Source organism: Elephas maximus, chromosome 24 (genome assembly GCF_024166365.1).
Source record: "Elephas maximus indicus isolate mEleMax1 chromosome 24, mEleMax1 primary haplotype, whole genome shotgun sequence".
NCBI lineage: Eukaryota > Metazoa > Chordata > Mammalia > Proboscidea > Elephantidae > Elephas > Elephas maximus.
Genome location: NC_064842.1, coordinates 44,583,096 through 45,159,811, shown reverse-complemented (window position 1 = coordinate 45,159,811; position 576,716 = coordinate 44,583,096). Strand labels below are relative to the sequence as shown.

At 43.0% G+C, this 576,716-nt stretch overlaps 1 protein-coding gene across 1 annotated transcript; it reads right to left on the bottom strand.

The window, feature by feature from the left end:
* Positions 1-129,728: 129,728 nt before the first annotated feature.
* LOC126066847 (voltage-dependent R-type calcium channel subunit alpha-1E) lies at positions 129,729-490,570 on the bottom strand. Its single transcript, XM_049868254.1, has 47 exons — positions 490,125-490,570; positions 463,257-463,362; positions 462,227-462,366; positions 370,517-370,620; positions 369,289-369,441; positions 367,959-368,140; positions 290,723-290,826; positions 230,391-230,506; positions 225,268-225,321; positions 224,510-224,599; positions 223,320-223,529; positions 222,936-223,048; positions 221,100-221,212; positions 220,625-220,756; positions 214,889-214,961; positions 213,739-213,856; positions 211,445-211,512; positions 209,708-209,805; positions 205,281-205,337; positions 203,390-204,040; positions 202,437-202,747; positions 199,437-199,596; positions 198,138-198,267; positions 197,343-197,402; positions 196,478-196,584; positions 182,855-182,951; positions 179,611-179,771; positions 178,921-179,058; positions 177,652-177,853; positions 176,460-176,624; positions 175,323-175,433; positions 170,432-170,515; positions 169,567-169,692; positions 165,675-165,740; positions 161,053-161,144; positions 160,262-160,427; positions 155,789-155,916; positions 150,083-150,179; positions 147,860-147,965; positions 146,688-146,795; positions 146,029-146,129; positions 145,387-145,493; positions 139,808-139,919; positions 136,278-136,406; positions 135,003-135,183; positions 133,778-133,968; positions 129,729-130,851 (listed from the first exon to the last, which is right to left on the bottom strand). Exons 1-47 carry the CDS (start codon positions 490,388-490,390, stop codon positions 130,309-130,311), a joined length of 6,927 nt encoding a protein of 2,308 aa, XP_049724211.1. The 5' UTR covers positions 490,391-490,570; the 3' UTR covers positions 129,729-130,308.
* Between the last annotated feature and the right edge of the window lie 86,146 nt (positions 490,571-576,716).

Genomic DNA, 576,716 nt, shown 5'->3' with positions numbered 1-576,716 from the left:
TCTGAGACATCGTCTGCAGAAAGGGTCCTGCTAGCCAGGCTTTAGGCTTAGTTCAGCTCCTAAGCTATGGTGTTACCTTGGAAAAAATCACAGATGTCTCTATGCCTCTTTTTAATAATTTGAATTTTTGGCATTTAAATAGGTAAGCTTTAAAGTCTCTTTTAGGTCTACACCAAAAAAAAAAAAAAAAAAATCAAACCCAGTGCCATTGAGTCCATTCCGACTCATACCAGGCCTAGCATCCTATAATTATGAAATTTGCAATTTGCAGTGATTTATAAAACATAAGCAAATAGCTCTATCCACTATGCAGGGCTCTCAGAAAAAAATTCCTGAACCCCTTATTAAAGATTAAGTAGAAAAAATTCTGACAAACTGTATGGCAGTTTTAAGGGCCTGCTAGCATAACTCAAAGAGACATTTTGGTAACCATCCCTTGTTGTAGTTCTGCAGCTCTAGGTTCATGAACGTTCTCAGACCATGTGGTGGTAGCTTTGGAGAGAGGGGATGGCTGAGAGAGAAAAATGAGTACCGTGTCCAGGCCTCAGCACGACGTACTAATCTCAGGAGTCATGTTGTCCCAGAGATTGATGGGATGCACATAACCTGATTAGCCTGTGGGCAGAACTGCTGCAGCTTCTCACGTGACCTTCACTCACTGGGATTTACAGTCAGCATCTGTGTTCCCGCTGGGTAAGAATTTGGGGCATCTAGAAGTTTTCCTCTCTATGTTCGCCCTAAAAAAATAATTTTGAGTCCCAGGTCTTGAAAACCTTTTCAGCAGTGTTTGGTGAGGTGAAAATTTACCTGGAGCATCTCTTTTAAAATTTTGGTCTGTGAGATAAGCTTTCATCTACTGGAACCTAGACTCATTTATTTCAATTTCTAATACTTGCTGTATGAAATTTAGGAAAAGAAATGAAAAATTTTCTTCACTGGAGTCAAACAAAATATCAGAGGACAGCAGGCCATAACAACATCATAGAGTCAAAATTCAGGGATCCTATTGTTAAAGCCACAACCCTAGTCTGCCATAAGAGACTTGTAAAACAATTACTGATGAAATTCTACCCATATATTATGTAAAAGGATCTGCAGGAAAGGTAAGACTTTAATCACTGAGAGACAGTACAGGAATAATGAGTTGAAACCGTAAAAGATACATAGTTGTAACCCAGTAGCAAAATGGGCAAGATATTTGAACAGGCACTTCACAAAAGAGGATATCTTAGTTATCTAGTGCTGCTATAATAGAAATACCACAAGTGGATAGCTTTAAAAAAGAGAAATTTATTCTCTCAGAGTTTAAGAGGCTAAAAGATCAAATTCAGGGTGCCAGCTCCAGGAGAAGGCTTTCTTTCTCTGTCAGCTCTCGGGGGAAGGTCCTTGTCATCAATCTTCCCTGGTCTAGGAGCTTCTCAGCATAGGGGCCCTGGGTCCAAAGGACATGCTTCTGGCTCTTCTTGTTTGGTGGTAATGAGGTCTCTCCCCTCTCTGCTCAATCCTCTCTTTTATATCTCAAAAGAGATTGACTCAAGATACAACCTAATCCTGCCTCATTAACATAATTAACTCTAATTGCTCGTCATTAGCATCATAGAGGTTAGGATTTACAACACATAGGATAATCACATCAGATCACAAAATGGTGGACAAACACACAATACTGAGAATCATGGCCTAGCCAAGTTGACACACATTTTTGGAGGACACAATTTAATCGATAACACTAAATATCCAATAAACATACAAAAAAGAAGAGCTCAAAATCATTAATCACCAGGAAAATAAAAATTAAAACCAAGAGGTACAACTATATATCTGCCCAAATGACTGTAATAAAAAAAATAGACAATAATGACTGCTTGTGAGGATATGGGACCCTTGAAATTCTCATAGTCTGCTTGTGGAGTGTAAAAATGTACAACTACTTTGGAAAACCAGCAGTATTTACTACAACTGAACATTGGCATACCCTATGACTAGCAGTTCTACTCCTACATATACCCAAACCCAATCCCTTTGCCTTTGGGCCCATTCCAACTCATAGTGACCCTACAGGACAGAGTAGAACTTCCCCCATAGAGTTTCCAAGGCAGAAATCTTTATGGAAGCAGACTGCCACATCTTTCTCCTTAGGAGAGGCTGGTGGGTTTGAACCATCGGCCTTCTGGTTAGCAGCCGAGCGCTTAACCAGTGCACCCCCACAGTTCCCCACTCCTGTATATAGCCAAGAGAAATGTGTATGTATGTAGACCAAAATACTAGTACAAGAATGTTCATAGCACATTGTTCATTATAGGCTCAAACTGGAAACAACTCACACCACCAACAGTAGAATGGACAAATAAGTAATGGTATAGGCATATGATAGAATGCTATAAACCAATGCTGAAGAATGAACTGCTACGTGCATCAATATGAACAGATACCACAAACATGATATTGATCGCAAGAAGCCACACACAAAAGATACATACTATGAGTCCACTTTCATCAAGTTTTTAAACAAAGGAAAAGCTAACCTATATTAGATATCGGATAGTAGTTAAACCTATGAGGAAGGGGGTAAAGATGAGGAGGAGGCATAAGGGAGACTTCTAAGGTATGTATAATATTCTATTTCTTGATCTGAGAAGTAATTATATGGGTGTGTGCCCTTTGTGAAAATCCATCAAGTTATACGCTTGTGATTTGTGTACTGTCCTGTATATTTTTAAAAGATAGATGGTTTAATAACATTGGGAACATTCTTAAATTGGAGTTTCATAGACAGGAAATTATTAGATACCTTGAAGGAATGGGATAATAACTATTCCTGAAATTTGATTTGTATACGATTCCCACACTCTCTGAGACTAAAGTGATGGACAGTTTATCGGCAAAACTGATGAGAAATCAGTGCAAGTAGAGACAACAATGTGAGAAAAACACAAAGTTGAGCAACTGTAGGTTATGTTCAATGATTAGTGAAGGTGGCGTGTCCCCTGCTCCCCTGAATGCCCCTGGGTTGAAAGATCCAAATGGGAGCAACATGGGAAAGGTGGCTGAGAAGGGAATTTGGGACCATCCCATGGAAGGCCTGGAATGTTAGATGGGTTTGTTCTTAATCTCTTAGATCATGGAGAGCTAGTAAGAGTTTTGAACAGGGAAATAAAATTCCCTTGCTTCAGTTCTCTTTCTGGTTTTAATAGGCTGAGGTAAGGTGAGGGCATCAATTTATTGAGAGCTTATTTTGTCCTAGGCAATATACACAATATAGAATATCTAATACCGTTATGGGGATTGAGTCCCTGGGTGGTGGAAATGGTTAATGTGCTCAGTTGCTAATCAAAAGTTTGGAGGTTCAGCTTTGCCCAGAGGGTCCTTGGAAGAAAAGCCTGGACATCTACTTCTAAAAAATCAGCCATTGAAAACCCTGTGGAGCACAGTTCTGCTCTGACACACACAGGGTGGCCATGAGTCAGAATAGGCCATGACCCATCATTTGAGTCAGAATTGACTCAAAGGCAACCAATTTTACTGGTGGTTGTGGGGATACAAACATTATATAAAAGAGTGAATTATCCTCATTTCACAGATGAGGAAATTGATACCCAGAAAGGGTAAGTAACTTGCCCAAAGACAACAGAAGTGACCATCTGCTGACAGATGGGACAGTCTTTGCTTTATTTATTAGAGTGACCTTAGGAAATAGAATTGAGAGAGGGATTTAGCAGGTGATTTATTCATTGGGAGTGGGAGGTGGTAGGTAGGAGAGGAAGCAAAGAAAACATCAGTAGCATTCTGAGATAGCCACTGTGCAGGACAAATGGCTGGCATAGTATCCATGGTAACAGATACTCACCCCTGCCATAATCCCTCACCTTCCTCTAGGTCGGAGAACCCAGTGTGATGATCTGGCCCAAGCTGTGGAGTCAGAGTCACTCAATCCTGTGTCAGCACGGGGCACTGCCTCTAGAAAAATACTTTTTATTTTAGTAAGTCATTATTAATGGTTCTTCCTTTTTGTCTCAGCAGTGTTCTGCTCAGTGACACACTGGATGAAGAAGTGTTTTCTGAAATTTTCCATCTCCTTCATAGCTTTCAGATTTGGCTCATGTGAAAAAGAGTTGAGAAAGTGGAAAATTTCCTTTATCCATTCTGAGGTCTGTATTACTGTCTCTGTATATGCAAATCTATGATGTGCCATTTGCTCATTAATATAAAATAGTAGTTGGATGTCAGATGATAGTTTTGGTTTTAATTTTCAGACTCATCCTATCTAGTTCTGTGATTTGGGGCAAGTTAAAAAATCTTCAGAGTCTCAGTTTTCTTATCTGTGATGGAATACAATGCTACTAGTTGTTTCATAACGAGAAGATGGAAGTAACATAGTTTTTGTCCTATTATCTGACACATAGACATATAAGTCTGCTGCACACCACTGCCTCTCAGCACTGTATTTATGGACAACACATTCATTAGTTCTTCCACCCATCCTTTTCACTAGTATATATGGTGCCCTCTGCCAAACTTGCTTGGCACTGAGGACTCAGAAGTGAACGAGACAGACATGCAGTGCTGGACTGTTTAATAGGCACCTTTGACATTTGGGGCCAGGTATTCTTTGCTGGCAGGGGGTGGGGGCCTGTCCTGTGCATTGTAGGGTTTTACACCATCTCTGTCCCTGGCCCCTACCCACTAGATGCCAGTAGTGCACCTCCCAGCAGTTGTAACAACCAGAAGTGTCTCCAGACATTTCCAAATGTCCCCGGGAGGCAAAATTGTCCCTGATTGAGAACCACCAGTCTAAGCACACGCTTAGGGCGATAGCTGTGGAAACGCACAAAGGTGTTTTTAGATTTTATCTTAAAATAATTGTATCAGTGATATTTCAAAAAAGCATCAACGTGTTCATATGGGAAAATTCTGACTATTATTGGACATTTTATACTTATTTAATGATTAATTATTTGTGTTTTAAATTACATATGATGAATTACACACGAGGTGCACCATAATCTTTTCAGAGCTGGGGCCTCTAAAAACGTTAACTGGTTTCTCATGGCTCGAGTCCTCATATCTAGTGGGCTTGTAGGTGGAATGAAATATCTTATTTTACCTGCTTTAAAATGGATGCAGGTGTTACCCACTTAGGTTTATGTTTTTGCAAACCTGGTTAACATTTGTAAAACCTATCCATTGACTAAAAACCCTTCTTCCCTTATGACAATCAAGGGAAGTTCTCTTGCTAGGAAGACACACGTCTTTCTTTCGTGGATTCAGAGCTTCTCAGATGCTGTCGATTCCTTAAGGTGGGTTTAGTGTTTGCATTGCATTTGTGACTGCTGAGTAGAGTGAGAATGTAAGCAGCTGGCAAGTTACTTTAAACTTCTGCTAATAAGTAAGGCTTTTAAATCATCATGACAATTAACAAATTTACACACTTTGGTAAGAGCTTGTAATAACATAGCAAATCTTGTTTTTAAAATGGCTTAAAATAGATTTCTGATAAATGATAAAGATTTGGGGTTAAAATCAGATTTGAATACCATGAGGGTGGCGGGAGGGAATCAGAAGCTCCCCACATTCCGGCTGGGCGGTGCCACCCCTCTTCTCTCAGAAAACTTGTTCCCTAGCTGGCTTCTTCTGGGTCCAGCTTTGAAAAAAAAAAAAAAAAAAACCATTGCTTTCGAGTCAATTCCAACTCACAGCGACCCTATAGGACAGAGTAGAACTGCCCCACAGGGTTTCCAAGGAGTGCCTGGTGGATTCGAACTGCTGACCTTTTGGTTAGCAGCTGTAGCTTTTAACCACTACCCCAAGAGAGAAAATCTCTGCACAGAGGTGGGGGCAGGGGGATCTAATGTGAATTAGACCGAATACTTGAAATGTTTCCTCCCTCTCCCCTTCCCTCACACCTTAAATTCTTCTAAAACACCCTCCCAGAGATACTTCACCCGCAGGAAAAGAAATGGGCCAGCATTATAGCTCCACTGCTGCAGGGAGTTGTTAGTTGCCCCGGAGTTCGCTCTGACTCATGACGACCTTATGTATAACAGGATGAAACATTGCCTGGTCCTGCACCATCTTCGTGATTGTTGGTATGTTTGAGTCCAACAAGCAGCTTGGCCTCCCCAAATAGCCACTCACAGTCAGCAGCTTCAGAACAGAAGCAACCTGAAAAGAGGTCCATCTTAATCAGAGTCCGCAGCTTCGCTTGTCTAATTCCATAAAGCCCTTCTTTCCTAAGGCAATGCAGAGTGGGTCTTCCCCTCCTCACTACCTGACTCCTGCAGTCTCCAAAGACAAAACCACAGCCCTTTGTTTGAAAGATTATAGTGCTTTTCACTACAGGGTCACCAGTTTGGAGGAAGTTAGAAACTGCGTTGGAGCTCTCGTCATAATCATTCCTCTTCCACAGCTCCTGATTTCCTTCCTTAGATGACACCAGAAGCCGCAGTGAATTGCTGTGCTTATTTTGTTCAGAGGGCTTTTCTAAAAGCTCCCTGCTTCCTCATAGCCCAGGTTCTTTGGCTATTGTGAATCTTTTCTCACCAATTTCTCCTTTCCTGCATGAGAGCCTGTAGTATTATTGGTCCCAGTGCTTCACCGTTCTTTGCATTCGCGTCCTTGATGTGGCCTCATCATAGTGGGTCTTGACTTGAGACTTAGTTCAGTTATTTGCTTTGCCTTTCTGTTTACTCTCTTGCACCTCTGCCATTTGCCTCAGGTGGGAGAATGAAGCTAGGATACAAAGCAGCCCCCATGAGGTGCAGCCTAAAGCAGAGGCTCCCCAACTGACCTGCAGAGCTACAGTGAGAAGCAGAGTCCAGCCTAGATCTGCTGAACCCCAGCTGACCCACAGAGCATGAATTCCTTTGTTCCTCAGCAAAAGGTGGATGGCCTGATGCCACCTGAATCAACAGTGTGAACTATGGCCTTTCTTCTCAGGTGGTTGATTTTATCTCTGAATCTCAAGATATCACTGGCAGATGCTGCTCACCCCCTCAGGAATATTCTGTGAATATTAAAGAAACAAACCAACTACAAAAAAGTAATTTAGCAAAACAGTCTATGAAACTATTAGAAAGGTATAAAAGTTGGCTTAAAATAGTCAATTTGTTTATTAAACATTGCAAATAAGAATGTGGTACGCACGCCTGCCTTTATTTTCCTCTGTTCATAGTTGGTAAATGCTGGTGGCGTAGTGGCTAAGTGCTGTGGCTGCTAACCAAAGGGTCAGCAATTTGAATCCGCCAGGTGCTCCTTGGAAACTCTATGGGACAGTTCTGTTCTGTCCTGTAGGGTCACTATGAGTCAGAATCGACTTGACAGCAAATGGGTTTTTGGTTTGGTTCATAGTTGGCCTTTTATTGTCTTTTATTCTTTCTTCATTGAACATATATAAAATACCACAAAGACAGTGTTAAACATCATTAAACAGCCAACACTTTGCCAAGTACCCTGCCAACATTAAACAAAGAAACTACAAAACTCTATAAATAAACATAAATGGAGAACCCTACCATATTCTGAGTTGGGATGTCCAAATAATGTAAAGATATCAACTCTTTTTGACCTACTTAATATCAATGAAATTCTGATAAAAATGGTAATATGGGGCATACTTGAAAAAATGATTTTAAAGTTCATTGAAAAGAATTAACAACCGGATAATAAAACGCAAGGGGAGAAACTTGATGTCAAAACATCACCTATATGCAAATTTCATGTTTGTGTATTTTACCACATACACAAAAAGCTATGATAATTAACACAGTATAGTCTTGATACAAGAGAAAACATAGCAGTGATAATAGTTCAAAAATAGAATGTATTAATATGAATTTCTGTGATGTATGAGACAGTAACGGGGAAGAAAAGCATTCTGCTCAGTGATATCGCTGGGATAACAGATTAGCAATTGGTAGGAAGTGTCAGTTCTTTTTTTCTATTTATTTATTTATTTGTGCTTTAAGTTTACAAATCAAGTCAATCTCTCATACAAAAATTTGTATACACCTTGCTAGGTACTCCTAGTTGCTCTCACCCTAATGAGGCAGCACACTCCTTCTCTCCACCCTATATTCCCTGTGTCCATTCAGCCAGCTTCTGTCACACTGTGCCTTCTCATCTCCCCTCCAGACAGGAGCTGCCCACATAGTCTCCTGTGTCTACTTGAGCCAAGAAGCTCACTCGTCACCAGTATCATTTTCTATCCCATAGTCCAGTCCAATCCCTGTCTGAAGAGTTGGCTTTGGGAATGGTTCCAGTCTTGGGCCAACAGAAGGTCTGAGGACCACGACCTCCGGGGTCCCTCTAGTCTCAGTTAGACCATTAAGTCTGGTCTTTTTACGAGAACTTCTGGTCTGCATCCCACTGCTCTTCTGCTCCATCAGGGATTCTCTGTTGTGCTCCCTGGCAGGGCAGTCGTCAGTTGTAGCCGGGCACCGTCTAATTCTTCTGGTCTCAGGCTGATAATGCTAGTTCTTTAAACTACTTGAGGGCAGAGACCTCTTCTACTCATGTTATACCTCCAATGCCTAAAACACAGGAGGTGCTCACTAAGTAAATATTGAACTTACTTTACTGAGGACTTACAGACAGAAAATTTAATCAGAGTAAAACAACAACAATGACAACAAAAATTAAGTAGATATCAACTTTCTAGACAAATATGTGCTCAGAAGTCATAAGAGATTACGAAGGAAAGGATCAACAGATTTGATTACATAAAAATTAATAAACTTAGCTATATTTTAAAATAAACTAAAAGCCAAATAACTGTGACAAAAAGTTAATATAAGGAAGTCCTACACAGTAATAAGAAAAGCACTTAGCCCTCAATGGATAAATAAGCCAAGTACACAGACAGATAATTCATTAAAATAAAATCGATATTTTACTTTATATGCAAATAAAATATATATGAAGCCATTTTCTCCTCCTAAATTAGTAAAAAATTTTAAATAAAAACAAGCAATGCAAGTGAGTGGGTAGCTAAACTAGCACGTGTGTATAAGCATGAATGCATTATGAATTGCTACGATAATTGTGGAAGTTGATTTTTGCAAACTTTATCAAGAATCATGCAAATATAAATAAGGTTTGCTCCTGTCTTTATACCCTGGGGTATCCATCCTAAGGAAATAATCCAAAATTAAAATTTTGGCATTAAGATATGCACAGCAGCCTTATCTATACCAGCCAAACACAAAACAAAACAAAAAAATTGGAAACAGCATTAAAGTCTAACCATAGAGGAGGGGTTAACCAAAATATGGTGAATTCTATAGGATACTTGCAATCATTGACTGTAATAGCTATGAAGCTAATAAAGCATCATGAAAATACAATTATTATATAATGTCAAGGGATAAAACAAGGCACAAAACTATACACTAAACTGGGCAGGTTCTTCAAGGTGACTGCCTGTTATGCCGCTCCCTTTCACTAAATCTAGCGCAGGCTATACCTCTGAAGGGTGTTTTAGCCACAGATTGTTGGGCTTTATACCACATGACCCTTGACTGGAGCTGATTGCACAAAGGATAAATGCATGTATCAGTAAACCAGAAAATCAAACCCATTGCCATTAAGTGGACTCTGACTCATAGTGACCATACAGGGAAGACTAGCCTGCCTCCATAGAGTTTTCAAGGCAGACTGCCACATCATTCTCCCACAGAGCAGCTGGTCGGTTTGAACTGCCAACCTTTCGGTTAGCAGCTGAGCACTAACCATTGTGTGACCAGAACTCTTTGCATGTGTCAGTGGACCCTTTTAATCTGCATTTTTTAGTTGGTGGATGATTTCTGGCATTTTTTTCCTGGAAAACTTCCTCTCATTCTTTTTCTCTGTATTCTTCATGGAGTTCCTAATAATTGGATGGATTATAGACTTTTCTCAACCTTCATCTCTATTTTTTTATTTTAATTTTATTTCCTGGTAGATTTCCTCAACTGTATCTTCTACATTTTCTATAGAATTTTTAAATTTCAGCTATAATATTATTAATTTTCAGCAGTCCTTTCTTGTTCTCTGATTGTTCCTGTTGCAGGGATATTAGACTCAACAAATATTCCATGTGCTTCTCTACATTTCCCAGCCTCCCTTGTAGTTAGATTGGGATCACATGACTAGTTCTGACCAATAGTATGTAAGCAGAAATGATATATGCCCAGAGGGAGGAAGTTAAAAGCTACTATGCCTTGTTCCAGCCCCCTCTTCTTTTGCCATGGTGTCCTCCTTCCAGCCACATGTAAAGATGATGATGACATTGCAAAATGAAGGGAGCTTGGACTTCTCGGTCCCAGATAAAGAAGAGCCTCTTTTTCTTGCTTTGGACTTGATATTTGTGAGAAATAAGCAAAGTCATTAAAAATTGACTTTACCTAACCTATCCTATCATATTTTAACTAATAACAGCTCCTTTTCCATAATATCCTGTCTTGAGTCATGAAGGCAGTATTTTTTCTCATCTCTCAAGACATTTTGTAATTATTGAGCTCTTTGCGTAGTGTTTTGTTTTTATTCTGATTCCCCTTCCCATTTGTGTTTCTCTTTTTTCAAGTTGTTGTTTTTGTTGTGTGCCATTGAGGCCCTCAAATATCTTAGGATTTTTGACCATTCAATTTTAATGTGAGGTACTAAAAATTTGATAGAAAGCTATGCGTGCATAAGCAGATCTTGTAGCCTGTTGGGTTTCACTGTACTATAACCTAGAGCCAGCTTTTTGTTGGAAGACCCATGTATGTCGATATATGACAGTCCTTTCTTTGGGGCTTTTCAACATCTCATCTTCCAATTTTCTGCCTGGGAGGTGGGAGAGCACATATCCCCAACTTTCTGGGACATGTGGGAACAAAACAGGGAAAGAAAATTGCGGTTCCTATTCTTTAAAATGTAAACTTTCACTAAGTCCCCCTGTTTTCAATGCCTGGTGTCCACACTCCTAACATCTTACATTCCTCTCATTCGGTTTTGCTGGAGAATCAACTTCTAATCTTTTGCAGGAGTTGGTTGTCTGGCTTTGTAGCTTTAGGAAATGGGCCTGAGGGGTCCAACTGTTTTTTATATAGATTTCAACCAAGCCCCTTTATTTTCAGCCCTATGCCTCACCCTCATCTGTGGCAGTGCCTGGGTCTCCAAATGCTAAGTGTTTCTGGAGACCTACTAGGCAAGTCACCCTTTCCTCTGCAGGCACTGGTGTTTGCCCCATCTGCCACAGTAGTCATTACTGCTCCATCTAACTTCCATCTCCTAAACCTGCTGAAATGTCTTACCTTCTATTGTTTCCTTCTATTCTTTTGTTCCTTGTGGACTTCCGCATTTTTATTCCTTCACTGTGACTTACTGGATTTAAAGATGGAGAACAGATTTTTTTTGTAAGTAAATGATAAATTACCTAATTTAACTAGAGATATATTGCTTTTATAGTGGAAAAATATGAATAAATTACAGGGGAAAGTCAGCTTACTATGCATAGCAGAAATCTATAAGTGTAGCAAGAATGTGGCCAATGTACATGGTTTATTTGACCTTCCACCCTCTCTCCTTGATATCAGCAGAGATTGCACAGAGTTGTGTAAACACTTATGTGGTTTTTGGAATAATAAGAAGGATTAGTAATTCAGTTTCACAAATATTTATTGTTAAGAAAATCTTATAATTGAAACCCTTTTCTAGAATTGTTTTCTGCAAGTCAGCACAAATGGTACATGCAGAAATTAGTATTTTCATTTTATATTGCTTTATTCTTTGGCTATTTCTCAGAGAAAAAATGTATACATGAAAAATTGCCAAATTTTTTGAGAGAGGAATGGATATAAAAGTTTTCATTTGGATTGACTGCATTATAACATGTAAACTCAAATGTGTTTCCTAAATGTTATTCATGATTTTGTTGCACCTCAGTTACATTAAAGATTTTGTTTCATAAGGTTAGTTTTTTCACTCATATCCAACAATGAACTAAGAGCTGCATACCGTCTCACGGTTCTACCTATTTGTCTACTTATCTATCTGTATATCAAGAATCATGAAAATATAAATAAGATTTGCCCTGTTCAAACTTTTTGGGACTCCATCTTAAGGAATAACCCAAACATCTACATCAAAATTTTGTTGTTGTTGTTGGCTGCCATTGAGTCAGCCCCCAACTCATGGTGATCCCATGCACAATAGAACAAAATGTTGCCCAGTCTTACAACATACCCATGATCTGTTGAGGACTGAACCATTGTGATCCATAGGGTTTTTATTGACTGATGTTTCAGAAGTGTATTGCCAGACATTTCTTCCTAGCCTATCTTAGTCTAGAAGCTCTGCTGAAACTCGTTCAGCATCATAGCAACATGCAAGCCACCACTGACAGACCGATGGTGGTTACACAAGAGGTGCATTGGCTGGAAACTGGACCTGGGTCTTCCATATGGAAGGTGAGAATTCTACCACTGAACTATCACTGCCTCCTAATTAAAATTTAGGCATTAAGATATTTATGACAGTCTTATTTATAACAATGAGACATTGGAAACAATCTCTCTCTCTTACACACCATACACACACACACACACACATACATACATTCCCAACTTGTCCAAGACAGGTATTCTTAATTACAAAGGGAGGGGTTGGCTTTAGATAGACACATAAAGAGCGCATCTTAGCAACAGGGGGAAGGCAGAGTATATGGGTACAGATGGCTGGAGGTGGGTAGATGGAATAGTGGGAGTTTGTGGAAGTTCTCTTCTGATTGCTCCAATTTTGTCAGGAATGTAAGCAGCAAGGTCCACCACTGAGAGTGAGATTGCGGGCAGAGGTGGTGGACGTGTGAGGAGGAAGGAGAAGGTGTGAAGCCATCATTTAGCAGGCAGGAGAGCAAATGCAATACAATGTGGTTGCTGGGCAGCATGGTGGACCCACTTGAGATTATGAACATGAATTTAAGACCAGCGAGCATGGCTGTGGGTGCATTTCCAGCCATACACTGAACCCTGGTGGCACAACGGTTATATGCTCAGCTTCTAACCGAAAGGTTGGTGGTTCAAACCTACCTACAAGCTCCGTGGAAGAAAGACTTGGCAATCTTTAGTCATAAAGATGACATCCTAGAAAACCTTATGGGGCAGTTCTATTCTGTCATATGGGGTTGTTCTGATGTCGAATTCGACTTGATTGCACAGAACCACAACAACTGGTACATGAAGTCTGTGGACCAGAAAGGGCAAAGTGTTAGAAATAATTAAATCTGGAGTTTTGCCAAGCAGGCACAATGAAAAAGAGAGGCAAGAGAAATGAGGGTATATACAAGGAAGTTACTAAGGATTGACTGAGGAATTTAAGCTGAGTGAGGAGGGAAGAAGAGAGGACATCAAGTGGGTGGGGACAGTGAAAAGGTGGTAACATCAGTGGATCAAAATTTCCAGTGGATCATAGGTCAGAGGGAGCTGGGGGAGAAAGCTGAAAATATAGGAGATAGGGATCAGGGAGACAGTGGCATGGAATTTGTATTATGGGATAGTGGCCGTGATTTGTTATGACAAGGTCTAGGCTGCCACCGTGGGAGTGAGAACTTGAGGGAAGAGGAGGACAAGGCCATCAGCGTATGGTGTTTATTCAGCTGCCTGGCCAGGCTGCATGAAGGCTCATCTTCATGTGTACTGAAATCACCAAAAATTAAGACGTAAACAATGTTGAAAAAAATGGCAGTGAATTAAATATCAGTGTAATGTGGCTACAACCAGAGCCGTGGTGGTCCAGTGTTTAAGCGCTCAGCTGCCAATCAAAATGTCAGTGGTTCGAACCCACCAGCGGCTCCACAAGAGAAAGACTTGGTTACCCACTTCCATAAAGCTTGGAAACCCTATGGGGCAGTTCTACTCTGTCCTGTAGGGTAGCTATGAGTCAGAATTGACTCTAAGGCAAAAATTTGGTATTTTGGCTACAAGAAGGGGGAGTGGGTGATATAACTTGATGACGTATGATTCAGAGCTGGGGTATTTTGGGTGGAGAGAGGGAGAGTGGCCTGAAAGTGGCACAAGGAGCAAGGAGGACCCCATCCCACCTTCAAACCCAAAAGTATGTGGGCTGTGGGAGGGAAAGCAGCCCCTACTGTACTGGAGGCAGTGTCCTTAGGTGAGAGCCATGTTTTATGACAACAAGAAAATGAAAGAAATGTTCAGGGAAGAGGCTGGAAACATGGGGATTTTCACTAATGATGGACCATGAACTGGAGAGGGGTACTGAAGCAGGTTTGGGGAGCTCAGGAGGGGGTAGGATATGGGGATAGAATTGGGGTTGTGCAGAGCCATATAGGGTTGAGAACATGAGAAATTGGGGTGACTTGGGAGTCTGAAGCTTTTTGTGGTGACCATCATACGCAGGGATAAAAGCCATGATGAGATTAGTTCAGGTGGACTCAAGGCAGATAGTGACAGGAGCTTTGAGTGTCAAGCTTTGGGGGTTTATGGGTATAGAGATGTGAGTGTCTCTCTTGACCCCCATCCTTGGCAGGTGGAAGGCCTAGGGCCTTTGTGCTGATGCTAAACTTACCCTTGCCCTCTTTTGGAAAGGGCTTACCCTACTTTGAAAGTGTGGGGCTCCCCCTTTCCCTGTTAATGGAATTGCAAGTGTCTGGGGAAGTTGGGACTTAGCCCAAGCATGCGGGACCCACTTGGCATCCCAAGAAGCCATACTTCATTCCCACGGTACAGAGTGTGTGCTCCAAGAAATGGTTGCTGACCTGAAGAGGCAGACTGCCAGAAAAATGGGCAGCAGTAAGAAAGGGCTTGGGAAGGGGTGAAAATGTCAGGTAGCCCCTGCAGGGAAAGGGACTCAGCAGTGTAAAGTAAAAGGAATGCCATAATGACAGCAGACTCAGCCAAAGTGAAGAGTGGGGATAGATTTTTCTCTAGCCATCAGCCTTCCAAGCAGAAAAAAAGTGGAGGAAACAAACAAAAAAGATGGCTAGAGTTTCTCGGGGTTGAAGTCTACAGAGTGATTCTGACATAAAGATAGACACAAAGTTATGTAATATGCTGATGAGAGGGTTGCTGATGAGACAGGCTGAGGGTCCAGTTGGGACCCTGAGGAAGTGGAGCCAAGAGGGGAAGGAGAGGGAGGAGGAAGGAGGCTCTGAGGTTTCAATAAGATTGAAAACCAGGGGTTGAGAGGAGGGGCAGAGGGAGGAGGTGGGCTTCAGGAAGGGGCTTCTCGAGTTAAGATTAGCAGCTGGTGGGCCCTTGTAGCCCTCTGAGGACTGAAGTTTGCAGTGTGGCCCCAACCCTGTGCTGGCGCTGCGTCTGTATAGTGGAACTCTGCCTCCTGCCCCTCTTCCCATTTTCTCCCCAAAGACATTAGCCTGCCAAAGCCGCAGTGCTATAAAGCGGCCCATCCTGCCAGCTTCTCAGAAATCCGAGATGAGAAAGGTTAATGAGGACACCTAACCCCCTTCCCAAGGCCAATCTAGCCTGCCCTCCTGCAACACAGGTCTTCAAGTGATGGTCCATTCGAGGAAAAAGTACCAAAGGCACAGAGCCGCTATTTCCCTGTAGCCCACTTCTCTCTCTAATGTCCCACTCTCTTGTTAGGGAACGATGCTCTCTTTTGCCTGCTGCTACACATATGGGGGGAGGGTGCAGGCATTTGATTTCTCTGGACAAAATACTGAATACACCTCCACTCCTGCAATTCTCTCTCATTTGCCTTTGTTCCCTTTTATCATCTCCCTTTCCTATTGCTCATAAATTGCCTCCTCACCTTCCTCCCATCCCACAGTCTCCCTACAGCTTTGTTTCATTTGTTTGTTTGTTCGCCTTTTCATTTATTGCTCCTCCCATCAAATGTCATCTCTGCTAACAGAATCTTGGGAAAAAAGCAGGACAGGCCTGTCTGTTTACAGCGAAGTGTCACTGTTGTTATTTGGGAGATGTTCCAAATGCCATAGGTGATCTGTCATTGGTGCCTCCTGAAGCAGCATCTTTTCTGCCAGCTTTTCCCCTCTGTAGCTTCTGTCCCAAGTCCTATCTCTGGCAGCTTGATGCACTCATCTACTGTTGTGCCTATGGCACAGTTAGGGGCCACTTTAAAGTTGTAACAAATGTCCTTAGTCATGGGGCCATATGGAGGCCCAGTGGGTGGTACCATTAGCTGGAAAACCTGAGGCAACTTTGCAGTTGCCTTGCCCAGAAGAGAGAATCCCAAATCAGAGGAATATTTTGATAAAATATACCAGAACAGATTTGAAGCTCTGCCATCAAGAAGAGTTTTCCTGTTCTCAGTTCAAATTTATTTCCCCAGATGGATTTCAGGCTTACCATTCATGGGCAGAAGCCCCAGACACTGTCTGCATGATTCCTGTCGATCACCAGCTTGTCCCATTATGGCCACACTTGATCATGGTCCTCGGCCAGGACCAGGACAGAGCTCTCTCAGCCCTGTGATTAAGGGAGTGGTTGGGAAAGAAAGGACAGTTTCCATGCAGTATTTCTTCACAGTTCCACATATTTCTAATGAATTCACAAGTAAATAAGACCTTGATCAGCCAACTAACTAAAAGCAATCCTCAACTTTGGGGCATCCTCTTCACGCTTCAAAGTGATGTCTGCAACTACTTAGACAACCTGCTTTTCTATCACATGGACCAAAATAGACCACGGCAGTAAACACCTTGGAGCAGGGACCAAGCCTCTTCTCACTGTATGTGGCACATGTTTGGCAAGAAGTAGAATCTCAGGGTAGAACTGAGCTGTTTGAGGAGCTGGAAGGAGTCCACAAGGTCACCTAGTCAAGATTTCCAAAAATGTGTTCCTTAGATCATTAGGGCCTGATGAGAGGGAGGTCAGAAGGTTGTCTGGCTGAGGGAGTGGGGAAAGAGAACAGTGCAGAGGGGTGTTTTATGGCCAAATTAGTTTGGAAAATATTGTCAACAACAAAGTTTGTTTGTTAAATAAAAGGACATATTACAGTCTTTAAAGCGCTACTGAGTCTTGTGAATGACCAAAAGAAGGGATAAAGGTATGGACTGTGGATTGCTTTGGGAAGGACTAATCCAGTCCACCCTTTCATTTTACAGATGAGGAAAATGAGGCCGAGAGTGGCAATGACATGCTCAGGAAGACCTGGCTTATTAGTCACCTACCTGGGGTTAGAACCTAGACATCCCCCTCCTGTATGTTTACTACAGGTGACCACTACACAGCCACCTGCACCCCAGGCTACAGTAAAAGAACCAAGCAAAGGAGCCAGTAGCATGAATCTGATCTCAAGAGGGTTTTTTCAGCTTGAGAGTTCAAAGATTGATGCCCTTTGACTAGCCAGAAGAATCACCAAACCTCCCCAGGCCCTTTGAGGAGAAGCCCGTTTTCCCTCATGAACCACGCAGTTCCCAAATTTCTGCTCCATGTGAAGAGATGTCATGCCTTGCTTTATATTTATTCATGTTAGTCCAAGCCACCACTTCACCTAAAAAAAAAGGCAAACAATCCCTACAGAAAGAACCACTGTGGACAAATGCAAGCCCTATGCTGAAAATGGAGAAAATAAAGTCAAATACAACGCTAAGGAGAAGAGTTAAAGGTGTGTGGAACAGTAGACAGAGAGGTGTGTGTGGATGTGATGGAGTGGGGGTGTCTTCTGAATCATTTCCCTAAATTTAGCAATGCAGTTAAAAAAAAAAAATCAGCCTTTAAGATCTGCTTCCCAGAAATCCTGTTATTTCTCTGCACATTATCTTACGTAAGGCTTTGCCACAGGCCTGCTGAATAGTCAGATGGGAAGGGCATAGCCCTGTCCCTAAAGAACCACCACGAGAAATTCAACAGAGAACTTGAGAGGATAGGAAACTCAGGAAAATCCAACCTTGGCCTTGTCTATCTGTGCAGCTGTGAGCTGTGGTTCTGTCTATGGGAGGTGACATCTGTTAAGTCCTTCCTAGCTAGATGCTGTGGGATGCCTCTAAGTTTTATTCATTTCTCCCTCAATAGTGCTGTCACTGTTGCTGTTCACCTCTTTCAAAAGCCTTTATCATTGTTCTTATTTGACTCCTAAAGGAGCTTCTTTCCCAGTCACCTGCCCTCGTTCCCTTGGCATCTCACCCTTCCCTCCCCTCCGATTTTCCTTTCTCTGACCTCACCCCAATGTGTGATTCCAGAAAGAATCAGAACTCTGGAGTTTTTAGGAATCCTTTTTTTTTTAGATTCCTATCTCAGCTTATATCTAATAACTGTGTATGTGCTGTCTCTGAATTTCCTCTTAGCAAGTGGTAAAGGTGATGAGAGTCCTGATGGTCAAGGGCAGGTGTTTGTATACTGCACAGGTGGCGCTGTAGAAAGAAGGCTGCAATTAAAGTTGGAACAAATGCCCTGATGTTTGTTTTCCAGCTCTACTCTGCCTGCATCTCAGAATGCCCATGACTGGGGTCAGCCTTGAGCCAACCAGCAGGAAGTGTGAAAGTTGTCATGACCACGAACAAACGCCTCTCCGGGAGCCCTCCAGGTGCCCTCTACCTGACTGCACTCTCTTTCAGGCAGTTCCGCCCACCTGACCCTCTCTCTTCCTTACCTCCCCACTGCAAATCCTTTTTACTGATCTGCAATCCTATTTACTCCTCTCTGCTTCCCCAGTGAACTGCTGGAGATAGTCCCGAATCCCTGTTAACTGGTGCCCTGGAAAGAAGTCGATAAATTCACAACAACTGATAAAAACTTCATATATTACTTGCCTAGGACACTTGACATTTTAATAGGCAATAGCTCATTAATTCACAGCATTACTGAAATGCCTACTGTGGGCTAAACCTTGTCCTAGGGATCAGTTCAAATAAGGTCCTTGCTTACATTCTAGTGAGAGAGACAGACAATAATCAAGTAAGCAATAAGATGATGTGCAATAATAGCAAATGCTGTAAAGAAAGTAAACCAAGGGAATGTAATAGAGTAATCTGGTGAGCCAGGATGAGCAGGGAAAGCTTCACTGAGGAAGCAACATTTGACTCATCATCTACAAATGAAGAAAAGGAGCAATATCTGAGGGAAAGGTGCACCCAGCAGAGGGAACATCAAGGATTCCTGAGGTGGGAGCACCTTGGGCAGAAACAGGAAGGCCAGGGTGGCTGTAGTGTGAGGAAGGGGGGGGAGAGTGGAGGAGATGCATTTGGAGAGGGCTGGGATCACGTCATGTGGCGCTTTGTAACCCATGGTAAGAAGTTTGGATTTTGTGTAATTGCAATGGGTTGCCTTTGGAGGGATTAAAGAAGGGGATTGGTATGATGGGATTTAAGCTTTAGAAGACCAGGCGTTAACCTAATAGAATGACCCTGCATTTGTACAGAGAACTTGTGAGGCAGCAGGGGAAGAGCTAAGATATGGTGAGTTGAGAGGTACATCTGGATGCAGGAAATCTGGATTACAACTCTGACTTTCCCTAAAACAGCTGGCCAAGCTCCTTCACCCATTACCTTCAGTTTTTTCCCATGGAAAATGATGTGGTTGGACCACTCAGTCCTCCCAACCCTTTTCACATCGTAACACAGAGAGAAAATGAAAATGTTTGCACAGCACACCTGGAAATAAATGAGGCTTCTTGAGGCTGCCCCAGGGGTTAAGGTGCAGTCACAGTGCATGGGAAGGGAATTTCTAGGCTAGATGACCTCTAAAGTCCCTCTTGTTTCTACTGTTTTAAAATTTCATGACATTTCCTCATGATGCCCCTCAATCCATACCACCCAGGCAGTTGTCTATTCCAACTAAAGAGCAACACCAACTAAGGTGATAATGATTGGTAAGCCCTATTATTTCATACTTCCCAAGCATCAAATCTCATCCTAAATAATCAAGCATTGCCACCTCGTGCTTTTTGCTGACAAGCACACAATTTTCCCTGAAACAATGGATTTCAAGTCTTTCTTCTCTGCCACAGGGGGCCAATTCCTTCTTAAAATAAACTGTCCAGCTAATAACTGGTGGGGCCTGAGAATCTTTTGGCTTTCTGGTTGGCAAATTTTGATTTCAAACCAAATAACAAGGCAATCCACCACGATAGCTTATTGAGATGGAGATGTTTATCTCCCCTTTTCCCTATAGCCCCCCCAAATTTTCTAGGATAAAAAAACTAGCCCTTGTTTGACATAATAGATAAAACATGGAGACTGGAGGTATCTGTACCAGAGGATCAAAAACTATTCTATGATACTAAAAGACAAATATATACAGATAGCAAGACTTACCCTCTAATCACAGGACATGTGGCAGAGCTGGGGGCTCTTCAGTCTGCCGCCTTCTTTGTCCCTCATCAGTGCAACCCTCCAATCCTACACGCATATACTGAACACTTACATGTGACAAGCACAAAACTAGGTGCCTCAGTAGATACAGAGATAAATCACACGGTCTTGCCCTCAAAAGAATTACAATCCTCTTCTGGAGGAGGAGTGTATAGAAAAGAAAGAAGAAATGGCAGAAAAAAGAATGAAAGTGGTAGAAGGAGATAAAAGCTATTTTATAAAGCTATACAGTGCTTCCAATGTGAATAACTTCTATTTCACCCCTTCAGTAATAGACAAAGATAAGAATTTAGTCTTCTGCTTCTCAACTTTAGATTTCAACCCAAGTGAGACTTCCAAAAGATGGTCTACAAAGGATACAAATAAAAGGATGCCCCCTCACCTTCAAAGGCAGGAAAGAGTAAAGATGGGAAGGGGATATCTCAGAGTCGAAACACAGGTGCCACTTCCTCCTACCAGCCGTGTTACCAGGAAGAGTCACCAGCCTATGACCAACTTTGAAAGGTGCCATTGTTGCTTCCTGCCTGGACCTCTAGAGAGCTGAGATGGAACAGACCAAGGAAGGGATTTAAAGACCTGCTTGTTCTGTGGTGCTCAATCTGGAGATAAAACATTAGTATTATATACTATAGCTTTCCACCTGAACTGATGGAAACCCTGATGGCATAGTGGTTAAGAGTTCAGGTGCTAACCAAAAGGTCCCAGTTCGAATCTACCAGATACCCCTTGGAAACCCTGTGGGGCAGTTCTACACTGTCCTACAGGGTTGCTATGAGTCAGGGTCGACTTGACGGCAACAGGTTACCTGACCTTAACATTTCAAAGCTTTATAAATGTCCAATTCTGGGTTGCAATGATTTAGTTTTGGGGACTATCTACAGAGATGAAGGTAAATGATAGAATAGATAGATGGAGAAGGTAAGGAAGAGAGAGCAAAGAAACATGAGAGAAGTGAAGGAATCCTGACACTTTAGGGCAGGAAAGGACTTTGGAAGTCATTAGAGTCACAATTTGCCCCCATGCTGAAGAGCTGAGTGAGTCTAATAAGCTGTGATGATCTGTCACGACACTAGAAACTAGCCCTCTTTGGAAGAATAAGTAGCGCCTGGCTTTCCCAGTTATTAATCCCTCCCACCAGATGAGTAGCTGACACCCAGGAATAGTTTTTACCTTTCATTAGCTTACAATCCATCTTGCTACTGCTTCAAAAAAACTGGAAAAATATAACACCCGTCAACTGGGGAAAAAAAGAAAGTTTCCATCTGAAAATACAGTCTAATGGAAATTCCCAATATGGCATTCATTTTATAAGCCAGCATATTTTTATTTTCTGACTTCTATCATCCAAACAGAACTTGCTTTCTGTATTCCTACCTGCAAAGTTCTCTCCCCTTCCAATGTCTTACTCATTTCGTCACCCTCTTGTTTCCCTCTTCCCCCAAAGACTTGGGCAAACAGGTCTTCACTGGTGCACCAGAGCTGTTTGAAATTTGACTTGTTACTTAACTTCTCTAAAATTCACGTTTCTCTTTGGAAGTAGTGGGGATAATATTGTTGCATAGAGTGACTGCAAACTTAAATGAGATAAGATACATAAGTCTGTAGTTCAGTGTTATGGATTGAACTGTGTCCTTCCAAAATACGTGTTGGAATCCTGACTCCTATACTTGTGGGTGTAATTCCATTGAGAATAGGGTTTTCTTTTTTAGGTTAATGAGACCATATACAAGCACAAACGGAGAAGATAGATGCCACTTGAAGTGAAGATCGGCAAGGAACTTAGGAACACCAAGGCTAAAGAAGCTGAGACAAGGATCTTCCCCCAGAGCCGACAGAGAGCCCTCCCTGCAGCTGGTGACCTGAATTCAGATTTCTAGCCTCCTAAACTGGGAAAATAAATTTCTGTTCTTTAAGGCCACCCACCTGTGGTATTTCTGTTACAGCGGCACTAGGAAATTAAGACACTCAGTATCCAGTATACAGTAAGAGCATAATAATTGATGGCTGGTACATTTGGCCATTACCATCATTGTTATTGTTTTTACTTTTTATTCATGCGTATTTCCTCTTCTCCCTGCCTCCTTTCTTTTTGCCTATATCAGAAAGCCTTTTCCTGAAATAATAATGATTTTCTGTGTACCAAAGGTATTGCCTTTCATGAAGTTTAGAGGTTTGTTCCTGTGTCTAAATGTTTTCAGTCCATAACTGGAAGTATCTATGACATAGATGTGGACGCTACAGTGTTAACACTGGCTATGGAGGGCCTGAGGCCTTCTTTTCAATTCCTTCTAATACAGGATCTACCCATAAAAATCGTTGCCAGAGGACGAAATAGAGGGGCATCTTATTGCCCTCTTCTATCCCAGTCTGCATGGAAGTTTGAGCCCAGATATTACAAAGTTCATACAAGTTGGCCAAGGCTGTGTACCAGGCAGCCTATGAGGAAGCCAGGAGGGCAGAATCCGTTCTCTTCTCACCCCTCCCTTCATGTGTGCACCCTCCATCCTCACCCACCTCTGCCTCACACTCTACCTGGGACCCTGTTACTGCCCTCGCTCCTGGGGCCACACCCAGTACAGGAGCAAGGAGGGCTTGGAAACTTTCCTGCCAGTCAGGTTCTCAGATGGCCCCCGAGGGTGCCTCCTGAAATATGTATAACCCTAGTCACTTAGACATACATCTCCTTAAATGAGATTTTTTTTAATGAGAAATAATTTATAAAGATAAAAATAACTCAGCCTTGCCACAAAAGTGCAAAAATAAACTCTGTACCTTTTCTTCCTGATTCAGGGAGGGAGGCAGGAAGGGATAGAGAGGGAGAGAGAATGAGAGCGAAAGAGAGAAAATGAGAAAGAATATATTATTCAGACTGAAGCTAAGTAAGAACAGCAACTTGACCAACCAGCAGTTGTGCCCTGAGGCCAAAGAACTCTTGGGCAAGACGGTGGAGGGGGACTGGATTAAAAAAAAAAAAGAAAAAAAAATCTATTCCTTAGCTCATAGTTTGTCAAATCATTCCAGCATGGTGCTTTGCTTCTAAACAATGGTATGCCACAGGGGTACCAAATGCATCCAGCCCTATCGCCCTGCCCCACCCCCTGGCCACAATATCTTTTAATTACAGGGCTCTGAAAACACCAAATAGAGAACTCTCTGAAGGTCATTTCTCTCAATGCTGTTTAAATGTACCGTTGGTACATGTTCTGACTTTCGTAGAACCTCAGCTTCAGCTACTCTCCCCCTCGCTCACTGGCCCCAGCCTCACTGCTCCCAGGCTGTTCCTTGAAAACAGCAGCCATACTCCTGCCTCAGGGCCTTTGCACTAGCTGTTCCCTCTGCCCAGGAAGCTGTTCCCCAGATAGGCTCTTGATTCACTCCCTCACCTCCTTGAAGCCTCTGTGAAATAGTGCCTTCTTGGAGAGCCCATTTACCAAGGCCCAGCCCAGCCAGCTACCCTCACCCTCCATTCCCTGCTCTGGGTTTCCCCACAGCACTCACCACCTTCAAACATGCCATACAATGTATTGAGGTTTGGTTTGTTTGTTTTATTTATCTGTTTTGTTCATGGGCATATTCTCAGTTCCTAGAACAGGCCCATCACATAGTCTGATGAATGAATAGCTTTTCAGAAATTCTCAGCCACATCTGATGCTGGTAATCATTTTCTCCATCTGTGAAATGAGACGACATTACTCACTCTATTTGCTCCGTAGAGTTTTAATAATGATAATAAGAAGGATGGCTACATTTATTGAATGCTTCCTATTTAGCAGGTTAAAAAAAAAAAAATTTTTTTTTTAATTTCAAGTATGTTTGTATGAGTGTATTTAAAAGTGTGTATATGTATGTAAAAACACAAACAAACAACAAGAAAAAGACAGTTGTCACTGAGTCGGTTGGGACTCAAGGCGACCCCAGGTGTGTCAGGGTAGCCCCGCGCCCCACAGGGTTCCGACGGCTGGTTATTCGGACGTAGATCTCCAGGACCTTCTTCTGGGGAGTCTCAGGGTGGACTTGAACCTCCAACCTTTCAGTTAACAGCCAAGCGCATTAACCATTTGCGCCACCCAGGGACTCCTATACATGCCCAAAGAGCCCTGATGGCACAGGGATTAAGCCGCTCAGGTGCTAACTGAAAGGTCCGTGGTTCGAACCCACCAGCTGCTCCCTGGGAGAAAGATGTGGCAGTCTGCTTCCCTAAAGATTACAGCCTTAGACCCTTATGCGGCAGTTCTACGCTGTCCTACAGGGTCCCTATGAGTCAGAATTCACTCGATGACAACAGGTGATACGCATGCATAGATGGTATATGTATGTATATACAAATACACACGTGTAGAGTCTTCCTCAGAAAGGATTAGATGAATGACAGCCTCTTCCCTCCTTCCAGCCATGACTTCAGGCGTCACAGTTTGGAGACAGTGATGGGGTGAGAGCAGGGTGGTCTCAGGTAAGGTTACTGATAGCAACTGTGAGCACCCATAAGATTTGTTCAGCTCAGAGTCTATCAAATAACAATAGCCACCCTGTACTTTTAGAAACTGGAAATGGAATCACAGGAGTCATGAAGAGGGCTTAGAGGGTAGGGAATTTCCCCTTCTGCTTGTTTTTCTCCTCTGTCTGGAACTCAGATAGGCAGGGCTGGGGATACAGGAAGTAGGACATCTATCGCAGGCACTGTGCAAAACCCCATGATTTTCTCAATCCCTGTGTTCTGGGCTCATAATATACCTAGTTAGTAATTGTGCGTAATTATAGTAATGCACACTTCTAAGCAATTTGTGCATAGTTGTAAATACATCTTTAATTTGTAACAATTACTGTGAGGCATTCTGTCCGAAGCTCTGGGTGTGCTTGCTTGCTTCCCCTAAATCAGCAGAAGACGGGTAAGGCCTCCGGACACCATGCAGTAAAGTAAAAAGAAGCTCTGATAAGTGAGAAGCAGAAAGAGGGAATTCAAGTCACCCTGGTCACCCTTGAAAGAAGACCAGTAAGGCAGGCAGCATTGCATGCTCTAGGCCCAGTGTCAGAAAACACAGCTCAGACACCATCTTCTTCGCTTGTCAGTTCTGCAAGATTGGGAAAGTACTTGAATACAGCTAAGCCTCATGTCTACCATCTGTGAAATAAGAAGACATTATTTGCTCTATTTGTTCCACAAACCAAATCAGTTGTCAAGTCGATTCCAGCCCATGGTGACCTCATGTGTTGCAGAGTAGAGCTATGCTTTCTAGAGTTTTCAAGGCTGTGACCTTTTGGAAGCAGATTGCCAGGGCTTTCTTCAAGGTACCTCTGGGTAGGTTCAAACTACCAGCCTTTCAGTTAGTAGTCAAGAACTTAGACATTTGCACCACCCAGGACACCACTTGCCCCATAAGGTTTAACTACTAATAATAATGAAAATGGCTAGCATTTAATGATTGCTTACTATGTACCAGGTACTGTTAAAAGTATGGTTTCTGTATGTGTGTACTTAGAAGTTTATGTATGTATGTATATGCATGTATATATGTATGCATATACAGTTATAGATAGGCAAATATTTTATACAAAATTAATATATATATGTACATATTTGTATGTATGTACATACAATAAAGCGTACAAATGTTAAGTGCAAAGCTTGGTGAATTTTGCATACCTATACACTTGTGAAACCACTACCTAGATTGAAATATAGAACGTTACCATCATTCCAGAACAAACTTTCATGCCTCCTCCCAAGTGATAACCATCAAAGATAACCACTATTAGACTTCTATCACAATACATTAGTTATATCCATTCTTGACCTCTACATAAATGGAATCATGCAGTATCCATTATTTTGTGTCTGGCTCTCTTTGTGAAATGTTATGTTTGTGAGATTTATCCATGTATCCATGCATGTACCAGTAATTTTTTCTTATTTTATTGCTATGTGCTATTTCATTATAGGAGCCCTGGTGGCGCAGTGGTTAAGAGCTCTGCTGCTAAACAAAAGGTTGGGAGTTCGAATCCACCAGTCAGCAGCTCCTTGGAAACCCTATGGGGCAGTTCTACTCTGTTCTAGAGGGTCGCAATGGGTTGGAATTGACCCCATGGCAACAGCTTTGGTTTTTTTGGTTTATTTCATTATATGAATATGCTTAATTATTTATCCATCTGCTTTTGAAGGACATTTGGATTGTTTACAATTTTTGCTATTATGAATAAAGCTGCTATAAACATTTTTGTACAAGTCTTTGGGTGGACGTGTTTTTATCTTGGGTATATACCCAGGGAGAAAGTGCTGGATCTGTGACTTATACACGCTTAAGGTTATCTGGGGGGCACAAATGGTTGAGCACTCTACTACCAGCCCGCAGGGTGGCGATTCAAACCCATGTAGAGGCATCTCAGAAGAAAGGCCTAGCAATCTGCTTCCAAAGGTCACACAGTGTTGAAAACCCTATGAAGCAGCTCTACTCGGCACACGTGGGGTTGCCATGAGATGGAATCAACTTGACGGCAACTAACAACTGCAACAATCTTTGATAAAAAACCAGTTGCCATCAAGCTGATTCTGACTCTTGGCGACCCCTTGTGTGTCAAGGCCAAGCTGTGCTCTGTACCATTTTCCGTGACCAGGTTTTTCTTCCAAGACACCTCTGGGTGGACTCAAACATCCCACCTTGCAATTAGCAGCTAAGCCTGCAAACCGTTTGCACCGCCCAGGGACTCTTTACCTTTAGTAGAGACTACTTAATGGCTTTCAAACAGGCTTACACCACTTTATACTCCCACCAGCAATATTTGAGAGCACCCATTGCCCTGTGTCTTCGTCATCTAGTGCTGCTATAACAGAAATACCACAAGTGGATGGCTTTAACAAAGAGAAATTTATTTTCTCACAGTAAAGTAGGCTAAAAACCCAAATTCAGGGCGTCAGCTCCAGGGGAAGGCATTCTGTCTCTGTCGGCCTTCTCATCAGTATTCCCCCAGACTAGGAGCTCCTCTGCACAGGGACCCCGGGTCCAAAGGATGCGCTCTGCTCCCAGCACTGCTTTCTTGGTGATGTGAGGTTACCCCATTCTGCTAGCTTCCCTTTCCTTTTATCTCTTGAGAGATAAAAGTTGGTACAGGCCACACCCCAGGGAAACTCCCTTTACATTGGATTATAATCATGAAATGGAGGACAGCCACAGGATACTGGGAATCATGGCCTAACCAAGTTGATACACACATTTTTTGGGGGGACACAATTCAATCCATGGCACTCTGTATTCTTACCAACATTCGCTATTGCCAATCGTTTTAATTTTATCCATATTGGTAGCAGTGCAATAGTATTTCATTGTGGCTTTAATTTGCATTTCCCTAATGACTATGTTTATTAACCAGTTGTTCTTTTGCCCTTTTTAAATTGTGCTGCTTGTATTTTTCTTATGGTTTATAGGAGTTCTTTATATAGTCTGGATGTGAGTCCATTGTCAGATAAATATTTTAGAAATATCTTCTCCAAGTCTATGTCTTCATTTTTCACTCTGTTCAAAGTTCTTAAATTTTAATGAAATCCAATTAATAAATCATTTCTTTTATGAATATTGATTTCTGTGTCATGTTTAAGAATATTTGCCTATCCCCAAGTCTTATGAAGATACCCTCCTATTTTTCTATTAGAATTTTCCTGTTTTACATTTCGTATTTAAGTCTACAATCCATCTCAATTAATTTGCATATGGTGCAAAGTGAGGCATCAAGTTCACTTTTTTTCCATATGAACATCCATTGGATCCAATGCCATTTATTAAAAAGACCATCCTTCCCTCACTGACTTGCAACAGCACCTTTGTCATAAATCAAGTGACAGTATGTGTGGAAGGTCTATTTCTGTACTCTATATATAATTTATAGTCTATACATAGTTCAGAAACCCTGGTAGGATAGTGGTTAAGTGTTACAGCTGCTAACCAAGAGGTCGGCAGTTCAAATCCTCCAGGCACTCCATAGTTCTGTTTATCTATCCTCTTACCAATTCCACATAGTGTTTATATTATTATAGCTTTAAAACAAGTCATTCAACTTTGCTTTTCTTCAAAATTTTCTTCACTATTTTCAGTACTTTGCATTGCCATGCAAATTGTCAAATTAGCTTATCAATTTTTAACAAAAAAGGAACTCCTGACAATTATGTTTTTCATTTTATTGTGCTTTAGGTGAAAGTTTACACCTCAAGTTAATTTCTCATTCAAAAATGTATACACATATTAATTTGGTTGCAATCCCCACCATGTGACAGCACACTCCCTTTTTCCCCTCCAAGAACTCCTGACAATTTGATCGGAATTTCATTTATTATGTCAGTCATTTTAGGACAAATTGGAACCTGAACAATATTGACTATTCCAATCCATGAATATTTTATTTATTCAGGTATTCTTTATTCATTTACATATTTTTAAATTTCTCTCAGAAATGTCTTGTAGTTTTCAGTGCCAGTATTTTAAGTGCTATATTTATTTAACCTCCCCAATTTTTATAAATTGTTGTTGTTGTTAGGTGCCGTCGAGTCAGTTCTGACTCATAGCAACCCTATAGGACAGAGTAGAACTGCCCCATAGTGTTCCCAAGGAGTGGCTGGTGGATTCAAACTGCTGACCTTTTGGTTAGCAGCCGAGCTCTCAACTGCTACGCCACTGTTATTATCTCCATTCTTACAGACAAAGAAACTAAGGCTTATAGAGGTTAAATGATTTGTCCAGGGTCACATAGCTAATATGTGGGAAAGTCATGTGAGGATAAAATATAACTACGCATGCACGAGAGTGTTATAGATTATAAAGTGCCATCCAAATGACAGTTATGATTACGATACTTTTCCTGCACACATGGGCCCCAGTGCTGCCATGGGAACAATTAGAGCCCTGTTCCTCCTGTTAACCCAGAGTTCTTAGCATCCTTGGCTTGGTTGGTAGACTTCCAGACTTTACTTTGACTTCCTCCTTCTGAACAACATTTGGAATCCTGAGAAAAAACTTGACTTTCAGTGAAAGCCCCATGCTAACCTCCTTTGTTGCATACTCCAGTGTGCAGCATGGTGTCCAATAGATAGTTTGTGTTCGGTAGATTTTGACTGAATTGATGGTCCAGCCATCATGCCTTCTGAAAAGAATCTCTTTGTGAGCACAGATCACCATGGCTCAGCAGAGATTTAGAGGCCAGTAGCGTAAATCCAAAGGGCCAATTACCTTAAATTGTCTGCTATAAATTTTGGGGGAGGGGAGTAAGAGAAGAGGATGAGGTCAAAAGATAAACCCTCCTCTCCTTGAAGGTTCTTCTTCTCTGATGTATTTTTTAGTTATTGCAATACTTTGTTTTTATTTTGGCAGTCCCATTTAATCAGTAGCTCTGTGATTTAGTGAATAATAAGTCACAGTTCAGAGGAAAATTATTTCAGGCCTTTGAACTGAAGAATGTTTTCTATGTTAAAATTTCTAAAACATGCAGTTACGGAAGACAATTTTCTTCAGAAAATGAACCATAAAACTCATTGCTAGTGGCTCACTGGAAAGGCTTTGTGAGTATCTTTTCAAGAGAGTAAAGGGGTCAGGGTTTAAAATTTTAAAAAAAGAAAAAATCCAACTAGTTTTCATTACCGTAAACCTGGGAGTGCGAAGTCCAAACATAAGATCTTTTACTACCCTACCAAAGTCATGGAGTCATTGGGTGCTGTAAAGGGTTAAATGCTTGGCTGTTAATTGAAAGTTTGGTGGTTCAAGTCCACCCAGAGGCACCTCGGAAGAAAAGCCTGGCAATCTAGTTCCAAAAAATCAGCCACTGAAAACCCTATGGAGCACAGTACTGCTCTGACACACGTGGAGTTGTCGTGAGTTGGAATTGGCTGGACAGTAACCGGCTGGTTATCAAGGGCATGTCACCTAAGCAAAGAGATGAAATGTAACATGTGCCACAGGGATTTTCATTGTCACTGACCCCTGGGTTGACAAATAGAACCTAAGGAAGAAAACCTCTAAGATTTTAAGGGGCCAACGCTGATGTGTGTGTGTGTGTTCCTGATCCTGCATGCGACCAGTAAGTACCCCAAAACGTGAACTGCAACTACCTCATACATCAGTACTGGCAATCTTGGGCAGTGATGTTTGCTAAAACGTCACAAAATAATGTCTAGTGAGGGGGACAGCTGAGAATCAAAGAAACGTCAAAAAAACTTTGTATAAGTCAAAAAGTAACAAGGCAAAACATGGAACCACAAAGATATAACAACTCTTTCATTTAGTAACCTTATTCATGAGAAACTCTGTTTCAAGTGTCAAATATCAGCTGTTTGTTTTGCTTTTCTCATTATAGGAAACACCAAGAACTATAAGAAGAATATATCTATTTGTGTATTTTCCAAAGATACATCAATCCAAAATTGATTCCTCTCTGTGAATTTTTCTCACCAGCCCTCTGAAGTTAATAGACAATTGACCTAGAGAAGCACAGAAAAGAATAATACTCAGAGAAAAATTGATAGCATTGATAATCTACCTTGAATTTACACAAGGACTTTCTTATGTCAAATGCAAAATGTTCCTCACGTATTTTCACATTAATGCTCACATAAAATTTAGGCAATGTAGGAGCTGAAACAATTAGTGCTTGTATAAATGAGATTAGATTCAAATAGATCAAATGACTTGCTTAACATTATACATGATATTTATGGATCAAATGAGACATATAACTCCCAATTCCCACTTCAAGCCTCTTTCAAATAGATTACATATTTTTTTCTAAACTCAATGGCACACAACAACAAAAACATACTTTTTTCCCCACCCTCTTTTTTTTCTCCTAATATTATATGAAATTAGGATACGTGTCCTTTTATATTGCATTCCCTTTATTTCTACTGCAGGACAATATCAAGTGCCCATTTGGTGAACAGGTAAGAGAAACTAAAGCACACTGCCGGCACTCAAAGCTGTTTTGAGTATTACATATATTCAAACACATAAAAGTGCAGGTTTTTGGGTCCATTTAATCATTGAAACATCAAGAATGCAATGTAAATATAATCACTCAATATTTTATTAGCTCCTGAATTTCCGATGGTGACCCTAAGAGTTATTGATAAATTTCAGGGCTGAGAAAAATATTCATTCCCTGTTTATATGCATTTTATTAAATGTTCGCCTCAATTGGACGTTACAGGTAGGCAAATTATGGCTCAATATAAAGAAGTGTCTAATAACATCTGGGAGACTCAAAGAATGAACAAAGCTGCCTAAGAATGATCTATTATAAATCAGCCGGCACCTCAGAAAAGTTGAGAGACAGGAAATCTATGAATTCAGAGCAAAAAATCACAAGGTGAGATTATGCTGAGATGAAAATCAAAAGTTAAAAATTGAGCAAGAAGCTTTGCAAGGGCATTGCAATACAAGTATTACAGATTAAAATTTACCTTGACAGACATAAAGAGCAAAATTGAAGCTGCAGAGAACTGAATCTATGGACAAAACTGGGAAGACTTTCAAAGCTCAGATTAAAAAGACAAAAGGAGGGAAGTGCTGACTGAGAAGATGATATATATGGATGGAGGACAATGGAGAGCCCTGTAAAGGGATGATGGGTATTCTCGGATGAAATTGCAGAGTAAATGGAACCAATTCAATTATCCAAGAAAAATAAGAGAAAAGCATTTCCATTAGCTGAAAAAAAAAAAAAAAAAAAAGACCTGTGTTTGCACGCAGGCTTTTGGCCAAAGTAAGTTTAAGAGGAAATCCATACCTAGGTTTAGCTTGAGAAAAAACTTTTAATTAAAAAAGAATCCTACATGCATCAAAAAACTAGCTAGCGCAAAGAAATCTTAAAAAAAAATCAAGCTGGAGTTCATCTTTGGCAATGGTGGACTAGGTCATTTTCTCTTTTGAAGAGAACAAGAAAAATCTAGAAAAGATATAAAAAATCATCTGTTTGAAGGTATTGGGTAGCTACCAGGGGAGCAACAATTTGGGGCGCTAAGATCCCGAGAGAAAAGGGAAGCAAAAACAGATGAGCCCAGTATTTCCTGTAATTTTACCTCTCAAGGCAATTGCCTGTTTCAAAAGCAGCTGCTCAGAGAATAAGAAGTTGAGCAGAGCTTTAGACCCCTAGGGCTAAAAAAAACATAAATTGGAATTCAAAGTTCAGCCAGGAGAAAAGGCCACACTTTCAGCTGAAGAGCCGAAGGTTTGTAATTTAGGAGCAAATATAAATTAGGACTATGCCTGTCCCACAGGGACAAAAGCTTCACTTTGGATAATCTAAATTGGGTGATTTGGGATTACTGGTGCTTCTACTGGAAACCCTAGTGGTGTAGTGGTTAGGTGCTACAACTGCTAACCAAAATGTTGGCTGTTCAGACCTGCCAGGTGCTCCTTGGAAACTCTGTGGAGCAGTTCTACTCTGTCCTACAGGTTTGCTATGAGTAGGAATTGACTCGATGGCAGAGGGTTTGGTTTTTGGTTTTTAGTGCTCCTAGCTTAGCAGCCCATGGGAATCTCATTGCTGTTGAGTCAATTCAATGTATAGTGAGCCTATACAGGACAGGGTAAAACTGTCCCATAGGGTTTCTGAGGCTGTAAATCTCATGGAAGCTGACTACCACATCTTTCTTCCATGGAGCAGCTGGTGGGTTCAAACCGCCAAACTTTTGGTTAGCAGCTGAGTGCTTCAACCATTGTGTAACCAGGGCTCCTTTGGCTCATGGGAAGTAAACATAAACTGAGGGAATATAATAAAACCCATGGCTGCCGAGTTGATTCTGACTCATAGTGACCCTAGAGGACAGAGTAGAACTGCCCCATAGAGTTTCCAAGGAGCACCTGGCAGATTTGAACTGCCAACCTCTTGGTTAGCAGCCGTAGCATTTAACCACTACACCACCAGGGTTTCCAGGAATATAATATCAACTAGAATCTCGACTATCCAATATTTGTTAACAATGTCCAGCACTCAATCTATGAAAATACAACACTTGACTGATAACAAAGAGAAAATAAAAACAGACAATAGAAAGAGATCCATGTGAAATTCTGATAAGGCAGTTAGTTATAGGGGAAGATATATTGGACTTTAAAATAGCTATAATTGCTATGTTGAAGGAATTAAAAGACAAGAGAGAAAATTATGAAAGCTAAGTAGAAACTACTAAGGTAATCAAGCAGAAATTCTAGAATTGAAAAACACAACAAGTAAACTAAAACTAGTAAGAATGGTTTTAGATGCAGATGAACTAGAAGACAGGTAAGAATAAACAAGAGTCAAGAATAGGGAAAATGATGAAATCACATTAAAAAAAACTTGAAACACTTTGGAGAGTTGCGTCTGGGGTCTTAAACGCTAGCAAGCAGCCATCTAAGATGTATCAATTGGTCTCAACCCACCTGGATCAAAGAAGAATGAAGAATACCAAGGACACAAGGTGATTACAAGCCCAAGAGACAGACAGGGCCACATAAACCAGAGACTACATCAGCCTGAGACCAGAAGAACTAGATGGTGCCCGACTACAACCGGTGACTGCCCTAACAGGAAACACAAGACAGAACCCCTGAGGGAGCAGGAGAGCAGTGGGGTGCAGACCCCAAATTCTCATAAAAAGACCAGACTTGATGGTCTGACTGAGACTAGAAGGACCCCGGTGGTCATGGCCCCCACACCTTCTGTTGGCCCAGGGCAGGAACCATTCCCAAAGCCAACTCTTCAGACATGGATTGGACTGGACAATGGGTTGGAGAGGGATGCTGGTGAGGCGTGAGCTTCTTGGATCAGGTGGACACTTGAGACTATGTTGGCATCTTCTGCCTGGAGGGGAGATGAGAAGGTAGTGGGGGTTAGAAGCTGGTGAAATGGACATGAAAAGAGAGAATGGAGGGAGGGAGAGGGCTGTCTCATTAAGGGAAGAGCAATTGGGAGTATGTAGCAAGATGTATATAAGTTTTTGTGTGAGAGACTGACTTGATTTGTAAACTTTCACTTGAAGCACAGTAAAAATTAAAAAAAAAAAAACTTAAAAGGCACATAGGGTGTGGTGAAAATTTAAAATTTTAATCACAAGGAAAAGATAAAGAGAATGGAATAGAAGCAATATTTGAAGAGATAATTGACTCATAATTTCCCAGAACTGAAGAGAGACCTTGAACCACAGATTGAGGAACTACTACGAACTTACACAAGATATATAGAGGGAAAATTACAACCAGGAATTTCAAAATAAATTTGCCAAAAGTGATAATAAAGAGAACATCTTAAAGGGAATCAGCGTAGAGAAAAATCAAGCTGAATCAGAGCAAAGGAAAAAATAAATGTAAAGGGAAAGACTGAGAAATTTTACTACATTCAAGTTGAAAACTTTTGTGTGATAAAAACGTCATGAACAAACTCAGAAAGCAAATGGGATGCTGGGAATATATTTTTTAACATATATGACAAAGTATTAATAGTCTTCACATATAAAGAAGGATTTCAGATCAGTAGAAAATAGACAGGGAACTTATGAAAAATGTTCAGACTTACTAGACATCAAAAGTGCAAATTAAAACAATAAGATTTTATTTTCACCTATCGGATCTACAACATAAAAAATGATAAAACCAATTTTGGCCAGGTCATAGGGAAATGTGCACGTTTATTTCAGGTTAGAACCGTAAAGTCAGACAAAATTTCTCGATAGCAATTTTTCAATGTGTATTAAAAGCTTCAAATATTCCTTTAACCCTTTGCTCAGCAGTCTAGTTTTAGGATTTTTATCTGAGGAAAACTTTTAGACAAGTGTAAAAAGATATATACCAGATGCTAACTGCAACATTAAAAAAGTAATTATAGCCAAACTGCAAAGAACATCAATATCCAAGTTGGGTTGTTTATAATGTATTTCTTAACTTTTAAGACATTTGTATCTTTCCAAAATAAATACATGTTATACTTGATATTAAAAGACCTCCTGGAGTCGTCAGGTAGAATGGTAAGTTATGACGTCATTGCTTTTGCACATGTGAACTAAACTATAGAATGTAAATTTACACTGACTTGTGATTTTAGTTGGATTATTTATATTAGTATAACATTAGCCGTTGAATTTTGACTTATTTTGGGATGCTTCTATGTTGTATAAAGTATACCCAAAAATTATTATGATGGCTGTATTGAAATCAAAATTATCTTGTAAGTAAAAGATTGTATATTATATACTAGGCAATGCAATTAAAGATAGTAGATGCTGCCAAATCCCTTTGTACCAAATAGAATTTTCAAAATTAGAAGAGTTATGAATAATCTATTCATGTGTCTGCTAGAACTACTATCACTCAGGCTAGTCAAATAAATCAATTAAGGAAATAATAAAAATTTCAAAATGGGAAATGTAGACAAAATCTTGGCATTTCTCGATGTGCTTTGAAATTACAGGCAGTCACCTGGTTATGAACGTCAGACTTACAGATAACTCGTACTTAAGAAAGGACTGCCATAGCCTATTATATTAAAAATTTGAATTAAATACAATGGTTCATAATAATGAACACACGCACTACTTTGATGCTCATGAAATCATTGCTCGGTTTGGAAATGTTTCCTAAGTGTTTTATGTGCACGGAAAGGCAAAATACATACTATATACTAAGATCAACATTTGACTAACTGATGCTAAATGAAAACAGTATGTACCTGTTCCTACTTACCTACAAATTTGACTTAAAGACAGGCGTAGCGAGGGATCTCGTTCATAACCTGGGGAAGGCCTGTATACTGTTAATCCTAAAGAAGCCAACAAGATCAAGGTTATGAACTTAGGTTATAAAAGCATAAAGCTACTGTAATGTTATTTATGATTACTAACGGCCAGAATGTTTCATAACAGTCTTTAGTCTTTTGACAGGAAGAAGACTTAGATTAAAAAACTGATTATAATTTTAAAATGGAGTATAATTATAAGGACAAATGTGTTTTATTGTCTGCTAGTAAAAACAAAAACACATGTTTTTTGTCCTTTAATGTTATGTCACTTTTTCCCCAAAAAGCTGTTATTAAATTAATTCTGTATATCACAATCAATGTCAATGGAAAACAATATCACAGGCATAAGAAAAAATCTAAAATTATTAATATCAGACTACCAGTAATGTTTATTCTTGGGTAGTAGGTATGTGTTTTTACTTTGCCTAATATCTTAATTATTTAGCACTATTAAAACAGAAATACCACTGGTGGGTGGCTTTGAAAAACAGATTTATTTCCTCACAGTTTAGGAGGCTAGAAGTCCAAATTTAGGACACTGGCTCCAGGGGAAGGCGTTTTCTCTCTGTCCACCCTGGGGGAAGGTCCCCATCTCTTTTCAGCTTCTATTCCTTCGTTCCTTGGTGATCTCCATGTGGCTTGGTATCTACCTTCCCTCATCTCTGCTTGCTTCTCTGTATCTAATCTGCTCGTTTTAAATCTCAAAAGTGATTAGTTTAAGACACACCCTATATTGATAAGGTCTCCTTGGCATAACAAAGAAAACTTCATCTTCAAATGAGAGTACATCCACAAGCCTAGGGGTTAAGATTTACAACACATTTTTTGGGGGGATACATTTCAATTCATAACACCTAATAAAACAAGTTGACCTTATACTTCTCCTCTGTGATGGTAAATTCCAGAAAGCAATAGAACACAGTCTAGAAAATTTTATAACCTAGGAATTTTGTGGAGCCCTGGTGGCACAGTGGTTAAAGCGCTCAGCTGCTAATCAAAAGGTTGACATCTCAAACTCCACCAGCTGCACCATGGGAGAAAGATGTGGCAGTCTGCTTCCATAAAGTTTTACGATCTTGGAAACCCCACGGGGCAGTTCTGCTCTGTCGTTGTGAATTGGAATCGACTCAACAGCAATAGATTTGGTTTGGGCTTGGGGAAGAATTTTTTTTTTCCATATGTGTCAGCAATACTAGATATTCTCAGATATTTAGGGATTCATAAAATGCCCTACTCATGTATCTTTCTTAAAACAACTACTTGAAGATTTGCTCCAAATGGTGAGGGAACAAAATTAAAAGTTCAAGACAGGGAAGTCAGGACATAAATGGAACAGCAGTGACTATTTAATCTAGTTAAAATGGAGATATCTACATACTAGCTCTAAATCTGAACATAAAATTTCATGAAAATTTAAAAATAATTATTCTCAAAGGATAACATAATGAATATAAAATAATAGCATAACAATAGCAATCTGGATCTAAAATCCCCAGTATTGTAACTAAGACCTAGAAGTTAAGAAATGGAGAGAAATACAATAGCAATAGAAGATTTTGACATATTTTGAGTTTTTAGCAAACGAGCAAACAATAAATAATTGAACAATATGCATATTGAAATGTGCACCCTACAAATAAGCATAGATTTCTCTTCTGACATTCAGAGAATATTTAGTTGATCACGTATTAAGCTACAAAGAAAAGCACAATAAAATCTAAAATTTGGCCAAAATCCCTTACCAAAATACAATGGACATCATTAGTCATAAAGGAAATGCGTATCAAAACCCCAGTGAGATACCACTTCACATTCACTAGGATGACTAAAATGACTAAAAAGACGGATGGTAACGAGCATTGGCAAGATTGTGGGGAAATTGTTAATGAGGTTATAAAATATTCAGTCACTTTGGAACACAATTTGGCAGTTCCTCAAAATATTACCATATAACCCAGCAGTTCCACCCCTAGTATATTCCCAAGAAGAATGAAAATGTATATACAAAAAAACTTGTACACAAAGGTTCATAGCAGCATTATTTATAACAACCAAAAAGTGGAAACGACCCAAATGTCCATCAACTAATGAGCAGATACACTAAATGCAGTATATCCATACAATGGAATATTGGTCAGCCGTAAAAAGGAATGAAGTACTGATATGTGCTACAACCTGGATGAACAATATGGCCACATATTGTATGATTCCTTTTATATGAAATTTCCAGAATAGGGAAATCTATAGAGATAGAAAATAGATTAGTGGCTGCACAGGATTGGAGAGAATGGGAGTGATAGCTAACGGGTCAGGGGTTTCTTTATGGGGTGATGAAAATGTCCCAAAACTGGCTAGTGATGATGATGACTGTGATAAAAGTTACTGAATAGTGTGCCTTAAAAGGGGTGAATTTTTTGATATGTGAACCCTATCTCAAAGCTGTTATAAAAATGCAATGGAACTAGAAGTTAATAATTTTATTTTAAAGGCAAACCATAAGTAAGTTTTTAAAAAGCTTCTCCCAAACAATTTTGGGGTGAAAGAAAAACCTAAAGATCCAATCATAGATTATTTAGAATTTTCCTAAAATTAAAGCACTATATTAAAAACTATACTTAAGTGTATGCGAGGGGGGCCCAATGGATGGAGCAAATGATTTGAGCTCAACTGGCTGATAGTATACAGACTGGCAGTTCAAATCCACCCAGCAGTGCCGTGGAAGAAAGGCCTGGCGGTCAGTGAGAAACTTTGATTTTATAATTTTGCAAATCTTTTTTTAATATCTGATGAAAGACAGCTAGATTTTCATATCTGCTTCTGCCTTCAATCCATTGCTGTATCACAGGTCATGTAGCCCCTGGAAAACTCCTATGTACACTCATGATAGAATGAGAATGAAAAAAGCACGTAATGCCTTAGTATTATTATGAAAATAATTTTGACCTTGCAGAACCCTACAAGGTCTCCACAGACCGCACTTTCGCTCGAATGCAGCATTTCTCCATTTCTCAAAGAAATTCTGTAGAATACTAATGCTTCGAAATATGAGCAGATGTTAACTCCCCCACCAGCCTCCTTCCCCTCAAAAAAAAATAGGCAGAATACTCAAAGGACTTTTCCGTGCTACAGAATTTGTAAGAGTTCTTGTTTAGGATCCATAGGAAAAGATACAGTTGCAGGAAAATGGAGGCGCTGCTGTGCTAAAACAGATGGCCATTGGATGGCACTGCTGTTCCACCCACGACCACCTGAGCCTCTGCGTTAGGGAAATGGCCCCAAGCTTGTGGAAGCCCGTATTCCCTGGAAAGCTGGAGGACTTAACGCAGTACTTTAATATATGTATAAATGGAAGGTTGCCACAGAGGTCAATATATAAACTCTAGTGCTTTGTCAGTTCAAAGGCCATTTTTCACTTCACTCCAAACTGGGGGCTTTCAGCTTATTGAAATCAACAGTGAGGCTTCAGGAAAAACGCCCAAGCTTGTGGCTCTGGACCGGGAATCTGAGGAGTTCAGAACGTGGAGATTACAGAGTCCCTGACCTCAAAAAGCTCACATTCTAAGAAGGTGACAGAGAAACTAGGCTTTCTCGGCCAATATCCCCAGATCTGGTTAGCATTATTCAATTTTACAATAGTCCCAAATTAACTGGCCTAGTTAGGTATGTCTGTTTGGGAAGGGATGGGGACTGTTGCTAAATTGTCCTGAGGGATCAACCACTCCTCCATGAGGTAGAGGATCTGTTACCATGACGACATGTTCTGCAAGAAGCCATTCAGATGAAGGAAGTGCCCGATGGCAGCTTAAGGGTAATATGTGGCCTGGTCCTCAAGACGTACCCTCAGAGAGGGTAGGCCCAACTCTGCCCACTTGGCTTTGCCACTCTCTTCCAAGCTGCCTAGCTGTGAAAGTGACTCTGGCCAGAGGATCACTGATCAGAGGGAACAGTGCCCCAGTGCAAGTCCTGGAGAAATTTGGTGCCTGAGATATTTCTGCAGGGCTGTGGTGTAGAGTCTGAGGGGTGTTGAGGGGAGAGTGGAGGCTGGTGAGGTAGGCCAGAGCCAGGTCATGAGGAACTCTAGGCAGGTTAAGGAATTGTTTTTGTTTTTTTCCCCTAGGGGCAATGGGGAGCCAGTGAAGCGTTTTAAGCAGATTCTCTACTACGTGCCTTGTGCTGTGTTAAGTGCTACAATAAAAAGGTACAACACAGAGATGCTAATGACCAGGTGGCCAATGACTAGTAAAAGAGACTCGAACTAAAAACCAAACCCATTGCTGTCTAGTTGATTCTGACTCATATCGACTCTACAGAACAGGGTAGAATTGCCCCATAGGGTTTCCAAGGAGCAGCTGGTGGGTTAGAACTGCCGACCTTTTCGTTACCAGCTGAGCTCTTAACTACTGTGCCACCAGGGCCCCAAAAGAGAGACAAATATATAAAAATAACAGCTAACACTTACCATGTGCCAGTTACTAATATTAATTCATTTAATCCTCTTTCCCACCCTGTGAGGTAGGACTACTATTATGACCCCTTCTTATAGATGTGGAAACAGAGAGATTAAGGGATTTATCCAATATCACACAGCCAATGTCTGGCAGAGCCAAGATTTGAACCTCGTTAGTCTGGGCCTGGAGCCCTGGTCGCGCTGTGGTTAAGTGTTCAGCTGCTAACCAAAAGATAGGCAGTTTGAATCTATCAGCCCTCCTTGGAAATCCTATGGGGCAGTTCAAATCTCTTCTATAGGGCCCCTATGAGTCAGAATCGCCATTACGACAACAGGTTTGGTTTTTTAGTCTGGGTCTAGCAGCTATGTATGTACCTACCACACTATACTGCCTCAAAAAAAAAAAAAAAAAAAAAAGTCCTGAAATGCTATAGTTACTCTGATAGACATCAACTAAACCAAAAACCAACCGAACCCATTGCCTTCAAGTTAATTCCAACTCATAGCGACTCTGTTAGGAAGGGAGTCCTGGTGTTGCACTGGTTAAGAGCTTGGCTGCTAACCAAAACTTGGTAGTTCAAATCTACCAGCTGCTCCTTGGAAACCCTATGGGGCAGTTCTACTCTGTCCTCTACAGTCGCTATAAGTCAGAACCTACACAACGGCACCTAGCAACAACAATCCAAAGGACAGAATATTAAATTTTCTTGGACATTCTGGTAGAAAGACAGAGAGGGAATAGTGAGAAAATTCACAGAAGAGCTGAATTTAAAGTTTGAGTTTGTGTTGAATAGGCATGGGGGAGGGGGCAGGGAGATGAAGGGCATTTCAAACAGAAGAAACAAGGCCAGTGTGTAAAGATGCACAAGAGGCTGGTCTCAAAACTGCATGTAGTTACCTTTGTCCAGAGTCTAAAGAAGTAAGAGCTGGACAGGTGGCAAGATAATGCTGGGGCCATATACCTGATGCAGAGGAATTTACACTTGTCTGTACTAGGTTCGGAAACCCTGGTAGCCTCGTGGTTATGAGCTACTGCTGCAAACCAAAACATCAGCAGTTCAAATCCACCAGGCACGCCTTGGAAACCCCATGGGGCAGTTCTACTGTGTCATATAGGGTCACTATGAGTCTGAATCGACTCGACGGCAACCAGTTTTTTACGGGTACTAGGTTTAGATTGTTAGGTTCGATCCATCATTTCAACATATCAAGATCATTTAGGAGTCTGCCCTTCCATCCCAACTATTAGTCAATTCTCTCAAGTTCTGACATGCAGAAACTTGAAAATAAATGCCATTATCTGATTCATGATTTAAAATATTGACATGGACCAAGACTCTTAGGCCTGAGCCCTTAAAGGAAAGCCTGGTGGCGTAGTGGATAAGAGCTACGTCTGCTAACCAAAAGGTTGGCAGTTCGAATCCACGAGGCGCTCCTTGGAAACCCTATGGGGCAGTTCTACTCTGTCCTATAGGGTCACTATGAGTCGGAATCAACTTGATGGCAATGGTTTTTCTTTTCTTTTTTTTGTTTTGTTTTTTGGAGCCCTTAACGACCAACCTATACCATTGCTTATAGTCAATCAGTCAGTTACACAGTCACCCCACTGTATTGTCACCTAGCCCGTATGTCTTCATCTTGTCCGCAGGGTCAGAAGGAAGACAAACCCTTAATAGAAAATAAGAGAACCTATGCGCACAGCTTTGCCTTGGTCTCTTAATCTAAAAACCATGCTGCATAAGGGCAAAAGATTAGTCTGGTGTGACTTCTTCATGAACCTGTTTTAATCCCTTGTGATCACCTTTTTTCCCTCTGAAACCATCCATTTGAAAGCACATTGTAGAATTTAACCTAATCAATGAGTCCCTACTCTGTGGCGCCAAGTTCTTTAACTTTCTGGAAACCGGACCAATCTTCCCCACGATCTCCTACCTCGCTCTCCACACTGCAATGCTTCAGGGTGGTTGTCAGTATACACCACACTGTATCACACATCTGTGTATTTGTACTTACACTTCCTCTGCCTTTAAGACTGTTTCTGCATTCTCTCTGCCTGGGGAGATCTTACTTCTTTTTTTTTTTAATTTTTATTTTAATCTAAGTTACGCGTGTTCTAAAAAGTCAAACGGTTATAAACTTTACTATGAAAAATAGCAGTTCTTTGACCTTCTCCTTCCTTCTTTTCCACTTCCCAGAGGTAACCATTTTAAACTCTTTTAGCTGTTTTGGGGGGCATTTACTTCCACATTACCAAATAACATGTTTCTACTATCCGCCCCTTGATTTTTCAGTTTTAGGAATTATCTATTTAATTCTCACTATGGAAGATGAAGATGAGGAAGTAGCTCTCTTTAACCCACCTCTAAGGAGCCCTGGTAGCTCAGTGGTTAAGCACTTAGCTGCTAACCGGAAGGCTGGCGGTTCAAACCCACCCAGATGCTACTCAGGAGAAAGATCTGACAATCTGCTGCCATAAAGATTACAGCCTTGGAAACACTATGAGGCAGTTCTACTTTGTCCTATAGGATTGCTATGAGTCAGAAGACTCGACAGCAACGGGTGTGGTTTTTTACCTACCTACACAATTTTCCTCTCCCCAATCTCCCAATAAATATATATCCTCATTTTTAGCTAGATAGTCCCAGTGTTTACACAATTATAACAGTATTCACAGCATGACCATGTAGTAAAGCATGATTATATTTCCTTTCTTATATAGCTTTAATTTTCCCTGGAGTTAATAATTGTCTTGTTTCTTCACTTGTGTAGTATTTTATTCACCTACCACTAAATTCTACCTGGAAACTCTTTCATGCATGAAAAATTTCCTTGCAATATATTTGTACTCGTCAGATATTCCATCCATTTTACCTTCTCAGAGACCTCTCTCTAGATGCCCTCTATTCTTCCTCTGCAATCTGTACTACCTGCACTGTAGTCCTATGGAGCATCTGTCATCCTGATTTATCACTTCCTCATCGTCATACAATTTTCTTTATACCCCTTTCCTGTGCTGGATCCCTCATTGCCTGGATCCCATGTATTCTTTGTCTTTAGTTTTTCTCTCTCTCTGTCTCTCTGCCACACCACACCTTGAGGTAGCTTCCTAAGAAAGCGTGTATGGTAGGTAAATTTTTTGAAAACTTGCATGCCTGAAAATTTATCTTTTCTACTCCTACATCGATAGTTTGGTCGTGTATAGAATTCCAGGTTGGAAATTATTTTCCTTTAGAATTTTGAAGGTATTCTTCTATGTCTTCTCATTCCCAGTGTTGTTCTCAATAGAACAGTGGTAAGTGTAGAGAATACTAAGCAAGTCTGATGCCATTCTGGTTCTTGATCCTTTGTATGTGGCCTCTCTGAAAACATTTAGGATCTTCTCTCTGTCTCTGGTGTTCTGAAATTACATAGTCATATGTTTTGGTGTGAGTCTATGTTCTTCCATTGTGCTCGCCACTCAGTGCACTGTTATAATCTAGAAGTTAATGTCTTTCTGTCCTTGAGATTTTCTTGAATTATTTACTTGATAACTTCTTCTGTTTTTGCCATTCTCTCTTATTGGAATTCTGTGGTATTCCTGATCTGTTTCTCTAATTTCATACGTTTTCTCTCCTATTTTCCATCTCTTTGTGTTTTTGTTCTACTCTCTAGGATATTTCTTCAATTTATCTTTCAAATATTTTAAATATTTATTGAGTTTTCATACTTTTTATTTTCAAGACATCTTTTTTCTTTTGTCCTTTGAATGCTCCTCCATTTTAGCAGAATACCCTGTTTCTGTTTTACCAATATAATTCTTCTTCTCTGTGAGGATGTTGGAAATATATACACCTATTATTTTTTTAAGGGTTTCCCCCCTGGATTATCTTGGTTTTGCTCCAAATTCATTTTTCCCTTTTTTTGTACCGAGGTTAGCTCTGATATGAGAGGCTTTTCTCAAAGGTCTGGAAATACCAGGCTCTCCTCTCTAGTTTGAGTGGGGCACTAAAATCTCCATGCTAGCAGTGGGTCCGTTAACTAGAACAACTTCACTGTCGAGACACCTGGCTGGACTATTTCCTCATGGAACACTTTAAGTTGTTTGTCGTGGACTGGTTAGTTTTCTCTGAACAGAATTTTCCTATCTTTCCCTCGAGGGCATGAGTCTGACCTGAATGTTCTGGATGCAGAGTATAGAAGGTTCTTACAGTTCTGTGAACAGGCTTCGTTTAATCCCCCTATTTTCAGGATAGCAGTTTTGGCCTCAATGGACCTGCTGTCCCGAATCCAGCAGCCCTTCAGTTTGCCCTCGCCAGAGGATAGAGCTGCAGCCTTCCGCTGTGGTGGAGTGGGGGAGATATCTGCATGTGTCTGGGAGAGGGTGATGGCAGGAAGAAGGCACCTGGGGTCTACTGCTTCTTAACCCAGTACTCGACCATTTCTCCTGCTTTCAGCTTCATTTCTACCCCCACTGTCAGGGTATGTTGGACCATTCTGGGCTTCTGCAGTGCAGTTACTGCCACTCTCGGCTTAGGTTTCAGACTTCTCTGCTCTGTTGAATCTGCTATCAAATGCCAGTCTACTTTTCCACTTCAAAATAATGCATTTGGTGGTGTTTTCTTTCCTGTTCTCTCTGTCCTTGTGGATTTATGCATTTAAAAAAGAAATCTCTGTATTGAGGTTTTAAGTGATAGTGGAAATAATGTATGCTTAATCTACCAGTTTTAACTGGAAGCACATAACTATTCTTCAAATCCCTGTGTGGCATGACTTCCTGTTAGGACCTTGCCTGACTGCCTCCACACCTACAGAATCATCAGCTTCTTTCTTTATAGCACTTCTGTATCTGAATCTTGTGCATACTTTTTTTCTTGCATATATAACACAATTACAGAAGAAGTTTGGATCTTCTTGCTGGCTTATAAACCACCTAAGTGAAATAATTCTATTATTTATTTTTACATCTATAAGATGTAGCACAGAACCAGCTGCATAGATGTTCAATAAATGCATGTTGAGTTCAGCAGAGGTAAGATGACATTGTCCAGAAATGAACTCAACTATGAAAAGATGGATGACCCGGTTATTCTGCATGCAGAAAGCTTCTAAATGAAGGTCTCTTCCTAGATCCTATCTGATCATTTCTGGGGATGATGAGCAGTAGAACTGTAGACCTAACCTTTCCTAAAGAATGTCCTTCAAACCTGGGACAGACAGTGGGCTTGGTCACCTCCTTAAGAACAGGAGAGCGGGGGCTGGAACCTAAGGTGGCCTTGGGACAGGGGATAAATTAGATTGTTTTTGTTGAGTTAATCAGGATGAGCATGGTGTCATGATTCTGGGAGGATGGGCGTTTATGATCACCTTCTTTCCTGGAGGCAGGGCAGGGTGTGATCAGTAGTGAGTGTTGCATTTTCTCAAGCCTCCTTGCATGTTCCTTAGGCCTACAACACATTTATACTGTTCTTTCTAATGAGGGACATCTTTCTACAGACAAAGCCACACATAGCTGGCCTGGGCTGAAGAGTTTCCAATGGCTTATAAGGCCTATAGTGACATAAACAATGATCTTGGGTTTGGGTGAAACAACGAAAGTGTGGGACATCATCCTTTTCTGAGTTGGTCAACAACAGCCTCTTCTCCACTGGGCAAGAAACAAAGAGATACAACTCACACTGGTGACTAAGAAGCCATCCTGCTGCAACATTCTTAAGTTGGAATTTTGAGCTAAAGGTTGGAGTTTATAGATTGTGGAAGTCAGCCTGGAGCAGTAGCCTGGACAACTGGAAGTTCCATTAGGTTAGGAGGGTCTTGGGGAGCAAGTAAAGCTGGGTAGGGCACGATTCCAGGCATTATAAGCAGGCAGTGTCAGGCTAGCTGGCATATTCAGAGGTAAGAGGAACCAATTATATATAACCAATCTGAGGGGTAAGAATGGGATGGAATGAAGTGCTGGTGGGTGGGTCAATGGAGGGTGGGGTGTTGTTATGTTGGTAGGTGCTGCCAAGTCAATTCTGACTCATAGCAACCTAGCGTGACAGAGTAGAACTGCCCCATGGGTTTCCTAGGCTGTAGTCTTTATGGAAAAAATCACCAGGTCTTTTCTCCCATGGAGTGGCTGGTGGGTTTGAACTGTCAGCCTTTTGGTTAGCAGGCAAGTACTTAACTATTGTGCTACCAAGGCTCCTGAGAGTGAGGTAGGCCTGCTTTATGTGGTGCCTGGCAATTGTAATATTAAACCTGGCTGCGTAAAGGAGCTGGTCTGGACCACACACATAGTCTCCAGCAGTTTTTCTCTCTGCTTAACTATTCTGCCTTCAGAAGGGTTGTTTCTTAAGGTCTTGGGCTCCCGTTTCCAGCTAATGCCCCCTGCAGTATGACACTTCACTCCAAATGACAACTCCCCATTCACTGTGGTGACAATGTTTAGTCAGATCCTGTCCAGGGCAGTAAGAAAGAACAAGTGAAGGAAAAAAAAAGATATTTTCTTAGGAGTGGGTGGGGATTATACATCCGGCTGGGGAAATAAGCCTGTCAGGAATCTGTGGGCCTATTTGGGTCATTGACATGACGTTGATGCTGACACAGAATCTGGGTAGCCTCGTGAGCCTCGGCGGTGATTGACTGTTTTGACATCACCAGATGTGCGCATGCTGGAAGGAAGTAGACTCTCACAGCCTGAACAGCAGTTTTAGAATGGACAGGTACAGATCCCCTTCCCCTCTTCCTTTGTTTATTTTCCTTCTCCACATAATAGATTTAAACAACAAATGAAACCTGGACTTGGAGCTAGATGTTACTGAATTGCAAATACTGTGAATTACCTTAGAAAACCCAGAGAATCTTAGATAAAGGGTCAAATGAGTTTAATACCAGGAATTTTCCAAGTGGTCTATGACATCATCTGAACTTTTATACTCCTTCAAGTGAAGATGGTCCTGGAGTATTGTAGATGAGAACATAGGTGCTGAAGTCAAGCTGGCTGGACTCAATTCCCAGCTCTGCCTCTTATTAGCTGTGATCTTGGGCACATGAATGAATGTCTTGATGCCTCAGTTTCTACACTTAGAAAACGTGAAAAATATGAATACCTATCTCAGAGGTTTGTTACGACTGTTACTCAAGAAAATGCACAGAGCAAGCTTAACTCAGGGCCAGGCACGTGATGAGTGTCCAACACATGCTGTGAAGATAGTGTTCATTTGGTTACTATCATCTTGGCTAGAGGGTAGCAACGGTCTGTCTGTCGTGGGAATTTACCTGTGGACAAGCAGCAAGGGCCATTCCTCAGGAGATTATCTGAACTTGGCCAAAGAAATAAGTCTTGGTCAAAGAGAGTGGGGGAATAGAAACTGCCACATAAAGTTGTAAGCATCACCAGGAAAAATAGAGTTGAAAGCCTTTCGTAAATGCTAATGTTAGTTATTAGTAATATTTTCTGGGAAGTAGTACAATGGAGTCCCTAGAACGTGGGTTTTAGACTCTAACAGACATGAATCCCATTTCCAGCTCTGCTTACCAGGTCCTTGACCTTGGACAAATTCTTTAACTCACTGAAGCACCAAGAGGTCTCCATCTGTTAAAATGGCAGCATCAATACATATCCTGCACTTTGTTACTAGAATTAAAGGAAGCAAAATATAGAAAATATCTTGCCCAAAACCTTGTGCATGGAAGGCATTCCTTGATGAATGTTAATTCCTTTTCTTTCTGAGGTTCCTCTTCTATTGCCTACTCAAGAATCCTGATGCATAATTCACAACCCAGATGCTGGGGCAGAAAAAAACTCTGAGAGATGACAGCACCAAGATGAAGTCACATCTCAATAGGTTGGAACACTGAGCTGAAAAAAAATTTAATAGGGATCTATGTGAGAACCGGCATTTTGGTTCAATATCCACTTGGTGACAGTGTGTGATGGATTGGTGGGAGTGTGCGCATGTACTCAGCTCACACTACAGGCTTCAGGACAAAGCACCACACACAGTTATGGAATTCATAGCTCCATTGTGGTCAGCACTGGGCAGACCACCGCTAGAGCATTGTGTCACATCTGAGAGACAAGGTCTATAGAAAGGAACTCTGATATACGAGAACCTCTCCAAGGAAGATGGGCAGCGTGGTGAGCGTCCTGAGGAATGGCTGAAGAAATTGAGCTTTAGCGTGAGAAAGAGAAGACTAAGGAAAAACATGACAGCTATTTCTTTATTTAGTTTAAGGATTAGTTTATGAAACAGGGAGTAGGTGGGTAATGTGTCATACAAGAAAGCAACATGAAGTTGGAAGTTTCAAGAAGGCAATTTTGACTCCCAGTAAGGACAAAAGCTTTTATTCACTCGTATGCTCATTCACTCACCCAACAAACATTGACTGAGCTGAGCGTGCACTGGGTGTTAGACATGGCGCCCTGTAGGCAGTGGTGTGCTGCTTATGTTTAACTGGAAACTCAGGTATAAAAAAGTTCGGATTTATAGCATTTGCTTCTTTGTGGTGACAATGTTTAGTCAGGACCTGTCCAGGGCAGTAAGAAAGAACAAGTGAAGGAAAAAAAGATATTTTCTTAGGAGTGGGTGGGGATTATACATCTGGCTGGGGAAAGAAGCCTGTCAGGAATCTGTGGGCCTATGGTCATTGACATGACGTAGTGTGAATACTGCCACATGAGTGATAACAAGCTATCAGTGTGAATGTGGAACTGGGAAGAAATGTGCACAACTGGCTCTCCCCAAATGGTGCAAGCTGGCTCTAGCACACCATTGCTTGTAGGTACTGGAGATACACAGCTCAAAGGCACAGTCTTTGCATTTAAGAGTCCTAACCTGGGTGGTGAAAAAGGTTAATGTACTTGGCTGCCAGCTGAAAGGTTAGAGGTTCAAGTCCACCCAGAGGCACTTCAAAAGAAAGGTCTCGCAATCTACTTCCAAAAAATCAACCATTGGAAACCCTATGGAGCACAGGTCTATACTGACACACATGAGCTTTCCATGAATGGGAGTGGACTTCACAGCAACAAGAAACAGTTTAGTGGGAAAAACCACTTTAATTCAGCCGTGACCTGTGGGTACATTTGGTTCTTACAGAGAACCCCAGTCTGACCGGGAGGATGTAACTAATAGGGGTTGGGTGGGTATACAAACAGGGGAAAGGGCACTCCAGACAGAAGACACAGTAACAACAATGGGAACTACTGCGGAACTATGAGGGGAAATAGTAAACATGGGGCTGTCCGGGTGGTATGGTTTGATTAGAGCGCAGAAAATAAGATTTCCTCATTAAGGCCAAGACTGGAGTGTTGTAGGCATGTGGTAGGCAGACCATGATAATGCGTTTGGGCCTAATTTTGAAGGTAATGGAGAATGGATGGAAGGTTTTAAATGGAAGCGATGTGGTGATATTTGCATTTTACAGAGATCAGTTTAAGAGAAGGACAGAAAAATGGATTGCATTAGGTTAAGACTGGAGGTAGAGGTATCAGTTAGGAACATACTGAGGTAACAGACAAAAAATGGTGATGGTATGAAGGTAGTGGCATTGGCAAATAGGAAGGAGGGTACCGATCTAAACGATGCCAAAAACTTAGACTAGATGGCACATGGTGAATGACTTAGATCTGCAAAGTAAGAGAGAAGGATGAGTTGGGCAAGATGTGCAGATTTGTGGGTCAATGGCAGTGACATTCATCTTTGTTAGGATGTAGTTCTTAGAAGAATTCACTTGGAGAGGTTTTTGTTTGTTTGTTTAATATCCTAATTCCTGGGCTCCACCTCTGGATTCTGATTTAGTGGGTGGAGCGTGGCCCATGAATTTGCATTATAAAAAGACCCCAGTGGATTCTACTGCATAATTCTGAGACCACACTTTTATTCATTCCCTCAACAAATATTTACTGAATATGTATTCTGTGCCAGGCGTCCTTCAAAGCACTGAGCATACCTCGGTGAATGAGACAACATCCCTGCCTTCACAGAGGCTTTAAGTGGGAGAGGCAGAGAATAAAGAAACAAATATAAATATATATACAATAATGTTTAGGTAGCAACACGTTTTACAGAGAAAAGATAGTAAGGAGTAGAATTAGGCAAGGTGATTGGAAAACCTTCTCTGAAAAGGTGACATTTAAACTGAGACATGAAAGTAAGTGAAAACTTTGAGGAAGCTATAATATAGAAAAAATTACAGAGTATAAAAATGGTAGGAGTGAAGGTGTGATAAGTTTTGTTTTAGACATCGGTTAAACCTCTTTGTTGGACACTTCGTGCCCAGTAAACCATTGGATATACCAGGTTAGAACTCATGGAACAAGATATGGGCTATGGATACATATTTGGGAGACATCAGGATGTGGGTGGTGGTAGAAACCACAAGAATGTGTGGAGAGAGAAGACAAAGAATGAAACCCAGGGGAAGAATGCTATTTTGAGGCAGGTAAAGAAAAGGATCCCTGGAGAGAAAATATGAGGCAGCAGTCAGAAAGAGAGGAAGAAAACCAATAGGCAGTGTGGCCAGGGAAGAAGATAGATTCAAGGAAGGAGAAATAAACAGGTTCAATAGCAGCCCAGAGGCCAAGTGAGATAGGGAGAGAAACACATCCATTGTATTCGGCGACTGAAGATAATTTTTTTTTTAACTTCATGAGAGCAGTTTCAGGTGGATAGTGGGGGGAAAGTTGGAGTTTAACATACTGAGGAGTTAATTGGAAGTGAAAAGTGGCAGAGTTGGCCAACGGTATAAAAAATTTGTCCTTGGAAATAGGTGAGGGAGGCGACCAGAACAACAGCATGATGGGTGGGTCATGGCTCAGCTGAGTTAGAAGTCCTGCCTTTGAGGACCACCAGTCTGCCCAGGTGTGTGCATTTATCCAACAGCACTGAGTATCCCAGGCCCAGAATCCAAAAAAGTAGGCAATTGGATAGATCTGGTATTGGGGTTCTGCCCTCTGGGTTTGGAGAGAAAATTAGCACTATCAAAGGAGGCTATGTGCACTTCTAGAAGGTAAACTTCTTGTCACACGATGACCATTTTGGCCAACTCTCTTTCTAGGAGCCTGTCTTAGTCATCTAGTGCTGCTATAACAGAAATACCACAAGTGGATGGCTTTAACAAACAGAAATTTATTCTCTCACAGTCTAAGAGACTAGAAGTCCAAATTCAGGATGCCAGCTCCGGGGAAGACTTTCTCTCTCTGTTGGCTCTGGGGCAAGGTCCTTGTCATCAGTCTTTTCGAGTGGCTTCTTAGCACAGGGACCCTGGGTCCAAAGGACAAGCTGTTCTCCTGGCTGTTGTTTTGTGGTGGTATGAGGTCCCCATGTCTCTCTGCTCTCTTCTCCTTTTATATCCTAAAGGAGATTGACTTAAAACACAACCTAATCTTCTAGATTGGGTCCTGCCTCATTAACATAAATGCCTCTAATTTTGCCTCATTAACATCACAGAGGTAGAATTTAGGACACATAAGAAAATCACATCAGATGACAAAATGGTGGACAATACTGGGAATCATGGCCTAGCCAAGCTGACACACATTTTAGGGGGATACAATTCAATCCATGACAGAGGCTCTGAGCTGGTCTGAGGACTACCTGCATCGGAATCACCCTGGAGCTTGTAATACCTGCCCTGAATCTCTGAGAGGCACAGCCTAGAGGTTGGCATTCTCACCAGCTTCCTTTTTTTTTCCTAGATGATTCTCTACATACAAAGGTTTAAAAACTGCAGCTCCCTGAGGTCTAAAACCCCTCTACAGCGTCCTGATGCGTGGCTAGCCACATCAAATCTCTCCCAATCTGCTCCAGACCAGAGTCTCCAGGGAGAAAGTCCCCACTGCCCACCGCCTCTTCCGCCCAGCAGTGTAGACTTGTCAATCCCTTGGTTTAACCAACTGCCCCAGCAATGCCTTTGCTGCCAATAGCGCTTCTGTGTCAACATCCCACGGATATTATGAGGGCAGCCTGTCTCCTCAGGCATCCTCTCCGATGGCCCCTCTGGTCCTCTGCAGTGCCCAGGCCTTCCCAGCCGGGCTGCAGAAATGTCAGCTGCTGCCCAGCAGGGCCCTCGATGGCCGAGAGGCCCCTTCAGGGCTTAGCCTCTTTTCTGCTCTCCCCATGGGCTCTGCCACACATTCTCCTGGAGCTCCTGGTGGAGCCCACTCCCCGCAGCCTTCAGCCTCCTCTTCAAGGACAGGAGAGCGGGAATTTAAGAGCCAAAATTAATTAGGCAAATGTCAGGCGGGCATGAGTCACCGCAGCCCTGAGTATTTTAGTCGATTACAAATGGGAGCCCTCGCAGCAAAGAGGAGCCTGCGGCAGCACTGTCAGCCGCCCCCACAGCGGCTGATTTAGGAACTGCGCTAGGGGGCGTCTTTTCATCGACCCGGCAGCCTCCAGCCAGGACTGCGTGGGTGTGAGGAGGGACCCTAACCCACTGCGGGAATCGTCTTCAGAATCCATGCTGATCACTGAACGCTGAAATGACAACGAAGCCACACCAGAGGCTCGTTTAGGCTGTGAAATTGGAAGCATTCTCAATTGGCTCATTGAGTAGTGAGAGGGCACAGTTAAAGGGGAAAGTCTCAGAGGCTTCAAGGCAACCGGCTCTCTGCCCCATCCTGAATGCCTTTTTCAATTTTTTTTTCCAGGTTCAATACGACCAGATTCTCACCCTGTTATTATGTAAACTGCGGGAACATGGCCGAGTGATTGGGGCTTCTTATGGGATGCCCTGGTTTACAGGAAGGGCTGAGTCGTTTTCTCCCGGATATCTGCCGTCTAACCCCTCCACCCCCAGGTTTATCCCTCAGGCCAAGCAACAATTGTCAAAAAACTAGAAGGACTCTTCTAAATCCCTTTTAGTTTTCACACCTTTTAATAAAAATCATTTATTCATTCATTCAGCAAGTGTCAAATACACATTATGCTCCATAATGTTGGTGAATGAATCTGCCCTGAATCCTGTTCTTGGTAGATTCAGTCTATGAGGGGAGTCAAGAATGCACATCCTGACTCATGATACAAAGTAAGGAGTAATGAAAGATACAGAGAAAAGGGCTATCAGAAGTAGTGATTACCTCAAATTGGGAGGTCAGGGAAGGCTTCCAGGAAGAGGTGGCATTTGAAGCATGTGGGCTTGCAAGGATGACTGTTCCGACAGGTGGGACTTCTTCTCCAAGCTCAGAGAGTTATTTAGTGGCAGAGTGGAACCAGTCAGCTCAATTTTCCTGAATTCCAGTCCCATGATGTTTAGCCATAGCCATTAGATGGTGGATTTTCCTTTATCAGGAGTTCAACCTAACAAAACCTCTGAAGTGTGTATGACACTCAGTACCAAGCTGGTTCTGATGAGGTATCTTTCCTCAAAGAACTACCAATAGCAACAATAAACCCAGGCCAGGACAGGGAAGCCTTTAGAGTCATTCTAAAACAAAAAACCAAACCAGTTGCCTTCAAGTTGATTCCAACTCATAGCGGCCCCGTGTGTGTCAGCGTAAAACTGTGCTCCATAGAATTTTCAATGGCTGTGATTTTTTGGAAGTAGATTGCCAGGCTTTTCCTCCAAGGTGCCTGTGGGTGGATTCGAACTGCCAACTTTTCAGTAAGTAGCTGAGAGCTTAACCATTTGCACCACCTGAGGACTCCTTGAAGTCATTCTAGACTCCTCCTTTCCCCTCACCCCCTACACCTAATTGATGACCAATTTCTGTTCTCTCTGCCTCATTAAAAATTCAATCAATGCATATTTCTTGGAAATCTTTGTTGGGTTCCGGGAAACAAAGATGAATAAGACCCTATATCAAGGAATGCATGATTAATGATGGACGCCAACTTGCAAACCAAAAATATGGGCTGATGTGACGTGTGAACAATATGTTATGCCAAGAGTGCAGCACTGTGAGGCCACAAAGGAGGACACTAACTCAGCCTGGCAAGGGTTGAGGGAGGGCACCAACAAATAGTTTTCCAGTTCACCTCTCCTATTCATTCCCAATGCCTGTGTCTGCCACCAGGCCCTCAGCATTTGACAACTAGACTATTGCAAAAGGCTTCTAAATGATCTCTTTGTCTCCAGAATAGCCTCCTCCCTGTATCTTCTCCACACTGCTGCTGGATCTTTTAAAAATCCAAATTCATCTCTGTACACACTTCACCCTACTTAAAACTCATCACGGGTTTCCCGTGATTTAAGATAAAACCCAAACACCAGGTCTAGTGTACAAAGCTATTAATGGTACCTTTTCAAGCTTTTGATAATACTGCTCCCCCAGAAAGCCTTATTTACTTACTTACTTTACTTGAGCCATCCAATATCATTGTGCATGCTGTTCTCTTGATCTAGAATTCTCTTCCTCCTTTTCTCCCTGAGGAAACACTACTTTTCTTTCAAAACTTTATCAGAGCTCACCTCCTGGACCAGACCTCTGGTCCTTAGGCACAATTACTGACTCCATCGCTGATTTTTTGTTTTGTTTTGTTTTTCTTGGTACTTTGAACATCCTTTATTACTCTTCTCTTTGTTCTGGACCCAACTGGTCTGTTTAAAACCTCTGTTCGTCTCCGTACCATAAGCACCCTGGACTCAGCGGCTATGTCCTACATATCTTTATATTCCTGCTGCCCAGAACACTGTCTGACACATAATACACTCTTGATCAATGTTTGTCACATGACTATTAGTAAATAACCTGAAAATAAGTCTGTTTTCAGAGACTGTAGCAATAAAGAAAATCATCTATGAACTGAGAAGGAAATTGTGTTGAAAGCATGTAGGCAACTGTGTTAGTTTCCTAAGGCCTCAGTAACAAATACCACAAAGCGGGTGGTTTTAAAGAACAGAAGTTTATCGTCTCATAGATCTGGAGGCTGGGAATGCATACTCCCTCTGTTCACCCTGCAGAAAGACCCTTCCTTGTCTCTTCCAGCACATCTGGTATCCCCAGGTATGTCTTGGCATTCCTTGACTTGTAGATGTATCTTCACATGGCATTTTCCCTCTGTGTGACTCTGTTTCCAGGTCTGTTCTCCCTTTTATAAACACCACTCAGAAGGGATTAGGGCCCATCCTACTCTGGTAAGAACTCATTAACTTAACTAATAGTATCTTCAGAGAACTTATTTCCAAACAAGGTCACATTCTCAAGGGTTAGGATTTCAACATATTTGGGGGAAGGACACAATTTAACTCATAACAGCAACTAAAAATACATGAAGTTGATTTAGTCTTGACTTTACCACTTGGTTTTTAGTCAAAGGTGTTTCTTTCATCCATAATTAACAGTAAGCACATAATTTGGAACATCCACTTATAGCTAAAATAAGGAATTGGAAATCCTAATGCCACAGAGTATTCCCAGAGATGTGGTCTGCTGATTCTGGTACATTCATTAAGAGCTTTGTGATTTGGGCCATTTAACTTCTTGGAGCCTCATTTTCCCTATCTTCATAATGTTGTTTGCTGTACTGTGGGGGCTTATGTGTTGCTATGATGCTGGAAGCTATACCATCGGTATTCAAATACCAGCAGGGTGACTCATGGTGGACAGGTTTCAGCTGAGCTTCCAGACTAAGAATGACTAGGAAGAAGGATCTGGCGGTCTACTTCTGAAAAGAATTAACCAGTGAAAACCTTCTGAACACTAGTGGAACACTCTCTGATACAGTGCCAGAAGTTGAGCCCCTCAGGTTGGCAGGCACTCAAAAGATGACTGGGGAAGAGCTGTCTCCTCAAAGTAGAGTTGACCTTAATGACCGTGGATGAAGTCAAGCTTTCAGGACCTTCATGTGCTGATGTGGCACAACTCAAAATGAGAAGAAACAGCTGCAAACATCGATTAATTGTTGGAAGGTGAAATATACGAAGTATGGATCTAAGAAAATTGAAAATCCTCAAAAAATGAAATGGAACGCATAAACACCAGTATCCTAGGCATTATTGAACTGAAATGGACTGGTACTGGCCATTTTGAATTAGACAATCTTATGGTCTACTATGCCAGGAATGACAACTTGAAGAGGAATGGTGCTGCATTCCTCATGGAAAAAAAAAAAAAAACATTTCAAGATCTATCCTGCAGTACAAAGTTGTCAGTGATAGGGTAATATCCATATGTCTACAGGAAGACCAATTAATATGACTATTATTCAAATTTATGCACTAGCCATTAAGACCAAAGATGAAAAAATTGAAGATTTTTACCAACTTCTGCAGTCTGAAATTGATCGAACCTGCAATCAGGATGCATTGATAGTTACTGGTAATTGGAACGGAATATTGGAAACAACAAGTTGGAAAATATGGCCTTGGTGATAGAAATAATGCTGGAGATCACATGACAGAATTTTGTGAAACCAACGACTTCTTCGTTGCAAATATCTTTTTTCACCAACATAAACGACTATACATGTGGACCTCACCAGATGGAATACACAGGAATCAAATCGACTGCATCTGTGGAAAGAGACAATGAAAAAGCTCGATATCATCAGTCAGAACAAGGCCAGGGGCCAACTGCAGAACAGACCATTAATTGTTCATAGGCAAGTTCAAGTTAAAGCTGAAGAAAATTAGAAAAAGTTCATGAGAGCCAAAGTACAAACTTGAGTATAATCCACCTGAATTTAGAGACCATCTCAAGAATAGATTTGACATGTTGAACACTAATGACTGAAGACCAGGTAAGTTGTGGAATGACATCAAGGACATCAAACATGAAGAAAGCAAGACGTCATTAAAAAGACGAGAGAGAGAAAAGACCAAAATGGATATCTTGAATGTCCAGTAACTAAAACAAACAGAAGAAATGATGAAGTAAAAGAGCTGAACAGAATATTTCAAAGGGCAGCTCAAGAAGACCAAGTATTATAATGACATGTGCAATGACCTGGAGATAGATAACCAAAAAGGAAGAACATGCTTGGCATTTCTCAAGCTATAGAGCTGAAGAAAAAATTCAAGCCTATAGTTGCAATATTGAAGAATTCCACTGGGAAAATACTAAACTACGCGGGAAGCCTCAAAAGAAAATGGAAGGAATGCACTGAGTCACTATACCAAAAAGAATCAATCAAGGTTCAACCATGCGTATGATCAGGAACTAATGGCACTGAAGGAAGAAATCCAAGCTGCACTGAAGGCATTGGCGAAAAAAAGGCTCCAGGAATTGACAGAATACCGATACAGATGCTCCAACAAACATGCAGCACTAGAAGTGTTCGTTCGTCTATGCTAAGAATCGACTGGAAGAGATCCATATTTATGCCTATTCCCAAGAAAGTGATCCAGCCAAATGCAGAAATTATCAAACAATATCATAAATATCACACACAAGTAAAATTTTGCTGAAGATCATTCAAAAGCGGCTGTAGCAGTACATGGACAGGGAGCTACCAGAAATTCAGGCTGGATTCAGAAGAGGACATGGAACCAGGGATATCATTGCTGATGTCAGACGGATCCTGGCTGAAAGCAGAGAATACCGGAAAGATGTTTTCCTGTGCTTTATTGACTATGTGAAGACATTCAGCTGCATGAATCATAACAAATTATGGATAGCATTGTGAAGAATGGGAATTCCAAAACACTTAATTGTGCCCATGAGGAACCTGTACATAGATCAAGAGGCAGTAGTTCGAACAGAACAAGGGGATACCTAGTGGTTTAAAGCCAGGAAATGTGTACGTCAGGGTTGTATCCTCACCATACTTCTTCAATCTGTATGCTGAGCAAATAATCCAAGAAGCTGGACCATATGAAGAAGAACGTGACATCAGGATTGGAGGAAGGCTCATTAATAACCTGCATTAGGCAGATGGCACAACCTTGCTTGCTGAAAGTGAAGAAGACTTGAAGCACTTGCTGATGAAGATCAAAGACTATAGCCTTCAGTATGGATTACATCAACATAAAGAAAACAAAAATCCTGACAACTGGGCCAATAAGCAACATCATGATAAATGGGGAAAAGATTGAAGTTGTCAAGAATTTCATTTTACTTGGATGCACAATCAACACTTGTGGAAGCAGTGGTCAAGAAATCAAACGACATATTGCACTGGGCAAATCTGTTGCAAAAGACCCCTTTAAACTATTAAAAAGCAAAGATGTCACTTTAAGAACTAAAGGTGTGCCTGACCCAAGCCATGGTGTTTTCAATATCCCATATGCTTTCTAAAACTGGACGATGAATAAAGAAGACTGAGGAAGAATTGACATCTTTGAATTATGGTGTTGGGGAAGAATATTGACTATACCATTGACTGCCTAAAGAATGAATATATCTGTCTTGGAAGGAGTACAGCCAGAATGCTCCTTTAGAAGCAAAAATTTCGAGACTAAGTCTCACATACTTGGACATGTTATCAGGAGGGATCAATCTCTGGAGAAGGGCATCATGCTTGGTAAAGTATACGGTCAACGGAAAAGAGGAAGACCCTTAACGAGATGGACTGACACAGTGACTGCAACAATGGGCTCAAGCATAACAATGATTGTGAGAATGGTGCAGGATGGGGCAGTGCTTCGTTCTGTTCTACGTAGGGTCACTGTGAGTAGGAACTGACTCAACGGCACTTAACAACATAATGTTGTTGTTGTTACTAGTTGCTCAAGTAGGCTACGATGGTGACTCCATGTGCAACGGAACAAAATTTTGCCTGGTCATGCACCTTTTTCGTAATTACTGGTATGCATGAGTCCATTAGTGTGGCTGCTGCATATTTTGAGTGCCTTCCAACCTAGGAGCTCATATTCCAGCACTGTCTCTGGCAATATTCTGTTGTGATCCATACAGTTTTCACTGGCTGATTTTTAGAAGTAGATTGCCAGACGTTTCTTCCGAGTCTGTCTTAGTCTGGAAGTTCTGCTGAGACCTGGCCACCATGAGTGAGTCTCCTGGTATTTGTTGCTTTCAGCATTATGAGTCAGCCCCACTCCCTCTTCCAGTGTCTCCTTTCCTCACCATTTTGCCAGTTTCTAACACTCTCTACTTCATCTCCCCTCCAGACAGGAGATGCCAACATAGTCTCAAGTGCCCACATGGTGCAAGCCACCACATTGCAACAAATTGACAGATGGGTGGTGGATCTATGTAATAGGAATAATATCTCCCTTACCTGGCCCATTAGGGAGGTGGTCACATAATGTAGTGTCTATGCAGGTACTTTGTGAAGTACTACGAGAGTGCTGGGCCACAGTGCCAGTGGGTGGAGGAGCTAAGTCATTCTTCCCTGGGTCGGAAGAGGGGTTGTTCTCAGTTCGAAGTGACCGTTCCTCTGTAGGCTTCAACGGTCTCATGGGGAGAAACTTTTCAGGTCTGCGTCTGACGCTCCCTTGAGAAATAACTCCTTTCTCCAAAGTGCTGTAGGAGCCCCAGGCCAAGCGTGCCTTGAAAACACAGGTCTGTAGGCTCTAACCCTTCTGTTTCCCTCTTGAGTGTGTTTCTTACATAGTCAATGCCTGGCTCTTGGGCCCATTTTATTCAGCGTACAACATTTTTTGCAAGCTGCTCTGCTGTGCCCATCCAAGCGCTTTGGCCTGAGATGTTAAGGCTGCCTCCATCCCCAACCTGATTGAGTTTTCATAATTATATATAGCAACCCAGACTCACAGAGCAGACAGGCCCTCCATAAATCAGCGTGGTTATTACATTGCCTCCCAGTGTCCAGCTGAAGCCTGCCTCGGTGCTAGTCTGGGCCTGGTCTCAAGGTTCAGCCTGGGGAGAACCATTTGCAAAGCAGCTGCCTCCAGTATAGTCCTGTCAAGACATTGCGCTGTCTTTTCACATCCTCTCCCCGAACCCAAGACAGGCCACGGGGAGCTGCCTGGCCTTCAGCCTCAGAAGGGAGAAAGGGCCTATATCTAGAGCAAACTTGAGGGCCCGCCCATAAAAAACAAGCCCATTGCCATCAAGTCAATTCTGACTCATAGCGATCCTATGGAGCAGAGTAGAACTGCCCCATAGGGTTTCCAAGGAGCAGCTGGTGGATTTGAACTGCTGACTTTTTGGTTAGCAGCCAAGCTCTTTACCACTGTGCCACCAGGGTTCCTTCTGAGGGCCCACATTCAGTTGAATAAGGAAAATCTGTCCCATTGCAAGGGGCCTTCACTCAGAATCTGGAGAGTGTGGCCAACACTCAGAGTCTGGAGGGCAGGACCATTGTGTAAATAGTCTCAGAGAAGAGAGGATTGTTTTCAAGACTCCAGGGTTAATATAATGTGTTCTGCTAACTTGCTTGGTGCCTGTTATCCCTTCTTTCCCTCCAATTTCTCCCATTTTTAATGGAAATGTCTAGCTTGTGCCTGTTCTACCATCGTACTTTGGAAGCTGGTAATTTATATTCCAGGCTTCAAAGATAGAGAGGAATTTTTGGATTTTGGACTTGGAGTTGATCTAAGAGTTTTACCATGATATGATGGGGTGAATATGTTTTACATGTGGCAAGGACATGAATTTTGGGGGCCAAAGGGTAGAATGTCATGGAATGAATTGTAACCCCCAAAAATATGTGTGTCAATTTGGGTAGGCCATGACTCCCAGTAGTGTGTGATTGTCTACCATTTTGTCATCTGATGTGATTTTCCTGCGTTATAAATTCTATCTCCATGATGTTGATGAGATGGGATTAGTGGCAGTTACGTTAATGAGGCAGGACTCTATGTACAAGATTAGGTTGTGTCTTAAGTCAATCTCTTTTGAGATAGAAAAGAGAGAAGCGAGCAGAGAGGCAGGAGGACCTCAAACCACCAAGAAAGCAGCTGTGGGAGCAGAGCACGTCCTTTGGACCCAGGGTTCCTGAGCTGAGAAGCTCCTAGGTCCAGGGGACGATTGATGACAAGGGCCTTCCTCCCCAGTCGATAGAGAGTGAAAGCTTTCCCTGGAGCTGGTGCCCTGAATTTGGATTTCTAGCCTACTAGACTGTGAGAGAGTAAACTTGTGTTTGTTAGTCATTCACTTGTGGTATTTCTGTTACAGCAGCACTGGATAACTAAGACAGAGGTAGTAGGTAGAACTGACAGAGTTTTCAGTCCTTCCACGTGCTGATAGTTTCTTTTTATTCAACTGAATGTTTTCCCTCAGCACGAGTTGGTCTGGGGACAATGTACAGCTTACAAGAAAGTATGCAGAGAAAACAGTAGGGAAGTGCAATGGTCCAGGCCAGAGATGATGGTGGCTAGAAATATGATGATAGCATTGAAGGGGACATGGGGAGTCAGATCTGGCATATCCTTTAAGAGTACAGTGGATGAGATTTACTAAAGGATTGGTTATGGGGTATGAGAGAAAGAAGGGCAACCAGCATGACTCCAAGGGTTTTGGCATAAGTACTTGGGTAAATGGTGATGCTATTTATTGAGACAGGAAACATTGCAGTAGAGAAGACTGGTTTCCAAGGAGAGGGAATCAAGGGTTTGGTTTCGAATACAGTAAGTTTGAGCTGCCTATTAGACATCGAAGTGCAAAGGAAAAATAGGCATTGGATATACCAGTACAGATGTGGCAGAGAGTCTGGAGACTGAGACGAAATTGTCAGGGTCCTTGTATATAGGTGGGATGGATGACGTCACTTAGGGAGACAGTGCTGGTGGAGATGGATCCAAGGACAGCCCTGGGGATCTTCCCCATTTAGAGGTTTGGAGGAACAGGAGGGTTCAATAAAAGACGGTATTATTTTATACCTGGTCTCCCCCTTTTATATAACTTACCTGGTCCCTGTAGGCATTTGGGTAGTTAACAGCACCAGCTCTGGAGTTAGACACACCCGGATAGAGACCTGGCTCCAACATTTATCAGTGTGAAAACTCTGACAATTATTTAACCTTTCTTCAATTCTTCAATTTTCTTTCCTTCTTCCTCTCCTCTTTCTTTCTTCTTTCCCTCGTTATTCCTTTTCTTCCTCTCTTTTCTCCCTCCCTCCTTCCTTCCTTTCTTTCTGTAAAATAGGAACAATAGTACCTACTTCCATAGAGTTTTGTGAAAATTAAAGGTGAAAATGTATGTAAATCACTGAACATAGCACTTGGCACATAGGAAATTTTCATTTAAACTTTAGCAATCACTAACAATGCTATGAAACATATTTTATAAATTATAGCATGCTAAGGGATTACTACTGCTTCTATCATTATTATTTTACAGATTCTCAAATATATTTTTGGTTTCATGATAATTGAGTGCTTTACTGAAACTTAACGAGCTGCCATCGAGTCCACTCCAACTCATGGGAGCCCCATGTGCATCAGAGTAGAATTGTGCTCCACAGGGTTTCCAGTGGCTGATTTTTCAGAAGTAGATCACCAGGCCTTTCCTCCAAGGTACCCCTGGGTGGACCGAAACTTCCAACCTTCTGGTTAGCAGCAACCATGTTATACTTTTGCACCACCCAGAGACTTCTTACTGATACATAAGACGTCTTACATAAGAGAGTCTGTTCTCAGTGACCTTCAGAAATCCCATTTAATTCATTCTCTGATGCTTCTGTTTCCCCCAATAAAATGATCATTTCAGACGTTTAAAAAAAAGTCAAGAGAAGGCTAAGGTAGGCAGGAGGGGTTTCCCAGAGTTAGTCTCTGTCTTACTTATCTAGTGCTGCTGTAGAAAGACCAAAAGTGAATGCTTTTAACAAACAGAAATTTATTCTCTCACAGTCTACTAGGCTAGAAGTCCAAATTCAGGGCACCAGCTCCAGGGAAAGGCTTTCTTTTTCGACTCTGAGGAGAGGTTCTTGTCATCAATCTTCCTCTGGTCTAGGAGCTTCTTAGCACAGGGACCCTGGTACTACTTCCTTGGTGGTATGAGGTCCCCCTGTCTCTCTGCCGGTTTCTCTCTTTTATATCTCAAAAGAGATTGACCCAAGATACAACCTAATCTTGTAGACTGAGTTCTGGCTCGCTAACATAATAACTGCCTCTAATCCTGCTTCATTAACATCAGACAGGTAGGATTTACAAGACATAGGAAAATCACATCAGATGATAAAATGGTGGACAATCACACAATACTGGGATTCATGGCCTAGCCAAGTTGACCCACACGTTTGGGGGACACAATTTAGTCCATAACAGTCTCCAACTGTCCAGCCAAAATCAGTTCTCATACTCATCGTGAGACCTCTGAAATAGAAGATTCTGGTACTTCTGCCGCCATGTGTGGCGTTCCCTTGAGATGACTCACCCCTCCTCAGGTTTTTATGGAAATCTTGAGGATTCATAAACATTTGTTTCTCCTTCTGGTGCCTGTGGAAACACAAAGAGCAGCAGCCTCAGCTGATTTGGGTAGATAATTCTACTTCTGCTTATCTCAGTAACTGGAGAGCACAGAGGTAGGCCAGCGATCTGGAAGGTTCACGAAGAACAGGAATCCTGGCACAACATCAGTTGCTTCAACTCCTTCTGGCATTGCATTGCATTCAAACTCCGTCAGAAGTAGAGACATGTCTCACGAATAGAGGGTGAGCCCCCAATTTCCCAACAGAATGGCAGCTGAAAGAGAAAACATGCCTCCTAGAATTTATCAGAGCCTCCAACTGTCTTTTGTTTTCACAGGGTGCAGAAAGTAAGGAATATTCTTTAAGTCCAGTCTGGCGAGTCCACCCAGGCAGCATAAAAGGGAAGTCAGATAACTTTGGAATCAGCTGGAAAGCAGTAAGCTGCAGACATCAAATGCCTCAGACCAAGCACATCTGGGACAAGAACTCTATGTCCTTAAATCAAGACAATTTCAAATTCACCCAAAGTTTTAATTTTACATCAGCCATTTAGGATTAGCCAGCTATTCTAAGGGTCAAGTCGTTCAATAATTCATTTAGTACAGAACAACGATTCTCATTCCTGGCTAAGCATTAGAATTGCATGGAGAATTTTTGGAAAATATTGCTACCCAGGCACACCTTCAAAGATTTTATTTGGTCGACCCGCTGTAGTGCCCATACATACGTATTTTTTAAAAGCTCCTCTAGTACCTCTAATCTGCAGCCCGGGGTGGAGAACTACTAGTATAGAGAATACCTACCTGTTCCTAGCCTATGGATTTCCTGAGTGCAACAAGCGGCTGAGTTCTCAACTACTAACAAAAATGGTGGATGGTTTGAACCCACATAGAAGTGTCTCGAAAGAAAGACTTAGCAATCTGCTTCTGTGAAAGGTCATTATGAAATAGGTTTCATAGGTTATGAAAACCCTATGGGGTACAGTTCTACCCTGTGACACATGGGGTCTCCATGAGCTGGAATTAACTTGGTGGCAACTGTTCCTTTTTTTTTTTTTTTTTTAGTCTCAACTTAGTTGTTTTAACTATTGTAACTTGTAACTATTCTAACTTAGACTATTGTTAATTTGATTAATTTCTCAGCAGTTGACCTACAACTGGTTGAGGCAATTAGCCATTCTAGGGATCTAGGGACCCATAACCCCATTTTCAGCAGTCCATTGAGATTTAAAAACTTCCTTCTTCGAAAGAAGAAGTTATGTTTGATCCAGCGAAACCAGCCTCACATACAGAGATGTGTGAGTTCCAACTCCACCACTGAATTTGGATATTTTAATGTTTAGATGCGAATCCGAGAAAATGGAGCATTTCCAGCATGAGTCAGAGCACCTCAGTCTGTTAAAAGCCACTTAAGGCAAGACCCTGGCAGGAGGCTTTTTTCCTCAGCAGAGGTGGATCCAGTAGCTCCTTTCCTCAATCCGGAGAAATAAGAAAACCAGGAGACACGCCAGGGCAACCAGGACAGAATTGACATCATTATCTCTCTGGGAGAAAGGGAGGGGCCAGAACTGCATTGTGAGCATAAGGGTTTGAAACCGTGGAAACAATTCCAAACCATAAAAAACCATGACCCATTGCCATTGAGTGGATTCTGACTCATAGCGACCCTATAGGACAGAGTAGAACTCCCCCATAGAGTTTCCAAGGAATGTCTGATGGATTCGAACTGCCAATCTTTTGGTTAGCAACCGTAGCACTTAACCTCTATGCCACCAGTATACCAGCAGGCGGAATTTGAAAGGAAGCAAGGGCTTACCCTGAGGGTACTATGCTGCACCTGAGTCACATAGCACTTCTGCAAGAGAGGGCAGTATTCTGATAAGTAAACGCTCATACATCTTTTAAGTGTAAGTCACTAAGCCAACTGTGCAGTCCCGTGTGTCAAGGGCCAGCAATAAATGTCTTTGAGCATGCCCAGGCCAGGACATCCAAGGAGTGCACAACATCAACCATAGCAAGGCTGTCAGTGGGAAACTGGAAGAAACTGTTGTTGTTGTTAGATGCCATCGAACTGATTCCAACTCATAGCAACCCCATGTACAAAAGAACAAAACCCTGCCAGGTCCTGCACCACCCTCACGGTCATTGGTATGTTTCAGCCCTTTGTTGCAGCCCCTGTGTCAATCCATCTGGTCAAGTGTCAGTTTCTTTTTTGCTGACCCTCTACTTTGCCAAGCATGATGTCCTTCTCCAGGGACTGGTCCCTCCTGATAACATGTCCAAAGTATGTAAAACAAAGTCTCATCATCCTCGCTTTAAGGAGCATTCTGGCTATCCTTCTTTCAAGACAGATTTATTCATTCTTCGGGCAGTACATGGCAAATCCGATATTCTTCACCAACACCATAATTCAAATGCATCAATTCTTCTTCAGTGCTCTTGGTGAAATCAGATTTTAAGGACCATTAAGGGAAACCTTGAAGATATGAAAAAAGAGGAAGGTATACTAAAGGATTAACATCCAGCTGGCAGGGTGTGTGTGGAAGGAGAGTGAGGTTATGCTACCAGGAGCCTTCTCAAGCTCTCTTGAAGGTCAAGGGCAGCTGTGGGTAGCCTAGTGCTGATCTAATACGTTAGCACCCACGTCCCTCAGCTTTGCTCACTGTCTCTCTGAGTTGCTACCTCTAGCTACTTGGTGCTTATAATAGTGGGAGCTTTTCCCCTCCCCCTCACACCCAAAATTAGAAAGACAAGGGTCTTTTTCCAATTTGGAGCATAGTTCTGATTCATGCTATGTGGTCACAGGTTTCCCTCCCTGAGGATTGATTCCTAGAGCTTCTCCTAACTTAACAAATCTGGTGCTGAGTCTCAAAAACTGGGCCACCATAGCCTCAGTACCTGGGTCCATACCAGATCAATTTGACCTCTCTGTGTTTCATTTTCCCCACCTGTTAGAGAGAAGGAGACACTGGTGGTGTAGTGGTTAAGTGCTATGGCTGCTAATCAAAATGGTGGCAGTTCGAATCTACCCGGTGCTCCTTGGGGCAGTTCTGCTCTGTCCTATAGGGCAGCTATGAGTTGGAATCAACTCGACAACAATGGGTTTATTAGAGAGGAAATACATTTGACTACCTACATATATTGAATGGATTTATATATGTAAAGATTAAGAACTGTGCCTGGCACCTAGTAAGCGTCCATTAAATGTTAACTCTCATTACCAAGGAAACCCTGGTGGCTTAGTGGTTAAGTGCTACGGCTGCTAACCAAAGGGTTGGCAGTTCGAATCCACCAGACACTCCTTGGAAACCCTATGGGGCAATTCTACTCTGTCCTATAGGGTCACTATGAGTCGGAATCGACTCAGCGGCACTGGGTTTGTTTTTTTTTGTTGTTGTTGTTCTCCTTACCAAAACACCAAACCCATTGCCAGAGAGCACACCCCTGCGGTTGGATGCAGGCTTGGCATGCCACAGATGGTGTTGCTGATTTGTAGCCGCACACACCACCCAGGAAGCTGCAAGATGGTACCAGACCCTGAGTGTGCAAGCACCCTGCCTGGAAGTTTGCCTTGGGCTCCAGAGGATGGCAAGAGTGATTGTAACACAGTGAGATGGTGTGTGCGCCTGCCGAAACCTGGGCACACCCCAGGCTTCCAGGTGGTTACCTTGTCAAGAGTCAGATGAAAACATCACCTGATGATCCTGTGATGTGGGTGCAGAACACGACTCTGGAGTCCTTGTTGCATTGTTCAGGCTATGTGCGGTGACACGCTAACACCATCAAATTTCCTGGATTAAAAAAAGGTACCACAGCAACAGACATCTGCCCTGCACTCCTAGAAGCTAACCTGAGAACAGAGACCCCGAACTGCCCCGCGTTATTGAGATGGGCTTCTCGGCTATTACTTTCACAGGTATCAACACAGAATTTAAATCAATCTTGGCTGAATGCTTTAAGCAATACTCAAAAAGGCCATATTTTGGGCACTTGCTTTTTGAATCCAAACTAAACTCCTGAATATTTGTGTTAAGAAGAAAGCAGAGGAGCCAAGAAAAAAAAATTAAATAAAATGACAAGAAAGCCAATTGGATTTGACAACTCTAGGCAGAAATGCTGTTTGGAAATATTTTCATTTCTTCTGGAAAATGCTGAAATAGCTCTGGGTGTGTGTCATCCATGGAATAAGAGCATTGTAATTCCTTCAGAACAAAGTTTGCTGGCTGCAGTCGAATCACTTGTTAAATTTAATAAATCCTTTTCCCTCCGTTCCCTCCCCTCCTCCTCATTCTCCCCAGCTTCCTGCTTTAAGTTACAAATAGGTTTCTAAAGATTCAAGGACATCTGAAATCAAAACACAATCCCTAAAAGAACAAACTGGTAAATTGCACTTCATTAAAATTAAAAACTTCTGCTTTTGAAAAGACAATGAAAAACAAGTCACAGGCTGAGAGAAAATATTTGCAAAGCACATGTCTGATTAATGATTTGTATATAGAATAGATTAAAGAGCTCTCAAAACTCAGTAAAAGGAAATAAACAACCCAATAACAAAATGAGCAAAATATTTGCACAAACACTTTACCAAAGAAGATAAACAGATGGCACTTAAGCACATGAAAAGATACTCCACATCATTAGTTACTAGGGGGAAAAAAAAAACTGGAAGTTAAATCCATAATGCGATACTACTATACACCTTTTGTTGCTGTTGTTAGATGCCTTTGAGTCGGTTCTGACTCTTGGCAACCCTCTGCACAACAGAACGGAACACTGCCCGATCCCGCACCATTCTCAGATCCTTGTTATGCTTGAGCCCATTGTTGCAACCACTGTGTCAATCCATCTTGTTGAGGGTCTTCCTCTTTTTCACTGACCCTCTGCTTTACCAAGCATGATGTCCTTCTCCAGAGACTGATCCTTCCTGATAACACGTCCAAAGTATGTGAGACGTGGTCTCACCATCCTTGCTTCTAAGGAGCATTGTGGTTGTACGTCTTTCAAGACAGATTTGCTCATTCTTTTGGCAGTTCATGGTATATTCAATATTCTTCACCAATGCCACAACTCAAAGATGTCGATTCTTCTTCAGTCTTCCTTATTCATCATCCAGCTTTCACATTCACATTAGGCAATTGAAAAAACCGCTGCTTGAGCCAGACACACCTGAGTCCTTAAAGTGACATCTTCGCTTTTCAATATTTTAAAGAAGTCTTTTGCAGCTGATTTGCCCAGTGCAACGCATCTTTTGATTTCTTGATGGCTGCTTCCATGGGTGTTGACTGTGGATTCAAGTCAAAGAAAATCCTTGACAACTTCAATCTTTTCTCCCCTTATCATGACTTTGCTTATTGGTCCAGTTGTGAGGATTTTTGTTTTCTTTATGTTGAGATGTAATCCATACTGAAGGCTGTGGTCTTTGGTCTTCATCAGTGCTTCAAGTTCTCTTCAGTTGCAACAAGCAAGGTTGTGTCATCTCCCTAACGCAGGTTGTTAATAAGTCTTCCTCCAATCCTGATCCCCCAGTCTTCTTCTTATAGCCCAGGTTCTTGGATTATTTGCTCAACATACAGATTGAACAGGTATGGTGAAAGGGCACAACCCTGATGCACACCTTTCCTGACTTTAAACCACGCAGTATTCCCTTGCTCTGTTCAAACGACTGCCCCTTGATCTACGTACAGTTTTCTCAGGAACACAATTAAGTGTTCTGGAATTCCCATTCTTCCCAATGTTATCCATAATTTGTTATGATTCACACAGTCAAATGACTTTTCATGGTCAATAAAACACAGGTAAACATCTTCCTGGTATTCTCTGCTTTCAGCCAGGATCCATCTGACTTCAGCAATGATATCCCTTGTGCCATGTCCTCTTCTGAATCTGGCCTGAATTTCTGGCAGTTCTCTGTCAATGTACTGCCGCAGCCACTTTTGAATAATGTTCAGCAAAATTTTACTTGCTTGTGATATTAATGATATTGTTCGATAATTTCCGCATTCTGTTGGATCACCTTTCTTTGGAATGGGTGCAAATATGAATCTCTTCCGGTCAGTTGGCCAGGTAACTGTCTTCCAAATTTTTGACATAAACAAGTGAGCACTTCCAGTGCTGCATCCGTTTGCTGAGTTATCTCAATTGGTATTCCATCAATTCCTGGAGCCTTGTTTTTCGCCAAAGCCTTCAGTGCAGCTTGGATTTCTTCCTTCAGTACTATCAGTTCCCAATCATATGCTACCTCCTAAAATGGTGGAATGTTGACCAATTCTTTTTGGTACAGTGCTGTGTATTCCTTCCATCTTCTTTTAATGCTTCCTGCGTCATTTAATATTTTCCCCATAGAATCCTTCAGCATTGCAACTCAAAGCTTGAATTTTTTCTATAGTTCTTTCAGCTTGAGAGATGCCCTGTATGTTCTTCCCATTTGGTTTTCTCTCTCCAGGTCTTTGTACATGTCATTATAATACTTTACTTTGTCTTCTGGAGACACCCTTTAAAATCTTCTGTTCAGCTCTTTTACTTCATCCTTTCTTCCTTTTCCTTTAGCTACAGGATGTTCAAGAGCAAGTCCGAGTCTCTTTTGGTATCCACTTTGGTCTTTTCTTTCCTTCCTGTCTTTTTAATGATCTCTTATTTTTTTCATGTATGATATCTTTGATGTCATTCCACAACTCGTCTGGTCTTCAGTCATTAGTGTTCAGTGCATCAAATCTGTTCTTGAGATGGTCTCTAAATTCAGGTGGGATATACTCAAGGTCATACTTTGGCTCTCGTGGACTTGTCCTAATTTTCTTCAGTTTCAACTTGAACTTGCCTATGATTAATTGATGGTGTGATCTGAAGTCAGCCCCTGGCCTTGTTCTGACTGATGAGAGTGAGCTTTTTCATCATTTCTTTCCACAGATGTAGTCAATTTGGCTCCTTCGTATTCCATCTGGCAAGGTCCATGTGTATAGTCACCATTTATGTTGATGAAAAAAGGTATTTGCAATGAAAAAATCACTGGTCTTGCCAAATTCTGTCATGCCATCTCTAGCATCATTTCTATCACCAAAGCCATATTTTCCAGCAACCAATACTTCTTTGTTTCTAACTTTCACATTCCAATCACAAGTAATTATCAGCACATTCTGATTACATGTTTGACCAATTTCAGACTGCAGAAGTTGGTAAAAATCTTCAATTTCTTCATCTTTGGACATTGTGGTTGGTACGTAAATTTGAATAAATAGCCATATTAACTGGTCTTCCTTGTAGGAGTATGGATATTATCCTATCACTGACAGCACTCTACTTCAGGATAGATCTTGAAATGTTCATTTTGACAATAAATGCAATGCCATTCCTCTTTAAGTTGTCATTCCTGGCACAGTAGACCATATGATTGTCTGATTCAAAATAGTCAGCTCATTAATGCCTAGGATATTGATGTTTATGCATTCTTTTTAATTTTTCACGATTTCTAATTTTCCTAGGTTCATACTTCGTATATTTCACATTCCGATTATTAATTGATGTTTACAGCTGTTTCTTCTCAATTTGAGTCATGCCACATCAGCAAATGAAGGTCCCGATAGCTTGACTCCATCCACATTGTTTTGTCAACTCTGCTTTGAGGAGGCAGCTCCTCCACAGTCGTATTTTGAGTGTCTTCCAACCTGAGGGGCTCATCTTCCAGCACTATATCAGACAATGTTCCGCTGCTATTCTTAAGGTTTTCACTGGCTAATTCTTTTTAGAAGTACACTGCTGGGTCCTTCTTCCCAGTCTTAGTCTGGAAACTCAGCCAAAAGATGTCTGCCATGGGTGACCCTGATGGTATGTGATTACCAGGGGCATAGCTTCCAGCATCACAGCAACATGCAAGCCCCTACAGGAGGACAAACTGACAGACACATGGGAGATACACTTTTTAGAATGACTAAAATGAAAAAGACTGGCCATACCAAGTGTTGGCAAAGATGTGAGGGAACTGGAACTCTTACACACTACTGGTGGGAATGTAAAATTTCAGCCACTTTGGAAGAGTTTGACAGTTTCTTAAAAAGTTAAACATATGCTTACTATATAAAAACATATGCTATACAATGACTGTTCATTATTCAGAGCAGCTTGATATGTAGTAGCCCCAAACTGGAAACAATTCAAATGTCCATCAACAGGTCAATGGATGAACAAATTGTGGTATATCCATATAATGGAATGTCACTCACCGTTCAGCCTGTGACTTGTTTTTTGTTGTCTGATACACACAACAATATGGATAAATCTCAAAATACTCATGCTAAGTGATAGAAACCAGGAAAAAGGAGTACATATTGTATGATTCCATTTATATAAAATTCTAAAAAACATAAGCTAAAATACAGGGACAAAACAGAGTCCTGCTTACCTGCAGATGAGGGTGGGGGGAGGGGCATGGGGAGGGATCACAAAGGGGCATAAGGAAACTTTTGAGAATGACAGATATGTTCACTATCCTGATTGTAGCAATAGTTTATGTTTAAATATATCAAAACTTAACTTGTACACCGTAATTTAATTTTTTTTTTCAATTATACCTGGGGTTTTTAAACCAAACCAATAACCAAACCCATTGCCACCGAGCTGATTCTGACTCATAACGACCCTATAGGACAGGGTATAAACTGCCCCCATAGGGTTTCCAAGGCTGTAAATCTTTGTGGAAGCAGAATGCCGCACCTTTCCCCCCAGAGCACCTGATGGGTTCCAACTGCCAATCTTTTGGCTAGCAGCCGAGTGCTTAACTACTGCAGTAAAACCTGTTGCCATCCAGTTGATCTCAACTCAAAGCAACCCTATGAGATGAAGTAGAATTGTTCCATAGGGTTTCCAGTGAGTGGCTCGTGGATTTGAACTGTTGACCCTTTGGTTAGCAGCCATAGCTTGTTGTAGCTCTTAACCACTGTGCAACAAGTGGCATACTATTTTTTTGTGCACAATTAGAAACAGTGATGGTCAGCCTATCATCCCTGCTCATTTGGACTCATGGGGCTCTGGATTCATGAGGGTGTCATGTGGTAACATATCCAGAGCATTCTGAAGCCGTACCTTGGGATTGCTTTTAATGTGAAGAAGACATCCATGGAGCCATCTATTGACAGCTCCGGTCCACCTTGGCACAGATCTAATCTGGTCCTGTGCTCAGTGCTCATGGGAACATGGTTTAGTCCAGGGAGCTCTAGTCCTTAGCGGAACTCGTGAATCTAATAGAAAAACCAAGTCAGCTTTAGCATTTAATGATTCAACATAAAAATTATATCATATAGTAGACCTAGATCTTGGTTTGATTCCATATTTTGATTTGGAACTATTTCATCATTTATGAAATGGAATGGCAAATTTTATCCTACCCCTTGTGAAGGTGCTATAAGCATCAAATTAATTAGATAGTTGGGGGAAATCATTTGATAACAGTTCCAATGTCAGATGTGATTATTAGATGCACACAAGGAGAGCCAGCAGATGAAGACTATATGATTAGATTGGAGATTTGGTGGGCTTACCAGGTAGAATCTCCTAAAGGAAGTAGGGCACATGGGAGGAGAAAGGGGTTCCAGAAGGAATATTAGCTTGAGAATTACACTAGCCGACAGCAGAAAACCTGGGCCCAGTTTATCAGTGTGTAACTTAATAATTGGAGGTAACATATGTAGTAGATATTTGTAATTTCTTGACTACCCAGAGGAGCTCTGATGGCACAAATGATTAAGAGCTCAGCTGTAACCAAAAGGTTGGCAGTTTGAATCCACCACCTTCTCCTTGGAAACCCCACGGGACAATTTCACTCTGTCCCATTGGGTCTTTGTGAGTCGGAATTGACTCGATGGCAACAGGTTTGGTTTTGGTTTTGTCTTCACAGAAGCCATGCTCTTTTCCTCAAAGTACTTACATTTCCTGGTAGATAGTCTTGAAGGGAAGTGAATCCAGTTGCCCGTTTGTTGAACCAAAACCTAGGGGGCTGAGATTATTGACCATTATGTCTGTCCAGCAGCTATCCTTTCTCATGAGACCGGCTCCTCCCCTTCTGCTTGGAACTGCTTATTCTCCAGGCATTCTTGTGGTTATAGGGAATTCCCACATGTTCTCATAAGCCCCTTCCCTAGCCTCCATTCACTGCTTTAGAAGTCAAGCCAATCAGTGTCCTTCCCTGGCATTACTCAAACTGGGACTAAAATCACAAAGGTTGGCCTTCTCTGAGGGTAAAAGCTATGAAATGTGAGACTTGGACACTCTAAGTGGCATCTTCTCTGGCATTCAGAGGAAGCTAACCTGAAGAAAAAGAGAATACAGAGAGGAGAGATGGAGAGAGTCGTGGTGGTGTTCCAGGCCCTGCCTTCCTGCCCAATGTATCCTACCTATCCTGTGGTTTGGTTCTTCATCTCTTCCTTGCTTACATGGATTTCCTTTTGGTATTCTTCCAAAAGACTCGCCTTTTTGCCCAACCAGTTTGCATTGTGTTTATGTCATTTGCAACAAAAATTTCTACTTAATAAAAACACAGAAAGAGAATTTTGGAGAAGATTCAATTTAGCTAACTATTTATTGAGCGCCTATTATTTGCCTGTGCTTTCACATATAGCCAATGCAATCTTCTTAAAATGGTGATATTATTTCTTCCATTTCACAGTTGAGGAAGCTGAAACTGAGAGAGGTTAATAGAGTATAACAATCAGATTAAGGACTCAGATCAAGTCTGTTAATTCCAAAGTCATTAACGCTGTCCCCTCTATACATATTACCCTCCTGTGAACAGGACCTCTTCCAGGACCAAAGTTTATCTACCTGATATTTTCAGCACCTGACAAAATTTCTTGTCATCTAAAATAAAAAAAAACCAAACCCGTTCCCGTCGAGTTGATTCCAACTCATAGCGACCCTAATAGGCACTTAATATATTCCTGAGTGGAATGGTAAGTTTAATTAGAATTGCTCTGAATTCAAGGAACTAGGATAGAGCCAAGAAAGATTTGGTAGTCTCTGCAAATAAGGCATTTTACATAATTGTTGTATTACCCAAAATGAGCCAAAAAATTAAGATTCCCTGAACCTAGTAATATTTCAAATGCAGAGAGCTTGTTGCCTAAAGTAATCTATGATAAATATTTTCAAACAATAGTTTTGCCCCATTTTAACTTCTACATAAATCTAGATTTTTCCACAATAGGTTTATTTAAAATAGAAGTTGCAGACCAGTAGCCCCTCAGCTAAATTTGGACTTCAGATAGATTGCGATTTGTCAACACAATGTTTAAACATTGAAAGAATTGCCAAAATGTAAAAGTAGGAGTTTTAACACAAAAATCTGGAGTGTCAGTTTCTCTTTAAAAAATGGATAATGTGGTAACACTGTGGGGTTTTTTGGGTACTGTGTGAACTTGTGGCAACAGTCAGCTGAACGAAAGAATGACTGCCCCCTGTGGTCAGAAGCAAGCCCCTGAGTGGTACATAGGGTTAGTGCACTGGACTGCTAGCTGAAAAGTTGGTAGTTAAGTCCACCCAGAGGCCTCTCAAAAGAAACTCCTGGCCATCTGCTTCTGAAAAATCAGTCATTCAAAACCACATGGAGCACAGTTCTACTGCAGTTCCAGCTCTTAGGGTCACGGTGAGTTGATATCGACTTGATGGCAAACGGTTGGTTTACAAGATGAGGCCATAGTCTCCACCTGATTCCCTCACTGTAGTTGCCAGGCCTGCTGGTTTGTTTTTGTTTGTTTCTTGGTTGGTTACCTCCTTGTGGGGATTTGCATTAGCAATTCCTGGTTTAAGATGAGTTGTATTTCTCTAGGTAATATAAATGGACCCCTGGTGGTACAGTGGTTAAGCACTTGGCTGCTAATGGGAAGTTTAGCCATTCGAACCCACCAGCTGCTCTGCAGGAGAAAAGACCTAGCAATCTGCTCCTGTAAAGATTGCAACCTAGAAAACCTTATCGGGCAGTTCTACTCTGTGCTATATGGTCGCTATGAGTCAGAGTAAACTCAAGGGCACACAACAACAGGTTGTGTAAAAGGTGCCCTGGTGGCACAATGGTTAAGCACTTGGCTGCTAACCAAATGGCTGGCAGTTTGAACCCACCCAGACTCTGCAGGAGAAAGACCTGGCAATCTGCTTCTGTAAAGATTAAAGCCAAGAAAACCCTACGGGGCAGTTCTACTCCGTCGCACAGGGTTGCTATGAGTTGGAATGGACTCCACGGCACCCAACAACAACAACAACAGGCCATATAAAGCTTGGCAAGAACAAATATCTAGTGGGGAGAATTCTATCTCATGGTCTTCTTGAGGAACTCAGGAAGCAGGGGGTTAGTGAAAGTGTTAACAAGGAGCATGTTTCCCTGACTCCCTGGAAATTTCTATTTGGTGCCACTAAGTTACTTCTCACACTGATACACTTGTAAATAGTAAATTGGGCTTTCTCACTGGCATTATATACCAGCAATAGATTCACCCACCAAATTCTTTTCCAGGAATCTTCCCTAATGACATTAAAGTGCAAAACAGAAAATCCTAAAACCAAGAGTTTGCAGCTCTGAAAGTTAGCTAACTCGTTTGTTGACTTGTCAAAGGAAAAAAAAACAAAACAAAAGTCTGGTGTAGACCTTTGGCAAGCAGTCAAGTGCTTTACCCACTGTGCCGCCAGGGCTTTTTCAATTAGCATTTGATAAATAGTAAGTTTTGTTGGACCAGTGAAGACCCTCCTGACTGTTGTAACTGAAATTTGTACCACGATTATTAAGAAAGACAACTCAAAACGTAGAATCACAGGGATTTAGTAGTTTTTAGCCAATCTGTGAAAAGGTGAAACTTTTAATGATTTTATCCATTTGTAATATTAATACACAGGAATCAAATCGACTACATCTGTGGAAAGAGATGATGAAAAGCTCAATAGCATTAGTCAGAAAAAGGCCAGGGGCCCACTGTGGAACAGATCATCAATTGCTCATAAGCAAGTTGAAGTTGAAGAAAATTAGAAGAAGTCCACAAGAGCCAAAGTACAACTTTGAGTATATCCCACCTGAATTTAGAGACCATCTCAAAGATGATTTGATGCATTGACATGAATGACTGAAGACCAGACGAGCTGTGGGATGACATCAAGACATCATACATGAAGACAGCAAGAGGTCATTACAAAGACAAGAAAGAAAGAAAAGAACAAAATGGATGTCAGAAGAGACTCTGAAACTTACTCTGAACATCAAGTAGTTACAGCAAAAGGAAGAAATGAGATGAAGTAACGGAGCCGAACAGAAGATTTTAAAGGGCGGCTCCAGAAGACAAAACAAAGTATTATGGTATAATGTGCAAAGACCTGGAGATAGAAAACCAAAACGGAAGAACACACTCAGCATTTCTCAAGCTGAAAGAACTGAAGAAAAAATTCAAGCCTTGAGTTGCAATATTGAAGGATTCTTCAGGGACAATACTAAACAAGGTAGGAAACATCAAAAGAAGATGGAAGGAATACACAGAGTCACTGTACCAAAACAATATTCTACCACATGTGATATTGCCTTTAATTTCGTACGAGGTATAGCTATAGGATTGAGCATATCCATTAAACATGCAAATGTTGCATCTCAGAGGCTTTCAGAAAACTTCAGAAAGTAAAGAAAAAAGAAATAGGCCATAGGAGCTACTTTGAGCAGCCTTACATAAGCTGGTTACAGCTATCAAGGACCATAAAGCTTAGAATCCCACACTTTTTTAGAGAGCCCGGAAGATAATTAAGCGCTTTTGCAACTCTTACACATAGCATAATCTACTTTCCCAAAGAAAAGCCCAGAAGCCAAATTGCCCAAATCAGAGAATCCTCCTTCCTGTTCCACCTTGGGACTCCAAGGAATTTAGGGAAAAAAAAAAAAAATTAGTATTTAACTACATCAAAACTCTGCAACATTAAAAATGATGAGAAAACTACTCAATCTATTGTTAAGAAAGCAATCTTGGTATTTGTGAAAATCCTTTAGCAATCAGCAAATGTATTTGAAACCTGTTGTTTTCCATCACTCTCTTAGGCATCCTGAGATAAAGAAACAGAAGTCCCATGACTATAGAAACTCAGGATTGGAAGGTACCATCTCTATTTGAAGGCAGTGTCCAAGTCTATGCTGAGCTTTAATACTTCCTCACCTAACATGGTTCCAAGTTCCAGTATCTTTCTAGTCACCTTCTTCTGAATGTCTCCTATTTGTCTTTATTACATCCAGAAGTAGCCACAATGCTTCAGGTGTGCATCCACCAATGCAGAGTGTAGAGAGCAATTGCTTCCCTCTTTCAAGCACCATAGCGTTTGTTGATGCTGCCAAAGTTCAATCTTTCGCTGCACAGCACAGAGTACTGACTCATCCTCAGCCTCCTGTCGCATAAGCCCCAAAGTCTCTATCACGTGTGCTGTTGCTAAGCTCCTTCTTTTCTATCTTCGCTTATGTGGATGCTTTTTTGGAACTAAAAGCCAGCTCTGGCACTTAGATGGGTGTTCTTAGGCGTGGATTCTTTATAAACTTGTTCACCCATTCACTCATTCATTCAAACAATTTTTATGAGCTCCTGCTATACTGTAGTCACTCGTCTGGGAATATAAATTGGTGAATATGGCAGACACAGTGCTTGGCCTCATGGAGCTTTCCATCCAACAGTGGACATGGACAAGTAGTACAATGAGTACAAACAGTGGGGACAAGTGCTCTAACAGGAAGTATGGGATCATATGGAAGATGATTCGCCTAGGTTTGGGGAATCAGGAGGACTGAAATGTAGGTGTCAGGCAAAAAGAGAGGAGGAATGATCCCCAGAGAGAACAGCTTGAGCAAAGAAGAGGTAATCTACAAGGAGATTCTGAGTCATTGGATCAAGTTGGGAGTGGGGGTTTGGAAGTAGCAGTGAAGAAAAACCAAGTAGAAGAGATAAGCCAAGTTGGAGTTTATCCCAAAGAAATTTTGTTGTTGTCAGTCGCCATTGACTTGGCTCTGATTCATGGTGACCCCATGTACAACAGAATAAGATGTTGCCCCATCCCTTGCCATCTTCATGATCATCAGCACATTTGAGTCCATTGTTGTGGCTATTGCATGTAGTGCCTTTCAGACTAGGTGGCTCATCTTCTAGCACTATATCAGAAAATAGTGTGCTGTGATCCATAAAGGTTTTCACTGGCTGGTTTCCAGAAGTAGGTCGCTGGGCCTTTCTTCCTAGTCTGTCTTCGTATGGAAGCTCCACTGAAACCTTCCACCGTAAGTGACCTTACTGGTATTTGAAATACCAGTGGCATAGCATCCAGCATCATAATAACATGCAAGCCACTACAGTACAACAAACTGACTGAGGGATGGTAGCCTAAGAGAAGTAGGAGTTATTAATGGCTATAAGTAGAGGGGTGGCATCAGACCTTCACTTTAGAAAGATCATTCTGATTGCAAATTGAGGAATGGACTGGAGAAAGACTGTGTTCAAAACAGGGAGATCAGTTTGGCAGTAGCCCAGGTAAGAGATAGTAGTGGTTTGAACAGGGTAACAACAGTGGTGATGGGAAGAGTGGATAGGTGTGGGAGACATTTAGAAGTAGAAATGATAGGACCCGATGAATGATTGGCTCTAGTGTTAGCGAGTGATAGGTTGTGAAGGGCAGGAGAGTGGGAGGAATTAAAGCTCCAACTCACGTTTCTGACTTGGGCATCTAAAGAGATGGTGCAGCCATTCACTGGGATAATGAACACACAGGACACGAAGCAGGTTTTGAAGGGGAAATAAAAGAACAGCTGTGGACATGTAGAGTTTGGGCAGCCTATGGGGTATATAAAAGGAGATATTTAGTAGATAGTTGGATGTGAATATCAGGATATAGGAGGGGACTAAAAGTTAGTGAGGCTTAGGATAAGTTCACCCAAGGGTAGTGAAAAGAGAAGAACTAAGAAAGAAGCCTAAGGATCATCAACATTTAAAGGATAGGCAGAGAAGGAGCAGATGACAAGGAGATAAGGAGCAATTAGATGGGTAGACAGAAAACTACGGGGGTGCAGAATGGCAGAAAGAGTGTTTCAAGAAGGAACAAGGGAGTGGCCAACAATAGTAATAGCTAACACTTGGGACATGACCATCATGTGCTTGGCACCGCTCTAAGTGCTGTTCACATATAGCACATTGTATCTTCCTAATAATTCCATACTAAGGTAAGTACTGTTTTCAGCATCCTCTTATTGCAGATGAGGAAAGCAAAGTCAAGAGCGGCCAGGTAGCTTACTCAAAGTCATATAGCTAGTAGGAGGGAGAGCCAGAATTTAGGCCCAGGCTGTCTGACTACAGAGTTCATGCTCTTAGCCACTATGCTATACCACGTTGTCACACACTACAGAGGTCAAGTAGATAGGGCATGAAAAGCGTTCAATCGATTTAATAAGGCAGTCATTGGTAACCTTGATAAGAGGAGTTTTAGTGGTGTGGTGTGGAAAGCTATTTCAGGGGGTGGAAGAGTGAACGGAAGACTTTTTTTTTTTTTTTTAAGATTAATCGTAAAGTGAAGGTGAGAGGGCAGTAGCTGAATGGGGAGAAGGGATAAAGGGGATTGTGTGTATAATGTATGTGTGTTAAGACAGAAGATAATCGACTTCATTTAGATAGGAATGGTAAGAAATCAGGAGGCATAGGTTTAAGGTTCAGGGGACAGAAGAAATAATTAACAGATGGAAATTTCTGAGGAGGCGGTGGCATGGGATCCAGAGCTCAGGAGGAAAGAATAACAACCTCCATTTTAACAGGAGAAAAGTAGGAAAGAATGAGTCAGGATGCAGGTCCACTTGTAGATTTGGGGACCAGATCTGATGGAGGAGAGAAGTTCATATATTATAAGGGGTCTTGTAGGGTCAGAGGTTGAAGAGGGGCAGAGAAGGGCAGTGCACACTAAGGACTTAGAGAGAGCAGCTGGGAAGCACTGAGGGTTCAGTCATGATTGCAGGCTCAGATCAGGAAGTCTGGATCCCAGTCACTGACAGTATGGACACAGCTGGCCAGCCACTTCTCAGGCCTTGTTGTACAAAACCCTCACTGGAGGCCCCTAAAGCCTTCAGCTTCTTTCTCAAGGACTTCCAGAACCCTGCAATCTTTTCCCTAGACTTTTCCTGGTGGACTCATGCCTACAATCATGAATCACAGGAGCCTGGGGCCAACAGACAGTTCGGTAGGTCTCAGCAGGCTCTTTCTCACACCTGGAACACATTTTCTATCTTGGTGTCTAGGGCCACTATAACGGATATACCACAAGTTGACGGCTTTAACAAAGAGAAATTTATTCTCTCACAGTCTAGGAGGATAGAAGTCCGAATTCAGGGTGCCAGCTCCAGAGGAAGGCTTTCCCTCTCTGTCGGCCCCAGGTAAAAGTCCTTGTCATCAATCTTTCCCTGGTCTAGGAGCTTCTCAGGCACAGCGACCCAGGTCCAAAGGACGTGCTCTGCTCCCGGTGCTGGTTTTTTGGTGGTATGAGGTCCCCCTGTCTCTCTGCTCTCTCCTTTTTTTGGTATCTCAAAAGAGATTGACTTAAAACACAACCTATTCTTACAGATTAAGGCTTGCCTCATTAACTTAACTGCCTCTAATCCTGCCTCATTAACATCATAAAAAACAAAACAAAACCCCATTGGTGTCAAGTAGACCCTATAGGACAGAGTAGAACTGCTCAGTAGGGTTTCCCAGGAGTGGCTGGTGGGTTCAAACTGCTGAGCATTTGGTTAGCAGCCAACATCTTAACCACTGCACCACCAGAGCCCCAATTGTTAATATCTTAAAAAAAAAAAGAGGTAGGGAAATCGCATCAGATGGCAAAATGGCGGACAATCACACACTGTTGGGAATCATGCCCTAGCCAATTTGACACACGTTTTTGAGGAGAGATACAATTCAATCCTTAATAACTCCCAATGACAGCATATTTCTATTACAATTTTTTTGTGTGTGTGTGAAAGAATTTTTGGAGACCAAATATTTGTTGTTGTTGTTGTTTTTTTAATTAAAAAAAAAAAAAAAGGCCTGAATATCATGAGCTGGTAAAACTGTAGTCTCTTTCTGGTTTCCGCTGAAGAAACAAACAAATCTTCCTTCTCTGAGAATGTGAGTGAGGGTTGAAGGGAGGAAGTACATGCCTATTTTATGGACTGATAGGACATTCCCACTCAAAACCATTTTGCAGTTCCACAATTTCAATTGTATTCTAATCTATTGCAATGGGTGTGTTTAGAGGGCAGATGACAGCCAGATAGGTTTCTAAGCAACTGTCCTATGACAGACTAAAATTGGGGAGCTATATGTGGGACCAGAAGAAACATGGAAACATTATGCTAAAAAAAGACCAGAAGACCAAACAGTATTGCCAATGGCTTCTGGCAAGAGGCTGCGATTGAACACAAGAGGTGCACTAGAGATGTAAGACAGCTCAAGGCTGTCATTGTGAACAATTTTAATTTCTTTCTTGTTTCTTTTTGCATATATTTTTTATATTGGTTACAGTGGGGATCACATTTAGCATTCTGAGTATATAACAACCTAGTTTAAATTGATACCAACTTAATTTCAATAGCACAGAAAAACTGATTCTGTACCATTCCTTCCTTTTACGTTGCTGTTATTAAAGATTCCATCTATAAACATTGTGTGCCCAGTAACATAAATTTATATTTATTTGTATGCATTTGCCTCTGAATCATGTAGGATATAACAAGTAGATTTATAACAGAAAATGCCATAAAACTGACCTCTATGTTTACCCATGAAATTACCTTTACTTGGTATCTTTTTTCTTCATACGGCTTTGAGTTATTGTCTAGTATCCTTTCATTTTAGCCTTCAAAACCAAACCAAACCTATTGACATCGAGTCGATTCCAACTCATAGCAACCCTGTAGGACAGTAGAATTGCCCCATAGGGTTTCCAAGGAGTGGCTGTTGGATTTGAACTGCCAACCTTTTGGTTAACCACTGCACCACCAGGGCTCCCATTTCAACCTAAAGGACTCCTTTTAGCATTTCTTGTAGGGCAGGTCTTGTGGTAAAGAACCCTCTCAACTTTTGTTTATCTGGGAATGTCTTAATTTTACCCTCATTTTTTTTAAAGACAGTTTGCTGCGTATTGATCATCTTAATTGATGCAGAAAAGGTATTTGACAAAATCCAACATCCTTTCATGATAAAAACACTCAAAAATCCATTGTCATTGAGTCGATTCCAACTCATAGCGACCCTAAGGACAGAGTAGAACTGCCCCATAGGATTTCCGAGGAGGAACTGGTGGATTCAAATGTCGGTCTTTTGGTTAGCAGCCAAGCTAACCACTGTGACACAAGGGCCCCCCACCTCCCCTCCAAAAAAAAAACACTCAGAAAACTAGAAATAGAAGGGAAATTTGTTCAACATGATAAAGGACATTTGTGAAAAACCTATGGTGCACATCATCCTCAATGGTAAAAGCTTTCCCCCTCAAATGAGGAACAAGACCAGGATGTCTGTTTTCACCACTGCTATTCAATATTGTACTGAAATTTCTAGCCAGAGTAATTAGATAAGAAAAAGAAATAAAATGTGTCCAAAATGAAAAGGAAGAAGTAAAAGTATCTCAATTTGCAGATAAGATTATCCTATATACAGAAAATTCCAAAGATTTTTCCACAAGGAAGCTACTAGCACTAATAAATTAATTCAGCAAAGTTGCAGGGCATGAGAAAAATATGCAAAATCTGTTTGGTTTCTATATGCAGCAATAAACAGTTTAAGAAGGAGATTAAGAAAACAATTCCATTTCCAATAAGAATAAAATTATACAGCACTCTGAAAGAGATTAAAGAAGACCTAAATAAATGGAAATACATTCCATATTCATGGATTAGAAGTTTTGACATTGTTAAGATATCAGCACTACCCAAAGATAGCTACAGATTCTGACAGTCTTTTCTATAGAAATGGAAAAGCCAATTCTCAAATTCATTTGGAATTGCAAGGGACCATAAAATAGCCAAAACAATTTTGAAAAACAAAATAGGAGGACTTACATATCTCAATCTCAAAACACACTATAAAACTACAATAATCAAAACAGTGTGGTCTGGTGTTCATTGTTCTAAATTCTCTTTTCTCTGTGTGTTTCATTTTGAATAGTTTTAGTTGTTATGTCCTCACAGTTGGCTATTCTTTTCTTATGCTATGTTTAATTTTGTGTTATTTCAAACCATTGAATTTTTTATCTCAGAAATTGTTATTTTCATCTCTGGAAATTTGCCTCAGTTCTTTTATATATCTTACCATGTCTCTAATTAATGTTTTGATTATATGGAATACAGCTATAATAGCTTTTTAAATGTTTCTGTCTACTAATTCTAGCATCTGTGTCAATTCTAGGTAATTTTCAATTATTTGATTTATCTCCTCATTATGGAGTGTATTTTTACTTCTTTTCATGCCTGGCAATTTTTATTGGCAAATTTTTATTGTGAATTTTATCTTGTTGGATATGGATATTTTTGTACTCCTATAAATGTTCTCGGGCTTTGTTCTGGGACATAGTTAAGTTACTCTGAAGCAGTTAGATTCTTCCCAGTTTTGCTTTTAAAATTTGATAGGCTGGACTGAGGCAGTTATTGCCAGTCTAGGGCTAATTATTTCCTACCACTGAGAAAAATATCCTTTTGTTTTAATCTGCTCAGTGCCCCATGAATCTTGAGATTTTCCAGTTTGTGTGCAGAGGAAAAGCACTCTTCTTGGCCCTGTGTGAGTTACTTGTTACCACTACTTCTTTCAGATGTTTCTTTATCTAGCCTCTGGTCACTTCCTTATACTTGTGGATTGGTAAATGTTCAACTGGATTCTCAGGGATACCAGATATCCAGGCTTCTCTCTGTGTAGTTCTTTCCTCTCTGGCACTCTGCCCTGAGATTTTACCAACATCATCTCATCAGACTGTCGGTTCTCTCTCCTCAGCTGAGTGAATCCACTGGGTTCCAGCCTGCACCAGAGCCTGGAGGTGTTCTGAAGTCAGTACACTGAGGTAATCATAAGGCTTACCTTGTTGCTTTCCCATGTCCCAGGGATCACTGTCCTTCATCCCCTGATGTTCACTATCTCGCAAACCATTGTTTCATATGTGTTGTCCACTTGGGGGCTGTTTTATATGGGAGAATAAATATGGTCCTGTTACTTCCTTTTAGCCAGAAGCAGAAAACCCAGAGATTCTCTTTCAGTAAGTGTGTTATTGGGTTCAACAAGTGATTGTGATGAAAAACCAAGCTTGAGAACCACTACTCTAAACTAAAAACAACTTCAGGAAAAACGGTATCTTCACTTCCCATAGTTAAACTAGCAAGACAGTGTAGGGGAGTCCTGTTTTCCTTCCTCTATAAGCCAATATTAGAAGTTATTTCCTTCCTGTTGCTATGGCCTTTTGTCTACCCTAGACCACAATGACCTTATATTCTTCTCTTTCAATAATAACATTTCAGGAAGTGCTTCCTATAATTGTCTACTCTGTTCTCTGGCTCTAAGTTGCCCTCTCCCTCCTTCACACATGGTTACTGGTCAAGCTAACCATTACCTCTGGAAGAAGACAGGTGTTGATTGTACTGTATGTTGTTCTATTTTGCAGACTGAACAATTGAGGGCCAGTGAATGGCACAGAGCCCCAACTCAAATCAAAGGCAGATTCAACAAGGAAGCCTCTGCATTCTTTGGGAAGCCCATAGGTTTTAACAGGGGAAGGAATGCAGCCCTTGGAGGAGGGTCCGATACTGTCAACCTGAAGCCTGAAACCTGGAGACTGATGTCCCTTGTAATTTTGCCCTGACGGGTACTGCTGCAAAAACTATTCTTGTCCTCAGGGCTCTAAGTTGAGATAAAAACACAGTAGCTTGTCTAACTTGCTCACTGCTTTAGCTGTCACTTCCCCATCTGGAGTTCCAGTGAGAGATTTTTTCATCTTCATTGAACTTGTAGGAAAGAGGGATACACAAACACTGTATGGGAAACTCACTACCTCACTGCTCCAGATTCAGGGGAATACACTGGAGAAGGCCTCAATCACTCAAACACCTAATGCAGATAGAAAAAGTATATTATCCCCATTCGATGAATGTGGAAACTGGGAACCTGGTGAATTATTTGGCTATGGACCTGTTCCGAATAGCTCTGTGTTAAGGAGAACGAGGTGACTGCTTAGGACCTTGAAGATGCAAAACTTTAGTCTACCTCTGACTTCACATTAGACTATAAAAAACAAGGCAAAAGAAAAAAACACCCCCGACTGGACATTTTAGGCACTGTCATGTAACTGAGAGAGTAGTTACCAAACTCTCCTCCCTTAAGAAAGGAAATCATTGATTGACGGTCATACCAACCAGCGCACAATCAAATTCAACCAAACAAAACTTGGCAATTATTTGAATAACAGCAATCACATACAGAGTTGCTGGTTTGTTGTTGTTGTTTTCAAACCAGAATTTTGATAACAGAAGTGAATCTAGTTATCACATATTACATAAACATATTATATAAATATAAATTAAATGTATGTTTAGACAGTGGAAACAGCATAGGTGATTAAGAAGAATCAAGTAACTATAAGGTAAAGCTTAATAAAACAATAAGCCTATGTTCACCACAAAAATGTCAAAAAGAATGTGCCAAGGGCAGAAAATTTGGATAGCGTTACACAAAAAACAAAGAGGAAAATAGGGTTTTAGAAGAAAGTTTCTACCTTCTATATGACTTTTGCCTGGGGCGGACTACCTCAGGTTACCTCTAATCACGTGGCTAAAAAGTATAGAACCAAAATTAAAAGCTGTTTTGGTGCTTAGTTGGGCAGTTGGCACCTAAACCTTATGTAGATTAATGGAAGAAGAAAGTGATGAAATTCCTTCTTCTGGCCTTCTCCGCCCTCGGTGATTTGGCTTCCACCTGCCTCCCTGATCGCCTCACCTATTGCTCTCCCTGTTGCTCACCATCCTACAGCTTCTCTGACCTTCTTTTTCTTTCTAAAGCATGCCCAGCTCATTCTTGCTTTAAGGTCTGTGCACAAGCTGTTTCCTTTGACATAACTACCATACCCCAGATCTCAACATGGCTGAGTCTTTCTCATCAACCTACTTTGACTTCTCAATTTAAAGAGGTTCATTCGTCACCGTATCATCCTCTTTATTTTCACCTTAGTGTTATTGCCACCATGTATTTATGTATTTGTTTACTATCTCTCTCCTTTCCTAAAACACAAGCTCAATAACTAACATTTATGTAAACCTTGTGCCCTTGTACCATTCTAAGCACTTTTCATATATGTGTTTAATTTTTAAATTAGTTTGTTGTAGCAAAATACATACAACAAAACATTTGCCATTTTAACTATTTCTACATGTATAATCTAGTGACATTAATTACGTTCCCTATGTTGTCCTGCTATCACCACTATCCATTTCTAAATCTTTTTATCACCCTTAACAGAAACTCAGTATTTCTTAAAAAATACCTCTCCATTTCTGCCTCCCACCTACCCCTGGCAACCACTAAGAAACTTTGGTGTCTATGTATTTGCCTCTTCTGGATATTTCCTATAAGTAGGATCATACAATATTTATCCTTTTGTGACTGACATTTCATTCAGCATAATGTTTTCTAGGTTCATCCATGTTGTAGCGTATGTCAAAATTTCACTTCCCTTTATGGCTAAATAATATTCCATTGTATATACGTACCAGAAATTCAAGCCAGATTCAGAAGAGGACATGGAATGAGGGGTATCATTGCTGACTTCAGGTGAACTTTTAGCTGAAAGCAGAGAATACCAGAAGGATGTTTACCTGTGTTTTATTGACTACGCAAAGGCATTTGACTGTATGGATCATCACAGATTATGGATAACATTGTGAAGAGTGGGAATTCCAGAACACTTGATCATGTTCATAAGGAATCTGTGCATAGACCAAGAGGCAGGCATTCAAACAGAACAAGGTGATAACTGAGTGGTTCAAAATCAGGAAAGGCGTGCATCAAGATTGTATCCTTTCACCATACTTATTCAATCTGTACCCTGAGCAAATAATCTGAGGAGCTGGACTACGTGAAGAAGAACGAGGCGTCAGGATTGGAGGAAGACTCATTAACAACTGGAGTTATGCAGATGATACAACTTTGCTTGCTGAAACTGAAGAGGACTTGAAGCACTTACTGATGAAGATCAAAGACCATAGCCTTCAATGTGGATTACACCTCAATTTAAAGAAAACAAAAATCCTCACAACTGGACCAATAAGCAACATCATGATAAAGAGAGAAAATTTTGAAGCTGCCAAGGATCTCATTTTACTTGGATCCACAATCAATGCCCATGGTAGCAGCAGCCAAGAAATCAAATGACATATTGCACTGGGCAAATCTGCTGCAAAAGACCTCTTTAAAGTGTTCAAAAGCAAAGATGTCACTTTAAGGACGAAGGTGCGCCTGATTCAAGCCATGGTATTTTCAATCGCCTCATATGCATGCAAAAGCTGGACAATGAATAAGGAAGACCGAAGAAGAGTTGATGTGTTTTGAATTATGGTGGTGGTGAAGAATGGTGAACTTGCCACGGACTGCCAGAAGAACGAACAAATCTGTCTTGGAAGAAGTACAATCAGAAAGCTCCTTAGAAGCAATGATGGTGAGACTTTGTCTCATGTACTTTGGACATGTTATCAGGAGGGACCAGTCCCTGGAGAAAGATATCATGCTTGGTAAAGTACAGGGTCAGCGAAAAAGAGGAAGATCCTCAAGGAGATGGACTGACACAGTAGCTGCAATAATGGGCTCAAACATAGCAATAATTGTGAGGATGGCCCAGGACCAGCAATGTTTCGTTCTGTTGTACACAGGGTTGCTATGAGCCGGAACCAACTCGACAGTCACTAACAGCAGCAACAAGGTATGTACCACATTTTGTTTATTCATTCGTCTTGATAAACACTTACGTTGTTTTCATCTTTTGGCTATTGTGAATAATACTACAGTGAACACTGGGCTTACAAGTATCTGTTTTAGTCCTTGCTTTCAATTCTTTTGGGTATATATCTAAGAGTAGAATTTCTGGGTCATATGGTAATTCTACGTTTATCTTTTTTGAGGAACTGCCTTACCATTTTCCAAAGTGCCTACACCATTTTGCAATTCCGCCAGCAGCAGATATGGGTTCCAATTTCCCCACATCCTCACCACCACTTGTTAGCTTCCACTTTTCTGATAACAGCCATCCTAATGTATATAAAGTGGGATCTCACTGTGGTGTTGGTTTGCATTTGTATTTCCCTAATGACTAATGAGGCTGAGTATCTTTTCATGTGCTTCTTGATCACTTGTATATCTTTTTTGGTCAAATCTATTCAAGTCCTCTGCTCACTTATTAATTGGGTTATTTTTCTTTTAGTTTTTGAGTTCATAGGAATTATCGATATATTCCAGATATTAACCACTTATCAGATATCTGGCTCCCAAATATTTTCTCCCATTTAGTAGGTTATCACTTCACTTTGTTGATAAAGTCCTTTGATGCACAGAAGTGTTTCATTTTGATAAAGTCCAATTTATCTATTTTGTCTTTCATTGTTTGTGTTTTTGGTGTCATATCTTGAGAATCCATTGTGAAAATTAGGTCCCAAAGTATTACTCCCTTTTTTTTTTTTTTTTTAATAAAAGCATTACAGTTTAGTTCTTACATTTAGGGCTTTGATCCATTTTGAGTTGATTTTCATATATTATACGAAGTAATGGGTCCAGCTTCACTCTTTTGCATGTGGAGATCCAGTTGTAAGAATGTGTTTAATCTTAACGACAACCTTATGAGATAGGTTTACCATTATTTCCCTCATTTTACAGGTAATGAAACTGAAGCAAAGTCGATGATGAGATTGAGGCAGGGAGAGATTAAGTAACTTGTCAGTAAGCGGCAGGGCAAGGTTTTAAATCCAGGCAGCCTGGCTCCAGAGCACATGTTTTTAACCACAACCTATGTCACCTGCTGCAGGGATTTGGGGGCTGTGTTAGGGTACTCTGAGAAGCAGACAGGGTTAGACGTATATGAGATTTATTAGGGGAAACTTAAATAAGGGAATATGGGAAAAGAACCAGAGGAAGCTGGGAGAGAGGTCAGACCATGATGTAGTTCTAACCCTTCTGAAGGGAAGAGGGCAGGAACAAGGAAGAAAGGAGGGAAGATCATAGGAGGCTGTGCAATTTTAAGGAAGTTTTAAGAAGGCCAACAGGGATCCTTGACTCAAAATCACCCATCAGAGGAATCCTACATCTCCCAGGACCTGGCCTACCTTAGTGACCCAGCCATGTTCAGTAACTAGCTGGGAACAGCCGGTGGGAAATGTGGCTTCATGGAACATCGTGATGAATTTCTGAACCCAGCAGCTGGGGCTGTCAGTTAATTACATTCTCTACAGTAGGACATCTGCATTTTCTTGGCCAGAGGAACACTGTCTTGTTCATCATCCCATCTCTAACATTTTGACTAGTGTATAGCACATGGCAGACACTCAGTAAATATTTGTCAATGAAATGAATTATCCCTTGGAACATATATGATATTCAATAATTGTTGAGTATGGATAAGCAAATAAATAAATGAACACAAAAACCAATAAAATTAGGTCTCCTGCTGCCTTTGCAATTCACCCACCACCATTGCTGCTCTGGTCAAAAAGAAAAATGGAGGAACTGGGAGTAGTGTTGTAGAAGACAAAGTTTATGTATATCACCCTTTCCTTTGGTAGTACCTGGTTAGGTCATGATTTAGGAAGACAGGCATATTCCCCCCGGGAAAAGAATGATATTTGGCTGTTGTTTGGGCAGTTGTACTTATAGACACACTTTCAAGTACATAACCCACATGAAATGATGACAGTTCACTCCACAGAACCCATTCCAAACTGGTTAGATACATAGCTTTGTGTAATATACTGCAGCAGCATCAGACAGGGGCTCTGTGGCTCACAACTTCTAATGACACACTTTTAGAAGAAAGCCTCAGGGACTGGCAGCTGAGTTTTCCCATGGTGCTTATGCTTAAAACATTTCCTCCCCTGATGCTCTGGGTAACTGTGGCCACATCTTTACACATGTGAAGGGACATGTCACAACCTGTGCTCCAAAGGTTGTGCTAAGACCAGTAAGTTGACCCCTCCCAAGGCAAATGGGTCTTTAAGTAATCTCTTGGAAGTCACATGGTATAGAACTAGCCCAGCCTGGGGCCAGTCACTCCTGCACTCTATCCTCACTCTATCATTCACTAGCTGGGTGGGCTTAGGCAAGTCCCTTAAATTCTCTGCCTGTCAGTATCATCACCTATAAAATGGGAAGACAGCTCACAAGGAAGCTTGAGATTTAAATGAGATAATAGATGTGATCTTGGGACCTGTAAATCACTAAATGAATTCAAGGCATTATGACTATTATTACATGTTTCTGGTAATCAATACTCTGACAACCTCCCATTTTGTCTCCTTCTACCACATTTTCACTGAACTTTTCCATATTCCTTTATTTTTCTCTCACAGGTATAGCTTTTTGTGACCAGGGAATGAACTGCTGGTGATATTTCTCTACTTTTGCCAATGCTGTTCACTTCACTGGAAATACCCTTCCTGCTCTCTTCATCAGATGAACATAAGCTCAAACAATATGTCTTCCAGTGGCAAACCTCTAGGTTGGAATAAGATTTCTCTGCACTTTGAGGAGGCGAAGACAGTGAAGATTATCCAGCTAAACCAGGTGATTAGATATGAAGAAGCAGCAGAAGAAAATTAGGATTCGGGTTTCCAGTGCTTGCAAAAATTTGCTTTAAAAGAGAATGTATCAACTTCTGGTTTCGGCCTTAACATGTAAAGAGCCCGGGAGTCATCACTTCCATCCTTACAACAAGAAAAAGCTGGACAAACGGAAAAACAACTTTTCTTGGGCTCTCCAGAGAACTGAGGTCTTGGCAAAATCTCTTATCCCCAAAATCTGAAGAGATGGGGCACATCCAGAGAGATAGAGCAGCTGCGGTCTGCTCACCTGGAGCTGAACCCACTGGACACCAAAAGCAGCAAGATCACCTACTCCACTAGGAAGCCTGAAGAATTGCTGGAAGCTGAGCACAAACTAGCATGAGAATAGGAAACTCTTGGGGCTGCATAAGGGAGTGTGCCACACTTCATGAGCTTTCCCTCCAGAAACCCCACCAGGTTCTCACAGTGAGGATCCAGAAAAGTCTCCTCACATCCCGGGCAGGGGGACTGGAAGAGTAGCCATGGTGAGAACTTCCTAGGTCCTTCTCCGTTACTAAGGCCTACACTCCAGGGGGATGGGCTGCACCATAACCAATACTGAAAACACCCCATCTGGGTGAAAGGAACTTCTGCCACTCCAGCCCTCTCCAGCCTTCCTGTCTCACCTAAGGAAGAAAAAAATAAACAAAACATCATAGTTAACAGAAGACAGGGATCCAAAGAAACAGACTGATTTAGCTAGGGAAAAAAAGTTAAGGCACAGGGGAGAAATAGCACTATACCCCTGAAGGGAGAACAGAAGCTCTTGTGAAAGCCATACTTCTGAGACACAGGCCCTCTAAAAGTCTGAGACTTAATCTGTTAATTTTAGAATGCTTCCCCTCCCCCACTCCCTACCCCCACACTAGCAAGCCTCCCCTACGGCAACAGCGGACGGTAGCTGAAAAAGCTGCAAGACAGACTCTCTCTGAGGAGCAGTACAAAGAGACTCTCCAAAGCTAGAATAAGAATGTAAGAGGAACCTGAAGCCTTTTCTACCGATAGCTACAACAAATGCCAAACACAGCCCATGTCCTAACCAGGTTAACAAATTCTTACACTAAGGACCTATTTACCTCACTACCTATTACCAGGACAACACGTTCATTGGTAGATGCCCTTGAGTCTATTTTGACTCACAACACCTCATGCGACAGAGTAGAACTGCCCCGTAGGATTTTCTTGGCTGTAGTTTTTATGAAAGCAGATTGCCAGGTCTTTCTCCTATGGAGCCCTGGATGGGTTCGAACTGCCAGCCTTTTGGTTAGTGTCCAAGTACTTAACCATTGTGCCAGGAGGGTTCCTATTACATGTTTAGCTTTCAGTAAAATATTACAGGGCACATCAAAAGACAAGGAAAAACATAGTCTGAAAAGACAAAACAACCATCAGAACCAGACTTAAATATGACACAGATATCGAAATTATCAGACAATAATTTTAAATGCTGTTGCTGTTGTTAGCTGCCATTGAGTAGACTCCAACTCATTGTGACCTTAGGTACAACAAAATGAAACATTGCCTGTCCCCGAATCATCATCCTCACAAATTGTCACCAGAATGTTCAAGTCCATCATTGGAGCTACCGTGCAAATTCATCTCACCAAGGGTCTCCCGCTCAAGAACACTTGAGGGGAATTCAAGCAAAGTTTGTTTATAGGTTTAATTACTAGTAAGTAATTAGATCAAATATTCTTGCTTAAAACTAGTAAATGGTTAAACCAGACAATAAAATTCTAAATTGGATCTTACTTAATATGTATTTCTAATTGGTTTTCCTTTATAGAGTTTATAAATAATGTGAATTAATAAGAATGGATCTTAGAGATCATTTAGTTCACTCATGCATTTTAGAGTAGAGTGAAACAAGGTTCTGAAAAATGCACTTGCCTGTGGTTACATAGGGAGTGGCAGAAACACTCTTTCTTTCTCCCTAAAATGCTACTAGAGGGATGTGTTTGTGTGAGTAGCACATGTAAGGATTTAGATACACAGAAAAACCTTAAAACAGAAGTGGGTATCACGTTTAGACAGATATAGTCACATACTCAGATGTGTATTACAAACAGATAAACACCACCAGTGGTTCCAGACTAACGGGGGCCCTAAATGAAGACCTTGTCATAACCATAGGAGAGGTGGCAAAGTCATGAATGATACGTGTTTCCCATTAGGTGGTTCTGGAGAAACATTCAAGAAACAAAATCCGGAAAGCTAACATGTTCAGGTTGGAAGTTATGGCAATTCTGTATTCAATCGAAAAAAATCCGCTTTATTTCCTTGTAAACATTTCCACAAAATACTCTGATTAACTCGTTTCTGTTGGGTCAGAGGTGGGGAGAATTTTCAGCCACACAGACAGCCACTGACCCTAATTATAATTTAGATAATACTCAGTATTTCTAAAAGCACTTTTGCAGGCATCCCAGGACTTCATTAATTAGAAATTGTTTCAACAGGTCTTGAGGTTTACCTTTGATTTACAAACTCGTCCTCCATACAGAACAAAATTCAAGCCTACTAATAAGATTTCTGGGGGATAGTCAGTCAAGAAATCAACATAATCTGTTGGCTTATTTTCAGAGCACTTTCCACATACCGTGGAAACCCTGGTGGCATAGTGGTTAAGTGCTACGGCTGCGAACCAAGAGGTCAGCGGTTCAAATCCACCAGGTGCTCCTTGGAAACTCTATGGGGCAGTTCTACTCTGTCCTATAGGGTCGCTATGAGTAGGAATCGATGCAATGGCAGTGGGTTTGGGGTTTTTTTTTTGTTTTCCACATACCATAAGCAGATATATGATTTGAACATTTTTCAGTGTTGAAGATGATAATGTTGTTATTGAAGTTGTTATTGTTGATAAATAACAATTAAATGTTTTTATTAAAGTAGTGTTTGCTTCATTACTTCCTTTGTTCCCAACTCTCTGCTATAGGCGTAAATAGGATTGTAGCCTATTTGTTTAACTAGAGATATAATTTTAATTGACACTTCAATCTATAAAATTTGTCCTAGTCATTAGAGTCATTATTCTCCTCACTATCTGGTTCTTCTGAGGCATTTTCCCCTTTAGGGAATGATCACCAAGGTCACTGAAGAAGGACTAGACCAACAGTGTGGAACAGAACCTTCTGTGATGAAGGAAATGTTCTATATCTGCACTCTCCAGTATGGCAACCACTGTCACATGTGGCTGTTGAGCACTGCAAACACAGCTAGTGTGACTGAGGAACGTATGTTTAATTTTAATTTATTAGGAAGCACAGGGGCTATGGATAATCATGCAAGGGGTTTTATGGCCAGGCCTGGACATGGTGTACATCACTTCAGTTCACAGTCACTGGCCAGAACCCAGTTCTATTGCACGAACCTACCTGCAAAGTATGCTGAGAAATGCAGTCTTTGGTATGCTCCAAACCAAACCAGTTGCCGTCAAGTCTATTCCGACTCGTGGCAACTCATGTGTCAGAGTAGAACTGCGCCCCACAGGGTTTTCAGTAGCTGATTTTTCAGAAGTAGATCACCAGGGGTTTCTTCTGAGGTAACTCTGGGTGAACTCAAACCTCCAACCTTCCAGTTAGCAGCCTGGTGTGTTAACTGTTGGTGCCACATAGGGTTTCCTTTTGTGTGTCCAGGAAGAGTAAAAGAGGACTGGTGAGCATCTATCAAGCCACTTCCATAGACTGCCCATCTGACCACAGAAATCTCTTTCATTCTTCCTTTCACACATAGGACATACACACCTAGGGAGCCACCCCAAGCCATACCTAGTCTCTGTGTCCAACTTAAAGCTCACGAACACTGAGGATAAGCAGTTCTTTCCATAATATCCAGATGTGGTTTTTCTTAGTCTGGCCACCTATGAAATAATAAGACAAATTATGTGCTTCTTCCCATTTCTCCTACTCCCTCCCACATACGCACACAATATCACTGGTGGAACTGAGTTGGGATAACCTATTAAGTACCCCTTCAGAAAGGGGGAAAATGGGAGACACGGCACAGACACTTGTCTATAGCATCCCTGAACTGTTAGGCAGATTTCATCAAGGCATTCTGCCCTCAGGGTGGAGTGGTTCCCTGGTTCTGATAACAACTCACTTGTTCATTGTTCTCCATGGCTTCTGCTTCCTTTGAGAGGCTCCTCTTATTCATAACTTTTCTTAACTACATCTGAAGTACCCTTTTGGAAGATTGTATGGCCTTTGAAGCCTGCCCCAGCTCACAGACTGTTGACAGCCCAAGGGTTGTTTTAAGCTCTGAACAAGAAAACCCTTTTTTAGTTCAGAGTTATGGTTTCCTAGGTAATATAATTCCCTCAAAAGCCTAATTGGCTTTTGATCTATTTATTTCCAGTCTATCCCATATGCCAATAACCACACCCAGATTTTTCTGAGATGTAGCTCTCAAATACGCTTTTTTTTTCCTCTGTTTTCTCACCACCATTGACATGGATTGAATTTGTCCCCCCAAAAATGTGTGTATCAACTTTGTTAGGCCATGATTCTCAGTATTGTGTGGTTGTCCTCCATTTTGTGGTTGTAATTTTATGTTAAAGAGGATTAACGTGGGGTTATAACACCCTTACCAGGTCACATCCCTGATCCAATGTAAAGGGATTTTCCCTGGAGTGTGGCCTGCATCACGTTTTATCTCTCAAGAGATAAAAGGAAAGGGAAGCAAGCAAAGAGTTGGAGACCTCATACTACCAAGAAAGCAGTGCCAGGAGCAGAGTGTGTCCTTTGGACCCAGGGTCCCTGTGCAGAGAAGCTCCTAGTCTGGGAGAAGATTGATTGATGAGAAGGCCAACAGAGAGAGAAAGCATTTCCCTGGAGCTGACACCCTGAATTTTGACTTTTAGCCTACTTTACTGTGAGAAGATAAACTTCTCCTTATTAAAGTCATCCATTCGTGGTATTTCTGTTATAGCAGCACTAGATGACTAAGACAACCATACCTCTCTACCCCTACTTAAACGAGGCTATCTTGAGGCTACCTGGAACTTTTCATCTGTTCTTTCCTCTCAGTCATTCTCATTAACCGGGAAATGTATAGGGCTTTTGACATCCAGAGACTTTTAAAATTCCATCTCTAATAGTTTAGGGTTAGAAGCAGATAGATTTTTCAATCCTACAAAGCCCTGAATTTCTAGACTCACTATTTATTTTATATCTGCTTGAAAACAAGCCAATTATTTTCTGAACTCATCTCTTTCTTCTAACACGTTGCCAAATACAATCAACAGTAGCTAACACTCACTGGCAGCATTCTGGTTTAGAAATTCTTCCCCTAGAGCTATGAGGTCATTAGTTATGTGGTATGATTTCCAAGTTATAACATTGTATGTCAAGTTATAGTGTTAGACCAAGTGTGTGGCACTGCCTAATACATACCATTATCTTTTTATCCTCCAATATTGGTTTGCTTGTCACTTACTGCAGGTCTTTTAGACATTGGTACAAATTTAGGCTACTGCTTCAGCTGGACCCCAATTCAAGATAACAATTTCTGTACTAGAGGAATCCATGCTAGCTGCTGTAACAAACAGGTCCCAAATCACAATAGCTTAGTATCACAAAGGTTTATTTCTTGCTTACATCCTTATCCAGTGCAGGTCAGGGGCTCTCGTAAGGGGTTCTCCACTTGGCAGTGACTTTGGGGTGAAGGATCTTTGCATCTTAAACAGGTGTGTATCACTTCCACCCACATCCCATTAGCCGGAATTTGATGGCACTGTGACCTTAATACCTTGCAACATGTTTTCTCCTATTCAAGATGGGTGATTGAGAGCTTGACATAATGAACTCCAAAACGATGCTGTAAGTAACCTATAAGCATTTTTTAAGCCTTTCCAAAGGGGTGCGGAGCACTCTCGGCTCCTGTGGCCTTGGTCTCTCTCCTCTTCTTTGTTCTTTTGAGAAATGGCCTGCAGCCTGCAAGACGGCAGCTAGAAAGGCTGCCTGGCACTTTTGATCTGCAACTTTCTTTCTTGCTCCTTATCTCAGTTCGAGTGGACTTGGCAGATCAGTTCCAGTACTGAGAGGTTCTTATGTAAGTTTTTTTTCAGCCTGTTACAAACATACAGATTAGAGTCCAGATGTCCAAAATGCATATCTTCAGTTTAATAGTTTTTTGTAGTTGTTTTTTGATGTATATGACCATCTGTGGGCTACATGCTTAAAAACATTAGGTAATACTTGCCAAAATGATATAAAAGTTCTGATGTAAAAATTGCTTTTGGGGGACACCATGAAGAACAGCCTGTGTTGCTGTTGGGGTACCTTCCATTGGCGTCACTTCCTAATAAACTTTCTCTCTCTTTCTGACTTGGAGTAAGTCTCATTGGCTCAAGTGCTCCAGGGCATGGGTAACAATACCAGTCTCATTTCAGAGGAGGGCAGGAAATGTAGCATTTTTTGTGCACAAGAAGAAGAAATTGGATTGATGAGCATCCAGACTGTCTCCGCCACACTAAGGATGTTCCAGGCCCTGTATCATGGCTATCTTATTTGACGCTCACAGCAACCCTGTGCAGAAAGTATTGTTCCCATTTCTAGGAACTAGAAAGAGCTTAGATTCTTAGTCATGGCACATTTTGCTGCCTAGACAGAAGAGTCCCCATCACCAGGTCAAGTAGCGTCAGGGAAGGCCAGCTGACTAGCTATAATCTAACCAGCCAATTCACCTCAGTCTAAGTGTTGGTCATCAGCTCTGAGCACCAGAAACTGGATTTTGAGTTTCTTAGTAAATCAGTCCATCAGGGGTGCTTTACATTAACCAAACTCTTGCAAGCCAGTTGTGTACTTTTTTTCCCAAACCTCACATTCAGTACCTTCATGTTGGTAGCTTTAAATTGGACACGGTGGGAGTATATACACCATTGAAATTGGCACATGCTATAAATCAGAGTTTTTGTTTTTGTTTTCCCCTTGAAGAGACAGTTGTTAGATACCAGTACACCACTGTTCAAGGTTATGGTCATGGCACTGTGTCAGCTCGATACGTTCAGAGGATACAAAGGGTGAAGATCTTGTCTCCTGTATCTCACAAAGAGCTAAAAACAACTTTGTAATTCATCACAAATGTGTTACAATAATTACATTGTGACTATAAATAAGGCGTAAACACAATATTCATATCTTATTTTCATCTTTATATTCCTATGACATGATGTTTTTTAAATCTTTTTTTAAAATGTCCAAGATTTTACTACCTTTGTTGTTATTAGTTATTGTAGAGTCCATTCCGAATCATGGCAACCCCATGTGTGCAGAGTAGAACTGCTCCATAGGGTCTTCAAGGTTGTGGCCTTTTGGAAGTAGATTGCTAAGACACACCTCTGGGTGAGTTCGAACCACCCACATTTTGGCTAATAGTCAAGCACTTAGACATTTGTGTTACCCAGAGACCTCTTTATTACCTTTTAACACTAATTAAAATAACACTTATAAAATTCCTCCTTTATTTTCACAGATATCCATATAAAGTGTCATTAGGAAAAATGTTTAGGCTTTCCACATTTCTGAAATGATGCTTTTACTTTATCTTAATTAATTTTTTGAAGTAAAAAGTAATGCAAGGGAACTTCCACATCAAAGTAGGACCTACAAGGTAGCATCAGGTTGGCACCCCAGTTCTCAACAGCGAATTGGAAACCGTATCTACAACCATTAAGAAACAATGGAGAAATTTCCAAATTAAATATTAAAGACTTTAGAGAAACGTGGAAGCAATAAAGACTGGATAAAACCAAAATTCCAGAGGGAGGAAGACCCCTTCCTATGTGAGTTGATGTTGGCCAGTCATTTTATTTCATGAAGGTGTTTTCCAACCAGAGAAAGGCTGAGTATCAGGCTTGACCTGAGAAGGGGGAGCTCTTGCAGAGCTTTGGTGGTCAAAAGGCACTCACACAAGAAACTGAAAACCAGAGGAGCCTCAGACACAAGGCCAATTTCCACCCCCAGATATTTGCTGAGTTTTATGGCTGTGTGCAGAAGGCTGAGAGATTGAAGGGAAAGACACAATTGAATCTTTTACGGTTTTGTGGTACTTAAGAGACAGTCATGTCAGAGGGAGGAGGCCTGCCACAAACACAGACTACGCTCTCATTCGCCAGATTTTAAAGTGGGGTAGAGCAGAAGGCTAAAGAGCTAAGCTCAAAACCTTTGAAGGAAGCAATAGAATTTCCTGGTAAGAATCTTTGCTCTGCAATCTACTTCTTTTGATATTAGTACATACGCTTCAGCTGTTTTCTTTTCTTTCTTTCTTTTTTTTTTTTTTTACCATTGTTAGCATTGTGTACTTTTTTCTATCCATTTACTTTAATCTAATTGTGTCTTTAAATTTGAAGCTCATGTCTTGTAGGCAGCATGTAGTTGGGTCCTGCTTTTTCAGTCAATCTGACGATCTCTGCCTTTTAATGAAGTAGTTAGACCATTTGGAAACCCTGGTGGCATAGGAAACCCTGATGGTATAGTGGTTAAGAGCTATGGCTGCTGACCCAAAGGTTGGCATTCCTTGGAAACCCTATGGGGCAGTTCTACTCTGTCATATGGGGTTGCTATGAGTTGGAATTGACCAGACAGCAAAGGGTTTTTTTATTTTTTTATTTTAGACCATTTACTTTTAAAGTAATTATTTATGTGTTTAGGTTTAAATTTGTCATCTTGCTATTGACGCCTGTTTATTACATCTGTTTTTCATTTCCTTTTATACTTTTTCTGCCTTCTTTTGGATTAATTGAACATTTTCTATGATAGCTTTGTTAATTTATTCAGTATAACTATTTTACCATTTTAGTGGTTGCTTTTTAGGGTCTACAGTAGACATTTTTAACTTATAATAATCTATTTTAAAGTGGTATTACACTACTTCTCATAAAATGTAAGAGATTTACAATAGCATACTTTCCTTTCTTTCTTCTCAGCCTTTGTCCAATTGTTGTCCTAAATTTTACTTCTTAAAAAAAAAAGGAACAAAAACAAAAAACCATTGCCACTGTTGAGTCAATTCCAACTCTTAGTGACCCCATAGGACAGAGTAGAACTGCCTCACAGGGTTTCCGGAGCTGTAAATCTTTATAGAAGCAGATCGCCAAATCTGTCTGCCATGGAGTGGCTGGTGGGCTCCAACTGCTGACCTTTCAGTTAACAGCTGAGCACTTAACCACTGTGCCACCAGGGTTCTTTAGTTTTATTTTTACAGATGTTATAAACCACAAAATACATTGTTATTACTTTTGTTGAGACTCTTATCTTTTATAAATATTTAAATAATAAAAAATATCTATATTTACTCACACGGTTACCATTTTCAGTACTCTTCTCTGTGTCGATCCATACTTTCATCTGGTGTCGTTTTACTTCTGCCTGAAGGAACTTCCTTAACATTTCTTCTATTGTGGATCTCTTTCAGCTTTTGTGTGTCTGAAAAAACTTTATTTCACCTTCATTTTTTTAAAGATATTTTTACTTGGTATAGAATTCTAGGTTGTCTTTTTTTTTTTTTAATATAGTTTTTAGTACATTAAAGATGTTTTACTGTTTTCTTTCTTGTATTGCTTCTGACAGGAAATCAACTGCCATAATTTTCTTTGTTTCTCTGTGTATATTAGCTTTTTTATTTGCTGCTGTGACAAATTACAATAAATTTAGTGGTTTAAAACAAAACAGGTTTGTTATCTTACGGTCTTGGTGGTCAGGACTCTGAAATGGATCTACTGGGCTAAAGTCAAAGTGTTGGCATGGCTGCATTCCCTCCTGGAGGCTTGAGTGGAGAATTTGTTTCCTTGCCTTTTTCAGCTTCTAGAGGCTTTCCACATTTCTTGGCTCATAGCCTTCTCCATCTTCAAAGTCAGCAATATTAAGCCAAGTCATTCTCACACAGCCATCTCGCTTGTTCTCCCTTCTGCCTCCCTCTTCTACTTTTAAAGGCCTTGTGATTATCTTGAACACACTCAGATAATCCAGGATGATTTCCCTATTTTATAGTCTATTGATTAGAAAACTTGATACCATTTGCTACTTTAATTTCCATTTGCCATGTGCATTGAAATGGATTTCTTTTTATATGTGGCCTTTCTGGCCCAGGACTTATAGTTCCACTAAGATGATTTGGTAGGCTACAATTTTCCAAAGGGATTGGACAGTTTACTATGCAAATAAGGTGTGTAAAACCTATGCAAGGATTGGTCAATTACTATGCAAATGAGGTGACTGTGGCCTACCCAGGTGATTGGTCAGTTCATGGTCTTGATGGAAGGAGTAGGCTTATAAAAAGGATAATCCCACAGAGGTTGAAACGGGCCTTACTATCATCAAGAAGAAGAGTGAGGAGTGGAACATGTCCTTTGGATCCAGGTTCCCTGTGCTGAGAACTTCATAGATCAAGGAGACACAGAGAGCTGTAACACTTGAGAAGGTGCAAGATGGCACAAGACAGCACAAAATGGCATGAGATGGTACAAGACAGCAGGAGCAATACAAGTGGTGAGAACCAGGAAACCTGCTTGAGATGGCTATGGTGAGCTTCTGGGTCCATGGAGTGAGGTGGCTGCAGTGGGTTTGCCAACTCACAGAGCAAAAGAGTGGAGCACTTTCAGGTAGGAAGCTTGCTGGCTTGTCAGCAGAGCTAAAAACTATAACAGTTGCCTAAGCAGGCATAGATCAAGAGGAGGCTAACCTAGCCTAGAAGCATGGCTTGCCCAGGGGCATGGCTGAGAAGGAGCTGAAAACTGTCCTGGTTGGAAGCTGTCCTGATTGATGAACTGTATCCTGTTACATCCATGGTTGATCCTGATCCTGAGTTGTAACCTGTTACTTCCCTAATAAACCCCATAACTATAAGTATGGTCTGTAAGTTCTGTGGGGTCATTGTAATGAATTACCAAACCCAGCAGAGAAGAGGAGAGTGCTGTGGGAAGGATGCTCGTGTCAAAATTGGTGAAAAGTTTGGAGAGTAGAAGTGTGTCTGATCTGCACCTGATAGAAATCAGCCTTTGGGCTGATGCTGATTTGCATTCCTCTCTCCCCTTGAAATTAGACAACTCCTGACGCCACTGTATTACATTGTGTACCCTAACACATCGGTAGGCTCAAGGGATTAGAACGTAGACATTTTGGGGAGGCCGTTATTCTGCCCACCACACTCTGTATGTATCACGTCTTTTTTCTCTTTATCACTGGTTTTCAGCAATTTGATTATTATGTGCCTTAATGTAGTTTTATTCCTTTTTCTTGTACTTGTGGCTCTTTTAGCTTTTTGAATCCGTTATAGTTTTTATCAATTTTGGAAAAAATGTAATCATTATTTTTCAAATATTTTTTCTGTCTCCCTCACCCTTTCAGGGACTCAAATTACAATTTTATTAGGCCACTTGAAATTGTCCCATAGATCACTGATGCTCTGTTTATTTTCTTTTGATTGTCTTCTCTGTGTGTTTCTTTTTGTATATTTTCTATTACTGTATCTTTGAGTTTACTAATATTTTCTTCTGGAAATTCTTATCTGCTATTAATCTTATCCACTTTGTTTTTCATTGTACACTTTGTAACTTTCATCTCTAGAAGCTCAATTTGGGATCTTTTTGTATCTCCTGTGTCCTTTTTCAGTGATTTGAAAATATAGAAAGCACCTGTAATAATTGTTTTAATGTTCTTGTTCTAACTGCTATGTCAGTTCTGAATCAGTGTCAATTGATGAATTTATCTCACAATGGGTTGTATTTTTCTATTTCTTTGCATGCTGGTAATTTTTAATTGGATGTCAGACATTATGAATTTTACCTTGTTGGGTGCTGGATATCTTTGTATTCCCATAAATATTCTTGAGCTTCACTGTGTCTTGCAGTTATCCCACTTAGATGCAGTTTGAGCCTTTCCAGCTTTGCTTTTAAGATTTGTAAGGTAGGGCTGGAGCAGTTATCAATCTAGGATTAATTATTCCCCATTAATGAGGTAAGAGCCTTTTGTGTACTCTATCCAATGAATGTCCCCATTAATCTTCTGGTTTTCTAGTTTGGTTTGTGGAAACTGGCAGTATTCCCAGCCCTGTGTGAGTTCCAGGCTCTATAACCTCAAATCACTTCAAGTGGTTTTTCCCAGCCTTTTTTGGGTAGTTTCCTCATATGCATGTGCTGATCAAAGTTCAGGTCAGTACTCAAAGGAAATCTTTTGCAGCTCTCCAGAGTTCTCTCTCTGTGTAGCTCTTCCCTTTCTGGTAGTCTACTGTATAACTCTAGCTGTCATGGTCTCCCTGAACTCTCTGTTCCTTCTCCCCACCTCAGGGAGTGCACTGGACTCCACCTGCGTTTCCCTCCCTGCACATTCCACCTTGGCATGGTGATGCTAATTATTTACAGTGATGGGACATAACCATTCCTGTGGATATGCTCGAGCTGTAGGCAGAGAGGCAGCAAGGGTAGTTCAGACATGTACAAACATTGCCTGTTTCCCCCAAAGCTTTGCTCAGACTGAATGATAACAGATGAAGGCTTGTAAAGGACAGTTTTCAGCAGAGGCTATTTTCAGCTTTATTTAGGCCCTATTGACATACCCATTTAGTTATTTTATAAACTTTACCGGCACTAGGAATTGGCTTCTGGTTGCCCTCTTTATCTTCTCCGTATAATTCCACTGCAACCATTCAGGACTGTATCAATGGATCTTTGTCTCTGTAATAGCTCAGGCTCACAGGGAAGGCTAATCAGTCTCCAGGAAGAAAGGACTTTGGGGAGCACCAGGATGGGTTTATTGCTTGTAACTAATTCCGAATCTATGGCGTCACAGGCGCATATCCAAACCCTTCCTCGAGGCAAGCGGCCCTTTGGTTTACTGGCTCAGCTTAATTATTTTTAAAGTGCAATATTTATCTAAAGGCCAATGAGGGGAGACTCTTGCTAAAATAGCTAATATTTCTTTTTTACATTTTTAAAACAGTACTAAAAATGAACAAACTCCAATTTGGGTTAAAAGATGAGGGATCTAAACTCATATTTTGTCATCTCCCTCTTTCACCCTCCTCTCTTTCATTTTCTGTTCTTTAGTCTCTATTTATATTGTATATGAACTCTCTATTTAAATGAGTGAGCTAAGATGAAATTTTAGAGATACCAAAAAAAACAAAAACAAAAACAAAAAACCTAAACCCACTGCCATCGAGTCGATTCTGACTCATAGTGACCCCATTTGACAAAGTAGAACTTCCCCACTGGGTTTCCAAGGAGCACCTGGGGGATTCAAACTGCCGATCTTTTGGTTAGCAGCCATTGCACTTAACCACTACACCACCAGGAACAGGTTAAATAAAAGATCTCTGACTAGACTTCTGCTTAAAGCCATTAGGCAGTAACAAGGACTAGAGTCAACTTGCCACCATAAACAACTAAAAAACTGAGCAAAATATATGAAACAACTGTTTTCAGATTTTGAACAACAGGTAGCACAGGACCATGACCCCTAAATGGATAAACAGAAAAAAACAAGTGAGATAAGCTCTACAATCCCCCCAGATTTCTGCCTGGAGGTGAATTATCGACCATGGGCATGGTCAGGGGAGGGTATTCAACGCTATTAGGGGCCAAAAGCCTCTCTGAGTTGAAGAGATGAAAACTAGAAAATTAGAGCTCAACAAGGCAGCTAAGATGGCCAGACTTTGCCGAGCAGTTCAGAAAGGTGGTATCTGAACAGAGAGAGAAAAAAAAAAACCAAACCTGTGCCTTTGAGTTGATTCAGGCTCAGTGACTCCACAGGACAGAGGAGAACTGCCCCATAGGGTTTCCAAGGAGTGGCTGGTGGATTCAAACAGCTGACCTTTTGGTTAGCAACCAAGCTCTTAACCATTGTACCACCAGGGCTCCAGAAACCTGTGTAAGATCCTCATGAGTCTTTGCTAAGTACTAGGCTGCATAGTCATAGAGGAAAATTCTATGCCAGGCAAAAACCACCCAGAGAATTGTACTCACAATAATTTCTGGAGTTCACACAGATCAGTGAGCTGTTCAAGCTGTGAGGATGCAGTCAAACTATGATCGGCCAAATTGGAGAGCCACTGGTGATCACCTTTGGGCATACAGTGGAGACTCCTAGGAGGTCACATCTTAGTGGTAGGGCGACACTATCATAGAGTGAAAACTACTCTAGACCTGTCCTAGAAAACTTTAAAATCAGGTCTCAAAGGGATCAAAGCAATCTGCAGATTAATTTAACTGCCTGATCAACACTCTTTAAAGAAATACACCACAATCCATCCATTCAGCAACATAATGTGCACAGAGTCTAGCATCCAAAAAAAAAAAATTACTAGACCTTCCCAGAAACGGGAAAATGTGACTCGTAATCAGGGCTAACGATCAGTCAATAGGAATAGATGCAGATATGACAGAGATGATGGAATTGGAGTAAGGGGGATGAAGTAGCTACTACAAACATGTTCAATTTAGTTTTTAGTATATAAGTCTTTCACATCCCTGGCTAATTTTTTTCCTAGGCATTTTCTTCTTTTAGATATGTTGAAAATAGCTACTATTGTATTGTAAAATAGCTACTACACCTCAAAAAAAAAAAAACAAAAAACTAAACCCACTGCCGTTGAAAGGATTCCAACTCATGGCGGCCCTATCGGACTGAGTAGAACTGCCCCATAGAGTTTCCAAGGAGAGCCTGGTGGATTTGAACCCCTGACCTCTTAGTTAGCAGCTGTAGCACTTAACCACTACACCACCAGGGTTTCTGCTACTACACATAGGGTCAATTATTTAAAAGAAACCATGTTTTATAGTTTTCAGCGTACAAGTCTCTCACATCCGTGGTTAAATTTATCCCTAGGTATTATGTTCTCTTAGATGTATTGTAAATAGAATTTGTTTTCTTAATTTCCCTTTTAGCTTGTTCATTGCTGGTGTATAGAACCACAACCAGTTTTTGAGCATTGATCATGTCTCCTGCAACTTTGCTAAATTCACTTATTAGCTCTAGTAGCTTTCTTATGGATTCTTTGGGATTTTTTTTATATATAGGATCATGTCATCTGTGAATAAGTATGTTTTTATTAATTTTTTTCGATAAAAAATTTTAGTACCTATTATTATTATTTTTTATATACACTACACACCTTTCCAGGTGCTGGCAAATTGTAATGGAAGTTAGAAGATCTTTTTTCTAAGCCAAGAATTGACATTTTGCAGCAGCGTGAACTTTGTTAAGTAAGTTACCTCTCTGGGCTTCAATTATTTTTTTCCCCCCATTCGTTAAGTAAGACTTGCTGTTGAGGGTTGCTGTTGAGTCGATCCTGACTTATAGCGAACCCACGTGACGGAATAGAACTGCTTCATCGGGTGTTCTAGGTTGTAATCTTTGCAGAAGCAGATCACTAGGTCTTTTTTCCACAGAGCTGCTAGATGGGTTTGAACCACCAACATTTTGGGTTAGCAGCCAAGAGCTTTACCAATGAGCCACAAGTAATATATCCAATACGCAACAGCTGCATACCTGCTAATTTTTAACCATAGACTCTTGATATGTACCGAAGTGCTAGTGAGTTAGATATACAGATAGAAAATTTTCACAGTCCATATCATCATAAAGGCTTACCCTGGTGAAAGGTCAGGAATAATAAGACTAGCAAACACTGATGTAGAACCAGGCTCTGTTTTAAATGCTTTTTATGTTAAAAAAAAAAAATTTTATTTTATTTAATCCTTACAAGAACCATAGGTGGTAGGTACAATGACTGCCCTCATTTTACAGATGGAACAGATTTTCCTAAGGTCTGTAAGGGGTGGAGCCAGAATTTGAACCTAACTTGTTTGGCTCAAGAATCCATGTTCTTAGCCTCTCTACAAAACTGTGAAATACACTGGGGTTGGTTGGTATATTAATATTACATGACAGGGTCATTTAGGGTCAAAGCACTGATTTTCCCTCTTTTCTCATTTTTCCATATTGAGCTCTTATAGTACTCAGTGCCTCACTGGCAGATCAGCATCGCTGCACAAAGTGAAGGCTGTTGTCGTTGAGCTGATTCCAACTCCACAGGACAGAGTGGAAATGCCGCACAGGGCTTCTAAGGAACAGCTGGTGGATTCGAACTGCCGACTTTTTGGTTAACAGCTCTTAACCACTGTGCCACCAGGACTCCACATAAAGTAAATGTGCTGTAAATGGGTGACAATAATTAGGAAATAAATTGATTAGGATGATGTTTAAAATTTTATTGTTTTTGAGGTGATGAAATGTTCTAAAAATTGTTGTAATAAATGATTCCTCAATTCTGTGAACATCATAAAAACGATCGAATTGTACACTGTAAATGGGTGCATTGTATGGTATGCAACTCGTATCTCTTTAAGGTGTTAAAAAAAAAAGTCAAAACATAAAACTCTATGATCCATGAATAAACAGCTTTTATTGAGAAAAAACAACTGTATTATGCTTTTGTTTGACCTTATGCAACCCGGCCTAGAGGAGAGTATGGCCAGGAGGTCGTCACACCATTGTTTTGAATGGATTATCTCCGCAACTCCACTTGACTTTAATTTATTGTCACCACTGATAGAGAAATCTCCAGTCCATACCTGGAAAGAGGAGGGCATGGAGGCTTTCTCCCCTCCCTCTGCTGTATGAAACGGAGATTGGAGAAAGTCCAATCAGTTCTATTCTCCAGGTCCACTGGGATATATCTAAGACACACAGAGTTAAGGAGTGTTAAAAAGTAGCCTCCTCCCATCCGACCCCAGTGTATTCAGCCCATCTCTCCTGTGACATTTATAAGCTCAGGATCTTTGAGCAAACTCTCTGTGTGTCTAAATAGATGTTTCTCCACACTCACACTGTGTTCCTTCCAGCTCCTCATTTTTTTTTTTTTTTTTTTTTTTGCCTATGTAGGGTTGCTATGAGTCGGAATCAACTCGATGGCACTAGGTTTGGTTTTTGGTATCCCATTTTAATTTTTTTTCCCCGTTATCAATTTAGAGTCCTCATTTCCATTCCCTGACTAGGTCTTCTCTTACAGACCCTTCTTCATCTTAGGAATCTTCAAGCCTTCAAGTGAGATGTGAGTCACCACCCACCCTCATCTTCCTCACCCGCTTCTAATGATGGACACTGGGTGTGTGGGGCAGGGGTTGGGCTGGGGAACTGGGTTCAGTTGTGGGTGACACACTTTAAGAAAACAGAAATATTGTAGATCACAGCTGGAGAAGAAGGAGGAGTTTGGAAAGTGGACTTAACTCTGAATAAACTAGGGAAGTTTCGCCTGAATAAGTCTTGATAACTATCTCCAAATATTTGAAGAACTGTGCTCTGGAAGAGGAATTAGACTTAGGTAGCTCCAGAGGACAAGCCTATGAGCAGTAGATGAAAGTGACATGAGGAAGATTTCTGAAGACTAGCGCTACGCCTTCAGCAAAATAGAAGACATGAGTGAAAACAGAGAGATAGAGAAACAGTATAAAACAACAAAAAATGAGGCTTATTCCAAATTGCCACCTTCTTAGCCAGAGATAACTTTAAATACTACTGTACTTTCAACAGCTCACCCTTTGCCCTGAAAGTCAAAGACCTGTTCTACAGGGTACGGACAAGCCAGGGGCAAGGCACACAGACAGGAAGTGCCCTGGGTCATTCCCACAAAGTGCAAATTCGGGCACCTGAATTGGGTTTGTTTTTGTGTGTAATTCCGGGCACCTTTATAATCTTTTTTTTTTTTTTTTTATCAGTTAACATCTCTTGCCTTGGCTGAGTCAGTGTGGGTTCACAGAGCCAGATACACTAAAGCAAACTGGCTCAAAGCAGCTGACACTTCTAAGAAACTCCTCAAGGAAGAAAACAAGACATTACAGCTTCTGTTCCTTTGAAGCCAACATCAGCTAGTCAAACAGAAAAGAAATTCTAACCCCTATAAATATGACTACAATGAGTGAGTCTCTATTTTTTTCTTTTTGTCAAATATTTTCTAGGACAGACAATATTTTCTAGAAGGACAATATAAACAGGGTTTTGCAAGAAGAAGGACCGTGTAGCCCCCAGTGGGGTAAAGGGAAATAATTTTGGACTGAGGGGTGGTGTGTAGTCGAGGTGATATTTTAGAATACACTGCAGCTGATTAATGTAGCCTCAGGTAGCCAGTGGAACTCTTTTGCCTCCAGTTTTCTAATCAATAAAATGAGAGGCTGAAATTAAGTCCCTGTTTCTCAAACACTGAGTCCCTGGGTTGTGTGCAAATGATTAACACACTCAGTGGTTAACGGAAGGTTGGAGATTTGAGCCCACCCAGGGGTTCCTTGAAATAAAGACCTGGCAATCTATTTTTGAAAAATCAGCCACTGAAAACCCTACGGAGCACAGTTCTGCTCTAACACATATGGGGTGGCCATGAGTTGGAATTGGCAACTGGTTGGTAGTTCTAAAACATGGGTCCTTGGACCACTTGTAATTCGAATCACCCAGGCTGCTTATAAAATTGCAAAATTTGAGCCCCCACCCAAGACCTGTTGTTGTTAGTTGCCATGGAATCAATTCCAACTCACAACAACTGCCTGTGTACAGAGTAGAACCACTCCATGTGGTTTTCAAGGTTGTGACCTTTTGGAAGCAGATCACCAGGCCTGTCTTTGGATGCACCTCTGGGTGGGTTCAAACTGCCAACATTTTGGCTAACAGTTGAGCTCTTAACCATTTGCGTCACCTAGGGGCTCTTACCCCAGACCTATTCAATCAGAATTCTTGAAGGTCATTGTTGTTAGATGCCACCGATTCGGTTCCGACTCATAGCGACCCTAGTATAACAGAAACACTGCCCAGTCCTGTGCCATCCTCACAATTGTTATACTTGAGCCCATTGTTGCAGCCATCATGTCAACCCACCTCACTGAAGGTCTCTTTTTTGCTGACTCTCTATGAACCATGATGTTCTTCTCCACGGACTGGTCCCTCCTGATAATGCGTCCAAAGTATGTGAGATGAGGCTTTGCCATCCTAGCTGATTAGAAGCATTCTCGCTGTACTTCTTCCAAGACAGATTTGTTCATTCTTCTGGCAGTTCATAAGCCAATAAAAAAACTCATTGCCATCGAGTCCCTTCCAACTCATAGCAACTCCATAGGACAGAGAAGAACTACCCCATAGTGTTTCCAAGGAGCAGCTGGTGGATTCCAACTGCCGACCTTTTGGTTAGCAGCCATATCTCTTAAACACTGAGCCACCAGGGCTCCATAGTATATTCAATATTCTTTGCCAACACCATAATTCAAATGTATTAATTCTTCTTCGGTTTTCCTTATTCATTTTCCAGCTTTTGCAAGCATAGGAAAACAAAGAAAAAAAAAAGCCTATTGCCATCAAGTCAATTTCAACTCACAGTGACCCTATAGGACAGGGTAGAAATATCCGCATAGAGTTTCCAAGGAGCAGCCGGTGGATTCAAATTGCTGAGCTTTTGTTTAGCAGCCAAGCTCTTAACCACTGCACCACCAGGGTTTCCATGCATGCCTAAGAGGTGATTGAAAATACCTTGGCTTGGATCAGATGCACCTTAGTCCTCAGAGTGACATCTTTGCTTTTTAACACTTCAAAGAGGTCTATTGTAACAGATTTAGATTTGCCCAGTGAAATACATCCTTTGATTTCTTGACTGCTGCTTCCATGGGTGTTGATTGTGGCTCCAAGTAAAATGAAATACTTGATCACTTCAACCTTTTCTCTCTTTATCATCACGTTGCTTACTGGTCTAGTTGTGAGTATTTTTGTTTTCTTTATGCTGAGGCGTCATCCATACTAATGTCTGTAGTCTTTGATCTTCATCAGCAAATGTTTCAAGACCTTTTTGATTTCAGCAAGCAAGGTAGTGTCATCTGCATATCACAGGTTGTTACTGAGTCTTCCTCCAATCCTGATGCCCCATTCTTCTTCATATAGTCCAGTTTCTCGGATTATTTGCTCAGCATACAGACTGAATAAGCACGGTGAAAAGATACAACCCCGACGCACAGCTTTCCTGATTTTAAACCCTACACTATCCCCTTGTTCTGTCAAACAACTGCCCTTGATCTAATTACAGGTTCCTCATGAGCACAACTAAGTGCTCTGGAATTCCCACTCTTCGCAGCGTTATCCATAGTTTGTTATGATCCACACAGCTGAATACCTTTGCATAGTCAACAAAACACAGAAGATCATCCTCCTGGTATTCTCTGCTTTCAGCCAAGACTCATCTGACATCAGCAATGATATCCTTTGTTCCACATCCTCTCCTGAATCTGGCTTGAATTTTTGGCAGTTCCCTGTCGATGTACTGCTGCAACCATTTTTAAATTATCTTCAGCAAAATTTTAATTGTGTGTCATATTAATGATATCTTTTAATAATTTCTGCCTTCCATTCGATCACCTTTATTTGGAATGGGCACAAATATGGATCTCTTCCAGTTGGTTGGCCAGGTAGCTGTCTTCCAAATTTCTTGGCATAGATGAGTGAGCACTTCCAATGTTGCATCCGTTTGTTGAAACATCTCAATTGGTATTCCATCAATTCCTGGAGCCTTGTTTTTTGCCAGTATCTTCAGTGCAGCTTGGATTTCTTCCCTCAATACCGTTAGTTCTTGATCAAATGTTACCTCCTTAAATGGTTGAACATCAAAAAATTCTTTTTGGTACAGTGACTCTGTATTCTTTCTATCTTCTTTTGATGCTTCCTGTGTCATTCAATATTTTGCCCATAGAATCCTTGAATATTGCAACTCGAGGCTTGAGTTTTTTCTTCAGTACTTTCAACTTGAGAAATGCCAGTTGTGTTCTTCCCTTTTGGTTTTCTAACTCCAGGTCTTTACACATTTCACTATGATACTTTGTCTTCTCAAGCCACCCTTTGAAATTTTCTGTTCAGCTCTTTTAGTTCATCATTTCTTCCATTGACTTCAGCTACTCTATGTTCCAGAGCAAGTTTCAGAGTCTCTTCTGACAACCATTTTAGTCTTTTCTTTCTTTCCTGTCTTTTTAATGGCCTTTTGCTTTCTCATGTATGATGTCCTTGATGTCATCCCACAACTAGTCTGGTCTTTGGTCATTAACTTCCAATGTGTCAAATCTCTTCTTGAGATGGTCTCTAAGTTTAGGTGGGGTATACTCAAGGTCCTGGGGGTAGAACCCAGGAATCTACATTTTCAATAAACATCCCAGGGGATTCTGAGAACTTCTGGATCAGATATTTACTAATATCCCTTCCGGCTTGAACATTTCTTATTCAATAATTTTTTCATCCACTGTGAAGAGCCTGGAGTTTCTTCCAAGTAAAGATTTGGCCCTGCATTTTATCCTAGGATGACCAACCATCTTGTTTGCTGGAACAGAGGAGATTCCTGGCAGTTTTAAAACTGAGACAGTCTGGGAAAAGTGAGACCAGCTGGTCACCACAGAAGGATCCAGCTATTGTGGTTATTTATACCCTGCAGAGACCTACAATCCATAAAGATGCCAGTCCCAAGGATACATCTAGCTGAGGATTGTTTTCCTTGGCACTGTTTGGCAAAGGGTCGAGAACACTTTTTGCCCCATTGGCATGAGAATCAACTTAGAAACCACTGGCACCCACTCTGCAGTCCATTCACATAGCTCCCAGAGAAGGTCACGGAGGGGTCCTCAGTCTGGGAGGGGGGGTTTGGCAGGGAGGCTCCACTCAGCTGTTCCGAGCCATCTGCACAGCTTGCAAGATCAGCGCGTATGACTGTGTGAGTCATCTCTGCTGCATTAGTGCAAACCACTCATGAGGGTTCAACCTCCGCCTACTTCTAGGCAGGCATTTAAGGAAGACTGACCTAATTCAAGCAAAAATAGGTCTTTATTAGTGTGTGACTAACCCGTTTCTTTTACTAATTAAAAAAGAGCCTTTCTTCCATGCTTGGGGACTAAATTGTGATGCTCGGTAAAATTCGAGTTGCACTTTGGTTACAATAATACTTTTTCTCCTTCTCCTCCCTCCCTTTCCTCTTCCTCTTTCTTTTTTCCCTCTCTCAAGGGGATTAATGTTGGAAAATGAAGCCAGGTGGCCAATTCCAGTGGCTGAAAACCTCTATGAGTTCCTCAGCCTTGTAAAGTAACTGCCACATAGAATTCTAGTCATTGCCTGAGGTTAGAGTCATCACATCTCAGCTCAGATCTTGGTGCCATCTGCTTCTTCCTTGGGCAGCCTAGCTCAGTCTGCAAAGGTTACCCCACCAGCTGCCTCAGGCAGGAGCCAGGTGGCCCACCAGTGTATGGGACCCTTTTGTTAGCTCACCCCACCTTAGTTCCTGGCTAAGAGGGTCACCAGTTCTACCAACATGGTTTTTTTTTTTTTAATTTTTATTGTACTTTAGATGAAGGATTACAGAACAAACTAGTTTCTCATTAACAGTTAGTACACATACAGTTTTATGACATCAGTTAATGATCCCACAACACGTCAACACTCTCCCTTATCAACCTTGGATTCCCTATTACCAGCTTTCCTGTTCCCTCCTGCCTTCTAGTCCTTGCCCCTGGGCTGGTGTGCCCCTTTAGTCTCATTTTGTTTTGTGGGCCTGTCCAATCTTCGGCTGAATTGAAGGGTGAACCTCAAGAGTGACTTCATTACTGAGCTGAAAGAGTGTCTGGGGACCATATTCTCAGGGCTTCTCCAGTCTCTGTCAGGCCAAGCTGTGCAGACGGGTGGGAACAGCTGAGTGAAGCCTCCCTGCCAACCTCCTCTGCTCCCAAACTGAAGACCCCTCTGTGATCTTCTCTGGGAGCCATGTGAATGGACTGCAGAGTGGGCACCAGTGGTTTCTAAGCTGATGCTCATGCCAGTGGGGCAAAAACGGTCCTTGACCCTTTACTAAACAGTGCCAGGGAAAACAGTCCTCAGCCAGATGTATCCTTGGGACTGGTATCTTTGTGGATTGTAGTTCTCTGCAAGTCTCACCTTTCTTTTTGAGTTAGAATTTCATTCTACATTTTTCTCCAGCTCTGTCTCGGACCCTCTATTGCGATCCCTGTCAGAGCAGTCAGTGGTGGTAACTCGGCATTTGCTTGTACTGGACTCAGTCTGGTGGAGGCCATGGTAGATGTGGTCTTTGGACAAGTCCTTTGGACTAATCTTTTCCATGTATCTTTAGTTTTCTTCATTCTTGCTTGCTCCCGAAAGGGATGAGACCAGTGGAGAATTCTAGATGGCCTCTCACAGGCTTTTAAGACCCCAGATGCTACTCACCAAAGTAGAATGTAGAACATTTTCTTTATAAATTATGTTATGCCAATTGAGCTAGATATTCCCTCAGATCACGGTCCCCACAGCCCTCAACCCAGCAAGTCGGTCCCTCAGGGAGTTTGGATGTGTCTATGGAGCTTCTATGACCTTGCCGTGTACAAGTCAACATGGGTTATTTTGAATCAATTCTAAGAAGCAAAGAATTTTTTAAAACTTCACTGAGAACTGTTCACACTTATGGCTTACTTATGAAGACCTTCCTTCCATTTTTACTAAATGCCCCACCATTATAAAGCCAAAGAAAAGTGCTACATTTCAAAGTAAAAGAAAAGTAATGGAGAAAGAAAAGACCACTCCCAAAATACATGGAAGATAAGAAAGGCAATCTGATAAATCTGGGGCAGAATTATAGCAGCAAAATAAGGAGTCCCAGGTGAAGAAACCTAGGTCTCTAAGTGGGAACTTCAGGTAGAACTGATTAGGCAATTTTTACCTCAGCAACTAGTTTCCTTTTCCTGAGAACAAATATTTGAGGTGTATTTCACTTCATACTTCAGATATGCTCCTGAAAGTTGTTTATCCATTAGTGAGTTGGAAACTGAATCATATTTTTAAATGCATAAAGGGACCATGGTTTTGCTTTAGTGAAGCAAAGAATGCATTGATGATATAAACCAAAGTTCTATACTTCATCTCAACTACTGATTATGTCTCTGATAGATGATTTTTTATTCAAAAATAAAACATTGGTCTGATTTCTTTTGGTCCTTGTCTCACTATGAGAAATGTTCTGAAGAAGCTAAATATGTGAGTGACAGAGCTGTAGGTATATGCCACCAAGGGAAACTTAAAAGCTATCCCACACGGGGTCTCTTGGGTCTTTTTGAGCTGCAGAGGACTGGGAAGGGAGGGCCAGAAAGATTTGCCAGTGCTGGCAAAGCCCACTGCCTTCCACTGGTGGGCACAGATCTGTGGAGCTGCTGTTGCTCAGACAAATGAAGCATACCATCATCCATGGCACGGGATCGGGCAATATTTTGTTTCGTCGTGCATGGGGTCATTATGGTTTGGTGTCAATTTGAGAGCAGCTAACCACCACCACCACCACCATCTGTGGTAGGTTGAATAATGGACCTCCAAGATGTCTATGCCCCAATTCCCAGAACCCATGAATGTCACCTTATATGGCAAAAAGGACTTTACAGATGTGATTATGTTAAGGCTCTTGAGACGGAGAGATTATCCTGGATTATCTGGGTGGGTTGATGTAATCACAAAATTTCTTATATGAAGGATGAAGAAGGAGCCAGAGGAGAAGGCAATGTGATGCTAGGAGCAGAGGATGGAGTGAAGCACTTTGAAGATGGAGGAAAGGACTACAAGCCAAGGAATATAGGTAGCCACTAGAAGCTGAAAAAGGCAAGAAAACAGATTTTTCCCTCAGAGCCTCCAAGAGGAACCAGCCCTGCCAACATCTTGACTTTAACCCAGTGAAATTAATTTTGGACTTCTGACCTCTAGAACTGAAGAATAAAATTGCATTGTATTAAGCCCCAAGTGTGTGGTAATTTTTTACAGTACCAATTGTTGTTGTTAGGTGCCATTGAGCCAGCTTTGGCTCATAGCAACCCCATGCACAACAGAATGAAACACTGCCCAGTCCTGCGCCACGCTCACGGTTGTTGCTATGTTTGAGCCCACTGTTGCAGCCACTGTGTCAATCCTTCTCATTGAGGGTCTTCACTGACCCTCTACTTTACCAAGCAATAGTAGCACAGAAAACTAACATACCATTTCAACTAACATCAATTTAATGTCAATGTGACACACCCAGTGATTGTAACATCCTGTCTATTCCTCCCCTAATGGATTTATCACCAATTCTGTCCACTTATTTCCACCTTGATTGTCACTATCCTAGCCCAGGCCACCTCTGTCACCTGCCCTACAGTGACCTCCTAAATGTTCTCCCCTCTGCAGATTTCTCCCACTGAAACCCCATTCTCCTCATTTCAGAGTGCTTTTACAAATCAGATCATATCCTCCCTCTACTTCAAATAACATCAATGGCTGCTCACTGCCCTCAGGATAAAAGCCTGAGGGATAAACAGAGTAGCCAGACAAAGGGCTCATTAGCGTTCCTCCCAGAGGCCCCTGGGAAACTGGCCCCTGCTGGGTTCTGCAGCACTGAACTCCGGGATTTACTTGGCCTGGACTGTATTGGGCTGGGGAGGTTGAGCATGACAAATGAGACCAGTGTTCTAGCCTGAAGGTTCTGTACTGTCCATGCCCTGTGACCACATTGTACATGGCACAGCTTCGAGATTGATGAAGTGCACAAGCCGACATGCACCTTGGCACTTCTCCAAATTAACCCTCGCCAAGAACAGCTTCAGTGTTATGTTCATGAGTTGAACCTGGAGGAGGCAGTTAGGCTTCCAGAGGGTCTGATATGACCCTCATGCACTCAGACTTTATTGTCTTCAGCTGTGTATCCCCTAATAAAGAGTTTGGTGGCCTGAAGCTTGTATCTCTGTCTGACTTGAAGAATATTGTTATTTATCTGTGGTGTACACTGACTATACTTTCTTCTTTATCCTGTAGGTAGGTAAATCCTGTTTGGCTTATGCAAGGGGTATCTGCATCTAGCCTTCCCATGATTGAATACTTACCGTGTCACTTGCCAATATAGTGCTATGTGAAGGCTAAGCTCTGTACATGGTTTATAAGCTGTCCCTTAACTCTCCAGAATTCTCTCTTAACACGCCCTTTCAAAAATTCTGCCCTTGAAATGTAGCAAGCTACTCCTCCACATCTCTACCTGGCACACTCTTCCCCATCCTTGTGGCCCAGCTAACCCCTGTCATTCTTCAGGCCTCAGTTCAAATGCCAGTTCTCCCAGGAAGCTGTTTGACTCCCCAAGTTGCTTCTATGGGCTTCAGCAGCCCCCTGAAAGTTTCCCATCCTACAAGAATCACACTATGGTGCAATGGCTTGTTTTCTTGTCTGCAGCTTCCATTGTACTGTAGACAACTTGAGGATATGCATTTTGTCTGTCTTGTTCATTACTGAAACCCTACTGCTTGGCACCATAGTAAGTGATTAATAAGTACTATTGAATGAATGGATGAATCCATAATAGTAACAATCAGGTTTTATTGAAAGCCTGTTCAATGCTACAAACCATGCTAGGTACTCTACATATGTTATTTCTAATTCTAAATACTACAATGTAAAGTTGGTATTATTATCCTAACGCTACAGTTGAGGAAACCAAGGGTCAGAGTCTAAGTAACATGCTTGGGGGCACATGCATAGCTGGAATTTGGACCCAGGTCTACCAAGCACTTAAGGTCAGCATATTTAAGGAGCTGTATTTCCATGAAGTGCCCTTTTCCCCTCTCCGCCCCACTCCCAGCCAGCCACACTGCACTCCCATCAAGTGAAGCCATCACAGCTGGAGGTCGAGGAGAGCTGGGATTCCAATCTGCCCAGGAACTGGCCGATGCTTTCGTTCATTTCCAGGCCTGGATCATTTGATCTGTTACAGTTCTTCCTCTGAATTCTTTTGACGCATACAGCCTGGTATGTCCTTAACTAGAGGCCCTGGGTGGTGCAAACAGTTAACACACTGGGCTGCTAATCAAAAGGTTGGAGGTTCAATCCACTCAGTGTCACCTCTGAAGAAAAGCCTGGTGATCTACTTCTGAAAAGCAGCCATTGAAAACCCCATGGAGCCCAGTTCTACTCTGACACACATTAGGTTGCCATGAGTCGGAATTATCTCAATGGCAACTGGTACTGATATTTTCCTTCTCTCTCCCACAATTGTTGCAGGGGTTGTATGTAACCAGGCTCTGGGATGAGGCAGGGGGCTGTAAACACTCTGAGAATCTGTCTGTGGGTTTTTCAAGGGAGAGGGTCCACAGCCTCCATTAGAGTCTCAAAGGAATCTTCTGGACTTGGTAGCAAATGGCCTCCTGAGGTGTTTCTCTGCGGTTTTCCTTCTTTTTTGGAAAGTTGAGCTGGTGTTGCTGAAGCCACCTCAAGAGCCTAATGTCCAGGTTCACAGGAGCCCCATGCTGGAGACCTCCTTGGCCTCTGGAAAGCCCATTTTAGAGTTTTTCTAAATCTCAACTTCCTTACATATAAAATAAAGAGCCTGGACAGAGCAGGTAACCAAGCTCCTTCCTGTTCTAACATTCTGGGTTCTATGACTCCTGTGTGTTATGAATCACTTAAGCATCAGCAAATGAAGGCTACATTTAAATGACATTACATTTTATTTTTATGTGCACACATATGGTTTTATGCCCAAGAGGCAGAAGACAGAGGCCTGGAACCAATGCCCTGAGGGATGGGTGCCCTTTCCCTGGATGGACTCATGTGGTTGGCTATAGTCACACGTTTTGCCTGAATACTCACCTGGCAGTCCCCTGCAAGGGGTTGTACACTTTTATTTATACCCAAAGCTGATGCCTTATAAACCAATAGTTTTTACTGACCGCCTAGAAATGGTCTTTTAAAAGGGCTATTCTTACTTTTTCTTTTTTTAATGGAGTAACAATCAGGCCATTGATGTTGAATTTATGATTCACTTACATGTGCCATTAATTTGTGAGTTACTTGATATTTCAAATTGCCTTGAATATTGCTGCTTATGTGTGTACAGCATTTCTAATGTTGCCATTAACTTTATTGCTACTTGTACAATTACTATCTCCCACTAATGTTTCTCCCATTTTGTTATTAAATGAATATGGAAATTAGAAGTGGAGAATAAGCAAATTAGGGCTTGTTTCTGAGACAAGAGTGGAGGCATTATTTAAAAATAGATATATAATAACGATTTGCTTGCTTTTTTAAAGCTAATTTATTCCCTTTCCCTAAGAAACCTGTCTGAGGATCAACTCATCCTCTGTGATTCGTTAACAGAAAGGGAAAACCCACTCAGCACAATTTTCTGGTTAGAATGTGGTCCTGAAGGACTCAATCCCTTAGGTTTGGTGGGCTATATGCTAATCTTGGGCAAATTCACTTTACAAAGTGATGATGATGATGATAATGACATTTATGGTTATAGCTGACATTTATTGAATACCTATTATGGGACAGACACTGGCTGTTCTCTTTATATGCAATAACTTGTTCACTCCACACAACAGCCCTATGACATAGTTGCTACTATTGTTCCCATTTCAAAGATGAGCAAAGTGAGCCTTAGAGAAGCTAAGTGGTTCGCTCAAGGGTTCCCAGTTAATTAACAGTGGTGTGCACATTTGAACTCGCTGGGACTGGCTCGGAAACCCTGGTGGTGTAGTGGTTAAGTGCTACGGCTGCTAACCAAAGGGTCAGCAGTTCGAGTCCACCAGGTGCTCCTTGGAAACTCCCTGGGGCAGTTCTACTCTGTCCTATAGGGTGGCTATGAGTTGGAATCGACTCGATGGCACTGGGTTTGGGTTTTGGTTTGGGACTGACTCCAGCACTTGCATCTATCGCCATTATTCTTTCCCTTCTCTGTCACCTTTTTTTTTTTTTTTTTATGTTTAAGGTGTTCCAGAGCAGTGCGCACCTGTGACTACTGCCGGCATTCTGTGTTTAAATATTTAAGGAACCGAACCCTTGGTCTTCGGTTTGGGCATTTTCTCAGCTGATTAATAAAGGAATGTGGTACACAGGTAAAGACAAGCCGTACTATCCCAGGGGCAAGATTTAGGTTTAGCGACATCTTGCGTAAGAAGCCCTGGGGGAGCAGTGGTTAAGAGCTATGGCTGCTAATCAAAAGGTTGGCAATTCAAATCTACCAGTTGCTCCTTGGAAATGCTCTGGGGCAGCCCTACTCTGTCTTATAGGGTTGCTGTGAGTTGGAATTGACTCAATGGCAACAGGTTTGGTTTTTTGTCTAAAGGTGACCAAGAAATGCTCCAAAGCATAATACAGAAACACCCAGAGAAAAGTTTAGAACAGTCTATTTTTAAAATATGTGTTATAGGCACCTTTAGCCTGTGAAACACTGTGGACCTAAGCTCTAGGTTACAAAAAAACCAGAAAAACACATCAATCCATATGAACTTCTCACAAACCTACCTGTGCCCAAACAAATCAGTCATCTCACAAAAGTATTAAATTAGGAGAAACTTGTCAAATTCTGTCTAACTCCAGTGGTGATGGAGGCATGGCAAAGAAATGATTGGAAAATAACACAAAATCTAAGAGTTGGACAAGATCTTAGAGATTTCCGATCAACCCAGCCTCCAAGGACCTAGACCATCCATGACAGATGACCACCCACACTTTGCAGATGGCTTTGATCATAAGAAGAATCTTACCTAATAAAATTATATATCTTAGGGCTTGAGAAATTGCAAAAAATGGGGGACTTCCATAGAATTCTAGTTTTTATTTAATTGATAGAAATTATTCTTATTAAAATAATAAACCCAAGACTAGGACTAGAGGAAGATGATGTGGCCCCAGTGAGAATGAAACAGGAAGTTGTTCTGAGAATGGAGAAGCAAATGAACCATTGGACCTGGTGCCTGCTACTTTTATTAAGGAAAGAATTGTGGGTAAAGGAGTCCCTGTGTGTACAAAAGGTTAACACATGTAGCTGCTATCAAAAGGCTATTGGTTTGAGTCTACCCAGAGGCACACTGTGGGTAAAGACTGGCAATCTAATTCCAAAAAACCAGCCATTGAAAACCCAATGGAGCACGTTTCTACCTTCCTGACATGCATGGGATCACTATGAGGTGGAACCAATTCGATGGTAACTGGTATTGGATTGTGGTCAAATAAGCAGAGATCTAAGCAAAAGGAAAGAATGGGCAGTGTCTCCTGGGAGTCCTGAGGAGTGAGATCTTTGCTGGACTTTGCAGCAAAGCTGGTGTCCCATAATCCTTGCTCTTTTTGGGAGAGGAGGTTGGTTATAGTTCTTTCAGTCATGAAGCCCTACTGTTCCTCAGAGGTTTTCTGCTTATCTTTTTAAACTCCTCACCTAGACATATTTTTCTGATCAGGAGATCTGCCCAACTTTTCCAGGGAACTTGTTTGTCTGGAGTCTATTATATTCCTTTCCTTCAGAATAAAGGACCTCCCAGGATGTCCTTGGAACTCTGAAAAACTCCAGATGTCTTCAGAGTTCGCTGGGCTGAGCAGGCCTCAGCCAACTGCACCGCAGACCCTGCTGCCCAATCAGCCCACGATCCCGGTGAGGCTCCGCTCCTGCGGCTGCCCTTTTTAGCAGAAGCAAAGAAGCAAATCAAATGACGGGAGTCAGGCTGGTTAATTTTTTACAACAAGGTTTTATTTATTTATTATTTTCTTTGACCCCCCCAAAACATTAAAGTTGTTCACCTTTCTTTTATTTGTAATGGTTTTCCTTTTGGATCCAGACGAGCATTTATATTACAGGATATCCACCTGGTCAACATGCAGTGCTGAACTTTGGGCGTAGGAGAGATGCACCGATACTCTGGGCAGGCCAGCCATTGGCTGCCAGTCAAACGCCATTACTAAGCAATGGATGCTGCCAGTAAGGAAGTGTCCCGTGGGCCTTGACTCACATGTGTTGTATAATGCAGGTGGCAGCATTTTAACAGCCTGAGGCAGAGCACCCAATTTTCCTTCAATCCCATTTTACAAACTCATCCTCTAAGAGCAAGTCAAAGAGGAAAGGCCTGACCTTGGCTCCCAAAGGACAGAGGGCATAACTAGACACCTTGCAGTCCACCTCCTTGCAATGCTATCCTTTGAGGTTAGTACCGGTGCACCCTGCAGAGTCTGAAATCTATTCCTGATAAATCCCCTGTCCCACTCATGGGAGCCTTTCCCCTCCTGCAGCTTTCACACCTCTTGGAAGGTCAATGTAATCTCTCCACTATTGTCACTGCTGAAGTCATAAAGATTTGTCTTCCAACTGCTTGAAAGCAAGAACCTCCTTTTTCTCCATCTCCCAGGTCTGGTAAATTACTCAGGGATCTATTAGGCCTCTTAGACCTTCAAATCCTTCGGAGTTTAACAGAAAGAACCTCTCTGAATCCAGTACAATGATCTAAGTCCAAAAGAGGGTCCAAGATCACGTATCTCTAAGCCCGTCCTCTTCCTGCGTTTAGCGGCTATTTTCCCACCTCAGCATTGTATTTGTTCTATAGCTTGTCTTCCTACCCTTTACCCAGGTTGTCCCTGCTATCAAATGCCAAGTACACTTGGTGCATTAGATTTTTCGCCTCCATTTGTTTTTCCGGGTGAGTTCCCAATCTTGGACTCAGAGTTGAATGGAGTTGGACTGCTCTCTAATGTCACCAAGAGCCAGGTTCCTCTGCAATTACAGCACTTAGGTTGGCTTTGTATAAATTTTTGGCTTGTGCACAAAACACTAGGATATAAAAACACTGACTGGAGTTCAGCCTGCAGGCTAAGTGTATATCCCAATTGGTAGCCGTTAAAATTCAATACCTATGTTTTTACTAAATCTGTTGGGATCTGTTTGATGTTATAGAATTCCATATCAAATGTAACTAAGACCAGAGCTACTGTATACTTCAGTTGGCAGTTAGATTACAGTGTTTAGCCCTCATTTCATATCACCTTTATTTAAAAAGAATTGTTAATGGCACTTTGAAATTTTGAAGTGTGTTTTTTCTGCTCATCCTTGTTTCTAATTGGATCATTTGAAATACCTACAAAGATTTCTAATAGGAAGGAAACTTGCTTTGAGTGGTGGTTCTTGAGTGGTGGGGCCGTTGCTAGAAGAAATTAGAATACTAGAAAGAAAACAATTGAGTCACCAAATAAGGTCAAATTCAGAGTTGGCAATTTTGATTTAATCTCATTTTCAGTTTTAGGGCCATCCTCTGAGGGGACAGAGGAGGAAGTGGCATTGCCTGGGGCAAATTCTAAGATCTGGCTCCAAAATACATCCATTCTTACCTCTGATAGGCTTACAGTACAAAGAAAGAGAGGGGAAAGAGTCATTCTGATTTCCAGTGCTGGCTAGAGAAGATGTCTGGGTGAGGATCCTAAGTGTTAGACTGTGGTTATTGGATCTATGACTGGCTTAAGCGTCAATAAAGAGAAGAGGGATACTGGGAAGCACTGAGCATGAAAACCGAACTTCCTTCCTGGATTAAAAAAAAGCTAGATTTTTTTTTTTTGTTGTTTAAGTTAGCTAACAAGAAAAGGAAGGAAAATGGGAAGACTAGAACATAAATTTAAGCAGAGCCTAGACTTAGGTTCTATTCAACATAAAATTTCTTTAAAAAAAATTAAATGGTTATAGCAATGCCAGGAATATCTAGGTATTGGTTTGTGGAGACTAAATGCTTTAAATTATGTATTAATTTTCTTATGAACATTTAACACACCCATGAACTAGCCAAGTATTGGTATTTCAATTTTCTTAGCAAGGGAAAGGAAGTAGAGAGATGTGACTACCCTTGCTGAAGGCACAAGTTAGTACGAAAGCCTAGAATTGATTGACTCCCAATATTTTTCTTTTACATCATTATACTACATTTTAATTTTATTAACAACAACAAAAAAACTTCCCATCAAGATTTAAATGTTGTTTTTTATTGGTTAAAGATGTCCCCCAAAATTTCTATAGCCATTCTATTATTTCCTTAGCTTTCACTGAAGTTTTCAGATAATATTAATCTTGATTACATTTTAGGTCCCTAGAGAGAGGAGAGATATGGTGAGAGAGACAAGAGAGAGACGGAGAAAGACAGAAGAAGGAAGACAAAGAGACCAGAAAGAGAAGACAGAGGTGGTACCGTAGCCTCAGATTTTTTACTCAAATATTGTATTATTAAATTTGACTGAAATTAATTCCTAAAGAGAAGCTAATTCAGAATTATTGTAGAGCATAAATCTATCTTTCTTAGCTGTCCTGAAGCAGGTTTGTTAAAAAAAAACACAAAACAAGCCAACCAATCAACCAACCAACCAAACCCAAACAAATAAAAAGAAACATAAATCCACACACCTCTTTCTACCTGATCTACTCAACTCTTTCATATCCTCAAAGATAAAAATTCATACCTCCATAATGTATTTACATAAAAGCATGGCTTATTATAAAATCTTTTTGCATTTAGAAGGTCAAAATATTAACCCCTTTATTTACAACATGGCAGGGGGGATAAACAGGCAAGACTGCAAAAATAGGGCACTAGCCATTCGATGAGGCTGCTGTGAGTCCCATTCATTGCTAAGAGCAGCTTTCCAGGCTCCTTTTAGTCATTAGCCTCTCATACCTGAAAAGCTATTTGCAAAAAAGTATTTAAGGGGTGTTGAGATGAAGGGGAAAATTTCTGTCTGTCTGCTGAGTAGATTCGTACAATCTGTGAAACTGTTCTCTTTGGCTTGGTGTGACCTCTCTGGGATGCATAAGCCTCAGAAGGTCAAAGCAGAATGAAGGAGTCAAGGAAAGGAAAAGATGGTCACCAGAAACCAAAGATAGTTTTTTGTTTTTCCCATTCTTAGTCCTTCGTCCCCAACAAGTGCTACATCTTTGTCCCGTGACTGGGTGAGGTGTAGCAGGTGGCAGACGACATAAACCTCAGCAGTCTGTAACAGCCTTCTCACCGCAGCCAGCACAGAAGGCACTGCTGCTGCTCCCTTTGGGGCAGACCTGGCTATGATGTACTGGGTGGTCCAGAGAGGAGGAAAACCAAACCAAACCAAAGCAGCTGGTACAGACAGCGCTTACTAATCTCAAAAGGTTAGGCCACAACTCCTGAGTTAATTTTGTTTGGCTTTCGTTAAGAGTCTCCATATGGAGATATTTAAAAGATACGTTATCCAGACCTGGACTGGATTCCCTATGGGGATCTTGTCTGGAGCCAAAGCTTCACATCCTGACTGGCCACTTGGAAGGGGCCCACTTCTCGATCTTTCCTGCATCACGAAGTCCTCTCCTGTGCCCCCTGAACAGTGCTCAGTACTATGGATTCCAAGAAGGGAAGGACTGCCAGGTTGGGTGGGAGAGCAAATGAAGAAGCTTCCCCCAAGGCACAGAAGCATCCTGAAAAATTTCTATAGCCATTATATTATTTCTTTAGCTTTCACTATGATTCTCTGCACATGCTAGCTCCAGGTCATTCTCAAAACAGAATAGATATGAAACTGATAAATGAAAACAGCATTGAAAGATTCCTTTAGTCTCCCAAAACCCATGCAAGGTAGGCAACTATCTGTTCCCCTCAGCTGTATGTACATACTATTTTTTCACACAATCGCTCAATATTTATATACAACTATTGAGCTTATGGAGCCCTGGTGGTGCAGTGGTTAAGTGTTTGGCTGCTAAACAAAAGACTGGCAGTTCCACCAGCCACTCCTTGGAAACCCTACGGGGCAGTTCTACTCTGCCCTTTATAGGGCCGCTATGAGTTGGAATTGACTCAACGGCAACGGGTTTGGTTTTTCATTGAGCTGATAAATTAACTCAAGAATTCTTCAACTTGTCCCTGGCTTCAACCACTAAGAAAATGCTCTCTCCAAAAATGAAACATCCAGAACAGGTTTCAGAAATAGAGAGCAATGAAAAATTGAGAGTTTTCTTTAAAAAAATCAAAATTCTTTAAAATTTTTGTCCCATTGTGGCAGAAGAAACCTAGTTTCCCTGCATAAGCTTTTATCTAGTATGTAGACATTATACACACACACACACACACACACACACCAAAAGCCCCTGCACTTTACACCCTTTTTCATTTAATCTCATGAATATCACCTAGTGAGTTCCAAAGGGTATCATTAGAATACGAACATAGACCAATATCAGACAGCACCACAGAGGCAGTCAGGTAAGCAAATAAGCTTGGTCCTGTGGATTTAACCATCTCAGGAGCTGGGTCAACGCTGACGTGCAGCAAAACAAGGGCCAGGGATGGGGAACAGAGGGAAGAGGAGACTCAGTCTGAGCATATGGGGTGGACATGTGTGGGGAAGGGAGACGCTGGCTGAGTAGTAGAATACGGGATTTTCTTTGTGACCCTTTAGTCAGGTGAGGGCTAGACCCAGAACATTTGAAGTTAAGCTGCAGGGAAATGTTCTCAGTAATCTCAGTACCCTATGGGGATACTGAGTGGGGAGTAGAAAGTGAAGCCCAGAATGGAAATAGATTTGGCTCATAAGGAGCCTGGCAGCACGAGAGGACACCATCCTTCGTGGTGCAGGTAATTCTAGACTGACCCTGGCTTACAGGGCACCTGGGCCTAAAGCCTAAAGCTCTGCCCCTGGAGGCCTGCTGGCACTCTGCCCTCCTGGAGAGAGAGAGAGAGAGAGAGAGGTGCATTTCCCACCAGAAGTCTGTCTGGAGCCATAATTAACAACATCTAAAGATAAACCTAGTTAGAACAGCTCCCTGCCTTGATTTCTCTTCTTTTCCTCCTTTCTTCCTTCCTCTTCTCTTCCTTCCTTCTCTCTCTCTCTTATTTTGAGGAGATGCAAAGACTAATATTAGCAAGAGAAGCTGAACATATGGCTGAAGAATCTTCTAATGGGACTGCAGGTGCCACACGTGATCATCTCAGACACTGGAGGTAGTCCTCTTTTGCTTGGAATTTCTCAGATGCTGACATCGTTTTTAAACCAAAGAGCAGCACAGGTTTTGATATCTAAAAGGGCCTCTTTTCAAGGGAAAGCAGCAGCAGAATTTGATATCTAGGAAGGGATGTCACAATCGGCTACTGAGTGGAAAACTGGGGCTAATGTCTATTCAGGGGCAGTAGAGGAGGATGATAATAGGTTCCGTGACCTAACAGAGAATTTCCTCTTGTTTTCTGGTCTTAATAGAAGGTTAAGTGCAGGCTAAGGGAAAATAAACTAGATTTCTTGGTTAGGGGAAATTGAATTAAAAAAAAAAAAGTCCATAAGTTCACGGGTACTAAAAAAATCAGGCAGTTGGTCAAGGACCACATCTGCCATGTGTCAGACAACTTTATTCAGAAATCAAATGCCTTTTTTTTTTTTTTTTCTTCCTGTGAGTTCAAGGAGTTCAGGTGTGCAGGAAGCCTTCCTGGCACAATAAGTTTAGCGTTCATAATATTGTTTGCAGGCAAATTCCATTTCTAGTAATTGCTCTGCCAGCGTAAGGCATCACTTCAATTGGCTGAGAACATCATGCAATAGACTCACGGGCTCAGAACGGCTGTTTTGTGGTAAGCCTGTCCCTGGGGAAAGCCACATTTCCTAGGTGGAAGAAAGCCATTTTGTGCACACACAGCAGCCCATAGCAGCACTTTGGCATGAAATGACACTGAGCAGAAGAAACCTTAGAAACACTACCAGGCCCTGCATCAGAGTCTTAGGGAACAATTGTGCCTGTCAGGATCAGGGTGTTAGACAGTCATGTTCATGTTCCCAGCTACCCCCGAGCACATACGAGCTGAGTAGGAGAGGGAAATATAAATGGAAGAGGGGCTGTGAATGGGAGGCCTTGGTCTCTGCCGCTGTGCCCTGGGAATACTTTGGTGTAGGCCTGACCGTGGCTCATGAAGCTCCATCAACATCTAGGAGAGAAGGGGAGCCATGACAAATGATCCCATGGTCACATGGTTGGATTTGGCTTTCAGAGCTGATGCTGCTATGCCTTATTTCTATTTCAACTAAAACAACAATGAAAAAGAAACAACTCCTTAAAAAAAAGAGGCTTCTTTTAAGAAAATCACAGCCATAAACTGCTCCTACCCAAGAGGCGGAGTCTGTCTGAGCTGGAGGAGGTGCCCCAGCATTTATTCACTGAGATCCCTGGCCAGGGTTCCTCAGACTCTCCCCATGGAGGAGCCTGGGAGGTGGACTCCAGCAGGCCCTGGCTGGGGAAGGAGGACACGCCTGCACCCTTCTCCAGGGATCCTTCCACTTACTGTGATGGTCCTGGGGGCTGGGGAGGGACTAAAGGAGATGTGTATTTCCAAGGGCTGCCCCAGATAAGAGCAGCGATTTGTTTAACCAAATGGATAGTCTATACTGAAGGAGAGCTGCTTAGCTCAGAAAGGGCTCTCTTTCCCAACACTTCTAAGTTGTGGGGGTTAGGAATGATCTCAGTGGCCTGAGACTGTCTTCTGCCCACCTTTGACTTGCTGCGGGGGGTGTGGGGGTTTGAATTCCATCCTGGCCCAGGGAAATATTCAGGGCCACTGGGGCCCATCGTGTCACATTATGTGATAAGGCCCTGTCAGAGCCTGTTTGCTGGAATGAGGAGCCCAGGTCTAAGCTGAGGTATATTTACTAATCGCCATAAAGACACCCTAACAAATGGACTCTGAACCACAAGCCAGAAGAAGAAGCTGCCAGGCTATACGGTCCCTTCTCACAGGAGGTCCTCAGTAAACTCAGACTCTCTCATTGAAGACTCTCTGTTTCAATCCATCTGCCTTTCCCATCTTTATAAACGTCCCAACAGGCAATGTGTGGCCCACCTTGGATTTGTGTATTCTGCCCTCTCAGCACAGTGGCAGGGAAGGCTGAGTCTCCAGCACTTGGCCTCACTGGGGTTGGCACAGGATTAGCCTTGCTGCTTGGCAGAGAGGCCCTTGGCCTCCTGGACCAGAGTCTGGGCTAACATTCGGCCAGTATACACTGCTATGGTGCAGCTTGGTCACACATATTGACTCACTTCTATTCTATTTGACAGACTCTTCCTTGAGTCTTTTAAGTGCCCCTCTGCCACCCTAGGGTTTTCCCATGACCAGCATCTAAAGGATTAATGCCTGGCTTACACAGGACTCCAGCACTCTAGCCAAAATCCACTCCTGCCATTGGGTTGTTAAATGCTTTTAATATCACCCTTGCCAGAGCCTCAGGCACCTCATGGACCCTGGGTGACCTCCTTAGCCTATCCTAGCCGACACTCACAACACCTACTGTGTGGGTGATAGGTCTCAGACATGGAGGTCTGTCCCCAACAGCACCACCTGCTCCCCACTTCTTTGACCCTCTCTGTCCTCCGCGGCATGAGCTCTGGGCTATGGCTTTTCTCACCCAGACCAGCCCTTGCTGCTGTTGTCACAGCACCCTGGCCCCTTCCACTTCAGCTCTTTCCTCCCTCCCTGCCTCCTACCCTGCCATCCAATGCTCCTGAGCGTTGCCTGTGCTTCTCTGGGGGAAGCAAGCCACAGGAAAATGCATGAGACGCTGCTGCAGTCACCCTGGTGGCAGTAGTGCTGGCTGAGGAGCAAAAGTTGGTGAGGGAGAAGATTGGTCCCCTCTGGTCTCCGCTCCTCCCCAGTTATGAGCCAGGAAGTTGTCCAGGCTACTCAGGGCAATAAGCATAGACACGGGCTGCTAGATCCCTCCACAGCTTCTAGAAAAGTGGGAAGGGACAAATGGAAGCAAAGCCATCCTCGTGCCCCCTCTCCATGAGAAGAGCCCTCCATGTTCCTGTATTTTCTTTCCCTAGCAAAGAGGCAGAACTATGGCAGTGCCCATCTTGCAGAGGGAAATAAAGCAATTTGGTGGGTTTGACTGGTTTTCCTTTTGTCCTTCACTTCCTCTTCTCTGATAATGCATGGTGTCCTTCCATCTTCCTCCTCCCTCTTCCTCCCCCCCGGGGCTGTACTGGCTTCCCAATTCGGTCTTGGTTTTCTCCCTGTGAGAGAAGAGCATGCATCGGAGGGGGGAGCAGCTCTAGCATTTGTCGTCTTCTTCCGTGTCACTCAGGAGGTCACTGACAGCTCCACACATCATGCCTGGCCCGGGCCCCCCATGCCTTCGCCGCCGATAGTGCCCATTGGGCATCTGCCAGCTGTGCCGCAGGGGGGGAGCCGAGCCGATGGTGTTGGAGCGGCCCAGGCTAGTGGCCACAGCGGCTTCGAAGGTAAGCGTCTCCTCCTCGCCACAGTCTGAGGCGTGGGAGTCTTCGTGCAGGGCCAGGTAGGGCTCGGAGATGTAGCGCTGGGGGGAGCACTGTTGGCTCTGCTTCGCGTGCGGGGAGTTGGAAGACTCGGTCAGGCAAGCGTTGTTGCTCTCCAGAGCCTTGGAGGTGAGTGGGGAGCCGCCCTCACTCCCATCAGCGGGTGGAGAGAGGCTCCCAGCGTGTCGCAGCAGGGAGCTGTAGGAAAGGAGGGGCCGAGGCTTTGGAGGGACTGGTGGGAGCTGCCGCCGACTTCGTCTTGGGGTGCTGGTGTCAGAGACAGAGGGGATGGAGCTTTCACTCAGGGAGCCCGTGCCCTGTATAGCAGGAGAGATGTGGCATGTTAGTCTGGGCTTGGCAGGGACCCCATTTAGGACCCTGTTAACGTTCCTGACCCCTTGGAGAGCCCGTGGAGTCTGAATTGTCCAGGAGGAAGAGCTGAGCTAGAGCCCCCTACCAAATTCACATGCACTATCGGGTTTGGGTAAGGGAGGCTGGGGTTCACAGCGGGGATTTGAGGAGACTGAGGAGTCAATGTCCTCTAGACCAGGGCTTCTCTGCCTTTAATGTGCATACGCATCTCCATGCAGATGTGGATTCAGCAGGTCTGGAGTGAGGCCTGAGAGTCTGCATGTGCAACAAGCTCTCAGGAGACAATGATGTCATGGATGTTTGTCCCTGGAACAAACAATTTGAGTAGCAAGGGTCTGGAAGCTCTGTGTTATGTAACAAGTGACACATTGAAAGAAAGACTTTAAAAATGTGAGACAGACTCAAAAAAAGACCTGTACACCAACACTCACTGCAGCACTATTCACAATAGCCAAAAGGTGGAAACAGCCTAAATGCCCATCAACAGATGAATAGATAAATAAAATGTGGTATATACATACAATGGAATACTATTCAGCCAGCAGGAGAACTGAAGTCATGATACATGCTACAGTATGGCTGGAGCTTGAATACATTATGCTGAGCGAAATAAGCCATGCACAAAAGGACAAATATTATATGATGCCACCAGGGCTCCATAGAAAAAGACAAGAAAAGGCAAATGTATAGAGATCAAAGTATATTAGTTATTACTAAGGATGGGAGGGAGGGAGAAAAGGGGAGTTAATGGTGATGGGACTTTGCATTAAGGACTAAGGGTAGGGTTGCACAGGTGATTATTGTAATTGCTGTCAATAAGTTGTACACTTGTAAAACATTGAATTGGCAAAAGTTGTGTGATAGATATATTTACAACAACATCAAAAAAAAAAAAAAAAAAAGTAGCCGCTGAAGCTGCTTATGTACAACCAAACACCTCATGGGATTTGGTTCCTTGCATTGGAGGTTTTGGGTCATGGTTTCACGGGACATACCAGTTAATTGGCCTAATAACGTGTTTAGTGCTTCTGCTCTACCTCCTAGTTCGTTGCGTAGTGCCTGGGGTCTTAAAAGCTTGCAAGCGGCCATCCAAGGCACAACAATTGGTCTCTATTCACCTGGAGCAACAAAGGAAGAAGGAGAGTCAGGAACAGGAGGAGGATATCGAATGAATGGCTAATTGCCTCCACGAACAGCTGCCTCCTTTGCCATGAGACCAGAAGAACTGGATGGTGCCCAGCTACCATTACTGAACATTTTATCAAAGATTCCATAAAGAATACTTATCAAAAGGGGGAAAATATACAGCAGAATTTCAAATTCTCATGGACTCCATACTTTCAGGAGCCATGGAGGCTGGATGAACCACTGAAGCTATTGCCCTGAGATAACCTTTAAACCTTAAACCAAAATTAGTCCCTGAAATCATCTTAAAATCGAGTAATTGTTTAGCCTAACTAGTAAAAAATGTCTTCCTTGGGCATTATGCTTTTTTGAGAACTATCTACATGGGATCGAATTGACAACAGCAACTCAAAAAGATTAGATAGGAACCTTAGGGAGCAGTGAGTTTATGTTAATAAGGGAGGAACAACTCAGAAAGGGAGGGTGAGAATGGTTGCACAATTCGAAGAATGTAATCAGTGTCACTAAATCATACATGTAGAAACTGTTGCACTGGTATATTCTCAACAATAACAAAATAAATAAAATTTAGAAAAAAAATATGAGAAACAACACCGCAAACAAGGTGAACAAATGCTCTGGGGTTGTTCTGTATGGGAAACCTTCTTGGAAGTGGATCTAAGGGAATCGCAAATTCCTTCTCTTACCTTCACTTCTTGCTTCCATGTCTTCATGGAAGTTAACTCATGGAGGTTAACTTGGCTCTACATCCCACATACTCATCTGTTGGCTCAGTCCTTACCTGACCTCTTCACCTATCCCCAAAGGTATCTGCGCCCAGGTGTTGGTAGATGGACCTCCAGGACAGAGTTTCTCAAGGTGTGTGTGGCCTATGAACCACCTGTTTCAGAATCTCCTGGGGAAATGCAGATTTCTGGGTCTCACTTCCAAGTTACTGGAACAGAATTCTTGAGGTCCCAGGAATGTGCAGTTATAACATGCTCCATGGGTGCTCCTGGTCTGCACCAAAATGGGAAACCACTGCTCCAGAAGGTAAGCTTTTCAGCTGCCTGTTTCTAGAAGTCGGCTGCAGTAGCAGCCTCGCTCTTCCCCAGTGATCATTTTTGCTGAGTGGGTCTCATAGCGCCTTGAATAGAGACAGGGCTGGGAGTGAGGAGGACAGCAGGGCCATAGGGTTTTTTCACAGAGCTCTGGCAATTCTTTCTTAGGTATTGGCTGGTGTTTTTAGCAAAAGGCCAGAAGGAGAGACATGGTTTTCCTCTTGGGGTGGCTGGAAGCTAGGTAAATAAGGGTGAACTGCTCTGACTTAGGAACGCAGATCTGAGAGATGAATCACCATTTTCACAAATACTAAGGATCAAACGACTGATCAAAGAAACCCTTCTGGCTCAAGGATGAGCCTGTCCTCCCAAATCTGGCTGAGATATTAGTTAACTCATGTGTTGTGGCTCTGTACTTATGGCTTATGAAGACTTGGGATGGGATGACCTCTAAACACCATTGTCTTTCTTTTGGGGAAAACTGGTTTTCTGTGAATTCATTTAATTTCTGAGCACACAAGCATTAAGTAGCTAATCTCCAGGCATAGTGACTGTAGGTTCCTGGGAAACTGACGTCTTTATGGGTGTTTCAGTGTGGCTGCCCAATGCCCGCATTCCACACTTAAAGTCACAGACACCCTTCCCTGTCTTCCTGCGGAAGCCTCAGCTTGCTCTCTGTGCTCACCTGTCTGTTGGGGGTCTGTGACCTGCCTTCACTGGGTGACCTGGATTGACGGCGCTCTGGGGACTCCCAGTCAGCCTGGGTCCCTCGCTCCTCTGAGTTGCAGCGAGAGACATCAGGAGAGAGAAGATGCTTTCGCTCTTTTGATCGCCCCCGCTCTCTGCCCCCCGAGCGGTGGGTGTCGGACTTGTGGCCTGTAAGAGACAACAATAGCAACTGGTTTAACTCAGCCTACGCTGTCCACTGAAGATGAAGAGAAGTCTCCCCAGGTGTCTCATCTCTCCCTGGGATTGGGCCCCTAAGGAACGCTGACTTCCCCAGGCATGTCAACAGGTGATTTGAAAGGGAGGCAGGAGAGAAAGGCTAGAAAACCCTTTAGTGATTAAGTTAAGTTTCCAAGTGTCCACCAGAAAGACATGTACATCAAAGTATGCTATCTGTTCTCTTCTGCTTCCTTTTACCCTAGACATGATAATGAATACTCTTTGTCAATAACATGGCCCAGGAACCCTCTAGGTCCTAAACAGAGATGTGGAGCTTTTTGGGGAGAAGATGGTACCAGCAGAAGGGAATTAAGAAGTATGTTTGAACTAAGTAATGACACACCTAACAAAGCCAGGGTGAGAATACTGAGCTTGAAGTCAAAGGCTCTTGATTCTGGGGCCAATTCTGCCACTTACTGATCCTACGATATGGTGCAAGTCACTACTTTTTCATTTTTGATTCCTCAACCTAGTAACTGCTTTCTAGCAGCACAACTCCTTTTCCTTTAAAATAAATAAATAAGAGTTTAAGTGAGAAACACATAAACACAATTTTAGGTAGCAGTCTTGGTAGAAGTGGAGTTGGTGGCCACAGCCCAGCCTGCCTGACTTCTGCCTCCACTAGGAGCTCTTCGATATATTCTCAAGGAATCTCAAAAGCTTTGCAAAAGGTCATTTGGAAACTTCAATTCTAATGATTTCTATAGTCCTATTCGGTTTTTTTGGGTATTCCTGAAGAAAGGAATTTCATCAGCCTTTTGATGAATACAGTGAACCTTGGTCTGTTTCAGGGTATAAATGAGATATAGGAACCCCCTTTGGTAAGGGACATTCTTCTTTCTTGACTTTCCTCAACCCTTATCTTGATCTGACTTTTGTTTCCCATGATTTGCAGTCCATGCTCAATCAGCCATCAGGGCAGGAGCCTGGTGCCTGACAAAAGAGGCAAACGTGGAAGACCTCACCTGAGTCAGAGTTCAGGCGATGTGCTGACAGGCGCAGGGAGGAGTGGTAGCTCCGGCGACGTGACTTGTAGGTGTTTTCACTGCTTCGCTCCATGGAGAACTCCTCCAACCATGAGGAATTTGAACGCTTATCCCGAATAGTAGAAAAAGAACGTCTCATGGAGCTAGGGTCTGTCAACACCTGAAAATATCAGCCCCCAGAAGAACACAAAGGTCTGGATTAATTACTGAAGAGATCCGATGGTAAGAAAGAAGTGGGATTGAGACTGTTGGAGATCGAAAACTGTAACCTTGTGGTGGCATTCCCTTGAATCCTTCTTGCTCAAACCTTAGCTGAGAAGGCTGTTTTAGAAGGTTTGTTATGTTAACACAGTCATTGGAACTGATCCAGGGTCTTCTCTTGCTCAGGAAAGCAAGCAACTGAGTGTACTAGGGCAAAGCCAAGCAGAATGCAGGCAGGTACTCTGCAAACTTCCCACAGAGCCATCTACCAGGGGGGCTCAGCCAGGACCTGCAGCAAACACGGTGCCACTTGTGAAATATGGGAAGGTAACTGTCACAAAGTCTACACCAATTGGCAAAAAGTCTGTACCATGAAAAAAGCATGGCTTTGCCTTTTTTCCCTCACCCTTGCCACAGAAGGCCCTGCCCTAGTGCACGAGGGGAGAGCGTGCAATTCAACAGCTACTGAGACTGTGGTGCTCTCCCCACCATCAGCCCTACCCAGTCCTACCTTAAACGCTGGCATTTTGATTTGCCATAGGTGTCAAAACAGATCCACAAAAACTTCTTGTCTCTGTCAAAACTTGATGTAAGACAGACGGACAGAAAAAATAAAGCCAGGTAAACAGACAAAGAAATGAGGCGTGGCCTGCACTGGTTAGGACGAGACAGTCCTGACACAGAGCTACGTGTGTAAGTAACTGCATGTGTGCTGGGGCAGCCAGGAAAGGGGAACAGGAAGGAAAAATGCACAGAAGAAATCCTGGAAATTATCTCTTGCATGGCTGGTTGAGTTTTGAGAGTGCTTGGCCCATCCACAGGGAGTGATGCCATCTTGGTGGCTGGGCTGTGTGGTTAGGGGTTCCCTGAAAACACACTGAGGAAGAGTAGCAGGGCTCTATTAAAGATGGCCTATGAGCCAAGCCTTGCTGATACGGAAGGGGCAGGGGAAGTTGAAAGCTCCCCTGAAAAGATTAGATATTATTTCATAACCCACCAATTCAATACAGCCTGGGATGCCACTGCATATGGTGGGTGGTGGTTGCTTTTTACCTGGGGATCCACAGTCAGGCGTGGCATAGAGGCTGCCCTCCCAGATCCTGCATGCTCCTGGGTGTCCGAAGGAAGGTAGATGCCATGGTTAGAGGAATGCACGCTTTTTAATTCACTAACCTCTGGCTCCTGGAAATAAACACACAGCCACGCTTGTGGGACTTGGTTCCATCTCATTGTTTCTCCCCTCCAGGGGATATTCTGCTTGCTCCATACCAAGAATGGTCTTCAGAGAGACCTATATCTTTAAGGTCTCAGCTGTGTGCGTGTGTGTGTCTATGTGTGCAGATATGTGGTATACCAGATGTTTCAAACAGCTCAGAAATATATTCCAAATTCAATTAAGGTTTCTTTTTTTTTTAATTTCCTTAACTGGAAGCAAGGATGGCGAGACTGCATCTTATATACTTTGAACATGTTGTCAGGAGGGATCGGTCCCTGGAGAAGGACATCATGCTTGGCAAAGTACAGGGTCAGCAGAAAAGAGGAAGACCCTCAATGAGGTGGACTGACACAGTGGCTGCAACAATGACCTCAAGCATAACAATGATTGTAAGGATGGCACAGGACCGGGCAGTGTTTTGTTCTGTTGTGCACAGGGTCGCTATGAGTCAACAGCACCTAACAACAACAACTGGGATTGAGAGGTCAAGATCACTTTTAGTAGTCCAGTATCACCTCTTTTTTTTTTTCTCACTGAGCAATGCTTCAGATTGTATAGCTTTGTGAGACAAAAATTGTTGGTAATAATACTTTTTAGATATGTGAAGCTTACTTTTGGAGAGGCGGTAGTGTTGGGTTTATTCTTTTAAAAATAAAAAGCCTCTTATCAATTAAATAGAACTCCTTATCTAAGGGATATACCAATTTATGATGTTTGTCAAAGATATGTTCTCATGCCTTAAGACACATGATTTTATTAGGTAAGAATTCTCTCATAATTGAAACCATCCCAAAATGTGGTGGGTGGCCATCTGTCAGGAATGCTCTAGGCTAGTACAGTCCAAGAGAAATATAACGCAAGCCACACATGTAATTTAAAATTTCGTAACAGCCACATTAAAAAAAGAAACAGATGAAACTTTAATAACATATTTTATTTACCCCAATATATATGCAAATATGATGTCAACATATAATCATTATAAAAAATTAGACATTTTACATTCTTTTTTTTTGTACCAAGTCTTTTGACATCAGTCTATGTTTTACACTTATAACACATCTCAATTAGGACAAGCCACCTTTCAAGTGCTCCTTGCCCACATGTGGCTAGTGGCTATCATACTGGACTGTGCTGCTCTGGGGCATCAGGAAGTTGGATCGGGAATCTCTAAGGCCCTGTCCAGTTCTTTTATGTTATTTTCCTGGTTTAAGAATGTTAGTTTGGCCGATGTGCATGCTCTATGCAAATAGCAAGTATCACTGCATAAAGAATGGAGCTGCCTTAGAGGGGTTTACATGGGCCACTAAAGAAAGAAACCTAGGAACATCTTGGTTATCCGGAGACTACAGCAGAAAAAAGCTACCTTATTTTTAGGAAATGATACCCTTAAAACAGGAGCGTCTAAGTAGGGCATTGCCCAAAGAAAGGGCACCTGAGACACCCCTCAGCCTCCAGGACCATCTGGCTGAGTGGTTTCTGGTGTGAATGGGAGGAGCACCTTCCCAGGACGTGTGGTGTGTGCACTTGAGGAAGTTACCGAGTTTGCAGGACATGCTTTATACAGCACACAGGTCCGACTCCGAACAGATGTGGAACAACACTGTAGCCTACGGCGTCAGAGGCGGTGTAAGACACACGCACACACACACACACTCCATATGCACACACACAAGTCACGGCCACGCCTCAGGACATGGAGCAGCAGCCCCATGGGATGGCCAGGAGTACACAGTGGTGAGTGTGCAGCACGGGCTAACACCGAAACTGACTACAGACACCAGTACTGACAATGAGATGAACATGTATCCAGAGTCCTGGCACTACGGCTCAGTTCTGGGGGGCCCCTCAGAAATGATGATACAATAAAGAAAGCTTGAAACTCATATGATCTGTAAATTTTCACCTGAAGCACAATTAAAAAAAAAAAAAGACAGAAAGAAAGCTTCCCTGTGAAAGAAAGGACACATTACTGAGATTATTCCCATCAGACCCATCACCAGGCAGGCAAGCTGAAGGACGCTGGGAGGCACTTTTAAGAAATCAAACTATCTGGACCAATTATTCCTTGGGCTTTGGGGCTAAGTTTCTCAGAGGGAAAGGCAGGGAATAATTCCACCAATTCTTACCCCCCCGCCCCCCGCACCAGGACCACCCTCAGGCAACCACTCACGCCCCGGGGTGTCTGGGCTGGCTGTCTCCCCAGACGCAACCATGCTCAATTCTCTGTCTCAGCAAACACAGGTGACTAAATCGCTCATTTGTTTGAGATACTGAGATGCTTCCCCCACCTCTGAACAGTGCCCGTTCCATCAGACATGCACCCCACAAGCAAGCCACACCCACACTCCACCCAGGACTTCTGTTCAGGATAGCTCTGGGGTATACAGAATTGGGGAAGTGTCAGGAGAGAAACGGAGAAAGAAAAACTGCACGTGTATTAGAATCAAAGAGATGTACAATTGCTTAGTGCAACCTGCCTATATGGACTTTTTCAAAGGTTGGGGTTTTATCTTTTTCCTTCAGGCCAATGAACACTCAGGCTTTACATCAAAGCTCAGGAGGGAACTTGATCTCCAGGCTTCTGAACTAGGAGTAATGGTAAAGTCCATTTACGTTTGGAAATTGTACTTTAGCTTTGTATTAGCAAAACCTAAACTTCAATCTGCCCTCTCTTCTCCAAGCTTCAACTTGACTCAGTAAGTCTCTAGAGAATTTTACCACTTATGCTAATAGGAAATTCATTTTGGGCTCAGGAAAGGGACTCTAAGGACCTGTTGGAATGTTTTTGACCTTGTAGAACTGTGACCCAAAGGCCCAATTTGCCTGAACCCACAAAGAGCAGAGGCAAGAGACTCCTCTGTACCTCCTGGCAGAGGGCTAGTCACTACTGCCTACACTGCTCCTAAGTTCTCGAGAAGACGGCCATCACTGAGGGCTGGCTGGGACATGCCTGTGCTCTCAAGAGCAGTACTGCCTATACTAAGCTGCACAGCTGGTGCCACTCACTCTCTGATGATTCATCTCAAGCTTCCGTATCAAAGGCAAGATTTTATATGTGACTTTTGCTTCTACATTTGATGATCGGGGTATAAACTATGGGGGCTTAGCCTGAAGCAGTGTAAGTTCCTGCAGCAGGTAAGGGGCCTCTGGGATTATAAAACCTGAAGAGTGAGCATCTGTTAGAGAACATGAGAAATTTAACTGTGAAAGGGGTGAAAACAGGACGTTCCCAGGGTAACTGGATGGACTACTGGAAAAGGTTTTTCTGGTGGATCATGACTATGAAATATAATTTGAAAATGAGGGTGGGAGGGATCAGGAAAACAAGGAAGCATTTCCCGGGTCATATAACTCATTCATTCACCAGAGACTGTTGTTCCTGGAACTGTCCATCATCGGTGGGCTCCATATACGCCAACTGGAATATTTCCTGCGGGGAGAGTGGACTCATCGAGGGGTATCCACTCCGGCCACTCCTGAAAAGCGATGTCAAATTCAGAGGAAATATGAGAGAGAAGAGAGAGAGAAACAGTCATGCCATATCTGCTACTACCAATTGCTCCCAGACAAGACCTTCTTCCCAGCAAGGGCAACACCTTTTAGCCTTGGCTGGCCTGTAAGCCTGGTAACTTACAAGTGTCTGAGCCCTAGGACAGAAGATTAAAAAAAAAAATGCATTGGAGAAGAGAGAAACTGTTGTTTCCAACTTGCATTTGGAACCATTCATCATTTGCTGGTGACTAGCATATCTGTGACAAATGACATCATTTGTCACACTCAACCATATGGAAGACCAGTGCTAAGATTGTAAACCTGTTTCTGCTCAGTTTCCCCATTTGGCGGAAAAATGCCATAGTTTAAACAGCGAACAGTTTGTTTAAATATTAAGCAGTCATGGTCTTTTAAAAAATTTTCCCCACTCTCAGTAAGAATATGGTCTTATTGTGCCAACATCCCTGGCCAAACTAAATTCAATTCAACGAACATTTGTTGAAAAACCTATTGAAAAAGACACTGCCTGTGGTTCATGAATTGGGTCGAATGATTTCAGAAACAGGTGATTCTGAGGAGGTGAAAACGGAGAGGAGGACGCTTAGATGGTAATGAAGTAAGAGGACAGGGACAAAGTTGGCCAAGTGTTTAGAGGCCTGAGAATAAAAGAATGGAGAGCTGTCATAGTGTGCTTGCTATTGAACCACTGTTTAGCGCCTCCAGACACTCTTAGCCAATGGGATCCACTGAGTCAGTTAGGTGAAAAGAGGTGGTCAATCTTTCCTGAAAATGTGGCTCCCACTGCCATTCACTGCCACAAGTACAGTAACAGCTGCCATTCTGATCTGTTCAAGAACCCAGCAGGGGCTCATGGTTATGGGAAGAGGGACAAGAGTCAGTGGTGGGAGAGCAGCTCTAACCAGGGGGGTAGAGCGAGGAGGGAGAGATGGAACTCCATCTCTTCCAGTGTCATGCTCTAGAGAGAGCCACTTAATAGGTGAGTCTGCGTCGAAAAGAAAATTGGAGGCATGGGCAAGGATTGCCAATTACTTAAAAATAATCAGTAGATACAATCTCACTTAAAGGAGCCCTAGTAGCACAGTGGTTAAATGCTCAGCCGCAAACCAAAAGGTTGGCGGTTCTAACTCACCAGTTGCTCCAGGGGAGAAGGATGTGGCAGTCTCCGTCTGTAAAGAATACAGCCTCGGAAACCCTATGGGCCCTGGAAACCCTCTGGAGCAGTTGTACTCTGTCCTATAGGGTCGCTATGAGTTGGACTGACTCAAAGGCAACAGGTTTACAATCTTACTTATACTGGGATCACAGGGAAAGATGAGAATAGCAGAGAATCACCTAATTGGACCCTTGCTGACAGTGAGGGTTTTAGCTGAGTTTTTACAACTGCTATTATAGAGCCATCTGATATTTAAATGGTCTCCTTCAATGTCAGTCATTTTCCTCAGTGTGCCTTCTCCTGAGAAGAATTGGGAACAAGATAAGAAAAGCTATGATAAGAAATGAATCCCCCTTTTGTCCTATAGAAAATGAGTAACTGCAGAATCCCCCATAGGTAGGCAGACCCCTTAGAATCACTGAACGACCTCACAGAGTTGAGTAATTTGAACCTTAATGGCCTTTCTACTTAAAGTCCTTGTCAGGCTTTCATTGCTTTTAGGATAAAGTCCTGAACGCAAAACCTGGGCTCCACCCTTTCATGATCTGGTCCCTGCCTCCCCTGGCTCTTCTTGCTCCCTGAACTGAAGACATACAGGTCTTTTTTAGTTGAGCATGCCAGACTTCTTTCTGCCTCAAGACTTAAATACATACTGTTTCCAGAGTACAGAATGCTTCTGTTTCACACCTCTTCTCCCCAACAAACTCTTTCTGTGTTATATTGAATTTATCTTTCAAAATTCTTATTAAAAGTCACCTGGTTAAGGAAATCTTCTCTGATCCAACCTTCCCCCTACCTGATAACAGGTCAGGTCTCCCTGTTCCATGCACTCATATCATGCTGTGTTCTCCTTCCTTGCACTTAGGAGAACTGCAATTGCATCACTGAAAATAACAACTTTTCTTCTTTCCAATAATTAGCTGTATGATGCCTCGTTTTCCACCAGATGTGAGCTCAGTGAGGGCCCTGCCTGTCAGGTTCACCTGGGTTCTCCCAGGGCAGTCTCTACTTGAACAATACATTGGCTCTAGATACACAGGATCCAGGTGGTCTGGAGAAACCAGCCTGTATCCCCACCAGTATTCCCACCTCGGTAAATGAACCACCATCCACCCAAGGGCTCAAACTAGAAACCCAAAGGTCATCTTTGATTCCTCTCTCCTTTACTCCATGTAGCAAGTTATTCCTTGCCTCCTAACTACTCTACCTTCTAAGGCTCTCTCGAATTTGACCACCTGTCCCCATTTAGTCCAAACCACAATCGTTGATTTACACAACTGCAGTAATCTACTAAATGGTGTTCCTGAGTCTACAATTGCTCCCCTCCAATCCTTTCTCCACACTGCATTCCAGAATATTCTTTTCAAAGGACAAATCTGATCACATCACTCTGATGCTTACAACCCCATTATCCTAGGACAAAGCCTAACCTCTCTCCTGCTTATTAGGCCCTCAAAGGCCTTGCCTCTGCTTAGCTGTCCAAACCCATCACCTGCCACATCCTCATCTGAGCTCCCTGTGCTCCAGTCATTCTGACAGTTTTTAGGTTCCCTACACTACCACACTTTCTCTCACCTCTCTGGGAGAGGCTGGCCTTTGGGTCTTAACTCAAACATTATTTCCTCAGGGAGCTCTTCTAAACCCTCAAACTAGGTGAGCTGCTTCCTTTACATAACACTGCAATATCCCTTTTGTTTTTGTAACCTTTATCATTCTTATAATTTCTTTTTTAAGATTTGTCTCTACGGGGACTGCGATCGTGTTTACTGCTAAATCCCCAGTGCCTGTGCTAGAGCTTGGCTCTCGATAAATATTGGTCAAATCAACGAATGAATAAATCAATAAATGTACGGGAGAGATGCTGGAGTGATCCTGTGCTGGGGGTTAATTTGTACAGCAAATCACTGGGGGTAAAAGAGATCTACATGGGGTGTGTGTCTTTATTTCTAAGCCAGGGGTCTGTGAAAATCACTGTAAACTCTTCCAATGAGAAGGCCCCACTGCCTCAACCATATCACCTTATACCCTTTCTGCACAGCCCCAAAATAAATATCTACTTGTTTTCTGGCTCAGTGGTTAAGAGGTTGGCTGCTAACCAAAAGGCTGGCAGTTTGAATCTACCAGCCACTCCTTGGAAACCCTATGGGGCAGTTCTACTCTAACCTATAGGGTCACTATGAGTTGGAATCGACTCGATAGCAATGTGGTTTGGTTTTCTGATTTTCTTTTCTGTAGACAGGGAAAACGCATACTCTGTTATCTCATCACGTCAAATTGTTTCTACAAAGGACAGAGGGCTTTGCTCATGTTTCTGGTCCTCTTTTTCTCTCCTGAATGTACTGAATTGTGACTTCTGAAAACAAAGCTTTCTTTCCAAAGTCAGATCTCTAAGACCACAGGCCAAAAGAAATTAATGGTGTCAAACATTTCAAGTGGCCTTCCAATAGAGGTCTCATTCCTAAGCCCTGGATTTCACTTCTCCTGCTTGGAGCCCTGGAGGCATAGTGGTTAAGAGCTGGCTGCTAACCAAAAGGTTGGCAGTTCAAATCTTCCAGCTGCTCCTTGGGGCAGTTCACTCTGTCCTATAGGGTCACTATGAGTTGGAATTGACTCACCGGTCATGGGGTTGGTTCTGGTAACTACTTAAATTGTGCTGTTTAGTCTCTATTGGCTCCAGATTCCATGAGAGCTAGAATCACGTTATACCAAACAACAAAAACTCATTTACACTGAGTAGAGGGCCTCATGTCCTTTGGGTGCTCCGTACATACTTGTTAACAGCAGAAAGATAATGCTGTGATGAGATATGTATGCTGTAATAGATCATTTATGATTAATGACCAAATTGGGGCTAAGACCTGCAACTTGGAAGAATTGGAAAATTCTTTAATTTTCTTGTTTTCATTTCCATTAAAGGAAAAAAAAAAAAAGAGGCCTTTTGCCCGATCTAAGGTCTTTTGTTCATTACAGATACCATGGTATAAAAATAAAAAAAATAGTTGCCATGAATTGATTCTGACTCACAGTAATCCCATGTATGTCAGAATAGAACTGTGTTCCATAGGGTTTTCAATGGCTCATTTTTCAGGAGTAGCTTGCAGGCCTTTCTTCTAAGGAGTCTCTGAGTGGACTCAAACTGCCAACCTTTCAGTTAGCAGCAGAGTCTATTAACTGCACTCTGGGTTAATATCACTCAGGGACTCCTACAATGGTATATCAAAACCAAACCAAACCAGTTGCCATCGAATCAATTCCAGCTCATGGCAATCCCATGTGTGCTCCATAAGGTTTTCAAGTAAGCAGATTGCCAGGCATTTCTTCTGAGGAACCTTTCAGTGGGTTCCAACCACCAACCTTTCAGTTAGTAGTAGAGTGTCCAACCATTTGCACCATCCAAGAACTCCTACCATGATAAAAAAACAAACCTACTACTGTCATGTCGATTTTAACTCATAGAGACTCTATAAGACAGAGGAGAACTGCCCCGTAGGGTTTCCAAGGAGCAGCTGGGGGATTCGAACTGCGGACCTTTTGGTTAGGAGCCAAATGCTTAACCACTGCACCACCAGGGCCCCTACCATGGTATAGCGAGTTAGAAATAACTGCTTTAAATCCCAGTTCAGCTTCTTACTAGCCATAAGACTCTGGTCAACATTTTAATCTCCTTTAGCCTCCAGTTTCTTCATTTGTACAGTGTGAACACTAATATATAACTCTAAGGCATAGTAGGCTCTTGCAGTGAGAATGAAGGAAGATACTGCAAATAGTATGTCTACAAGTGCCCACTCTAGGGCAAGCATTCAGTAACTGTTAGTTCTTCTCCCCTTTTTCATTCAGCAAACACTGCTGCCTATAGACAGAAGAATTCACACCCAGTGAGGGAAGTTATATTTCCTAGCAGGACGCTAGTTTTGCAGGGCAGCCGTAACCAAGAATTAGACTAGAAAATGATTATTGTTCACAACGGAACTACAACTAAGATCCTAGTACAATAAAAACAAGTCAAAGCTTCCTGCTTCCCTCTTCCATTCACAGTGCTCACTGCCCCCAGAATGGGCCACCGTACTGAACATGCTTGGTCTGCTTTTCTCCTATGCCGGCTGAATAGCCATTTTAAGATATAAAATGAAGTCGTCTCAACCTTAGAAAAAGGATTGATTTAGCTCAGACTTAATATAATTTCTCTGGTACTTCTGGTCACTAGGTTTACATGTCTGCACAGTGGCAGGGGTGACAGAAAGCAGGCAGGAAAGCCGTGTCCATTTGGTGATACTCACAGGCCTGCGACAGTGTCCTGCTGGAGATAAGGCAGGGCTTTGGCATTAGCGATAATCTCCTGAGGCAAAGATGAGGGCTCCATGCGCTGGAACATGGGTGCATTTTTCTGCGTAAAAGGTGGGAAGAAGCAAAAAGGAACTCAATGGCTTTGTGGGTTCTGCTACTGGTGGGATAAACCATTTACTTCAGTAAAACAGAATCATGTCTGATACCTTTTTAATTTTATTTATTTTGTTGTTGTTAATATACACAGCAAAACACACACCAATTCAATAGTTTCTACATGTACCATTCAGTGACACTGATTACATTCTTTGAGTTGTGCAACCATTCTCACCCTCCTTTTCTGAGTTGTCCCTCCCCCATTAACATAAATTCACTGGCCCCAAGGGTCCTAATGACCGATTATCTTTTTCATTTGACTATTTTAATCTTTGCTCCATCATTCCCGGGCCCATAGTTTCCAATCCCACTAGGAAGTTCCTGGGCTCTGCGCCCTTTAATTTCTGCTTCTAAGCCTCTGCAGGGCATCAGGCCCCAGGGATGTACAGGCCTGTCTCTGCTGGAGCCCTCGTGGGACTCCTTGTGGCTCTAAAGTATCTCACATTCCACCCATGCGCCATGCTGCAGTTGACCTTCACCTGTTCCTCCAGCTGCTGCCTCTGCTTCTTCACCTTACTCTGTTTGTAGTAGTCCATGATCATCATTGCTGCATAGATTTTGCCCACAGTCAGGTCAGAGGCTAGAAACACAAATGTGGCATGATGTGAACAGGGGGAAGACAGGTGAAAGAGAGGGGATGCCTCACAAGCCCTGTCACCTATTCTCTGAAGCAGGTTTGCACCACTCATTTACCCACTGTCCTTAAAGGTCAGGCACTATGCTAGGCACAGAGAGTGTAAAGTGAATAGCCACCCATCTTTGTCCTCAAGGAGCAGACACGGAAACCCAAGGACAGTGATGATATTGATGATAAGAATACATTAATGAGCATCACCTAGTACTCTAACAGGTTTTCATGTCTATGTAAAAATACCCCTTGCCAACTGCATGAGGATTCACTGAGCAATTATGCACAGGAAGAGAGCTATGCACTCAAGTTTCATCTGTAACCACAGTACCTTTTTTAAGAAAATATTTTTTGATTAATAGTGACATGAAGAATTTTGAGGGATTTTGATTTCTCAGGATTAAAGAGCAGCCTTTCCTTATCTCCTTGCTCAATCAGTGTTCCCCAAAAGACGTGGCTTTAGCATGCCCGACCCACAGTGACACAGATACCCAGGAGAAGCCACCACACCTTTGGGCATGGGGACAAGCAGATCCAGCATCTTCTGGGACAGGTGAGGCCAGATGGCCAGGGTCTCCTTTTGTAGCTCTGAATCTAGCTGCTGCCTGTCTGCACCACCTAGAATAAGATTAAAAAAAAAAAAAAACACCAAACCCAGTGCCGTCGTGTTGATTCCGACTCATAGCGACCCTATAAGACAGAGTAGAACTGCCCCACAGAGTTTCCAAGGAGCGCCTGGCGGATTCGAACAGTAAGATATGTTATTAATAAATTAAATACAACCGACACAGAAATAACAAGGACTGAGGGAGAAGGTGGAGGTAGGAGCTGACTCAGCATGGCACCTCAAGTCTGAGAGGAATTCTTGGCGTTTAGTGACGGGGGATCTTCAATACCAGGTCTTTCTGCTGAAGAAGCTGAACACATTTTGGCTTCCACTTCCAGTGACTCCGTGATACCCTGCCACAGAGATCTGAGGCCCTGCGACTAAGATCAACTTCCTTCACTACTTCTAAAAGCCTCCCAGGTGCTCAACACATCAGAGGGGAAAATGAAAATCGCCACGAGTAAGCTTCCCCTGCCTCATTATATGTATGGATATCCTTCCAGCCACACTCTGTCTCCATAGTCTGAGTGACCTGATTTTAAAAAGGATTTGCATTTGGTAGGAGCAGGAAAGCTGAAGTCCATCTGGAAATAGCAAACCTTTTCTCCTCTAACCCACTGAATTAGAAATCCAGAAAAGCAAAGGACCACTGTGGCCTCTATAATAGCACCTGCCACAGACACCTTCTGAGACGTTAGAGAAAAGATACCGTAGAATAAAGAACATAATTAGAATTCACCTGTTCAATAAACGAATACTTCTAGGACACATACTATGTACTTGGCACTGAAGATAATATACTGTCAAAGCTGGAAAGAACCTTTATTATCATCAAGCCATTCATTTTACCAGGAGGAAATGGCAAATATTACAGTGATGGAGTCTCAGAGGTGAAACTAAGGCCTGAATCATTGGATTTCCAGGCCAGTGTACTGTGGTGTGATTAGTCCAGTGGGTGAAAGTGCAAATACCTCCATCTTCAAGCATCCTCCGTGAGTTGTTCCAGAATCCCTCTGTCCCATCCTCCCTCCCTCCTCTCCCTTCTTCCCTTTCTTTTTTTCCTTCCTGAGCTTACCTTTTGCAATTTTGATGTCCAGGGCTGTCCGGATCAGAGCCATAAGTGTGGAGGTGAAGTGGACTGTCATGTCCTCAGCTACTGGCATATTCATCAGGACCAATCTCTGTGTGAAAGACAGAAAACAAATAGCAGGCGAAAAAAAATATCGAAAGACACCTTGGTGAGAAGGGAGGAAAAGTGCAGAGGTCAAATGCACAGACAAAAAAGAAGGGCAAGGATTCCCCACCCCTTTCCCAGTCCTACTAGCCCTACTTCTCGCTTAAGGCTTATTTGCTGCTGTTTTGTTTTTCCTAGGGAATGATGCCAAATTCCAAGGGAACAGGGTTCCCTAGTCATTCTGTAGGACTCCCCCATAGTCCTAAGAATGTTTTTGATAGGGATGGGGAATGATTTCTAAAAGAAGTGGCTCAGGGAAAGGAGTCAGCTCTGGGAGGTGTCTCCATTCCCCATTTCAAGGCAGCCCCACATTTCTACTTGTCCCATGAACACCCCAAACCTCGGATGGAAAGGCAGTGAGGGGGAAGATTTTGCTTTGCTTATCTGACTTTAAGAGATGCATCCTGGTGCCCCCTTTTTGAGTCTTGAAAAGATGCCATTTGCCAACACATGGTTGAACATGCATAAGTACAGCTTATCCAAAGGATGAGGTGGGACAGGATGGAAAAGGGGAGAGTGCAAACAGGGTCTTGGGGAAGAAGGATGAGGAGTGCAGAGTGATGAGAATGCAAGAAGGGTGACAAAGGCAGGACCAGAGTGGGCAGGCCTTGTTCCTTTCACCCAAGGTAAGGGACCAAACAGAAATGGCCAAATCCACTTTCCAGAGAGTATCTTGCTTTTGGAATTCTTGTGAATTTTTCCTCCAGTCCCACACCCTTTTTCCCACCAAGCCTCATCCCAGGAATGCAAAGAACTCAGGGCCACATTCCACCACCTGGTACTTTTGGATGTGGCCATCTTGAGCAAAAAGGATGCCAGCCCTTAAGCTGTGCATGAGGGGCCATGGACTGGGGTGGATGAGGTTGCCTTGATGGCCCAAGTTCAATGAGATGCTCTCTGGAGCTAGACAACTTGAAGATAGCAGCAGAAGGTCCTCTGGCAGAACCACCAGTCTGGCTGGGAGGCAAGTGTCTCCTCCTAATGGAGGGTCTCTAATGCTCCACGGGGACATCTCGCCTAAACCAATTTCACAAACATGGCGTCTTAGAACGTAAAGCCAATTTATTGTTTGTATCTGAGTCCCATCTCTCCTACTTCTTTAAACTTCTAGAGAAGTGATAGCATCGCTATGGTGTATTCCTAAGTGAATGAAAGAGCTCCAGAGTTCTGGGTCAGTTTAAAAAACCAAGGGGAATGAACAGTAACTATTACTAATACGTGGAGGCAAAAAATCCAGGCCCCAAAGCTATGAGTACCCCAAAGGCAGGTAGCCCCAATGTTCACTGCTGCTCTGAGCATGCCACGGAGAATCCACCCACAGCTCCAGTGCCAGGCCCCATGACTCAGCTGTGCCACGGAGGGGACCTAATACTGAAGGCAACTTGTGCCCATCGTCAGCCTTTCCCTTGACTGTTTCCAAGATAATTGGGTAGCTGGGCTAATGGGAGAAGGAAGCTGCATTCCTGCCTTTGTTGTGGGATACGAGACATGTTCCTTTTTTTCTTATACCTAACAGGAATCTATGCCATCGTTCCTTCCTAAGCTATGGAGGAAGAAATTTGCTATGTCTCTCTCTCCTAAAAATGTCTTCTTGAACCACATTCAGAGGCATTTCTGCATTATTTCCTTAATTTATATGGTTGAAGATACTTCCCTTTTTATAACCTCTGATAGCTGTTATACTGTAGGATTCCTTCTTGCCCATACATGCTACCCCACAGGCCACCACTCTGTCTCCTCTAAAAGGGAACACACCACTTAACACTTCCTTTCTAGAAATCCACTCACAAGAAGCCACACACTTAAAGAAACACAGAATAACACATTTAAAAAGGAAAAAAAAAAATCAACTTGGAATAATATTGCAAACCATTCTTTGTATTATTTGAAGACTTCATCCTTCTTCTGTGAACCTTCCTGACTCTTCAGTCTCATCATGGTTTTTTCTCTTGAGTGCCCTCTTCCGCCTCCCCAGCCCGGGCTCCACCCCGTGTTCTGGCCTCCCCACACTGGGTCCCATCTCCTGTTGGTCTCTAGCCCAGAACAAAGGAAGGGGTGGTCTACCTTATATGCCACTTTGGAGGGACATCTCTTGCCGAGGCCTAGCGGTGGTGACATGAGAGTCAGCATTTCATACATCTCAGTGTAATGGATGCGGCCACTGCTCATGGGGCGGGGGGCAGTTGGGATGGGGTGGGGTGGCGGGGCAGGAGGGGTGGCAGGGAAAGGAAAGGCAGTGGGGAGAGGATGCAGACAGGGAGAGGAGAACAGGCATTCCCAGGGAGCAAAAAAACAAACAAAATAATACAGAAGACAGGAGAAGAAAAACAAAACAAAATGGACAAACAGGAAAAGAATAGGAAACCTGTTAATCAAGGCAAATCATACACGTGACTCCATCCTGGTGCTGGTTTATACCACACCCCACACAGACCCGGGAACATTGATGGGAACCTCAGGTCCCTTAACTCCACGTGCATTAGGACTCATTTTCTTCTCCTGGTCAGCAGGACCCTGGCTTCACTTCATCCATCCCCAATAAAACACAAGGCTGGTTTGAATTCCCAGGGCTGTGCATGAGTGGTATAAACCGGATAGACGGTGCTCCAGCCATGGGTTGGAATTTCTGGCCCTGGCTGGGACTGCGGCGCTGGCCTGGAAGTCGGGCCTTTTCTTGCCCTGAACCCACAGGCAGAACATCGTGTATCCCCCTCTGTGGTGCGCGTACAGCAGGAGGCAGCATCTTGCATAGAGTGGTGGGCTGCGGTTGCTGATCCAAGGGTCGGCCCAGTCGCTTCCACCTGGCTCTGTGGAGAAGAGTGCTCGTGATTCCCCAGCATGCACCAGGTCAAAGGCATGCTGGGGACAGAGGAACAACACCTGGAGGGGGGAGAGCCTCTTGCATGCCATGCTGTCCTCCCGGCTCTCCCCACATGCGGCTGCAGGTTTCACCAGGGTGGAGTTTAAAGAGTCTCAGCAGAGGCAGCTGTTTGGCCACCCGAGTATGGGAATCACTGTGTCCCCATCCCAACTCAGCTCCGTGCCATTGCCCAGGCTGGCTTCCTTCCTGGGCCTATGTCTTCTTCCAGCTGCCTGGGCTGTGCTATGCCCCAGGGAGAACACGCTTCCCTCCTGTAGCACCCGGAGAGTTTTCTTATCTAGCAGGCTTGGCTTTGGATGGGGGCTTGGCAGAGCTGCTGGAATATTAGAGCGTTCCCAGGGAAAGCAAGAGCTGGAGAGGGAGGTCCTGAGCAATGTCTCTGGTCTCACCAACAAGCAGTGACTTGGCAAATATGACAGACCCCACAGCCCCGTCACAATAATATACGTCAGAACCCTAAGGCAAGGGATCTGCTCTGTAGCCCTTTCTCATCTATGGAGACCTTCCCAGATCCTCTGAACTATTAAGTTCTTCATATATCACTGAATCTATGCCTCTTTAAACTTACTCTCACCTCTTTCCCTGATTATTGTTTTTCACCTCCTCTCTGTCCTCTATCCCTCCAGGTCACACTCCCCAGGAGCTGGGAGGGTGGGCAGAAGCAGGGATGCCTGGAACCATACTTTGATACATTATTCACAGGATGATGATGTCACTTTGCCCAAATGAGGGATTCTCTGCCTCCAGTGAAGGGAAACCAGAACTCTTTGCTGATGTGAAAAGACTTCCGCACTCTCTAGAGGAGGGAAAGGTCCTCTCGTAAAACCTATAGACTGAAGTGCAGCAGAAAGTGTATGGTGCATGTGTGTGTACAAGTGTGTGCTTGTGTAAGAAAAGTGAAAGAGATCCAAGCAACCTTCATCATGAAGTCATTAACTCACTTCTGCCTTCCCCCAAAATGCACCTCTCTTCTTTATATAACAGCTGCTGGTTCTGGGAGTGTTTGGACCTCTTTAAACTCAAAGGAAAGCAACATAAAGGTTCCCTTGTGTAGCGCAGTGGTGGTGTAGCAACGGAGGACAGGAGGGGTTAGATGTTGCGTCCAACTGCCAGTCACAGCTGGGGACTGGGAGGCAAACCTTGCAAGCCACCCTGTAGGGGCAGTTCTCTCCCAGGCCCAGAGGAGGCGAGATCACCCGCACTAATTTGTACATATCCTTATACGGGATCCTGCCGCTGTAAAGGAAGCACAGATGAGTTAATAGGACACTCAGAGAGGGTGGCAAGGGAATGTCAGCTTAGCCATGAAGGGAAAGCTGGGAGAAGTAAGAGCAACTTCTTTCCCTGGGCCCGGCAAAGCCAGACCAGGAGAAACTGAGAAGAGCAAGCACCAGAGAGCCATCATCTTGCCAAACTGCACTGCCCCCACTTTTCTAAGGAAATCAGAGTCCGTCCAACGCCAGAGGAACTGCTTTATTGCCCAAGAGTGCCCCAAGATACATATTTAGCCATGTTGTTGTTGCTGTGTGCTGTCGAATCAATTCCAACTCCTAAGGACCCTACAGGACAGAGGAGAACTACCCTGTAGGGCGTCCAAGACTGTAATCTTTACAGAAGCAGACTGCCACATCTTTCTCCTGTGGAGAGGCTGGTGGGTTCGAACTGCTAGCCTTTCAGTTAGTAGTTGAGTGCTTAACCACTATGCAACCAGACCTCCTTTATCTAGCCATTTGAAGCAGAAACTGGACTCTGGCTCCAACGAGGCTGCTAAGAAGCAAAGTGTGGCAATTCATCAGTGCTTCTGAACCTGTCAAGAGCAGATGTCGGCTGACTGAGGTAGACTGGAGAACTTTGCTTTTCACAGACACTGATCACATTCAGTTACTCAGACCCACTTGTCAGGGGCAGTGGGAAGTCAGCATCTTTCTGCAGACTGCGAGGGACAAATTTCCCATTAGGCTAATTAGCAAGGAGCACAGTTGGCACAAGGGGATTTGCAAAGGGCTTTGCTTCTCTTTGTGACAGATTTTTCCATGGTTCAGCTGGGCAAGTGCTTCTCTACTCCGTGGGAGCCTGCTGGGATCTGCGTTCAGAGCATCCTGGGAGGGGGTCATGTACAGTCTCCCCCAGCCCCAGTGCATGAGCACGTTGGCCAATCCAATCAGAAGTCCAGGAGCAATGTAACCTATCACACCAACTCCCTTTCACACGATCCTGTTAGAGAGCTCTGGCTCCCAGTGGAAGGGACGGAATTAACAACAGATTCATTTCCAGTCATGGGGGAGTTGGTAGTTCTGTGGTAGAATTTTTGCTTCCCATGCAGGAGACCTAGGTTTGATTCCCGGGCAATACACCTCATGTGCAGCCATCACCCATCTGTCAGAAGGGGCTTGTGTGTGGCTATGATGCCGAGCAGTTTTCAGAGGAGCTTCCAGACTAAGACAGACTAGGAAGAAAGGCCTGGTGATCTGCTTCCAAAAATCAACCTATGAAAACCCTATAGATCACAAGAGTCTGATCTGCAACCAGTCATGGGGATGGTAAAGGACTGGGCAATGCTTCATTCTGTTGTGGGGTCACCAGTGACTTCAAGTATTTGCCCCATCAAGGGCCAGAACAAGACATCAACAGGCCAGGGATCTGCAGGTCTGGATGAACCCTGGTACAGATCAGGTTTTCCAATGGAAATTACAGATCCGGTCTCTCTATCTCTGAGCATCCAGGCCTGGTCCGCAGCCATCTCTAGACTAGTGCTTTGCCTTCTTTCTAGTCTTTTCTTGATTTTGGTGTTGATTTCTCTTAGCCTTTCAAATAGCAGCTCATCAGTACTTCTAAGTCTCTGGACTCTCAAGAGTAATCTGACTAGGCGTTCTTTTGTTTTGTTTCTTAGTGAGATCAGGAAGTGGATGGACTGGCAGCGGCTATAGGCCAATGTTCTTTGTAACCTATAATCTGTCTTCCTTTTGAATACATTGGCTCACTTGACTTCTGTTAGTTGTTTCCCACCTCGTTTCATAGAGAAAGCCAATGACATCAATCAGAACTAGTTATACTGTGAGTTTCAAACCAGATACGAAGAGGTTTCTCCTCTGTCTCTTGGCTCTTTCACAGTTCACGTACCTGAGTCTCATGACCAACCCTCATGGAATCATTTCTTCCCAGCAGCTGGAATGAGTAGGGAGGAGCATGTCTAGTGCACATGGCATCTGAATCCAAAGATTACATGAAACTACAGGAAGCTGGGACTTCTGAGAACCAGTGACGCCTTGATGAACCTAGGTGTGCAGTGGGTTCCTTTATTAGCAGCTGGTTTCACCTCTTTCAGGTGAGTGAAGACATCCCTTCTTAGGCTCCTAACCTCATGGTCATCCATGTTTTTCAGGTATCAATTTTCCATACATTCCAATTTTATTACCATACGGTTACTGTCAATTATATTAATAGTTACATATAGGATTTAATATAATCCTCACAACTATCCTCAAAGGTAGGTACCATTATTACCATCTTACAGATAAGGGAGCTCAGAGTAGTTAAGTGACTTGTCCAAGACCATACGCCTGGCTACTTTCCCCTAAACACATTGCCGTTTGCTGTTTAAGGAGGTTACCTACTATTAAGTACACCCAGAAAGGAAAAGCTGTTGCTCAGCCATTATAACAGACATGAACTTAGAGAACTCTGTGCCCTAAGTCATGATTACTGAGGAGAAGAGGAATTCCGATTCACTCTTCCAGCCCCTGGAGTAGCAATCCAAGCTCAACAGCGTGACAGGAGGATAAATTTTGGGAAGAGTCTCAGATTACAAAGGGGTTCCAGGTGGAAGCAACATGGCCCATTCCTGTAATGACATTTCTTGAAGTATTTTCAGAGGGAGACCAGAATGGACATACTGGTACATTAAGATCCTAAAGCTAAGACGACCTGGGACAGAGAAGTTCACGTGAAGTGAGCATTCATAAGCGCTCTCACCCTGTCCTGAAAGGGCTGAAATGCGGCCCCGTTGTAGGCTAAAGTAGGGGTGGGCAAAACTTTTCTGTAAAATGTTAGACAGTAAATATTTGGGGATTTGTGGGTCATACCATCATTGTTACAGTGACTCAATCCTGTCTTTACAGTACAAAAGTAGCCATAAAAATAGGCAATAATAAATGAAGGGCTGTGGCTGTGTTACAATAAAACTTCATACGAACTGGTGGTGGGCCAAATGTAGTCCATAGGCTATAGTTTGTCAAGCCTTGTTCTAAGGCCCAGAAGGTACAACATTACTTCAGAACAACTGGACGGTGAAAGAGACCCGGAGAGGTTATCCCCGTAATTTCCTGCCATTTAATTCAGTTCCATGCAATAAAAACCAGGTGTTTAACAGAACAGTTGGCAGAACAACTTGCTTGGTTTTTGGTATGATTTTAGAGTTATCTCAGACTGTACCTGCTGAGAGGTATGAAAGAAATAAAAAACTGATGTCACTGACTATGGTGACCAGATGTCCAGCTGGCCCAGGAAACCTTGTCAAACCCCCTGGTGACTCAGAGGAGTCCACTAGTTATTGGCAGGAGGAGAAGGAGAGAGAGCTCATTTGCAGCTCCTGTGAGGATTCACCCAAACACTCTGAGGTGAGGTCTGAGCAACGGGATTGGTAAGGAAAGGGAAAAGCATGTCACAGAAGGTAAGAGAGGGTAAGGAACATAAAAGGCAAGTCTTTGGTGACTGGCTTGATAACAGAGCCAGTCAGAAGACTGAGTTTCTTCCTCAGGCCAAAATTAAGAAGGATCTTCTCTCCTTCTGTAACAGGCAAGTATTTGGGTGGCTCTAATTCCAACCTCTTCCTTGAGAACTCTAGAGGCCCTGGATATGGGCCCTCTGGAGTGGCCCAGAGGTCTACGCACCATGCAGCTCTGTCATACTCCGCCCAGACGCGGACAAACTCATCCAAGTGGTGAGGTCCCAGGATGGAGGAATCTCGTGTCAGGTACTCAAAGTTGTCCATGATGACGGCCACAAACAAGTTGAGCATCTAAAGGGTATGGGGGAGAAGAGGAGTTAAGGAAAACCTAAAGCAGAGCAAAAAGAGGCAGAAAAACAGGCTTCCAGGCAAATAAAAATGCAGAAGGTGTTAATACTGAAGTTCCCAACTAAAGCTGATCTTGCTGAATGCAACACATTTTCATTATTTGTGCCACACACTGCTCATTGCGTGAGTGTTATTTCACTTTTCTATGGCCTTTTATGTTTGCAAAGTACGCCACAGTCACTTTTATTATCTGTGCAAGATACTTGTTACTGTAGCAGCAGAAGGAGCAGCAGTAGCCACAACATTCTCGAAGGCTAGAGGAATTCAAAGCCTGAAATCAGCCTTCCCTTTTCAGCTTCCCTCCCCTCCCCTTGCTCCCACAAAGGGAGCAAAAAAGAGAAATGGAGAGATGTCTTAGAGCTGACTTCACGGCTTACTGAGTAACAACTTGCAGCTGTTCATGGTTCGCAAGTGGTTTCCAAGACCCTGTTCTTCCACTTAACTGTTCAACAAACATTTATTGTATACCCACTACTTTCCAAGCAGAGATCCAGGTGCTGGGATGTGAGATAAGAAAGGTCTAGAGATACATTCCCATGCCTAGCACAGTGCTTAAAGTGTAGCAGGCCTTCAGTAACTGTTGTTACTTGCACACTCTCAGAGATTATTTAGTAGAGAGTATGACAAAAAAAAAAAATTTTTTTTTTTTTTTATGACATATATGGAAGCATATGGATGACATGAACTTCTTAAGAGCCATGAAAGAAGCATCTACAGGTTACGGTGAGGACAGAAGAAAAAAATTGTAATAGGGCTGATGCTTGAATTGAGTCCTGAAAAACCAGGAACAGCTCACCAGGTAACCACGGGCATGTTGTTGTTGTTAGGTGTTGTCAAGTCAGTTCCGACTCATAGCGATGCTATAGGCCATGGGCATAAAGGAGGGTGTTTTAGGCAGAGGAGCCAGCAGGAATGAGTGAGAACACAGAACTATGCAGAAATAAAGAGCATTCAGGGAACCACACAGACGGCAGGGCAGCTGGGTCCAAGTGCCAGATCATGGTGGCGTCTTGTAAACCATGCTAAATGGTCTTGACCAGGGGTTGGCAAATTAGTCAGATAGTAAATACTTTAGGCTTTGCAGGTCACATAGTCTCTGTCACAAGCACTCAGTTCTGCTGTTGTAGTGCAAAAGCAACCAAAGACAATATGTACACAAAAGGACATGGCTGTATTCCAATAAAACTTTATTTATGGACACTGAAATTTGAACTTCCTATAATTTCCACAGGTCACAAAATATTACTCATCTTTTTTGGCGAACATTTAAAAATGAAACAATCATTCTTAGCTCACGTACATTACATAAATAGGTGGTATACTGAATTTGGCCCGTAGGCCATAGTTTGCCAATCCCTGGTCTAGACTCATCAGTAGGCAATAAGAGCCACAGAAGGAGAGATTTAACTAGGAGAGATTCTAAGGGATATTTGCATTCATAAAGAACCTTTGGTAGCAGTATGCGGGGTGGGCATGAGTTGGGGTGTGAGTGGGAGGACTGGAGACCAGGTAGGAGGGTGTGGTGGCATTCCCAAACCAAGCCAGTGGTAGAGATTAGCTGGGCTTTCTGTCACTTACAAGTGAAAGAGTCCTGCCTGATAGAGACCAACTGGCCATCAGGGTGAGGGAATAGGAGCCTTTATTGATGATTCCCACATTCTATATTAAGTGGCTGGGAAGAGGGAGGTGCCAGATATAGAGACAAAGTATACGGGATAAGGAGAAAGTCTGGAAGAAGGCAAAGGTTTCAGTCTTCTGGAGTATTCTCATAGCCGGTCTCATCTTGTTTGTTCTTCCTTCCTTCCTCCAGACTGCTGCCTAGAATATAAGTGAATGGCCAGGCATCCAGCCATCATCTCTTACCATGAGGATGACGGACGCTCCTTCGGTGTGATGGAGCAGAAAGCAGAAAGGGGTCTGGTGCCCTAAAGCTCTGTGGAGCCCCCATCCCAGACCTGTACTGCTTCCTCCAGACTGCTCTGATGTGGGAGGGAAATAAACATCCCTTTCTCGGTTAAGCCGCTGTTATTTGGGGATTTCTCTCTCCTGCAGCTGGACCTAATCTGAATATGGATCTTTCTTTCTGTCACTGAGATTAGAGATGCAGTGAATTTATTCAACCAATGCCTGGGTTATAAAGGGTTTTCCATGCATCCTCACATTTCTTTTACATTCCTTTCAAGGCACCTAATCATTAATGTTAACAAAAACCAGTATTATTATGATTGCTTCACATTTGTAGAGGTTTTTTAGTATGGTGTACACATTCACACTCATTACTTGTTTTAACGCCCACTCTAACCCTTTGTGAGGCAGGGTGAATTACCATCAGCCCTTCAAGCACAGAAGTGCTTCTTATTCACATCTGTATTTTTTAGTATAGCAGCCTGATACATCATAGGTCCCTAAGGTTAGTGTAGAGCGGTTGGTTTGAATTGAGAAGCTGTGTGGCTTGCCCAGGGTCACACAGTCAATCTCATGGAGGGCCACGATTTAAAAGTAGATCATGTAGTACTGAATATAGCCTCTTTCAAAATCACATTCATGGTAATTATGTGGCACCCTCCAACTGAAAAGTCTAAAAGTATCTTTATAGTCTCTAATTAGTTTTCCAGTTATAGCTTTGATTTCTTTTAAATATTTATTATTAAACACTTAAACTATGTAGGATAAAATTGAGATGTTCATATGCCTTTCTATGTGTGACATGTCACCCCGTAAACAAGTGCTGATACTTGGTATTCCTGTTTTACCTTGGACTGCAGGTGAAGGAGGGACTGTTTCTTGCTGACAGTTCTACCCAGTGCCTGACTCAGTGCAAGACTTCTAGTAGCCACTCACAAAAAATGCGCTGAATACACGCGTGAGTACACTTAAACCTCCAATGAATATCATTATTCTAAATTCTCTAAAAGTTACTTTCATCATACATTATACTCACATACTTCTAAACAGCATAGTAACGCATGAGAAGGAAGTGTATTAAAACATATGCACGCCATGCATATATAAATATCAAATCATTTTCCAGAAGCTGCAAAAGGGAAAGTGTCTTGGCCAAGGCTAGAACAGCAACAAAGCCAAGACCACGACGCAGGTTACCTGGGTCCCCAGTTAGTACACTCCATGATACATTAACCTGCCAGCTACACTTAACAGTCCCCTTGGGGTCTTCTTTTCACTTTAAAGAGATAGAAATGCCTTAGACATGAGGCAGTTAATTCACTCTTTGATGCACGGCCATGAAATTGACCACTTTTCAGTGGCATCACTGTTTAAGTCATCTACTTTTTGTACAGCCCGTGGCATCAGCACTGAAGCTGAGCTGAGGGATGTCCAGGTGGTCAGAAACATGAGACTGACCCTTTTATTGATCTGGTAGCATCTCATCCATTTATTCTTCTCATTGCTGGTCTGATTGTGCAGGGAAGCAATTTCTGAATGAAAGAATTAAGAAAGCACCTAGGACTTCTGACTGTTTCCTAAGTGGGTGTGCTCCATAGATATTACTCAATATTTTACTAATAAAAATATTACTCAGTATTTACCAGATCAATCATAATTATCAAGCTGGCCAACTGTCAAAAACATAATCTTATCACAAGTCAAGAGAGAACCACATCTATCACCCTGCATTACTGTTATCTTTCTGATCTTATTAATGTGATCACCTGATATTTTCAAGTTACTTTTTATGAAACTGAGCCCTGGTGGAACAGTGGTTAAGTGTTCGGCTGCTAACCAAAAGGTCGGCAGTTTGAATCCACCAGCCACTCCTTGGAAACCCTATGGGGCAATTCTACTCTGTCCTTTAGTGTCACTATGAGTCAGAATCAACTCAATGGCAATGAGTTTGGTTTACTAGTTTCATGTTCAAAAGTCTCCATAAGAGAGGTAAGATATTCTTACCCCTACTTATAAAATAACTGAGGGCACAGAGGAGAAAGGATTTCTTCTGGGTGACAACAGATTTGATATGAAGCTCAATGTTCTATTCACTGAACTATGTCCCACTCCTCATCCCTTCTCACAACAATCTTTCTCTAGAAGCAACAAAGACTTTTCCCAGCCATTTAAAGTCACACACCCAAAGTTTGAGACGCATCCTAGCCTGCAAGAGTTCTCTTGAAGATCTATTTCTTAACATGGGCTGGTGTGTGTGTGTATGTGAGAGAGAAAGAGAGAGAGAGACATGAATGTACTCTGAGGACAAAAGTCTTGTCTATCAGAGAGACTGGGGTGGGATGGGATGGGCTACACCTCAAACCAAGAGCATAATGTTGCTCACCAAGAAGGAACAGAAGAAGATGAAGGAGACAAAGTAAACGTAGGCCAGATCGGTGCCACAGCGCTCGTTCTCGTTCTGCCCAGATGGTGCTGTGGTGTCCGGCTCACAGCCTTTCTCCCCAAGGCATGACAGCATAATCTCCTGCCAGGCCTCACCTGTGGCACTCCTGAGCCCAAAAGACATTTTGGTTAGCAGTAGCAGGTCTACATGTCCCATCCCTTCCTTAGCCCTCTTTCCCAGTTCATTTGGCCCTTTCTCTTGCTGAGTCCCAGCAAGTACCCTTTCTACCCAGTGAGCCTCCCTCTAGCACTTTCCACTGAGGGATAAAGGGTGCCAGTGAGGTTCCTCTTAAGTTCTGCCACCTTACCCACTGCTTCCCCATCTTTTGAGGGGGTCTCTGTTAATAGCGGTGGAAATAGTGGCAGGACTTTCTAAGACTGCACATAAATCTGGCAATCCGAGTTTTGGCTCTTAAATGGAATTTGGTCTGCAAGCATCTCTCTTCGCCTGCCCCTTCCAGGGCCCTGGAGGCCATGCTGAAGTTGCAACGTGCAAATTAACTACTGAGACAAAGGAGTTGATCTAACTTTTCTGCTTCTCGCTGCTGGTCTGATTGTGCAGGGTGGCAAGGCGGTTTCACGAAGTCATTGTCTGCCTGCCTCTCCCCATTCCACAGCACGTCCAGACATGAAGCAGAATCAAGAGAGAAAGAGAAATGGGAGGAAGAGGCAGATCAACTCATCTCTCTCCACTGGGAGAGCCCTGGCTGCAACGGTTATGCACCCAAGTACCTGAAGAGCAGCATGAGGGACCCAAAGAAACTTCGGAAGTTGTTGTGCCGATTGATGTGACTCTCCTCATCTAACTTTATGTTTCCAAAGACCTTGGGGAGAAAAACAACAGAAAGTAATGAGAATTACTGAGCTGTGGGACTGCCCAACACTTGACATCAGGTGTACCTGCAGGGTTGGCAAATCCATATGCACGTTTTTCCCGAGGGCCTCACTCTGAAGCAGACAACTCAAACCAGAGAGGCTGGTGGGCACCACCCTCTTGGACTGATATTCAGCAGCAGTTATAGTTTCTACTGTCCCAATGCAGTCAAGGAGACTAATATTAGCGAGGGCCACAGAAGGTAAGATCTCATGAAGTCATCCTGCCCATTGCTCCCACACCTGATCTGGTCCCTTTACAGTATTTTCATGGTACCTGTCACCATGGCACTCACCATGGTACTCAAGCAGTTTGTCAAAGACATGAGTTCATAACACGAGTGCAGGGAAGGTGTCGCCCCTTCTGCCTGTCTCAGGTAGTAGTGATGGAAGCATCTGTATTTGCAGAAGTTGTGATTTCTTGCTTGGGCAGATATTGCCCTGGGGTTTACAAGCAGCTGAAGTCAGAAAGTGGAATCTCTTTCTTGAATGTTTCCACCCAGATAGTCAAATCTCCTAATGTCAGGATGCCTATAACCTAGAGTCAATGACAGCAAAACTATGCACATCCACACATACATATATCATTCAACAGTCACAATTCCCATCCACCATCTAGCAAGGAAGCTGGCATTCCAAAAGTGACCCTCTATACAGAAGCTACAACAAAGTGCAGACCAACAGAACAGAAAAAAATCAGGACAAGTGGATACTTTGAACAGGAAGAAGGTAGGTCTGGCCATAGGTGAAGCTTACAGCTCTGTACTGGTCGCTGGTCTTACTCTATGATCACAGTGCGAATTCATGTGAAAAAAGAGGGACCACCAGGCAATGAAGACTGATGAACTCCCAGGCGCAGTGCTACCTGAAGCCAAGGCAACCCTAAGTCTCTGCAGAGGAGAAGAGTGCTTTTTACACATGCACTCTTTCCCCCAACCATGCTGGATACCAGGCTGTCCTCCCACAAGTCAAGGGTGTACAACTGAAGGCTTTCTGGGTCACTTTTCCAGCCATTGGAAACAATTTTCAGCCCACATTTAACATGCCTCCGTTCATCTAATGTATGCTAAATGGGACACATTTTCTCCCTAACAGTTTTTAGAGTGCGCAATTGAGGAACAATCTCTGCCCCCAGCTATTTTGCTCAAATAACTCCCACTGACACCTGCTTTGGGAATTTGTTCTCAGTGTTGTTTTTCAAAACCCAAATACTACTTGTCTCTCAAGTGGGATGGAGGTGGCAAGCTAGATAGCAGCGACGAAGAAGGGAAAGAGGAGGATAAGAAGGGAGAGGGCCTTCAAATAGACAAACAGTAGATTTAAAAAACCCACCCAAACAATCAAATCTAATTTGCTCTGGAAACCCCTGGAATAAACTGCCATATGATCTTGCCCCAGTTCATCATGTCTCCCCCTGTCTTCTTTCTTTGACCCTCTTGGTATAGAATCCATGATTTATCCCTGTTCTATCACATACATACAACTCACAGTGTTTTTTCTCCCTATTAACACTTATGATGCCATCATTATCTTCATTATGATTTTCTCAAGCATCCATCGAATCATAAACTAGTTGGAAAGGACACTTTGGTTTTGCACAAGGAATGTGTGTCATAGTCAAAGGAACCAGTCAAAGTTACTTTGAATCTATTGTACAATAATTTCCAAGCCAAAAGTGTATATTTATTGTGAAGATGGTCTTTAAAATTTTTTCAAGTTTTATTTTAAGCTTTTCATTTAGTTCTTGTCACTAACCAAAATTTCCTAGATCAAACAGTGTGGAAGAGAAAGAACAGATACTGAGACCTATGAGAAAGCTTAATGAAAGTATAAGCTTAAATCATTTTCAGTTGGAATCACAGAACTTTAGAACTAGGCAGGACCTGTAAAGCTATCTAAGCCCTGTACTATATTGGTCAAGGAATTAAGCCCCAGAGATGCACAGCGACTTGATCAAGTTTTCACATCTGGTCAGTGGCCAAACTGAGGCTGAAAACCTCACCTCCTAACTACCTGCAGCCCCAGGGCTCTTTCCCATATCCAGCAAGTTATTCCTCCCTTCCATTTTCAGATTTTGCAAAGCTCTCTTCTTCCAAGCAGCCTTTGAAAGTTCAGAACAATGATTCTTCTCATAGATACATCCTGTTGCTATTTATATTTTTCTAAGGCTTGTCCTCTTATCTCTGTACTTGTATGGCTTACTCTGTTTTTCTCTGACTACACTAGATATAATCTCTCTAGGAACAAGCTCAGGTGCCTGCCTTGGGCATGGTGCTGGGTCTCTGTCACGGATCAGGAAGAGGCCAGCTAAAGGCAAGACACAGCAGGAATGCCATTCCCGTATGCACAGAATGGAGAGGGTGCTCTTGCTTTTTGGAAAGAGGTCTAAGAGGAATAAAACATGAGGCATTGCAGTGATTGTGAAGATCACAATTTCATAACTAAACAGATCCCACCTCCCACTAAAGGGTAATATAAATACTTTTGTTTGTTGTGCTTTTGGGTGGGAAGAGGGATAATACAGAGTTAGGAAAACTGGCTGTGGGGCAGCAGAACTGGGTGAGACCGTGAGCACGTTATAAGCTACTTAACCATGCTTAACATCAATGGAGACAATGAAACCCACCTATAAACATTCTCATATCATTCCTGAATACATTATCCATATATGTTGGGATATACAGGGAGATAGAGAAAAAGGAGGGGAAAGAAGGAGGAGGAGAAGAAGGGGAGGAATAGGGAGAGGAAGAGGGAAATGAAGAAGAGGAAGAAGGAGGAGGAGAAGGAAAAGCAGGAGAAGGAGGAGAGAAGGAGGAGGAAGAGAAAGAAGATGAAGAAACTGCAAGCAGCAGCCAAAGGGAAGAGAAGAGGAAGAGAAATGGAAGACAAAGTGGGGGTAGCGGGGGAGTAGAACACACATTCAGCAGTGTCTGAACACCAAGGAATTGAAGTAATGGCAATTAGCATTATCATCGTTATCAGCATAAGTGTTAGTAGCAGGCCAGTATTGAAGATGGTCTTATTTTAGCTCATTTTGCTTGAAGAGGAAACTTAAGAACTATTTTCAGTATGGACAAAAGAACTTAATTTAATCAAATTCTCATTTGCCTGTCCAAGAGCATTTTTATTCTAGAAACAATTACTTGGGATATCGAAGGAACTTCAGACAGGTCATCACTCCAGCCTTAAACTTCAGCAAGAATTCTGCTTCTAACACCCCTGACGCTCTCATTAAATCTCTACTTAAATATTCTCATTGAAGGAACACTCCCTACTTCTCCAGCAAGTCTCAAACTTTTTGACACTTGGCATCCTATTGTATATTTGGAGAAAAAAACTTTCCAGTATCAAGTTGAGGGAGAGTGAAATGAAGATGTGCAAGCCAGAAAGAAAGAAAAAAAAAAAACCAAGAGGCCTTTCAGAGATGCTCTGGGAAGGGCTGCTGGTACAGTGTGCCTGGAGATACACTCAGCCACCCCAGATGGAGACGTCATGTAGAAGATGGCCCTCCATCCAAAGGCAGCCAGATGGCCTGATCGCAGGAGCCTGCAAGTTGGCTGAAAGTTCTCTGCTGGGGCTTAGTCATGGTGTCTCCAAGTCTGAGGGGCTTAGCCTCACTAAGATAAGCAGAACATTTGTGTATCCAACCAGATAGGTTCATGAGAGGTGTTGCTGACAGTTTACAGTAGGAGTTCACCAATCGTTAACAGAAGTACCCTTTGAAAGACCTTTTGTGGCCTTTTCTGCTCAGCAGGCGTCTGGCTACATACATAAGTATCTAGGGTCAGAACCTCATTGTGTCTCAAGTTCTTAAACTGGAAAGGATGCGGTAACCTAAGGAACTGTCCAGCAAGCCACATGCTCCTTTAAAGAGGAATTAGCTGAAACGTGGCCCTTGGGTCTCCCTAGAAATGGGCAGACTGCCAGCAAGTTCATGCGTTGTTCACAGCGGTGGATCTTAGGGCATAAATCTCAGCCCTTGTAAACCTAACTCAAATGCATTTGGTGTCTCTGTGGACAGGAGAACAACCCTCTGCTCTTCTCTTAGGCCTAGCCCAAGTGCTGAGATTCTGATAAATGGGTTACCATGAGACTCTCCCCTTCTTTAGCCTCAGAGGAGCTCCCTCTGGCTAAAAATAATGGTATCTTTGCTTTATTTCTGTTGGAGCACCCAGAGAAGCCAGGTGCTTGTAAGTCAGCATCATGATCTGACAACCCCAGATGAGGCCCTTGCACAATACTATCCTGGTGACTTGAGTGACCTGAATGGGGTACAATTACACATGTGAAATTCCCAAAGTCACATGTAACAAAGCCCTTGGAAAAGTGGCCCCTAGGTGAGAAGGGGTTCAGAACCCTCTCCATCTCGTCTCCTGAGGCTGCTATGTCAAAGACAATACTGGGGAACAACCGTCCGCCAAGAATAGCAGGGTTCTATTTTGCTTCCCTCCCCCGACTAAGCCTCTGATGCACCATCTCACCTGCATCCCAATGATGGCATAAATGAAGAAAAGCATGGCAATCAACAGACAGACGTAGGGGAGGGCCTGGAAGGAAAGCAGAGATATAACTATTAATTCAAAGGTAGGCAGCTTCCAGGCTCAAAAGCCTGCAGTCACTGGCAGTGTAGGGACTCTTGCACCCTGACATTGACTTACACAGAACTTGGACTATTTCCTGGGGATGCTGAGTTTTCGGTTCAATGCTTATGTTGATATCCACATGCTCTGTCAGACATGGAAGCTGTTGGCCATAGATTGGCTTATAATTTATCTTCTGTCAAGAGTATCCACTTACCCAGAATTGTGGTCCATATCTCCAAGAAGAGCTGGGAAAACTTCCTGGACTTGGGATTTACCCCAGGTTGCATACGAAATATTAATAACCTAGACAATTGTGTTGCAAATTACACAGCAAGCATCTAGCTTTGGCTTCCAAATCCCTATATTACCCCTTCACTCTCCCACACCCAATGCAAAGCCCATGATGGAGAATCTGGAAACAAAGTGAAATGGCTGGGGTCTCATTGGTTCGTTGGTTTCTGGAAGGCTCCTTCATTCTCTCAGACTTTTAGGCAACACCATTGTCCAATGTTTAAGCCTCCTGACATTCCATTAGGTGTCATGAAAAATTCCAAAAAGCCTGCTTTAAAATTAGCCACCATAAAATTCCATGATTCCATATGGCACAAAATTCCATACTGTGCAAGCTTACTGTCACTTTGGGAAAATAACAGTTCGATTATGGGGGGTGAGGGCAGGTAAAGGAGATATAAGGCAAGGAACTGCCATTGGTCGTTGGGGAAGGAAGTAGACATAGGGCAGTTTGGATCTGGGATGAGGATTGGCCACTAAAATTCTGGGGTCATCTCAGTGCTGACATGGAAATCCTTCTTCTTTACCATCTAGTGAGCTCCCTGGCTGATAATGTGACTATGAATCTCTAGCCTCTGACTTGGGTGGTGGTGTTGTTAGCCGCCTTTGAGTTGGCCCCAGACCACGGCAACCCTGTGCACAATGGGACAAAATGCTGCCCAGTCCTGCACCGCCACCACGAATGGTTGCAGATCAGGTCACTGTGATCGATAAGGTTTTCACTGGCGGATTTTTGGAAGTAGATCCCCAGGATTTTTTCCTAGTCCACTGTGGTCTGGAAGCTCCACTGAAACCTGTTCAGCACCACAGCAACACACAAACCTCCAATGACAGACAGGCGGTGGCTGTGCATGTGGCTTATTGGTCAGGAATCAAACCTGCGTCTCCTACATGGAAAGTGAAACTTCTACCACCGAACCACCAAAGGTTTTAGGCTTTATAACTTGGGCAGAGCTTATCAACAGAGGCAGCTAAGTGAAGAGCCCTAGGAATTTATTTACAACTTGAAAAAAGGATAATATTCAAATGCAACTGTAAGCTGGTGGGAGAACCAGTTCTCCAATGAAGTGCTGATCCCCAAGATCCATGAAGAGGACCAGCTGTATTTCGAGAAGTGATACGAATACTCCCTCTGCTGAAAGGTGTGCGGAGGGAGGTAGAGTTTCTTGCCATCTGGATTGCTGCTACCTTCCACCAGTTACTTCCTTCCCTTGTTCTACCTTCTCCATTCCAATGTCTCCAGTCCCTAGTTCACAACCCCCTAACCTCAGCTTCAGAGAGAAGATCAAAGACTCATTCCACTGTCTTTTCTTGTCATGTTATAAATTCTAACACAAAATAAGGGAAGAGAGGGAAGAACTCTGCTTAGAGTCCAGTGGTAGAGAAGTGGGTGATGCTCAGGGCTGGGTGGAGTAGGTATAGGCAATAGCAAAGCTGTTTGTATTGTGTGGCTCTCTGCTATGCATTTGCAGGGGCCAAAGCCAAAGCCAAAAAAAAAAAAAAAAACCCACTGCCGTTGAGTTGATTCCGGCTCATAGCGACCCTAAAGGACAAAGTAGAACTGCCCCATAGAGTTTCCAAGGAGCGCCTGGTGGATTTGAACTGCCGACATCTTGGTTAGCAGCCGTAGCACTTAACCACCATGCCACCAGGGTTTCCTTTGCAGGGGGCAGGCTTTGTTAAGTAAATTTTAAGAAAACAACTTCTATACTGTGTCCCACAGCTGTTCTGAAAAAGAAAATACCTGTCTATAATGTCGCCAGAGGCAGATTCACTTGTCTTCCTAATTCTCTGTATTATTTACTGCAACAAGCCGACAATTTGTCTATCAATTGTTGACACCCTTTTCTTTGCCCTTGATGGCACGCAGTTTCACAGAGAATTGGTGATCATGATAGTATGACAGGCTGACACATATTTCTTAAGAGACTCACTAACAATAGCTTATGGGTAGGTCTCTAAAGGTTTTAAGAGCATTTTTTAAATCCCAATTCGCCTGAGACCAGATGGTAAGATCTTGTTAAGATTTCATATTTCTCCTCTGACATGTAGCTTTGGAAAAATGAGTTTTCATGGAGGCCTTTGTGGGAGTTACCCTGCCCAAAATTTCTCTGGACATGTTAACAATGTCAGGGGGCTTCCTGGGATCCTGAACATCCTTAAAATTGGTTTCACGGTCTCAGCTCCCAGGCCCTTGACAAAGAAGTACATCAGTAACAACAGTGGGTGAACTCCCTTCCCAACGACAAGAAACCACAAATTCTCTGGCTTGCCTTCTTTAGTTTAATTTCTAATTAAAATATGCAAATAATTGAAATAAAGCAATTTTGTGAACTCATAATTTTTCATCTTTGAATCACTTCAGTTCTTCAAATTTATTTTTAAAACACATTCACTGATAAACTCTTTTTTTTTTTTAATAAGAGAGCAAAGTAGCAGGCATTTGAACAGCACTTAGGCCTCCTAAACCTTAAAAACTAATTATATTTGCTAGAACCTGAAGATATTTAAAATACGTTTGGAAAACTTCTTTACTGGGAATCTCCACCATTTAAATGGGCCCCAGTGTCAATTTTATCTTATATTTATGACACATATATCTCTGTATGACAGCATGAGACTGTTCAAAAGAAGCCCACAGTATTAAGCTTGCCAGTCACCCCTACTTGTCTGTAGGACATAGGGGTGACCACTAGCATGCCACACATTCAGTGGCTCAGGAAACAGACACTGATGAAGACATGTGGGTGGGATGGGTATGAGTCATCTTCCTACGAAATGCAACTCAAGGACTCCTTTGGAAAACTGTTACACGAAATAAAACCAGTGACAAGGTCTGTGAAGTGCAGAGGACATCTGACCACACGTGACTGGCTCTTTACACGAAAAGGATTGCTCAGGGCAATTTGTAACACCTAGGGGAGGTGTCCCTCGTAAAACATACCCCTGCCACAGAGGACAGAGAGGATACCGGAGTTACAAAGTCAAGGTATTTTTCTAGAATAAAATTGTATCCTGTAGACATAAGCTGATCATTACCTGGCAGAGCTGTGTCATGTTGTTGTTGTTAGTTGCCAGTGAGTCGATTCTGACTGCTGGAATCAACTAAAAATCAAACTAGCTGCCGCCGAGTTGATTCTGACTCATGACAACCTTATGTGTGTCAGAGTAGAACTGTGCTCCATAGGGTTTTCAATGGCTGATTTTTCAGAAGTAGATCAGCAGGTCTTTCTTTGAAGGAATCTCTGGGTAGACTCGAACCTCCAACCTTTCAGTTAGCAGCCGAGTGCATTAACCGTTACACCACCCAGGGACTCCTGTGCTGTAACTGAGAGCGGCTGTATTTATCCGATGCTTTGACAAACACCCATTCTACTGGCTTTCAACTTCCTAGAGAAGGACCTGAGCAATGATGCCAAGTGACACGTGTTCCTTGGCTGTGCTGTCTGTTATGACAGGGCCACTCAGTCCTCAGAGAGGATGAGCTGGTGTCTCTTACCTTAAAGGACTGCACGAAGGTCCAAAGTAAAATACGTATGGTGTAGCCCTGCCGCAGAAGCTTTATGAGGCGGGCAGCTCGGAAGAGCTTCAGGAAGCTCATATTGAAGCCACTGGTGTTGACCAGCTGGTGGACCAAAAGGAAACACTGCTAGTGACATTACAATCATTTAGAAAAATCTAAGCACTAGTATTTGCGTACATATCCCTCTTTCAGATCATAAAATTGGACACAGTCTCTGCCTTTCTTTGGTAACACCAGCTGCAGCTGACTAGTCAGTGAGGTCCATCTCTCAAAGCTCTCCCAGCCAGCCCGCTACCAGGTAGAAGGGCCGAGGGAAATATCCACTGCACACATTATACCAATCCAGCCTCCCTGTTCTTCTATCAAGTGGTCCTAACTCCGCACCAAAATGCCAAAAAGAGCAAACCCAGTAATCCCTCCAGCACATGACAGCCCTCCAATATTCAAAAGGAATTATGATGAGTTCTCCAGGTCCTCAATTTAGGGAAACAATCCAGCTTTAAGAATTTGCAGAGCAAAGATTTGGTGCCTCTTTTGTATCTCCCAAAGCATCTAGCAGAGCCCTGTGCCCACTAGACCTCTTGGACACCCTCTATTCCACTCACCCCATTAGACGTCTGCTTTCTGAGTCATGCACATGAAAGAAAGCCTTCCATGAAATCCAGCGCCATTGCTATGTTCGCATTCCCTGGCTGACGCTCAGGAGTGTGGAGGCCAACTCTCCACGCTCAGAGGGGTACATATTGGTGTGATGGCTTAAAAAGGGGCAGAACGTACAGAGGATTCTTGAAATGCTACTTCAGGACCACGTTTATAGAAAAGGGACCCATAAGCCACTCACCTTGCTGTCTGTCAGGATAATTTCTGTGATACTGCCAATCACGGTGATGAAGTCAAAGATATTCCAGGTGTCTCGGAAATAGTTCTGCCAAGTGAATCCAGCCATGGAAACAACAGGAAAAGGAAAAAAAAAAAAAACAGTAAAAGGAGAATAGACATCTTTCATTACATAACTTTGTCACTCGGAATTAAAACTTGTCAATTCACGCACCAGTTCATTCTAACTTTGGCTTCACTTTCCTATTTCTAACCAAACATGCTATTTCTCCTTTACTAATTTGGTAATTTCTCTTTTGAAAAGCAGTTCCATTACTACTTGAAGACTGTGTTTTTAAATATGTCACTAAAAAGCTCATAGGTAAGAAAGAGATTTGTGGCCAAGAACATTATGAAGTCCAAAAGAGAGATCACCACTGTCACCTACAAGACAACAAAAATATTTACAATGTTACTCTAGCATTTTCTACAGCTGTAATTTTTATCTCTATTGCATCATGTGACTCTATGAAAATACAGTTCTGACTTTGAGCCATCAGCAAAAGTCAGAGAGATCATAAGTGACTGAAGGTCACAGATGTGCCAAAAATCTCCTTCTAATTCCACTGAGTCTTTTCAAACCAACTGATTGGCAAAAGGATGGATCGACTTCGTCTTTCCTCTCTCTCTCTGCTCTGTTACACCTTGAGAGGAGGTGTAATGAAATAAAGTATAAAGAAACAGTGATAAAATGAAAGAGTTGAAGGAAATGGAGGACAAATAAAGGACCTGAAAAATCTAGCAATCAGATAACACTCTGCTTAACAGGAGAGAGTGGGCTGTGCTCCCATCTCCCAGGCTCAGGGGAGCACAGACCTTGGACTATATTCCTTAAAACAAACAGGATACTCAGGTCTCCAAAAAGTCACCTGCTTGCACATGGGCAGCACCTCTTATAAGAGACTCTCAGAACCCTGCATGGGGTCCTAGTGTTACAACGGCTTTACAGGAGAACTAGCATTACTGAATCCCTACTATATATGCTAGACATGGGCCAGGCCTCTGGCATGCTTTCAACTCATTTAATCCTCCCACAGATCCTATAGATAAAAAAAAACCAAACCCACTGCCATCGAGTCAATTTCGACTCATAGCAACCGTATAAGACAGAGTAGAACTGCCCCATAGAGTTTCCAAGGAGCGCCTGGTAGATTCGAACTGCTGATCTTTTGGTTAGCAGCCACAGCACTTAACCACTATGCCACCAGGATAGATAGGTAGTGATAAATACCCTATGTTCACAAAGTATTAAGTGGTAGAACTGGCAAGAAGGGTGGGGAGAAATGTGTGATAGAGTGAGAAAAGGAATAGAGGGAGAGAGGAATTAAATTTAATGTACATAACAGTCTAGCACCTAATCAGGCCTGGACTCCCTATGTGTATCATCTAATTGGATACACACAACCAGCCTATCAGCTCTTGTTATCCTCATTTTAAGTATGAGACAACTGAGGCTCAGACAGGTCTGTCCGATTCTAAAGCCACATGCCCCACGACCTCATACACTCACTTTCCATCAGAATACCCAGTCCATCAGTAGTGGAGCCAACTTGAGTCTCTGTTCTTCAATTCTCAGGGTGCTCCCTCCTACTGCCCCACCTGAGGTAAGCTTTCTAATTAATTCTTGGATGGGTCCACATGTAATAGAGACAACACAGGTCTAGATCCTAGAGGACCAGAAGCCCTAGAATTCAGGTGAGGAAGTTTGACAATACAGTGTGGCACAGGATAGCATAGTGTAGTACAGAAAAATAGATTAAGGTGGCAAGAGTGTGCTCTTTGAAGTCAGATATATCTGGGTCTGAATCCTGGCCCTGTCTTTTATTAACCTTGGGCAAATTATTCAACCTTTCCGAGCCCCAGCTCATCCATAAAATCAAATAATGCCTATCTAATACAGTTGCTATGAAGATGAAATGAATAGTACATAAAGCATTTGACATTTAATAGGCAACCTTTACGTAGATCAAGATGCAGTTGTTCGGACAGAACAAGGGGATACTGATTGGTTTAAAGTCAGGAAAGGTGTGCGTCAGGGTTGTATTCTTTCACCATACCTATTTAATCTGTATGCTGAGCAAACAATACGAGAAGCTGGACTATATGAAGAAGAACAGGGCATCAGGATTGGAGGAAGGCTCATTAACAACCTGCGTTATGCAGATGACACAACCTTGCTTGCTGAAACTGAAGAGGACTTGAAACACTTACTAATGAAGATCAAAGACCACAGCCTTCAGTATGGATTGCACCTCAACATAAAGAAAACAAAAATCCTCACAACTGGACCAATAAGCAACATCATGATAAACGCAGAAAAGACTGAAGTTGTCAAGGATTTCACTTTACTTGGATCCACAATCAACAGTCATGGAAGCAGCAGTCAAGAAATCAAAAGACGCATTGCATTGGGTAAATGTGCTGCAAAGGACCTTTTTCAAAGTGTTGAAGAGCAAAGATGTCACCCTGAAGACTAAGGTGCACCTGACCCAAGCCATGGTATTTTCAACCACATCATATGCATGTGAAAGCTGGACAATGAATAAGGAAGACCGAAGAAGAATTGATGCCTTTGAATTGTGGTGTTGGTGAAGAATATTGAATATCCCATGGACTGCCAAGAGAACGAACAAATCTGTCTTGAAAGAAGTACAGCCAGAATGCCTTAGAGGCAAGGATGGTGAGACTGCATCTTACATACTTTGGACATGTTGTCAGGAGGGATCAGTCCCTGGAGAAGGACATCATGCTTGGCAGAGTACAGGGTCAGCGGAAAAGAGGAAGACCCTCAATGAGGTGGATTGACACAGTGGCTGCAACAATGAGCTCAAGCATAACAACGATTGTAAGGATGGCGCAGGACTGGGCAGTGTTTCATTCTGTTGTGCATAGGGTTGCTATGAGTTGGAACTGACTCAACAGCACCTAACAACAACAACAACAGGCAACCAATGTATGTTACTCATTTCCTTTTTTTTTCCCTCTCTCTTCCCTTTTTAATCCCTCTCTGCTTTCCAATCCTACTGCCTTTTGCTGTAGAATTTTTAAAAAGCGATGTAATTTTTCTGAACTTCCAGTTTCTCATTTTAAATAATACTAATAACAATAATGATAATGCTGCTATCTGTCATGCCAACTTCATAGAGTCATTGAAAAAAAATCTTATAAAATCGTGTGTATTGGGGCATTAGATCAATGACTTATTTGAGACTAACATGCCTTTTATAGCGTGAAAATGCCTCGAGACCTTGAATGAAAATACGGGGGTGAGGGTTAGAAAGAGGCAGGTTTCAGGCCAAATCATCTAGTTAAGCCTATAAGTATGTATTCACCATTCACCATAATTACACACATAGTTGGGGGGTCAAGTCACCAACAACGTCAAGATGCATAGAAACACTTTCCCTGTTGTGGCGCTGGCTTTTCCCTCTCTTTCAGTTCACGCTGCTTAGGGCTAGACTCTATTATAAAGGCATCTTTGTTGGTGGTAGTTTATTTTTCCTTTTTTATTTCCTCAAGACTCAAAGCACTCAAAAGGGAGTCAAACAAATAACAATGCAGTTACCTGCAATGGGTTCCCTTCAACTCTCCACCCAAAAATATCAAATAAATGAGTTTCAAAAGAACCATTAGGAGGCAAGAAGTAACCCCCACAGTCAACATTTACAATTACCAAGCCGAACTCAGAGCCCCTGTTAAAGCTGCTACCAGACAAATAACTTACTCAGATCATCAGCAAAGCTCTTCTTGCAGGGAAAGCCATGTACACACATAACCGGAAAGTGTAGCTCACACTCTAAGTAAGTGTGAAACAGCTGTCAAGTGGGTTTATCTGCATCCCACTGATGGCACTGTGCGTGCTGGATCGAGTGGGGGGTTATTTTGTTTATAGGACAATGAAGCAAAGGGTTAGGTTTCCTTAACAGTCTAGAGAGCAGATGCAAGGATTTGCCAAACAATTACGATGAGTAGTCGAGGAGAAGTAAGAGGGCTCATGACAGAAAAATTCATCTCCAACCCTTCCAAAACCCAGTTCCAGAAAGCCATCACACACACACTTACACACACACGTGCACGTGCACGCACACACAAGCACACATGCGTGCATTAAAGGCCTTTGTAAGCTTAAGTAATAAACATTTATTTTTGACAGCAGAAATTACTCTTTATGTAACAAATGGGAAGAGGATGGCAGGCAAAATTTATTATGGGCTATGTTTGAGGCTAAGGAGCCCTGGTGGCACAACAGTTAAGCACTCAACTGCTAACCAAAAGGTGGCCATTCGAACTCACCCAGGGGGTCCAGAGGAGAAACACCTGGCAATCTGCTCCTGTAAAGATTACAGCCTAGGAAAATCCTATGGGACAGTTCTGCTCTGTCATATGGGGTCCTTATGAGTGGAAAATCAACTTGACAGCACCCAACAAGGGACAGATAAGGTTAAGAGGGACAGATATTTTCCTATGAGTTATAAAATTCTTCCACGTTTTACCAGTAAGCACTTTATTAGTATGATCCTTGTTTTCCTCTTTATCTGCACACCAATTGCAGTTCTAGTAAAACCCAGACTATCACACCCTGACTGCTGACAGAATTGGAGAGGACCTGGGCTGATGCCTAGACAAGTAGGAAGCTGGGGATGTGGATTCCTTTGCCCTCTCTCCTAACGCCCTTATACATCATCCTGTCTCTATGGCAGTTTATTCAGCAGTCAGAACGAGCCCACAATTAAGTGAGCAGGTGTGTGAACCTTTTCTGAAATAGCAGTAACCACCCTCCTTCCAACAAAGGCTGGGAATGCACCCAAAATGCAGGGCAGACAGGCCTAAGGCTGGGATAGATTTCAGTGACATACCAAGAAGCCAAAAGCGATGATCTTTAGGACACATTCCAGGGAAAACACCATGGTGAAGGCAATATTCAGGTACTTGAGAGCCAGTTCATAGGTACAGGGAGCAGAATAGTACTGCCGAGAAAATGGGAAAGAAAGAGAATCAAAGCCTTAAGGTGAGGGGGTGATACATATCACTGAGGCTGGCCATCCCTCATCCCTGCCCTTGTGGGACACTCTGGTGAGTGGTGTGGGAGGAGGGAGGGACACTGTGTGCTGGAGGGAAGAACTACATATCCCGTATAGTAAACAAAGCAAAAGAAAACTAAGGAAAACATCGTGCCATGTCCCACCCAGACCACTTAGTTAGTTGCTTTGTCATTTAGTAGGGTCTAGGAGCCCTGGTGGCACAGTTGTTAAGCACTTGGCTGCTAACTGAAAAGTCAGCGATTTGAACCCACCAGCGGCTCTTCAGGAGAAAGATGTGGCAGTCTGCTTCCATAAAGACTCATCACCTTGGAAACCCTATGGGGCTGTTCTATTCTATTCTATGGGGTCACTAGGAGTTGGAATCGACTCTACAGCAATGAGTTTTTATAGTATATGGGAATCCCTGGGTAGCACAGTTGGTTACGTGCTTGACTACTAATTGAAAGGCTGGCAGTTCGATCCCACCCAAAGGTACCTGCAAAGAAAGGCCTGACAATCTACTTCCAAAAAATCAATGATTGTAAACCCTAGGGGAGCACAGTTCTACTCTGACACACACGGACTTGCCATGAGTCGAAACCAACTCAATGGCAACTTTTTTTTTTCTTTTAATGTTCCAACATACCTTTCGAGTCACATCATTATCTTTACGTCCTGATACGTACTATCCCTGTCTTAATCTGCCTCCCATTACTAGCTGTGGTCTTGGAAGCTACTGGACTGCTACCATCTGTTTCATTGTATTTTGACCAGTGGACCCCAAGAGAACCAGAGGCTGGGCTATTGAACAAGATAAGATGAAAATGAGACTCCACAATGGAAAACTAGGTGAGCAGACAATGGATTGGTAAGTTGGAGTGTTTTCCCAGTGTCTTGGGGCATACCCAACTGCAGGGTGAAGGACAGTCACAGAGTTCAGCCTGCCCTAACATCTCACAGTCACCCTCTTACCTTCATCATCAGCACGACAGTGTTCAGGGCAATCATGGCCATGATGGTGTACTCGAAGGATGGAGACACTACAAAGTGCCAGACGCGGTACTGGAAGGTGTGCCTGTTCTGTGGCATGTAGCGGGTGAGAGGTTTGGCACTGATGGCAAAGTCGATGCACGCCCTCTGCAGGAAAGGCAGGGTTATTAGTCCAAGCTGACATTCTCTGAACCATGCACACTGGTGTGCTCTCTGATGGTTAGAAGAAGAGGATGGTGAACAAAAGGGCAAGGTTTGGACAAGCATTAAGTAAAAATGGCAACAGGAATTATCTGGACAAACCTACAGGAGAGATGTTACCTTAAATGAATGCATAGAACTGGGGAGGAGGGTTTGTCACGTTGGGGAAGGGCTTCATGGTTATTTATAATTTCCTTTGACACAGCATGTGGCTGAGATGTTTAGGCAGGAAGCCTTCCCCATGTCCTTAGTCGGAAGTAAAAATCTAGAGCACTTTATTTTACAGTCCTTAAGAATTTCTAAAGGAGCTCCCACAGTGCAACGGTCAAGCACTTGGCTGCTAACTGAGAAGTTGGTGGTTTAAACCTACCAGTGGCTCTGCAGGACAAAAGACCTGCTGATCTGCTCCTGTAAAGATTATAGCCTAGAAAACCCTGTGGGGCAGTTCTTATCTGTCATATAATGTTGCTATGAGTTGGATTCCATTCGATAGCACACAACAACAATTTCTAGTTCAGTTGGGTTCTGAAAAAAAACTACCCCATTGCCCAAAAAAAAACTACTGGTACACTAATAGCCTACAGTGTGCCAGAACCATGCTTTTGCTAGAAAAGCAGTGATAAGTAAGACATATCCCTGCCCTTAAAGCAAATACATGCTATCGAGGGACACAGTCAAGTAAGCAGATGTCTTAATGTTATAATCTTGGCATGTATTTTTACCCCAACTTCTAGGCGATATGCCGCATAAAATGCAGAGACTGTGCCTTAAACACCTCCGTACCTTCCAGCTTTCTGCACCTCACACAGAGCAGGTGTTAAAAAATGTTTATTTAATGACTGAATAATTAATTTTCTCCATCTTCTATCTCTACTTCTTTAAAAAGTCAAGAAAATTCAGTCTTCCTAATACTGCTGGTCCAAGCCTCCCTTCTGGGGCCTGCTGTCCTACACCCTAGACCACCTCTTGTTACCTCATTCTTTTCCAGGCTGCACTCCTCCATCATCTTGTCCCCTTGCTCCTGGAAGGTGATGATGATGAGGGCCACAAAGATATTGACAAAGAAGAATGGGAAGACCACAAAGTAGACCACATAAAAGATGGACATCTCCATGCGGTTGCTGCGACTTGGGCCTCGGTCTTCCTCTGTCACATCTACGGAATGCTGTAAAACCCTGTGGGGACAAAACGAGGGGGCACAGATGGTGGATGGCAGTTTTGACAGTAGCTCTTACTGAAAGTTTCACTAGAAGTCATGTGTACTAATACAGTAAAACCTGGGAGAGCTGGAACTTGAGGGGATTGCCTTGCTTTTCTGGGGCTCGCAAATCTTCCACCTTTGACAGGGTGCAGTCTTACCACTTTTCTCTTACTCTCTATTAGTGGAAAATATTTGAATTTTCCTTCTCTGACAGGTTTGTGCCTTACACGGGCTCTGGCTTTCGCAGGTTTTACAGTATTTTTTTTTTTAATCTGACTGCCCCGACTTTGCATATCTTCCCATTAATTTAGGGGGTCCATAACCAAGTTGGTGAAGACCCTCTGCTCTTTCTAGCCCCGTTCCATCATGCATCCAACTCCTAAGCAACGGAGTGACGCTATTTTATAGTTTAGGTTGCCATGCCCAATACCAAAGGACTCCTGGATTACCGTTTGGCATGTTGCCACCAACTCAAGTATACTGCCACCAGAAGTGGTATTTTAGTAATTGCCAAGTCTCTGAAAGATTAGTCTTCAGCTCTAGGCAGCAAAGGAAATTGCATTCTGCTGCCTTATTCATAAAAGGCATGATCACAGGAAGTGTTTTTGGATTCTGCCAGCTCATCCTTAACCCTAGGTCCTCAGGCTCTCAGGTTCAGGCCAACCTTGAAGATAAATCTGTTAAAACACCTCCCAGAGACTCACCTCCTCTTGCTCTCCTAAGGGGCAGAGAGCTGTTGAAAACTTGAAAACTCATTTATCCTATAGGAGTCAGATGGCTCTATTCAGCACCTCAATAACTGCCTGGAACATTGAGAGTTTCAAATATTGCCTCTGCCTTGTCTTCTCTCTCTTGATTTTTGCCTTAAGGATTTCCATTCTTCTTCTCTCCTGCCTATTTCACTCACTCATAACCACTTACTTTTCCCAGTACAATAACAAAGGGCTAGCCTTGTTCAGTCTGAATCAGCTTCTCAAGGCAATCACGTGGTCCCATCCCCAAGCTCACAGAAAAACGTGCCAACTAAAAGCCATCACTCACTGAGGCCATCCTTCCCCTGTGGAGACAGTGAAGAGGGTCAGCAGGGCCCAGATGATGTTGTCATAGTGGAATTCATGGCGCTTCCATTCCCGGCCCTTCACCTCCATCTTGTTTTTCTCATGATCTACATAGTTGCCTCTAAAACCAGAGTAGAAATAAAATAGGACCTTTTCACTATAGCTCGTGGAAGAGAAAGGAAATTCTGTGGATTTTAATTCTGTGGGGTAATAATGACCAACAGACAAATGCTAGGAAGGAGTTTTATTAAAGGCAGTGCATCATGGAATAAAAATGGGATTTGGCATCCAACAGACATGGGATTAAATCCTAACCCTTTAACTAGTCAGCTGTGTAATTTTGAGTTGAGTTGCTCAACCTTCCTGAGCCTGTTTCCACACGTGTGATATGCAAATAAAACCAACCTCATAAGATCGTAATAAGGATTTAGAATGATAAATTAAATAAAACATGGCTGGTACTAAGTCTGACACAAGAGAGGGGCTCAATAAAAGTTTACAGATTTCCTATTTTCTCTTTTACCTAAAAGAGGAACGGAGGTACGTAAGATAGAGAAAAGAGGAATGGGGGTATGTAAGACAGAAGAAAGAGAAAGAGCAGGCACACGGAGGGTGGAGTGGCCTCACCAGGACGTACGCGAGCGAAAAGTGAGTGAGGGCTGGTGCCACTTACATGCACTCCTTCTCTGTGTCCTTGGAACTGTCTGTGCAATAAAAGAACTTTCCTTTGAAGAGCTGAACTGCGATGACAGCAAAGATGAACATGAAGAGCTTGTAGACAATGAGTATGTTGAAGACATTCTTCAAAGAGGTCACCACACAGTCAAAGACAGCCTGTGGACATAAGCAGAGCCTGTGTGTGAGTTCCTTTGATGGCCTGTGCGTCTTCCTGGAGCTGAGGTGGAGCCATGCCCCACCACCCAGCCCCACTGAGAAGGTACCTCAGAAGATACCACCCTCCTAAGCAGTGATGCTCATGGGATTAAGACCTGGTGTCCCACCTGGCTGTGGCTGTGAGAACCCACCACCTGGGGAGGAAAACACATGTTCTGAATCTGAAAACAACACCAAAGCAGTAAAGACCAGACTGCATCAGGCACCTGAGGAGGTCCCTTGTGGGATTCTGAGCGGGGGCACTCCACTTGGTGTGAAACACAGAAGCCTGAAGAAGACAGGAGTCTTTGAGATCATTTAGCCCATTTCCTTCATTTTACAAGTGAGGAAAAGGAAGGAGACTCAGAGAAATTAAATAGCTTGTCCTTGACCTTCCATCTGTTGGATGACATTCTTAGATTTGACTGGTATACTCAATATGTATTCTTTTTTTCTTTAGCTTTCCAAATGGATCAGGGAGTGATAATGAACTATTATCTTCATTTTAATATTTTGTAATAAGTTCATACATGTGCTTCAGTTGCTAAGCACTTCAGGTAAAGGTTCTCTAGATTAAAACTGGCTGCTATTTGGGATGAAGATTCAACAGAGGGGGTGTGGGCAGGGACTGATATCTCCTCTCAGAGATGGAAGACTGGAGGGACAGAGTCAGGAACTTAGACATCACTTAACAGGCGCTGGATCTCCAGAGACCTCCATTCTAGGCTCTAAGCTGTGAGGAGTTACAAGGGAATTCAACATATTTCAAGCACATTTTTAGGTTATTTTCTAGGTTTTTAGCTCACAGGAGCGTCCGGTCCCACGGTGGTGCCCATTTGTGTAGTTGCTTCTTTGCAGTGCTGGGTGAAGGATTGCCGGTTTAATTAGTTCACCACTGCAGGGAATGTGAGTGACACGCAGCCTTGTGGAATCATCAGAGCCACCTACGTTTCCCTTAAGTTACTGAGCTGCAGAGAGAGGAACCAGCACTTTCTAATTTAATGGAATTAACCAAGGTTGGGGTCGCCTTCTCCAGGCTGCTAATTAATCTCAACAAGGTGTCTGTATGCCACTCAGTTCAGATGAGACCATACCCCTGGAGCTTGGGCTGCAGCAAACAGCAATGCCTAGGACCCCAGGCATCTTGCCCACATCCTGCTGGGCGGGGGGCGGTGAGGAAGGAAGGAATGAGTATCAGGTGGGGAGGGTCGTGATGGACAATATGTGTGGAAGATTGCCTGGGGCTGTGGCGAGGTGCCTTCTCCAGGAAGGGCAGGCAGAGCAGTCGCAGGAAGGTAATCAGGGAGGATATGGAATGTTTCTCCTCAGGAGTCCAGCCTCTGGCCAGGGCTGTGGACTCTGAGAGGAAGCCATGTCTCAGCCAATTCAGAGAAGTGAGTTTCCTGTGGTACCCAGCCTTTGACGAACTTTGTTTAGCCTCTTCTCTGCAGAGCCTAAGGGCTGAAGGGGAAGTAGTACCCAGATTCCAGTGTTGGGTGGGGGATACCAGCGGTAATGAGAACTCAATGGGAAATTTTCTGGGAAATGAGAAGCAAGGGGAGAGTCTGGGTCATGATGTCCCCCACCCCCCTACCCCCCACCTCCCACCAGCCTTATGGTCTGTGGCAGTCTTGGGAGATCAGGCCCAGGCACACCAGAAAAACTATAGGATTTTCTCAGAGAGACCACTCATGTCAGCTTATGCTGTCCACACCACAAATGTGTGGGTTACAAAGCATCTTTATTTTCCAACTCAAAGAAGGTCAAAGAATAAGTAATTTGCTTTGTACCACATGGCTCCTAAGTCCCAGAGCTGGGCTTGGTACTCAAGTGGGTTCTTTTCACGTCAACAGGGGTTCTCAAATGGAATATACTCAGAGTCACTCAGGGAATCTGTGTAAAAGGTACATTCCAAGACCCTTCCTCAGAGAGCCTGGGTTTGTTGGTCTGGGGTAGGGCAAGGAATCTGCATTTTAAGAAGCATCCTAGGTTATCCTGATGTAGGTGTCTGCAATCTCCACTTTGAGAAGTACTGTTCCATGCAACTGCAGGTGGGTAATTAAATCTGCTTCCTGGAAAGGATCCTGGTGTAGCACATGAAGATGGATCCTAGGTCTGGTGCTGAGGCTTGCTTGGCTTGTTGTGTGGCCTGGGCAGCAGGAGGACTGCAGGGCTGTGAACCGAGTGCCCTGGCCCTCTCCCTGGTAGTGGCTGTCTTCCATTCATAGGAATTCAAGGTGGAAGAACATTTCTCCCCTTAAGTCCCAACTTGCATTAACAGCAATATATGGTGCCTCTGTGTGTGTACGTGTATCTGTGTAAGAGAGTGGGTGGGTTCAACCTGCTAGCCATCCCGACTCCAATAGTAAAGCACACTGCCCCTGAGAGGCAGGAAGCCTCAGGGAGGGGAAGCCCACTGGGGTTGGGCGGGGAGAACACTGGACAGGCAGTGAGGAGACTATTAATGCTCAGGTGAAGGTAACAGGAAAAACTTAATTCACGTTAGCTTCCTTCCCATTTCTTCTCTGCTTCTGCCCCAAATGGACTGTGTTCTTGGGCATGTTACTGACCTATCTGTTTGCCCAAAATATAAAGGGTCAAGGATAGGAGATCCTTTCTAATTCTAAAATTATGAGAACCGTAAATATCCCAGGTTACCTGACTAATCTAGCGTGTAGACCCTAACTCATACAGAAGGTTCCTGTTGTTTCATTTTTGGTGTGCTGGGTTCACCTTAATGACACAGGAGGATCCAGGACAAAGCCACCAGGGTTCTTTCTGGAAGGCATGTCATAACCAGAGCATGTAAAATACCACCTGGGTGTGGACTCAAGAGGCAAAGGTCCCCTTATAGATTTCTTGGGCTGTTGGTTGTTTTCCTTTGAAACTAAGACCCTTAGCTCAAGACGATGACGTCCTCATGTGAGATATGAGTAAAAAAAAGGAATGCTCCTAGTCCTAATTCTCCAAAAGCAGGCCAGCCAGGGCTAAAGAAAGAAGGCAGGAGAAGGGGATTTGATAGGAAGAAATTCTGAAAATATTACCTTGAGCTTGGGCAGGCGCTTGATGGTTTTCAGTGGCCTCAGAACTCGGAGCACCCGCAGAGACTTGATGGTCTTGATGTCCCGCCCTTTGTTTGTTCTGCAGGGGAGAGGCCCCCAGGGGAACATTAGAACTTGGGGGAGAAATAAAAGTGACATTTCTGCTGCTGTATTAATGACAACTGGGTAAAAGGGGAGAGATGTAGGCTAGAGGCCATAAATTGGTTCAGTGTAGACATCTTCTTCAGGGAGACTCCACAAAAAAGACCACAGGGAAATTCTGAAATCACTCCCTGGTGTGTATGCACCACCCCTACCCCCTGCACACATGCGCACACACACACAGAGGATTATAGCACACACATGTTCATGCACACACAGGCACACATGCCCATACATTAACAAACACTTGTCTTGCTAATAGCTAGTCTAATGCTGTTCATCACCCATGCTGGGAAAATGAATATGGAAGATCAGACAGAACAGGGAACTTTAGATCCCCACTGTGCCTAGTCAAGTGCTCTTCCAGTAGGAGGGTCTCAAATGATACTTCTTGAATAAGAACCCACTGTCGAGAGCAAGTCTCATTAGCGACTTTACCTAGCACTTTCTTTGGCTCTGTGTTTGCCACCTCTGCACAAGTCATCAGTGCGGGGGGAGCAAGGTAAGGAAGGGCAGTGGGGGACGGGACACCCTCGCCAGGCTGCGCTGCCTGTACCAGAGAAAGCATGTCATGCAGGCTTCTCACCCGGGCCTTGGCTCACACCCCAATTATCTCTGTGTCGCTGAGCCTTCCCACAGAGCCCCTTCCCATTTCAGACAAGCTCTGCACTTAGCACAGGCTCCAGGGAGCCACATGGCTGGACGGGCCCAGCTGCATTCCTGCCCTATGCCTGATGTCCCTCCCTATTCAGCCTCTTGGAAATGTTTGCTCCTAATAGAGAAAATGCCTTTGTCTTTTTATTTTTAGGAATGAAATAAACCAACCTGCATGTTTCTTTCCACCCTGCTCATCCCCTGAGATCTTTGCGTTCAATTCAAACAATTGCAATTTGTAAAACACACAGATGGTGGAAAATGAGACTAAGCAGTGAGCTCAGGCTCTGGTTCTTTCATCGTGGTGGCCCCTATCACCCTTACACCAACAATCCAAGGAAGTGGGATCCAGAATGTCAGGTGGGAACTACAAGGTCTGCTTTTCACTCCACCCTTCCTGCCACGCCCATTGCCAGTCAGGGAGATAAAAGTCCTTCTAGTCCTTCACAGGATTTAAGGTAGGAAGACATTTAATTTAATCCAAGGAATGCTGACTTTGCCCAGAATCTTAATTTTAAGATTCTCTTAAGGGCTATAGGCCGTGACCTACAAATTTCTTTTATTCGACCCTAGATTTGAATATAGCCCATCAAAAAATATTGCATTTATATGATCTTTTGCATCCAAGGGTTTTGGTATATTTTATAAACTCTTCTATTTTATTAGGCTCATCTACCTACCTATCTAGAAGATGCAACAAGTAAGCCAAATAGATACCCAAACCAATAAGAATGATTGTTTTCCCAAGAAGGCTTGGCAACTCTTAATCTTTGATTTCATGGATATGAATGAAAACTCACCATTCTTATCAACTCACCACTCCTTTCTCAACGAGCCAGCTTCTCCCCCTCCCCACCATGCTTCCTCCCTCCTCCAACCCACTCCTCCCATGTTTTTTTTACGTTAAAACTAAAGAAGATATTTACCCCAAAGCATTCCTATGGAGGATCCAATCAGAAAGCGGTCAGGAAAAAGGTGGAGAGAAGGAAGACGGTCAGAAAACTTCAGGGAGAAAACAGGCCCTACAATGACAGGAAGTCAGAGAAGCACAGGCCCAGGGGACCATGCCCACAGCCTTGGCACTTACGGAGCCCACGTACCATTTGCTCCAAACCTACCTCTTCAACCTGCAAGAGCAAAGGCCTCTGTAAGCACTGGTGAAACTGTGTCTAATGGGATATTATTTCAGGTATTGCAATTTATTTCAACAGTTTAATTGCAGTTGTCTAATCTTAGTCTTTCACTCTCATTTCCTTAGCAGTCTTTTGGCAACTCTGTTTCCTGTGAATTTATTAGAAACCAGATTAGAGGAAGTAAGAGTCTGGACCAAAAACTATATCTTGTGGGAAAGACATCTCAAGTCACAGTAGAGTATTTATGCATGTGAAGGGTTTTGTTTAAAGAAGCACACACAGCCATTCTGAGAAGGCTACTCTGACATCTTTGAACTGTGCAGATGAGAAATACTACAAAACCATCTCTAAATAAAGGTCGGGGGGGCAGAGGAGGGCATTTGTCTACACAGGTCCTGACGTTACACAAAAAGATCCCATTTGAGAAAATAAATGACTGGCTGCCCGTTTTGAGCTATTTACTGTGCAACTTGAAGAAAATCCATCCTAGCTCTATTGGCAAGGCTTAATAACCTGAAAAAGAAGTCAGAACCATAAATACTTCTGAGACAGAAATAATGATAGCTAGCTTTTTTTGAATATTTGCTCTGGGCTAGACTCTATGCTAAGTACTTTCAGTGCAATTCTTTATTTAAACCTCCTAATTCCTCTCTGACACAGCTATTTCACAGATGAGGTTTACAGAGGTTAAGGGAGTGCAAGGGTTAGTACAGCTGGGGACTTGAATCTGAGTCTGTATGATGCTAGGAGCTCTTGCTCATAACCTAAGCCTCCGCACCAGCAGATGTTAGGTCAAGCCTCTTTCAACAGCTCACAGAATTTTTGAGCTTGAGAAGACCCTCAAAATCCACTTAACTGCAGAGGAAACTGAGGTCCCAGGAAGAAGTGCCTTGCATAAGATCACGGGGTGAGTGAGTGCAGTGCCAGTGGCGAACCTAAATCTCATGATTCTTGTCCTGGGTTGCTTCTGTGAAGTGCCCCAAGTCCAGGTTTTGGTTCTCGGTTACTGGGGGGTAGGAAGAGGGGCCTGGAGAATGAGAAAGAGGTCTTCTGAAGTAAAAGTGCTGGTTTCTATGAAGGTTACTTTTTTCTCTTAAGTTCAAAGACTTCTAATGACCATTTTACTCAGTAAATGATCCTATATTCAAAATTGTACTAATTTGCACCGTAAATGCCAAATGAATGGTGATTCAAGAACTAAACCCAAGGCCTTATAAATCTTAAATCCTAATGTGATAACCTCCAAGTGTTCCGAGGGCAGAGATATCTTCCCCTTAGTGTCTTCTCCCACACAAGACTGGACACATGGTAGGTCAGCCAAACATACCTTCATTCATTCATATAACAAGCATTTATGGAGTCCTTACCATATGTCAGGTGGCTACCTGATATATGCTAGGTGGTGCCAATGGTTAAGCACTAGACTACTAGCTGAAAGGTTGGTGGTTCAAACCCATCCAGAGGTGCCTCAGAAGGCAAGCCTGATGATCTGCTTTTGAAAGATCATGCCTTGAAAACCCTATGGAGCAGGTCTACTCTGCATACTCTGCATACATGGGGTCTCCATGAGTCAGAATCACCTCGATGGCAACTGCTGACCATATGTCAGGCACTGGGCTAGGTGCTGGATACATGGTAGTGAACAAGTGCGGCCCCTAACCTCTTGGAATATTTTTTTTAGTAGAGAAGACAGGCCTTAAGTAAGCAAACAAACAAGTAAAATTGTAAGCTATGAGAACTGCCACGGGGAAAAAAAGAATCATGTGATTGAAAAAGTTACCAAGACAACTACATAGGTTGCCCTTGTTTCCCCAGGGTATACTTCTCTTGAAGAAAAACCATGGAAGGATCTTCCATATCCCTAAAATGAGGGGACAGGCTGGGAGTCCCATGCATGAGAAGGGAAGGTCGTCTAGGATCACACACTCCAGGCTTTAACCTTCTGCACAGCCCAGGTCCTTAATTCAGATACCTTTATATCCCAGCAGCAGCTGAATGGATTCCCAGGGGTCATGCTCACAGGTACCAATCTACCAAGAAGACCCAGTAGTTCTTGCCCCTCCCACACACTAGGAAAAATGACAGAATTTGCTGTCTAGAATTAATTTTCTCCCTGAATCATAGTAAAATATCACACTATGGAACAAAGGGAAGTTTTGGTGATTCTGTGTGTCTGTGTGTTGCCCTTGTCTTGGAAAATGGGGTTCCTTGAGGATTACATTCTGGTCTTAAGAGTTGATTGTGAATGTCAGTGTACTGGGGGTGGGGTTATTTGTCCTATTCTGACTCCCACATATCTGAGCCGTGGAGAGCAAGCTAGCAGAGGCCAAAAGTGAAACACAGCCTAGTCACTGCTCTGTACATTTTTCAGACAGGTCTCCTACTGCAGATGAGCCACTGAACACTTACGGTTTTGATGGTTGCAGGAAAACACCCATCCTCGGTGACTGTCATGGGTTGAATTATGTCCCCCCCAAAATGTGTATATCAGTTTGCCTGGGCCATGATTCCCAGTTGTCTTAGTCATCTAGTGCTGCCATAACAGAAATACCACAAGTGAATGGCTTTAGCAAAGAGAAATTTATTTTCTCACAGTCTAGTAGGTTAAAGTCAGCTCCAGGAGAAGGCTTTCTCTCTCTTGTGGGCTCTAGAAGAAGGTCCTTGTCCTCAATCTTCCCATGGTCAAGGAGCTTCTCAGGCACAGGGACTCCGTGTCCGAAGGATGTGCTCTGCTCCTGGTGCTGGTTTCTTGGTGGTATGAGGTTCCCCTGTCTCTCTGCTCGCTTCTATCTTTTATATCTCAAGAGATTGCCTCAAGACACAATCCAATCCTGTAGATTGAATCCTGCCTCACTAACACAACTGCTGCCCGTCCTCCCTCATTAACATCATAGAGGTAGGATTTAGAACATATAGGAAAATCACGCAATACCAGGAATCATGGCCTAACCAAGTTGACACATATTTTTGAGGGGATACAACTCAATCCATGACACCAGTATTGTGTGATTTTCTTATATGCCGTAAATTCTGCCTCTACGATGTTAATGAGGGAGGACGGGCAGCAGTTGTGTTAGTGAGAAGGAACCCAATCTACAAGATTGGATTGTGTCTTGAGGCTCTCTCTTGAGATATAAAAGAGAAAAGCGAGCAGAGATACAGGGGGACCTCATACCACCAAGAAAGCAGTGCTGGGAGCAGAGCGTGTCCTTTGGACATGGGGTCCCTGAGTGGAGAAGCTCCTAGTCTGGAGAAAGACTAATGAGAAGGCTGACAGAGACAGAAAGCTTTCCCCTGGAGCTGACGTCCTGAATTTGGACTTTAGCCTACTTTACTGGGAAGAAATACGTTTCTCTTTGTTAAAGCCATCCACTTGTGGTGTTTCTGTTACAGCAGCACCAGGTGACTAAGACAGTCATGTTAACATAGATTTAGCACTGATTTGAAAACTGCCATTTGAAAGGGAAGAAGTACTGATGACAGTCACAGAGTTAGGAAAAATCTCAACAATTTAGTCCCCATTAATTAAAATATATCATAATTTACACATGGGCTAAGCCAAAGCACCTCTCCCAAACCCACACCTACAAGGGTTGTTTAAGCCATTGTCAAGGTCAACAAGTTTGCCAGGAAGATGTTTTACCAAACTAAGAGGACAAGCTCTTCAAGCATTTTAATTCAGGCAAACTATTTTGGAAATAATTCAGGTGTTTTGTTACAAAGTATTTAAATATAATCATTAGATTAGACACCTTGCTAGTCTTTGCTATTAAGTGTATAATCAGAATTTCCTTAATATCTATAAATTCAGATTTTTGGATTCATTGCCTAGCTAATTAGTGAAACTTTATCAGATTTAAAAATGGACTCTTAATATTATGAGGATAAGTCCACATACTAAGCATACACTGGTCCACTTTAATTGGGACCCAATTGGGCCACCTCTTTCCCATTTATTTCCTACTTCTTTGCTAAGTTCTTGGCTGCTCTCCAGAAAAAGTGCTATGTTTCTCTCGTGTCTCATCAGTAAAAGGTAAGAATTAGCCAGCTCAGTTGTCAAGTTGCCCTCCAGATCTTTCATGTGTACAGTGTAATCTTGCTCTTCAGCTCCCAGGTCCCCTTTCTCACAGGACATGCTCTCAAATTGATTTCTGCTATGAATCGACTCTCTTTCCATGGGGGCAGAGGAGGGACAGCAAGTTCTGAAGAGCCCTTCATCCTTTCGAGGCATGGCCTTGTGCCCTCCCCCATGAGCCCAGAAGGCAACAGCACAGGGAACTGAAGGAATCTGTTGCATTAGGGGAATGGCCAATGGCCCAGGCTTGCTGGAGGATAAGGTGGTAGGAGGGGTCATACCATGAGAAGCCTTGAATGCCTTGCTAAAATGTCTGAACCATTATTCTGGTAGGCAACAATAACTACCATTTATTATGTACCTACTAAGGGCCTGATGCTATTACAACAAACAAACCCATTACCCTCAAGCTGATTCTGATTCACGGTGACTCCTTGTGCTATAGTGTAGAACGCTCCATAGGGTTTTCTTGGCTATAAGCTATAATCCTCTTGGCAGATTACCAGGCCTTCTTCTGTGGTGCTGCTGGGTGGGTTCGAACCACCAAACTTTAGGTTAGTAGTTGAGCGCAAATCGTTTGTACCACCCAGGAACCTCCTGGTGCTATATTTGGCACTAAATATATTTTACCTAATTTAATTCTCACAAGACTAAAATACAGTTATTTTTAATTACCACTTACGGATGAGGAAGCAGAGGTTCAGAGAAGATAAGGCAGCAAATAATTAATAGTGCTTGGATTCAAATCTAAGTTTTCCTGACTCTGAAACCTGTTCTCTTATCTACCTTTTCAAATGCGAACCACTGGAGGGTTTTAATCAGAGAAGGAAACAGCAAAAGAAACCGGCAGCTTCCGAGTTCAAATATTGAGCTAGCTATCCTAGTCCCCTTAACCAGCAGAGCCTGTGAGGGCTCCTGGGAAGAAAAAATCACAGATGGGAATCATGATGGAGAAGGTCAGGGGTGCCCTTCTCCATCTGGCCTATGGGTCTTGTTTGTCTCCAGGCAGAGACAGAAGTTTTGGTAGGCCAAGGAGAGATCCTTGGTATCAGGCTACCACTCTGCGTTTACAGGTGTTAATGGCTTAGCACTTACTAGAACATCAGGGGTAGAAAAAAACAAACCCAGTGCCGTCGATTCCGACTCATAGTCGTGACTACAGGACAGAGTAGAACTGCCCCACAGAGTTTCCAAGGAGAGCCTGGCAGATTCAAACTGCTGACCCTTTGGTTAGCAGCCGTAGCACTTAACCACTATGCCACCAGGGTTTCCTATATCAGGGGTAGAAAGGAGCTTAATGTAATGGAAAAAGCACTGAACTTGCAATTAGAACACCAGGTTGTTCAAGAACTGACTTTGCTATTTACTAGTCAAATGAGTTTGGGCTAGTCATAAAACCTCAGGAAACCCATTTCTCAACTTTAAAACAGGACTGAAGTGATAAATGAAATAAAGCGTGTGAAAACACTTATTCTAAAGATCTGTGGAAATGCGGACATTTTCCTGTTGCATTGGCAATGCTTGTCTCCGGAGCGACAACTCTCTAGGAGCAGTGGTTAAGGTCAAGCTCCTTTGCTTGGGTGAAGAATCTAAATTCAGCACTTTGACCTTGTCTCTGTTTAGATGCTGCCATTTGGGGATTGTTTCTCTTCCTGATTTATTTTGCTTCAGCATTTCTTGGGGTCATCCATGGGCCCTAAATCCTTTGTTACACTGCCTTTTTTCTTTACTCTGTGACCAGAGGCCCAGCTAGATGGTAAGTGGTTGGTGCATCATCCTTTCCTTTTTGCACATGGACCTCAGTGAGTACCCCACACACTCATCAGAGCCTTTGAAAACTTCTTCCTTTGCAATATACTGTGCTATAGCCCAGCCAGAAGGGATTTTTGTACCAGTACTGAGAAGAGCGGAAAAGCATCTACTGGCTCATAGCAATTTGTTACTTGGTCTGGTAACAGTCTTTCTTCTTAATCTTCACATTCTAAAGATACACAAAGATCTCTCATAGGCTCATCTTTCTAAGAATGCCTTGATACTGGCTGAAGTCCAGCCAATATACTTTCCCATCAGAGACTAATTCGTAATGCTAGGCTGTCTCCCTGTAATTGTGGATTAAGCAGATGGCTGGCACCTCACATGATCTGGGGTAATACTTCCTGATTCCCATCATGAGGTCTTCTAACCTTGAGTTAAGCCCACTTATAAGTCTGTAATTTCTAACCCATCTGTGATAGGTTTCTACTAGTCATGGAAGACCATGCTCTTTCCTTGAAGGCTCATTTCCCATAGAGGACACTTTTTGATTCTGGGTCTGGTTAACCCAATTGGTGGTTACAATGTGGATGAGGCTGTGTTCCCTAATCTGACGATTTTATATTGCTGGGTTCTATGGTTACAGGCTGAGAGCCCCTTTCCAACCATCTCCCAAATTTGTGCTGTTGATAAAGAGAAATCTTGTACATTCACATCCATTGCCTCCATCAGATAAAGGGCTTCAAGTGCATATGCTACAAAGGGTTACTCCACAGCACCAATGTCACATACAACAGACAAAATGTTTCCCAGTGCTCACCAAACCCCAACCCCCCCCCCAAAAAAACGCAAGCTTAATACCAAGAGCAGGTAGACTAGGACTCATCTCTCTCTTTCAGACCCTTCCTCCACTGTGATTTTCACTTTGTCCCTTCTTTTTCCCTCCCAAACCCCATTTTCAAGGTAGCTAGTATATAATACAGCAGTGGGTATCCCAAGAGTCCATGGGCACTAATGTCCTTCACTGTCCCTCCCTGGGCACAAAGTCAGATGAAGTCACTCTCGAGGTGACTCTAAAACAAAGCTAGAGTCTCAAGGCACAACATTCTTTTATCTACTCACTGCTGGAAATTTCCAAATCCTTCTCAGCTGTTGCCCTAAATCCACAGTTAATGGGCTACCTGATGGCTAAATTTAATTCTAATCCTTCATTCTCTGCCACAGAGCAGTGGAACTGGATGACCTGTCTCAGCGGTAAATCGGTCTTCTTTGCATGCAGCAGGACTTTGTCCACTATTTCTTTTTTCCTACAAGATGAATACGTAGTCACAGCCCCCTTTGGGAGACTCCCCTTTCGGTTCTTGAAGAATAGGGGCTGTCAAGAAAGAAGCTCCATAGGCAAAGCTTGAGCGGGACTGTTTAGACACAGGCAGGTAATGAAGAATAGGGATAAGGGACAGCCAGGGGCATGGTGGAATGCTTGATCTGTGATTACTATGCTCTGTTGAGTGTGAGTAGGCCCTAGTATTTCTCTTCCGACTATTCACTCCTTTCTCACATGTATGCAACCAGGCCTTCACAAAAACCTAAATGCAAAACCAGACCCAGGGCAGCATATTCTGTGGCTCCTTAGGGCCCTTTCAAATCTGAAATCGTCTGCACCTGTGTATTTCATGGAAGGACTTTAGAACCAGTTCTGCTGCTGCGGCTGGCTCCAAATTCATTCAATAAACCTTATCCATCTTAGAGAGTGGGGCAGGGTGTCAAGTGTCAGGAAAGTGACAGACTTCAATGAAAAGAATGTAATAATAGCTAATGTGGGAACTCCAGTTCCTTCTGGTATCAAGAGGCAGTCCAAGTCATGTTTTTCCTTTCTGGCTAAGGACTGAGTAATGACAGGCCAAGTGCAGCTGTGATCCAGATTCCTTGCGTGCCAGGGAGTCTTGACCTTACCTCGTGCCCTGCTATGATGGCAAAAGGCAATGGGAAGCTTTGGCATCAGCTGCCAGAGAGCTTGCATGACTCTGACTGAGGCTCTGGCCACACTAAGTCCCAAAGTGAGGAGGAAGAGGGAGGAGAATTGCTCGTTATTTTTCTATTAAACTGTTTGGGCTGACAAACAATTACAAGCTGTGAGTCTACCACTTAGGATCCAACCCAGAATAGCTCGCCTGCCTATCTGAATTGAGCTAGCTAAATAACACACTGCAATGAAAATGGAGACGGAGAGGGTCCTAGGTTGGGGTGCAGGTGTAATATCTCACATACACGTTCCAGCCCTCTCCTGCATCATTTCCTCTGTGAGAGCCTGTCCTTGCCCACCTGCCTTCCCAATCCCTTCACTAAACACTGAAGACAGGAAACACGAGAACACAGACAGCGTCGTCTTTAGTGCACAGGATCCAGTAGGCTCATAAACTGAACCTGGCATAGTGGTCACATGACTTCACTATAAGACAGCTGACCCCAGGGGGGACCCTGAAAAGTGAAAACATGCCTTATGTGCAGATACCCAGAAATGCCAAGGCTGTAGCCATCTCTGCGTGCCTACCGAGGAGGCCAGGAGGCGGAAGTGATGGCAACAGGTTGTATGGGAACTGGAGAACACAGTTTGTGGTCCTTCGGTGTAAAATAATGATCAAACAGAAGAACCATCCCTCCCCCCCCACCTTTTTCAGAAAGAAAAAAGATCAAAGAGAAAAGTGTCACAGACCCAGTCACTCACCAGACTTTTCTTGAAAACTCAAAGAAGAAAAGGCACAGCTTGGGACATTTATAGCTGGCCAACACTCTACATCTCCATATGGCCCAGGAAGTGGGGTGTTGTGAGGGCAACAGAATGAGGGAGAGCAGTACCCAACCTCTGTTGAAACTTTGCCCACCTCACTATGGAGAGGTCGGGCTTAAGGGAGACTCGAGTGTTCTTATAAATGCTTTATAATGTAAAAGTGGACCGGGGAGAATGAGAAAGTCACAGAATGGTATCTTTCCATTTATTTTCTTATCCCCTGACATATCCATGCTTACAAAGTAAATCCCCTTCTCTCTCAAAAGTTAATAAAGTTCCCAAACAGAATTTGTCAGGTTTACATTATAAAGAATCCCTTTACTTGATGTACGTAGCTATAGAGAACAGAGGTTTCTCTTCAGCCACGACATAAATGACATATATGCTTATAGTAAACAAACATGATGGCAGGTGCATCACCTCCGTGCAGGTCTCTGCAGCAGAAGGGCTTGGTGGACAGAGTAGCTTTCCTTGAGAATTCAGCTAGAGGCCACTGCCTCCCCTTGGCTAGGGGCATTGGTTTGGGGGAAGTAGGCTGGGTTCTGAGAAGGCTTTGGCTGGCAGTGATGGAGGAGATACCAAATGACCTCTGATTTCTGGTGAGCCACATAAAGTTGCTACCATGGAAACCACATCAGTTGCTCAAACTGATTGATCAATAGCTTTCCCAGAAGCCCCAGTAGGGCACGGTTCAATTTCAGGAGAGAAAGAAACTAGGACAAGAGTAAGGTTATTTGAATGGTGGACATTCACGGGGGCAAATTACATTGGATGACTATGATAATGGTATCCACGAGGAGGAAGAGACTTGAAAAGCCTGCAGACAAACCGAAATCTGGCTTCCTTCTGGCCTGAGCCCCTGACCATGAGCCCTGAGGTGGGACACAGGCTCGGTGACTTCATTTTGTTCTCTGCTCCAGGCCAGGCCCTTGCTCTGCTGGCAGGTGAAGCTCTTGCTAACCCTGCCAACGTGGTCAGAGAGCTGAATTCTCTGGTGCCCTTAATGAGGAAAGGCAGAGAGCAGAGTTAGGAAGCACAGGTATATCAGCAAGAGAAAGCATTACCTAGACCTCAGCAAATGTGATGAAAACAGAGGAGGGGACAGTGTGAGCCTGTTCTGTGAGCAGGTGAAGGGGGAGAGGAAATGTGCAAGGTAAGCTCAGAAGGATGATAGTAAAACCAGAGTGGGTGAGAAGGATGAGCAGCTACCACCTACGTTTTGGAGGGAAATGAAGGAAAAGTTCAAGAAGAGACATCACTAAAAGCAAGTGATGGGTCATAATTCTCAATCCATCACATAAGCACGGACCCCAGAATCAGGGGATCTCTGGGCCCCCTGCACTGTACCTGGTCTGAGGACCAACAGAGAGGCTTCAGTTCCGGGGTGGAGCCACCAGCACCAAAGCCACCACTGCCACATTTCAACGGGCACAAAGAGAGAACAAGACAGATGACGACCCTACAGCACATCGACCTTCTCTGGATCTGAGGAGAGACAGCTTGACTGTGACCATGGGGCAGGCCCACAGAGACCTCCTTTAGAATGCACCTCCTCCCCACACCAGCACCAACACACCTGCTGTCTTACCAGCACGCAGGCACAGGAGGTGTGGGCTATGTGTGAGTGTGTATGTGTGTTTAAAATAAGCAAATCTTGGAAACCAGCCTGGGTTGGTCTTCTACCATTTGCATACATTATGCATCAGTATGTACTTTACTCCTATATTCAGACTTCATGATACGATGGGAGAATTGAAGAATAAGGAAAGAAATTAACTTTTATTGATCACTCAGTACCAGGCCCTGCGCTAAGCACTTTTCACACACTTTTTGTCCCCATTTTAGAGATGAAGAAACTGAGGCTAACAGAGTTAACTTGCTCAAATATACAGAGCTTGATGACATGTTCCTTCTTAACTCTCATCCAATCTCCTTTTCACCATCGCAATGAACAAGGGATGAATGTTGACAGTGCTTGGGGAGAAGGTAGGGTGGGATGATCTCTTTCTGACTACTTGGGAAGGGCAACCTATGGAGATATTTTGTTCTTTTCCTTTTTGAGTTGCCATCGATGGCAGCAGCTCCCAAATGCTTTCCTTCTGCCCCATCACAGAGAACCCTGCTAGAAGACATGTCCCCCACTTGTACTCAGAGAGGCTGGTGGAATCAGTCTTTCAGGAATTCTACTGTGCGACCTGGGAGAGGGCGAGCAAGGCTTCTCTGGCAGTGGAACAAGGTACAGACAAAACCTAAAAGGCTGCCATTCATCCTGTTGGGTGACACTCTTCACACCTGGCCAGGAAAATGGCAGAGGCAGCATCCTTAGCTCTCAACTACAGCATGGAGGGCTAGGAGAGCCTCTTCTTGGGTTGGGTTCCACAGGAAATATCAGAACATGGTTGAAAACATGCTATAACTAGATCCATGTTTGAAAAAAAAATTCTCCAAATATAAGGAACATGGTTTAGTGGTCTGAACAGTTTAAGACTGTTTTCCTAAGTGTGTTATCAAGGAAGGTTGGGAAAGTACTTTCTTTTGGAGATAAAAATATCAGTATGGTTCTTAGGCCCCTGAAATGGCTCTGGGGTGCCTCCATTCATGGGTTGAGAATTCCTCTATGCCCTGGATTCTGTAATCTCCAGTTTTACACATCTTCTATACCTTTCTTTCTTCCAAGCTGGTCTTTTGTTTGACAGAATCAAGAAATGGAAGGATCACCCAGCTGTTGTCCCTGAAACCATCTCTGAGCCTATGGAGGTACTGCCCCATGTGGTGAGTGTCTGTCTATGCTTACTCATCTCCAACAAAGGGAATCCTGGCCTTTGACTTCTCCCTAGTGACTCTCCCTGTTCCTCCTTCCCCTGTTCTACCCTTTAGGGCACATGGGCTGAAGCTATAAGACTCTTCTGAGCATAACCTGAAAACATGTCTCCAGGGTAGCATTCTTTGGTACGACTCTGAGTGCATTCTTTCTCAGGCTGGCCCTGGAGAAGGCCTCAGATCAGCCAGAGTCTTCAGAAAGAGGGGAAGGAAGGGATCAGAACAGGAAAATAATCACTTACGCCAAAGCAAAGGCAACCAATGCTCCAACCACCACCACAAAGTCCAGGATGTTCCACAGGTCTCGGAAGTAGGATCCATCCTGCAGGATCAAACCCTGGTCTATCATCTGGAAAGAAAGATGTGAACAGCCACAGATGAGCTTAGGAAGTGCAGACAGTGGTCGTCCTGTGCTCTGGGTTCATCATGCCAATCTCTCAACTGCTATTGTCTCTACTACCCTATACTGGGGCCTGAAGACGGGGGGGGGGGGGGATAGTCAAACAGGCTGTCTCCAGGTAACTGTGAGGCCCAGGGTTCAATTACACTCCTTGGCTATCACAGGACCCTGCTACATTCCCTCATTCATCTGTAGCTTATAGCACCAAGCATCCTTCATATGTACGGATGGGTAAAATCCCAATGCTTATGCACTGGGAACAAGAGAGAAATGTGGGGTGTTAGAATGGTGGGGAATGCACTTGAGGGGAGTGAGTATGGTTGGGGCTAAACAGAATTCTAGAAGACTCATCTCTACCTAGCCCCTTGCCTTGGTACTCTCCCAGGCTCAAATCTGGAAGCACACTGGGAAGGAGAACGTAGTTCCCAAGCCTGTCTGCACTTCCCACTGCTTCCTGGGAGTAGGCTTGGCTCTTATTGAGGCCATATCCACAGGTCTGCACCAGTCTAAACATATCCACCCAGTCATGCGCTGCCAAAATACAGTTCGGCAGGATTCTGAGGCTAGAGAAGGGGGTCAACAGAGGTCCTAGTGAGGTTCTGTCATTGGCCGGTAGGTGGCAGTACTGGGGAAGGTCCCTATACTAGAGGAGAAGACAGGTGACCCATCCAAACCCAGGAGCACCCGTTTTCCCTAGAGGCTTTTACCTTTATGACCATCTCAAAGGTGAACACACCAGTGAATACATAGTCAAAATACCTCAGGACCTGTAAGATATGACGGAGAAAAAGAGGACCATGTGTGGCCACCCACCTACACACAACCCTACCTGCCCACAGATACATGCAGTCCTACACTGCCATCCCAGGCCCACTCATTTCTACCCCAGAACAAAGGCTTGGAATTGTAACCCTTAGTTGGAGGGGAATGGATACAGGGAGGAAAGGGACGTGGATCCTCCTAGAGACATCTGACCCAGCAGCTGGTCCTTGGCCCTTCCCTCTCTTTGCTCAGAATTAAACTCCTTGGATCTAAATTGCTTCACAAATCTCTCCTTCCGCTTCTGGCTCAGTACCTGGAATGCTTGTGAGTTCCTATCCTCCACATTTCCCTTATGTCTCCTGAGAGATACCTTTGGGACCTCCAGGAGAGGTCCCAACTCCCAACTTCACCCATGGCTCTGTGTGAAACCCCACATCCAAGCCCACGGAAGGCTCTGGGGGTGAGGCCCACTGGTGAAGCATAAAGACCCCACATCCAAGCCCACAGAAGGCTCTGGGGGTGAGGCCCGCTGCTGAAGCATAAAGGCCTGCAGTATGGTTGGCGGGGTAGGGTGCTGGCCCAGGAATGATTCATACTTCTCCCTAAGGAACACTTACTCCTCAGGATCAACCTTCTCTTCCCACCCATCCCAGTTCCCCTCTAATGCTGCGATGGGGAGTGCTGGGGCAGGATGGGTACCAAGGCACTATGGAGGCTGGTAAATGACCCTGTGCACCCACTTTGTTGCGCTCGGAGTTGGTCAGGACAGGGTCCTCAGCTGCCAGGGCAATGCTGCTAGCTGCAATCACCAGGAGGATGCACATCTCAAAGTAGCGCAGGTTCACGATGTAGTGGCAGGCCCTCCGGATCCTGCAGGACGGTGGAGCCCTGCTGAGCTGTCCCCGCTTCCCTCCCATCCCCATCCCTTACTCCCCTCCACCCTACACACACAGCAGCCTCCTCCAGACTGCCAGGCCCTCGCCAGAGGAAGCCACCAGGGAGAGCAATTTAATTTCTCAGGCACCACCCTTGATTTAAAGCCCCAGTGGGGGAAGGTAATCGAATTGGTTAGAGGCTGCAGTACACAAGCCAAGATGCATTAGCTGTAAGCATGTATGAGCCACGGGAGCAGCCAGCATCAGACGAGACAAACTCCTCAGGGTGGCTACATGTGGAGCCCCTCGCCATATCTCAATGCCTGCCCCCTCCCCCCACAGTAAGGGAGCTAGGACATAGCAAGGAAATTATAAAGAGCCAACAAACATATGAACATAGACGTTGATTCTATGATTCCTGATGAAAGCAGCAACAGGTTTTCATGAGCCCCGAATAGTCTGATTCAAGTAACTATATTCTATGGACTACATTCTAGCTATGGATGGCTGGATATACCTGAAACTGGGTACCTTTCTTCCCAGATCCTTGCCTGAACCATGTTTACGTGGCCACTGAAAGCCTTTGTCTTCCTGGCCCCAGAAGCTGATCTATGTGCATATCTTGCTCATTTCAAGGGCAGAAGGCAGCTTCTGTTCACAATTCTATCTTTCCTGATTCTAATCTTCCAGACTCTTCTCTGCCACCCCTACCTCTGCTCTGAGGAATTTCCCCATTTCAAAATCCACGTATAGGGCAGTGGGACCAGTAGTCTTAAACTGCAATGGGTGATCTGGTCACTCTAGGCTCCGCATTCCTGGCTTTGTCCACATCCGGAATATTTGGTGACACATTCTCCAGGAGGCTTTCTTCCTCCTCCCATCTCACTCACTGACCAAAGGACAAATGGCGGGCCCTTTTCTCATGGCACTCCTCACGCTTTCCTGCTTTAAGTTACTCTTGAGACAGAACTCTGAGCCTATTTAATTCAATGACCCACCTCACCTAGTGGGCATTCTGAATGCTTCAGGTATCTGGTCACACTTGACTTGGAAGGCTGAGGAAGACGACTAGGCCCTTGGTCCTTCTTCCCATCACCTTATCCTGGCTTAGCACCTGGCTGTTTTCCCCGACACCAAAGCGGGAGGGAAGGGAAGGTGTCTTACGGGTTGGTGGTGCTGAAGATGAACATGGAGCTATGGGGCACCATGGCTTTGCCTGTCTCACGCTTCTCCTTCTTTTGCTTCTTCTTCTCTACCTCCTCTTCATCCTCTTTGATTTCTGCTTCCTTCAGGGGACTGGCTTCTCCATCAGTCTTGTTACTAACTGCAAGAGGAACATGTTGAAATCTTCAGAAACCTTGCTACAAGTGAGAATGATAGCCTTCATTTTCAAGTGGGGATGGGGGTAGAGAGGAGGGAAAAAGGCTACAGGAATGAGCCTAGCAAGGTACCTTGCAAATATGGGGGTAAATATTCATTAGATACCATTGAATTAAGCCTTTCCTCTTTTCCTGACCATCGCCTTAATTTTATGTGTATAGCCTTTTCTGCTATATAAATAATATGAATGGTCCCCTTTTTCTGGTTCTGTCACACAGTTTACAAAGTTGAGAGTTTATACTGGATTCTTTGTATATATTCATTTATCGAATTTTTACATTGACTCCTAGTGACATGTATCATTGTTCCCATTACATACATGGGAAAACCGAAGTTCAGAGAATTCAAATACCTTTATGGAAGTAAAGTATGGGTTCCTGATTAGACATCCCATATCCTGAAATCACACTGCAATGGAAGATTTCAAGAAACCATTACTCTGCTTGCAGCTGCCTTTCTGGCTGTGCTTTTTTCAGCCATAATTAATACAGAATGAGAATGCAATATTCATGTGAGTATGGGTCCATGTACTGCATTCCAGGAACAGGGAGGATGAAGAAGCCAGAGCCTGAGTGGGTATCTAGGGCTGCTGCTCTGTTTCCAGATGCAAGGCACAGTGTTGGTTAAGTTGGCAGGAGGTTGAGGCTACCAGGAAGGGGAAGCGATCAAGTTACCCTCTCCCACTGCTCTCTGTTCACTGAATGACTCTACCTTGAAACCTTGTACAATAAAACCTGTGAAAGCTGGAACCTATGTAAAATTGAAACCTGTCAGAGAAGGAAAACTCAAATATTTTCCACTGATAGAGTGATGGAAAAGTGTTAAAACTGCACCCTGTCAAAGGTGGAAAACTTGCGAGACCCTGAAAAACAAGGCAATCCCGTGGAGCTCCAGCTCTCACGGGTTTTACTATATAAGTAAACCTCTGTGGCCAGGCCCTTCTGAAAGGTAAGTCATAGGAAGTATCCATGCTCTTAGCTATGACCAAGGCCTTAGATGAGCCCCAGAATGAGAACAGAGGGAAGACCAAGCTTTCTTAAACTTGGTTAACATAAAAGAAGGTTGAAAACATATCTTCTTTATTAGTTAGAATATAAAGTCAAGCAGAGACCAAAAGAGCTTCTGGGTCAGAGATGGGGTGTGGGATGAGAGCTGGGATGTGATGTAGGGTGAGAGCAGGGATGGGGTGTGGGGCGAGAGCAGGGATGGGGTGTGGGGCGAGAGCAGGGATGGGGGTGGAGTGAGAGCAGAAAGAGGGTATGGGATGACAGCAGGGAGAAGGTGTGGGATGAGAGCTGGGATGGGATGTGGGATGACAGCAGGGATGGGGTGTGGGGTGAGAGCAGGGATGGGGTGTGGGGTGATAGCAGGGATGGGGTGTGGGGTAACAGCAAGGATGGGGTGTGGGGTGAGAGCAGCGATGGAGTGTGGGGTGAGAGCATGGATGGGGTGTGGAGTGACAGCAGGGACAGGATGCGGGGTGACAGCAGGGATGTGGTATGGGGTGACAGCAAGGATGGGGTGTGGGATAGGTGCAGGGATGGGGTATGGAGTGACAGCAGGGATGGGGTGTGGGGTGAGAGCAGGGACGGGTTATGGGGTTAGTGCAAAGATGGGTGTGGGGTGACAGGGATGGGGTGTGGGGTGACAGCAGGGATGGGGTATGGGGTAACAGCAAGGACAGGGTATGGGGTAGGTGCAGGGATGAGGTGTGGGGTGACAGCAGGGATGGGGTGTGGGGTGATAGCAAGGATTGGGTGTGGGGTGACAGCAGGGATGGGGTGTGGGGTGAGTGCAGGGATGGGGTGTTTGGGGTGAGTGCAGGGATGGGTTATGGGGTTGGTGCAGAGATAGCTGGGGGTGAGAGCAGGGATGGGGAGCCCGGTTGGTGTGAGGTTAGTGCAGAAACGGGGTGGTGGGTTAAGTTCTTCTCTTTTGTGCTTCCCTTCAAGGTCTCTTAGATTGACATCTGTTGCCTGAGGGGACTGTGATTGACAGAATGTGTGACTAAAAGCTCCTGGGAGAGAAGAGTTGATAAGAGTAATAGAATAGAAAATGTTGGTACAGGGAAAGACCTCAGGGATCATCTAGTTCAGTGCTCTCACTTTACAGATGACAAACTGAGGCCTCAAGAGACTCAGAGGGTTTTCAAGGCCACTCGCTAGGCAGAAACAGGCACAGAACCCTCTGCCACCTTCACTCCAGACTCTTGCCACTACATAGATGTTCCCTAACCTGCCCAGAGCATCTCAGGGGTCCTGGAGAACACCATCAAATATTCATACACTGAATTGGAACAGCTGAATATATACCAAAAAACAAAACCAAACCCGTTGCCATAGAGTCGATAGTGGCTCATAGCGACTCTACAGGAACAGAGCAGGACTGCCCCACGGGGTTTCCCAGGAGTGCCTGGTGGATTCGAACTGCCAACCTTTTGGTTAGCAGCCAAGCTCTTAATCACTGCACCAGCTGGGCTCCAGCTGAATATACAGTAGGTACGAAATCAGATGTGATCTCTGAAGATTTTAATGTGGTCGCAGGGGCCAAAGGTTTAAGGGAATTTTATGGGCAACCTTAAGACTAAGAAAATTCCAAATAATTTTTTTTTTTTTTCCTACAAGCTGGGAAAAAACTGCTGCCCTTTGATATTGGTTGATGAATAATTTAGTCCTGCTGGTAGGGATTCCCAGATGGCTCCACTGGAATGACTGCAAGGCCCTCATCCCCAACCCTGGCTGAGATGGGCAGTGTGGGTGTGGGGGACGGGGGCTGTGCTCTCACTGTGCACCACGGTGGAATCCACGAGGGGGCCCACGTCAGCGATGGCCACGGTGACACTGCTGCTCTCCGTGGCCTTGTCCGTGTTGGCCGTGATGCAGGAGAGGTCTGGCTCACTCTGGCTGATGGCCCGGCCCACATCTAGCTGCACATCCCCCAGCAGGGCTTGTTCACTGCTGCCCTCTGGCTCCTGCTCTGTCAGTGCCCCCTCCTTCCTCACTTCCAGCTCTGGATGGGGCGGGACCAGAGGTGTGTTTGCCTCATCAATGGCTCCTGCCAGGCCGGAGCCTCTGGGTACCATTAGGCTGTTGGTCCTGTAAAGAGAGAAGACAAAGCTGGTGCCCAGACCATAAGAAGCTGTTCCAAAATGGCTGATGTACCTGGGTGACACAAACAGATAAGCACTCAACTACTAGCTAAAAGGCTGGTGGTTTGAGCCCACCCAGAGGTACTTTGGAAGACAGGGCTAGTGATCTGCTTTTGAAAGGTCATGGATTTGAAAACCCTATGGAGAAGTTCTATTCTGTATACACGGGGTTACCATGAGTTGGAATTGATCTGATGGCAACTAGTAACAACCAACCGGGCAAGAGGCATAGGTGGGGCAGAGCCTGAGGAGCCCTGCTGGAGAATGGGTAGCATCCACTGGCTCCCACCAACCTCTCAATTCACCATCTACCCAGCCAGGCAGGGAGGAGCTAAGAACCATGGCAGTGTCCATCCATCCATCCATGACTCAATTCCAACATGAGATGCCCTAGAAGAACAGACCCTAGCTGTCAAGGGCCAAGCTCCTACTTCCTATTATATTTACACATACATTATAAAGTGCATGTTAGCATCATCTTCACTTCACAGAAAGGGAAACTGAGGTTCAGAAAGCTCATATTGAATAACTCCGAACACCAGTCTGTGCTATGTTTTTCTACTCCAGGGTACTCCTGGGAGTAATTTACCTCCTTAAATCCTGGACTCTCTCTTCTTGCATTGCTGGTTCCTTGGTCCCATGGCTGCCCCTGGGCTCCTGGTCTTTCTCCCCATCGGTGGGTACATCTTCATCCAGACTCCGCTCCTGGCTGACGGACCTGCTCCGAGAAGCTGAGGAGAGCTCCTTGCCTTCTGTCCTGACACGGCGGTGCCGACTGCGTCGCTGGCTCTGCCTGTGCCTGGCCCGGTCCTCGAAGGTCACCACAGTCTCTCCTCCCCCTGCCTCCTGCTGGGTGGGGTCACAGTTCCCATGACAGGGCCTGGCCAGCCACGGAGGCTCCCGTGTGCCCAGGGACAAGGGGCTCCTCTGGTTGTCCACGGCACCGGACCGGTCACCTCCGTCCCCCTTGAGGGACCCCCCACGGCTGATGCGCTCCTCCTCACACTTATCCAGACCCAGGCCCAGGCCCATGCCCTCAATGGGCCTCGATCTCCGATAGAGGCTGGGGTGGGCGTTGAGTGGGTTGAGGGGGCTGAGGGGATTGAGAGGGTTGAGGGGGTTCATTGGTGGGGCCTCCTCTTTGTTGAGGGCCTCCTGGCTGGACATCTGCATGTGCCTCCGCAGCTGGCTGGTGCGCTGTTCCCACACCGACATATGGTGCCGGCGCCTGCGCTCCCTCCTGCAAAGGGGAAAGGGCGAGGGCCATAGTCAGAACCCCAGAGCTGTGGGCTAGGAGGGCAGCACAGGGCCCAGGGCAGCCCTCAGCAGCCATGGAAAAATGGTGGGACGTGTGGTGGGGAGGGCAAATGGGAGAGCCCAGGACCTGCAGACAGGAAGCACAGAAAGATGTAGGGGCAGGGTAGGCCGCAGACGAGTGGGTCGTTGGGCCAGAGCCTTCCAGTCCTGGGGCTTTCCACTCTAATCCCTGCTCTGTAATAGCTGAGGGGCAGGCTGTGGATTGGGGGCTGGGGAGTGGGTACATCAACCCCAAGACTGAGTCCCCAAGGGCCAGGACAAGTTTTAGCCTGCTGCTAGGGCAGTCAGTATAAAGGCTTGGAGAAAAAAGTCAGTATAAAGGCTTACCAGCTCTTAATTCCCCTGCTCTTCTTTGCTTTCAGGGCATCAATCTTTGCCCACTCTGTGCCCACCAATGACCCTTAATTCAAGGTCCTGGCTTCTTCCTCCTCCTCTCCTCTGCCTTTCCATTCTCTTTCTGATTACAGCCTGTGAGAGTCAGGGCTGAGCAATGGCCATAAACCATCAAAGAGAGAGAGCGTGGCAAGTAGACTCAAGTTATAAGAGTCTTAACATCAAGAAAGTGCTGTGGGTGTTTCCATCAATGCTAATAAAAACCAGAAGACTGCATGTGCAGAGGCCATCAGCTCATACTAAAACCACAGGTGATTATTTCAACTCAGGGGCCTAGGTGAGTGTTCAGGTGGCAGCAGGGACACATGAGCGTGACACGTACAGAAGGGCACACAGGTGTTGGCTCACATGGGAGGGGACAGGCACTACTCCTTGACTCACATATACCTGTGGGCACATACCTACAATCTGTTTAGGTTATACCCACACGCACTCTCACCAAGGCATACATAGAGCTGTACACAACTGCCTAGGTAAAAGACATACCCACCAACACTAATTACCAACGCCAACACATGCCCAGTCACAGGCTGAACAGAAGTGCAAATAACACACAGGTTCACATACTTTGGACACACACTGATGTAAGCCCAAGTGGAAAGGTGCAAAGGGGCATATCCACAAATCATGTGTACAGACACACACGCACACACCAAGGCACACGCTGATATGCACACCCAGTGCCACTTTGTCCAGGGCAAGGACAAAGACACATGGTCCCCACGCCCACACATAACCACTCACAAACACGCAAGCCGGTACACACATACAGGTGACTGCTGCGTGGCTCCCACATCGACATGTGGTGTCTTCTCCTTCTGTCTCTTCTGGGAAAGAAAAACGAACAGGTTCAGTTTACCCCAACCTCTAGGCACCTCAAGCCCCACAGCCACCAGCAGATTTGCAGAGAGAGGCACCCAGTCCTCTGCACATCCATACATTGTCCACATGCCTGCTGGCCTTCCTTAGACTCCCAACCTTCAATTCTCCAAGGGAGTGACCTGTGAGTCCTTGCTCCGTGCAAATGCATGCATCTGGTTTGTAGAGCACACATGCAGAAACTCAAAGGAGATACTGTTTCACATAACCTATGGCCCCAGATGCTCAGATACCATGCTGCCGGCACTCCCACGTTCACCTGGATATCCATCAGAGGACTATTTTGGAAATCCTGTAAACTTTGATGAATGGATGCATTTCTCCCCACTCACTTCTAGGCTAGCACAGCATACTCACATGGGTGCAACTCCCCAACTCCTCACTCCCATAACAGCCCCTGTCTCAATCTCACAAAACATGCAGGTGAACACACGCTCTGCCATGCACACAACTGAGGACACTGTGGGAAGGAGAAAAGCAGCCCATGGTCACAGGCAGGGCCGCCCCTGCATGGGCCACCATTCCTGCACCTCATGACATGAATGGTGCCTCCTGCGTGTCTGCAATGCAATGGCCCTGCCAGAAGCCTTGAAGGTTAGGTCAGCTCATCTGGGTAAAGCACAGTATTAACCTTATTAGCTTTGCACAGAGAAAAAATTCTTCCACAGGCAGGCACTGTGTCCTTTCAAACATGACGTCAATGGAAGGTTAGAAAGGCAGTGGGTAGCACCTTTGAAGGCTAATAGGATGCTTGGACAAATGCACTGCTGAGTGGAGGGTCAAGGCTCAGGCGGAGGACATGCATCTGAAACACCCTCAGAGTGAGCCAGCCCCAGTTCCTGGGCTGATAGACCCAGCCTGGCCCAATGGGCCCTGCCTGAGCCTGGGAAGTTGGCAAATGCCACTCCTTCCTTGATAAAACTGGCACCTGTCAATGGAGAACATGCTAGGCAAACTAACCCAGCTCAAGTGCCACATCTCACATGTACAGAAGGGCCTCATACAAGGTGGAACTGAGAGAGGAGAGGGAGCTGGTCTGCACCCTCACACTGGGTATCTGGGAGAGGTAAAATGTACCCACGCAAGCACCGACTGATGTAGACTGCACTGTGGAGATGCCTTTGTGCTCCTAACGGAATGCATCCTTGAGCATAAGTGGCCAGCAATGCGATAATGCACAGGTAGGGGCAGGAGGGCATAGCCAAGACGCTTGGCAGCATATAGGGAATGGGAGCATCCACTCTAGATAGCCAGCATGCACACCCACTAGGAAAGTACATGACACCATCTGTTTGCAAGTTCTCAAATATTTAAATACCAATCCTACAGTGGCATGTGTCAAAAAAAAAACACAAAAAACCCCAAACCTGTTGCCATCGAGTCAATTCAGACTCATAGAAGCACATGTGGGAGAGTGTAATTACATGGAAGAGTTCTCATTCTCTATCTCTGTCTCTCTCTCTCTCTCTTTCACACACACACACAGCACTGGTCAGGCAAAAGACAGATACAGCCTCTAATTCTCTCACAAATCAGACACACCTTTCAATTCGCCTTCACCTCTCCATTCACATATGCAAAGATCCAAATTCACACCCTACCAGCATCAATAACATACCTTCATACCTAAAACCACAGAGAAACAGCCACACAACTCCAGCTCATGCAAACATGGCCTCCCAAATACTGTCCACAATAACCTTGTGGAGCAGGAAGGGCAGGTGTTACTCTTCTCATTTCAAAGATGGGCAAACAGAGGCTCAGAGATGCTAAATGGCTCTCTAAGGTCACAGAGCATGCTAGTGACATAATTATGACTAGCTAGCACTCAGGCCTTCTGGTTGGCAAGTTTGTAATAATGCTCTTTTCACATTTCTCCGCAGACATCCACATTAGCACTTAGTTATAGCATAGTCCAGAAAATAGTAGTCTTGCCTGCACGTGCAAACAGCATGCACGTACCCTGAGGTAGTTCACGCCAGCGTCCCCCATCCTCCCAGCACATGCAGCACAACTAAGCCTAGGTCTCTGCCCATCTTGGATGTTTGCAGCAGCCCCTTCCACTCTGCTGGGCCCTGACACACACACTGCTCCATTCCTGCAGCCCTGTGCCTACTGGAATTTCATTCATTCTTCCCTCCATAAACAGTTTCTACTCTGGGCCAAGCATCTTCCCACTCACATCTCTCCAAACCCACTCCTCCCCCAGCTTCCTCTTCTCAGCAAATAGAACCACCTACTCCTAAGTGACAGTTATTCCTACCCATCAGCATTTTTGGATGTATATATATATACATACGTGTGTGTGTGTGTGTATTAACCCAAATGTTAGGAAAAGGTGTGGTAGACACTACTCAAGGCCCAAGAGAATATTCCAGAGAGGAAGGAGATATTTTGCCTTTCCTCATCAACCTTTAATGAATTGGTGAAGGGAGGGGATCTCTCTCACTCACAGAGGAGGGGCCCAGAGCCAGGCCTTCCCAGTGTTCAAAGGTGAGTGCAGGAAGATGACCATGAAGGGAAAGAAGCCCCCACACAGAACTCCTGAATGCTCTCATGGTGAGGCAGAGGCCATTCAGGAGCCTCCTCACACAAGCTCGGGGCAACCAAGGGCTCCCTCCTTACTGACCCCAAGCAACGGGTGACAAGGTCTGGTGCCAGGAGAGAGGTTCACACTCCCAGAGGCCTCAGACCTTCCCCACAGATACCCTGGTGCTACTCACACAGTCCTATGTGGGCCCAGACGCAACAACAGGAAGTTGATGGTTGTAGAGTCACCTGTTAGCCTCTCCTCCAACTTTTCTCTCTCACCATGCACAGGTCAGACCCACTCAGGGCCCAAACCGACTACCCCAGGTCTACCATCAACTGAAGGTCCATGCTGGATCCTTTTCACAAGAGTCTGTACTCGCTGCTCCACTTCCTCACCTTCCATTCTCTCCCTAGCCCATTTCAACTGGTTTCTGTTCCCGCCAGGCTGCTGAAACTGCTTTTGTAGAAGCCACCAACAACTTTGACCTTGCAAATCCAATGGTCATCTGACTGTCGTTATTGTACCTGATGGTCCAACAGTATTTTACATCACTGTCCAATTGTTCCTTTCCCAAAGGTTTTCTTCGAGAGGTTCCCAGGACACTATTCTTTCTCCTACCTCCTGGTTGCTCCCCTCAGTTTCTTTTGCTGGTTTCTCCTCTGCTAGACCTTTAAAGACTGGAATTCTCTAGGCCTCTGTGCTTAGCTCTTCTCTACCCACACTCTCCTGGGTCATCTAGCAAGCTGTTGGCTTAAATACCAGTTAATGCAAATAACCCCCCACCCAGGTCTTTATTTCTAACCCTGACTTCTAAGCTCCAGACTCAAGTAACCAATGGGCTACTCAACATCTCCACTTGGATATCTTATAGATATCTCAAATGTAACGTGGTCAAAATGAACTTTTGATTTCCACAATCCTCCAAGGTATCAGTAAATACACCATCATCAATCCTGTGGCTTAAAACCTGGGAGCTGCTTTTGTTTCTTCTCATTTCTTCAAACCCACCTTCACATTTAACTCATTAGCTCATCCTACTGGCTCTGTTAGCAAAACATGTCCTGAATGGGATTACTTCTCATTTCCTCCACTGCTTCCACTCTGGTCTAAACTACCGTCTTCTCTTATCTACTTTACACTAAGCAAATGCTCTGTCTCCCTGACTCCACTCTTGGCCTCTGCAATCTGTTCTCCACAGAACAGAGTGATCTTTTTTAAAAGTATAAATCATTATCACGTCCATTGCTCTACTTTAAGCCCTACCATGGTTGCAATTAGAGCAAAAGCTAAAAAATTCCTCACCTGGGCCTTACGGACCTCCACAGCTAGCTCATGCCTTCCTCCCTGGTCTTGTCTCCTTCTATTCCCCCTCATTCACTACACACCAGCTGCACTGGGCTTTGCTGAGCTTGTGAGGAACAATCTTTCTTCAAAATATCAATGATCTTCTTCTTCTACATATTTGGGCCTCTGATTAAATACCACCTCATCAGAGATTCCCTCCCTGATTGTCCTAAGATATTTCTCCTGACTCTTGCTATTCTCTGCCTTATTGCTCAGTTTTATTTTTTATAGCATTTATTGTTATCTGAAATTACCTGTGTGTTTATGATCTCACTGAAATAAAAGCTCCATGTGAACAGAGACTCTGTCCTGCTCACTGTTGTATTCCCAGGAATAGTTCCTGGCATAAAATAGGTACACTCCAATCATAAATCATTTTTTGAGTTGATGAACTGTTACCACAGGAGCCCAGGGTGAGTGACGTGGAGACAGCAGACTCACTCGATAGAAGGCATGTTGGGTGCAGACATTGGGCTGACCTCCTTGGCCTTCTGCAGTGCATGTTTCTGGTTGAAGGCTTCCTCTTCCTCCTGTTCATCCTAGACACAAAGCAGAGATGCCTTTGCGTGGGATCCCCATAAAGGAGAGTACCTTCCCTTGGTTCTATGTTCTGAAAACTAGGTGAAGTAAGGAAAGTAAGAGAAAAGTTAAATGAGGCAGTATGAGGTTGGGTTGGCTCAGAGGCCTCAGATGGCCAGGTCCAGAAGACACCTTGGGAGACAGCAGAGGCAGTATACAGGTCTCCACAACCCTGGCAGGGTCAGCAATGCTTGTCTCTGTCCTGCCCCAAGGGCCACTCAGGAGAGCTGGTAGAAGTCTGCCTCAGCCCTCAGTGGAGCTGGCTACAGTTGTGAAGGGCAGAGGCAGGAGCCAAGAGTTTCCACATGTTTGGCAGTGTCTGGAAGTGATTAAGCAGGGTCCTTCCCACCAGAGCCCCCTGGAGTAAGGTGCTGAGAATGGACATCCCATCATGCCCTCTTCCCCACACAACTAAGTAGCCCCATCCTAGGTACTCAGGGAAAGATCTCACCCCCTCACTTGCAATTCTGCTTCTAAACATGTTACCTAGGAAAGCCAATTCAGGTAAAATTCCTAGAAAACCAACCAAACCCAGTGCCGTCCAGTCGATTCCGACTCATAGCGATCATGTACCCTGGTGGCCTAGTGGTTAAGTGCTACGGCTGCTAACCAAAGGGTCAGCAGTTTTAATCTGCCAGGAGCTCCTTGGAAACTCTGTGGGGCAGTTCTACTCTGTCCTATATGGTTGCTATAGTATGAAAATGACTAGAGCTACTAATAATGCATTTTCATAACATGCTAGGTTTCACATACACTATTTTACTTCATGATCACAGAAATCCTGTGAGGAATACAGGGCAGATACATCATTCCCATTTTACACACGAGGAAACCAGTGCTAATGGAGGCCAAGGGCCTAACCCAAGAACAGCCAGGAAGTGGCAGCTGACGGATCAAGCCCAGCTTTCCGGATTCTAAAACTGGTATTTTCACTGAAACACCATGAAGATAAGAAGACGCTCAAGGATGTAGGGAAAAGCATCACAGAACACAGAAGATGCTCGGAAATATTACCAGGATGCTATGTGCCTCTGCCCAGACCAAATCTGCATTTCAATCATCTCCATAGGCTATCCCACTGTAATTAGTAATGCCTTCTCCCCTGGAGTAATGAATCATGGTAAAGAAAGAATCAACTCTTCTAGAAATGCAGTGTCTGGCTTCACTGAAACTTCCCCCAGATGACTAGGACCTCTGGATGTTCACTCCCCAGGAATTACGATGCTCTTGCCCCTTCTCATACTCTTACTCAGAGAGTTAAGTCGCACGATTGAAGGCACAGAACCACAGCTTACAGCTGCAGAGACGGAACTTAAACCCATGTCTCTGGTATTTCTTTTACTTGTGACGTCATAATCCTGCAAAGGATCCCTCTGAGGGCTCAGAGAGATTAAATTGTTGTTTTCTGTATTCCACAAGAGACCTGAGGCTCACCAAACTCAATGAAACTGAACTAGGTCTGTGGCTCTCCAAATACCCAGAAGCTTCCAGAAAAGGCCTTTCTGAACCAGATCAGGAAGACTTTGGGAAGCATTCCAACAGCCAAAGGGTGCCCGATGGCACTAGAGAACCACTGGATCCCCAGAGAACAATGCTTACCTTGGTCAGCTCTTGTGCATTGGCCAGATTGTCCACAGCGATGGCCAAGAACACATTCAGCAGCGTATCTGGCGGTGATGAGTTAAGGATGGGCAAGTAAGAGAAATAAAAGGCTTCAGTGTGGGTGAGAGGTGACCACTTGTCTTTCCTGCCTGGAACAACAGCAGGAAGAGATGCTACCCAAAAGAGTCACATAAATAAGGACCATGGGAAGGGGAAGGGAAATGTTACACTAATCTGTTTGAGGGAGAAAAAGGATATGTCTTCTCTCTTTGCACAGGACAAAGAAATACCTGAACCAAATCTCACAGGGGACCAAGATAGGGTGAGGAGGCCTTCAGAAAAGTCCATTACTCATAGCAATAACAAGAGAATCACTGAACAACAAGATGCATTGAGAACTCAATGAGTTCCACCTTTCCTTTCTGGGAGGCTGGAATTGAAGCCCACCTAGATCAATGGGCCTCATGTTACTCTATTCCTATGAAAAGAAGTGAGATTCCATAGTTCCCATCACTGACCACCTGTCAATAATGGGATGCTAACTTACTTCTCTCATTCTCTTGTCAGAGTTCTGGCAGGCTACCATTATTTCATTAAAAAAAAGTCACAGAACAGATAAACATCATTAGGAAACCCACTTCAATTCCATGCTGTAACTCTTGAAGTCCCAATTTTCCAGCTGTCTTTGAGGCCCATGTGTTGTGGAATATAGAATAAGCTCTAGCATAAAAGTCTAGGCCTGACTACCCTCAGAATAACAGGAAAATCAAGGTACCGACAGGACAAACTGGCCTTCCATTTCAGTGATGCACCACGTGGCTTTCTTTTTATGAGTTTTTTATGTTTGGTTTAGAGTCCGTTGTGGACCACATAAATATTTCAGGGCAGAAAATTGAAAGGAGCAGCTCTTCTCTGTGAGACTATGGAAAATACAAAAGTATAGCTGCATTATATGGCTTCCCTTCTTACTCTACCGATCCCAGTTCAAGGCAAGCCCCACTCCCCCCAAATTCTAACAACAGGATAGCAAAGCACAGTTTATAGGGCACATTCAAATGGATTATCTCATGTAATCTCCACAACTAACAAATAAGATAGATGTTGCTATCTTCCTTTCATATGGGAAACAAGAAGCTCAGCAAGATTAAGTGACTTTCCCAAGGTCGAGGAGCTGGCAAACAAAGTAGCTGGAATTCAAACACAAATCTTCCCATTCTAGGTCCTGTGACCAGACCTGGGTTTTGGAGTTATATCAACTCGGTTTCTAGTCTTCCTTTACAATTTATGAGTTGTTTGACTTTGATCAAGTTATGTCTTCTAAGTCATACAGGGTAAGGAATAGATAAGACTATGCATACAAAGCACTGAGTATAGGGTCTCCCATGTAACCCAAATACAATAAATGTTTGCTACACTTAGTAGTATTAATCATATTGTTGTTGTTGTTGTCAGGTGCCATCAACTCAGTTCAGACTCATAGCGACCCTATGTACAACAGGACGAAACACTGCCCAGTCCTGTGCCATCCTCACAATCATTGTTATGCTTGAGCCCATCATTGCAGCCACTGTATCAAACCATCTCCTTGAGGGTCTTCCTCTTTTTCGCTGACCCTCTACTTTACCAAGTATGATGTCCTTCTCCAGGGACTAGTCCCTCCTGATAACATGTTCAAAGTATGTGAGACAAAGTTTCACCACCCTTGCTTCTAAGGAACATTCTGGTTGTACTTCCTCCAAGACAGATTTGTTTGTTCTTCTGGCAGTCCACAGTATATTCAATATTCTTCGCCAACATAATTCAAAGGCGTCAACTCTTCTTCAGTCTTCCTCATTCATTGTCCTGCTTTCGCATGCAATTAATCATGCTAATGTTTTTTTTTTTGAGATCTTTTTATGTGGCAGGCACTGTTCTATATTAACATGTAATTAATTCATTAATATTATAATCTATCCACTATTCCAGGGCTACATTGATTTCTGTCCTCTCTTATTTCTCCAGATCATAGTATTTCTAACCTTCAGTATAAAAGCCTCCTATGTTATTATTTGTGTACACTACAGATTTCACAAATTCGGGTGATACTCTGTTTTGCTTTATTTGCCTTCTTTACTCAACTATCATACAAGTTCCTTAACATCAGGATCGTTGTTTCCCTTAGTAGATCGAACAATGTCCACCCTCTTTATTCCGCTTACCCCAGCTCTACTACCACCACCCCACCACCTCCTCAAATGGGGACCCAGGCAGGCAGGCAGCACAAAGAGGAAGATATTAAGTAAAAAGGATACAGTTTCCAAACAAGGTGAGTACGATGAAGTAGATGGCTGACCACATGCCTGAGCTGACCCCTCCCTGGGAACGGATCCCGTTGTACATCACCTCATTCCAGTCCTCACCTGTCAGGATCTACACAAAGCAAACAACAGGTAGGTCAGAGACCTCGGTTGGCTGAGAAATCGGGGCCAATGCAAAGGGTAGCATTCTGGGCCTGGGTCTTTTCACCTACTCCCTTGCTTGGCTATACAGTTAGGGAGAAAAGCAGTCAATTCCATGAAAAATCTAAAACTTTCTTTTGATATGGTAGAGACTTTCAGGAATGGAAAACAAGCAAAGCATCAAAAAAGAAAGGAAAGGTTCTATTCCTCCAATGACAGCACTTCACCCCCCGCCCACCCCTGCCCAGCTTTGCCAGGCCCTGTGGGAATCACACAGACAAGCGGTCTGGCCGCTGGTTACCTGACTGCCTCCTGAGCTGCCAGGCTACAGTTCCTGAGAAAGCAGCATTATGGGCAACAGCCTCCTGGGCTCCATCTCAGCAAACCCGAGTTCTGGTCTAGCCTCAGATTCTGGCTAAGTAGTGTTTTTCCTTAAGACACCATTGATTTTTTGTCCCATGTCTTAAGTCAGTTTTAGGAGATAGAAAAGATACCTCATTAAATGCCCATGGCCTAAAAATGCTTCCAGATTTTAGAAAACTATCAATGTGATTTTTGACTGAATGTCAATATAGGGAAGAACAACAACAGCAGCAAAAAAAACCAAGCCCACTGCTGTGGAGTAGATTCCAACTTAGAGTGATCCTTTAGGACAGAGCAAAACTGCCCCATAGAGCTTTTAAGGCTGTAAATCTTGACAGATGCAGACTGCCACATCTTTCGCCCACGGAGCGGCTGGAAGGTTTGAACTGCCAACCTTTCAGTTAGCATCTGAGTGCTTAACCACTGTGCCACCAGGACTTTTTATAGGTAAGAACAGAGCTACAGAACTCTTAGAGATGATTTTGAGAATGATTACTCAACAAGGAAGGGTACTCGGTTCTCCGGGAGGATCCCAGAGAGGAAAATGAGGATTCTTCTGATACTCTAATATATCATCAGCCTGTAGTATGTGGTCTAAGACATCCCACATAACATTTTTTTACTTCATTTGGCCTCATACCTGAAATACAGTCATGATGGCTGCAGGGAAGGTGTCAAAATTTGCTGAAGGAGTTCCATCATTAAAGTTAAACCTGAAAAAGCAAAACCAACAGTTAACATTATTCTCCATTCAGAGAGATTGAAAGCATTCTCCTTGAGAATGTGAATGAGACAAGGATGCCCATTATCATCACTCTTACTCAATATTGCACTGGAAGTCCTAGCCGGAGCAATAAGGCAAGAAAGGGAAATTAAGTGTATCCAAATTGGAAAAAAAGAAGTAAAACTATCCCTATTTGCATATGACATGATCCTATACAGAGAAAACCCCAGATATTCCACAAGAAACTTACTGGAACTAATAGAAGGATTCAGCAAGGTGGCAGGGTACAAGGTCAACACACAAAAATCAGTTGGGTTCCTCTACACTAACAAGGAGAACTCCAAAAAGGAAATCAAGAAAACAATACCTTTTATAATAGCCCCCCAAAAGGGCAAAACACCTAGGAATAAAACTAACCAGGGATGTAAAAGACTTACAAAGTAAAACTATAAAACGCTACAGCAAGAAACCAAAGAGACCCATATAAGTAGAAAAATATTCCACCCTCATGGATACCAAACCAAAACCAAACCTGTTGCCGTCGAGTCAATTCTGATTCATGGCTACCCTATAGGACAGCACAGAACTGCCCCATTCGGTTTCCAAGGAGTGCCTGGTGGATTTGAACTGCCGACCTTTTGGTTAGCAGTTGTAGCTCTTAACCACTACACTAAAAAACTACACTACCTGGGTCTAATAGTTTAGCTTAAACAGTAAAAAAAAAAAGGTCTGCCTTGAGCATTATGCTCTTCTTAGAATTATTTATATGGGATCAAATTGACAACAACAACTTGAAAGATTAGCTAGGAACCTTAGTGGACAGTGAGTTTATGTTAATGAGAGAGGAACAACTCACAAAAGGAGAGTGAGAATTGTTACATAATTCGAAGTATGTAATTATTATCACTAAATTGTACATGTAGAAATATGCTCATGGATAGGAAGACTTAACATTGTGAAAATGTCAGCACTAGCCCCAAGTGATGTTTAGATACAATGCGATCCCAATCTAAATTCCAACAACATTGTTTTTTCTAGGTTTTATTTATTTTATTGTTGTTGGGAATAAGAACAGCAATTCAACAGTTTCTACAGGTGCTATTTAGTGACAACAGTTACATGCTTCAAATTGTACAATTCTCACTCTCCTTTTGTGAGTTGTTCTTCCTTCATTAACATAAACTCACTGTCCCCAAGGTTCCTAGCTAATCTTTTGAGTTGTTGTTGTCAATTTGATCCCATATAGATAGTTCTAAAAAGGGCATAATGCTCAAGGCAGATCTTTTTTAATAGTTAAACTAAACTATTGTTTGGTTTTACAAAGACCTCGGGGGATATTTTGGGTTTAAAGTTTAGAGATTATCTCAGGGCAATAGTTTCCGTGGTTCATCCACCCTCCATGGCTCCAAAAAGTCTAGAGTCCATGAGAATTTGAAATTTGCTATTTTTCCCCTTTTAATCAGGATTCTTCTAGGGACTCTTTGATCAAAATGTTCAGTAATGGTAGCAGGGCAGCACTCAGTTCTTCTGGTCTCCTGGCAAAGGAGGCAGTTGTTCATGGAGGCGACTAGCCACATATTCCATATCCACCTCCTGTTCCTGATTCTACTTCTTCTCTGTTGCTCCAGGTGAATGGATACCAATTGTTGTGCCTTGGACCCAACAACATTCTACGATGGAATGGAAAAACTAATCTCCAACTTTACGTGGAAAGGACAGAGGCCCTAAGTAGGTAAAGCAACATTAAAGAAGAAGAACAAAGCAGGAGGCCGCGCACATCCCCATCTTAAAACTTACTACACAGCCACAGTAATCAAAACAGCCTGGTACTGGCTCAATGACAGACACATAGATCAACTGAATAGGACTGAGAACCCAGAAGTAAATGCATCCATTTGGGGGCAGCTGATCTTCAACAAAGGGTCAAAGTCCATTAGATGAGGAACACACAGTCTCTTTAACAAATGGTGCTGGCAAAACTGAATATCCATTTGCAGAAAAATGAAACAAGATCCATACCTCACACCATACACAAAAACCAACTCAAAATGGATCAAAGACCTAAATGTTAAGCCTAAAACTGTAAAGTCCCTGGCAGATAACATAGGGACAAAACTAGGGGTCTTTATGTTCTGCATAAATAGACTATCAAACACAACTAGAAATGCATGAACCACAGAAAATAAATTAGATAACTAGAATCTCCTAAAGTTAAATACTTATGCTCATCAAAAGACTTTACCAAAAGAGTAAAAAGAGAACCTACAGACTGGGAAAAATCTTTGGAAATGACATATCTGATAAGGCTCTAATCTCTAAAATATGTAGAAAACTTCAATAACTCCACAATGAAAAGACAAACCAATCAAAAAATGGGCAAAGGACGTGAACGGACTTCACCAAAGAGGACATTCATATGGCTAACAAACACATAAGAGGTGCTTGCAATCATTAGCCATTAAAAAAAACCAAACCAAACCCAGTGCCGTCAGTTGATTCCAACTCATAGCGACCCTATAGGACAGAGTAGAACTGCCCCACAGAGTTTCCAAGGAGTGCCTTGCGGATTCGAACTGCTGACCCTTTGATTAGCAGCCATAGCATTTAACCACTATGCACCAGGGTTTCCATTAGCCATTAGAGAGATGCAAATCGATACCACAATGAGATACCATCTTACCCCTGCAAAATGGCACGGATCAAAAAAACAGAAATCAATAAATGCTGCAGAGGTTGTGGGAAGATTGGAACTATTATACACTGCTGGTGGGATTGTAAAATGCTGGTAGGCTAACAAACACATGAAGAGGTGCTTGCAATCATTAGCCATTAGAGAGATGCAAATCGATACCACAATGAGATACAATCTTACCCCTGCAAAATGGCAAGGATCAAAAAAACAGAAATCAATAAATGCTGCAGAGGTTGTGGGAAGATTGGAACTATTATACACTGCTGGTGGGATTGTAAAATGGTACAACCATTATGGAAAACGGTATGGTACTTCCTCAGGAAGCTAGAAATAGAGATACCTCATAATCCAGCAATCCCACTCCTAGATATATATCCTAGAAATATAAGAGCAGTGACACAAACAGACATACGCACACCCATGTTCACTGCGGCATTATGCACAATAGCAAAAAGATGGAAACAATCTAAGCGCCTATCAATGGATGAACAGGTAAACAAATTGTGGTACATACATACAATGGGATACTACACAATGATAAAGAATAATGAGGCGGTGAATCATAACATATTATAACATATGCTGAAGGACATATGCCGGGTAAAATAAGTTAGTCACAAAAGGACAAATATTGTATGAGACCACTTTTATAAAAAGTCAAGAATAGGTATACACATAGAAAGCAATGTTCTTTGATGGTTACCAGGGATGGGAGGGTGAAGAACAAGGAATCACTTTCTAGATAGTAGACACTTGTTATTTTTGGTGATGGGAAAGGTAATACCCAGTACGGGGGAAGTCAGCACAACCTGACGAAGGTAAACGTTAAGAAGTAGGCAAGAATAAAGACAATTTTGGTAAATGCTATACTATAACATATACAATTTTACAACAATAGTAGCAAACCAAAAACAAGCCTGTTGCTGTTGAATCAATTCCGACATATAGTGACCCTATAAGACAGAGTAGAGCTGCCCCATAGAGTTTCCCAGGAGTGCCTGGTGGATTTGAGCTGCCGACCTTTTGATTAGTAGCCATAGCACTTAACTACTACACCACCAGGGTTTCCCACAACAGCAGTAATAACCAAAATATACCTGTGTTTACACAGGTAGGTATGTATGCTACATGTGTGCAGGAAGGCATATGTGAGTATATGCACGTGCATATACTAGGTATACTTATATATACTTACACATGAGAAACCCCTGTGGCATAGTGGTTAAGTGCTACGGCTGCTAATCAAAAGGTCGGCAGTTCAAATCCACCAGGCACTCGTTGGAAACTCTATGGGGCTGTTCTACTCTGTCCTATAGGGTCACTATGAGTTGGGAATCGACTCGACAGCACTGGGTTTGGTTTTTTGTTTTTGTTTGGTATATACATGTTCGTGTGAGCTGCATACCTATTCATATATATAATAAAGCACATAGAGGGCACAGTTATGGAGACTTTCTAGAATATCCAAACACCTTGTGGGATTGGTTTACTAGGTTAAAAGGCTCGGGACCATAGCCTCATGGGACAACTCAGTCAATTGCCATAACACAGTTCATAAAGATAATGTTCTTCATCTTAGTTGGGTGAGTAGCATCTTGGGTCTTTAAAAGCTTGAGAGCAGCCATCTAAAATACAACTATCAGTCTCTTCTTGTCTGGTGCAAAAGAGAATGACGTAAACCGAAGGCTCAAGGAAGCAATTAATCCACAGTACTGATGGCCCACACGAACCACAGCCTTCTCTAGCCTGAGACCTAAACAACTAGATGGTGCCCAGCAACTATATAGGCCACTGTGACCAGGACACAATAGAAGGTTCTGGATAGAATAGGAGAAAAATGTAGACTAAATTTCAAATTCCTAAAAGAAGGCCAGACTTACTGTACTAATAGAGACTACAGGAATCTCCAAGACTATCACCCTAAGATACCCTTTTAAGTTGGGGCTCCCGAAAGTTACCTTTCAGCCAAATAATAGATTGGCTTATAAAATAAACAGTATCATGCGCAAGTAAAAGTGCTCCCTTAAATAATCCACTGTACAAGACCAAGCAGTCCACATTTACCCCAAAGAAAAGATGAGAAGGCAAGGAGGGATGGGGAAGCTAGATCAATGGAACAAACAGAATGGAAATAATGAGAATGCTGACACATTGCGAAAATTGTAACTAAAGTCACAGAACCATTTGTATAAAAACATTGTTAAATGGGAACCTAATTTGCTGTGTAAACTATCACCTAAAACACAATAAATATTAAAAAAAAAAAAAGCTTGGTTGCACCTGCTCAGTTGTTGCCTGCAGCTATGTCATACAAGTGACAGCCCAGAGAAGCTTGCTAGCAGTTCGCTTTTGCTGTTACATATTCTGTATACCCTGAGTTTCAAAGATTTTCCTTTATATAATCTTGAACTTGACATTGGTTTGTTACAAAACTCATTGGTTTTAGGTCCCCCTCTACCCCCAAAAAAGAAAAAAAACAAACAAAAAAACACCTGAAAAAGAAATTCAGAGAGAAGAATGGAATAAAAATCTCATAACCAAGTTTTTCCTTCCCAAGATTACCGTTTTCATCACTTCATTTCTCCTTTCTCCACATACCCTTCTTCCCTACACTTTCCCATTCCATACAACTTATGAAGAAGGTACTACTGATTACTACTGATGGACTATGCACTTTGGAAGGAGCCAGCAATAAGAAGGGGTGTGGGAGATCCTCAGTTACAAGGCCCCTGCTGTATGTTTCAGGATAGCTCTAAAAGGACAAGTCCCAGGAACAAAAACCCCGTGCAGTCTGAAAGGATTAAAAGCAGAATTTGTTGCACAGATTGACAGTGGTAGATTCGGGCCATGCATAAGAGCAAACAAAATGGTAACATGGTGATCAAGCCAACGATCCTGGAGCACACAGGCTCAAGACTAAGTTCTGAGCTTCCCTGGATGGAAAGCTCTTCAGTGCTTACCTGCCTCCAAACAGCTGCATTCCCAGGAGAGCAAAGACAACGATGAAGAGGAAGAGGAGGAAGAGCAAACTGATGATAGACTTCATGGAACTCATCAAGGAGACCACCAAATTGCGCAGGGATGCCCAATACCTACAAAACCCAGACAATGTTACAGCCCTGAACACTGAGTACCCAGTTATCCCAAGCCCAGCTGGGCATCTGCCTGGTGGGCTATAAAATAAGCTGCATGCGTATACTTGTAGGAAGTGGAGATATGGTGTGTCTCTTGGAAATACGGCACAGGATCTGGCATCCTAGATATTTTTCTGGTTTGATATTAGGAGGAGAGGAGGCGCTGAAGAATGGAGTAGGGATGGGGTAGGAAAGGGAGTCATTGTAAGGGGTCACAGGGAATGGAAAGAGAAATACAAGAGGCAGAGGGGAGGTACTACTCTCAAAGGTGAGGGGAAGGTATCCAATTCTGATCACTTACTTGGTTATTTTAAATATTCTTAGAAGCCGGAGAGCTCGCAATACACTGATTCCAAAAGATGTACCAGGTCTGAAGATTGCCCAGACCACTTCAAAGATACTGCCAACAGTGACCTGAAGAAGCCAGACCCAATCACAGTGAGAGGAGGAAGCAAAGGAGGAGAGGAGAGGTTCACGCTGGTATTCAGCACAAAAGCAACAGCCCTCACAGGGCTATGGACATCAAAGCTCCCTCCCCACCCAGCCCTACCTCCAGGAAGGATACTATCTGTGAAGGCTGCCAAAGAAAAAGGAGACGCTGTCACCTCTCTCCCCACTGCTCCCACTCCCCTTCCTAACTGTGCTCCTTCATGCTGCAGACTGGTTTTCTGTCCTGTCCTGTCCTGGCCTTGGTGGAAACCACCACAGTCTGTCACCTCTTCTGCACAAATGAGGCAGCCATGACTGTTCTGACGATATAACACCTGGAACAAACAGATGAACAAGGCGTGCTCCCCAAAACCAGGAATCCAATTTGAATAATTACAGGCGGTGCTTCAACACAAAAATCTCTGAGAGTGGGCCCACATTCTCTCAGTGTCCCTAGGATTTCGTGCTAACAAAAATGCTTCGGTCACCTACATATTAAAAATCTTTCAGTCGCTCAGGTCCCACACACACCAACGTGACAGTACACGTTTACATAAAGTCTGAGAGCTATAGAAAGATAACAATTAATTCAACTTATTCTTTGTTTTAATTATGTGTTATTGAATATCTACTATGTTCCAGACATTGTGCTAGGAGAAATAACAAAAATTAATCCTCACAGCAGCCATGAAAAAGTATGGTCTTTCCCTAGATATTATGCCTGAAAGTTTCCCAGACCTAGAACCATATGTTCCAAGTTAAAATGTATACTGGCAAGTGCTCAAAATCTTTAGCACTTAGCTGAAGGTTTGGCAGAAAAAGAAAGGGAGTTTGGCAGAAAGAGAAGTGGTTCGTGAATCCAAAGTTCTGTGATTGAGTTCTGCTGCTAACTAGCTATGTGAACTTACACACGATGGCCTCTATTTACTCATGTGTACGTGGGAAGGCTAGTTCCTGATAACATAACATAGTGTCTAGAACTCTTGTAAGAAGCAGAGGAGAAAAACTGTATGTGAAAGATTCTTGAAAACTGTTAGCAATGTACGAACTTATGTATTGATGCTATTTAGAAAGTAGACAGCTGTATGAAACATTCTATGTGGGGACTTGCTAATATAAGTGTGTGTGTGTGTATGTTTGCATATGTGTGTGTGTGAGAGAGACAGAGAGAGCACACTTGCATGAGGGTATATCTAAATAATATTCCCAGTTTTAAATTGAACTAGAAAACAAACAAACAAAAATCTAAGCTTCTCTTTTTTATCCAACTGCCTTCTGGAATCAGGTCATTTTTCCTTCTCCTCCAGGCTCCCCTCCAAGATAAGAAGTGGTTCAAAACTCTAACATGGGTTTAAGTGCTTTGTAAAAATTCACTGAGCTATACGCTTAAGTGTGCACTCTATAGTGTATATGTTGTACTTCAAATAAAAAAAATTTTTTTAAGAGCTAAAAAAAAAATTTTTTTAAGAGCTAAAAAAAAAATTTTTTTAAGAGCTAAAAAAAAAATTTTTTTAAGAGCTAAAAAAAAAACAAGCCCCGCTGTGTCTAGGATTCACACACCCTTGAGTCCCTTTAGCTAATCTTATCTGTTTCCCTTTTACAAATTCTGATTTCAGTGCCTCATGCTGAGGAATGGAGCCAGCCGCTTATTTAAAGCCTTGGCACTATCAACATGAGCAGAAGGATAGGCAGGCTTCTGAGCACTTACCCCAAAATCAAAGCAGTTGAATGAAGAGTGAAAATAAAGACGAGGCCCCATCCCGTACATCTTCAGGGACATCTCTAAGAGGAAGAGCCCCAGAAACAAAAATTCTGCATAGTCTGAAAGCATGAAAAGCAGACACATTTGTTCTACAGATGGTATTGCTCCTCCACACCCCAACCGAACACACCCACCCACAGAGGAAGAGTCCTCAACAACAGGGGCATGACCCACAAATACGTGAGGACGTTCAATGGCCTTGTCAGGTCAATGCTGGGGAAAGCCTAGTGATATGCAAATAGTCTCTGACCAGGCCAGACACCTTGTTCTCTTACAGTCACACTCCAATCAAGCTGGCCAGGTGAGGGCCAGCCATCACCGTTCACTTACAGAGGAGGTGGGTGAGCCACTGGGGCTGGTTGTGATGGACAATGGCCACGCAGGCGGTGTTGAGAGCCACGAGGCTCAGCACAATCCAGTAGAACACCTGGGATTTCACCATGTGGCGAATGGAGATGCGCAGGAGCCTCTCCTTGTGCCGGAAATAGGAAGCACCATCCACCTTTGCACTTTTGATACTAGCTCGGGCAAGAGGCGTGCCTGAGGGGCGGAAGTAAGGAGGAAGAGTGAGGCTGCAATATGTCCTGGGATCACCTCCCATGGCAATGGGCGGGGTGAGGTGGGCACCTAGCCATCACACATGGGCAGCTTCATCCCAGGGCAAGGTTACCCCACATTGCAGCGAATCCCCATGTTGTGGGCTAAGTCATTTCTATAGTCAGAGATCCCTGTTTTCCCTCTCTGGGTACTCCTGGTCCTAGGAAACTGAAAGATCCCCCAGCAGGACACCAGGCAAACACCCAGTGCCTTCAGTCCTAATGGGATCATGTTTATGTTTGTAACAGATTGGGCTTCTCCCTGGCATTTTCTTTTAAATATGCTCCAGGCACTGGAATCACTCTGCCTCACTGGTGATATTTCTAATACTGGCAGCATAAAGCAGCAATGATCTCTGTAAGCCTCTTCTGCTTTTAAGAATGAAGTGAGACCTTCCCCTTTTTTGAGGGAGAAAAATTCTGCAATCTCTAAGAGAGCCTGAGATTGAACACCAGGCATGTTAAAGGGCTGTCAATAGGAACTAGCTTAATATCACATGATGGAAGTAGGTGGGTGCTACTATGGTTAAGCGAATGGCTTGAAGTCCTCCAGTCTGTGTCACTGGTCGAGAAGCAACAGGCCCTCAGAGCCTTTTGAACAATATTCCGAAGTGGTTTCTCATTAGCATATCCAGGAGAGACGGGATCATCTGCAAATGTACCTGTCTGCCACAAGTGAAGAACCTGGATTGGATTCTTAGCCCTGAACCCCATGTTGCATGTAAATAGCATTCCCTGGCCCAGATTTTTCTGTAAAACTGATATCTAGATTAGATTCCCATGCCCTTCCCTGGTTATATCCCCACACTCCAGTTTCTTTGCATTCTCTTCTTCCTTGTAACCAGGAGAGACACTTCTCCAACAGCAGAATCTATTTAGGGGAGATTCAGAGAAGATAAAGAAGGTCTAACTGGTTCCACTCACCCACAGAAGAGATATCAACGCAGTGTTCATCACTGGAGTCTCGGGTCATGGCCTCTGTCCGGCTCCTCTTGATTGTCGCCCTTCGAAGCACTAGACCAGGGAAGGGGGATGGCCAGTAAGAGGCCACAAGTAAAACCAGGTCACTCTGGTCAAGACTTCGCAGGCTGTAGGCAAGAGGCCTTGTACAAGCCCCAGTGACACAGGCGTCTGTCTCAAATACCTGAGCCAGGGTTATAGAAATTGAGACCGTCTACATTTCTGTAGATGGTCTCAATTTCTATAACCCTGGCTCTGTGCTTAGTAGCACCTTCTGGAACACAAACACTGTAGAATCTATGCTAGAGCTTACCAAAACGTAGTAGGTAACCAAGTACTCCATATCTATTTGTTCTGGCTCTTCATAAACAATGTCACTTCCTCATAATGAAAGCGGTTCCAAGATGATCCCCACAAATTTTGAAAAGAGATCTTTTCATATACCACTAGCTGTGCCATGGTCTTTCCATTGCACAGTATCAATCACACACCCTGGAACAAAGCAACTTTTGGATCCCATTTTCATCACTTTAAAATGCATTTAAATCTGTGACTCAATCCCTTTCATTTTAAAGCATGAGGGATTTTATGACAGAGAGACTTGCATTTCAAATCCCAGGGCGCCCCTCTTACTTTTTTTCTCCTCTTTTGATCAAGAGAGATTGCCAGTGCGTCAGAAGGGGCAAATGCAAATGGGGTGAGGCGGCGGAGCATTTCCTTACCTTCTAAGGCCGATGTTCCAGCATTTTTGTTTTCTTCAGCAAGCATGACTTCCTCTAGATGGGAAGAAATGGTTCAGTAAATTATCTGTAAATGCCAAATCATTTTGCAAAGTGAAAACCCCTCAGGGACAGTTCTGGCTCCAGGGCAACAGGGAGGGAGCAGAGAGTTCGGAGTCTGTGGCAGAAACCCACATCAGAAAGAAACTGTGGGCCACAGAGGACCACTGCAGTGCACACAGTAACAGAGAGCAGGGTCTTCAGTGAGGGACCCTGGGAATGACTGGGAAAACTCAGCTCTGTCTGGGATACACTGTTTAGGAGGACACGCACGAGGGGAGAGGAAGAGGTGATCATTTTAATGAAAATCTCCAAGTTGACAGGAACGAAAAATTTCCATTTCTGCTTTTGCTTCCACCCACGTTTCTGTTTTTCCTAAGCCCTTGAGCCTTTTTCCAGCAGTGGAACCTTCCCTAGTGACTCTTAGCTCTGGTCCCTTGGCCATAACATCTCTCCCCATATTCAGGAGGTGAGACCATGTCTTGGGGCCTCTCCTGTCTACTTCCTTGAGGGGCAGAGGAAGATGTCTAAAGACTCTCAAAGGGAGAAGCAGACTCCTGGGCTTGCTTCCTCCTGTCCCCACCACCTCGATCTGGCCGTGACTGAGCAGAGCTTGGAGGGAGGGCCAGCCCTATCACGAACTTGTCCCTTGGGCCCTCTCCTCTCAGTCTTCCCAGCAGCAGTCTGTATTCCCCAAACCAGTTGTCATTGAGTCAATTCCAACTCATGGTGACCCCATGTGTGCCAGAGTAGAACTGTGCCTCACAGGATTTTCAAGGCTGTGATCTTTTGAAAGCAGATCACCAGGCCTTTCTTCTGAGGCACTGCTGGGGGGACTTAAACTGCCAACTTTTAGGTTAGCGGCCAAGCACATTAACCATCTGCACCACCCAGAAACTCCACCGGGATACTGTTTTCTACTGAAACTGGTTGGAATGAACCTCACTAGCATCCCTCCAAATGTATCAACAAAACAGTCCTCTGTCCGAGGTCTGGTGGGATGCTAAGTCCCCTACTGGGAGTGATGTGGATGGGTGGTGATTGCCCACGCCCCTCTCAGGCCACAGGCCAGGGAGTCGGCGGCCTAAACAATCATTCCCTAAGATCCCAGCTGCTGGAAAAAAGCTGCAGCAGAGCGATGGCTTAATTTAAGCACTTGTAACACATAAAAGGACAAGTAGGAGAGCGGAAAGTCATTACCATAATTCTAGCTGCATATAAAACTGAGAGTATATAATGTATTTCTCAGGGAGGGGTACATTCTGAGGCTTGGATGCCACTAGGCAGGATGGCCATTATACCGAGTCATAATTGTTTAGCTTTCTTTTTTAAGCACAGCCTCTGGAGAAACTCTTAGGTTTACCAGGTTAAGTGTTGTTGGTGGGGTGCTTCTTTATGCAGACATAGAGGGTTTGAAAGTCATTTTACAGCTCACTTTGTTTGGAGGGCATCACTTTAAAATTAGGTACTTCTTAGAGTACCTCACAGCAACATTAATTACCTTAGTCAGAGGGTCACTTTTGCTAAGCACAGTGTCTGGGCTTGGGGTGGGCAGGTCTGAGGACCCCGCAGCAGATGCAGGTTGTGGGGTGCTGCTGACTATCTCTGGGAAGCGCTCAAGGGCCCTGGATATGCTGAAAGTGCCCCACCCCCACGGCAATGCCTTTGCCAAGTTCGCTTTCAAACTCGAGTGTCTTTCCAGGGAAATGTAACCCATATGTCTCTGATTCACTCACGCTCCCTTGTAAAGGGAAGGGCCAGGAAGCACAATTTGACGTCGCTGCGCGTCTTTTTTCTTAGAAGGAGGAGAAAGCTGGTTTGCCAACTGGAAGGAAGCAAAGCCTTGGGATTGTGCATGTATTTGAAAAGCAGTCACAAGAGCAGCCTACTGTGGCCCTGACCTGTGTAGGGGGTGTGGGGGTGGGAGGGCTCTTTTCCATTCTGCTGCCAGCCCGCTTGATGGTCTGTCAGATGGCTCCTCGGCTGAGAAGCCAAGGACAGTCGGGAACTTCAAGCTGCCTGCCTGGCCTGGAGGCAAATCTGCTCACCCTCCTCACGGTTGAGGTGGAGTCACCGTTCTGGGAAGAGGTAGAGAAGATTCACGTTTTCCGCCACGCAGCAGTCATGGAGCAGAAGGGCAAAATGGAAGTTCAGTCAGTGCACATTGCTCGTGCTTCCAGAAGGAGGCAAGGAAATGCAGAGAGTACCTGAATGGGGCTGAATGGTGTCCCCAAATTCATATCCTTCCCAGAATCTCAGAATGTGACCTTATTTGGAAATAGGATCATTATAGATGTAATCAGTTAAGATGAGGTCATACTGGAGTAGACCCAGTAGGCACTGAGTTGATCCTGACTCATGAGGACCCCAGGTGTATCAGAGTAGAACTGTGTTCTATTGGGTTTTCAATGGCTGATTTTTTACAAGAAGATTTCCAGGCCTTTCTCCCAAAGTGTCTCTGGGTGGACTTGAGCCTCCAACCTTTTGGTTAGGAGCTGAGTGTGTCAACCATTGTACCACCCAGGGACTCCTCCTACTGAAGTACAACCAAAACAAACAAACAAAAAAACCAACAAGTTGCTGTCGAGTAGAATCTTCCAACCTTTCAGTTACAAGCTGAGTGCTTAACCATTTGTGCCACTGAGGGATTCCTTACTGGAGCAGAGTAGGCCCTTAATCCAATCTGACTGATGTCCTTATAAGCAGAGGAGAAGAGACATCGAGACACAGACACACAGGGAGAACGCCACGTGACTACAGAGGCAGCGACTGGAATGATACATCACGAGCCAAGGCCCCCAGGATTGCTGGCAACCCCAGAAGTAAGAGAAAGGAATGGAACAAATTCTGTCCTGGAGCCTGCAGAGAGCATGCCCCTGCTGACACCTTGACTTTTTACTGCTAGCCACCAGACCTGTGAGAGATAAATTTCTGTTGTTGAAGCCACTCAGTTTGTGGTAATTTGTTACAGCAGATCTAGGAAACTAATACAGTCCCGAACAGAAAGTGGTTTTTATTTGCTTTGAAACGGTGCTTTCACTCAGTCACACACACCCTCTCTCACCTCGTTAGATAATCAAAAGTTGACTCTAGAGCTTTGAGAGACATTTTGTGTGTTGATGATCAGAATAAGAGTATCCAAAGCTCCCACAGAAGACTAAAGCCCAAGCAATCCATTCCCTAGCAATGCTCTGCTTTCTACAAGGAAGAGAGAAAAGATGCTGACTGTCATGTCTATTTTTTCATTAAAAAAAAAAAAACCTCTTTGCTCAAGAATAAAATCCAACCTTTAAAATCATAAAGAAACGTGGTGTATTCTTTTCACTGACGGGTATGGGGTGATTGATGCCCAGCATAAGGTGCTATGCCACCATCAAACAGGAAACTGTGGCTTCGGGTTAATGAAATCATGAAAGGTCTGCACGGGCCCTCACAGCTGGGCGATAACTATTCCTGATGCTGAGCCACAGGGTAAGGAACGATGACAGTTCAAGGCTTAGAACAAAACAGGCTCTAACCATCATCTTTTGCCTGGAATACTGCAATGGCCTCACAGCAGGTCTCCCTGCTTTGGGCCTTGCCATATCTTGTCTCTTCTATAGTCTGTTCTCAAGGTAGCAACTGAGTGATCCTTTCAAATCTTAAATGAGAGTATGTCACTCCTCTGCTCAAAACCTTCCAGTGGTTCTTGTCTCATTCAGAGTAAACACAGAAGTCCTTACAATGGTCTATCAAGTTCTACCTGCTCTGCTGCCCAAACCCCTATTATCCCCCTAGTCTTGTCTCCTCTACTCTTTCCTTGCTCACTCCACCTTCTGTCCCTCGAGCCCTTCTGGCACATTTCTAGATTATGGTCCTGTCACTGGCTGCTCCTTTGGCCTGGAACGTTCCTCTTACAGATCTTACCATAGCCCATTCCCTCATCTCCTCAAGTCTCCCCTCAAACAGGTCTACCCTGATACCCTTATTTAAAATTGCAACCCACCCACAGCCTATAACCCTACTTTGACCTATTTTTCCATTGTACTTATCACCTTATCACTTTCTAACATATCTTGTAGCTAGCTGCCATCAAGTACATCCCCCTACTGATGTGACTCTATGCGAGTTACTTATTTATTATTTTGGTTATTGCTGCCTTCCCCAACTAGAGGATAAGTTACACAAGGGAAAGGCTTTTGTGTTTCTGTTCATTGCTGCATCCCAAGTGCCTTGAATAGGGCCTGGTATAAAGTAAGCACTCAATAAATATTTCTTGAATGAACTAATTATTTTGTAATTTTTTTTTTTAAGGAGGTAGAAAATTTATGGACTTCACACTCAGCAAAATTCTACTGAGGAATTCAAGGCACTCTGGATTTTTTACTGCCTTTAATTTAAAATAACCCTGAGATTTAAGGTGAAAGTGGCAGTTTTCTTCCTTATTAAATTGGGAAGCCTGAGCATAGGGTACCTTACTTCATGCTACAGCTGTGTTTCTGAAAAATAACACCTAAGCTGAATGATGGCAAATTCAGTAGATGACAGTGGTCATATAGCTTACAAGATAGAGAAACCTACAGTAAAAATGCTTGTAAAACATACTATCTCTCAATTTATTTTTATTAAAAAATCAGATTTTTATATGCTTAGCTTAAGGAAATATGGTATGCCTAGAACTGTAACATTTCTTGGACTAGAACTGTTAGTAGAAGCTTCAGTCCAGGCTTTTTGTCCTGGCTTTTGTTGAAACCTATTTAAAAAATGTGAACTTGCATGGATTATCATTTGTAAAATGTTGTCACCAGCCAAGCCTCAGCTCTGGGACTGGGTTTTGTTAGCTTTTACTAAGTTCACCTTGTTAAGATGCCTGCCTCACGACAGGAGTCTGGAAGAAAAATGGGGACAGTTAGACACCAGAGGAAGAAAGTGGAACTAGCAAAGGTCCCAAATGGCTGACAATACATCCAGAGCTTCTCTCTTCTTGAGTCTAGCTGGACTCCGGAATGGTGGTATTGGGAGTGAGGTGGGTCCACTGGTGTCCCTACAGCTAACCCACCAACCTCTTCTAGCCCACTAAGCCTCACCTGCTTTGTCTATCCAGGCACGGTAGCCATTCAACTCCCGCTCAATCTGCTGTTGGCGCCGCAGCTTCATGAAAGCTCTTCGGTTCTCCACCCTCTCTCTCTCTTTGGCAAATTCCCTGTGGACAAGAAGGACAAAATTTACTGGATTTGAATAGTGCCATGACTAAGGGAAATAGTGAAGCAAGTAAGTGAGAGAGCGAGCGAGCGAGTTTAGAAGGTACTTTTTGTACGCCCCATTTCCCCCTTTTCCTTTGTTCCAGGCTACGACTATGATCTCCTTAAAATGTTGCACAGAAAATTGCTTAAGGGGCACTGAGTTTCTGTTTGGGGTGATGAAAAAATTTGGAAATGGAGAGTGGTGATGGTTGCCCAATACGGTGAATGTAATTAATGTCACTGAATTGTACAGGTAAAAATGGTTGAAATGGCAAATGTTTTGTTGCATATATTTCACCCCATTGGTCTTGCTTTTTCAGCTAAACTCTGGGGGAATTCAGGAAGGTTTAAAAGAGAGGTAATATTTTGAGCAAGACCTTGAGAGAGGAGTAAAATTTAGACAGGCCGTGACCAGAGGAACACAACAATCCTGTGGCATATACAGCAAGTATTATCATCGATATCTCTGTTTTCCACTCCAGAAACTGAATCTGAGAGGGGTTAAGTGGCCCTTCGAGAGGGCAAGGACCCACAGCTAACAAGAGGCACCATGACTCTTGAATCTTCTAAATTCCATCTCCTTGCCAGTCTCTCACCCTGCCTCTTCCTCAGCCTACTCCACCACCTGCTGAATAAAGTACAAACACAGTGCAAAGTCTTTTATAGTCTGAACCCAACATTTCTTTTCAAACCTCATCTCCCACCATCCCTATCCACCCTCAGTCTGTAGCCCGCTGTAGCCCACACTTCAACCACAGCTCACTTCTCATTGTTCCTGAAAATGAGTGCAGGCTTTCGAAACTCCATCCATGCTGCTTCTCTGCCTGGAATCCCTTCTTATCTGCCCAAGTCCGTCAAAATCCTTCTTTAAAGCCAAGTGGAAATGTTACCTCTTCTAATTAGCTTTGCCCTCCCCCGCTCCCTGAGTCTTCTGGCCCCATTCCACCTGTCCTCTATTTCTTTAGTGCTCCCTTGGAGAGTCATACCTATACTGCGGTGTGTTGGACATGTGACTGTCCTCTCTTTCTTTATGAACTCTTTGTGGAACTATTCTGTATCTCACTCAATTTGTATCCTCTTGGTCTATAATACACTAAATATCTAGATTGTCTATATGCTAGAAAGGTATATTAAGAAAAAAAAAAACCTGCTGCCATCAAGTCAATTCCAACTCATTGCAACACTACAGGACAGAGGAGAACCGCCCCACAGGGTTTTCAAGGGATGCCTGGTGGATTTGAACTGCTGACCTCTTGGTTAGCAGCCATAGCACTTAACCGCTATGCCACCAGGGTTTCCCAAAAGATATATACATATATTTAATTAACTATCCAGGCTCAGGGTGAGCACACTGCTAGCTCTGCCCTGGTTTCCAGCAGATCAAATGACAGGGCACTCCTTCTCTGCACTGACCCAATGGGAGCCTGGTGAGCTAGTTCAAAAGCAGTCATTTCCAGACATCTTCTGGACACTGCCACCACAGTACTCTTTGCTTTTTGTTGCTGTCAGGTGTGCACCACAGTTACTCTTTGCTTTTTATTGCTGTCAGGTGTGGTCGAGTTGACACTAACTCACAGTGACCCTATTGGACAGAGTAGAACTGCCTCATAGGCTTTCCTAGGCTGTAATCTTTATGGAAGGAGTCCTGGTAGTGTGGTGGTTAGGTGCTCAGCTGCTAACCCAAAGGTTAGTGATTCTAACCCATCAGTCATTCTTCTGGAGAAAGATTTGGCAGCCTGCTTCCTTAAAGATTACAGCCTTGGAAACTCTATGGGGCAGTTCTACTCTGTCCTATAGTCGCTATGAGCTGGAATTCACACTCAACTTGATGGCGAACAACAACAACAATCTTTACAGCAGCAGATCACCAAATCTTTTCTCCCACGAAGCCATGGGTAGGTTCAAATGGCTGACCTTTTCCTTAACAGCTGAGCACTTAACCATTGCACCACCAGGGTTCTTTGCTTAGCTCCATTAAAATCTCCGTAGAGTGAGTCTGTGAAGCATGCAGCCAGTCACGTCTATCTGGTCCCCAGAATAACCATGCAGCTTGATTTCCAGAGGGATAGGCCATAAAAATCCCAGTCTAAGCTCCCTGTATATTTGCAAGTTTCTGGCTCCATGTCTTACCAGCTGGCTTCCCTGTTCCCCTATGACATTGCAGGCCCTGTTTTCTCCCATCCTCCCACCTGCACATGAGCTGGGACTCATAGGCCCAGGGCCCAAAGATCTAGCCTGGTTTTTTTTTAAGAAGCTCTTGGTTAAATGAAGTAAAGCAGCGAATGTGCACAGGTGGGGAGACTTCCTAAGTGGCTCTTACTCCTCCATGGAGAAAGAAGGGCTGTGGTAGGGACACTTTTTTATAAGCAAATGTTTATCAAATGGCCTTTTCTTTTTTTTTTTTACCCCCCTTGGGAGCCTAGGGCAGAAAGTCTGGGCAGCATTGCCTTTCATGATGCTTCTCATTCTTTCTCTTGTTGTCATAATTGCTTATGTTCATAATTTATCTCCCTGACCTGCAGAATCTATGAAGGTAAGACAGCCTGCAACATATCACATTCCAACGAAGATTTACGGAGTTCAACCCAGTGCCTTATATTATAGTAGGCTCTCAGAGGAATAAATATGTAGATTATGGGAATAAAATATTGAGATTAATAAGTATTCATACAACATTATTTGTGGAAACATTAATTTACCAATAATTTTCATGTATATTACTTTATTTATATTACATTTATATTGCAAAAACCCTGGGAGACTCAGAAACGTTTTGGTACTTGCCCAAATTCACTCCATTAGTGAGAGACAGAGCCAGGATTCAAACCAGTATCTTCTGATTCCAGGTTAAGTGCTGTTTCCACAATGCCTAGGTATGCCTTCGAAGCCATCTAAAATATATAGCTAGATTTAAAATCTATGAAAGGGATTTAGTTATAGCCCAAGGTTGAGGAAAATAAGGATATTATTTTTTTATTTTTTAGGGACTGTCTTTCATTAAGACAGATGAGTAAAAATCCCTTGTTCTACGTTGGGTTAATAAAGACCTAAAATAAAATTCATAGCATTAGTCAAACTAGTGATGTACAACTTGATTTTGTGTCCACACCACAAAAAACCAAAAACCAAAGCTGTCAATTCCAACTCATAGCGACTCTATAGGACAGAGTAGATTGCCCCACGGGGTTTCAACAGCGTGGTTGGTGGATTTGAACTGCCGACCTTTTGGTTAGCAACTAAGCTCTTAACCACTGCTCCACCAGGGCTCCACTGATAGACTTCAGAACCCCAAACATAAGGATCAAAAATAAACATACATGATGTAGCAGAAATACTACCAAGTCTGTTCTCAAAGCTAGGTGTCCTTCTTCTGCCAATTGACTGGGCACTTATCTCTCTGTCTCGGTTTCCTAATCAACGAAGGTTAACATTAGGTTATTGTCAGCTGCCATTCAGTCAGCACCCAGCTCATGGCAATTCCACGCACAATGGAATGAAATGCTGCCCGGTCCTGCACCATCCCCATGATCAATTAACAGATCAAACTGTTGGGATCCATAGGGTTTTCACTGGCTGTTTTTTGGAAGTAGATCACTGGGCCTTTCTTCCTAGTCTGTCTTTAGTCTGGGAGTTCCACTGAAACCTGTTTAGCATCATAGTAACACATGCCTCCACTCACAGACAGGTGGTGGCTGAGCATGAGGTGCACTGGCTGGGAATTGAACCTGGGTCTCCTGCATGGAAGGCTTGAATTCTACCGTAGAACCAAAACCCTCTGCTCATAACCAAAGGTAAGAACAAATCTGGTTCACTCTGGGAGTCCTGACTAGGTTCCTTATAAGAGACAGTGTAATGATAAAAATCCAAATTGTGTTCCATTGCTGACATTTCTCCTAATTCAACAGTGTTATCCATAATTTTATGCTATTTTTTTCCTCTGAGAGAATAACCTGCTGTTTCCCTCACAATGCAGCTCTCACATACAGGAAAGGAAGATGAGCTGGGAGTCGAACATGGATGAGCCTCTATTCTGGTTCCTACATACGTACCCAAGGTCTGTGTTTCTAAATTTCAGCTCTGGGAACTCAGAGAAGGCTGGTCTCCTTGCACTGCATGGTTAAGTACAGTTTTTTATCTCTCCTCCTATTTAGTGATTTTACATTTGTGACTGTTTTTGTTTTCTGGCAGTTTACATGAGACATACAATTCGAAAAAATGAACTATTCAGACACAGCCAGTTCTACATTATTCATTGTAAGATGAAGTGGAAAAATTACCTGGGTAATCTCAGACAAGGCATAATATCCGATACATTTATCATGTGTGACTGGAGGAGTACTGAAGGAGAAGGCCGAGTTGTTTTTCAAATCATGTTTAGGTTAACATAAAAAAACTGATTTCCATTTTATGCATTTATGAATCTAGGAAAGCGTCATTACTTCAGATAACTCACGAAGTGGCTAATGTGTATATTAATAAATGGAAATGACTGGATTAGCCGATAGCATGATGTGAGGGGCTTTGGTCATTCACATTTCTAAAATCTACTGTGAGGTTACTAACTCTTGGGGATTAGAAGTGAGGATCACTGAAGCCTTGCTCCAGCCTGAAATTCTTGCTCATGTTATGACACCTCAGAGTCACAGGGCATCAGAACAGGTACCTCTACATTTACCTAGTGAGGAAAATGTTCTGTTGGCTCTGCTGTGGCAAGAAACCTCTGTTGGAGGGTTGTCTGGCTCACATGTTAGCCTCTAGTTCCAGACCCTCCTTCTGATCCAGTACACACAGGGAGCTTTGTTTACTGATGCAGAGGCCCTTGATGCTGTCATGGCAACCAAAAGAACATAAAGCCCGCCAGGATGGGCTGGTCTGCATGACTCAAAGACATGCTTACCCACACTCTTGTACACACTTGTATGCTTCATCACACACACACTGGAATGAACACACACATGCTCACACTGACACCCAGAAACGTATGTAGACAGAATTTGCCAATCACACAAACGGCCACATGGTCATATTCCCGTTAATCTTCAGAGCCCATATCTTCAAAGGGCTTCACTACATACAAGAGAACCTTGCCAGTGTTCCTGTAAGATATTTGCTTCCGGAAGAAGAGATTTGGGTTTGACATCAAGAAAACTCTTCAACCCTAAATGTTCTGAAACCAGCAGAGAAATTGAGAGGAAATCAGAGTCAACTGTGTGTTGGCAGTGCTTTAATTTCAGTCCTATGGGAAGTAATGCTGGGGGGGGGGGCAGGGAGGGTACATTAGTTTTCAGTGTTCTTATGAGCCCAGGGAACTTCTTTCTCCCATTTTTCAGAGGAGCAAACACAGTTGGGGAAAAGGTAAACACCCTACTGAAGGTCACACAGTTCGGCAATATTATAGTTATTTATGCATTGTAGCTTGACTTGTTCTCGAAATGATTTAAGGAGACTTAGGTTGTCAATAAGTAAAGGCCAAAATAGAATCTGGTCCTCTAAATTCCCATCCAGTGTTCACTCTAATAAGCAGGATGAGTGTCCAGGTGGAGGAGGGGTGCAAATTCTCAGGTACTGCAGCATGCATGATTCCTCCTTGGGGATCAGGAGCTTTGGGGGAGGTGCTCCTCAGATGAACAGAACTCCTTTCCTACAGTGGTGAAGGCAAATAAATGGCCTTACATTCAGGGCTGTATCCTACCCCCAACCTACACCCAGAGCAATGAAATAAAGGTCATGGCTTAGTCTCCGAGACCCGAAGATCAGGTGTGTGGACCCGGCAGGTCACCTGTACAAGCCCGGCCTTTTCCATGTAAGGACACAGGTAGAGACAGCTCGGGTGACTTTGTTTCCCAAGGTCTACAGCACGTGATGGCTGACCTGGGAGCATCTGTCGGATCTCTGAGTTCCAAAGCCAATGCTGTCCCACGTCTTCATGACATTTAAGTTATGGGAACTCAAAGAAGGGAGATTCTTTAAGGATCTCAGGGGATGAATGATCTTTTTCTCTTCTTGATACTGAGATCTGGTTGATTTGTTTGACCACGCGCAGGGAAGAAGTCCTGGCAATTAAATTAACGGGATAAGTAGATTGCCAGGCTTTTCTTTCCAGGTGTCTCAGGGTGGACTTGAACTGCTAACCTTTCAGTTAGCAGCCCAGCTCTTAACTATTTCTACCACCCACAGACTCCTTAGAGGACCACACTTGTCCCTATAATGAAGGCTTAAGGAGTCAATAAGCCTTAGGTTGCTAACCAAAAGGCTGGCAGTTCAAATCCACCAGCTGCTCCTTGGAAACCCTATGGGGCAGTGCTACTTTGTCCTATAGGGTCGCTAGAGTTGGAATTGACTTGACGGCAATGGGTTTGGTTTGGTGTTTTTTTGGTTAAGGAGTCAAAGTGACTTACTGAAGGACAGAGTTACAAAGCAGAATTCTGATCTCCCTATTCTATTTAATTATCCACCAGGCTGTGCCACCTCATTTTGGCACAAAGATACTATTAAGGCACAAACTCGGAGGCACACATGTCGCTTTCTCTCTATATATGCACATTATAGTGTATGTTTTAGTCACAATATTTCAGTGGGTTCAAAGCCCATGGTGCAGGAAGAATGAACCACAGGGAAGTAAAAGCATTTCATATTCTTCTCTCTCCCTCATCTACACCCCCCACCGCACTCTAATTACAGTATGAAAGAGGCATCTTGACAGAGAACAAATGGCTGTGTTCTTTCAGGAGACACATTTCACACTTCTCTGAGAACCCGCGGCAACCGGCTCCCTCCCCAAAAGGTTTGGAAGTGCCTGAGGAGTGGGTATGGCAGTGTTCAAGAAAGTGAGTGTGAGTTTATTACCTAAGCTCAGCTATTACACACTTAACACTGTGTGGGCATTTTTTTTTTCTTTGTAAAAAGCTTCCAATTTCCCAGAATCCTTTGTTCAATATCCCCAGATAATTTCAACACTAAAGATTCCTCTCAGGAAGATAAAATTCTTCCCCTCTCCCAGCAGACTCCAGGTTAAAACAAGCCCTGTTTTATGCCTTGGAACAGACAAGTAGAACCAGAGAAAAGCTCCAAGGCTAAGAAAAAGGAAATGGAGAAGAGAAAGGAAATGAGCAGAAATCTGAAGGAAAATGGACAACCAGAGCAAACATAATGAGGAGAGACTCCTGGAGGGAGAGGAAGTAAGTTTAGAGACTTGATGTAGGCTGAAGTGTCACATAGAGGGCAGTGGTGGTCCGGTGGCAGAATTCTTGCCTTCCATGGTGGAGCCCTGGGTTTGATTCCTGCCCAATATACTTCATGCACAGCCCCCACTTGTCTGTCAGCGGTGGCTTTCACGTTGCTATGATGCTGAACAGGTTTTAGCAGAGTTTCCAGACTAAAGTAGACTAGAAAGAAAAGCCTGGTGATCTACTTCTGAAAAAAAAAACAGCCAGTGAAAACCTTATGGGTCACAATTGTCTGAACCTGTTGTGCATGGGATCACCATGAGCCAAGGGTGACGTGACGGCAGCTGATGTCTGACAACAGATTCTACTCACTATCCTTTTAAACAATTCCATGATGGGATATATAGGAGCTTTTCATTCACACATCTATTTATTTGAATGTTCAGGGCATATAAGCAAGTTCCTCAAACTTAGTTCTATTTTTTCAGAGAGAAAAATCAAGCAGAGAACAGTAACTATCCTTACCCCAAATCACACAGTTGGTGCTAGAAGCAGCTGCACCTCTACCATTTCCTGTTCCTTGTGTTGTAATTGCTCACTTACTTAGTGACACTATTGTGCTATAAATTCTGTGAGGGCACAGTCTGTGTAAATAGCTTTTATTCACTGTTACACCTATAGTCCCAGCATAAACTTGCTGCTTATAAATGTTTACTAACTGTTCACTAAATGAATGAACCACACCACACACTAGAGGCAACCGCCTATAAAAAGCAGCTTCTGATTTGGGGACAAAGGAAGAGAAATGGTCCAGTAGCATGGGGCATATGCCCTGTCCCTGAAACAAAATAAGGTGCTGCTGAGTGAATTTCAACTTGTGTCAGGGTACAACTGTGTTCCACAGGATTTTTAATCGTTGATTTTTTGGAAATAGATTGCCAAACCTTTCTTTTAGGTGCCTCTGGGTAGGCTCAAACCTCCACCCTTTCGGTTAGCAGCCCAGCAAGTTAATCACTTGTGTCACCCATAGACTCTTGCCCTGTGCCTAGGCCTACTAAAACAACAGCTACAGTTCAGTCCTGAAGATGTGTGGGTCTAGATGGCATGGGGAGAACCTTCTGATACCTGCTCATCCCCAAGGAGAATGGGCTTCCTTAGGGTACATACAAGGCAAGTATTTGTGGCTTGACTATAGGTGACAATCTGTAACCATTCCAGAGGTTTAGATACAGTCTTGTGAGCATCGGAGACCCTAGAATAATAGATCGTGGCTACTGAAGTTAGTATAAGTCAAAGCTAGATGGCCTCCCTGGGGACCAAGGAGGTGAAGGATCACTTGTCTCTCAACTGTTTACCGCCTATCATATGTACACCATGTACTTTGTGTCAAGTGGCCACTTCTACTTCTGGAAACACTTTCTTTTCTCAGGTTTTTGTGACCCTTCTCAATCTCCTTTGTTGCTCCTCTAAATGTTGGAGTACTCCAGGGTCCAACCTAGGACCTCTCTTCCATTGATATTCTCGCCCTTACTAATGACACATAATCCCGTGGAGTCAACATCAACTCTGTTTTAAAGTACATCAAATTTCTATCTGCAGTCCTAACTCACCACTGAGCCCCAAGCCCATTTATGCAACTGTCTACTAGATAACAGCTACTTGGATATCAAATAGGCATCTCAAAGTTAACATGGCCAAAACAAGAGTTCTCGATTTCTCCCCTAAACGTGCTCTATTTGCAGTCTCTCCCACCTCAGTAAATGATATCACCCAAACAGGGAGTCATTTTTAATTCTTCCCTTTTTCTCACTTGAATCTCAATCCAATCCATAAGCAATTTCTGGCAGCCTTAGTCCCTTTTTCTCCAACTCCACTGCTACCATCCTCGTCCAAGCTACCATCACCTCTTGCCTGGATACTTTCTACCTTCAGTAGTCAGCAATATACTTCCCAACCGGCTTCTTGTTTCCACCATTGGGCCAATCTCCCTATTTCCCTCATGCCACCAGGGTTTCCATTTCCCTCACATCAACCAGTAATTTTTTTTTTTTTTTTAACGCAAAACAAGCCAGTTAACCTCCTGCTTAAAACTCTTCACTAGCTTCCCATTATTAAAAGCCAAACTCTTTACTTTGGCCTTTAAGATCCTACATGGATCTGAGCCTTGTCTACCTCCCTGACTTCACGGGAGGCTCTCCCTTATCACAAAGTCAAAATTAACAACCCCACTACCTACCACATTCTGTTACATCAGCCTATTTTATTCCATTAATAGTATTTGACTAAAAAAATTATCTTGTTTAACTACTTTATTTTTTTGTCTTTCCATAAGAATATAAGCTATATGAGGAAAAGGTTCTCTTCTGCCGTGATTGCTATTATATCCTCAGTGCCCAGAATAAAGCCTAATACTTAGAAAGAACTCAACAAACACTTGTTGGATGAATGAAAAAAGGTGAGAGAGCATTTAGAATTATATATTCTTTCCTCTGGAGGTCACCTCTTCCAGTCATGACAGAGGCAGATCATACCTACTGATAAGGTGTTCAATCCCTTTGCCTCCAAGAACTATACCTCAACCAAGCCAATCGAAAAACAACTGTGAACCTTTTCTTTGATATTTTATGTGAACTTGTAAAGACCATTCCAAAGCTGTAAGGCATCACCGTGGCAGAAAATTCTTCAGTATATTTAGCTCGAATATTTTCTGCTGCAATTCAGGCTTTATCCTCTGGAGTTTCACTGAAGTTGATGGTTATCATCTTTTATTTAGTAGTTTTTATTATATTGAGGGTATTCAATAAACCACCAGTTTCTTTAGCCTGTCTTATGAATAATTTAATTCCTCATTAAAATGCAATTAATTATTACTACATTGAAAATTTCAATGCACGTTAGAGGCAAATACTACAAAAACAGATGACATACAACCAAAAATATTCTCTTGAAATGCTGGTATCCGGTGGGCACTTGTACTTAGGACTATTGCTATCTATGTACTTTCCAATCAGGATTCCTTAACAATAAATATACAAGTGGCAAAATACCATTCAAGACAATTAAACTTGTGGTATAGTACAAAAAAGAATTGTATTCAGACTCAGCGTACCTGGCTTTGAATCACAGACCATGGGTAAGTTTTTTAACTTCTTTGAGGCTCAATTTCCTAATAAATGCACTTGTATCAATGGATCACACGAGAAAAGGCACCTATCCTGGTTTCTAGCATGGTAAACCAGTTTCCATCAAGTTGATTCTGGATCATGGCAACCCCATTTGTGTCAGAGTAGAACTGTGCTCCATAATGTTTTCAAATGGCTGATTTTTCAGAAGCAGATCCCCAGGGCTTTCTTCCAAGGTGCCTCTGGGTCAATTCAAACCTCCAACCTTTTGGTTAGTAGCCAAGTGTGTTCACCACTTGCACCACCCAAGAATAATAAATGTCTTAACAATAGCACATCTTTCAATCCATAAAGATGATATGCCTCTCCATTTTTAAAAAGAATTCTTTCATTTATTTCAGCAATGTTCTGTAGTTTTCAGAGCTCTTGTACATCTTTTGTTAGATTTATTCTTAGATATTTGATTTTTGTTGCTATGTAAAATTTTTCAATTTTATTTTTAACTCTTTTAAATTAAAATTTAAATTGTCCATTATAAGTATATAAGACACCATCTTTTTTATATTAACTTTATATCCTGTGACTCTGCAAAATTCACTTGCTAGTGCTAGTAGTTTGTAAATTCTAGTTTTAGGTTTTCAAAATATATAATCAGGTTGTATGTGAAAAAATTACAGCTTCTTCCTTTCTTATATGTGTGCTTTTTATTTATTTTTCTTGCATTGTTACAAACTAAAATCTCTAGCACAATGTTGAATAGAAGTGGTAAAAGTGAAAGTCCTCAGCTGTCTCCAGATCTTAGGGAAAAAATGGATTTATATTTCAACATTAAGTATGATACTAGCTGTAGTTTTTTGTAGATGCCCCTTATCAGATTGAGAATACTAGCTTCTATTATTAGTTTACTGTGAGTTTTTATCATAAACCCGCTGCTGCCGAGTCGATTCCGACTCATAGCGACTCTATAGGACAGAGCAGAACTGCCCCATAAAGTTTCCAAGGAGTGCCTGGAGGATTCGAACTGCCGACCTTTTGGTTAGCAGCCGTGGCACTTAACCGCTAAGTCACCAGGGTTTCCTTTTATCATAAAGGAAAAAAAAAAAAAACAGGGTTCCCTTTTATCATAAAGGAGCATTAAATCTTATTAATTTCTTTATGTGCAACTATTGAGATGCTTATTATATACTTTTTCCCTTTCATACCATAATGTGGTATATTACACTGAATGATTTTCAAATGTTCAAGCAACCTTGCTTTCATGGATGAGATACCATTTGTTTGTGATATATTATCTGCCAAATTTTGTTGAAAATATTTTGTTAAGGAATTTTGGATCTATGTTCAAGGTGGATATTGCTCTGTATTTTTCTTACGATATATCTGTCAGGTTTAAGTATTGGGGTTATTCCGTCTTCATCAAATGAGTTGCGAAGTGTTCTATCCCTCTATTTTTTAAAGGAGTTTATGAAGATTGGGTATTATTTCTTCCTTAACGCTTGGTAGAATTAGCTGGTGAAGTCATCCAGCCTGGAGTTTTCTTTGTGAAAAGGTTTTTTTTTTATAATAAATTCAATTACTTTAATAGATATGGGTTTATTTAGATTTTTTAATTCTTGTATCAGGGCAATTTATGTTTTCAAGGAACTTTCCATGTTACCTAAGTTGCTGAATTTACTGGCATAAAATTATTTATAAACCAAACAACAAGTTGCCATTGAGTTGATTCTAACTCATGAAGACCCCATGCGTGTCAGAGTAGACTTGTGCTCCACAGGGTTTTCAGTGGTTGATTTTTCAGAAGCAGATCCCCAGGCCTTTCTTTCGAGGCACCTCTGAGTGAATCTGAACCATTAATCTTTCAGTTAGCAGCTGAGCATTAACTGTTTGCACTGTAATATATTATTCATAATATACCCTCATTATCTTTCTAATGTCCATAGCATCTACAGTGATGTACTCTTTTTCATTCCTGACACTGATAATTAGTGTTTTCCCTCTTTTACTTCGAAATTTAAATTTCAAAGACAAGTTATATAGCAGAGCAGTAGCATTGAAGAAAATGTCAGTGAACCGAGATACACAACACACACACACACACACACAAACAATGCAGGAAAATGAAGTAAAGGGACGAGAAAATGAAAGAGATATTAAAAGAAATGTTAGATAGGATGACAGTCTAACGTACAGTATTATTACCCAAATAACATGCACTTTCTATGTTTGGTTGCCAACTATGCCCTCCTCCGGCGAGGTATTTTTGGAAACATGTTATGCTAATTTTCTACAGCAACATGTAAAAAATAAACTGGCATAGAGGTGCTTATGGAAATACCTCATGGGGGAGGATGCAGTGGGCAAACAAACATAGAAGGCGTGTGTTATTTACATAAAAATACAGTAGATCTAGTCAGAGTTCCATAAATAGATAAGAGAGAGAATAGGTAGAGGTAATATTTGAAAAAATAATGCCAAATATCCCAGTATTAATGGAAGACCTAAACACATATCTACCATAAGCAGAAAATGTATAAAGGAAAAATAAATAAAAAGAAATCTGTAACTAGAACAAATCTGTCCTGTACCACTAGAATACTCCTTAGAAGCAAGAGTGGCAAGGCTTTGTCTCATGTACTTTGGATATGTTATCTGGAGGGACCAGTTCCTGGAGAAGGGCATCATGCTTGGTAAAGTAGAAGGTCAGTGATAAAAATGAAGGCCCTCAATGAGATGGACTGACACAGTGGCTGCAACAGGCTCAAACACAGCAACAATTGTGAGGATGGCGCAGGATGAGGTAGTGTTTTGTTCTGTTGAACACAGAGTCGCTATGAGTTGGAACCAACTCAACAGCACCTAGCAACAACAACATGAGTTACTGAGTATTTATATTATGGCATAGGAAAGTTATATTAAGTTTATAAAAATTTAACTAAGAATGCCAGACAAAATTTAAAATTTTGCCACTGAAAGAACAGAAACAGAACGCTAACTTCAAAAGTAGTAATTTAAAAAAAGAATCCACCATAGGAAGCAAGAGGTGAAGGAAAAAAAGGAGGCATAGGAAAAGTGGGTAAAATAGGACATGCAGAAGAGCAGCAAAATATATCCAAATACATTAGAAATCACAGTAAATATAAATGTATTAAATTTTTCAGTTACCAGATACAGACTGCCAGGTTGGATTTAAAAAAAAATTCAGCCAAAGAGATAAATCTAAAACAAAAGATCTAAGCAAAGTTTGAATGTAAAAGAAAGGAAAAGCATTACTGTATGAGTATCAGTCCATTTAACACAAGTTCATTACCAAGACGAAGTTTGAATTCACAAGAAGACATAACGCTTCTGACTAGATATATGCCTACTAAAATAATCTCAAAATACAGAAAACAAAAATCGATAGAGTTATTAGGAGAAACTGGTAAATACTATGATAGTGGACAATGTCAACCAGTATTTCTCAGTAATTGGTAGCTCAAGGAAATAATAAAGCTATAAAAAATTTAAAACATTATTAAAAATACTTATTTCATAGACACTACAACATTAGAGAATACACACTCTAAAGCACACTTGGAACAGTTTTAAAAAATTGACCACATACTAGAACTTAGAGTAAATCTTAACACAGTTCAAAGGGTTTGTAGCATACAGACTACATTCTCCATCAATAATGCAATTAAATTAGAAATCAATAACAAAAAGATAACATAAAATAAAAAAAATTCAGAAATTTAAAATCAAACTTACAATTCATAGGTCAAAGATAAAAATCAAAATAGAAATTTTAAAAGCTCTGAACTGCATGATATTGAAAATTATATATATCAAAACTTGTGGGATGCAGCTAAAATGGTCTGCCAAGGGAGATGCAAATTCAACCTTGAATGTGAATATCAGAAAATAGGAAAGGTTGAAAATTAATTAGTCATTCAAAAGAGCTAGAAAAAGAACAAGAGAACTAATCCAAATAAAACAGAAGAAAGAATATAACAGCAGAAATTAAACAGACGATGATAACACAACACGCATGATCAGAAAAGCTAAAAGGTGCTCCCTTGGAGACTAATTAAGAAGACTAATGACAAACCTCTGGTGAGAGTGATCAAAAATAAAAAGAAGGCACAAATAAGCTATAATACAGATACAAAATTACTAACAATACAGTGATTAAAAAAGAAAACACTGAGAAAAGCTTTTTGCCAATAAATTTAAATGTTGATGTAAAAGTGACAAATTTATAGAAAATATAAGTTACAAACAAAACTGACTAAAGAAATAGGAAGTCTGAATGGTTCTATAACCATCAAAGAAATTAAATTACTTAAAAATTTTTCCACAAAACAGTTCTACAAGGGTTATATGATTTTTCATGTGAGTTCTACTAAACTTCCAAAGAACACATAATTTTGACCTTGGATAAAGTCCTTCAGAGGGGGAATAAAAAAAGGAAACTCATTTATGAAGCTACTATAGCTTTTAAATTAAAATCAGACAAAGACAGAATGGTATGAGAGAGGAAATTTATAGGCCAGTCTCACTCATTAATGTAGATGCAAAAATCTTACTGAAAATAAAATACAGTAATATATAAATATATTATGACCAAGATAGGTCTATCAGAGGAAGATTAGGTTTGCTTATCCTTGGAAAACCTATTACTGTAATTCACAATACCAGGTTAAAGAATAAAAGCCATATAATAATCTCCATAAAGGTAGAAAGAGTATTTATAAAATTCGACACTCATTCACGATATGAATTTTTATTAAACTAGAAATGGAAGGAACTCCTTTGACCTACAGCATGCATCATACTTAATGAAAAATATCAGGGGCATTTCCCTTAAAAAAAAAAAAAAATCATTGGAGAGCTTGGTGCAATAAAACAAGAACTAAAAGGGATGAAAGACTGGAAAAAGTATTTAAGAAGCCATAATTCTCTGATAAGATTGTTAACGTGTTGAAAACTCCAAAGAATCTACATACAATAGAACTAAGACAGGATAACAAGATTGATGAAGTAGCCTTGGTGGTACAGTGGTTAAGCTCTTGGCTGCTAACCTAAAGGTTGGCAACTTGAAAGCACCAGCTGCTCCATGGGAGAAAGATGTGGCAGTCTGCTTCCATAAAGATTACAGTCTTGGAAACCCTATGGGGTAGTTCTACTCTGTCCTAAAGGGCCATTGTGATTTGGAATCGACTGAATGGCAATGGGTTCGGTTTTGGGTTTTAACAAGATTGATGAATTAAAAAAAAAAAAAATCAATCCCTAAAAATCAGTTAAAACTCCAGATAAAAGAAAAATTAGAAAACTAGTAAATAAAAGATACCATTAATAAGGAAACCCTGGTGGCATACTGATTAAGAGCTATGGCTGCCAACCAAAAGGTCGGTAGTTTGAATCCACCAGGTGCTCCTTGGAAACTATGGGGTAGTTCTACTCTGTCCTAGAGGAATCAACTCGATGGCAATGGGTATGGGTATTAATTATAAAAGATAATATTAGTAATAGCAACGAAAATCATGAGGTATCAAGGAATAAATCTAATACAAGATATGCAAGACCTTTATGGAGTTACGACATTATACTGTAAAACATTAAAGAAGGCACAGATAAATGAAAGCATCCATATGTTCACATAGATAGACTTCCTATTGTAAATGTCAGTTCTCCCTAAATTGAGCTATACATACAAGGAATTCCAACCAAAATCCTAACAGAGGTTTTCTGAGAACCTGATAAGGATGTTAAAATTTACACTGAAGAGAAAAGCTCCAAAAATAGCTGAGGTATTTGTATAAATGGTTCTAGACAACTCACTATCTATATGGAAAATGAATGAAAACTGCTGCCTACCTTAAACCATTCACAAAAAGCAATTCTAAATACATGTAAGAAGCAAAGCTTTAAAAATGTTAGAAGAGAAAATAATAATACCCAGGGCCAGACTATACAATAAGCAAGGTAAGCACAGCATGTACCTTGCTTACCAGATTATCTATAGTGAACAATTTCACTCTTTTTCATCACACCAAAGATTCTGCTTCCAGGTATGGCTGACATCTATCTCTCTCCCAGTCCCATAGCACGTTCCTATATAATCAAACCCTCTTTTCAAATTTACAATCCCTGACGGGGCAGATGACTCAGTAAGCAAGGTAAGCGCAACTTACTTGTGCTTACTTACTCATCTGTAGTGAATAATATCACATGAGTTTCATTACAAGTATGCCCACGCTTACCTTGCTTATTGGATAATCCTCCTGTTATGGATTGAACTGTGTCCCCCCAAAACGTGTGTCAACTTGACTAGGCCATGATTCCCAGTATTGTGTGACTGTCTACCATTTTGTCATCTAATGTGATTTTCCTATGTGTTGTAAATCCTAACTCTAAGCAGGATTAGAGGCAGTTATGTTGTTAAGGCAGGACTAAATTTACAAGATTAGGTTGTATCTTGAATCAGTATCTTTTGAGATACAAAAGAGAGAAGTGAGCAAAGAGACAGAGGGAACTCATACCACCAAGAAAGTAGTGCCAGAAGCAGAGTGTGCCCTTTGGACCAGAGGTTCCTGCACTGAGAAGCTCCTAGGCCAGGGGAAGATTGATGACAAGGACCTTCCCCCAGAACCAACAGAGACAGAAAGTCTTCCCCTAGAGCTGGCACCCTGAATTTGGACTTGTAGCCTCCTAAACTGTGAGAGAATAAATTTCTCTTTGTTAAAGCCATCCACTTGTGGTATTTCTGTTATAGAAGCACTAGATAACTAAGACACCTCTCCTGAGAGTATCCTTATTATCTTTGGATAGAGAAGGGTTTTTTTTTTTTTAACTAGATGAAAAACACAAACCATAAAGAATAAGATGGATAAATATAAGTACACTAAAACTTAAAACTTTTGTTCATAGTTAGGACAGCATAGAACACAATAATGACAGGCCACAAACTGAGAGATGGTACTGCAAGACATAAAACTAATGAACAACAACAAAAAAGATGTTTATCCAGAGTATATAAAGAACTCCTAGAAATCACAGAAAGCACGTAAGAGTACCAAAATATACAATGTATAAGAAATAATACTATGTAAGAAAAAGATTAAAAATCCAAAAGAAATATGGACAAAACATGGAAAACAGGTACTTCACAGTAGAGGAAACACAAATGGACAATAAGCATTTGAAAATATGCTCAACCTCATTAGTGAATAAGAAAATGCAAATGAAAACGTTTAAGACGCTATTTGGCACATCAAACTGGTATGAATTAGGAAGTCAAATAGTTTAAGCGTTGACAAGCTTGTGGCACATCAGATTCAATTATAAACTGCTGGTGAAATTGTAAATTGGTACAATAGCTTTACAAAACAATTGAGCATTATCTTGTAGTGCTGAATATTCATAGGCCCTATGACTCCAGAAATCTACTTTCAGACTGGTCATGACAGCAAAAACTAGAAGCATCCACCAATTAGAGAATGGATAAATAACTTGTAATACATGTATACAGTGGAATTCTACACAGCCATTAAGGTGAATGAATGAGCACTAGAGGAATCAACATGAATGGAACTCAAAAACATATACCATATATTATAATTAATATAACATTCAAACAACAATAAACTGCGTTAGGAGGGCATACCTAGGTAGTAAAACTACATGAAAAGCAAAGGAATAATAAGCAAGTCAGAATCGACTTGATGCCAACAGATTTGGTTTGGTTTGTTTCTCTCCGTGAGAGGGAGAAGGAAAGACACAGTTGGGGAAGGGCCACCAAGCTTCACTGTTACTAATGTCCTATTCCTTAAGCTTTATTGTGAATATCCAGATATTCATTTCATTCTTGTCTGTACCACATACATGGTACATACCCCAAACCAAAACCAAACCCAGTGCCATAGAGTCGATTCCAACTCATAGTGACCCTATAGGAAAGAGTAGAACTGCCCATAGCTTCCAAGGAGCGCCTGGGGGATTCGAGCTGCGGACCCTTTGGTTAGCAGCTGTAGCACTTAACCACTACACCACTGGGGTTTCCTACATGGTACATACATACATGAAAATTAGCACATGCATATTTCCTTTTCCTATATATAAAACATTTCTTATGAAAGGTGTTCTGAAAGTTAGTGAACCATGAGTTATAAAGACACACTGAATTCATGGGCATGAGGGAGTTGAGTTATGTTGGCTCATAAGAAAAAAGCACTGGACTTGGAAAGAGAAGAGTTGGTTTCAAGACCTGACTTTGACAACTTCTAGCTCTGTGATTCTGGGTACGTTATCAATCAAGCTCAGTTTTGTACTTAGCAAAATGGGAATAATAATACCTCTTAAAGTTATGGTGGGAATAAAGGAATAAAAATATATATGAAGGTGCTTTAGAAAGTGTAATAAACTCTATCCTATCAAAGACGAATATAAAGGCCCTAAAAACACCAACAGGAAATATTTTTTCTTTCATTCCAAGGAAGAAAATGCTGCATCCTTTTACAATTGTCCCTTCTTTCCAAAAAGTCATAAAAGCAGTCAGAAATCATCTTAATTTTACCCTCACAGGTGTAGAAGCCCACCTAGGCACATCTGCCACCATCCTTCTCTGAGGTAAAGCGTGTGGCCTCTGGGGAGCAGCCAGGACCCAGGCTGGGTCTGCTCCAATTCTAAGGTTCCTTATTCTGTGACTACCTGAGTGCTGCCAACCTCTCTTTGTGCTATCTCAGCCCCTGGAAGAGATGAGCCCAGCTGACAGAGGCAGTGTGATTCCTGGTCAGCAGCCTTGTATTCACTTAAATAGAAACTTAGGCACGCCTTCCTCTTGAGCTGTGCACATAACCACCTTCTCAGAGGTCCAAGCTCTAGCCAGCTGAGGGGTGAGCATGACAAAACAGGAGCATGGTGACAACCATCGACCCAGGCCACTTAAGTCAGTAATATGACCCAGTGAGGGTATGAATCTTGCCCTGAGTAACTCTCTCAAGCATAAAGGGTCACAGATTCCATAGTTCATTAAAGGAACAGTAAAGGGCAAGACACAAAACAGGAAAACCCTAATAGAAGACTAAGAAGGTTGGTGGGAAAGTACCATCTGTTCTTTTCCCTGCCTGGGCACCTGCTGGCTCAATAACTCTGGGCCCCAGTTCCCATCTGGCTACTGGAAGTTATGGTGCACTCCTCCAGTCAATGGGAACCCTTCTGCACTCCTATCCTGCACCGCTCTTGGAATCTGTAAATTCAGGAGAGCTTGATGAACCTTTCCCTCTTGGTCTCCTGTTCCCAATCACATTCATCACATTTCCCCTGCCAAGGAGACAACTAAAGACATACCTATAGTAACTACAGTACTAGTAGGCATAATAAAAATTAGCATCAGGAGTCATCCAGACTCATATCTAACCTGTGATATGCAGAAGATAAAACTTTGCTTGCTGAAAGTGAAGAGGGCTTGAAGTACTTACTGAGGACGATCAAAGACTATAGCCCTCAGAATAGATTACACCTCAACAGAAAGAAAACAAAAATCCTCACAACTGGACCAATAAGCAACATCATGATAAATGGAGAAAAGATTGAAGTTGTCAAGGATTTCATTTTACTTGGATCCACAATCAATGCCCATGGAAGCAGCAATCAAGAAATCAAATGATGTATTGCATTCGGCAAATCTGCTGCAAAAGACCTCTTTAAAGATGTCACTAAGGTGCGCCTGACCGAAGCCATAGTACTTTCAGTTGCCTCATATGCACGTGAAAGCTGGACAGTGAATAAGGAAGACAAAGAAGAATTCATGCATTTGAATGATGATGTTTTTGAAGAAAACTGATATACCACAAACTGCCAGAAGATCAAACAAATCTGTTTTAGAGGGAGAACAGCTAGAAGGCTCCTTAGAAGTGAGGATGGCAAGACTTTGTCTCATGTGCTTTGAACCTGTTATCAGGAGGAGTCCCTGGAGAAGAACATCATGCTTGGTAAAGTACAGGGTCAGTGAAAAAAAGGAAGACCCTCAATGAGATGGATTAACAGAGCGGGGGCAACAATGGGCTAAAACATAACAACAATTGTGAGGATGATGCAGGATCAGGCGACATTTTGTTCTGTTATACATAAGGGTCACTATGAGTTGGAACCAACTCGACAGCGGCTAACAACAATTAACACAGAAAAGCTGGGGGCACTGTTTTCTCCTGACTCTCTTCACCCTCTCCTATAGGCTGCTTCCCAGAAACCTCCATAGAAGGGAACTCTCCACATGAAAGTCCTGCTAGCATCCTCATCTTGGCCAGTCTGCTGATTATATCCTTTTAATACTTACTATCAGCAACCCAACCTGCATTATCTGGATATCATTAAGGGTTAAAAGAGCCTCACCATCTTACTACCAGCCATAGCATGTCAGTTTGAAAGGCCAGCACTCAGAGACACAAAGCTATTACTTGGGAACCTGGGCTCTTTTTGGTCTCCAAAGCTCTGTAATTGGATTTAATGAAGGATGGTCTTCGCACCCAATCAGGAGAAAGGAGTAACAAGGAAGGAAATCAAGAGTCAAAGATCTATCTGACAAGGATAGGTGGACAAAGAACACTGAGTAGGGGTCACTGGACCTTGATTCTAGCACTACTTCTGCCACTAGTGACCTCTGGGCTGGTCAAGACCAGTTGAAGGCTTTTACCTCAACTGTAAAATGCTCTCTAAGGGCCTCTCTAGCAAAAGCACTCTATGGGTATAACTCAAATGAAGCCTAATAACAGTCACATCTGATTGTTCCCAGGAAGTTAAATCTAGAGAACTAGGATGAGATGGATGAAGACTATGAAGGAAAAAGTCAGGCAAAAGAATCCGGGTACAAATGAGTAAGCTTTGGGAAATGAGGGGTAATAAAACTATGGGATGTAGCGAATCATTCCAAAAAGTCTTCCAGATAAATTATGAGAGGGTCTGTTTAAAGTAAGGTCACTCATGTTTTCCCATAGAACCTAACACAGCACTTGGCTCATAGTAGAAGCTTTACAGGTGTTTAATGAATAAGACCAGGATTGAGAACACTGCTAGAGAAGTGTTTGCTAGTAGTTTTCACAATTGAAAACACCTGCCTGTAACATGGCACTCTGGAGCATTATGAGAAGGACCTGGGGGGCCCTTTCAGAAGTAAAAGGAGGCATCTCAAAAGTCTGAGTCAGAGGGTGTCAAGTGACTGACTTCCAAAAAGGAAGGTGGTACAGTGGACCTTCTGCTAGTAGGGATGAGACAGCACTGGGTTAGTTATCCACAGTGCCCAACTTAGTTCCCTATGACGCCTGTACAGGGCATTCATAACATAGCTTATTTGATTGAGGGGGGAGTCTGTGTCTGCAAAACAGCTTGTTGTGAGGACAACATGAAATAAAAGATGTAAAAAATAATTTAAAAAGTTAAAAGTAGGCTATGTGCTACCCAGCTAGGCAAAGGAACATTTTCTTTGAAAGCATGCTCCTGGAAGAAAAAAATACCATTTGTTCATCAAATTCTTGTTCTACACCTGTTATGCACCAGACACTCTGATGGATATTACATACAGGAGCCCCCCGTATCTGTGGTTTTGCTTTCTCCAGTTTTAGTTACCTGCGGTCAACCACGGTCCAAAAATGTTAAGTGAGTAGTGTGAGGAAATCTTGCACTGCCCTGCTCCAGGATCACAGTCACATAAATTTTATTACAGTATGTTGTTATAATTGTTCTATTTTATTATTAGTTAGTGTTGTTAATCTCTTACTATGCCTAATTTACAAATTGAACTTTATCATAGTTATGTTATTTATAGCACAAAACATAGTATATGTAGGGGTTTCAGGCATCCATGAGAGGTCTTGGAACGTCCTCCCTGCAGATAAGGGGGGACAACTGTATAACACTTGAAACTGTATGCCACTTTACAGTTTACAAAACACTTTCATGCAGAGTATCTCAAGAATAACTCAGTCTTTGGAAATAGCAGAGCCTCAAAAGCCATGTAACCAAAAAAAAAAAAAAAATTGCTGTCATTGAGTCAATTATAACTCATGATGACCCCATGTGTTACTGAGTAGAACTGCTCCATAGGATTTTATTGGCCGTAATATTTATGGAAGCAGATTGCCAGGCCTTTCTTTTTTTTTTTTTAATTTTTATTGTGCTTTAAGTGAAAGTTTACAAATCAAGTTGGACTCTCATACAAAAATTTATAAACACCTTACTATATACTCCTAATTGCTCTCCCCCTAATGAGACAGCACACTCCTTCCCTCCACTCTCTCTTTTCGTGTCCATTCAGCCAACTTCTGACCCCCTCTCCCCTCTCATCTCCCCTTCAGACAGGAGATGCCAACATAGTCTCGTGTCTACTTGATCCAAAAAGCTCATTCTTCACCAGTATCATTGTCTATCCCACAGTCCAGTCCAATCCCTGTCTGAAGAGTTGGCTTTGGGAATGGTTCCTGTCTTGGGCTAACAGAAGGTCTGGGGACCAGGACCTCTGGGGTCCTTCTAGTCTCAGTCAGACCAGTAAGTCTGGTCTTTTTATGAGAATTTGAGATCTGCATCTCACTGCTCCCCTGCTCCCTCAGGGGTTCTCTGTTGTGTTCCCTGACAGGACAGTCATTGGTTGTAGCCGGGCACCATGTAGTTATTCTGTTCTCAGGCTAATGTAGTCTCTGCTTTACACGACCCTTTCTGCCTCTTCGGCTGGTAATTACCTTGTGTCTTTGGTGTTCATTTTCCTTTGCTCCAGGTGGGTTGAGACCCACTGATGCATCTTAGATGGCTGCGTGCTAGCATTTAAGACCCCAAACGCCACTTTCCAAAGCGAGATGCAGAATGTTTTGTTAATAGATTTTATTATGCCAATTGACTTAGATGTCCCCTGAAACCATGGTCCCCAAACCCCTGCCCCTGCTACACTGGCCTTCGAAGTGTTCAGTTTATTCAGGAAACTTCTTTGCTTTTGGTTTAGTCCAGTTGTGCTGACCCGTCCTGTATTGTGTGTTGTCTTTCCCTTCACCTAAGGTAGTTCTTATCTACTATCTAATTGGTGAAAACCCCTCTCCCTCTCTCCCTTCCTCCCCCCTTTTGTAACCATCAAAGAATATTCTTTTCTTTGTTTAAACTATTTCTTGAGTTCTTATAATAATGGTCTTACACAATATTTGTCCTTTTGCAGCTGACTAAGCCAGGCCTTTCTTCCACGGCACCATGGGTAGGTTTAAACCACCAACCTTTGGGTTAGTAATTAAGCACAAACTATTTGCACCATCCAGAGATCTTAAAAGCCATTATCAGTTCCTTTAATTCAAAGACTGTCAAACTGCACACTAGAATTAGCCTATTTATTTTCTGGACGATGACACTAAAGAGAGAAAAAACATTAAATTAAAAAAAAAAAAACTTTTGTTTAAGGAGAACAGCCATCTTGAATGGGAATGTGGTATTATTACCAAACAAGGTACAAAAAGCAAGTCAGCAAACCTACCGATGAATAGAGACAAAAATCAGATAAGAAACAGTCTCTTAAATAAGGGCATAAAGCACAATCCCATAACAGACTAAAAATTTACAAGCCGAATATTAAACTTGAGCATAACGATATGGGACACAATCCTATAAGAGACTGACATGCTACAAGCTGAATAAAATTCAGTAAAAAGTGATTAGAAAGAAGACTCAGAAATTCCAGGTCTTGGTACCACCTCTGCCATTGCCTGTTCATGTGGCTATGTTAATTTTTTTCCCAAGAATTCACACACAGTATTTTATCCAGTGTCACTGGATAAAGCGCCACTTGCTAGATTGGAATATACAAAAATGCATAAGATGCCATTCCTATATGCGAGGAAATCCAATCTTCAAGAGTGATGGGCAAGAAAACCATTAAAAAATATCATGTGTTATAAAGGGGGCATGGATGACACAGAGAGAGGAGAGAGGTACCAACGACATGGGAGGAGCTAGGGAAGGTGTCCAGGGAAAAGGACATTGGATTTTGAAGGATAAGTAGAGATTAAATGGATGGATGGAGAGAGGGAGGGAGGGAAGGGGGAGGGAGGGAGGTAGCTAGCTAGCTAGCTGCTGCTGAGTTGACTCCAACTCATGGTGACCTTCTGTACAACAAAACAAAACACTGGCTGGTCCTGTGTCATCCTCATGATCCCTGAACATTCAAGTACGTCATTTCAGCTGTTGTGCCAATCCACCTCACCAAGGGTTTCCTCCCTCACCCCTGCTGGCCCTCTACTTTATCACACATGATGTCCTCCTCCAGCAACTGATTCCTCCTGATGATGTGTCCAAAGCAAGTGAGTCCAAGAATGTTCTATTGTGATCCATAAGGTTTTCACTGGCTAATTTTCAGAAGTAGATCACCAAGTCTTTCTTCCTGCTGTCTTAGTCTAGAAGCTCTGCTGAAATCTGTCTACCATGGGTGACCTTGCTGGGATTTGAAATACTGGTAGCAGAGTTTCCAGCATCACAGCAACACACAAAACACCACAGTATGACAAACTGACAGATGGGTGGTGGAAATGGCAGTATAAGTCTCTGAAAAAAAAAAGTAAGTTGGATGGTGGGATGTCCTGAAAGAGATAATCAGAGTTCAGGGCTGGACATTCAGGGAGCACCTAGGTGGGGGTGTCTTACACCTCCTGATCCTTCAGTTTCCTCGTCTGTGATGAGAAGGACTAAAAGATAGTTTTCAATCCTTCTAGATGCTTTATCTTTAAGGTCAATTCTAGTCTTATGTCCCGAAGTACTTAAAACTACTGTGTGTCCCATCCTCTTTGAAGAAGGCTAAGAAGAGCCTGAGAAGACTGATCTAACTAATGGTCACATGGCATCCCAGGGTCAGAGTTTGACCAGGCAGGAGGCTATTCAAAGGGCAAGGATCTGAGGTAATAGCTATAGGGTAATGGGGTAGTCATTACTGCTGCTGACGTAACATTTTTGGCTTACTGCCTTCTTAGCCACTGAGGGTTTATGGGGCCACGTGACCAGTTCTAGCCAATACATTTGAAGTCAAATACTTAATGAGCAGTACAAGGACCTCCAGAGCTCTCTTTTTCCTGCTACAAAGAGTGGCTGAAGTGGAACAGGCACAGAGGAGAGTAGGAGGTGATGAGGTCAGAGAATAGCTGCTCCACTAGCCCAAGTTCTGGAGAAAGGGTGACAAAGACCTGGTACATAGCCTCAGCTAGCTGGATTATGGACATGTGACATAAGCAAAAAGTAAGGTAATCTTGAGAGGTAAGTACTCTTACTGCCGTTTGAAATACTGAGAGTCAATGTGGTTAAATAACTTATAGCTAGTAGATGGTAGACCACGATTCAAATCCTTGTCTGGCTCTATTTAAACGCTCCCCCATCCCCCAAGGATGTTATATGACATACTTTACCCAGTGAGTAGTAGGAAATTCTCAAAAGTTTTTACATAAGGGAGCAACATGATTAAATCTATACTTAGGAAAATAGCTATGTCTTTGCAAAGGAGCAAAAACAAGGCAGGGACACCATTTGGAAGGCTATGTGGGAACCTGGGCCTGACACAATCAAGGGAATTGAAAATGGAAAGGAAGATGGGTAGATCAACAGACATTTCACAGATAAAAAGGTTTTTTTAGATCCGATAATGAAGAGCCAGTAATTCCAAAGGCTCCCAAGATGGCTAAAGTGGGTGTGACAGTAGAGAGTCCCCAAAATAAGAGAGGTGGGGGTTTTGGTACAAGAAATTAATTTGGTTTGAGGTATGGTGGGCTTAAAGTCACTCATTCAGATCCATTAGGCAGTTGAAAATACGGCCTTGAGGCACAGGAGAGAGACAGAGGATGGGGATGTGGCAAGAGGGACACTGTGGGAGTTAATGAGACCTCCCAGGAAGGACAGGGCAGCAAGAATGGCTTCCTGTGGGGAACCAATGCTTCACAGGAACCTAGACAAAAAGAAATCGGCAAGGAGAGTGAGGTAGGCATTACCAATATTCACCCATATCTAGTCCTTCTCTACTTCCACATACATGAAGACTGTTCCTTCCCACTGATGTCAGGCATGGCCACGACTAGTTCTGACCAGTGAAATGTGAGTAGAATTGTTATGTGGCCCTTTTGCGCTAAAACCCTTAACTGTCAGTGCTTGATCTCCAGACCCTCTCCTCTGCCAGGGTGAGTGTGGAAGCACCCCGAGATGGCGGCCTCATAAGATAGCGGTGTCTCTGTTAGCCTGAGTCTCTGAGTGACTTCTATGATAAGTGACTCTACCTTGCAGCGTGAGCAAAAAATACAACTCTGTAGTTTTAAGCTACGAAGATTTGGGGGTTGTTTGTTTCAGCAACATAGCCTAATCTATTCTAATACTGAGAGGGAATGGTCAGAAATGTAGGAAGTAAAAAGGAGACATCTAAGGGAAGAGGAAGAAGTCCTGGGGGTGGTACAAATGGTTAATACACTTGGCTGCTAACTGAGAAGCTGGAAGTTCGAGTCTAGCCGAAGTCTCCTCATAAAGAAAGGGCTAGTGGTCTACTTCCAAAAAAAGTCAGCCATTGAAAACCCTATACAGCACTGTTCTACTCTGACACACATGGGTTCGCCATGAGCTGGAATCAACTGGATGGCAACTGGTAAAGGTAAAAAGGAAGAGGAACAGTCTCAGTGAAGTCGTCAGTATTGTCAAATACTCCAAGGAGATCAAGAGCGTAATGACTGAAAGAAACCATCGATTTGGCAACATGGATTCATTGATGATAACTGAGAATGGGTACAGGGGTATAGGAAAGCTGTTGAGGTCAAGATTCTTAGGAGGATTTTCTCTTTTTGGATCTTCCTTCCTGGAAGCAGGCAGTGTGTGAACCAGGGTAGCTGGGGCTGGTCTGCATGTGAACTGGAGAACTTGTGCCAGTGGAACCCAATGTTCTTTGACTCTCATTGGCCCTGCTGGTTTGCAGCCCACACACTGCTCACTGTGGCAGTTCGTACTCAGGCTCATTTGGTTGTCACGTCTTTGGCTCGGGCTCTCACAAGAAGTCTCGTCCATTACTCTGATGGTTGGAGGTTTACGCATATCACATCGGACCTGGCTCCTTGAGAAGTAAGTGGCCCAGCCCACCTTTACATAAAGGGCACCTTCACGTCAAGCCGTATTAAAAGTCCATTCTCTGCCCGGGGAATAGCTCCAGAGCCAACCTCCCAGTGCCAGTTTTTACTTCCTCACTCACTGCATTCCTTCTACCCACTGATTTCTCCAGCCTGTATCCTGACTCTTATTCTCTATCTCCTCAGACTGGTGACCCAGCTTTGGTTCCCTTCTGGACATAAATTTGTTTGTCAATTCTGTACAAGTAGCAGGTAGCCTGCCTATCCTATGCTCCCGAGTCAGCTACCCAGTTGGACCTGCTCTTTGCCCAGCCACTAACAGGGGAAGCATGTTGAGCAGCATGGTGTCACTAAGCACCTCTCAGAACCCCAATCCCTGTAGCTTTGTTCTGATGGGTAATGTGTCTTGTGAGTGTGGTCAGGGTCCCAGTCTCTCCCAGATCAAGCTGTCCTACACAATACTGGAAGATAAAAAGTTTACATTGGGCTCCCTGGCATTAAGTCCTTATTCTACTCCTGGCTATTCCAGGACCTTGGCCCCCAAAGTTTGCCTTCTTCCAAAAGATATGACTGCTCTGTGCTTCTCCTGAGGGGCAGCAGAGTGTAACACAAAGCACACGGGCTTTGGATTGAGAAAAACCTAAGTTCAAATCCAGGTTCCCCATTTACCAGCTTGAGATCCTTGGGTGAGTTACTTAATCTCCCTCTGTCCTTATTTCCCCATCTGTTGTATGAGGAGAACATAGCCTATCTTACCAGGTTGTTGTGAGGAATAAATAGATAATATACTGAAAATTTTCTGGCATAAGATGGTTATTCAATACATTTGTTAGCTTTTTTCTTTTTTCTAAGATTCTTTCAGTGTTTACAACTCCACTCCCTAACCACTAAAATGATTCTGTCCTGCCTGGGTACATCTTCCCTAAGAAGAATCTGTTATTCTTAGGTGCTAATAAATGAGTCATACCAAGGTGTCGAAGGAGCATGAGGGAGAAAGTGTGTAACTTTCACCATATATGATATTCGGAGTTATTTACAAGCTCTCATGGAGCACAGTTCTACTCTTACACACTTGGGGTCACCATGAGTCAGAATTGACTCAAAGGCAGCTGGTGGTGGTGGTGGTAAATAAAGCCTTAACTCAAAGATAAAATAGATAATAGAAAATATTTGCTTCATAGGAAGAGGAAACCCTGGTGGTGTAGTGGTTAAGTGCTACGGCTGCTAACCAAAGGGTCAGCAGTTCAAATCCACCAGGCGGTCCTTGGAATCTCTATGGGGCAGTTCTACTCTGTCCTACAGGGTCGCTATGAGTCGGAATCGACTCGACGGCACTGGGTTTGGTTTTTTTTTGGTTTTCATAGGAAGGAGCCCTGGTGGCGCAATGGGTAAGCGCTCAGCTGCTAATCAAAAGGTTGGTTGTTCTAAGATGCATCAATTGGTCTCAACCCACCTGGATCAAAGGAGAATGAAGAACACCAAGGTCACACGATAACTATGAGACCAAGAGACAGAAAGGGCCACATGAACTAGAGACTTACATCATCCTGAGACCAGAAGAACTAGACGGTGCCCAGCCACAACTGATGACTGCCTTGACAGGGAACACAACGGAGAACCCCTGAGGGAGCAGGAGAACAGTGGGATGCAGACCCCAAATTCTCATAAAAAGACCAGACTTAATGGTCTGACTGAGACTAGAAGAATCCCAGCAGTCACGGTCCCCAAACCTTCTGTTGGCTCAGGACAGGAAACATTCCCGAAGGCAACTCATCAGACATGGAAGGGACCAGACAATGGGTTGGAGAGAGATGCCGATGAAGAGTGAACTACTTCTATCAGATGGACACTTGAGACTGTGTTGGCATCTCCTGTGTGGAGGGGAGATGGGAGGGTAGAGAGGGTTAGAAACTGGCAAAACGGTCACGAAAGGAGAGACTGGAAGGAGGGAGCGTGCTGACTCATTAGGCGGAGAGTAAATGGGAGTATGGAGTAAGGTGTATATAAGCTTAGATGTGACAGACTGACTTGATTTGTAAACTTTCACTTAAAGCACAATAAAAATTATTGAGAAAAAAAAGAAGTGTGCTTATAACAAAATGTATTAAGAAAACATTCCGCATCCCACTTTGGTGAGTGGCATCTGGGATCTTAAACACTAGCAAGTGGCCATCTAAGATGCATCAATTTGTCTCAACCCACCTGGAGCAAAGGAGAATGACGAACAACAAAGACATAAGATAAAGAGCCCAAGAGACAGAAAGGGCCACATAAACCAGAGACTACATCAGCCTGAGACCGGAAGAACTAGATGGTGCCCGGCTACCACCGATGACTACCCTGACAGGGAATACAACAGAGAATCCCCGATGGAGCAGGAGAACAGTGGGACGCAGACCTCAAATTCTCATAAAAGACCAGACTTAATGGTCTGACTGAGACTAGAGGGACCCCAGAGGTCATGGTCCCTGGACCCTTTGTTAGCCCAAGACTGGAACCATTCCCAAAGCCAACTATTCAGACAGGGATTGGACTGGACCATAAGATAGAAGATGATACTGGTGAGGAGTGAGTTTCTTGGCTCAAGTAGACACATACGACTATGTGGGCAACTCCTGTCTGGAGGTGAGATGAGAAGGCAGAGGGGGATAGGAGCTGGTTGAACGGACACGGGATACAAGGTGGAGAGGAAGAGTGTGCTGTCTCATTAGGGGGAGAGCAACTAGGAGTACATACCAAGGTATGGATAAGTTTTTGTATGAGAAACTGACTTGATTTGTAAACTTTCACTTAAAGCACAATAAAGAAAAAAAAGAAGTGTGCTTATCCAGTACTCAAGCATATCAAGAAACTTGCCATGAAGGAGATGGGAACACCAGATATACACATTGACACTAGGCTCAACAAAGCAGTCTGGGCCAAAGGAATAAGCAATGTCCTGTACCATATCTATGTATGTTATCTAGAAAACATAATGAGGATGAAGATTCACCAGACAAGCTCTATACATTGGTTACCTATATACCTGTCACCACTTCCAAAAACCTACAGTCAATGTAGATGAAAACTAACAGCTGGTTATCAAATAAAGTTGTTTTGTTTTGTTTTGTTTAAAAAAAAAGGTTGGTTGTTTGAACCCACCCAGCACCTCCTCGGGAGAAAGTGCCTGTGATCTGCTTCCATAAAGATTACAGCCTAGGAAACCCTATGGGACAATTCTACTCTGTCCTATAGGGTCAGAATTGACTTGACCAGCACACAACAACAACAACATGCTTCATACCAAAACCAAACCAAACCTGTTGCCGTCAAGTCAATTCCAAGTCATAGCAACCCTATAGGACACAGTAGAGCCTCCCCACAGGATTTTCAAGGAGCATCTGCTGGATTCAAACTGCTGACCTTTTGGTTAGGAGCCAAGCTCTTAACATGCTTCATAGGAGGCCTTTAATAATAACAGCTGTAAGTTACTGGAAATCTATTATGTGTCAGGTACTGTGCTAAGTTCTTTGTATCCATTATCTCATTTAATCAACACAAAAAAAACCTATGAAGTATCATGATCCCCATTTCACAGACCAGAAAACCCAAGGTTCAGAGAGGGTAGGAAATTCACTCATAGTCACACAAGTAGTTAAATGATTAGGATTCAAGCTTGAGCCCTCTAATTCCAAAACCACCATGCTACGCTGCCTTCCTCTTTTGGTAAGGGACCCTTCCAAAACCTTCAAATCAGAGGTTGCCTTTCTTTGTCTATATTTATCTCTGGCCCTTTAAAATTCTAACCCTTTATCAGTATGTCCTTGTTAGAAACACACTGTTAGAGACATATACCTTAGAGATGCAGCAAAGCACAGTAAGAAAAGTCCTGACACACAGTAAACAATAAACAAGAGCTGCCATTATTGCCATTACTGTTATTACACGCAGCCCTTTGCTACTGCTCCCGGAGAGTGCGTGATTACATAGGTGAGTGGTGGCTTTACTGTTGCTGTTTTTTCCTTTATCTAAAAAAGAAAAAAGCCTTTCTCTGGAAGTCATATGCATCCTGATGTCCAACCTGAACGCTGGGGTCTAAAAAAAAGTGGAATAAATGATCTCGTAGACCTTGAACCACACTTCTGTGCCAGGCATATTTACACACAGTTCTGAGTGGCTGGCAGAGGGACACAGCCATGGCCCTCGTGCTGGGGCAGCTCAGAGCTCACCGGAGATTAAAGAGCTGGGGAGGTGGCAGGACCTAGATAAGCAGGTGTCCTTGACCACAGAACAGGTCTGCAAGTTAATCTTCCTAAAATACTGTGGCCGGCACGGCCATCCCACTTCCTGGATCCAGCACCCACAAGAACTCTCTATTGCCTGCAGGATAAAGCCTAATCTCTGTTGTGAGACCCTCCATAACCTGGCCAGACCCCACTGAGCCAACCTTGTTCTACCACTCTCAAATGCAATGTCCTCTTATCTTGCAAATAAATTAGGGCCTGCCTCAAAGCTGCTGCTCATCTTGTTCTTCCCCCTAATCCCACCCAGGGACAGATTACCCAATAAACAAGGTAGGCACAGGCTTAATTGTGCTTTCTTACTAATCTGTAGTGCATAACTTCACCTGGTTTTCACCACATCAAAGATTGGTAAGTACGTACAATTAAGCCAGTGCCTACCTTGCTTACTGTAAACCAGTGCATACCATGCTTCCTGGTTAATCCTCCCCTGATCTCACCCTACCCACCACCAAACCAAAAAAACCAAACCAGTTGCTTTTGAGACGACCCCATGGGTGTCAGACAGAATTGCGCTTCATAGGGTTTTAATGACTGTGATCTTTCGGAAGTAGATCAACAGGTCTTTCTTCCAAGGCACCTCTGGATGGATATGAACTGTCAACCTTTTGGTTATTAGCCAAGTACTAAACTGTTTGCACCACCCAGGGACTCCTCAGCTACCCACGTTCCTCAGCTTATCTCAGTTCTACCCACCCTTCAGCGGCCAGTTCAAATCCACCTCTTTTGCAAAGCTGCATCTTAGAATAGGAGCCCCAGTGGTATCTCCAGTCATAGACTGCCTATTGCAGCGACAGCCACTATGACATAATACAGCAGGTTTTAGCTTCCTGGGGAGGACATAAACCCACAAGAGAAAGAACCATACTGCTTCTGAATTCCCCCATACCTAGTAATCAGGAGGTCACATGCTAGCAAAGTATGCTAATTTCTGTTCTACAACTGCTCTTCCCAACTGATCTTCAATATATATATCTAAGGTGTGTGTCACCGGAATTTCTGGATTCCTTTGATGTGACAAAAATCACATCTAAGATTGCACTGCATCAATATAAATGACACTTTTAAAGGAAAAAATGACTTTCTAATCAAGCAGAACAGTACTATGGGCATCAATGTTTAATTGCCCCTTTATTCTCCTCCTGATTATAGAATCAGCTGAGAAACACCGGAGATACAGGAATCAGATAAATGAAGATTTAAAAAAATCCACATTATTTCTGATAAGGCCAGTTGGGGAACATGCCTTTTCATCTATGGATTGATGGCCCTACTAATGCTTACCCCAGAATTTTGAACCACCCGGCCATAGGCACAACCACACATGCCCAGGCCTGCCCTGTGGGTGCTGTCCCTCTGATCTCAGCGTAGGGGGTACCTGCACTTGCAGGGCAGCCCAGTTCTCAAAAAGAGAAAGAGGTGGAGAGGAGCACACCCAGTTTTTCTAAGCTTACCAACTTTAACTCAGGAGAAATGAATGAAGGGTGGGGAGAAAGGCCTAGAGTGTTTTCTGGAGTAGGTTCTTCCATAGGGAAACATGAAGCCAAAGAAAAGGAAGTTCCCCTCACTAATCAATGGTTCTTAAATAGAGGGAGCATTACGCAAATATTAACTATTTAACTGGTTAATATCTGAAAGGGGCTGGAAAATTAGATTTATTCTTCTTAAATGCAAAGAACTCGATAATTTATTTCAGTGACCACTGCTGTAGTAGTTGCCTACACCACAATGTGGGTGGCTGAAAACAACAGAAGTTTATTCTCTATTCTCTCATAGTTCTGGAGGACGGAGTCTGAAATCAAGGTGTCAGTAGGATCACGCTCTCCCTCAAGTCCCTAGAGGGGGAATCTGTTCCATGCCTTTCTCTTAGCTTCTGGTGCTGCCGGCAATCCTTGGCCTTCCTTGGCTGGTAGATGCACTGCTCCAATCTCTGCCCATAGCATTCTCCCTGTGTCTCTGTCTATGTCTCTTCTCTCTTTCTTGCGAGGATACCGAAATGACCTCATCTTAACTTGATTACATCTGCAAGGTCTCTATTTTCAAATAAGGTCACATTCACAGATACCAGGTAGAAAAAACGGCATGGGGGCAGTGTCTGACCTTCTCTAACTTCACAAGGAGGATGGAGAATCAAGATCAACAGCCCAAGGCTGATTCCTATGAGGTGGGGGGCCAGGCACGCCTCCCCTCTCCACCATCTTTACCAATTCTGACACCAACCATCCCTCCCATAGCACTCTCTGCTTCTCTGCTGGATTTGATAATTCATTGCAATGGGCACAGTGAACTCACCGACAATACTGACTATTATAGGGTTTGTTAGGGAAGTAACAGGTTACAATTCTGGCTCAGGAACACTCAAAGATACAGTTCTATCATCAGGACAGCCTCTTCCTGGCCGTAGGCCTCTCCTCAAAGGCACTCCGCTTTATCTCTCTGTAGGCCAGAAAGCCCACCGCGCCATCTCCTGCTGCTGGGTCTCTGCTGCCACTGCTTCTCACCATCTTCAGGGTTACAGCTCACTCTCTTTCTTGGTGTCCTGCTTCCAGGAGCTTCTCAGCACAGGGATCCTGGGTCCAAAGGAGGTGCTGGCTCCTGGCTGTTCTGCCTTGGTGGTGGTAGAATCTTCTCTTTCCTACCTCTAGGATGGCTCACCTCAAGCCCCACGGGATGGCAAAAACTGACCAATCCCCACGGTGGGCTACAATTACCATATCACACAGTCCAGTCCAATCACTTGGGTAAGAGTTACAAGACCATGGCTAGAAAGGCCACACAAAGCTCATCCATCACACTACATCAGGGATGAGGACTTCAACTTATCTTTACTGGGGACACAATCCATAATGGTTGCTGTCCTCCGTAAGAGATATTAGCTCACCTACACGTTGTCTGCTGAGTTTGACATGGAGTATTGTCAAACAGCTATTTGTTGGAATCTAGCCAGAGCACATATAATAAAGAGGGCCTAACACTTCAACTGGAACCAAGCACTGATTAATTCATTCAACAAATATTTATTAAGTAATTATTGTGTGCCAGATACTACGCTCGGTAGTAGAGATGTAATAGTATACAAGTCAGACACAGACTACTGGATACCAATATCAAGTAAGCACAAGGTGGCAGCAGGATCCCCAAATTCAACCAGTTCTAAAAACAACTGTGTTAATTCATGGACTGGTTCAAAATGCTATTAAACACTGATTATATGAGGGAAAGACATGTATTGCAACTTCTGTACTCATTCTAATGATAAACAAACAGGTGCTATCTGAACTAGGCCAAGGAAGGTATCTTCATTAAAATACATTTTTTAAGAGTAAACAGCTCTAAGATGCTTTGGGTGCATTTCCAATTTGAGTATTGTGGTCAAATAAAATAACACCTTACCAATCCTTCTCAGCCTTCACATTTTAGGCTTCTAAATGCTTCCTCCATTTGTATGAGCCCCAAACACCTCTCTGTACTCTGCTGGGGAGAAGAGCCTTATAGTTACAATGAGAGCCAGTAATGGGGACCGTATGGTGCAAACTGCCACTGTAAGAGTGATACAGCACATGCTGTCACTTGGGTTGGCACGAATGTCACAGAAAGGAGCAGAGCTGGGCTGTAAGAAAAGGAGGGTGGGCAGGAAGGGTGGGAGTGAGGGAAGGACGGAAGGAGAAACAGAGCAGGAAGATAGCTGGCTTTTAGAGGGCTCTCCCGTACAACGTGCTTCAGACACAATGCCCTGAGTCTCCTTTGTCAGAGCCTCTCAGCTGTGCATTGCCCAGTGCCCAGGAGGCTGCTACAAAAGCCTCCTAGCCCCGAACAGCGATTCTGCCATCCCTGCCATGCTCAGCCAGGAGCATGCAGCTCTGACAGGCCAGGCTAGAGAGGGGCAAGAAATGCAAACAGCCTCTTCAGATGTGTCCTTTGCTTCATGATCACTGTTTTATTATTTTAATTCTTTCCCTTCTGGGCTCCCCTGGCTTCCAACGCAAAACTGGTTCAGAGATGCCACTTTTGAAGCTCATCATGTTGTCATGGCAACCAGAATTTTCAAAGTTTATTTCTCCTCCTCTTCTCCCCTCCGTGAACTTGCCTTCCTCATTCCCATCCCTTGCCACACACATATATGTTTAGCACAAGAAACAAAACGTGCAAGAAAATAAGGTTGCTATCATCACCAGGTAGATTTTCTCACACTCTCTATTTCAGCATGTCCCTACTGGGGACTTGAAGTTGACCCTGTTCTCACTGTCTCCAATTAATATTCTTAGGCTTCAAATCGCCCGTGATGTTTGCAAGCAAAGCCTTAGGTAACGGCCTTTTGCCACGCCTCTCTGCTCTCCCCATTTTGTCTTCTTGCTTATATCAGCCATGGACCTGCTGTATCTTAGTTATCATTTGTTAGCCATTGAAAACAGCATTAAAAAAAAGAACTGCCAATGCGAGAAAGTGAAAACACCTCAGATGTGCTTCACAGGGGAGCTCTTCTGGAGATCAGAGGAGTTACAGTTGCCAAAACGAAAGGAAAGGAAATCCCAAGACAAAGAAAATTTGCTTAATTGACTGTTTAATTATAACATTAACCTTTTCTATCAAAAAAAAATCAAAAGCCAGGTGGAAATCAAGAGGGAAAAGAAATCAAAACAGGGAAGAAGGAGCCTGAACTTGTATGGAAAACAAGCCATCTGATGGCTTGCTTCCCACCCAGGTAATCCTCCACTCAGTGGAGGAAGCTTCCATGCTCTGGCATGCAGCGGAGCCTTGGCTGGTGAAACAGTTGTTTGGTACATACAGCTGCTAAATGGGTCAGCACCCTGGGGACCACTGCTCCAGCTCTCCTGTGCTGGGGTCCAGATGGCTTGAGACAGGTGGTCCAGACAAGGATACTCACTGCAGTCTGCGGCCAGTACCTCCTTCCTGTCGACAGCCCATGCCCTGTTACACGCTCCACCAGGGAGAGGTAAGATGATGTAACATGACTTATTGTTAGCTGCTGTCCAGACGATCCCTGACTCATGGCAACCTCGCTGCTGGGTCCTGCACCATCCTGCATGATTGGCTGTGGATCAGACCACAGAGTTTCCATTGGCTGATCTTTGGAAGTAGGTCACCAGGTCTTTTTTCCTAGTCCATTTTAGTCTGGAAGCTCTGCTGAAACTGTTCAGTATCATAGCAACACACAAGCCTCCAGTGACAGATGAGTGGTAGCTATGCATAAGATGCATTGGCTGGGAACTGAACCCAGGTCTCCTGCACCGGAGACAAGAATTCTACTCTGAGCCACCAGTGGGGGCCCGAAAACATATAGGGATTCTGAGTAAGAAAGCAACAAATGGGGTCTGACCCAGATTAGACGGGCAGTGTCCAAAGGCTCTAAGATAGAATGAATGCCCTTCTGGCTATACCAAGATCCAATATTTTAAATTTACAGACTCACTGAGTTTGAGATTAGACTCTGACATTAAACAAGACTGATGAGTATTTTAGTTGAGACTCTGCTTACTTATTACATCACTCATCATCAGTTACACAGGAGATCCCCAATTGCTTAAGTCATAGAAGCTCCAGACTCTAGTACTGCTTAAATTGGCCCCTAACAGGATTAGCTGTGAAGATGGAGAACTAAATGATGATAATGGGAATATTGCACTTAAAGTGAGAAAGGTGAAAAGGGCAGGCAGGCTGGGCAGGGAAAGTGCACATCGGGATAAAACGGAGTGGTGGCTGAGGGGGTGGGGAGGGATGAACGGGGGGGCTCGGGGCATTTTTAGGGCTGTGGAACTATTCTGCATAATACTGTAATATGCATTTGTCAAAACCTATAGAGTTATACAGCACAAAGAGTCAACCTTAACATAAACCTGGACTTCACTTAATAATCACCAGTAACCAGGTGCTACTGGGTGGGACTCAGAAGAACCATGTTTCGTATGCCTTTCAGTGGCTGATTTTTCACAGGTAGATCACCAGGCCTTTCTTCTGAGGCTCCTCTAGATAGACTTGAATCTCTAACCTTTTGGTCAGCAGCCAAATATATTAACTTAGCTAATAATAATGTATCAATATTGGCTCATCCATTTTAACAAATGTACCACACTGATGCAAAATGGTAATGGTAGGAGAAACACTGTGAAGAAACGATGTGTATTTTTAATACAAATAAAGTATATTAAAAGAGAAAATTGAAATCGAACATGTGTTGGGGAGAAGAAATGGCAGAAGAGAAATGGGCAATGACTCAGAGCTGGCAGGGCAGGCATCGGGGTATGAACTTCTGAATGGGCAGAAGAATGGGGCTGGGAGGAGGAAATCAGGCTGCAGGACAGGGGTGGGTTCATATCAACTGAATCTTTCAGGACCCTGGTTGGCCTCGTGGAAGGTGACAGGAGTGTACTACCTGGCCCACGGCATCTAAGGAGCATGCTAGTCTCCAGTGCACCTATCCCTTGGCCCTCTGAGGGATATCCTTACTCTGGGCGATGGACCCCCTATTCTCCCAGCCTACTCATACCTCAGTTCTGTTCTCACCTGACTTATTTTAACTTTCCTGGACACTGACCTCAGAAGAACTGTTCCTGGCACAAATGCTGAATGAAGAGAATATTCCTTGAAGAGACAGCAAGCGGGGTGTGCTCCGGATCCCCTCAGACCACTCTGAGTTCACCAGAAGCTGCAGTGGACAGATCCTATGCACCTGGACCATGCCCACATTTCTCTGCTTCTCTGCCTGAGGGATTTCAGTGGTCCTCCAGGAGCCTGCTCAGCCCACAAGTGGGGCAGCCCCAGTGTCATTACTCAATGAGGGATGAGAGGTGATGGATCTATGTATCCCAATGTCCCAGTCCCTCGGTGGGGCAATTCTGAAGTACATTCAATGCAGTTCCTTAGAGAGTTCCTGGTGGAGTAAGCCTCAGTTGTTCATACTGATAATCCTCCCAGTTAACCCATACTTTGTTTTAGCTTTATCCTCTTCTCTGCCTCCACTTCTCTACTTGCTCCCTTTTGCATCCAGGAATCACCTCCCAAATAAACTACCTGTAATCCAGTTCTTAGGGTTTTCTTTCAGGGGAACCCAGGCCGAGATGCTATGTGTCAACTAGTCCATCAGTTGACCTTCCTCCCTGGCAAAAGATGAGGAAGGGGAACAGGTGACACTGAATGGGGGGGGCAAAGGTGAGTGAACTCAAATATGAATGCCGCCTACTTCTCAAATTCTGCCAGGAGCAAATCTTTACCAGGGCTGAAAGATTCTATGGCAAGAAATTCCTGGAAAGGAGGGAAAATTTTTGCTTAAAATTGTCTGCAAAAATGGCCAAGCAGCCCAACCTGGAGATAGACATTTGGTACTGATTCCGAGGACAGTGCTGAGAAAAGGGGCCAGCAATGTGTACCCAGATGAATAAAGCACCTCCTCTCTAAGGGCGAGACAATCTGGGACAGAACTTGGCCTTGAGGTTCCCTCTGACCAGTTTAGGCCTTTTTTTTTTTTTCTTCTATTCATAGGTGTGTGCAGATTACACTGAGGGACTTTAGGAGATGGAAATACCAATAACAGCAGGGCCCTGAATTCTAGCTCATTATATTAAGATACTCATTCAGTCAGGCAACTTGCACTGCCGCTTAACTTAGAGGCATCCGTTTAACTCCACGGAGTGAAGAACAGGGGGTGCACCACACAGATTAATTAATGCATTTGAGATACTGTTGCTCTGTTATTTTTTATTTAGCCAAGTTGGCTGGGAAGTCACGTTTTCAGAGTAACTGACACAGTCTGCTAGAGAAAAAACACATCATTTTTCCTATGGGGAAAAGTGAGGAAGTAGTTGTATCAGCTGTGGAAAGTTATCCATACAGTTTACAAAGGGGTCAGTCAAATGAAGATACTAGGAATCCAGCAGCAACTCAAAGGAGCCCTGGTGGTGCAGTGGTTACACTCAGCTTCTAGCCAAAAGGTCAGTGGTTCGAACTCACCAGCCAGTCCGAGGGAGAAAGACATGGCATCCTGCTTCCATAAAGATTTACAGCCTTGGAAATGCTATGGGGCAGTCCTACTGTGTTTTACACAGTCACTATGAGTCGGAATCTACTCCACAGCAACGGGTTTTTTTTTTTGGCAGTAACTTTCATATCTGAATTTTTTTCTTCCTAAGACAAGAGTCAAAGCTGCTATTCAAAATCTGTTAATTTTCTTCACAAGATTTACCATTATTTGCGTATTTGCTTACTTATTTCCTATCTTATCCATTAAAACATGAAGTCGAGGAGGGCGAGGGGCCATATCCTCTTGTTCACTATCAAACCCAGAGTGCCTGACATATGGGTGTTTAATAAATGTTTGCTGAATAAATATTTTAATAAATGATCAAATGAATGTTTTTCCTCCTTACCTTCCTCTACTTGGAAAAAAAAAATTAGCTTGTGTCTTCTTCTCTCAGATTTTAGTCTCAGCAACCTACTGGCTGCGGTATTAATGGCTGGTAATAAGACCATTCCTCCCTCATATATATTCTATCACTGTTGCCTGGGTCTGACCAGAGAGTATAATGTGAAAACGTGGTAGCAAGTTGGTGGAGGACACAACTCTCTGTGTAAAGCACAGAAGGTCATGTGCAAGTAGGGAAGGAAAAGCATGTTCCACTCTATCTAGACTTCAGTCAACTATGGTGAGGGCTGGTGGGCCTCATCTGATCTGGTCTGGGAGAAAATCCTGAGGGAACAAACTTCAGCCTGTGGACTTGTCAGCTGGTAGACGAGAGTACCTGGGTGGTGCAAAGAGTTAACACACTCGGCTGCAAATTGAAAGGTTGGCAGTTTGGGTCTACCCAGAGACACCTCAGAAGAAAGGCCTGATGATTTACTTATAAAAAATCTGTCACTGAAAACGCCACAGCACACAGTTCTACTCTGACGCACATGAGTTGAAGTCAACTTGATGGCAACTGGCTTGGTTTTTTGGTTTTATTCTAATATAGGTAAGAGTAGTGTGGCCCTTTTAAAAGGCTTTGGGGTCCCTCCTGCTCCCCCAAATGATCTCAACCGCTATTCGATCCCTGGTTCTCTGGAACACGGCATCTCAGTACTCTCCCTGCATATCAGAGTTTGCTTCTTCAACAGGAAAGAGTAATTTCAATATTTTTGCTAAATGAGGAATATTTTGGGACGCAGTGATAATTAAGTGTTGAGAATGTAGTGATGCACTTGACACTAAGGGGAAAATAAAGAACTTTTAATTCAGCTACAACTCTAACAGCATCTGAACTTAACAGTTAGAAATGCCAAGCACCCAGTATATAACCAGGTTGTAAAGACTGTGATTATCAACCAGGGAAATTGAGAGGTTTTATTTCAGCCACCTTGGTGTGCATGTGTCTGCAAGTGTACAGAAAACATGTCTAATTATAGGGGCTTGGCTACGGGCTATATGCTCAGAATGAAATGAGGCTCTAACACTCGTACACATTTTCATGCAGTGAAGTCAACTACTATGAGGTTCCACAGACCAGAAAAAGAGACTTAAGTTCAAGCAAAGAAATATTTTTCTCATCTTGAAAAGCAGAAGATTTTGGAGTAAAAGCTACAGTGAAGTGAGCATATGGGATAAATTACCACAAGGGGGGGGAAAGGCATTTAAAAGCCCCTCACAAGAGTAGTGATTTGATTATACTGGGGTCACATCCATCACAATGATAATGACAAATGTTCCCTCTTCCTCCATATTACGGAAAAGGTCTACAGCACACTTCTTAGAGCTGTCCCTTAACACCAACAAAATAATGGGGTTCTTTGTCCTCTGCGCTTAGCTCCTCAACTACTAAACTTGGGTTTCAGGGGAATTACACCCACAGAAAACAATTCCTAGAAACTCAGGCAAACTTCTGAGGAATACAGATATCCTACAAACAGGAAGTGGGCTTTGACTTTGTTCATGAAAGACAATTTAGTGCAACAGTACTATGTGCATGTTAACCATGCTTGCTAAGTCTGGGAAAGAAAAATGAACTCACCATGGTGCCTGCCTTCATAATCCTAAGAAAGGAACAAACGTATCCACAAATAGCAATAAATAGGATAACAAGTGCTCTAATAATAATTGAAGTTGTCAGTGATTTCATTCTACTTGGATCAACAATAGGAGCCCTGGTGGCACAGTGGTTAAGAGCTTGGCTGCTAAGCAAAAGATTGGCAGTTCAATCCACCAGCCGCTCTCTGGAAATCCTTGAGGCAGTTCTACTCTGTCCTATAGGGTCGCTACGTGTCAGAATCAACTCGATAGCAACGGGTTTGGTTTGGTTGGTTTCAATCAACAATCAGTGTCCATGAAAGCTGTAGTCAAGAAATCAAATGCTGGATTGCATTGGGCAAATCTGCTGCAAAAGATCTCTTTAAAGTTTTAAAAAGCAAAAGTGTGACTTTGATGACTAAGGTGTACCTAACCCAAGCCAAGGTTTTTTGGATCACTTCATATGCACGTGAAAGCTGGACAATGAAAAACACAGAAGAGGAAATGATGCGTTCCAGTTGTGGTGTTGGTGAAGAATACTGAATATACCGTGGACTGACAAATGTACAAATCAGTCTTAGAAGAAATACAACCAGACTACTCCTTAGAAGTGAGGATGGTGTGAGACTTCAGATTGCTTACTCTGGACATGCCATCAGGAAGGGCCAACCACCAGAAAAGGGCATCTTGTTTGGTAAAGCAGAGGGTTAGCAAAAATGAGGGAAACCTTCCAGGAGATGGGCTGACACAATAGCTAAAACAAAGGACTGCAGCATATCAAGGGTCATGGAGATGGCGTAAGACCGGGCAATGTTTTGTTCTGTTATAATAAGGTCACTGTGAGTTGGAGCCGATTGGATGGCGACTAACAACAACAACATATAGTGCCAAGGGAACACAAACGAGAAAACCTCAGGGGAATCTGACCTTGAACGATGATTCACGGTTCCCCAGGCAGATAAGGCAGGTAGGTGGAGGTGGTTGTGGGGGTTGGTTATTTCGAGGCAAAGGGAACAAAGAAATGGAGGTGTACCTGCAGAATCCAGGAATGGTGAATTGTGTGAAATGGCTAAGGGAGAGCGAGTGTGGGGTTGAGACTGAAAAAATTGGTTGGGTCTCAGTGTTGAGAGGTCGTGTAAGACAAGGGACATTAATTTGGACTCTTTCTTTAATACATTGATAGTGAGAGAAGCTAGCAATTAAGGCTTTGTTTGTGATTTATCCGTTTATTTTAAAGCCTTTAACTGCTAAAATTACAAAGTTATTAACTCTGTATTCATCTTTTCTACCTGCCCAATGTTGGGTTTTGTTTGCTTATTTTCTTTTTCTGAGAATTTATTAAGCCATAATATTACAAAATGTGATCTATTCAATGATCATTGGTCTATGTGATTTATATTCTTATAATTTCAACAAACATTTGTGATGCTTATTAATGTTTATTGTATATTACGTATTTTAAAAAATGTTGAAGCCAGCAGGTAAAAAACTGGAAGACTTATACACTGCTTGCAGGAATATGAACTGGTACAGCCACTCTGGAAAACAGATTGGCAGTTTCTTGTAAAACTAAACACACAAATACCGTATGATCTAGCAATTACACTCCTGGGCCTTCATCCCAGAGAAATGAAAACTTACGTTCACAGAAAAACCTGTACACAGATGTTAATAGTAGCCTTAATTGTAATAGTAAAAAACTGAAAAGGGCCCAAATGTCCTTCAATGAATGAATGGTTCAACTGGGGCACATCTATACCATGGAACACTACTCAGCAATAAAAAAGAATAAACTATTGATACATGTGACAACCTGAATGGATCTCAAGGGAATTATGCTGAATGAAACATGGCAGTTCAAAAGGTTACATATACGATTCCATTTATATAACTCTTGAAATAACAAAATCATAGAGATGGAGAATAGATTAGTGGTTGTCAGGGGCTGGGAGGGGTGGAGGATGGGAGGTGTGGCTAAGAGGGACAGCAGGAGAGAGTCTTCTGCTGATGGAACCGTTCCATATCTTGATTGTGGTAGTGGTTACACGAATCTACACAAGCGGTAAAATTCACAGAACTACACAAACCCACATATGAATGAGTGCATATAAAACTGGTTAACTCTGAATAAGTTCTACAATACTGTACTATAATCATGCAAGATTTTACCTGTGGGGGAAATTGGGTAGATGACACTTCCCTGTACATTTTTTTCCAACTCCCTGTGACTTTATAGTTATTCAAAAATAAAAAGTTAAAAAAAAAAGTCAATCGGGTCCTCACATTGTCGACTTCAACAGCTATCTTTTAGCCATCTTTGTATTGGATCTCTATATCTCGTTCTGCACTTAGGATCTTCTTATTTCTTCTTGAAACCCTGTTCTTCTTTGCCTGCTATGACAAAGAGCTTTCCTGGTATCCTTTTGCTCAGTCTTAATATTCTAATTGTTTAATGGTTGGTGTTACAGAAATCTCTGTCCCTGCCCTGTTTTTTCTTCTCTACTTGCCCTCCATGGATAACCTCATCTACTTATACCATTTTCTCTATCATGGTCTGATAGTTGGTGCCTCACATCGTTTGTTCCTATATTGTTAAGACACAGATATTGGCTAATCGTATCTACTGGCTCTGTCCTCCTAAACTTGAAACTCTCTGTGTCTGAAATTGAACTCCTCTTCCTCCCAGGACTAGAGCTTTTTTCTCTTATTATTCAGCTCTGTAAACGGAGCCCAAGTTCTCCAAGACATTCACTACTGAATCTTGGCACCTATTCTAGACAATCTTCCAATCGTCTTCACCCATTACAACCAACCATTCACTATGTCCTGACTATTTTACCTTCTAAAATATCCACCTGTGTTTTTCCGTCTATATTTTAGCCATCAGTGCTTGAGATCCTCATCCTCTGCCCTCGACTAGAGTTTTTCTATAGTTTCATTACTATTTAATCATCCTTTTTTTTTTAACACCTTCTCCAACCCTTCACAGAATCTGTGAGTTTTTTTATTTTGATCTTGTTTATGAATTTTTACAGTTTTCAGAGTATTTTTATTTTACATATTCAAATTTATCAATTATTTTCTTTAAGGCTTATTGATCTGTATCATGTTTAGAAAGCCCTTTCTATTAAAGATTCTTAAATTATCCATAATTTCTTCAAATATTTTATGGTTTAACGTATTATGATATATTACTTCCTCCATCTGTAATTTATTTTGGTATAAGAGATGGGGATCAAACTCAATATTTTTCTCTCTAAATGACTAGCCAGTTGTCTCAACACCATTCATTAAATGATTTCTCAAATGGCACATCTATAATACTGTGAATTCTCATATATGTATTTGGGTCTCCTGTTGGCTCCTCTATTCCTGCATCATACCACACTGTTTCAATTATTGTAACTTTTTAAATATATTTTACTACCTGTTACTCAGTGTTCCTTCTAAGAAATTTCCTGGCTATTCTTACATGCTTATGTTTTTAGATAAATTTTAGAATCATTTATAAATTAAGAACATTGTGTTTTGACTAATATTGCATTAATGACTAAAGTAGGGAAACCAGGTATCTTGGTAATTTGAAGTATTTCTTTTCAAGGATAGTATTTGTTTTTTCATTTACCTACGACAGAATATATGTTCCTTAGAATCTTCCCCTGCTGGAATGTAAGTTCCACGAGGACAGTAATTTTTGTTTTGTTCTCTGCTGTATTCCCAGCATCTGGCACACTGCCTGGCACATAGCTGAAGCTCAATACCTATTTGCTGAGTAGTTAAATAAATGAATTATCTATTATTTAGGCCAGGAGAAGCCATTATAAATAAACTATATAAATAGTATAATTAAATGTCTGGTTTGGAGAGACTGCTTTGGTCATGGAGGTTGGATCAGAGTAAGGAGATCATTTAAAGAGGCAATTAAAACAGGCCAGGATATAGTTCATGAAACATGTCATGGGTGCATGGTCTTGATGAGCAAGTAGATGGAGGGAATAAGCAAGAAGAAAGTGTCAAGGTTGACTAAGGTTTCGATCTTGGGTAATGAATGTGATGAAAGATAATAATAACAATAAAAAAAACCCCTGCTGTATTCAAGTCAATACGGACTTACAGCAAACCTATAGGACAGAGTAGAACTGCCACATAGGGTTTCTAAGGCTGTAATCTTTACAGAAGCAGACTGCCACATCTTTCTGCTGCAGACCAATCTTTCCATTAGCAGCCAAGTGCTTAACTACTGTCTCACCAGGACTCCTTCGTGATCCAAGATAACAAAGGAAAAATAGGGAAGAATAATGATGTGTTTAGTAGTTGGGGTTGGGGAATGAAACAGTGAATTCAGTTTGGGGCATCCTGAGTTTCAGATACTTAAGGGACACCTAAGTGAAGATGCACTATTCAAGGGGAAGGAATACTAGCCTACTCATCCCCAATACCCATGGAGCATCTATTATATGCTACGTATTGGTCTAGAATGATGCCTGGGTATTGAGCTTCAACTATGTGCCAGGCAATGTGCCAGATGCTGGGAATACAGCAGAGAACAAAACAACAAATACCTATTTGCTGAGTAGTTAAATAACACTTTAACGAATACCTGTTAACACTTTAAAGAGATCTTCTGCAAGATTTGCCCAATGCAGCATATCATTTGATTTCTTGACTGCTGCTTCCATGGCCATTGATTGTGGATTCAAGTAAAATGAAATCCTTGACAACTTCACTCTTTTCTCTATTTATCATGATGTTGCTTATTGGTCCAGTTGTCAGGATTTTTGTTTCTTTATGTTGAGGTGTAATCCATACCGAAGGTTGCAGTCATTTATCTTCATCAGTGTTTCAAGTCCTCTTTGCTTTTTGCAAACAGGGTTGTGTCAGCTGCATATCACAGGTTGTTAATGAGTCTTCCTCCAATCTTGATGCAGTGTTCTTCTTCACTTAGTCCAGCTTCTTGCATTATTTGCTCAGCATACAGATTGAATTAGCATGGTGAAAGCATACGACCCTCACGCACACCCTTCCTGATTTTAAACCATGCAGTATCTTCTTGTTCTGTTAGAACGACTGACTCTTGGTCTACGTACAGGTTCCTCATGAGCACAATTAAGTGTTCTGGAATTCCAATTCTTTGAAATGTTATCCACAATTTGTTATGATCCACATAGTCGAATGCCTCTGCATAGTCAATAAAACATAGGCAAACATCCTTCTGGTATTCCCAGCTTTCAGCAAAGATACATCTGACATTAGCACTGATATCCCTCGTTCCATGTTTTTTTCTGAATCCAGCCTGAATTTCTGGCAGTTCCCTGTTGATGTACTGCCGCAACCGTTTGTGGATGATCTTCGGCAAAATTTTAATTGCTTGTGATATTAATGATACTGTTTGGTAGTTTCCTCATTCTATTGGATCACCTTTCTTTGGAATGGATACAACTATGGATCTCTTCTAGTCGGTTGGCCAGGTAGCTGTCTTCCAAACTTTTTGGTATAGATGAATAAGCCCTTCCAGCATTGCATCCATTTGCTGAAACATTTCAGTTGGTATTCTGTCAATTCCTGGAACCTTGTTTTCTGGCAATGCCTTCAGTGCAGCTTGCACTTCTTCCTTCAGTATCATCTGTTCTTGATTATATGCTACCTCCTGAAATGGCTGAATGTCAACCAATTCTTTTTGGTACAGTGACTCTGTGTATTCCTTCCATCTGCTTTTGATGCTTCCTGCATCGTTCAATATTTTGCCCATAGAATCCTTCAATGTTACACGTAAGGCTTAAATTTTTTCTTCAGTTCTTTCAGATTGAGAAATGCCAAGCATGTTCTTCCCTTTTGGTTTTCTATCTCCAGGTCTTTGCACATGTCACTCTAATGCTTTACTTTGCCTTTTTGAGCCACCTTTGATATCTTCTGTTCAGTTCTTTTGCTTCATCATTTCTTCCACTCACTTTAGCGAATCAAAACATTCCACACTCCCATTCTCATTCCACACTCCCATTCGCATTCCACACTCCCATTCTCATTCCACACTCCCATTCTCATTTTGAGTTGTACCACATAGCAAAGGAAGGTGCTGAATGCTTCACTCCATCCATATCATTAAGGTCAACTCTACTTTGAGAAGGCAGCTCTTCCCCAGTCGTATCTTGAGTGCCTTTCAACCTGAGAGGCTCATCTGCCAGTACTTTATCAGACAATGTTCTGCTGACACTCATAAGGTTTTCACTAGCCAATTTCTTTAGAAGTAGATTGCTAGTCCTTCTTTCTAGTCTGCCTTAGTCTGGAACCTTTGCTGAAACCTGTCCACTACGGGTGACCCTGCTGGGATTTGAAATACTGGCAGCATAGCTTCCAGCATCATAGCAACATACAAACCACCAGAGTATGACAAAATGACAGATGAGTGCTGGCCAATAGCTTTATTTGACCACGATTCGCAATAGGGTGACAGCTTTAACATCCTTTAGAGGTGATTACTCCTTAAATATTGTCACATATCACATATAAGGGTTAATATTCTTACTATACAAATAAAACTCCTAAGTTCATATGAAAAGGATAAATGTGCCAATAGAAAATGGGCAACGGTAATGAACAATTAACTAGAAGCAAAAAAAAATAGAATTACCAATACTCACGTGAAAAAATATTCAGCCTGTGGCAATTAGTTGTCTGTAAGCCCTGGAAGCTTAAATTATGCAAGTATAATTTAATATGCGGTGATGGCATTGACCTCACACAGTGATCTGCAGAGTAAACAGCTTCTCTAGAGCTTTTTCCTAGATCTCTCTCCAATACCAATGACTATGTTCCTGACTTTCAAGACACCAGCTTCTGCCTCTGTTCTCTGCAACATTATTCTCTAGGAGGTCAGAAAGGCCCCATAAGAGGGGCCAGGTGTTACTGGGACTCCCTTTAATTCGGCAATCATTTACTGAGCATAAGAATAAGGTATTAAGACATTAGAAGAGATTCAAATACGTGGAACGCCATCTCCAGCATGAGTAAGAAAGCCTGACGGGTGATAGGGCCATTCCTAACTCCAATACACAGAAAACAGTGCACGCTTGGAGAGCAGGGAGCTCTGTGCAGCCTTAGACAAGACCCTTAAACTCTCTCAGCCTCCATGAGCTCATTTATAAAATAGGGTTAATAATAGTACCTAACTCGATACAGCTGTTATAAAAAAAATCAGAATAATGTACACAGGGTATTTAGCACAGCACCATAGTATCAGGCAGATGACAAGCTCTCATAAATGTTAGCTATTCTCTTTAGTATTACTATTAAATTCTATAATGTAATCCCATGTTATTATTAGTAACAGATTCTATAACCAACAAGTACACAGTGCTATGAAGCATGTGGGAGAAAAACTTTAATCCCAATTGTGGAATGGTTGCGGGGCATGAACCTGGAAAGATGTCACGGAAGAGATGAAAGGTGAAATCGGCTGGGAGGGGTAAGCAGGAATTCCATAAGGAGAACTAAGAGCGGGGTCACTCAGACCACAGGAGCAGAAGCCAGAAGGGCCAGGGCATTTCCAAGGAAATGCAAGTGATGGGGTGTGTAGGGTAATGCCCAGATGTGGGGCACAAGGGCATGGTCCATCTTTACTGTTCCCTGTTGCCATGCCATGGATGATCAGCCTACCAATGGTATCTGAAAAGATCTGAGTTCATGCTAATTTACTCAATGGGGATACCACTGAGTAAGAAGAATTGCTCTTTCCTGGCCCCGCCTTCTGAGGTGTAAAACAGGTCTTGGAGAGATCTGTTACTAATAATTAACACTAAGTATTCGCTATCTGCCAGATACTAAACAAAGAACCGCAGTGGTGCAATGGTTAAGTGATAGGCCGCTAACTAGAAGGCTGGTGGTTCAAACTTACCCAGCAGCTCTGCAGGAGACACCTGTAAAGACTACAGCCTAGGAAACTCCATGGGGCAGTTTTACTGTCACATGGGGTCACGATGAATTGGAATGGACTTAACAGCACCCGACAACAATGAGGTACTAAACACTTTACATGCATGATCTGATTTAGTTTTCCCAGTAATCCTATAGTGGAGCCCTGGTGGCACAGTGGTTAAGAGCTCAGCTGCTAACCAAACAGCTGGCAGTTCGAATCTACCAGTTGCTCCTTGGAAACCCTATGAAGCAGTTCTACTGTGTCTAATAAGGCCATTATGAGTTGGAATTGACTCAACTGCAATGAGTTTGGTTTTTGGTAATAATCCTATATGGTGGGTACCAGTATTATTTTTCCCTGGGTAGCACAAATGGTTAACCACTTGACTACTACCGGTCGGTAGTTCAAATGCACCCAGAGATGTCTCGGAAGAAAGGCCTGGAGATCTGCTTCTGAAAGGTCACAGCCTTGAAAACCCTATGAATTGCAGTTCTACTCTGACACACGGGGTCGCCCTGAGTCAGAACCTACTCAATGGCAACTTTTTTTTAATTGAGGGTATAGAAATGTGAGGTGACTTGCCTAAAGTCTTACAGCCAACAAGTAATGGAAATAAGATAAAAACCCAGATACACTGTCTCCAAGTCTATTTTAACTACTAGGCTATACCAATAAAAAAAAAAAAAAAAAATAGCACAGAGCAAAAAGTGCCCAGGACAAGGGAGTAGGGGACCCAGGTTCTGGTTAAGATCGGCCACTAAATAGTTTCCTATCACCACTAAAGAGTTGCATACTAGTTGAAAAATTCACTTCACTCTCCAGTTGAGTTTCCTCAGTGGTAACACAGAGGCCAGGAGTAAACAACAGGTATCAACCCTTTTACCTCAAATAATTTTTACCCCACTCTAAGGTATAATTTAGACAACTGATAATACAAAACATCTTGAGGAAAGGCAGGTTATTTCAACAACACTCTCCTAAGCCTTATACCTGAATCCCACAGCCACGCAACTCACCCAGGAAGCTGTCCATCTACTCAAAGCGAGAACTGTACACACTTTACTCCGGCAATTGCAACTGCATTTAACATGCAGAGCTGGGAAGGTCTGCATTTCTTGGCCACCACTGATGGCCCCTTCATTTCTATCAAGTTCTGCTGTACTGGATGCCAGATAATTTCCATCCAAAAGGGGCATTTAAACTACATGGAAGATGTCTTTCAGAGCACAGGTGCCTCGGGCTGGCAGACCTCAGTACAAATTCTGAACCTCTGCTTAATAGCTTTGTCACAGTTACCCGATTTATAAAATAAAGACAGCAATGCCTCATACAGTTGTTGAGAGGATTAAATGAAACAATGTGTGTCATGCAACTGGCAGAGGGCTTGGTGCAAAACACAGTCTCAATAAATCACAGCTTAAAAAAAGTCAACCTAAAACAAACTTGTTATGACTGAATTATGTCCTCTGAAAAATATCTGTGAATGTGACCCTGTTTGGAAATAAGGATTTCTCTTTTGTTATGTTAATGAGACCATACCCAAGTGAGGTGGATCCTAAACCTAATTCCTTCTGAGAGATGTCACATAAAGGGAAAAGAGACATGGAGAGAGACACATCCAAAGGGGAAAGAGATCATGTGAGGATCCACCTACAAGCCAAGGAAGGCCAAGGAACGAATAGGCCTACCAGCAAGAAGACAGCCAAAGTCGTGATTTGGACTTCTAGCCTCCAAAACTATGAGACAATAAATTTCTGTTCTTAAAAGCTACCCATTTATGATATTTTTGTTACAGAAGCATTAGGTAACTGAGACAAAACCCTACTCTACTGCTGTGAACTAGCCAAAAGGTATAAAGTATGTGATACTTTCTCAAACTCAATAGGTCTAAAACTTCAACTGTCTCCCTCAAAACTCTTTGTTCTGTGTTCTCCCCCAGCTACCCACCTGCTCAATTCAGAAACCTGTATACACAAGAAACTTCCATTTTATTTCCATCCCCAGTATACACTCTGACACCCACAGTTACCAAGTCCTGCAGTCCCACTCCATCAACATCTCCCTGCTTCCAGTCTTGCTTCTCTACACACTTTCTCTAGAAATACAAATCTGATGCAAATCTGGTCATCCTCCCTGTTTAAAATGTCAATAACTCTAGCAAGCCTCTTAGACAGAGTTTAAGCTCATTAATTTAACACATAAGCCTCTTCATGATGAGCCTTTGCCTGCCCCTCTAGCTTCATCTCCTCTATTTCCCTTGAGACATCAGTCACTTACAATGGCGCTTCCCACCTTCTTGACTTCCAACATGCTGTTTCCTCTGCTGGACTGTCCTCCTCCTTCTTCACCTAGCTAGCCATCTCAGCCAGCCACTACTCAGGGCTAGCCAAATAGCTAGCCATTACTCATCCTTCAAAAGTATGCACCAACAATCCAAATGTCCATCAGTGGATGAATGAATAAACAAAATGTTGTCTATACATACAATGGGATATTATTCAGCCATAAAAAGGAATAGAGTACCAGTACATGCTACAACATGGATAAACACAAATATTATGTTAAATGAAAGACGTCAGACAGTATCATCATACTGAATGATTCCATTCATATGAAATATCCAGAAAAGACAAATTCATAGAGACAGAAAGTAGACTGGTGTTTGCCAGGAGCTGGGAGGAGCAGGAAATGGTGAGTACCTTCTTAATGGGTATAGGGTTTTGGAGTTTTTTTGGGGGTGGTGATGAAAATATTTTGGAACTAGCTAGAAGGGATGGTTGTACAACATTGTGAATGTACTAAATGCTACTGAATTTTTCACTTTAAAATGGTTAATTTGAGGTTATATAAATTTCACCTCAATAAAAACATTAAATACACACTAATGTCACCTTCTTTACTTGGCCTTACCTGATCCTTGCCTCCTTCTAGTTTAAATGTCTACCCCTGTTGTTCCCCTACCTAGACTACAAGCTCCCTGAGGGCAGCACCTCTGTGTCTTCATTTGATCTGGTATCCCTGGCCCCTAGCAGCCAGTGTCACACAGCAAGTGCTCAGTAACTATTGGCTGAGTGAAAGACTAAACTCCTCCTGACTGACTCGTGTTCACATCCCAGCAGAACTCCTGTGGTAGTTCGCCCACAATCTTATCTTAGCCCGTTGTCTTCAGTGTCTGCCTGCTTCAAGAGGATCAGACGCATGTCAGACTAATACCCCAAGCACCCTTCAGAGATCTCACTTAGACCACTGAGCTGGGTATGGATAATTGCCTTTTTAAAACCACCAGCCATTCCTGTCTCAAGTCATGCCTAGGAAATACTCAGATGCCACCTTCTAATATCCAGAGAGAATCAGTGGCAGGTGACTCAGGAGATCAAGGTTTAACTGAAGGTGCATTTGTTAGTCTGTTCCTTGGGGCCAAGGACCTATGCCTTATTCACCTTTGTATCCTCAACAATGCCTTGCAAGACAGTAGGCACTCAACACATGTGACCTGCATATATGAATTTTAAATATACAGCTTTTGAGGAGGCTAGAATTGAATTTAGGCCCCATTATATGTATTTTGAATGATTTCCTTAATTAGTCTATAAGCTCCTAATAGGGACCTTGTTTTATTCATCTTTGTAATCTGAGTCTAATAAGGTATCTTGTGTATAGTCAGGCACTCAATAAAAATTTGCTGAACTGCACTGAATCTTCAAACCCAGCCAGAAAACGAGCTGGTGGCAAGACAAGATAGCTGTTGTCTTGCTAGTTTTGGGAGACACTCTACTCATTACAGAGGTGCAACCAGAGAAATTTCTCCTTTAATATGACAGCTCACCACTCCCCACCAGTCCTTAGTTCAGTGGGCATAGTACAACCAAAGCAATGAAACCTGAACCAGGAGTACACCTTGTAGAAAAGAATACGGCATGTGACCTCAGGATCTTCTACCCTGTGTGCACTAGACCACTTTGTGTCACATCCAGACCAGTGTGTGTATGTGCATCAATGCATGTCCAGATTAAAACCTGCACCAAAATCTATGCAGTCAGGATGATATTCTGGGCTAACCCTTGGCAGCCTTTCTCTAGTTGTGCCACCTTGGATGCCAGAATCCCTGGTTGGAGGACACCTGGCATATTAACCAAGCACCTAAGCAGAGGTTGGGAAACTGTAAGCTCTGGCCCCATGGCTGCCAATAACTGGGGGGAAGATTAGCATCTCTAAATCCCCTCTTCTCATCTGTGAATAAAGGCAGTGTCTACCTATTACACAAAGATGATACAAGGAACAAATAAGACCGTGAAAACAAAGGCACTTCGAAAACTATAATGTGCTTTATATCCGTGGCGTCTGCCTTGCTCACCAGAGCGTATGTAAGCAGTCCCTGGCCTGGCTGTCCCTGCCTGGGTTTGGAGACAGATGGAAAGCTCTTCCAGAAGGAATTCCCTCAGCAGAAGCCCTGGTAAGGAATGGGTGGAGGCAATGGGGAAGTGAGGCAGCTTAGGGTCAGTTTCTCTCTGTGTACCTCCTGCCCTATAGCCCCTGATGGTACCGCAGGATGTACTTATGCAGCCCTGGTTTGTTTCCATGGAGACAGGAAGCTCTGCTTCTCTTCAAGCCTAAGCTAATGGCTTTCGTCAAATCCTATTTCCTCTGAGACAACTGAAAACGCTACAATGCTTCCATCCATGCTTTCTCTTTAAAAACACTGAAGCCGACAAAAACATACCTCACAGCACTCACAGCCACAGGGGCGCTCCTCCCCCAATGCCCGTGCCCCTGTGGGGGTGCCTCAGTCACGAGCACTGGTGCACACTGCCTGCCCCTTGCACTGCTGACTCTTCATCACTTGCCCAACACAGGTGCCCCCTGTGCTCCTCCTTCCATTGTCCTCTCTGCTTTAGGAGCAGACTTGACATTCAAACTGCCTGCAAGTCACTAGGAACAGGTTCAGAGAGTTTAAAAAGAAAAAAAAAAAAGACTTATTCCTCAGGCTACTTCTCAGTGCAAATTCCAACCAAACTCACTCCAAGGAGAAAGGCCATATCCTCTCCAGAGGCAGGTGAGAGCCAGAACAAGCAGAGGAGGCAGCCCCTGGATTCAGGACCAGCTGCAGGTGAACCTCTGCAGATGCCAGTGATACCCTCAACCCCCACATGTGCTGAGCACTGAACGTGAAAAAGAAACCAGGACAGAAGTATTTCAGTTTCAGCCTGTAAGGCCCCTATTGTTAACACTCCTTTAAATGTCAGAATTTATTCACACCAGCTGTTCCCAGCTGCTGTTGTCACTTCCTAGGCTTCTCCAGAAGTGCTAAAGAGGCATCTGCCATTCCAGTTCTGTGACATTACCCAACCCAAGGAGGCCATCTCCCTTTGGACAGGCGCTGATGGCCCCACAGCTGGCTCAAGCCAAACAGCCACAGGCTGCTATTCAGATAATTGCCACCTGGGCCTAACACGTGAAGGAAATGAATGCCAATATTATGAAAGAAAAAAGGCAGCTAATAAAACTAAGAGCTCCTCCATGCCAGACCCTGGGCCAGGCCTCTACATATGAGACAGATATTGCTATTCCCATTTTACAGATGACGAAGCAGGCTCAGAGAGACTGAGTCACTTGCCCAAACGCACGATGCTAGTCCGTGGCAGGGTTAGGCTTCTCACCCAGGATTGTCAGGCGCCAAAGCCTGTGCTTCTTCCCATGTGCCACTCTTTCCCATCCTGAGAAGGATTTAGAAGAATGAAACAATGCAATTGCAAACCAGAGAGAGTCCATCAGAGTGAATGTGGTCAGATACAAGGCACTGTCCTGAAGGGCCGTGCTGTCCCATTGTTGTTAGGTGCTGTTGAGTCCATTCCTCCCCAAAGCGACCCCATATGATACAGTAGAACTAGCCCGTGGGGTTTCCAAGGCTGTAAATCTTTACAGAAGCTGACTGCCACATCTTTCTCCTGCGGAGCAGTTGGTGGGTTTGAACCTCGACCTCTCAGTTATCGGTTGAGAGCTTAACCGCTACACCACCAGGGATCCTTTTGCTGTCTTATTACCAGCTATATTAAAACACATCCTGAACCCATACTGGAGCCTCATCTAGAACATCAATGACTTTTGTTAGCACAGCATCTGTCTTTCTCCCTCCTTTAATAGAAAGACTCTGACTTGAATTTTCTAAACTAAAATACAGACACACTTAGAATAAAGAACATCAGATAAGATTACACGAATTAGAGATTATTCCCTCAGTAGAAATATGAGAAAGAAGTCTGTGGTCAGGCCTCTCCCATGAACAGTCAAGGGAAGAACATTTGAGTTACAGGTGTAGGCTGTATGGCGAGAGTTACCTGGAGCAGTACATACACAGAAACAAAGAATGTCAATAAATACCTACTGAATGAGTAAATATATAAGAAATTCTCAGGACATCCCATTATGTCTTAAGATCCTCCACTCCAGGTGTACACTATTAAGAACTCCTTTGCAACATCTTCTGTTTTTCTTTCATAACTATTTTACGAGTTACCACCTCAGGCTCTTAGCATCACACAGCTGGACTAGTATGGTTGATTCCTCAAGAATCGTACTGCACACGGTCTCTCCCAGTGCCAATTCTTCCCCCACTAATGCTAGATGAATGGTCTTATATATTCCTTTCACCCTACACTTTCTGTGTGTGCAATTTTTTTTTTAATTTAAAAATTCAATTTTTGTTTTTCTCAAAGTAATGCATGTAGAATTTTAAAAGTAAAACAGTTTAGAAAAACTTATAATGAAAAAATAGCAGCCCTCTGCCTCATCCCTCCTCACTCTTGAATCTCACTCCCCAGAGGCAACACTGTCCACTCTTTTACCTGTTTCTTCTAGTATTCATTTCCAAATTTCTAAGTATTATACTTTCGCTGCTATTTTTTATCTTTCTATTTTAGATATTGCTTAAAGACTTACTTACTGTGGAAGCTAAGGTTTTAGCCTTTGATATTCCCTTCCCCTTGCCATACTTCTTCTTTCCCATCCTCTCAAGGCAATCATAGGACAATATGGGGGTGTCTCAAGATTCAGCGTTAACAATGGATATCTGGTTCATAACTGAGTTGCACAGAGGACTTATTATATTTCTTCAGTGGTAACACTTTTGTGTTTTATGGAATTGCTTAGATTGGGGTGTGTGTGTGTCATACAAATATATAAACACATTTACATATTTACATATATATATACACAACACACATATATATGTGTGTGTATTTTTTTTTTTTTTTTATGTACAGACACATCTTTGACGAAATCCATAAAACTCTTCTGGGTATAATCAAACACATTAGGGACTGTATTAGTTACATTTTTTTTTTCCTTAAACATCATTTTTAAGGAGTCCTGGTGCCACAGTGGTTAAAGCAATTGACTGCTAACCGAAAAGTGGGAGGTTTGAAACCACCAGCAGCTCTGCAGGAGAAAGGTAGGGCAGTCTGCTTCCATAGTTTTACAGCCTTGGAAACACTACGGGGCTGCCATGAGTCGGCATCAACTCGACGTCAAGTGGGTTTGGTTTTGGGTCATCCTTTTCAAATCTGAACTTGATGCTCCCTAGGTCTACCAGATAGCCGTCATCCTAGAACTTCCTTTTACCATCATCCTGGGAATTCCCTTTGCCTCTCTCTTCTGTTGAATCCCTTATTTCCATGATTATTATATATTTCTCTATTTCTCTTTCTTCAATTACTTCCTTATTTTTGATGAAGCACATTCTCCAGTTACTTCTTAAAAGGGTGTCTGAAAATATTGTTACTCCTTCTTCACAAATAATTGATATTTTGCTGGGAAAATTACATCTTGGGAAAATTAGGAAATTTTCTATTGGTTTTTAACTTTCAACACTGCCAATGAGAAATTCAATGCCATTCTGATTCCTGATTCTTCATTGGTAAACTCCCTTCCTTTTCCCAGTCTCTGGAAATTTTTAGCATATTCTCTTCACTTGAATGCTCTGAAATTTCTTAATGATTTACCTCGGTGTGGGTCACTTATCATTAATCGTGCTGAGTGCTCAGTGAGCATCTTCACTACTAATTAAATTTATTTGTTTCTCTTTTATCTCTATACTCACTTCCCATTTTCCTGCCACTATACTATCATTAAAATACATTTAATATATACTTTTTATTTGAATATATTTTTAGAAAACGTGAATTTTGTTTTGTATACATGTGTTTTTCATTTATGTAAATGGTATCATGTTATATTGCATTGCTTCCTTCTTTTTCACTAAACTCTATGTTTTTTAAGATTCTCAGTGTTGCCATATATACAAGTTATTTGTTGTTTCTAACTGCTGCATAGTACTCCACGGTGTGCATGCAACAGTTTACTTATCTGTGGCCTCCAACTACCAAAAAAAAATGCTGGAGAGAACATCCTTGTACATGTCTCAATGGATCTTTTCATATGGCAATACGAATCTTTTGGTTCTTGAAATTTCCAATTTTTCTTTGTTAATTTCTCCCACTCCATTTCTTTGTTCTCTTTCTGGAACTCCTATGGTTGAATGCTGAACCAATCCTCTGTTTTTTGTTCTACTTCCTAGGGGATTTAATCAACTTCATATTCTAACCATTTACTATAATTTTTATTTGTTATTACATTTTTAATTTTCAAGAGCTCTTCTTAATCTCTAAATGTTCTTTTTTTTGTAGCAACGTGTTATTTCATAAATGAAATTACTTCTGTCTCTGTTGGTATAAATTATAGTTTTTTTTTTTTAAGCTTGTTCTGTTCCTGCATTGTTCATACTCCTTCAAGTCCCCTTTTTCTATTTATCGTTCCGTTTTTGACCTTTTGTGTTAGACATTTTCATAAAATGCTGATGATTCCGGCCATGAGTTCATATTAAGATCAAGGCACAGAAAGCTTATTGGAAATGGTGTGTACAGTTGGGGCTTATGGAATGGTGATCCCCACTCAGGGTGATGGGGTGAGGGCCTGTTTCTTTGCTCACCCCCAAATATCAGTATACATTCGTCTTTTCTCTTCAGACAGTTTCCCCAGAGAGGAACCTCTAAACCCCTGCCAAGTTGTTATATTTCTGAGAGTTAAATAGTGGAAATGGGCTAGGGGTACTGACACTCAGTTTGCAGCCTTTCATTTATCCATCTTTCTTTCAGTATATCATCCAGCCCTCAGGTGGACCTGATGTCACAATTCCAAGCTTCCCTGATTCAGCCTCTTTAGAGAGCAAGCCTCCTGATTTTTGCTGGGGTACAGGTTGGGGCAGACACCTGTCTAGGGGTAAAGATCTAAGGTATTAGGGGAGGTGGCATCTAAATGTTCCTTACAAGGACTTCCAACCAATCCTCTTGTTTTTAACATCACCCATACTCCAGATTTCAGAGGTACCTGCTACCTCCAATTCCTGAGCCTTTCTAGGGCTCTGTAGGGCAATTAGTTTGTATTTATTGGCATTCCCCACTGTAGGCAAATTAAATGTCAGCTTTCCTGCCACTAAGTCAGTTACCATTTACTCTCCATCTCCAAAAATTTTGTTGATATCTTTCATCTGTTATCATTTCTCCTCTCCTGTTCTCTTTGTCTTGTGCCCTTTTAAAAATGTATTTCCTATTTTAGTGGCATTTTAAGAGATGGCCCCTTGGTTCAATCTACCATATTTAACCAGAAGCACCACCTTATAAATTTTCATTTGAAGAGCTTATGACGTTTCTCTCTCGCAAGAAATCAAGTTCAGCTTTGCTTAGAAAAACCTAAGACCCTCTCAAATCTATCGCCATTTCAGCCATTTTATCTTATACCTTCCATTTCCCAAGTGATACTTCCACTCTAGTTAAGTTAGGTTGCATCATAATCTCTTCATGCTCCATGACAAGCCCCATTTCTGAATTTTTGCTTGCGTTGTTCCCTTTCATGAAATGTTCACTCTCATATATTCTATTTTATCCTATTACATATTTTATATTCTAAGCAAAATCCCCATCCTTCATGAAGTCATCTCTGATGATTTCAGATTATATGGATTTGTCCTTTCTCTAAAACAAATTATCTATGTCTTATACTAGTCCTTAGTAGAACTCCCATCCCCTGCTTCAAGAATGTGTGATGTCTTCTTAGCAAAACATAAGCTTCTTAAGGGCAGGAGCCATGCTTAGCATGGTATTGAACACTGAGTATCTGGTGATTGATATAAACTAACTCATACCAAAAACCTGGGATTTGACATCCAACATACTGGACATAATAATATTTTAAGGGTAAAGCCTAAGTTTTATTCAACTTTATATCCCTAAAAACCAGCACAGTGTTTGACTGAGAAGGTCAATGACTGTTGAGGGACTGAACAGAAGGATGGATGGATAAATGAATTCTTACTGGGTACCATGTTCAGTGTATGTCTCATCAAAAGATTTGTTTGTAACTCCTAAATTCTAAATTCCTAAGGATGATAAAGATGATTAGAATGGCTGTTCACTGCTCCATTCCCAGCATCTAGAATAGAGTTTGTCACATAGAGGCTGCTCAGTAAATGTCTTCTAAATGAAGGCTGAAAGAGTGAGTCAGGAGACATTAGTTTTCAGTTAGGGAAGAAGTTAGGAGGAGAGAGAAACATCTGGCTTACCCAGAAAGCACTCCCAGGACTAGGTTGAGAACAAAGAAGGATCCAATGATGATGAGGGGGATGAAATACAGCCAATTCCAGGTGGCTCCTAAGGCATCATTGGTCTGAAAGAAAGAAAAATGGTTCCTTAATATTTAATCAAAACCGTCTGCCCAGAGAAGGCCTACACTCCTGGAGCTTCACACATAGGGTGCTATAAAAAGCACAGAGTAATACAGTTACACATTGCCTTGCTCTATTCTCAATTTGCTATTACTGTGGGTTAAACATTCCATGTACAAGGTGAAGGGCATTGCATCAGCCACACCATAATATCCCAAGTTGGAATATTCTAGCACTCTCACTTGGCAGATGAGAAAACTGAACCAAGAAATGTCAAATACTTGTCCAAGTTCATGCAAACAATCCGTGGCTAATAGTGTTTGGTGATGTGGGTTCTAAGTGTTTGTACTCTAAAATGGGCAGATTCTCGGAGAGGCAGAGGCAGGCGTGCCCATCACTCTATTCCATGGATGCTGGCAAAGGCCTTGACATGGTTGCTTGGGAGAAAGTAGGGTCATCCACATCCTGCTCAGCACTTAACCTTGGAATCTGGTTTTCTGTGTCCCATCACAGTATCAAGTTGGCCCAAGCCTGGCCCCACCCCAGCAAGGCCCTGGATAGAACAATGACCAGTTAATAAATCTAGACTTGAAGAGTGACCTCTCACCCTCTTTCTCTCTGCTCCTAACACACAGTGAACTGAAAAATGCATGGAAATTCATATTCTGGACTCCTGTGCCACAGTTCAGTACAAGGCCCTTGAATGGTAAGGGACTGGGGAAGGATTACTATATCACATGATTTAGCTAAAGAAGCAACTCTTGGCAGGATGTCTTACTAGAACCTTGAAATAGAGCTTGGGAACATTTTGAAAAAATCCTCTCTAACACTTACGCTTCTCAGTTCTCAACTAAGGGTTCTCAAGCTTTGTCTTGACTTCTCCTCCCCATGATATCATTCTAAATCTTTCCAAATACCCTTGAATTACACTTTACATATTCAGGGCTTTGAAATACCCCTGGTTCCTCCATATATACACTTTAACATCTGTTTGAGACTCACAACAGAATTGTATCTGGAGAAAAATATATTTTATCCCCAATTCACTGAGGAAACAAGGACATAAAAGCCAAATATCATGCCTAAAATTCACACACTATATTGGTAGAATATTTAAACTAAGAATTTCTATGACAAAGTGTTTCTGGTCAGTCCTTGTGATTTATACCCTTTTCTCCCCTAACTGCTAAAATTGGCAAAAATATTTTGATTCATTGTCATCACGCCTTTTTTGGACTTCTATAACATTTCATCTTGTTTTTCTTATGAACTATCTCATTCTTTCTCTGCCTCCCATTCAAATATCTCAGTTCACAGAACAGAGCCTCCCATTCATCATCAATTATCCAATTCCCTCAATAGGGCAGCTATCACTGTTAGTAGATTCTTTCATTAAAAATAATTTCTAAGACAACTTCCTTTCACCAAACTTGTGTCTTCTCTCTTAGCTCTACACTGTTCAAACAGATGACTAAAACTGAAGCAGAATAAAAGTATTTTTTGTTTTTTTCTTTTTTTAATCTGAACTAAACGGGACAAAGGCAGAGACCTTCCAATTGTAAAGTGTAAGATGCAACTCTTTGGCTCGACCATATCTGATCAGTTAAATGTAAGCAGGGAAGATGTAGGCCAGGCCTCAGAGGAAACTGTTCCTGGTTGTCAGAAGGAAGATGCAGAAGAACTGGGTGCCAAGTGCTATGAGAGATTTTAGTGGAAATAAAATCCCAAAAATTCATGCCACCAAGTTGAGTCCGACTCAAGCAACTCTATAGGACAGAACAGAACTGCCCCATAGGGTTTCCAAGGCTGTAATCTTTATGAAAGCAGACTGCCACATCTTTCTCCCAAGGAGCAGCTGGTGGATTTGAACTCCTGACCTTTTGGTTAGCAGCTGAGCATTTAACCACTGAACCACCAGGGCTCCTTTTAGTGGAAATAGAAAGCTGGTTTTCCTGAGAGAGTTGAGTGCTCAGTTGCTAATAAACACTATTTGGTATCCGCAATGATGACAATGAAATGGCTACCTTTAAGATGCTTGTGGTTCCAGGAATGACTGAGCTAGAGTTTGAGGACGGCTCAGAGCATTTCAACTGGTAACTATTTGCCAGGATGCTGTAGAATGAAGAGCATTTCCCAAATTATGTTCTTCCCATTGCCAGTGATCTGCAAGATGTTAACGTATTCTGTGAAAAATGGGCTTCTGTAACCAAAGAAACTTGGGAAACAGCAGATTCTATTTCCCTCTTAACCTCTGAGAAGATCTGCAAAAAAGAAATATTATTTGCTGTTCTTACACCATCACTTCATCAATGTCTGTGATCATGGAAACACCTTTTCCAATGAAAATCCATTAACATCTCAGGGAACATAGCTTGGGAAATGGCCCGGAGCCTGCGATGTGCTTCCCCGTTCGTCTATAAAATACTGATGATGAATAGTGTCTTTTCATTCCATATTTTGTGAGAATGTTTTGGTTTTGCTTTCACCTGCATTAAGGCATTTGAACCTGAACTCTCTGCTCACTTCTGTATCTGGTGTCTAACACAGTCTTTGGCACACAGAGATGCTCAATTAATCAATAAATGGCCACAATTTTACTAAGATGACTCTCTCACTTAAAATACACCAATAAAATTCATTTATATTCCCCCTTAATCCGTGGCACTTGATCTGAATTCCTATAAATCTCATCCACTACAGCATCGGGGTCTATTGGGTGAAAAAAGAGAAGGAAGGGGCCAGAAGGAGAAGAAGAAAAGAGCAGGGAGGACACCAGCAGCAGTGGCACTATGCCTGAGGGGATTATTAAAGATAACTGACAGCTTAGAAGGTTCTTTTGGAGAAAGCACCTGACAGCTCCCCTAGATTATTCACAAACCTTTTAATAGACTTGCCGCACCCTCTCCACACCTTTCTCCTCTCCCCCAGTTTCCTCTCACTTCTTCCATGCTCATCCCTGCTCGCCTGGTGGCCTCACTCTCACCTCACCTGTTTGTCAATGGATCAGTACCATGTCCAGTAGGACAAGGGGACATTGCTCAGCAGGAGGTGGATAAGCCAAGGACTCTATACTTCCCTCCTCAAAACATGGCAAGTTCTTTATGATGCTAATTAAGGCTTCAGTCTACTTCTGATTCATCATTATTAAAACCTTAAAATTGTCCAGTGTAGGAGAGACAACTACAGAAGTACCTTTTAAAACTAAAAGAAAAAAAGTTGAAGAGAAAGAAGTAATAGAAGGGTCTGAAAGCAGGGAGAGTGCCCTGATACCAGGCACAGTGGGAGACCAGAGTGCCAAACAGGAAGTTGCCACTCCAACCCCAGAGTGGTGACTGTTTTCCCTCTTGTGCTGTGCCTTTGTGTGCTCATAGCGGAAGGTGGAAGAGAGGAGGGCTGCTGTGTGAGAGGGAGAATTTCTCGCTTTCCATCTCGCTCCATTTTGCCCCCCTCTGCTTCTATGGCAGAGGCACGGTTCTCAAAAGCTGCTTTCAGGTAAGATCGTAAGTCTATGTATTCCCCCAGGGGATCTTCCTTCAGGAGCTCGGGATAGCCATGCTAAGTACTCCAAGCAAGGTCCTGGGGAAGGACACCATGGCTTCCAAAACATGTTCTGCAGGGTTCTGGCACCAGAAGAGTCTCCCAATAGAATCATCACGGCCCAGACCTCTATTGTGACGCAGCTAAGGGTAAATCAGGGTCCCTCCCAGCAAACAATGCCGTATAAAGAGTGCCAGGCTCTTCAGTCCACACCATTTATGGGACACCTATTATGGGAAACCCTGGTGGCGTAGTGGTTAAGTGCTATGGCTGCTAACCAAAGGGTAGGCAGTTTGAATCCACCAGGCACTCCTTGGAAACTCTATGGGGTGGTTTTACCCTGTCCTATAGGGTCGCTATGAGCCGGAATCGGCTCAACGGCACTGGTTTTTTATTATGTGCCAAGGTCCCTGGGTGGCACAAATGATCTGTGTTCAGCTACCAATTGAAAGGTTGGCGGTTCGAACCCATCCAGCAGCACTGCTAAAGAAAGGCCTGGCACTCTGCTTCCATAAAGATTACAGCCAAGAAAACTCCACGGAGCTTAAATCTACTCTGTAACACATGGGGCTGACATGAGTTGGAATTGACTTGACAGCAACAGCTTTTTGTTTGTTTGTTTGTTTGTTTTTACCATGTGTCAGGCATTAAAGAAGAGTGCTTTTCTTTGGGGCAATGTGGTCTTACTTAGGGGGTGCTTCTCCTCCTGTCCCCCAATACCTTCCCTGCCTAGGCCTCCCCCTAGACTGGCAGGCTGGCAGTGCTCCGTATCTCTCACCTGCTGATTTCCTGAGTGACACACACATGCACACGTGCGCACGATGGGGGTGATGACAGACAGAGAAAGCAGTCCGGGGGTGGCAGCCCACCTGCACAGGGACTGCTCAGCGGGTTCCAGTCCTGACACGGTGGGAATGTGTTCCTTTGGGAACCTGCCTGAGTGCGGGTGGTGAGCTCACCCACTCCCTGTGTAAACAGGCACACATGGCAATTATCACATTAATCTCCAGGGGGTGGGAGAAAATGGATGGGAGGTGGGGGTGGAAGGAGCAGGATTGGAGAGAAAGATGGGGAGGGAGACAGCCAGAAAAAGGGGGCCCATGGAGCTTCTAGCCTGGGCTGTATGGTCAGGGCCAGGCCCCCACTCTGGGAAACACGTCTCTACCTCGGGCTCCACAAGGATTGTAGAAAATATTCTGATGGACCCCTTGTCCACATGCCCTCTTTACAGAGCAGGTCTGAGCATGGAGGTTATGACTGAGTGGGGAGGCTGAGGGGGTAGGGCTGGGAAAAAGGCAGATACTGATTCTGGAGTGTCAGAAAGAAAGAGTTTCTGGGCCACACCTGCTTCAGAGGCTGGTGGCAACACCTGCTTCTAAGCCCTGGACTGATCTACATCAGGGTTTCTCAACCTTTGCACCATTAATATTTTGGGCTGGATAATTCTTTGTTCTGGGGAGTTGTCCTGTGCATTGTAGGATGTATAACAACATCCCCGGCCTCAACTCACTAGATGCCGGTAGCACTCCCCTCCCTAGTTAGGACAATCAAAAATATTTCCAGAATTGCCAAATATCCTGGGTCTGCGGGTGGCTTCCAGGTCAGAACCACTGGCCCAGAAGCTCCCCCTCAAAGAGAGATCTTCAGCTTAGCTTAGGTCAGAGGACGGGTGAAGCAGCCATCTTAGTCTACCAAAAGGCCAGGCCATCCATCTTAGCAAAAGTATCTGTCCAACACCTCTGCCGACCACTCCTAGGGAAAGGGGAACTCAGAGGGCAACGAGTGCGGAAGCAAAGAGTCAGAGGCTGACGACTGATACAACTGCTTAACGCCTTCCTTAACTGTAACACACCAAGGCATCTAGCACTTAACGAGCTGCCTTGCCCTCCTCTTGGACTCAAAGCACTCCAACACCAAATATGACAGCTCTCTTCCCACTCTAAGTTACCTGGATTCCATGTTTCATATCTCAGAGCTGAAATGCCCATATTTTGTTCAACAAATGTGTAGACCACCTACTATGTGACAGACATTCTTCTAGATGTTGGGGATAAAAGGTGAGCAAAATCACCTCAGGCCCTTGTGTCACTTAGAGTAGAATGAGAGAGACTCACATTAAACAAATGATCACACAGGTGAGTGGCTAACTTTAAACTGTGGTACTATGAAGGCATCATACAGGGTGCTGACACACAGGTGAGTCCGATCTGGTCTAAGAGGTTAGAAGAATACTGGCTGACGCTTTCAGAGAAAAGAATCATACGAGAGTCTAAAAAACTACCCTGGCTGAGGCAGCTAGAAGGACAGAGAAAACATTCACTATGGAGTTAGAAGAAAAAGAGAAAAAAGGTTAGGATTCAGAAGTGCCGGGAATCTCACTTAAGACATTACATCCCTGTTTCATCAGAGAGTTGACCAACCTTACAAAGCTGGCCACATCCCTCCCTTAAGTCACACCAGCTGGATGATGTTTCTAAGGGCACAGCCACTTGTCCTCCTCTTACCATGCCCACATTTTGGGAAAAAGGCACAATGTACAGTGCACTCTACAAGCCACTAGGCAGTTAAACGCCTACAGACACTCCTACATCCCAGAATGCCAGTCATTGTCTTGGAAGAGGGTTACGAGAACACATCATCCAACCACATCGTTCGATAGAACAGGAAACTGAGGCCCAGAGAAGTGACTTCCCCAAGGACATAAGCAAGTTATTGTCAGAACTGGGGCCACAATCTAGAACCACAATGGGTAAACTTCTGGAGAACATTTGTTCCTCCATATCTCGTTTAGTCCCAGGTTTCTCTCAAAAGCAATCCTAACCAAATTATTACCACCTTCTAGAGGAGAACAAAAGACCAATCGTTAAGTACCTGGCTGCTAACTGAAAGGTCTGCAGTTCGAACCTACCAGAAGCTCCGTGGGAGGAAAGACCTGTCAATCTGCTCCCGTAGAGCCTTGGAAACCCTACAGGGCAGTTGTACTGTATCTATAGGGTCGCTCTGAGGTGGAATCAACTAAATGGCACAGAAAAATAGGGGAGAACAAAACATAAATAGGAAAGTCAACACAAGGATCTGTCTTCTCGGCCCACTGGCAAGAAAGAAGTGTGGGGAGCAGGTGGAAAGAGTGCGGACAGAGAGCTTCAAGAGAAACATAACCACCTGCTGTACCAAGCAAGGAGGCTGAACCTGTCAGTCCCACCAGGCACAACATTTTATTATGTCTCAGATCCCTGAGCATATTTAATAAACATGCTAAGTCTCCCCACACTAACAAGTTCCAAAGGCAGCATCCGGCTTAGCCAGGGCCCATTATAAATAATTAAGACTCACCATACTCTCTGGTCATTCCCAGCCCCCTGGACTTGAGAGCTGGCAGTCACCTTCTCCTCACTTGCCTGGGTATAACTGTGATTGTCACTAAGGGTCCAATGGTGCCTTAGTTCAGATCCAAAAGTACTCTGGGGAATGACTGACTCTCTGGACATTTCACCACCCATTCTTCCCCTTTTCTTGCCAGTGGGAAAACTGGGCAGAATCAGTTTGGCCATGAGGAGTGCCAGAAAAAGAAAGCATTCCCATCCCCTCTACAGGCAGCCGTATGTTTCGTTGAGAACAGGGTCAGGAGCTCCCTGCCAGGGAGCCCTGCTCAGCTTCATGGCCAAGCACGGTCCCCACCCTGGATGTGAGCTGTAAGATCACCAACGGTGCTGTGCAGACAAGAACTGAGATGTCACCGTCGATCCGTCCACACTCCTGGGAAGACAACTCAAGAAAAAATACCAAACCCAGGGAAGGCAGGCAGTGCTACACTGACTATAAAGCTGCCATTACTGTGTTTATGCAAGGGAGCAGCTCAAAACCCACCGGAGCTCAGGGCTCTGCTCTGCTTAAACCGTCCTAATTCCACTGTCACTGTGATGTGACCTTTACCCTGTCACCACCCTTTCTGACCTCTATCCCAGAAGACCAACATGGAAATAACAGATCCTTTAAAAAACATCTTGTAACTGTTGAAGTTGGGTTTGGGCTACATGGGGGTTCCCTATACTATACTCTCTACTTATGCGTTATGTTTGAAAATTTCTGTGATAAAAAGTTTAGATTGTTTTCCTAAATTAAATAGCTTACTTAAATAGTTTAACATCATATAAGCATTTTAGGAGAATTCCTTTTTTAGTTAAAACAGCGAAAAATGTTAACAGTGATAATAAACCGGGAGGTAGAAACAAGTGACATTCAAATCTTTTGTTCTTTTGCAACTTTCTGTCATAACTAAGCTTTGTTTCACGGTCAGAGAAAAATAAAGATTTTTGAGAAAAAAGTTTTAAAAAGGGTCTTCTTGTAGCCTGCAACCTGCAGCCCAGGGTGCTGGAAAGGCAGAGATATCTGGGGCTGCCGGGAGGAGAGGACAGAGGTTGTTAGTCCTACGCTGAGCTGTCCAGCTGGGATGTGGCTTTGCTCTGGACAAAGGTGAGCATGTCGTTCCTCAGCTCAGTGAGTTGCCCTGACGCCACTATATGCAGGCTGGCCGGTGCCAGTGAATTACAGAGGGAGGTAAGTGGGATGCACCCAGGGACGATGGCCAGGTAAAACACAGGGCTTGCTGAAGGGAAACTCGATGCACTCTCAAGAGAGTAGAATGAGAGAAGATGTAAGTCTCAGAAGACCCTTCTCTGGAGGCCCAGGAGCAAAGATGACAGTACAGGACCCTTGATAGACCTCCACACTGTGAAAGTTTTATGCAAGGTCCACTATACAGGCAGTTCCCGGATTACGAATGAGTTCCATTCCTAAATTGTCTTTAAGTCGAATTTGTATGCAAATCAGAACAGTCAGGCATGGTTTGTATGTGACGCCAGTTATTAAATATTTTTCTTAGTACACAGTATATAGTGTATCTTTCTATGCATAAAAAAGTTAAACACTTGAAGATACACTAAAATATCTTTAACATAGTAATACAGTAATAACAATGTTTTGATGCTCATCACAAAATAGCACCTGTTTGTTACTATGAACCACTGTAAGTACCTCGAATTTTTAATATAATAGGCTTTATGGGGCTGGTTGTATGTTAAGCCTGACATTCGTAACCTGGGGACTGCTTGTATTCCAGAAAGAACGTGACGGATGATGCATCCCGTCTCCCTGCTGCTTAAAACCCTCCAATGGCTGCCCTTGCCAAATCTCTTAACATCACTGACCCCATTCTAACCTTGGTAGCTCCTCTCTCATCGGTGCCTGTCTCACTGTACATAAAATCACATAGCCACACCCAGCTTCTTAAATTCCCCCATATGCCATGTTCTTTCAAACCTCTATGCTTTTGCTCATGTTGTCCCCACTGCCTAGAATGCCTTCCTACCTCTTCCACCTGGAAAGCCTCTAACTACACCTGATTAAATGTTGCCTCCTCCAAGAAACCTTCCCAGAATCAGTCATTCCTTCCACTCCCTGCACTCAATTCTACTACCCCACCCATAACTCTGTGTTTCAATCACTGCTGGCTTATACAGCATTCTCCTCTATAGACACCCCTCATGAACAAGGAGTAGGTTTTGTCTATGTATTCCAGAAAGAATGTGCTGGATGACACCGGTAATAGGTCTTCATGCAGTCCCTAGCTGGTTTTCCAGCCTATCGCGGGGTCCTCACGGATTAATCCTTCTCATTACCATTATTTATTGCTTTTCCTTTGGTCTCCTCTCTCCTCCAGTAACCAGTCACTCAAGTCTAAGTACTCTAACCCTCATGTCTTGCAGATTATAGAGCTCGAAGGGGTCACAGCATCTTGCACAAACCCCTCATTTCACAGGTGAAGAAACTAAGGGTCAAAAGCTAAGTGAATGCTCAAAGATACTCTACTACTTGGTTGAAGAGGTAGGACTAAAATGCAGGACCTCTGACCCCATCCACTCACTGTGCACAGCCCTCTATTCCATATACTTACTTTAGTATTTAAAAATATACGGCCTAGTTCTCTCTAATTGTTTTGCATGTAATTAGTCTAACCACATGATCTCATTTGAGGTTGAAGGCCATGATCACGTCTATCACTTCTTCTGAAGGTCCAGAGCTCTGAGGTCAGATCTGCAAACACTGTTATTCAAATTCATGAAGAAAGGAGGATGGCAGCTAAATGTCATGGAAGGCTTCCTAGAGCTACAGCTGTACCTTCACCTGGACTTAAAGTAGGAAGGAGATTTTGATCGTCCAGTCAAGGGAGAAAGACATTCCAAGGAGAGGGAAATAGGTGGGAATGAAGAAGCCACAGAGGGTTGCTACTGGCAAGAGTAAGGCAGGCTAAGTCAAGGAAGAGCAGGTCTTGGAGGATCCTAAATGGAGGTCTAAAATGTTTGTATTTGCTCACTCCTCATGAGCCCTTCCTTCTTTCTTCCCTCTCCTGTTCCCTCGCTCTGCCAAACCTCACATTTGCGAACACTGCTCAGCCTCTATAAGGCCTCCTATGAGCACATCACTCCACTTCACTTCAGAATTCCCCCAGCACTTAAGAACACCCCATAATAGCACACATATTCATTCATCACTCTCTGCATGCGTACTATGCACAAGATGAATGAGAAAGGAAAACAGTCCTCAAGGGCCTTGGTACCCACAAGAAGACTAAGTCATGAGTACAAATACCTACAATAAAAAAAGAACATTAAGTGCTGCACTTAAGTATTTATTTATACTAACTTACAGGCCTTTTTTATGTGTGCTTTCTCTTTCACGTATTGGTCCTCCTTTCCTGTTAGGGCTGAATGTTTCTCAAGGACAAAACTGCATCTTTCATGTTTCCGTTCATTCTATTAACCCCTAGAATACTATTCTACAAACAGGAGATTTTCAATAATGCTGTTGACTGGAGATCATAAAACCAATAGCATTCTTCTGCTTCATAGGTCTACATGAGATTCCTTCTCTGGACATAAATATAGCACCTGAAAAACGGCATCTCTGTTGACATACAGCAAGTACACTTAGCTAACGCAAACATCACAGCACACAAGAGCAGACAATCCAGAAAAAAGCCTCAGATAATCATTTCTCTCGGCTTTCATTCTTCCCCTCTCAATGGCTTCTGAGCAGGAGGTGAATTAATTCATTGTTGAACATCCCTGTTTTAATTAATAATTGTGTGTCAAACACTGTGTAAGTCTGGTTAGCCCCGCTGGTTCCCTGAAGAAGCCCCAGGCCAGTTAGTTTCATTTATTTTGTGGTCACAGGAAGTACTCTTACTTCTTAATAAGAACTGCCTGAAAGCAAGGAACTATGAATTTAAGTTTTGTATCTCGAGAACCCAAGAAAGCACCTCTGGGAAACAAGCTTAATAAATTTACATTTGTGTTTTCGATGGTGACAAGTGCCTGGTCCTAGGTGCCTGTCTGGAGTCCCTGGGTGGTGCGAACGGTCAATGCGCTTGGCTGCTAACCAAAGATTAGAGGTCTGAGATCACCCAGAAGAACCTCCAAGGAAAGGGCTGGTGATCTATCTGAAAAATCAGCCACTAAAAACCCCAGGGAGCTCAGTTCTACTCTGACACACATCAAGTCACCAGGAGTCAGAGTGGACTGGACTGGAACTAGAAAAGGTGCCTATTTATCACCTGACTGGCTGAGAGTACATGGAATGATGTTTTAGGCATTGGTAGATTATAGCTTGGCCAATTCAACCACTTTTACATGTACAATTCTGTGACATTGACTCATTACGCTGCACAACCATCACCAGTATCCTTTTCCAAATTATTCCACCACCATTAACAGAAACACAATGTCCCCTAAGCAATGGCTCCTCCTTTCCCCCTTCCTCCCACCCCAGTAACCACTAATAAATTTTTGTCTCAATATATTTGCCTATTTCATGTAAGTGAGTCTTATGGATTTTTGGACAAAACAAGGCTGAAAGAAAATACAGATAATAACTATGTTCATGTTTCCCCAAATCTGAGAACCATTAGAAAGAATCCTTTTTTTTAATTTTAGCATTCTTTGCACAGTTTTCTTTGCTGCTCATTAGAGTGTGCACTAAGACCAACGATGGGTGAATGATACAAGGATGCATGTAAGCTATGGATGGCAGATCCAGTCACACCTATTCCTGGAAGCACTAATAAGTCCTGATTAAAATGTCTTTATCGAAATATTTTCTGTGACTTAGATCCAAGGGCTCAGTACAACTGAGGAGAGATAAATAATCATGAATTCAATTTGTTAAGCTCAATGCTGGACACTAAGTCAGGTTATAACATACGTTAACTGTATTCTTTCACAACTACTTGTGAGAGAGGTGTAACTGTAACTGTATACTATACACACACATATATATGTCCCTAGGCTCAGAAAAGCTATAGGACTTGCCCAGGATCCTATAGTTAGTATGGTGTGCAGCCAGAACCAAACCCTGGTTTGACCTTCTTAACAGCATTCTCTTTCTACTGCTTTGCGTTGCCTTTCGTGGGAAAAAAAAAAAGAGAGAGAAATCAAATAACAATGTTGTTTTAACTAGGAACATATCTGAGAACAGAGCTACGGGTGCAGGTACTTACAACAGCTATGTCAGCGGAGGAAACACTTTCTGACCCACTTCATATTGTATCCCATCCAAATGTTAGCAGAGCCTATTGTTTTGATTCCTTTGACAGCTACACCCCAACTTAGTGGTTTCTCCTCTGCAGTGAATGTCTGACAAAGCTGGAAGGATGTCACAGCAAGTTTCCTGGCCAGCTGTGCAACAGCCATCATGTTTCCAGGAAGCTCTGAATACCAGTCAAGACCGACATGTGATTCCCAGCCACAGTCAGCTCCAGTCATTAGAGAAGGGGAGAACTGTCATTTCCAACCAGCACATCTCGTCCTGTCTCCCCGCTGCTTAAAACTCTCTAATGGCTGCTCTTGCCAAATCTCTTACCATTACTGACCTCATTCTAATCTCTGTAGCTCCTCTTTCACCAGTTCCTGCCTCCCCGTACTATTAAAACCTGTACTGCCTCTCTCCATGAAGTCACATGGCCACACCCAACTTCTTAAATTCCCCCATATGCCACGTTCTTTCAAACCTCTATGCTTTTGCTCATGTTGTCCCCACTGCCTAGAATGCCCTCTACACCTTTTCCACCTGGAAAGCCTCTAACCACACCCGATTAAATAAATGTTGCCTCCTCGAAGAACCCTTCCCAGGGTCAGTCAGTCATTCCTTCCACTCCCTAGCACTCAATTCTGCCATTCCACCCATAACTCTGTTTCGATCACTGCGAGCTCATATGGTGTTCTCCTCAACAAGACTTGACACCCCTTAAGAATAAGGAGTAGGTTTTATTGTCTATGTATCTGCTCCAGAACCCAACCTAGTTCTCAGTGGGTGCTCAGCGAGTGTTCGATGAAGGAATATATAAATGAGTAACTTCATAAGCTGAATGCATGGCTCTGATCAAACCTAAGGCAAGCAGAAGGGAAAAGAGAAAGAAAAGATGGTGAGATTGAGGATTTCTCAAAGAGTTAATTGAATGCCTAAAGGTTTTTTCATCACTAAAAGGGAAGAGTTAGTGGATGGTTAGACGGAGTTTATCAGGGATTATCACTTAATAAGCCCTTCGCTGGTGTATTTTCCCACAAAGGGCTTCATCCTCTAATCCTCCCCGGAAGAAGAAACGCTCTCTCACTCTTATCTCGGATGAGCTCAGGAAAAGATTAAAACAAAACTGGTAGACTGACTGGGCCTTCTCATACAGCTACAGTTTCAGCTGTGATGCTGATGAGAGGGAGGCAGAAAATACAAATTTGACAACACGAACATGGACTGTGGTCCCTCAGGGCCCCAGACAAGGACTATGGGAACTCTTCCTGATATAAGCACGGGAAACCACATCTCTTAGGGCTGGAGTGCAGGGGTATCTAAGAGGGAACAGGAAGCCCCTTTGGAAAGGGAGCAGAAAACACAATCACTTTGCCAAATGGATATTGCTAGGAAACTCCTGGTTAATGCTGACAGCCCCAGCTGTATGGCATTTGGGCATGAGGTGATAGGAGAAAGCATCTCTCAGTGGCAAGGCTGGGCCTTAACAAAGATTGAAACTCTCTAGATCCCAGGTTGAGGGCTTTGCTCTTTTCATCTAGTGTGGAGTAGAGATATTTTCTCTGCTGCTTTTCAGCCTCAATCCTGAAAATCTACCTTCCCTTGCCAAAAGTCACTGGGAAAGCACTGGCCAGCCCCCAAGCCTTTCTTACATTCCATCTACTCGATGAACTGAGACCCTCGTTTCCCAGGAAGGGTGCTTTCTCTGACTGGTGCTCCAGGGGATTTTCAGGTCTGCTTTGGGTCTTCTAATCCCCATACTCAGGCCAAGGCCCCAGCCATTCTCTTGGCTAAGTTCTGGTTTTAGTGTGGACGATTTGAATCTCTTCAGGTCAAGTCTCTAATATTCGGCATCAGGTCACTCTCAAAAATATTGATAATAAGAGCAACAAGTTTTGGAACAATTACTATGTGCATTTCACCTAATTAGCTCATTTAGTCTTCCCAATGATCTTTTGAAGCAGATCCTAGCATTGTAGCCCTTTTCTCTGATGAGGAAACTGGAGCACAGAGTGGTTGAGTAACTTGCCTGAGGTTGCTTAAATCCTAAGTGACACGGCAGAGCTACATTCCTGGCAGTATGACCCCAGCCCTCTTAACCAACATGCTCTGTGCCTACAGTATATGAAACATAGCAAATGCTCCACACAAATTAGATGTTAATATTATTATGTCAAGAGTTTAAGCTCAGTTCCCCTTACTCAACCCTTAGTGAAAGGTCAAAAAAAAAAAAAAATAGAATGAATCGCCATTATCTATAGTCATCTTACTTAAATATTTTACTTGCAAGGAGACTAGTGCCTACTTCTAAACATCTTTTATTATTTGCTAGATACTGTAATATTTATCATACCATATAATAATTATCTCTTTACCTGTCTGTCATCAAATCCAGGAGCTCCTGGAGGATAGGGTTTTCTGTGTCTTTGTATGGCGAGTGTCCAACACAGTGTTCGACACTGAACATGTGCTCGACACTGAACATGTGCTCAATAAACATCTGTTGCACGAATGGATGAATGAGCTAATCATTTAGAATCAAAATGTAGAGGTGTATTTCAGCCATAGCTGATTCAAATTGGGTAAGCACGGTCTAAGAAGAGTGGTTCTCAAGGGGTGGTCCCTGGGCCAGCAGCATCAACATCATTTGGGACCTTGTTGGAAATGCACATTCTTCTCCACTGAGAAGACCTCTGGGGATGGGGCTCGGCCTTCGGTGTTTTAACGAGCCCATCCAGGTGATGGCTGCTGAGGCTGGACAACTACTGGTCTAGAAAAACAAAAAGGGAAGACTGCCATAGCTAGCCTTGCTGAGAGGGATCTGAGGAAGCAGAAAGCCTGAGGTTGAGTGGGGAGGAGGAAAGATGACAGAAAGCCATGAGGACAGATGGCAAGGGAGGAGAAGGGGAGTGGGTGAGGAGAGATTGATCCATTTCGCAATCGCCTAGGAATGAAATGGGTTCATGATCTCAGCTGGCTGGTACCACAGCAACAAGTACAGCCCCTCCACTGTCCCCTCCCCAGCATGGCCAGTCATTAGTCACACCAATGCTCAGTCTGGAGCCCTACACAAGGGTTTAAGCTTCAGTGAGCTGGCGGGGGTGGAGGGGGGGAACAGTGAGGGGAAAGCTTAAAGGAAAATCTTCTCACATGAACTCTGGTCACTGCCTGGGTTTCTGAAAGGCTACCTCTTTGTAAGGGCAAAGGGGAGTTTTTCAGTCCCCAAAGGTGGTGAAGACATACCTGGATGAAAACCAAAGCAGAGGCACCTGGGTGTACCCCACTGCACCCAGGTCACGTTGTAACACAGCCTGGCTGGGATGGCCTGGCCACCCTGGGGACTTACTGTGAAAGAATGAGTGGCTTAAGAGGAAAAGGAGAGAGCCCAACTGAGCTGCTGGGTTAGAAGCAGAGGAGGCAGGGGTGGATTATCCAATAAGCAAGGTAAGCACAGGCTTACTTGTGTTTACTTACTAATCTGTAGTGAACAATTTCACATATTTATACCACATCGAAGTCTCTTCTTCTAGGTATGGCTGGCATCTGTCTCTCTCTCCCAACTCCACAGCACTTTCCTATAGAATCAAAGCCTCTTTTCACATTTGCAATTCCTGACAAGGCAGATGACTCAGTTAGAATGATAACCACGGGTTTAGTAGTGTTTACTAATCTGTGGTGAACAATTTCACATGGGTTTCACTTTGAAATGGCATGATGAAACCCTGTGAAATTAGTAAGTAAGCACAAGAAAGCCCGTGCTTACCTTGTTTATTGGATAATCCACCTCTGAAAGGGGGGTACAATGAGGCAAGGTTCAGAGACCAGGAAGCGGTTAATCCAGGAGCCAGATGAGGAGGCCTATATGGGGAAGGAGAACAGGAAAAGGGTTCACAAAGACTCCAGGCCAGATGGCGCTGAAAGAAGAAAAGGGGAAATGAGGAGCAGAAGGCCCACAAGACTCTTACAGCCCAGTTCTGGGAATGGCTGGACGTTTCAGAAATGCTACAAGGCAGACACACATCTAACGGACGTCCCTAATAAAGGCAAGATGAGGCCGCAGGAGGAAGATATTGAGATCATCTCAACATACAAAGTGCCATACGTTTGATGGAAATAACTTAGTAAAAGCGAGTTTACAGCCAATTAGACATTAAAACTAAGATATAATTGCTGTTGCTATGTGTGTTTCCAAGAAGAACCTTGTTATGATTAGACTAACAGGCTAGTGTTAGAATTCTGAGCAAACTGCATGGAAGGCTTAGTCTTGCTTTCCCTCTGTGTGAGAGAAGGAAGCAAATAAAGAAAAGCTGAATTAACATACCATGGCTATGTTGAGGCTATCTGCCCTCAGGAAATTCATATGCAGCCTTGAACTTTTCTGTTTGTATTGGGTGTTCGAAGGGGAATGTGCTGAGAGCTTTCCCATACCTGGTTTATTTTAATCCTCATAATGACCCCCCGCCCCATGACTACCCCCATTTTATGGATGAGGAAACTGAGCTCAGAGAAGTCAAGATGCATGCAACCAGTAAAAGGAAGAGCTAGAGTTCAAACCCACGTCTGCCTGATTCAAACACCATGCTCTTTTACCTGCAGCAATGGACACAATTTTGTCCACAATGGCAAGGAAGAGAAACGAAGGGCCATAAATTATTCAAGAATTGTGCTATGTACTCCATCCAGAACTGGGTGTCTCTCACTGGACAGGTTAGCTCTGTGAGACAATACAGTCTAATGGGAAAACCCTGGACTCACCTCTTATTAGCTGTGGGACATTGAGCAAATCATTTAACCTATCTGTGTTTCAGTGTTTCAATTTATATAATGGAAATAATAATGCCTACATGGATAAATACTGTGAAGATTAAGTGAGAAGTATAATCTGATAGCTAACCCCGACCCCACCACCCTATCCCTCAGCCTACCATGTTAGCCTTCAGACTAAGACAGACTAGGAAGAAAAGCCTGGGAATCTACTTCCACAAACTAGCCAGTGAAAACCATATGGACCACAACAGTCCAATCCACAACTGATCATGAGAATGGCATGGGACCAAGCAGCATTTCATCCCACCGTGCATGGGGTCACCATGAGACGGGGGCCTACTTGACAACAGCTAACAACAGCAACCACATCTTAGTAGATGTCCAATAAAGAGTAGTTGATAACAGTAATAACACTAGTCTCTAAAGTCAGAAGACTTTGAAATTGTGTATGCAACTCCAGAAATAAAATTGTTGATTAGACTGTACCTTCTTTGTGTATTGAATGTTTTTATATTCCTTCTAAGTACCTTGTAGGCAGCAGATCCTCTGAAAACACTTGACTTACACAGGCTGTCTTGTATTCAGCCCAGAGTCAAATCAGTCTGTGTGGGTTCAGGAGGTACCAATTTCACTTCCACAACATTGACACACGTGGCTCATAACCAGGGCACACAGAGTCTCAGCAAAAAGGAACTTCATAAATGAAATTCCTCTGAAAGAAGAGCTTTGTAAAAATGGGCCACACAAATCAAATTAGGGAAGTAGGTTATATATATGCTATTATTATTATTAATTCTATTAAAAGTAATTAAACAAAGCTCACATCTGTAAAGACAGGCATTGCTGACCTAATGCTCCAGCATCCCTGTGTGAGAGGAACAGGTTCCTTGGAGGAGAGTTGATATCGCTGGCAGGATTCTCCCTCCATCCAGCCTCTTAACGAGGTGACACAGAAAGCCAGTGATAGCGCTTAGAATAGAAGCTATCTCCCTTACTCCCAAACCTGTATTCTTGGGTTACCTATACCCTCTATAACTGGCTCTTCTGGAGACATACGTATAAAGGAAAGGCAAAAATGCACAAATATTACTCTTTCAGTGCAATGAAACAGGTTGGCTCACCCCTCCTGATATCCCACAGCGATATCCCTGTGTTGGCTACAGGGTAGACAGAGCTTGAGAGAAGGTGCCTCATACAGAGAATGTGTAGCTGCCAATACTGCATCAGGTTATTCATTCCAAGGTGAATCTGGTTCAGTTTAAAGTCCTTGGGGTCACGCTGGGATGGACTCCTCCTTCGGGGCATCCCAGAAAGATGTGCTGCTGTTCACACTGGTCTCCTGGGGCTTCATGCACTGACTCTAGAGTTTCCTGAAAATTGGAGTTCTAGAGGGTTTTGGGGCTCCATTGAGCATGAAATCTGGGGTAAATCGGATTTCCCTAAACTTGTGGAGCCAGCAAGGGGCCCAAGAAAAGGCTGTGTGGATCAGGCAACTCTTACACGGCTCAGCCAGATCCATCAATCAGAAAAAGTGGCAAAATCAAAGGTCCCACAACCCTGCATTGCAGCTTTGGACACGAGGGAATAATACAGGCGCTTTAACAGGTGCATCCTCAGTCTGGGTCCCTGGAAGCCAAGGACCTAGCTTCTCCCTCTCTTCCTCCCCTCAGCTGCTCAAGGGTTCACTTCACACCACAGAGCATCATCTAAGGTGCCGGGCAGGAGGTCCTGGGATGAAAGGTCCGTCCCCACTGCCCAGCTATACTGCGACAAGGCCACCTGCATCTGGAAATACAACTCCACACAGTCTCCCAGAACCCTGGAAACACTCCAGATACTTACCTATTTACTGAATACTACCTATGTCCAGTGCAATATGCTGGGAGGAAGCAAACCGTGGAAGACATTCCCTGGCCTCAGGGAGTTTAAGATTCAGTCAGGGAGATTTGAAGATACAATGATTCAAGACAAAAACAAATGACGTACAGACATAAATGAAAACAAAAATATCCAGAGAGGGGGATATTATCTGAGGGCTTGAGTGGTCCTACAAAACTTGATCAAAAGAAAAGTTATCCCAGGGCCTGAAATATTAGAGTTTTCCCCAGAGGTCTCCAATCTCAGCCCAGGCTCATTAGCACAGAGCCCTGACTGTAGGACGGGGTGTAATCACCTAATTATCTGAGGATCACGCACCTAGCTGGCAGCTCAGCAGCTCTGGGCACTGAGCCCGTGAAATCTACCCAATTAATACAGCGTCAGGCCAGGTTTGTTTGTTCTTGGAGAGTAGGCCTCCAAGAGCACCCACCCAGCTGAGGGTGACAAACCAGGGCTCCTTGCAGTCAGGCCTTCCGGCTGCCCGAGGGTACTTCCAGAAGGTGCTGGCTCACCTGGTCTGGAAGGAATTAGGCCACAGTTGGAAAAAACAACACTTGGGAGGTGAGCAGAGCTCAAAGCCAGTACACATGGAAAGCTTGGCACATAATAGGCAATTAATCAATGTTTTCTTTTTAAATAATAACTAAGGAGAGAAATGAATGAATGAATAAATACTAGGTCGTAAAAGAAGAGGAAGCTCAGAGATAAAAAAAAAAATTTTTTTTTGCACCGTTTTTTCCTATGTATCATACCAAAGCCACTGGGAAGAGGCTGAGCATTCAAGTCACTTGGTATCATGTCTTTATTGTCTAGCTGGTTTGAAGAATATCATGGCCAGAGACTAGCATAAAAAGAGCCCTAATGAGTTTTCAATGCGTAAGTACTTATTTTTATTTTATTTGTAAAATATTAAATTACAATATATACTAGTGATAAACAATGCAAAGATACATAAACAAAAAGCTTAGCTTTTCCCCCACCTTTCCTCCATTTCCATCCCTGTCACATGTGTTTACAGTTGGCGTGTATACTTCTGCACCTCTCTCCCAAAACCTGCTGCTTTTAGGATAAACAGGGGACCCTTTAAAAAGGCCTGTAAGATCTGCCTCAACTCATCTCTTTCTCTCTCTCTCTCCCCACTCTCTTTCATGCACAAACTTATACAAACATATATAGCATTTTGCTATTTATTTTTAAAAAATGGGATCACACTGCACACATTACCCTATAACCTGCTTTTCTTATTTAAAAGGCATACCTCCAGGACAAACAGATCCAATTCACTAAAACACAAATACACACACACACACACACACACTGACTCTGCCACGTTCCATAGTACAGATATCTGATGATTTCGTCACTGATTTCCCTACCGATGTTTGGTTTTGTGCTGTAAACAATGCTGCAATACACTCCCTCGTATGTTATATCCTTATTGACTGTTGCTTTTATTTCACCAAGTGGATGTTTCAACAATGGATTACAGGGTCAGAAGGTATATGTATTTTCTGTGGTGAAAGAATTTATTATGTACTCTCCAAAGGTAGCAATCTGTCACATAATCTACCAAAAATCCATGAGTGCTTCCTCTTCCACATCCTCACTGGGATAGATGTTATCACTCTTAAATTTGGCCATTCTGATGGATGAAAAATGGGTCCTACATATTGCTTTAAGGAGTCCTGGTGGTACAGTGGTTAAGCGCCCAGCTGCTAACCAAAAGGTCAGCAGCTGGAGTCCACCAGCCACTCTGCAGGAGAAAGATATGGCAGTCTGCTTGCACAAACATTTATAGTCTTGGGAACCCTATGGGGCAGTTCTACCGTCCCACAGGGTCACTATGAATTGGAATCACCTGGACAGCAGTGAATTTTATATACTGCTCTAGTTTGCATTTCTCTGAGTATTAGCGTCTTTTCAGATTTCTATCAGCCATATGAATTTCCTTTTCTTTGAATCACTTATTCACATCCTTTGCCTGTTTTTCTATAGGATTCTTTGTCTTTTTCTAATGGATTTGCACAAGCATCTCGTATATTAGTTATATTAGAACTTCATGTTATGTGTCCTCTTTCTCAGCCTACCATGTTTTGACTTTACTTACGGTGTCTTTTACTTACCATAAACAAAAAAAAAAAATCTTGTACTTTGTATATAATCACTTCTTAAAGTCGCTAACCCAAACAATAGTTTCCACAGGATGTTAAAATATTTGTGTGCTTTCCCTCTCAATCTTATCTGGGAGTGACCACCTTCATGAAAAATAACATTTGGATAGAATGTGATTCTCCAAAACAGATTTAAGACAAGATTATTCATAAAACAGAACCGGCACAAATGCATTTGATAGAAAAGACAGGAGAATAGTGAAAGAACCTCTCCCTGATCATGAAGGAATAAAGGTTCCAAACAACTTTTATCAAATATTCATCCCATGTAGAAGGCTGAGCAAAGACCATTGACTGCTGACTGCTTCCTGACACTGAAACAGCTCAACAACAGTCCTTTCAGTTGGTTAATCGCAACCAAGTTGTCTTTTTGTGCAAACCCAACCAAACAACCCATTGCCATCGAGTCAATTCTGACTCATAGCGACCCTACAGGACAGAGTAGAACTGCTCCATAGGATTTCCAAGGAGTGCCCGGCGGATTTGAACTGCCGACCTTTTGGTCATCAGCCGCGTAGCTCTTAACCACTACACCACCGGGGTTTGTGTGCAAGCTCCTCCTCAAATCTTCATATCTTTCAGCACTCAACTGAGGCACCACTTCCCCTGGGAAGTCTTCCTCATTTCCCTAGACAGAGGTTCTCTGTGCTCTTTACAGACCTCTCTGCATTCCTCTGTCCTGCACTTACCACCTCGTACGCAAGTTATTCACCTGTCATTAGTATTTACATGCCCAACACCTGTCACTGTGCCTAACAGAATGTGCTCTGAAAGTAGCTGCTGAAAGGAGAGCAAAGGAAAAAAGCAAGAAATCAAGAAAGAAGCACTAAAACCCAAAGCTGAATGTTAGCCGTTAACTGCCAATTCAAGATCAATCAGGAATGAATGTTAAACATTGCTGAAATTACAGGGTAAGTTAATAGAAAGAAAAAAAAAAGATTCCATTTACAAAAAGCTGATTGACAGACAAGATTTCAAGTGCATGCCTGGTTCATAAAGCAGGGCCCACCTACACTTCAGGGCTGCTGTGCTGCCATCCTCGAGCCACCATATTTCACTCTGGGACAAATGGTTTTTGGTCAAGGATAAAGTCTAAATATTAATTTTTCAGGCTCCTAATGAGTTTTGGAATGATCACTATCATTCAGCCCTAAGTGCAGCCAATTTTCTCTGAGTTAATCTTGACATCAACACCCCCCCTAAAAGATTTTTCTGTGATAAAAAAATTATTCATGTGATAGCATTCATAGGTCAAGCTCACATCCTCCAGAAGCAACATGTTTTTTAATTGACAATAAGACTACAAAGGAAGGTCACTGGCACTGAATTCCTCAGAGAAAAAATTTTAGTTTTTTAATATAAGAGAGAAAACCTGGTTATACAGATTCCTCCTTTAACCCCTGTTCCACCCTGTAACTGTGTAGACTTTTACTCCCACACCTGGTCTCAGGAATTCTCTGAGAGTAGGTGTTTCCATTCCCAGAGGGTTGCAACAGAATCTATGAAAATGGAAGGTCCCTGAGCCTCTCCCAGTGATCACCAGTGTTAGCTCAGGAGATGACGCATGCTTTTGGGATAAGACAGTCGAGCTCTTCACCTTGGACAGGATTCAAATGTTACTGACATTGACCAGTCACCTCAGGGACATACAGCCTATCTCAACACCTCATAACCTCCATTTAGCTTCTTGGTGATTTTCATTTTTTTTTTTTTTTTTAAATATTATTTATCTAGCCCCATGAATAAAACCTCTGGTTTACAGCATTATAGAATATTTCTGATGATCTCAAATGTGAATTTCTCAATAGAGAAATAAGTTCCTTCACTTTTTACTATGACAAATCTAAACTAAATACCACGAGCTTGGGGTGGGAGAAGGCTAGACAGAGAAAGCAGGGGTGGGTGGAGAAGACATGACACTGAAACAACGAAATTATTGTGTCACAATCCCAAAATGTTAAGCAACCTTTAGCCTCACCCGCTGCATAAGCATGTTAGTGACACAATTTAAATCCCACCCACCATAATTTGTCATAATTACGAACACTGGGAAGAAGCCTGGTGGTCATGAAGCTATCTACCATCTTGAAAGGCCTTTTTCTAAAAACTCTAGAGAGGCTTGAATGATATCTTCTTATATCTGAACTGAGGAGCCCTGGTGGCACAGTGGTTGAAGTACTCAGCTGTTAACTGAAAGTTGGCGGTTCAAACCTGCCAGCTCCGCATGAGAAAGATGTGGCAGTCTGCTTCCATAAAGACTGCAGCCTTGGAAATCCTTTGGGGCAGTTCTACTCTGTCCTACAGTGTTGCTATGAATTGGAATCAACTTGATGGCAATATGTTGATTCCATACCTAACTGGAGTGGTTGGGCGGTGCAAACAGTGCATTCAGGCTACTAACTGAAAGGTTAGAGGTTCGAGTCCACCCCGAGGCACCTTGGAAGAAAAATCTGGTGAACTACTTCTGAAACATCAGTCATTAAAAACCCTGTGGAGCACAGTTCTACTCTGACACACATGGGTTGCCACAAGTCAGAATCTTGACTGCGACTGGTATACCTGAATTACTCTGCTGGCCTGATAAGCCCCTTCCAAACTACCCTGCAGCTGCTGTCAATCTTCCCAGCCCACTGCTCTCATTACGGTCCTTCTCTGCCCAGAACCCTGCAGTGGCTCCACTTTGCCTGCCAAATGAAGGCCATAAGCACGACAATCTGGGCACGGAACCTTATCTCCCACCATTTTCCCACATTTTCTAGATATAGATGCCATTTCTATATTGTCTATCAATTGCTAACTCTTCCTACAAGGCCTAGTTCAATAGCTTTTTCCTTCTGTGTAACCTCTTGTCCTGTGAACAGCTCTCCATCTTGAATCATAGATATTGGTAACCCCCACATACCTGTAACACTGTAAATGCTAAATAAATATTTATTGAATGATAACAGGTAAATACGTGTTGAAAGGAATTGAACTGAATTTTGAAAGTTTTCACTGTTCTTTCACACCACTAGGGTGTTAACTCATTCTTTTTTATAGGATATTTTCTCCTAATTATAAAGAGTAGTACATGAACATTTGAGAAGTATAGAAAAGCATAAATAGGAAAACAAAATTACTCACGATCATCACCTAGAGATAACCACTCTCATTACCCTCTTAATTGCACATTTCACATCAATGCAATTAAACAGATTTATGTATGGGGATCCTACAGCCTGCGCAGGTTTGTCTGATTTTAGACCAAGTCATGTGCTTTGTACTCACTCAGCATTTGGTTAACCAGAAATCACTGCTAATGAGCACTCCTACTTGTGAACAGTACAACGCAAGCAAATGCTCTCAGTGATGACTATGTGTGCCATGAGGCTCTGTAAATTTCTGAAGTGCTTTCTCTGAATCATAAATCATAGAATTTTATTGCTCAAAGGGACCTCAGAGAGCATCTCTACTTATGCCCCCTCTCCTCCCTCCTGTGCATTTGGTAGGTAAGGATAATCAATCAAGATACTCTTCAGAGATGGACTTGAACATGGTCTCAGAATTCTTCTCAATATACCACTCCAGGCAACCATATCCATCAGCCAAAACCTTCATGCAAGCAGAGATCTACTGGTCATCTGAGATTCTATCTCCTCATTTTGCAGATGATGAAAGGTCCTGAGAGAGACTGAGTAACTTCCCAAGACCCAAAGGCCCATGAGGGGCAGAGCGGGAAGCAGAACTCAGGTTCTCTAACCTCATTCCAGTGTCCTTTGCTTTATGTCGCACAGCTAAGAAAGATAAGTTCCATATTGTTTGAATTAAAAATTAATTTTGTTGCAGTTTGATTTTTTCAAAATTCATAATCCACAAACTCTATGTAAGAGTTTATTAAATTCTATTTTTGAACAGAAATTTCTAAATTTATGGACCCAAAGAAATACCACTGCTTCAACAAGTCCCCTAATCAATCAATCATTCAACAACCATTTGAGAACCTGCCCTGTGCCTATCCTCTGCTAAACTCTGGCAGACAACAATAATATAAAGATAGTCCTTGCCCTTGAGGAACATATTGTATAAGGTTCACGTGCACACGGAAGTAGATTCCATGGCATATGATAGAGAGCAAGAAAGTAATACAGATATCAAGCGTTACTAGAGTTTTTAGAAGGGGAATATCATTGTGGGCCAATTAGTCAGGAACAGCTTCTTAGAGATGGCGGAGATTTTAAATGAGAGGTTGAATAATCAGAGAAGTGGGAATGGGGTGGGGGAACGCTGAATGACTGAATGAACTTTAAACCATCACAGCTGATGATGGTTGGTAATCACTGTGTCACAGGTTGCAGTACCTCATTTCAGAGGAAAGGGCTCCCCCCCGCCAACACACACTAATTAGCTTAATAAAGGAAATGGGAAAGTTTCTTCACCACGGAAGGTCCAACTATGAGGTGGCTATGCTAGAAGGTGCCTCAAAAAAGCTCCTTCCTAAGCATAAGTGGATGCGAAGGACTTTTTAAGCAACCACTTCAGACCCCACCCTTGCAACTTCTAAATTCAGCTCCAAACGCACGTACCAGAAAAGGGGTGTGTGCGTGTGTATGGGGGCGGGGTGGGGGGAAGAAGAGGAAGATGAAATGTGGAATGGGGAAGAGCTGCCCTTCCAACTACTCTAAAATCACCTTCATAATTAGGGAAGGTTCAATAATGAAATGGCCGTGACCTCTTGAAAGGGAACAGCCCTCTGCTAAGCCAAACGCTGGCTTTCCCAGAGTTCCGAGTGGTTGTGGAAGACTCTAAGGGAAAGGAAACAGAGGACCTAGCTAGCCTTAGATCTGTCAGTGCCTGCTACAACATAACCTGAGTATAGGCATGATGCATGGGCATGAGTCAGCTCAGATGGATCAATGTCAAACAGAGTTGGTGGAGGCCCTGTTAACCCATTCAGGAGCAGAGTGTGGAGACTCTGCCATCCAAGGACATTGTGATTATGTCCAAGGGCATTCTGTACAGTGATAAGCTGGGCCCCTGGGCCCTGTATTAGACGTCTCAGCTCAAACAGGCTCTTTTATGCACCTTGACAACGGGATACATTCACCGCTTGTCTGGGCATGACTCTTGCCACACCTGACAAAGCTTGCTTTGTGGGTAAAGCTTCCCCAAACCAGGCATTGTACAGAGACTGGATTTGGCACAGCCAAGGGCTGTGGCAAGGATCAGAGACCACCCCATCAAAAACAAAGTTGGCAGTGGAAAAGCCTCCCCACCCCCCCACCTGCCCCACACAGTCCTACCGACATCTTTGGCAGTATCTCCCACTGTTACAGAACAGATACACAAAATGCAGCACAAGGCAACATGGGAGTGGACAAAAGCGCCATCTCTGGAGTCAGCACAAGAGCTTGAAATATGCCTTGCCACCCACAGGCTGGTTGGCATGATAAGTCATTTGATCTCTCAGCATCTTGGTTTCCTCATCATAAGACACAGATGATAATATCCACCTTATAGGGTTGCAGTGAAAGTCTAGTGTGACAATATATGATCATACTTTAAATGATTATGGGGGTCCATAAATACTAGTTGTGTGGGCGATTATTCAAGTTACTCACCATATCTCTTTATGCTTATCTAAGTTCTGTTCTTACCTAAAGGAGCCCTGGTGGCACAGTGGTTAAAACACTGGGCTGTTAACCAAAAGGTTGGCAGTTTGAACCCACCAGCCACTCTGTGGGAGGAAGATGTGTCAGTCTGCTTCTGTAAAGATTACAGTTTTGGAAACCCTATAAGCGTGGTCCTACTCTGTCCTGTAGGGTCACTATGAGTCGGAATCAACTCGACGGCAACGAATACGGGTCCTCACTTATTGGCAGGCTGACTTGTACTTGTCCAAGTATCAATGGCGACACACATTTGATATTCATATTTAGACTTTTGGGCAACTGAAGGAGAGAACCATGTCTTCATTCTTTTTTTTTTTTTCCTTCTGTCTCCCCCTTAACATGTACTAGAGAACTATGGATACCGTAAGCATTTACCAAGCACCTTCTTGCCTAATGTACAGCTAACCCTACGGTTCTACATTTGGAAATGGTTTCACACCTTTCTATTAATCCTAACTACATTACTTTAACACTCTCAACTCTTCTCTTGGCCTATGGCCTTTCTTCACTTCTCTACTGTGAGTCACCTTACAACCCAAGCCGTGTTGCCCACTGCTACCAGGGTATCTTTCCCAGAACACTAAAAACATTCAACCTCTCATCCAAAAACTTCTTAGCTATTGACTGCCCACAGGGCAGAGTTACAATTCCTTAGCTTGACATTCAATGCTTCACACAATGTAGCACCAACCCACACATATCTGTACCTACTTTCTTACATGAATCTTCCTCCCTGATCATTTTGGCCTGCTCACTGATGCTACGCAATACATATTTGCTGAAGATGGATGCTTGACTAGCACTGAACAAATGAATATTCCATGCACAACTTTTCTCATGCTGTTCTTTCCTCCCGGAGTGTCTCTTTGTCTTGAGGTAACTGATTATGTATATAAACTATGATATAAATGATGCTGTTTAGAGTTGTGCGTGTACCACCTGCACAACCACACAGGGCAGCCCTCTCCTCTTGCTTTTGCTTATTTAATTCCCCTCGTTTGTCAAAAATCAGTTTGAGCACCATCTCCTTTGTGAACGATGCCTTCCTGACTTCGTGGTACTCCGCAGTCTCTCTCGTTTGAATTCCTCATAGCACATATTGCCTAAGCCACGCCCCTGCCTCCCAGCACCCTCCATCTTACATTATTATTTGACCTTTCATGTAAGTCCACCAGATAATAAGTCCCTTAAGGGAACTCTCCATGTCTTCAACCTCTTTGCACCCCCAGTACCCAGCACATTGCTATGAAGGCAGTGCAATCCATATGTGACTCCTTGGAAGAGGGTTCTTTCTGACATGTTGAGAGCAGTGTTTTCAGAGTTTCACAGGCAGTCAAGTGTTGACCACTCCTCAGCAGACTTTGATCTGTGTCATCTCTGCCCCATTTGTCAACTCTACCTCTACGTCTCACCCTGAGATGAATGAACCCTAAAAAAAAACACAAAATGAATTCAACTGCACATGTTGGCCCATGCCACAATATGCAGATGAGGGTGTCAGCCGGTGAGATGACATTATCCAGATGAGATGTATCTGCATATCCATAATAGCAGGCAGGATCACAGCAAGCTTGATGACACAGCTGACTCACCACAGCCTTCTGAGAGTGAAGCTGGCTTATGCTGATCCATCCCCCTTCTCTCACCAGGCAACCCCGGAGAGTTAACGCATACTTGCACTATGCAACTAGCTTAGGTTAGTGGCCCTGAAACTAATAATGGCTCCAAAATGAGGAAAACCTATTTGGGTTATATAGTAATGGAACTGATGACATCACTGTTCACATCTAATTTTCATGGCCTTAAAAACCATCTATATGCTGTATCAGAGTTACTACAGCATATAGATGGTTTTTCTTCACTACAAACCTTTCCTCTGAAATCCAGAGTCACATGTCCAGCTTCAGATCTTCCTTATATGTCCAATAAACCAAAAAACCAAACCAACTGCCATCGAGTCGGTTCCGACTCATAACGACCCCATAGGACAAAGCAGAACTCCCTGTAGAGTTTCCAAGGAGTGCCTGGTAGATTCGAACTGCCAACCATTTGATTAGCAGCCATAGCACTTAACCACTACGCCACCAGGGTTTCCTGTATGTCCAATTAAAAAAAAAAGTCTAAAACTGAGTTCCTGATATTCCCCTTTACAAACCTGTTCCTTCCACAGTTTTTCTCATCTTAGTTAATGGTAGTGCCAGCTGCTCAGGTCAAAAACCTTCATATCACCATTGACGCCCCACGTCTCCCCCCATCCAACTTCTCATATCCCACTTCTGGTCCATCAATAAATCTATCAGCTTTTCCTTCAAAATCTATCCAGAAATTCACTCCTTCTTACTAGCTGCACTGCCACCACGCTGGTCTAAGTCACCATCATCTTGCTTGCATTACTGTAATAGCCTCCTAACTGCTCTCTCTGCTTCCAACTTTGCCCTCTTTCAGCCTGTTCACAGCACAGCAGCAAGAGTGACCCTGTTAAAACATAAGCTGAATCATGTCACTGCCTTCTTCAAAACTCTCCAAAGGCTTTCTATCTTAAACCAGTTGCAAAAGAGCTGATTCTGACTCATGTCGACCCCACACGTGTCAGAGTAGAACTGCGCTCCATATGGTTTCCAATGGCTGATTTTTCGGAAGAACACTGCTAGGGCTTTTGTCCCAAGTACCTCTGGGTGGACTTGAACCTCTGACCTTTCAGTTAGCAGTCACGTGTGTTAACTGTTTTAACACTCAGGAAAATCCATCTTAGCCCAAGTAAAAATCAAAGTCTCATCAATACCCAAAGGACCCTACATGACTTGGCTCCCCATATCTGACCTCAGTTCCTACTACTTCCCTCTTATTGATTAAGCTCTGGCCTCTTAGCTCTTTCTCAGCCTCTCTAGGCATACTCCCACCCTAGGGCCTTCACACTTAATGTTCTCTCTGCCCAGAATGCTTGTTCCCCAGATAGCCACATGATTCAATCCCTAGCTTTCTTCAAGTCTTTATTCAAAAATCAACTTCTCTGTGAGGCCTTTCCTGGCTACCGTATATAAAATTACACCATCAGGCCTCCTTACCAAAGCTGACTGTGTCCTTCCTTGGTACCTGGAATTGTATCACCATCTTACACACTATGTATATTACTTGTTTATTTTGCTTTTATACATTGTTTAGAATGTACGCTCCATGAACATAGGGATTTGGATTGCTTTGCTCCCTGCTGTATTCCCAGTACCTAGACCAGTGCCTGGCACATAATAGATGCTCAATGAAAATTTGTTAAATGAATGAATCCTAATGTAATCAACCAAGAATCACTCATTTTATCTGTTATCACAGTGTTCCTATAAATCAAAAAATGGATAACCTTGAAGTAAGTACTTTAGGACCAGTTCAGATACTCTGAAGAATGTCTTAACGAGTAACCTTAAAGGAGTTTTACTAGCATCAGGTATGTATTTGGTGTCATTCAACAAATATTTATTGAGCACCTACCATGAGGTGGCACTCGATGAGGTTCTGGAGATACAGGGGCCATCAGGGTAAATATAGTCTTTAACCTCTGAAAACTACAGTCTAGCAGAATCATTTTTCAACTTCTTCACCAATTAATGAAACATCTCTGGATCTAAATTTTGTTGTGTATAAAAAATAGGTGAGGATACTTCACCTACCCGAGGACAGGGGACTCAAACAGATGATTTCATTATGTCCCTTCTACCACTCCAAATCTTACCAGCAATGCCTACTGCCACCCCTTCTCTGGCATCTCCCTGCTCTTCCCAAGAGCATTTATCTCCGGCTTATTTTTCTCCAATCCCACATATCCACATATATACGGACACACAAGCATCTGGGGTCTTAGAAGCTTTCGAGCAGCCATCTAGAACACATCTGTTGGTCCCATCACATTCACAGCAAAGGAGAATGAAGAAAATTAAAGACACAAGGAAAATCTCAGTCCAAAGAGCTAACTTACGGACCACATGAATCACAGCCTCCACCAGCCTGAGCCCAGAAGAACTAGACGGTGCCTGGTTACCACCACCGACCACTCTGACAAGGATCATGATAGGGAGTTCCAGACAGAGCAGGAGAAAAATGTAGAACAAAATTCAAATTCACAGAAACAGACCACACTTCCTGCCCAACAACAAAGACGAGAAGGCAGAAAAGGACAGGAAAACTGAACGAGTGGACATGGGGAACCCGAGGTGTGAAGGGAAAGGGGGACACATTGCAGGGATTGCAACCAACGTTACAAAACAATTTGTGTATAAAGTTTTGAATGAGAAACTAATTTGCACTGTAAACTTTCACCTGAAACACAATTAAAAAAATACATGGACACACAGCCAATTTATACTTGGTTCATCTGTAACATTCAAAACACCACTGTATGCAAATTAAATGTCATGTAGAGACTCATCTGTCTGCAGCTTTGGGTCTTTGTAGCAAGGCAGTGGAGGAAGCCGTATCGAGTTTGAAGTCTTAAAGAAAGGAGAGCTGCCATGCAGACCCAAGAAGCTTTCCTACCCACATTGAAAATAAACTCCCTCAGCTTTGGGGCTCACCCAGCTAAATGCGGATAAAGCAACAGTCACCCAGATGACATGAAAAGCCCTAATGGCACTCCCAGTGGAGCCACTGTGCTAATACCACATCACTCTGTCACTGTCACAACGTTGTCCCCCTTAAGATACCCAGAGTCATTTGGGCTCTTTTGTAATAGAGAGAGGTGTGGGAGGCAATCTTTCTCTGGGAGAACACTGAAAAGGCGGGGCTCTCAGGAATGTTGGCAAAGAACATGCTATGTTCTTAAGCCTGCAGCACCTCTCACTGCTATAATTGTGAGTGATGGCAGTAGGGAAGAAGGGAAGCAGAAGTCCTTGACAGGGGGCTTGGCATGAAACAGATAAGCATGAAAGCTGACTAAAACTTAGTCTGAAAGGCAAGTAAATAGAGAACAAAGGGCCTCCCAAGGGAGATGTACCAATTCCTTTGTCTTTAAGCAAACTCAGACCATCTCGATCGCGATCTCCTGCTCTTGACAAGGAACTGGATGCTCATTCATTCATTCAATATTTTTTGGTGGAATACCTAGGATGTGTCAGGTACTACTCCAGGTACATCACACCATGATGAACAACCCGTACCAAACCTGTTGCCGTCGAGTCAATTGCAAATCATAACGACCCTAGAGGACAAAGTAGAACTGTCTCATAGGGTTTCCAAGAAGTGACTGGTGGATTTGAAACATCAACCTCTTGGTTAGCAGCTGAGTTCTTAACCACTGCACAAGCAGGGTTCCATACGATGAACAAAATACACCTTAAATACTTCAACTGAAAGACAAAAAGTGCTTATAAGAAACACCTTAGATATAAAAATGCACAGAAAGGTTGAAACAGAATAGCACATTAAACTTCCAAAATTAGAAAGAAATAATAAAGAAAAGAAATAAAATGAAAATAAATTTATAATACAGAAAATCAACAAAGCCAAGAATTGGCTCTCTGAGAAAACATTAAAGAAAAAAAACAGATAAACCTCTATCAAGACTTGTCGAAAAGTACATCAACACACACACACGTACAAGAGAAAACGGAAGAGATTACCAACATCAGGAATGAAACATGAGGACATCACTAGAGATCCTATGGACGTTAAAGAGATAAAAAGAAGTATCATGAACAACTTTATACAACTAAATTTGATAATTAAGATACAATGAATAAACCAAAACTTCAATTGCTGACACAAGAAAAAAACTGAATAGTCTGTATCTATCAAAGAAGTTAAATCGGTAATTTAAAAAAACACACACAAAACTTGAGGTTTTGAAAATTATTTTTCTGCATCAATTGCATTGATCACATGATTTTTATCTTTTATCCTTTTAATACGGTAAACGACATTGACTGATTTTCCACTGTTCAACAAATCTGCAACTTGGAATGAAGTCACACACAAACCAACAAAAACCCAAAACCAAACAAGCAAATTAAAACCAAAAAAATAAACCTTCCAAGCCCAGATAGTTTCACGGGTGAATTCAAGAAAGAAAATAAATTCAATCTTATAAACTTGAAAAAGAAAGAACATATCTTAACTTGTCTCATGAGGGAAACTTACCTTGATATCAAAAGGGCACTGAAAGAAGTAAAATTATAGGTGAACAAATAAACTTATAAACAAGAAAATATTAAACCAAATGCAGTTGATATAGAAAAAAATATATATATATATCAAAACAAAGCTGGCATCAGCCCAAGGTTGCAAGTGTGTTTAATGTTGGAATATCCATCAATGGAATTGACCACATTAAAAGAATACAGGAGAAAAATCATGTGATCAATGCAAAAGATGCAGGAAAATAAGGTTCTACCCCTGTTGATGACAAAAAAAAACTTCAGCAAATTAGGAATAGAAGGGAACTTTCTTAACCTGAAAAGGGTAGTTATGAAAAAAAACCTACAGCAATTATATTTAATGAGGAAGTATTGAAATATTTTTCACTGAGACTGTGAAAGACAAAAGCGTATTTATTATTGCTACTTCTATTCAATTTGTACTAAAGTTCCTAGCCTCTGCAATAGGACAAGAAAGAGAAATGAAATATATAAGGATTGGAAAGGAAGAAATAAAACTACCATTATTGACAGATGACATGATCATGCACGTAGAAAATTCAAAATGATACTCAAATATACCCATATACTATTAAAACTGGTGAATTTAGCAAGATAACTGGACACAAGTTTAATATACAAATTCACTTGTACGTCTGTATACTAGCAACAAAAAAATCAGAAAAAAAAAATTAAAAATTAGAAAATAAAACCCACAAGTGTTAATGTGGGAGGAATAATTCAGAAAATGAGGATAAGAATGGCTGTGCAACTTCAAGAATTAATCAATGTCACTGAATTGTATATGTAGGAATTGTTGAATTGGTGTTTGCTCTACTATAAGCTTTTAACAAAACAAAAATCTAGTTAATTAAAAAAAATCAGCATGTGTAAAATAATAATAATAATATTAATTACAATAGCATCAAGATTACTTTTTAAAGCCTGCATCAGACATCTATACAGAAAATCACAAAACATTACTGAGAAAAATTAAAGAATATCTCAATAAATGCAGGAATATAATATGTTCATGAATTGGAAGGCGAGGTATTTTAAAGCCATCAATTATCCTGAATGATCTGCAGATTCAAAGCAGTCCTAATAAAAAACCTGCCAAAAATTTTTTCGTGAAAATTGGCAAGTTAATTCTAAAATACACATGGAAATGTTGAGAACAAAAACAGACAAATATAAACTTGAAAAGGAGAATAAATTTGGAGGACTTACAATTCACAAGGAGCCCTGGTACAGTGAGTAAGTGCTAGGCTGCTAACCAAAAGGTCGGCAGTTCGAACATACCAGCTGTTCCGCAGGAAAAAGATGTGACAGTCTGCTTCAGTAAAGATTTACAGCCTTGGGAACCCTATGGGGCAGTTCTACTCTGTCCTAGATGGTTGCCATGACTCAGAGTCAACTCGACAGCAATAATTTTCTTTTTTTTTTTTTGGGGGGGGGTACATTACCACATATCAACATTTCTTATAAAGTTATAGCTATTAAGAAACTGGAATTGGTATAAGAAGAGGCAACAAGACACAATGGAACAGAACAGAGCTTCCAGAAACAGATCACATACATAGTCACTTGATTTATGATAAAAGGTGACCAAAAGAGTAATATACAAAAAGATACTCTTTTCAATAATCAGTGATAGGTCAACTCAACGTCCATATGGATGAAATGAAATCTTAACTTCCACATGCAACACACATAAAAATCAATTCCAGGTGGACGGGAAACTAAATGTGAAAAAAAGAAAATTCTAGAAAATAAGATTGGAGAATATCTTCATGACCTTGGAGTAGGCAAAGTTACGGTGTATTCTCAAAAGGTGAATGAATGAGGGGCTATCTTGCTTGGCATTGAAAGTGACAGTACCTGTGCAGGAAAGAGTGGTCATAAATGCGATCTCTCTGTGCATCAGTCTACAGTCCATGGGAGGGCCCCACTGACTGCTACTGGAGAAGGCCTAGAGGGTTAGATGGCATCCAATGAGAAAAAGGAAGAGACAGACTTCTCCTAAGAGGCCCCAATGGGACATTTCCCTGTGTAAACTCCAGACACCCCAGAGTCTGGCCCTTAGCATGGGTGGCTGACAGACCTGATTCATCAGCCCCGAAAGCAGATGTTTCTCAGGTTAGACACACCAAGCTTTCCAATGACAAACAATACCCCACTGAGACCAGGGCCCACATGTGCACGGGTTAACCCATCACTCCACCACAGGTAGACTATCTGTGAAGGCAATTTAGAATCAGAAGGTGGCTCAAAGCAAGGAAGTGAGTCATGTGATTTGAATGGTCAGTGTCACTGGGCTGAGTATGTGGCTCAGCCGGCTTCCCTCCAGGAGAACAGAATACCCCCAGAGAGTCCTGAAAGTCCAGCCCTTGGACAGAGCACTTGTTCTCTTACAGGTGCTGGGACGGGTCCTATCTATGCTCCTCTCTGAGGCTCCTCTTTCCCTGGCTTCCACAGGTAGCCAGAAATCCCCAGACTGTTACGCTCTATACTGGGAGAAAGACACTCTGTAAGGTGACTCTGGAGTCTCTGCTCTTAGCTTTGTGTCCTAAGATTCAGAGGGAGATCTTCTTTCTTCTACTTCTGTGTTTTTAGAGGATACCCCATTTTGCCTCCTGCATTGCAGTAAGGAAGGAGCCCTGGCAGCACGAATGGTTAAACATTTGGCTGCTAACCGAAAGGCTGTTGTTCAAACCCACCCAAGAAAACCCTACGGGGCAGCTCTATTCTGTCACATGGGGTCGCTAGGAATTGGAATTGACTCAAGAGCACCCAACAACAACAACAAGCAATAAGGGAAAAGTTGATCCTGAGCTAAAATTTGAAGAGTTGGTTGCATAGTAGAATGGACAGATATGACTGTCCTCACTTAAGAATTATAACATAAGCCTGCTTCCCAAAGAAAAATCCACTAGCCACAGGGTCTCTCAGTAACATAGCTTGTAACACACTAGAACAACTATGGCAGTAAATATGACCCTGCTTGTTTTCCCTACTGCAGTGCGTTGAGACTGGGTCAGAGGCTGAGAGCTGATTTCTATGTGAGAAAGCACCCTGCTCCTGGGGAATCTACAAACCATTAAATGGGATAAAGCTCATAGAGGCAGGTCCAAATCAAGCCTGAACTCAATGAGTTGTACTTCAGGTCATTCTCACTCTTTTGGAAAGAAGGCAGTTGTCTTGGCTCAACAGCAGGGGTTGTTGCTGTCAATTTCATCTCATAGAGACCCTATGTGACAGAGTAAAACTGCCCGATAGGGTTTCCTAAGCTGTAATCTTTACAGGAGCAAATCACCAAGTCTTTTTCCCACTGAGTCACTGGGTGGGTCTGAACTGCCAACCTTTTTGTTGGCAGCCAAGCACTTAACCACTGTACCACCAGGGCTCCTTACAGCAGAGGTACCCATGCCCAAAACATCTCACCATGTGTCCACTTATGTCTCACATTCTTTTGATCGCTGACAAATGTCTTCCATTCTCCACTTAAGTCCTTAGTTTGAATTTTTTTCAAAAGAAAATTGAATTAAAATCCAGCTGTGCCACCAGACCAGCAAAGGTATAACTAACTAAAATTAGAGCCTGTCCTTAGAGCAGTGCCTAAATGGTGACTGATACACAGTGAGCATGCAATAAATATCAGTCAATGAAATGAATGACTAAATAGGGAAGAGAACTTGATAGGAGAGGTCACCGAGGACTTGATAGGAGAGGTGTTGGTGCTGGGGGTGGGGGTGGGGGTAGGGGTGGGGAGTTTTATAAAAGGTTTACAGGGAAAGGAAAGGAAGGCTGGCAGAGAGACAACATACCTCATTAGCTCACCGTTTTTCCCAGGTCCAGCTCTGATGCTCATGATTGTGGTATTAGATTAGCAACTGAACTATTTCCTCTAGGGACTACTAAGCAGTAGGAGGCAGGTACTTCAGTACTGGGTAGAAGTTAAGAGCATGGACCAAGGAGTCTTCAGGGCTACTCAGTGTGTAACCCTGGCAAGTTACTAACTTCTCAAAGTTTCAGTTTCTTCATCTAGAAAATGATAGTGATGTTACATCGCAAAGCTCTTGTAGATTTGGAAATAATGCATTTAAAGGGCTCAACATAGTCTCTGGTACACAGTAAACATTCAGCGAAGAATAGCCAGTTTTCACTGTTTTTACGTACATCAGAGCCAAGTTGCACGCTGTCGTGCCTGAGGTGGGCTGGCCAAGATGCCCACCTGAGGCTGAGGAGCTCAGCACAATATGAACAGGTGTTTCTGGAGCGTCAGAATGCAGTGCTAACATCGCTGCCTGAGTATGTGTTCTCGCAAATAAGACCTTAGATTGATGATCAAGTTTACAGGCCTGCTTTCAACTTTTTTTTTTAATGATTTAAGCATGAGAAACAATGTTTAGATCAGACCTTTTTGCTCTATTGCAAAGAATGTTTTCAAGTATTCGGCATGCTGAACTTCAAAATGAAAAGTACACAGCATTGTACCTTCCTTTCCTTTCCCTATAAACCCTTTTACCCACCCCCATCACGACCAGCAATGCACTTTTGTCTCTTAGTGCCCTCCCCAATCAAACTCTCTTCCCTGTTTGTTCGTTCATTCATTCATTCAATCATTTAGTTATTCATTTCGTTGATATTTATTGCGAGCTCACTATTTACTTGGCACCACTGTGGGCACTGCTCTAATGAATGTTTCTAATTTTAGTTACTTACCTGTGCTTGATTTTAAGTCAGTGTTTTCTCTTGGAAACACTTTATGCTAAGGATTTAACTCTAAGTGAAGAATGAAAGATCTTGTCAATGATCAAAAGAACATGAGGCTGGCTGTCTTTTAGAGGCCAGGTGAGGTAGAGAGTGCTACAGAAAAGGATATGTCCTCAGGTATCCCCCAACTCCTTGGATACATTCCACTGATCCCCCAGTTATCCAAAGACATATTTTGGAAGGGACTTCTTCTCTACCTTATATGCTTAGGTTACTGGGATTAGGTTGAGGAGAACAACTGGAAAAAGTATCCAGTTGGTACTTTTGTGCAGGGACCCTGGAAAAGCTGGCCTTTAGGAACCGTGCCCAGGCTACAGACCCTCTCTGGACTGAAGACCAAGACTTCCCCTCCTTGTCTTGCATAATGTAGGGAGCAAATTGGCATGGCTTTTAGAATAAGAGGATATGCCCATGGTCAGGGAGACCACCTTCTACACACCAAACTGATGGAGCTTTCCCCAGACTTTCTTGACCATCCAGCTACTAAACACTTGTGTGGGTATCTCTGGGCCATAGTGCTGGGTAACAGCACTGTGTGCTTAGCCAACTCCAAACACACAGGAAGTGGACAGGGAGAGTGGAGGCATGTTCTGTCCTGTAAACTTTTTCTAACTCTACTCAGTTAGTTAGGACTTCTTGCCTACGAGCTATCTCTAGAGGTAACATCCCCTCCACAATCCTGTTTTTTTGTTTGTTTTGTCCACTTGAGTTTGAGATAAGCTATTTGACTCCTTTTTATGTGACCCTAGGCAAGTTACTGACTCTTAACCTCAGCTCTGTCACCTAGGAACTGAGGTTAACAGTTCTTCCATCTCACAGAATTGTTGAGACAATGCACGAAGGGGCTAAACACAGTGCTTGACGGCGTGGTAAATAAATGGTTTTATGATGTGCAATGCTTTACCAGCACTTTCTCAACAGCTTGCACACAAACACCCATACAACGTCCTCACCAGCTTCCCTCCCTGTCCCTGAGCTCATTCTATCACACTGAATCCGGGCGCCTCATTCATCTACCCACTTTGTTGTTCTTCCCCTATTCCCATTCTGCCACATTCAGGGCCATTATTCCCAATTCCTCCCCATCATCCCTGGCTAACTGCTTTCTGTTTAACACCCCCCTTCAAAATTCGTCCTTTCTAAAGAAACAGGTTACCTCCATAATACCACTGATCAAAACAAAACAGAAACCTCTCTCAAAACAAGAAGCTTTTAAGGAAAGAGGAGGGAGACAGAGGGGACTAGACAGCCAGAAAAAAAAGGAAATAAAGCCCCATTTGCCATTCTTTCTCCTAGGGCTCTCATCTCCTGGGGTTATGCTTTGTTCTCTTGTCTGTCTTATTTCAGGACTAAGCCCAGGGGGCATCACCACCATTTCACTTTGTTTTCCACATGGCCCTGATGCACCTTTTGTGCTTGGCAGATGTTAAATAAGAATTGGCATTACAATAAAGGAATGATACCAGATAGATAGGCATGAGCTGGCCCTGATGGGTAAAGCATTCGTTCAGGTGCTAAGAAAAAAGCCAAGGAAGAAAAATGTTCTCTGTCCATTTCTTCTTCCCACACGTAACAACCTTTCTGCATCCCAGGGGCCCAGTTCCGGGTGTGGCCGTCTCCTCTGTCTGAGTCAAAGCTGTCTGCCTTATCCAGGCTGTGGCAGAAAGATTGAAACACAATCAAGAATACCACTTTTCAACCCCACAGGCTCTGAAACTGTGGTCCATCTAATCATGAGTCTGCAGTACCAGTAGCCGCCGAGTTGACTCTGACTCATGGAGATCCCATGTGTGTCCGAGTAGACTTGTGCTCCATTGTGTTTTCAGTGGCAGATTTTTCAAAAATAGACTGCCTTTTTTCCAAGGTGCCTCTGGGTGAAATCAAACCTCCAGCCTTTTGGTTAGCAGCTGAGCGTGTTAACCATTTACACCACCCAGGGACTATGAGTCTGCAGCAATAGTTTGCAATTAGTAATGTGGAAAAAGTCTCCAGAAATAAAAAGGAGGCCTGTAGCAGCAACAGAGATGCCCCAAGGAAGAGAACAGAAAAGCACAGGTCACAAAGACTCTGGCTTGGGAATAGAATAGAAGGGAGGGAGGTAAAGGGGTCAAGCAAAGGGATCCTGCTCAGTCATATCAGGGTTTGTGGCCTATAAGTGCCTCCGGGTTTCTTGTGGACACACCTGACGGCCGACAAACCCCACATCCAAATCCCATCCAGCCCCGATGGGCCTCGTGTTCATCCAGCACTTTCCATCCTCACTCAGCTGTCATTCCAGCCCAGGCCCTCTGTCTCCTTACATCCAGCCCTGTTACAACAACTTTCCAGTCACTCCTTGGTTCACTCCACCTAAACACTTGTGCCAAAAACAGTTTTCATAACGCATCTAGTCTGTTTAAACATCTAACTTTCCTTTGTCTGCAGGATAAAACCCAATCTCCCAGGCCTGACATTCAGTTGCTTTCGTGATCCTACTTTTTAAATCCTACGTTTCACTGGTTTCTTCAACTGCTCCCTAAACATTTTCCAGCCTTTCTGCTTTCTTTTTTCACAGTTATTTTCACCTGGACAGCCTCACCATTCCTTGTTCCTGACTGTCTTCCAACTCACACCCATCTGTGCTGCCTATTCTCCATTTGCCTGCCCTTCCCCCATCTATTCTCCGCCCTTCTCTATGCCCTGAGAGGTTAATCCCTACTAACTGCATCACCTGGTTCCCTGCCCTCTAGTTTCTAACGGGAGGCACAGCAGAAGGAGAGAGAGTTGGGGGTATGTCTTTCCTGGCTTTGATGCATCAACACTGGCAGGGACTAGGCCCCTCTATGGCCACAGTCTGGCAGCCCCTCTTCCTTGGTTCCAGGTCTCACTGGGCTCTGATAACCCTATTTCCTCACCTTGCTCCTTCAGGCCCAGGAATGGAAGTGGCTCCCCACTGTAGTTAGTGCCTCGGGACCTAAACTTGGCTTGTTGATCACTGTATTCCTGTACGCATCTCTTAAATAGCCCCCTTAAGTAAATCCTCTTCAAAAACCCAGCTGAGTGGCCTTCTGTTTCCTGCCAGGATCCTGCCTGACACACCATCTTTCTAGAATCAATCCAAATCCCACTTCCTCCAGGAGCCCTTCTTTTCCACTCTAGCTAAGAGTGATTGCTCATCTCTCTGCACGCCCCAACATCCTTACTTAATTCCAACACTCTGATAGAGCTGTAGGTTTGCAAAGCCTTTGACATAATGAACTCATCTTTTCCTCACAACAACCTGAAAGACAGACAAGGTATTATTACCATTAATAATCTCATTCTCATTTTGCAGAGAGCTGAAGCATCTAGAGAATAACAGACTTGGCTGAGAACAAACAGCTATTAGGTTGTTACAACTTAGGCAGTTTGGGCCACAGAGCACGCTGGGATCCCAACTATATATACAGGCCAGTGGGCAAGGGAGGAAGACGAATCAGGCAAGACAGGGCTGGGAGATACATACAAGGTACATATGAGGCCCAAGGAAATAAAGTCCAATGGATGTGACAACAAAATTTAAGACTTTGTCCTCAAAAAGCATACAACCTGAATTTGGAAAAAAAAAAAAAAAAGCATATACACACAAAACAACAATAACACAAAACAGAATGGGCCAGGTAGGAGGGACTTAATGGTAAGGAGCCTTTATTACACCTTTTGGATACCTGTCCCACCCCACTCCTGCCCTGTGCTTAAATCAAAGCCCCATGTGCAGAGGTGTTCAACAAAGAGTCATTCATTTGTTCAGCCGCCATATGGGCCAGGCACTGTGCCACATCCTGGAGACACCTCAGCAAGCAAGACATTGCCCTGCTCTCAATTTCAACTCTAGATCTCTTAACTTTTTATTTTTATTGTGGTAATTAGGTTTGTTATGAAACACCTGACATTTCAACGTTCTTCACATGTACAGTTGAAATCGACACCCCATGTGTGTCAATTCCAGACTTTTGATTTATTTATAAACAAATGATATAACATCTTACGTAACTGATTCTAAGATACATGTATTTTTTCACATTTAAATTAACAGTGAATTTCAAATTCGCAGTTGCCGTACTGCAATCAAAGGGTACAGTTCTACTGTGATCTTCCGGAAGGAGATCAGCAGGCCTTTCTTCTGAGGTGCTCCTGGATGGATTCAAACTTCCAACCTTTTGGTTAGTAGCTGAGTGCTTATCTGTTTATGCTATTCAGGGAATCTTTTAGGACAAATGGCATTAAATAAAATAGTACACAAATAACTAGAATATTACAGTGGTGTCAAGAGCTTCAAAGGAAAATAGAGAGGGTGATTGCTGGGGAGAGCTGACTTTGTTTAGGGATGATGGTCAGGGGTGATATTCCTGAGGATATGTCCTTTACACTGAGATCTAAAAGATGCATAGATGCTAACCAGAATGGGGAGGGGAGTACCAAGGGAAGACATTTCCACACAAGAAGAACAGCAGGTCCAAAGCTTCTGATGTTGATGGGGGCGTCTGCCAAAGGCCAGCATGGCAACAGTACAAAATCAAGGGCTAGAGGAGTTAGGAAGGCTGGCAGAGACCATAGGCCTTCGGATCACGTTAAGGATTCTGGTCTATATCTCAAGTGCAACAGGAACCAGATGAAGGGTTTTGTTGTTGCTGTTTTTTAATTATTAACTAAGTCCAAACTTTATTCATATTTCCTTACTTTTAACCTCATATCCTCTCTCCACCCGAAGGGGAGGGAAGTATCTCTTCTATCATCAACAACTTTATTAATTGGATATTTTCACTTTTTTTAAAAAACTAAGGAACATTGCTGTGAAATTCACTCAGCAGTTGGTAACCAAGATAATTAAACTCTAGATCTCTTTAACTTTTTATTTTTATTGTGGTAATTATATGTTACAAAACATCTAACATTTCTACATTCTTCACATGTACAGTCCAGTGACATTAATTATGTTTATCACATTGTTCAGTCATCACCCTTATCTGTTCCCAAATTATACCATCGCCGTTAACAGAAGCTCAGTGTCCCCTAAGCCCAGTGAAGGGTTTTAAAAGGGAGGTAACATGAGAGATTTGCATTGTTTAAAGGCCATTCTGGCTGCAAAGTGGAGAATGGATTGAAGAGGAACAAGAAGGAGAGCAGGGAAGACAGTCAAGAGGTCCCGTAAACCAGGGGAAAGAAGATGGTGGCTTGGGTTAGAGTAGCAGCAGTGGAGATGGAGAACCCAGACAGACTATGGTGTATTTTGAAGGCAGCATCCGTCAGACTAGATGTTTGATGTGAGGCAGAGGATGAAGGAGCAGGAAGAGACAGAGACGACACTGAGGCTTTTTGGTTTGTGCAACTAAGTAAGCAGTAAGGCTATTTTACTGAGATGGAAGAGACCAGAAAAAGAACACAGTATGGGGATGAAGCCTTCAGTTTAAGGCTTGTTAATGTGAGGTACTTAGAAATGGTGCCAACAGTAGGTAATTTTGATAGCTGGGTCTGGAGCTCAGAAGAGAGTTCTGGGCTGGAAATATAAATTCAAGTTATCAGTATATGATCAAGGGACCTTCAATAAGACCCCCTAGCGAGTGAGAAGAAAAGAGAGCCCAGAGGAAGAAGCAACCAGAAAGATGGAAGAAAAGAAGACAGTGTGATGGTACTAAAACCATGGACAGAGAGCTTCAAGAAGGAGAGAGGCAGCAACTGTGTTGAATGCCACTGAGGGGTAGAGTAAGACAAACTGATCCATACACCTAAGGTAGCATGGCTGGGGTTTACATTCTCCAAATCCTCCAGGACATCAAGATAAATGTCCACCTTAAACTCTCCATCTGGATAAATATCTACCAGGTACAGCCCAAAACCTCTGCACACTGAAACTTCCACAAGATGATGACTCTCCCCCGCGTTCCCCCTCTCACCACCCACAACAGAGCCAGGATAATGGAGCCCCAGGCACTGTCTCCCAGACTCTGGGCAGTGGCGGGTGCTGCTCTGAGGGCCACTGGGAGGTGACAGAAATAGCTGCATAGATAATAAGACCTGTTCTTGTTCCCAAACTGCTAAGAACACTGGGTATTGGTTAAATTTTTATATCTCCTTGACAGATTTCTTTCCCTGTCTCCTTTTTTTTTTCCCCCATGTCTCTTTTTGGTTATTATTGTTACTGTTTCAAAAACATAAGGAAAAGAAAACACAACAACAGGGGTTCTTCTCTTCTTTTATGTGTTTTGGTTGGCAGTGTCAGTGCTGCCCTGAGGCACTGTTCTAGCTGAGAGGATCCAGTGTGTCAGAGCACCCTGAAAACGAGCAGAGGGCACACACAGCCTTCCGTCCTTCACTCTTCTCTCCCCTGTTCCTCCCTCTTCCCCTACTTCTCTCTTGCTCGTTTCAAATGCAGTTTTTTCACTGTCTCTTCAGCACGCTTCCCTTTGTTCACATTATACTCCCTTATTGCCTATCTCAGCTCCCTTCCCACTCGGTCTAATTCCTTTCTTTCCACTTCCTCCTCAACTGCCTCCTAAATTACACACATGAATGTCTGCGCGTGTATGCACACACTCAAAGTCACCTTCTCTTCTCTCTCTTTCCTCTCTCGGTCAATCTCTGGACACATTATTTTCATTCTCAGAGAAGAGCCACCAACCAGCCAAAACCAAAAAACCAAGCCCATTGCTGTCAACTCATGGTGACCTGACAGGACAGAGTAGGACTGTCCCATAGGGTTTCCAAGGCTGTAATCTTCCAGACTGCCTTATCTTTCTTCTCCAGAGTGGCTGGTGGGTTCAAAGCACTGACCTTTCAGTTAGCAGCCAAGCGCTTAGCTACTGCACCACGAGGGCTCCTTCTATCAGCTTTCTGAGAGAAGACAAATGACTGTCTACCTTTCCCTCCACATTCAGAAAGACAAATGGGGCCTTTCTCCTCTCTCCTATACAGGGAGGGTCTTAGGGTCACTGTCCTCCCCTTGTTCTACAAATTGGACTTCAAAAGGGTAAGAGATTTACTCTGACCACAGTTAAGAAACTCTGACCTAGGGTAAGCAAGGCCTCCTTCGTCTACAGTCCCTACCCGGAGGGGATAAGAGTGGCTCTGGGAGGCCTCCTCCCCTCCACCTGGGTTACGAGGCTGGATCCCGTTTGAGGTTAAAGTAGGGCAAGGTGTGTAGTGAGCACAGTTCTATCTCAGTCCCACAGGAATCCTGACAGGTGACCCAATTTCATCTCAGGTGACTTGGCAGCAGCCTCATCTCTGTCACTAGAAAGTTTCAGGAGAAGCCTAATTACACGTAGCAGGAGGCCTGGCACCCTGCAGAGCTTCTGCTGGTCCTGATGTAAATACTGCTTCTGGGGCCAAATCCCACCATTTCCTGCCTCCCACTCCCCATCTCCCAGTCCTATCCAAGGGAAGTGTGGCCAGTGTCAGCTCCTACTCTCAAACAATCCACACTGCCTCTTTTCACGAAAAGCATCATCTCCAGCCTGCCTGGAAGAAGGGTGGGAAGTTCTATGTGTTATGTTGAACTCGGATATCTGGAAGAAGTGGGGTCTGAGGGTCCTGATCACTCTCCCAAAAGAAAGGACAAAAGCAGGAAGGTTCCCCAAAGGCCCACACCCTGGCAGTGGATGGGACCCCAGTCTGGGACTGAGTCAAGATGAAACTACTCATCTGCTACAGGCCTCAGAAAGAAATTGAACTTGAAAGCTGGGCATTCGAGTACCAATTCAAGGGCGTCAGCAAAGACCTTTCTCTCAAATCAAAGTGATTCCAGAAAAGGCAGAAGCTTGGCCCTTCTCTTAAAATTCAGTGCTTCCACTGGTAATAGGGAACCCAGGGTTGAGAAGGGAGAGTGCTGACACGTCATGGGGTTGTTAACCAATGTCATACAACAATGTGTGTACTAACTGTTTGATGAGAAACTAGTTTGTTCCGTAAACCTTCATCTAAAGTTTAAAAAAAAAAATCGGCGCTTCCAAAATGAGAACCGCTGGCCAGCTGTCAGCCACGGGAGAGGGCCAAGTGGAGGGGAATGGATCAGAGGGCAATCCCCAACCTTCATTTTAGCAAGCTGTTGCCTGTCTTCTCCCATCACTCTCCGTCTGAGCTGCCTACAGAGGCCCACAAGGTGGACAGCAGCAACCTGCTCCCCCCTTTCCCCTGCCCACCTTCTGATAAGACAGAACGTGACCAGAAACGGAAAACAGACAGGCAGAGGAAAAATAAGGGGACGACGGGAAATCAGGTCTTCTACGAACCTCAGAATCTTTCCTGGTAATCAAGTATTCTCAGTACAGGAGATCAAAGGTGAAAAATGCTTAATAGAATCTGACCAGTCTTCAAGTGTCCTAAAGCTCCCTGCATCAAAAGGACAGCCCTGCTTTAACATTCTCTCTTATGAAAACACAAAAAAAGAAAAAATTAAAAATAAGTCAGGAGCAAAGCCTCCAGCTAGGCGCAGTTGGGGGCGGGGGGGTGGTGGGGAGGGGAAGGAGGCCTTGCTCTCTGTTGTAAATGTTTGCGCCTCATACAAAAAGTCAGTTTCCCCACACAGCTACTCCCTACAACAATATGACAAGTCAAAATGTAACACGCGAGTGTATGAAACAACTTTCCCATTCCTTCCGATTACCTTTTGCGGTGGTTGTTAGCTACCATCCAGTCAGCCCTGACCCATAATGACTTCACGCACAGCAGAGCTATATGCTGCCTGGTCCGGTCCATCCCCCTGATCACCTGCAGATCAGACCATTGGATCCACAGGGTTTTCAGAAGTAGATTGCCAGGCCTTTCTTCCTAGTCTGTCTTAGTCTGAAAGCTCCGGTAAAACCTGTTCGGCATCACAGCAACACACAAGCCTCCACTGACAGGTGGGTGGTGGCCGCACATGAGGTACCTTGGCCAGGATTCGAACCCAGGTCTTCGTGTCTAAGGCGAGAATTCTACCACCAAACCACCATTGCCCCCTAAGTATACCTTTAACAATACTTATTTTGAGACAGTTGTAGCATAATGGTTAAGAACACAGACTCTAAAGACAGACTAACTTTGTTTTCTTAACTGTAAAATGGGACGGTAATAGTCCTATCTCAAAGGGTCATTGGGAAAATCAAATGGGTTAATATCTGTAAAGTGTCTGGAACATACTATATTCTATGTAAGTGTTTGCTATTATTCCTCCTGGTCTTTTCACCACACTAAATATCCTGCACGATATAAGCAACACATCTCCCAGCCTTGAGGCCAGTAAGTTTTCCTTCCTGGTTCTCAGGTTTACTTACCTCCAATTTGTTTTCAGATTCAAACTCTGCCCAGCAGTGTTTGAGGCTTGCTGTGGCCTCACAAGGACATCCTTGGGAATTCTGATCTCATCACCCCATCTCCCAGACAGAAGCGTCACAGCTACCTTTATGCATGAATTGGATCTTGCGGATCCTCAGTGAATGGCTTCTGCTTTTGTCAATATGCCTTCCTTGAATCTCTTTGCGGATTCATCTAACCCCAGAGCAGGAATGGTCAAATGGCCTAATGATACTAAGGGCACCCAGGTGAATGGTCCAACCCTACGGAAGCCAGTGGGCCTCTCGCATGGAGATGCCCTTCTGAGAGCACACACTAGGTCCACAAGGCAGCCGGCCATCTCAAAAATGCACCCCACTGGTCACCAGAGGGCCTGATGCAAAGGCCAGATACAGGGCATTGATACCCTCCCAACAAGGACTCATATTCTGCCATTTATTCATTCAGCAAATGTCATTACTTACTTTGCGGCTGGTATTGATCTGAATAGTAACTGTTCACAGCACTGAATGAGATAAAGCCCTTGCCCTCGTGAAACTTACGCTCTACTAAGAGGAGTTAGCCTATAAACAAAATAAATATGTAAAGCATACACTATGGTAGATGGTGATGAGCACTCAGGCGAGAAACAAAGCAGGGAGGGAGGACAGAGAGTGCTGGGTAGAGGGAAGTTAAATTGTAAATGCGGTGGCCAGGAAAAAGCTCACTGAGTAAAGGCCTGAGGAGGGGGAAGAGGGAGCCCAGGCTGGTAACTGGGGAAGAGCATTCCAGCCAGACAGAAAGGCAGCAGGGACCTGAGGCAAGAGCATGCCTGACACGCCTGCAGCAAGGGCACCATGGCCGAAGCAGAACAAGTGAGGGGAGATGAGCAGACTGTGAGGGCCCCAGAGACTCAAGTAGGAGTGTTGGCTCATACTAGGGAAGAGACGGGGAGCCCCTGGAGGGTTCTGAACAGAGGAGTAACATGCTCTGGTTTACATGACCAGGATCAGAAGGACAGTCTGGAGTTGGGTGACGATGCAATCAGGGAGACCCTGGTAGTGGCTAGGATGAGGATGTAGTGCAGGAAGTGAAGAGGTGGTCGCATTCTGGATACATTTGGAATACAGAGCCAACAGGATTTATTGATGAATTAAGTATAGGGTGTGGGAAAAAGAGAGAAGTCAAGAATGCAAGAGCAGGGAGGCAGGAACAAAAGGGGCAGAGAGGAAGGAAAGGTCAAAGAGAACGTCGGGCCAGGTCACATTGGGACTTGTAGGCAATAGTTAGGAGTTCTGATTTTGTTTTGAGTGTGATGGGAAGTCTTTGAGGTGTTCTGAGCAGATGAGTTTATGATCTGACATACGTTAAAGGGTCACTCTAGCTGCTGCGTGCAGAACTAGCAGTTGTTGGGCAAGAGTTAAGATGGGGAAACTGCTGCCTCCCTCCAGTATTCTCTGTCCCCTTACTTTGCTTTATTTTTCTTCATATCACTTATCACTTCTGACATTATACACCTTTTTACTGTGCATATTTAGTGTGGTGAGAGGACTGGGGGGAGGAGTAACAGCCAACACTTATATAGAACAAAGTACATGCAGGTACTGTTGTCAGCTCTTCACAGACATTCACCTATTTAATTCTCCCAACGACCCTTTGAGATAGCACTATTATACACCCATTGCACAGCTGAGAAAACGGAGGCGGTCTGTCTTCAGAGTCTATGCTCATACCATTATGCTTCAACTGTCTCAAAATAAGTATTGTTAAGGTACCTTTGGAAGGAATAGAGAAGTTGTTTAATATGCTTGGTTCTTACACTTTGATTTGTCATAGTGTTGTGAGGAGTAACTATGTGTGAAAACTGACTTTTTTATGAGGCATATATGTGTACAGTTTTTTTTTTTAATTATGGTAAAAAACATATAACAAGACATTTGCCATTTCCATATTTTATGTGTATAATTCAGTGATACTGATTTTATACTCAACATGTTGTGTAATCATCACCGTAATTCATTTCCAAATGATTCTACCACCATAAACACAAACTAAGTGTGCCCCCCAAACAAACACCCCCTCTTCTCCCTCCCTCCCACTCCTAGTAACCATTAATAAACTTTGGTCTCTATACACTTGTCTATTTCATATACATACATGTATTTTTAGAATTGTTTAATATCTATCTTCTCCCACCAAAATATGAGCTCCATGAGGGCAGCGATTTTGCTTGTTCACCTCTGTATCCCTAGCACCTAGCACAGTGCCTAGCCATAGTAGGTGTTCAGGAAATATTTACAGAATAAGCAAATAGAATTATTGGAAATGCCAGCAAATGTGCCTGATTTAATATGGGTTTTGGGTTCTCACCTAGTTTAAGAAAACTCCTTGCTGATAGCTTCACTCTACACCATTCATTAATTTATTACTCCCTCCACCCAATAATTTGCCAGATCTTTACTAAGCATCTACTAGATGCCAGACACTGTGCAAGGTTCTGGGGATAGAGTCATGTCAACTTATGGAGTTCACAGTCTAGTTAACAAAGCAGACACCTAATAATCACACAGATAAACATACAACGACAAATAGTGATAAATGCTATGAACGAAAACAGGAAAGTATAGAAAGAAACAATACCAAAGGCATTCAATTTAGATTAGGGATCAAGGGAGGCCTCTGTGAGGAACTAACAATTCAGCTGGAACTTGTAAGGGTCAATAGGACTTGATCAGATGAAGAATGGAGAGTGAACAGTGGGAGCAATGCAGAGGGAACGGTGGGAGCAAAGCAGAGTGAACGGTGGGAGCAAAGCACAGGGAGCAGTGGGAGCAAAGCACAGGGAGCAGTGGAGCAAAGCACAGGGAGCAGTGGGAGCAAAGCAGAGTGAACAGTGGGAGCAAAGCACAGGAGGCAGTGGGAGCAAAGCACAGGGAACAGAGTGAGCAAAGCAGAGGAAACAGTGGGAGCAAAGCAGAGGGAACAGCGGGAGCAGAGGCCTGGAAATGAGAAAAAGCCTGGGAAGTTAGAGGTCACTGTGGCGGGAGCACAGAGGATGAAGAAGGGAGGGAATGCAACAACATGGAGGAATAGGCAGGGGATAGAAAATCAAGGCTAGGTAGATCACATTACAAGATCACGAGAAGCATGAGAATGATGAACTCGGGACCAATTCCCTCATCTGAGCTTTAGAAGCACTGTCAAGACCTCAAACACAGTCAACGTCAAACAAAAGGAAGTACAGACAAGTCACTGACAACTTCAAGTAAAGAGATCATTCTCCTGATAGAAGAAACTCTATAAACGTTGATACGCAAAGTTCTTTACAATTTACCCCCAATCTCCTCTCCAGGCATTTTCCAACTCACGCTCTATCTTATGGTCACTTCTTGAACATGGTGTACAGATTTTCTACCCCCACCATGCTTTCACTCATGTCATCCTCATTCCTGCCCCCTTCTCTGCCCAGGGAAATTCTCGTTATCTCTACAAGGCTTCTTTAAGAAGCTTGTCTTGACCACCTCAGACAGAAGTAGTAAGCATTTTCTTCATGAACCCATAGTATTTTACCCATAATGCTGAAAAGGATCAAAACTTTCTCACAGGATCTACTGAACATGCATCTGTCTTCTCTCCTTGAGGACAGAAACAAAATCCCTTTTCCCTTCCAACACCTAGCATGGGTCCTGGCAATTGGTGGGCACTCTAATGTTTGCTGTGCAAACTAAGTTCAATTGAATCACCCAAATCAACTACCATCTCCTCTAACTTTGTGCTCTAACTGATGACACCAGGGGGTGGTGGAAAGAGCCCGGGCTTTTCTAGCTAGGCAAAACTAGATTCCATTCCAGATTCCATGGGTGGTACAAAACATGCTCAGCTGCTAACTGAAAAGTTGGTGATTTAAGTCCACCTAGAGGTACCACAGGAGAAAGGCCTAGTGATCTACATCTGAAACATCAGCCATTGAAAACTCTATGGAGCACAGTTCTTCTCTGATACACACAGGGTCAGCATGAGTCTGGAGAGGCTCAACAGCAGCTGGTAAAGTTTCATTCCAGTTTTTCCATTTTAATAGTTACAACATTGGGAACCCCTCAATGCCTTGACTGTCTCATTTGTAAAATGAGAAGTGATCAGCGTCACCTTGCAAAGCAACTATAAAAATTAAAGGTCATGCACGTAAAGAGCCGAGCACAGTGCCTGAGGTGCCTTGTTTTTGTTAGGTGCCTTGGAGTCAGTTTCGGCTCATAGCAACCCTATGTACAACAGAAGGAAACACTGCCTGGTCCTGTGCCGTCCTCACAGTCATTGTTATGCTTGAGCCCACTGCTGCAGCTACTGTGTCAATCCATCTCATCCAGGGTCTTCCTCTTTTTCACTGACGCTCTACTTTACCAAGCATGATGTCTTTCTCCAGTGATGGGTCCCTCCTAAAAACATGTTCAAAGTATGTGAGATTTCATCTCGCCTTTCTTGCTTCTAATGAGTATTCTGGCTGTACTTCTTCCAAGACAGATTTGTTCGTTCTTCTGACAGTCCATGGGATATTCAATTTTCTTCACCAACACCATAATTCAAAGGCCTCAACTCTTCTTGGGTCTTCCTTATTCATTGCCCAGCTTTCACACGCATATGAGGTAACTGAAAACACCATGGCTTGGGTCAGGCGCACCTGAGTCCTTAAAGCGACATCTTGGCTTTTGAACACTTTAAAGAGGTCTTTTGCAGCAGATTTGCCCAATGAAATGTCTAGTTTGATTTCCTGACTGCTGCTTCCATGGATGTTGATTGTGGAGCCAAGTAAAATCTTTAAGTTGAGGTTTTGATCTTTATCAGTAAGTGCTTCAAGTCCTCTTCACTTTCAGCAAGTAAGGTTGTATCATTTGCATATTGCAGGTTGTTAATGAGACCTCCTCCATTCCTGATGCTACCTTCTCCGTCATATAGTCCAGCTTCTTGGATTATCTGCTCAGCATACAGGTTGAATAAGTATGGTGAAAGACCCACATCTTTCTTGACTATAAACCACACAGTATCCCCTTGTTCTGTCTGAATGACTGCCTCTTGGTCTATGTACAAGTTCCTCATGAACACAATTCAGTGCTCTGGAATTCCCATTTTTTGCAATGTTATCCATAATTTGTTATGATCCACACAGTCAAATGCCTTTGCACAGTCAGTAAAACATAGGCAAACTTCCTTCTGGTAGTCTCTGCTTTTAACCAGGATCCATCTAACACCAGCAATGATATCCCTGGTTCCAGGTCCTCTTCTGAATCCAGCTGTAATTTCTAACAGTTCCCCATCGACGTACTGCTGCAACTGCTTTTGAACGAGCTTCAGTAAAATTTTACTTGCATGTGATATTAATGATATTGTTTGATAATTTCTGCATTCTGCTGGATCACCTTTCTTTGGACTGGGTACAAATCTGGATCTCTTCCAGTTGGCTGGCCAGGTAGGTGTCTTCCAAATTTCTTGGCATAGATGAGTGAGCGCTTCCAGTGCTGCACCTGTTTGCTGAAATATCTCAATTGGTATTTCATCAATTCCTGGAGCCTCATTTTTCGCCTGTACCTTCAGTACAGCTTGGACCTCTTTCTTCAGTATCATCAGTTCTTGATCATATGCTACTTCCTGAAATATTTGGACAGCAACCAATTATTTTTGATACAGAGACTCTGTGTATCCTTCCATCTTATTTTGATGCTTCCTGCGTTGTTCAGTATTTTCCCCATAGAATCCTTCAATATTGCAACTCAAGGCTTGAGCTTTTTCTTCAATTCTTTCAGCTTGAGAAATGCCAAGCATGTTCTTCCCTTTTGGTTTTCTATCTCCAGGTCTTTGCAGATTTCATTATAATACTTTACTTTGTCTTCTCCAGCCACCCTTTGAAATCTTCTGTTCAGTTCTTTTATTTTATCATTCCTTCCTTTCACTTTAGCTACTCTATGTTCAAGAGCAACTTTCAGAGTCTCTTCTGACATTCATTTTGGTCTTTTTTTTTTTCTTTCCTGCCTTTTTAATGACCTCTTGCTTTCTTCGTGTATAATGTTCTTGATGTCATTCCACAACTCCTCTGGTCTTCAGTCAGTAGTGTTCAATGCGTTAAACCTACTCTTGAGATGGTCTCTAAATTCAGGTGGGATATACTCAAGGTCATACTTTGGCTCTGGTGGACTTATTATAATTTTCAGCATCAACTTGAACTTACATATGAGCAATTGATGGTCTGTTCTGAAGTCAGCCCCTGGCCTTATTCTGGCTTTCCATTGTCTCTTTCCACAGACGTAGTCGATTTGATTCCTGTGTATTCTATCTGCTAAGGTCCATGCATATAGTTGTCATTTATGTTGTTGAAAAGAGGTATTTGTAATGAAGAAGTCATTGGTCTATCACGTGATCTCCTGCATCATTTCTATCACCAAGGCCATATTTTCCAACTACCGATCCTTCTTTTTTTCCAACTTCCACATTCCAATCACCAGTAATCATCAATGCATCCTGACTGAATGTTCTATCAGTATTAGACTGCAGAAGTTGGTAAAAATCTTCAATTTCCTCATCTTTGACCTCAGTGGTTGGTGTGTAAATTTGAATGATAGTCATATTAACTGGTAGAGGCGTATGGATATTATCCTATCACTAACAGCATTATACTTTAGAATAGATCTTCAAATGGTCTTTTTGACAATGAACGTGACATCATTCATCTTCAATTTGTCATTCCCAGCATAGGAGACCATACGACTGTCTGATTCAAAATGGCCTATACCAGTCCATTTCAGCTCACTAATGCCTAGGATATTGATTTTTATGCATTTCATTTCATTTTTGATGACTTCCAATTTTCCTAGATTCAAATTTCATATATTCCATGTTCTGATTATTAAGAAATTTTTTGCAGCTATTTCTTCTCATTTTGAATTGTGCCACATCAGCAAATGAAGGTAGGTCCCAAAAGCCTGACTCCATCCACGTCATTAAGGTCAACTCTACTTTGAGGAGGGAGCTCTTCCCTAGTAGTATCCTGAGTGTCTTCCAACCTGAGGGGCTCATGTCCCAGCACTATATCTGACAATGTTCTGCTGCTATTCATAAGGTTTTCACTGGCTAATTTTGCATGTTGCTATGATACTGAAAGCTTTGCCACCAGTATTTCAAATACCAGCAGGGTCACCCTTGGTGGACAAGTTTCAGTGGAGCTTCCAGACTAAGACAGACTAGGAAGAAGGATCTGACAGTCTACTTCTGAAAAAACTGGCCAATGAAAACCTTATGAACAGCAGTGGAACACTGACACACATAGGTATAAAGTAAATGATACCCAATGAAAACTCACTGCCGTCGAGTCAATTCTGACTTATAGCATCCCTACAGGACAGAGTAGAACTGTCCCACAAGGCTTCCAAGGAGCACCTGGTGGATTCAAACTGCTGACCTTTTGGTTAGCAGCCATAGCACTTAACCACTATGCCACCAGAGTTTCCAAAGTAAATGATAGCTATCATTATTATCGAGAAGCCCTGGTGGCACAACAGTTAAGCGCTTGTCAGCTAACCAAAAGGTTGGCAGTTTGAACCCACCCAGCAGCTCCACAGGAGAAAGACCTGGCAATCTGCTCCAGTAAATATTTCAGCCTAGAAAACCCTGTGGGACTGTCCTACTCCATCATATAGGGTTGCTATGCATCAAAATCAACTCGACGGCACCTAACAACAACATCATTATCATCAACATGTTCCGTGTCTTTTGTGTCCCTTTTCAGCATTGCCTAATGCTCAAAGAAATCTCAACAGAGAGGTAACACAATGAAAAAGACAAAAGTATGTGGACGAGGAGATGCGTCATTCCCAGGTGGTTTGGGGAGGTCGCAGAGTGTGACACTACAGGAAACAAGATGACTCCGACCGCTGCAAGATATTCCCTTTCTTCTTCTCAGGCCAACCTCTGCTCACTACTGAACTGATTGTGACTGCAAAGACCACAGAGAATCCAAATCCCCATGGAGGCCATAAGCAACTTCGAGTTTCAGGGTGGGTCTCATAAAAGAGATTGGTTGCCACGGCAGAAAAGGATATGCAAGCTCTTCCAAATTAGAACAGGAATTTAATTAAACCAGGAGAGAAATGAGAGACGGAGAGATGATTAAGGCCTCAGGATATTTCCTTCCTTGGAAGCGAGGGGAGGAGGCAGAGTAGAGCTAAAATTCCCCCTCCCCACAATCTGCCCCTTTCTTCCCTGCCCTTCATGCCTATCTCCTCCATACACCCCACTTCTGACTCCCCCTGGGCATACTCTTCCTCTTTTTTGGACACCCAGGCCCCAACCCCAAAAGCCAGCCTTGTGAAAAGCTCTCCCTCAAGACATATGTGCTGCTGAGTCATACTCCCAGCTTACAACAAAGCTGAAAACTTTTAATTCCCTGGTTATTACCTCTTCTCGCTCTTTCTACTCCACTCCATCTTGTTACATGTTATGAATTATGTACATCGCTTCTGGTACTCAAAAAAGACCCTTTGTCAAATCTGTACAAAAGATTTGTGAGTGGTTTTGATCAACCAAAAGTCTCTTGAAATGACAAAGAGCTACCCAGGCCTGCAGGGAGTTTGAGCTAATACGCACACACATACACACACGTGGGGTGGAGGGGGCACTACTCTGTGGAGGTGAGACCCTCTGAAACCTCATTTGCATGGAATGACTATACTATGCCCCAGGGACATTCTTCCTTACACGCCTGCCCTCTGTTAGGCTGTACAAGGTCATGGTAGGTCGGGGAGGGATGTGCTCAAGAAGGGAGGGCAAAGAGATAGAGCAGCTTGCCACAGGCTTTTCTTTTAGTAAATTGTAATACAACAAGGTATGTTCTTAGGAGGCTGCTTCTCAAGATCCTTCTGTAAATGGGCTCTATGTATACAAACCACAGCACACCCATGCCTTACACACTGAAAGGAGAAAAAAAAAAAAAAGCTGAAGGGAGGGGAAAAAAAAGCTAAACTGTCTCTTTTAATCCCTTTCGCTGAATCTCCTCAGCTCAATCCCATCTTTCTCCCTCCTCACCGCCTACTTGCCTGCTTACTGAAGGCACCCGAGATCTAGTTTAAATAGCCTAGTTTGCAGCTTATTTAGCTCTAAATGAAAGTCGTAAGATAAATGCAATAAATAACTTGGGCACATAAGAGAACCACGCGCCCTCCCTCCTGCTCTGTGAAACACACGCACACGCAGACTAAACACCAGCAATTACTCTCTGCGGTAACCTTTCCCAGGCATGACACGCTGCTCTGTACAGCTGTCTGAAGTAGTGCAGGATGGCGGGCAAGGTTCGCGCTGCTGGGTAGACTGAGTCCTAGAAGGGAGGCCAAGACTGCTGGCTCAACGAGGCAATGAATGTGTCGTCCCAGGGGGACTGCAGCCATGACACCCACCCCTTTGGGGAACATTATCTTCATTAGTTGACTAGTCACAGGGGACTTTCTGCTCTTCCCTCCCAACCTGGTCAGGTGGTATGCCCCTAAGGAGCTGTGTCATACCATTCATATCTGTCATAGAAAGAGAAGAGTGGGAGACTCAGGGAAGGTGAGGAAGGTGGAGAGAGAACGAGTCCTGGTTGGCAACACTGGGAGAAAGGGAAACTTGTGACAGTGCCAGCCTGACTGGCTACCCTGCCACCTGTGTGTGGGGAACACGTGCTGCCAAGAACTTGAATATGAGCAGGGGGTGAGGGAGGTTGTGACCACCTAGCTGTGCACGTATCTGCTGCCCGTTAGACCCTGCCTTTCCTTCCAAACTGCTCATGGCAGCCTCTCTGATTCAATAAGGCAGTTGGAGGCATCCATGAGAGGGACTCTCAAAGGCAAGTGGGGCACACATCCCAAGTCATTTAGGTGAGGATAACATCCCTTGGGAAGTGATTCAAGCCCCCACACTCCCTTTCTTTTTGGCTTCACCTAGAAATTTGCTGTTTTTTAATATAAATTACTCAGCTAATGGTGGCTTTGTTTTACATCATCGAAGAAGCGGTTAAAAAGGTCGTGGTATTATGATGTTTCATGTACAAAGGAAAGAGAACAATCCTAACAAAATTTTGAATATGTATCCTATTTTGCTTTCAAGGGGCCCCATTGACCATATCTGTCAAAATACATTTGGAGAGGAGATATAAAAAAATCTGCATTGTAAAGCTCAATAATAGAAATCTTCCTAATGTAATCTTCATAATCTTAGTGCATTTTAATAATACCTTAAATTTATAAAGCAATCTTGGTGCAGAAAGCATTTCACATGTACAGTCTTACTGAATCCCTACAACTACGGTATGAGCTAAGTATTGAACTGCTGTTCCAATTCTAAAGGAAAGAAGAAGGGGTCTCACAGAGTTCTTGTGACGCGCCTAAGGTTGGTGGAGGGGGGGATAAAATACAAAGCGTGAGCTGGAACCCAGGTTTTCGGAGTACAGTCTTATACTGCCTCATTCCTTATGGTACATGCTAGACCAGTCTAATTGGTTTTCTAAGATATTCATTCTTTGGTGACAACTCACATAAGTGACTACTAATTCTTTTAAAAATTAATGGAAAAAGCTCGGTATCACTAAAATGAAACAGAAAACAAACGCAAGCATCAAGCTGATAACAGCAATATCATACATTCACAATTATGTGATTTTTAATAATATATTTATATTAATATATTAATCTATTACACAGATAAAATCTATATTGCCATTTTTCCCCCCAGCTTTCACAAGCCAGAAGATTTTCACAGAACAAAAACAAAAGAATTTGGGGACTGCAATAGAGTGATTCCACCACCCATCTGTCAGTCTGTTAAACAGTGGTGGCTTATGTGTTATGATGCTGGAAGCTATACCATCGATATTTCAAATAGCAGCAGGGTCACCTACAGTAGGCGGGTTTCAGCAGAGCCTCCAGATTAAAAGAGACTAGGAAGAAAGGTCTGGTGATCTGCTTCTGAAAATCAGCCAATGAAAACCCTCTGGATCACAACAGAATATTGTTTGACACATCCAAACATCCTGAGGAACCAAGTTGCTAGGGCTGAAGGCTGGGGACCATGGTCTCGGGAGACATCTAGGTCAATCAGCATAACATAGTTCATAAAGAAAATGTTCTATATCGTAATTTGGTGAGCAGGATCTGGGGACTAAAAGCTTGTAAGCAGCCATCTATGATACTTCTATTGGTCCCATCCCGTCCAGAGCAAAAGTGAATGAAGAAAACCAAAGACACAAGGAAAATATTAGCCCAAAGGACTAATAAACCACATGAACCACAGCCTCCACTAGCCTGGGCCCAGAAGAACTAGATGGTGTCCAGCTACCACGACCGACCACTCTGACAGGGATCACAACAGAGGATCCTGGGCACAGTGGGAAAAAAATTGTAGAACAAAACTCAAATTCACAAAAAAAGACTAGATTACTGGTCTGACAGAGACTAGAGGAACCCCCAAGACTATGGTTTCAAGACACCCTGCTAACTCAGAACTAAAGCCATTCCCAAAGCCCACTTTTCAGCCAAAGATTAGAAAGGCCTATAAAACAAAAGGTAACACACATGAGGAACGTGCTTCTTAGTTCAATCAAGTATGTAAGACCAAAAGGGCAACTCCTGCCCAAAAGCAAGATGAGAAGGCAGGAAGGGACAGGAAAATTGGACAAAAGGGCACGGAGAACCTGCGGTGGAAAGGGGGAGAGTACTGACCTACTGTGGTGATTGCAGCCAATGTCAAAACAATTTGTGTATATATTTTTGATTGAGAAGCTAATTTGCACTGTAAACTTTCAGTTAAAGCACAGTAAAATGAATAAAAAAAAAAAATTGCCTGATGTAGTGCTAGAAGATAAGCACCCCTTGTAAGGCACTACAAAATTGCCGTAACAATGGACTCAAACACACCAACGATCACGAAGACGGTGCAAGACTGTGCAGATGTTTCATTTTATTATAATAAGGTCACCAGGAATGGCAACTAACAACTAACATAGGGTGGTTAACTTTTTTACTTTGTCAAGTGAGGGCATTAACATTTAAAATTTTAAAATTCAATTTCAAATTGAACAAATTCAGTTTCATGAAAAACAATACTGCCCTTGTTTTCTCATTATGCCAGCCTGGTAAAACCTTGATCAAGGGCTCAGCCCAGTCCCTTCAGGAAACACTGGTGTCGAAGAGTCTTATCCTAACAGTCCTAACACAACACGTAAAAAGTCCTGAAGCACGTTACAGTTTGGCAGCGTCTGCAAGAGCAGCATTTCACCAGCTATTCAGAGGTTATGCAAGTTAGCAAGAACTGGATTTAACACGTAAATGCATTTAGAAGCCATTTTTGCACTAAATGTGGGCATGGATTTCAATATGTACGTAATATAAACAACACTGTATTTCTAAGCAAGAACATGGGCATGAGAACACCCAGTACACTGAAAACTGATGTACAGCAAACAGATGCTGAGACAGAAAACAGGATGGGAGAACGTGCCTTCCATGCCCAACCGGAGAGGGCAGCCAGGTACCTTTTTTCAATAGGCAAAAAAAAATTTTTTGCTCACTTAGCAAAACTGAGTTTATAAATAAATACACAACTCACAGAAGCAAAAACGCATGAAAAGAGCACTCGCACAGTTAGGAATGAATGTATTCTCAAAGCACTTTCATATACTTTATCTCAGCTAATTCCTATAAGACTCTTTTGAGGCAGATGCAGCCGGCAGTATTACTCCCATATTATGGACGAGAAGACTGCTGCACAGTTATTTATTCACGTAGTCAACACTTAAAAGGAGAGGTTAGGTGTTTTCCCTGCGATCATGGGGCTCATTCAAAAAACCAGTGGTCATTCCCCAATCTTCAGCGTAAGTAACAAATCAATCCTAAGGTGATGTTAACAAGGATACAAAATACAGGTCTGTAAGAGATCTAAGACAATGGTTCACTCAGAAACAGAAACTGAGTCAAGAAACCGTGTGTGTGTGCGTGTGCGTGTTTGTGTGTCAGAGGGGGGGAAGGGGATAAGACAGTGTTCAATTTGGGGGCTGTTCTTGGTCATATTTTATCACAGAAGACAGAGCATACTTCTTCTTCACTCCTTCCCAATACCCAATCATCTCTCAGGCTACACGGGTACAGGTCTCTTTACGAGCATTTCAGAGCCAGGTTCCAAGCCAGGAAGGCCAACTGTGTCACAGAAATAAACCATTAATTACACACAAACCCTTCTGTAAACAATGAAATCAATTCCTGCTCCTCTAGTTTTTCCCTAGTTGTTGTTGTTATTTTCTTCCTTCTCTACCTGTCACAGGAGCAGGGAGCTGAGCAGGAGTGGGGCAAGGAAAGTGGAGCGGCAGTGACGGCAGTGACAGCCCGCTGTCAAGCATTAGCAGCGTCCCTCCTGACAGCTGCCCACTCATCTGCAAACAGAGCATGTGCTGCCATATCCTGATAACCTGGGCAGTCTGGAAGCCACACCATCTTTGGTGTGTCCCCAGAACCAATCTGTGCATCAATCAATCAATGGCTATTTACTGGACACTTAGCCATGTCCAGGCTACTGTAGTTGATGCTGGAAGTCAGAATGCCATGTAGATAGGGAAAAGCAACACAGGCACCTAGAAGACAACCATTAATACAAGGGAATCTGGGAAAAGTGCCAAATGAATGCTGCTGACATTTAGGTCTGGGGAGAGAGCTCCAGGGAGGAAAGATCTCTCCTCCTTTGAGTTCCTCAGAGATAGTCAGAGGAAGCGCTGAGAGGAGGTGGTAACTGATCAGGGAGAATTGAACGCAGGTAATTCAAAGAACATGGAATCAAGACTGGTAATGTTTGCAGCAAAGATGAAAATAAACCAAAAACCAAGCCAGTTGCAGAAAAATCAATTCTGATTCAATGTGACCCCATATGGGTCTGAGTAGAATTGTGCTCTGCAGGGTATTCAATGGCTGATTTTTTCAGAAGTAGATTGCCAGGCCTTTCTTCTGAGGCACGTCTGGATGGACTCGAATGTGCAAACTTTCAGTTAGCAGCCAACCTGCTTAACCATTTGCACCACCCAGTGGCCCATGATGCAAACAGAAGGAGCAAAGTGGCTAGACTGAGAGACACAACATGACCGGTCGGAGAAGGGGCAGGCAACTTGCACGGTGGAAAAGATGCTGTGCTTGTCTCCTCTGGATGAGAGGTTTTCACAAAATCTTTTTAATAATAATAGCTAACACCATAGTGCTTACTGTGTGCAAAGCACGCACCAAAGGCTTTATAATTTTCGTGATTATCCTCACTTTATGGATGAGGAAACTAAGGCACATGGGTGAAAGAAGCTACCTAAGTCCTACAGATAGTAAAGGTGGAGCCAGAATTCTTAACCTTTAGTATCAGAAATCATTTTTTTCAAACACAATCTTCATCAAAACCGCAACACTTAAAATTTATACAAAGGGTCATCTTTTGGTGTAAATTTATTTTATATATTTAATATTTTTATTTTTTTATTATATTTCAATAAGTTTATTTCATTTGGAATCTAGATACAGAACATTTATTTAAGATAGAATCGATCACTCCAAAGGATGAGGATGCTTTTCAGGAGATAAAAACATGAAGTTGAGGCTAGAGATGACTGTAGCAGTTTTGAATCGGCCTCTGGCATCCAGTTTATTTCTGTATTTCGTTTTAGTTTCATAGTATTGAGAAAATCCTGAATCATACAGAAAAGTAACAGTATGCTCACTGACATCACTTTATGTGAGCACTCAGGCCTGAATGTTTTAAAAGACTAACACAGAACTACATGCTTTCCAATCAACAGCACGTTCACACCAGGTTCAAATGAATGCAGGGATGGCAGAGGGAGCTGAGCTCTGAGGTCTGTGCAACAGGAATTAAGCCAGTGTCACCATGGTGGACTCCAAGTGTGGAAATTTGGTCTATAACACATTGATTACATGTGGCTTCTTTAATTAGATTTTTTTCCCTCTTAATTTTCTATTATCTCAATTCTAAGATATGCCTTTCTTCATATTTGAAGGCTTGAGAATTCAAAATATATGAACAGAGAGAGAGAAAGAATGTAGTGGAGTTTCCCTCTAGCCCCCATCCCTCTCAAAGTGCTGTTATTAAATTTCCGATAGGCCATAACATCATTTGGATTCAAGGAGCACGACAGTTAAATTAAAAAAAAAAACAAAAATTGATGGGGAATTATTGCTTAATGAGCACAAAGTTTCTGTTTGGAGTGATGAAAAGTTTTGGTAAAGTGTACTGTGGTGAAGAGCTCACAACACTGTGAATATAGTTAGTGTCACTGAATTGTATACTTGTCTTAGTTATCTAGCGCTACTGTAACAAAAATACCATAAGTGGATGGCTTTAACAAAGAGAAATTTATTCCCTCACACTTCAGGAAGCCAGGAGTCCAAATTCAGGGTGCCAGTTCTAGGGGAAGGCTCTCTCTCTGTGTCAGCTCTGGTGGAGGTCCTTATTTTCAATCTTCCCCTGGGTCTAGGAGTTTCTCAGCACAGGGACTGTGGATCCGAAAGACGTGTTCCCTCCCGGCTTTTCTTTCTTAGTGATATGATGTTTCTCTCCTCTGTCTGCTTCTCTCTCCTTTTATCTCTTGTAAGATAAAAGGTGATGCAGGCCACACCCCCAGGGAAACTCCCTTCACATCGGATCAGGGATGCGACCTGAGTAAGGGTGTTGCATCCTACCCTAATCCTCTTTAACATAATCTAATCTTGCCTCATTAACCACAGGCAGAGATCAGGATTTACAACACATAGGATAATTACATCAGATCACAAAATGGAGGAAAACCATACAATACTGGGAATTATGGCCTCGCCAAGTTGCCACATATTTTTAGGGAACACAATTCATTCATGACTACATTTAAAAATGTTTAAAATGTCAAATTTTACGTAATATATATTTTACCACAAAAAAATTTTTTTAATTAACTAAAAAAAATTTTTTTTAAACAACAAATTTTGTGGAAGTCACTAAAGACCATTCACAGAACTCGGCTGACTAATCCCTGGTCAAGAGGCCAAGGGTGAGAGTAAGAGGGAAGGGGGCAGAGGGGCTCAGCACAGTGCCTACCAAAAACAAACAAACAAAAAAAAAAAACCTGCCTCTTTGCCATTGAGTCAACTCTGACTCATGGTGACCCCATGTGCTACAGAGTAGAATTGTTCCATAGGGTTTTCTTGGCTGTAATCTTTACAGAAGCAGATCACCGGGCAGTTCTTCCTTGGTGCCACTGGGTGGGTTCAAACCACCAACCATTAGGTTAGTTTTTGAGCACAAAATGTTTGCACTATCCTGGAACCTAAGCACCTACAGTGGTTAAGAACTTAGTTGCTAACTAAAAGGTCTACAGTTCAAATCCACCAGCTGCTCCTTGGAAACCCTACAGGGCTGTTCTACTCTGTCCTGTAGGGTCACTATGAGTCAGTACCGACGCAACGACACCTAACAACAACAACAAGCATCTACAAAAAAAAAAAAAAATCTACAAGAGGATGGAAATGCAAGTGGTCTGCTCTGACCATCAGAGGGTGCTATGAGCTGCCCTGTCCCGGGGTGAGGAGACTGTGCACTGGAAGAAAGGACCCCCACACGAGGCTGCTGCTACTCAAAAAAGGGAGACAAGGAGGAGCCAAGAGGATAACAATTGGAAGGGAGCACCCCAGGCCCTTTGGGGCTGGTCTCATCACTGCGCCCTCTTCATTTTATCTGAAGTGTTGTGATTTCCCAGAGCGTCAGCACATTCATATGCAGATAACAACCCAAAACTCCACTTACAAGTCAAACGTAAGACACTTCTCTTCTGATTAATCCCACTGCCCGGCCGCTCCGTGGGTGCGAGATTCCTTTGTTTCCTCTTGTGGGCAGATAAGAGGAGCCCATGCAAGGGGGGGAAAGGCTGTGAAAAGTGGGGCTTTTAAGAGTCCCTTCAAAACAGAGCTCCTCAGGAGTGGGAAGTGGGGCCCCATAGTGCCTGAAACCTTGAAAGAAATAGGCTCTTTCTTGTTCAATTCTCCCTTTCTTTCGAGGGATTAAAAAAAAAAAAGGTGCCATCAACTCATTTCTGACTCATGGCAACCCCATGTGTGTCGGAGCAGAACTGCGCTCCACAGGGTTTTCAGTAGTTGATGTCTCAGAAGTAGATCGCCAGGTCTTTCTTCCAAGGAGCGCTGTGACGCACTGGTTAAGAGCTACAGCTGCTAACCAAAAGTTCAGCAGTTCAAATCCACCAGCCACTCCTTAGCAACCCTATGGGGCACTTCTACTCTGTCCAATAGGGTCGCTATAAGTCAGAATTGCATCAACGGCAATGGGTTTGAGTTTTGGTTTTCTTCCAAGGCACCTCCAGGTAGATTCAAACTTCCAACCTTTCAGTTAGCAGCAAAGCACTATAACCATCTGCGCCACCCAGGGACTCCTCGGGGAGGTAATCAAGGTATAACTGGGGGGACTCCTCTGGGAGGTAATCGAGGTATAATTGGGGGGATGAGTATAGGTCAGTAGGAAAAGCATCAGCTAGAACCTCACCACTGAGAAAAAGCTGTAAAATATAAGGCTCCAGGAAGGCAAAGAAATATAAATCCATGCAAATTGTTTTTAATAGACAGGAAAGGAGGAAGAGTAAAGGAAAGGGTAAAAAAAAAAAAAAAGGAAAGGGTAGATGAGAGAAATTTCGTAGTCCCAGAACTCCTCCTGTGCTTTTTAAAGTCCGTTTCTGAGCTCTGTCCCTCAAAAAAGGTAAAAATATAAAATAGCATTCACGAGCCCACTGGGCAAATAATGCTCTTGGATCTATTGTCATTAGCTGACTTTTTTATTCAGCAGCAGAAAGAGGCTGCGATCGGCACTACTGCTCCCCTTGAGCTCACTCGGCCTCACTTGAAACAGGGCTCACAGTCTATCTACACAGAGCAGCTGGCCTTGGGCTTCCTTGAGGCTCTCCAGAAGCTCTCTTTAAATGAACCAGTCCTCCCAGAGAGCTCTGCGGATACCTCTCCCAGCCACTCACCACCTTCAGTGTACCTTGGTGTTACAAGAACACTCACCACCTTCAGTGTACCTTGGTGTTACAAGAACATGTGTGTGTTTCCCGTGTACCTGGTTTATCACCTTTCTAGACCTAAGTCAATACAGTATTTCCTGAGGGCCCACTGTGTCCCAATCACTTTATATCAGACAAATATAAACAAAGCATGATCTCATGGAAGTCTATCAAATGGGGGCGACAGGCTGAAGGCACTCCACCTCATCCTCCCCAGGTCTAACAATTGCAGTCATGTGAAGCAGTGGATCTCAGCCTTCAGTGCAGCATCCGAATTACGGGGGAGCTTGTTAAGAATACAGAGCCCTTTCTTTCCTCTGGGGATGCTGGTTCATTGGCTCCGGATGGTACCCAGGAATCTGCATTTATGCTAACTGCTCCCAGGTGATTCTAAGGTGGACCACACTCTGAGTGGCAGTGAAATGAATTACTCCATAAACACTTTTCCAATGAATGATAAACTGAGGAGAAAATGAATAGAGGCCTTGTGGTTTGCACAGCATGCCAGAGACTGGCACTGTACCATCCCTGCCTGGCTGGGGTTCTGTGAGGATTTGGGCTCCAGAGTGATTCAGGGAGAAGTCCCTGAAACAGCCACGGAGTCACCAATGCACCACCTTTGGCTAATTTCTGCCTCTTGGTCCCCAGGTCTGGTGTTGCCTCAGAACAGGGAGATCACAGCCTAGGGCTGTGTGACACGTCAGGCACACGAGGCCTCTGGCCATGGATCAGAAATTAAACTGCATATTAGAGTGGGCTGAGAGAAAGGAAAGGAGCTCTGAGCCAGCCTAATGGCTCTGCACAGACAAAAGACCTGGAGATGGGGCTAGTGTGAAGTGTGAAATACAGGTACCAGGTCAGGAGGCAAATTTGGCATATTTGGAACAAACTCCAAACATGATGGCACCTCTGGTCTGACAAATTATTAAGAAACCAAGATGGATATACCAAGAGGAGGAGTAAGTCCAAGGGGGAGTGGCAGTTGTGGATGGGGGGGAATACATGGGTGCGAGTGAGAAAGAGGGAAAGCAGTTTCCTTCCACAAAGGGAACCATGAAGTGGAGGGCCACAAACCAAGGCTCCTAGCCCAGAGGGCAGGGTGCAGGGGCAAGGCTCTGCAGTGTTTAGAGAGAGGAACAGTAATGAGCACGGCGAACAGGCTGCCAAAGGCAGCAGCAGAAGCTGCAAACATAAATGTGTTTAAAAAAAGAGTTAGACAGTCTGAGGAGGAAAACAAGATCACAGAGTACAGTGCTGGTGAGGTAGGTGGGCGGGCCTGGTGGGTTTTGATCCCAAAATGTTCCCAAGTCAACATTCTGAGTTACACATGGGCCAGCTGAAGCGGGGCCAGGTGCCCCAGGAGTGAAGTCATAGGGGCCCAGGAGGAGTACAGGGGCCTTGTAGTCACAGCTTATTGCGTGAACATACACACTCACATGCACACACACACCTACTTTGCTCACTTGCACGTGCTCTCTCAACTAGAGGCTGTCAGAGTTCCGAATTAAAAAATCCGAACATTGGTTTCAAAGCCTACTTCTCACTTACTGTGTACGATGAGACAGGCTTAGCAGCCTATTCCACAGGCTGAATTTGCCCAGCAGACTCAAGACTAACATTTCGAAAAGGGCCTATAATCCACTTATTCTACTATTTTCAGTCTGTCCTCCTTATTTAGTGTAAATTCCATTGCCATGCCACAGTCACTCTCTTGATCCTCTCTTGTTTCATTATACTCACCGGCAAAACTGTGTTGGGTGCCATCGAGTCCATTTCAACTTATAGTCACCCCATGTGACAGAGTAGAACTGCCCCAAAGGGTTTCTGAGGCTGTAATCTTTACGGTTTTATCTGCTCCCATAAAGATTACAGCCTAGGAAACCCTATGGGGGAGTTCTACTCTTGTCATATAGGGTCACTATGAGTCGGAATCAACTCAATGGCACACAACAACAACAATCGTTACAGACGCAGAGCACGAAGTCTTTCTCCGCAGAGTCACTGAGTAAATTCGAACCAACGACCTGTTAGTTGCCATGTGCCACTACACTGATAAAAGCCAACTCTCCACCTACGTCCCACCCAAATCTGAATGACTGTGTCCAGTGGAAATCACACCATATTGACTGGTCTCACATAAACTTCATCACCCCTAACCCCAAGTGGGTCCTTAATGTGCCCAGCAATCAGATATGATTTCCCTAGTCTATTTACTCCCTCACTCTCCTACAAAAGTATTTTACACCTTCTCCTCAAACTTCCAACATTCTCCTCCTCCCACCCATAGCTGATGACCTGACTTCTCATTTCATTGAGAAAACAGAAGCAATAGGAAGAGAATTTCCATAAGCTTCCTCTACCACATCTACCCACATACCAGCCTCTGCAGCCATTTGTTCTCCTAGTACTGTGGATGAACTCTCAAAGCTCTGCTCTCAGCCAAGCCCTCCACCTGTGCACTAAATCCCACCCTCTCTCACCTACTCAGAGACTGTTCCAGCAATTTTCCTCCATCTCCTTCATCATCAATGTTTCTTATCTCTAATGGATTATTCCTATCAGCAAATAATTCTGTGTTATTTCTTCCATATGCCCATTTTCTGCTCCTCTTTAAAACAAAGCTCAAAACAATGGTCTGTGCTCACTGTTTCTAATCCTCTCCTAAACCCACTCCGGTCAAGGCTTTCACCCCTACAGTTCAACTCAAACTGCTCCTGGCATCCAATGGTTGGTTCTTGGACCTCAGCTTACCTGACCCATCAGCAGCATTTGACAAAACTAATCACCCTTCAACTTAGTCTTCCTTGGAGCTCTCCCTTCACTCAGTCTCCAGGACACCACCCTCTCTGATTTTCATCTTCTCTCCCTCGCTGCTCCCTCTCAGTCTTCTTTGCTCATTCCTCATCTCCTCAACACCTTAACATTGAAGCTCAGTCCTGGAATCTCTTGCCTTCTCTATCTTTAGTCATTTCCTTGGTAGTCTCATCTAGTCTTGTGACTTTAAATGCCACCTATACACTGAAACCTCCCAAATTGCTATCTCTGGTGTAGGCCTCTACCCTGAGCTCCAAAGTCAGTTATCCAACTCCCTCCTTGCATCTTGTATCTCCATGGCAAACAACCATTGCAAATTTAGCATGTCCAAACATGTCCTTAATCTCCCTCCTGATCCACTCCACCCACAATCTTCTCCAGCTTAGTTAACGGCAACTCCATCCTTCCAGCTCTTTCTCTTACACTCACAGCCAGAATCCCATGGCTCAACCTTAACATTATATCCAGAATCCAATCCCTTATCACCTTCTCCACTGCTACCTCCCTGGTCCAAGCCGCCATCATTTCTCTTAGGTCATTGTGATAGCCGACTCCGAGGCTTGCTCCTTTGTAGTCTGTTCTCAGCAAAGCAGCTGGAGTAATGCTTTTCAAGCATCACTCAGATCATGTCGTCCCTTCTCGCCTCAAAATCTTTCAAGTACTTCCCGTCTCATTCAGAATAAAAACCAGAGTCTTTACAGTGGCCCACAAGGCTCCACAGGATCTGGCTGGATGTTCTCTCTCCTCCTGAATGAATCTCCTCCCACTTTACCCCTCATTCACTGCACTCCAACCCACTGGCCTCATCGCTGTTCTTCAAATACACCTGGCCCATATCCATCTCAGGATCTTTGGTCCCAACTACCTGGGACACTCTTCCTCCCAGATACTCCCATGTCTTACTCCCTCACCTTCTTCAAGTCTTTGTTCAAATGCCATCATCTCAATGTGGTCTTCCCTGACCTTCCCATTTAAACTTGCAACCTCCACGCACTGTGACACTCTATCCCCCTCCCTTGCTTTATTTTTCTCTCAGGGCACCGATCACTATCTGATATATCATGTTTTAGTTATTTATTCTGCATGTCTTTCCCCACTAGAATGTTTGCTCCATAAGGAAAGGACTTTTGTCTGTTTTATTGTCCGTGGTATCCCCAGCAACCAGTATAGTGCCTGGCACATCACAGGCGTTTAATAAACATTGCTGAATGGATAATGAGTGAATCTGTAACTGCCTACAAATGTAAACAGAGAAATGAAGAAAGTGAGGTTAAGAAGCCTTTCCTGTAAATTCAGGAAATAGTTTCCTTCTCCCTATACTCTGTCCTGTCCTCGGTGGGGCTGACAAGCAAACTGTCCTGACAACCACTCAGGATGAATTAGGGGGATGTTAACATCATAGCTCCCTTATTTAGCACAGCCCCCCACCTCCAAACCTGCATGGGAAAGGGAACAAGCTAACCCCCAGGATCCCTTCATCAGTCCCTCTGTGGATAAGACAAATACACAGACACTGGTATTGCATTCCAAGTGCCATCTATATCACAGGATCCCAGACTTCTGCAAGGATTCAGAAACAAGACAGTCCAGACACCACCAGTCTGACTAAGATGGGGGGAGGGGGAATTGGGAAATGAGCCTATTCCAGAGCATGACTGATCCTGAGTCCAGGTATCTATAAATATTAACAATTGACTAAGCCTGATCCTAGGTCAGCTGGCACATCTTCTCTCTCTACCACCATAAGATAATCATAGGCTCCTGCCCCTACTTGTCAAATGAGTTTTGAGCATGTTCAACTATTCCCAGGGCATGGGGAGAGGGGTGGTGGTAGAGGGAGATTGATACAAAGAAGAGTAGACACATTCCCTAGTCCCAGGGACCCCAGAATCGAAAGTGTCCTCTGTCGATACCACAAAAATCAGAGAAACTTCAAGAAGCTGGAAAACAGAAGATTTTCATCAACCCCAGGATATGGTATTTTTCTTTCAAGGTGCTTGTGTACAACACATGTAAGCAAAAATCTCAGTGACGCAAAAAGTGAACAGCTATTAACCATTTGACAAATACTGACTCTGTGTAGGTTGGGAGAAGGCAACTTAAAAAAGAACATTGTTTGGGAAGCACTGAGTATCTGTCAATGGTGATGGAAAATTTGGCAACAGATATGGGTAGTGATTGTACCTGATTAGTGTAATCAGTGTCACTGAATTGTACACGTAAAACCTATTGAATTGGCAAATGTTGTGTTACATATATTTTTGCCACAATTAAAATAAGTAAATAATCTGGGCAGTCTAACAGTGGTTAAGAACTTGGCTGCTAACCAAAAGGTCAGCAGTTTGAATTCACCAGCTGCTCCTTGTAAACCCAATGGGGCAGTTCTACTCTGTTCTATAGGGTCGCTATGACTTGACAACAATGGGTTTTGATTTTTTTTCCCTAACATACTGACAAAGAAAAGAAAAAAAAAACATAGGCATTAACGACAAACCAAAAGACTTGTGAGGAGTGAGAAAGCCTCAGAAACCATCCAGACTATAATCGTCTCTTTTTTCCAAAAGCCAGTATAGTCTATAAAAACCCCCACCCACCACAGCAACACAGGGCATCCTGGCCATCACAACAGAGAGAGCAGGCATACCTGCAAGACTGGAGAAATAGCATACCTCCAAGAGATTTCTGCATCAGCACGAGTTTAGCAACAGCAAGTGAGAAGAGAAATAGCTCGAGCTACAGAAAAATACTGGACTTTAAGAGCTGAGATTTGAGTAACTGTAGACTGGGAACCTCTGTAATCTGTATATTATTCCTGATATGAAACAATAGCTAACTGAATCAGCAGACAACACAAAACCAGAGTGAGAAAAGAGAAATAAGACTCAGACCAGAATCAAGAAAAAGGTCTCTTAGCCACATCTAGCACAGGTGAAGAGGACTAGAAGTTAATCCCAGAGTCACGGTAACATCTGCTAACTGGAAAGTCTTGATCAGAGCGGGAAGGTACTGTCCTGGAGAAGGAACATCTGTCATGGTTAGGAGAACTGATGTTGTTTTAGGTTCTATGGAGTCAATTCTAACTCATAGTGGCCCCATATGACAGGGCAGAACTGCCCCATAGAGTTTTCTTGGCTGTAATCTTTACTGGAGCAGGTCATCTGGTCTTTCTCCCTTGGAGTCACTGGGTGGGTTCTAACCACCAACCTTTCCATTAGCAGTCAAGTGTTTAACCATTGTGCCACCAGGGCTCCTTTCACAGTTAGGAGAACTAGAATGAGTTAAAGGAGTAAGTGTAGGCGAGAGTTTGCAAGTTGAGGAGACCTTTGGAGGGTCACTCAAAACAGGAACAAGCAGCCAGCAGAACTGTAGACTGCTCTGCATTCTTTCTACCACAGGAGGGAGGCGAGCCAAGAATACAGTTGGAGTTTGACCAAATGGAGTTGAAGTTCTGGTAGAAACTAAAATTGAGTGCTGCATGACTCCAGGTTGTCCTTACAATAATGACATTACAATGAGAAAAGCCACATACAAATGAAGTTGATGCTTATCAGTGGCACAGCAACACAAGGTCAAGGTGAGACATTCAGAAAGAGTGTGTGCAGCAGAAAAGGGATACAAACAATGAGAGAAGCACTTAAATTGTATACAAAAAGGTTAAACGGAGCCCACAGGCTTGGGAGAGTTTCTGCGCAGTGTGAGAACCTGAAGGTTCTCCTACTGGTTTGGGTGCCTATACACCTTATGTATTTGTTGTCACCAGTGAATAGAAGGGGCCTTGGACTGGGAAACAGGGCTCCTCTTCTCCTTGTGGCCTGTGTGAGGCAATACAGCAGGCAGGAGAATTAGGCCTTCCCTGAATGCGAAGCGTTAGCAAAATGGAGAAAAGATGGTTAAATGTGCATCTTATTGGTGGTGGCAGTGATGGTAGTCGTGGTGGTAACGGCACAGTGAGTGACTGTTCAGTACGTATAGACATTCAGGTATGTGCATACATGTATTTATTAAGTTGACTATTGACTTGTTAATAGTTAATTCCATGGTGGGCAACCAGTTCTAATACAAATAAATTCATACCAAACCTGTTGTCATTGAGTCAATTCTGACTCATAGCAACCCTAGAGGACAGAGCAGAACTCCCCCAGAGTTTTCCAAGGCTGCAATCTTTGTGGAAGCAGACTGCCACATCTTTCTCCCGCAGAGTGGCTAGCGGGTTCCAATCACTGCCATTTCAGTGAGCAGCCGAGCACTTAATGACTACACTACCGGGGCTCCATATATAGGTATACCATACCTGTTGCCATCAGGTTGATTCTGACTCACAGTGACCCTACAGGACAGAGTAGAACTGCCCCATAGGGTTTCCAAGGAGTGGCTGGTGGATTCAAGCTGCCAACCTTTTTGTTAGCAGCCATACCTCTTAACCACTGCACCACCAGGGATCCAGATATATAGGTATAAAAATAGATACCTATAATTCCATTATTACAAAGTTCAAAGTTAAAATAAGAAAGAAAAATGTTCAGGTATTGTTGACATGGGCTACCAGAAGCTGCAGTATTTCAGCCAATATCTTAGGCAATTCTCATCTCATAGATTCAATGGGCATAAGCACATTGATAAGAATGGCAGGTGAATTAGCCTGTGCTATTTAAATTTTATTTTCTTCCCTCCTTCCCTTTCATCCTCCTTTCCTTCCCAAGATGAATGGATGAACTAAAGTAAGTTAAAAGCTTGTATGATGTGACTTTGTCATTTATTGCCAAGTTCCATGCACAACAGTACACAGAATTTACTACCTGGAACCTGCCTCAAGTGGCAAACAACTCTTACTCCAGGGTGTGTGTCCAGCTCATGTAACTAAGCTCTGGCTGGGTAATGCTTTGCACATCAGCTCCCTGCGCAGTTGAAGCCCAGCCTTCCTCCCTCTTTCTTCTAGGGAGCCACATGTTGTCCCTCATCCACTGGCTCAAAATTAAATGCCTTTTTCATCTAACTTCTTCTGAATCAAGGTATAGTTACCCTCCTAACTCTCTCTTCTGCCTGGGATGCCTGGTTCCATGCCCCAGGCCCCAGATCCAGCCCATTGGAAAACAATGCTATTTCAGGGTGGATATGAGTTCATTCCATCTCATAATTAACCAGCCACTTCTTGGGAACCAGCCCTAAGCTCAACCATTTCCCCTGGCCCTGGCTCCACCCATAGGGATAGTAGGAGGCCTTCAGTTAATGCTGGACGACTGACAGGCTGGGAGTTAGAGGGAGTGTGAGTCTGTGGCCGCAGGAGTCACTGCCAGGGCAAGGTTTCAGAGGATCTGCAGCTTGATCTCTTTCTCCTTCCTGCTTCTTTGGTGGAGCAAAACTAGACGGGGAGGGGTAAGATCCTTGTCTCTACATGTGACCTCCATACTGCCATCATTTGGGGAGACAGATAACTGGAGAGGGATGGGAATTTGAAGAGAACACCATGAGAGCAGGGAACCACGGCATTTTCTTTCTCCCTCCGTATCCTACTGCCTACCACAATGCTTGGAATATAGTAGAAGCTCAATTAATATTAGCTGACAGAATAAAAGAATGAACTAATGGAAGAACCAAGGAGTGATTCCTTAGTTTATGTTCCTGTTTGTCTCAGTATCACCTGTGTCTTGGCTAAAGAAGACTAGCAGATCACACCTGTATCCTCAAATGCAACACTTCTACTTTCAGGCTCTCAATGCATTTATCACATCACTTAGGTGAGTCTACACATATAATTGAAATACACCACTCCCAAAGCCCCACAAGTGACACCAGCCACTGAGGGGCCAGTGCTATAATTTCCAGAAGTGCCTGGCTAACCTGAGTGACATGGCCTGAAGACATACTTCACATCTCAAATGAGAAGTGACTGCACTCATTGACCCTACTTCCCTTGCATCCTTCCTGTTACCTACCACCCTCTTCCCAACTGGCAAGATTCCCAGAGTGTCCTCAAGGTGTTTCTGGATCACTCTTAACCCCTGGGCTTGCTGGATATAAGCTGGTCCTTGGGACTTCTTCATGCCCTTTAGGGCTTGAGTACAAAAGCCTGTGGCTCTTTTCTGCAGACCTTCTCAGTCCCTCCTTGTTCATTCTGTATGGGAATGGATCCAGGTCAGTCACAGATATTTCCTAAGCACTCCCTTGTACTAGCCTTGCACAGTCCTTGCTCTCCAGGGAATACAATATGGTTGAGTTTCTCCTGAGACATACCATGTTCTTTCCCTCAAGTGCAGTTTATATCCAGAGCTCCTTCTAAAAGCTGCTTTGTGTAAGCCACCTGGTGTCCCATCCAAAAAGTTCTATATAGGTGGAATCAGGTTTAAGTAACCACCAAGAGGAGAACTGAAGGAAAGAAAGGGCACATCAGGGTAAAGGCAGGCTGTATGAGTGTGTGCATCAATGGGTACGATCATTCCAAAGTTACCTGCCTTAAAGATATGAACAGACACTTCACTAAAGAAGACATTCAGGTAGCTAACAGATACATGAGGAAATGCTCACGATCATTAGCAATAAGAGAAATGCAAATCAAAACTACAATGAGATTTCATCTCACTCCAACAAGGCTGGCATTAATCTAAAAAACACAAAATAATAAATGTTGGAGAGGCTGTGGAGAGATTGGAACTCTTATACACTGTTGGTGGGAATGTCAAATGGTACAACCACTTTGGAAATCAGTTTGGCACTTCCTTAAAAAGCTAGAAATAGAACTACCATACGACCCATCAATCCACTCCTTGGAATATATCCTAGAGAAATAAGAGCCTTTACACAAACAGATATATGCACACCCATGTTCACTACAGCACTGTTTACGATAGCAAAAAGATGGATGCAACCAAGGTGCCCATCAATGGATGAATGGATAAATAAATTATGGTATATTCACACAAACGGAATACTACACATGGATAAAGAATAGTGATGAATCTGTAAAACATTCCATAACATGGAGGAATCCAGAAGGCATTATGCTGAGTGAAATCGGTCAGTTGCAAAAGGACAAATATTGTATAAAACCACTATTATAACAACTCAGAAGGCAGTTTAAACAGAGAAGAAAATATTCTTTGATGGTTACGAGAGGGGGAGGGAGGAAGGGTGGGAGAGGGGTATTCACTAATTAGGTAGTAGATAAGAACTACTTTAGGTGATGGGAAAGACAACACACAATACAGGCAAGGTCAGCACAACTGGACTAAACCAAAAGCAAAGAAGTTTCCTGAACAAACTGAATGCTTCGAAGGCCAGCGTAGCAGGGGCAGGGGTTTGGGGACCATGGTTTCAGGTGACACCTAAGTCAAATGACATAATAAAATCTATTAAGAAAACATTCTGCATCCCACTTTGGAGAGTGGCGTCTGGGGTCTTAAACGCTAGCAAGTGGCCATCTAAGATGCATCAATTGGTCTCAAACCACCTGGATCAATGGAGAATGCAGAACACCAAGGACAAAACGTAATTACAAGCCCAAGAGACAGAAAGGGCCACATAAACCAGAGACTACATCAGCCTGAGACCAGAAGAACTAGATGGTACCCGGCTACAACCAATGACTGCCCTGACAGGGAACACAACAGAGAGCCCCTGAGGGAGCAGGAGAGCAGTGGGACGCAGACCCCAAATTCTCGTAAAAAGACCAGACTTAATGGTCTGAGACTAGAATGATGCCAGTGGTCATGGCCCCCAGACCTTCTGTTGGCCCAGGACAGGAACCATTCTCAAAGCCAACTCTTTACTCAGGGATTAGACTGGACGGTGGGTTGGAGAGGGATGCTGGTGAGGAGTGAGCTTCTTGGATCAGATGGACACTTAAGACTATGTTGGCATCTCCTGCCTGGAGGGGAGATGAGAGGGTAGAGGGGGTTAGAAGCTGGTGAAATGGATACGAAAAGAGAAAGTGGAGGGAGGGAGTAGGTTGTCTCATTAGGGGGAGAGCAATTGGGAGTACGTAGCAAGGTGTATGGAAACCCTGGTGGCATAGTGGGTAAGTGCTACGGCTGCTAACCAAAGGGTCAGCAGTTTGAATCTGCCAGGCGCTCCTTGGAAACTCTATGGGGCAGTTCTACTCTGTCCTATAGGGTCACTATGAGTTGGAATCGACTCGACGCCACTGGGTTTGGTTTGGTTTGGTAGCAAGGTGTATGTAAGTCTTTGTGTGAGAGACTGACTTGATTTGTAAACTTTCACTTAAAGCACAATAAAAATTAAAAAAAAAAAAAGTTACCTGCCTTGGGGAGGGCCTGCTGAATGCACACAAGTTCTTTGTAAGCACCTGTTTACAAAGCCCACCTGCCCAAATTGCATTGCCCGCCGTCATGTGGAGCAGCCCACACACCTTCGCATCTCAGTTTAGAGTTCAGGCTCTGCACCATGCCTTTGATAACATATTAATTTCAGACTCTGGGAGGTGGAAGAGACATCAGTGGTCACCCTAACATCTGTCCCCATGCAGGAATTCCCTAACATCCCTGACAGGCAGTTAGATAGACTGTAAAAAAAAGTACAGCTCACCAACTATTCAAAACCATACAGAATCAGAATCTCCAGAGAAGGGACCTGGTAAATCTTACAATTAAACTTGTTTTTTTGTGTATGTAGTGTCAGAGTTCGTGACAGTGGCTGCATATTAGAGTCAGCTAGGAAGCTTTAAAAATTATCAGTGGCAGGCCGTCACCCTACATCACCACCAACACCCACTGCCATCAAGTTGATTCCTACTCAAAGTGACCCCCTAGGGCTTCCGAAGCAGTAAATCTCTACAGAAGCAGGCTGCCACATTTTGGTCCCGCAGAGCCACTGATGATTTTCAACCACCAACCTTTCAGTCAGCAGTCAATCACTTCAACCACTGCGCCACCAGGGTTCCTTTACCCCTACAAAAAGTCCTATTTAATCGGTCAGGAGGAGGACCCAGGCAATGTGATTTTTTAAAAGGCTTCAGCTGATTCTAACGTACAACCAGGGTTGAAAACTTCTGTAACATCCTCCCGAGACAATGATAATCATTTTGAGGTCACTGATCAAGAAACCTACATCTTTTGGTACCCCTCTCTCAACTCCACCGCCATGTCGAACCTGCAGCAGAATATACTACATAACTGCTTCATTGATTTAACTAGCACGTTCACTCATTCAACATGGGATGCAATTTCCTAATTGTATTAAGAAACAGTGTGCTTCCACTTAGCAAAAGGCCAGACAGTAGAGGGATAGGAACTGCTAAGACTTCCCAGGGTCCAGTCTACATCCCCACCTACTCAGAGTTAATGTTGAAGTTCAACCAGTATGTACAGAACACCTGAACCATTGCTTACAGCCAGCATCCATTCTTGAGTGTGCCCATGCCCAACAAGTTATTAAATATTTTTGATATTACCCCTGCATACCCTCTTCCTCTCCCCAGGCTAACCAAGCCCAAATGACCCCAGAAGCCTCCCCGCCGCCTGCTCCACTCACATTGTACAGCACGGTGGTCCACCCTTCCATGGTGATGCACTGGAATACAGTCAGCACAGCAAAAAGGATGTTATCAAACTGAGTGATCCCATCGTTGGGGCCGATCCAGTCCCTGCATTCATAACCGGCTGGGCAGCCCTGCACACCACATGGGTGAGGGGGATCAAATCCTTCTAGAATACCTGCAGACACATTCGGAAGGTGGAGAATAAACCACGTGATGTTTAGCATGAGCTAGAAATGACCCCAGGATGCCATAAGCAAGCAGTTATATTTCCCATAGAAAGAGGCCTGCCCATCTTTATCTCAGGCTCTCTCTCCTCTCTGGTCTCCCTATTTCTCACAGCCCACATACCATGTATTCAGCCCAATGCTTCTCAATCTCTTCTAAAAACAAAGCCTCTCCCCCATATGGCCCCTCACTTTCTGCAGGTCATACCCTCTGCCTTCACCTGCAATACCACAGCAATTGACATTACTGGATCACATTGAAGAGTTTGAGGTGGAAGTCGAATCTTTTCTAACTTCAGGCTCCAGGAAGAGCCCTGAGCTCTTCCTGGGTATGTGAGAGACAGTTATAAACTAGAGTCCCTTCAGTGGCTTTTAACTGTTTGTTTTTCTGACCTGGACTTCTGGTCTTACGTAAAAGGCAAAAATAAAAAATAAAAATGCAAAGTGGGAGGTGTCCTTTGAGGATTCTTTACAAAAAGAAAACACGGTTGGAATTCTTCAACCTCTGTCCTATCCTCTTCCCTCCTAAGATATTCTACTCAACTCAGAAAGAACAAATAAGACACAAATTGATGAGAATTTGAGGCTGTGTACCCCGTCAATCAAGCCGAACTCAGAGCTCCCTTGTTCTACACACCCAGAACATCATGAGATGGGGCACAGCAGAGGGAGATGTTTCACATTTCTGGAGGAACTCAAGTCTGATTTCTCCCTAGACTTCTAGATTCCCATGTCTCACTGGCCTGTGGACAAAAGATGCCATTGTACAAAGGGTATTTCTCCAGGCAAATGGCATTTTAAGTGCATTCTGATAGATCTCCACCGTGTGATAGGGGAGTTGAGAACTCCTACTTGAAATCCTTTGACAGCAAACTTAAGGGGTTATTTGATCTGCAATATCAGGGTTAACTGTGGGATCTTTCTAGACTAGCTGTGCCTCAAAAGGCTACCGACCCTAGTTTCCTTAAACTGCTGATTCTAATCCCAGGATTAGGATAGAACATACTTCTCCAACCAGCCTCAGAATGTCTCTGAACCACCCCAATGACCAGAGCGGAGAGGAAGGGAGGAAGTAGAAGACTGGAAATAGTGACTCTACCTGAATTGTTCATGAAGCATGCTCGGTGTAACTTCCCACTGTAGAACTCCAAGCCAATGATAGCAAACATCAGGATGGCAAAGAAGAGCAGAAGGCCAATCTGCAGAAGAGGCACCATGGCCTTCATGATAGACTTCAATACAATCTGCAAGCCTAGAAGGAATCAAAGAGAATGACAAAAGTAGTCTCCACTTACCACCATCTGATAGGCCAGGCTCCATTTATCTTGTCCTAGCAGAAGAGGTGACTCGTAGTGGTAGGGTCACTACGAGTCAGAATCGACTCGATGGCAACAGATTTGGTCGTTGTTTGTTTGTTCGTTTTGGTAGCAGGAGAAGAGCAAGTCTTTCAGGGAAAAGAACCACTGGTCGTGAGATGATAGACAATTCCCAAAGGGACACCCAGGACAAGTCAAGCCAGAGACTGCCACCTCCCCTTCCCCCAGGGATCAATTCCTTCTACTTTCTCACCATTCCCTGATTATTTACTTGCCTTCAGCCCTTCCCTCATTTGTTTCATCCATATTGTATTGCATACTGTCAGGGAAAGGGCAGCTGGTACAACCATGACTAATTAAATGCCATATCTATTGACCCAAAAATTACACTTCTAGAATCTAGCCTAAACAAATAATCAGAGATGTGAATAAAGATTTAAGTAAAAAGGTGTTTTTTTTTGGCAGCACTACTTATGGATGCAAAAAAACCTGAAATAATCTAAATATCCAGTAACATAGAAAGGGCTAAATAAATCATGATGCATATATGACAGATGATAATATGCATTTTTAAGTCATATTTTCCAAGTGCTTTTGATGTCAGGAAAATAAAATGTTCATGACAGCATCTAAAACTATATATGCAGTATGATCCCAGTTATATTAAAATGTCCAGGGAAAAACATGAATGAAAAGAATATACTAAAACGTTTATAAAAGTTATTTCTGAGTGATAGCATAAGTACTTTTCATTTTTCTTTTTATAGCTCTCTTTCCAAATTTTCTATAAAGATTTTCCATTTTCTTTTAAATCTGAAAAAAAAAAAGCTGTTAAATTTAAATATAAAATGTTCTATCAGACAGCTGCATCGCCACTATTTATTACAGCTGGGCTCCCTCCCAGTAGAAATTCGTTCTTGTTTATCCTAAATTCTCTGAGACCCCAGATCCAGTTGAAGACACATCAGTGAAGCTCTTAGCAGAGCAGAAAGAAGAAAGGCAGATGCTCACTGGGAATCCCTGACACGAGCTTCAGGGGCCTCAGGACACGCACAGCCCGCAGGGTCCTCAGATCCACGTGTGTGTTGAAATGGGTTCCCGCAGTAGCCAGGATGCTGCAATGGAGAAACAGAAGGGTCAAGATTACCACAGTCTGGCTTTCCCCTTTCATTCATATACGGGGAAGCTGGGCTGAAGTAGGAGCTGTCTGGAAAGCACACAGAGTTGATGCCAGCTGCATGTGGGTGCACCCAAACCTGGGTGAATCACCAGTGGTACTAAGTAGAATTAAATTTAGCCTTCTGGGTTTCACTTGGCAAGGAAGGAAAACTAATCATCACGCTGGAATCATAATTCCAAATCATGAGCGAATACAAGGTCCCCAGCATCTGGTTCCATCCCTGCTCCCTAACCTTGTTCCTGACTCTCCTTTGACCCTTGCCAACTTCCTTTTTCCCTTTCCAAACTACCAAGGTCCTCATTTTTTTTTTTTTTATTTCAAAATTTTCTTAGATTTGTCTCGTTTCTCTGGATTAACTTCAGTAAAGGAGTAACTCGTTCTTCTTCACCTTGACACTTAGAATTTCTACCAAACACACCAATTTTATAATTAGGGAATAACTTTACTCATCCTCACACAGTACTTTTGTAATTGTCCAAAGCCACTGCGTGACTTGGATTGAGTTCCTTTGCTTTCATTTTTTCACCTTTTACAGCCATATTCAGAAACAAACACACACACAAAAATACATAACATTCCTATCAGATTATGTACACCAAGTACCTAGTCTTCAAGAGAAAATTTATTTCATATAATCCCATAAGACTGCAGGTACTTTAGAGAGACAAAGACATTTAAGTATTTATGAAAGACACAGTAGAAGGTTAAGAGTCAAAAGAACTGGGTTTAAGTCTTAAATCATTCACTTGAGAACTGGGTGACCTGAGGAAAATTGCTCAATCTTTGCAAGCCTCACTTTCCTCATCTACAAAATAGGGGAGTACCGTGGCCTAATGATAAAAATAAAGCTACATGATCTTGAAAATTAAGAGTGTTCCATAAACTACAATGTGTAAAATAAATATTTCGTCTAACACAAATATTAATACTATTGGTTTTGCAACAATAGTTAATTTTATTCTTCCTTCTGTAGGGTAGCACTTTTCTTTTTCTCTTTCATAACCTGTACAGGACAATCTCAGCTATCTGGAACCACTGTGGAATGAGTCATTAAGAAAGCGGAGTTTCAAAGGGTGGCAAAAATGATTTTTGTTTAATTATTTTTAGTGAAAACCTGTCTTAAGGGCTTGAAATAAGCGCTAAAGAAGACAACTGAAGTCCCATCAATAGTTGAGGTGCTTTCAATATTTGAAAGAAAACCGTAGGGAAGGTTTATGCTGTGTGGCTCTCGAAAACAGATTTAGAGTCAATAGGTATAAATAACACAGATCAAGAAATATACTATCATAAGCAACAACTCTGAAACAAGTATGGCTGGCCAACAATAAAGTGGACTGCACTGTATGGTAGTACACTTCCCTATATTTAACATATTCAAGCACAGATGGGAAAACCATCTACTAGGAAGTAAAGAGGGTTCCTACATTGGGTTGAAGATTAATTTAGATGACCTCTAAAGATTTCTTTCAACTTTGCTGTTGCTAATTGCTGTCGAGTTGGCTCTGACTCACGGCATCCCCATGTACAACAGAAAGAAACACTGCTTGGACCTGTACCATCTTCACAATCGTTGGTGTGCTCAAGTCAACTGTCACGGCCACTGTGTATTTTGAGTGACTTCTCACCTAGGGAGCTCGTCATCCAGCACTATATCAGACAATATTCTGTTACAATGCATAGGATTTTCATTGGCTAATTTCAGAAGTTGATCACCAGCCCTTCCTTCTTAGATTGTCTTAGTCTGGAAACTCCACTGCAACCTGTTGACCATGAGTGACCCTACTGGTGTTTGAAACACTGGTGGACTAGCCCTTAGCATCACAGCAACACACAAGCCACCACAGTACAACAAACTGACAGATGGGTGCCAAAATTCTATGTTAATACTACCTCAAAATAAGAAACAGAAAGAAAGCCTACTATCATAAAGAATTACAGGAGTTATGCGCACTTTGCAAATCTCCATTTTTCCCAGCCTAAACCTCAATACCCTCATGTAAACAGGGAGGACTTAGGGGAGCAGGGGTTCCCCACACTGCTTTTAATCCTACCTTCCCAAGCAAAATGAGAAATCATTCTAATAAGTAAAGAAAAACTAATAAGAAGATATCACAAGGAGAAACATGGAAAACAGGACTGAAAGAACTGAAAGAAATGGAAAAAACTAAGAAGCAAGGAGAGAGAAAAACTTCAAGGATGAGTGCAGTGATAGAGAACTGCAGGAAAATGGGACCTTTGTTCCACTAACGCATCTAACAGAGGCAGGGTGCACTGCACCTCAAGCTCGTGTGCTGCCCAACAGGGAAAGTCTCCTTTCTCTCTGGCTCACTCTGTCTTAAAAACACAGTGGGGAAACATGCCCTGTTCAGAAGCCACAGCTCTGTTTCCTAGGATACCCAGATACACATGAGACGCTCTTTCATACTCTAAAAAGGGCTGCTGCAAATGAAAATTTCCTCCCCAGCCCTGAGCTTAACAAGGTACATTTCAGAACATGGAGGTAGGGGCAGAAAAACAAAATTAAAAGGCAAGAAGGCACCAGTGTAGTGAGAGAGAAGAAATGGCAGAGGGAAAGGAGAATGAGATGGTAGAGGAGTGAGCAGTAAAAAAAAAACTCAGAGATGAAAGGTGGTGGAGAAGCAAATGTCAGAGAAATAAGGAAGTTCACATTCGAAAGAGAACAAAAGTAAAGCCAACCTGAAAGAGAAAAGCAAAACTGTGGTATTTGTTGCAGGGCCTCACGTCACCAGCCACGATATGTGCTCCAACTCTGTTATCCAAGTGCAGCCTCTGCTGCACCCAGCTGCTCCCCAAATCCCACCAAGCCTAACCAAACTGCAGCCAGGGCCATGGTAGCCTGTAGCCCCTGCTCGCCTGGCCCTTGGAATTATCTGTCTTTCCTCCACTGAGGGGGCACTTTCACATTTTCATCTACCATGGCACCTTCCCTGATGACATGTAACAGTGGTGCCCATTAGCTGATGGCCATTAGCCACTGGCTGCTTCCCAATTCCCACTGCTCAAATAATCCTTGAGGGAAAAAAATTATAATTTGGCTATGGTGTCCACCTGTTAGAATCAGAGGCAATGGAATTCTTATGGGAAAAAAGCTAATTGAGGAAAATTGCTCTATGTTCCCATAAAATTGTTTCTACCTCCATCACTGCCTTTACCACATCTAGAGAAATTCTCATCTGTTTTTACTCATTTGTTTTTCCCAACTAGACGTGGAACACTTCAAATGCAGATACTGTTCTGATCATTTCTGTATTCCCTAAGCCTAGCCCAGTGTCTGGCAGTAATAGGTGCTCAATAAATGCTTCATGGATTGACTGCACTCATGAAATTAATAAATTTACTGAAGCAGAGATCAAATGGGGAGAAATACTACAGAAAACCTAGAAGTAGCTGGGATGCTACTTCACACAAATGTTGGTGCAGAGAGGAGGGTACTGGAAATCTATCCTCAAGCATTTTAAAGTCTGTGAGAATCTTCCAGTATAATCTAAGACTCCTGCTCTCAAAGTAGATCCCTCAGGACAGGATCTGTTCACTCCTCAGTAGGAGAGTCAGAGGAGGGAAAGAGGACATCTCAACATTTGAAGACTTGCTTCCCAGCAGAATCTCAGTATTGAAGTATATACAGCTCAGCAAACTAAGGGCCTCCTATGTAGCAGGCCCTATGCAGGAGGCCAGGGAAAAAGTAAATAGTAGGAAATGGTCTTTGACTCCCAGTCTAGTAGAAGTAGACAGGCATATATATGAGTAAATATCACGCAACGTGAAGAGCGTCATAACAGAGGTGTTTACCAAGTGCTACGAGAATGGAAAAGAAGGCAGTAACAGAGTGCTCACGTATCGGCTAACATTTTCAAGTACGCTATCTCATTACCTGTAAAACCTGTTGCTGTTGAGTCAATTCCGACTCATAGCGACCCTACAGGACAGAGTAGAACTGCCTCATAGAGTTTCCAAGGATCGCCTGGTGGATTCGAACTGCCAACCTTTTGGTTAGCAATAGCACTTAATCACAATGCCACCAGGATTTCTTATCTCACTACATCCTCAAAAATATCCTACTATCACTATTGTCTCCAATTCATAGAAGAAACTGTGGCTCAAAAAAATTAAATTGTTAATAAACGGTAAGACCAGGAATAAAAAGGTAGCTCTGTTCTGATATCAAAGCCAATCCTTTTCCCACCCTGCCATTATGCTGCACAATGGTTTCTCAGTACCAGTCAGCTCCACTGTTGCTTAGTCCAGTATGCTGCTAAGAATACTGACATCAAAGTGCTTGGTCCCCAAATGGGCCAGTGAACTCTGTTCTCTTCATTTCATGGCACAAACCGTCAACTCTTACAGACTTGCCGCTGATCACTCACTCCCAGGACAAGCAAGAGAATTACCATGACTCCTTGCACCTCTCCCAACTGCTACAAAAAAAAGCTTAATTGATAGGTGGTACTGCTGTAATATTTGCATATACACGCATGGAGGGACATGCACACCACAAAATCAGAGTGAGGCAAGTGAGGATAACTCCAGTATTGAGTTTATAAACACCTAAGCTCTCCAATGCCCCAAGAGGCATATGCATGAGTTCTTCAGGAGCAGAACCCATTTCTTTTGTGACCATAAGCATAGAGCCAATGAAGAGCCCTGTACACACAGTGATGCTTAATTATTACTTCACCCACTAAGCAGAGGACAGGGGGAGAGCAAACACAAACCCATGACCACCACCAGCATAGATGTAGCATTCTGCACACAGTAAACGTTCACTGTTTCCTGATGAATGACACAGACATCCCTACCTCTAATGCTTTTGCAGTTAATTGTCAGCAAAAAGAAGAGTCCCTGGGTGGTAAAATAGTTAATGCGCTCGGTTGCTAACCAAAAAGTTGGGAGTCCATTCGAGTTCACCGAGAGGTGCCACAGAAGAAAGACCTGGTGACCCACTTCTGAAAAATCTGCCACCGAAACCCTGTGGAGCACAGTTCTACTCTGACACACGTGGGGTCGCCATGAGCCAGAGGCCACTCCAGGCCAACAGGTTAACAGAGTAGATCAGAAGAAAAGGGACTGACGGGTATGGCCCCCGTTCTCCAAAGTAACAGGTTAACAGAGTAAATCAGAAGAAAAGGGACTGACGGGTATGGCCCCAGCTCTCCAAAGTCATGGCCACCACTACCGTGGCACAGCAGAGCAGAAGACAGACGTGATGCCCTGGACAATCACAACCAAACCGCCTCTCCCTAAATCAGTCTCCCAAAGAAGCCATTAACCCTGCACTCCTTTTGACCATGGGGTCCTGTCTCAGCCTCCTTGTGAATCCAGGTCTGTCTGTTTCCATGGGCATCTTTGACTATATACACGTCCATGGCTGAAATCAATGCTCTGAGGCAACAGGCTTAGGTTTACGGTTGCAGGTAAAACACAGGATTCCCCGTTAAATTTGAATTTCAGATACACAACCAGTATTTTTCAGTATAAGTATGTCCCATGCAATATTTAGCATAAGCTCATACTAAAAAAAATTATTTGTTTTGTATCTGAAATTCAAATTTAACTGGGCGTCCTATATTTTTATTTACTAAATCTAGCAACTCCACATAGGTGGTGATCTGAAATGATCAAATAAAGAACACCTCTCTTAGTCACTGCCCCAGCCCTAAAGAAATGGGCAAATTCTTTTCCAAGTTCCAAAGAGTCCCTGGGTGGTGCAAACAGTTGACACAATCTGCTGCTAACCAAAAGGTTGCAGGTTCAAGTCCACCCAGATGCACCTCAGAAGAAAGGCCAGGTGATCTACTTCTGAAAACTCAGCCATTGGAAACGCTATGGAGCTATGCTCAGTAACTGTTTCTTGAGGAATGTCACAACCCAGCCCTACCTCTAATGTTCTACTCTGACACACATGGGGTGACCATGAGTTGGAATTGACTCGATGCAACTGGTAACTGGTTTCTGAGTTCCAAGCATATAAGCCAGGCATCTGTTAGCATTAGTCCCAGGATTCTCTCCTGAGTTCCAGAGTTCACCTGCTTGCCTCCACCCATATAAATCCACAGAGAGAGCATCATTAGCATTCAAAGGGCAGCTGTTCATTAGCATCTGTGAGAAAAGGCTGATTAACACTAGCAAAGGGTGTTGGGTGTTTAACCAGCCCATAATATTAAGAGACCCTGAGGGGGCAAGAGGGTGAGTTAGGATGTCATTCCCATGGGTGGGCAACATAAATGAGCTGCTGTGTCTGCTTAAAAGCATTCCATAGGTATTTGGTTCCTTCATCTCTTTAATCACTTTACCTCCAGTGAGGCACCAAAGTCTGTCAAATTCTTCCCTTAAATCATCTCTCGGGCTCACTCCTTAATCTCAGGTCTCCCTACTACCTGGAGTGCCTCTCCTTTGCCTTCTCTTCTCTGCCTAAATAATACAATCCAGGCTTCAAGGCCCAGATGACACCCTACCTCCTCCTTGAGAAACATCTATAACCAAGAGACTTGGACTAGGATTCTGAGAAACTGGTGCACTCTCGAGTCATACTGGCTGGTTTCCAATCCCAGTTCCAACACCTACTAGCTGTCTGCCCTTATGCAACTGACCCAGCCTCTCTAAGCTTCAGTTTTCTTATCTGTAAAATGGGGACAGAGGATTAACGTGTGGATTAAAAAAGATAATGCTTGTCAAATTCCTCCCATAGTGCTGATATACCATGTAGGTTTCCTGGTTGTAAGCAATACAAACTGATTTGAGCTATGTTCAGTTAAAACAAAGTTTACTGAGAGGATGATACATCAGGGGCTCACAGAACTGAAGGGATACTGGGAGCCCAGGCTGGGAAAATAGGGAAGCAGGAGCCTTGGTGTGATACGGTAAATAATGTCCCCAAAATACCCAGATCTTAATTCCTAGAAACTGTATGTTATCTGATTCAGCAAAATGAATTATGCATATGTGATTAAGTTAAGGATCTTGAGAAGGGGAGATTATCTTGGATTATCCAGGTGGGCCCTTAATACAAGCACAAGTGTTCTTGTAAGAGGAAAGCAGAGGGAGATTTAACTAGAGAGAAGGCAATGTGATTACTGTAGCAAGATGCTGTGCTGCTGATCCTAAAGATGAAGGAAGAGGGGAGCCAAGGGCCAGGGAATGCAAGGAGTACAGCTCTATGAGAGGAAAACGCAAGGAACTGGATTCGCCCCTTGTCATGGATTGAATTATGTCCCCCCAAAAATGTCTGTCAACTTGGTTGGGCCATGATTCCCAGTATTCCATGGTTGTCCTCCATTTTGTGATTGTAATTTTATGTTAAAAGGATTAGGGTGGGATTATAACACCACCCTTACCCAGGTCACATCTGTGATCCAACGTAAAGGCAGCTTCCCTGGGGTGTGGCCTGCACTACCTTTTATCTCTCAAGAAATGAAAAGGAAAGGGAAGCAAGCAGGGAGTTGGGGACCTCATACCATCAAGAAAGGAACACCAGGAGCAGAGTGCGTCCTTTGGACACAGGATCCCTGTGCCTGAGAGGCTCCTCAACCAGGGGAAGCCTTCCTCCAAAGCTGACGGAGAGAGAAAGCCTTCCCCTGGAGCTGACGCCCTGCATTTGGACTTGTAACCTACTAGACTGTGAGAAAATAAATTTCTCTTTGTTAAAGCCATTGACTTGTGGTATTTGTTACGGCAGAGCTAGATGACTAAGACACCCCTAGAGCCTCTGGAGGGAGCACAGCACTACTGACATCTTGATTTCTGCCCAGCGAAACTGATTTCAGACTTCTGATCTCCAGAACTGTAAGAATAAATGTGTGTTGCTTTAAGCCATCAAGTTTGTGATAATTTGTTACAGCAGCAACAGGAGGCTAATACACATGGCAAAGGTAAGATGCCAGGAAATCTAGTTCTTAAGCCACTACAGATATTGTTATGGATATAACTACCAACTGTGTAGGTATTATAATGTCACTAGCTTAAGAGTAGAAGTCCTGGGGAAAAAAAGCACATGATTGGCCAAGTTTAAGGTACATGCCCCCTCTGCTCAATAGGGCTGCAGTAGGACAGTCCTCAACAGCTTCCAAGATGAGCAAGACTCCCACCAAGAGCACACAAAATAAAAGATTCTCCCAAAAGGTAGATCAGGGGACAGTAGGAAGAGGAAGTCAGATAAGGGATAGCTTAAAAAAAAAAAAGCTATGGTTACTACAGACTGGTTCATAGAAAATATTTAATAAGTAGATGTTGCAGAGGAAAAAGAGAAAGAACGTAACTGTTTTCTTATCTACAAGGTGAAGTGATCAGACAGAGGGGTCTCTCCGATTCTTTCTGGCTCTAAGGCTCTGTTAGCCAAGCCTGCCCAGATGACACTACACACCTGCAACAAGAATCCGCCTTTCTTTGAACACCCAGAGAACTGCACAACATTATGACCTGATTACATACTGTTCTTACATCATTAGCTAGTCATTTAACGAGAATTAGTCTGACCCCTCAACTCAGATAAAAGCCCGTTTCTCAGTGATGCCCGGCTACCACTACTGACCATTCCGACCAGGGACTCAACAGATGGTCTCAGTTAGAATAGGAGAAAAAAGTAGAACAAAACTTAAATTCCTAAAAGAAATGGCCAGACTTACTGGACTGGGAGAGGCTAGATGAACCTCTGAGACTACCTCTCTGAAATACTCTTTAAAATTGGAACTCAAACCACTCCCAGAGGTCACCTTTCAGCCAATGACAAATTGACCCATAAAATAAATAACATCAGTCATGCATACTGTGCTTCTCAAAACAGTCATCTAGATGAAACCAATGGTTAACATTTACCCTAGACCAAAGATGAGAAAGCTAGGGGAGACAGGGAAACTAGAATAATGGAAACAGAACAACCAAAATGGAAATAAAAAGAATGCTAATATATTGTGAAGAATGTAACCAATGCCTCTGAACAATAGGTGTAGAAATTTTTAAATGATAATTTAATTTCCTGTGTATGCTTTCACCAAAAAACACAATAAAATGTCTTTTAAAAAAGAGCCTATGTATGATGGCATCAGTAATACTAAGTAAATGACAATATTTTAGCAGTACAGATGAATTAAAAAAAAAAGCCAGTTCCTTGATGGCAGATACTTTCACATTTTCATCTGCCATGGCACCTTCCCTGATGACATGTAACAGTGGTGCCCAAGAAATGCCCCTGACTCAGTGACAAATGGATGTTAACACATTCCACTGAAGCAGATCAGCTGGACTCTTCCTCAGACTGAGGAAGTTTTAAGCAGATGTGTAAATAATTATGAACTATCAAAAATCTACTGAACTGCAACTAATGTTTTGGTCTCCCTCTCTTTTAAATAAATTACTGAACGTGCAATTTGATTTGAGAATCAATTTCTAAAGACTTCGCTTCATTTTAAGTCTCTACGTATTAGTCAAAAAAACTAACAGAAGCAAAATATATTTGTTGTAGGGAAATGAAGCTGGAAACAGGAAAAGAGATGTCAGGCCCAGCCCAGTTCCCACTATCTACAAACACCTTCCACTCCTCCCCATACCTTGTGCTGGAGCGCTTGATCTCATTCTGGTTTAACTCCAGCCCAGGGCCCAGGGCCCAGTCTATAATCAATTGATATTTATTGAGCATATCCCTGGGTGATGTAGTTTTTGCTCATCTACTAGCCTAAACGTTGGTGGTTCGAACCCACCCAGTGGAACCATGGAAGAAATGCCTGGTAATCTGCTTCTGTAAAGATGAGAGCCAAGAAAACCACGTGGAGCAATTCTATTCTGTAACACATGCGGTTGCCATGAGTCAGAATTGACTTGATGGCAACAGATCTGTTTGTTTTATACTATGTAGCAGGCACAGGGGTTACAAAGGAGAGTAAGATGGAGATGGTGGCGGTCCTCAGAAAACTTAAAGAAGGAGGCAGACACTAAATAGATCACAATTATAGTAACTTGAAGGCCAGGGAAGGAAGGCTTTGCTACAGAAATGGCATATAAGCACAAAGAGGGGCATACAAGTAGGTCAGATAAAACAATGTGGGAAGAGCAGCACCCCAGATGCAGGAAACTGCACGTGCAAGAAGACCCAGAGGCGGAAAGGAGACTGGCAGGTTTGAAGAACTAAAAGAAGGCTGGTTGTGAGCAGCCATCTAGGATACTCTGCTGGTCTCACTCCTACAGGAGCAAGGAAGAATGAAGAAAACTAAAGATACAAGGGGAAGGTTTGTCCAAAGGGACTAATGGACCACATCTACCACGGCCTCCACCAGACTGCGCCCAGTACAACTAGATGGTGCCCAGCTACCACCACTGACTGCTGTGACAGAGATCACAATAGAGGGTCCCAGGCAGAGCCGGAGAAAAATGCAGAACAAAATTCTAACTCAAAAAGAAAGACCAGGTTTGCTGGCGTGACAGAGTCTGGAGAAACCCTGAAGGTATGGCCCCCAGACACTCTTCCAGCTCAGTAGAAATCACTCCTGAGGTTTACCCTTCGGCCAAACAGTGGACAGGCCCATAAAACAAAACAAGACTTAAGGGGCACGCCAGCCTTGGGGCAAGGACTTGAAGGCAGAAGGGGACAGGAAAGGTGATAATAGGGAACCCAAGGTTGAGAAGCGAGAGTGCTGACATGTCGTGGGGTTGTTAACCAATGTCATAAAACAATATGTGTACTAACTGTTTAATGAGAAACTAGTTTGCTCTGTAAACCTTCATCTAAGGTACAATAAAAAAAAAAGAAGAAAAGAAATAAAAGAAGGCTGGTGTGGCTGGAATCGAGTGAGCCAGGGGGAGAGGGACAGTGAAGAGGCTGGAAAGATCAGGAAACGTCCAATAAGGGAAGAATTCAGAGGCTGTGTTACTGGATTTGGATCAAGTCTGGTAGTGTTCAAAGAGCTCCAGGCTTAAATTTGGCAATGGAGCATCAGGTTGCCCACACTGCTACTGTGAGATGGAAAGAGTTTTCCTAATTTAACCAATGGTCTCTCACCCCATCCCCAAGCCCCCTCCCCAGGTGGTGGTATAACTGGTTGTTTACCTTGGTCTCTCCACCTGAATTAATCCCACCTCCTAGCCACACTAGTTCCTCCTGGGGCAGACACTGGTGCTGCCTCCCTTACAGCCATCTTCCCTGATAACAGAGGGTGAATCTAGATTATTCTAGGCTCATTCCATCGGCTTGGGTAGTAACTGATTTAGGAATGGGCAGGTAACAGAACTCAGGCCCATGAGTCATAAGTGAAAAGTGATGACCCATGAGCTTAGAACAAAAGTAGAATTATATAAAGCAATGATTTTTAAACCTCTCGAGCCACAGCCTACAGTCAGAAATATGTTTTACGTCATAAGCAGCATGTATACACATAAATAATGTACCTAATGTTTCATAGAACAATACTTATTCTTTCTCCTTGTGATGTACTCATATTTTCTTTTCAAGTTTTCCTTTGTTCCTTTTGTTTTATGCTGGTTACAACCAACTAAATTGATTTCATGACCCTCTCCCACACTTTGAAGCCCAGGTGCAGAGACCAGCCAATACACACCCTCATTCTCTCTAAGGAGACTGTCCTAAAGACACAAGATGGACCAACACAAATCGTGGCTTTAATCACACAGTGCGGCGACTTGATGTTTTTCCAGAATGATGGAACAGTTTGCCTTGAACAGTTCTGCTGTACTTTTCGAAGAACTGCAGACATAGGCTTCTAGGAAAAACCTTTTTCCCTCCTAAGGTGCCTGAAGTAGCAACATTTTGCCGCCCTCCAGAGTGGGCAGTCAATAAGCCCTAATATTTCTTGAGAGGATGGGGAGGAGGGAAGGGTCAACTTGCCCCTTTGCAAAGGAGAGGATCTGTGCCATTTCCAAGAGCGAACACGTGGTTTTGTATTTAACAAAGGTTAGGCAACCATTTCCAGAATGTAAAATGAGGCTCTCAACTAAGTTTCGGAAGAATCTTAGTGGGTATCAAGTAGTCCCAAAGTATGTTGGGGTTTTTTTGTTTGTTTGTTTGTTTTTAGAATATACACAGCAAAATATACATCAATTCAACAATTTCTACATGTACAATTCAGTGACATTGGTTACATTCTTTGAGTTGTGCAACCATTCTCACCCTCCTTTTCTGAGTTGTTCCTCCCCCATTAACATAAACTCACTTCCCCCAAAGGTTCCTTTCCAATCTTTCTAGTTGCTGTTGTCAACCTGATTCCATATAGATAGTTCTTAAAAGAGCAAAATGCTCAAGGCAGACATTTTTTTACTAGTTAAGCTAAACTACTGTTTGGTTTTAAGAATACTTCAGGGGATATTTTTGGTTTATGGTTTAAATACCATCTCAGGGCAATAGTTTCACAGGCTTTTTCAATCTCCATAGCTTCAGAAAGTCTGGAGTCCATGAGAATTTGAAATTCATCTTTCCCTTTTTGATCAGGATTCCTCTACAGATCCCTTGATCAAAATACTCAGTAATGGTAGCCGGACACGATCCAGTTCTTCTGGTCTCATGGCAAAGGTGGCAGTTGTTCATGGGGGCAGTTAGCCAGATATGCCATATCCTCATTCTATTCCTAGCTCTCCTTCTTCCCCTGTTACTCCAGGCGAATAGAGACCAATTTTGTGCCTTGAATGGCTGCTTGCAAGCTTGTAAGACCCCAGGCACTACGCAACGAACTAGGAGGTGGACAGAAGCACTAAACACATTATTAGGCCAGTTAACTGGGATGTCCCACGAAACCATGACCCTGAACATCCAAATCCCATTTGGTTCCCATGAGGTGTTTGGTTGTACATAAGCAGCCTCAGCAGCTTCTCATGTTCTTTCGTCATTGTTGTCAATACATCTATCAGGCATTTTTTGCCAATTCAACCTTTTACAGGTCTACAACTTATTGGCAGCAATTACAATAATCAGCTGTGCAACCCTACCCTTAATGAGTACAGACTTTCCATCACCCAAAAAGATGCTTTCTGAAGAGCAGAAAATCACAACTTAAAAATTCTCTCTTTCTCTACCTGAAAGAAAGCCCAATGACCAAATCATTTCACACCTAGGAGAGGTGGTTTATAGGACAGAGCTTCTCAGCCGCGGCACTACTGACCTTTAAGGCCAGGTAATCGTTCGTTGTAGAGGTTGTCCCATGCACTGTAGGATGTTTCTCAGGCTCTCTGGCTTCAACCCACTAGATGCCAAAAGCAATAGCTCCTGCTTCCAAATCATGACAATCAGAAGTGTCTCCAGACATTGCCAAATGTCCGCAGGGGTGCAAAATCACCCCTAGCTGAAAAACCACTGCTGTAGGGGAACTTCTCATATAGTGAATTCCTTCAAACTTAGCAATGCTTAACGGCCAGATTAAATGCAACGACCATGTGTTTCACAGCAAGTCCCCACGCATACTAGGGAAAAATACACACAGCCCCTCTCAGCCCATTCAGAAATGAATAGATTGTCAGCATGACTCCCAGCCACAAACTATTTCTGAGTAACTATCAGCATTGATAAAAATGCCTTTTGTCTCCTAATCTTTAAATATCTTTTAGGGAGTTGCATAAAGATGGACGCGAATATGTCTCAAGGAAGCCTTAATCCAAAAAGAAGAGTTCCCCCAAATGACACAAGATGAAGAATACAGAAGGGGGTTTTATTTGCTTAACCTCAGTATAGTGGTAACAAAGGTCAAGCTCCTACCAATGTTCTTGGGTTTCTTTCTCTCTGCTGACAAAGTCCCTGATTATTCACTCAGACACAGCAAGGAGAAATTCCAAGAGATGGGTACCAAAAACCAAACCAGTTGCCATCAAGTTGATTCCGACTCATGGCGACTGCACGTGAGTCAGAGTCAAGGTTTTCAATGGCTGTGATCTTATCTTTTAGGTCTGGATGATGATGATGATAATAAAAAGGAAAATATCTCATAGTTGTATCACAGTTTACATGACCCTGTTTCATACAAGTACCATTATTCCTATTTTTATAAGTTTGAGAATTAAGGCTCCAAGAAATAAAGTGGCTAGCCCAAGGTCACCTAGATAGTAAATGGTTACACTGAGACTCAATTCAGATTCCAAATTTGGGCTGCTTTCTGCAGCTAGAAAAGATAATGGCTTCTAGCTAGAAATACATCCCAAAGGCACATATATTTGACAAATGCCTTCTCCAGGACGACCACAGAGCTGCCTCTCTGCAGAGCCTGATGGTGTCCTGTGATTGCAGTATCATACGAATGTTACCAGAACAGTGCTTCAGAGAGCTGGCAAAGAAGGGGAATTGCTGGAGAGGGAAATCCCACATTATAAGAACTCGCTAACATAAATACATGTTCTTCGAGTTGTTTTTCTAGTAGTGGTGAGGGAATTTCTGTTGATCCACCACCCACACACTTTCTCTCACCAAGTCCCCTTCAGGACCAAGAACAAGCATTTATGAGATGGCTGACCAGGGATAGAGCAGAACCCAGCTGTGGAACAGAACCCAACTAATTGTCCAGATAGAGGCTTCGCCTAGCGAAAAGAATGTACTAATGAGCCCCAGTCTCTAGTTACAGAGACTAGCTCTGTGATCCAACACTGCTCATACAGATCAGCCCCCTTCTGTTCCTGCTGTCAGTACCTGCTCTTCCTCTGACAACATCCCATCCCTATAACCAAAACCAAACCAAACCCATTGCCACCAAGTCAATTCTGACTCACAGCAACCCTACAGGTCTTCCCATATGCTGCAATATTCCCACACAGCACCCCAGCCATAGTTAATAGGTTCAGGGCAGGCATCTGACCCACTTTGGAATGGGAAGCTCTTTCCCTGGAATGTTTGGATTTGGGACTCATAGAATTAGACTGATCTCTTCTGAGGGAGCTGAAGCCATAACATAAAAGGTTCGGAAGCCATTACTGTCCATGTTTTCTGGTACATGAGAAAGCTGGCTGCAGTGAGAAAGAAGAATAAAGCTGACCCCGCAGAGGCAAGAAGGAATGGAAGAAGGACAGAATTCCCCCGAAGCTGAAGCCCCGTTCCTGCAGTTCCTGAGGCTGGATGCGTCCTGGCACTTCTGCATCCTGGTGGCTCTGTAAGACCCCCTTTTCCCTGAAAAGCCCCTCCTTGTTTAAACTAGTCCAACTTAGGTTCTGTCACTCCCAATGACCCACTCATCTATTCTGTCCATCTGGATAAGAAATCAAAGTAAAAGTTGATATAACTGGTATGGCCAGACCGACAAGAGCTAAGAGACACACATAAAAACGAGGAGAAACTCAGACCATGCCACTAGCCTGGAGCCAATACATCAATTAGCGAATGCACACGTTCTTCACTTGGTATTGCCTTTGCAAGCAGCTTATATCCTAAGATACTGAAACAATATTCTAGCTTCCAAAAGACTGAAAATTTATGCACATTCATGATCCTGGAGTAAGTCAGACTGTTCTTCCAAACACATCAAACACTGATGAATATAGGTTAACACTGGATAGAGGGCTGACCAAAGGGATCCTTCAAAGTATAAAGAAAAGAAAAACCTAATAAAATTCCACCTTCTCATACTTTGTTGAGGTTGGGGCAGGGCTTCAAACCAGTTGGTTCTGGTTCATACCCCCAGGTGAGAATTTGCATTTCCACCCCAGATACTGAATCAGAATCTACATTTTAACAAGATCCCCAGGTGATTCTATGTATTACTTCCTAGGAACTTGCTAGAAATGGAAATTTGCATTTCCACCCCAGATATACTGAATCAGAATCTGCATCTTAACAAGATTCCCAGGTGATTCTATGTGTAACTTCCTGGGAACTTGTTAGATATGCAAATTCTCAGCAGGGGTTCGAGCCAGAAGGAACTAATTCTTTGAAGCCCTGAGTGGGGGCCATTTCCTTTGTATGTCTGAGAAATATCTGACAAAAAGGATCTGTTTCAGTTTACAAAAGCTTCTAAAATCAATGACACTTTCAGACAAATCCGTGGATCCAGAAATTTTACCAAAAAAAAAATTTGTCCATTGTTCCACTTTCCTAGTTCTGCTTATAAAAATGCCTGAGAGACTGATCTGCATGACAGGTATATGCTATCTGTCTTCTAGAATGAGAAATATCAAAAAAAAAAAAAAAAAAAAGATTTTTTTCCTATTCTTGCACCAGAGGCAAACCTACAATTATAGTGTCTGTGAAGAGGTAGCCATAAAAAAAGGTGTTATAAAATATCAAGAGTCCGAAGAGCCCCAGAATGAACTACAGCTATTTGTCAAAGAAAACATAATGCTTGTTACTTTTCAGAGTCATTAAACCAAAATCCATTCTAGTACTCCTGAGTCATATCACATCCCATTCCACCTATTTGGAATACAATAAAATTCAGGCAATTTTAATAATTAAGAAGAACTGTGCCTACCTACAGGAACTGTTTAATTGTTACCCAAATCTATCTGATTGAGATATGCAAGCACAAAGTTAGTGGTTTTAATTGTACTTTCTCTGTGAATAAGTAGAAAGCTTGGTTGATGGAGGAATCAAGTGGCTACTCTCACAAAGGAAGAACGAAGCGGCCTGGCCATTTTCTCAGAGAAGGATTTAAGAGAACCGTTTTCCTTTTTTTTTTTCCCTACTGTTTATAAGGAACAATACAATGTGTTTATTAATAATGGAGTCTAGACAAAGGGACCACTGCCCCTTATGGAAACGCTGGCACCCAGGGTCCAAGTTTAACTTGGCTGCTGTTCTGAAGTTCTGAAGTTATTTTTACCTTGCCAGTTATGCAAATTAGTTCATGACCTCTGAGCATGAGAGACACCAGCTGAGATCAAGTTAATATTTTATGAAAATACTGCAAACCACCGACCCTGGCACTGAGCTTCACATACTGTGTAACTGACCTGGTATAGAAACAGCCACGACAAATCTCAGTATTAACTGAGCATGGGAAAAGGTAGGGATGTTGACAATTAACAAAAGAAGAAATATAAGATGTTCAGTAATTACATGAAAAATGTTCAAGAGCATTATAGCCAAATTCAAAATCAAACAACACAATAGTCAGTTCTACTTATCAAATTACCACCGCTAGGAGGACAGTAAATAGATATGACCATTTTGAAAAGCAACTGGATGATGCATACACAAAGATATTGAAGATGCTCGCTCTTTTGGACCCTTTAATTTAGGAAATTATTTATTTTAAAGGCAACACTCTAAAATGAGGATGTTTTACATATGAAGTTGTTCACTGAACCATTACCTACAATAGTAATTTTTTAATCACAATAATAAGAAATCAAACAACCCAATTTAAAAAATGACCAAAAGAAGTGAACAACAACAACAACAAAATAGCCTGTTGCTGTTGAGATAATTCCAAATCATGGCAATCCTATAGGACAGAAAACAGATCAGCAATTGCCAGGGGCTGGAAATACGAAGAGAGGACTGATGACAAAGGGGCTTCAGGGAACTTAGGAGGTGATGTCTCTTGATTGTACCTAGTGGTTACACGATTATATACACTTAACAAAACCACACAGAACTGTATAGCTAAAAAGGATGAATTTTACTGAATGTAAATTGTTGCTGTGGTGTGCCATCAAGTCAATTCCAACCCATAGTGACCCTGTATGACAGAGTAGAACTGCCCCACATAGTTTCTTAGGCTGTAATCACTAGGGGAGCAGATCATCAGGTCTTTCCACCCACACAGCCGCTGGTGGGTTCAAACTGCCAAATGCTAACCATTGCACCACTGGAGCTCCTTGTATCTCACTAAACCTGACTTAAAAAAAAATCACTCTTCAGTGCTTTAACAATAGGGAAAATGTTGAGTATAGTGCATTCATTCCAAGGAATATTATGCAGCCTTTAAAATCCTATTTCTACGGGAACTTGTAAGAACTTAGGAAAAGGCGTCATATAACCAAGGTTAAGAGGGAAAACAGTATAATTTTAAGGGAACGATATTTTATGTACAACATAAATTTAACAATGTGAAAAATGCATATTGTTGTTAGTTGTCATCGAGTCAGTTCTGACTCATAGCAACCCCACGCACACAGAAGCACAACTGCTCCGTAGGGTTTTCAAGTCTGCGATCTTTCAAAAGCAAACGGCCAGGCTTATCTTCCAAGGTGCCTCTGGGTGGATTCAAGCAGTCAAGCACTTAATCATTTGTGCCACCCAGAGACTCCAGGAAAAAAAAAAAAAAAAAAAACGGAAAAAAAGACTAGAAGGAAATAGGCTAAAATGGTAACAGTGATTATTTTAGGTGGCAGGATTACAGGTTACCCTTAATTTCTTTATGTTTATCTGTACTTCTCAAAGTTGCTTTAATAAGGAGATAAAAAAATAGTATTTCTATAATCAGGAAAACAACCGTTAAAAAAAAAAAAAAGGCCAAAGATGCTTACAGTAACTCCCTAACATCTTGAAGTCAGTGTCACAGAGATCAATCAGATGCTCTTCACAAAAGTCATTTTTCGTGGCTCTGTCTGGGAGGGCCACTGAGCTGGATGTGACTTTTACATTCATATCAAGAGCTATAGACATGTTTTGATAGCTAGGTTTGAAATATGACTAAAATTCAAGAAATACATAGAAAAAAGACTCCAATTATCATTGGCTCCTTTTTTTAAACCACCGAGACTTTTTAAAACAAATGTGGACTGAGTTCTCCTAAAAGAAGCAGAGGTGATATTTTTCCACAAGTTGCAAAGGAATCCTCCCTCTGATGCTCCAGATGCCACCCCCTCAATGGCACCGTTCCCTTCGCCCTCCCCCACAGTGTTAAGAGTTCAGTGGCTAACCAAAAGGTTGGCGGTTCAAATCCACCAGTCACTCCTTAGAAACCCTACAGGGGAGTTCTACTCTATCCTGTAGGGTCACTGAGTCAGAATCAACTCAATGGCAATGGGTTTGGTTTTTCTTTTTTCCTGTTTCTTCAATCCTTACTCCCTATCTGTTTGCACAGCTCTTCCTTGTGTACTCAGGGGGCCCCCTCTTCACCTGCCTCATTTCACTGTCCAGCTCCTCAAGGCTGGTGTACACTTGCAAACTCTGCTTCCTCAGCCCGCTGCCATCTGGCTTCCACCAGCACCATTCTACAAAAATTACCCTCATTATGGTCATCAATAGCCTCCATGTACTTGTTGGTCTTCATGTAATAAAACCAGTTGCCATTGATTTGATTCTGACTCGTGGAGGCCCCACGTGTGTCAGAGTAGAACTTGCTCCATAGTAGTTTCAATGGCTGATTTTTCAGAAGTAGAACATCAGACCTTTCTTCCAAGAAGCTTCTGGGTGGACTTGAACCTCTAACTTTTAGGTTAGCAGCCAAGTGCATTAACTATTTGCACCACGCAAGGCTCCCTTCATGTTATGGTACTTTACAATTCTCCAGCATTTGGCGTTATTAACCACCCCTCCTTTAAAACCGCTCCCTTTCCTTCAGAATTACCATTTTTCTGATTTTCTCCTACTCCTCTTCCTCCACCCCCCTTTAAAAAGCGGATGTGTCCAAAGGTTTCATCTTTGTTTCCCCCGTTTTTTTTGATCCACACACTTTCCCTAAGTGTCCTTAAAAACCAAGCCTCCATTTGGATGCAAATGACAACACCCCCCTCCCCCCCCCCCCCCCCGCCCTGCCCCGGTCTTTTGCTCCAGAGCAGACACCTCTCCTTGTATATTCACCTCATTGGGCATTTTCAGCCCTCCCCTTGGCCTTCTAGTCTAAACATGCCCCCCTACAGCCCATTCTTCAAATAGCAGAGTGAACTTTCCAAAGTGTAAATCAGACCCACTTGCTTAAAATCCTCTAACTTCTCATTACACTTATTATAACATCCCAACTCCTTCCCAGGGCTGACGAGGCCCAGCATGACCTTGGCTAAACCTGTCTCTCTCACCTCATCTTTCTCCACTATCTCCTCCGCTCTCTGTGATCCAGCCACACTAGCCTCCTTTCTGTGTCTCAAACATTCCAGGTTTATTTCTTGTTTCAAGGGCTTTGCTGGTCCTTTAGTTTGGAACTCTCTTAGCCCACATTTTCGCATAGCTATCTTCTTCTCATCACTTAGTTCTCAACTCAAATGTCACCACTTCTATCTTTCTCTGCAGATTGTCTTACAGTAACTCCTGAGCTTTGTCTGTCTCTATCTCTATCATCACAGCCAATGTCCTCATCATTTTTCACATGAATACCTACGGTTTCTCTCTGCCCCTCCTCTCACAATTCTATCTCCCAGTCGCTACGAGAGCTATTTATCTAAAACTCAAGTCTGACATGTAGCTTCTCCTTTTAAATCCCCCAATGTCTCCACATGACTTCAAAATAACACCATGATCTGGTCCCAACTTAGTGTTCTAGCCCTTCTTACCTTGCCTACCCCATGCCACACTCTAGCGACCTGAACTAATCACAATTTCCTCCAGGCACCACATGGGGTCACTATGAGTTGGAATCGACCTGACAGCCACTGACAAAAACCAGGCACCAGGAAATCACATCTTGGCACTTTTGCATGTTACCTTGCCTTGGCTAGGACTACCCTACTTCTCCACAACATGCCCCTCAAAACCATGCCCCTCAGGAAGCCTTCTCAAGTCACTCTTCTCCCCAATCTCCTGTCATCTAATTCAGTTTTCTTATCTGTCTTCCCTACTACACTACATTCTCTGAGGGCAAGGCTTGTGCCATATTTCCAGTACAGAGCAAGGCATCTGTCCCATAGTAAAAAAAACCCAGTGCCGTCGAGTCGATTCCGACTCACAGCAACCGGAGTGGGGTCCCACAGTAGGTACCCAATAAATGGATGTTGCAGGAAAAGAGTCAATAGATAAACTTCAAGTTGGAAAAGACCTTGGAACACATCAAGCCTAAACTCTACACCACTGTACAGTATTCCTGGGCTAAGATCATCCCAGCCTCTCTTGGGATCCTGAAGTGATGGGCAGCTCACTTTCTCCCAAGGTAGCCTATACATGACCTCAGCGTTACACAAAGTAACCCCCTCTTAATGTAGCCTCAAGACTGCCTTTCAAGTGTTCAAAGACAAGTAGCATATTCTGTAGTAATTATTCTCTCCTTCAGGATTACATCCCTTATTTCTTCTCTCATTCCCCTGTAACTCACTCTTTAGACCAAATGCTAGTTATTCTGGAAAATTTGATCTGGAACCACTCCTTTTCTTTCTTCAAAGCTAGTGTCCATTTCAAAAACACTACAGAGGCAGTCTGACCAGAACTAAGTTCAAAGATGGGACCAGACTAATTCTTGTTCTGGACCCTGAACTTTGGTTAAAGCAGGCACAGATGGTGTTCGCCCTTTTCAACAGCCATTTTACTCTCTTAGGGTACCCTGAGTCCTTCCGCACAGAGAGCTGCTGAGCCAGGTCTGCCCCCTCCTCTCATGAGTAGGGGGAGGCATCAATGGTTCCTGACCAGGGGAATAACATGAGCGAAGCCGTGCTTTTGGAAGGTCTTCCAGTAGTGGTTGAGACTGTGGACAGGAAGGAGAGAGATACCTGGCCAGGGGAACAAGTAGGAAGCTCTGCCACAGTCCTGCTGTGAAGTAATGAGGTTCTGAACTTGGGTGTTGGGAATTGGGACGAAAAAGCAGCTCATTATCCCCGTCTTCCCAAAACACTCAGGATGCCGACAGGATATGCCTGCTCTGCGTGGTTGTCAGTAGAAGGATTGTGAAAATGTCTGAAGCTGTCAAAAAGAATCGAGGCAGCCACTGTATGGCAAAGGGTGACTGCAGTAAGATCAGAGTTCCTGGTATAATTTTCCAGAGGGAAAAACGAAGTCTATACAGAAAAAAAAAAAAAAACCCAAAGACTTCTTAGACACTCCTCTCCAACGGCCCCCACCACAGTGCTCAGTTGCTTCCCTCCACACCCTTCTAAGCAACCTCATAATTGGGGTATCTTGTACTGCACTGTCAGACAAACTCTATGGGAACCAGTAGGCTGAGCCTTCCAGCAGCAGCAGCCTAGGTCCCAGGGAGGAATGCTGTGGGGATGTTGATCCCAAACACGTCCCTGCTACAGAAGCCCCTCTCCTAGAGTGAAGGAGCGATGTGCCTTGGCTAGCCATTCTTATACCGTGTGATGTTCATGCCTGCTGATCTCACCTTTGCTGACATATTTAAAAGAAAATAAATGGGGGAGGGGAGTACCAAAAATTCTGTGTGAACTGTAATTAGGGCTGTGAACTAGCAAATTATCCCTGGTTCTCCTTCCAAACTCTCATTTTACACCTCTTTGCTGCAGCAGCAGCAGCAGTCCTGAACACATTTTGGTCTCCACACTCACAATTACGAGCCTGAGCCCCTAAGAATTGGAAGCTTTACCATATTGTTAGCTCAGTCTGACCACAGTGTCCTCCCTGCACTCCACAAACTTCCTCTTACCAGCCCTCAAAATGGGGCCTGAGGCCAGGCACCCTCCAAGCAAATGTGACACAGAAATTTGATTCTCAGTTCAGGGTGACCCCTCTTTGGGGGAGAAGGTCCTGGTCAGCATTATGGGAAGGAGTACAATCAAACCACCAGTGCCCAGAGGGGTTCTCTAGGGGTAAGCTCTGGGGTAAAGGGTGAGGTGGAATGAACCTGCCTGCTCAACCTCCTACCTCCTCTATCCACATCTGCCCATTCCCTGTGACCCTCCCAGCATTTAAGGCCTGTTGTGAAAGTTCAGAGGAGCCTGAAGTTTTGCTTCCCTATTTATGTTCTTGTTTTAGAGGAGTGTATTGTGGGGGCAGAGACCCTGTGTGGTGCCAGCGGTTAACATGCTCGTTCAGCTGTTAACTGAAAGGGCAGAGGTTCAAGTCTACCTAGAGGTACCTTAGAAGAATGACCTGGTGATCTACTTCTGAAAAATCAGCCATGGAAAACCCTATGGAGCACAGTTCTACTCTGACACATAAGTCATGAGTTGGTATCAACTGGACAGTAACTGGTTTGGTATCGGAGGCACACAAAGAGGCAAGAATCTCTCTCAGGGACACGGGATGAAAATGTATGAGAATTCATTGTGCTGGTGTCTTAGTCATCTAGAACCATAACCGAAATACCACAAGTGGATGGCTTTAACAAAGAGAAATTTATCTTCTCACAGTCTAGTAGGTTACAAGTCCAAATTCAGGGCGTCGGCTTCAGGGGAAGGCTTTTTCTCTGTCTCAGCTCTGGAGGAAGGTTCTTATCCTCAATCTTCCCCTGGCTGAGGGGCTTCTCAGGCGCAGGGACTCTGTGTCCAAAGGATGCGCTTTGCTCCTGGTCCTGTTCCTTGACAGTATGAGGTCCCTAACACTCTGCTTGCTTCCCTTTCATCTCTTGAGAGATAAAAGGTACAGGCCACACCCCAAGGAAACTCCCTCCACATTGCATCAGGGAGGTGACCTGAGTAAGGGTGATCTTCCAATCCCACCCTAATATATAAACATAAAATTACAATCACAAAATGTACATGGCCTAACCAAGTTGATACACACATTTTTGGGGGAACATAATTCAATCCATGACACTTGGGATCAGTAGTATTTAGTATAAACTCTGGATAAAGGTATACTGTACCTCTCTCACTCCAGAAGGAGGAGGGGAGTCAATACCATGTTACAAGACACGCAGTAGGAAGGCACCCTAGCCTGCTCTATAATTGAAGCCAGAAAATCTATCCTGCCCCCTTACTGCTGCAGTATCCTTCACTTCGGCTGTATCCTCAGTGGTGAAGGAGGACACATGGTCACCACCATTTGCACAACTAAACTGGTGACAGCAGCTGGTGAACCAAGCACAACTATGTCTCTCAAAAGTCATTTGCTAGGTTAGGCCCATGTTTCCAATAGTCTCAGAACATTTTCATTTTTTATTAAAAAAACAAAAACCCAGAGCCGCTGCTGTGGAGTCAATTCCAACTCATAGCGACCCTATAAGACAGAACTGCCCCATAGGGTTTCCAAGGCTGTACGTCTTTACAGAAACAGACTGCCATATCTTTCTTGCGCACAGCGGCTGGTAGTTTCAAATTGCAGAACTTTCAGTTAGCAGCCAACTGCTTCTAACCACTGCACCACCAGTGCTCTGCAGTATGATGAAGGGAAGGGAGAGAGAAACTGAAAATCAGTGCATATGGTCCCCTTCTTTCAGGATCAATGTGGCTCACTTCTTTGAAACCTGCTGATTGGAGGCAGGCAGGGAAGCCTTACTCTTCATGAGGAAACTCAAATAGGAAAAAATGTTTAACTTCTCTAGGGTCACAGGGATTCTGCAACTCCTGAGGTCTGTAGCTCCATTTCTTCTCTCAGGCACAATTCAGTGAGGAAGATGGCTAGTGGATCTTCTTTCTGAAGCTGAGTCCAGTACTCAGCCATGCTTCTTGGTGTTTTAGAAATATAAAAATAACTTTACATGATCGGACAAATTCTTTTAAGAAAGAAGTAGAGCCCAGAAAGGAGATAATATAAGGAAGAATACTTAGCCATTCTGAATAATAACAATGGCTCAAATACTATGGAACTTTAAAGTCTGAGAAGCATATTTACACATTCTCCCACAGGAGCCTCACTTCTCTAGAAATAGCTGCATAGGGATTGTTTTCCCCATTTTAGAGACGGTTAAGTGATCTGCTATCAGTCTCATAGATAAAAAACTGTAATAGAACCAGGGTTTCAAACTGGTTCAGTTATGGCCAACAGAGCAAAACCAGAACAGACCTGAATTTTCACAATTTCGATGATCTGAAATGATAACTGGAACAGGAAAATGTTACTGGTGAAAACCCTGGAATGGGAGACTCAGAAGAGGCATAGTAAGCCCTTTCAGGAACCTGATGTGGGAGACTGGATTATGGGCAGGCCTGTGGAGAGCGACACACATTCAAAGTGGCACGGTCTTCTGCCATCTTTTTAAGCGGGGCACCACAATTTGACTCTGCTTAAAATCCAAAGGGCAAGAGATCTGGTTGCTATGCATCACGTATACTGCCCTTGTTTTCTAAGAGGGAGATTAGGTTTCTAGCAGGGCCCCGACCCGTAACTGTTCCTGTTTCAGTTATCATTCCAGTTCATCCAAATTTTAAAAATTCAGATCTGTTCCAGTTTTGCTTCCTCAGCCACGACTGAACTAGGAAAAAACAATTTGAAGCCCTGGAACAAACCAATCCGAGCTAACCTTATGTCCTTTTTTTAATAGAATTATTAGATACATACCCACTGCCATCGAGTCAATTCCTACTAGAACAGAGTAGCAACCCTCTAGAACAGGGTGGAACTGCCCCCATAGGGTTTCCAAGGTTGTAAATCTTTACGGAAGCAGACTATCACACCTTTCTTCTGCAGAATGGCTGGTGGCTTCAAATACCGACCTTTGGTTAACAGCCAAGTGCTTAGCCACTTCGCTACCGGGGCTCCTGATTAGACAAATGGATCGGGAAAATATTAAAGATTTGGTAGCCCTAAATTACAACAAGACCCTTAATAAGAATCCCATATATTATGCTGTCAGCATGGCACAGCATGCCAATGGGTGAATTTCCATCATGTGAAAAATCTTGCCCAAATTATACTAATCAGTGAATAGAAGACTGAGTTCGAATACTGACTTTTTTATTTAGAGCTTATGTGACTTTGGGCAATTTACTTTACCTCTCTGTGGCCTTGTTTCCTCATCAGTAAACTGAGGATAATAACAGCAACCATCTCAGAAGACCAGTTGTGATTATTTATGCATACATACACACACGTGATTTGTTGTTGCCTGTAACAAATGTTAGCTATTAATGTTATTATGCTATTCATTTCAAACCTGCAGGGAAGTCTCTAGAGGCTTATGACTGAGTTCTGTCACCATTTCTGTCCATTTCAACATATTTATCAACAGCTTAGATGGCAACAGCAAAAAGTACAAAAGTAGAGGACAGCGACAACTATGTAAATGTAAATGATCTGGGAATGACAGATATTCACAAGCTTGATAACAGCCAATGGTGCGAGGAGGGGGCTAAAAAATAATCTCAGGCTATGTTCACTGAAAGACATGTGGTATCATCCTAAAGTGTTTGCATTAGTCAGACTGGTTGGAGTACTGTGTTCCATTCTGGGTGTCATATCTTCAGAGCAATATGGAGAAACCTGGGGAGTGGGGGAGGCACAAGAGGTCTTGAAACAATGTCAGGTGAAGAGTAGTTGAGTCAGCTGAGTCTTGTTTGGTGGTACATGGCAATCATTTGGATGAAAATTTATACTTCCTTCTAGGCATAATCAGAGCCGCTGGATTGAATTAGATGGGGCAATATTCTGTCTCAAAAGAAGAAGAAGGAAAAAAAAAAAAAAACCCTTTGATCCATCTAAAAGCTGGAATGGTATACCTGGCCCAGTAGTGAGCCATCAAACACAAGGAGAATCCAAGCAGGGGCTTCGTGACCAGCTGTCAGGCATGTTGTTGGCCAGAAAAGAAGCTGATAAACAAGATGATCTTGAAGGCTATTTTCAATTCTCAGAGTCAATGATCCCACCCCCTCTCTGCAGTGCAGGGCTCTCTTCCACACACCCCTTCCCCCATCAAGGACACTGAGCCACTCCTAATCCTGTGAACACCTGCCAAAGTTGGTCCTGTGAGATGCATATTCAATGATGAAGGATTCAACTGGCTAAGCTGGCTGGCCTGTCTGAAGACTTTAACACTGCAGCAAGTGACCCTTTGGAATCCTAAACAAACCGTCCAGAGCATCAGGAGCCTGGGCTTCAAGCAGCCTGCGTTGAGCATCCAAGCCTCACAGGCCAAATGCTGCATCACCACCTCCCCCAACCACCCACCATTGCCATAGCAACCACTGGGGCTGACTACCTCAGCAAGGCTCTTGAATTCAAGCAGGGGGAGGCCCAGTTTTTCCTGCAATTTTCCACAGTAGTGGGCCCTAAGGAGAAGCAGGTAGGAGGACTGGAGAGGGAGCATTTATCTTGTCCTTCCCCAGTAGGCTGCCCTGAAGCCATCCTGAGAAACAGTTTGTCATCCATAACTTGACCTTGGCATCCTCTTACTCTAACCAAAAAACAGGAGAAGAAGCCACTGGGGAATTGCATTATTTTTAGAAGTACGATCACTTAGCAACCTAAATGTCCCATTCTTCCCCACCCCTCCGTAAGCCCAGAGAAAGAAATACAGTATTGAGGACTCCAGTGTTTGGCTCTGATACGGTGTGAGGATGCAATAATAATAATACTTCTATTTATGTAAAGCTTGCCTTCCAAGGAGCACAGAGAGGCTTGCTAAAATTAAGGCACTAATCCCTCACACCCAGCCCCCTCTCCCTCTCAGTGCAAATGGCCCAAGGATAACTGTTCCTTGCTACTTGACAAAAGCCTAGAACCAAAGGGACTTTCCGTACAGAATCTAAGACACAGAGTAACAATTCCATTCCATAAGGGCAGGTCCCCTGTACATTACTGCCAGCTACAAAGAAAAGGTATTTATTTCTAGTAAGGGAACAGAAAAGGTCAAGGTTTCTCAAACAAATGCCAGCAGTAAGTTCCTTACTCACACTTGACCTTGTTAAACATTCCCTTCTTGTAAAAACTCTTTCTCCCCTCATTGGCTAATGGTCTCCACTAATCTGCCTCCTCCCTCTCTGATTGCTCCCCCTCAGGCCCCATCTCCGGTTGCCCATACTTTCTATGCCCATTTGAGACCCCTAGAGCCTGTCTTTATCTCTCTGCTCAGTCACCTGGGACAATGTGATCTATGCTATGGTTTCAACTATCAACCAGACACTGATGAATCCCAGGTGTCCAATGCAGACCCCTGTTCTGAGCTCCAGACCATGTAACTGCCTTTTGCCAGAATTCTTCATCCAATGGTCCAAAAGGCATATCCAATTTAATGAAGCCAGAATCATCTTCATCCCTCTCCCCGCTCTAGACTGTTCCACATCCAGGGTTTTATTACATGTCAGGGAAGGAAGCCAGCATTCCCAAACCTGAAATTCATCTTTGATTCTTCCTTATCCTTCATCCTCCAAATTTAAAGATCCCTAACAATCTCTTATATCTTTTCCATCTTCTCTGGTTCCACTGACACAATCCTAGTTCAGACCCTCATTTCTTCTGACAGTAAAACATGTAAAGGATTGCTCCTTAACTGGTCCTCCTGACTCCAGTCTTACCCCGTCCTCCACCATCACCACCGCTACCACCATCACGCACAGATGTGTGTCACTATCTCTCATGCTCCCTTTACTCAGCCACTGCCCACCATATATTTGCCATTCCCCAAATGAAGAATATTTGCCCACAACTCTGTGCCTCTGCAAGCATTCCCTCTCTGTGGCTTTCTTCCCCAGCCCCCATTACACATGTAATGAACCTCTTCTGAGTAAGTTTCTGCTCAAAGAACAATTCCGTTGTGTAGCCTCTTTCCCTGGCAACTCCAGGCAGATCTAGATGCTTCCTCTTTCATGATCCCTGAGCACCCTGTACTGTCTTCACTCATAGCCTTTATCCCCTTTATTGTAATCACTGGTTTCTAGGTCTAACTTCCCAATATCCTCTGACTCCTGCAGGAAGCGGCTGAGCCTTCCATCTTTGTGTCACCAGAACATATCACAAGGCCCATCACTGGGCAGACAGGGGGCGGGACCAAGATGGTGGCATAGTAAGACGCTTTCTGCAGTCCCTCTTACAACACAGACCCGAAAAACAAGTGAATCGATTACATATGACAATCTAGGAGCCCTGAATATCAAAGGCAAAGCTGAAGAATCGGACTGAGAGGCAGGGGAAGGGAGAGACAGTTCAGAAGTGGCGAGGCATTGCCAGACCTGACCCAGCAGGAACTGGCACCCTGAAGGCCAGATTGGCTGGCACCAGTGGTAAGGCAAGCAGTGGCACTTGGGATCCATTTTTCACATCAGGAGAGTAGCAGTGCAGTCTACTCGAGCCTCCAGAACCAGTGAAAAGCAGCACTCAATCAGCAAAAGATAAGTACATGTGTCTAACTTACTGTGCAGATTAAAAAACACCTGTTTAGGAAAAACCTCTCTCCCATTTACCTGCTTCCTCCCCACTCTGCACCAGTCTGGGCTGGTTTCAGGGACTGCCACATCCCCTGGGCCAGAAGTAGGACCCATCAAGCATCTTGAGCCATTCTCCTAGCCTTGAAGAGGGAACAAATTAACAAACAGGAAAAAAATAATTTGCCAGCTCCCCTTAGGTGGGAACTCAGGGCAGGCATAGCTCCTTTGCATAGACACAGACATAAGGGGTCCATTGACTCTGAATGCCTTTTACCCCTGCAGAGCCCTGTGTGGGCCCATTTGAATAATGTAGGCCCTCACAGAGTTTCCAAGAAGCGCCTGACAGATTTGAACTGCTGGCCCTTTGGTTAGCAGCCGTAGCACTTAATCACTATGCCACCAGGGTTCCCATTTTTTTGTTTTTGGTTAGGCCTTCATTTTGGTTAGGCCCTCATTAGCACAGTACAATAGGATATATACCCGAAGCCTAACTTCACTGTATCAGCTCTATGGTGGAGTATCGGTTTGTGACATTTGACACCGTTCTGCCTATTAAATAGGTTCCTTACCTACCCACATCAGGGGCCTGAGGACTGGTGGCTCCACCCACACCACCTAGCCACCTGCAACAGGGGTCCACAAATAAGTGGTGCCTCCCATTCCTCATTGCCAACAGCACTGGGTGCCCATTCCAGCTTCAACCCTCTTATATGCGCTAGGGAAGAGGGACATGCTTTCCTCCCAGATGCTCACGGGCAGCTGTCAGCCCCCTGCCTTGCTCAGTGCATGACCCCCTACTGCAGCCAGATACCTGTGCCCACACCAATTACCCCTGGTAGATAAGAGCCTGCACCACACACTTGGTGACTGGCTACCTGGACACCCGAGCTGAATACACACAAGGGAAGTAAACAGACTCCTGGGCTCACATACCTAATAACAGATCTAACCACCTGGTGACAGGACGTTAGAGCTTCAAAGGCACCAATAATCAAACTAACTCATACGAGCAGCCTATTTGGGCATATCAAAACAAAACAAAACAAGAAGCTAGGACACAGTAACCAAACATAAATAAATATAATAACTTATTGATGGCTTGGAGACAATAGTCAATATCAAATCACATAAAGAAGCAGACCATGATGGCTTTAGCAAGCTCCCAAAAGATAAGGAAATCTTCTGGAGGAAGAGAACACCCTGGAATCACCAGAGGTAGAATACAAAAGATTAATATACAGAACTCTTCAAGAGATCAGGAAGGAGATCAGGCAAAATGCAGAACAAGCCAACGAAGACACAGATAAACAACAGAGGAACTTAAGAAGGTTACAGAAGACAATAATGACAAATTTAACAGGCTGCAAGAATCCATAGAGAGACAGCAAACAGAAATCTAGAAGATTAACAATAAAATAGCAGAATTAGACAACTCAATAGAAAGTCATAGGAACAGAATTGAGGCAATGGAAGTCAAAATCAGTGAAACTGAAGATAAAGCACTTGACACCAACTTATTTGAGGATAAGTCATGTAAAAAAAAAATATAAAAAGAAAGAAGAAATTCTAAGAATTATGTGGCACTCTATCAAGAGGAATAACCTACAAGTGATTGAGTATCAGAACAAGGGGGGATAAAAGAAAATACAGAGAGAATTGTTGAAGATTTGTTGGCAGAAAACTTCCCTGATACCATGAAAGATGGTAAGATATCTATCCAAGATGCTCACTGAACCCCACATAAGGTAGACCCCAAGAGAAAGTCACCAAGGCATATTATAATCAAACTTGCCAAAACCAAAGATAAAGAGAGAATTTTAAGAGCAACCATGGGTAAACGAAAAGTCATCTACAAAGGACAGTCAATAAGACTAAGCTCGGACTACTCAGCAGAAACCATGCAGGCAAGAAATCAAAGGGATGATATATACAAAGCCTTGAAGGAGAAAAATTACCAGTCAAGAATTATATATCCAGCCAAACTGTCTCTCAAATATGATGGCAAAATTAGGGCATTTATAGATAAACAGAAATTTAGGGAATTTGCAAAAATCAAACCAAAATTACAAGAAATACTAAAGGGAGTCCTCCAGTTAGAAAATCAGTAACATCAAATAACAACCCAGGACAGGGCAACCAGATATCAACTCAGATAGGGATGTCACAAAAATAAATCAAAGCTAAAACACTGAAAATACAGAAACAGAGATGTCAATATGTAAAAGATGACAACATTTAAACACAAAAAAGGGACTAAAAAAATGTAGTCATAGATCTTTCATATGGGGAGGAAGTCAAGATCATGTAAAGATATAGAAGTTTGGTTTAAACTTAGAAAAACAGGGGTAAATATTAAGGAAACCACAAAGCAAACTAACAATCCTACACATCAAGATAAAAAACAAGAAAAACATAAAGACTCAGCAAATACAAAATCAACAACAACAAAAAAGATGAAAAGAAAACATATGAAGAAAAACAGAGCTTATCATTATGAGTCGGAATTGACTTGACGGCAGTGGGTTTTTGGTTTAAGCACTTAAAAATACCTACCAAAAAAGTGCTCGTCAGTCTTTTTAACAAGTGGTGCTCGCAAAACTGAAAGTCCGTCTGTAAGAAAATGAAACATACTTCACGCCACACACAAAACCTAACTCAGAATGGATCAAAGACCTAAATATAAAACCTAAAACGATAAAGACCATGGAAGAAAAAAGAGGGACTATGCTAGGGGCCCTAATACATGGTACAAATATAACACAGACCATAACTAACAATGCACAAATACCAGAAGATAAACTAGATAACTGGGAGCTCCTAAAAATTAAACACTTAGGCTCATCAAAAGACTTCACCAACAGAGTAGCAGCTGGGGTCTTAAAAACCTGTGAATGGCCACCTACGATACTCCACTGGTCTCACCCCTTCAGGAGCAAGAAGAATGAAGAAAACTAAAGATATGAGGGAAAGATTAGTCCAAAGGACTAATGTACCACACCTACCACAGCCTTCACCAGACTGAGTCTAGTACAACTAGATGGTACCCAGCTATCACCACTGACCACCCTGATAGGGATCACAATAGAGGGTCAGAGCTAGAGAAAAATGTAGAACAAAATTCTAACTCAAAAAGAAAGACCAGACTTGCTGGCCTGATGGAGACTGGAGAAACCCTGAGAGTATGGCCCCCCAGACACACTTTCAGCTCAGTAGTGAGGTCACTCCTGGGGTTCACCCTTCAGCCAAAGATTGGACAGGCCCATAAAACAGAATGAGACTAAAGGGGCACACCAGCCCGGGGGCAGGAACTAGAAGGCAGGAGAGAACAGGAGGGCTGGTGACAGGCACCCTGAGAACGGAGAGTGCTGACACATCCTGGGCGTGATAACCAATGTCATATAACAATATGTGTACTAACTGTTTGATGAGAAACTAGTTTGTTCTGTGATCCTTCATCTAAAGTACAATAAAAAAGTAATAAAATAAAATAGGAAATAGATTTAAAAAAAAAAAAAAAGGACTCCACCAAGAGAGTAAAAAAAGAACCTACAGACTGGGAAAAAATCTTTGGCTATGGCATATCTGACAAGGGTCTAATCTCTAAAATCTATAGAATACTTCAAACACCTCAACAAAAAAGACAAATAAGCCAATTTAAAAATGAGCAAAGGATATGAGCAGTTCACCAAAGAAGACATTCAGTCGCTAACAGACACGTGAGGAAATGCTCACGATTATTACCCGTTTTTCTTTTTCTTTTCTGTTGCTGTAGTCAACCCTGACTCATAGCCACCCTGTTAGCCACTAGACAAATGCAAATCAAAACTACAATGAGATACCATCTCATCCCAACATTATTGGCACTAATCAAAAACACTGATAATAACAAATGTTGGAGAAGCTGCAGGGAGACTGGAACTCTTAACGCACTACTGGTGGAAATGTAAAATGGTACAACCACTACAGAAAATAATATGATGATTCCTTAAAAAGCTAGAAATAGAAATACCATCTAACCCAGCAATCCCACTACTAGAAATATATCCTAGAGAAGTAAGAGCCATCACAGGAATGGACATATGCACACCCATGTCCACTGCAGCATTATTCACAATAGCAAAAAGATGGAAACAACCTAAGTGCCCATCAATAGATGAATGGATAAACAAGTTATGATACATACACACGCATAGTGGAATACTATGCAACGATAAAGAACAATGATAAATCTTCAAATCATCTCACAACATGGATGAATCTGGAGGGCATTATGCTGAGTGAAGTAAGTCAATCACAAAAGCACAGAATTGTATGAGACCACTATTATAAAAACCCAGGAAAAGGTTTACACACAGGAAAAAAAAAAAAAAAAAAAAACCTTGACGGTTACAAGGGAGCGGATGGATGGGGAGGAGAAATCACTGACAAGATATTAGATAAGTGTTAACTCTGGTGAAACAAAAGACAACGCACAATATAGGGGAAGTCAGCACAATTTGACCAAGGCAAAGTTATAGAAGTTTCCTAGACACATTCAAACACGTTGAGGGACTGAGTTACTGGGGCTGAGGGCTGGGGACCATGGTCTAGGGTGATATCTAGGTCAATTGGCACAACACAGTTCATAAAGAAAATGTTCTATATCCTACTTTGGTGACTAGTGTCTGGGGCCTTAAAAGCTTGTGAGAGGCCATCTAAGATACAATATTAGTCCCATCCCATCCAGAGCAAAAGAGAATGAAGAAAACCAAAGACACAAGGAAATTATTAGTCTAAAGGACTAACAGACCACATGAATCACACCCTCCAACAGTCTTAGCCCAGATGAACTAGATGGTGCCCGGCTACTATGACCAACCACTCTGACAGGGATCACAATAGAGGATCCTGGACGAGAAGGAGAAAAATGTAGTGCAAAATTCAAATTCACAAAATAAAAAAGACCAGACTTACTGGTCTTACAGAGACTGCAGGAACCCCCGAGACTATGGCCCCTGGACACCCTGATAACTCAGAACTGAAGCCACTCCCGAAGTTCATCCTTTAGCCAAAGATTATATAGGCCTGTAAAACAAACAATAACACACATGAGAAACATACTTCTTAGTTCAATCAAGTATACAGGACCAAATGAGCAACACCTGCCCAAAAGCAAAGACTAGAAGGCAGGAAGGGACAGGAAAACTGGACAAACGGACACAGGGAACCTGGGATGGAATGGGAAAGAGGGAAAGTGCTGACACAATATCGGGACTGCAACCAATGTCACAAAACAATTTGTGTATAAATTTTTGAATGAAAAAATAAAAAGTGCTCTCTGTCCAGAGCCCCACACTCTCCAGCCACCCTGCTCTGAGGGCTTTCCAGATGGGCAGGACCCCTCCTACAGCACGGCACCTGGAATTAGCACACCATTTAGCTGTGGGGTAAAGTCAAGCCTTTTATCTGGACCTTATACTTCTACCGATGCAATTAGTTAGACCACAAAATCCCAAATCTTTACTATATGAACTGCTGGAAAGCCATAGCTCTGCTATCTGGTTCTTAAGTTACTCAGTTATGAAATTCTAAATCAGAACTTTGCAATCCCCCTTTTCCATTTTGTTATTTATTTAGAAGTACTGTTGTTGTTGTTGTTAGGTGCTGTTGAGTTGTGGTTCCCACTCATAGCGAACCTATAGGACAAAGCAGAACTGCTCCATCCAGTTTGCAAGGAGCGGTTGGTGGATTTGAACTGCCAGCCCTTTGGTTAACAGCCAAGTTCTTAACCACTACACCACCAGGGCTCCACTTTTAGAACTACAGATCTACTTATTCAGGGATTTGGGGAAATATTATTTTCTACTACCTCCCAACCAGAAGATACATACCCAGGCCCACAGAGCTCCATTTTGCAATAACTCCTTCTGCCAATAGCCCTTGCTCCAGCAAGCACAGTGGGAACCCAAAGGCAATTCTCTTTCTTCCTTCCTTCCCGCTTGGGCAGATTTGCCCCACAAAGTTTTTAGAAAGTTCTAAACATTTGAATTAGTCTGATTATAAGAGAAAGAGATAAGGGAATCTGAAAACAGCTTGGAGGTAAGCTATTGTATCTACATCTACCCACCCTGATGATTTGTGGCATGATTTTGGGCTCTTATTCCCTTATTTATTCATCTTTCCATAGAGCTAAACTATCCTAAATCAGAATTGACTTCTCACTCTTTCAGCCTTTCTCCTCCCCCGTCCTCTCTCTAGACCCTTGATGATTCCCTGTATTTACATTCTAATCCAACCACTCTGTTCCTTTCTTAATGTCCTCAAAGCACTGTGTGATACTGCAGTTGTATGACATTTCTCTAATGACATGATGTAGCTGTAGTTTAAGGAAAACCATACAAGGTGGCCAGAGCAGTGGCCAAGGATTACACAGCTCTTTCTGCTAATCTTGATTTCACTCCTTCACTAACCCATGACTTTTAGTTAGCTTTCCTTCTTTCAGCCTCAGTTTCTTTATTTGTAAAATAAAGATCTTCTGACTCTCAGAGGCTTGGAATCAATGAAGAATGTCTCCTCATTCTGTTAGGCTTTTCCTTTCTATTTCCACTAGACATGCCTTTCCTTCCCAGACGGGTTCAGCTTGAGTGCTTGGAAAGTACAGCCTGTGTCTGGGAACCTGGGAACCTACTTTATCCTCTGTGCCACGGAACAGACAATAAAAACGTCATCTCTTCATTATCTGGGCTGATGGAGGGAGGAAGAGGCTTAGCCAACTAAATATGATAGATAAGACCAAAATAATTTATTGGATATTTGGCTTCGAGATGCGGTTAGAAACACACTCAGAGACATACAGCTACGTCTGCCTATTTGGAAACCATCCCACACCTTCCCAGTCTGGCTTGAGTCCCAGCCTGGGGTTTGGCCACAGTGTCAAAGGAGGCTTTGGGTTGTGCCGATAGGCCACATACAGATAAAATGTCATTATTCATGATATGCAACAACCACGCACTGCACACAACACTGTGCAATAAACTGTGTTAGGATCTATTGGAAAAACAAAAAAAAACATTGCCAACGAGTCGATTCCGACTCATAGTAACCCTACAGGGCAAGGTAGAACTGGGCCCCATAGCATTTCCAAGGAGTAGCTGGTGGATTTGAAATGCCAACTTTTTGGTTTGCAGCTAAGTTCTTAACCACTGTGCCACCAGGGCTCCGTTAGGACCTATGGATCATACACGAAAAGACTTCTTATTGCCCCCAGAAACTCAAGATCCAGGAGGAGACAGGAAGCTCTTCATAATTACTCACATGATATGAGTAACAATAAAGGTACTAATAAAGTACTGTGAGAACAGAGAGGAGGGTGTAACTCATTCTAACCAGGGGCTCCGGGAAGCCTCTGATCCAGAATTAAGGCACAATCAGCAATGATGTGGGTGGGCAGATCCACACCACTACTAAGAGCTCAAACATGAGGCTGGAATTGTCCTTGGAATTCAGCGAATTAAAAAGTAGACAGCAAGTTCTACTCCATGCCTGGCAGTGCGCAAGATGCTACGCGCTAAGAAAGATATTTAAGACAGTTCTGACTTGTATGCATGAAACAATTAGTGAACAGGGCAGTGTTATATTCTGATATAATAAAGGGCTCTATGTGTAGAACTGTCAGCAAGAATGAGAACAGGCTATAATAAAAAGCTAATTGCATGGCAAAGGCAACGAATAAGAAAACCTCCACAAACATTGCTATTTACTTCACTGCATCTCCTTTGCTGTGATGATGGCATCCTAGTTAGCCGTGGGCGAGAATACTTCCCCTACATCTCTGGGTGGCATGGAGTGATGGGAGGAGCACTGGACTAAGAATCGCAATGTCTGGCTCTGGAATAAGCTGGTGTGTAGTTACAGGCAGTTATTGTGTGTCTCAGGGCCTCTGGAGAGAGCCTGCAGTCAAGGATCTCTAATGTCCCCTCCAATTCTAATGAACTGTGGTGCAGAATGCAAAAGGACCTCTGGTGCCATCATGGGAGGCTCTGAGAGGAGGAGGGACTACAAGGGTGCACAGGACATGAGTAAGGACAGAAGGGATTTCAGATGAGGGCAGGCCATGAGCTGAGGAGTGATGAGCTAGAAGCAATGAAGGAGGGTTTAAGAGAACAGAACTAAGCAGCAGACCACAGTGGCAGGAATGGGGCAGGAGTGAGGACAACCAGAGTAAAGGCAGCATCGCCAAAGTCAGGAAGGCTTCAAAGGCCATGCAGGAGAGGTTATACTTCGGCAGTAGGAAACAGGAAGTCATACTAGGCTCTCATTTGGGGATATGCCTTGCTGTAGAAGGGGCTTTTAAGGGAAAGCCCCATGACAATCCGACAGACTGAACCTGGGGAGGAAATGAAGGCAAGAAGCCAACCAATGAGCCATTAAACCATTTGATTGATGAGATGATGAAGACCTGGGATAGTGGTTTGAGAATGACACTGAAGGGAAGAAAAGATCACTTATTTTAAAGGACAGAAGAGACTTGACAAATTGTCAGGTATTAACAAGGTGAGAGGTCCAGTACCTACTTCACTTCTGACCCCATGCTGACACCCGACCCCAAACCCCCAGGGTTTGAAACAGCCCAACACCTACACCCACAATGTCCCATGTTCTGAGAGATGGGCAGTTGGCCTGAGGAGGCAGCGGAGAACCTGATGGGTGTGCACTGTCTCCACAGACTTCTTTATAAGGAGAAGAGGACCAATTTAACATTGGATCACACACAGCAGCTAGCACAGTGCTTGGCACAGAAAGAAGGATGGTCAGTAGCTGTCTATGGAGAGCCCCAGTCTACTCTGAACCCCAAACAGTCCCTCAAGTAACTTCAAAAAGCTTAAAAGTCATCAAACCTAGAAGAGAGGAAGCCTGGAAGAGGAAAGGGGAGGTTTGGGATAGAAAACAGAAGGCACAACCCTGGCAGGGGCTTATGTGGCGTGACCAAGGGCAGCAGGAAACTAGGGTGGAGGGAGAGGGTTGGTGGAACCAAGGCCTTGCAGCAACTATAGGATTATAAACCAGCAGCCTTCCTCGTGCCTTGATTTCTTCTCACCACCTCCTTGAGGTAGATGGAGGGCACTGCTCGCTCTCAGACAGGAGGGAAGATGTCCAGGCGGAGGAAGAAGCTGGCAAGAGCCTGAGTGCTCTAACTCTCAGGTCAGAGTTCTTTCTGCCAGCCTTCCCTGTTCCTTGGCATGGCATACACTGGCATGCTTTCCAGTTGGCCAGAGACTGCTTTAAAACTTGATGATGTGGCATGCATCTCCTTCCAAACCAAGCCTGTGTCTGCTGGATGTGTACTCTCCATTTACAAAAGGTCTAGGGCCAGTCTGCTGCCTCCCATCACCTCAACTGCTCACTCAAGAGCCACATGTGCCCTCTCCACAGGCTGGCCATCCCAGCACCCTCTCCCCACACCCAAGACCACTGGTCAATACTCACACCCTTGGATTCATCTCCACCCCCCAGTCCCTGGCAGGCAACCACCTCTGGAGGAGTACTGGTTTACCTCGTTTGCACATCAGTATCAAAACCAGTTGCCATCCAGTGAATTCCAATCTCATGTGTGTCAGAGTAGAACTGTGCTCTATAGAGTTTTCTATGACTGATCTTTTTGGAAGCAGATCACCAGGCCTATCTTCTGAAGCACCTCTAGGTGAACTTGAACCTCCAACCTTTTGGTTAGCAGGTAAGCCAGTTAACCATTTGCACCACCCAGGGCCTCCACACATCAGCATACAGTCATGCAACACGGAAAGAATGCATCTGGAGAAAACAACAAAGAAAATGATTGGACTGAGGGTCCCTGAGTTAGCCTTTGGTCAAGAAACAAAAATTCCTCTCTCCTGGAGGCAGGGAGCTCTGGTGACATAATCGTTAAGAGTTCGGCTGCTAACCAAAAGGTCAGCAATTCAAATCCACCAGCTGCTCCTTGGAAACCCTACGGGGCAGCTCTACTCTGTCCCATAGGGTCGCTATGAGTCAGAAATGGACTTAACTGATGCAGGCTGGAGGGGTGCGGGGTGGAAAGCAGGGGATGAGGGAAAAGGCAGGCAGGCAACAACCAGAGTTATTGTGACTCAAACACAGACTCCTCACCAACTTCCAGAACAGAAATCATCTGGGACAAAGCAGACAGGCTGAGGTTGGTTTCCTTGTTCCCTTTTCTCTTTCCTACTCCCTCAGAAATTCTATCCTGAGGCTTCCTGAGTTCCTGCATCCTGCCCTGGTTGACAGCCCGTGTGGAGCCAGGAGAGGTTATAAGCAGATCTTCACACCCAGAAAGCCTGCGGGTGGAGGGGACTGGTGGGCCAGGCTCACTGGTGGGCTTCTGTTATCAGTTTCCTGTGGCTACACAACAAAATGCTACAAACTCTGTGGCGTGTTGTTGTTGGTGTTGTTAGGTGCCGTCAGGTTGGTTCCAACTCAGGGCGACCCTATGTACCACAGAACAAAACACTGCCCAGTCCTTCACCACGCTCACAATTGTTGTTATGCTTGAGCCCACTGCTGCAGCCGCTATGTCAATCCATCTCACTGAGGTCTTCCTCTTTTCCGCTGACACTCTACTTTACCAAGCATGATGTCCTTCTCCAGGGACTGATCCCTCCTGACAACATGTCCAAAGTTTGTAAGACGTACTCTTGCCATCCTTGCTTCTCAGGAGCATTCTGGTTGTACTTCGTCCAAGACAGATTTGTTCATCCTTTTGGCAGTCCATGGTATATTCAATATTCTTCACCAACACCGCAATTCAAAGGCATCAGTTCTTCTTCCCTCTTCCTTATTCATTGTCCAGTTTTTGCATGCATATGATGCAACTGAAAACACCATGGCTTTGGTCAGGCGCACCTTAGTCTTCAAGGTGACATATTTGTTTTTCAACACTTGAAAAAGGTCTTTTGCAGCAGATTTGCCCAATGCAATACATCTTCTGATTTCCTGAGTACTGCTTCCATGGATGTTGATTGTGGATTCAAGTAAAATGACATCCTTGACAACCTAAATTTTTTCTCCGTTTATCAGGATGTCACTTACTGGTCCAGTTGTGACCCTGTACTTTACCACGGGGATGTGTGCTATATCGGGCAGGGGGGCTCCCTTGGTTGGGGGGCCCCCGTGAATCCAAACTCGTATGACTCAGCGGTGGATCACTCGACTCATACGTCGATGAAAAACACAGTTAGTTCTGATGTCTGTTGTGATCCTTGATGTTTCTTTGCTCACATGTAGTCTGTCTTCCCCTATATCTCACAATTTATAAATTGTGTGGCTTATAAAAACAGAAATATATTCTCTCATTTCTGGAGGCTAGAAGTCAGAAATCAAGGTGTCTGTAGGACCATGCTCCCTCCAAAGCCTTTAGGGGAGAAGAGTTCCTTGCCTGTTCCATACATTCTTTGCCTTGTGGCAGCTTAACTCCAATCTTTGCCTCTGCCTTCATATGGCCATCTTCCCTCTGTGTCTGTATCTCTTTTCTTCTTATAAGGGCATCAGTTATATAGCAGTGGGGCCCCCTTTACCCCAATATGACCTCATCTTAACTGACTGCATCTGCAAAGACCCTATTTCCAACTAAGGTCACATTCACAGATAACAGGGGTTAGGGATCCAACATATATTTTTGGGGGACACAATTAAATCTATAACAGCTTCCAAGATGAGAGAGCTGCTGCCATAACCTACAACTCTACAGAAAACAAGGTGCCCAGCAACGGAAATGAATGATCTCCTCTCCTGCCTCAGTGTGGGGAGTCCCTGAAATGGCCCTAAAATCTAAAATGCCAGAGGTGTTGAAATATTTTTAGCATGAAACATTTCACTTATTCAGAAAAGAATGCCAAACAATGTATATAGCCCCATATTTAATAAAAATTAACATTTTATATTTCCTTCAAATCATTTTTTAGAAGACACGAACATTTCAGATACTGCTAAGGCTCCACCCCACTCCCAATTTTCTCCTCCGCCTTCCCAAAGTAACCACTAGCCTGGAGTTGTTTATATCATCCACATGCTTACTTATGTACTTTTCCCAACATGTTGTTAGGTACAGTTATGTCGACTTTGACTTAGCAAGCCTATAGGATAGAGTAGAACTGCCTCATGGGGTTTCCAAGGCTGTAAATCTTTACAGAAGCAGGCCGTCAGGTCTTTTTACCCATGGAGAGGCTGGTGGGTTCAAAACACCAACATTTTGGTTAGTAGCCTAGGCTATATACTCATTGCCATTGAGTTGATTTTGGCTCATAGCAACTCTGTAGGACAGAGTAGAACTTCCCCATAGGGTTTCCAAGGCTGTAATCTTTATGGAAGCAGACTGTCACATCTTTCCCCCGAGGAGCGGCTGACCACCCTTTTGTTAGCAGCTGAGTGCTTAACCACTGTACCACCAGGGTTCCTGATTAGGCTGTCAAAAAAACTCTTTGCCATCGAGTCGATTCTGACTCATAGGTAGGTGTTTTTGTAGCTCAATATTTTTTCAATGTGATCATGAACCGTGTGTATCAGAACCACCTGGGTGCTTGCTTACCATGTAGATTCCCGACCCTCTGGGGACAGGTCAGAATTCTGATACACACTAAAGCTCTGACAGCTTAGAACTTTAAGCCCTCTTAAAATGCAAAATGAACAAACAGACAACAATCAAAACAAGCAAACAAAAGGAACCCTGGGAAGGGTAGCCCTTTAAATTGCTGTCATTTCTGCCCCATGTGAATGATAGATCTGAAGAAAGTCTTGTACTCTCTTCATTTATAAAACTGTCTAGGACCAGCCTGCTGCTTTACCCATCCCTTCCATAGCTCATTCACAGCCACGACAAAACAATAACAAACATTTATTATCTTCATGGAGGGAAGGAGGGAGTGAAGAGAAGGAAAAGGGCCATATCTAAATTTTCTGTTTGCATCGGCCCACTATTGCTTCAATTTGTATTCTATCTCTCGCACCTTATAAATTAGAATAGTTACAATACAATGTACACTGTAAATGGATATTTGTTCTAATGTATACCATAAAAAGGATATTTGTATTTTTGTTGCTGTCCTGATTTAGAAGCTATACTCATTCTTGAGATTGTATCTTGATTATATCTTAATTATATCTGGAGATTTAATTCACAAACCAAAAACCTCACCCTGTTAAAGTGTACAATTCAGTGGTTTTTAGCATATTCACAGAGTTGTGCAACCATTACCACTATTTACTTTTAGGATCTTTTCATCACCCCAAAAAGAAATACCATATCCATCAGCAGTCACTCTCTCTCTTCTCCTCTATCAACCACTAATCTACTTTCTCAAGGGATTTGCCTGTTCTCAACTTTTTACATAAACGGAATCGCACAACACGTGGCCATTTGTGAAGGTTTTCTTTCACTTAGTATAACGTTTTCAAGGTTCATCCAAGTTGTAGTGTGTATCAATAGTTCATACCTTTCGATTGCCAAATCATATTCCATTGCACGGATAAACCACCTTTTATTTACCCAGTCATTAGCGGATATACATTTGGGTGATTACTAATTTTTGGTTATTACAAATAATGCAGTCACAGACATTTATATACAAGTTTTTATATGCAAACATGTTTTCATTTTTCTTGAGAATATACCTAGGTGTGAAATTGCTAGGTCATATGTAACTCTATGTTTAACACTTTTAGGAACTGCCAAACTGTTTTCCAAAGCGGCTGCACCACCTTACATTATTACCAGCAATAGTTGTGGACATCAAATTCTCCACATCCTCCCAGCACTTGTTATTGTCCATCTTTTTATTATAACTATGCTAAAAAATAAATAAATAAAAATAGTGGGTGTGAAGGGGTATCTCATTGTGGTTTTGATTTACATTTTCCTAATGGTTAATGATATTGAGCATCTTCTTTTTTGTTTAATTTTACTTTAGATAAAGGTTTCCAGAGCAAATTAGTTTCTCATTAAACAATTAATACACATATTGTTTTGTGACATTGGTTGTCAACCCCACGACACATCACCACTCTCCCCTTCTTGACCTTACCAGCTTTCCTGTTCCCTCTCCACCTTCTCCTTCTTGTCCCTGAGCTGGTATGCCCTCACCACTCTCCCCTTCTTGACCTTACCAGCTTTCCTGTCCCCTCTCCGCCTTCTCCTTCTTGTCCCTGAGCTGGTATGCCCTCACCACTCTCCTCTTCTTGACCTTACCAGCTTTCCTGTCCCCTCTCCGCCTTCTCCTTCTTGTCCCTGAGCTGGTTATGCCCATTTAGTTTCATTCTGTTTTATGGGCCTGTCTCATCTTTGGCGGAAACCCTGGTGGCATAGTGGTTAAGTGCTACGGCTGCTAACCAAAAGGCTGGCAGTTCGAATCCACCAGGCATTCCTTGGAAACTACGGGGCAGTTCTACTCTGTCCTATAGGGTCGCTATGAGTTGGAATTGACTCAACAGCAGTGGGTTTTAGTGGGTAATCTTTGGCTGAAGTGTGAACCTCAGGAGTAACTTTGGTACTGAGTTAAAAGGGTATCCAGGGACCATACTCTCAGGGTTTCTGCAGTCTCTGTCAGACCAGTAAGTCTGGTCTTTTTTTGTGAGTTAGAATTTGTTCTACATTTTTCACCAGCTCTCTCTTGGACCCTCCATTGTGATCCCTGTCAGAGCAGACAGTGGTGGCAGCCGGGCACCATCTAGTTGTACTGGACTCAGTCTGGTGGAGGCTGTGGTAGTCGTGGTCCATCAACCCTTTGGATTAATCTTCCCCTTGTGCCTTTAGTTTTCTTCATGCTCCCTTGCTCCAGATAGATAGAGTGGGACCAGTAGAATATCTTAGATGGCCACTCACAAGCTTTTAAGACCCCAGAGAATGTTGAGCATCTTTTCATGTGTTTTTACTGGCTATTTGCATACTCATTTTTTAAAGTTTTTACCAAGGAACCTGGAACTCTATTAATAGTGGTTCTCAAAGTGTGATCCTCAGACCAGCAGCATCGGTATCACCAGGGATCTTATTAGAAATGCAAATTCTCAGGCCCTACCCCAGCTCTCCTGAATCAGAAATTCTGGGTATGGGCCCAGCAATCTGTATTTAACAAGCTCTCTGGGTGATTCTGATACGTGCTCAAGTCTGAGAATCACTGCTATAGAACAACGATTCTTACAGGGTGTTCCATAGTGTTTTACCAAGTGTTATTTGAAGGAAAAAAAAAAAAATTCCTTTGTAACATAAGTTTGGAAAACACTGGACCAAATTAAAAAAACAAACAAACAAAAAACCTTTACTCAGGACTTCTTCAGATTCTTTAATATGCTTACCAGCATTGTGAATCTCTAAGAAGGAGATCTAGTACGCAGCATTTACTTATACAAGTATCAAACCCCATTTATATGGACCATCTTGCAGGACTAGTGTTCCCTAGAAGTTACTTTGGGAAGCATTACTTTAAAAGTACTCTGCAAAAGAAATTAAAAAGGTATGCCACAATTTTATCAAATCAAGTCTGTCGTTAACAATATATTTTAAGGCAGTTCTTTTCAAAGTCCTTTGCTTTAGTTATCTAACTAGTTATCTATTTTTGCATTAGCATTTATAGCAAAACTTATTGGCTTATAACAGCAATAAGCATTTACAAGCTCACACAGTGGGTCCGGAATCAGAGAGCAGCTTAGTGGGTGATTCTGGCTCAGGGTCTCCCATGAGGCTGCACACAAGATGTCAGCTGGAACTGCAGTTATCTAAAGGCCTAATTCTGAGCTTGCAATATAGCCCAATCACATGCAGAAGTCCTCACCACGCACACGTCTCCACAGGGCAACTTGAGTGTTCTCATGGCACGGCAGTTGGCCTTCCCCAAAGCCATTGAGAGCAAGGCGGAAGTGGCTATGTCTTTTATGACCTAGCCTCAGAAGCCATACCCCTAACTCCTCTGTGTTCTCTTGACCACACAGACCAACCCTGATACAACGTGGAAGGGACTGCTATGCGATGACATGAAGATCAGGAGGCAAGGATCACTCTGTTAGTAAATGACAGAGCTGGGATTTGAACCCAGGCAGTACGGCTCCAGAAACCCTGGTATTACAGTGGTTAAAGCACTCGGGTGCTAACCAAATGGTTGATGGTTCAAACCCACCAGCCACTCCACAGAAGAAAGAAGTGGCATACTGCTTCCATAAATATTACAGCCTTGGAAACCCTATGGGGCAGTTCTACTCTGGCCTATAGGGTCACTGTGAGTCAGAATCAACGCCTAGTGGGTTTGGTTTTGGGTTTAGTCTGGCTCCAGAGTCCATGCTACTACACTCTGCTCCTTCTCTGTGATCGTGCCTAAAGCAGCTCTCTGATGTTCCTTTAAGAATGTGTAACTCAAAAAGACCAGCCATTGCAGGTCAGAACTTAGCATGTGTTTCTCTGCTTGGTGTTAACATGTCCACACCCTCGTGCAGCTGCTGCTAAGCACTGTCGCTTGCCCAGAAATTGAGCTTTTCAGAGCACAAGACTGGAACTGTTCATTAGCTAATTAGGCTGTTCTTAACTAATCTGGGAGATGAGCATCAATTTACTGCTGTTTCTGCTCTCCTCAATCCCACAACTGCAAAACTAAAATCATGCCTTTTTTTTCCATTGGCCCCCTATGTAATTGGGAGCCTCGTAACTCCTTGCACCTCTAGCTCCTAAAGCCCTTCTCCTTAGAAATTCCCTCCATTCTTTTTAGGTGTATCTTTAACTGCTGCTATTGTGGCAACGGAATGCTGGCTTTAAAGCCCCAGCTCTTTTCAAAATTTAAAGTACAACCTTTTTCCTTAAAATCCTGCTAAATCTTAGGATCCACACCTCGTAATGAAAACTAACATATATAAACCTGTATAACACACACCATTTTGCCATAGATCATAGAGACTAGGTGGTGAAAATACAGGAAATCAGCCTTGTACTACAGTTTGGGAGATGGGGATACGGGAAATTCCTGATGATGAAGCACCTAATCAAAGACCTCTGATTTTTATTATGTGCATGTTGCATAATTACGATCAACTCCATAAGGTATCTAGGACACTTTTTTACATTAGTGTGGATTTTGTGAATCTCCCGTCTCCCCCATTATAAACGATCTGCAGGTACTAACTGTACGTTGTATCTCCAGCACACAATAGGACGTCATACACAAGCAGTAGGTGTTTATTAAGTATCTGTAATAAGGAGAACAGGGACCAAATAGGAAACATTTTTATTTGATGTAAGACTGTTGTTGTTAGGTGCTGTCAAGTTGGTTTCCGACTCATAGCAACCCTATGTACAACAGATCAAAACACTGCCCGGTCCTGCGCCACCTTCACAATCGTTGCTATATTTGAGCCCATTGTTGCAGCCACTGTGTCAATCCATCTTGCTGAGGGTCTTCCTCTTTTTCACTGGCCGTCTACTTTAACAAGCATGATGTCCTTCTCTAGGGAACCATCCTTTGAAATCTTTTGTTCAGCTCTTTTACTTCATTCTAAGACTGAGGACCTGAAATCAGACATCTTGGTTTCTAATTTCACCTTTGACCTATTGTAACTTAAGATCTTAGGTCAAATGATTCAGCTTCATGGTACATCACTTCTTACCTAGGGCAACCTGGAGCAAAGTCTAGACTCTACCTCTGTCTTCCCGTGGAGAGAAGGTGAATTTTAACAGAAGTCTTATCCCTTCAGTAATATAATGGTTTTATATCTAATACTGAGAGCTTACTGCTCTGAGGAAGGATTCTATTAACTAAGAAAAAAAGCGTATCAATTTTTTTCAGACTACTTATACTCAGCTCAAATAAAGCTTTAGTTGGAGTCAGACATTGTAGGACAGATGGAATAGAGGGGCACATACACAGCATTATTAACGTTAAAGGGACCATTAGGGAAGAGGGAAGGACAATGAGAATGACACAGTTTTTCTCCCATGAAGTAATCATTGGACAAAGATGGAATCAATCTGGCATTTCTTCATTTGGCTTCACGAACATTCTTGAAATATTTTGCCTACTGTTCTAAATTCTTCCTTCTTTCATATCTACCATTCATTCACTCATTAGCTTGTTCAGTCATCTGTTCATTCAGCAATATTTGCTGAATGACTACTAGGTGCTGAGCACACAAGGAATTCAAATAAGAATAACACATAACCTCTGCCCTCAAGCTCTTCCTGGGTGATGCAAACAGTTAAGCACTTAGCTACTAACTGAAAGGTTGGTGGTTTGAATTCACCCAGGGGCATCTTGGAAGAAAAGCCTGGCAATCTACTTCTTAAGGATCAGAACTATGAAAACCCTGTGAGCCCAGTTGTACTCTGACATACACAGGGTCACTCACCATGAGTCATAATTGACTCAACAGCAATTGGCTTTTTGTTTGTTTGTTTCTCTAGCCCTCAGTGAGCTCCCTATCAGAGAAGGTGCTCTGGTGGAGAAGGCACTAATGTCAACTGTGGAAGTCAAGTTTAGAGTGAGCTCGGCCAGGGAGGAAGGGAAGGTAGAGAGAAATGAGGAGGAAGCATATCCAGGGAACGGTCACTTTGCTGAATAAATACCACGCAAAGGGATGGCAAGGATGGTGCAACAGCAGGCAAAAGGGCATATTCAAAACAAAGGGGACATGAAAAAGCACAAAATCCAAGGAACTTCAAGTAGTCCTGCATAGCCAGAGGGCAGGATGCATGCGGTCAAGGCACGAAGGGCGGTGAGTAGCTCTCGGACTCTGCCGCAGATCAGCACTGAGTGGCATGATCATATCCCATTTTGGAAGCACACACATCTTCTTCGAGATGTTTTTCAAAATTCAACAGAAGCCCTTCTGGATTAACAGCATATCTTTGAAGAGATCTTCACTTTGTACAGTCTCAGGATTTGCTATTCAGTTCACTTTGTATTTGGTTGAAATCCTCTACTTTGCCTGCTTGAATGCCCTTTCCCCACATTCCCTATGGCAACCTCCTACCCATCCTCAACACTCAGCTTACACAAACCTACCTCACCTCTGATTTTTTTTTTCCCCAAACACAGTTACCATCTCCTTTCTCCATGCTCCCAGGAAACAGTCTAAGAGCCTTACTGTGGTGCTGAATACCAATTACTTCTTAAAACTCTCTCCCCTCCATTAGTCTGTGGGCCTCATGAAGGCAGAGACTCGCACTGATTAACAGCTACACGCACATTTACATACAACACGGTGGAAAGAGTCCATTTAGTCAGCAAGTCTTCATGTAGAACACCTGCTCCGTGCCAGATACTGTGCTGGGTGCTCTTATTCAATACAGTCCTACTGAATGAAGGCAATTTTTCTTATCCGGTGTCTGTAAATATGGACATAAGTATATACATGGGAAACAGATCGCAGCTTCCCTTAAAGCAGAAATTAGTATCTCAGTATTCTGAACAAGAAAGATAAAAAACAACTGATTTTAAAAAACTGAAGAACTTATTTGGAATGATACCACATGAGGAAGCAGGAAAAGTTAAAATGGTTACAAGAACCAAGAATTCAATACCTAAAATGGTAGCTGGGAGAGTGGAAATCAAGCAGCTAATGTCCAGAAAAGGAGTCCTGGTGATGCCACAGTGAAGAACTCAGCTGCTAACTGAGAGGTGGCAGTTCAAAGCTACCCAGCGGCTCCTTGGGCGGAAGACCTGGCAATCTGCTTCCATAAAGATTACCACCACCTGTTGCTGTTGAATTGATTCCGGCTCATAGTGACCCTATAGGAACGACAGAGTAGCACTGCCCTATAGGATTTCCAAGGCTGTAAATCTTTACAGAAGCAGACTGCCACATCTTTCTCCCGCAGAGTGACTGGTGAGTTCGAACCACCAACCCTTCAGTTAGCAGATGAGTGCTTAACCACTGTACCACCAGGGCTCCCATAAAGATTACAGCTTAGAAAATGACGCTATCGGGCAGTTCTATTCAGTCACATGGGGTGCCTATGAGTCTAAATCAACTCAATGGCACCGAACAACAACAAAATCCAGAAACCCACCATTTTTTTTTTAATTACATAGGAAAACACTAAGACAGCATTTCCTGTCTAACTACTGCTCCAAGATCTGCAGACCAAGTACAATGTAACTTTTTGGTGTGTTTTTAGTCGTTTGACACATATTCATTAGCGCCTATTATTAGCCACCTCTATTCTTGGCTCTGAGAAAAACAATAGCTGCCATTTTTTTGTGGTTCTAATATATTACAGGCACCATATAATAAATGATAACTACTTTACATGTCCCCCACTTGTCCGTCAGTTTGTCGTACTGTGGGGGCTTGCGTGTTGCTGTGATGCTGGAAGCTATGCCACCAGTATTCAGATACCAGCAGGGTCACCCATGGAAGAAAGGTTTCAGCTGAGCTTCCAGACTAAGACAGACTAGGAAGAAGGACCCAGCAGTCTACTTCTGAAAAGCATTAGCCAGTGAAAACCTTATGAATAGCAGCGGAACATTGTCTGATATAGTGCTGGAAGATGAGCCCCCCAGGTTCGAAGGCACTCAAAAGATGACGGGGGAAGAGCTGCCTCTTTAAAGTAGAGTCGGCCTTAATGACATGGATGGAGAAAAGCTTTCGGGACCTTCGTTTGCTGACGTGGCACGACTCAAAATGAGAAGAAACAGCTGTAAACATCCATTAATAATCAGAGCCTGGAAATGTACGAAGTATGAATCTAGGAAAATTGGAAATTGTCAAAAATGAAATAGAATGCATAAACATCAATATCCTAGGCATTAGTGAGCTGAAATGGACTGGTATTGGCCATTTTGAATTGGACAATCATATAGCCTACTATGCTGGGAATGACAACTTGAAGAGGAAGAGTGTTGCATTCATCGTCAAAAACAACGTTTCAAGATCTATCCTGAAGTACAACGCTGCCAGTGATAGGATAATATCCATACGACTACAAAGAAGACTAGTTAATACAACTGTTATTCAAATTTACGCACCAACCACTAAGGCCAAAGATGAAGAAATAGAAGATTTTTATCAGCTGCTACAGTCTGAAATTGATCGAACATGCAATTAAGATGCACTGATAATTACTGGTAATTTTAATACGAAAGTTGGAAACAAAGAAGAAGGGTCAGTAGTTGGAAAATACGGCCTTGGTGATAGAAACAATGCTGGAGAGCCAATGATAGAATTTTGCAAGACCAACAACTTCTTCATTGCAAATACCTTCTTTCACCAACATAAACGGCAACTATACACATGGACCTCACCAGATGGAACACAGAGAAATCAAATTGACTACATCTGTGGAAACAGATGATGGAAAAGCTCGATATCATCAGTCAGAACAAGGCCAGGGGCCGACTGTGGAACAGACCATCAACTGCTCATATGCAAGTTCAAGCTGAAACTGAAGAAAATTAGAGCAAGTCCACTAGAGCCAAACTATGACCTTGAGTATATCCCACCTGAATTTAGAGACCATCTGAAGAACAGATTTGACGCATTGAACACTGGTGACTGAAGACCGGATGAGTTGTCGAATGACATCAAGGACATCATACATGAAGAAAGCAAAAGGTCATTGAAAAGACAGGAAAGAAAGAAAAGACCAAGATGGATTTCAGAGGAGACTCTGAAACTTGCTCTCCAACGTCAAGCAGCTAAACCAAAAGGAAGAATTGATAAAATAAAAGAACTAAACAGAAGATTTCAAAGGGCGGCTCAAGAAGACAAAGTAAAGTATTATAATGACATGTGCAAACAGCTGGAGATGGAAAATCAAAAGGGAAGAACACGCTCGGTGTTTCTCAAGCTGAAAAAACTGAAGAAAAAATTCAAGCCTCGAGTTGCAATAGTGAAGGATTCTATGGGGAAAATATTAAACAACGCAGGAAGCATCAAAAGAAGATGGAAGGAATACACAGTCATTATACCAAAAAGAATTAGTCGATGTTCAACCATTTCAAGATGTAGCATATGATCAGGAACCGATGGTACTAAAGGAAGAAGTCCAAGCTGTTCTGAAGGGATTGGTGAAAAACAAGGCTCCAGGGATTGATGGAGTATCAACTGAGACGTTTCAACAAACGGATGCAGCGCTGGAGGTGCTTACTCATCTAGGCCAAGAAATATGGAAGATAGCTTCCTAGCCAACTGACTGGAAGAGATCCATATTTATGCCTATTCCCAAGAAAGGTGATCCAACCGAATGTGGAAATTATAGAACAATATCATTAATATCACACACAAGCAAAATTTTGCTGAAGACCATTCAAAAACGGCTGGAGCAGTATACCCACAGGGAGCTGCCAGAAATTCAGGCCAGTTTCAGAAGAGGACGTGGAACCAGGGATATCATTGCTGATGTCAGATGGATCCTGGCTGAAAGCAGAGAATACCAGAAGGATGTTTACCTGTGTTTTATTGACTAAGCAAAGGCATTTAGCTGTGTGGATCATAACAAACTATGGATAACATTGTGAAGAATGGGAATTCCAGAACACTCAATTGTCCTCATGAGGAACCTTTACATATATCAAGAGGCAGTTGTTCGGACAGAACAAGGGGATACTGATTGGTTTAATGTCAGGAAAGGTGTGTGTCAGGATTGTATTCTTTCACCATACCTATTCAATCTGTATGCTGAGCAAATAATCTGAGAAGCTGGACTATATGAAGTAGAACCGGGCATCAGGATTGAAGGAAGACTCATTAACAACCTGCGTTATGCAGATGACACAACCTCGTTTACTGAAAGTAAAGAGGACTTGAATCACTTACTAATGAAGATCAAAGACCACAGCCTTCAGTATGGATTGCACCTCAACATAAAGAACACAAAAATCCTCACAACTGGACCAATGAGCAATATCATGATAAACAGAGAAAAGACTGAACTTGTCAAGGATTTCATCTTACTTGGATCCACAATCAACAGCCATGGAAGCAGCAGTCAAGAAATCAAAAGACGCATTGCATTGGGTAAATCTGCTGCAAAGGACCTCTTTAAAGTGTTGAAGAGCAAAGATGTCACCTTGAAGACTAAGGTGAACCTGACCCAAGCCATGGTATTTTCAATCGCATCATATGCATGTGAAAGCTGGACAATGAATAAGGAAGACCGAAGAAGAACTGATGCCTTTGAATTGTGGTGTTGGCGAAGAATATTGAATACGGACTGCCAGAAGAAAGAATAAATCTGTCTTGGAAGAAGTACAACCAGAATGCTTCTTAGAGGCAAGGATGGCAAGACTGTGTCGTACATACTTTGGACATGTTGTCAGGAGGGATCAGTCTCTGGAGAAGGACATCATGCTTGACAAAGTATAGGGTCAGCAGAAAAGAGGAAGACCCTCAGCAAGGTGGATTGACACAGTGGTTGCAACAACGGGCTCAAGCATAATAACGATTGTAAGGATGGCGCAGGACTGGGCAGTGTTTCGTTCTGTTGGGCATAGGGTCGCTATGAGTCGGAACCGACTTGACGGCACCTAACAACAACAACTTTACATGTATTAACTTAATAATCCTCAAACTAACCCTATGAAGTAGTCACTTAATCTCTTTGTGCCTCAGTTTCTTCATCTATAAAATGTCAATAATAATAGAATATGTACCATAAGATTGTTGTAGAATTAAATGAGTCCATACCTGTAAAGCACTTAGAACAGTGCCTGACATATACTCCACTTGCAAATATCAGCTAAGTATTACCAACACCATTATCATCATTATCATATTTTAAACATGAGAAAACTGAGGCTCAGTGAGGTTACATAAATTGCCCTAACTTCTCTCTCAGACAGGCAGACTGAGCACACACTGTAGCCACCTTCTCCTTTTCCAAATTCCTAGAAATCATTTTATATATACATAAAATAACCACCCTGGATAACAAAGGACACAAACCATGGTGGGCCAGAAATCGTGAAGTAGATGCCATCTGATTTTAAAAAAGGAACCAAAAACAACCCATTGCCATCAATTCCATTCCAGCTCATATTGATCCTGAAGGACAGAGTAGAACTGCTCCACAGGGTTTCAAAGGCTGTAAATCTTTACGGAAGCAGGCTGCTACATCTTTCTTCCATATGGAGCACTAGTGGGTTCAAGCCGCCAACTTTTTGGTTAGCAGCTGAGCACTTAACCATTCTGCCACCAGGGCTCCTTCTACTTAGAAACAGGCAACAATAAAGTAATATCTGCCTATAAGTAGGCACACTGGACACAGAAGTTGGGTGGAAAAGATGGAGCAGTGTCCCTTGTAGCTTTCAATGCCTAAGAGAAACTGGGAGTATCTACACCCAGACGACTGGCCATCAAAGTGACCCACCCAACAGCAGGTCCCCTCCCACACTGTCACTAGACAGTAAGCCTTCCAGCACTTCCCTTCTCCCCCCACAAACAGATACAACAGATGAGGACATTACAATCAAGAATCAGGCTTAAGGAAATCATCTAATACCACAAAAAGGGAAAAATCACAGAATTTACACTCAAGGAGACGGAATATACATACTTAATATTAATAGCCTTGGGGGAAAGTGTGAGACTGTTGCAAGCATTTTTTAAAAAATTAGCTAAGACAGTACAAATGAAAATTTTGAAAACTGAAATTTTAAGAAATGACTGAATAGATAAATAGCAAATAAGATAGCCAAATTAGAGACCCAGGAAATAGAATTGAGGAATTTTTCCAGAAATCAATGCAGAGCAATAAAAAGATGAAAAATATAAAGTTAAAAAAGACAGAGGGTATGTAGGGAAGTTCTAACATCATCAAAAATAAACACTAGAAATAGAGAACAGATAAAAACGGAGAGAAGGCAATATTTTTTAAAAAGTTGGGGGTGAGACAACTGAAGGGAGGGAGGAACAATTCAAAAGTACTTCCCAGAACTGAATAAAGGTCTAAATATTTGGACTGAAACCCCCTCTCCAAACTACCATAAAGAATAAAAAATAAAAACCATCACATAAGACACATGTTAGTGAAATTTCAGAACACCAAAAATAAGGAAAAAACACTAAAAGCTTCCAGAGAGAGAAAATAAAGGATTCTGTAAAAAAAATAATCAGGCTGATAGTACGATTGTCACCTGCCCAAAATGGTCATCAACCACAAATAATCAGGTTGATATTGCAGTTGTCATCAGGCACATGTGAAATAGACAGGCAGCTAATAAAACCCAGTGCCGTCGAGTCGATTCCGACTCATAGTGACGCAGATAATAAATCATGTTAAAAATTTAGAGGTGATCATATTCATATATTAAACACGCACATATATATCATACCTATATATATTTACATATTTCTTTGTATACCTAAGTGTTTCAAACTTGTGATATACAAACACACACATATATAAAAAACACATACATACATACATAAACACTACAGTTTTATAGAAAGTTTCAAATGCATTTAGAAACAGAGTAACTGAACTGTAATGTTTTGTGAAGAGGCTGATGCTGAATAAAAAGAGAAGATGCCAGACACTTTTTCTCTTTGCTGCTCATTATTTGATAAATGTTTAAGTCTTCGAGGATCTGTTTTGTAAATCAACCTAAGTGCCCAAAAGGTACTCAACTTTCTTTACAAAGAAGACTTCTCCATTTTGGTTGCATTTTGTTCAAAGCCAGTTGGCAATCTCTTTTCCTAGTGGGTATTCTTAAATTTTTAACAGACATTTATACTGAGGGTTGCATAAGAATTCATAACTTCTAAACCTTCTTGAACGATTTTCTTTTTATCAGAGTTGGCCATCATTGTCCCCTTTAATGCTTTTCACCTTGATTCTTCTTTAAAAAAACATTGTTATATTCACTTGCTTTTGGTTAGCATTTCTCTAGGATATCTTTAACACTCCCTATGTTTTCAACTTTTCAGTGTCATTTCATTTAGATGAGTCTTTTACACATAATAACCCAAAACGCCAAACCTGTTGCCATCGAGTCGATCCTGACTCATAGCGACCTTATAGGACAGTTGGAACTGCCCCACAGAGTTTCCAAGGAGCACCTGGTGGATTAGAACTGCCAGACTTTTGGTCAGCAGCCGTAGCTCTTAACCACTGCGCCACCAGGGCTTCCCTTTTACACACAGGATTAAAAAATTAAGCAAAATTACAATCTCTGTCTTTTAAAAAGTAGGTTTAATCTATTTACATTTGTTTTGATTGAGAGTAAGTTAGAATTTACTTCTACTGTCTTATTTTCTATTTGTCTTACTATCTAATTGCTTCTTTTTCCTCCTTTCTTGCTCTTTAATGGACTTTCTCAATTTTCTTTGTTACTTCTTTTTCTTTGTTGTTTTTGTTATTGGTTGCCACCGAGCTGATTGGGACTCATGGTAACCCCCTGTGTAGAACAGAACTGCTCCGTTAGGGTTTTGAACGCTGTGACTTTTTGGAAGCAAATCACTAGGCCTTACTTCTGATGTCCTTCTGGGTGGATCTGAACTGCCAACCTTTCAGTTAGTAATCGAGCACTTAACCACTTGAGCCACCCAAGGACTCCATTCTTTTTTTCTTTACTGATTTTATTTGCCTGTTGTTGTTGTGTGTTGATTCCAACTCACAGCAACCCTGTGTGATGACTCGAACTGCCCCATAGAGTTTTCTTGGCTGTAATCTTTACAGAAGCAGATCACCAGGTCTTTCTTCCATGGAACCTTTGGGTGAGTTTCGAATCGCCAGCCTTTTGGCTAGCAGCCAAGTGCTTGCCAGGGCTTGGTCCCACCAGGGCTCCTTTGTATTTGCCTAGAACTTCTATTTCAACTTGTAGAATATCAGACCTTGTTTGGCTGTCATTGTGAATTATGTGTCTGTCCATCACAATTCATTCTATAGGCTTCTCTGCCACAGGTATCTTAATTTATAAAAACGTTGTTTATACAATAACACAATGTTCTACCAAAAGTATGCATATCAGCACTCCAAAAAAAAAAAAAATTATTGTTAATACTAAACTTTTTCACTGAATTTTCAATAGCATTCAAAATAATTACAATGTTTAACCTTCCACAGAATGAATTTCCGAAACCTCTGAGATCATGAACAAAATGAAAATATTGAGCTAGTCTTAAATTTATTTAACTACTGCCTTTTACTTCCCTTACAAGAACTATTTGCCATAAAGCTATAACAAATATCTGTATTAATGGTAAAACTCTAAAAACATTCCCTTTAATGGCAGGAGCAAGATAAGAAAACCCTCTATTACTATCATTATTCAACATTTTTCCAGAAGTTCTAGCTAATAAAAAAAAAAAAAAATATGGTAAAAAAAAAAGGAAAAAATACATGGTAGGTGAACTGGATAGAAAGAAATTTAGTTATTTGTAGTTGATATAAGTTTCTACACAGAAAATCCAAGAGAAGCTATAAACAAATGATTTCAATTAATGAAAGGCTTTGATATAATTGCCGTGTATAATATTAATAAACCAAAGCAGTAACACTCCTGATACACTAAAAATATCCACTTAGAAATGCAAAAAAAAAAATCTTTTTTTAATTATTCACAATTGCAAAACAATTATAAGATACGTAGGAGTAACCCTAATAAGATCTACAAAATACAGAAATCTCCAAAACTCTTACAGAACCAAATAAATGGAAAGATACTGGTAAGACTCAACATTCTGTAAATGACTGCTGTCCCCAAATTAATCAATAAATCCACTGTATTTGCAAACAAACTTACAATTTTGGCAAGCTCACTCTAAATTCGTATCAAACAATAATGTCCAGGATTAGACAATTTTGAAGACAAAGGGGATGATTAGCACCACCAGTTATCAAAAACCATTATAAAATATAGTCATTAATAGGATAGACAGATAATAATCAATGGGATAGAAGAGTCTAAAAAAACAGACCATGCGTACATGATGTGATGGTTAAGACTGTGTGTAATCTTGGCTGGGCCATGATTCTCTGTGATTATATGTGATCACTCCCGTGATGGAATCTGCTGTGAGAAGGCAATCAGTTGAAAGGGAGTTTCCTTGGGGGTGTGGCCTGCATCTGAATATAAGCAGACATTCTGGCTTTTTGCTTGCTCTGGATCCTGCAGCTGCCTCCTGTTGGTCTGACCGCCAGGAGTTGGGACTTGAGCTATCAGGTTTTCTCCTTATCTTGGGATTCATCGATCTTCATAGCCCTGCTCTCCAACCTGATGATTTTGGGTTCGCCAGCCCCTGCAGCTACCTGAATCAGGAGAAGCCTCGTGGTCTTATCTGGCAATCTTGGGACACATCGATCTTCATAGCCTGTGACCAAGAGCCCTGCTCTCCGCGACCTGCCAATCTTGGGTTCGCCAGCCCCTGAGGCTACATGAATCAAGAGAAGCCTCTATTCTGATCCACGGACTTGGGACGTTCTAGCCTTTACAATCGCATGAGCCATTTCCTTGACATAAATATATATATATATATATATACCTTACTGGTTTTGGTTCTCTAGAGAACTCGGCCTAAGATACATGGGAACGTGGTATATGAACAGAAGCAGTATTACAAATCTGCACACAAAAGATATACTAGTCACTAAAGGGTACTGGGAAACTACAGAAAACATTAGTATATTCCTACCTCACACGACATGCAACAATTAAATCCAGAAGGATTAAAGATCTATATATGGCAAGTATAATTTTAAAACTTTACTAGAAAATATAGGACAATATCTTTATGACCTGGCTATAAAAACCTGAATTGCCAATAAACATACTGCCATAACTCACATCAGGGTCTTGGATTTTACTTATACACTGCCTCTGTCTCAACTCCTTATCGTAAAACGTGGAGTCTGGCTTCCTAAGAGACAATGCACTCAGTTCAGGACTTAAAGTAACGAACTTTTTTTTTTTCCTTACCTGGCATCCAAAGATCAGGACATATTCAGAAGTCTTAATTTTTCCCTAAAAAATGAATAACACTGGGAGAGTTTGTAGATAGGGAATGGCACTCTTCTGCAAGCTAGGCCTCAGTCCCGTTGTCTTTGCACACAAGTATTTAATAACAGTCTTCAAAGGCAAGGGAGAGCTACGGAGCAAGTGGTAACCAAGTGCCCTCTATCTCTAAACCAAACCAAAAACCAAACCCACTGCCACTGAGTCAATTCCAATTTACAGCGACCTTGTAGGATAGGGTAGAACTGCCCCTGTATGGTCTCCTAGGCTGTAATCTTTACAGAAGCAAGCAGCCACAACTTTCTCCCACAGAGCTGCTGGTGGGTTCAAATCCCTGACCTTTCAGTTATCTGCTGAGCATTTAACCACTGTGCCACCAGGACTCCTTTCTCCATCTCTAGTGAAGGCTATATACAAGGAAACAGAATTAATGTAGCAGCATCTGTGTTAAGACCCGGGGAAAAAAAAGTTCCCTTCTTGATAAAGTTTGAAATATTGTGATATAAGGGAAAAAACATAAAGTATCTCCTTTCCTGAATGCTTTGAAAATCAAATTAGTCACCTTGGGGAGGATGGGTAACTGGTTTAAAGTGGATAAACTCTAATCCACTGATTAACTTGAATCAAAACAGAACCACTGGTCTAGAAGGACTGAAATTCATACACTTATGCAGAGCCTTGCTTTTCTGGGAGAAGCATCAATGTTTTCAACTTTGAGGGAATACAGAGGGAAAAACCACGTGCAGCCTGTTTTCCCCTGGGGATGGTCTGTGCCAGTCCCTCCACCCAGCCAGGGAGAAGACCCTGACCTTTTGTATGAGGTGGTGGTGTCACACACAAACTTCCTGTTGCCCCAGCATATGGCCCATGAATCATTCACAAAGCCTTTCAATCAATTATTCATCGAAACCAAAGACCAGACACTTTGCTAATTGTCCAGGAAAAGGGGTAAGAAAGAGAGAGAGACAGATTGAAGGAAAAGGAATCCACATCATGCAGACAATGGGCAGCATTAATACTTCATTTATTTTAAAACAAACAAAAAAGGCACAAAGAGAAAGAAAATAGCCCTCCTTTAAGTAACAGGGGCTGCCTCTGGTATAGGAGTGGAGACACATGGCTGCCAGGATTCTGATCAGAGGACCCCACTCAATGTCAACCTATTGTCTACCCTCAGCCTCACCAACCTCAGACAGACTGTGAGCTCAGCACCACACACATACTGCCACTGGGCACAAGGTTCAGATATTGCCTTGATTTTTATTCCTACTATGTGAGCTCAGAACCAGGCAACACACTCTGGGCAGAGTATTAGTGAATCTGGAGTCTAAGGTTTAAGCTGGGCCTATGATTCTCACCTACCTTCCTCACCTCAGCACCACAGGCAGATATACACAGACCCTCACTTTTCACCTACTCACTCAAACCACACTTGCTGGTCATCTATTATGCATCTGAGAACACCCAAGTCACCTTTGAGAACAGGGAAAAGAGAACATGACCCCTCGCCCCCTCAATCTCCATGTAGAAACAAGAGGGCCACAACAATAACAGAAACGCAAACACAAGCGCCTGTGTACAGAGGGAAAATACATTCCTCTGCATAGCTCTGAGTGAGTACAGAGCAGGAAGGCTATCTTCACCTTGAGTTGGTTCCTACAAGATGGAACACCATGGGCATGGATTAGCAAAAGGCAGGAAGGGTATAAACAAGGCAGGGTAATAGCAAGGTAAAGAGACAGAGAACAAGACTTGAGAAGAGAAAGGCAGCACAGAGTCTGACCTTGCTGGGGTGAAGGAGCCCTTGGTGACAGTAATGAGACAAGAAGGACAATGAGGGCACACAAGCCAGGAGAAGGAGATTTACCTGATGGGAGTCTGGGATGCCATGCTAAAGAGCCAAAAGGCTTCTCTTGCTATATCAAAGATGGGAGAATAGACTGTCAAAAGGTCCTGGTTGGGAGGGCAAGCTGAAAAAAGAGATTATCCTATTGAACATGTGATAATGGACCAGAGGAAAGGCAAACCTGAGGCTGGCAGTCAAGTTACGGTTGGTGCTCTTGCAGGGAATGGATCTATGTGCGACTTGATGAAGATCCAGACAAAAGGTGAGATGTGAAATAGACAGGCAGAAAAATAAGGTCTTGGTTACCAACTATACTTCAGGGTTGACAAAGACATCAAATAAAACAGAAATTCTAGATAATAGGAAAGATAATAAGGTTGAAATAAATTCTCACCCGAGAGAGTTTATCCCCAGTAAATTCTTAGGAATGGGTCTTCCCGGCAAAGAAAAGACCAAACTGGCCAGGGTGAGAAGTTGGGGTAATAATGAGGTGGGAAGAAGAAAAAGGAGATTCCCGTGGAGCAGTTTAAGGAAAGACAAGGGGAATCCAGCCCTGGAGCAATTGACATAAACAGGCTTTGGTCTCTCTAAAGGAAGGAAGAAAAGGCTTTTAAATTCTTTTAACCAAATCACTGATAAAGCAAGCTGCTACGGGAACACAACTGCCACGGTGTTTGCATTCAAGAGTTCTCCTTAGGATGACATATGGGGGGTATGGACGAAAGTATAGGGGCGGATGTTCTTTGATGCAACCCCAGGCAGGAATACATAGGACCCATAGGCAGGCACATATGTGCACAGATCATAAACCAACAAGCCTGCTCCTACCTTCTTCAAGAGCTGCAACATTTCTTATTCTTTCTCTTCTCTTCCATCTCACCTCTGCAGCCCAGCAGCTCCCAGGAGCACCATCAAACTTTAATGGACCCTCTTCCCTGCAGCACCATGGCCTGAACATAGATAAATGAATAAGGTGTCCCCATGACTCCTTCTGCTGACAAGAGGAAGGACTGGGAGGAAGTTAGAGAGAGAAAGCAGCAGAAAGCACTCTCCGGTGGGCTTTATCCCAAAGGACAGATCCCTCCTTAAAGAGGGTATTAATAGGGCATTTCCATTTTACTCTTAAATTTAGACTCTTAACATTACCATGAAAACATAAAGAAAAGAAAGAAATACACTCAGCAGGGAAAGTATCAGATACTCTCACACGTGCCATTTCACTTAATGTCCTCAACACTTCTTTAAGGCTGGTACTGTTCTCTTTCTGCACAGCAGAAAATTAAGACTCAGGAAAGTTAACCAACTAGCCTTACAGTCATACCACCAATAAGGACCAGTACCAGGATTTGATAAATTTTGGACTGGGTGGGCTTTCCAGTATAACTCACAATTTCTCACTGGAATTGACTGTCAAGCTGTTATACAATAAATATTAAAGATTTACTATAAACTGAGCATCAAATTTGTTGCTGTGTATATATGCATGCTTACAAGTCTGCAAAGGGGTGGAAGGATAGGGAATGAAACAAAAAAAGATAAAAAAGAGAGCCCTTACAATAACTTAATAATCTAGTTGATAATTATAAGCCTGACCAATACAGCCAAAATAATAATATGGACATGGAAAAAAGAAGAATCAATAATAAAGTCAAATGAATAGCAAACATAATATAACTGAAAGGAATAAAAGCAAATAAATCATTTATTACAATAAATATTAATGCATCATATTCTCTCAAAAGAGGAAAACTCAGATAAGTAATTGGAAAGCAACACAAAAAGCATACAACTGTCATGGGATAGAGATCCCTGGGTGGCGCAAATGGTTTGTGCTCAACTGCTAACCTAAGGGTTAGCAGTTCAAACCCACCCAGTAGTGCCATGGAAAATTAGCCTGGTGATCTGCTTCCGTTAAGATTACAGCCATGAAACTCTATGGAGCAGTTTTACTTTGTAACATATGGGGTCACCATGAGTCAGAATTGACTTAATGGCAACTAACAACAATAATTACAGAATATTGGTTATATAAGTATGAAGGGATGGGAATAAGGAACTAGAGAAGAAATAATACTGATAAATGTCTTAAAGCAGGTAAATTTAAAACCAGGACTGAAAAGAGAGTTTAAAAAAGGATAAAACCCAGTGCCGTGAAGTAAAAAGGACCACATACATCAGTTTAGCATTGTTATTTTTCTTAGCCAACTGATATTGCACATTATTAGGTTAAAAAAAAAAACAAAGCCTTTGAGTCTATTCTGACTCATAGCGACTCTATAGACCAGAGGAGAAATGCCCCATAGGGTTTCCAAGGCTGTAATTTTTACGGAAGCAGACTACCACATCTTTCTCCCATGGAGGGACTGATGGGTTTGAACTCACTGACCTTTCAATTAGCAGCTGAGAGATTAACGACCCTGCTTTATTATCATTAAGTGATCATAGTTATTTAACTATACCTTGAAGCTTGTATCTTTGGTAAACTGGGAACTGTGAATATACATCAAACATGAAGTGATGACAGGAATCTGAAGCTACTCATGGTTGTAGTACATTCTGGAAGCCAGTATGTCCCAGGGCAAGTAACAACAAACCGAAAACATAAGGGCATCAACCTCATCACAGACATGCCATGGATTTCTGTGTGGCTTAGGGTAGCTCATTTTGTGCCTCCTTTTCTTCATCAATAAACTAGAAAATAGTAATGTTGTTGATAGGTGCCATAGAGTCAGTTCAGACTCACAGCGATCCCATGTACAACAGAACAAAACACTGCCCAGTCCTGAGCCATCCTCACAATCATTGTTATCCTTGAGCCCATTGTAGCAGCCACTGTGTAAATCCATCTCATTGAGGGTCTTCCTTTTTTTCACTGATCCTCTACTCCACCAACATGATGTCCTTCTCCAGGGGCTGGTCCCTCCTGATAACATGTCTAAAGTATGTGCCACAAGTCTCACCAACCTTGCTTCTAATGAGCATTCTGGCTGTACTTCCAAGACAGATTTCTTCATTCTTTGGGCAGTCCACGGTATATTCAATATTCCTTGCCAACACCATAATTCGAAGGCATCAATTCTTCTTCTGTCTTCCCTACTCATTGTTCAGCTTTCACATGTATAAGAGGTGACTGAAAACACCATGACTTGGGTCAGGTGCACATTAATCCTTAAAGTGACTTATTTGCTTTTTAGCACTTTAAAGAGATCTTTTGCAGCATATTTGCCCAACGCAATGTGATGTTTGATTTCTAGACTGCTGCTTCCATGGGTGTTGATTGAGGATCCAAGTAAAATGAAATCCTTGACAACTTCAATATTTTCTCCATTTATCATGATGTTGCTAATTGGTCTAGTTTTGAGGATTTTTGTTTTCTTTACGTTGACGTGCAATCCATACCGAAGGCTGTGGTCTTTGATCTTCATCAGTTAAGTGCTTCAAATACTCCTCACTTTCAGCAAGCAAGGTTATGTCATCTGCATAACGCAGATTGTTAATGAATTTTCCTCCAATCCTGATGCCCGTTCTTCTTCAACAGAGTCCAGCTTCTCAGATTATTTGTTCAGCATACAGAATGAGTAAGTATGGTGAAAGGAAATGACTCTGACACACCTTTCCTGACTTTAAACCATGCAGTATCCCCTTGCTCTGTTCAAACTACTGCCTCTTGATCTATATAAAGGTTCCTCATGAGCACAATTAAGTGTTCTGGAATTCCCATCCTTCGCAATGTTATCCATAATTTGGTATGATCCACACAATTGAAGGCCTTTGCATAGTCAATAAAACACAGGTAAACATCTTTCTGGTATTTTTTCCCTTCAGCCAAAATCCATCTGACATCAGCAATGATATCCCTTGTTACACGCCTTTGTCTGAATCCGGCTTGAATTTCTGGCAGTTCCCTGTCAATGTACTGCTGCAACTGCTTTCGAGTGATCTTCAGCAAAATTTTACTTGTGTGTGATATTAATGACATTTTTCTATACTTTCTGCATTCTGTTGGATCGCCTTCCTTTGCAATGGGTTTCACTGAAAAACACCTTTGTGCAAAACACTGTGCTAGGTGCTTTACATACATCATATCATTTAATCCTCATAAAATACTCATGAATACTCTGAATCCTTAAATTCCAAGTGAGAAAGCTGAGGCTCAGAGCTTAAATAACTTGCTCAGGGTCATAGAGCCAGATTCAGACTTCATATGCAGAACTATCTAATTCCAGAACCTTTGTTCTTTCCACTCCACCAGGGTGTCCCGTATTGCAGCACTAGCCTATTTTATAGAGTTAAATGGACAATATGTGTAACATGATTTCAAGATCACAGTGACAAAGAAAATCCAATAATCCATTGTTCTTTCAATCCTCTTCAACAGAAAAATCTATCTCTCTCAGTAATTAAAACCAAGTAGTCCCCGACTTACAACAGGGTTCCATTCCAATGACTCTGTTAAGTTAGTTCTGACTTAAGTCAAATACTTTTTTTTGTTTTTATTATTATTGCCTTTTATTATCAGTATCTTTATAAATTCTATTTTTATTTGTGTTTGCGGGTTGAAAACATCACATATGAACATCTGCGAATGAACATCCTGAGAATGATAACATCAGCAAATTACACACTGCAACACTGTATGTAGTACAATGCATGCACACATACACACAGGGAAAAAAAAGAAAACCAAAGACGTAAGCGCGGTTCGTCATAACTTGAATACGTTCTAAGTCGGGGGCTACCCGTACTACCTATAAAAAAAAAACCTATAGACAGTTTTATTTTCCACTGAACAGATTTTGACATACCAACAGATACATCCCTTCACCTCTCTTAGTTAAGATGCAACAACAGTAGAAAAGCCAGAGCAGACAGCCACCATGATACATGTACTCTGTCTGAAGGCTATAAATTAAGAAGACAGTATAGCAGAGTGGTTAAAACACGGGCTCTGAGTCAGAATCGACGTGACAGTGATGCCTCTGGAGTCAGACTGCCTCATGTGAATTCTAGTTCTACCATCTGCTAGCAGTACGACATGGGAAAAAGTCCTGAACCAGCTAAGTGTCTGTTTCCTCCTCTGGTGGCAATAATAATAGTACTCACTTCATAGAATTGTTATGAGATTTAAATGAGAAACTTCTTTAAATGTTTGATGCAGTGCTTAGTGCTGACCATCAGCTGTCAGCACTAAGTCTGCAGTTCTGAATAACTAGGTGATCCTAGCTCTCTGGTCCATTTTCCCCTCCCTGCCTCCTGACTCGTTCTAATATCACTATAACAAGGGCCGCCCACTGAGCCAAGGATCCCTTTTCCAGAGTTGGGCATAGGAAACCAAGGAGGCTGAATAATTTGGGCAAGTCCTTTTTGGAATTTCTTTCCTTAGGGCCATGAACTTGGGGCCAAATTGGCCTCCTCCCTTAGAAAAGGGCAGCTCTCCTAGATCCAATTACAGAAACCCATATAGAAGGCATGTCACAAGTTGCAGCAAGGAGCAACATAACCGACACCCCAAAGGGCCATTCCAATACTACGGCCACAATAACAAAGCCTTCTCCAATGATCCATGACAATCATTTATTTGCTACTGACTCCATTTTATTTGTTGTAGCCATACACGGTTCATAACTAAACTCCTGACTTCTCAGCCTTCATCACACAAGCTAAGGATAGAGGAGACATTTGTAAACTCTAAAGCTGCTTTAAGGAGCCCTGGTGGCATGGTGGTTAAGCGCTTAACTGCTAACTGAAAGGCTGGTGGTTGAAAACTACCAGCTGTTCCTCAGGAGAAGAGACCCGGCGATCTGTTCCCATAAAGATGACAGCCTACGAAATCCTACGGTGCAGTTCTACTCTGTCACATGGGGTTGCTATGAGGTAGAATCGACTTGACAGCACACAGCAACAAAAGCTGGTTTCCTTCTGAAACTGGCTCCTACTCTTCTTCCTATTGACCACAGAATGGAGTTGGACAGCTGTTAAACAGCAGTGATATCTGGTAGACAAGAATAGAGCCAGGCAAGCACGGACAGTGTATAAATAGCCTCAGCTGGCTGGCCACCCCTGGGCTTTGTTATCTTCAAGCAGGAAAAAACAAACAAGAGAAAAATAAAATAAAATGAAATAAACTATTTGTTTCTCATTCTTTTCTTTAAAACCTGATGGAAAGATGTGGTGAAAGGGGTTCCATGGCTACTTACACTGGCCTCTAGTTTAAGGGTCAACAGTTGCAGCATTAGAGCAAAATGAGACCAAATTCCCAGTGACCTTCCACCTCCTCTCATTTAACTCTATGGCTGTCGCTCTTACCGCTCAACACCAGCACACAGCAAACATGTGCTTAAATACTTGGATAGATGGATAAATGGCTGAATGGACAGAACTGAATAAATTTATTCCCACAGCTTTTCATCCTAATCGAATGGTGTTTGGCTCAAGTTAAAGTGATTTCTATATGTGTATAGAAACCTTGGCGGCATAGTGGTTAAGTGCTACGGCTGCTAACCAAGAGGTCAGCAGTTCAAATCCACCAGGCACTTCCTGGAAACTCTATGGGGCAGTTCTACTCTGTCCTATAGAGTCGCTATGAGTCGGAATCGACTCAACGGCAATGGGTTTGGTTTTGTTTTTTTATATATGTGTATGGAGCCCTTGTGGGGCAGTGGTTAAGAGATCGGCTGCTAACTAAAAGGTCAGCAGTTCAAATCCACCAGCTGTTCCTTGGAAACCCTATGGGGCAGTTCTACTCTGTCCTATAGGGTCACAAATGAATTGGAATAGACTCAAAGGCAGTGGATATACAAGTAGTCGAGTCTCTGGGTAGAGCAAATGGTTAACACTCTTGGCTGTTAACCTAAAGGTTGGAGGTTCGAGTTCACCCAGAGGCATCTTGGAAGAAAGACCTGGAAATATATTTCTAAAAAACGAGCCATTAAAAACCCTATGTAAAATGAAATAAGGCAAGCTACAGAAAAAGCCAAGGAACACACTGATAAAGCAGTTGAAGAACTAAAAAAGATTATTCAAGAACATAGTGGAAAAATTAATAAGTTGCAAGAATCCATAGAGAGACAGCATTCAGAAATCCAAAAGATTAACAATAAAATTACAGAATTAGACAATGCAATAAGAAGTCAGAGGAGCAGACTCGAGCAATTAGAATGCAGAGTGGGAAATCTGGAGGACCAGGGAATTAACACCAATATAGCTGAAAAAAAATCAGATAAAAGAATTAAAAAAAATTAAGAAACCCTAAGAATCATGTGGGACTCTATCAAGAAGGATAACTTGCGTGTGATTGGAGTCCCAGAACAGGGAGGGATAACAGAAAACACAGAGAGAATAGTTGAAGATCTGCTGGCAGAAAACTTCCCTGACATCATGAAAGACGAAAGGATATCTATCCAAGATGCTCATCAAACCCCATTTAAGATTGATCCAAAAAGAAAAACACCAAGACATATTATCATCAAACTTGCCAAAACCAAAGATAAACAGAAAATTTTAAAAGCAGCCAGGGATAAAAGAAAGGTCTCCTACAAGGGAGAAACAGTAAGTTCAGACTACTCAGCAGAAACCATGCAGGCAAGAAGGGAATGGGACGACGTATACATAGCACTGAAGGAGAAAAACTGCCAGCCAAGGATCATATATCCAGCAAAACTCTCTCTGAAATATGAAGGCAAAATTAAGATATTTACAGATAAACACAAGCTTAGAGAATTTGCAAAAACCAAACCAAAGCTACAAGAAATACTAAAGGGAATTGTTTGGTCAGAAAACCAATAATATCAGATACCAGCACAACACAAGGTCACAGAACAGAACATCCTGATATCAACTCAAATAGTGAAATCACAAAAACAAATTAAGATTAATTAAAAAAAAAAAACTCTCAAAAGAGGGAATCATTGAAGTCAATATGTAAAAGATCACAATAATCAAAAAGAGTGACTAAATACAGGTGGCATAGAACTGCCATATGGAGAGGGATACAAGGCAATATAGGACAATACAAGTTAGGTTTTCACTTAGAAAAATAGGGATAAATATCAAGGTAACCACAAAGAGGTATAACAATTCCATAACTGAAAATAAAAACCAAGAAAAACGTAACAACTCAGCAACCATAAAGTCAAATACTATGAAAATGAGGAACACACAATTTACAAGGAAAAACATCTCAGCACAAAAAAGTAAGTGGAAAAATGAAATTGTCAACAACACACATAAAAAGGCATCAAAATGACAACACTAAACACATACTTATCTATAATTACGCTGAATGTAAATGGACTAAACGCACCAATAAATAGACACAGCGTCTCAGACTAGATAAAGAAACACGATCCGTCTATATGCTGCCTACAAAAGACACACCTTAGATTTAGAGACACAAACAAACTAAAACTCAAAGGATTGAAAAAAATGTATCAAGCAAACAATAAGCAAAAAAGAGCAGGAGTAGCAATATTAATTTCTGACAAAACAGACTTTAAATCCACCACAAAGGATAAAGAAGGACACTACATAATGATAAAAGGGACAATTGACCAGGAAGATATAACCATATTAAATATTTATGCACCCAATGACAGGGCTGCAAGATACATAAAACAAATTTTAACAGAACTGAAAAGTGAGATAGACACCTCCACAATTATAGTAGGAGACTTCAACACACCACTTTCGGAGAAGGACAGGACATCCAGTAAGAAGCTCAATAGAGACACATAAGCCCTAATTACTACAATCAACCAACTTGAACTCATTGACTTATACAGAACTCTCCACCCAACTGATGCAAAGTATACTTTTTTTTCTAGCGCACATAGAACATTCTCTAGAATAGAGCACATATTAGGTCATAAAACAAACCTTTGCAGAGTCCAAAACATCAAAATATTACAAAGCATCTTCTCAGACCACAAGGCAATAAAAGTGGAAATCAATAACAGAAAAAGCAGGGAAAAGAAATCAAATACTTGGAAACTGAACAATACCCTGCTGAAAAAAGACTGGGTTATAGAAGACATTAAGGAGGGAATAAAGAAATTCATAGAATGCAATGAGAATGAAAATACTTCCTATCAAAACCTCTGGGACACAGCAAAAGCAGTGCTCAGAGGCCCATTTATATCGATAAATGCACACATACAAAAAGAAGAAAGAGCCAAAATCAGAGAACTGTCCCTACAACTTGAACAAATAGAAAGTGAGCAACAAAAGAATCCATCAGGCACCAGAAGAAAACAAATAATAAAAATTAGAGCTGAACTAAATGAATTAGACAACAGAAAAACAATTGAAAGAATTAACAAAGCCAAAAGCTGGTTCTTTGAAAAAATTAACAAAATTGATAAACCATTGGCCAGACTGACTAAAGAAATACAGGAAAGGAAACAAATAACCCGAATAAGAAATGAGATGGGCCACATCACAACAGACCCAACTGAAATTAAAAGAATCATATCAGATTATTACGAAAAATTGTACTCTAACAAATTTGCAAACCTAGAAGAAATGGATGAATTCCTGGAAAAACACTACCTACCTAAACTAACACAATCAGAAGTAGAACAACTAAATAGACCCATAACAAAAAAAGAGATTGAAACGGTAATCAAAAAACTCCCAACAAAAAAAGCCCTGGCCCGGATGGCTTTACTGCAGAGTTCTACCAAACTTTCAGAGAAGAGTTAACACCACTACTACTAAAGGTATTTCAAAGCATAGAAAATGACGGAATACTACCTAACTCATTCTATGAAGCCACCATTTCCCTGATACCAAAACCAGGTAAAGACATCACAAAAAAAGAAAATTACAGACCTATATCCCTCATGAACATAGATGCAAAAATCCTCAACAAAATTCTAGCCAATAGAATCCAACAACATATCAAAAAAATAACCCACCATGACCAAGTGGGATTTATACCAGGTATGCAAGGCTGGTTTAATATTAGAAAAACCATTAATGTAATCCACCACATAAAGAAAACAAAAGACAAAAACCACATCATATTATCAATTGATGCAGAAAAGGCATTTGACAAAGTCCAACACCCATTCATGATAAAAACTCTCACCAAAATAGGAATTGAAGGAAAATTCCTCAACATAATAAAGGGCATCTATGCAAAGCCAACAGCCAACATCACTCTAAATGGAGAGAGCCTGAAAGCATTTCCCTTAAGAACGGGAACCAGACAAGGATGCCCTTTATCACCGCTCTTATTCAACATTGTGGTAGAGGTCCTAGCCAGAGCAATTAGGATAGACAAAGAAATAAAGGGCATCCGGATTGGCAAGGAGGAAGTAAAATTATCTTTATTTGCAGATGACATGATCTTATACACAGAAAACCCTAAGGAATCCTCCAGAAAACTACTGAAACTAATAGAAGAGTTCGGCAGAGTCTCAGGTTATAAGATAAACATACAAAAATCACTTGGATTCCTCTCCATCAACAAAAAGAACATCGAAGAGGAAATAAACAAATCAATATCATTCACAGTAGCCTCCAAGAAGATAAAATACTTAGGAATAAATCTTACCAAAGATGGAAAAGACCTATACAAAGAAAACTACAAAGTACTACTACAAGAAACTAAAAAGGACCTACGTAAGTGGAAAAACATACCTTGCTCATGGATAGGAAGACTTAACATAGTAAAAATGTCTATTCTACCAAAAGCCATCTATATATACAATGCACTTCCGATCCAAATTCCAATGTCATTTTTTAATGTGATGGAGAAACAAATCACCAACTTCATATGGAAGGGAAAGATGCCTCGGATAAGTAAAGCATTACTGAAAAAGAAGAAGAAAGTGGGAGGCCTCACTCTACCTGATTTCAGAACCTATTATACAGCCACAGTAGTCAAAACAGCCTGGTACTGGTACAACAACAGGCACATAGACCAATGGAACAGAATTGAGAACCCAGATATAAATCCATCCACATAGGAGTAGCTGATATTTGACAAAGGCCCAGCGTCAGTTAATCGGGGAAAAGATAGTCTTTTTAACAAATGGTGCTGGCATAACTGGATATCCATTTGCAAAAAAGTGAAACAGGACCCATACCTCACACCAAGCACAAAAACTAACTCCAAGTGGATCAAAGACCTAAACATAAAGACTAAAACGATAAAGATCATGGAAGAAAAAAATAGGGACAATGTTAGGAGCCCTAATACAAGGCATAAACAGAATACAAAACATTACCAAAAATGACAAAGAGAAACCAGATAATTGGGAGCTTCTAAAAATCAAACACCTATGCTCATCTAAAGACTTCACCAAAAGAGTAAAAAGACCACCTACAGACTGGGAAAAAATTTTCAGCTATGACATCTCCGACCAGCGCCTGATCTCTAAAATCTATATGATTCCTGCAAAACTCAACCACAAAAAGACAAACAACCCAATCAAGAAGTGGGCAAAGGATATGAACACGCACTTCGCTAAAGAAGATATTCAGGCAGCTAACAGATACATGAGAAAATGCTCTCAATTATTAGCCATTAGAGAAATGCAAATTAAAACTACGATGAGATTCCATCTCACTCCAACAAGGCTGGCATTAATCCAAAAAAGACAAAATAATAAATGCTGGAGAGGCTGCGGAGAGATTGGAACTCTTATACACTGCTGGTGGGAATGTAAAATGGTACAACCACTTTGGAAATCTATCTGGCGTTATCTTAAACAGTTAGGAAAAGAACTACCATAAAAAAAAAAAAGAACTACCATACAACCCAGAAATCCCACTCTTCGGAATATATCCTAGAGAAATAAAAACCCCATGGAGCACAGTTCTACTCTGACACACATGGAGTCATCATGATGGCAACTGGTTTTATATACATATATTACCTCTGTATCAAGGTAAAAACTCCTTGAGGACAGATGTTTTATTAATCTTTCATCCCCACTACTTAGTAAAATGTCTTACATATGCATAAACATTTCTTGAATAAATGGGTGTTGTTAATAATAATTAAAAGAAAACATTTATTATATATCTACTATATGTCTGACAATTTACATAAATTTACTTAACCCTCATACTGACAATGAAGAGATTACTACCTGCCATTCAGAACTGATGTTCTCTTTCCCATAGTGTAGGGCTGTTCTTGGGAAGCAGCTTCCCAGTTAGGGATTAGATTTCCCAGTCATCTCTGCAACTAGGTTGAGCCATGTGGCTAGTCCTCACCAATGGAATGTGAATAGAAACTACATGTGACACGACCACAGTAAGAACTTTAAGCAGTTAGCATGCCTTCCTCATATTCTCTTTTTCCTTCAGTTGAAGGAATGCAAACTATGAGACCCTAGAGGATGGCGGAGCCACCAGATAGAAGGAGCCTGGGTCCTTCAGTCACCAACTGGAAGAAAGCCACCAACTCACCAAGAACACCTTCACTGTGAGAACACACTGGCTTATTCAAGGAGCAAAAGAGAAACTTCTATTGCTTTTACCATTGAAATTTAGGTTACTTGTTAGAGCAGCTAGCACTGCTCCATCTAGTACAGTATATCAGTCTTGTAAGAGAAGTAGTTTACATTTTAAAAATGATGCTCAAATAGGTTTTAAAACTTTCCCACCATGACACTTGAGTGGCAAAGCTGAAGTTCAAGCTCTGGTCTGCCCAACACTAAAATCCTCATTCTTTTCATTAGGCTATGCTATCATGGTGCTTTCATGCTGGTAGTAGATGGGTACACATCTATGAAACCACTTCTTGCCCACACTACCAAGTACTGTCCAGGTACCATCAGACTAAGCTCTGTTATTCCTGCCTAAGCCTGGATTAATGGTGAATTCCATGTGCGCAGGGCTGTATCTGTTTTGTCCGTTACTGATACATTCGGTCAGTCAATAGAGTACCTGACACCAGTTGACACTTAATAATAATGCATGATGGCTAGTTGAATGGATGGATGGATGGTAAAGAAGTATTCCCAAAAGAAATCTGAAGAAAGAGCACCAGCACCTCTTCCTCCATCCTACATCCTCCTGCAGTAAGAGCCGAGGTTGCTGAGATTCTTTGTAGGCTCTATCTCACACCTTCTTGTCCTGTCCAGTTCCCATACAAAGTCTCTCTCAGTCTTCCTATGAGTCCCTAAATTCTCACTGGTGAATTTCCAGGTACAGAGATACATCTCTAAAGATTTAACATTCCTCTCCTCTTTCAAGATCTACATCCAATCTGAAAAGTGCTTGAAAAAAGACATGCAGTTTTTAGGACAAGACAAGGTATGTATACAGAAACAGTGGAGGAAAGATTAGCAAGCCACCAGTAAAAGAGGACTACGTAAGAAGCCATTCCTGACCAATGGTGAGAAACAAAGAAACCCAGTTGACTGTGGAACACCTAGCCTTGGGCATAGATCTGGGTGCACTGGCTCAACTCACATCCTTCCTTCTGGTGACTCCTGAGAACCACCAACTAGGTCATGCAACCCATCGCCAAGCTATGTGCTGACTGCAGTGCTCCCAGCTGCCTGACATCCACACATATATTCTCCTCCAACCAGACTGTGATGCTGATGAATGAAAGAGCTACATCTTTAACTTCTATTTCACCTTCCACATCCACACCAGACTGAATACCAGAAATACTTGTAAGCTTGCCTAAAACCACCCTTTAACCCCAGACAAGTGACCTTTCCACTAGAGACAAAAGTCACCAGTCACACACTGGAGTTCCAATCACTAAAGCCCTCTCCCAGCCTCAGCCCCTTCATCTGTAACAATGGGTCACACTGAATCAGCAGTTCTTATCCTTTCAAATGTGAGGCTCCCTCTCTAATGTCAAAAATTCAATACCTGCTCTACCTTCAGAGGAGTTATTTCAACCAATATAGTCCCGTAACAACTTTGTGGAACAGATGTCACTATTCCCCATTCCTTTTTTTTAAACACAGACGAAGATATTGAGGCCTACAGCATTTAGGGCATTTATCCACAGCCACAGAGCTAGCAAAGAGCAGAGCAATGAATCCAGGTTTGTTTGTCTACAAAGCCCAATTCATTCACCACTATGCTACACTGACTAAATGAAAAAAAAAAAAAAAAGGTCGCTACTTTATTCAAAATGCGTTTACTCAATAATGTATTTATGTTTTATAAATGACAATAGCATCCACACACCTGTGAAAACTTACACTGTGGTACATGCTTAGGAGAAACATTATTCAGGGAATAGGCAATGCTGGGTGGCCACAAATTTGCATGCCCACTGCAATAATTCTGGGGTTTCCAGAGTCTCATGGCTTGCAGGTTGAAAAATCAATGAAATGGTTAGATGGTTCTTCAGGTCTATTTCTGCTTTAACTTTCCATAAACCTGTGATTCTAAAGCTTAGATTCCTGCGTGACTTCTGATGCTTAGCTTCAGTTTGGTTTCACAGTTGGGTAGAATTAAAATCATTAAGGTTCCTCTTCCTTCTATTTGCAATAGCAGCTGGTCAAACTTTGAGCTGATCGGATTCCCAAAAGAGGAGGCCTGCCCCAAACTTGGACTTGTTTATTCATGTGTTTTTTTTGTTGTTGTTAGAGAAGAAGGAGGGTGTCAGAGTTCTAACAGACAAAGCTCTAATTAGGAACTAGCCTGATTCTCACATACACCACAACCACAACACTCAAATGCCACCCTCCACGGTCCCCACCCCCAGCTCACCCAACCTTTCATTTTGAACCAGGATAAAGGTTAGGGGGAGTCAGAAGAGGACAAAGAAGAGGAAGCAGAAACAGTAAAGAACTGCTTGCACTCATCTGCAGAGAGGATGTAGAAATTAAGAAGTCAGTGGGAAAGGCTAGGGTCATCATTTAATACCTCCCTTCCCATCTCAAACACAAAGTTCAGATGTGAGGGCTCCATCTGGGTGACCTGTCTCTAGAATATAGAACACTATCACTCAGAAAGGCGCCTCTACTTCCCCTTCCCAAATGGGGAGCGGGTAGAGGGTAAATTACAGAGCACTTTGAGCTTCTTCTCAAAAGGTCCCTAAGTCACAAAATGCTACATTTATGGTGGTTATTAACCAGAGTTCATTTAGGATCCAGAATCCGCATCATGATGTGTCATGGGCTTACGAAGTAGGGAAAAGAGAAACACCCCATAAACAAGCATGTGGGCTGGCTTGATCTTTTGACTATTGTTCTATCAGAAAAAATAAAAATCATAGTAATCATATAGCAATGTTCTCAGCAAAGAATTTTTTAAAATGCTTTTTCTCTGCTGAACATCAAAACTAAAAGCCCACACACTCATCAGTTCTTACCCATTATTTGCATCAGTAAGAGATGCTTAGAGTGTGATCCCAGAGGGCAGGACTATGTCTTTACGCTGTGCAGGGTTAATAAATCTTCAGCATGTAATGGGGCTAGATTATAAGGTCTATAGGCTGGGTTTTGGTACAAATCCAGCAGGTTAGACAAAATTATAGTTGAGGGCCAATGCTGGAGGGAAGAGGCAAGAAGGAAGAGACAGAACCTCTGAAGACATTAATTCTACTCCCCTAATTCTGAGTGGGAGCCCTGGTAGAGCAGTGGTTAAGAGCTCAGGGGCTAACCAAAAGGTTGGCAGTTTGAATTCACCAGCCACTCCTTGGAAACCCTATGGGGCAGCTCTACTCTGTCATATAGGGTCGCTATGAGTCGGAATCGACTCAATGGCAATGGGTTAACTTTGAGGAGACATGGAGTCATTCAGGGAAGTTGTTCTACCTTCTCAGCAAACACTACCCACCTCCATTCATCCTCTACAAATCTGTTCACTTCCCTGCTTCGGACCACTCAATGGCTCCCCATTGAACATCCCTGCCCGATGTGGCACCTGCTTCCCTTTCTAACCTCCCTTTTACCTTAATCCCTATGTTATGAGCCTCACCCACCTTCTTTCTGTTTCTCAGACCTACCAAGCCCTCTCCCATCTCTAGTTCTCCACACCTGTCTTACCCTCTGCCTAAAACCCTGTTCCCCGCCCGACTCCCCTTTTCCCTTCCTTCCGAGCCAAATGGTGCTCAGACTTTGGGTCACAACATCAACACCAGTTTCCTGACCCTCCTCCCCCAGACTAGGTTAGGAGATTAGGTTAGGATCCCCAATTAAAAGTTCCCCTAGCACGCTACACTTCTCCTTTGTAGCACTTCATGCACTAGTAAGGATTTAATTAATTTTAACTTAAATTTAATATCTGTCTTCTCTGCTAGACAGCAAGCTCCAAGACAACAGAAATCACATCTTTGTCCATGCTGTATCCGCAGTTATCAGCACAATGTTTGGAACACAGGAGGAGCTCAACTAGCTAGTACTGGCTGCCTCCATCCTTCCTTTCCTTCCTCCTATCTTCTCCTGACTCCTCCCATCTCTTACCCATCAAATTCAAAGCTTCACATATTAGGCATGAGGGGGCTGGATCCAGGAGTTGCATTATTCTGGTGATCTGCCCTTCAATCCATCATTTTAATTAAGATTCAACAACAAGACAACCCAAACAAGTTCCATTTCAGCTCCCTTTCAGCTTCAATCACCATTCCACCATCCACTCCCTTGGCCAGTCATTTGGTCCTGGACTAAGGGATGCTTCCCAAAGACCAGATCAGGCTTTGAGGGATGGTGGAGGAAGAGGGGAGGTGTGTGGGACCCCCACAGTGATGCACATCATGAGATATCCTTGCAAATGTGATCTGAAGCATGAAGCAGCCACACCAGTCACTCTGCTTCCCAGTCACTATCCCAGAGCTCAAGGCCAGGGAGAAAAGCCATGGCCTAGAGCCCCTCTCCTAACCATTCTGTCACTGGAAGCCCAGGCTCCTGACAAAAGAGTGGCAGCCGAGGCAGGAGGAAATGAAAGACAAGGGGGAGGAAGTCAGAGCTCAGCCTTTCCTGTCAGCTCTCCTCAGGGCAATGACCAGAGTCCTCAGCCTGGCTCTCTGACTGAACATTCCTTCTGGAGGAACAGGATGGAAACAAAAAAAGATGTTCTCTCCAGACTCCCTTTATAACATCCAGACACATGGGGAAAGGACCAGACCCCTCTGACTAGTACATGTTTTGTATGAAGTGAGAAGGGGAATGAGTGGCAAAATGAAGAACACAAAGAAAGGGAAGGCTAAGAAAGGAGGGGAGAGGGAATGTGAGAGATGTAGTATTTTCATTGTTGGTGCAGTTAAAAATGAAGGCCTTTGGCAAGAAAAGAAAATAAAGGGCATCCAAATTGGTAAGGAAGATGTAGAAGTATCCCTATTTGCAGATGATATGATCTTATACACAGAGAACAGTAAAGAATCCACAAGAAAATTACTGAAACTAACGAAAGAGTTCAGCAAAGTATCAGGATCCAAGATAAACATAAAAAAATCAGTTGGATTCTTCTACACCATCAAACAGAACTTTGAAGAGGAAATCACCAAATCAATACCATTTCCAATAGCCCCCTAGAAGATAACATACTTAGGAATAAATCTAACCAGAGATGTAAAAGACCTATACAAAGAAAACTACGAGACACTACTGCAAGAAACCAAAAGAGATCTACGTAAATGGAAAAACATACCTTGCTCATGGATAGGGGGCTCAACATTGCGAAAATATCTATTCTACTCAAGGCGATCTACAGATACAATGCAATCCCGGTCCAAATTCCAATGACATTTTTTAATGAGATGGAGAAACAGATCACTAACTTCATATGGAAAAGGAAGAGGTCCTGGATAAGTAAAGCATTACTAAAGAAGAAGAACAAAGTGGGAGGCCTCACACTACCTGATTTTAGGACCTACTATACAGCCATGATAGTCAAAACAGCCTGGTACTGGTACAACAACAGATACAAAGACCAACAGCACAGAATTGAGAATTCAGACGTAAACTCATCCACTTATGAGCAGCTGATACTTGACAAAGGCCCAAAGTTCATTAAATGGGGAAAAGGCAGTCTCTTTAACAAACAGTGCTGGCATAACTGGATATCTACCTGCAAAAAAAAGAAACAAGACCCATACCTCACACCATGTACAAAAACTAACTCAAAATGAATCAAAGACCTAAATATAAAATCTAAAACAATAAAGGTCATGGAAAAGAAAATAGAGACAATGCTAGGAGCCCTAATACATGGCATAAACAGAATACAAAACATAACTAACAATGCACAAACACTAGAATAGAAACTAAATAACTGGGAGCTTCTAAAACTCAAACACTCACGCTCATCAAAAGACTTCACCAAAAAAGTCAAAAGACAACCTACAGACTGGGAAAAAGTTTTTGGCAACGACGTATCCGATCAGGGTCTGATGTCCAAAATCTACAAGATACTGCAAAACCTCAACAACAAAAAGACAAATAACCCAGTTAAAAATGGGCAAATGATAAGAACAGGCGCTTTATCAAAGAAGACATTCAGGCAGCTAACAGATCTATGAGGAAATGCTCACGATCATTAGCCATTAGAGAAATGCAAATCAAAACTACAATGCGATACCATCTCACCCCAACGAGGTTAGCATTAATCAAAAAAATACAAAATAATAAATGTTAGAGGAGTTGTGGAGAGACTAGAATATTTACACACTACTGGTAGGAATACAAAATGGTACAACAACTTTGGAAATCAATTTGGTGCTTCCTTAAAAAGCTAGAAAGAGAAGTACCACATGATCCAACAATCCCACTCCTTGGAAAATATCCTAGAGAAATAAGAACTGTCACATGAATAGATACATGTACATCCATGTTCACTGCAGCACTCGTCACAATAGTAAAAAGATGGAAACAACTTAGGTGCCTATCTTAGTTATCCAGTGCTGCTATAAGAGAAATACAAGTGGATGGCTTCAACAAAGAAAAGGTTATTCGCGCACAGTCCAGTAGGCTAGAAGTCCGAATTCAGGGCGCCAGCTCAAGGGAAGCCTCTCTCTGTCGGTTCTGGAGGAAGGTCGTTGTCATGCATCAGTCTTCCCTTGGTCTGGGGCCATCTCAACACAGGAACCTCAGGTCCAAAGGATGTGTTCTGCTCCTGGCACTGCTTTCTTGGAGGTATGAGGTTCCCACATCTCTCTGCTCACTACTCTCTTTTATATCGCAAAAGAGATTAGCTTAAGACACTATCTAATCTTTTAGACCTCATCAGTATAACTGCCACTAATCCATCTTATTACATCAGAGTGATAGGATTTACATCACATAGGGAAATCACATCAGAAGATAAAATGGTAGGCACGACCTAGCCAATCTGACAGATATTTTGGGGGGACACAATTCAATCCATGACAGTACCCATCAACAGACGAATGGATAAATAAATTCTGGTACATCCACACAATGTAATACTATGCAACAATAAAGACTAATGATGAATCCACAAAACATCTCATAACATGGATGAATCTGGAAGGCATTAAGCTGAGTGAAATTAGTCACAAAAGAACAAATACTGTATGAGACCACTATTATAAGAACTCCAGAAAAGGTTTAAACACAGAAGAAAACATTCTTTGATGGTTTCAAGGGAAGGGAGGGAAGGACAGGGGTATTTACTAGATAGTAGACAAGAATTATCTTAGGTGAAGGGAAGGACAACATACAATACAGGGGAAGTCAGCATAACTGGACTAAACCAAAAGCTAAGAAGTTTTCTGAATACAACTAAATACTTCAAGGGACAGAGCAGCAGGGGTGGGGGTCGGGGAGCCTGGGGACCAAGGTTTCTGGGGACATCTAGGTCAATTGGCATAACAAAGTTTATTAAGACAATGTTCTACATCCCACTTTAGTGAGTGGCATCTAGGGTCTTAAAAGCTAGCGAGCAGCCATCTAAGATGCATCAATTGGTTCCAACCCACCTGGAGCAAAGGAGAATGAAGAACACCGAAGACACAAGGAAAACATAGGCCCAAGAGACAGAATGGGCCAGATAAACCAGAGACTCCATCAGCCTGAGACTGAAGAACTAGATGGTACTGACTGCCCTAACAAGGAACACAATAAAGAGTCCCTGATGGAGCAGGAGAAAAGTGGGGTGCCGAACTCAAATGCACATAAAAAGACCAGACTTAATAATCTGAATGAGACTAGAGGAACCCCAGAAGACATGGCCCCAAACACTCTGTTAACCCAGAAGTGAGACCATTCATGAAGCCAACTCTTCAGACAAAGACTGGACTATAAAACATAAAATAATACTCATGAGGAGTGTGAGTCTTAGTTCAAGCAGATACACGAGACAAAACGGGCACCTCCTGCCCAGAGGTGGGATGAGAGGGCAGAGAGGGATAGGACCTGGTTGAATGGACATGGGAAACTCAGGATGGAAAGGGGGAGTGTGCTGTCACATTGTGGGGATTGCAACTAGGGTCACGTAACAATGTGTATGAATTTTTGTATGAGAAATTAACTTGAGCTATAAACTTTCACCTAAAGCACAATAAAAAAATAAAATAAAATGACAAAAAAAAATGAAGGCCTTTGTTTTGACTTTTATTCTTGGGATTTCTTTGTTGTTGTCATCGATTATAACTGTAGAAGGATTTGCCAAGTTTTGATAAAATTAGATAAATCACTAAAAAGAAATAAGACACCTCCTATGTTCTTTTTTTTTATGTTCAGCTTGTATACTTCTGTCTTAAAACCAAATGGCAAATGATAGAAGTTTCTAAATAAGCCATAGTTTTGTAATTTGCAAAAGGTTTTAATAAAATTTGGTTCCGTGCTTGCAAGCCTTATGGAGGTAAGTGACTACTCTGAATGAGCTCTACAGAACCGTAATATTTTGGATACTTTCAACTTATGGACACTTCTTCTTTAAGGCGCTGAAGATGCTTTATGTATATTTTAACATTTATCTTTGTAACATCACTGTGCTGGGGGAAGGTGTTATTGCTCACTGATTTGTATCTTGCTTTATTATTTTCAAACCACTTTTGCTGAGGAGGCTGGGCTACATAGTAGATCCAGCATGGGCCTGAAAATTGTTGGTAATAGAACTAAAATGCCAACCCTCCCATTGGTAGCTGTTTGGCCTTGAACAAGTCACTTAGCCCCTCTGAGCTTTGGTTTCCTCATGTGTAAAATGGAGACACTATCTGCCTTGCCTGATATTTCTATATTTAAAATAATATACACAATTACCTATATAATATGTGAAGGTTCTACATTTAAAATAATACACGCAACCATCTAGGATACTCCACTGGTCTCACCCCTTTGGGAGCAAGGAAGAATTAAGAAAACTAAAGACACGAGGGAAAGGTTAGTCCAAAGGACGAACAGACCACAAGTACCAAGGCCTACATCAGACTGAGTCCAGTACAACTAGAGGGTGCCCAGCTACCACCACTGACTGCTCTGACAGGAGTCACAATAGAGGGTCCCAGACAGAGCTGGAGAAAAATCTAGAACAAAATTCTAACCCAAAAAGAAAGACCAAAGTTGCTGGCCTGACAGAAACTTGAGAAACCCTGAGAATACGGCCCCTGGACACCGTTTCAGCTTAGTAATGAAGTCGCTCCCAAGGTTCGCCCTTCAGCCAAAGATTGAACTGGCCCATGGAATAAAACAAGACTAAAGGGGTGCACCAGCCCTGGGGCAGGGACTGGAAGGCAGAAGGGGACAGGAAAGCTGGTAATGGGAAACCCAAGGTTGAGAAGGGAGAGTGTTGACATGTCATGGGGTTGTTAACCAATGACATAAAACAGTATGTATACTAGTGGCTTAATGAGAAGATAGTTTGTTCTGTAAACCTTCATCTAAAGTACAATTAAAAAAGAAACCAAAAAAATAATACACACAAGCTCCTGGCAAAATATGAGCTATCAGCACCAGCATCGACATCATCATTGTCTTATGTGCCTGTCACAAGATATTACCTTCATTATATACATAAGGGAAGTGAAGCTGATCTGGTTTACCTATCACCTAGTGACACAGTTGCTGTTGTTGTTAGCTGTTGTGAAGTTGGCTCTGACTCATGGCAACCTTATGTATAACAGAACAAAGCAGTGTCCAGTCCTACACCATCTCCATGGTCATTAGTTGTTTGCCTTCCAACCTGGGGGGCTCATCTTCTAGCACTACATCAGACAATACTCTGTTGTGATCCATAATGTTTTCATTGGCTAATCTTTGGAAGTAGATCACCAGACTTTTCCTTCTAGGCTGTCTTAGTCTGGAAGCTCCAATTTTTTTTTTTTTTTTTATCATAGGTGAGCCTCTGGTATTTGAAATGCTAGTGGCATAGACTCTAGCATCACAGCAACGTGCAAGCCCACACTACCACGAACTGACAGATGAGTGCTGGAGTGTCAGAGAGCTAGTGTATATTAGGGTCAGGACCAAAATCCAGGTCCCCTGACTCTCATATAGTTCACTAGATCAGACCCTATTTCCATTTAAGATGCACATATGTATTCCGGTCAAACAATTTAAAAAAAAAAGTATTTCTTAATACTCCCAGCAAGATGGCCAGAGTACAAGAAAGAAGAAACAGATTCTTACTACCAGGGCTAGTAGAATATAACTGCAACAGGGTCCTGGATTTGAAGTTACAAAAACCAAGATCTAAGCCCCAACTCACTACACACCAGCTATAAAATCCTGGATGAGCTGTCTAACCATTTAGGTCTCAGCTTTCTCTTCTGTGAAATAAAAATAGAGTAAGAGAATGTTGGACAATTTATCATTCTTCCATATCTAAAATTCAGTGATTGTGTGTTTGAACCCCAGAAGTCAGAATGAACTTTCCTTTATATGCTCTCTTTGAGACCAAAACACCCTCTTTTTCCTTTCAACATCCTCACAGCTCCACCTCACCTCTTCCCTTTGGTAGCTACTCTGCACTGTTCATTGCTGCTGTTTCCTACCTTCAGTGATAAAAAAACATTAAATAGTACTGTTGCATCTTCACATTCCACACTGACACATTTATACTCAACTGTGGACTTTATTTATAACACAGACTCAAGTGTACAAATCTCTACCCAAGTAAGGAGAGATACATGACACACAGAATGGAAACCTAAACACGTTCAATTCTCAATTCTACCTTGCCAGTCTAGAAGATGAACGTTCATGCTATATCCAACTCTGCTTTGTAAACGTGCCTCAGAATTTCCACCCCGCCCCCCTCTTCCACATATACTCACATATGCATAAGAACTGAAAAAAACTGAGCTGCCTTAAAATGGGAGCTCCATGCCCAGCAGGGTGCTCTGATTTAGAAAGCACCTTGCCATTATTTCCTTCCTTCCATTACCCTTGAATGAACATAAAGACAGAAAAGGAAAAAAAAAAGTCCCAAACCAAACCACCCAAGGATTTTGAAACTTCCTCTATTCCCTCTGGCTTTCCCTCCTCTTGCTGATATCAAGGGCAGTTGGGGCCCCCACTCAGTTCTATCCAGATTGAGCTTCTGTCAATTTGTGGGGGCAGCAAGAAGAAGCCTTTCAGGAAAGAGATTCCATCTCCAACACCCATGTCTTAGACCTAGAACATAGTAGGTGCACAGTAAGTATTCGTTGAATAAATCCGGATGAATCTTGGTATATACAAAGAAGAGACAGAGTGCATATATGGGTGAAAATTATCTACCATTCAAGGAGTAATTCCAACTCCACTGATCATCAGCTACTTAGGGGACTCTCATTCAAAGTACCCCTGAAGGAACTGGGAGTTTCATGAGCACAGAGCTACGAAGAGACCTTTTAGCTGCGCATATTGCCTTCTGCCTTTGCAAACCTCTCCCTCTGAATCAAAATACTTATTCTAACTCTATCATCCCCATCACTCACCCTTTGGGGGTAAATGCAACTGGAAGAGAAAACCATGTTTTTCTGACAAAAAGAGATGCTGCAAGTAGCAGTCCTATTCTGCCAGTGGAGCTAGTAACGAACAAAAATGTGGCGAAGGGGTGATGGTTAGTCAGGCAAGCACCCAGTAACCATGCTGTGAGAAAGAATGTGGAAAGAAGTATAGCTTAAGGGCTAGCACAGCACCCCAACGTCAATATTTAGGCACTGAATACCTCATCTCCTTCTATTGACTCGCTGCCTCTGAGCAGCCCCAAGCCCCTCATGTTTCCTCACTCAGCCTCAGTTTCCTCCTCTCTAAAATGACAAGCTCTCATGATTCTTCCCTCCGCTCATCCTTTTCTTGCTCCCTACCTGCCTCTTTCACCCGCCTAGAGCACAGGCAAGGAGTAAAAGGCAGGTCTGTAGAATCTCGCCAGGCGGCTGGCATGGAGCTGCTGTATTCCTTCCAAGTGTTATCATACTATTACCACAGAGATTTAAATCGGGCTGGGGGCCCCAGCCTGCCTCTGCAACACCTCCCCCACAATCTCAGCACCAGAGAGACAGGGCTCCGTGAGGAAAACTGTGCTTTCCTCGATCTTTAGCTGCTCGGGAAACTCGTGTATTAGGGAGGCCTCCTTACAGAAAACCCTCTAAAAATACCTATTGATATATATTTAGCTCCAGATATTGTCCTCCTACCAACGGGCTTCAGGCTGAAGCACGCTGCATGCGCCACTGGCGAGATGCCAGGCATGTGCAATGGCAGATCCCCACTCCTCAGCAGACTTTCCTCAGCGTTTCTCTTTCCTATTATCCTTGCCCTTTGTCTTTCCTCTCTTCGCTTGGTTATCCACATTCTCCCAAGCTGCAGCTATGGATGTGGAGATGGCTCCCTTTTCTCTGCCACGCTATCCTCTTCTCAAAGTTGATTCCAGCATATGAAAGACCTGTGTGGCAGCCAGAACAGAGCTGGAACAAATCGCTCCATACCCTGCTCGGAGCCTTCAGTTGCTCCCCAGCGTGGCCTAAACTGGCCCCTCCTTCTCCTTCCAGGCTCATCTCTCGCTATTCCACTCACCAAGTTCCCAGAAGTGCCCTGCCGTCTCTCTCACCTCCAAGCATCCTTACACATTATTCTTTCTCCCGGGAAAGCTATTCTCCTTTCTTGTCTAGCTAAGTCCTACTGGTCCCTCCTTCATATTGCATTTTAAGCATTCCTTCAGGAAGCTTTCCCTGATCCCCTAGAGCTGGGCTGGATGTCCTTCTGGGTTTTTCAGTCACTTGGCCTTATTCCCCTGGGTGGGGGGATAAGCTGAAGCCCTCCCAGTCACACACACCCAGCACAGGACCTGGCACATCAGGGGTGCTCAACAATGAACAAATTAGAGAAGGACACTGGGGTGGGGTTAGGTGATTGCCTAGGACCTGGAATAATGACCTTGGCAGAGAATGGATGAAGAGCTCTAGGCTCACATACACCTGCCCACTCTCCAGAGTTTGCACCATCGGCTCCACAGTCGAGAGAACAAGCATCTCCCACTGCAAAGCTGGTAAAACTGAGGGCAGAACATGTTCTGGGCTGATTTTTGGCTTTTGATGGGAAAACAGACAGTATCACCAACATCCAAAGTGGCTCTGTAATATTACCTATACCTGCACATGCAATTGAAAAATAAAGATTTCCTAGATGGAAAGAGGTGGCGCACTTGTCACCATTTGGTCAGACCCAGATGACACACATGGGAAATAAGGCGAGAGGAATAAATTTCCAGGGCAGCACAGGAAGAGCTGGTGCCAACACTAAGTCTGGGAACCATCGTGGTGTAAGGGGAGTCCCTGGGTAAAGCAAAAAGTTAGGCACTCTTGACCGAAAGGTTGGTAGTTCGAATCCACCCAGAGGCACCTCAGAAGAAAGGCTGGGCAAATTATTTCCAAAAGATCACAGCCATTGAAAACCCTATGGAGCGCAGTTCTCCTCTGCACACATGGAGTCACCGTGAATCAGAATCGACTCAATGGCAAGAGGTTTGGTTTGTGGGGTTTTTGTTTTGTGTACCTTAAGGAGGAGCCTAGACACTGGAGGGAAGCAAAACTGGGTTCAAATTCTAGCTTTATTCTAATCATTTGTCTTTGAGCAAGTTACTTAAACTGTCCGTACCTCAGCTTCCTTATCTATAAAATGGGCATGGACAACAATTAAACCTAATGATTCTTACTTTGCTGTACTACGTTATAAATATTACACATATATGTCATGAAGCCCTTTGGCATACGGCTGAATGGCAGCTTTCACTGTATGGCAAATGCCAAGTGAGGCAACACCGCTGCCTTCTCCTCGCTCCTCCCTCTATCCATTAGCCACCTCCAGGATATTTAATCCTCAGTATTCAGCCCGACCCTTTTCCCTATCTCCTGGGAAACAGTCCCCAAGTGGTAACCACTGAGAATCACTATTTAGGCCCAAATGACTGACCTCAGCACCCACCTCCCCTGCCCTCCCTTCTTGTCACACTCTAGAAGCCCAATACTTCTTAATGGCATAGGGATTGAGTCCCCAGCATTTATTTCCCTAACAGAGCAATCAGAACGTAAGCACCCTGGGCAGACTCACATCTACATGAGAGAGCTGTAGATACTGCCTGATTCAGCTGGATGAAGGGGAAGGGCTAGTAGACAATGCCTCCCTTCCCCCAGGCTTCCCTCAGCATGATCTCTTGTAACTTACAGAGGTCAAGAGAGTCTGGGGATGTGGTACATGATTCAATTAGCCTTTATTATGTACCTACTACATGCCAGGGGTTGCAGGGAAGTACAAATGGCTAATGCACTCAGCTGCTAACCGAAAAGTTGGAAGTTAGAATCCACTAAGAGGCACCTCAGAAGAAAGGCCTGGAGATCTACTTCTGAAAAATCAGCCATTGAAAACCTTCTGGAGCACAGCTCTATTCTGACACACATGGGGTGGCCATGAGCCAGAATCAACTTGACACTAGTTGATTACTGTATGCCAGGCACTGGGACTACAGAGATGAATACGGCCCTTGTCCTCATTTCCCTGTTCTTATCCATGGTTTAGGAGTGCCCTTGAGTTTTCATCATCCCTATCATTTACCCGTCTATTCCAGATACTATGATTTATTATTAAGACTAACATATAATGACTTTAAATAATTTAGAATTCTCTCCTGACAAGTGTTTACAGGTAGCATCCCTTATATTGTTGCTAATATAAGAGAGATCCCAAATTCTGTAAGATAAAAGTTTACTAAAAAAAAAAAAAAAAGGAATAGCAAATTCCACTAACTGCCTTTTAGCAGAAATTTGAATATATTTACTTTGGTGTTTCTCAGTCCTAGAATTTACTTCAGCATTCAACAAGTGAGGTTCACTGAGCAAACGAATGAATGAACCAACTAATTAATGAAGAAATTAAACCACTTTATGCTGAAAGTTAAGTCTCGTGCCTTCTGTACCACAGAGCAGGGAGTTTTATTCTAAGTCAGAGACAAGTCTTTGAATGGATGCATGGGGCTCTGGTGCTTTGGTGCTCTTCAACACAGGCGTGAAGCCTCAGCTTTGGGTTGGAAATATTCCCCTCATTATGTCCCTTCCTGGGCCCCCCCACATTGTTCTAAGGGGCCCAAAGGAATATAAAATCACAGATCTACAGTACCGAGAAGGCTTTGGGGTTTGTGGTGACTGATGGTATGGGAAATCAATGTCAAAGAATGAACTTGCGGCCAGAAGATGTGGGTTCAGGTCCTGGATCTACCACTTACCAGCAAGACACATAGCCTCTCTGAACCTTGGCTTCATCTGAAAAATAACTATGACAAGATCCCATTTATAAGATTATGAGGATAAGATGAAGTAATATATATAAATGCACATTTTAAACCATGAACTCCTCCAATTTACAGGCCTAAGAACACTAAAGGTTAGAAGGTCAGAGGTGGCAGACAGACGTGGTGGCCCAGGCCAATGACAGAAGGACTTACACTGAGCCCACTCTGTCTGACACCTCAGCACCCACCTCCCCTGCCCTCCCTTCCTGTCACACACGGAGCTGAGAAGCTGTGCTGCCTCAGCCCGAGGCACACCATGTCGCACCCCAGCACCTGTCACTCCTCCTGTGCACAGGAGGAAATGTAAGGTGACACCTGGAGCTCAGGTGGCAAGTAGAGCTGTCAGTAACGACTGCTGCGGGCGCAGGTGTCAGGAATGAAAAGGAGACTTGTGTGGCCTGGAGAGGGGTGGGGGGGCAGTGAGAAAAGCACCAGCCCTAAATCACAAAGCACGGCTTCGACTCCTGGATCTGCCATCAAGGAACAGGGTGATCTTGGGTAAATTACTCGGCCTTTCTGAGAACCAAATGACTAAATCTCTAACATGGGGCCACCACACCTGTTCTGCCTGCCTCGCCAGCTTGGTATGAGGCTTATACAATACTATAACATATTTTGCCAAATCTAAGACCCCATCAGTTATAAGAGGCCCAATTACTTTACATGTAACTAAGAGAGAGAGAAAGGGAGAAAGAAAAAGAAAAAACAAAGGGCTACCAGTTAAACTATATTATGTCGTTATTGTAAGACTCACGGGCAGTGATGGTTCAGTGGGAGAACTGTCACCTTCTAAGAGGAAAACCTGGGTTCAGACCCCAGCCAATGCACCTCACACACAACCACCACGCATCCGTCAGTGGAGGCTTGCATGTTGATATGACATTAAACAGGCTTCGGCGGTGCTTCCAGACTGAAACAGACTAGGAGAAAAGGCCTGGTAATCTACTTCCAAAAATCAGCCAATGAAAACCCTATGGATCACAATGGTCTAACCAGCAACTAATCATGGGGATGGCACAGGACTGGACGGCATCCGATTCCATTGTACACGGGGTCACTATGAGTCAGGGGCTGACTCAGTGGCAGCTAACAACAGCAACACTGTAAGACACAGGCTTATTTTCGAAAAGATGTTCAGACGTGAAAAATCTACATCTTAGAATTGATGTAATGGGGCAGATAAAAGCACTATATGTAAATGGAGAAATAAATGAGATTATTATTTGACCATAAAAAGGAATGAAGTACTGACACATGCTACAACGTGGACGAACCTTGAAAACATTATGCTAAGTGAAAGAAGACAGGCACAAAAGATCACACACTGCATGATTTCATTTATGTAAAATATCCAGAATAGATAAATCTACAGAGACAGAAAGTAGATTAGCGGTTGTCAGGGGCTGGGGGGAAGGGAAACTGGGGAGTGACTTCCTACTGGGACGGGGTTCTCTTTTGTGGTGGCAAAATCGTTCTGGAACTAGACAGAGCTGGTGGTTGTACAATAGTGTGAATGTACTAAAGGCCACTGAATTGTTCACTTTAAAATGGTTAATTTTATATTATGTAAATTTAAACTAAAAAAATTTTTTAATAAATATGGTTATTCATTTCTGTGAGAACTGCAGCCCTCAGCACAGATCTCAAGAGTGCTCAGCCCTTGCCCCCGGAGCACACTCACATATGATCTGAGGAGAGAGACAGAGATCAGCTCTGTGGGTGACAACTTCGCCAGGAAGAGGACTAGCAGCAGCACTCGGAGGTTTAGGGGAGGAGAAGGAGCAAGTCTTCGGGTTCAGATGGAAAGCAGTGACCTTCCAAGGCAATCCACGGAGCTACTAGGAAGGGAGAAGTGAGCCCTGGGCTCAGCACCTGTGCCCACTCACAGGTACCCGGTGAACACACAGGCTAAGACACAGATGGGCCTTCTTGGCTGTGCTAAAAAAGGGACCCCAAACAAATCTGCCCATCAGCCACATTACAAGTCTTGTCTGAAGACAGTGATTACAGCCTAATTAGTCTTCTCTCGCCCGGGTTCAACGCTCCCAGTTCTGTCAACTTTCTCACACATTCTAGTTCCCAGATCCTCACCAGAATGGCCGGGCTCTCCTTTAGAAGCACTTCGGTCTGTCAAAATGCCTCTTACAATGTGACAAGCCAAAGATGTTCATTGGAGGGTCTTTAATAATTATTTATATTGCAAAAACACCATGCCACCTAAGTGTCAAATAATTCCAAAAATGGGGAAGTAAGCTGTGTACGTCTATTTCATGAACTGTTGATGACAGAACTTTACCAAGATATGGAGTAACATGTAATATGCTCATACAGTATTGAGAAAAGGCGGCAAATCTGCAACCACTTCAAAGACCGCATGGTCAGAATTAAAGAGCTAAAAGGAAATACCACAAAATAATCAGGAACTTTTCTTAATCAGCAAATTTATTTCTCTTCTTTTGACTTTTCTGAGCTTTGCATATTTTCTTTAATAAACATACAGTACTTTAACACAAAAAGTAAATTAACTAGACAAATTTCAAATGGACTCTGACACACAGAACTCAGCATGACTAAGATTTCCCACAATCTCAATGTATAGTCACATTACAGAACATTTCTTCTAGACAGAAACATAACATTTCTAACTAGCTCAGATTCGCATTTTGGGCTTTTCTAATGCAGTAGATTATTTATTTTAGTGACATTTAAAACATCACCCAGATGTCTACATTTCCCATGACCATGTACTTCTGTGACACTACATACAAAATGTATCTATACGTTAAATCACATTTAAAAGGCAGTAGTAAAATTTCCTATTAGAAAAGAAAAAAAGAACCTTTAGAAAATCCTTTTGTAAGGCAATGGATATATTTAAACATGAATAGTCATCCATCTATTTATTTCCTATTTTGAGGGGTTTGCTGTTTTCAAGCTTCCTTTTATACATTTCAGCCCATCACATCTTCTGCCTTTTTTCTTTCACTCAATCACAACCGGCAAAAAGGTTAAAAATATGAGTATGATGTCTATTCCATAAGATAACGAGTAGGGGCCAACATTCCCAAGACTTAACCTTCTCAGACTTCACCTACCCCCATTCTTCTGGTTATTCCCTGGGGGAAAAATTTTTTCCTTTTTCTCTCCTTAAATACTCTCCTTTCCTTTTGGTCAATCACAATGGCTGGCTACATATTCCCTCTCTCATCACTTTTCTATCCCAGCCTCTTCTTTCTCTTACAGGTATGAACTATTTCTGCAAGGCAGATGGGTAAGGGAATATCCATGCCACGCCCCTTGCGTAGGACGTGGTCCCCCTCACAGACCTTGGAATGCTCTCTTCTTTCAAAGCACCAAGAACCACCTGACACAGAGACCACAGTCTCTCCAGGAGCCACAAAGCCCAGTGGGGCAAACCCATTACCACTATTCACAAGGCCCATCACAGATACCACCAACAGCGTAGCATCAGCCTAATGTTGTAGTATTACATTCATACCAAAAGAATGATTTGTCAAGTACCCAAATAAATGCTCTACTATCATACATGCTGCCTATGACACTGGCCTAGCCCCAACATGGTATCACTACATAAATTTCCAAAGGAATCATTTACCCAATGTTTAAATGTGATTCATTTTTATACCTTCTCATATTAACGAACCTAAAAATCATCAAAAAAAATTCATTGTCAGAACATGAGTCTCAATTATCAGCTCAGAAAATCTGGCTGGGTCTCTCCAGCCACTCAAAAACTCAGCACCTGACTGCATCTTTTAGCCCACCTTTGCAGGTGTCCCTCAGGCCAGGGACAGTGCTTGCTTCAGTGAAAGGCTGACTGAGAAATTCCACCCTCCTGAAGGAAGTCTGTGTTCAGCACTAGCCATGCACAGACTGGGAAACCAGAACCACAGAACCACAGCAGTCAGACCTTACTTAGTGTCCCAGGGCCTCTGTTCAGTGCCACATGCATCTCCACAGAGCAGCCCTACCTCCCCTTGCAGGTGGTCATGTATCCTCCAGCCCCATGGGGAAATCTCATCCTTGAACTTCTATCCCTACAGATACCGTCTTCCCGCCCCTGGCTCCCTTGCACCAGCCACTTCATGATACCTCGGCCCCCCACACAAATGAGAAAGAGGAGGGAAACTCACCCACTGAGGACCACGATGAAGTCCATGACATTCCAGCCATTGCGGAGGTATGAGCCCTTATGGAAGATGAACCCCAGGGCCACAATTTTGATCCCAGCTTCAAAGCAAAAGATCCCAATGAAATATGGTTCTGTCTTCTCCTGTGAGGACAGGAAGCAAAGGCACCAGTAAGAGGAAGACTTGGCCCTGTCAGACACAGGCAAAGGCACACCCAGCCACCTCCTCTGCTCAAACCCTTTTCTCTCTGCTACAGAACCCCTGTGCTGGGCCAGCCAGGTATACAGATAGGAAGTGAGGACATGAAGGATGAAAGGAGACCTCAGGCTGCGGGCTCTCAGTGACTCATGGTGTTCACTAGAGCAAGGGGAGCCCCAGGGAACCACTTGTAGAAACAACGGATTGGTGGTCACACCTAGCGACCAGACTTCCCTCCCAGGAAGGTCATGAATCACCCTGGTTTTGCCCTAAAGGAGTTTTGTTTCTCTACTGCTGGCCTTTCCGTAAATTGGAAGCTTAGGTATTCTCATCCAAGGGTTTCAAGCTGCAGATACTTACCCATACATTTGGATTTTAAGCAATTTGTTTGCTCCCTTTAAAGGGAATACGTTAGACATGTGAATTATTCCTTTAAGGAGAAAATGGACATAAGTGTTTAGAAAGTTCACACCCATGAATAAACACAGTCTTTGTGCATCCTTCATCCTCTCTTCTTTACCCTCCTCTTTTCCTCTCTCTCTACTTCAGAAGTACCATGGGAAGGGGGGGGGAAACAAATGGATCCTGTGCCCATTATGCAAGTATCTGCAGTGCCCTCAAAACTTCCTGGGATCAGGGGTTTAAAAGATCATTCCTCTTTTCCTCATGAATCCCAAAGAGGTTTGTCACTACCTCATCCCTCAGCATAGGACAAAGTCCTCATAGAACTGTAGGGTAAGGAAAGAGAGAAGGTGGGAGGGTGAGAGAGAGAAGGAGAAGGGAACAAAAGAAGACAAAGAAAGGGGAAGAAGGTGAGAAGGAGAAAGGCACGTACCAGTCTGCGGGACATCGGGGTCTTGTCGTCCTCGGGAAGGTGCTGTTCCAGGGCCAGGACAATGCAGTTGGCAATGATGGTAGCCAGGATCATATACTCGAACGGCGTGGAAAAGCGGTGGTTAAGGAATAAATTCACCAAAGAGAGAGGCACACAGCCTCCAAGACGGCCACGCACAGAAATAACACAAACCTGTCAACCCACGCTGTGCCTATGCAGCCTGCGTGATCTGTATGAGCTCAGGGGACAGCCTGGACAGTGGGTGGCCTGTAGCCTATAAAACTATCACCACTTCTGATTGGCTTCTGAATGCAAAGCAACCTCTTCAAGAAAAGGAAATATGAAGTCAATGTATAGTTAGATGTATGGCAGACACTCCAGAGGTCTTAGTGAATTCAGTGATGTATCTGAGAATTACCCAAGGCTGAAAAGGGACTGGGAAGAAGGAAGGGAGAAATATGATCAAGGCCCTTCCTTCTTCCCTGTCCCTTTTCAGGCCCCCAATCCTTCCCAGTCTTCAAAGCACTGAACTGCATAAAGATGCTTTCACAAGGATCCAGCTGTGCCTGTCTTGCTTTCTCTGGGAATCACACCTGGAGTCTCCTCCTCTAGGGCCACGGTTCAACCAAGTAAAAGAAGAAACCTTGGAATAGAAACAATTCTCTCCATGTGAGCTCACTTCTGTTTCAATATCCAATTCATAAAAATGCTTAGTGGGGCCAGGAGGAGCTTACAATATCCCACTTTACTTTCCTCCCAGCTTGGGCATCTGTAGGAACCAGAAGGCCACATCATGAGTCTGAACCCAGGACAGCAAAGTCCACGCTACTAGAGACCGCACTACAGATGTCTGGAAAATGAGGTCAGGCTTTATTCTGTTACATTTTTCTGAAGACAGGTGAGGTGGCTCCCTGCGCCTTTCTGAAAAACAGGACTCTGACTCAAGCGTCAGCATCCTGACTCCTGCAGAAAGGTTCTGCGCAAGCTCAGGAGGAAGGAGGAGGGAGCCTTTTAGAAAAGAGAGAGAGAGGGAATCACCGGCTCCCAGAGTCGAGTCACTCCGCACATTTGATTTCACTCTGTAACTATTATTATGACAAACCCAAGCGAGCTGTTGCCACTGGTCTTGCTGAGCGGCCTGTGCTCTGGCAGCTTCTGAAATCCAGGCAGGAGAGAAGAGCAGTATTTCTGGCAAAGTGCGGGGAGGGAAGGGGCTCCGTATATGCAGGCTGGCTGTGTAGGATGGAGGACCCAAAGCCCTTCCTAGGGAGTATGGAAGGGGAGCAAATCACACCCACGCCCCGCGATGCCCCGCCCCACCATATTTGTATTAAGGTTAAATGGACGTTCAGGGCAGCTCTGAAGAGATGCAGGCATAGGGCAGTAACCACACAGAGGCGGCGCGTGCAAGCAGACACGAGCTGCCCCACCAGTTGCTCTGGTCCAGGTGCCTGGATGGGAGGCTGCAGCGGGTGAGATAACTGGCTGCATCTGAGCCTCCGGTCCTTTGCACCCTCATTGGGATTTGGCAGCACCATCTTCTCCCCCATCGCCATGGACCCCTGAGTCACAGCCCCTTCTCCAGCAGCTGGCCATCCTTCCTCCCACATACCTCCAACACTCACATACCCATACGCTAGGGACAGCTAAGCTGGCCTCTGATGCCCTGTGGCTCAGTCCCCAGGATCCAAAAACTGTACTGGCCTGAGAAGACTTCAGAGCCAGTCCCTTGCCTCCACACCCCACTGTGTTTAAACCCTTCCAGGCACACACAGAGATGCCCTCCACACTACTGGGCATCCGTCCTCCTTCAATCTCTCTGGGTACCAAGCCAGCCTCTGAGAGCTAACCACACAAGCAGGACACACACTACAGATGCTCACCTTTTCGGGTCAGGTGCCCCTGCCCATCCCACCCAGGGCCCCCAAGTACCCAGGATCCCAGGCACAGTACTCCTCCCCTCCACATCACAGCTCTAACCCAGCACTCTGAACAAACGTAGGGCAACCAGGGGCCACACCACTACCCGTGTTCCATAAGCCCTTGGAACAGGCTAGGGTGTCCTGGACCTGGTTTGGAATTCCTAAACCCAACTGGTAAAATGAAAATGGGGACATGGCAGAAGTGGTGGCTGGAAAGCCAACCCCTTCCTGAAACGGGTCCTGCAAGGGAACCACTAGCAACATACTTGCAAGTCACTGACAAATAACAATACAAGTTGAGGGCACCTAGCGCAGGGGTCCTACAGTGGAGGCACGGAATACTAGAGCCACAGAAACCTGCACTCACATGCATGAGGGAAGGCCTGGATAAGCGATGTTAGGCATGTTTCTTCCCATGAAAGGCTTCTTGGAGCCTTTCATACTAACATATATAATGTGCATCCCTACACTACAAAGGGTATTGGGAATAGTGCAAAGCCTTTCCCAAACTTGCTTCTGAGCATGGACCTTGGGAAAAGTGCTGAGACAGGAAGCAGGTCTCACTGCCAGCCCCCAAGTGTGGGGGAGGAAGGCTGGTGGCCACAGGAAAAGATGCCTCTCACTATAGTGAAATTAATACCTCTTCCTTCTCATCCCCATCCTCGTTCCTAACAAAAATGTTCCTCATGACTGTTCCCATGGCTTAGCCTCAACCCTGGGTGGGAATACCCCGGGCAAACCCAGAAACCTGCTCCAAAGGACCACAGATTCAGCACCTAACACGGGATGTGGACCTGAGAACATGCACTTTCTCATTCAAGCTGCAGGGTGATAACCACAGTCTTCAAAGAAAAATGGGCTCTCAGGTGCTGAGCCCAGGCAAGTCAGGCCCTGGCAGCTGTGCACCTCCAAGGCCTTTCGACCAGCAATACTGGCTTGAACTGTCGCAGCTCCCAGGCTGCTCCCCATCCCCATCCCCCCACTCCCACTCCCATTTCCACACCTGCATTTTCCCACCCAGATAATCTAGGCATGGAGTTCCCTGCCAGGACCTGTAAGTTCAATTAGCCCAGAATGCCTAAGTGCAGATGTAAGTGATGGGACTGGCCATCAATACTGCAGGACACTCAGGGGGAAGAGTGGCTCTTGGCCCCAGATGAGCCAGGCTCTCTGTGACTGGTCAAGTACCTGATGGCTGAGAATCCATGAGGTCCTAGTGATTGGCACCTGAAGGCCCTGAAGGCTGAAATCTGAAGGTGGGAATTTGGTAATTCAGAGGTTCTGAGAAGACCACGTTTTCACTTCCTCCCCCTCTGCCTTTGGTCTGGTGATGAACCATGAGTATTCAGAGCAGCAATCCTTTGGCTTAAAATTCTGAAACCTGCTCAGATGCACATACCCTTGAGAGGGGTGTCCCTCTAGGCCTTATGAAGCATGTAGACCTCAGGATGAATTCATGTCTGGGGAAATTAAGAATCTGAGGTAAGATTTTGATGCAGAAGCAAAGGGGAAACTTATGAGGCCTCTGTGTTTCTGTGGTCTAGGTGAAATAGAGGACGAGACCACGGAGGTCTCAGAAGAGCAGAGCAGAAGAGAACATCCAATTCTACTTGGACCCCGGCTACTCTCCTTACAGCCCTTTTCTTTAACCCCGTCTCAACTCCCCTTTCTGAAGAAAGCACAAAAACAACCACTCATATCGTTGTGCTTCAGCCTCGCCTGCAATGGCCTTTCTACTCCTTTTTGGTTGTATGTTAGGATAAAGCTGAAATGTCACCTGACCCATGAAGCTCTCTCCCTGAGGCCCCTGGCTCTTTGGCATGTGGTATTTTAATACTTCTTATCATATTTATCTCCCACAAGAAACTATACCTTGAAAGCAAGGACTATGTTTCATCCATCTCTCCACTGGCAGTGCCTTGTAGAGCTCCTGGTACACAGTAGGAGCTTAATCAATGTTAACTGAATGTACAAAGGAATGTGAGGAGCAGCTCCACTGAGGAGTCATTATAAAGACAGGATTGTTGTCACTCACTTGGGCTCAGGCCTGGGACTCCTGCGCAATCCCACCCTTGAGAGCTGACTCAGGTGCCACTCCCACTTCTTCCTGCCAGCAGATCTCCACGCACAATAGCAACAGCTCTGCTACCCTCCAAAGCAAAGAGCCTGGACTGGAAATTATGGCCCATAGGTCCAACTAGCGCTCCTTGCAGGTTAGACAAAGATGTGACTTGGAACGGTCAAGGGAAGCTCCAAGTTGCCATGACTGCAAAGAACACCACTTTTCATGGCCATCACCATCAGCGGCAGGAGGAAAGTCTGTCTAGGACTGAGATTCTTTCTATCCAGGAATCCAGACACTCCCGCTACAATTTGTGCCTGACACAAAACACATTTTGAGAAGAAGATCTATCCCTGGCATCCAGATTATTTATGTTTTGAGATCTTGAACAAGTGGAGCCAATGGAGCGGTAAGGCATGAGGGCCTGAGGGCAGAGACTTTGCCCATCTTACTCACTAGGCACTGTGTAAACCAAAAAACCAAACCAGCTGCCCTCGAGTCGATTCTGATGCATGGAGATGCCATGTGTGTCAGAGTAAAACTGTGCTCCGTAGAATTTTCACTGGCTGATTTTTCAGAAGTAAATCACCAGGCCTTTCTTCTAAGAAGGCTCTGGGCGGACTCAAACCACCAATCTTTCAGTTAGTAGCCAAGCGCTTAACCATCTGCACCACCCAGGGACTCCTTGGCACATAGTAGGCACCTAATCACTGCTTTTAATTAATGAAAAAGTAAATCAATTAATAAATGAATAGCATAAGGAAACCAGAGCTAGAGGTATCTTTACAAAAAGCATCTCACACTTTCTTTACACTATATACCCATTTGAACTTTTGTACTGCATACTGTGTACACACATTACCTATTCAAAAAAAGATAGCTGTGTTCATAGCAGACCCCTTTAATGTAAAAAAGAAAAAAAAAATCTGTCCTTCTGGAAGGATAATGAGTTACCTCTGGGTATTAGGGTTATTTTCACTTTCTTCTTTACTCCCTTCGGCAATGTGTTTCTGAGTATTATAATGAGTATATATTAATTTACAATTATCAAATCAATTAAAGCTATATTTATTTATAACAACCAACACCAAAACCCACCCTAACCTAAGGGTAAAGAAGAAGGTGATGGTCATAGAAATCCATACAAGATTTCTGAGCAGATCAAATGAGAGAGAGTTAAGGGTCTGGACCAAATGAGAAAATGACCATGAAAGTGCTTCAAAATCTGGAAAGTAGCCTCCTCCCCCTTAGCCAGCTCATTGTCCCATACTGGGCTCATAGTCTGCTCACTAGGGGCCTCATTCTGTAAACTTTCCAGCAAATCTCCCCACACTCCCCTTCACTCCTTTCTCCCTCTGAGCTCATTAATGAGGACCTGTGTCGCTCTAACTCTCCCTTTCCCGTCTAGCAGCTTCAAGACAATCATTAGGGAAATGATAAAAATAGGTTCGCTTATTGATTTATCTCCTTTACCCAATGCTCCTTCCTCCAAATGGTTGACTTGTTTCCTTAGCAACACAGCTAATTTGAGCATCGCTGCTGGGCCTGCACACCTGCCATTTGTTCATTTCCTTCTTGAAGAAGAGAAAGCTGGGGCAAGGAAGAGGGTTGGCCTACGGGCTACAGGGATAGCACTGGCTCTGCTGGCCCACAGAGCCCTGGTGGCTGTCTTAGGGTCTAAGCCATTGCTCTGCCCATGGGAGCAGTACCTCCCCTGTCTCTGCCTTTCAGGTGTAGGTCTTCAGCTACAGGACTAGGAAGGGCTGAGGTCTCAAGCAGCAAACCTAGGGTGTCCCAGGGTAACTACCCATCTCTGTTTCCAGCAGGATGCTGATCCTAGATCCCTTCTGCTCTCAGCTGTCTTTTCCCAGAGCCTATTACATCAGGACACTAAGAAGACTGTGCTCTGAGGGCCTGGGGAGCCACCTGGGATAGGCAGGCAGACAAATGCTGCGCTCACTCCCTGACTCCAAGCCTAATGGAGAAGGCGCTTCTGTGGGGAGCAGCCGGTGGCCACTCAGGCACTTCCTGCAAACTCCTGGGGGAGTCTAGAATAGGCTGCAGCCTTCAGAAGCACGTCTCAACTTCCTTTTCCTTTTTCCACTCCTCACCTCAGGCCCAGAACAATCTCCCCACAAAAAGCTCTTTCTCCTTTCCCTCCCTTCAGCCTCCGGGTCTTGGACATCTAATCCTAAGAGATGTAAGAGTCGCAGAAGGTGGCCTGGATGGCCTTAGTGCCCTTTTCTCCACACGGCCCTCACCTGCACATAAATACCATTCTAACAAGAGGGATCTTGGTTCAAAGACAGTAATAGAGAAATGCCCCTGGCTATTCTGTGATTCCCTCAAAGCACTGCATTAAAGAGGCATTTTAAATATGAGCAATAGTGATATACAGCTATCCAAAACTTTTCTGCTATTTTTTAAATATGAGAATAACCAGAATCTTCTCAAAACCTGGAAGGCAGTGAAGAAAAGGTAGTTTGGCAATGCGAAACTCTCACTGCAAAAGCTGCCCCAACATGGGGCTAAAGGGCCATGGAAAGGTACCACCATCTATCCCCACAGAACCAAACAGGAAATACAAATGGATCAAAGCCTAAGACGACATATGAAAACTGTAAGGTGCTACACAAATGCACAGTCATTTTTATTACCCTAATAAATCCATCTTTAAGCATCTGCTATGGCTCGAAGCCTTGGAGAAAGCATCTGTTAGTGGTCAAAGCCTCCAGGAGGGGGCTGGCTGGCTGCAGCCATGGGCTGACATTGAAGAGACCCACCCTGATGAGGGATTTAAAAGAAAATTATGGTAATGGGCCTCCGGGAATAGAGCAAAGACATTTGGCCCAGACCTCCTGGGAATATGGAAAACACATCCAAACACTAGTCCCCACGGAGGATTTATGAAGCTAATGGCTCTGATGCAATCTCTCTCAGTGATTAGGAGGGACATTAATCACACCCAAGGCCAGGGCTGAGAACAGGAGGGGTGAACCATCACAGAAGTACGGCTCCAGCTCCTACAGACCCTGATGGAAATGCAGTGAGATCATGCGGGTGAGATCATATCCCCTTCTCCTGAGCCCCCTGAGAAAGACACATCTGTCTTAGAGGGATGGGTACTATTGAAGAGATGAGACCTTATGCCCAACACCCAAACACATCACTTCAACAGAGTGTGTCTGCATCCCTCACGCTCGTCCTCACCCTTCCTATAGGCTTCTTACAGGAATATCCACAGACACCATGGGTGCAATTCTTCAACCCTTCACAGACTGAAAAGAAAATTAAAACCAATACTGTTAAAACAGGCCTGAAGCCAGCTCTTCTTTCTGGAAAGATGTCTCACCTTGTCTCCAGACTGTGGTATAAAGCGAGAACGAGTACGAGATACAAAGATGGAGATCCAAGAGGGCTTTCCAATGGCCTCTCAGCAAGCTTTCCCCACTTCCCCATCCACCCAGGTGAGAGGGCTTGGTTAGGAGTCAAGTCAAAGTCCACAGGAGTCTCAGCCCAGAGGTTGATGCGCTCCCGGATGGGGTCTTCGGGGATTCTTTGCACTCACCCCTATTTACCCCTATGGTTGAGCTCAAAGGCCAGGTCTTCCCAAAGGAGGCCAACCCAGGAAAAGGAAATACGCAGAGGGAATGGTACTCCTTGGGGGTCCTGAGGGGTTACCATTGAACTTGCCAATTTTGTGAAAACAAATGGTTAACCTTCTGAATTTATCAATCTATGGACAACTCTCATATCTTCGTTTCCATCTCCTCTGTCAGTTTTTCAATCGCTCCCCAGGCTGATCAATAGAGTGTGAACCACATATCATGCCCAAAGGGAAGGAGGGTAAGTCCCTGTGCTTCTCCGTATGAACAGTTATCAATGTACAACTCTGGCTGAGCATCTGAAAATTCACACCGTATTCCCTCCTTCCCACCCCCATGGCAGGAGAAAGGCACTGTTAATAAGCAGAAAAATGAGGTGGAAGGCTCAGCGTACTTCATGTTGTCCCATTTCATTATTTCATTGCTCTCCTTATGGCAATTTTTCTCAACAACCAACCTCATCTTAAAAAAAAAAAAAAAGATCAGATTGAAAACCCAAACATTTTTTCTTTTTTTAAAACAAAACAAAACAAAAATGCATCATGTGACTTCCAGCCTTAACATCAGTTTTTTAACTTCAGTTTCCATGGTGGTGGGATGCAACCTGCCATCACCATGACAACGGCTGCCTCTGTTCAGATTCACCATCTGACAGGCAGCCATGAACACGCATACACGTCTCTCCCTCTCTTTCTTTCTCTCTCTCTCCCTGGCTGTCAAGAAGATGGAAATGTCATTACACCTACTCCTGAAGACTTAAAACCTAATGAATGAAAGACAAAGAAAGCAATATTGAGAACATAACAAAGAGGCAGAGAACCCTCCAAAAAAGCTTTCTGCTTGCTGGTACAGTCCCACTCCTCTCTTACGGGGACCAATGGACTCAAGTTACTCAAAACAAAAGATCCCTACCATTACTCTTTCAATGTTGGCTGTGAGGCCACTTTCAACTTTTCATTACTTTTAGATCAAAGAATTCCTTAATCCTGCCCTCTAGACAAAGCCACTGAAAGTAAGCTCACATTACCTCTACCTTGGTTAACTAATACTCAGTGGTTCCAGACCCACTGAGCCCCAAATTCCAAAAAGATGGGGAATGCCGATTCTGAGAAATTAAGACAGCACTGGTCCCCCCCCCCCAACCTCCTTCTGCCACTTGCACCCCTTTCAATTACATTCAGCTGGATAAGTCTTAACAAATGCACTTGTCACATGTCTGAATGGATCCTGAACTCAAAATGCTGTCATTCGACACAGTTTTGGTGATCGGGAGACAAATGATTGAGCACCACAGAAAAGAGAAGAAAGAAAAGGGGACTATCAAAAGCCTCTGGAAGAAAACAAAACAGCGGTGGGAAAATTACCTGTTTCAGAAACCAGAATGATTTGTGTTTGGATGACACTGTGATGAATTTGAGCCCATCAACATTTCTGGCAGCAAGCTGATTTTAGGGAAAGAAGACAGTGGCTGCAATCAGCAAACCACACCCAAGACTATACCCTACTTTGTATCAACACTCGCTTCATAGGGTGTCAGTCAGTACTGTGAATGCATAAAGAAGATGAAAAAGCCTTTTGTAAGTAAGTCCATGGATCATCTCTGGGAGAATTTTTTTTTTCCTTTGAAAAACCTGCAACAGTAACCTAGTGTTCAAAAACACCTGCTGAGCCTGCAAACCACATGAGAAAATGTTGAAGGACTAAGGATACTCGGCTTGGAAATGGGGAGACTTGAAAGAGACATCATAGCTGTTTTCAAAAATCTGAAGAGCTAGCTTGTGACTGGGTGCTTAGATGTTTTCTAAGTTATTCCAGAGGGTAAAACTAGGACCAAAGGGTGGCATACCTACCCAAAGGCAGATTTGGGGCAATATAGAGAAGAACTTCCACTGTCCTACAAGTTATTGGACTATTTTTTTAAATAGTAAACTCAGTGGTATGCTAATGTATGTTTAACAACCAGCTCTCCAGGGGGAGAAAACCCTTCTGTATCACTCTTGGCAACTTCTGGGGTGTCAATATTCTCTCCACAGCTATTTTCAAACTACCAACTTGACATCACTGAACATGGATTTGGACAAGATCCACAATGGATGCCCAACAGCTGGGACCTGCCAGTTCCAGCTTACCACTTACTGTAAGCTCCCTGTCTCTGGGAGACTTTCAAAGACACACTGAGTAGAATCCCGTATTTGATGGGAGTTGAGCTCGATCAACCCTCATCCACCTAAGCGGTTAACTACATACGCTGACTGAAGTTCAATGAGTTTTCAGCCACTTGCTTAAAGGCCTCCTGGTTCGGCATGACCCACTATGATCCCTTGGCCTCAAGCTGTCCCCTTAATTGGACCTGGGTTCAGGAAGTTTGGAGTATCACCCTTATCACAGAAGGCTGGGATCTGTGCAACTGGGTGTGCCAGAAGCAGCCACAGGTGAACGGTTTTGCCAGTGCAGTAAAATGTAAGAATTTATCACTCTCAGGGTGAGTTCCAGGAAACCCAAGGAGCTCCAGCTATTTCACTGTAACCTGCAAGAGAACTGAGAGGAATCAGACAAAAGGCATGATAAAGCACAACCAAGAGAAAACAAACAAATCAAGTAAAAGGCTCACATCTCACTCTAGAAGATCCGTGAATCTCAGCCTTGGCCACAGAGTAGAATCACCCAGGAAGCTTTTAAAAATTAAGGACACCTGGTCCCATCTCCAGAGGTTCTGGTTGAATTTGTCTAGGGTGCAGTTTGGGTCTCAGTATTTTCAGAAGTTCCCCAGCTGATTCTAATGTGCAGTCAGAGAAAAGTGCACTGTGTGAGATGCTGGAGGTCGTGAAAGCTAATGGTCTCCTCTACTCAGGGGAGATAACTACTGAGACAATGAGAACCTCAGAGACACAATGGTGAGAACTGAAAGGCGGCTTGTTGTTGTTGGGTATCATAGAGTCATGTCCATCAATAACAACCCCATGTGACAGAGTAGAACTGCCCCATAGTGTAGTTCTTTACAGGAACAGATCGCCAAGTATTTCTCCAGCAGAGCCGCTGGGTGGGTTCAATCCAACCTTTCGGTTAACAGCCGAGTGCTAACTGTTTGTGCCACCAGGGCTCCTTAAAAAGTGCCTTAGCATTCTATTGGCAGTTTCAACACACTCATTTTACAGATGTGGCTACTGAGAACAAAGGAGGGGTGAGACTTGAACAGACCCAGGGCTAGAACCCATCTCTGGACTCTCTGTACCATGCCCTGCAAAACTTAAGAAACTACTATCAGAACAATCAAATAAAGCTCCCTGGCTTCTTAGCTTGAACTGAGGGTTCTAAAAGAAAGGGATCTTTATTTGACCTTACTTCCTTCATCCCAACACTACCCAATTATTCTCAAAGAGCGTATCTCTTATACCAGAATCTGGATGGCTGATCTCTTAAGGCCACCAAAAAAAAAAAAAAAAGAGCCCAGGAAACATTCTGAGGTGAGTGCTTGCCTGAGCATCCATTCTCCACCTGCTTAGTTCTGGTCTTGGTTTTACAGAGTAGAAGTCTGTTGCCTACTGAGTACTGTACTATCATTTCATAAAGTTCTCCAGCAACTCACAAGGGATGCTTTCCAGCAACATTTCTCAGAAAGGAGGCGCTACCATTGTTCTGAAATCACTGTTTGCTAGTCTCACTGGATCAGTGCAGGCTGGCTTTACCTCTATGCATTATCCTTCTTTTGGCCCTTCCTTCTTTTTCTTATTAACCGTGATCTCTATATCCAGTGTCCTGTGCCCCAACCCAAGAGAAACACTAAAAGCACACACCTGCTAACTAATAAAAGGATACCACGGGAAGGAGCTAGAAGCAAGATGAATGAGCAGAGAAAGGGTACAGAGGAAGAAAAAGAGGAAATGTGATAAAAGAAAGCCTAGAATTAGAGCCAAAAGCCCTGGGTTCTAGTCCCTACCCTGTCATTTAGAAAGAGATCTGTGGCAAGTCACTTAATCTCTGGCTCAGTTTTCTCATAGGTAAGTGGGTTTGAATAAAGGTTCTCTTAGGCCCCTATACCTCTAATAGCCTGTCATTCAATGGCGCTGGTAGGTAGCAGGATGGGAAAGGAAGTGGGGGAGAAGGAAGGAACATCATCTATTAACGTGCAAGAGGCCATCTTTGATAAAGTACTACTAACGAGGACATCCAACAATGCATACTCAAAATGGAAATCCTGGCACACGTTGCAACACTTGAAAGCATCTAACATCAATGGAAACATTTCCACACTTTCAAAAATATTAGTTTGGAGCTCCATGACAGGCTGAATTGGCTAGGAACTTCCCTAAGAGATAAGTGATGAAAGGTTAGAATCCTCATATTGGTGGTCTGGATGTAAATACAGGGCTGCATTTCCATAAACATACTGTAAGCCTTTTCTACTCTCTCTATTGGGAAATAAGTCTTTTCTCCAGCTTACCCCCTCCCATCCCCAATTTCTTTAAAAGCTGCAAAGGCATAAACACACGAAAAGGTGAAAGTTAAAGAAGAGGTCATTAAAACTGCCCCCTCCACACTGCAATTCACACTATGGGTACCCCAGAAAAGATGGGAGTGGGGGTGAACTTCTTCAACAGTTGGAAAACATGGAATGGACTTTACATGCTAATACTGAAAGGGGAACTGGCGTTTCCAAATCAAGAGCCTTCTGCAGAATGGTGAAGGAAGTGAGGCAGTGAAGCTTTTGGTAAAGGAAGACAAATAGCCAAGAGCGCAGATTCCAACCCATGCTCGCATCCCAACGACACAGGGCAAGATGTTGAGATGCAATTCATGATGACCATGAAGATGCAGAAGAGATCTCTGCTCTTCTCGCATCTGCTGTCCCTTCACTCCCCCCTGGGTTCAGCCTCATAACCGATGGGTGCTGCAGATACAGGCAAGGGTGCACGGTGTCATCTAAAGAAGATGCTCTGTTAGGGAAGAGAACCTGCTAGTCTAAGGCAACACAGTGCAATAGAAACAGAACAGTCAGTGGTGTCCGTCAGACCACATCGACCTGTGCCCTTGGGCCAATCATCTATAAAATGAGAACAACAATATCCAACTGACACGGGGTTGTACTAAATGAATGTCTCCAAAGCACACTGTGGCATCCCTGTCACAAAATAGTTATTCATAAAAGGTCAGTTCCATCCACTCCCAGGGATGCGTCCTGAGGAATGGAAGGCTCTCTGGGCCTGGATCACAGTCCCTATAGAACACTCTATGGCAACGGGTGTGGTTTTTTGGTGTTTTTTTAATCATCACCCAGGAAAGAGATTACTGAAAAATGTTGCATCCTTATCTATATAACTGTTGAGGGGGGTTAGGTGGTGATCTCGAAAATAAATACACACATACATAAATCCCTATCAGAAGGGAGCAAGTGCCTTGCCAAAATGCCCAGAAGACTCGCCCCCTCCTCCTGTTACCACATCCGCCCACCCACCCCACCTCCAGATAAGCCCACAGCCTTCAACTGCTCCTCACATCCACAGACCAGGAGAACACATGCATCCTTGTGCATCCATATGGCTCAGTTATTTCACAAACACAAATTTCCAAGCAAATAAAATCCACAGTTACCAGAAAGGAGAGGCAGTTTCCTTTATTTTTTAGGCCCACTCCCTAACTTCTTTCAAGTCTTCTGTCTGGTTTCCTGAAGTCAAGTGACACATCCTCATGGTCCACTCACATCCACACCAGTATCCAGTTTCTGTAGGTAAAGCGCTGTCAAGTATCCCAGGGTCAGGTGACCTTCAACCAAGCTCATTAGGCAAATGTCCAAGGGCTTCAAGCCATGAATCCCCCCTACCCCAACATCCCTCTATCCCTTTCAGAAGCTTCCTCCATAGTTCATGGAGTTCAACTCTGATTCTCTTCTCTGACAGAATAAAGAGACCCTGAATACCCAAGAAACCTGAAAGGCCAGGGAGCAGTTAGCTAGGAGGCTGGAACCCCTGGGAAGGAAATCTGCCCAGAGGCCAAGATGGGACTCTAGCAGAAATCCTTCCACACGCCATCAACTGCACCAAGCTGAAATCTTTGGCCACCATTTTTGTACAAACAAAAGCAAAACCTAGTGAGTTGTTTTAGGGTGCCAATGGTTTGGACTACCTGAGTTACTAAAAGCTTGCTGTGAAAACTCTGCATCATTACTGCACCTGCAGATATCTTTTCTGGGTTATAAATCCGAATGTGTCCTTAGGGATAGTACAAGTGTAAAACTGGCATTAAAATATATGAAGAAAGACAAGTTTTGATGTACATATTTCAACATTTATTTTTTGAAATGTAAGCCCAGTAACTTTTGAGGGGAAAACATTTTGTAGACTGACTATCCATGTGCAGACGGTAGGAGCATCAACTCTGCATCCTGATCTCCACCACTCACTAGCTATGTGATCCTGGGAAACTCCCCATACCTTCATCTCAATTGTGAAACGCAGAAAACAAAGGTACCTACCTCTGTAGGGACTGTCATGAGGGATAAATACAATAATTCATGGCAAACACTTAACGCAGTAATCCGGCTCATGGTAAATATCCAATAAAATGTCAGATATTTATTAACTCTATCAACGTTAACATTAACACAAAGGGCTTGCATACACATTCGCTGCAGCTAGCCTCACAACAAACAGCCTTGTGAGGTAAGCAAATCAAGAAGAGTGACATCATCTCATACCTGAAAACACTGAGGCTCAGAAGGGTCATGAGATCAGCACAAAGTCCTATTAGTATTATCCGGCAGTGCCCACATTAGAAACGCGGTAAGAATCGGGGAAACATGGTGTTCTTGGAAGGATAGAACTTGGCTAGAGAAGTTGCTGTTGATTCATCTAGAATTAACCAGATACTGACAATTAAGATTCATTCACAGCTTTCTATGCGCCGGGTACTGTTCTAAGCATTTTACATGTATTCTCTCATCTGATCTTCACAATAGTTCCGTAAGATATACCCTATAGGGTCACTATGAGTCGAAATCGACTCGATGGCAGTGGGTTTGGGTGTACGTAAAATTAAGGAGCCCTGGTGGTGCAACGGTTAAGCACTTGACTGCTAAACAAAAGGCTGGCGATTGAAACTCACCCAGCAGCTCTATGGGGGAAAGACCTGGTGATCTGCTCCTGTAAAGACTGTAGCCTACAAAACCCTATGGGGCTGATCTACTCTGTCCCATGGGGTCGCTATGAGTTGGAACTGACTCAACGGCACCTAACAACAACAGCACAGGTAAAATTACTATTTCCATTTTATACTTAAAGAATCTTAGGCACTTAAAGGTTAAGTAGCTCAACCAAAGCACAAAGATAGCTAGAAAGTAAAGAGGTGGTGCTAGATTTGAATCCAGAAGCCATGCTTTTAACCATGACACTCTACAGTAACCCTTTCCACTCTAAAGCAAAGTTTTCGTCAGGTTGGCACTGGACTAAATGACGTTTAGTATTCTTTTAACTCTCGAGATTCTAGAGTTAGACTTGTCCAGTAAAGAAATAAGTGAGTCCCTGGAAATGATACCCAGAGTGGACTTTGGAGAAAGCAAGATACTCTATCCTAGCCTAAAACAGACATGAAATAGATGTAAAAGCATGTACTGATTTCAGCAAAGCACATAACGTTGATATCTTGTACAACACTCTTACATACAAAATAGAGAAAAGTCAGCTGGCTACAGCAGAGTACAGAGAATCTGAAAAGATCTGAACAGTCGATGAGTACTTACTAATGCACTAATGGTAAGCAGAAGGGAGATTCTCAGTTCCAACCATATTTTTATCAATCACTTCAGTGAAAGCAATGAAGCATGTGTTTTATCAAATCTTCAGATGATGCCGAGATCATGATCAAGTGCTTACTCATTAAACAAGAGAGTCCAAAGACAATGTGTAAGGGAAATCACTTAAACTTTGGAGTCTGATCACCTGGATTCAAGTTCACTCACTGGTGGTGACCTTGGGTAAGTGACTTAATCTTCTTTAGCTTCAGTTTCCCAATGTTTAAAATGTGGATAACAACACTTAACCTATTAGATTGTTGTTTTGCCTAAATGCAGAATTTGTTGGGTACTCAATGAAAGTTAGTCCCCTTTCTCCACTTGAAAAGGATCTCTATAAGAAGGACTATCAGATCAAAAGGAAGGAGGTAAAATGTACTTGAAATAGAAAGAGTCCTAAATTTAGATTCAGAAATTAAGTGAGTGAGAACAGAGTGAGAGAAAACTAACTCTGCCATCAACTCATGTTTAAAAGATTTAGGATTTTTAGCTGACTACAACCTCAACCTCAATTCATGCCAGAAATAGAATGCTACTTCTTTACCAAAAAAAAAGAAAGAAACTAACAACATTATTTTAATTTAAATAAATGTATTAAATGCCAATGCTGATAAGCACTGTACTATGTTCTGGCAATTCAAAAATTAATAGATAATGCCCCCACCACCACCTTGCAGGGATTTTAAAGCAATATTAAAGCTATGCGCTAAGTCCTAAGTGTTATAACAAAATAATATACAAAGTGCCATATGGGAGCCTAGAGCAGGGAAATGGTTTTACTCTGAGAGGGAAATCAAGGAAGGCTTCATGGAAGAAATGACCTCTGAATACAACCTTAAAGCCAGGGAGCAGAGGAGAGAGAGAAGACACCTCAGGCAGAGGGAAAGGCAAGTGCAAAAGCAAGCCGCCTTTAAGAGGAGGGTGCCCTCAGGGATCAGCAGACTCCTTTGAACAGCTGGAGAGAAGAGCATGTTTAAGGTGGTTGAGGCAGGCTGGGGAGATCATGAAGATGGCTGGGGAGCCAGACATAGCGAGAATAGGAATCCTTGCCCAGATACAAAGCTAGTAAATGACAGAATCCAAATAAGAACTTAGGTTTTCTGATTCATTATCTATCCTCTCTACCTGTGCTGTCCTGCACACGTGGCTATTTAAATTTAATTAAATTAAAAATTCAGTTCTTAGTCACACTAGCCACTTATGAAGTGCTCAAGAGCCACATTTGGCTAGTCACTATCATATCACACAGCACAAATTAAAACAAAAAAAAAAAACATACCCATCATCATAGAAAGTTCTACCCAACAGTTCTTTCCTATGTCACTGGGCCATTAAGTGCGTGAGAAGTAGATTTGTTCTGTACTGGTTTACAGAAGAGCAACAGGAAAAAAACAGGTGGAAATTACAAGGACGAATATTTCAACTTTCTGTACCTTAAGTTTTCTAATAATGAAAGAGCACCCTGTCACTGGAAGTGCTCAAGCTTGACCATCTGTCAGGGTGATAGAGAAAGAGCTCCTGTGTTGACTTAATGCTCTTGGGTTAGAATGTTTGCTCTCTGACACGGCAGTCTCGCTGATGGACTAGCTCAAAGATATATCTGTGTAGCTCCTTCGCATGGAGTTTCTGTCAAAAATGTTTTGTCTCGGATTTATTATTCCTGATGGTCCGACATTCCAACACCCCAGAGGGTAAAAATTTTCTAACATAGTAAAAAAAAACATAGTAGGTATTATTAAATTGTGATCCATGGACCCCTGGAATTGACTGTAAAACTGTACATGACTTTTTCAGGAGAAAGTGCTCCATGTCACCGATCAGAAATAAAGTTTGTGATCCCAATATACAAATCAAATAAACACTGTACTAGAGGAAACTAACAGTCCCAATACTCAAAAAGAGTCATTTTTATATGTCATGTAGATGGCCACTCATGTCATTCCCAAAGTCCCACAGTTTAGAGCTGACCCTTAAGCATCTAAAGATCATCACCTTGCAACTGAACCATTTTGAACATTCCATGACCCTGATCAAGGAGAAGGAAGGAACAAGGGCATAGAAAGGGGTATGCGAACAACCCCATGTCACAAAAGTTGGATAATTCAGAGTCAACTTGGAGAAGGTATCATCTGACAACCCCTTGCCGAGATGCCTATTGAAAGTCCTCTTGGAAATCTTGGTGGTTCATTTTCCATATGAGCCTACAGAAACAAGTATACCCAGTTAGATGTATTACCAGCTTACCAGCCGGGGAACTTGCCCGGTTAATCTACAGCCTGCTGAGCTACCAATCCATTAAAAAAAAGAATGACTCTGTTCTAACCACCACCTGATGATATAACAATTACACTAGCTTCACTTCCAAGTCCTACAGTATTTCTAGATCTGAAAGGACTGGTTTCTAGAACAATACAGCAATCCCAGTTATCTGGTGTAGCTGGAGAAAAGTACACTGCTAAAAAAAAAGTGATGAAAAGCTACCCTATAGAATCAATACAGATTATAATTTGAGAAAGCTCAGAATACAGCAAAGGGCACACACTATTCTAAACTATGTTCAACATGATGTAATGCACGCATCACTGGCAATGTTCAGAAAGCACTACAGCTCTTTGTGGTGCCTAGAGGCTATCGTTACAAACCTCAATTGTCATTATATTCTAGATCTCTGGGTGCCAATTAATAAAGAGTTCTGTATAACAAAATGCCAGATAATAACAAATACTCCGTACCTTTTTCACAGTGATGAAGCCAGTGCTGGGTAACATAGAAACTGGAGCAATCCTTAGCAAGAGTGTGATGTAGGTAAAGTTTGTGTTTTGCAATCTTCCAATTCTCATACAATGACCCTTCAATCCCCACCCAGTCATGCAGCTCACCACAACCAAAGTCATACCTGGTGCTGCAGGTCCTGGTCAGTCCCCACTAGGCACATAATAGGCACTTCATTGGTGTTTGCTGTTAACCTAACAGTAATGAACTAATTATATCATTCAACAGATACCGAATGCTCACTGCGTACCAGCACTGCGATGCTATTATTGTTAAGTACTGTCAAGTCGGTTCTGACTCACAGGTACCCTAGAGAACAAAGCAGAACTGCCCCATCGTGTTTCTAAGCAGCTGTTGGTGGATTTGAACGGTGGACCTTTTGGTTAGCAGCCTAGCTCTTAACCACTACACCACCAGGGCTCCACAGCACTGTGATAGGTGCTGGCATTAAATGGGACATGTCCTATGTCCATTCTCAAAGAGCTTGCAGTCAGCTGTGAGGCTAGAAAGAAAAAGATGAACTAACCCTAAGTGGATAATGTCATTATTAGTTTAATATATATTTTCTCCCAAGATCATACAGCATTCTGATAAAGAATTCTCGTAGCCTCACTACCCAAACCCAAAGAATAAATTTTTGTTAACAGCAGGACTTCAAGCTGGTCTATAAGCGAGATTTAGGATGGGAAATCTCCTCAGCAATTTGTAAGACAAGGCTTCTCTGTCCAGACCAACAGAAACAGTGTGTAGAGCCAAGGTTCTCAAAGCATGGTTCCCAGACCAGCAGCATCAGTATCACCTGGGAACTTGGGACAAATGCAAATCCTCAGGCCCTACTTCAAACCAACTGAATCAGAAACTTAGGGCTCAGGCCAAGCAATCTGTTTTTTAAGTAGCCCTTTGGGAGATTCTGAAATATGCCAAAGTTTGAGAATCTGTGGGGTGGACGAAAACAGGGAGAGTACATACTGCATGATCTCAACACAGAGATTAAATGAGGAATTAGCCTTAATGCTGAAGGAAATCACCTACTGAAAGGAAAAGCAGCTGACAGAACAGTAGCAAAATTGTTCCCAATAGCACACAGCTGGAAGTTGCCAGGACATTAGTGACTGACTGTTGAAAATCCATTTCATGCTTTTTGACTATGACCAGACCCATGAGACAATGGTGTGGAAACGGAGAAAGAGGCACTGAAAGTTCAAAAAACTTCAAACCTATAGCTAAACCAAAGGCTGGGAAAGACTCGTGAGGGCTAACTTTCCTCCTTGCACTGGTTTTCAGAGCCTCTTCTTTGGGTCCAGTGGCCACACAAGCATCCTGCATCTCAGCAATGGAAATGATACCAGGGTCTGATCACCAATAAGCCTCAGTTCATGATTTGAGCACGGCATTTCTTCCTTTCCTCTCTAACCTGCTACACGCCATCCAGCTACATCCTTTTCCCTGCTCCCCTAAAGTGAAGGAGGAAAGTATACACAGTAAATAAAGAAAACCCCTGCTTTAATGGGAGTCCCTAAGTGGTGCAAATCGTTAATGCGTTTAGCTGCTAACTAAAAGGCTGGAGGTTCCAATTCACCCACGGGCACCTTGGAAGAAAGGCCTGGTGATCTACATCTAAAAATCAGCCATTGAAAACCCTTCTCCTACTTCAGTGTGAACTCACTTTGGAATTGGCGGGGGGTGCAGAGAGTGAATAATCTCATCGTTTGTGTGGAGGCACCGGAATTAGTATATAACAGCCACACCCCCACCCCCACCACCATCGTAGCCTCTAAAGCAGGCCCTTTCAAAGAGGGATAAAAATGTCAGAGACTCACATAAACGTTTCTCTTCCCAAGCATTCTAACCTACACAAAGAGGACTCATGCGTGGGTTCGCCAGTCGTGTCTCCAGCATCACTCTTAATTAAGTACAGAAAGTACAGCATAAAGTTTTTAGGTTCCTCCAACCCAGTCGTCTCTTGTGGGTAAAGCCTGTTTAAAGATGTCTATGGGGTATTTTTGCTTACTGTGTACCCCAAGAATGTTAATTTAATTTTCTATTTCCTGTATCTTTGGCCAATCTTTGACTATAAACCCGGATGAGACCCCATTTCCCTTCTCAGCTCAGCGACTCAGCATTTTATCTGCATGAGGACTCAGGATGACAAGAGGATTCAGTGTGACAAGTATTTGGGAATATGAATCTCTACTAGTTAACCATGGTCTTTGACAAGAGGTGGGGGCCGGCTGCATACTTATGGGGCACTCAAATACAATTCGGCATATTCAACAGTTATTGTAAAATGTCAAGAAGAAGCACATCAAAAGAGATTCTTCCCTCCCGCCCACCCCCAACCCCGTACCTTTTGCATTGTGTCATAGTCCCACTGCAGACAACAGAGGACTCGGAGAAAAAGTTGATTTCTAAACTGGCCCTCTGCAGGGGACCTTGCTCATATCCACAAGGAAGACTAAAGCCTTCCTTTTCTAAAAATCCTAGGAAAAACCCACACATGTAATGAATTATTTACAAAGGCCGAAACTAAAAATGAGAGAGGGAGAAATATAGAAAGATGAAAAGAGGCGCAGAGGACTAGGCAGAGAGGAAAGTGAAGAAAAAGGCTGGTGTCTCTCCTTGAATAAAATGGTATTAATTAGTCTCGGCAAATCTGCTGCAAAAGACCTCTTTAAAGTGTTAAAAGGCAAGGATGTCACTTTGAGGACTAAGATGCCCATGACCCAAGCCATGGTGTGTTTTCAATCACCTCATATGCATGGGAAAGCTGGACAACGAATAAGGAAGACCAAGGAGAACTGACACCTTTGAATTATGGTGTTGGCAAAGAATATTGAATGCCAGAAAAACAACCAAATCTGTCTTGGAAGAAGTACAGCTAGAGTGCTCTTTAGAAACAAGGATGGCAAGACTTTGTTTCACGTACATTGGACATGTTATCAGAAGGGACCAGTCCCTGGAGAAGGACATCATGCTTGGTAAAGGTGAGGGTCAGCAAAAGAGAGGAAGACCCTCAACGAGATGCACTGATACAGTGGCTACAACAACGGGCTCAAACACAGCAATGATTGTGAGGATGGCACAGGACAGTTGTGCATAGGGTCGTTATGAGCTGGAACCAACTTGAGGGCACCTAACAACATCAAATTACAGTCGCATTGAGGTTCCCTTTTACATGTCTCTGTGGTCAGTGATACACAAGATAAGACCAGCAGAGTTGCTTCTGCTGGGCTGACTGCACTGCCTGGCTTCGGTGAGCTGCAGCTTTCCAGGTAGCAATGCAAGTGACATAAGGGAGACTGCTGATCATTCACACACATGGGTGCAAAGGGTTTGCAAGAGTTCTGATTGCTTAGCAAATCTCAGTTCAAGTTTTATTTTAACGAAGACTATGAAAGTTAAAAGATACCAGATGTTCCTATAAGTGGGGATGGGGGGAGGGGGCAGCAGAGTTTGGGGGAAAAAAACCAGAAAACTACATTTTGTATACCAAAGCCAAACCAAACCAAGTGCCGTCGAGTCGATTCCAACTCAGAGCAACCCTATAGGACAGAGTAGAACTGCTCCATAGAGTTTCCAAGGAGCACCTGGCAGATGTGAACTGCCAACACTTTGGTTAGCAGCCAGAGCACTTAACCACTACGCCACCAGGGTTTCCACATTTTGTATAGGAACAGCTAAAAAGAAATAAGCAATTTCAGATGAAGCTAATAATTCCAGAGTCTAGTTATTTCAGAAGAAGAAAATAAAAAAGTCCTGTTCTGGTTGTTCCCCCTGCCCCCTTTTAATTCATAGTGTGCAGGGTGCCTACTGGAGGGAAAGCAAGTGGACAGAAGTGGGGAAATAATGACACACAAACCAACAAACTGCGACATCTAAGGTATTTTTGTCTCCATCCTCAAGTCATTTCATCGGCGTTAAACTCCTTCACTCTAACTCGCTTTCCAGGCTGTAACCCAATCCTCTCCAGAAGTCACTGCCTGGTTTCCTGGAGGAAACATTACCCACCCCTCATTCCAAGGGCAAATCCCACGGGCAATTCAGAGATTGTCCTGGGAGCCTGAGAAAACAAAGCCCTGTACCCTGCAGCCTCAGTGCCAGTTACAGTTGCTATCTATTTCCACTGTCTGCATCAGTTCCCAAATACATGACAGATGTGAAATCTTTCTGCATTATCTGCTCATAGGATATAGTCACAGAACTCGTCCTTGTTAGTAGGCACTCTGACTCGTGATTCATTTACAGTTAGATGAAACCGTTGTTGAGTCGACTCAATGGTAACAGGTTTGGTCTTTAGTTTAAAGTAGGGGGAGAGTATATGCCAAAACGGGAGCTTTGGGAACTAGAGCTTTCAGTCAGTAATCCTGACCAAAGTTCTCAAAAATTAGCTGATAGCTTACAGTGGAAAATTCACCATTATAAAGCACATAACCTCTGACCCATAGTCAAGAGTGCTTGGGGGCTACAATGAAATTCTCTACAACAAGAAATCATGGATGAATAGCCACAAGTTCATTACGACGAGGTTCATCATTTCAGGACTGCAAATACATTGATCTTGCTACTTTAAAGCGTGTTCACTTCCACATGAAACGTGTTTCTCTGCTGAGATGACCATACCAAATGGGTGGGGAAATCTCACACTGCTCATCCATAACACAGAGTTTCCAAGTCAGGCATACCATTTCTTCCTTTTACCTGCTCCCCCCCCATCCTGGGGGTAACCTCTCACAACCCATGAGGATGATTCTGTATGTCCATAGGGTAACTGGCCCTGGGCACAGAAGAGTTGGAGCTGATAAGCATGTGGCATTCAGAGCAGCCAACTGCCTAAGAACTCTTGTTACATCTATCAGATAAGCAAGAAAGAAAAAGAGGAATCATATAAAATGTACCATTGCATTTTAAATCAGATTAGCATTTTCGAAAAGGTTATGGTATACACTGCTGAAGAAAGTGCCATAAGAAAATAAAATTATCTCCCTATGCAGATGTAGCTCCCAAGAAAAAAGGAAGCACATTAAGAGTGGGCTGTTGATGTGCCACCACGTTTCATGCAAATTTGGGTTCTCTTAGGCATTTTCTCCCTTAAGAACAAGACACCCCCTATTAACAACAGGATATGGGTACACTTCCCCAAGTCAGAGAGTCCTAAGAGCATAAAGTAAATCAATGCTTCTTAACTCATTCAGGCCAATCTGATTTAAGACCAGTGATATGAGTATTGTATTGACAACTAAACACGGCACATACTTACTATCTTCCTAGTCCCACAGCGAGATTTTGCAACCAATAATGTCTCAAAAGGCATAATGCATAAATAATTAAAATCCTCAAGCATGTTGCATGTCCACTATGTCAGTACCCAAGCAGGTATTACCATGTTTCTGGACAATGTTCCTTTTTTGGAAAATTAGGCCCTAAGAGCAGAATTCTCAAGAAGTACTTCCCAAACTTCATTGTGCATACATATCACCCGGGGGTCTTGTTAAAACACAGATTCTGATTCAGTAGGTCTATAAGTGGGGTCCAAGTTTCTGCATCTTTAACAAGCTTCCAGGTGACGTAGAGGCTGCTGCTTGCTCTCTTGAGAGGCAAGAATCTAGAAGATTTCGTTTTGAAATAAGATTCTTGCCTTCAGGTATGCTGAAATTTCTGAAGGATTCCATTAATAATAATATCCAAACCCACTGCCGTTGAGTCTATTCCAACTCATAGTGACCCTACAGGACAGAGCAGAACTGCCCCATAGCATTTCTAAGGTTACAGAAGCAGACTGCCCTGTCTTTCTCTCACTGAGCAGCTGGTAGGTTCAAACAGCCAACCTTTCAGCTAGCAGCCCATCGTTTAACCAGTACGCCATCAGGGCTCCTCATTAATAAAAATAGCTAATGTTTATTGAGTAACTAGGCATTGTTCCAGGCACTGTATATATATTCTCTCATTTAGTTCTCCAAGTAACTCACTATTACCATGCTCATTTTACAGATAATAAAAGTGAGTCACAAAATAATTAATCTTTTACAATCACAGAGCGTACAGGTGAAGGAACTGGGGTTTGAACCCAGACCAGCTACAAAGTTTTACTGGTAAGCACTACTCATACTGATTCCCAAAAGGAATAAATAAATAATAAAAAAGCAACATACTTCGTTAATCTGAATGCTCAGAAAAAAAGAAGGTGGGACCAGTAACTTAGACAGGTATTGGAGAAAACCCACCCATGGAAGTGAAATGTTTCCACTTGGTCACCCCCAGAGGAAATATATTAGTCAACTACATTGTAAACCCAGGAGGAAAATGCAAACATGTTATATTTTAAATTTTCCAACTGGGCTCCTCTCAACGCCTTAGCAGATGTTCCCTGAACATTGTTACGACAGTCTACATGCTGTAGAATCAATGTGAAACTTCTAACTACCTGGGACAGAAAAGACTATTGGGACAGGGCTCAGGGCCAAGGCAATGAACACGATGCTGATATCAACTCACTGGAGCCTCTTGCCTTTGACTTTCCTTGTTCCATTTTGGTTAAAGACAAGGAAAGAGAGGACTAAGACCCATACCCACACCCTGCACATGCAATGCCTGGTGGAAAGGCGGAGTCTTTGCAGCGGAAGAGAAAACATGAAGAGAGGCGACCTCATGGTGTGGAAAACATGCTTCAGTGCCCAGCCCAGAAGCCCCGGGCCCAACCACCGGAAGTAACTGAGGTGCTGAACCCGAGTGATTTGCCTACGGCTGCCAGGGGAGTTTCAGTGGCGCTGTCCAAGGTGCTAAGGATGGCTTCTGGCACGCTTTGCCACCCACGGGGCGGCTGGGCGGCTTTGTCTACCGCGAGGAAACCAGAGGGCGCCTGTCTGAGTAAACACGCCCCTAAGAGAGGGACACAACAAGGCAGCACCTGGTGGGTAGGAAAATTTGGAGAACTGCAGAAGGTGGACAGGGAGTTGGGCCCCGCTGGCGAAACCAGTGGAGACTTGCTTAGAGGAGCATCTGCAGCCGCAGCACAGAACACAGTATCTGTCCGCTTTGTGCAGCTCACCAGCAGGTGTGACTGCAGAGACCGGACCCCTCCCTCCCTCCAACCCCCTACTTTAGACACGTTCAACTCCGGCACACTTTGGCCTGGGGGTCACATTGTGGGGGCGGGGGTAGGAAAGTGCAGGGAGGTTGAGAGAGGGAGGAGCCCAGCCAGGGGTGGTTGTGGGAGGATGTGCACAGCAGCAGGAAGAATATCTGCTTAGAGATGCCCCTTCTTCTCTAATGAGAGGTACTGCCTGGAAGCACCATGCGGCAGCCAATCACGGTGCTGCTGAAGCAGGGAACTAGGGAGGAAGGAGGGGAAGGTGGGGGTGGGGGGGGTAGAGAGATGCCCAGGCTCTGGGGAAAACGAGCCGAGCCATGTGCCTGGCTGATACTAGAGGCCCAACGCAGCTCCAGCTGTCTCACTGCTGTACACCTGGAGGGTGGGGGCATGGAGGAGGGAGGAGAGGGGAGAAGGGGAGGGGCCTCCTTTGCAGGTGCATCCTCCTCAAGAAATCTCCTTCCATGAGCATCAAAGTCCATGTCTCCAAACCTACCCCCATATTTAACACCACACCACTGGCTTGCCTCCTACTAATCCTCCTCCCCACCCCCCCACCCCACTTCCTACAGGCCTTGCCAAGTGTCCAAATCCTTAGTGAAGAACAAGGCAGTGAGATGCCTAATCAGCAGACTGCATTTGGTGCACTTGATTAAACCTGCAAAGCTTCTCCCATTCCCGTTCACCCTGACACCACCACCATCTCAGACACCCCCACTCGCGCTTTGTGAGAGCATTTCCTTTGCAGCTAGGGCAAGACAGATTGTTTGCATGCCTCTGGCTCTCAGCTGATGAATTCAGGCCAGCAGATCCACCTGGGTCCTGGGTCCTCAGTGCTGGGAGAACACTCAGCTGGGTCAAGCATTAAGGGGTGGGAGTATCCAGCCCAGGACCAAAGACAGGAAGGGCCCTGATGAGCTACTCTTCCTTGGCTGAAAACTCCAACTTCGAGCTGTTTGGGGCTATGGCACTAGAGTTCACCTGCCCTGACAGACACTCACTCACTCCACTCTCAGGGGAACTTAAACTTAGTCCCCAGAGTTAGCTGGGTCCCCAGCAAAAAGTCTGTTTTATTTATTCATTTGTCTGTCTGTATACAGGGTTTTGACCCAGAGCTCTTGGAGCTTTGGAACTGATCAGTCGCCTCATGGAGCCCTGAGTTCCCCACAGGCAGGCAATGCAGGTGTCTCCTCAGCTTGTGGGGATGAGGATGGAGGGGGTGGCTTGAAGGGAGGAAGGCGGGGGGCTGATTATGTATCAAAGAAAGCCCTGAGATTAGGGACAACCCAATCTATGTAGAATGCAGCTTGTAAAGGGGCCTAGGGGCCTGGAAATCAGACAAAGACCAGCCCAGAAAGGGAGCAGACACACTAACACCAAGCACCAAGGGGAACTAGAGATTTCCACATACAAAAAACCAAAAAACAAAAGTCTTACCTTGAAAAACACTAGTACCCAAACCGGTCTCTACTGCACCAAGCTCACCCCTTAGATACACAGAAGTAAAGAGAACACTTCAGAAAACGGGCACACTGGCACCAGGAAGGGGGCGGGGGATAAATTTCATGCTAGGTTCCCCCCTCACCCCTAGAAATGCAAAGAGGGAGAGGGGAGTTATGGTGGGCAAGAAAGGATATGGCCAATCGATGAGCTTCTTGGCGTATTTCCTGACAATGTTATCTTCTCCGAAGATGAACAAGGATCTGTTGACGGTGAAACAGTTCTGCCGGACAGGAATGGGGTTGTACAAAGCCATAGTCCGCGCCCTCTGCGCTTTCGACTGCTTGTAGGCGGCCGCCGGCCCCGAGGCCGGCACTGGGGTTCCTTGCCGGTTCCTGCTCTGGTCCGAGTCTCCATCGCCCGACCCTGGCCTGCCGACCACTGCCTCCCCGAAGCGAGCCATCCTGAAGTTCAAACAGACAGAAGACACACAAAGGTGATCGTGGCCGAACGCCTGCACACAGCAACAAGCAGAAAGACACACGGAGACTCAGAGCCGCATCCAGACGGGCACGGGGACCACCGCCTCACGGGGAGCCCCGGCGAGCTCTTCGAAGAGGCGGCTGCAGCAGCCCCTCCGCTGTTAACTGTTGAATCTAAATACAACCTCTGCGAAGCTCCATTCCTCAGGAAGGGAAAAAAATGGGGGGAGGGCTGGGGGTGCTGAGTTTCTGGAAGCAAATTTTTTTTTTTTTTCAAAATGCCAGTGTGTAGTGGCGTTCAGGGACTGGAGAAGAGAGGGGTGGAGTAGACTGCTCTTCAAACATAGCTCCTCTTCTGGCAAACGCACCGCCTAGTTCAGGAGGAGAGGCAGGCACCGGCCCGCTAGGTAACAGTTTGGTGATTTATTGGTTGGGGGAAGGAGGTGGAGAGGGAGGGGAAAAAAATAAAACAAAAGAACATAAAAAAAAAATGAGGCAGGGTTTACAGTAACATGCTTTATAAACCCAGTCCCTGAAAGCCTATCTAAGAAATCCCACAGCCAAGACTTGGGTCTTTAAATCCGCCAGAAGAGACGCATCCAAAGGTTGGAGAGGGACAGGGAGGGGGGACAGCGGTATTGAGATTCCTGCGTAAACCGCAAAGCCCGAAACATCAAAATAAGAAGTCGATCCAACAGGAGAGGGGCAAACGACTTAAAAGCTCCTCCGCTTGGGATAGAGGTTAAGCAGCATCCAGAATGCAGCGAAGCCCTAGTGCCAGCATCCGCCCGGAGCGCTCGCCGCCGCCGTCACCGCCGCCTCCCGGATCAGCATGCAACAGCGATCCGCGGCTGCGCCAGGCGAGGGCGGGAGCGGGAGCGAGCAAGCGAGCGGGCGGGCGGGCGAGCGCTTGGGCGAGGGAGGAACAGGTTGACGCCGGGCTTAGCGGTAGCTTTACGCGGGAGTTGGCCAAGGAGTGAACTTCCTCATTAACGACCAGGTGTTCCTCTTCTACTCTAGCAGCCCCCCTGTACCGGGGCAGAGAAGACAGGAAAGGGGAGATGGGAAAGAAGGAGGGCAAGCGAGCGGAGCGCAGAGGCACAGCGTGGCGCGCACCGAAGCTACAGGAGGGGCGGAGGAAAGGCAGGCAAGCGGCGGGAGGGGGTGGGGACGGAGCCGGAAGGACCCCTAGCCAACCACGACTGTCGCTTGCTGGGATTTCATACTGGTTTGGCTTATTTATTTATTTAGCCAAGGGGTAGTGGGCCAACTCTGCAAAATGCAGCGAAGAGTCTCCTTTCCACAAATAACGCCGAGAATAGAGAGGCAGGCGCAGCTAGCGGCGTGGCGGAGTCCCCGCAAGAGAGCCGGGGCCAGGCCAGGGGCGCACACGCACGCGCGCACGGACGCGTGCCTCCCGTCCCCGCGGAAAGGACACGCTTGTGCTGTGCCGGGTGCGGTGCCCGCCTCAGTGCCGGGCCCCACTGAGGAGTTGAGGCCTCTGCGCTCTGCGCTCCGTGCACAAGGGCCCTGCCGCCGCTTCTGCGCACCTCTCAAGCACCACAATCGTAGCCAAGGGATTTCCGCAGAGAAGGCACCACCCTCTCCTCTCCCCATGTAGCAGCCTGAGGCCCGTGGGGAAAGGCTAGAACCTCTGGGGGCTCCGCATTCTGCTGCTGGTGCCAGCTCTTGGCGGGAGCTTCTGCCCTCCCTCTGCAGACTGGGGCCATCTGGGTCAGCCTCTTGCAATTCGGCTCTAGCAGAGCCCTACGCTGCTTGCCCGGAAGGGTGATCCAGGTATTGGGGGCCTACATGGTGAGTTCTGGGCTAAAACCACCCTCCTCAAAATTTTAACAGTCGGAGGGATCTTCCCACCTCTGTCTGGACTTCCTCAAACCTACCCCATTAAAAAAAAACAATGGGGACAAAAGCAGATTTGCTATCTAAGCTGCAGAGGTGGAGAAGGTGGACTTCAAGCCCCAGAAAAAGAACCCCTGTGTTTAGCAACCAGGCCCTTCCCCACAGGTGACTTAGCGGTTTAAACTGAAGACCGGACCTAGCCGTCCCATCCATGTCCACACAAGCCGGGGCACAGCTTCCTTTGCCTTTTCTTGCCTTGGCGTCAGATTCTGTCCAAATCCTCCCTGTGTGAGCAATGGAAGGAAAGAAGGGAAGGGAAGGGGTCAAGAAGGAAACAAGAGTCTGACCAAAGCCCGGAGATGGAAATCATGGCTGATTTTGGCCTCGTGTGTGTGAAAAGCAGTGTCTGTGAAATTAATTGGTGAGAAGTGAGGTGATGCCTGAGTGAGAGGCGTGTGTGTGGGCAAGTCCATGTGAGCACTGACACGTGTCTATTGTGTGAGAATGTATTTGAGTGTGTGTGTAAAGAAAAATTCTCTGGGTACTGGAAATCCAAAGGATTGGTCTCAGCATGCCTATCCCCAGAAAGCAGGGCTGCCCTTGAGGATGGCTTGTTGTTGACCTTTTGACTCAGTGGAGCCCACTTCAGGCAAAGTTAACTATTCAAGGAATGAGGTGAGTTAGCTCTAATTGGTTCTTTTGATTTCACATTAAGGCCTTACTCCATCCTTTTGTCTACCTTAGCGGGAGGATCCTCTTCTGTCTGAATACCTAGTCAGAAGTGAAAGGGAACGCGGTGCTGTGTACCCTGAAGCGTCCATCAGCCAGCTCTTCACTTGGAACCAGTCACATGTGACCCTGTAAACTATACAGGATCAGAAAGGACTTTGAGAAATTATTAAGTCCATGTGCGTGCTTACAGGCAGGACCAAAATCCATTCAAATCATTTAACAAACATGTTTGAGCACCTTCCATGTGCCAGGCACTGTTTTAGGCACTGAGGATACAAAAATGAACAAAGTAGATGACAAAAATAAGGTATCCTCTTGTTAGATGAAACTAGACTCTATAACCTTACTGGCTAGAATGCTTCATGAACGTTGCTTCTCCCGCTTCACCCCTTTCCTTTGTGATTTCCTTAGCAGGCTGGAGAGTGGCCAGTCATCAGCAGCCTTGTGTCTAGTGCCTTTTTGTTAACACCCAGGCTAGGTAGGGCTCACTAGCCTTTTAAGCCCCAGAAGTAGTTCTTGGAAGATCAGAGACCCAACTTGTGTTCTGTCAATGTCACACCCTCAGCAGAGGTCCAGTACTAATTCCCTGTCCTCTCTTTGCAATGCCCTGTGTTTTTATGTAGTTCTTTGGAGAACTAGATTCCCTAAGGCAGAGTATTACATAAGGAAATGTGAGGACTCGCTGGAGTTGGAGCCTGCCTTCCTGCCTTCTGAGGAGACAGGGATCACAAACACAGAAGTTGGGGATAACGTAGACTACACTGAGGAATGTGAGCACCTATATAGAGGAGTTAGATGCTGAGAATTCTGGGAAGGTACAGCCCAAAGGGCAGAGGCAAACGTGGTGGTGATGTTACACGGCTTTGCTAACAGACTTGGCCTAAGGGCAGAAATGCTAGAAAGAAGGTACACTCTCATACTCCGCCCCTTGCTTTGAGACTTTTGAGATCTACAAATTTCTGTATTGGCTTCAAGCTCTCCAACTCCATCATTCTCCTGGCCCCCAACAGTGCTACAAGTTTCATGGTCAAATATTTTATGTATGTTTAAATTTTTCATAAGTTTTCAGTTTATACAGACTCCATAGCTGATCCTCACTCCAAGCCGCTGGGGTCAGCCTGGTGACTCATGTAATATGATCTTGATTGGCAGACAAAGCAACAGTTTCAGAAATGTAGTTTGCTCTCATCTGATAAGAGGCAGAGAGCTTGGGCTTCTAGCAGATCTTCTACTTTCCAGCTTACGGCTCTTCCTAATACCCACACCACCCTTCAGGGCAGTAATAGTGTCATTCCAAATTGTTCATGGCCAAAAGAAGAAACTATACATTCACTGTAAGCCTATGGAAATGCTACGCCTGCCATACTCAAATTGAATTTCATCACTGGCCAAATGGTCCAGGAACCATGCTGGAAAGGTGCTTAACAGGGAACGTATCTACTGCCTTTGAGATCCAGGAGAGTCCTTAGAAAAGGCCCAAGATCAGTGCACTGCCATAATGCTGTTCATACAGGGAATTTAGTGAACGTTCTCATTCCAATATTCCTAGTTGCACGGCTCTCTTAAAAACCCGCCAATGGACTTGTGGAAAATCAGTACTGAGCACTGCAATAGCTGTATTTTCCTGTTGTCAGAGCACCATCTACTGGTCACTTGTTACATCACAGTGAGCACAGGTAACTTGTCAGCCTGGCTCCCTGCTGCACCGTGCTTGAGAGCCTAGCTGCTCAGAAAGAGCTGACCCTTTGTCACCACTCTTTTATGCCCCCATGGGACTTTGTTGAGGTCCAAGCCCCAAATGTCACCACAATGCGACCAGTCCATCTCACGGTCCCTGGACAGTGCAGCCCCACACACAGGCACAGAAGTTAAGACGGGGCAGCCAAATGCTCCACATGATTTTCTGCAAGCATAAGCTTGCAAGCTCCTGAAATGGGAGCTCAGAAGGAGCTGAGGAAGCAAATAAAACACTTTCCTAGACTGCTAATCCCACACAGTCACATTTCAAAGCCTTCACTCTGTAGCCCCTCAACCATCCAAGATGCAAGCAGGAGTCGAGAGGATGCTCCTGTGGAAAAGGAAGGAAACAAGGTGGCCATACTCTCTCCCAACCAGGCAGGCCATGAGAGTTTGTACTGAGACAGAGATGTAAGTGGCAAGGTTGGAGAACCACTTAGCCTACTCCCTTATTCAGAGAGCGCTTCCCAGATCTGTCAGGCTGTGGGCCATCTCCATTTGAGATTTTAGTCCGTCGCTGGGGAGTCGGCATTTTCGTGCCTCATTCAAAAGGCATGTGCCCCTCCCACCAGCCCTGCTCCCTCATCTCCCTCTTCCCTGCTAGTTAGACTCAGATAGTTTATGCTTAAGCTATCAGAGCCCCTTTTGTTCTATTTTTCCCCTGTTGAGCTTTTCCAAGAAATAGACTCTTATGCAAAGCAGTGCTCTAAGGAACATAATGCAGAGAGGATTTGGGAGTGGGTTCTTAAGAAAAAAGTTGGCAGGAGACCATGTGCAAATGCAGAGCAGAGCAGAGGAGCCCTGGTAATGCAGACATCTCGGGAATCTGGTGGCTTCCACAGTACCTGGCAGCCCTTACTTAGGGTGAACACATAACTTCACATCCTCTCGAACATCCAAACCAAGGACCAGCATTTCTCAAACCTAGGCCTGACAAACCCCACCGCTCCAACACCCTATCCGCTAACTATAGACTCGCAAATTTTGCTAAAAAATGTTTTTTAAAGCCATTCCTTTAGAACAACTCGACATTTCCTAGGTGCCAAGTGTGGCAATGTTACCACGTCTTTGCTGCAGGACTGGAAGACACATTGTATTATCTGAGGCTCCAAGGGGGCGGAGGCTTGTCAAAGTGCACGGAGGTAGGAAACAGCAGAGCCAAATGTCCTGATAACGAGACCAGGATTCTTTACAGTGTGTGGCCGCTACCAACAGAATGGATGTCAAAATAATGTTCTCCTTGCTAAAGTTTCAGGTCATAGGCATGATTCCAAGGGCCTTAGAGAGGTAAGGCATGATCCCTGCCAAAGGGTTAAATTTCCAAGAATGTTTATCATCCTACCCCATAAAGCTGTTGTGAGGATTTAGTTAATATGTATGAAACTCTTAGAACAATACTAGCACATAGTAAGTGCTATTTAAGTGTTTATAAAAGACATTTCCACTAGGAAGTTCCTGGATGGCACAAACAGTTAATGTGCTCTGCTGCTAACCAAGAGGTTGGAAGTTCTAGTCCACCCAGTGGCACCTCGGAAGAAAGGCCTGGCAATCTACTTCTGAAAAAAATCAGGCATTGGAAACCCTATGGAGCACAGTTCTACTCTGACACACATGGGGTCACGAGCTCGAACTGACTTGATAGAAACTGGTTTTTATGGTAGCTATGACCATTTAAAAAAAAATTTATTTATGACCATGGGAATACACAGCAAATACTGCAGCTGATGGCTTTCTGTTTCTGAAAGCAGGCTTTAGGAGGCCAGGATGGCTTTGATGTGTAGTGGGTGAAGGGAGGATCAGGGAGAAACAGTTGCCTGAGACTTAGTCCAAAAGAAGAATGGAACGAAACATTTTAGAGACCAATGTCTGAGGAGCCCAAAGGCTGGGATACCTGAAAGAGACGTGTTTATTTATTCATGAGTTCATAAAAGCATTTAACAAATATTCTTTAAGCCGTTTCAGTGTGCCAGGCACTGTTCTCAGGGATTCTGGCGCTCAAAGATAAATGAGACACAGTCACAGCCTCTAAGAGGTTACAGGTAAAAGAGAATGGAAAAGCATACCCAAGACGGGTTCTAATACAAGGCCAAAATGTGGAGGGCACCATGAGAGCAGTGCTCTGGGAGAACAGAGAGGAGAGGCATCCCCTCCAGCTGGAGAGAGCCAGGAGAAGCGAAGAGTCAGTGAGGACCCTTTAAAAGAAAGAGCATTGGAGCTGAGCTCTGGAGAATAGGTAGGACTTCGTGTGTTCATCCCTTTATAACTCAGCAGCTTCTTTGTAACCACAAAATCATTCTTAACATGGGCAATCTTGCTTGCTATACGACTTCATGTACGGTTTCCCTGTACAACTTTGCTCTACAGTGTCCCTACACAACCCCCCAGGATCTAAAGCTCAGGCTGCCCATCCTATGTGCGTGGAGGCTCAGGGCCCCAAACCCACCTGGCCAGAACTGGGTGTGGCTTTGGGTCCACCTCACCAGGAGCCTGGGCGGGTAGCCTGCGTCTATGGATCCCTTCCAAAGGAACTACCGCCACCACCTGCAGCAGCAGCTCTGTGACTGGCAATCCACAGAAAGAACCCTCATTCCTATTTCTTTATTAAGCCATAAATACCCCCACTAGGGACTGTGGATCTGGCCTTCTATCAGTGAGAATGCATATATCAGATCCTCTCCTGATTGCAGTTTGGAGAAAGCCTGAGAGCCTCTGCCAGCCACAAGGAGGTCGCTGGCCAAATTGCCTGCCATGCCTTGGAGGCATGGAGAAGAAGCATGGAGCATGAGTGCATGGGACTGAAGGGTGAGCAGGATGTGTGGGATTGGGTAATTAATCAGTCGTCACTTTTTGTTTTCTTTCAATGTATCTAGTACCACAAAGATTCTAGTATCACCTTCTCTTATTCCGCAGCCTGGAAAAAAGCCAAATATATATAACCTGCTAGACATTAACCTTTACTGGGAAAGTCAGTTTGGGGGTATTCAAAAGTTTACCCTGGAACAGGAGTGGACCCCTACCCCATCACTGACCATCCCACCTCCCACCCTCAGGGCCCCAGCCTTTCTATCCAGCCATAGCAAACTGTAACAGGACAGTCCTCCTAGAGCTCTGGTTCCCACTGATGGGGCTGAGTGAAGGGCACCTGTGTCTAAGGGTAAGAACAATTGATGGAAGCATGCCCATCCATCTGCCCACTTGGCCCTTTGACTCAGAAAACAAAACACAGCCCACACATTACAAAGCTTGCTCAGCCTGGGGTGGGCTCAGGCTGATTCATTCATTCAGCAAACAAAAAATGAGCACCTCCTTTCAAGTGTCAGGCATTGCACCAGATGCTGGGCGAAGGAGGCAATACCTAGGAGGGAGAAGTGCCCAGGTTGTATTCTGAACTCGCTTGCCTGGACCCACTCCCACATTTTCCTCTTGAAGATAATATCCCAACAATAGGAAAAGCAGCTCCTGGCTGACACAGAGTCCAAAGAAACCCTGATGACCCAGAGAAGAGAACTATATCCCACTATACCCACCAGTCTTGCCTCTTACAGGGCCCTCTGAGTTGGAATCATCAGCCGATTAAGCCACCACCCGTCCATCACCACACCCTCTCTCTCCCACATTTTCCTACACTGAGCAGCTGGCTACGCCCACCTGGTATAAAATAATCAGTGCATAAGGCGTTCCCATATGACATGGACTTAAGGCCAGTTTTGAAAAGTACACCTGGGCTTTGAAGAATGTGGGCAGGTGGTCACTTGCTGGCTTCTGCAACTTTCAATCCCCAGAAATTGCACTAAGGCCCCCCCTCTCCGCCCACTGACTTTCTCTGGTCCTTGTTTTACCTCCTCCTTGACCTCTCTGCAGCCTCTGGTACCTCTGGCCTCCCTTCCTTCTCAGAGTAACCCCCTTTTAGCATTGCAATCACACACCTCCCGGTGTCTCAAGGATTATTTCCTTCCCTCACTCTTCTTACTGCTCTCATGTTACTGCGCAAGCACCCACAGGTCTGTCCTCAACCTCTTTATCACCTGACTTCTCTCCCTCACGGGTCATATTATCACAAACAGTTTCAAATATCCCCTTTACTCCCATAATTACACCCTTAGCCTTCCCCTTTCACTTCATTTCCAACCCCACATGTTCAATTAAATAATAAAAAACTTCTCCATATGGATAGTCTTTCATCACTTCAAATTCAATGTGTTTAAAAGTGAATTCACTATAATTCCTTCAGTTAAGTCCCTCTCCGGAAGTTCCAGTTTCTAGCCATGTGACATTATTCTCCCTGTCACTTATCTTCAGTGGCTCCTCGTTGCCTAAAAAATGGCCAAACTCCTTAGCCTGACAATTCAAGGCCATCGGACCTTAACCCATCTTTCTAACATCATCTGCCCTTGTAACCAGAAAACCAGTTGCTGCTGAGTGAACTCCTACTCTTGGCAACCCCACGTGTGTCCGAGGAGAACTGTGCCCCACAGGGTTTTCAATGGCTGTGACCTTTCAGAAGTAGATCACCAGGGCTTTTTTCCAAGGCACCTCTGAATGGACTTGAATTTCCAACCTTTCAGTTAGAAGCCAAGCACATTAACGGTTTTCACCACCCAGGGACTCCATCTCTCCATGTACCATAATATGAACTCTCCCTTCCAGGCAGGGTTTTAACAAGCAGGTCATACCCACTCCTACCTCAAAACCCTTGCTCATAGCACCTGCTTCAGGCTGCTTATCCAACTCCTAGGCATCCTTCGAGATGTGATTCAGTTCAATTCTACCTCCTCCATGAAACCTTCCATAATCTCTCTAACTCTATGATCTCTACCGCCTATAAACTCACGAAACGTCTATATCATTCATGTACTACCTTGTTTACTCACTGTCATTTTTGTCATGAGTGTAACTTAACCATTTCATTCCTATTTAACTTTTCAGTTATATATGCCTTGTCTTCTCAACTATAAGATTCTTGAGAGCAGAGGACATATCTCCCCCTTTATTTTATTACCTAGAGTTCCGAATGACGTTATCCTTATAGTAGGCATTTACTGAGTACGCAGTCAATGAATGAATGAATCTCCCCCATTTTCAGTGAATAGCATAAGGACTACCGTTACCCTAACACATTCTGCCTTTGACCCTACTGTGTTGCCAGGTATTCCCAGCTGTTCCTCCTGGCTTGAGTGGTCACCCTGCCCATTATATCAAGAAGAGATGCTTACCTTTCTTGTAGGAGATCAGGTGACTCTAACTCTGGGGAGGGGGGGACTATTCAAACACAGTAACAGTCTCACCCTAATTTCACCAATCGTTAAATTCTGGGGTTCATTGTCTTATGAGGAGTCTTTCCTGCTCTTTACAAATGTGGTTGAAATAAGACATCCAGACCTCCACATAAAGAATATTTTTCTCAGATCCCTTTTAAAAGAAAAACGAAACTTAGAAGAATAAAACTGTGCTTCAAGAAAAAAAATCCAACTACAGTCTTAACTGATTCTACATCTTCACTCTACAAAAAAGGAAAACATCATTATGCCTCTCCCTTATGAAGAATTATACGTGAAAGAAACACACACTCACACTTTGACCTATATGCAAAGACACACGCTAGATTCTGATCTGATCTTGAGCTTTGCCACCCAAGTATACAAACATACGTAAGTAACCCTATGCTATCGGGATCTTTCAGACACGCTTAATATATTTAAATGTGAAGAATTATAAACTCCTTTGAAGATTTCTAAATAGTCCCAAGGGTGCCATTTAAAAATGAAAAAGGTGGAAATATAATTCTCAATATAATTATATGTAATATAATTCTTCTCTATAGACCTTAACTAGCCAACCACTTGGACATACACATATGTAGACACACCTGCAATATAGCCCTCTCCCTTAAAGACTTTTTTTTTACATAACCACTCCATTACTCACTCTCTTCAAAATAATTCTCCCAGATCTAAAGTATTCAAGTTATTAATGATAACTCAAAGCTTCCTATTACGCGATTTTCCCTTTGCTAAAATAATCTGTGTTCTCCAGTGCCATAACTTCATACTGAAAATTTCAGGGCTATTAAAAAACCAGAAAGATGGACATGCGTCAAACAAGTCAAGAATAATGACAAAGAAAAGAAAAGTGTAGGCGATTTGAGTTAATAATATTAATTACAATAGGTACTTATGTGCAAGGCATTGTGCTAAGCCTGTACTTTTCTTATTTCTCAGATCAATCCTATGAGGTAGGGATCATTATAATCCCCATTTTACAGGGAAGAAAACAATACTGAAAGAGACTAAATCATTTCCCTTAAGGTCAGATAGGTAGCAAGAGTCAATTCTAGGTCTTTCGGACTCCATTATCTTAACCGTCCCACTATAAGGCTTCTCATTTATGTTATTAATAGAGATCGGGCTAGTCATTTTATTTCATGATGATGCTACAATTCCAAGTGGCAAGAACATGTCCAAACTCCACAACAAGTGGTGAAGGGCCTCAGAATAAACATATCGTCAGGGTGTGAGATGATACCAGGAGACCCGCGTTCAGTCCTGGTTGGGTTTATAACCTCCTGTGCAGAAATAGTCATGCCTGCTCTCTGAGTCTCAGGGGTCATTGAGAGAGCAAAGAGACAATAGATCCTCAAGTGCACTGTATGCAGATACGTGCTGGTGTTACGAGCCGGACTGCTGCTGATACTACAGCTCTGCATGGTGATGTCCCAGAGCAAGAGGAGTCCTGCCAAGGAGGACTGAGTTCTAGTTGAAAAGCTCTGAACTGTTCAAAGCTGCTTATGCTGGGGCCCTCCATTTACTCACGATGAACATGGGTTTGCATGCTATTGTTCTTCAGTGAACGGCCAAATCTACCCAACATGCCCCAACCCTCAGCTCCCTGGTGAGTGGGTCAGTCTCAGGTAGCTATGCAGCAAAGCTATCAGCCAAACTCTGGAGAAGTCAGCAGTGGGCGGAGAGGAAGGAGGAGAGAGGGGGACAGTTGTTCAGAAACAGAAAACAAGGGTCCACTACACTGTACACTCAAATATTGCCCAGTGCTCTGTGGTCAGCAAATGAAGGGTATTGCTCCTTCACCATTCAGGAACACCAGTTCTGATCATTTATTTACTTATTTACTTTTCTTTCATGAATACTTCTGCTGTCAACGCATGCCACTAAAGAACTCATCAAATTTAAATCCTCCTGCCTCTCAACTTTTTGTTTTCCTGCCTGCACTCCAGCAGGTAAAACACCCACAGACTCACAGTACTCCGGGCTGTAGAATTCACAGGAGTCTATAATGTTCAGGTTATTTTTAAGCTTTCAGGCCACTTTCCTCCCCACGAACAGCAGGCCTGCCATTTAGAATGGTGTTTAACTCACACCCCACCTGCTTTAAAACTTTAGCTTTTTGTGTTAAAAGAAAAGAAGCAATCTTTCAAACACACACACATCTAAAAACTGAAGACAGTCGCCAGCTCACTGGGAGTGAAATACCCAGCTCACAGAAGGATGTTGAGATTACTGATATGAGGTGTATGAAAATGCTTTGTAAACTTTAAAGTGTCACACCAATGTGGGTAGTCATATTATTCTACTTACAGGGACAGACACCAGGCATTATAAGTGATGTCAAAAGACAACACTCTGTTTCCAAAAGGGAATTACAGTAGCACAGTCGAAGCATTTAAGGCCTTTCATTTGCCTGGAGAGCCAGACAGGAGCTGGCTAAGGGGTGTTAGGTTATAATTTTCTTCAAATTAATTATTTTTTAAGTGAAAAACATTAGGGGGGAGGAAAGAAATTCTGAAAACATTTCAACAAAAAAGTTATGTTAAAGAATGAAAGAAAAAGCTTCAAAACAGCAACGATGATATTTGTGGAGGGTTTAAGCACTGTGTATGAATTATCTCACTTAATCTGTACAAGAATCCTGTGAAGTGGGCATAGCTAGCTTCACCATTTTTCAGATGAGACAACTGAGTACCTGAGAAGCTAAGTCGTGAAGCTAAGATCACATAGCTAGGCAAAGCAAGCTAGGCTGGAACCTGGACCTCCCTAATGCCAGAGGTCACAGTCTTATACCATGCGTTACTACAGCAGGAGACAATCTGAAGCAGTACGTGTGGCCTGAACCCAAAAGGCTGGGAAAGAGTGGCTTCAAGGGCCCAGAGTGGAAGAGCTAGAGGTGACCATGATGGTTAATATGTGTCAACTTGGCTAGGCTCTGGTTCCCAGTGAGCTGGCCAAATGCAGTCTAGATGCTGTTATAGAGTAGTTACATCGGATTAAATCAGCTGGTCTTGGGCACAGCAGGTTACCTTCCATAATATAATCTAATGTATTATTACCACTTTCCATAATGTAATCTGATGTCATGTAATGAAATCACCTTCCACAATGCAATCTAAATGTAATCAATTGATCAGTTCAGTTCATACCCATCTAGGGTGGATCCTAAATCTAATCACTTTGAGTTATTTAAAAAAAAAAAAGACGCATACACAAAGGAAGACAGACGACATGTAAGGATCATCTAAAAGCAAAGAAACGCCAAGGTACCGAGGATCACTGGCAGACACCAGAACTAGGAGAGAGATTCACAGAGGTAATCGACATGGTTGAGACTCTGATTTGGACTTCTGGCCTCCAGAAGCGTGAGAAAATAAGTTTCTGTTCTTTAAAGCCACCCACTTGTGGTATTCTGTTACAGAAGCACTAGGAAACTAAGACAGTCATCAGGGGTCAATGACAGTCAGGCAGATGAGCCCGGGGCCTTCTCTGTGCTAAGCCCAGGGTAAAAGTCTCATTGCCTGGGACCTGGAGGCTTTGCATGAGCTACAAATCCCCATATAGCCACTCAACCATCCAGCCTGTGGAGAACAAGACAGCACAGACAAAACCAATCCACAGACAGTCCACAAATGTCTTCCCCTGGCCTACATAGTCCTATTATTGTCACCATGCTCCAGGAACCTATTACAAAGTAAATCAACCAGGCTTCTTTCACAGTAAACCTTTTTAACCAAAACTCCTAGCACCTAGGGATGACTCACTGGAGAGCCGCCTCCTCTCTGACTGAGGCACTAAGACGTGATTTAAAATGATCAGGTGGCTAAAAATTTCTTCAGCTAAATACATTTCAAGGGATTTTTAAACTGGAGTCTGTTCCCTGAAGGCTACTAGGGTGTATACGCACTCTGATGCATCCGGGACTCAGCAGAACTGACTGCCCTGCCTCCTTGCTTCCCCTCAGGAACATTTCTAATCCACTGTTCTCCTACCTCTTTAACTGTCCCTTCATCTTCTACACCTTTTCTTCTTCCACCTCCTCAGTAAGCACATTCTACCTTCTTCTATGTATATGCTCCCCCTCGGTGATCTCATCCATCCCAACGGCTTCAACTAAAGCTAATATCTGCAAGACTCCCAAATCTTTATCTGTAGCCCTGTTTTAAGTCTGTTATCACATTTACAATTGTTCAGTGGACTCCTCCACCTGGGTGGCCTGACGGCACCATGAATCAACTGGTTTAAAAACAAGCTGATCATTTTTCCCTCCAAAGCAGCTCCTTGCCAGGTCTCTACTTCTGTTCGCAGCATCACAGTCTCCCCTAACTCAGGCACAAAATTTTGGAAGCATCTTTGACTCTTCCTCCTGCTCACCTCCCACACCAGCCATTCCCCAAGTCCTGTCACTTTTATCTCCTGAGCTACTTTCCCAGCCTTTCTTTCCTTTCCATTTGCACCACCACCCCCAAGATCAGACTTTTATACCTCCTGCTCAGAAGATGGGAAGAGCCTCCCAACCCATTTTCCTATACCAGGTTCTACCATAACGAAGCCCAGCTCAGACCTTATCCACACCCTTCAGTGCAACATAATTCAAGGACTTATTCAATGTTGTAGCCCCAGGGTCCGCAACAATGTCTGGTAAACAATCATTGAACAACTGTACTTGCTGAATGAATGAACTAGTGACAGGATCTTATAATGCCTATGGAATGTAACTACAGGATTGTAGGACCTTAAAATCTTAGGGTTGAATGCAAACTTAAATGTCATCCAATCCAAGTCCTTATTTCAAGGACTGGAAATGGACAAAATGTCCCCCACCCCATCTATGGTCCCAGCAATATCTCCTACTACTTTGTAGCCCTCACAACCTGCTCCTACAAAGTAGGACTGCTTACTACTCCTAAATACACCTTGAAAACTTTCTCCTTCATATTGTTTCTCATTTTATTCTTCTCCCTTCTTTCTTCCTGCTCTATATCCCCCTGTCAAAAAACTATTTAGACTTAAAAGCCCAGTTTATATGATGCCTCCTTTATGAAATCTTTTGTAATCATATGGCAAAAGTGATTTCTCTCTCTTTTTGGAGTATCTCTGGCACTTGATGTCATCCTGCCTCAGACACCATGGTGTATGGGTCTCTTCTTCCCCACTACACTGCAAGGGGTTTGACTTATTATTGTATTCTCCATAGCAACTAATGCACTCCCTTATACATTGTGGGTGCTGAATATATATTTACTGAACAATGAATAAGTACATGAATAAGTGAATAAGTAACTTTATGCAAAACCAAAATGAATAAATAACTATATGCAAAATCAAGTGGACATAAGCAGGACATGGGCTCCTTAGGATCTGAGCCATGTTGGCAAGGTGGTGGGGAGATGTTAGAAGCGATAAACCTGTTCTGGAGATCATCAGTTCAGCTCACGGAGGATCACACTCGACCATCACCTAGCAAGTACAAGAGCAACTTGCAAACATAGCTGGACAAAATAAATGACCCAGTGCATGGAGGCAGACACAACGGTCACTGAGAACCTGCAAAGCTTACAGCATCTTGAGCACAAGGTTTTGTTCTTTGGTAGAAAGGGGGGAATATTTCCAACTCATTTCATTTCATTTGATTCATGTTTCTATAGATGTGATGTGAGTAGCAGTGGTCTATTTTAGAGAGATGGATAGTTTGAATATAGAACTAATCCAATCTAGCTACACACATCTCTCTCTCCTTTTTTAATCCCTCCATTTTATAGATGAGAAAATAGGTGAAGAGCAGGGTTTCTCAATCTGAGCACTACTGACATTTTGGAGTGGATAATTCTTTGCTGTAGGGGGACAACCTGTACATTTTAGGAAGTTTAGAAGCCTCCCTAGTCTCTATTCACTAGGTGCCAGAAACAACACTTCAACCCCATTATGACAATAAAAAATGTCTCCAGACATTGTCAAATGTCCGTTGGAAAGCAAACTCACCCCGAGTGGAAAACCACTAGTGTGAAGTGATTAAATGACTTGCTCGAGACCGTGCATCTCATCAATATGATTAACAGGAATGAATTAACTTCCAGTGGAATGTGCTTGCCACATCATACACTGCCTTTCATTTTTCTCCCTCCTATCTGGTAAGCCACAGTCTTTGGGAGCAGAGTGGACTCAGAGGTACAAGCTGCACCTCTGTTTTTCTGATGGCCTCATAGCCTTACATGTGGCTCCATGCCTCTACGTAAAAGAACCATATTCTTAGCAGAGATTGGAGGGAGGATAGAGGTTGAAAGCTCCCAGAGGGGGACCACAATTCAACATCATTGGCTTAAGGCTTAGAAACTAGATACCAGACAAGTAGGATTTCTTCTGACACCTTGTATACTAAGAAAGGTGGTCACAAAGTCCCATGGAGAACAGGGTTCCCCCTTGAAATCAGCTTTGTCTTGAGTAAAAACTCCTATACTGATGTTTTCAACCAAATCCCTATACCTTGCCCCTACTTCTCTCTTTGCTTCCTCTTCTAATTTTTAAAACCTAGAGGGAAGCTTAGTCCTTCAAATTCTCCTGTCACTAATACCCTTTGTTGCTCCTACTTTGTTTCTAGAATTCATTTTCACTAGAACTTGAAAACCATCTCCCTGCTTTCTGATTCTGAGTCTTTCATTTCCTAAAAAGACACAATCACTTTAGGCAAGATATTTTTGGGACCTGCTGGTAAGGACTTACCAGTGATCACTTTCCTAAGTGAACTGCCATTAAATAAGCACTTATATACCATCTGAGGGAGACAGGAAGTAGTTGCCTATTAATGCACTGCTGACTCTCCCCCACTTCCTCCCTCAGATCTTCCTCTAGCCTCAGTCTGGGACTCCTACTAACCACTCCATTAGGAACACCACATTTATAAATCGCATTTCCAGGAGGACTCACTCTGTGTGTCTCCCAGGGAATATCTGGTGCTTTTCTATTTTAGAGGATTCTCTTTGTAAAGTCATTCAAGGATCCAGTACTAGCAAGATGGCAGAAGCCACTGTCATTTCAATTGGCTCATATGCATGCAAAAGTTGGATAGTGAAAAAGGAAGACAGAAGAAGAACTGATGCCTTCTAACTGTGGTGTTGGCAAAGAATATCTGATATATCACAAGCTGCCAAAAGAGTGAACAAATCAGTCTTGAAGAAATACATCCAGAATACTCCTTAGATCCAAAGGCTTTGGCTCACTTGCTTTGGACACATCATTAGGAAAGACCAAGCACTAGAAAAGGACGTCATGGTTAGTAGAGGGTCAGCAAAATTGAGGAAAACCCTCACCGAGATTAATTGACACAAAAGCCATAAACATGGACTTAAACATACCAATGATCGAAAGGATGGCACGAGACTCAGCAACATTTCATTCTGAACTCCACAGCAACTAACGGCAAGCAACCATTGCTAGAAACTTATAGAAAAACTAGATAAAGTAAAGGAATATAGAGATGAAAATGTATTTTTAAAGACAGATTGCTGAGACTGCAAGAAATAAAAGGAACTCCCCAGAGGAAATGAAAAACAAAGGGGTAAGCATGTGAATCAAAATTTCAAGTGTCTCAGGGCAGTGATTATTCCCGGTAATGTAGAGGATTTAATCGGTGGGTTTTTATGCCCACTCAGGAGGAGGAAATGCAGTCCTAAGAGTACATGTGAACAGGATTTGGGACGAAGATGCTGCATTAACGTAAACCGCATAAAAATCAACTCTGCAACATAAGGAGATAATGAGGAAGCTTCTGACTCTGCTTGGCTCTAAGTGAGAGAAGAAAAACTCTGAAAAATCAAAACCCAAGAGTGTATATTACTTGGACTTATGGTCTGGATCTACACTTAACAAGTATGGTTCAAGAACCCTCATGCCAAGAAATAAATGTAAAAAATTAGTCCTAGTAACATTCCTCAGTCGAGTAAAAGAACCAAACAAAACACTCAGTGAGGTCACTCCCACAACCCAGACTATACTACATGTCCATAGGCAAAACAAGCATCCATAGACACGGGCTTGCAATCAAAACTTTAAAACCATACAAAGGAACAATTCACCACAAGGAGAAGTTAGCAGAAACAATAAACAAGAGGGTTAGAACCCCAGAACTTTATAAAGAACCGAAAAAATATATGATGGAAGAAAAAATAAGATACAATGAAGAAAGGATAGTTTTGAAAAAGTGGCAAATATAACTTCTTATAATGAAAAATGTAATCATTGAAATTAAAGGCAGAAAAAAAAAAAAAGAAAGGCAGTAACTGAAGCCCTAGTAGTGCAGTGGTTAAGAGCTTGGCTGTTAACTAAAAAGGTCGGCAGTTAAAATCCACCAGCTGCTCCTTGGAAACTCTATGGAGCAGTTCTACTCTGTCCTTTGGGGTCTCTGTGAGTCAGAATTGACTCAACGGCACCGGGTTTGGTTTTGGTTTTTGGATATAGGTTAACTATTAGATTAGACAGAACTCAAGAACAAATGAGCGAACAGGAAGACCCACCTGAGGCACCCCAGTATATATAGCACAGAGAGTTAAAGAGATGAATAAAGACACATGCAAGATGGAATAAAAAGATTCAAAATGTATCTAATGGATGTTCTAGAAAGAGATAATAGAGAAAATAGGGAGAGACAGTATTTGAAGAGCTAAAGACTGATAAATTTTCCAATATTAGTGAAAGATATGAATCCTCAAAATTAAGAATTTCAATGTGCTCCAAGCAGAAGAGAAAAAGAAAATGACCAATTACGGATTGAATCGTGTCTCCCCCTCCCCCATATGCGTTGAAATCCTAATCCCTATACCTGTAAATATGACCCTGTTTGGAAATGGGGTTTTCTTTTGTTATATTAATGAGGTGATACCAGTATATGATGGGTCCTAAATGTAATCACTCTGAGTCATAGAAAGAGTAGAAGAGACACAGAGACAGACGGGGGAAGACAGATGCCAAGGAATACCATGGCAAAGACCTTGATTCAGACTTTCGGCCTTCAGAACTGTGAGAAAATAATTTTTTTTTCTTTAAAGCCAACCACTTGTGTGTTTTTTGTATGGCAGCACCTGGTAACTAACTCATTGCAGTCGATTCCTGGTAACTAGGATAACATATTTTAGTGAAAGAGCAAAAAAAAACCATTATGAAGAGAAAATCTTAAAAGCATTCTGAGAGAAAAGACATATTATCTATAAGAAATAACAATTACATTATCAGTGATAGTAAGAGAGGCCAGAAAATAATGTAATAATATCTTTGGGTGTTGAAAATACTCAGTGTCTTAGTTTCTTGGTGCTGTTGTAACAGAAACAGCACAAGTGGGTGGTTTTAACAAATAGAAATTTATTTTCCCACAGCTTAAGAACGTAGAAGTCCAAATTCAGGGCACCAGTTCTAGAGCAACGCTCACTCTATGCTCTGGGGAAAAAAATCCTTGTCTCAGCTTCTCCAGCGTTCTTCTTAGGGTTCTTTGGAGATCTCCACGTAGCATCTATCTTTCCCCTGTTTGTGCTTGCTTCTTTCTGTGTCTAATCTGCTCTTTTTATATCTCAAAAATCATTAAATTTAAGACACACCTTACACTGATATGGCCTTATTAACATAACAAAGAAAACCCTATTCCCAAATAGGATTATATCCTCAGGTATAGGGGTTAGGATTCTAACACATATTTTGGGGGGATACAATTCAATCCATAATACTCACCTAAATTATTACTCAAAACTAAGTTTGAAATAAAGACTTTCTCAGAAAAATAAAGGAGAGTTTATCAGCACTGAAGTTCAGGTGGTAAGTACCATAAGATATTCCTCAGGAAGGGAAGTGAAATGGAAGAATGGCACACAAGAAAATGGCATAACCAGCAAAGATATTGGTGAATATGAGGGTAAATCTAATATACAAATACAGATAGAGATATTGCATAGATGTATAGTGCTTAATTTGTCATTATGCCAGTCAGAATCAACTCGACGGCAATGGGTTTGGGGTTTATATACCCATTGCCATCGAGCTGATTCCGATTCGTATCGACTCTATAGGACAGACAGAACTGCCCCATAGGGGTTTCCAAGACTATAAATCTTTAAGGAAACAGATTGTCACACCTTTCTCTCACATATATAAATGTGTGTGTGTGTGTGTGTGTGTGTGTACATATATATATACACACACACACAAACACAAACAGGATGGAACTACATTATTAGACACCGTAAGGTGGGAGGGATGATCAGAGGTAAGGTATTGTTCAGAAGGAGTACAGACTTTAGGCCAAGCCATATCTTTGAAGCAAGGTACAAGATTAGGACACTCACTAAAACTGCTTTTATTCAATTTCATACTGGAAGTACTGGTCAAAAATGTAATAAGTAAAGAAAACAGAATGAAAGATATATGGGTTGTAAAGGAAAAGCAAAACATTATTCACAGTTGATATTGTCTCCTTACAAAATATAAGAGAACCTACAAAAAAAAAATTTAAGTTGTAAGAGAGTTTTACAAGGATGCTGGATATAAAATCAGTGTACAAAGACACAGGTTCTCATTCATCCACAACAAAGAACCCAAAAATATAATGTTAAAAAGATGCCATCCAATAGCAACAAAACTATAAGGCACCTAAAAACAAACTAATAAAAGATACAATAAAAGATGCAGAGAAAATTTTTCAACTCTCTTGAGGAACACAAAGGAAGATTTAAGCACAGGAAGAAATATGTCCTATGCAGGGACAGGAAAACTAACTAGCTCAAAGATAATCCTCCCCAAATTAATCTATAAATTCATTTGGTTCCAATCAAAATCCCATTTTTTTTTTTCCCAATGAAACATAACACGCTGATCTTAAATGCCACATGGATGAGTAATGGGCAAATAACCAATACAATTTGGCAGGGGTGTGGGGAGAAGTCATCCTAACATATCAAAACTACAAAGCTACAAAAGTGAAATTAGTGAGATGTGGGTGAGGGGGATATATGAACAGACCAATGGAACACAATAAGAAGCCCAGGAGCAGTGAGAGCAAATGGACTAATCATTAAATGGTGTTGGGACAAAGCACTAGTCAAGGGGCGGAGGGGGAGTTAGCACCTACCTCATACTGTACACAAAAATAAATTCCAGAGCCAAATGTTATAAACAAAACTGTAAAAATTTCAGTTGAAATATATAAACGATATTTTTTTAATCTCTGTATGTGAAATAAATCTTTAAACAAGACAAAATGAGTAAAAACCATGAAGAAAAAAGCAGATAAATCTTAGCACACTAAAATTAATGACTCTAAATGACAAACAGCACCATAAACAAAGTGAGAAGACAAGCCTTGTGGAGGAGAAGATATTTACAACCCATAAATCATGTCAGAACATAAATGTAACAACTCCCACAAATCATAAGAAACAACACAAACTACTAGATAGGAAAGTGGGCCAAAGATAAAACCCGTTGTTGCTGAGTCGATTCCAACTTGTAGCCACCCTATAGGACAGGGTAGAAATGCCCCATAAGGTTCCCAAGGCTGTAATCTTTATGAAAGCAGGCTGTCACATCTTTCTTCTGTGGAGCGACTGGTGGGTTCAAACTGCTGACCTTTCAGTTAGCAGTTGAGCGCTTAACCACTGTACCACCAGGGCTCCTTGGGCCAAGAATATGAACCTACAATTCACATAACAGGATATCCAAATGGCCAATAAACGTATGTTAAGATGCTTAACTTCATTAGTAATCAGGGAAAATGCAACTAATGCAATAATTGGATTCTATTTCACACCTATCAGATTGGCAAAATTTAGTAACTCTGGTAATCCCCAATTGTCAAAGACATGCAGAAATGGGAAGTCTGTATACGGTGGGAATGTAAATGGCACAACCACTCTGGAAAGCAATATGCTAATACCTAATAGGAGTCTCGAGGTAGTGCAAATGGTTAAGTGCTAGGCTACTAACCAAAAGGCTTGCAGTTCAAACCCACCAAGAGGCACCTCAGAAGAAAGGCCTGGCAATCTGTTTCTGAAAGGTCACATCCATTGAAAACCCTATGGAGTGCAGTTCTACTCTGGTACAAATGGGATTGCCGTGAGTTGGAATCAACTTGAGGGAACTGGCTTAATACCTAATAAAGCTGAAAATGAGCATGTCTAAGACTCGACAGCACTGGGTTTTTTTTTTTTAAGCCCAGCAGTTCCACTTTTAGGTATCTATGTTACAGGAAGTCTCACACATGTGCCCTAGGAGGCATACACGACGATGATTTTTTTTTTTTTATTGTGCTTTAAGTGAAAGTTTACAAATCAAGTCAGTCTCTCACACAAAAACCCATATACACTCCCAATTACTCTCCTCCTAATGAGACAGCCCGCTCCCTCCCTTCACTCTCTCTTTTTGTGTCCATTTCACCAGCTTCTAACCCCCTCTACCCTCTCAACTCCCCTCCAGGCAGGAGATGCCAACATAGTCTCAAGTGTCCACCTGATCCAGGAAGCTCACTCCTCACTAGCATCCCTCTCCAACCCATTGTCCAGTCCAATCCCTGTCTGAAGAGTTGGCTTCAGGAATGGTTCCTGTCCTGGGCCAACAGAAGGTCTGGGGGCCATGACCACCGGGGTCCTTCTAGTCTCAGTCAGACTGTCAAGTCTGGTCTTTTTAAGAGAATTCGGGGTCTGCATCCCACTGCTCTCCTGCTCCCTCACGGGTTCTCTGTTGTGTTCCCTGTCAGGGCAGTCATCGGTTGTAGCCGGGCGCCATCTAGTTCTTCTGACCTCAGGCTGATGTAGTCTCTGGTTTATGCGACCCTTTCTGTCTCTTGGGCTCATAATTACCTTGTGTCCTTGGTGTTCTTCATTCTCCTTTGATCCAGGTGGGTTGAGACCAACTGATGAATCTTAGATGGCTGCTTGCTAGTGTTTAAGACCCCAGACACACGAGGATGAATTTTAAAATTATTTTTAATAGCAAAAAAGTTGAAGCAACCTAACCTTCCCTGAGAAGGAGAATGAATTAATAAACTGCGATTCAGTCATACAATGGAGTTTCTGCAGCAAGTGAAATAACAAACTAAAACAAACTAAATGCACACATAATTACACTGGTAAATCTTAGAAACAAATGTTCACTTTGCTGCAAAAGGAAACTTTCACTATATCACTTATACACAACTTTAAAACTCATATATATGTATACTCTGCTAATACATGCATATATAGTAAAATTACAAAAATATGCATGGTAATGAAATACCAATTTCAGATGGGTGGTGACTTTTGGAGGGAGGGATAAGAGGTGAGGGTCTATAAATCCATCTGTAACATTTTATTTCTTGAAAAATGAGAAATGAAGTAAATATGGTAAAACATTATTATCCATTTAATCTTGATGGCGGGTATATGAGTGTCTCTTAATTATTTTCTATACTAAATCTTTGAAACGTATCACAGTTAAATGTTGAAGAGAAATTCAGGAGCTACTTTCACCAATTAAAATACTCAGAGTTGACAATGATGTGGGCTATCTCATCCACTACTGGCAGGGCTGTAATTAGTCCAAGCTTTCCTGAGGGAGGCTTAGCAATAGTTCTCAAGTTATAAATATGTGCATAGCCTGTGCCCCAATAATTCTAATTCTAGAGATTGGTCCTTACCAAATCATCAGACTTGCACATGAAGATGCATGGATAAAATTGGCCATGGGACTGTTAATTTGAATATAAAAGAAAACCAAAAGCCAAACAATAAGGAATTGGTTACATATTATACTACAGTCAAATGATGGAATATTTTGCTATTATTTAAAAAACACAGGAAACTGCTCACAATATATTTTTAATTAGATGAAAACCAAACTAAAAACCCAGTGCCTTTGAGTCAATTCCTATACTTACAGACCCCGTAGTACAGAGTACAACTGCCCCATAGTGTGTCCAAGGCTGTAAATCTTTACAGAAGCAGACTGCCACATCTCTCTTCTACAGAGCGCCTGGTGGGTTCAAACCACAGACCTTTCGATTAGCAATCAAGTGCTTAACCACTGCACCAGTTACAAAGGTTACAAAGGCAAGATGCACAAACTATAATCCTCCTCTAGTATGATAAACTGTACGTGGGTATATGTGTGTGAGTACGCATATGCATGTCTATGTAGGGAGGAAAAAAACACCCAGAAGAATAGATACACCGTAGTAGTGACTAATTAATTGTACACGATGGGATTAAGAATAATTTTCATTTTGCTCTCTGTACTTTTCCTTAGGTTCTAAAATAACCATAAAACACTTTCATAATTTCAAAAAAGCATTATTGCATCTACGATGGGTCTGAGGTTCATGTGCGTTGTTCCTATCAGCCACCGTCGGGGATGGAGGATTTATTCTGCAACAGCTGGCACTAGTTTTGGTTGAGCAAGTGAAGAAGACAGCATCAAGGAGGGAAATGCCTTCAAGTCTGACTGCAAAGTGAGAAGGCACAATTGCCTGAAGTGTCAGAAACTACCATCTATAAAATGGATTGAAAAACACGTGTCTCTCTCAAACTACCTCATGGGGGCACCATTATAATAATTCATAGACGGATTCACCGTTGAGCCTCTCCAACAAAAGGGCTAGATCCCAGCCTCCTGAATACCTCCAGGAAAAATGTTTTATAAGGATCTATTACCTCCCAATAGCACAAACTCCAGATCCTGGAAAAGGGTCTGCCAGGTGAGGGCCAGAGGCTAGACCCATCCACCTCAGTCCAGTCCCTACTGAACTTCACTGTCCCACAGGATTTATTTAAGAGGGGTACTGGCTGGAGAAAAAGCTGGGAAGAGCATGTGCCAGACACTACACACTCAAAACACTTAATTTTCATAACAATTCCAAGTAGTTGGTGTTATTAATCCCCATATTGCTGATGAGGAAACTGAGACTGAGGCCATATAATTAGGAACTGGTAAAGCTGGGACTGAAATCCAGGACTGCGTGAATCCAAGACCCAATCTCTTCTTAAATAAGCTACGTTACTTTTCCCTAAAGGAAGAAGTATTTTCTTTCATTTTAGTCACGGACCTCTTTCTGCAAAAGAAACACTACTCTAAGTATAAATGAATTAACCAGGTGAAGGCAGACAGCTGCTCTGGTTCAACAAGGGTGGGGAAACCAAGCTCCTTCCTTCTGAGCGGACTCCATGGAGCAGTTTGAAATACGCTGTCCTGGAGTTATTTTAAAGGTGTTCAGTTCTCCTCAGCAGTGTTCCCCAAGCTGAAGCCTCTCTATGTTCAACAGGTAATGAAGGTCCATGGCTGCTTGTAATTTGTCATCTTGCTGAACCACATATTTGAATTCCAAGTATAAAGGCTGCTGTGTAGACAGAAACAAATCCATTACCGAGAGCAATCCAGCCAGCCACCCAGCACCATCTCAGTGCAGCCTTGTTTTATAGCTACCCTTGTCACAGATGGAGCCCTGGTGGCTCAGTGGTTAAGAGCTTGGCTCCTAACCAAAAGGTAGGCAGTTCGAATTTACCAGCAGCTCCTTGGAAACCTTAGGGCAGTTCTACTCTGTCCTATAGGGTCACCACGAATTGGAATTGACTCAATGGCAACAGGTTTTGTCACAAATACATGATGCTTATAATCTCTAACGCTTCCACACTTGTTTGAGCCATAATCTTTCCCTCACCTGAACTACAGTAATTGCCTTTCCACTGTTCATCCTGGTCCCATCCTTGCCTGCCTCCCTTCAATCTATCCTCCTGACTGCAGCCAGAGTCACCTTTTTGAAAAGTAAATCAGATCATGTCATCCCTTGTTCACTGCTCTCTAATGATCTCTCATAATTCTCAGAATAAAATTCAAACTCCTTATCATGGCCTACAAGGCCTTACATCAGCTAGTGCCTGCCCATCTATCTCAGCCTTGGTTTCCCCAGAAAGCAGAGCCTGAGGCAGGGGTTTGTGTGCCTTTATTAAGGACTGCAATCCCATGGGAGCAGGAGTCAGAGAAAAGAGAATTAAGGTGAGGAAGAAGGAAGAGCCAATATAAGGGTATATTACCAAGTTGGCCACTGCTAAAAGCCCAGGTAACCACACCTCATGATAGTCCACTGGATGAGAGAAAAAATTCATCTGCTAGATTCCATCTCCCACCGGTCAAACTTCCATCACTCAGGGAGTCAATCTCCTTGAGCAACTTTCGGTTGCCCTGGGTATCTCACCCCTCACAGCCAATCGGGCAGCTGCAGGGTAAGAGGCCCGAGGTGCGGAGCATGAGCGAGAGGTGAGGCGCTATCTCACGACAGTGTAAGTTGAGAGTTTTACCTGCATAGAGCTGGTCAGAATCCACACACAGCTGGGCACTGCAGTGGTGGCAGGGGCTGGAACAAGAGGCCAAAACTCCCAGATAAAAGTGAGGCCAAGAGGCTCTTACCTGGGGGGGGTATAAGGTAACTGATATACTGTCTCTCTGACGGGGTCTCCTACTACCCTCTCCCTCACTTCACTCACACTGATCTTCTTGGTATTTCTCAAACATACCAAGTTTATTTCTGCCTTAGGGCATTTAAGCTAGTTGGTCCCTGTGCTGGGAAAGCTCTCCTCCCATCTTCCACAGTGGTTATTCCTGGTGCTCAAGACTCAGCTGAAATGCTACCTCCTCAGAGGCCTTCCTGGACCGCCCTTCACACTCTATGGCATCACCCTCTGTTAATCTTCCGCTTTTTACTATCTGCTATTTTGTTGTTTATTTGTTGTTGATCAGTCTCAGAAGAATGTAAGCTCCCTTAGAGCAGAGACTCAGTCAATATTGTTCGTTGCTGTATCCCCAGAGTTGGTACAGTACGCAGTACTTAGTAAAAAAAAGGTCAATAATTAGCTCTTGAATGTTGGTTGAATAAATTAGTGGATGAGTGGACGCATTAGTAAATAAATTTTAAATGTATCTTGTGAAAAACAGTCACAAAGTGTGATAGAAAACCAAAGTAAAAGTTGAAAATACTAACACGAATAACACAATACACCGAAAACACAAGACCCTCAGAAGGCAAATCAAGAGCTTATACAAAAATTTCTGTATTCATGGGCGTGAAGATTCCCAGCTAGGGGCTGCTTAGCTCACAGATGTGAGCGCTCTACAGTACACTGGGTTCCGCAAGTTTCTTGGAAGTGGCTTTCACAGGCTGAATCCTGGCTCCCTCTCTACTGCCTCCTTTCCTCTCTAGCTGTGGAGGGGACAAGGCAGCCCATTGTGTTGCCTTAGGGTTCTTTGCCCAGACAACCATCCCACTGCAGCTCTTCCATAGCTCTACACTGAAAGAGGCAGTCATGTTTAGCCAGGTTTTTTCTGAATTGGCCAGAACAAAAGAAAAACGTTGCTCTATTTTCTCACCTGCTTTTGTCTTTTGGTGGGCACAGAAGGTTGTGAGAACAGCAGGAAAGTGGGAGCAGGGGAGAAGAGGGCTCGTAGCACAAGGAGCTCCAGAAGTACTGGCCTGGGATCACCTTGAGAGAGTCTTCTTCCTCCATGCCCAGCCAGCAGGACACCCCGTGCCAGCCAAAGACCCCTAACCAACTACCATGGCAATGAGAAGAGAAACTGGGGTAAGAGAAAATCATCATACGCAGCTTAAAAGAGCAATTTGAAGAACAGGAACCGGCTTTCTGGGAAGGTGCTAGACAGGCAAGAAAAAGTGCTGGAAAAGTAGGTAAAGAAGGGGCATCTGGCCTGCTGTGGGGAGACAGTTTACAGACACAGGTGGACTCAAGCCACTTCGGCATTCCACGCTGGGTGACACCCCAACCCAACTCCCAACTTTGAGGTTCCTCTTTCCGCCCCTACCCCATTGTCTCCCCTGCATGTGCCTACCCCCAGAATCCCAGGAAATCTTTCCCATAGCAGGAATGCATCAAGGTCTTAGAATATCACTAGTTAGTAGTTGTCTTTCTGTCATTCACTAACCATTTTGAGCTGAGCCATTTCTCCTATTCCTGGACTTGGACATTTGTTCAACTTAGTATACTTATTCCAATTTACTCCAGACAGGGGAGCAGGTGAGTAATGAGCCTAAATCAGCACCAGGGGGGCAATGGCATCTACCCAGGAGGCTTTGAAACTTGTGCTTTATGGATAGGTAGGCTGCAGCTATGGGCCCAGCCCTGCAAATTGTACCTGGCAATATGAAATCACCTGACCTCCTCAGTAGAAGTTGTCCATGGTAGCCAGAATCAAGTGAGACTTGTCACAGACTCTGTCATCCATGTCCCCGAGTCACCAACACTGGAATTGTTCTACTTGTAAGGAACAATGGGACTTGGCTGATACTCACTCCCCTTCCCAGACTGCTCAGTGGCTAAGCCCATCTCTATTATATCTCCCAATACTTTGCCCACCAAACTCATCTTCTTTCCTTGTCTTTTACTAGAGGAGCTAACACAAGACCCCTTGAGTCTTCATATGACATCCCTTGGGTCTTCCAAGAAGCTTCTGAAATCTCAACCTGGCTTTCTCAAAGATTACAATTACAATTTTTTCCCTTTTCAAACCTCTAGGGAAAGATGGGTGGGGGAGGAAGGGAGAAAAAAGTCTTATCCACCCCCAGCTGTCACATCCCACGGCCCCACAGCTAATGCTGCAGGTAAATATTAGCTCCCATTGGAGTTGAAGAATACCAGAGAGAGTGAGAGAGAGAAGGGGAGAGGGTGAATATGTATTTCTGCTGCTTAGCACCTTCTTGGAAGCGTGGGAAGCTGGTTGAATAAGCAAAACACACAGGCTCTCAACTCCAGGCACATAAATAAGCTCAAATAGATCCACTGCTCTTAGCAAGCCATGAAGGAGGCCTAAAGAAGGGGTGACCTCATTGCCCCTACCTTCTTCCTGCCCTACAGCCATTCAGTTCCTGGAAGTAGGTTCATCTTTCCCTTGAAAAGGAGGAGGAGGCAAGGAAGGGTGAAGACACCAGGAAAAGCAGGTGGGGGGTTAAGTATGTGCCAAGGTAATACCTTGGATCACAAAGCGGCTCGCAGAACAAGCACGCCTATTCCTCACCCTCAGGCTGCTCACCTATAGGGAAACACAGCTTCTCATTTAGAAAGCACGGGTCCACCTCCAGCCCTGAGTTTATGCTCTCTAGGTGAATGGTTTCCCTCATCTTGTTCCCCATGGCCTCCCCAGTCTCTAGCCTCTGCCCAGTCCTGCCTGCACAACTTTCCAATCCAGCCTTCATGTGAGGGTATATGCTTTGGAGTTGCCTTCTTCCCAGTGCTGACTTGGACCTGCAGCAACAATGAGGTCTCTCTCCAGAGCTTCTTAATAATGTATCCTTATTGGATCCAAATGAACCTGGCCCTTCTCTAGCTTCCCTTTACCTCTCTCCCATTCCTCACCAGTCTTCCCTTCCCATTCCTGGGTCAACAACCCTGAAACCAAATGAATCTTCTCCTCCATACAGGCTGTCTTCCCATTTTATTCCACGGTATCTTAGCTGTCTAGTTTTGTTACAACAGAAATACCACAAGTGGATGGCTTTATAAACAGAAATCTATTCTCTCATAGTTTAGGAGGCTAGAAGTCTGAATTCAGGGTGCCAGGTCAAGGGGAAGGCTTTCTCTCTCTGTTAGCTCTGGAGGAAGATCCTTGTCTCATTTCAACATCTTTGGGCCCAGCGTTCCTTGGAGATCTCCACGTGTCTTGACATCAATCTTACCATGGGTTTAGGAGGTTCTTAGCACAGGCACCCCAGGTCCAAAAGACACTCCATTCCTGGCTCTCCTTTCTTGGTGGTAGTGAGGTCCCTCTCCTCTCTGCTTGTTTCTGTCTCCTTTTATCTTTTGTAAGTTAACAGGTGTGACTCAAGCAAGGGTGTGACTTGAGTAAGGTGGTGACTTCAGTAAGGCTGGGACTTGAGTCACGCCCTTTCATAAGGGTGTGACTCAAGATACACCCCACACTATTACTAACTCATTAATATAGAGAGGTTAGGATTTATAACACATCATAAAATGAAGAATAATTACATCAGATCACAAAATGGAGGACAACCACACAATACTGGGAATCATGGCCTAGCCAAGTTGACACTTTTGGGGGACACAATTCAATTCATGACACATGGTGACCACCATCCCAGCTCCAGTCACCCAGGCTTAGGCCACCGATTTCTCCTTCTCAATCCCACCAAAAAGATTGTTACGCCTTCTTCCATTCAATGTGTTCTTCATACCACTGCTCAATGGGTCCTCCTCACAGAACTAGGACCAGCTGGTGTGGATGCTGCCTTCAAGGAAATGGTCTAGGGTGTAGATTCCAGGAACACAGCCAGAATGAGCAAAGTCAGTCCAACTTAGTAATAAATCCAAACTGTAGTCAAGAATGGAAGCAAGAGGTCAGATTCGGAGACGAGTAATGGAAATAAGATACTGCATGTCAGATGTGAGCGTTAAGGCAAGGTTAAAAATAGGCACACGAGACAGAAGATCAGAACTGGAATACAAGGCAGACTGAGATGAGTGGTTCAGTGACGGGGAAAGTGGTTCAGGACTGTGATTTGGTTGATTTAAGGGAGCCAGAAATCTGTTTTTATTATTGTAACAGCTGGGTAAATGTTTTTACGAGCATAAGGGGTAAACAGATAAAGGCTTCCAAATTTGTCTCCGTATTACTTTAAAAAAACTCTCCAATCTTGCACCCAAAGCTTTGCTCATATTATTCTCTCAGGGGGAAGGCCCTCTCCACTTTATCAAATCCTTCCAACCTTCCAGCTCCTTGTTAGTGTTTCTCCTTTTCCTTGGAGCTTTCCCTGAACACTGAGGGTCAGCTGTTTCTCCCCTTGACCCTGGATATTTGTGGACATTAGTGGTTCCCTTACTTTGCATTTTAAGGACAAGCAAAATCTCAAAAGGAGCCAATATAATGTATCCAACTTCGTATTTTCCTAAGTATGGGCTTTCAAAAACAACCATGACTATTTCTACCCCATCATTTCATGAAAGAAAAAGCACTTTAGCACTCAAATGCTGGAGGAATATCATCTCAGAAAATCCTACAAAATAAGTAAATTTGGCTTTATGAAACAATACCTACTTGCCTTATTGCTCTCATTTCACAGAAAACTGATGAAAATGTTGCTATCAATAGGCACCAATCCATAAACCTGTATTTTGGAACCATAGATACAGATTTTCCATTTGGCATTTAATTATATAGTACCTTGTGATATCTCTTGCATCTTTGTTTAGTTTTGTTTTCTTGTGGATTATTGTTTATCCAGGTTTTTAACTAATGCTTGCCTTCCCAACATGCTAGATAGTAAGATCCCTTAGGTCAACAAATGTCTTACAGCCTACATCAAAAAAAAAATCTCAAATCAACAGTTTAACTCTACAACTTTAGCAATGACAAAAAGAGGAGCAAACTAAGCCCAGACATATCAGGAAAAAGGAAATACTAAAGATCAAAGCAGAAATAAACGAAATAGAGAATAGAAGAACAATAGAGAAAATCAACAAAACCGGAAGTCGGTTCTTTGAAAAGACGTATAAAATTGATAAACCTTTAGCTAGACTGACAAAGAAAAAAAGTGAGAGGATGTAAAAAACCAAATTAAGAAATGCAGTTGTAGGCATTACCACAGATCCAACAGAAATAAAAAGGATCACAACAGAATACTATGAAAATTTGTACTCTAACAAATTTGAAAACTTAGAGGAAATTGACAAATTCCTAGAAACACATAACCTAAATAAACCAACACAAAAAGAAGTTTAAAAAAAAAATCTCAGCAGACCCAAAAAAAACCAGCCCTGGACCAGACAGCTCCACTGGAGAATTTTACCAAACATTAAGAGAAGAATTGACACCAATCTTATTCATACTCTTCCAAAATACAAAAGAGGAAACAGTACTCCTTTACTCATTCTACAAAGCCAGCATTACACTGGTACCAAAGCCAGACAAAGACATCACAAGAAAAGAAAGCTACAGGCATATCCCTCATGAATATAGATGCAAAAATTCTCAACAAAATTCCAGCAAACAGAATCCAACAACATATTAAGAGAATTATGCACCATGACCAAGTGGGATTTATTCTAAAAATGAACAAATGTTTCAACATTACAAGATCTATCAATGTAATATACCACATTAATAGAACAAAAGAAAGAATCACTTAATCATCTCAGTAGATACTGAAAAGACATTCAATAAAATCCAACACCTGTTCCTGATAAAAACCCTCAATAAGACAGGAATAGAAGGGAAGTTCCTCAACATGGTTAAGGGCATCTATGAAAAATCAACAGCCAATATCATACTCAACGGAGAAAGACTGAGAGCCTTCCCCTTGAGAAGGGGAATGAGACAAGGATTCCTGCTATCACCACTCCTATTCAATATTTTACTGGACATTCTAGCCAGAGTAATAAAGCAAGAAAAGAAATAAAATGTATCTAAGGAAGGAAAGGAAGAAATAAAACTATCTTAATTTGCAGATGATGTGATTCTATACATAGAAAATCCCAAAGAATCCACAAGAAAGCTTCTAGAACTAATAGGAGAAGTTAACAAAGTGGCAGGGTACAATATCAACACACAAAAATCAGTTGGGTTTTCATACACCAACAAGGAGAAATCTGAAAAGGAAATCAGGAAAACAATTCCATGTATAGCATCACCTAAAAGACTAAAATACCTAGAAATAAACCTAACCAGGGATGTAAAGGACTTATACTATGATAACTATAAGACACTGCTGCAGGAGCCTGAAACAGACCTAAATAAATGGAAAGCTATTCCATGCTCAGGAAACCCTGGTGGCGTAGTGGTTAAGTGCTACGGCTGCTAACCAAAAGGTCAGCAGTTCAAATCTGCCAGGCACTCCTTAGAAACTCTATGGGGCAGTTCTACTCAGTCCTATAGGGTCGCTATAAGTTGGAATCAACTTGATGGCAGTGGGTTTGGTTTTGGTTTGGCTATTCCATGCTCATGGACTGAAGACTTAATATTGTGAAAATGTCAGTACTACCCAAAGTAATCTATAGATTCAATTCCATCTCAATCAAAATTCCAACAGCACGTTTTACAGAAATGGAAAAACAAACCCTCAACTTCATATGGAAGGGCAGGAGACCCTGAATAGCCAAAGCACTTTGAAGAATAAGAACAATGTAGGAGGCCTCACACCTCCGAATTTCAAAACATACTATACAACTACAGTAATCAAAACAGCCTGGTACTGGTTTCATGATAAACACATAGACCAATGGAATAGAATTTGGAACCTATAAATAAATCCATACATCTATGGTCAACTAATTTTCAGCAAGAGTGCTAAATTCATTAAATGGGGAAGGGGCAGTCTCTTCAACAAATGCTGCTGGGAAAATTGTATTTCCACATGCAGAGAAATGAAGCAAGATCCATACCTCACACCATACACAAAAGCTAATTGAAAATGGATCAAGTACCTAAATGTTAAATCTAAAACCATAAAGTTCTTGGAAGAAAATATAGGGGTAAAGCTATAGGACCTAGATTTTTTTTTAATGATAGATTATCAAATACAACTACAAATGAATGAACAGCAAAAGACAAAATAGATAATTGGGACCTCACAAAAATTAAATACTTACGTTCATCAAAAGACTTTTATCAAAAGAGTAAAAAGACAACCTACAGACCCGGAAAAAAATCTTCGGGAATCATATATTCTAATATCCAAAATACGTATTAAACTTCTACAACTGAACAACAAAAAGACAAATAAGCCAATCAAAAAATGGGCAAAGTACATGAACAGATACCCCACCAAAGAGGATATTCAAGTAGCCAACAAACATGAAACAATACTAATCATCATTAGCCATTAACCCACTGCCATCGAGTCGATTCCAACTCATAGCGACCCTATAGGACGGAGTAGAACTGCCCCACAAAGTTTCCAAGGAGCGCCTGGCGGATTCGAACTGCTGAATTCTTGGTTAGCAGCCATAGCACTTAACCACTACGCCACCACGGTTTCCTCATTAGCCATTAAAGAGATGTAAATCAAAACCACAATGAGATACCTCTTCACCCTGCTAGGACGGCAATGATCAAAAAAAAGAAAATAGAGAATGTTGGTGAGGATGTGGGAAGATTGAAACCCTTATCCACTGCTGGTGAAAATGTAAAATGGTACGACCGTTGTAGAAAATAGTATGGCAATTCCTCTAAAAATTAAAAACAGAACTACCATATAACCCAGCAATTCCACTCCTAGGTATATATCTAAGTACCTAAAAGTAGCGACACAGACAGATACATGTACATCTCTGTTCACTGCAGCACTATGCACAATAGCAAAAAGGTGGAAACAACCTAAGTGCCTGTCAACAGATGAATAAACAAAATGTGATACACACATACAATGGAATACTACTCAGCTATAAAGAGAAACAAAGTCCTGATATATGCTACACCATGGATGAATCTCAAAGGTATTACGCTGAGGGAAATAAATCAATAACAAAAGGATAAATATTGTATGACCTCGCTTATACGAAATAAGATTAGGTAATGTATGAAAAAAAATTTTTTTTTTTTTTAGACCAATGGTTATCAGTGGTTACCTGGAGTAGGAGGGGAGAGGGAGAGAGAGAATATTATCCGAGAAGTAGTGAATTTATGTTTATGTGATGGGAAAATTGGCATTGATTAGGGGTAGTGGTTACACAATTCAACTAACGTAACTGATATCACTGAGTTGTACACCAGAAAAGTGGCAAAATGGTAAACATTATATATATCATTTTACAACAGCAGCAGCAACCGATTAAAAAAAAAAAAAAAAGAGGCTGCAGTTGCTGATACTGCTTAGGTACAACCAAACACCGTGTCTCTCGGTTAGGGTCAGGACTTCATAGGACTGTCCAGCCAATTGGCTTAACATTGTTTTTAAAGTTTCCGTTCTACCTCCCAGTTTGATGAGTAGTGCCTGGGGTCCTAAAAGCTTGCCAGCAGCCACCCGAGATACAATAACTGGTCTCTATTTTTATTCTCCTGGAGAGGAGCCCTAGTAGTGAAGTGGTTAAAGCGCTCGGCTGCTAACTGAAAGGTCGGTGGATTAAACCCACCAGCTGCTCCATGGGAGAAATATGTGGCAGTCTGCCTCCATAAAGATTTCAGCCTTGGAAACCCTATGGGGCATTTCTACCCTGTCCTATAGGTTTGCTATGAGTTAGAATTGACTCAACAGCAGTGGGTTTGGTTTTGGTTTATTCTCCTGGAGCAACAGAGGAAGAAGAAGACCCAAGAATCTGAGAAGGGACTGGACTGCAGGGCTAACTACTTCCATGAACTACTGCCTACTTTACCATGAGACCAGAAGGACTGGGTGGTACCTGGCTACCATTACTGAAGTTTTTGATCAAGGACTCAATAGATAAAGGGTGGAAATGTGGAATAGAATTTCAAATTCTTATGTAATCCAGACTTAACTGGGCCCATTGAGACTGGAGGAACCCCTGAATTTATTGCCCTAAGAAAATCTTTAAACCTTGAACCAAAACTATCCCCTGAAGTCATTCTTAAACAATTAGTAAAGAACGTTCACCTTGAGCATTGTGCTGTTTTAAAGAATTAGCTATATGAGATTCAACTGATAACTGAAACTCAAAAACATAGATCAGAAGTTTAGCGGTTAGTAAATCTAAGTCAATAGTGGTGGAACTATGTGGGCAGGGATAGTGAGAACAGTGACACATATGAAGAATGTAACCAACGTTTGCTGAACTATACATGCAGTAATTGTTGAATGGATATATGTTTGCTGTGTATATTTTTACCAAAAATAAAATATATTTTTTAATAAAGATATGTCTCATATTTCTTTGTATTTCTTTGTATTCCCCATAGAACACAAAGCCTTGTACATGTGGAATAAAAACCAACTGAGAGGATGTCAGATTAGAGCAAGGAAATACTTAAGGAACCAAAGGGCAGAGGGAGCCGAGCAGCAGAAAGAGAGAGAGGGCAAGACAGAACATTTCTGCTACCATTTTTTGTTACCTCTCTGCTATAAATCCTTGAATGATAGTGATAAAAACAGAATTGTCTGTGAAATGTGTGGTCCAGCAAAAGACATCTCAGATGCATTAGCTCATGAATCTTCCAAATCCCTAACAGGTAACTTAAAGCTGTCACTTATTAAATTCTTTTTGGAGCAACTATGTAGACGGGGAGCATTACACTGGGAATCAGGAGACAGGGGCTATATTCCCTGCCTTTTCTTTGGGGAATCATTTCACCTCTCCTAGGTTTCAGCTGTCTCTCTTGTCAAATATCCTTATTTTAGACTGTATACCTTGGAAAGTCCCTTGCAACACAGAATGCTGTGACTTTTTACTCCTATTTTATCAATGTATGAAAAGGAATAATGTACACAAAATAATGTGTAGACAAGATTAGGAGGCTTGTCCAAAGTCCTCTTGAGGCTCTGGGGAGGAACCTGATCTTTAAACCCTCGTGGCTTTCCGGATCACTTGTGAGAGTAAAGTGTAACAGCTGTGCTAAGCCACTGCAGCCTGAAGTCCTTGGACCCTATAGGACACAGTAGAACAGACGCATAAAGTTTCCAAGGAGTGCCTGGTGGATTCAAACTGCCAACCTTTTGGTTAGCAGCCATAGCACTTAACCACTACGCCACCAGCGTTTTCATAATAAAAGTAACAGGTATTATTTATTGTTGTTGTTGTTAGGTGCTGAAGAGTCGGTTCCAACTCATAGCAACCCTACGCACAACAGTACACACTGCCTGGTCCTGCGCCCTCCTCACAATTGTTGCTATGCTTGAACACATTGTTGCAGCCACTGTGTCAATCCATCTCATCAAGGGTGTTCCTCTTTTTCGATGACCCTCTATTTCACCAAGCATGATGTCCTTCTCCAGGGACTGATACCTCCTGATACCATGCCCAAAGTATGGGAGACGAAGTCTCGCCATCCTTGCTTCTAAGGAGAGCTCTGGTTATACTTCTTCCAAGACAGATTTGTTCATTCTTTTGGCAGTCCACGGTATATTCAATACTCTTCACCAACACCACATTTCAAAGGCATCAATTCTTCAGTCTTGCTTATTCATTGCCCAGCTTTCACAGGTATATGAGGTGACTGAACACATCATGGCTTGGGTCAGGAGCACCTTTGTCCTCAAGGTGACATCTTTGCTTTTCAACACTTTAAAGAGGTCTTTTGCAGCTGATTTGTCCAATGCAGTGTGTCTTTCAATTTCTTGACTGCTGCTTCTATGGGTGTTGATTGTGGATCCAAGTAAAATGAAATCCTTGACAACCTCGGGCTTTTCTCCATTTATCACAATGTTGCTTATCGGTTCAGTTGTGAGGATTTTTGTTTTCTTTATGTTGAGGTGTAATCCATACTGAAGGCTGTGGTCTTTCATCTTCATCAGTAAGTGTCTCACGTCCTCTCCACTTTCAGCAAGAAAGATTGTGTCATCTGCATAACACAGGTTATTAATGAATCTTTCTCCAATCCTGATGCCCTGTTCTTCTTCATATAGTCCAGCATCTTGGGTTATTTGCTCAGCATACAGATTGAATAGGTATGGTGAAAGGATACAAGCCTGACACACACCTTTCCTGACTTTAAACCACTCAGTATCCCCTTGTTCTGTTCAAAAGACTGTCTCTTGATCCATGAACAGGTTTCTCATGAGCACAATTAAGTATTCCAGAATTCTCATTCTCCACAATGTTATCCATAATTTGTTATGATCCACACAGTCAAATGTCTTAGCATAGTCAATAAAAGGGGTAAATATGTTTCTGGTATTCTCTGCTTTCAGCCAGGATCCATCCAACATTAGCAATGATAACCCTGGTTCCACATCATCTTCTAAATCCAGCTTGAATTTCTGGAAGTTCCCTGTCAATGTACTGCTGCAGCCACTTTTAAATGATCTTCAGCAAAATTTGACTTATGTGTGATATTAATGATATTGTTCTATAATTTCCATACTTGGTTGGATCACCTTTCTTGGGAATAGGCATAAATATGGATCTCTTCCAGTCCATTGGCCAGGTAGCTGTCTTCCAAATTTCTTGGCATAGATGAGTGAGCGCTTCCAGCGCTGCATCCATCTGTTAAAACATCTCAATTGGTATTCCATCAGTTCCCAGGGCCTTGTTTTTCACCAGTCCCTTCAGTGCAGATTAGACTTTTTCCTTCAGTACCACTGGTTCCTGATCATACGTTACTTCCTGAAATGGTTGAACATCGACCAGTTCTTCTTGGTATAATGACTCTGTGTATTCCTTCCATCTTCTTTTGATGCTGCCCTGCATTATTTAATATTTTCCCTGTAAAACCCTTCAGTATTGCAACTGGAGGCTTGAATTTCTTTTTCAGTTCTTTCAGCTTGAGAAATGCTGAGCGTGTTCTTCCCTTTTGGTTTTCTATCTCCAGCTCTTTGTACATGTCATCTTAATACTTTGCCTTCTGGAGTGGCCCTTGGAAATCTTCTGTTCAGCTTTTTTACTTCATCATTTTTTCCTTTTACTTTAGCTACTCGACATTTCAGAGCAAGTTTCAGAGTCTCTTCTGACATCCATTTAGGTCTCTTCTTTCTCTCCGGTCTTTTTAATGACTTCTTGCTTTCTTCATGTATGAGGTCCTTGATGTCATTCCACAACTCATCTGGGTCTTCAATCATTAGTGTTCAACATATCAAATATATTCTTGAGATGGTCTCTAAATTCAGGTGGGATATACTCAAGGTTATACTTTGGCTTTCGTGGACTTGTTCTAATTTTCTTCACTTTCAACTCGAACTTGCATATGAGTAACTGATGGTCTGATCTGCAGTCAGCTCCTGGCCTTGTTCTGACTGATGATACCGAGCTTTTCCACCATCTCTTTCCACAGATGTAGTCGATTTGATTCCTTTGTATTCCATCTGGCGAGGTCCATGTGTATAGTCACCATTTATGTTGGTGAAAAAAGGTATTTGCAATGAAGAAGTTATTGGTCTTGCAAAATTCAATTATGCCATCTCTGACATTGTTTCTATCACCAAGGCCATATTTTCTAACTACCAATCATTCTTTGTTTCCAACTTTTGCATTCCAATCACCAGCAATTATCAGTGCATCCTGACTGCATGTTCAATCAATTTCAGTCTGAAGAAGTTGGTAAAAACCTTCAGCTTCTTCATCTTTGGCCTTAGCGATTGGTGCGTAAATTTGAATAACAGTCGTATTAACTGGTCTTACTTATAGGTGTATGGATGTTATCCTATCACTGACAGCAATGTACTTCAGGGTAGATCTTGAAATATTCTTTTTGACGATGAGTGCAATGGTATTCCTCTTCAAGGTGTCATTCTCAGCATAGGAGACCATATGATTGATTCAAAATGATCAATACCAGTCCATTTCAGCTCACTAATGCCTAGAATATCAATCTTTATGCATTCCATTTCGTTTTTGACAATTTCCCATTTTCCTAGAGCCATACTTCATAAGTTCCACGTTCCAAATATTAATGGATGCTTGCAGATGTTTTTTCTCATTTTGAGTCATGCCACATCAGCAAATGAAGGTCCTGAAAGCTTGACTCCATCCACGTCATTAAGGTCGACACCACTTTGAGGAAGCAGCTCTTCCCCAGTCGTATTCTGAGTGCCTTCCGACCTGAGGGGCTTATCTTCTAGCACTATATCAGACAATGTTCCACTACTATTCATAAGGTTTTCACTGGCGAATTCTTTTCAGAAGTAGAACTCCGGGTCCTTCTTCCCAGTCTGTCTTAGTCTGAAAGCTCAGATGAAACCTGTCTGCCATGGGTGACCCTGCTGGTATTTGAAAACCAGTGGTATAGCTTTCAGTATCATGGCAACACACAAGCCCCCACAGTACAACAAACTAACAGACGCATGGGAGGCTATTTACTGAGTGTCGACTATATATACCAAGCACTTTATCTGCACTGTTTCCCATCCTCTAAACAACCCAACAAGACAGGTATTTGCCTTTTGCACTGTGAGGAAACTGAGGTAAGAGAAGTTAAACAGCCAACTCAATAGAGTGGGAAAGGGGAGCAAATATTTGAACCCAGACCTCCGATTCCAAGACCTGTGCTCTTTCCAAGAAACCCTGGTGGTGCAATGGTTAAAGCACTTGGCTACCAACCAAAAGATTGTTGGTTCTAACTCACCAGCTGCTCTGTGGGAGAAGGGTGTGGCAGTCTGCGTCCGTAAAGATTAATGCCTTGGAAACCTTATGGGGCAGATCTACTCTGTCCTATAGGGTCACTATGAGTTGGAATCAACTCGAAGGCAGTGGGTTTGGTTTGGCTGGTGCTCTTCACACTACACAGCACTACCTCCTATTGGTGGGATCTGGTGGGGAACATGTTCCTGAGGAATAATAGGAAGTATAGGAAACCCTGGTGGCATCGTGCTTAAAGAGCTACGGCTGCTAACCAAAAGGTCAGTAATTCAAATCCACTAGGCGCTCCTTGGAAACTCTATGGGGGAGTCTACTCTGTCCTATAGGGTTGCTATGAGTCAAAATTGACTCAACAGCAACGGGTTTGGGTTTTTCGTTTATTCCCTGATAAAGTGCTGGAAGATGAGCCCCCTGGGTTCGAAGGTACTCAAAATACACAGGCTACAACAATGGACTTGAGCACACCAACAATCATGAAAACGGCACAGGACTGGGCAATGTTTCATTCTGTTATACATGGGGTCACAATGAGTCGCAGCTGCCTCAGCGGCAACTAACAACATTTATCTCATAGGCACAAAGAGATCAAGGGCTCCTGGTGATAAGGCAGATTTTCAAAAACACACAATTAAAACACCTTCCATTTGTCCCAGCATCAAAATTCCACTTGAATCCACAACTCTGCACCATCAACCAAACCAGCAGTTGGGACTTGATTTAAAACCATCAGCTCTCCTTTGCTGGACCTTTTGTCCAGTCAACTTTCTGACCTCTGCCCCAGTAGGACTCCGCCATCAAGCCCCACACTTCTAAAACAGTACATAAAAGGGTCACTTGTTGTAACACCAATGTCCTAATTTGGAATCTTGAAATATACTGATTACTTCCATTTGGGGGCCACCCTCAGCATTTAAACTCCATCTACCCCTCCCTGCCTCCTCCTTGTATTATTTAAACAGATGCTGAGTCTTCCCACTGGACCTTAAACCCACTTGAGAACCGAATACTTACCTTCAAATCTTTGTGATCCCTACAGAGTCTAGCACTATGTTTTGCACCTATACTGTTGATGCTGTTAGGTGTCATTGAGTGGATTCCAACCCATGGCACTTGATGTGTTACAGAGTAGAACTGCTCCAAAGGGTTTTTCTTGGCTGTAATCTTAATGGAAGCAGATCATCAGGCCATTTATTCCACGGTACCACTGGGTAGATTCAAACCGCCAAATTTTAGGTCAGCAGTCGAGCGAAAACCATTTGCACCACCTAGGGATCTATAGGAAACCCTGGTGGGGTAGTGGTTAAGTGCTACGGCTGCAAATCAAAGGGTCGGCAGTTCAAATCCGCCAGTGGCTGTGAGTCGGAATCGACTCGATGACACTGGGTTTAGGGATCTATACTGTAGATGTTCAATGCATACTTCAGAAAAAGAGAATGGCTTAGGCCTGTGTTTCCAGTTTGAGAGTCAAGAAATTGCCAGTAAATTTTAGGCAGTTCTCAGAAATGGTCATAGAATGGAAACTACTTAATTTTACTATAAAATTTGGGGAAAAAAATTATCATCTTTGCCTCTGGGCCCTTTTTCTTTACCCTCTAATGCATATCTACTTGTACTTCAAGACAAATTATAGCCGTCTCAAAAATATTTTAATGGAAAAGGGATTATTTTAATGAAAAGGCAATTTCTGAGGACAAAGGAACTGTTTGCTTCAAATGCTTGAGAGGCATGGATTTCAGGAAAACACTGCAATAAAGTGTCCAAACAGATAGAACTCCATCGAGATCTGAAGACACTAAAACTGTCTTGCTGATGGTTACAGGGTCAGCAACAATGCGTCTCTGGGAAAAAATCCAAGCTGATAAAATTTTATATTTGCTTTTCCAGTGTCTGGAGTGCCAGGAATTCATGGGGGGTGGGGGACATAAAGCAGACATCTTGCTAAGAAAACTGGTACCACAGGGCACAGGTCCAGAGGGAAGAGGCTGAAGCTGGACCCAAAGGGTTAGGTTCAGAAGAACAAATGAGGTGGCTTGCTACCTCTTGTGCACAGTTAAGCAAAGGGATCAACACTAACTTTGGAGGATAGCTTAGGGACAGGCCTACCTACAGACAGTCCTATACACTTCTGACAACTGGTTAAGGGAGAGTAAGAACTGAAGCCCTGCTTCCTTGGTGGCTCTCCCATCCCCTCCCCATTGACTGCAACCCCAAAGCAGTCCCTGAAGGGGCTCCAAGGAACACCCTTTGTAAACCACTGAAGAAGTATGTGAGAGCCAACCCTTGGATCTAAAAGACCTAGATTTGAAGTCTGGCTCCATAATTTTTCTGAGCCTCCATTTTCCTATCTCTGAAATATCCTCTAATTTACCTGCTGAAGGGATGAAATGAAGTAACACATATCAAAGGGCTTTGTAACTTGCAAAGTGTCATATGGAAGTATTTGCTTTTATTAAGAACCCTGACTAACTATTCAAGTTTCTAGGATTTGAAAGGGAACTCAGAAGTCATTTAGTTATCTTCTCACCTGAAGACAGCTCTTCTATTGAGGATTCCAACAAAGGCAAACTGATTAACTAAGCCCTCAGCTAACCATAACCAACAAGCTGGTTATGGACCCTTCCCACTGGGGGCTACAGGCTATGGTGTTACCTCTGTCTTAGAAAAATTAGCTCCCTTATTCTCTGTGCCCCTCACTTGCTACTTAATCATCACCCCTGGTGAGCCAGTTCCTTTCTAAGAGGCAGTATTTATCTTGTCTACCCTGTTTAGATTGTAAATTAAGTTTCTTGAGGGCAGCAATCTTGACATACTTCTTTGGCACCCTCCTTAGCCCTGTGGGTTCCTCCAGTAGCTGTCATACAACTCATGGAGGCCCCATCTGTGTCAGAGTAGAACTGTGCTCCATAGGGTTTTCAACGGCTAATTTTTGGAAGTAGATTGCCAGGTCTGTCTTCTGAGGTGCCTGTAGGTAGATTCAAACATCCAACCTTTCCTTTAGTAGCCAAGCACATTAACCTTTTGCAATTCCCAGGACTTCACCAGCAGCCTCATGCTCCTGCTTAAAATACTTTACTGGCTCCTCGCTTCCTACAGGGTAAAATCCAAATTCCTTAGCCCTTGGTCCTCTCTTCTTTTCTGTACAATCTTTCTGGAGACTCTCATCCACTTCAAGGTTTCAACATTTATGCTGATGACTCCCAAATAGAGTATTCCAAACCCTGGCCTCACTTTTCTTGAGCTCTTAACTTTGTACAACCAATTGCCCACAGGATGGCTCCACATAGCCATCTCCAAGAGGAGATGTTCAAAGTATTTAACTGGTATGGCAAGGTATTTCAGCAACCAGTCAGAACAGGTGACTCCCTACTGGGCCACACATTAACCATCCAGTTGCTAGATTTTGGGAAGGTCCTAGGGACTATGTTAGCTAGGGTAAGGACTGGAAAAGGAACTTGGAAGGGAGAGTGCCTGGAGAAGTGACTATTTATCCATAGTACAGACTGCTTTCATAAAAGTTACAGCCAAGAAAGCCCTATGGGGCAGTTCTACTCTGCCATGTAATGAGTCAGAATCTACTCAACAGCATCCAACAAGAACAGAATTATTTCAATATTTTAATAACCAGCCTAGCCATACCAGTGGATACCAACTGAAACACAATCTTGGCCATCCTACAAGCCTCTCAAATCCGACACGTCCATACTGCACTCATTTTTTCCACCCCAGCACCCATACCTGCCCTGGCTTTATATTTCAGTAGGAATGAACAGCTCCACTATTCATCCAGTTGCCTAAGACAGAAATATGAGTATTCTTGTTGCCACCTCTTCTCCCTCAACCCTATTCAGTCAATCACCAAGTCCTGTCCTTTGCAAGTGCTAAACATGTCTCAAATTCATCCACTTTCTCCATCCCTGCAGCCAGCTCTTAAATTAGGTTACTTTTTTTGTCACTTAGATTATTGCAATGGATTTCCTGACTCTGGTACTGTCCCCTCCAAGACATCTGTACATCCAAGCTAAAAGAGTCTTTTTTGACCCAAATTTGATCATGTAGCTACTCTTCTCATAATATTTCCCAGCTCTCCATTGCCCTGAGGTTAAAGTACAAATTTTTTAAGTTGGCCTACAGATCATAACCTAGTTCCTTAATTCCCACTAATCTAATCCCTCTCCGTCCCCCATCCATGCTCTTAAAAAAAAAAAAAAAATACTGCACTCTAAATCCCCCCCCGCCGGAATCTTCTGCCTCCAGTTCCCTCCTTTGCCAAATTCTCTCTGGCCTCTGAGTGTTTACCCATGCCATTTATTCTGCCTGGAACTCTCCCACCCTTCTTCGTGAGCCCCTCCACTTGAACACACATACACACAAACTCTCTCTCTCTCTCTCACACACACACACACACACATACTCTCACAAACACACACACACAAACACACATTCTCTGTCTCTCTTATACACACACACACACAAACTTCTCCTTCACTTGAATATCTCCAATTTGTTTTAAGGTTTAGCTTGTATGTCAGTCCTTAAGGAAAACTTCCCCAGCTGTTGCCACGACTGGGTTGGGCACTCTCCTAAACCAAGCCAAAAACCAAACTCAGTGCCATCCAGTCGATTCTGACTCTAAAGGACATTAGAGCTGCCCCACAGAGTTTCCAAGGAGTGCCTGGCAGATTCAAACTGCTGACCCTTTGGTTAACAGCCACAGCTCTTAACCACTACACCACCAGGGTTTCCAGCACCCTCCTAGTGCCCCATAACACCCCACTCAACAGCATCTGTAACACTGCATTGTATTCGCCTTTTTAATTATGAGAGGGGTTTGTCTTCTTTGGTCTTTGAATTTCCAGCACCTAGCTCAGAGCCTAGCACAAAGGAGGTATTTAATTAATGTTTGCCGAAATGAAACAAATGAGCCCGCAGCCCAGCACCTTCACGTGCAGGTGGTTTGTGGGTAGGAAGTGGTCGTGCAATAGACAGCGGCCCCAGGGGTCTGCTCATCCAGGCTCCTGCCCAGGGCCTGCCACCCTCCAGAGTAAACTGAAAGAAGTCGACGCCATTTCATGCAACTCTGATGACTCTCCCTGTAGAAGCTACGAAGAAGAGATTAGGACAGACTCTATAAATTCCTCAGCAGCCAGGGCCCAAAAACAAGTTAACAACTTACAGTCCTGGTATGTCAGAGTCGTCGGCATAATCAATGTGAAAAGACAGAATCATTGCGCCCTGCCAGCCTGTCAGCACAGTACCAAAATTGGTAGAAAATACAAGAATACTGAAGCAGGGGATAAGCAGATCACATTATTCTAAAAGTGTGTACATGAGTATACATATGTGTATATGAGACTGAAATAGCTTGTCGTTACTGTGCCAGGCATCTTAGGGATGGCTGGGTGTCTCTAAGAATTGAGGTACAAACCAAATATCTCTAGCTTGGAAATGTGAGCTCCCAAAGTGCCACTTATTAACTCTCTGTCCAGATCCAAACCAATGGCATCTGCAAGAAATCAATTAACACACCACAGGGGTGTTTAACAGAACTGGAGGCCTCCAGATGTGGCTCTGCCAACAGGCACACCAACCCTGGCGCTCCCTCCTGCCCCAACCTGTGTCCTTTCATCCCTTCGATTCCTGGAAGGCTGTTCTCTTCAGAGCTCCTCCAATTCTGACTCAGCCAGCATGGCTGCTCCAGGCCTCTCAGTTCCAGTTACCTGGGAGAGCAGGAGCTGCTTGTCCTAGGGCAGCCTCCCTGCAGAGTCCCAGGCAGCTAGGAAGAGCAGAACAGACTGAAGAGCTTTCAGCTTTCCGCTGTTACAGCCTCCACTTTCACCCCCAGGACGTGACTCTGAAGTGACTTAGGGCCCTGGGTGGCACAAATGGTTTACACTCAACTACTAGTTGAAAGATCAGAGGTTCGAGTCTACCCAAGGGCACCTCGGAAGAAAGTCCTGGTGATCTGGCAAGGCCAGCACTGAAAACCCTACGGAGCACAGTTCTACTCTAAAACATGTAGGGTCACCATAAGTTGGAATCAATGTGAGGGCAACAGGTTTACGGAATCTCTGGGTAGTGCAAATGGTTAAGTGTTCAACTACTAACAGAAAGGTTGATGGTGTAAACTCACCCAGAGGTGCCTCAGAAGAAAGATCCAGTGATCTGGTTCTGAAAGTCGACAGTTTTGAAACCCCTGTGGAGCACAGTTCTACTCTGACACACATGAGGTGGCCAGGAATTGGAATCCACTCATTGACAATTGATTTTGTCTGTTTGTTTTGGTAAATAATGTAGAGATCCGGTCAGCCAAAGGCCCTGAGACAAAGAGTTTCCTCACTTCAATTGCCTCTCTCGTTCCAGGTTCGAGTAATGTAAAATTGGACATGCTTTTTATCAGAGACGAAGCAAGGGGAAACAGATAGTCTGCACTCCACCTCAAACCCATACCTCAGACAGACTATGGTCAATCTAAACGTTTATATTTGAACGAGCCTTTCTTGGTTGACATTTCAGAAGAAGGAATGTAACGTGGTGGAAACAGCAACGTAGAGATTTCAGAGACTTGCTCTCTTGTGCTCAAATCCTGGCTCCGACATCTACTACCTTTTGTTCCTTAGGCAAGTTAATTCTTAATATCTCTAAGCCCCGTTAACGCATCAGCAAAATGATGATAGGACTTAACTCTAGGGGTTTTTGAGATGTTAGAATAAGATAACACACATGCAGTTCTAGCATGGTGCATGGTATACAGTAGGTGCTCAATAAATGTTAATTTCCTCCTCCCCATTGCAACCTCTAGAATTTAAATTAAAATGCACCGTGGGCTTTGTGAAGAAACTGTATGGGGTAGGCAGAATAATGCCTCCCCTAAGATGTCCACCTCCTAATCTCCAGAACCTGTTAATTAAGGGATTAAGGATGCAAATGGTTAAGATTGCTATTCAGCTGGCCATAGTATGGGAAGATTATCCTGAATTATCATGGTGATCCCAAACCGATCACATGCGCTCTTAAGGGCAGAAGAAAGAAGCAAAGAGTGGGCCAGACAGCTGAGACATGAGAAAGATTCACCCCATTGTTGCTGGTTTTGAAGATGGAGGGAGGGGGCCATGAGCCAAGCAACAGCCCTCAGCTTACAGCCAGTGAGAAAACAGAAACCACAGTCCTACAAAAAGAAATGAACTCTGCCAACAACCAGAATGAGCAGGAAACAGATGATTCCCTAGGGCTTCTAAAAGCATGCCTTGATCTCCATCAAGTGAGATCCGTGATGGACATCTGACCTCCAGAACCATAAGATGATAAATCTGTGTTCTTTTAAGCTGTTAAATTTGTGGTAATTTGTTATAGCAGCAATAGAAAGCTAATACACTAAACCATTGAATATACAAATTTAACTTTTTCATAGTTTAATTTTTATAGCAAAAACCCCAAACTGGAATAACAAGTAGGTTTTTCTTCACTCAGTTAACTACCCCTGTCATGGATTGAATTACGTCCCCCCAAAAATGTGCGTATCAACTTGGTTAGGTCATGATTCCCAGTACTGTGTGGTTGTCCTCCATTTTATGATTGTAATTTTATGATGAGAGTATTAGGGTGGGATTGTATTGCCACTCTTACTCAGCTCACCTCCATGATCCAAGGTAAACGGAGTTTCCCTGGGGTGTGGCCTGCACCACCTTTTACTTCTCAAGAGATAAAAGGAAAGGGAAGCAAGCAGAGAGTTGGGGACCTCATACCACCAAGAAAGCAGCACCAGAAGCAGAGCACGTCCTTTGGACATGGGGTTCCTGTGCCTGAGAAGCTCCTCGACCAGGGGAAGATTGAGGACAAGGACCTTCCTCCAGAGCCAACAGAGAGAGAAAGCCTTCCCCTGGAGCCGACACCCTGAATTTGGACTTGTAACCTACTAGACTGTGAGAAAATAAATTTCTCTTTGTTAAAGCCATCCACTTGTGGTCTTTCTGTTATGGCAGCACTAGATGATTAAGACAACCCCTAAAGGAAGACAAGGTAATCCAGATATCTGAACCCTGAGCCTCTAACCCAATCACCGTTTCCTCCTGGGCACAGTTAGTGAAATGAGGCACTTTTGGGAAGAACTTAAGAGCCTGTGAAGTGTAGCCTTATCAAATCACCCTACAGGGAAGGATAACATCGCAAGCTTAAAGAGCAATGGCCCAGATTCTTCTGGGATTAAGGGTCCAATAGCAGTAGCTGCGAAGAATACTTCAAAGAATGGTGTGATTTAGAGACAGGAAACAAACCAGGCATCATTTACACTTAACAGGGGTACCTGTAAATAGCAAAATGATCCAGTAGGTACCACAGCCCCACTATCACCAGTGACACATGATGTCTCCCACCATGAGAGAATCTCTCTGCAACTGGGTGAAATGCCACTAGGCAGAAAGCAGGATCTGAGGGTCTTCGAGGACACTTGCTGCAACAGAAAATGGCTTGAGCAGAGACAGCATTTAGACCAAAACAAATCCTTAGCTTTCAATCTTCAGCACTTCAAGATCTTGAGAGCCCAAGCCAAGAAGCTGTAAACATTAATTCAGCGTGGCATTTGATCATCTTATTAAATGTCTCTGAATCTTCGTATAGTGCATTAGCCACCCAAATGCCAGGACAAGAAGAAGCTGACAGCAATAATTCTAAGCGGTATGTGCTGACGGGAGCCCGCAACCCCATAATGAAACAGCGGTCTGCAGTATTAATTAGATCATCTATAATAGCTTTATCCATTAGGCCCACTGTATTTCTGACGTGCTCAGAATGCAACACTTGGCACCAAGCAAGCCTGGGCCCTTTGGCTGGGGCTGACTTCCTTCTCTATTACGAGCAGAGGCAAAAACCTCAGAAGGTCCCAGCGGTGCTGCAAAGCCAGGACGGCACCTCTCTGGCAACTTCACAGTCGGAGACCCCAGACCAGCCCATGGTCCAATGTCCCCTGTCACATCTCTCTCCAAGACCTGGAAGTCCCCCCAAAGAACACCACAGTTTAGCAATGTTAATAAGATTGCCTTGGGCATCTGAGGTCAGCCCTGCTGGTGCGCGTTTAAGAAGCCAGTCTAGGAAAACAATGCTATTGTACCTTGAGAGCAAGCTGTCAGGTGGGCTCCAAGATGACTCAGTGACAGTCATTTGTAGAAAGAAGAATGTGCGTGTATCCCATCCTTATACTCCTTTTCTTCCCCTGAATGCTGGGGGTGCTCAGTGTAGTGGCTGTGAGAGCAATCAGCTGCCTAAAGTTGGGGTTGGTGGGGATTCTTCTGAACCTATGGAAATTCAGGAGCCATATGCAAAGATGCAAAGATGCTTTCCCCACACTGATGTTTCCTTTCTTGGAACCTGAATGACCCATAGTGCAGGAACCTTTAATTTAGAAGTGAGGTGGGACTGGGACCAGATTAGTCACACGCTGGTTTTTTCTGTCTAACTTGGAATGTTCTCCCAAGAGCTGCCGTGGGTCAAGCTTGTACCTCTGGCCCTTTGAGAGCAGGCTCCTGTGTTGTACGTCATCTGCTGTAGCTCACACCCCTTGGTGTGGTGCCAAGCACAGGGCAGGTATGCAATAAAGACCTGGGAGTAGACTGCGGAAAGCTTACCCACCACTCAGCCACCTGCACAAGGAACTCCCTCCAGACCAGAGCACCACCGCCCGTCCTTTATTCTCCCCAGCCCTGAAGTCCAGAGTTGGGGGCAGTGGAAATAGCTTCAGGGCTTTAGGTCTTCTAGGATGTTCACATTTTCCTCACAGTTGATTAAATTCATGCTAAGCACAGAATGGCAACCCACAAGTCAGAGTTGGCACGATGGGAACTAACAACAACAAGCACAGAACAAACTAATAAACCAGAGGCCATTTAGTTGACTTCAACTCATGGTGACCCCGTGTGTGTCACTGTAGAACTATGCTGTATAGGGTTTTCAATGGCTGATTTCTCAGAAGTAGATTGCCAGGCCTTTCTTCTGAGGCACCTCTGGGTAGACTCAAACCTCCAACCTTTTGGTTAGCAGCTGAGCACATTATACCACCCAGGGACTCAAAGCACAGAACAAACACTAAGAAACAGTGTTGAACTGGAAATATGGGGGGGAAAAACAAATCTTGAGTTGGAAGATTACGTATAGTATTATCTTTTTTTTTTTTAACTGTAAAACAGGAGTGACCATAAATTCCTTAAATACTAAGTCCCCCAGTACATTTAAAAGAAGAATCAATGCATGCTTAGAAACAAAGGGTAAGCCATTCTCCTGTCCTCCAACATTATGAAGGGGAATGACATGAAAATAAATAATTATAGGAGAACTGAACAAGAGAGCAGCCTCAGTACATATCTCCCTTCTCTTCCCTCCATTTTGTTTTGTGTTGTTTAAAAATACATTAATAACTAGTACTGGAAAACAAGAACACCATCAGTGAACCACGGATTTGAGATATTTGTAAAAGTTCAAAAGCAATGGGTACAAATTGACAGAGAGAGAAAATAGAGGATCCATAGCCTGAAAAAATAAAAGCAGATACCCCAGAGGCGGGAGCAATTCTAGGGAACTCCAAGCAGAGTCAACGACCCTAAGAAGGAGCACTCATTGTGGTGGGGAACTGGAGAACTGTACCCTGAGTTGATGAGGCAGCTGGCTGCTCCATCCCCCTGCTGGTATGGAGCTGCATCTGCAAATGACCCAAGACTACAGCAAGGAGATCATCAGCTAGGGCCAGACAGGCACACAGTGTCCCAAGTACATAGCAAGGTAGTCCTATGTTCAGAAAATACATTATCTTCCCCAAGCTATTCTTCATACTACCCAGTCTCAAATCTGTTTATCATCTAGAATTCTACATCTCACTCTACCCTGTTGCTGTAGCCAAACACCTAGGAGTCATCGCTCCTTCTCTCTCCTTTTACTGTCTCCCCAGACAATCAATAAGTCCTGTAATTCTACCTTTTAACGTCTCATATCAATTCCCTCCTCTCTCTCCCTACTGGCCATCCCATAGTTTGGTGGTGTTAACTGCCGTCAAGTCAGCTCCAACTCATGTTAACCTCATGTACAAGAGAACAAGATGTCCAGTCCCACACCATCTTCAGGATCATTGGTATGTTCAAGTCCATTGTTGTGGCCATTGTGTATTCTGAGTCCCTTACAACCTAGTGGGCTCATCTTCCCACACTATGTCAGACAATATTCTGTTGTAATCCATCGGGCTTTCACTGGCTAATTTTCAGAAGTACATCACCAGTCCTTTCTTCTTAGTCTTTATTAGTTTGGAAGCTCCACTGAAACTTTTCAACCACGGGTGACCCTGCTAGTATTTGAAATACTGGTGGCATAGCTTCCGGCACCATAGCAACATGCAAGCCACTACAGTATGACAAACGGAGAGGTGGGTGGTGGTCTCAAAACTCAGGCCCTCTCTTTTAACACTCTCTCCTTCTTCATTCTCTACCACATGAAACAATATACAGGAGAAAAATATTTTTTGATAGCATAATCCTTCCTATCCCTGGAGAACTTTTGCACTGTTGGGTGAATACTTTGATAAGCCACTTGGGAACACGTGAGAATATGTGCAGATGCTCAATGAATTGCTATCAAAGGAGGTTAGGTCAACTAACTGCAGGGTTTTTGCTTGGCTGCCTTGTGTATGCAAGCTGAGGATGGGCACTAAATTGCTTAAAGCAATGTAGGGGTGCCAAGGGGCTGAAAGAAAAGGATAAAAGAGATAAGCCAACCCTAGAAGAGCAGCTGAGATAAAGCATCAGGGAAAAGAACAGGGATGTTAAAAAGGAATTTGAGAAAAATTTTCTAGATGACGTACAGTGTGAAATGTCTTCCTCACCTGGCCCCACAAAATCTTCAGTGAAAGCTCCACTTCTCACCAAAGTGCTGTGAAGCTGGATTTGTGGTGCAGATTCATCGGAGTGCTAAGTCCTGCTTTGAGGTGGGCGCAGGATGACAACTGTCCTATCTAGGCTACATGCATAATCAAATATATTGTGTTGTAGCTGGAAAAGAACCAATCCTGGAGTTTGAAAGACCTGGGATCAAACCCTGACTTCACTACTTACCATGGAAGTGACCTCCATCTAGTCACAAAGCCTGAGTTTTCTCATCTGTGAAACAGGGATATAATCCCTGCTTTACACAATTGTTATGGACCCACATATCTTCCTGAATGTGTAGTGGGATGATAAGGCTGGTGGTCCTGCCTGAAATAGGCTATCTACCTATTTTTAAAGCCTGCAACACTCCTTGTACTTCTTCTCAGCAACTGACTTTGTGCCAGGACTCAAAACATGTTTAAGACATTTTATTTGTTACCTCCAATATCTTATAGACAAAGAGAGAAAATTTTCTGATCACTTTTTCATAGATGGGTGCATTGGTCAGGGTTCTCCAGAGAAATACAACCAGTAGTATGTGAGAGTGTGTATATGTTTGTGCGTGTGTAATGTTGTTAAAGAGTTGGCTTACATGATTATAGGATCAGGTTGGAAACTCACGAAAACCTGTTTTTGCTCTTAAAGCCTTCCAACTGATTGGATGAGGCCCACCCACATTATCAAGGGTAATCTCCTTTACTTAACAACTAATTGTAGATGTTAGCTGCAACTACAAAACAGCTCCAAAGTAACACCTAGACTAGCATTTGTTTAAATAACTGGGTACCATACTGTGGCCTAGCCAAGTTGGTACATAAGACTAAACATTACAGTGGAGGAAAATCCAGGGAAATCAAGAAATCGTGAACTGTGAGACTGAGATTGGGACAATAGGAACTAACACTGCATGTCTACTTGTGACAGACTGAGGAACAGACCTGGAGCCTTGGGGAAGAAGCCTCAGGCTGTACGACTCTGCACAGCCTCTTACTTTCATCCGGTATTTAATGTTTTGCATAGTGCTTTCTCATGTTTCATATATTCATTCTATGAGGCAGAGAAAGAAGAGATGTTCTTCCACTTTTTGTTGATAAAGAAACTGAATTTGAAAAAATGTGAAGAAGGCAAGCTTACATAATTTGTAAAGCCAGGCCACGACTTGAACTCAAATCAAGTGTGTCTCCTATTAAGTTATAGGATGCTGTCCATCCATATTTGTGCTTTTCTTCTGCTTGGTCTATGATCATTCTACTCTGCCCTCTGTATGCTGAGGGAAAAGAGAAAGTCACAACGGGCCAGAGGGGCTGGGGTGACCAGGGTGCTCCTACATCTCCTGCTGAGGGAGCAGCACTGTAATGAGACGACTGGACAGCTGCACCGAGACCCCTTCTCTTCGGTGGAGTGAAACATCACTAGTTGAGCCCACCAGCCCACCATATTACCACCTTATGGCTAGCAGAAGAAGGAAAGAAGGTTGTAGAAGGGCTGAGAATTAAGTTTAGTTTATCTGAACACTAAGAACTAGGAAGTGATTATGTCCTCAAACTCCTTCTGGAATATTTAGACAGGAAGGGAGGAAAGGAGGGAGGAAGGGAGGGAAGGAGGGAGGGAGAGAGGAAGAAAGGAGGACAGCTGCTGTCCAGTCAACTCTGACTCATGGAGACCTTACGTACAAAAGGACAAAACACTACCCAGTCCTGCATCATCCTCACGATCACCAGAATGCTCAAGCTCATCATTGCAACTTTTAGGCCAATTCATCTCACTAAGGGTTTCCCTTGCCCACTCTGGCCATCTGCTTCACCAAACATGATATCCTCCTCTAGCAACTGATCCCTCCTGAGGAAGCGTGCAAAGTCAGTGAGTTAAACAATGTTCTGGTGTGATCTCTAGGGTTTTCACTGGCTAACTTTCAAAAGTAGATCACCAGGCCCTTCTTCCTAGTCTGTCTTAATCTGGAAGTTCCACTGAAACCTGTCCACCATGGGTGGCCCTGCTGGTATTTGAAATATCAGGAGCACAGATTTCAGCATCACAGCAACACACAAGCTACCACAGTACAACAAACTGACAGGTAGTAGCTAGGATATCGCAGAAAGACAGATCTCTAGAGTGGGAAGAGGTCTTTGGGGCTCCCCGTCATCTGGACGATAGACCCTGCTGGTACCTTTCTACCCCAGGAAGTGAAGAGGCAGGCCACTGGGAAGTTATTTTACAGCTGCTGGAAAGAAGGCTCAAGAACCAAGTGGGAGGCAAAGATGAAACCCTGTGCACCCGCACATCTGTGCCCTTCCTCCCTAAACACCATCCTCCTCTCTCTGTGTCCTCAGTGAAATGGAAGCAGAGCTGCTACCTCTTCTGGTTACATGGCATGCCAGCATCTAAGGTCCATGCAGCTCTAAAACATTGTCACTGCGTGACATCACTGCCTATGAAGGAGTATATACAGTGACTTCTGTTTCCCAGCTGTTAAAAAAAAAAAAAAAAAACTCATCACCATCGAGTCGATTCTGACTAACAGTCGATTCCAACTCATAGCAACCCTACAGGACAGAGTAGAGCTGCCCCATAGGGTTTCCAAGAAGCTCTAACCTTTTGGTTAGCAGCCATAGTTCCTAACCACTACACCACCAGGGTTTCCTCCCAGCAATTGGGCATGATGAATTAAGGCTCCCCTGACTCACGGCTCCCTCCTTTCTCCTACCACCCTCTCCCAGACTGCTTCATGTTCCCAAAACAGAGGCTCTCTTATGCCAGCCACGTTCTCTGGCCCCTTTCCTACTGTTCTGTGTAGAATCAGCGAAGAACATGCAGGAGTTTGCCTCCAGCCCAAACACATTTGCAGCTGCCCATAAATTCCCATCCCCAGCAAATCCAGCAAGGCAGGAGAAGAGCAGCAGAGGCGGAGAGGACGCGCTTAATGAATTCTTTTGAGGCCCAGATGTCAGTGAGCTCCTCCACTTCAAACGTGATGTCTTTTAAATTTTTGAGCACTAGAACACGCACCAATTCACATGTCTGCATTAATCGGATGCTACAACAGAGCAAACTTGGCATCTCCTATTTGGGTAGGAAAGCCAACATTGTCATGGTCTTAAACTGAGCAGCCATCCAATAGCACTCTTCGTATCAACAAACAAATGTTAAAAGCATTGGACTATTAATGAATAAATCATTAATTTCAACCAGAAATTAAAATATTGTTGTTGCTGTTATTTGCTGCCATTGAGTTGGCCCCCAACTCATGACAACCCCATGCACAACTGAACAAAATGCTGCCCAGTCCTGTATCATTCCCATGGTCAGTTGCAAATTGGACTGTCATGATTTATAGGGTTTTCACTGGCTGATTTTCAGAAGCAGATTGCCAGGCCTTTCTTCCTAGTCCATCTTAGTCTAGAAGCTCCATTGAAACCTGTTCAGCATCACTGCAACACACAAGCCTCTACTGACAGGTGGGCAGTGGCTGTGCAAGAAATGTATTGGTGGGGAATCAAAACTGGGTAATTAGAAAATAATAATGGTAAAATGTGGCCTAGCCACCCATTGTGGAACACAGATTCAACATACCCGCTGGGGGCCAGAAAGCCTGATTTTCCAGACTGGGATGAGCTGGGCATCTCAGTAGCAGCACCTCAGTCAAGGAATTTTCTGTTAAGAGTGTGGAGTCACCTCAGTCATCCCACCAGTTACTTCAATTTTTTCAATAACCAACACCAGCCCCTTCACCTACCCTGCAGGTGTGAACACAGGCCAATCACTCCCCCGAATCTGGGGGAGTTTCAGTTCCCTATTGTTCTTTGGCTGACTGACAGCTTCTGTGACACACATACAACTTCCAGTCCACCTCCCCTGATCCACCCCTGCCCAGAAGCATTGTGCTGTGCAGCATATATGTGTATTTTAAAAATTGAAGTGAATTACAATTAATTCCTTTGAAGAATTTCATGACACCCCTGGGGAGACAAAAAGCAGGGTTGGGAATCACATATGTAGGGTTTCCTTCCTAAGGCTGAGAAACTTTCCCATCTTGGCACCTTCATCTCCTTCTACGGAAGCATACCACAATTGCCTCTTTCTCCCCACACACTCACGCAACCTAAAGAAAGAGGTAGCCCAATGCTGGAGACCATTTTTCAAAGAAAACATCTACCTGATCGCAGGTACTGCCTGAGATTGTGGTCGCCAGACCTTGCTGAGATAATTGATGCGGAAGTACTTTGAAAAGTATAAAGTGTTCTATAAATCTAAGTCATGATTATTTCCTATTGTTACGATTATGGCATAAAGGATTGTACTCAATGTACCACACTCTATTTACCACTCAACCTAGAGCGTTCTGGTCATCTTGCTGGAATTGCCCTTAGGCTTCTGTCCCTAGCACTTAGTAGGCACTCAGTATATATCTGTGAGATTGGATTAACTTGAACATAATTCCAAAAAGGTATTTCCTAAATAGGAAAAAAAAAAAAAAAAACGCTGCCTCATTTATGGGGAATAGACCATCACTCAGGAAAATTCATTTTTATGGTTTTATAGCTGTGATCAGATGACACGCTATTCTCTTGGTAGACAGGACCAGACTATTTCTTTGGGCAAGATCTGCTTTTTTGGAGCAAGGAACGTACACGAGGAACATTGCTAACAAAGTGATGCAATTAAAGATGACAAACAAGTACTGCGAGCCTGTTCACTATGAATCATCAGGCTAGGTGTCGAGGGCACTGAGGTGAATGGGATGAAGTCCTATCCTTAAGGGCTCATCCTCTAGGCAACGGGGCGATTTGACTGCTTGTAGTGGCTTCATGCCATCTGCAGCTTAGACCGGTGTCAGAGAAGAAAAGAGATAGAATCCAGCCCTAACCACCACAGACAAAGCCGTGGCGTACTCCAGTTAGTCATGGATCTACCTGGGTTTTAAAGGTGATTCTTCCCCAAAAGCACTACGTTTAGGAAATATAAATCTAGCCTTCTGAAACTCAAAGGGAAAATACTTCAAATCTGAAATTTCTGTCACTCATTTTATATATATTGTTCTTCCTTACCCCTGAAATGACTCAAGAGGTAATGGGGCTTTTTTCCCCTTCATCCCTAATACCCACTTTCAAACCCCTCCTCCAGCGTGGGTATCCTCTTTGACTCATTTTATAAAGATACATAGGTATCTTTGTAAAATAAGAAATGTTTGATAGGTGCGTTTTTAACGTGTTGTAGTTTTTAGGTACCATGAAGTCAGTTCTGACTCATAGCAACCCTATGCACAACAGAACAAAACACTGCCCAGCCTGCCTCACAATCGTCACCATGCCTGAGGCCATTGTTGCAGCCACTGTGTCAATCCATCTCGCTGAGGGTTTTCCTCTTTTTCGCTGACCCTGTACTTTACCAAGCATGATGTCCTTCTCCAGGGACTGATCACTTCGGATAACATGCCCAAAGTATGTGAGACATAGTCTCACCATCCTTGCTTCTAAGGAGCTTTCTGGCTGTATTTCTTCCAAGACAGATTTGTTCATTCTTTTGGCAGTCCGTGGTATATTCAATATTCTCCACCAACACCATAATTCAAAGGCGTCAATTCTCCTTCAGTCTTCCTTATTCACTGTCCAGCTTTTGCATGCATATGAGGCTACTGAAAACACAATGGCTTGGGTCAGGTGCACCTTAGTCTTCAAGGTGACGTCTTTGCTTTTTAACAATTGTAAGAGGTCTTTTGCAGCATTGCATCATTCGATTTCTTGACTGCTGTTTCCATGGGTGTTGACTGTGGATCCAAGTAAAATGAAATCCTTGACAACTCCAATCTTTTCTCCATTTATCATGATGTTGCTTACTGGTTCAGTTGTGAGGATTTTCATTTTTTGTGTGTTGAGGTGTAACCCACAGTGAAGGCTGTGGTCTTTGATCTTCATCAGTAAGTGCTTCAAGTCCTCTTCACTTTCAGCAAGCAAGGTTGTGTCATCTGCATATCACAGGTTGTTAATGAGTCTTCCTCCAATTCTGACGCTATGTTCTTTTTCATATATTCCAGCTTCTCAGATTATTTGCTCAGCATACAGACTGACTAAGTATTATGAAAGGATACAACCCTCACACACACTTTTCCTGACTTTTTTTTAACTTACCTAAGCCATTATATGGTATGATTCTCATTCAGTTCCTAATTATTTTTCATTCAACACTGGTTTTAAAATCTTTCCATGTTGCTGTATGTATGTTTAAACTTGCTTCCCTCCCACACAGCATTCCATAGCTGCATCCAACACAGGTCACTTAGCCACTCCCTCTGTATTGGGCACCTAAGTTTCCTCTAGCTTCCTGCTATCACAAGTAATACTATAATGAGTATCTTTGTACATGTCTTTTCAGACTTATGCAAATAATTTCTCTAGGCTGTATTTTTTTTTATATATATATATATACCTTTGATGATTAAGGTTGTGTGTCAACCTGGCTGGGCCATTATTCTCAGTGGTTTGGCAGTTATGATGTAGTCTGGCAGTCATATAATGATGTAATTACTTCCATGGTGAGATCTGATACGATGTAATCACCTCCATGATGAGATCTGCTATGAGTAGCCAATCAGTTGAAAGGAAGTTTCCTTGGGCATGTGGCCTACATCTAATAAATATGGGCTTTCTGGCAAAATTCATTGGCTTTTGCTCTGCTCTGGATCCTGCATTTGGCTCGTAAGCATTTGACCTCCAGTTCTTGGGACTTAGGCTAGGAGCCTACCGTCTTACCTCTAAGTCTTGGATTCGTCGGCATTCAAAGCTGTGAGCCAGCAGCCTGCCATCTGACCTGTTTGTCTTGGATTCATCAGTCCCTGCAGCTACGTGAGTCAGGAGAAGCATCCACCCTGGCGTCTGACACATGAACCCTGACCCACAGACTTGCCAGCCTCTATAACCGCATAAGCCATTTCCTTAAGAAAGCTCTTTGTATATAACAAAGAAACCCTGCTGGTATAGTGGTTAAGAGCTATGGCTCCTAACCAAAAGGTCGGCAGTTCAAATCCACCAGGCACTCCTTGGAAACCCTATGGGGCAGTTTTACTCTGTTCTATAGGGTCACTATGAGCCGGAATTGACTCAATGGCAATGGTATGTTTATATACAACACTCCACTGGTTTTGCTTCTCTAGAGAACCCAGCCTGAGACAATACCCAAGAGTGGGATTGCGGGATCACAGATCATATGTACATTTAATTCCAGTAGATTCTGCCAAATTACTTTCCTTAATAGTTGTACCAGTTATACTCCCACCAGCAGTTCATGAAATTCCCATTTCCCCACATCAGTGCCAACATTGGTATTATTCACCTTTCTGAATTCTGCCATTCTGATGGGCTTAAAGAAGTTTCTCATAATTGCTTATAATGTATTTCTCTGGGGATTTCTGGCTTAAAATACCAGCTGACTGACAATCTTTGATTAGACTCTCCCACTCCCCATCAAAATACCCATGATGGTAAAGAAAAAAAGACAAAGACAAATGGCATGGAAAACTAACAGTGGAGTTGGAACAGAACCAACCTACTGGCCTGAAAGTACACCCAGAAATGAATCCAAAGTTCTTGCTCCACATCATAGGGACCCAAGAGTTGTAACACCCAGAAAACCTGCAAGCCGACCTCCTGTATGGGTATAGCTTTTGAACTAGACCAAATACTATTACCCACTCTAGCCTTCAGTACCTCCATTTCTAGAGCCGTTATAAGTTCAAAACTCCTAAGAAGAAAAAGGACAGGAGATGGGAGCAGTGGATAGAACTGGCTGTGTATGTTGTGTTCTGAGATGTGTATTACAAAACAAGGAAGGTCATACTGGAGACAGGACATTCCTGGTAGAACTGCCCTTGGGTAGTGCCTTCCTTAACTCTTCAGTATAAGCCTGGTTTGGCTTTTTTAAAAAAACTCATAAAATGTAAGTGAATATTGTTCTGGCCTCAAGATGGAGAGGACTTTTCTAAACATGAAGGCATTAGAAGGAACAATATAGATCTCACTCCAAAACTTTACATATTGAAACAAACACTAAAAGGACAAAAGATAAACTAAGAAGAAATATTTGCATTAATAAATGCTTTTAATATTTTAGAGTAAAGAGCTCTGACAATAAGAAAAACAAAAACACACGAGAGAAAAACAGACCATAGGATATGAATAAGTAATTCAATGAAGAAGACACACAAATGATCAACAAACATCTAATCATTACTATTCGAACAGGACACCATTTTTCACCTACACTACTTCTCAGCATTAGCAAGAACACAGAAAAATGGTCTCTCACCGCTGCTGCGAGTATAAATTGAAAACTTTCAGTAGGGGGAGCAATGAGGTAATTTTATGCAACCATTTCACTTCTAGTAATTCATCCTAAGGAAGTCTCAAAACCAGAGTCAAAACTGCAGTATCACCTCCCTATAATCCATTCTCCACAGAGCAGCTAAAGAGGTGTTTTTAAAACCGAGATCAGTTTGTTTGTAGTGTGTTGGTAACTGTTTACCAACAGGCTCTATAGTGGAAAGGTCCCCCTGCCTAAAGCTGCCACCCCTCAGTTCAGTACATCATCTCTTAGTATTTTACTCATACCCGTCCTCACCACCTGAACTTACAGCAAGAACTTATCACCTGTCTCCCACTAAAACGCAAACTGCATAACATCAGACGCTTTGTCTAGTCACAGCTACCCTATAACTCCCAGCATGCAGAAAAAGTCTTGGCACATAGGAAGTGCTCAATAAATACTTGTTGAATGTTCGTATAGTGAATGATTTATAGCAGCAAAAAGTTTTAAACCACATAAATGTCCAATAATAGGGAAATGGTAAATCTAACATTTATTGATCATTTACTATATGCCAGGCACTACGCTAAGCACTTTATGTGTTTCTCTCATTTAATTTGCACAACAACCCTGTAAGGTAAACACTGTTATATCCCTGTCTTACAGGTGAGCAAATCTGATTAAATACCTAGCCAGAGAGGTTAAGTAATTCAAGCAAGGCCACACAGAAGCAAGCATGTAAGCCAACCCAGGTCTGCTCCACAGGCCCAGCTCATCTTAGATTCCAGGGCTGGGGATTGACCAATGAGCACAGAAATGTGGGACAGGAAGTGCTAGTCTCAGGTGCTTCGGTAATAAAATAGTTCCACTGAAAAACCGTTGGAGCACAGTTCTACTCTGACACACACGGGGTCGTCATGAGTCGGAATTGACTCAATAGCAACTGATTGTTGTTGTTTTGGATTTTTTAAATTTCACACTTGGCTGCTGCTCTTTATATGTGGCATTCCCTTGGACAAGAGCTCTTCAGGAAGAAGGAATAAAAAGCAGAACAGAGACTAAGTTTATCTGAGTCCCTAACTTCACAGCAGCATAATAAACACCAAACTGTCTCCCCGAACTGCAACCACTGGCCATAACAAATCAGGTTTCCAAACAGTATTTAATGATATTGTTCTAATGCTCACAATGTAATATAAAGTGAAAGAAGCAAAACAGAAAGCTGTATATTCTGTAAGAGTTCAATTTGAGAGGAAAAGGAAATTAAAAATACATTTATATGTATACATACAATGCTTCCACCATGAATCTGTCAGTTTGTAGTACCACGGTGGCTTCAGTGTTGCTGTGATGTTGGAAGTTATGCCACTAGTATGTCTTTTTTTTTTTTTTTATTGGTGTTGTTTTCCCTGTTTTATTAGAAAAAATTCAAACATATAGCAGAGTTGTAAGAGTTTTACAGTGAATACTTGTATATCCATCACCTAGATTCTACCATTAACATTTTCATGTTTCTTTAATTACATTCATTATATGTTGGCCTGTGTTTTCTATCACATCCTTATGTTCATCTACTAATCTTTTTTATTTTTATTGTGCTTTAAGTGAAAGTTTACAAATCAAGTCAGTCTCTCATACAAAAATTTATATACACCTTACTATATACTCCTAATTGCTCTCCCCGAAATGAGACAGCCCACTCCTTCCCTCCACTCTCTATTTTCGTGTCCATTTGGCCAGCTTCTAACCCCCTCAGCTCTCTCATCTCTCCTCCAGACAGGAGATACCAACATAGTCTCATGTGCCTACTTGATCCAAGAAGCTCTTTCCTCGCCAGTATCATTCTCTATCCCATCGTCCAGTCCAATCCCTGTCTGGAGAGTTGGCTTTGGGAATGGTTCCTGTCTTGGGCTAATAGAAGGTCTGGGGACTATGACCACCGGGGTCCTTCCAGTCTTACTCAGACCATTAAGTCTGGTATTTTTATGAGAATTTGGGGTCTGCATCCCACTGCTCTCTTGCTCCCTCAGGGGTTCTCTGTTGTGTTCCCCGTCAGGGCAGTCATCAGTTGTAGCCAGGCACCATCTAGTTCTTCTGGTCTCAGGCTGATATAGTTTCTGGTTTATGTGACCCTTTCTGTCTCCTGGGCTCATGATTACGTTGTGTCTCTGGTGTTCTTCATTCTCCTTTGCTCCAGGTGGGTTGAGACCAATTGATGCATCTTAGATGGCCACTTGCTAGGGTTTAAGACCCCAGATGCCACTCTCCAAAGTGGGATGCAGAATGATTTCTTAATACATTTTATTATGCCAATTGACTTAGATGTCCCTGGAATCCATGGTCCCCAAACCCCCGCCCCTGCTACTCTGGCATTCAAAGCGTTCAGTTTATTCAGGAAACTTCTTTGCTTTTGGTTTAGTCCAGTTGTGATGACCTCACCTGAAATAGTTCTTATCTACTATCTAATTAGCGAAAGCCCCCTCCTTCCCTCCCCCCCTTGTAACCATCAGAGAATATTTTCTCCTCTGTTTAAACTATTTCTCAAGTTCTTATAATAGCAGCCTTATACAAAATTTGTCCTCTTGCAACTGACTGATTTCACTCAGCATAATACCTTCCAGATTCCTCCATGTTATAAAAGGATTCACGGTTTCATCGTTTTTCTTTAACGATGCATAGTATACCACTGTGTGAATATACCATAATTTATTTATCCATTCATCCATTGATGGGCACCTTGGTTGCTTCTGTCTTTTTGCTATTGTGAACAGTGCTGCAATAAACATGGGTGTGCATATATCTGTTTGTGTAAAGGCTCTTATTTCTCTAGGATATATTCCAAGGAGTGGGATTGCTGGATCATATGGTAGTTCTATTTCTAGCTTTTTAAGGAAGTGCCAAATCAATTTCCAAAGTGGTTGTACCATTTTACATTCCCACCAGCTGTGTTTAAGTGTTCCAGACTCTCCACATCCTCTCCAACATTTATTATTTTGTGTTTTTTGGACTAATGCCAGCCTTGCTGGAATGAGAAGGAACCTCATTGTAGTTTTGATTTGCATTTCTCTAATGGCTAATGATCGTGAGCATTTCCTCATGTATCTGTTAGCTACCTGAATGTCTTCTTTAGGGAAGTGCCTGTTCATCTGTTTTGCCCATTTTTTAATTGGGTTGTTTGTCTTTTTGTAGTTGAGTTTTTGCAGTATCATGTAGATTTTAGAGATCAGGTGTTGATCAGAAATATCATAGCTAAAAACTTTTTCCCAGTCTGTAGGCAATCTTTTTTGGTGAAGTCTTTGGATGAGTATAGGTGTGTTTGATCTTTAGGAGCTCCTGGTTATCTAGTTTCTCTACTGCATTATTGGTAATGTTTCGTATACTGTTTATGCCATGTATTAGGGCTCCTAACATTGTCCCTATTTTTTCTTCTATGATCTTTATCATTTTAGATTTTATACTTCAGTTTTTGATCCATTTTGAGTTCGTTTTTGTGCATGGTGTGAGGTATGTGTCTTGTTTCATTTTTTTGCAGATGGATATCCAGTTATGCCAGCACCATTTGTTAAAAAGACTGTCTTTTCCCCCATTTAACTGACTTTGGGCCTTTGTCAAATATCAAATGCTCATATGTGGATGGATTTATGTCTGGATTCTCATTTCTGTTCCATTAGTCTATGTATCTGTTGTTGTACCAGTACCAGGCTGTTTTGACTACTGTGGCGGTATAATAGGTTCTAAAATCAGGTAGAGTGAGGCCTCCCACTTTGTTCTTTTTCAGTAATGCTTTACTTATCCGGGGCCTCTTTCCCGTACATATGAAGTTGGTGATTTGTTTCTCTATCTCATTAAGAAATGTCACTGGAATTTGGATCAGAATTGCATTGTATCTATAGATCGCTTTTGGTAGAACAGACCTTTTTACAATGTTATGTCATCCTTTCCATGAGCAAGGTATGTTTTTCCATTTATGCAAGTCTCTTCTGGTTTTTTGCAGTAGTCTTGTAGTTTTCTTTGTATAGGTCTTTTACATCTCTGGTAAGAGATATTCCTAAGTATTTTATCTTCTTGGGGGCTACTGTAAATAGTACTGATTTGGCGATTTCCTCTTCAATGTTCTTTTTGTTGGTGTAAAGGAATCCAGCTAATTTTTGTATGTTTATCTTCTATACTGATATTCTGCTGAACTCTTCTATTAGTTTCAGTAGTTTTCTTGAGGATTCCTTAGGGTTTTCTATTATAAGATCATGTCATCTGCAGATAGAGATACTTTTAATTCTTTCTTGCCGATCTGGATGTCCTTTATTTCTTTATCTAGCCTAATTGCTCTGGCAAGGACCTCCAGCACAATGTTGAATAAGAGTGTTGATAAAGGGCATCCTTGTCCGGTTCCTTATCACAAGGGGAATGCTTTCAGGCTCTCTCCATTTAGGATGATGTTGGCTGTTGGCTTTGTATAAATGCCCTTTAGTAGGTTGAGGAATTTTTCTTCTAGTCCTATTTTGCTGACAGTTTTTATCATGAATGGGTGTTGAACTTTGTAAAATGCCTTTTCTGCATTAATTGATAAAATCATGTGATTCTTGTCTTTTATTTATATGATAAAAAAAAGATTACATTAATTGTTTTTCGAATGTTGAACCATCCCTGCATACCTGGTATGAATCCCACTTGGTCATGGCGAATTATTTTTTGGATATGTTGTTGAATTCTACTGGCTGGAGTTTTGTTGAGAATTTTTGCATCTAAGTTCATGAGGGATATAGGTCTGTAATTTTCTTTTCTTGTGGTGTCTTTACCTGTTTTTGGTATCAGGGATATGCTGACTTCATAGAGTGTTTGGGAGTATTCCATCCTTTTCTATGCACTGAAATACCTTTAGTAGTAGCGGTGTTAATTCTTCTCTAAAAGTTTGGTAGAACTCTGCAGTAAAGCCATCGGAGCCAGAGCTTTTTTTTGTTGGGAGTTTTTTGATTACCTTTTGAATCTCTTCTTTTGTTATGGGTTTATTTAGTTGTTCTACCTCTATTTGTGTTAGTTTATATAGGCTGTGTGTTTCTAGAAATTCATCCATTTCTTCTGGGTTTTCAAATTTGTTAGAGTACAATTTTTCATAGTAATCTGATATGATTCTTTTCATTTTGGTTGGGTCTGATATAATATTGCCCATCTCATTTCTTATTTGGGTTATTTGCTTCCTCTCCTGTTTTTCTTTTGTCACTTTGGTGTGGTTCAAAATCAGGGAAAGTGTGCACCAGGGTTGTATCCATTCACCATACTTATTCAATCTGTATGCTGAATAAATAATCCGAGAAGCTGGACTATATGAAAAAGAACAGGGCATCGGGATTGGAGGAACCTATTAACACCCTGTGATATACAGATGACACAACCTTGCTTGCTGTAAGTAAAGAGGATTTCAAGGACTTACTGATGAAGAGCAAAGACCACAGCCTTCAGTATGGGTTATACCTCAACATAAAGAAAATAAAAATCATCACAACTGGACCAACAAGCAACATCATGATAAAGAGAAAAAACCTAAGTTGTCAAGGATTTCATTTTACTTCAATTCACGGTCAATGCCTATGGAAGCAGCAGTCGAGAAATCAAACGAAGCATTGCATTGGGCAAATCTGCTGCAAAAGACTTCTTTCAAGTGTTATAAAGCAAAGATGTCACTTTTAGGACTAAGGTGCTCCTGACCCGAGCCATGACATTTTCAATTGCCTCATATGCATGCAAAAGCTGGACAATGAATAAGGAAGAACAAAGAAAAATCGATGCCTTCGAATTACGGTGTTGGCAAAGAATACTCAATATACCATGGACTGCCAGAAGATTGAACAAATCAGTCTTGGCAGAAGTACAGCCAGAATGCTCCTTAGAAGCCAGGATGGTGAGACTTCATCACACATACTTTGGATGTGTTATCAGGAAGGGGCAGTCCCTGAAGAAGGACGTCATTGGTTGGTAAAGTAAAGGGTCAGTGAAAAAGAGGAAGACCCTCAACAAGATGGACTGACACAGTGGCTGCAACACTGGGCTCAAACATAGCAAGGATTGTGAGAATGGGGCAGGACAGGGCAGTGCTTTGTTCTGTTATGCACGTGGTCTCTATGAATTGGAACTGACTCGACAGCACCTAACAACAATAGCAACATATAATGCTTAGTAAAAGACCAGTGGGAGACACACCAAAATATTAGCAGTGGTTGAATTGGAGGGATTGGATTGAGTGATTTTTATATTCTTCTTTATGCTTTTCTGTATTTTCCATCTTCCTTAATGAACATGTCTTTTGTAATGAGAGGGAAAAAAATCTATATTATTGTATTTTTTAAATAGTTGAATATTTTAAAAGTAACAGAATGTAAAGTTGAGAGACCACTAAACAGCCCAAATAAAGTAAGACTGGGAAACTGCGAATGAAGATTTTCAGGGGCCAGGTGGAGAAAAGACATGCTTAACCAGAGAAAAAGCAGAGAGGGAAGCATTAGGAATGAGGAAAGCACAGGACAGAAAAGTTGTTTTTAGCTGCCGTCAAGTCAGCCCCCAACTCATGGCAACTCCACGATCAGTTGTGAATTAGACCATCATGATCCACAGGGTTTTCAATGGCTGATTTTCAGAAGTAGATAAGCAGGCCTCTCTTCCTAGTCTGTCTTAGTCTGAAGTGCTGCTGAAACCTGTTCAGCATCATAGCAACACACAAGTCTCCACCGACAGACAGTGGTGGCTGCCCATGAGGTGCTTTGGCCTGGAACTGGACCCAGGTCTCCCAGCTGGAAGGTGAGGATTCTACCACTGAACCACCACTGCCCCCCAGACAGAGACAGGTAAAGGTGAAGGAAGATATGATAGGAGGTGAGGTTATACTTCCTCACACCTGCAGGGAGGTTAGCTCCAGATGGGGGCGGTGGTCATCCGGCAGAGGAGCCTCAACGTTCAGAGACCAAGTCAGGAAGGAGGCTGTGAGTACCCACGTTTAAGATCTTCAACGATCAGAATTGAAATTTCATATTTTAAATTATACATACATTTAAATTTAATTTATATTATATTACTTTATTAAATATATTTAAATTAAATACATTATATCTATAATTTTACATCGAGAACAGCACAGTCCAAAACAGTAGTCACATGCGGCTGATAAGCACCTGAAATGTGGCTAGGCCTAACTGAGATGTGCTGTAGTGTAAAACACGTCCTTATTTCAAAGACTTAGTATGAAAAAAAAGAATGTAAAATACCTCATTAACAATTTTTTATTGGTTACATGTTAGTAACCATGGAGGGTATTTTGGGTACATTCAATTAAATAAAGCATATTACTAAAATTACTTTTACAACCTTCTTTTTACTTTTTTTTAAATGTGGCTACTAAAAATCTTCAGGAGCCCTGGTGGCAAAGTGATTAAGAGCTCAAGCTGCTAACCAAAAGGTCAGCAGTTTGAATCCACCAGCCACTCCTTGGAAACCCTGTGGGGCAGTTTTACTCTGTCCTCTAGGGTCGTTATGAGTCAGAATTGACTCAATGGCACACCACAACAACAAAAATCTGCAAATTGCACAGGTGGTTTGCATTCGTGGCTCAGATAATACTTCTATCAGATAGCATTGATCTAGGCCAACCCTTCTGCATTACCATCAAAACCAAGTCAGAAGCAACTGGAAAGCAAAGACAGTGTACACGGTGCCACATCTACAAACATCCCTTCAGTTTCAGCTTCGTGTTCCAGACGAACGATAACAATCTTCTACTGAAACTTACTTTCAAGCAGAGCTTAAATCTACCTTCGGTCTTACTTGCACTATTGGAACATAATTTTTTTTAGAAAATGGTTACTAATTTTTACATAAAAAAATAAGTAAGAGGCATAATTCTTTGAAACATCATTTTCTAATTCATGTATGTGGAGGAATTAAATTAAGTAAATTTTAAGAAAAATTGTTATGTTGGGGTGTGTGTGTGTGTTTCAGGGTAAAGGGTTCCATAGCTTTCCTTGGGTTCGTGGAGGAGTCTATAACCCTTCAACGGTCACCACAATTCCAGGTCTAACTAACAATTGCTGCACCAACAGAAAGATAAATGTTAAGTAGCCTTGTTCCTCTGTAGCATCTCCTTAGTCCCTGAACTACTTGGGCTTTACTTATTTACAGTCATTTGGAATTGTGAAGTCCATCTTCAGGGAAGTTGTAAGGTAAATGAAAATGTGGGTTCAAAGTCCAGCTCTACTGTGTGATTGTGGTTAAGACACTTAATCTCTCTGCCCTTTTATTTTATCCATAACAACTTTCCAGGTCGATATAGGCTCAGATTAGCTGAAGTAGTGATTGTGCCCTGTCAACTATATGATGGTCTAGAAACGTAATGTTATCACTGTACTGTCCTACAGATGATGAAAATGAGGTTCAGGAAGGTTAAGTAATTTATCTAAGATCAGACAACTAAGAATTGCTGGATTCGAGTCCATATAAGCTTCCCAATCCCATTACCCTAGGAATCAGCCTAATTATCACCAGCGAGTCCTGCTCCTGGGTTATTTTACTCATAACCCAGAGATCCAGAACCTCTCAGAGAGGTTCTAATGGTCTTCTGGGTCAAGACTGACGGAAGCACCAACCCCCAGAGGGTCATCATGGGATAGTCGCAATCTTTTGTGCCCCAGGAAAGGTGACAGAGGGTCTTTCCTCCTGACAACAGCTGGGCACATCTCGGCAGGCACCTCGTGCTAGCAGACTCTACAGCCACAGATCTAGATCAGTAGTTCTCAACCCTGGCTGACTACACCTGAGAATCACCTGAGATACTTGTAAAAACAAAAAAACTGCCAGTGCCATGATTCCACCTAAGACTAACTGAATCAGAATCTTTAGGGTTGCAGTCTGACCATCCATATTTTTTTAAAGCAAACTGAGAATGAGAAAAGCAGGGTCACTGGGTGGCTTTATCTGTGTAGATGGTCGTTCTGCCTTCCCAGCCACAGTCTGGGGAGAGTGCAACAGAAACAGAGCAATAATGAACATTAGAAATAATGATATTAAGTATCTGTCAAACATCCCCGGGACAGTGGTCTCCTCAAAACCAGAAAGCTTAAGGGATATATCCAGGCTATAGAGTGATGGACCCAGTGTCATGGATTGAATTGTGTCTCCTAAAAATATGTGTCAATTTGGTTAGGCCATGATTCCCATTATTGTGTGGTTGTCCTCCATTTTGTAATTTTCCTATGTGTTATAAATCATAATCTCTGCCTGTGGCTAAAGAGGATTAGGGTCGGATGTAACACCCTCACTCAGGTCATATCCCTAAGCCAATATAAAAGCAGTTTCCCTGGGGTGTGGTCTGTACCACCTTTTATCTTACAAGAGATGAAAGGGAAGCAAGCAGAGAATGGGGGACCTCATACCACCAAGAAAGCAGTGCTAGAAGCAGAGCACAGAGAAGCTTCTAGTCCAGGGGAAGACTGATGATAAGGACCTTCCTCCAGAGCCAACAGAGAGAGAAAGCCTTCCCTTGGAGCCGACGCCCTGAATTTGGATTTCTAGCCTACTAGACTGTGAGAAAATAAATTTCTCTTTGTTAAAGCTATCCACTTGTGGTATTTCTGTTATAGCAGTACTAGATAACTAAGACACCGTGGTATATGTAATTCTAAACACTTTTTGGCTTTCACTAAGCTCTGCTGCCTGTACCATCTTGACAGAAGCCAAGCACGTTCATTGGGGCAGATGATCCTCATTGTCAAAAGTAAGGAAAGACTCAGATCCTCCACTGAAAAGTTCCAACCATCTCCACAGGGGCTGTGGGGAGAGATCAGCCCAGTAAGACAAGCCACCCACCAAGAAGGAGAGCTCTAGGGTGAGCAAGCCCTGGTCGGTGTTCTGGATGGTTCTGGGAGGCCCCATATCAAGCAGGAGCAGCTGTAGAACCCCCCTCTGAGCAGACACATGGTTGGGCTGTGGGGATGGTGGGATCCACAGCTACCCTCCTTCTGTGTGGTAGCCAGAGCATCCAGGACAGCACCCTCACAGCAGTGCAGCGGATGCTGTGATGTGCCCCCACCTCCCTCACAGCTGCCAGTCCTCTTCAGGAACTGCCTTGTCTGAAGTTGATCACCTGGGCCAAGGTCATACGCCTTCCCAGGCCATCTGCATCCAATGACTAGTTGATGTGGGAATATAAAGGCCTTGTCTCCTCATCCCTACTCAAGACAACTTTGAAAGGCCATCAAAGCTTCAAAGGTCACCCCACTTCTTCCAGCAAGGTCACCTGGGGCCTTTGTTGAGACTGCACCACACTACAACTTCTTACTCTGTCCAGTCCTGCTCCCTTCCGGTGCCCAGGTGTTGACCCCAAGAGCACTCCCTAATAAACTTCCTACACATTAACGTCATCTCAGAGTCTGGGTCCCCGGAGCCCAGTCTGCAGCAAGCAGTCTCCCATCCCTGCAGCGCTGGTCAGAGGCCCGAGAGCACCTTGGAGGAAGGTCACGTGCCCAGGAAGGAGAGAGAGAGGATGGACTTGACAGGGGCCAGCTCTCAGCCAAGCCGGGCCAAGCAGCAGAGGCCAGAGGGCATGGCTCTGTCTTGGGTTACCTAGTCCCAAAGTGGCTTCATAGTCTACTTGGAAATATGTGGAGGGAGGGGAGAGAGAAGGAGGCGGGGTGAGTCCCAGTCACTACGGCCTAAAAGATTTCACCTGGATTCCATCTGTCAAAACAGCTTACGAAAGTAGGAAAAAGGTGACTTTCATCATATTGGAGTTCACCTCAATAACAAACTACGGTTAGCTCTATATGGATGAAGAAATAGAGGGCCAGGGAGGTGAAGTGACTTTCCAAAGTCACTGAGTTTACAGATGGTAGAGCTAGGACAAAAGCAGACTGGGTCTACAATATGTGCTCTGAACCACTGGACCACATTGCCCGAGAGAGTAAATGAGAGCTACCTCTAATTCCCATTACCAACAGAGCCCAGAGAGGTGAAGAGGCTTGGCCAAGCTCACAGTCTCTTGGTGGCAGGCTCCATTACAGAAATATATTGGATGACCCAATATGGATCCAGCACTGTGCCAGGCGCCACATTTGATATTAACCCTCCAGTAGTATATGTATTTTGTAGGAGGACCACGTGGTTTGAATAATATTTATGTTGAGCCAACCTTCCTGGGCCACTTCCTCATTGAGGTAGCCTGTGGCTTGAAGGCAGGCCACCTCCCTGACACAACAACACCCAAGACAGCTTGGCAAGTGTCATCCACCTGCAGCAAAACCAGAATCATGGACACGCCACAGCGGCCCGGGATCAGCACACGACAGCCGGCATTACCTGGCCACTAATATCCCTATCTTCACCCCTACTCCAGCCCTTCTTCCATCCTCTCCCCCACCTCCAGGCACACAGGGTCCCTGGGGGGACTTCTGAATCCAACAAGCCTCTTGCAGGCCCGCCCCCACCCTCACACACCCCACCCTCACCCAGGAAGGCACCAGGGTCCCCTCTCTGTGCCGGATGCCACAAGCTGAGCCACAGGCATCCCAAAAGCATTGGTCCAGCTCTGGATAAAACTCACGTTGTTGGCATGTTGATTAGTGAACTCCAGAGGCTGGGCACGCTGACTGACATTTAATGACTCCATCGCTCTGTTTCCTGCTGGCATATTATTAATTCATTGGGCCTCTCCAGTGGGGCCAGAGAGATAACACAGACTGCGAAAGTTCACATTTCAATTGGTGACCAAGATGCAAGGAGAGGTGTCAGGGAGAAGTGTCAGTCCTGGGAGGGGAGGGGGTAGGGCACCATGTGGGAAAGCCTCCTCCCACAGACCTGCTTTCAAGACTCTACAGAAATAAAAGCCTAAGTCGTCAAAGCATAGACAGGGAGGTTCGCTGTAACTGCAAAGCAACTGGAAACTCCCATCAATAGGGGACTGACTGCTTGGATAAATTACTCTTCGGCCAGGCTAAGGAATACTAGGCAGCATTAAAGAGATATTATGGATATCTTTCTAGAAACTGTCAAGGAAAGGTGCCCCTGATATGTTGTTAGTTTGTAAAGAGTAAAAGCAAAACGCAGACTTGGATATGAAACATGATTCCATTTTCATGACAGAAAGAGAAGGGGAGGCAGGGAGACAGGGACAGCTTTTTCCCACCTCAAGCACAGAAATGAGGGGAGAGCAGATGGTAGGTAGCTGGGGAGGGTTGAGATGAGGTGGGGAGGATGATGAAGAGGGACTGGACCCCAGCATACCACAGCCAGGTATGTTCGGCCAGCACTGCCCACACACCAAAGAGCACTGCTTTCAAAACAACAGTTCCAGCCTACTCTAGAACAGAAAGGCAATGAGCTAACTCCTCACTGGTTTCTTTTTAAATTTGGAGATGGATGTAGGTTTCCCATGACGAAGGCCAGTAGGTAACAAGGTTACGTTTTTACAAGAGCAGAGAGGCTGGGAAATGTAATGTGTGCATTGCCACAGCGGTAGGCCAGGAGCTTCCCGGGCAAGAGGTGGAGGGAGGGAAGAGGAACAAAAAGCAAAGAGGCGGCCCCTTCCCTCACTTACACCCCAACCCTGCATGTATTCATTCCTTCTCCACTTAGAGCTCTGGAGAGAAAATGAGGATGAGAAAGATGACAAAAGGGGACAAAAGCAGAAGCGATTAGGAAGAAGATGGGGCAGGTAAGGCAAGAGCTGGGAGGGGGTGCCGTGCACTGAGAGGAGGCCCAGCCACTGAAAAGCTTTCAGATTCAAACACCCACCCCAATGTACTGGCTGCACAGCCTGGGGCAAGGTCTTTGTTTCTCTGGGCCTCAGCTTTCTCATTTGGAAAATCAGGCTAATAACATCTACTTCTCATTAACATTAAATGATAAATTACGTGAGAATGATGTGTTTAAAGGGCTTGTTCATCAGAGCACTGTAGTTATTCAACTATATAATATGTATTTATATGTACATATATATAAACATTTTTATATATAACATAAATGTGTGTGTTCAACAATTAGAATCCTTGGGCGGTGCAAATGGTTAATGTGCTCAGCTGTTAGCTGAAAGGTTGGAGGTTCGAATCCACCCAGAAGCACCTCAAAAAAAAAGGCCTGATTATCTATTTCTGAAAAATCGTCACAGAAAACCCTATATAGCTAGTGCCTGCGATCTTAAAAGGCTGTTCGTAGCCATCCAAGAAAGAACAATTGATCTCTTTTTGCCTGGAGCAGCAGAGGCGGGGGACCCAGGAATCACAGGAGAAACTGGACTGCAGATCTAGTTACCTCCATGAATACTGCTTCCTTTGCCGGGAGACCAAAAGAACTGGATGGTGCCCAGCTACCATCACTGAATCCTGATCAAAGAGAAAAAATATGAAACAGAATTTCAAATTTCTTATAGAATCCAGACTTACTGAGCTCATTGAGGCTGGAGAAACCCCTGAATCTGTTGCCCTCAGAAAACTTTTGAACCTTGAATGGAAACTGTTCCCTGATATCATCTTCAAACTTAACAAGAGTTTAGCTGAATTACTAAAGAATGTTTGCCTTGAGCATTGCACTTTTTTAAAGGATTATCTCTATCAGATCAAATTTCTAGGGCCAGTGACTCGAAGTCAATGGTGGCGAAACTATGTGGGGAGAGAGGGAGAACAGTGACACATGTGAAGACTGTAACCAATGTCACTGAATTGTACATGTAGAAATTGCTGAATGGGTGTATGATCTGTTGTGTATGTTTTCACCAAAAACTCAAAAAAAAAATTTTTTTTTTAAACCCTCTGGAGCACAGTTCTACTCTGACACACATGGGGTCACCATGAGTCAGAATCGACTTAACAGCAACTGGGTTTGCTTTCTGGTTCAATAATTTCATGTATGTGTGCGTGTATCTATATACACATGTATTTCTACGGGGCAGTTCTACTCTGTCCTATAGGGTCGCTATGAGTCGGAACCGACTCGACGGCCCTGGGTATATTTCCAAAAGACCAAAGCAAATTCCTTCGATTAGGCTCACCTCTTCAGTACTGAGTATTTCCTTTTCTGTATGTAGCTTCATCTGCCCTGTCACATGCAAGAGAAAACTACCTTGACTCACCTGCAGCCCATGCTCGCAGGTGAGCTCTTTGGAGACAGAAAGGCTGTGTGGAGTGGTGAGGAAGAAGGAAGCACCGGATTGAGACTGAAATCTCAGAATGCTCACCCAGCTTTGTCGAGGCCCTTCAGACTCTGACTTCCGTTTCCTTACCTGTGGTACTATGGGTGACCAGAGGCTTTTCCAGTCCTTTCCCACTATTTCAATGTTCTGGGAGAAGCTTCTACGTGAGTACCGCGGCTGCACTACATAGAAACAACCACTTGGGGGCACCATAAAACTGGAAAAATTATCTCGAGAAAAACGGAAAAGTGGACAAATTGTGCAGCTGGCACTAGAGGGCCCCAGATTTTCCCATTTTCTTCAAAAAGGTGGCTGGGTAGAGGAATCTTTTCATATCTTGACATGTTCAGAAGGCTGAACCACCTCCTAATGATGATACCCAGGCCTGGCCCATGCAGGCAGTGTCGGGGCAGCCTGGTGGGGAAGGAGAGACTGGCACACCAGCCACTGAAAACAGGAACAAGACTCTGGTGGGGCAAGAAACAGAAGCACAGAGATGGGCTCAGCCTCCATTCAACACCAGGAGCAGACCAGAACTGAGAACTAACCTGCAAGGCCACAGATCATCTCCCCTACCCCTCCTTCCAGGCTTGGCCTTTGAAGGGAAGAACTGGGGCAATACAGAAACACTCCAGACCCCGTGAGCCCGGGCTCCTGGCATTGTGCACTGGAAAACAAGCACCTGCCTGCTTCCTCTCAGGGCACCCGGGGCACTCACTGGCTTCAGCAAAAGAGCAGAGAGGTTGTGCATTCAGTCTTTTTGAGAGGTGACATTTGCCAGGCTCTGAGCGAGGGGCGGTCACCCTCCCAGTGGATCCCTCCTTATGCAGCTCAGCAGCAGGCACAGGACGTCCCACTGCTCAGACTCACCATCCTGTTTATTCCCATAGCCTGTTCTCTAGGGGAAGCTCTCACAGAACTGCTAGGATTGAAGCTAAACAAAAAAAGGAGGAAAAGGAAAAGTCACTAGATACCACATCTAGAAAGAGAACTTTTTAAAAATCCCCCAAGGGCAGGTTAAGAAAATTCAAGGGTGTGTGTCAAAGCTACTTCAAAGGTCCCATCTTAAAGCATTTCTCCAGAAGTCTCCCGAATTGTGTCAGTTCCCAGGTGGAGCCCAACTCTCTGGGTTCCCATTGGCTTCCTGTTCTGCTCAGAATCTCAAGTAGGCAGGGCATGTGCTACAGGTCCCTTCTTGGCTCCCGGCTTTGAAATGTGTGGTTGGCTGGTGGTAACACAGTATGTCGCAGGCTCGTGATTTCTGAGTTCCATCAGCATATGTTCTGGTTTCTGCAAGCCTGTTATGCTACAACCCTAAGGGCCTGAAATGTTTTATCTTTGAGTGAGGGGGGCTGGACTACACAGGGCTGCAAAGTCAGAAGTCTGAAGTTATCTAAATGAGGGACTCAGGCCTGTCTAAGGCGGTAGGGGTTGGTGGGGACTCTAGTTATCTGGAAAGTTCATGTCCCTTCTAAAAGCATACAAATTAAAATGGTTTTAAAATATCATATCACCGAACAAAGCATTTCTATTTAGCTGAACAAATGAGCCATGGGCCCTTTCAGCCATGATATTCTACAGGCTCCAGCATCCTAAGAGAAAACCCTGGTGGCATAGTGGTTAAGAGCTACAGCTGTATCCAAAGGTTGTCAGTTCAAATCCACTGGGCACTACTTGGAAACCCAGGGCAGTTCTACCCTGTCCTATAGAGTTGGAATAGACTCAAGGGCAACAGGTTTGGTTTTTGGTTTTGAGTATCTTAAGAACTGAGCTACGTGATGACTGATTTTACCAGCAGATGGCAGCACATGCAACAACCACTCCTCTTTGACTAGATCTGCTTGGGGTTTGGCAGCCTTTCAAGAGACTGGAGAAAAATGGGCCCAATGGCCTTTAAAAATCAACCAGAAAGCTTCAAGGTTGAGATCTGTTTCCTTACAGAATTTGTGGTAGATGGTGACTGTGGTGTGACCGCTGGTAAGAATGTTGGCTGGAGGTTTGAGTTAGCTCTTGTAGTGTGGCTGTCCTTGCTCTGAGAAGTCGGCATAGCTGCAGGGCACAAGGCTGGGCAGTAGATAGAACTTCCAGGACTGGTTCATCCAAGCCTCTTCACTCACCACAGTCCACCCCACCTCACAAACGGAATGAATTGTTCATAAAGCACCAGCAATTACTCAGCCTCTCCAGACCTCGATTTCCTCAGGTATAAGTGAGGGAGCTGGACTAAATGACAATACTAATAATGGCTAACATGCACTGACTGTTTGCCATGTGCCGGGCCCTGTGAATTTCCTCATTTAATCCTCACAGCAACCTAACAGGTAGATACAATTGTGATCCCAATTGGACTGATGAGGAAACTGAGGCATAGTCAAGTTGTCCAAGGTCAAGCAGAGACTGATGGAGATGGGCTCTGAAAAAAAAACTCGGGTCTAATTCCAGAGCCCAAGTTCTAAACCCCAGCCCCACACTGCCTCAAAGATCCTTCCAGCTCTGGGATTCTGGAAATGCTCACTAAACTGGTTTCTCCTGTAAGCCACTGTAGTCCACCGATTGGTACAGCTAATCCCCACCCCAAATGCTTCTCTACACAAAGGGCTTCTCCCAAACCTCTGAAGCCCTGCTGCAGACAGCAATGGTAAGTGATGGGTTCCTTGAAGGTGAGGAACCAGACATTAGGGGGGAAACAATCGAACACTAGACTAAGTGCCGTACATGTTTTTTGTTCTCCATAATTTAGCAAGGTAGCTATCATCATCTCTGGTCTACAAAACAAGGAAAATGAGACTCAGAAAGGTTGAATGTTTTGCCCAAACTCAAATGATAAATGTGTCATTGGTGATCAAACAAAGGTGTGGTGGAGGATGGTGCCCATATAACCTGCAACTTAACAAATCTGGGTTTCCAGGCCATGAGGCTCCAGACTGCAGTGGAGTCCTGGGCCTGACCCTGATCTAAACCCAGAGCCCCTGGTGTCCTGAATTTCCCAGTCTAGACCTCACAATATGGCACAGGACTGTCAGAGACCACGTAGAACCCCAATCATAATTATAACCACTGTTGTTGTTAGTAAATGTCAAGTCAATTCTGACTCATGGTGACCCCATACGTCCATAACAGAACTACTCCACAGCATTTCCAAAGTTGTGACCTTTCAGAAGTAGATCATCAGGCCTGTCTTCTGAGGTGTCTCTGGGTGGGTTCAGTCCGCCAGCCTTTCAGCTAGTTGTCAAGTGCGTAACCATTTGCTCCACCCAGGTGGCCCTAATTATAACCACGCCAACCATTGTTGAGAACCCACCCATTCATTCATTCACTCACAAATACTTGCTGACAGCCTATGTATCAGGCATTGTTCTCAGCACTGAGGATACGGAGTGGACAAGGCAGTCAAGGTCACTGCTCCCACGGCACTAACGTTCATAGGGGGAGACAGTCAAATGTATAGGGTGATGTAACCCAGAGTGACCCAATGTCTATTTTAGACTCTGTGGGTGCAGTGTAGGTAGGAAGGTGGAGAGTAGTAGGGATAAGGTCAGGAGTCATACCAAAACTAGGTGCGTAAGACTTTGTGAGCCAGGGAGAGGAGTTAGCTTTTACTCTGAGTGCAAAGGGAAGTTACGTTAATCATGACTGGTTTACATTTTTTTTTTTTAAGTCCCTGTCCATTATGTGATGAGTTGATTACAGTGAGGCAAAGATATAAAGAGAGAGGACAGTGAGGAGGCCATTGCATCGTTCCAAGTGACCGGCTTTGAGGAGACTGGGAGCCATGGGGATGGAGAAGTGTTTGGTCTTGGAATATGTTTGGGAGATGGTGTTAATGGGGATTCCCAACTGACTGGAAGTAAAGGAAAGAGATAAAGAAACAATAATGAGAACATTTGACCTGAGCAACTGGGTAGAAGGTGGTGCCATTTATGGAGATGGAGAAGACTAAGGGGACAAGAGAGATCAAGAGTCTCATTCTAGGCATGTTAAGTTTTAGATGCTGATTAGACCACAGTGCAGAGATACCAGGCAGGGTCAAGGGTTCTAAGGAGCTAAATATTTAGATTTAGCATAAATCTATATTTATGCAGATATGTGGGCCTGGTTGAGGTCACCCAGGGAGAATGTGTAGAAAGAGGCCTAGAACAACCATGGGGCTCACCGACATTTTGTGGACCTACACAGTATATGTGGGCTAATAAATGTGGTTGAAATTTATAACACACCTCAATCTACGCTTAAAAACGGCCATTTCCACTTTAAGAATTCAGAGGCTGCAACCTGCCCAAGGACCCAGAGTTTACAAGTAGCATTGCAAGAATTCAACCCTAACAGCAAGTATTATTGAGGTCCCTATTACTTGCCTAGTGCTGTGCTATTTACTATGGGGGACACAAAAGAGGGCATGGAGCCTTCATGGAACAAGAATAGGCTTTGGAGTCAGGGGACCCGGTGTGAATCCTGGTTCAACCACTCACTAGCTATGTGATACTGGGTAAATAACTTAACCTCTTTAAGACTGTTTCCTAGTGTGTAAAATAAAGTTGCTGGGTTTTTTTCATTCTGCAAATATATCTTAAGTGTCTATTATGTGCCAGGCACTGTGCTAAGCAATGGAGACACAATGGGGAGCAGACAGACTTCTGTGCTTATAGTCTAGCTGGGGGCACAGACATGTAAACAGACAGTTACAATATAGCGTGGTAAGTGCTATGATTATGGAAATACTGCTTCCCTCTTTATACAGTAAGTTGTACCAACCTACGCAGACTTTAAAGTTACACGTAATTTCCTTTCTTCCAAATCTATTTGCAATAATAGTCCCACATGAAATGTTTATACTCCTTATAAATAGTACCTATTAGTTCCATGAAAATAAACAATACATGGAAAGCACCTAGCACATAGGCAATGCTTGATAAATGGTGGCAAGCATCGCTGTTAGGTGCTATCTAGTTGGTTCCAACTCATAGCCACCCTATGTACAACAGAAGGAAACACTGCCTGGTCCTGTGCCATCCTCAAAATCATTGTCATGCTTGAGCATAACGTATGTTGCACAAGCAACATAACTTATTTTGCAGCCACTGTGTCAGTCCATCTCCTTGAGGGTCTTCCTCGTTTTCACTGGCCCTCTACTTTACCAAGCATGATGTCCTTCTCCAGGGACTGGTCCTTCCTGATGACATGTCCAAAGTATGTGAGATGAAGTTTTGCTATTCTCACTTCTAAGAAGCATTCTGGCTGTACTTCTTACAAGGCAGACTTGTTCCTTCTTTTGGCAGTCCACAGTATATTCAATATTCTTTGCCAACAGGATAACTTAAAGGCATCAATTCTTCTTCAGTCTTCCTTATTCATTGTCCAATGCATATGATGCAACTGACAATGCCATGGCTTGGGTCAAGCACACCTTAGTCCTTAAAGTGACATTTTTGTTTTTTAACGCTTTTGAAAGAGGTCTTTTGCAGCAAATTTGCCCAATTCGATGTGTCATTTGATTTCTTGACTGCTGCTTCCATGGGTGTTGATTATAGGTCCAAGTAAAATGAAATCCTTGACAACTTCAATCTTTTCTCCGTTTATCATGATGTTGCTTATTGGTCCAGTTGTGAGGATTTTTGTTTTGTTTCCATTGCAGTGTAATCCATAGTGAAGGCTATGGTCTTTGATCTTCATCAGTAAGTCCTCTTCACTTTCAGCAAGCAAGACTGTGTTATCTGTATACCAAAGGTTGTTAATGAGTCTTCCTCCAATCCTGATGCCATGTTCTTCTTCATATAGCCCAGCTTCTCAGATTACTTGCTCAGCATACAGACTGAATGGTGAACAGATACAACCCTGACACACACGTTTCCTGATTTTAAACCACGGAGTACATCCCTTTTTCTGTTCAAATAACTGCTTCTTGGTCTATGTACAGGTTCCTCATGAACACAATTAAGCGTTCTGGGATTCCCATTCTTCTCAATGTTATCCATAATTTGTTATGATCCACACAGTCGAATGCCTTTGCATAGTCATTAGAACACAGGGAAACAGTTTTCTGGTGTTCTCTGCTTCCAGCCAGAATCCATCTGACATTGGCAATGATATCCCTTGTTCCTCTACCTCCTCTGAATCTGGCTTGAATTTCTGGCAACTCGCCATCAATGTACTGCTACAACCACTTTTGAATGATCTTCAGCAAAATTTTACTTGTGTGTGATATCAATGATACTGTTCAATAATTTCTGCATTCTTTTGGATCACCTTTCTTTGGAGTGGGCACAAATATGGCTCTTTTCCAGTCGGTTGGCCAGGTAGCTGTCTTCCAAGTTTTTTGGCATAGGCGAGTGAGGACCTCCAGCGCTGCATTCGTTAGTTAAAACATCTCAACTGGTATTCCATCAATTCCTGGAGCCTTGTTTTTCTCCGACAGCTTCAGTGCAGCTTGGGCCTCTTCCTTCAGTACCATCAGTTCTTAATCATATGCTACCTCCTGAAATGGTTGAATGTCGACTGATTCTTTTTGGTAAAGTGCCTCTGTGTATTTTTTCCATCTTCTTTTGATGCTTCCTGTGTCATTTAATATTTTACCCGTAGAATCCTTCAGTATTGCAACTCGAGGCTTGAATTCTTTCTTTAGTTCTTTCAGCTTGAGAAATGCTGAGCATGTTCTTCCTTTTCGGTTTTCTATCTCCAGCTCTGTGCACATTTCATTATAATGCTTTACTTTGTCTTCTGTAACTGCCCTTTGAAATCTTCCGTTCAGATCTTTTACTTCATCGTTTCTTATCTTCACTTTAGCTACTCTACATTCAAGAGTAAGTTTCAGAGTCTCTTCTGATGTCAAGTTTGGTCTTTTCTTTTCTGTCTTTTTAATGATCTTTTGCTTTCTTCACGTATGATGTTCTTGATGTCATTTCAAAACTCGTCTGATCTTTGGTCATTAGTGTTCAATGCATCAAATCTATTTTTGAGATGGTCTCTAAATTCAGGTGGGATATACTCAAGGTTGTACTTTGGCTCCCGCGGACTTGCTCTAATTTTCTTCAGCTTCAGCTTGAACTCGGATATGAGCAACTGATGATCTGTTCTGCAGTCAGCCCCAGGCCTTCTTCTGACTGATGATACTGAGCTTCTCCATCAACTCTTTCCACAGATGTAGTCGATTTGACTCCTGTATATCCCATCTGGCAAAGCCCACATGTATAGTCTCCATTTATATTGTAGAAAAAAGGTGTTCGCGATGAAGAAGTCATTGGTCTTACAAAATTCAATCATGCAATCTCCGGCATCATTTCTATCACCAAGGCCATATTTTCCAACTACGAATCATTCTTTGTTTCCCACTTTTGCATCCTAACTGCCAATGATATCAATGTGTCTTGATTGCATGTTTGATTAATTTCACACTGCATAAGTTGGTAAAAATCTCCAATTTCTTCATCTTGGCCTTAGTGGTTGGCAGTCATAAAGGCACGGTTTTTCCCAGCTCATTGTTGACTTTGTTAGTTGCCATTGAGTCAATTCTGACTCATAGCAACCCCACATGTGCTGAGTAGAACTGCTCTACAGGGTTTTCAAGACTGTGTTTGGAAGCAGATCACCAGGCCTGTCTTCCTAGGTGCCTCTGGGTGGGTTCACACTGCCAAACTTTGGGACAGTAGTTGAATGCTTAAGCTTTACACTACCCAGGGACTCCCAGTCTTTTTTTCCCCCTAGCACCACATTTAAGTATGCGGCTTAGTTTTCTCTTCTATAATTTAGGAATACTAATAACTTACTCATTGCATCACTACTGGGTCAAATGAGACAGTATATATGAAAGCATTTTGTAAGCTGGAGGGAACTATATTCGAGTATTAGTAAATCATGGTTTCATGCCTACTCACTAAAGCTACAAACTTAGTACACAATAAACACTGTTAGCCATGAGGTCCTCATAACCCATATACAGGAAAACTTTTAACAAGATTTTTTGGAAACAACATTCCACACAAGAAAATCTGCCTCATCTGAATCACCTAAAGTACTTTCCATAGGAAAACGGTGACCCTTCCCTTGAGGTCTCCCCCTACCCTCTCCACTCCTTCCATTCCCAACCTCTAAGATGCAGCCCCTCACCTAGCCAAAGGCAAAAATGCTGGAAGCCTCCCAAGTTGGTTTCTAGTCTGCTTCGTGCTTCCCCCAGAGTCCTGACTCAGTGCCAACGAGGCAGGATTTGTAAAGCTGGCAGTGTGTGTGTGTGCGTGTGTGTGCATGCGTGCGTGTGTGTGTGTGTTGGGGTGGTGCAGAAAGTACTCATGGGCTGTCAGCTGTGTGGGCAGTGGACAGGGCCTTGGGAGGGTCTGAAGCTGAAGGAAGAGTGGGAAGCTGTCAGGCTGGCCTACAGAGAATCCTTCCTGATTTCCTACTGTAGCAAATCTGTACGCTAAGAAAGGATCAGGTTGCCCCATCCTAGTGCCAGGAGAGTTCTGTCTATACAATCTAAGTCAGGGGGAGCCAGAGGGAAGAAGTCTCCATCTCTCCAAGGTACACAGGAGACACAGTCCTGAGCAGCCCTGCAGCAGGGCGGAGAACAGACTCCCCACTTCCTCTGCTGATTGTTCAATCAAGAGGGCCCTGTGCAGTTAGCAACCTGCACAACCACACAGCTGACCCACGGTACTCAGCTGCCTGCTTCCCAGGAAGCTAGCAGGTTGGAATGGGCATCAATTCCTCTTAATGCATTTATTTTTTTATCATTCATTCAACAAATACTCATTATGTTCTAGACCCTGGAGATAAGGCAGGGTGTGTGTGTGTGTGTGTGTGTGTGTGTGTGTGTGTGTGTGTTGAGGCAATAATGGTAAGTGCTATAATGAAAAATAAAGCAAAATGAACAGGGAAAAAGGGTGACAATGGGGGAATGTTATTTTGTACAGGGTGATCAGGAAGTCTCTCTAAGCAGAGACCTCAATAGAGTGAGGGAGGAGCCCCCCAGGTCTGTGGGTTGAAGAGCACTGCAGGCAGAAGAAACACCAAAGGCAAAGGCCCTGAGACGGGAGTGGCGTGAGCATACTCAAAGGCAACCAGTGTAACTTGAGTAGAATTGGGGGGGGATGGGCTGGGGGTTGGTGATGCATACAAGGAGGACCATGTAGGGCCTTACAGACCATACTACGGTCTTTAAATTTTGTTCTGTGTGAGATGGGAGAAATCACTAGAGAGTTCTGTGCAGAGAATTGACATGATAAAATTTCTGAAGAATCTTTGACAGAAACTCTGTACTATATTTTCAACTCCTTTGTAAATCTTAAAAAAAAAAGGGGGGGGTAGGGAGGGATCTATGGCTACAGTGAGGGAAACAGACTGTAGGTAGGGGGAAAGGTTTGGTTGGAGGGCAGTTAAGAGGTGACTGGTAATTTTCTTGGGCAAGTTACTTAAATTCTCTGTGCTTCAACTGCAAAAATGGCAATAATAAGGGTATCCACCCCATACGAACATTGTAAGGATTAAATGAATTAATATTTGTAAAGTACTTAGAACAGTAGCGGACACCTAGTAAGTACCACATAAGTGTTCATGGAACAAAAATAAAAATAAAAGGTGGTTTGGACACAGAGAGAGGGGCAGACAAGGTAAGATGTGGTCATATACACTGTGAAGGAAGAGCCAATAGTTGGTGATGACTGGATGCCAGTGTGAGAGAAATCAGGATGATGCCAAAGTTTCTGCCTTAACAGCAGAAAGAACGTGGGTACCACTTACTGAAATGGGAAAGACCACAGGACACTATGAGTTGGAATCCACTCAATGGCAATGGGTTTATAGGAGAAGTAGATTTGGGGAAAAATCAATATTTTGATGTTATACATATTAAGTTTGAGATGCCTATAGACATACAGGAGTCCTAGTGGTGCAGTGGTTAAGAGCTCAGCTGCTAACCAAAAGGTGAGCAGCTCAAATCCACCAGCCACTCTTTGGAAACCCTATGGGGCAGTTCTATTCTGTCCTATACAGTCATTATGAGCTGGAATGGACTCAACAGCAACAGGTTTATTTGGTTTTATAGACATACAGGTGAAGATACTGAATATGTGAGAGGAATCTAAAACTCAGGTATGAAGTCTTGGCTGGAGATACAAATTTGGGAGTTGCCAGCATATGATGGTAACTAAAGGAATGGGACTTGGATGAAACTACTCAGGAGTAAGTGTTGATGGAGAAGAGAATAGGCTGAGGACTGAGCCCTGGGGTCTTCAATGTTTGTTGCTGTTAGTTGCCCTCAAGTTGGCTCCAACTCATGTCAATCCCACATACAACAGAACAAAACACTGCCCAGTCCTGCACCATTTTCACATTGTTGGTATGCTCAAGTGCACTGTTGTGGTCACTGTGTATTTTGAGTGTCTTCCAACCTAGGGAACTCATCTTCCAACACCATATCAGGCAATATTCTGTTGTGATCCAGAGGGTTTTCACTGACTAATTTTCAGAAGCAGATTGCCAGACCATTCTTCGTAGTCTCTTAGTCTGGAAGTTCCGCTAAAATCTGTCCACCACAGGTGACCCTGCTGCTATTTGGTACCAATGGCATAGCTTCCAGCATCATAGCAACATGCAAGCCACCACAGTATGACAAACTGACAGAAAGGTGGTAGTTCAGGTGTTCAGGAGTTGGGAAAAGGAAACAGAAACCAGCAAAAAGACTAAGGATCAACCAGTAAGGGAGAAGGAGAAGCAAGAGTGGAGTTGTGGAAGTCAAGTGAAAAAGGAGTTCCAAGAAAGGAGGAGAGAATGATCAAATGCAGCTTCTGCTTCTAGGTCAAAGAAAATGGGCACAGAGAACTGTCCACTGGACTTCGCAATGTGGAGGCCAAGGTAACTCATCAAGAACTGTTTTGTTTGATTGGGACAAAGGGCTGATTGGAATGCATTCCAGACAGAATGGTGGGAAATAAATTGAGGATTTTTGCTACAAAGCAGAACAGAGAAATTGAAAGGTAGCTGGAAGGAGGTGTGAGGTGAAGGGAGTTTTTTGTTTTCTTTTAATTTTTTATACGGGAGACACTGCAGCATGCTTAAATGCTGAAGGGAATGATCCAGTACAATAAAAAAGGAAAGCAATGAGGCAGGAAAGAGAAAAGAGAACTTCAGAAGCAAAGTCCTTTGATGGAAGCAGATGGGTTTGGCACACAGGTGCAGCAGGATGAGTGGTTCAGGGTAAGAGGGGAGAGGTCGGGTTCAGGACGCAGGTAAGTGGTCAGTGCAGCTGTGGGACCTTGTGCATGTCTCTTCTGATGTCTGCTATCCTCCCAGTGATATAGAAAGGTGTCATGGATTGAATTATGTCCCCCAAAAAATGCATGTATCAATTTGGCTGGGCCATGATTCCCATTATTGTGTGGTTGTCCACCATTTTGTGACTGTAATTTTATGTTACAGGGGATTAGGGTAGGATTGTAACACCCAATGTAAAGGGAGTTTCCCTGGGGTGTGGCCTGCACCACCTTTTATCTCTCAAGAGATAAAAAGGAAAGGGAAGCAAGCAGATGGGGGGACCTCATACCACCAAGAAAGCAGTGCTGGGAGCAGAGCACATCCTTTGGAGCCAGGATCCCTGTGCAGAGAAGCTCCTAGTTGGGGAAAGATTGATGAGAAGGCCAACAGAGAGAGAAAGGCTTCCCCTGGAGCTGCTGCCCTGAATTTGGAAGTTTAGCCTACTAGACCGAGAGAAAATAAATTTCTCTTTGTTAAAGCCATCCACTTGTGATATTTCCGTTATAGCAACTAGATGACAAGACAGAAAGCAATTGTCATCATGAGTTAATGAGCTAAGAGTGGGCCAACAGGAGATGTTGGGGTTTGAGAATTAAGGAAAAGGCATATAAAATAATCTTGAGAAGCATGTGAGATTGAATGGACTAGGGAGAAATAACAGGATTTCTAGGCAGGACTAAGAGACAACCAACTCAAGGGAGCAGTCATGAATTTACAGTGAGGCCACTAGCACGTCCGTGGGCTTTTCTATAGCAATATTCAGCTGCTCAAGTGCAGGTGCAGAATAGGTGGCAAGTTGGATTTAAGCAGGGTTGGACATTTGCCAGACCAATATAATGGAGCAACAGAGGGACAAGGGAGGTGAGGGTGAAAACAAGGATGTGATTATAATGATGGTGAAA

Bases quoted from the DNA above. Each gene is read 5' to 3' on its own strand.
- LOC126066847 (XM_049868254.1), bottom strand. From the start codon at position 490,390: ATGGCTCGCTTCGGGGAGGCAGTGGTCGGCAGGCCAGGGTCGGGCGAT. The intron at 224,600-225,267 runs GTAAGGAAATGC...TCCCTGGTCTAG, and splicing joins TGGAACATCGGCCTTAGAAG to TGCTTCGAAGGGCGACAATC. The intron at 209,806-211,444 runs GTAAGCATTGTT...CTTTGTGTCTAG, and splicing joins ATGCACAAGAGCTGACCAAG to GATGAACAGGAGGAAGAGGA.